Raw genomic sequence first — 451,835 nt, forward strand, 5'->3', positions numbered from 1 at the left:
CTGCAAAATGCTTATTTCTCTACAATAAACACCATGTAAAATATGTTTTTAAGTACGAATACAATTTTCCACTTAGAGAAATTTTAAAAAGAAGCCCCACCCACCCACCCATACTCCGCCTTCATATATTGCTCTCTGGCGCTAAAATTAATTATCTTTTGGCTTTTTTTTACTTAATACATTTAGCTTACTTCGAACAACACAATTACTCAAGAACTTGATTCACATTGCAATTTCTAGTAGGAGAACAAGAATTTTGTAATTAAGCTCCGCCCCCTTGCTCACGATCAACAAAGAAAAATCGTCACAATTGAGACAGGGCGGGTGGGCGAGGCTTATGATTTTTCTTTCTTTTTTCTTGTTAATGTACTTAGTATTAATAACAAGAGACTGAAAACATGTTTAAAATTATACATTTTAACCTCCACATTTCTCTACAAACTTGTTATTTTAAACAAGTTTTCCGTTTCTTGTCGTGAAAAGAAAACTACGTAAATATATTAAGAAAAATAGGCAAAATATAAACCCCGCCCACCCGCCCATCTCAATTGTAATGATCTTTTTTATTCATTGTCAGTCTAGAGGTGGAGCTTAATTGCAAAATGCTTATTTCTTTACAATAAACACCATGTAAAACATGTTTTTAAGTATGATGTTGAAAGAAAGTTATATATGCTATGGAAAAAAAAAAGGTAAAAATAGCAAAACTCAGTAGAACTTTATAAATATACATCGCAAAAAAAGGACAAATTACTTAATAAAACGAACTCAACTTTGTCAAAAAGATTGCGAAAGCTACAATTATTCCCAAAAGAAAAAATTTCATGTGGCCCAGAGCCTACATTTTATAACCGCTAACTAGGAATAGCATTTTCCACACAGAGAAAGTTTAATGAGTTGCCCCGCCCACCCACCCAAACTCCGCCTTAATATATTGCTCATTGGTGCTAAAATGCATCTTTTGTCTTTCTTTTAAATGAATACATTTAGTGTTATTTGAACAACTCGATTACATAAGAACATATTTCACATTGTAATTTCTCCTAGAGAAATAGGAATTTTGCAGTTAAGCTCCGCCCCATGTACTGACAACGAACAATGAAAAATCGTCACAATTGAGACAGGGTGGGTGGGCGGGGCTTATGATTTTTCTTTGTTTTTGCTTCTTAATGCACTCATTCTTTATAACAATAGACTGAAAGCATGTTTGAAATGGTAAATTTTAACCTCCACATTTCTCTACATATTTGCCATTTTAAACAAGTTTTCCGATTCTTGTCGTGAACAGAAAACTACGTACATATATTAAGAAAAACAGGCAAAATATAAACCCCGCCCACGCGCCCTCGTCTCAATTGTAATGATCTTTTTTATTCGTCGTGTGACTAGAGGCGGAGCTTAACTGCAAAATGGTTATTCTCCTACAATAAACACCATGTAAAACATGTTTTTAAGTATGATGTAAGAAAATTATATATGTTAAGAAAAAAAAAAAATAAAAAAATGGCAAAACTCATTGGAAATTTATAAATTTACATCACAGAAAAAGGAAGAAATTAAGAAGGTTTGATGAGTAGCCCCGCCTTAATATATCGCTCATTTGCGCTAAAAATAAATGTGGAATTGACTTCTGCAAATAGCACAACTCAGTTGGATCTTACAAATTTACATCACAGAAAAGTACAAAGTTGCCTAATAAAACTGACTCACATTTGTTAAAAAGATAGCGAAAGCTACAATTATTTCCAAAAGTAGAAATTTCATGTGGCCCAGAACCTACACTATATAACCGCTGACTACGAATAGCATTGTCCACATAGAGAAATTATAAAAAGTTGCCCCGCCCACCCACCCAAACTCCACCTTAATATATTGCTCATTGGCGCCAAACTTAATTGCGGAATTAATTATTTTTGGTTTTTGTTTTTTACTTAGTACATTTAGTTTTCTTTCAACAAATTAAGAACATGTTTCACATGGTAATTTCTGTGAGAAAAATAGGAATTTTGTAATTAAGCTCCGCTCCTCTTGTTTACGACGAACAAAAAAAAATCGTCACAATTGAGACCGGGCGGGTGGGCGGGGCTTATAATTTTTTCTTCATAACAAGAAACTGAAAGCATTTTTAAAATGGTAAATTTTAACCTCCACGTTTCTCTACAAATTGAAAATTTTAAACAATTTTTCAGTTTCTTGTCGTGAATAGAAAATTACGTACATATATTAAGAAAAACAGGCAAAATATAAACCCCGCCCACCCACCCTCATCTCAATTTTGATGACTATTTTTATTCGTCGTGAGTCGAGAGGCGGAGCTTAATTGAAAATGCTTATTTCTCTGCAATAAACACCATGTAAAACATGTTTTTAAGCATGATGTTGAAATAAAATCATGTATGTTAAGAACAAAAAAAATTAAAAAGGGCAAAATTCAGCACAGAAAAAGGACGAAATTACTTAATAAAACGAACTCAACCTTGTCAAAAAGATTGCGAAAACTGCAATTATTCCAAAAAGAAGAAATTTTCTGTGAGCCAGAGCCTAAACCGCTGATTATGAATAGAATTTTTCACATAGCGAAGTTTAAAGCGGTGCCCCGCCCACCCACACAAACTCCGCCTTAGTATATTGCTCATTGGCGCTAAAATTAGTTGCGGAATTAATTATCTTTTGCCTTTCTTTTTTTACATTTAGTTTTCTTTGAACAACAAGATTACTTAAGAACATGTTTCACATAGTAATTTGTCGTAGAAAAATAGGGATTTTTCAGTTAAGCTCCGCGCCTCTTGCTTACGACGAACAAAGAAAAAAAGCCACAATGGAGACCGGGCGGGTGGGCGGCGCTTATAATTTTTCTTTATTTCCCTTCTTAATGCACATATTCTTCATAACAAGAGACTGAAAACATCTTTAAAATGGTAAATATTAACCTCCGCGTTTCTCTACAAATTGGCAATTTATACAAGTGTTCAGTTTCTTGTCGTGAATAGAAAATTACGTACATTAATTAAGAAAAACAGGCAAAATATAAACCCCGCCCACCCGCCCTCGTCTCAATTGTAAAGATCTTTTTCATTCGTCGTTAGACTAGAGGCGGAGCTTAAGTACAAAATGCTTATTCCTCGACAATAAACACCAGGCAAAACATGTTTTTAAGCTGATGTTGAAAGAAAATCATGTATCTTAAGAACAAAAAAAATTAAAAATAGCAAAATTCAGTGAAACTTTAACAATTTACATCACAGAAAAAAGACGAAATTACTTAATAAAACGAACTCAACTTTGTCAAAAAGCTACAATTATTCCGAAAAGAAGAAATTTCATGTGACCCAAAGCCTAAACCGCTAATTACGAATAGAATTTTTCACATAGAGAAGTTTAAAGCGATGCCCCGCCCACCCACCCAAACTCCACCTAAGTACATTGCTCATTGGCGCTAAAATTAATTGCGGAATTAATTATCTTTTGCCGTTCTTTTTTTGCATTTAGTTTTCTTTGAACAACACTATTACCTAAGAACATGTTTCACATGGTAATTTGTCGTAGAAAAATAGGGATTTTTCAGTTAAGCTCCGCCCCTCTTGCTTACGATGAACAAAGAAAAATCGTCACAATTGAGACCGGGCGGGTGGGCGGGGCTTATAATTTTTCTTTTTTTTCCCTTCTTAATGCACATATTTTTCATAACAAGAGACTGAAAGCATCTTTAAAATGGTAAATTTTAACCTCCGCGTTTCTCTACAAATTGGCAATTTTAAACAAGTTTTCAGTTTCTTGTCCTGAATAGAAAATTACGTACATATATTAAGAAAAACAGGCAAAATATAAACCCCGCCCGCCCGCCCTCGTCGCAATTGTAATGATTTTTTTATTCGTCGTGAGTCGAGAGGCGGAGCTTAATTGCAAAATGCTTATTCCTCTACAATAAACACCATGTAAAACGTGTTTTTAAGTATGATGTTGCAAGAAAATAATATATGTTAAGAAAAAAAAAATAACAAAACTCACTGCAAATTTATAAATTTACATCACAGAAAAAGGAAGAAATTAAGAAGGATTGGTGAGTAGCCCCGCCCACCGAAGCTCCGCCTTAATATATCGCTCATTAGCGCTAAAAATAAATGCGGAATTGACTTCTGCAAATAGCAAAACTCAGTTGGTTCTTATAAATTTACATCACAGAAAATTACCAAGTTGCCTAATAAAACTGACTCACGTTTGTTAAAAAAATAGCGAAAGCTACAATTACTCCCAAAAGATGAAATTTCATGTGGTCCAGAGCCCACACTATATAACCGCTGACTACGAATAGAGAAATTGTAAAAAGTTGCCCCGCCTCCCACCCAAACTCCGCCTTAATATATTGCTCATTGGCGCTAAACTTAATTGCGGAATTAATTATCTTTTGGTTTGCTGTTTTACTTAATACATTTAGTTTTCTTTCAACAACTTAAGAACATGTATCACATGGTAATTTTTCGTAGAAAAATAGGAATTTTGCAATTAAGCTCCGCCCCTCTTGCTTACGACGAACAAAGAAAAATCGTCACAACTGAGACCGGGCGGGTGGGCGGGGCTTATAATTTTTCTTTGTTTTTTTGCTTCTTAATATACATATTCTTCGTAATAAGAGACTGAAAACATGTTTAAAATAGTAAATTTTAATCTCCACATTTCCCTACAAATTTGCCATTTTAAACAAGTTTTCAGTTCCTTGTCGTGAATAGAAAACTATGTACATATATTAACAAACAAAGGCAAAATATAAACCCCGCCCACCCACCCTCATCTCAATTGTGATGATTATTTTATTCGCCGTGAGTCGAGAGGCGGAGCTTAACTGCAAAATGCTTATTTCTCTACAATAAACACCATATATAAAAGATGCATTTATGTATGATGTTGAAAGAAAATTATGTTAAGCTTAAAAAAAAGTCAAAAATAGCAAAACTTAGTGAAACTTTAATTAAGCTCCGCCCCTCTTGCTGACAGCGAACAAAGAAAAATCGTCACAACTGAGACCGGGCGGGTGGGCGGGGCTTATAATTTTTCTTTTTTTTTCTCAATATACATATACTTCATAACAAGCGACTAGGAACATGTTCAAAATGGCAAATTTTAACATCCACATTTCTCTACGAATTTGCCATTTTAAACAAGTTTTCAGTTTCTTGTGAATAGAAAACTACGGACACATTCAGAAAAAGAGGCTAAATATAAACCCCGCCCACCCGCCCTCAACTGAATTGTAATGACTTTTTTATTCGTCGTGAGTCGAGAGGCGGAGCTTAATTGCAAAATTCTTATTTTTCTACAATAAACGCTATGTAAAACATGCTTTTTGGTATGATGTTGAAAGAAAATTATATATGTTAAGAAAACAAAAGTTAAAAATAGCAAAACTCCACATAGAGAAAGTTTCAAGAGATGCCCCGTGCAGCCAAACTCCGCCTCATTGGCGCTAAAATTAAACGTGAAATTGACGTTTCCTAATAACACAATTCAGTAGGCCAAATTATTCCCAAAATATGAAATTACTTGGATACTCCACCTACCCATACAAGCTCCGCCTTGATATATGATCCACCCTATTCCTAAGAAAAGTGTTACCATAAGCTTGAACAAATTTAGCATCGAAAGGAAACTTACTAAGAAAGAAGTTCGGAAATGTTATAAAACATGAAACGATTTATCCAAAGACTGGCAATTTTTAATCTTAAGTAGGACACGCCTCTGATTTTTCATCAAATATCCTCATCTAATCAAAAAAATGTCACCACCGTCGTCATAGAAACATCGTATATGACCGCGGGTAAAACCTAAAAATCTCGTGAAAATACATAGTCACAGTACAACTAAACACTTTCTCGAATCTCGACCCCACTTTTTTTCTCCTAAAAAAACACAACTCCAGCAACCACTCCAAAGAATCTGTTTCCAACTCCCGCCCTCTCCCCATTCATCAAAACATGTGCAGACTTCCTGCAACTCCTGCGATACCAAAAGCCATCCATTAAACCCGCCAAACCGAAAAACTTTGAAACCCGCCGCATCTTCCCCGAAACCCTCCGGCGAAAAAAGCGCAGACCCTTTGAAAAAAAATCCACATTCCCCCGCGCCCCCCGTTCCGGTAATTTTTGGTGTCGATCTGATTTTTCACATCGCTTCGTCTTTATCGTCCGAGCGTCCTCGCGCGCCGACTCCGGTGCTCCGGAGGCTGGGAGTAAAATCCCGGCTGCAGTGAGGGTTGCGGGTCGGCAGGAGCAACTCAATAACGTCCGCGTCGATATCGTTTCGAGTTTCTGTGCTGTCCACATATTTACATCAAACGGTCACTGAAGAAGTGCAGGTAGGTGGCAGAAACACGTTGTGATACTTCGAGGGGAAAGTCGGGCTCGCTGCGCTCGCCTGCGGGGGGGTTTTGGTCGATGGGTTCGGGTTTTGGTTTTCTGGATGGTTGGCCCGAATGGAAAAGAAGTGTCCGGAAGTAGGCGGGTGGTTGTTATGGAGAATTCGGGATGTTTGGGGGAGTGCGAGAGGGTTATGTAAAAGCATGGCTGGGTGGTTGTTGGAGTTTTGGGGCGAAATGTGAATTGGATGAGTTGTGTGGTGGGTTTTTTGGGGTGGAATTGATGTAGATGTGTCGGATTTGTCTAGTATTACGAAGTTTTATCGACTTTATGATAATCACGTAAGTAAGATAGGTAAAGGAACTTTTTAAATCTATCGCTTCTTGAAATTCGTGCAAAGTTTGCGGCGCTGAGACGGTTTTTGCATACTATTTTTACGTGGGGGTTCATCTTGCACTTTAGAATGTAATTAAAGATAGTGCTGGCTTTGACGTCGAAATTGCTGGCAATTTTCGTCTTAATTAAACGACCGAAGAGTTAAAAACCGAAAGGCGGACGTGGAAAAAGTTTCGCTTTATTTTTAGTTTTAGTTAATTTAAAATTCGTGTTGTCTTTTACCTTCCACAAAAGAAATTATAATTGTTTATCATTTTAATTAATAATTTTAGTAATAAATGGGTGTTTTTAAAGAAAAAAAAAAAAGACGTTACAAAATTTAGAACAACAATAACACGAATTTATTATCAAGTAAACGTAGCTTGTTTGCTATTTAGAGACCAAAGTTCACCTTGTAATCATCCTCTTTGTGGAAAATTTTATTCATAGTCAGTAGTTACTTAGTATAGGTTCTGACTCATATGAAATTTCTTCTTTTGCTAATATTTGTAGCTTTCGCAACTTTTTTAACAACGGCGTGTTCGTTCTATTAAGCAAGTCTAAAAAATCCAGCTTGTTTGAAAAGTAATAAAATTAGATTGTCCGACGGGAAAAATCGCTTCTCAGCAGTAATAACAAGCTTTAACTTCAAGTGTTTCTTTACACATCGGAAGAATGTCACGTGGAAATTTGTTTGATTTGAATGATTTTATGGCCTCAAAACAGAGGACTAAAATTATTAATTACGCCACAGTCGAACAGAATGTTTTGAATATTATATTTTTACAATTTTTACTCATTAAAGACATACAAATTCTCACCTTTTCGGGAAAATAGGGTGACTGGTTTTTAATTTAAGCAAAAAAAAATTTGTTATGACGTCATAAAGATAGGTAACACAGAGTGAGGGAAAAAAGAAATCGCATGACCACGGACAGTTTTACCCTGAATTAGTGGTGAAATGTGATAATTTTTTGTAAACATTTATCCGTTTAGGAAAAATACTCAAACTGGATTCGTACACCACAAGTGTAGGAGTATATTATTGTATAACATATAACATCATTTTTTAATAGGATACGTTCAAATTGTTGGTGGGGATGATTAACCAAATTTTGTTGGCGTTTTACCTTATATATGATATTCTAAATATACATATAAAATTTGACAATAATCAGTCCAGTAGTTTCCGAAATTGGGTGACTAATAAAAATCGACACAGATGCTAGACAGACATATAGACAAACGGAAACGGGAGACTATTTTTTCGTACTCTAGGGGTCATGAAACGTCGAGAAAACATAAAAGTGGCTATTCGTCCGATGTACTCGATTACTACATTTCCTTAAGTTACACTCAGGAAGTAAAAAGATAGTAAAAAAGGACCACCTTAAAAATATTGCAATAAAGTTATAAAAAAAATCGACAAAAATGTCACAAAAAAAAGGCTACAACAAACCCACAAAAACAATGCTACATAAAAGGTGATAATAAAAATTCAACGAAAAAAGGGAGTAAAAAGTAACAAATTAAAACCAACATAAAAGCGACAAAAAGGAGACAAAAAATACATTGAAAAAAAGAGGTAAAAAACTGGTCAAAACGAAGTGAAATCGAAGTCAAAGAGGGCGAAAAAACCTCGAAAAATTGACAAAAAATAAAAAATACGAGGAAAAAAGAGAGTAAAAAAGGGGCAAAACAAAGTAAAAAAAGCGAAAAAACGGCGAAAAAATTGTATTAAAAAAACAGGGGAAACAAAGAAGGCAAAAAAGACGTGAAAAGGGGGTCAAACGAGGGCGAAAAAACTCGAAAAACTGACATAAAAAATAAAAAATTTGACGAAAAAAGGAGTACAAAAGCGACAAAACAAAGGCAGAAGAATGCGACAAAAAGGCGAAAAAAATCTACTGAAAAAAGGGGGAACAAAAAAGCCAAAATAGGATATGAAAAGGAGGAGAAAAAACCCCGAAAAAGTGACAAAACAAAGATTCATAAGAAAAAAGGACAACAAAGAAGGCAAAAAAACGTAGTGAAAAGGGAGTCAAAACAGAGTGAAAAAAACCTTCAAAAAGAGAAAAAAATCATAAATCCTTCGAAAAAAGGGAGTAAAAAAGCGACAAAATAAAGCCAATAGAAAAACGACAAAAAAGGGAAAAAATCGCATTGGAAAAAAGGTGGAACAAAGAAGAAAAAAAAAACGAATGGGAAAGGGCACCAAAAAGGGACGAAAAAGCCTCGAAAAAATGACATAAAAAATAAAAAATGCCATGAAAAAGGCAGAAAAAGGGAACAAAACAAAACCAAAAAAAGCGACAATAAAAGGCGAAAAATTTACATTGAAAAAAAAAGGAAGAAAGATAATCATTTAATTGATTTAATTGATTTATCCAACGGGCATAGCCCACATAGGTAATACAACGAAAAGAAAAAACAAAACAAAAAAAAATCCTAATACAATAATACAATAAAGATGCGAAAAGGGGGTTAAAAAAATGGGAAAACCTAGAAAAAATGACATAAACAACAAAAAATCCGTCGAAAAATGGAGTAAAAAAGCGTGAAAACAAAGCCAAAATGAAAGCGAAAAAAAAAGGAAAAAAAATTGCATTAAAAAAAAAGCGGGAACAAAGAAAGCAAAAAAAAAAAAACGTAAAAAAGTTGTCAAAAAAGGGAGTAAAAGCCTAGAAAAAGTGACATTAAAAATAAAAAATCTGAAGAAAAATGGAGTAAAAAGCGACAAAAAGGCCAAAAAATTGAATTAAAAAAAAGGGAGGAATAAAAAAGGCAAAAAAGACATGAAAAGGGTATTACAAAAAGGACGAAAAAAGTGACATAAAAAATAAAAAATCCGAGGCAAAAAGGGACTAAAAAAGCGACAAAACAAAGCCGGAAGTAACGCGACAAGAAGGCGAAAAAATTACATTGAAAAAAAGGGCGAAACAAAGAAGCCAAAAAAAGAATATGAAAAGGGGGTGAAAAAGAGAGAAAAAAAAACTCGAAAAAGTGACACAAAAAATAAACAAGTCGAGGAAAAAACGGCGTAAAAAAGTAATGAAACGGCAAAAAATTACTTTTAAAAAAGGGGAAGAAAGAAGGCAAAAAAAAACGATGTGAAAAGGGGGTCAAAAAAAGGTGAGAAAAAATCCAAAAAGTGACATAAAAACTCAAAAATTCTTTGAAAAAAAGGGAGTGAAAAAGCAACAAAACAAAACTCATAGAAAAGCAAGTGACATAAAAAATGAAAATGTGGCGAAAAATGGAGTAAAAAAAGGGAGAAAACAAAGCCAAAAGAAAAGCGAAAAAAGAAAAGGAAAAAATTGCATAAAAAAAAAACGGCCGGAAACAAAGAAAGCAAAAAAAACAGGGAAAAAGTTGTCAAAAAAGAGAGTAAAAACCTAGAAAAAGTAGCATAAAAAATAAAAAATCCGAAGAAAAAATGGAGTAAAAAAAGCGAAAAAATTGCTTTAAAAAAAAAGGGGGAATAAATAAGGCAAAAAAGACGTGAAAAGGGAATCACAAAAAGGGCGAAAAAATTCGAAAGTGACATAAAAAATGAAAAATCCGAGGAAAAAGGGACTAAAAAAGCGACAAATCCGAGGAAAAAAGGGACTAAAAAAGCGACAAAACAAAGCCGGAAGTAACGCGACAAGAAGGCGAAAAAATTACATCGAAAAAAGGGCGAACAAAGAAGCCAAAAAAAGGATATGAAAACGGGGTGAAAAAGAGAGAAAAAACTGGAAAAAGTGACCCAAAATATAAAAAATTCGACGAAAAAAAGGGAGTAAAAAAGTAATGAAAAGGCGAAAAATTACATTTAAAAAAGAGGAAGAAAGAAGGCAGGAAAAAACGGTGAGAAAAAATACAAAAATGTGACAAAAAATCAAAAATTCTTTGAAAAAATGGAGTAAAAAAGCGACAAAACAAAACTCATAGAAAAGGGACAAAAAGTGAAAAAAACGGCATTGAAAGAAAGGGGGAACAAACAAGGCAAAAAAAAAACGATGTGAAAGGGAGTCAAAAAAGGCGAAAAAGCCTCAAAAAAAGTGACATAAAAAACGCGGTGAAAAATTGAGTAAAGAAAGCGGGAAAAAAGCCAAAAGAAATGCGACAAAAAAGGAAAAAAAATGCATTAAAAAAAGAGAATAAAAAGGGGAAAAAAAAGACGCGAAGTGGGGTTGAAAAGGGCGAGAAAGTCGCATACAAAATAAAAATTCCGTCAAAAAAAGGAGTAGAAAAGCTAAAAAACAAAGCCAGAAGAAACGCCACAAAAAGGCGAAAAAAATTACATTAAAAAAAAGGGGCAACAAAGAAGGCAAAATAACGATTGGAAAAGGGGGTCAAAAAAAGGATGAAAAAAATTCCAAAAAGTGACATAAAAACTCAAAAATCCTTCGAAAAAAGGGAGTAAAAAAGAGATAACAAAGTCAATAGAAAAGCGATAAAAAAGGGAAAAAATCCTATTGAAAAAAGTAGGAACAAAGAAGCCAAATAAACGATGTGAAAAGGTGGTTAAAAAGAGGACGAAAAGGCATCGAAAACTGATATAAAAAATAAAAAATGCTTCGAAACAAGGGAGTAAAAAGGGACAAAAGAAAGCCAAAATAGCGACAAAAAATCCGAAAAAAATTAAATTGAAAAAAAGGAAGATGTGAGAAGGAGTCAAAAAAGTGGAAAAAGCCTCCAAAAAATTACATAAAAAATAAAAAATCCGGCGAAAAATGGAACAAAAGAAAGCGAAAAAACAAAGCCAAAGAAAAGCGACAAAAAGGGAAAAATTGCATTAAAAAAAGAGAGAACAAAGAAGGTAAAAAAAGACGTGAAAAGGGGGTTAACAAAGAGCGAAAAAACTCGAAAACGTGGGATAAAAAATAAAAAAATCCGGCGAAAAAAGAAGTAAAAAAGTGACAAAGCAAAGCTAAAAGAAAAGCGACAAAAAGGCAAAAAAATTACATTGAAAAATGGGAAAACACAGAAGTCAAAAAAATTATATGAAAAATTGATCAGAGAAAGACGAAAAAACCTCTAAAAAGTAACATAAAAAATAAAAAATCCAACTAAAACAGGGAGCAATAAAACTACCAAAGAAGACGAAAAATAAGAAGTGAAAAGAGGGGGCAAAGGGGTGCCAAAAGAAAACCAAAAAATCTGTTAATTAAAAAAGAGACAAAAACTGCCACAAAAATGCTCCAAAAAAGACGAAAAAACGACAATAAAAACAGAGACAAAACGGTGCCAAATAAAAGTAAAAAATAATTTAAAAAAGAGCCAAAAAGTGGCAAGAAAAACCACCGAAAAATGCATAAAAAACAAAAAAGATGACACACCATAGGTGACAATAAAATTTCAGGGAAGAATGAACGTTATAAAGGGACAAACAAAGCCAAAAATACGCTAAAAAGGGAGAATAAATAATGATCAAAAAAAGAGAACAAAAGAAGAAAAAAATTCGCCGAAAAGCGACGAATAAAACACAAAAAAAGGCCACGAAAAAGGTGAGAAAAACTCGACGAAAACGACAAAAAATCTATCAAAAAAAGACGAAGAAACGACCAAATAATTAATTTGAGTCATTCATTATTTTTTTTAAGAATTTATACCGCAAAACTTTGAGATGACGTCATAAATTTTTGGGAGGGGACAAACGAATATTTTGTTTAACACTATACCATGATTAAAACTTCAGCAAGATTTCAAAGTGTTGGGTTATGCATAGTCAAAATTAAATAGCAGTATTATGAAATTTTGATTTTTTTTTGAAAAAATGTGAATGTCTCATGTACAAATTTAGCATGGATTCATAAACTACAAGTATAGGACTATATGATTTTATACAATTTAAAACCCATTTAGTGTGTACAGTACTAGGTGACGTCATCACATTGTTGGTGGGGGTGATTAGACAAAGTTTGGTTAGCGTTTCACCGTTTACATGAAATTCCTAATAACACTTCGGACAGACGGTACACAGACGGACAGACAAACGTAAACGCTGGAAATATTTTTTCGGATAAAAAATTGTCCAATCCTTTAAAATCATTACGACTTTCCCCGGTTATTTTCAGGTAACCAAACCCTCAAATCTTGCAAATTTGTGTTCAAGCCTTGTAAACTAAGCTTGTTATCGACTCGGCCTTTTCCACTTTCTCCTCTGGCAACATTTTAAACCGCTCGATACCGTCTTCCGCCACGAATTCTACATTTTCGTTGTTCATTTGTCGGCTTTTTCACCCCCATCCTGTAGATTCTACCCTCTCGAGTTGTGGCTTCCAGTGTAGATCTAACAGAAATAAATGATCCGCACCGACTAAATTTAATGCTACAGTTAGGACAGAAGTAAAACTTTCGGGTCACTGTTTGGATTGTTGAAATTATCCACAATTGGCATTCTTTCCGTTGACGGGATTTGTTGCATGTTATAACACTTTGTATATTTCCAGTAATTTTCTATTTTACGAAGATTATTATGCTTGCGTGTTTTACCGCAGTACTTATTAGCGTAAGTTTCTTAGCAATTGATTCGGATAAGTATGCAACGTGGTGTGTTATTTCTTGTTAAAAAAAATCGTTATCTACACTTGATAATACATTTGGATATTTGAAAACATGTTTGTTTAACCCTTGTCGGGTCAAAGCGTTTTTTCTAGGTCACTTCTGGCAAATATTTTTCAACAATTGTTCGCATTATGAGTGATAATTAGTTCACTAAAGTTGATTGATCGTAACCCCGTTTCTATAAAAATTGTATAAACCCGAACTTCAGGACAACTCCCACAAACTATCTACATCCGACATCATAAATAAGTTAATGGAAACCGTAAGGAACGACAACAGGAAACTAATCTATCTCGCAATAATTCAGCCCGCACAAAAACATAACTAATTTTCATGTCCTTTCAACAAATCCTGAACACAGCGGTCGTCACCGCAAAAACACTGGCCTTTGGGGTTGCTTTTTATAAATCTGTGAACTGAAAATTTGCTCTGTATCTGAATAATACCTGTAGCTGGGTCCCAACAGACTTAGTTCCTATTTATTTTTTTAAATTGTGTAGTAACTTGTATAAATTAAAATAATTTGTTCGTAGATGTCAGTGCGACCTTTAATCAGCCCAACTCGATTATACCCAGCTACAAGAACATCAAATGTTTACAGCGAGCAAATAAACGAGCCAGACTCAGGTAGCTGTCTTCCAACCCTATAATCTAAACACTAATTACCATTTAAATCAAGATTAATTAAAAGCATTTACTTATTCCTACCCTCATCCCGAAACGGACACATAAATCAGCCGGGAATTTTGAGTGTAAATAGTTAGGAATAGTTGGTCTCCCAGAGTATGTTTGCTGTAATATTGCGAGGTCGGAGATACGGGAGCATCCAGTACATAATAGATCATGTTAAGGGTTAACACCATCCTTGCAGGATAGCGATAGGGCACGGACTCATTCCCTGATACACTAATCTGTTAACAAATTTGCACACATATAAATCGCCGGAATTTATTTCTGCAACCAGAAATCCCGGACTCGCGACTTTTTGGATTCAATTTGGCGGCGTTTTTCACATTCGAGCCACTAATTGAGTGCATGTCTCAATTTCACTCAAATTGCATTCTAGCACTGATAGTCCTGCCCCTACATCTCGGTTTAGTGCGAGCCTGGAATTTCTATTCAGCAATTTTGTTGTCTCGTCCGACTCAACGTTTCATTTCGCACTTGTAACGTCTGCAAAGGTGATTCTACTGGGCATTAAAAAGAGAAGTTGGCGCGACGTGCTCGAGGAGCTTTTTATGAAAATAACTGAGAAGTGGTGGAGGTTAGACTTTGTGGTTGGGCGAAGGCAATTAGACGCCTTTTTATATGCTTGAGTGGAAAAGGAAATTTTAACTTCGCGAAGTTTAGTACGAATACGGGGCAATTGTATCGTATTTCTGTGAGTAGGCTGTTTATTTTGTTCGTTAAACTTCGTGCATTTCTCCCACATTTGACGGCCTACATGAGAAATAACAACAGGTCGTGTTCCAGGTGGTTTTTCGGAAGAATTACTTACAAATTTTGTGTATTCACAATTTTTTTCTTACTTGACAGCGTAGAAGAAAAATAAGTGTAGATTCGTCATCCTGAGCAAATTTTGGTTCAGACACATGATTAATACGGAGAACTGGAGCAACTTTCAAAATTTAAGTAAAAATGGTGGAGGCGCCAGAATAAAAATTAATTTCTCCCTTATCTTCTCAGGTTCTTTATCCTGAAGGAATTTCAGTCCAGACGCTGGCTTTATTTAGCGAACTTGGGCAACTTCCAAATTTTGTGTTAAAATATTTCTACCTTGACAAAATACAGGAAAATTAATGACAAGTTCGTGTTTCTGAGAAAATTTCGGTTCAAACAGATCGTTTTTCCGAAGAGAAGTCTTAGGAAAATTCCCTAAATTTAATAGTTGGTCAAATTAGCAACTTTCTAATTTTGTGTAAAAAATGGTGGAGGCGCTAGATTAAAAATTTATTTCTGGCTTATTTGACGAAACACAGGCAAAATAAGGACAGGTTCGAGCTCCTGAGACGATTTTGGCTCAGATAGGTGGCTTTTCCGAAACATATTTTTAAGAAAAACAACAAAATGTAATAGTTGGTCAAATGAGCAACTTTAAAATTTTATTAAAAAAAATGGTGGAGGCGCTAGATTAAAAATTTATTTTTGCTTTATTTCACGAAATAAGGGAACAATGAATATAGATTCGTAATCCTGAGCAAATTTCTGTTCAGACACCTTGTTTATCCAGATATTTTGAGAAAACTTTCAAGTTCTGTGTAACAAATGGAGGAGGGGCTGGATTAAAAATTTATTTCTGCCTTATTTGACGAAACACAGGAAAAATGAGGCCAAGTTCGTGTTCCTGAGAAAACTTCGGTTGAGGCAGTAGGTTTTTCACAAGAAAAGTTTTCGGGAAAATCACAAAATTTAATAATTGGTCAAATGAGCAGCTATTAAATTTTTGTGTAAAAATTGTGGAAGCGCTGGAATAAAAAATTTTTTCTACCTTATTTGAAGAAATACAGGAAAAATGAGGATAGATTCCTGATCCTGAGAAAATTCCAGGGCTGACATTTGCTTAATCCGAATCATTTGAGCAAATTTCAAATTTTGTGTAAAAATTGATGGAGGCGCTAGATTAAGAAATTATTTTTGATTTATCTGACGAAATAGGAGAAAAGTGAGGACAAATTCATGATCCTGAGAAAATTTCTCTTCACATACCTTCTTTATCCAGATATTTTGAGCAAACTTTCAAGTTGTGTGTAACAAATGGAGGAGGTGCTAGATTAAAAATTTATTTCGCCTTATTTGACGAAACACAGGAAAAATGAGGCCAAGTTCGTGTTCCTGAGAAAATTTCGGTTCAGCCAGTAGGTTTTTCAGAAGAAAAGTTTTCGGAAAAATCATAAAAATTTAATAATTGATCAAATGAGCAACTATTAAATTTTTGTGTAAAAATTGTGGAAGCGCTGGAATAAAAAATTATTTCTGCCTTATTTGAAGAAATACAGGAAAAATGAGGATAGATTCGTGATCCTGAGAAAATTCCAGGATACACATTTGCGTAATCCGGATTATTTGAGCAACTTTCAAATTTTGTGTAAGAATTGATGGAGGCGCTGGATTAAGAATTTATTTTTGCCTTATTTGATGAAATAAGAGAAAAATAAGGACAAAAAAAGTTCTGTTCAGATACCTTTTTTAAATAGATAATTTGAGCAAACTTTCAACTTCTGTCTAAAAAATGGAGGAGGGGCTGGATTAAACATTTTATTTCTGCCTTATTTGACGAAACACAGGAAAAATGAGGCCAAGTTCGTGTTCGTGAGAAAATTTCGGTTGAGACAATAGGTTTCTCAGAAGAAAAGTTTTCGGAAAAATCACAAAATTCAATAATTGGTCAAATGAGCAACTATTAAATTTTTGTGTAAAAATTGTTGAAGTACTGGAATAAAAAATTATTTCTGCCTTATTTGCAGAAATACAGGAAAAATGAGGATAGATTCGTGATCCTGAGAAAATTCCAGGAGACACATTTGCTTAATCCGGATCATTTGAGCAACTTTCAAATTTTGTGTAAGAATTGATGGAGGCGCTAGATTAAGAATTTATTTTTGCCTTATTTGATGAAATAAGAGAAAAGTGAGAGCAAATTCTTGATCCTGAAAAAAGTTCTGCTCAGATACGTTTTTTATATAGATAATTTGAGCAAACTTTTAACTTCTGTGTAAAAAATGGAGGAGGGGCTGGATTAAAAATTCATTTCTGCCTCATTTGACGAAACACAGGAAAAATGAGGCCAAGTTCGTGTTCCTGAGAAAATTTCGGTTCAGCCAGTAGGTTTTCCAGAAGAAAAGTTTTCGGAAAAATCATAAAAATTGAATAATTGATCAAATGAGCAACTATTAAATTTTTGTGTAAAAATTGTGGAAGCCCTGGAATAAAAAAATATTTCTGCCTTATTTGAAGAAATACAGGAAAAATTAGGATAGATTCCTGATCCTGAGAAAATTCCAGAACTGACATTTGCTTAATCCGAATCATTTGAGCAATTTTCAAATTTTGTGTAAGAAGTGATGGGGGCGCTAGATTAAGAATTTATTTCGCCTTATTTGACGAAACACAGGAAAAATGAGGACAAATTCCTGATCCTGAGAAAAGTTCTGTTCAGATAGCTTTTTTATATAGATAATTTGAGCAAGCTTTCAACCTCTGTGTAAAAAATGGGGGGGGGGGTTAATTAAAAATTTATTTCTGCCTTATTTGACGAAACACAGGAAAAATGGGGCCAAGTTCGTGTTCCTGAGAAAATTTCGGTTCAGACAGTAGGTTTTTCAGAAGAAAAGTTTTCGGAAAAATCATAAAATTTAATAATTGGTCAAATGAGCAACTATTAAATTTTTGTGTAAAAATTGTGGAAGCGCTGGAATAAAAAATTATTTCTGCCTTATTTGAAGAAATACAGGAAAAATGAGAAAAGATTCGTGTTCCTGAGAAAATTCCAGGACGGACATTTGCTTAATCCGAATCATTTGAGCAACTTTCAAATTTTGTGTAAGAATTGATGGAGGCGCGAGATTAAGAATTTATTTTTGCCTTATTTGACGAAATAAGAGAAAAGTGAGAACAAATTCTTGATCCTGAAAAAAGTTCTGTACAAATACGTTTTTTATATAGATAATTTGAGCAAACTTTTAACTTCTGTGTAAAAAATGGAGGAGGGGCTGGATTAAAAATTCATTTCTGCCTCATTTGACGAAACACAGGAAAAATGAGGCCAAGTTCGTCTTCCTGAGAAAATTTCAGTTCAAATATTTGCTTCAGCCGGATCATTTGAGCAACTTTCAAATTTTGTGTAAACATGGTGAAGGCCCTGGAATAAAAAATTATTTCTGCCTTATTTGAAGAAACACAGGAAAAATGAGAATAGATTCCTGATCTTGAGAAAGTTCCAGGTCAAACATTTGCTTCAGCCGGATCATTTGAGCAACTTTCAAATTTTGTGTAAAAATGGTGGAGGCGCTAAATTAAGAATTAATTTTTGCCTTATTTGACGAAATATGTGAAAAGCGAGGACAAATTGGTGCTCCTGAGAAAATTTCCGTTCAGATACCTTGTTTATCCAGATAATTTGAGCAAAGTTTCAAGTTATGTGTAAAAAATGGAGGCGCTAGATTAAAAATTTATTTCGGCTTATTTGACGAAACACGGGAAAAATGAGGCCAAGTTTGTGTTCCTGAGAAAATTTCAGTTCAGACAGTAGGTTTTTCAGAAGAAAAGTTTTCGGAAAAATCACAAAATTGAATAATTGGTCAAATGAGCAACTATTAAATTTTTGTGTAAAAATTGTGGAAGCGCTGGAATAAAAATATATTTCTGCCTTATTTGAAGAAATACAGGAAACATGAGGATAGATTCGTGATCCTGAGGAAATTCCAGGACAGACATTTGCGTCATACAGATCATTTGAGCAATTTTCAAAATTTGTGTAAGAATAGAGGAGGCGCTAGATTAAGAATTTATTTTTGCTTTATTTGACGAAATAAGAGAAAATGAGGACAAATTCGTAATCCTGACAAAATTTCGATTCAGACAGTAGGTTTTTCAGAAGAAAAGTTTTCGGAAAAATCATAAAATTTAATTGGTCAAATGAGCATCTATTAAATTTTTGTGTAAAGATTGTGAAGGCGCTGAAATAAAAAGTTATTTTTGCCTTATTTGAAGAAATACTGGAAAAATGAGAATAGATTCGTGATCCTGAGAAAATTCCAGGACGGACATTTGCTTAATCCGGATCATTAGAGCAACTTTCAAATTTTGTGTAAGAATTGATGGAGGCGAGAGATTAAGAATTTATTTTTGCCTTATTTGACAAAATAAAAGAAAAATGAGGACAAATTCGTGATCCTGAGAAAAGTTCTGTTCAGATAGCTTTTTTATATAGATAATTTGAGCAAGCTTTCAACCTCTGTGTAAAAAATGGGGGAGGGTCTGGATTAAAAATTTATTTCTGCCTTATTTGACGAAACACAGGAAAAATGAGGCCAAGTTCGTGTTCCTGAGAAAATTTCGGTTCAGACAGTAGGTTTTTCAGAAGAAAAGTTTTCGGAAATATCATAAAATTTAATAATTGGTCAAATGAGCAGATATTAAATTTTTGTGTAAAAATTGTAGAGGCGCTGAAATGAAAAATTATTTCTGCCTTATTTGAACAAATACACGAAAAATGAGGATAGATTTGTAATCGTGAGAAAATTCCAGGACAGACATTTGCTCAATCCGTATCATTTGAGCAACTTCCAAATTTTGTGTAAGAATTGATTGAGGCGCTAGATTAAAAATTTTTGTCTGCCCTATTTGATGAAATACAAGAAAAATAAGGATAGTCTTTGGAAAAATCACAAAATTTATTGGTTGGTTAAATGAGCAACTGTTGAATTTTGTGTAAGAAATTGTGGCGGCCCTGTAATAAAAATTTATTTCTTCTTTATTTGAAGAAATACAGGAAAAATGAAAACCCGATAAATTGAAAAATTGTTATACAATCTTGATTTCTTTTTCTTGATGTCTACGATAAAAATTCAGCAGGGAACCATAAACCACAATTGGAGGAGTGATAAAATTTAAATAATACTTAGTGTTGTTAAATTTGTAGATTACATCATTCCACTGTTGATGGGGGTGTCAAGACAAATTTTTGGTTAGCCTTTTACCATCTACATGATATTCCTAATATAAGCACAAAATTTCACAACAACTGAAAAATCGAAACATCGAAAGGTCGAGAAATTCAAAAATGGAAACATTCACAAGTTGAAATGGCTCTAAATCGATAAAACAAAAACTCGAAAAAACTAACATCTAAATGTCGATATCCAAAAATCGTAAAACTGAAAAATCAAAAATTTTAAAAATTGAAAATTGAAAAACCGATAAATCTAAAATCGAGAATTCGAAAATCTAAAAATTGCGCTGGGAAAATGAAAAGTTGAAAAATTTGATATCTAAAAATCGTAAAGTCGAAAAACCGATGGATCGAAAAATGGAAATATCGAAAAATTGCAGCATCCAGAAATCGAAACATCGATATCGAGAAATCCAGAAATCGAATGTCGAAAAGTCGAAAAATTGAAACATCGAGAAATTAAAATGGCACAAAATCTAAAAATCGAAAGATTAAAAATTGAAAAATGATAACATTTAAATAAAAAAAAAAAATGGTGAAGCAAAAACTCGAAAAATATAAAAATTAAAACATCGAAACATCGAAATTTGATAAATCCAGAAATCGAAAAATCGAAAAATCAAAAAGTCGAAAATTTAAAAAAAATGAAAAATAGAAAAACCGAAAAATCTAAAATCGAAAGGTCGAAAAATTGAGAAATAGAAAAATCAAAGCACTGAAAAATCGAGAAATTGAAAAATTGTAAAAATTGAAATGTCGACAAATTAGGAAACTGAAAAGTTGAAAAATTGGAACATCTAAAAATCGGAAAATCGAAAAATTGAAACATCGATAAATCGAAAAATGAAAAAATCGACAAATCGGGAAATTGATATATGAAAAAATTAAAAGACATGGAAATCGAAAACATCCAAAAACGTAGAATTAAAAAAATTGAAAAATGGAAAAATTAATAACTAAATAAAAGTTTGCGAAATTAATAAATCCCTACAACACCTAAAAATCGTAAATCCGAAAAGTCGAAGAATCGAAAAACCGATCAATCGAGAAATTGAAATGACATAAAATCGAAAAACTGAAAAATCGAAAAATCTAAAATCGAGAAGTCGAGAAATCAAAAAATCGAGAAATAGTAACATTGAAAAACAGAAAAATTGAAGAACTGAACAATCGAGAAATTGAAAAATCCCAAAATTGAAATGTTGACACATTGGGAAATCGGAAAGTCGAAAAATTGGAACATCAAAAAATCGAAACGAAAAATCGAAAAATCGAAAAATTGATCTGACCTGACCTGAAAATTATTTTTGTAGATAAGTAGCATGATTTGGCCTGACCTGATTTGACCTCACTTTATCTGATCTGATTTGACCGGATTTGATCTGACTTGGTCTGTTTTTACCTGACCTGATTTTACTTGGTTAAATGTGAATCAGACAATCCTGGCTTGATCTGGCTTGGTTCAACGTTTGATTTAACTTGATTTAGTCTCACCTGATCGAGACCTGGTTAGAACTGATTTAGATGTGATTTGACCTGACCAAGCTTGATTTGATCTCATCTGACCCGACTTCAGGACAAATTCGTGATCCTGAGAAAATTTCAGTTCAGACATTTGCTTTATCTGGATCACTCAAATGATCAACTTTCAAATTTTGTGAAAAAAATAGTAGAGGCGCTGGATTAAAAAAATATGTTTACCTTATTTGACGAAGTAAAAGAAAACTGAGGACAGATTCGTGATCCTGAGAAAAATTCTGTTCTGGTACCTTCTTTATCTAGATTATTTGAGTAAACTTTCAAAATTTGTGTAAAAAATAGTGGAGGTGCTGGATAAAAAAAACTATTTCTACCTCATTTGACGAAACACAGGAAAAATAAGAATAGGTACACACTCCTTTGAAATTTTCGGTTCAGACAGGTAGTACTTTTCTGAAGAAAACTCTTAGCAAAAGTCACAAAATTTAATAGTTGGTCAAATGAGCAACTGTTAAATTTTGTGTAAAAATTGTGGAGGCGTTGGAATAAAAATTTATTTTTACCTTATTTGACGAAATGAAGGAAAAATGAGGACAGATTCGTGATCCTGAGAAAATTTCAGTTCAAGCACTTGCGTCATCCGGATTTTTTGAGCAACTTTCAAATTTTGTGTATAAAAGGTGGAGGCGCCAGATTAAAAATTTATTTTTGACTTATTTGACGAAATAAAGAAAAAATGAGCACGGGTTCATGATCCTGAGAAAATTTTTGTTCGGGTATATACCTTCTTTGTTCAGGTAATTTGAGCAAACTTTCAAGTCTTGTGTAAAAAATGTAGGAGGCGCTGGATAAAAAAAAATATTTCTACCTTATTTGACGAAACACAGGAAAAATAAGAATAGGTTCATATTCCCTAGAAATTTTCGGTTCAGACAGGTAATACTTTTCCGAAGAAAACTTTTAGCAAAAGTCACAAAATTTAATAGTTGGTCAAATGAGCAACTGTTAAATTTTGTGTAAAAATTGTGGAGGCGTTGGAATAAAAATGTATTTTTGCCTTATTTGACGAAACAAAGGAAAAATGAGCACAAGTTCATGATCCTGAGAAAATTTTTGTTCGCATATCTTCTTTATTCAGGTAATTTGAGCAAACTTTCAAGTCTTGTGTAAAAAATGGAGGAGGCGCTGGATAAAAAAACTATTTCTACCTTATTTGACGAAATAAAGGAAAAATGATCACTGCTTCATGATCCTGAGAAAATTTTTGTTCGAATACCTTCTTTATTCAGATAATTTGAGCAAACTTTCAAGTCTTGTGTAAAAAATGGAGGAGGCGCTGGATAAAAAAACTATTTCTACCTTATTTGACGAAACACAGGAAAAATAAGAATGGGTTCATACTCCTTAGAAATTTTCGGTTCTGATAGGTAGTACTTTTCCGAAGAAAACTCTTAGCAAAAGTCACAAAATTTTATAGTTGGTCAAATGAGCAACTGTTAAATTTTGTGTAAAAATTGTAGAGGCGTTGGAATAAAAATTTATTTTTACCTTATTTGACGAAATGAAGGAAAAATGAGGACAGATTCGTGATCCTGAGAAAATTTCAGTTCAGGCACTTGCGTCATCCGGATTATTTTACCAACTTTCAAATTTTGTGTAAAAATGGTGGAGGCGCCAGATTAAAAATTTATCTTTGACTTAATTGACGAAATAAAGGAAAAATAAGCACAGCTTCATGATCCTGGAAAAATTTTTGTTCTGATAATTTCTTTATTCAGGTAATTTGAGCAAACTTTCAAGTCTTGTGTAAAAAATGGAGGAGGCACTGGATAAAAAAATTTATTTCTACCTTATTTGACGAAACACAGGAAAAATAAGAATAGGTTCATACTCCTTAGAAATTTTCGGTTCAGACAGGTAGTACTTTTCCGAAGAAAACTCTTAGCAAAAGTCACAAAATTTAATAGTTGGTCAAATGAGCAACTGTTAAATTTTGTGTAAAAATTTTGGAGCCACTAGAACAAAAGTTTATTTCTGTATTATTTGACGACGTATAACAGAATTAAGAACAGATTGGTGATCCTAAGGCAATTTTGGTTCAGATACATGCTATATTCGGAAAATTTGAGCAACTATCTAATTTTGTCTAAAAATGGTGGAGGTGAATTATTTTTGCCTTATTTAAGAAATGCGCGAAAAAAAAAACATATTCGTGATCCTGGGAAATTTTGGCTGCAGACAGGTAGTTTTTCCGAAGAAAATTATGTAAATCGTGTAGAAATGACAAAAGCGCCAGAAAAAAAATTCATTTCCACCATATCTGAAGACGATCAGCAAACATCAAAACAGATCGCTAGGAGTGATAAAAATAATAATTTTTTAACTTAATTCACGTAACCGTGACATCTACAATTAGATTTCAATTCAACGGGAATATTTTCCACCAATATTAAGTAATATGATTCACAAAATATGAAGTATTTTTACTTGTGTTAGCTCATATTTTGAAAATTTAGCAGCCATCCGAATTCGCGTCTCGCCAGTGCCGGATCAAGCCCCCAAATCGCTAATTGACTACGTCTCAATCTCCTTCAAATTTCATTCTTGCCCCGACATCTCGGTTCAGTGCGAGCCTGGAATTTCTATTCAGCAATTTTGTTGTCTCGTCCAACTCAACGTTTCATTTCGCAATTTTAACGTCTGCAAAGGTGATTCTGCGGGGCATTAAAAAGAAAAGTTCGCGCGACGTGCTAGAAAAGCTTTTTATGAAAATAACTGAAAAGCAGCAGAGGTTAGAAATTGTGGTTCGGCGGCGGCATTTAGCCGCTTTTTTCACGCTTCAGTGCCAAAGAAAATTCAAACTTGTAGCTATTTAGAAATTCTCCAACCCCCATTACGACCACTCGAAGCGTTTCTTATCTCCGTCTGTGACCCCTACTTCAGTCGCAGCAGTTTAATTGCTAATTTACGAACTGAGTTCATTTTTATGTCGTGACGTCATCACCTTTCCGAGAGGATTAGCAGCCGGAATTAATTTAACCGGTTTTATTGTTGTTTCAACACTTGTACACCACAAAGCGTGAAATTAGCCACTACAAAATGTTATTTTTAGCCCCGCTCGGAAGGTGAAATCTTCCTAGATCCTAATGAGGGGTCCTTCCCTGGCGAACGACAGATATCAAAAATTTAGGCCGCCTAACAAGCTTTGTTTATGCGCGTGCTTGGGATAAGATCCTCTCTTATACATCGTAGACCCTAAGCTCTCCTCATACATACTACATCATCTCATTATTCCGAATTCTTTCATCTCTGGCTGTCCGCTGTTTGAATCCCAAAGGGTTTTTATCAAATGGGTACATGTAGCTGCGGCAATTGCGAGCTGTTCTTTGCCGTTTCGTCCAACAATGCGAGCGCGTCGGGGGTTTGCATACGAAAGACTCGAAATCAGAAAAAGTGGACAAATTGTCGGCGTCAAAGTGTTTTCGAATAAGTGGAGGAGGCGTGACGGCCGGGGCGCGATATTTCATCCAGAAGTGTTTTTAAGACGTATTTTACGCAGACATCCGTCACTGACGGCGAGTGGGGCTAATGGTCGTTAGCTCGGAAACAATTCCAGACAGTTCAATAAGTGTAGAAAGGCGGCTGCGAGCCTGTCAACGGCCCGGGATGCTTTACATTTCGGAGATGCTATAAAATATTTAGGCGGAACGGGAGTTCCGATGGTTGGCTTTCCGAGTTTTGTTCGGAGGCGGTGGGCTGGGGCGGGTCGGAGAAGTACAGGTGGCGGCGGCGGATTACAGGAATTTCATAAAATATGTTCCGGGAAAATAATTATTAAGGTGACAACAAGTACTAAAAAGTGTGGGTTGGCTCTTTATCTGCTTCTTGAGCCCGAGAAAATATTTTATTTATTTGTATATCTGTTTATCACCACAAAAAGTTGATGCCGTCATCTCAAAATTTTGCAAAAAAAATTTTTTGACTTCTTTCGAGAACCGACGAAAATTATCTAAAAGGATTTTTTACAGATTTCAACTCGCAAGTTCAGTTTCATTTCTTCGAAAATTCATACCATTTATCCAAAATCGCCAAAACAGCATTTGCTAATTTTTCGAAATATTTAAAAATTTTACTACGAAAACATAATCGTTGTCCGGGATTATCAAGCAATGCTTTTTGAATTAGTTGGTCGAGATTCCAGAATTTTTGGTGGATTTTTAGGCTACTTTTTCAAAAGCCCAATTTTTCAACATGAGATTTCATTAAATTTTTTACTTTTTCAAGCACCGTCGAAAATTATCTAGAAGGAATTTTTAAAGATGTTAAACTCCAAAATTTACTTTCGATTCCAGTTCTTTGAAAATTTCTACTAAATATTTTTCAGGAATTGTCAAAATTAAATATGGCAATTTTTATTTTTTTTTTAAATTCGTCTTTGAAAACGAATAACTCAAAGATCTTCATTCGATACCGTCAACACGATATGTTTTTCGAATTTTCTTGTCAAACTCTACGTTCCATAAATATTGGCGAATTTTTGGGCAACTTTTCTTGAAGCTCAATTTTCAAAATAAACTTTTATGAAAATTTTGTGTTTTTTCTAATACCGCCGAATGTTGTCTAAAAAGAGTTTAGATTTCGACCTCTAGAATTTATTTTTGGTTTTATTTCTAGAAAGTTTGTACTAATTTTATGGAATTGCTAAATGAAATATGGCAATTTTTTTAATGTTTTAAAAATATGTACTTAAAAACTAAAACCTTGAAAATTTTATCCCGGGATCATTAATGCGCTATGTTTTTCGAACAATCTCTTTGAGATCTTTGTTCCAAAATTTTTGGTGGATTTTTAGTCAATTTTTCAAGATGAAATTTTATAGCATTTTTGACGTTTTTCAAGCACCGTCGAAAATTGTCTAAGAAATTTTTACAGATGTCAAACTTCAAAATTTACTTTCGATTCCAGTTCATTGAAAATTTCTACTATTTTTCAGGAATTGTCAAAATTAAATATGGCAATTTTTATTTATTTTTTTTAAATTCGTTTTTAAAAACGAATACCTAAAAGATCTTCATCCGAGACCGTCAACACGCTATGTTTTTCGAATTATCTTGTCAAACTCTACGTTCCACAAATTTTGGCGAATTTTTGGGCAACTTTTCTGGAAGCTAAATTTTCAAAATAAACTTTTATGAAAATTTTGTGTTTTTTCTAATACCGTCGAATGTTGACTAAAAAGATTTTAGATTTCGACCTCTAGAATTTATTTTTGTTTCATTTCTAGATAGTTCGTACTACTTTTCAGGAATTGCGAAATGAAATTGTGGCAATTTTTTGAATGTTTTAAAAATATGAACTCAAAAACTAAACCTCGAAAATCTTAGCCCAGGATTATTAATGCGCTACGTTTTTCGAATTATCTCGTTGAGATCTATATTCCAGAATTCTTGGTGGATTTTTAGGCGATTTTTTACTTTTTTGAACATCTTTGGAAATAATCTAAATGAATTTTGTACAGATTTCATTTCTTCGAAAATTTCTACCATTTTTCCAGAATCGCCAAAATTGCATATGACAATTTTTAGAATTATTTAGAAATTTTATTCTGAAATTGAATACTATGTTTATTTGCTTAATTTGTCGAGATCTAAATTCCCGAACTTTTGGTGGATTTTTGGCCACTTTTTCAAAAGCCCTATTTTTTAATACGAGATTTCTTCAAATTTTTGACTTTTTTCGAGCATCGTCGAAAATGATCTAAAAGAAATTTTTACAGATGTCAAGTTCCAAAATTTACTTTCGGCTCCAATTCTTCGAAAATTTGTACTATGTATTTTTCAGGAATCGCCAAAATTAAATCTGGCGATTTTTGGAATTTTTTAAAATTTTGACTTTGAAAACGAATACCTCTAAAATTATCTGAGACCGTCAGCACACTATGTTTTTTAAATTATTTTGTCGAAATATATGTTCTAAGTTTTCAGAAAGCTCAATTTTTAAAAATAAAATTCTATGAAAATTTTGTGTTTTTTCGACCACCGGCGAATATCATTTAAACCGATTTTACAGATTTCGACCTCTAGAATTGTTTTTGGTTTCATTTCTAAGAAAGTTCGTACCTACTACTTATCAGGAATTGCTACTTGAAATATGGCAATTTTTTTGAGTGTTTTAAAAATATGAACTTAAAAATGAATTAATATATTCCAGAATGAATTTTCAATATCAAATTTTGTTTAATTTTTTACTTTTTTCGAGCACCGTCGAAAATTTCTATTGTTTTTCAGGAGTCGTCAAAATAGCATCTGACAATTTTTAAAATTATCTAACAATTTTATTTTGGGATTGAATACCTCCATAAAATTTATCCAAGTTTTTTAAAAGCTCAATTTCTGAAATTTTATCAAATTTTTATTTTTTCCGAGGACCATCGAAAATTATTTGGAGGAGTTTTTGCAGATGTCGATCTCCGAAATTTACTTTAGGCTTCATTTGTTCGAAAACTACTATTTTCGTCTCCTTTGGCATTCGTTTTTTTTTGACGTTTTGTCGTGTATTTCGTTCTTCGTGTTCTTCGTCATTCGTCTCCTTCGTACTTCGTTTCCTTCGTCTTTCGTCTCTTCTATTTTTGCTCTCCTTCGCCTTTCGTCTCCTTCTTCCTCCGTTTTCTATGTCCTTCCTTTTCTTCGCCCTTCATCTTCTTCGTCCTCCGTCTTATACATGCTTCGTCTCCTTTGCCTTTCGTCTCCTTCGTTCCTCGTTTCCTTTGTCTACTTCGTCCTTCATCGATCATTTTCTTTGTAGTCGCTTTTTTGGTCCTTTGTCTTCTTTGTCTGTCGTCATTTGTGCTTTGTCTCTTTCGTCTGTAGTTCTTCGTCCTATGTCCACTTTGTTCTTCGTCCTTCGTCTCCTTTGTGATTATCTCCTTCGCCCTTTGTCTTCTTCGTCTACTTCGTCTTTTGTCTCCTTCGTTTCTTTTGTCCTTCGTCTCCTCTGTCTCATTCGTCTTTAGTCCTCTGTCTACTTCGTCTTCATCTTCTTGGTTCTCTCCCTTTTTTTCAGCACCTTCGTCCGCTTCATCTTTAGTCTAGTTTCCTTTGTACTTCGTCTCCTTCGTCCTCCTTCGTTCTCCGTCTCTTGGGTTTTTTATTTATTTCGCCCTACGTCTCCTTCGTCCTTTGTTTCCATCGTATCCTTCATTTTTCCTCTTCTTCGAACTTCGTCCTTCATCTTTCGTTTCCTATGTAGTCGCCTTTTTCGTCCTTTGTCTTCTTTGTCTGTCGTCCTTTTTCCTTTGTCTCTTTGGTCTATAGTCCTTCGTCTTTTGTCCACTTCGTTCTTCGTCCGTCGTCTCCTTCGTGATTGTCTCCTTCACCCTTTGTCTTCTTCATCTACTTCGTCCTTTATCTCCTTCGTCTCCTATGTCTCATTCGTTCTTAGTCCTTTGTCTACTTAGTCTTGATCTTCTTCGTTTTCTCTGTTTCATCTTTGTCTCTTGTTTGCTTCGTCCTTCGTTTTCTTCATTTTTCTTCTTTTTCGTCCTTCGTCTCATTTGTCTTACGTTCTCTTCGTATTTCGTTTCCTTCGTCCTCCGTCTCCTACGTCGTTCGTCTCTTTTGCCCTTTATCTCCTCCGTCCTCCGTTTCTTTATCTCCTTCGTCCTTCGTTTCCTTTGTCTACTTCGTCCTTTGTCTCCTTTGTTCTTTGTCCCTTTCGTCCTCTGTCCTTCGTCCGTTGTCCACTTCGTCCTTCGTCTCCTTCGTAGTTGGCTCCTTCGCCCTTTGTTCTCTTCGTCTAATTCGTCCTTTGTCTCCTTCGTTTTTTTTGTCCTGCGTCTCTTCTGTTTCATTTGTCTTTAGTCCTTTCTCTACTTCGTCTTCATCTTCTTCGTCCTTCGTCTCCTTATTCTTCATCTCCTCAATGCTTCGTCTCCTTCGTCCTTTAGTCGGAAAAAACTCCGCTTGTTACGGAGTGGATGATGGTGTGGAGTTATGTATCTGAAGACAGTATATACAGGGTGAGTCATTAAGCGAGTGTTGGTTGATATCTCTTTAACATTTAGAAATTGAATTTTTAACTTTTTTCGAGCACCGTTGAAAAATATCTAAAATAATTTTTTACATATTTCGACCTGTAGGATTTATTTTCGGTTTCATCTCTCCGCAAATTTCTACCACTTTTCTAGAATCGCCAAAATAGCATATGACAACTTTCAGGATTATTTTACAATTTTATTTTGAAAATGAATACTTCCATAATCTTTATGAAAAACCATCAAAAAGCTACTTTTTTTATTTAACTTGTCGAGATATAAATTCCAGATTTTGTGGTGGAGTTTTAGGCAAGTTTTTCAAAAACTAAATTTTTCAATGAGATTTCATGAAATTTTTGACTTTTTTCCGAGGACCGTCGAAAATTAACCGGAGGAGTTTTCATTTACATTTCTCCGAAAACTTCTACTTTTCACTAAAACTAAATATGGGAATTTCTTTCGTCCGTCTTCGTCTCCTTCGGTCTTCGTTTTCTTTGTCGTTTTGCCGTTTACTTCGTTTTTTGTCTCTTCGTGGTCGTCTCCTTTGTCCTTTGTCTCATTCGTCTGTAGTCCTTCGTCCTTTGTCCACTTCGTCCTCCGTCCTTCGTCTTCTTTGTTCTTTGTCTTCTACGTCTACTTCGTCCTTTGTATCTTCGTCTCTTTCGTCGTTCGTCTACTCAGTCTCATTCGTCCTTAGTCCTTTGTCTACCTCGTCCTTATCTCCTTCATCCTTTCTTCCTTTCACCTCTTTGACTGCTTCGACTTTAGTCTCCTTCGTCCTTTGGTCGAAAAAATCCTGCTCGAAAGTTATGTTTTTGAATTAACTTGTCGAGATCTAAATTCCACATTTTTTTGTGGATCCTTAGGCAAGCTTTTCGAAAGCCCAATTTTTCAGTATGAGATTTCATGATTTTTTTTATTTTTTTCAAGGACCGTCGAAAATTATTTGGAGGAGTTTTTGGAGCTCGTAAATTATTTTTGGCTTCATTTCTTCCAAAATTTCTACTAATAAATATGGTAATTTAGAATACTTTAACATTATAAACATATTTTTATTTTAATATAGGGGTTCTCAGAAAAAAATATAAAATTGGTAAAATTAAATTTTATGATTTTTGGAAAGTGCTGGTAACTGTTGGTAGATTTCCTTTAAATAATTACCTCTTTATTGAAATCACATTAATTCAAAATACGTCCAATGACTTTAATAGTGGTATTAGTGGACAATTAGTGATACAGTCTTTGGCAAAGTCTTTAACAAAAATGAACAATTTTTGAAAAAACTGGGATAAACTCATAAATTTTGATTAATCTGCTACCATCCTTATGATAACCTTAAAACGTTTTCAAGAATTCAGAGCACTCGGTTTAGGAGTCAAGTACATATATGTAACAATAATAATAAAAAAACATTAAAATTAGTATAAGAGAACCATAAAATAACCGGAAACCTGATCCACCTTCCACAATAGTTCGCAAGCTATAAACTCGAAATTTAGTTTCCCTCTCAAAGACCCCGATCAACACACCATTAAATTTAAACTTTCCTGCATTCTTTACTACCTGCTAGTAAAACTTTTACACCGACAAAACACAAAAAAAACCGCATTACTCCACCACATGCCGCGATATTTTATTCCGCTATTCGCATCTGCTCCTCATGATTTCTGCCTACCCATCCACCTAACGCTAATTTATCATCCCGCGATCAACAAGTTCGCGAAACATTGGCCAAAATTCCTGATTTATCTCCCACCTCCAGGACCAGGTAACCTCGCCTCATTTGGGGCAAACTCTCGAAGATGACTGCGTAACTATGAGTTACGAGAGCAAAGTCGGAACCCGACGTCCGTGATAAAAGATTCTAATAATCCACGCTGAATAGCTCAATCACTTTTCCAATCTTTAAAATATCGATCCCGTATCACTCTTTATTACAAAATAGACGAAGGACTCGTCCGTCTTGCGATTTTATTAAAGTTTTTCGACGCTAGGGCCTTGATTGATCTTCTGTCTGATGGATAAGTTAAATTTATGTGTCTTTGTTGCAGATGTTTTCATGATGGAGTGGCTAACGCAATTGCTTCTGGTGCTTCTGCTGATGAAATTCTCCAACACGCTGCCGGATGTCATCCGAATAGGTAAAAATATTTGGTTATTGTTTTTGTCGGGGTTCAAGCACGGTTAAAACGATCGCCTTGACGGGAGATCGCGCTCTTAACCGATAATAGCGAATGAAAGCCCTTTGTGTCGGTTTTTTGCCCTTAATACAACCCTTCTGCAAGCTTAATGTTTCGCAGGAATTGTACGAGCCCTGACAAACTTTGGCTGCAAAAAACCGCTGGGACGCAGCTCGACGATTAGTGCATCGGTTTCGCTTGTTCTTGTGCAGTCATGAATTCCTTGCTGCTTTGTAAGGAGTTGTTATGACCCACCCATTTTTAGTTTTTTTTGTCATCAATTTCGTGTCAGTTTTAAGCCTGTTAACTCGGAAATTGCGAAACGAAGTCCATAAAAGAGTTGTAAAAATTAACTGCTGCGGCGTATTAAATTAACAGTTGATTTTGTAACGGGTTCGGTTTGCAAGGAGCTGCTAAATAAACTAGTGTGTTATTATCCCTCCGAGAGTAATATTTAATAATCGTTTTCCCGCAGGTTGTGAGCAACGGACGTAAAATAAATTTTGGTATTAATCTCTGGTTTATAATGGCGGTTTCACACTTTTTTATTGCTTTCGGTAGTTAATTAACGCGGGTCTGTTTGGGTTTATTTGTGAAATAAATAGAGAAGATTTTATTGTGGCTTTTGGTAAAGTGGTGCGACATTAAAGTAGTTCGGGACAACGGGACCCAGGAGATTGGTTGTAATTAGATTTGAATTAGTTTACGAGCAGAATTACCTTTCTAGATAATAAAAACTATTTGCGAATGCTAATGGAATGGAGATTGTATGGCTCCATTTTCGCATAAAGGACTTTAAAGGCAATAACAAGAAATTAAAATTTTTTTGTAAAAAGTAGAAGTGGATAAAGTTTTATTTTCTACGTTCTAGTATTCTTAGGGTTTTTTTGTTTTCGTTTCATGAAATTTTACAAAAAATAACTAATACATATTTATCACGTATATATTATTTTTAAATAATAATCGAAACTGTAACAAAATTAGTAAAATTCCACAGCATAAACGTCATTCTAGATTTAGTTCTTTTCAGTTTATTTAATAAATGATATACTGAAGAAACATTGATAGACAAAACACGTTTTAGCTGAAAAATATACATTTTCCACATGTTTTTGACAAGACTTTGGAATTTGCTTTTAATTTTTTTTATACTACTTTGGAAAAATCTGTCGAATCGGGTGGTTTGCATTTAGTAGAAAAAATGTCTAATCCAAGTTAGACGTGATATTTATGAATATGATGACAAGTGAAAAATATTCTTCTCAACTGTTTTCGAAAGTGGTTTTAATATGCAGTCACCAGTGTTGATAAATCCGACCGTAAATTTTACTAAGAGGTTAAAAAGTTTAAAACATTTTTTTTTGACTCTTAATTGTAATCATTATTTACTTTGTTTTTTTGTCGATAACTTTGCTTTTGTAACTTTCACAGCAATAGATAAATATTTAACGTTTTGAGTAACAAAATAATTGCTTTAGTAAATAATGCTAGGGTAATTTCAATCATGTGATTTATATTTAGTGTGTGCGTGCGCGTGGTAGCTATGTGACGCCAAATACAGAAATCTCCCAGAAATTTCGTTCTAAACAAAAAAATTTATAAAATTTTAGCTAGTATACTCTTTTGCACATAGCATGGGTAAAGTGATATTTGGTTGTTGAAACTAGTCACAATAAAGTATTCACGCCTGCTTCAAGAAATTGTACACGATGCAGATACATTTCGCCACATAAACGGAGAATTCATCAAAACAAGTAATTTTGCTTACAAAAGGATCACAAAAAATATTCATTTCTAAACTATTTTATATTTGCTGTTAGAGTTATTAATAAATTATTTTACTTCTCTTTTTTTAAAAAAACGTGGTCGAAATTCCTAAAAAATTTTTTTCTTATTTTCCAGAAATCATTCTGAAAGCTACAAAAGCAAATTTTTCTAATGAAACATTTTTTCCTTATTTAGCAGGGTTAAAAGAATAAGAATCAGCTATACAGCAGACTCAAAATTCATGTTGACCGGTGTTATGAATTGCATTAATTTATCTCTTTTATTCTAAATTAAAATTTTACACTGCACGTAAATAAATTGCTGTACGTGTCATTGCCAAAATGTTGACAGCATTATCACAAAATATTTGTCCTTAGTCCTTTGTGCTTCGTCCTTTGTCCTTCGACCTTTGTCCTTCGTCCTTTGTCCTTCGTCTTTTTTCCTTCGTCCTTTGACTTTCGTCCTTTGTCCTTCGTCCTTTATCCTTCGTCCTTTATCCTTCGTCCTTTACCTTTTTCATCTCCTTCATCTTCTTCATCCTTTGTCTTCTTTATCCTTGGTTTCCTTTATTCTACATCTCGTTCATTTATCCTCTCTTTCGTCTTTCGTTTCTTTTGTCTACTTTGTCCTTCGTCCTTCGTCTGCTCCGTGGTCGTCTTCTTCGTCTTTTGTATCCTTCATCTGTAGTCCTTCGTCCTTTGCCTACTTCGTCCTTTCTGCTCAGTGTCCGTTGTTTTCTCCGTCTGTAGTTCTTCGTCCTTCGTCTTTTGTCTACTTCGTCATTCGTCCTTCGTTTCTTTCGTGATTCTCTTTCCCCCTTTGTCTCCTTCGTGTATTTCGTTCTTTATCTCCCTCGTCCCTTTCGTACTTCGTCACCTCTGTCCCATTCATCCTTCGTTTGTGTCCTTCGTCCATTGCCCTTCATCCTTTGTCCTTTGTCCTTCATCCTTATTCCTTTGTCCTTCATCATTCGTCCTTTGTCCTTCAACCTTTGTCCTTTGTCCTTCGCCATCTGTTCTTCGTCCTTCAACTCCTACTCCTCTTTCATCTCCTTCGTCCTCCGTCTCCTTTATCCCTCGTCTAATTCGTTTCTCGTTTACTTTGTCCTTCGTCTCCTTCAATTTCCTGTCGTTCGTCCTTCGTCTCCTCCATTTTCCTGTCCTTCGTCCTTCGTTCCCTTTGTCCAATTTTTCGTTAGTTCTTCGTCTCCTTCGTGATCGCTTCCTTCGTCCTTTGCCTCCTTCGTCTACTTCGTTCTGTGTCTCCCTCGTTTCTTTTGTCCTTCGTCACCTTTGTCCCATTCGTTGTTTATCCTTTGTCCTTCGTCTTTCGTCCTTTGTCTACTTCGTCATTCGTCCTTCGTCTCCTTCGTGGTTCTTTTTCTTCCTTTGCCTCCTCTGTCTACTTCGTTCTTTGTATCCGTCGTCTCTTTCGTCCTTCGTTACTTCTGTCTTATTCATCGTTCGCCCTTTGTTCTTCGTCTTCTGTCTTTCGTCCTTTGTCCTTCGTTTTTTGTTCTTCGTCCTTTGTTCTTCGTCCTTTGTCCTTCGTCCTGTGTTTTTTGTCCTTTGTCCTTCCGCCTTTGTCCTCCGTCCTTTGTCCTTCGTCCTGTGTTTTTTAACCTTTGTCCTTCCTCCTTTGTCCTTCGTCCTTTGTCCTTCGTCCTTTGTCCTTCATCCTTTGTCCTTCGTCCTTTGTCCTTCATCTTTTGTCCTTCATCCTTTGACCTTCGTATTTTGTCCTCCGTTCTTTGTCCCTCCGCTTTTGTCCTTCGTCGTTTGCCCTTCGACGTTTGTCCTTCGTCTTTCGTCCTTCATCCACTTCCTCCTCTTCGTCCTTCGTCTCCTTCATTTATTATTTGCTTCGTCCTTTGTTGCCTTTGTCTACTTTGTCCTTCGTCCTTTGCTTATTTATCCCTCCTCCACTGTCTCCTTTGGTTCCTTCGTTCCAAGTCCTTCGTCTTTCGTCTTTGTTTACTTCATCCTTCGGTTCCTTCGTAGTTCCCTTTCTCCCTTTGTCTCCTTTGTCTACTTCGTCCTTTTTCTCCCAAGTTTCTTTCGTCCTAAGTCACCTCTGTCTCATTCGTCCCTCGTCCTTTGCCCTTCATCCTTTGTCCTTGGTCCTTCATTCTTCGTTCTTCGTACTTCGTCTTTTAACCTTCGTTTTTTGTCCTTTGTCCATCGTCTCATTTATTCTTCGTTTTCTTCGTGCTTTGTCTCCTTTGTCCTTCGTTTTCATCGTCCTTTGTTTCCTTCGTCCTTTGTTCCCTTCGTCCTTGGACTCCTTTTTTCCTTCGTCCCTAGTCCTTCGTCTTTCGTCCTTCGTCCTTCGTCTCCTTCGTAGTTCTCTTTCTCCCTTTGTCTCCCAAGTTTTTCTCGTCCTACGTCACCTCTGTCTCATTCGTCCTTAGTCCTTTGTCCTTCGCCCTTTGTCCTTCGTCCTTTGTCCTTCCTTCTTTATCCTTCGTCTTTGCTCCTTCGTCCTTGTTCTCCTTTGTCCTTCATTTTCTTCGTCCTTTGTCTCCTTCGTCCTTCTTCACCTTCGTCCTTCGTGGTCGCCTCCTTAGTCCTTTGTCTCCTTCGTGTATAGTAGTTCGTCCTTTGCCTACTTCGTCCTTCCTCCTCTATAGTTCAATTTCTCCCTTTGTCTCCTTCGTTTACGTCGTCCTTTGTCTCCCTCGTCTCTTTCGTCCTATGTCACCTCAGTCTCATTCGTCCTTTGTCCCTAGTCCTACGCCCTTTGTCCTTCTTCCTTTGTCCTTCGTCTTTTGTCCTTTGTCCTTTGTCCTTCGTCCTTCGTTCTTCATCCTTCGTACTTCGTCCTTCAACCTTCGTTTTTCGTCCTTTGTCCATCGTCTCATTTGTTCTTCGTTTTCTTCGTGGTTTGGCTCCTTTGTCCTTCTTCTCTTTTGTGCTTCGTTTTCTTCGACCTTTGTTTCCTTTGTCCTTCGTTCCCTTTGTCTACTTTGTCCTTCGTCCTTGGACTCCTTTTTTCCTTCGTCCCTAGTCCTTCGTCTTTCGTCTTTCGTCCTTCGTCTCCTTCGTAGTTCTCTTTCTCCCTTTGTCTTCCAAGTTTCTCTCGTCCTACGTCACCTCTGTCTCATTCCTCCTTAGTCCTTTGTCCTTCGCCCTTTGTCCTTCGTCCTTTGTCCTTCGTCCTTTGTCTTTCGTCCTTTATCCTTCATTCTTTGCTCCTTCGTCTTTGTTCTCCTTTGTCTTTCATTTTCTTCGTCCTTTGTCTCCTTCGTCCTTCTTCACCTTCGTCCTTCGTGGTCGCCTCCTTAGTCCTTTGTCTCCTTCGTGTATAGTACTTCGTCCATTGCCTACTTCGTGCTTCCTTCTCTATAGTTCAATTTTTCCCTTTGTCTCCTTCGTTTACGTCGTCCTTTGTCTCCCTCGTCTTTTTCGTCCTATGTCACCTCTGTCTCATTCGTCCTTTGTCCTTCGTCCTTTATCTCCCTCCTCTCTTTCGTCCTATGTCACCTCTGTCTCATTCGTTCTTTGTCCTTCGTCCTTTGTACTTCATCTTTTGTCCTTCGTCTTTTGACCTTTGTCCTTTGTCCTTCGTCTTTTGTCTTTCGTCCTTTGTCCTTTGTCCTTCGTCCTTCGTCCTTTATCCATCGTCGTTTGTCCTTCGTCGATTTGTTCTTCGTCCTTTGTCCTTCGTCTTTTGTCCTTTCTCCTTCGTCGTTTTGTTCTTCGTCCTTTGTCCTTCGTCTTTTGTCCTTCATCCTTTGTCCTTTGACCTTCGTCCTTTGTTCTTCGTCCTTTGTCCTTCGTCCTTCGTCTTTTGTTCTTCGTCCTTTGTCCTTAGTCGTTTTGTTCTTTGTCCTTTGTCCTTCGTCTTTTGTTCTTCGTCTTTTGTCCTGCACTTTTCCTCTCCTTCTACTTTCGTCTCCTTCGTCCTTCGTCTTCTTCGTGGTCGTCTTTTTCTTCCTTTGTTTAAGTCATCTATTCCGTTCCTCGTCCTTCGTCCTTTGTTTTTCGTCCTTCGTCCTTTGTTTTTCGTTCTTTGTTCTTTTGCCTTTGTCCTTTGTTCTTCGTCCTTTGTATTTCGTCTTTTGTATTTCGTCCTTCATTTCCTTCATCTCCTTCTCCTTTATCTCCTTTATCCTTTTGTTTCGTCTCTTTCATTTTTCCTGTCCTTCGACCTTTATCTCCTTCGTTCATCGTCTCATTTGTCCTTCGTTTTCTTCGTCCTTTGTCTCCTGTATCTTTTTTTCTTTCGTCTCTTTCATTTTTTCTCTCTTTCGTCCATCGTCTCATTTGTCCTTCGTTTTCTTCGTCCTTTGTCTCCTTCGTCTATAGTCCTTCGTCCTTTACCTACTTCGTCTGTAGTCCTTCGTCTCCTTTGTTTCCTCAAGCGGGCGTTCTTGATATCTCATCAATGTTGAGAAATAGAAAAAAAAGTCAAAGACCAAAGTTATACGGTTATTGGATCACTATACTTTAAAATTACTTTTAACTATACAGAATGTTCTGTTTTTAAGGCGTAACACATACCTTAGTTTTTTTCAAATGAAACAGTTTATTTTTGAAATTACGATACAACGTTGCAACGTTATTCCAATTTCCTTGAATTTTTGTAACAATGTAAGGGTTTACAAAAAAATTACCAAAGAAGAGTTATATTTAAAATCTGTGTTAGAACACTTTGTGGAGAGATAAACAAAGGTACACGCTTTGTTGTGGTATAAATGAGATTAAATTTCCGTATATAGCTTGTCCATAAAAAAATTTTCAATTATTAAAATTTTCAAATATCGATATTTCAGTTTTTTCAAATGGAACAACCTATATTTTTTAGTTTTCTAAGAGACACATCGACATATTAGAAGAATGAAGACAAAAAATAAAGTAAGATGTACTAATAAAATACGGGGTGTTTCATTTGAAAAAACTGAAATATTGACAATTGAAAATTGTAAAGTTTTAGATTTTTATAGACACTCTGCAGCACGTACTTAGAATTATCTAAACCTCAGAAGAGATCAATCAAAATATGTAAAAATATATAGGGTGTTTATTTAAGAAACTGGAGTTTCATGACGCTGTTTTAGAAACGAAGAAATTTCTGTCTAATTTTCTTGTTCCAGTGACATTTGGACCTACTTCGGACTCTTTAATTAAAAAAAAAATATATTAAATTTTGTCGATTAATGAATGAATAATAAAGTTACATTTAATTGAAATTGAACGTGATTGTAGTTTTATCCACTGTGATGAACTGACTATAAACAATTATTAGGAGTATTTAATTTAGTCTAAAACGCCAATAAAATCTGCGTTAAATTGCACGTTTTCATTTTTAGCAACCATGCATAACGTGATGATTTTGCTCCTGTTATTGTTGTTAATCCAAATATGTAAATATTGCAAAATGTTAGCTTTATATAAATTGAAAACATCTAGCTTTAATGTTAACCAAAACATTTACACTGTTCTGCATTGGAAGCACTATTTATACAAGCGTCAGTATTTAGTTTCCGTTATTTTATTCCGTTTGAATAGTTTCAACTCTGTGTAAATTTGTTCACTTCTGTGTAACTAGCGCCACGATAGTTCCAACCCGTTTAAGATTCTTCCGATTTAGCGCCACTTTTTCCCCGCTGTGTAAACTCGCTGAATCCACCTAAACCCTAATGAAACCGTTCGGCATTTCATCCCGCTTTTTCTTCATTACAACTTGTCCAACACGCCGCCACACCTCACTAAATCCCCATAATCGATCGATTAAATTCCTCGAATCCCTCCTCGTTGCAATCGCGTAAATTCTCATTTAATTCCACTTGCATTTGCACGGAGTTAACGAGAACTGCTTCCGATTGCTGGACTTCGAAACTAAATTATTTAAATTTGAGAAGTCAATCTTGCCACCTGAATAATGCACCGCTCCTAAACCCTCAACACCACTCAACACATCGACAGTCTTTGACGCTCCGGAAAAATCTGGCACATTTCGCCCGGAACGTCCCTAATCCGGAATTTATATTCAAAGGGGTACTCGGGCATTATTAATCTCGCTCGAGAGACAGATCCTGATGGCCGAAAGTCTGGTGATTGAAACAAGCCGCGGTCGTGTAAGAGGGCAATAGTTCCGGCAGTCCGAACAACTTAGAGCTAATAGGATTATTGACAGCTAATGGCTCGGGTAACTTTGCACACAAAGACCAAGAGCCAACTTTCACAAATCAAATTAGACGAGATTGATGACAATGTTGCATGGAGAGTAATTGATTTCGGAGTGGCGGTCACTGCAGGAATTTTCATCACGATCCTGCTGAACAAGGATCCGTTGGAGATTTTTTCTTTGCGGCGAAATTAACGTGTTGATGTCTGTTCCAGGTGGGCTGTTCCATCCGGCGGACGATAAGCAGGAGATTGCGTTTAGATACGCAGTCGAGAAAATCAACAGCGATCGAATGATCCTGCCGAGATCCAAACTTAGCGCTCAGATAGAGAAAATGTCTCCCCAGGACAGCTTCCACGCATCGAAAAAAGGTACTCGTAAAATTTGAGATATGGCTGTTTCTTGGCACTCGCGGACTTGGTGAGTTCGAACACCGCAGGAGGGTCAATAATTTATGGAACGGGCGCGGAACGAGAAGATTTTTTTATACATAATATAAATTCTTGGACGATTTAAGCGTCTTCGGGAGGGTGCGCTGCCGCGATAAATCTTATCAACGCGAACGCGGTTGGATGCTAGGTGAACACTTTGTAGAGATGTAAGCGATTTTGATTTGGAATGAAACGAAAACGGACATTTAATAGGGAAGTTTAGACTCAGGGGCCATTTTTTTTATTTAGGGCACTGAAATCACCTGGAATTAGGTATAGGGGTACATGAAGTTGTGCTCTAATTATTAGTCAAAACAGTTTTTTTTAGTTAATTTGTTTCCGAGATTCAAGGCCAACTTGATTTTTTTTTTAAATGTCTCGATCTGTTGTTTTTTCAGTTTTTTAGGTTTTCGAATTTTTATTATTTTGATTTTTTGATACTTGGATTTCTCCATTAATCAATTTAGGATATTATAACTTTATATCGTCTGCCTCGTCCTTCGTTTTAATTTTTCAATGTTTTAAATTATAACTTTTTCGATTTTTCAGTTCTTCAGTTTTTCAATTTTTCGATTTTTCCGGTTTTTGATTTTTTAGTTTTTCGATTTTTTAAGTTTGTGGCTTTTCGACTTTGGTTTTTGACTTTTCCATTTTTCAATTTTTCAGCTTTTTTAATTTCGCAATTTTTGCATATTTCGTTCAAATTTGTGATTCAGTTATTCGATTCTTCAATTTTTCTTATATTTTTCAATTTTTTGATATTTCATTGTTGGGATTTTTTAGTATTTCGACTTTTCGATTTTTTGGGTTCTGGATTTTTCGATTTCTCGACTTTTTACATTTTGGGTTTTCATTTTTTCGTCGTTAAAACTTTGGATTTTTCAATTTTTCCATCGTTTTATACTTCGATTTCTCAATTTTTCAACTTTTCGATATTTTGACCTTTCAATTTTAAAATTTTACGTTTTTTGATTGTTTCTTCTATATTTCAATTTTTCAATTTTCGAAATTTTTAAATTTTCGATTTTCCAATTTAGTTTTCAATTTATCCATTTTCCAAGTTTTCGATATTTCGAAATATAAATAGGTAACAAAAGGCGAACAATCGAAAAGTTAAAAATGAAAAAATTGATAAATCCAGAGATTGAACAATCAAAACATTGAAGTACTTATTTATAAATCGTAAAATTGAAGAGGACAAAAACTGAGAAATCGTATCATTGAAACATAGCAAAATTGAGAAATCGAAAAAAAAAATCGAGCAATTAAACTTCCGTCTCTTGTCCTCCGTCCTTCGTAGTTCGTCCTTCGTCCTTTGTCCTTCGTTCTTGGTCTTTTGTCCTTTGTTCCTCGTCCTTGGTTCTATGTTCTTCGTTCTTCATCCTTTGTCCTTCGTCTTTTTGTCGTTTGTCGTTTTTGTCCTTTGGTCTTTTGTTCTTCATATTTTGTTCTTTATTCTTTGTTGTTCCTTCGTCTTTTGGCATTCGTACTTTGTTCTCCGTTCTTTGTCCTTCTTCCTTTGTTCTTCGTCCTTTGTTGTTCGTTTTTTGCCCTTCGTCTTTTGTGCTTTCTCCTTCGCCTTGCGTCCTTAGTCCTTTATCTTTATCATCTCCTTCGTCCTTCGTCTCCTCTATCCTTCGTCTCCTTCGTTTCTCGTTTACTTTGTCCTTCGTCTCCTTCATTTTTCTCTTCTTCGTCTTTCGTTACCTTTGTCTACTTTGTCCTTCGTCCTCCGTCTCCTTCCTGGTTGTTTCCTTAGCCCTTTGTCTCCGTCGTCTGTAGTCCTTCGTCCTTTGTCTAGTTCGCCTTTCCTCTTCCGTCTCCTTTGTTTCCTTCGTCTCTAGTTCTTTATCTATCCTTTGTTTACTTGGTCCTTTGTCCTTCGTCTCCTTCGTAGTTTTCTTTTCATCGTTGTCTCCTTCGTCTAATTCGTCCTTTGTCTCCTTCGTCACTTTCATCTTACATCACCTCTGTCGTATTCGTCCTTCGTCCTTTGCGATTCGTTCTTTGTCCTTCGTCCTTTGTTGTTCGTCCTTTGCCCTTCGTCTTTTGTCCTTTCTCCTTAGTCCTACTTCCTCAGTCCTTTATCTCTTTCATCTCCTTCAATTATCCTCCCTTTTGTCCTTCGTTACCTTTGTCTACTTTGTCTTTCGTCCTTCGACTCCTTCGTGGTCGCCTCCTTAGTCCTTTCTCCCTTTTGTCTGAAGTACTTCGTCCTTTGCCTACTTCGTCCTTCCTTCTCCGTCTCCTTTGTTTCCTTCGTCCTTCGTCCTTTGTTTACTTCGTCGATTTTTTAAATTCTGGATTTTTCGATTTCTCGACTTTTTACATTTTGGATTTTCAAATTTTCGTTTTTAAAACTTTAGGTTTTTCAATTTTTCGACTGTTTTATACTACGATTTCTCAATTTTTCAACTTTTGGATATTTTGGCTTCCTAATTTTTAAAATTTTAGGTTTTTCGATTGCTTCTTCTATATTTCAGTTTTTAAATTATCGGAATTTTTAAATTTTAGATTTTCTAATTTAGGTTTTAATTTTTCTATTTTCCTATTTTTCGATGTTGCCAAATATAATCAAAATTGAACAATCGAAAAGTTAAACATGGAAAAATTGATAAATCCAAAGATTGAACAATCAAAACATCGAAGTATTTAAAAAATTGTAAAATTGAAGAAGACAAAAATTGAGAAATCGTATCACTGAAACAGGAAAATTGAGAAACCGAAAAATAAAAAAATCAAGCAATTAAACTTTCGTCCCTTGTCCTCCGTCCTTCGAATTTCGTTCTTCGACCTTCGACTTTTGTCCTTCATCCTTGGTCCTTCGTCCTTTGTCCCCAGTCCTTGGTTCTTGGTCCTTCGTCCTTTGTTATTCGTACTTTGTTCTTCGTTCTTTGTACTTCGTCCTTTGTTCTTTGTCCTTTGTTGTTCGTTCTTTGTCCTTCTAATTTTGTCCTTTCTCCTTCGTCCTTCGTCCTTCGTACTTTATATATTTCATCTCCTTAGTCCTTCGTCTTCTTTATCCTTCGTCTCTTTCGTTTCTCATTTACTTTGTTCTTCGTCTCCTTCATTTTTCTCTCCTTCGTCTTTCGTTACCTTTGTCTACTTTGTCCTTCGTTCTTCGTCTCCTTCCTAGTTGCCTCCTTAGCCCTTTGTCTCTTCCGCCTCCTTTGTTTCCTTCGTTTCTAGTCCTTCGTCCTTTGTTTACTTCGTCTTTCGTCCTTTGTCTCCTTCGTAGTTCTCTTTTTCCTTTTGTCTCCTTTGTCTAATTCGTCCTTGGTATCCCTCGTCCATTGTCCTTCGTCTTTAGTCCTTCGTCCTTTGTCCTTCGTCTTTAGTCTTTCGTCTTTCGTCCTTTGTCCTTCGTCGTTTGTCCTTCGTCGTTTGTCCTTCGTTGTCTGTATTTCGTATTTTGTTCTTCGTCCTTCATCCCCTTCATGTCTCTCGTTCTTCGTCTCCCTTATCCTTCATCTCCTTCGTCCCTCGTTACTTTTGTCTACTTTGTTCTTCGTCCTTCGTCCTTTGTTTATTTGGTCGATGTTTTGAATTCTGTATTTTTCGATTTCTCGACTTTTTACATTTTGGATTTTCAATTTTTCGTTTTTCCGGTTTTTGATTTTTCAGTTTTTCGATTTTTAAAGCTTGTGGTTTTTTGACTTTGGTTTTTGACTTTTCGATTTTTCAAATTTTCAATTTTTTAATTTCCCAATTTTTGCATATTTCGTTCAATTTTGTGATTCAGTTATTCGATTCTTCAATTTTTCTTCTATTTTTCAATTTTTTGATATTTCAATTTTGGGATTTCTTAGAATTTCGAATTTTAGATTTTGTGAGTTCTGGATTTTCTCCTTCGTAGTTTTCTTTCTCCCTTTGTCTCCTTCGGCTAATTCGTCCTTTGTCTCCGGCGTCATTTTCATCCTACGGCACTTATGTCTCATTCGTCCTTCGTCCTTTGTCGTTCGTGTTTAGTCCTTCGTCCTTTGTCTTTCGTCTTTAGTCTTTCGTCCTTTGTCCTTCGTCTCCTTTATCCTTCGTCTCTATCGTTTCTCGTTTGCTTTGTCCTTCGTTTTTTTCATTTATTCTCCCCTTCTTCCTTCGTTACCTTTGTCTACTTTGTCTTTCGTCCTTCGTCTCCTTCGTGGTCGCCCCCTCAGTCCTCCGTCTCCTTTGTTTCCTTCGTCCTTCGTCCTTTGTTTACTTCGTCGATTTTTTGAATTCTGGATTTTGCGATTTCTCGACTTTTTACATTTTGGATTTTCAATTTTTCGTTTTTAAACTTTCAATTTTTCGACTGTTTTATACTTCGATTTCTCAATTTTTCAACTTTTAGGTATTTTGACTTTTTAATTTTTAAAATTTTATGTTTTTTGATTGCTTCTTCTATATTTCAGTTTTTCAATTTTCGGAATTTTTGAATTTTAGATTTTCCAATTTAGTTTCTAATTTTCCGATTTTCCAATTTTTCAATGTTTCCAAATATAACTAGACAAAAATCGAACAACCGAAAAGTTAAAAATGGAAAAATTGATAAATCCAAAGATTGAACAATCAAAAAATCGACGTATTTAAAAATAATATTTTTCCCTTTTTGTTCTTAATATATGTAGTCATCCTTTCACAATAATAATTTAAAACCGAGGACTATATATATCAAGAAAAAAAGGCATAATACAAGCCCCGCCCACACACCCGATCTCAATGGTGATGTTTTTTTTTTACCAGTCGTAAGTCGTGGGCGGAGCTTAAATGCAAAATCCTTGTTTTCCTACTAGAAATTGCTGTGTGAACCAAGTCCTTGACTAATCGTGTTATTAAAGCAAACTATTTGAAAGAAAGCCAAAAGGTAAGCCCCGCCCATCCACCCCGGTCTCAACCTGGCTTTAATTTTTAAGATACATAGCATTTTTTTAAACAAGACGATGCTCAAAAACATGTCTTACATGGTAATTTCTTTTAGACAATTAAGGATTTTGCAATTAAGCACCCTATCTTAATCGTGACGATTTTTTTTACCTGTTGTAAGTCGTGGGGCGGAGCTTAACTGCAAAATCTTCATTTCTCTATAAGAATTTACCATGTCTAATATGTTCTTAGGGAATCATGTTGTTCAAAGAAAAGCCTATGTATTAAGTAAAAAAAAGAAAGCTTAATATTAAACTCCACCTATCCTATACCCCCACCGCGATCTCAATTGTAATGAATTTTTCATTCGTTGTCAGACCGAGGGGCGGAGCGTAATTGCGAAATCCCTAGTTTCCATACAAAAATCAAATAAAATGTAAAATAATTTGATCGATTTTGAAAGTGTGGGTGGATTTTTTGTTTAATTATTTCGAAAAAAAAGTTACTGAAATTTATGTATTCTGATCTTTGACTGTTTTTTGATTTATGCAACTGAACAAACTGTTTAGAATCATTTTCGTCTTTGGATTCACGTAAGCTTCGTTTAATTTTGAATAATTTCGTGCTTTTATAATCGTACGAAGCTCAGGATCCTGTAAACCGCTCGCAAAAGCATTTACAGCCAACTTCTCGTTAATTTCTTTCAGGATTTTGATTGCCTCATTATTTCCTTCAGCTTGAGTAATCGTTAGCTCAACGAATAAATTTTCAACTTTTTACTCAAAATCCCTTGTTAATTTTTTAAATTTCTCTGCAATTTTTGATTCTTCTTTTTCAGAATTTTCTTCTGACTTAGTATTTGAACTAATTAAACTATCATTAAAATTGTGATACGACGGGTGCATGACAACCAAATCCTCCTCCTGGAGCATCAAAGCTCCTCCTCCTCCAACTAACTTATCAAACAACCACCATAAATAATATCCCCCAAGCTCAGTTTTTCATGATCCCTCGTCCTCCGCCTTATTTAATTTCCTTGTTTGGTTAAACTATAGCTAAATGTCGAGTACAGTTCCTGATTAAGTTTACAACTGTAGAGGCCAAGTCTGACAAAACTATCTCGGTCAAATATATTACAGTAATTTGTAACAGATGTTCAACTAAGACACAAACTTTTCTAATCAGTAGTCAAGCCCTAAACACAAGCCCAGACTGACATCTGCAATAATCCCCCAAATAACTTCTAGATACAAGCTCAAAATTATTTCTCCCTCATAAAAGGAAATTTTACGACGCCAATCCACCACCGTGACGCTAAAGGTGATTTTATACCTTTGCACGCAACTTTGAAAGCAACCCTTTGTGGCAATCGTCACTTTTATTTTCGGGGGTAATTACAAGCGATTCTAAAGCGCCAAACAAAACCTTGCGCTAACTCAATCAACGAACCCTCGATTGTGCAAGGGTGTGCGATTATGGAATATAATAGAGAAATTTAGTGAACATTCTGATGTTGTAATAATTGTTTTATGCCATCTCCTTGTAGGGTTGTCGAATGAACTCGCCAATTACTGTGGTAAAGTTGCCGAGTACTTGGGTGCTTCCATCTTAAGAGGTTAATGCAGGGCAACCGCCGAACCGGGCTAATAAGACATTATGCCAACGTAAAAGTGAAAGCGGGGAAAGTGATCATCGATCTGGGGTAATAGACTTAGAAGGGGCTGATTGGATTTGCGTCACTGAAGAAGATTAAAAAATTAAGTGGTGCGGGGTTGTCGTTTTCAGATGAGTTGGAGTTGTGATGGAGAGGGTTGTAGTGAAAAAACTGTGAGAATAGGGTTGTCAACAAAGTTGTTCATTACGGGATTCCGTATGGTAATGCTTAGAGAATTCCAACAACACGGGGTGCAGCTTGAATACAGATTTTAGGTGGGAGCTGTGACTCCTGGTTATCCAAGTATAATTGACGTCAAAATTGCTTGTTTCAATTTTTGGTTTTTTTGAAAGAAAATTTGTTTTAATGTTAGATCTTGGAAAAATAAGTCATCAAGTCATCAGTTTTATCAGTTTGTGGGGTCTGATGTATTTTTAATAGATTATGAAAGAATCTTGAGGCTTCTGCTGTTTTATCCATAAAAGAATTTTAAAAATATCTGGGAATTTCTAGAATCTTTTTATTAAGATTTCGAAAGAATTTTAAGGTTTTTATGTTGTTTTATTTACAAAGGATTTTCAAAAATCTTGAGGACTTAATGGTGTTTGTTTTAAATAAAATCTGAAAGAATTGTAGGAGCACTTGCTATTTTGGTTCTTAAGCAATTTGAAAAAAATCTGCGGCTAACTAATCTCTTCTCTATTTTTGAGGAAAGTGGTGCTTGCTTGGTTTTTGAAAAAAAAAAATGGAAAAATTAGGATGTCCTTGGTATCACATTTTTAAGATTATGAGAAAATCTCGGGACTTCTGCTGTTTTACCTTTGAAAGTATTTTAAAATATCTGGGAATTTCCAGTATATATTTTTTTAAAGGCTGAACGAATTTGAACGAATTTTTAGACTCTAGTGTTTTATTTGCGAAAGAATTTTCAAGAATCTTGAGGACTTACGGTGTTTTGTTTTTGTAAGTATTGGAAAGAATCTTGTAATTCCCTGCTTTTTTTTTAGAGAAAATCTGAAAGAATCATAGGAGCCCTTACTCCTTTGATTCTTAAACAATTTGAAAAAAATCTAGGGCTATCTATCGTCTTTTTTATTTTGAAAAAAGAACATGATAGAATCTTAAGGACCTCCGCTAGTTTATTTTTGGAAGAATTTGAAAAAAATATATGGGCTCAAGTATATATGTAACAGATTACAAAATAATGTCCAAAAATTCTTGGTGTTTTATCTTTGAAAAAAAATTAAAGAATTTGAAGATCATTGGTATCACATTTTTAAGAATAAGAGAAATTCTCGGGGTTTCTGTTGTTTTATTTTTGAAAGAATTAAAAAAGATCTGGGAATTTCCAGTATATATTTTTTTGAAATAATTCGAAAGAATTTTTAGGCTCTAGTGTTCTATTTACGAAAGAATTTTCAAGAATCTTGAGGACTTATAGTGTTTTGTTTTTCTAAGTATTGGAAAGAATCTTGTAATTCCCTGCTTTTTTAATTAGAGAAAATCTGAAAGAATCATAGGAGCCCTTACTCCTGTTTTATTTTTGAAAGAATTATTAAAAAATCCGGGAATTTCCAATATTTATTTTTGTTGAAATATTTCGAAAGAGGTTTTAGGTTCTAGTGTTTTATTTACGAAAGAATTTTCAAGAATTTTGAGGAATTATGGTGTTCTGTTTTTCTGAGTATTAATTGGAAAGAATCTTGTAATTCCCTGTTTTTTTTTTAGATAAAACCTGAAAGAATCATAGGAGCCCTTACACTTTTGTTCCTTAAAAAACTTGAAAAAAGTCTAGGGCTATCTATCGTCTTCTTTATTTTTGGAGAAAAAAAATGATAGAATCTTAAGGGCCTCCGCTAGTTTACTTTTGAAAGAATTTGAAAAAAAAAATGTGGGCTCAAGTATATTTGTAATAGATTACGAAAGAATGTCGAAGATTCTTGGTGTTTTGTCTTTGAAAAAAAAACTGAAAAAATCTGGTGATCATTGGTATCACATTTTTAAGATAATGAGAAAATCTCGGGACTTCTGCTGTTTTATTTTTGAAAGAATTAAAAAAAAATCTGGGAATTTCCAGTATATATCTTTTTGAAATATTTGGAAAGAATTTTTAGTCTCTAGTGTTTTATTTACGAAAGGATTTTTATGAATCTTGAGGACTAATAGTGTTTTGTTTTTCTAAGTATTGGAAAGAATCTTGTAATTCCCCGCTTTTTTTAGAGAAAATCTCAAATAATCATAGGAGCCCTTACACTTTTGGTTCTTAAACAATTTGAAAAAAATCTAGGGCTATCTATCGTCTTCTATATTTTTGGAGAAAAAAAATGATAGAATCTTAAGGGCCTCCGCTAGTTTAGTTTTGAATGAATTTGAAAAAAAAATGTGGGCTCAAGTGTATTTGTAATAGATTACGAAAGAATGTCGAAGATTCTTAGTGTTTTATCTTTGAAAAAAAAATTGAAAAATTCTGGAGATCATTGGTATCACATTTTTAAGATAATGAGACAATCTCGGGACTTCTGCTGTTTTATTTTTGAAAGAATTAAAAAAAAATCTGGGAATTTCCAGTATATATCTTTTTGAAATATTTGGAAAGAATTTTTAGTCTCTAGTGTTTTATTTACGAAAGGATTTTTATGAATCTTGAGGACTAATAGTGCTTTGTTTTTTTAAGTATTGGAAAGAATCTTGTAATTCCCCGCTTTTTTTAGAGAAAATCTCAAATAATCATAGGAGCCTTTACACTTTTGGTTCTTAAACAATTTGAAAAAAATCTAGGGCTATCTATCGTCTTCTATATTTTTGGAGAAAAAAAATGATAGAATCTTAAGGGCCTCCGCTAGTTTACTTTTGAAAGAATTTGAAAAAAAAAAATGTGGGCTCAAGTATATTTGTAATAGATTACGAAAGAATGTCGAAGATTCTTGGTGTTTTATCTTTGAAAAAAAAATTGAAAAAATCTGAAGATCATTGGTATCACATTTTTAAGATAATGAGAAAATCTCGGGGCTTCTGCTGTTTTATTTTTGAAACAATTAAAAAAATATCTGGGAAGTTCCAGTATATATCTTTTTGAAATATTTGGAAAGAATTTTTAGTCTCTAGTGTTTTATGTACGAAAGAATTTTCATGAATCTTGAGGACTAATGGTGTTTTGTTTTTCTAAGTATTGGAAAGAATCTTGTAATTCGCCGCTTTTTTTTTTAGATAAAATCTGAAACAATCATAGGAAACCTTACACTTTTGGTTCTTAAACAATTTGAAAAAAATCTAGGGCTATCTATCGTCTTCTTTATTTTTGGAGGAAGAAAATGATAGAATATTAAGGGCCTCCGCTAGATTAGTTTTGAAAAAATTTGAAAAAAATATGTGGGCTCAAGCATATTTGTAATAGATTACGAAAAATGTCGAAGATTCTTGGTGTTTTATCTTTGAAAAAAAAAATTGAAAAATCTGGAGACTATTGATATCACATTTTTAGGATTATGAGAAAATTTCGGGGCTTCTGCTGTTTTATTTTTGAAAGAATTAAAAAAAAATTTGGGAATTTCCAGTATATATCTTTTTGAAATATTTGGAAAGAATTTTTAGTCTCTAGTGTTTTATTTACGAAAGAATTTTCATGAATCTTGAGGACTAATGGTGTTTTGTTTTTCTAAGTATTGGAAAGAATCTTATAATTCCCTGCTTTTTTTTTTTAGATAAAATCTGAAACAATCATAGGAGCCCTTACACTTTTGGTTCTTAAACAATTTGAAGAAAATCTAGGACTCTCTATCGTCTTCTTTATTTTTGAAAAAAGAAAATGATAGAATGTTAAGGGCCTCCGCTAGTTTAGTTTTGAAAGAATTTGAAAAAAAATTGTGGGCTCAAGTATACTTGTAATAGATTACGAAAGAATGTCGAAGATTCTTGGTGTTTTATCTTTAAAAAAAAATTGAAAAAATCTGAAGATCATTGGTGTCACATTTTTAAGATAATAAGAAAATCTCGGGGCTTCTGCTGTTTTATTTTTGAAAGAATTAAAAAAAAAATCTGGGAATTTCCAGTATATCTTTTTGAAATATTTCAAAAGAATTTTTAGGCTCTAGTGTTTTATTTACGAAAGAATTTTCATGAATCTTGAGGACTTATGGTATTTTGCTTTTGCAAGTATTGGAAAGAATCTTGTAATTCCCCGCTTTTTTTTTAGATAAAATCTGAAACAATCATAGGAGCCCTTACACTTTTGGTTCTTAAACAATTTGAAGAAAATCTAGGGCTCTCTATCGTCTTCTTTATTTTTGGAGAAAGAAAATGATATAATCTTAAGGACCTCCGCTAGTTTAGTTTTGAAAAAATTTGAAAAAAAATTGTGGGCACAAGTATATTTGTAATAGATTACGAAAGAATGTCAAAGATTCTTCGTGTTTTTAATATATTGTGAAAGAATCTCGAGGATTTTTGGTGTTTTGTTTTTGAAAAAAAAATTGAAAAATTTTGAAGATCCTTGGTATCCCATTTTCAAGATTTTGAAAAAATCTCGGGGCTCCTGCTGTTTTATCTTTGAAAGAATTTAAAAACAAATCTGGGAATTTACAGTATTTTTTTAAAGAGTTTCGTAGTATTTTTAGGCTCTAGTGTTTTACTTATGAAAGAATTTTCAAGAGTCTTGAGGACTTACGGTGTTTTGTTTTGGAGGTATTGGAAGGAATCTTGTAATCCCCTGCTTTGAAAGAATCATAGGAGCCCTTGCTGTTTTGGGTTTTAAACAATTTAAAAAAATCTTGGGCTACTTAGGGTCTTCTTTATCTTTGACAGAAAATGACAGAATTTTGGGGACCTCTGCTGGTTTATTTTTGGAAAAATTTGAGAAAAACCTGTAGGCTCTAGTATATTTTTAATAGATTATTAATGAATCTCGAGAATTCTTGGTGTTTGGTTTTTGAAAAAAGAAAAAATGTAAACATTTGCGGCTCCCATATGTCACTGTTTTAAGAATTTTTTTTAATCTGGAAATTTCTAGCACTTTTTTTGTGAAAGACTACGAAAGAATGTTTAGGCTCTGCTGTTTTACTTATGAAATAATTTTCAAAAATCTTGAGGACTTACGATGTTTTTTTTGTAACTTTTTTTTAAATTAAGTGGCGCAGTGGGGGGCCTTCGGTTTTTTATTTTGAAAGAATTTGAAAAACATCCAGTGGGCCCTAGTGTCTTTTGTGAAGGCTATGTAAGAATCTTGGTGGCTCGGTATATTAAAAAAAAAGAATAAAAAAAATATTGAAAATTCTTGATGGTTTGTTAAAAAAATAATACTAAAATAATCTGAAGGCTCTTGGTGTATTTTTGGTTTTTTTTTTAATTAAGAGGCAATCTTAAGACCCGTGGCGTTCTATGTTAAAAAGAAATTTCAAAAAAATTGAGAAAAATATTTAGAAAAGATCTTAGGGGCTCTGATGTTATCTCTTAGACGGAATTTTTTACAGAATCTTAGGGATCTAGAATGTTTTATTTTTGAAAAAAATTGAAACTTAGAAGAGAATTATAACAATATTCACATAATTTGACGGAAAATTTGCAAATGGTGTAGGACCAGCATCTGCACTGAGCACTCTATCTCTTTTTTAACACCCCGGATTATGATCAGCCAAAAATTAACAAGTTGACACCCCATCTAAGTCACTATCTAATTGTCCGGAACATCCTGTAACATCTCCTTTACGCGATTCCAGAACCTTCAAGCCATATCTCTTATGCATGCGCATAATTTACGCCTGCAGCTCTAAGACAACACCAAAAACCGGGATATAGACTTGTCGGCGAAGTCAGAGAGTGGAGCAAAGTGCAAACTAGTTGCTTAATAATTTACCCTAGCCGAAATCTATCGGTGTTAGTTATTCAAGTGCCCTCTTGCCTGATGTAAGCTGAAGCGGCATTGATTTTTGTCTGTGCGAAGGTCGGCCAAGATGAACACTCTACTTCAACAACGGAACTGTGATTACGAAGGGAAAATGGAAATAGAGAATTAAATTATTCAGCCTCTTTTAAAAATGAAGCACTTGATATCGAAGGAATTACAAATCGATAGACATTTTAGCGAGAGAGTGTGGGTGCGCGGAAGTTCGAATTAAAATTAGTAGGACGTTCGCAGGAAGTGATGCGGTGGAGGATATTTAGTGGAAAAAATAGACGAACGATGATTTAGGGAAGGACTGGTGTCGGAATCATTAGAGCCGGAGAGGGCTGAAAGTGGGACGTGATATTGAGGCCTGTAGTAAAGTAAGACGTGATCGAACATAAGAAGTGACATTAAAAAGTTTTGAAAAAGACAAGAAAGTTCCGGACTGATAAGCGCATGCAAGTAATAACGACAAGGGTGATAAAATTTTACTGGCGTATAACTCTAACCCGGTTTTGCGTAAGTCAATTATTAAATTAAATTAAAAGTTGGGAGCTTTGTAAGTGCGGCCGCTTTAACCGCGGCTTCGCACTAGATTCCGAAGCTGAAATTTAAAATGTTGGACAAATTAATCACGTCTTTAATTTTTACGTCAATTCGCGCAGTCGGTTGCTTATTCGTTCAAATCTCCGAATTTTCAGCGTTGTAGATAAACCCGTTAATTCCGGCGCGACGGTCCGAGCCCCCGTGTGCGTTTTTAACCGACTATCAGTTCTCATTTTCCCCATTATGAATGCGAAAACGGCGCATTATTAAATTTCGTTCATCCTTTTACGACCTACCCACGTTTACATTTCAATAACATAATATTTTATTACCGCCCAAATAGGTCTGAATAATCTTTTACGATGTCTTCATCTTGCATTAACCATAGTTTACAGAACTCTTCCCCTAAAACGAAAACAGTGCTCTTAAAGCGAAATTCCGTGGCGTGATTTCGCAGGGCCGTTGCGGTCCCGGCAGGTGATAAAAATAAAGTGTGTTTTCGGATTAGAGCCCAGTTTTCGGGCCGACAAGTCGTTATCGCATCTTGTCCTTCATCAATTGGTTTGGCAGTGCAATGCGTGCGTTTTATTCGCGATCAAACTCCGGCCCACCATTGAAAACTTATCAAGCAGAAGAAAGCGCCGTAAAACATGTACATTAAGAAAATAATCTGGGGCAGGAAGGAATTTATCGAGAGAGGAGAGATGGCAGGAGGAGAGCTCATGTGAGCGGAAAAATGATTTTGGGTGATTTATAAAGTGCGCGCTTACGGAGAGTGGCGCGAAAACGCGACTAAATCTGCTGGGGAGAGATAAAGCGCAATGCAACAATAAAACGCTGTGTGTGGAGGTTTTGTCGCGGTAATGGCGACAGGGTTTGCAAGCGAACAAGTTTTTTAGGGCATGGGGGTGAAAAACGACTGCGAGACCTGGAAGTGGGACGGAGTGGCACCGGCCGCCAGAACTAGAAAAGACTTGTCTCTGATAAAACAAAACTATTTTGACAGTCTTGGAGAATTCCTTACATCTGTGGACACAGTGGCTTTCGTTTAAAAATTGTTTTTTTTTATCTCAATCTCAACAAAATTTTATGAAAAAAGGGCTAAATCGATTACAGGACCACTGCATGTATTATTTAAATTACCTTTAAAATCTTTGGGGTGCCTCTCATGCAATAATGAATACTACGGCCTTTTTTATTTCTTGTTCTCTCCTATTTTCAATTGAATATTCGACAAAGTGGATTTGTTCAGTAACTCTTTCATTACTTTTAATTAACTCTGTGCATCATACTGAAATTCGAGTTATTACATTTTAATATTTAGATAATATCGATTTATTGGTTTACAAAATTTTGGATGTTCGTCGTGTTCGGTTTTTGAAAGAATTTAAAATGGTTGGTATTTGATTTTTTGAACAACTTGATATATCTTGATAGTCCTGGTATTTAATTTTTGGAGAAGTTGAAAAAATTTGAAAGAAACTCATGTACTATTGGTGTTTTCTTTTAAAAGAAATTGCAAGAAGTTTGGTGTTCTGGGGTGGTTTATTTTAGAAATAATTTCGGAGGTTTCTGGTGTTCTAAGAAGAATGACGTACGGCACTGCAGAAGAAGTTGAAAACATCTTATGGAACCTGGGTGTTTTGTTCTTTAAATAATTTATAATCCTAGGGGAAATTGAAAGAATTTTGCGGAACCAAATATTTTCTTCTTTGAAGAACTTGAAAAAATCTTGAAAATCCTGATGCATCACTTTTCGAAGAAGTTCAATCAACCTTCCGGGACACAAGAGTCTTTTTTTTAACAATTAATGTCATCAACTTTAGAAAGTATAAGAATCGGAGGGGACCCTTGTGTTCTACTTCAGAAAGAAATTGAAAGAAGCTCGGAGATCCATTTTTGGAATCCCGGTGTTTCATTTTGGGAAGAAGTTGAAAGAATCTCGAGAACCCCCGACATTTTATTTCTTGAAGAAGTTGGAAATTGTGGAGTTTCATTTTTAGAAGTAGTTGAAATAATCTTAGGAACCCGAGTGTTTTATTTTCTAAAGAAGTTGAAAGAACCTTCGGAAAGCTTGGTGTTTCGTTTTTAAAATAACTTATGAGAATCTGAAGGGAATCTAGTGTTCTCTTTTAGAAATAAACTAGAAGAATCTCCTAGACTCTTGACGATTAATTCTTTGAAGAAAATGAAAGAATCTTGGGAATCCCAGAGTTTCATTTAGGAAGAAGTTGAAAGAATCTCAGTGAACCCTCGAGTTCTATTTTAGAAAAAACCTGAAAGAATCTCTAGGACACCTGACATTTTATTCCTGAAGAAGTTGGAAATCGTGGAGTTTCATTTTTAGAAGTAGTTGAAATAATCTTAGGAACCCAGTGTTTTATTTTCCAAAGAAATTGAAAGAACCTTCGGAAAGCTTGGTGTTTCGTTTTTAAAACAATTTATAAAAATCTGCCGGGAGTCTAGTGTTCTCTTTTAGAAAGAAACTGGAAGAATCTCCGAGACTTTCAACGATTAATTCTTTGAAGAAAATGAAAGAATCTTGGGAATCCCAGCGTTTCATTTTAGGAAGAAGTTGAAAGAATCTCAGTGAATCCTAGAATTCTATTTTAGAAAAAAACTGAAAGAATGTCGAGGACTCCTAACATTTTATTCTTTGAAGAAGTTGGAAATCGTGGAGTTTCATTTTTCAGTGTTTTATTTTCTGAAGAAGTTGAAAGAACCTTCGGAAAGCTTGGTGTTTCGTTTTTAAAACAATTTATTAGAATCTGAAGGGAATCTAGTGTTCTCTTTTATAAAGAAACTGGAAGAATCTACGAGACTCTTGACGTTTAATACTTTGAAGAAAATGAAAGAATCTTGGGAATCGCAGTATTTCATTTTAGGAACAAGTTGAAAAAATCTCAGTGAACCCTGGAGTTCTATTTTAGAAAAAAGACTGAAAGAATCTCGAGGACTCTTGACATTTTATTGCTTGAAGAAGTTGGAAATCGTGGAGTTTCATTTTTAGAAGTAGTTGAAATAATCTTAGGAACTCGAGCGTTTTATTTTCCAAAGAAATTGAAAGAACCTTCGGAAAGCGTGGTGTTTCGTTTTTAAAACAATTTATTAGAATCTGAAGGGAATCTAGAGTTCTCTTTTAGAAAGAAACTGGAAGAATCTCCGAGACTCTTGACATTTAATACTTTGAAGAAAATGAAAAAATCTTGGGAATCCCGGTGTTTCATTTTGGGATGAAGTTAAAAGAATTTAGGGAACCCTACGGTTCTATTTTAGAAAAAAACTGAAAGCATCTCGAGAACTCCTGTCATTTTATTCTTTGATGAAGTTGAAGGAGTGTTGGAAATCCTAGAGTTTCATTTTTGGAAATAGTTGAAATAATCTTAGGAACCTCACTGTTTTATTTTCTGAAGAAGTTGCAAGAACCTCCGGAAACCTTGGGGTTTCATTTCTGAATCAATTTGTAAGAATCTGAGTAGCACAAAGTGTTCTCTTTTAGAATGAAACGAGAAGAATCTCTGGATTCCTAACGTTTTATTCTTATAATAATCTCTAAGAACCTGGAGACCCGGTGTTTCATTTATGAAAGAAGATGAACCAATCTCCGGGATATTTAAAGTTTTGTCCTTTAAGGAATAAGTATATAAAATTTTCAGGGAACCTTTGGGTTGTATTTTAGAAACTGAAATAATCTCGAGAACCCCTGATATTTTATTATTTCATGGAATTGAAAGAATTGTGTAAATAGTGGTTGTGACATTGCTGGAAGTAGTTGAAATAATGTTAGGAACTCTAGTGTTTTATTTTCGGAAAAAGTTGAAAGAACCTTTAGAACCCTTGGTGGTTCATTTCTAGATCAATTTGTAAGAATCTAAGGAGCACCAAGTGTTGTATTTTAGAATGAAACGGGAAGAATCTTTGAACCCCTAACATTTTATTCTTCGAGGAATTTCTAAAAACATTTAGCCCCTGGTGTATAATTTGTGGAAGAGTTGAAAGAATCTCCAGGACCTTTAGTGTTTTGTTCTTTAAAGAATATATAAAAATTTCATTGAAACTTAGGGTCTATTTTAGATAGAAACTGAAAGAATCTCGAGAATCCTCGATATTTTGTTATTTCAAGAATTTGAAAGAATGTTGAAAATCGTGGTGTTTCATTTTTGAAAGTAGTTGAAATAATCTTCTCGAAACCCTAGTGTTTTATTTTCGGAAGAATTTGAAAGAACCTTCGGAAACCTTGGTGTTTCGTTTTTAAAACAGTTTATAAGAATCTGATAGAGAATCTAATGTCCTATTTTAGAAAGAAACTGGAAGAATCTCCGAGACTCTTGACGTTTAATTCTTTGAAGAAAATGAAAGAATCATGGGAATCCCGGTGTTTCATTTTGATAAAAAGTTGAAAGGGTCTTAAAGAACCCTAGGATTCTATTTTAGAAAAAAACTGAAAGAATCTCGAGAACCCCTGATATTTTGGCAGTCGTGATGTTCCATTTTTGAAAGAAGTTGAAATAATATCAGGAAATCTCTGAAACCCTTGACGGTTTATTCTTTTAAGAAACGGAAGGAATATTGGGAACCCGGGTGGGCCAGGCTAGTATTTGCCAAAATAAGACTTATTTTGACAAAAGACCTACTCTTCGAAGAAAAGGCACTTGCCCCGCCCACCCACCCTTTATTTTCTTAGAAGAGTAGATCATCTGCCAAAATCAATCTTATCTTGGCAGGTATGGGACTGATTTTTGCAAATGACATATTCTCTAAGAAAATAAGGGCGGGTGGGCGGGGCTAGTACTTGCCAAGATAAGACTGATTTTGGCAGATGACTCATTCTTTTAAGAAAATAAAGGCTGGGTTGGTGGGGCTAGTACTTGCTAAAAATAAAAAAACCTAAAAATCAAAAACTGAAATATAGAAAAAATGAAAAAGAAAACAAATCTTAAAAAATCGAATTCGAAATTCCAGTTTTCATTTTTTTTGGTTTCTAAATTTTTCAACTTTTGAAATTTCATTTGATAATAATTTGCTTGACAATTTTGCAGTTTTTAATTCCTATCTTTTGATTTTTCAATTTAACTTTGCAATTTTGGAATTTTCTTATTTTTAATTTTTCAAGTTCTCAAGTTAAAATTTTTCCTTTTCACGATTTGCCAATTTCGATTTTTTAACAAAAGAACAAATTTATTCGAACCGATATTTTGAAAAATCGGAAAATCCAAAAACTGAAAATTAGAAACAAAATTTTCAGAGGCATTAAAGTTACAGTAAACATGGCAATCGCTGATCGAAAATTTAAAAAATAAAAATCTATTTTCTCGATATTTTTAAAAACCAAATAATTGAGAAAACGAAAAACTGCCAAAATTGTAAAATTAAAAAATCGAAGGTTTTTTCAGTTACTCAGAGAAATCAAAAATCGAAAAACAGATTAAAAAATTGAAAATTTAAAAAGCGAGAAATTGAAAAATTCGAAAGTTCAAAAATCGAAAAACAGAAAAATTTAGTAGTACGCGCTACGATATGACTGATTTTGGCAAATGATCTACTCTCTAAGAAAACAAAAGGCGGGTGGGTGGGGCTAGTACTCGCCAAATAACCTACCCTCTAAGAAAATAAAAGGCACTTGCCCCGCCCACACACCATTTATTTTCTTAGAAGAGTAGGTCATCTGCCAAAATCAATGGTATCTTGGCAGGTATGGGACTGATTTTTGGAAATGACATATTCTCTAAAAAAATAAGGGTGTGTGGGCGGGGCTAGTACTTGTCAAGAAAAGGCTGATTTTGGCAGATGACCTACTCTTCCAAGAAAATAAAGGGCGGGTGGGCGGGGCTAGTACTTGTCAACATGAGACTAATTTTGTAAATGATATACCCTCTAAGAAAATAAGGGAGGGTGGTTGGGGGCTAGTACAAGATTTTGGCAAATGACTTATTCTTCTAAGAAAATAAAGGCTGGCTGGGTGGGGCTAGTACTGAGAGTAACCTAGTGTTCGATTCGTATTTTTATAACGGTACTGGAAGAATCTCGAGGAAAAAACTCCCTAAACCCTGGTGTTCTATTTTTAAAAGAATTTGCGAGAATCTTAGAGAACCTTGGTGTTCTATTTCAGAAAATAACTGAAATAATCTCGAAAACTCTTGATATTTTATTTTTTGAAGCACTTGAAAGAATATTGACAATTCTGGTGTTTTGTTTTTCAAAGGAGTTGAAAGAACCTTCAGAAACCTTGGTGTTTCGTTTTTAAAAGAATTTATAAAAACCAGAAGCAACCCTGGCGTTCTATTTTAGAAAGAATCTGGACGAATCTCGGGGACCCCTGATGTTTTATTCTTAGAAGAAATTGAAGAAGCATTGAGAACACTGCCGTTTTTGGAAAAAGTATACAAAAAACTGCCGTTTTTTTCTTTAAAAAATATATAGATTGTCTATATTCTCTTTAAAGAACTAAACACCTGGGTTCCTAGTGTTTCTTCAATTTCTTCTAAGAACAAAATATCAAGGGTACCCCTAATGTTTTATTTTTGGAAGAATTTGAAAAAATTTTGATTGGTGATTCATTTTCAGAACAGGTTGGAAAGTTTTTCAGAAACCTAGTTGATTTTTAAGAATCTGAAGCGTCTTAGTTCTCTATGTAACAAAAAACTGGAAGAATTTAGAGACCCTTGAAGTTTTATTAGGAACATTAAAAATCATGTTGTTTAATTTTTGGAAAAGTTGAAATAATCTTCGCGAACCTTCGACTTTCGTTGTTTAAAAAAATTATAAGATTCTTAACGGATTTTATTTCAAAAAGAAATTGAAAGAATTTGTGCCCCCATGATGTTTTATTTCTTCATGAAATTAAAAGAATGTTTAGGGCCCTGGTGTTTCGTTTTTTCAAGAAGTTAAACAAATTGCGAAAGTTACCGACGTTTTAGTTTTTTTTCAAACAATTTGAAAGAATCTTGAGGACTCTTGTTACTGTATTTTAGAAAGAACTTAAAATAACCTTTGGACCCCGTGCTCCGTTTCTGAAAGAATTGACAAGATTCTCGCATAGTCCTCGCCGTTCCTTCTCAGAAACAACCCCAAGCAGCACCCCCGGAAACATCCAACTCCGCAAACTCCACCCCGCCCCGGATTTTTCCCCAAACTTCGAATGCATCCCTCCTCGCGTCGTACGCGTGTCGGTGCGCGAATTGCTCCGCCAGTTTGAATGTCAGCACTTTGTGACATAAATAAAGCGGCGAAGACACGTTTCCATTAGACGGAGTCCCAAAGCAGTAAAACTCAACAACTGAGTGAAACTGTGTAATGTTGTATGAATAATTAATTTTGTTCCAGTTTGTCACCTATTGCGAAGTGGAGTGGCTGCCATCTTTGGGCCGCAGTCGGCACATACGGCCAGTCACGTGCAGTCAATATGCGACACAATGGAAATCCCACACCTGGAGACGAGATGGGACTACCGGCTCCGGAGGGAGAGCTGTCTTGTCAACCTCTACCCCCATCCCACCACCTTGTCCAAGGTAACGGCTTTCGCCTGTTTTATACTGCCAACTTGGCAAACTTGTTGAGCCGGATGAAAAAATAGCGTTCACTCCGTAACTACTGGACCAATTTTATAATTTTTCAGAGAAAATGTGTAATTAAGTGCCGATACATATTTTTTAATTCATCTGGGCGCGCCGACAAATTGCCCGGATAATTCCGGGCAGCAAGAAATAGATCCGAAATGATTGGCTGTCAGCCTGTTTTATGCGATATGAAAAATGACTAACTTCTGGATGAATTCCAGTACAGCAGAGCATCAAAACAAACTTAATTAACTGTCTTTGTGTTCCTGGACAATGATGGCTAGTGGATAAAGGAAAGAAAAATATTGTTCAGAAATTTAGACAATACGGAGTTTTAGAATTTCTAATTGTATTAATTTTTGAAAACTTGGATGACGCTTTTTCCGGAGTTGTTATTAGTTTACGTACTTTTGTCGAAACAAAAAGTCAAAGCGCGAATTAATCCACATCAAAGAGATTATTCATAATTTCGTCCATATTCTGGTTTCTGGTGCTCTTTATATTAAATCATACGTTAATAACGCCGAAGTATGGAATCAATACATACGAGTACTTGTTTCCCGAATGAACGCTTTCATTAATTAGTAGAATTAATCTAGCGTGGTAATAACATGGAAATTAACATTATTCCATGCTGATAATTACAAAGCAACTAATAAACCGCCCGGAAATTGTCACCGATCAATAATTTAAAATATATCAACCCTCTTACGCATTTCAGTGAAAATTTTGTTGGCTTTATGTGGCGGAAATGCGCCCGGAAATTCAAACCCGGCTACTCAGAGTGATTTTTCCTTATCGGTTAATATTTTGCTTAAACTGTAAAAGAGAAAATTACTTTCATCAAAATGTAAGAAAAAATCGGGAGTTTGTTTTAACTACTGCAGAAAAAAATTGTGATGATAATTGTGCCCTGGAGGGATTTATCGTTCTAATTTAGAACTAAATTTTTGTTTGAAACTTCTGAAAGTGGCCTTAAACGTATAGAAAAATAATACCATTTTTCCAATATTTCTCCCAAATGGCACTTTTTTTAAAGATCGTTCCAGTTAATTCCGAATTGAAGCTGTAAAACAGGAAAAAATGATCCAAAATAATGGGGTTTGCTGGTATTTTGTTTTAAAAAATATTTGAAATTTTTTTGAAAATTTTGGAAAATTTTGAATTCCCTTTTCGTATTTATTAGAATAGATGTCGCGATAGCGATAACATATTTGTGACTAGCGGAAGATTATCAAAAATTTGACGCCAATTTTCGCTCGATTTAACCAATTTTAACCATTTTTTTGAAAAATTTTAGAAAATTTTGGAACCCAATATTACCTTTATTTTAACATATGTCGTGAAGGCAATTTCGGATTTGTAACTGGCAGAAGATTATCAGAATTTGACACCAATTTTCGGTCGCTTGAACCAATTTGAAACAATTTTTTGGACATTTTTTGAAAATTTTTAATTCACTTTTCTTGTTTATTGCAACATATATCCTGATGGCGATCCCAAATTTGTACCTGGTGCAAGTTTATCCACAATTTGATACCTATTTTCGCTGGATTGACCCAATTTTAACCATTAATTTGAAAAATTTTTGAAAATTTTAGAATCAAATTTTGCGTTCATTTGAATAGATGTCGTGAAGACGATTTCGTATTTTTAATGGACAGAAAACTTTCTACAATTTGACAACAATTTTCGGTAGATTAGATACATTTTAGCCATTTTTTTGGAAAAATTTTGGAAATATTAAATTCACCTTTTGTGCATATTGGAATAGATATTCCGATGGCGCTATCAGATTAGTAACTAGCGGATGATTATCTACAATTTGACACCAATTTTCGGTGGATTGAAGCAATTTTAACCACTTTTTTGGAAAATTTTTGGAAATTTTGACTTCACTGTTCGTGTTTATTGGAACAGATATCGTAACGGCGATATCAGATTCGTAACCAGCGGAAGATTATCTACAATTTGACGCAAATTTGGGTAGATTGAACAAATTTTAACCACTTTTTTGGAAAATTTTTGGAAATTTTGATTTCACTTTTCATGTTTATCGGAACAGATATCGTGACAGCGATTTCACATTGGTATCTGTCGGAAAATTATCTACAATTTGACAGCAATTTTCGGTAGATTGAACCGATTTTAACCACTTTTTTTGAACATTTTTGGAAATTTTGGATTCATTTTTCGTGTTTATTGGAACAGATCTTGACGGCGATTTCAGATTCGTAACTAGCGGAAAATAGTCTACAATTTGACACCAATTTTGGGTGGATTGAAACAATTTTAATCACTTTTTTGGAAAATGTTTGGAAATTTTTGATTCAATTTTCGTGTTTTTTGGAACAAATATTGTGACGGCGAATTCACACTCGTACCTCGCTGAAAATTATCTACAATTTGACACCAATTTTCGGCCGATTGAACAAATTTTAACAATTTTTTTGGAAAACTTTTGAAAATTTTGGATTCAGATTCTACCTTTATACCAACAGATATCGGATTTGTAACTGACGAAATAGTTTCTACAATTTGACACCAATTTTTGGTCGATTGAACCCATTTTAGCCATTTTTTGGAAAATTTTTGAAAATTTTTGGATGTACTTTTCATGCCTATGGAAACAGATATCTTGACGGAGATTCCAGATTTGTAACTGGCGGAAAGTTATCTAAAATTTGACACCAAATCTCAGTCGATTGAACCCATTTTAGCCATTATTCTGGAAATTTTGGATTTACTTTTCGTGCTTATTGAAAGAGATATCGTGACGGTGATCTCAGATTTGTTACTGGTGGATGATTATCTACAATTTGATACCAACTTTCGCTAGATTGACCTAATTTTAACAATTTTTTGGAAAAATTTTGAAAATTTTGAATTCACTTTTCGTGTTTATTGAAACAAATATTGTAACTGCGATTTTAAATTCGTAAATAGCGGGAAATTGTCCATAATTTATCACTAATTTTAACCAGTTTTTTGGAACACTTTTGTAAATTTTGAATTCATTTTTCGTGTTTGTTGGAACAGATATTGTGACGGTGATTTCAGATTCGTAACTAGCCGAAGATTATCCACAATTTGACACCAATTTTCGGTGGATTGAACCAATTTTATCCAAATTTTTGGAAAATTTTTGGAAATTTTGAATTCACTTTTCTTGTTTATTGAAACAGATATCATGACGACAATTTCAGGTTCGTAACCAGCGGAAGATTATCTACAATTTGACACCAATTTTCGGTGAATTGAACCAATTTTATCCAAATTTTTGGAAAATTTTTGGAAATTTTGAATTCACTTTTCTTGTTTATTGAAAGAGATGTCATGACGACGAGTTCAGGTTCGTAACCAGGGGAAGATTTTCTACAATTTGACACCAATTTTCGGTGGATGGAACCAATTTTATCCAAATTTTTAGATTTTGAATTCACTTTTCCTGTTTATTGAAGCAGATATCGTGACGGCGAATTTACAATTTTTCGTTTTTTCATTTTCTTAATTCATTTTTTATTTTTGGATTTTTCATTTTTTTGGTTTCCTCAATCTTTCAAGTTCTTAATTTTTATTTTTCATTTCCCGCCTTTTTACTATTTAACTTTGTCAATTTTAGGAGTTCAGAATTTTTCCATTTTTCATTTAATGGGTTTTTTTCATTTATTCAATTTTTAATTTTTAAATTTGGCGATCTTTCAATCTTACAGTTTTTTGGATTTACAATTTTGACGATCTATAATTTTTAACAATTTTACAATTTTGAGTTTTCCAGGTTTTCGATTTGATCCGCTTTTTTTTCTTTCCAATTTTTCAATTCATTATTTTTTTTTATTTTCAAGTTTCTCAGTTTTTAGTTTTTTAGTGTTTCGATTTTTCTACTTTTTGAATTCAGAAACTTGAAAATCGAAAAAACGCAATTATGAAGGTCGAAGTGAAAATTAAAGAAATCGGAAAATTGGTTAATTACAAAATTGAAAAATCCAAAAATTCAAAAATGAAAAAAACGAGGTTCTTAATTTATAATTTTCATTTTCTTGATTTTTAATTTTTCGATTTTTAATTTTTCGATTTTTTAGTTTCTTAATTTTTCAATTTTGCAATTTTTCGATATTACAATTTTTCGATTTTTTTCGACTTTTCAGTTTCGTAATTTTTAATTTTTGAATTTTTCATTTATTTGGCTTCCTCAATTTTCAAGTTCATGATTTTTATTTTCCATTTTCCCGCCGTTTTTACTATTTAAGTGTAAACGGTGCCGGCAGTCGTTTAAAAAATAATTAAATTTAGGAAAAACGATATTAAAAAACATATTATCCTAGATTCTAAGTATATTATTTGTCACATTTTTGAAAAATCCAAAAACAAAAAAATTGAAAAATGAAAAAATTACAAATCGAAATATTGAGAAATCGACACACCAAAAAATCGGAAAAAATTGAAAAATCGAAAAACTGAAGCAAAGAAAAATAGCAAAATCGTAAAATTGCAAATGGAAAATTTGCAACATTGAAAAACTAAAAATCTAAAAGTTAAAAATCGAAAAAGATTAATGATTCAAAAATTTGGAAATAAGAAAAAATGACTCGAATCGAAAAAGTCCAAAAACATAACATTGAAACATCGAAAAATTGAAAAATTTAATGTCGAGAAATTTTTAAAATCCAACAGCTGAAAATGGAAAAATTCTAAAATCGCAAAATTGAAAAAGTGTAAAACTTTAAAAATTGTGATTATTATTACACATTCAAAGCGAAAACTAGAAAAATTGCAAAAATTAAAAATCAAAGAAATGAAAAATTAAAAAAATCTATACTGGCAAAACCGAAAAATTGCAACTCGAAAAATTGAAAAATTTCACACTGAAAAAAGAAAAACTAAAAATCAAAACATTCAAAAACTGAAAACTTTGAAAAGCAAAGACAATAAAAACTGAAACAAAAAACTGTAAATAAAAAATTTGAAAAAATGAAAAATTATAGAATCGCAAAATTGAAAAATGAAAAATTGAAAACTCGAGAAACTTTAAGCAGAAAAATTGAAACATGTTAACTTGAAAATTCAAAAAATTGCAAATCGAGAAACTGAAGAAACAACATTTTTCAAGCAATTCCAAAGAAGGCCAGTTTTTATGTTGCATTTCAAGGGTGAGGGAAGTTCTGTCGAAATTACCTTGGGGCAATTTTTTTGAAAGAATTTGAAAGAATCTTAGAACTTCTAGCTATTTTTTAATACATCTGAATCTTTTTTGAAAAGGACTTTCCAGTAAGTTCTGAATTTGAAGCTGGAAAATACGAAAAGGAATTTACCAAAAATTTTTAAACTTTTAATTATGAACCCAGGTGGCCTTGACCTATTGTTAGACCTCAACTAGCATCAACAGACCTTGTTTGAAAATAACATTGAGAAAAAACCTCATGCATGGAAAACTAGTTTTTGCGAAATATTTGACATTTGTGAAATCGGGCACCAGTTTTCTAATTTTTTAAATATTTCAAAAGTCTCAAAAGTGGTAATAGTCGCACAAGTTTTTTGTAGATTTAGAGCTCCAGAAGCTATTTTCGGATTAATTTTTTCGAAAATTTCTAGCATTCTTCCAGGATGGTCTAAATGAAAATATCAAAATCGGGGTCCATCACAATTTTTGTTAAATCTGAACCTGGAATTGCTTTTTGATAAAAATTCAGACAGTGATAGTGAATAGTGTGAAAATTAAGATTTAGAATCTACGTATTTTTAAATAAAAAACCACCCTCCAACGTTCCCCCAAAATTTCCTCCCCCACATTAGCACTCCAAACCCCCACCCCGCCCTCTTGATTACTTTTTGCTTGGAACCCGCGCCGACAGTCGCACTAACCCCTTATAACTCTTTGCAGGCATACGTGGATTTGGTGAAAGCCTGGGGCTGGAAATCCTTCACCATAATCTACGAGAATAATGAGGGTCTGGTACGGCTGCAGGAGCTGCTGAAAGCCCACGGACCCTACGAGTTCCCCATCACCGTCCGCCAACTGGGGGAAAGCTCTGATTACAGGTATTTCCGCTCCTCAGACAAACTCGCGTCTTATTTGCCGAACCTGGTGGTTGCGCAAGCGATTATCCGGGAGCTTCGAGCTTGTTAATTGTGATGGCTTTTTGCGTGGGCCGTGGTAATGACGGATTGCTGAAGCTGGGAATCGGGAGAGGACGTGACGCAGACTTCAGTAATTGGGTTATGTAATTGGCTGCAGTCGTAGAGGGTTTTTTGTGGTCGGCTGGATCATTGGAGCGATGAATTTTTTTGCTTGTCTTGGGGGAAGATTGCGTTGGAGGGGATAAGCAAATTGTATGGAATAGAAAAACAAATTCGGTTCCGGTTTTACCTTTTCGAGAAATAAGGGTCGAAAGCTATTTCGTTTTATATAGAGAAAGTGTTTGACTCGAGTTATTGGCAAAACACATTTTTCTACGACTGATATAGAAAGTGGTTTTTGCGTCGGGTTCAGAGTGGGCGAACAATTCACTTCTCTTATTACACTTATCCCAGAATTAATAATAATAACTGTCGACATACACAGGTCACTGCTTGCACGAACGGGAATTAAAACACATTTGCGAAATAAATAGCTTTAACACACAAACTTTGTTACGTGTATTTTTCCAGCTACGTAATGTAAACACACCGATTCGCTGCACATTTTAGTTTGCCGTGATTTTGCTGTTTGTACTGCGATAGTCTATATTTGATCAAGTTTGCAGTTGTACGGTTTTAGATTTTTTCGATGTGTAATCGCATTCATATTTCACGCTGTTCGTTGTTGTTTTTGGGCCTTTATTTTTGTTAGAATTTTCATTCTAAACCCTCGAGCTTCTCCGAAACGTTATTTACGTTTTTATTTTGTTCGAAAATGATGGTTTCATTGTATTTGCGAAATATAGGTCGCATGAATTGACGTTTGACGCAGTCGTTATTCCCGCATTCCGGATTATCGCTTTGTGGTAATTCGATAGATCGAAGTTAATTTTATTTGTAGTGTTGAGTTTAGCATGTCATTACCGTGATTTCGCGTTTCCGATTGAATGTCTTTGTGTAGTTGGCGCTGTTTTTGTGTTTGAAATTAAAGCAGCGTCTTGGATTATGTCTCAAATTATCGGTTCTTTGTCAGTGAACGTCGGCTTTTTGTTTGAGGTATTTGCGAAAATCGATCTGAATTACTGACGCAGACTGTGGGCTTTCTCGCTTTCTTTTTTATCGATTTTTTTGTCCAAGAGAAACATATTTTTCTTCGCTGAACTCATAATAGCAAACTAATCAACTCGAACTCGTTTTCGGGGTCATTTTGTGCTTGGTTTTTGAAAAAAATTGAAACATCTCAACCCTCCTGATGTTTTTTTGGCTTTTTAAAAATACTGGGACTTCTGGTGTTTTTTTGAAAGAAAATCTTGGGGTTTTTTAGATGATTAAAAAAAATTAACTGTGCATTGTTTTTGGAAATTTTTGAAAAAATTTTGGAACTGCTGGTATTTTGGTCTTAAAAAGAATGTTAGTTTAAGAATCTTTGGAGCTGTTGTTTTATTTTAGAAAGAAGCTGAGAGAATTTTTGAGGTCTTTTTTTACAGAATGCTGTTTGAGAACGAAACTGAGAGAATTTTTGGGGACCCTGGTGTTTTATTTTTGCTAGAATTTGAAAGAATTTTAGGGTCCTCGTGCTTTATTTTTCAACGAATTTGTAAGAAACTTGGAAGTCCTGGTGTTTTTTTTTAGAAAATATGTTGAGATTTCGTGGTGTTTTCAATTTAAAAAAAATTGTAGTTTTTTTTTGAAAAACTGAAAAAACCTAAAAATCATTAGTGTTTTATTCCTAAAGAGATTTTTGGAGTCCAAGGAAACCCTAAAGTTTTATTTTAAAAATAATCCCAAAGAATATTGGGGTGTGGTACTTTGTTTTAGAATGAATTTTAGAGAATTTTTGAGACTCCTTTTTTAAATTTTCGCTTTTTTATTTAAAAAAGAGTATTTTAGAATCTTGGGACTTCTGCTTTTTAATTTTAGAAAAAAGCGAGAAAAGTCATTCTAGCCCCTGGTGTTTTATTTTTTAATGAATTTGAGAGAATTTAGGGAATTTAGGGGTGTGTTTCTGTTTAGAAAAAAATTGAAAAAATCAAAATAACTTCGTTTTTGGTTCTAGAAAAATTTGAAACAATCTGGAATCTCCTGGTGTTTTTTTTAGAATTTCTAAAATCTCTGGTATTTTGATTTTAAAAATAATATTTGAAAATTTTTGGTAATCTGATGTTTTATTTTAGGAAGAATCTGAAAGAATCTCTGGGACTCTTGATGTTTTGTTTTAGAAAAGATTTCAAACAATCTTTGGGACCCCTTTGTGTTTTGTTTTTGGAAAAATTTGAAAAAATTTGGGATTTTTGTGTTTTGATTAAAAAAAATATAATATTGGGGTTCCTGGTGCTTTCTTTTGGAAAGAATTTGAAAAAATCTTTGGGACTACTTTGTGTTTTGTTTTTGGAAAACTTTGAAAAAATTTCGGGATTTTTGTGTTCTGATTAAAAAAATATTTAAGAATCTTTGGGAAAGATTTTGAAACAATCTTAGTACTCGTGGTCTTTTACTTTTAAATGAATTTGTCAAAATTTTGGGGAGTCCGGACGTGTTTTCTAGAAAAAGTCTTGAGAGTTTCTGCTGTTTCATTTTAGAAAGAATTTGAAAGAATATTTGGAACCCTGGAGTTTTATTTTTGAAAGAAATTGAAGGACTCTTAAAGCTCCTGGTGTTTTATTTTTAAATGAATTTGTAAACATCTTGCGAGTTCCTGGTATTTTGTTTTAGAAAGAATCTAAAAGAATCTTTAGGTGTTTTGTTGTTCAAAACAATTTAAAGAATCTTAAAGCTTTTGGTGCTTTTTTTGTTTGAAAAAAACTTGAAAATTTTTGGTGCTTTATTTTAGAAAAAATCTGGAAAAATGGTGTTTATTTTTGGAAGAATTTTAAAGAATTTTAGAACTCTCGGTGTTTTATTTTTAAATGAATTTGTAAGAAACTTTGTTATTGTAGGTTTTTTATTTTAGAAACAATCTTGAAAATTCCTGGTGTTTTGTTTTAGAAAAATTTTGAAAGAATCTTTGGCATCTCATTGTGATTCGTTTTTGAAAAACTTTGACAAAATCAATTGGTGCGCTGGTTTTGAAAAAATATTTGAGATTTGTGGAAATTCTGTCTTTTTATTTTTGAAAGAACTTTAGAATTTCTGCGATTTTATTTTTAAATGAATGTGTGAGAATCTTGGGGAATCTTAGTGTTTTCGTTTAAAAAAATCCTGAGAATCCTTGTGTTTTGTTTTAGAAATAGTTTGAAAAGATTTTGCGGACGATGTTATTTTAGGTCTGGAAAAATTTCAAAGAATCTGGAATGTTCTGGTGTTTTTTTAAGAATTTTTAAAAATTCTGGTATTTTATTTTAGGAAGAATCTGAAAGAATCTTTGAGGCTGTTGGCGTTTTGTTTTAGAAAGAATTTAAAAGAATCTTTAGGACTCTGCTGTTTTGTTTTAGAAAGGAGCCTAAGAATCTTTGGGACCCCTCGTGTTTTTATTTTGAAAGATTTTGAAAGACTCTTAGAACTCATGGTGTTTTATTTTTAAATGAGTTTGTAAGAATCTTGGGAGTCCTGATGTATTTTTTAGACAAATTCCTGAGTGTTTTGCTTCCAAATTTTAGAAAGAATTTCAAAGAATGTTTGGAACCCTGGTGTTTTATTTTTGAAAAAATTTGAAAGGATCTCAAACTATTTTCTTGGAAAAAAAATTAGAGTTTTTGTTGTTTTGTTTCAGAAAAAATCTGCACGAATTTTTTTGGGCACTCGGTGTTTTATTTTTTAAAGAATTTGAAAGAATTTTAGAGAACGTAGTGTTTTATTTTAAATTAATTTGTGAGAATCGTAGGAAGTCCTGGTGTTTCTGTTTAGAAAAAAAATATTAAAAAATCAAATCAACTTCGTGTTTAGTTTTTGGAAATCTAGCAACCTCTGGTGTTTTATTATTAAATGAATTTTTGAGAAACTTGGGAAATCCTGCTGTTTTTGTTTTAAAAAATCTTGAGAATCCTTGGTGTTTTGTTTTAGAAACTTTCAAACAATCTGGTGTTTTTTTTTTAATTTTTAAAAATTCTTGTGTTTTGGTTTTAAAAATAATATTTGAAGATATTGGGAATTTTGGTGTTTTATTTTACGAAAAATTTGCAAGAATCTTTGGAGTTCTTGGTGTTTTCTTTAGAAAGATTTTGAAAGAATCGTAGTGTTTTATTTTAAACGAATTTATAAGAATCTTGGAATCCTGATGTGTGTTTTAGACAAAATTTTCAGTGTTTCTGTTACTGCATTATTTTAGAAAGAATCTGAAAGAATATTTGGAACCCTGGTGTTTTATTTTTGAAAAAATTTGAAAGAATCTTAAGGTTCCTGGTGCTTTCTTTTCTTACAAAAAATCTTCATAAGATTTGGTGTTTTGATTTAAAAGGAATTTGAAAGAATCTTTGGGTGGTGTTTTATTTTTGAAACAATTTGAAAGTATTTTAGAACTGGTGGTGTTTTATTTTTAAATGAATTTGTAAGAATCTTGGGGAGTTTTGATGTGTTTTTTTAGGAAAAATTTTGACTGTTGTTGCTGTTTTATTTTAGAAAAAATCTGAAACAATATCTGGAGTTCTTGGTGTTTTATTTTTGAAAGGATTTTAAAGAATTTTAGAGAACCTAGTGTTTTATTTTTAAATCAATTTGTGAGAATCATAGGAAATCCTGTTGTTCTGGTTTAAAAAAAATCTTAAGTCCTTGGTGTTTTGTTTTAGATATAATTTGAGAATCTCTTGCGTACGACTTCGTGTTTAGTTCTGGAAAAATTTGAAGCAATCTGGAATCCCCTAGTGTTTTTTTTTTGTAGAATATTTAAAAACCTTCGTGTTTTGGTTTTTAAAATAATATTTAAAGATTTTGGGGATTTTGGTGTTTTATTTTAGGAAGAATTTTAAAGAATTTTTGCAACCCTTTTATGTTTTGTTTTTGGAAAACTTTGAAAAAATTATGGGACTTCTTGTATTTAAAAAAAAAAATTTGAAGAATCTTGGCGAGTCCTAATGTGTTTTTTAGAAAAAAATTGAGGGCTTCTGAGAGAATCTGAAAGAATATTTGGAACCCTGGTGTTTTGTTTTTGAAAAATTTTGAGAGAATCTCAAAGATCCTAGTGCTTTCTTTCTTAGAAAAAATCTTTGCAGAATTTGGTGTTTTGATTGAGAAAGAATTTGAAGGAATCTTTAGGTGGTGTTTCATTTTTGAAAAAAATTGAAATAACCTTAAAGCTCTTGGTGATTCCTTTTCTTGAAAAAATCTTAGAATTTTTGGTGTTTTTTTTTTTTAGAAAAAATATGAAACATTTTTGGCCGCTTTTTTTCTTTTTCAAAGAATTTGAAAGAATTTTAGAACTCGTGGTGTTTTATTTTCAAATGAATTTGTAAGAACTTTGGAAAGTCCTGATATGTTCCTAGAAAAAATTTTGAGAGTTCGCTGCTTTATTTTAGAAAGAGGCTGAAACAATATCTGGAGTTCTTGGTGTTTTATTTTTTAAAGGATTTTAAAGAATTTTAGAGAACCTAATGTTTTATTTTTAAATCAATTTGTGAGAATTTTAGCGAATCCTGGTGTTTCTGTTTTGAAAAAAAAAAAAATGAAAAAAATCTAATCAACATCGTGTTTTCTTTTTGGAAATTTACGAACCCCTAGTGTTTTATTTTTAAATGAGTTTGTGAGAATCTAGGAAATTTTGTGTTTTTGTTTAAAAAAAATCTTGAGTCCTTGGTGTTTTGTTTTAGAAATAATTTGAAAATCTCTTGCGGACGACTTTGTCTTTAGTTCTGGAAAAATTGGAAGCAATCTGGAATCCCCTAGTGCTTTTTTTTAGAATGTTTAAAAACTCTGGTGTTTTGGTTTTTAAAATAATATTTGAAGATTTCGGGGATTTTGGTGTTTTATTTTAGGAAGAATTTGAACGAATCATTGAAGCTGTTGGAGTTTTGTTTTAGGAAGAATTTTAAAGAATTTTGGGCCTTCTTGTGTTTAAAAAAAAAAAAATTTTAAGAATCTTGGTGACTCCTGATATGTTTTTTAGAAAAATTTTAAATTCAAGTGATGTCATTCTGTGTGTACTTGTAATATTATATGTGAATATGTATTTTTTTTGACCTGTGCAAAACAAATTGTTGTTGTAGCATTAATAAACTTTAAAACATAAAAAACAAAAAACATTTTAAAAAATTTGGGAGTTTCTGAGGGAGTCTGAAAAAGTATTTGGAACCCTGGTGTTTTGCTTTTGAATCGTTTTTTGCTTTTGAAAAATTTTGGGAGAATCTCAAAGATCCTAGTGTTTTCTTTTCTTAGAAAAAATCTTTACAGAATTTCGTGTTTTGATTGAGAAAGAATTTGAAAGAATCTTTAGGTGGTGTTTCATTTTTGAAAAAATTTGAAATAATCTTAAAGCTCTTGGTGGTTCCTTTTCTTGGAAAAAACCTTAGAATTTTTGGTGTTCTTTTTTTTTAGAAAAAATGTGAAACTTTTTTTAACGCTTTTTTCTATTTCAAAGAATTTGAAAGAATTTTATTAGAACTCGTGCTGTTTTATTTTTAAATGAATTTGTAAGAACTTTCGGGAGTCCTGATATGTTTCTAGAAAAAAATTTGAGAGTTCGCTGATTATTATTTTAGGTTTTTTCGAAAATTAAACATCAGGAGTCCTCAAGCCTCTTAAAAATTCCTGTGAAATCACAACAAGATGAGTTTCAAAAACCAAAGTTGACCCCTAGACGACTTTCAAATTTTTTCAAACAAATCATCAAGGACGTTTCAAGAAACGAACCATTGTCAAATTTCTCACAATACTAACATTGACTTAATGTCTTAATTAGTCAATTCCTTGAACAGTCTGATCATGTTAGCCGATAAATGAAGTTCCCTGGGGTGTTGCTTGGAACACCGGTCAAAAAAACCTGATTTTGTCATCAAAACCCTTTGAATCGTTAGTCGATTTTTAAAATTTACGACATCATTGCAACGTCTTAATCGTGCCTATCTAGATTTTACGAACCAATAAAAACGCATAGTTAAAGTGAGCAAACGCAAGCAAACTAGTGCAACTCAAAGGACATTGTATTCAACTAACGAGTATTTATCTCGATCATGCAAAAGAAATATTAGCTCCCGTCCGGCGGCCATAAACCACCTCCCCCCGGCCTTTCAGTAAACATTTTATCTCGAATTTTATCGCCAAGAACAACAGCAGTTAAAAGTAATGAGTGCCTCCTCCAAGAGCTCTCAACCCCCAATTATTCTCCAGAGCATGCTTGTAACAACCTAATCAATATTTTCTTCGAGTTCCGGGCCCGATCGAAGAATCGAGTTTATTTCTTTCGCTTTCGGCATCTGCATGCCGTCCACGTCGACGAGCACCTGGCGATTTTCCGAACCTCGTGCCACTGCGCCCGATTCATCATCATTTTTCCGGAATGAAAATTAATTAAGGGAACACAGCCGCTATTTATCTTTATTAGGTTCGCAAAGGGCCCCGAATTGCGCCGTAAATAGATTTCGGTGGTCGGAGGGAGGTCGTTCCATAAACATCGCAGTCTTGCAGAATGTGTCGCACGGGGGCTCTTCGGAGCAAAACTCGATGAATATTATGCATTTAGGTACAACGCTTTGGTAATCTTGTTAGTCACACGTCAGAAGTTGGCGAGGATTATTTATTATGAGCGCAGCGTTGTTATTTCGTCCTGTGGTGGAAGAGGAAGCCGGGGCGACACAAGATGCAACTCTTCACCTATTTTACGCTTTATTTATTACGGGAGAGTACATTAAGGCGACTCTGTTTCACATCAGCAATAAATTTTAATGATGGAAGATGCGGTTTGTTCCCTTCGTGCACAATGAGGAAGGGAAGTTGAGGGTTCATATTGTCAGAAAATTTTATGGCTGTGGAAGAGCTTGATCTGAAGAGAGTTCGTGGTTTATGTGGTGTCTGCAGAGTGTCTGTGATTTTTACTCCCCGGGCGATTGATCGCTTATTGTTATGATTTTGGTTGCTTTCTCAGCTCGCAGAACACGAAAATGAAATAATAAGTGTCTGGAGGGCGATTGTTGTCTCCGAAACTACCGAATCGACTACTAACAGCGAGATTTTGTAATTACTGATGTTCGAATATTTGAAAGGTCGTAAAACAAGGTGAGTTGGAAGGTTATAAATCTGCGTCGTTCTGCATACACAAGTTCTATGGAAAGTGTTATGTGTCAGATTAAGCTCACGTTTCTCAACAATGTCAGTTCACTGCCAATAAACGTCTGTTTGCGCTTTGAATTTATTATAGAAAATCTGTGTGAATTATTGCCGCCATGCAACGGCGTCTTTATCGGCTAAAAATAAGGCGTCGCGGGATTCTTTTCGATTCCTGGCGTTTCCAATTTTCGCTGAGGAATTTTTTACTGATGTTGAACCTTTCGAACGAAAATAAGATTGTTATTGTAAATATGTGCGTAATTCCAGGTACGAATAGCCTATTCACAATAATTTTAACACAATTTGTTATAAAATAATCAAAAAAATTTTAATTAAAACATTTCTCCATATCTACCAAACATTTGATGACGTCACCCCAGAATTTTAATAGTAATTTTTCCCAGTTTTTCAAATCAGAGCACCAGGAGCCGCTACATTCTTTTTAATTTTTTTCAAAAACAGAAATAAAGTGGTCTTTAAGATTATTTTAATTTTTTCTAAAATAAAACACCCAGGACTCTCAAGATTTTTTCTAAAAAAAAAACACACCGGGACTGCTAGTTTCTTAAAAATTCATTTAAAAATAAAACACCAAAATTTCTAAAATTCATTAAGATTTTTTCAAAAATAAAACACCTGGAGTCGCCAAGATTCTTTCGGTTTCTTTCTAATATAAAACTGGTTCCCAAGATTATTTTAAATTTTTTCTAAAATTGAGACACAAATGGCCCTTTGTGATTTATTTTATAAAGGATGGGAGTCAATCTTGGACGCCCTTGGTGTCTTAGTATAGAAAGGACATGATAGAACCGTGTGAGCTCTTGGTGTCTTATTTTTGAAAGATTTTGAAACCATACTGGGAACCTTTATGGTCTTATTTTAAAAAGAATTTGGAACAATCTTGAGAGCCCTTATTTTAGAAAGAATTTGAAAGAATCTGCGAAGCCCTTGGTGTCTTATTTCAAATCCCTTAGAAAGATTTTGACACAATCTAGAGGACCTTGGTGTCTTACTTTAAAAAAGACAAGAAAGAACCGTAGGAGGATTTGTTGGGTTATTTTAGAAAGAATTTGATTAATTCTGGGGGCCCTTGGTGGCTTTTTGAACAAGAATTTGAAACTGTTTTGGGGGCCCCTTGTGTCATATTTTAGAAGAATTTGAAACAATCTTAAGAGCCATCGGTGTTTTATTTTAGAAAGAATTTGAAACCATGTTGGAGGCTCCTGGTGTCTTATTTTAGAAAGAATTTGAAACAATCTAGTGAGATCTTTATGTCTTATTTTGGAAAGAATTTAAAACAATCTAGAGAGCGCATTGTGGTTTATGTTATAAAAAATAAAACACCAAAGTTTCTAAAATTCATTAAGATTCTTTCAAAAATAAAACACCTGGGGTCGCCAAGATTCTTTCGGTTTCTTCTAATATAAAACACCAGGATCCTCTAAGATTTTTAAAAATCGTCATGAAAATAAAGCACAGAGTACTTTCCTACATTTTTTTAAATTTTTTCAAAAACAAAATACAAACTGGTTTCCAACATTATTTTAAATTCTTTCTAAAGTTAAGACACAAATGGCCCTTTGTGATTTATTTTATAAAAGATTGGAGTCAATCTTGGACGCCCTTGGTGTCTTATTTTTAAAAGATTTTGAACCCATACTGGGAACCTTTTTTGTCTTATTTTAAAAAGAATTTGAAACAATCTTGGGAGCCCTTATTTTAGAAAGAATTTGAAAGAATCTGGGAAGCCCTTGGTGTCTTATTTCAAATCCTTTAGAAAGATTTTAACACAATCTAGGGGATCTTGGTGTCTTACTTAAAAAAAAAAAACAAGAAAGAACCGTAGGGGTTATTTTAGAAAGAATTTGATTAATGCTGGAGGCCCTTGGTGGCTTTTTTAAAAAGAATTTGAAACTGTTTTGGAGACTTTTTGTGTCATATTTTAGAAGAATTTGAAACAATCTTAAAAGCCATCGGTGTTTTATTTTAGAAAGAATTTGAAACAATCTAGTAAGATCTTTGTGTCTTATTTTGGAAAGAATTTGAAACAATCTAGGGGGCCCTTGATATATTATTTTAAAAATAATTAAAAACAGTCAAAATATTAATTTATTAATTATATTTTAGAAACAACATGAAAGAAACTTTTGAGCCCCTTATGTCTTTTCGAGAACGAATTTGAAAGTATCTTCAGTTTTTCATTTCCCCAATTTTTCAAGTTGTTTGTTTCGATTTTATAATTTTCCGTTTATTTGATTGTTCAAAATTTCAATTCCTCAATTTTACAATTTTTAAATTTTTCAATTTTGCATTTTTTGTATTTTCCGATTATCCGATTGTCCGATTTCTTTAATTTCTCAATTTTTCCATTTTTCAGTGTTTCGGTTTCATAATTTTTCCTTTTTGCGACTTTAATTTTGTTTTTTCAATTTCTCGACGTCCAAATTTTCCAATTTTCCGATTTGCACTTTTTAAATTTAGCAATTTTTCGATACTACAATTTTTCATTTTTCGATTTTTTAATTTTCTTTTCTTATATCACAATTTTTTGTTTTTTTGTTCCTTCAATTTTGCAATTTGCAATTTGTTTATATTACATTTTTTTCATTTTTCAATTCTTGACCAATTTTTCGTTTTTCCTTTTTTATCGATTTTACAATTTTTTATATCACAATGTTTCGTTTTCATAATTTTTCGTGTTTCAATTTTTCAATTTTTTGACTTCCAAATGTATCAATTTTTAGTTTCTTCAATTTTTCGATATTACGGTTTTTCGTTTTCCGATTTTTCAGTTTCTTAATTTTTAATTTTTCGGTACTTCAATTTTTCAAGTTCTTGATTTTTATTTATCGTTTTCTCGATTTTTTAACTTTCATGTTCTCGATTTTCTATTCAGATTTTTAGTTTTTTTCGTTTATTTGAATGCTCTCGATTTTCCATTTTTAAAATTTTTCAGTTTTGCTTTTTTTGGATTTCTCAATTAGGTATCCGATTTTCCGATTTCTTGGTTTTCAATATTTCGATTTTATAGTATTTCGTTTTTGCAACATTTCGATTTTTAAATTTCTCAATTTCTTTCGGTTTTTGAACTTTTCGTTTCGTCAACTTTTCAAGTTCCAAAGTTTTCGTTTAATACTTTTTCCTTTTTCATTTCTGATTTTTCAATTTTATAATTTTTCAATTGTTTTGGTTTATTAAAAATGTCAAAACTAAAAAATCGGAAAAACTGCAAAGTCGAAAAAGTAGAAAAATGAAGAACTGAGGAAAAATTGAAACATGCAAAAGTTAGAAAATAGAGAAACTGGAAATTTTAAAAATGAAAACTCGAAGAGTAAAATTGAAGAAACGAAAAACTGAAAAAATTAAAATGGAAAAAAATTAAGAAAAATGAAAATATGCATATCGAAAATTTATAGAAATGAAAAGTTTAAGAATCGAAAAATTGAAAACTCGAGAAATTTTGAATCAAAAAATGCAAAATCTAAAAATTGAAGAAACAAAGATTATATCAAAATTGACAAATTGCAAAGTGAAAAATTGAAAACATTAAAATTGAAAAACAAAAATTATAAAATCGGAACAATGAATAATCGAATAACTGCAAAAATGAAGAAAATAAAAAATCGAAACGACAAATGGAAAATCGAAAATTTGAATAAATGAAAAGTTAAAGAAACGAAAAATTGTAAAATCTAGAAATTGAGGAAACAAAAAATTGAAAAAATTACAGACAAAAAACAAAACATTATAATAAAATCTCATAATTGAAAAAAATAAAGAAAATAATAAACCGAAACGAAAAATTGAAACATTGAAAAACTAAAAATTGAAAACTTAAAAATCGAAAAAAAATTCATGAATCGAAAAACTGGAAAACCCTAAAAATTGTAAAATCGAAAAGTTATAGAATTGTCAAAATTGTAAACTCGAAAACTGTAATATGGAAAGATCGAAATATTGAAAGATCAAGTAAAAAGCTGAAAAATTAAAAATCCAAAAATTAAAAAACCGAATAAATGAAAAAGTTTTAAAATCCAATAATTGAAAAATGGAAAAATTCTAAACTCTTAAACTTGAAAAAGTAAAAAATTTTTAAAATTGTAATTATTACATATTTTAAATTAAACCTAGAAAAATTGAGGAAACAAAAAATTGGAAAGTCAAGAGACCGAAAAATTTAAAATTGAAATAAAGAAGAATTAAAAAATCGAAAAATTGAAGAATCCAAAAATTGAAAAATTATAAAATCACAGCACTTAAAAACCGAAGGAACAAAGAAAATAAAATACCGACACGAAAAATTAAAGAATCGGAAAATGGAAAAAAAAAATTTAAAACCCGTAAAATTGAAGACACCATAAATTGAAAAAATTAAAATTGAAAAAATTAAGAAAAACAAAAGATTGCAAATCGAAAATTTGTAGAAATGAAAAGTTAAAGAATCGAAAAATTGAAAAATGAAAAATTATATCAAAATTGACAAATAGCAAAGTGAAAAATTGAAAACATTAAAATTGACAAACAAAAAATTATAAAATCGGAACAATGAATAATCGAATAACTGAAAAAATGAAGAAAATAAAAAATCGAAACGACAAATTGCAAATCGAAAATTTGAATAAATGAAAAGTTAAAGAAACGAAAAATTGCAAAATCTAGAAATTGGGGAAACAAAAAAAAACTAAAATTTGAAAAATCGCAAATTGAAAAACTGAAGAAACAAAAAATTGAAAAAATTACATAAAAAAAAAACAAAAAATGATAAAATTCTAATCTAAAATCTCATATTTGAAAAAATAAAGAAAATAATAAACCGAAACGAAAAATTGCAAATCGAAAAACTGAAAAATCGAAAATCTGAAAATCGAATTTTAAGAACTGAAGCAACGAAAAATTGAAACATTGAAAAACTAAAAATTGAAAAACTTAAAAGTCGAAAAAAATTCATGAATCAAAAAATTGGAAAACCCTAAAAATTGTAAACTCGAAAAACTGTAATATGGAAAAATTGAGGAAACAAAAAATTGGAAAATCAACAAACTGAAAAATTTTAAATCTAAATAAAGAAGAATTAAAAAATCGAAAAATTGAAGAATCCAAAAATTGAAAAATTATAAAATCACAACACTTAAAAACCGAAGGAATAAAGATAATAAAAAAGCGACACGAAAAATTAAAGAATCGGAAAATGGAAAAAAAATTGAAAACCCGTGAAATTGAAGACACGATAAATTGAAAAAATTAAGAAAAACAAAAGATTGTAAATCGAAAATTTGTAGAAATGAAAAGTTAAAGAATCGAAAAACTGAAAAATGAAAACTCAAGAAATTTTAAAGCAAAAATGCAAAATATAAAAATTGAAGAAACAAAAAATTGCAAATCGAAAATTTGAATAAATGAAAAGTTAAAGAAACGAAAAATTGTAAAATCTAGAAATCGAGGAAACAAAAAAAATGAAAATTTGAAAAATCGCAAATCGAAAAACTGAAGAAACAAAAAATTGAAAAAATTACAGATAAAAAAAATTATAAAATTCTAATCTAAAATACCATAATTGAAAAAAATAAAGAAAATAATAAACCGAAACGAAAATTGCAAATCGAAAAACTGCAAAATCGAAAATCTGAAAATCGAATTGGAAGAACTGAAGAAACGAAAAATTGAAACATTGAAGAACTAAAAATTGAAAAACTTAACAATCGAAAAAAATTCATGAATCAAAAAATTGGAAAACCCTAAAAATTGTCAAATGGAAAAGTTATAGAATTCTCAAAATTGTAAACTCGAAAAACTGTAATATGGAAAAATTGAGGAAACAAAAAATTGGAAAATCAAGAAACTGAAAAATTTTAAATTGAAATAAAGTAGAATTAAAAAATCGAAAAATTGAAGAATCCAAAAATTGAACAATTATAAAATCACAACACTGAAAAACCGAAAGAATAAAGAAAATAAAAAACCGACACGAAAAATTAAAGAATCGGAAAATGGAAAAAAAATGAAAACCCGCGAAATTGAAGACACGATAAATTGAAAAAATTAAAATTGAAAAAATTAAGAAAAACAAAAGATTGTAAATCGAAAATTTGTAGAAATGAAAAGTTAAAGAATCGAAAAATTGAAAAATGAAAACTCAAGAAATTTTAAATCAAAAAATGCAAAATCTAAAAATTGAAGAAACAAAAAATTATATCAAAATTGACAAATTGCAAAGTGAAAAATTGAAGAAACAAAAAATTGAAAAAATTACAGATAAAAAACAAAAAATTATAAAATTCTAAACTAAAATCTCATAATTGAAAAAAATAAAGAAAATAATAAACCGAATCGAAAAATTGCAAATCGAAAAACTGCAAAATCGAAAATCTGAAAATCGAATTGGAAGAACTGAAGAAACGAAAAATTGAAACATTGAAAAACTTAAAAATCGAAAAAAATTCATGAATCGAAAAACTGGAAAACCCTAAAAATTGTAAAATCGAAAAGTTACAGAATTGTCAAAATTGTAAACTCGAAAAACTGTAATATGGAAAGGTCGAAATATTGAAAGATCAAATATTCAGAAACTGAAAAATAAAAAATCCAAAAATTGAAAAACCGAATAAATGAAAAAGTTTTTAAAATCCAATAATTGAAAAATGGAAAAATTCTAAACTCTTGAAATTGAAAAAGTAAGAAATTTTAAAAATTGTAATTATTACATATTTAAAATTAAACCTAGAAAAATTGAGGAAACAAAAAATTTTAAAATGAAATAAAGAAGAATTAAAAGTTCTTAAAATTAAAGAATCGAAAAATAGAAAAAAAAAATTGAAAACCCGTGAAATTGAAAAAATTAAAGTTGAAAGAATTAAGAAAAACAAAATATTGTAAATCGAAAATTTGTAGAAATGAAAAGTTAAAGAATCGAAAAATTGAAAAATGAAAACTCCAGAAATTTTAAATCAAAAAATGCAAAATCTGAAATTTGAGAAACAAAAAATTATAAAATCTGAACATTGAAAAATCGAAAAATTGTAAAAATAAAGAAAAGAAATTGAAACGAAAATTTGAAGAAACAAGAAAACAGAAATCAAAAAATCTAAAATTGAAATAACCACGAATTAAAAAGTCGAAAAATTGCACATCCAAAAATTGAAAAATTTTGCATAGAAAAGGAGAACAAAAATTATAAAACTAGAACATCGAAAAACCCAAAGAATAAAGAAAAATTAAAAAATCAAAAATTGAAAACCTCTCAAATTGTAAATCGATAAATTGAAAGATCCAAAAGTTGGAAAATCCAGAAACTGAAAATTTTAGAAATGAAAACTCGAAGACTTGTAGACTTATTTCTTTTAAACATTATATCAAATTTAATAAATTAATAAATTGTAGAATTCGATACCTAAACAGATAAAGAGGTCCGTGGCGGCATAAATCTCAAGGGAAATTTATTTCACAAAATAAAAAAAATCAGATAACGTCATCTAAGTTTTAATTACGTTTTTATCATCTATACAAAGTACGCCTAACATTTGCAAATAATTATTCCAGTAATTTCGTGCATTTTCTGTTTAATAAAATCGCCGTCCGCCAGATCCCAGCAGACAAACAATCCTGCGAACCCAACTTTTTCATTATTCTACATGCGGTAAAATTACCCTATTGGAATCCGCTTACGCTGCGAAAGTAAAAACAAATTTCACAAATTTACCTACACACAAGTGCACTTTTATGAAAATTCCGCTCTCCGAAAAACCACCACAATATTCCACCCCTCCGTTTCATAGCAACCCTAATTAGATGTTCTTATTTCAGGCCGCTGCTCAAGCAAATCAAGAATTCTGCAGAGTCGCATATCGTCTTAGATTGTTCAACTGAAAGGATTTACGATGTTTTGAAGCAGGCGCAACAGATCGGGATGATGAGCGACTATCACAGCTATCTCATAACCTCCTTAGTAAGTTTTCCTTTGCACGACGTAGTTCGGAAAGTTGCTATCGGAAGGTGGCAAAGCGTGCCAATCGAACTTGTCAGCTTACATAAATCCTGCTTTTAACTAATTGGATTTTAACAGATGCGGCCGAACTTGTTGGGAGCGACACTCGGCGGAATAATGCGACACGGATTCCGGAATAAACGTACTAAAACGAAAAGTGGAGGGGGTAACGACTAGCGTCCGCGCCGACCACTCTATTTCAATCCTTAAGCATTTCTAGACTCGCAATGCCTGAAAATAATTTAAGCGATTTTAATACCATGTGTTCGTCTGGTGGCGCCATCTGCTGTAACACTCCACGATCAAATAACCCCATAATTGCCCTCGTCCTCGATCGTTTGCATATGCATATCCTGCACGTCAAAGGAATTTGATTTTAAAGGACCTCGCTGCGAAATTAATAGAACGTCCTTTGAATTCGGAATAAATTCGCCGGATAATTTGTTTTTATCGGCGTGTTTTTAATAAAAAACCGCTAAAATGATCGGATCCGGGAACCGTGTTTCATTGCGGTCGCCTCAAAACGAAGACGATTCTTTAAATCCTTTTGAACTGTGGCGAGCGCTGTAAAGTTGCTTCAATGAACGAATTGGTTTAGGTCGTCCTGTTTTTGTAAGCCGTATTTATGAAAGTCGGACGAGTGCGGTTTGAATAAGACGGAGGGGTTGCGAATGAATAAGAAAAGCTCATCTGCTATCTAAAAAGCCAATCAAGTTCGTAAAGTTAGGTTTGGGTAATTAATTCGAAATTAAAAGGTTGGATATGGATCAGATTATGAAGTTCAAAGGACGAAAATTAAAAAACGACTTGAAGACATTTGACTTGAGTGAGTGGGGTGAAAAAAGACATTACCGCACTTATCGCTGACCGTGCGACAAAAACTGCTTTACAAAGCTTGTGAGATAAGATAGTTAGTTACTATCAGTCCATATTTTGCGGGTTTGAGTAAATATTTAACCCGCTTTAAATTAACGCGCGAACAAATGCAAACGTGTGGTGCCTCGCTCCTAATTAGCAATTAGGGCGAATTTGGCCAAAGGTTGTAGGCAAGAAACAAGCCGAGCAAATTTAGCTAAATTAGAACTTTTACAAATTCCTTTAACTGCTAAAACAGGGATGCCAAAAAGGTTAATTATATCGTTGTTCTTCCATGCACGGTGCGCTGTATCAACAACCCTGGAACCAGTTTTCAGCACATTATTCCTCACAGAGTTGCCGCTTTTAAATTAGTCGGGAACACCCTCCGCATTTAGTACGTAGACAATTGTTCCAGGAGTTCTTTTATTGTGGAAACCCGACTTCTCGCTGCACTCTGGAAATTTTAATTATCTTGTAAAGTTCGGCGCGATACAAAAGAGTGCAGGATTGTTTCGTTCCAGGACCTGCACGGGGTGGATCTGGAGGAGTTCAAGTACGGGGGCACCAATATAACGGCTTTCCGACTGGTGGATCCTGATGGGCCGGAAGTTCGCAAAGTTGTGCGAGAATGGAATTTAAGCGAGGCAAAGAACAAAAAGGGAGAGATTTCATCGATAATTCGGGTACAAGCTTACGTCCTATTAGTTCCTTTTATTTAACACAGGAGAAAGCAAATTGTGTTAAGACCGACTCCGAAGTACAAACTCGTTTTTTCTCGTTTGCTGGGAGCGACCCGCTAGCACATCGGCTGCATCCGAAAAAGGAAGCGGGTAATTCGGAAATTCGCGCGACGGGTTTATCTAGTTAGAAATCGGGGCTTATGAGACGAAATAGGCCGTTTTGGCCGCCCGTGTGTCGCAAGGTCTCAAACAGATGGAGAAAAGAGATTTAACTTGTTTTTTTTTGTACCAAATTTTAGGAAAAAAGACGTCAATTTTTTGTAAAATTATTTTATGGGTTAAATTACTAAAGCAATTAAAAAAAATGCAAAATGTAGTTTAAAGGGCATCATTAGGTATGTCGTTTACTTATTTATTTAATATGGGTTAATTTAATTAGTTTTCATACAAAATTTCAGACAATGAATTTGCTAATACGATATTAAGTAATTGTTTATTTTACGTTTAGAGGTTTAATTTAGAAGGATATTAAAATGACACCAATTATTTCGAGTAAGTGAAAAGTCCATGAGTGACAAAATATTAAAAAATTAAAATTTCGGCGGGACGTAAATATAGCAGGGTTTAAGTATCCGCCTTGGAGTTTTCAGCATTCAATTTTCCCAAATTTTATAGTGACACAGTCTGATTTTCAGACCGGATATTCAATTCTATTAGTATGGCGAGAAAAATATATGATAAGGGTGATATCACCGAATCAATACATAGTTTTTTAAAATTTAACGGGAGATAACTTCAGAACGGTTTAACTATCCGCTTTGCAGTTTATAGTATTCAATTTGTCCAACTTTTCTAGTGCTGTTGTGTGATTTTCAGACCGGATACTCTACGCGTTTAGTATGGAGAGAAAAATATATGGGACAGATGTTATTACCCAATTAATGGGAGCTAACCCCTAATTTTCTAGTGCTATTTTCAGATTTTCAAACCGGGTACTTTAGCCATGTAGTAAGTATGGAGAGAAAAATATATGGGACGGGTGTCATTATGGAATTAATCAATTTTTTTTTTAATTTAGCGAGACATAAATCTAGAAGGGTTAAAGTGTTCGTCTCGGGGTTGTCAGCATTCGACTTTTAGAAGTTTATTAGTTCTAGAACCCGACTATCAAAGCCGATTCTATACCCAGAAAATTATATATGGGACGAGTGTCATCACCAAATTAGTAAACAATTTTCTAAGTTTAGCTTCCCCTCTAGAGCAGTTTACGCATCGGCTTTGTGGTTTTGGCATTGGATTCCCAGAGGTTTTCTACTTTATACGTTTAGTTTGGAGAGAAAAATTAATGGGACGGCTGTCATTCCCGAATTAATAAAAAAGTTTTCAAAATTTAGCGAGAAATACCTCCAAAACGGATTATTTATGCGAATTGAGGTTCTAAGCATTCGATTCGTCAAAGTTTCCTAGTGTCGTAGTCTGATTTTCAGACCGCATACTACACCAGTTGAGTATAGAGAGCAAAATATATGGGACGGCCATCATTACAGAATTAATGAACAATTTTTCAAAATTTAGCCAGAGATAACTTTAGAACGGGTTGAGTATCCACGTTGTGGTTTTTAGAATTGGATTCTCAGAAGTTTTCTAATCATTGAACCTAATTTTTAGATCAGATACTCTACACATTTAGTATTCCGAGAAAAATATATGAGAACGGTTGTCATTATCGAATTAATAAAAAAGTTTCCAAAATTTCTAAAAACGAGAAATAAATCTAGAAGGGTTAAAGGATTCGCCTTGGAATTTTGAGCATTCGATTTTTAGAAGTCTTTAATTCTAGAACCTGACTATCAAAGCCGATATTCTACCCATTTTTTATAGAGAGAAAATTATATATGGTACGATAGTCATCACCAAATTAGTAAACAATTTTCCAAGTTTGGCTTGACATAATTCTAGAAAAGTTTAAGTATCGGGCTTGTGGTTTTAGCACTGGATTTCTAGAAGTTTTCTAGTCATCGGACCTGATTTTCAGATCCGATACTCTACACGTTTAGTATGGAGAGAAAAATTAATGGGACGGCTGTCATTACCGAATAATAAAAAAAAATTCAAAATTTAGCGAGAAATATCTCCAGGACTGATTAATTACTCGCCTTGAGATTACTATCATTCGATTCGTCGAAGTTTCCTGGTGCCTTAGTCTGATTTTCAGACCGCATACTACACTAGTTGGATATGGAGAGTAAAATATATGGGACGAACATCATTGCAGAATTAATGAACAATTTTTTTTAATTTAGCGGGAGATAACTCCAGAACGGATTGAGTATCCACCTTGTGGTTTTCAGCATTGGATTCTTACAAGCTTTCTAATCATTCAACGTGATTTTTCGATCAGATACTCTACACATTTAGTATTCAGAGAAAAATATATGGGACGGTTAAAGGGTTCGCCTTGGAATTTTCAGAATTCGACTTTTAGAAGTTTTTAGTCCTAGAACCTGACTATGAAAGTCGTCGTTCTACGCATTTTTTATAAAGAGAAAATTATATATGTATGTGGGACGATAGTCATCACCAAATTAGTAAACAATTTTCCAAGTGTGGCTTGACATAATTATTCTAGAACACTTTAAGTATCGGGCTTATGGTTTTAGCACTGGATTTCTAGAAATTTTCTAGTCATCGGACCTGATTTTCAGATTGGATACTCTACACGTTTAGTATGGAAAGTAAAATTAATGGGACGGCTGCCATTACCGAATTAATGAACAATTTTTCAAAATATAGCGAGAAATAACTCCAGAAGTGATTAATTATTCGCCGTGAGGTTCTTAGCATTCGATTAATCGAAGTTTCGTGGTGCCATAGTCTGATTTTCAGACCGCATACTACACCAGTTGAGTATGGAGAGAAAAATATGTGGGACGGGTGACTTTACAGAATTAATAAACCTTTTTTAAACATTTAGCGAGAAATAACTCCAGAACGGGTTAATTATCCGTATTGAGGTTTCAGCATTCGATTCATCGAAGTTTCCTAGTGCTGTGGTCTAATTTTCAAACCGCATACTCTACCCGTTCAGTAAGAACAGAAAAATATATGGGACGGATATCATTACCAAATTAATAAACATTTTTTCAAAATTTAGTGTGAGACAACTCCAAAACGGGTTAAGTATTGGCTTTGTGGTTTCAACATTGGATTCCTAGAAGTTTTCTAGTCATCGGACCTGACTTTCAGATCGGAGACTCTGCACGTATAGTATCAAGAGAAAAATATATTGGACGGATGTCATTATAAAGTTAATATACTTTTTTTCAAAATTTAGGGAGAGATAACCCCAGGACGGGTTAATTATGCTCTTCCAGGATTTAAGCGTGCCATTTCTGGATACTTTTTAGTGCTATAGTCTAATTTTCACGCCGGAAACTCTACCCATTTAGTATGAAGCGAAAAATATATGGCACGGACGTCAGTATAGAATTAATGAACAATTTCTCAAAATTTGGCGAGAGATAACTCCAAAACGAGTTAACTATGAGATTTGAGAATCTCAGCATTCGATTTGTTAAAGTTCTCTAGTATCATAGTCTAATTTTAAGACCGGATACTCTAACCGTTTGGAATGGACAGTTAAAAATATTTTGGGACGGATCTCATTATGGAATTAAAAAAAATTTTCCTAAAATTTTGCTACAAATAAACCCAGACTATAAGGGTTAAAAGTATTCGCTTGCGCTTTTCAGTATTCGATTCTTAAAAGTTTTTTAGTCCCAGAACTTGATTGACAGAGCCAATACTCTATCCATTTCGTATAGAGACAAAAATATATATAGTGCAATCACCAAATTAGTAAACAATTTTCTAAGTTTAGATCGACCTAACTCTTGAACAAATTAAGTATCCGCTTTGTGGTTTTCAGCATTCGTTTCCTAGAAGTTTTCTGATTTTCCAATAAGATACTCTAGCCACGTTAAGGCCAGTCCCCACGTTTTCTCAGCGGAATTTTCGCTCTATTTTCAAAATGTAAATGTAATATCTCTAAAGAAGAACTAATAAATCATTTTTCAATAGTTAGCGAGAAATAACTCCAGAACGGGTTAATTATCTGTATTGAGATTTCCAGCATACGATTCGTCGAAATTTCCTAGTGCCGTAGTGTGATTTTGAGTCCGCAAACTCTACCCGTTGAACCTGAACAGAAGAATATATGGGACGGATATCATTACCGCATTAATAAACAAGTTTTCAAAATTTAGTGAGAGATAACTCCAAAACAAGTTAAGTATCTTTGTGATTTTCAACATTGAATTCCTACAAATTTTGCAGTCATCGGACCTGATTTTCAGATCGGAAACTCTAGACACGTTTAGTATAGGGTAAAAAATATATGGGACGGAAGTCATTACCGAATTAATAAACAATTTTTCAAAATTTAGCGAAATGTAACTCCAGAATGGGTTAAAATTATTCGTATTTAGGTTTTCAGGGTTCGATTCGTTGAAATTTTCTAGTGCCGTAATCTGATTTTCAGACGAGTATGAACAGAAGAATATATGGGGCGGATATCATTACCAAATTACTAAACAAGTTTTCAAAATGTAGGGAGAAATAACCCGTGTTAAGGATTTCGGCATTCGGTTTGTAAATATTCATTAAAAAAGTAAAATTTTGAAAAAAATCCGAAAAAGTGTAACAATCATTTTTGGAGATTTTGATAATGATAGAAAACTTCTAAATTATGAAGCCGAAAGTACAGCTCGAAATCTGCAGGAAAATATCTTCGGCTAATCTTCGAAAGTGATCCAAAAAAAGGAAAAATTTCATATTAAAATTTAAAAATTTAACTTTCGGGAAATTTGTCTAAAAATATACAAAATTTTGGGGTGTAGATTTCGATGTGCTAATTCCAAAAATATACTTAGCTCATTTATCGCTCAGAAGCAAGATTTTCTTAATATTCACTATAAAAGTAAAATTTTGAAAAAAATCCTAAAAAGTGTAATATTCATTTTTGGAGATTTTGGATAAATGATAGAAAACTTTTTAATTATGAAGCCGAAAATACAGCTCGAAATCTGCAGGAAAATATCTTCGGGTAATCTTCCAAAGTATTCCAAAAAAAGTAAAAAATTTCGTATTAAAATTGAAAAATTTAACTTTCGGAAAATTTGTCTTAAAATCAATAAACAATTTTGGGATGTAGATTTCGATGTTCTAATTCCAAAAATGTAGCTCATTTGTCGCTCAGAATCAAGATTTTCTAAATATTCACTATGAAATTAAAATTTTGAAAAAAATCTTAAAAAGTGTAATATTCATTTTTGGAGATTTTGGATAAATGATAGAAAACTTCTATATTATGAAGCCGAAAATATAGCTCGATATCTGCAGGAAAATATCTTCGGCTAATCTTCGAAGGTGTTTCAAAAAAAGTAAAAAATTTCATATTAAAATAAAAAAATTTAAGTTTCTGAAAATTTGTTTTAAAATCTATAAAAACTTTTGGGGTGTAGATTTCGATGTGCTAATTCCAAAAATATAGCTCATTTATCGCTCAGAAGCAAGATTTTCTAATATTCACTATAAAAGTAAAATTTTGAAAAAAATCCTAAAAAGTGTAATATTCATTTTTGGAGATTTTGGATAAATGATAGAAAACTTCTAAATTATGAAGCCGAAAATACAGCTCGAAACCTGCAGGAAAATATTTTCGGCTAATCTTCGAAGGTGTTCCAAAAAAAGTAAAAAAATTCATATTAAAATTGAAAAATTTAACTTTCGGAAAATTTGTCTTAAAATCCATAAACTATTTTGGGATATAGTCTTCGATCTGCTAATTCCAAAAATATAGTTCATTTATCCCTCAGAAGCAAGATTTCCTAAATATTCACTATAAAATTAAAATTTTGGAAAAAATCCTAGAAAGTGTAATATTCATTTTTGGAGATTTTGGATAAATTATAGAAAACTTCTAAATTACGAAGCCGAAAATACAGCTCGAAATCAACAGGAAAATATCTTCGGGTAATCTTCGAAGGTGTTCCAAAAAAAGTAAAAAATTTCATATTAAAATTGAAAAATTGTACTTTCGGAAAATTTTTCTTAAAATCTATAAAAAAATTTGGGATGTAGATTTCGATGTGGTAATTCCAAAAATATAGCTCATTTATCGCTCAAAAACAAGATTTTCCAAATATTCACTATAAAAATAAAATTTTGAAAAAATTCCTAAAAAGTGTAATATTCATTTTTGGAGATTTTGGATAAATGATAGAAAACTTCTAAAATATGAAGCCGAAAATAAAGCTGGAAATCTGCAGGAAAATATCTTCGGGGAATATTTCAAGGTGTTCCAAAAAAAAGTAAAAAATTTCATACTAAAATTGAAAAATTTAACTTTCGGAAAATTTCTCTTAAAATATATAAAAAATTTTGGGGTGTAGATTTCGATGTGCTAATTCCAAAAATATAGCTCATTTATCGCTCAAAAACAAGATTTTCCAAATATTCACTATAAAAGTAAAATTTTTAAAAAAATCCTAAAAACTGTAATATTCATTTTTGGAGATTTTCGATGAAATGATAGAAAACTTCTAAATTATGAAGTCGAAAATACAGCTCGAAATCTGCAGGAAAATATCTTCGGGTAATCTTCGAAAGTGTTCCAAAAAAAGTAAAAATTTCTTATTAAAATTGAAAAATTTAACTTTCGGGAAATTTGTCTTAAAATCCATAAAAAATTTTGGGCTGTAGATTTCGATGTGCTAATTCCAAAAATATAGCTCATTTAACGCTCAGAAGAAAGATTTTCCAAATATTCACTATAAAAGTAAAATTTTGAAAAAAATCCTAAAAAGTGTAATATTCATTTTTGGAGATTTTGGATAAATTATAGAAAACTTCTAAATTATGAAGCCGAAAATACCGCTCTAAATCTGCAGGAAAATATCTTCGGCTAATCTTCGAAGGTGTTCCAAAAAAAGTAAAAAATTTCGTATTAAAATTGAAAAATTTAACTTTCGGAAAATTTGTTTTAAAATCTATAAAAAATTTTGGGGTGTAGATTTCGATGTGCTAATTCCAAAAATATAGCTCATTTATCGCTCAGAAGCAAGATTTTCTAAATATTCACTATGAAATTAAAATTTTGGAAAAAATACTAACAAGTGTAAAATTAATTTTTGGAGATTTTGGATAAATTATAGAAAACTTCTAAATTATCAAGCCGAAAATACAGCTCTAAATCTGCAGGAAAATATCTTCGGGTAATGTTCGAAGGTGTTCCAAAAAAAATAAAAAATTTCATATTAAAATTGAAAAATTTAACTTTCGGAAAATTTGTCTTAAAATCTATAAAAAATTTTGGGGTGTAGATTTCGATGTGCTAATTCCAAAAATATAGCTCATTTATCGCTCAAAAACAAGATTTTCCAAATATTCACTATAAAAGTAAAATTTTTAAAAAAATCCTAAAAACTGTAATATTCATTTTTTGGAGATTTTCGATGAAATGATAGAAAACTTCTAAATTATGAAGTCGAAAATACAGCTCGAAATCTGCAGGAAAATATCTTCGGGTAATCTTCGAAAGTGTTCCAAAAAAAGTAAAAATTTCTTATTAAAATTGAAAAATTTAACTTTCGGGAAATTTGTCTTAAAATCCATAAAAAATTTTGGGCTGTAGATTTCGATGTGCTAATTCCAAAAATATAGCTCATTTAACGCTCAGAAGAAAGATTTTCCAAATATTCACTATAAAAGTAAAATTTTGGAAAAAATACTAAAAAGTGTGATATTAATTTTTGGAGATTTTCGATAAATGATAGAAAACTTCTAAATTATGAAGCCGAAAATACCGCTCTAAATCTGCAGGAAAATATCTTCGGCTAATCTTCGAAGGTGTTCCAAAAAAAGTAAAAAATTTCGTATTAAAATTGAAAAATTTAACTTTCGGAAAATTTGTTTTAAAATCTATAAAAAATTTTGGGGTGTAGATTTCGATGTGCTAATTCCAAAAATATAGCTCATTTATCGCTCAGAAGCAAAATTTTCTAAATATTCACTATGAAATTAAAATTTTGGAAAAAATACTAAAAAGTGTAAAATTAATTTTTGGAGATTTTGGATAAATTATAGAAAACTTCTAAATTATCAAGCCGAAAATACAGCTCTAAATCTGCAGGAAAATATCTTCGGGTAATGTTCGAAGGTGTTCCAAAAAAAATAAAAAATTTCATATTAAAATTGAAAAATTTAACTTTCGGAAAATTTGTCTTAAAATCTATAAAAAATTTTGGGGTGTAGATTTCGATGTGCTAATTCCAAAAATATAGCTCATTTATCGGTCAGAAGCAAGATTTTCTAAATATTCACTATAAAAGTAAAATTATGAAAAATATCCTAAAAAGTGTAATATTCATTTTTGGAGATTTTCAATAAATTAAAGAAAACTTCTAAATTATGAAGCCGAAAATACAGCTCGAAATCTGCAGGAAAATATCTCCGGGTAATCTTCGAAGGTGTTCCAAAAAAAGTAAAAAATTTCATATTAAAATTGAAAAATTTAACTTTCGGAAAATTTGTCTTAAAATCCACAAACAATTTTGGGATGTAGATTTCGATGTGCTAATTCCAAAAATGTAGCTCATTTATCGCTCAGAAGCAAGATTTTCTAAATATTCACTATAAAAGTAAAATTTTGAAAAAAATCCCAAAAAGTGTAATATTCATTTTTGGAGATTTTCGATGAAATGATAGAAAACTTCTAAATTATGAAGCCGAAAATACAGCTCGAAATCTGCAGGAAAATATCTTCGGGTAATCTTCGAAGGTGTTCCAAAAAAAGTAAAAAATTTCATATTAAAATTGAAAAATTTAACTTTCGGAAAATTTGTCTAAAAATCCATAAAAAATTTTGGGGTGTAGATTTCGTTGTGCTAATTCCAAAAATATAGCTCATTTTTCGCTCAGAAACAAGATTTTCTAAATGTTCACTATAAAAGTAAAATTTGGAAAAAAATACTAAAAAGTGTAATATTAATTTTTGGAGATTTTCGATGAATAATAGAAAACTTCAAAGTTATGAAGCCAAAAATACAGCTCGAAATCTGCTGGAAAATATCTTCGGATAATCTTCGAAGGTGTTCCAAAAAAAGTAAAAATTTCTTATTAAAATTAAAAAAAAAATATTGTATTTAAAATAAAATGAAAAATATATGGGACGGATGTCATTACCGAATTAGTCAAAATTTAACGGGAAATAACTTCAGAACGGGTCAATTATTATCTACGTTGAGGTTTTCAGCCTTATACTCATATTATTTTATTAGTGTAGTGTTTAATTTCTGATAAATATTTATTTACTCGAAATAATTCTGTGTTCATTGTTATTTCTATTACATACTTAGTTACATTTTGGATTCAAAAAAACAGTAACACATAACGTAACTTAATAACCTTGGTCGTTATGATGGCCAAACACGCCGAACGTACGTGTACTTACCGTAAACATATCTCGTCAATTTTTTAAGCCTGATGTGCTAGTGGGGCGATTCCTCGCCTCCCCTTCCCCTGCTAATTCGTGTAATTGCGGCCTGTTTCTATTTTATGCTGCATTACCGTACAGGATAATAATACTTTTGTAAAGGTGAGTGCCTCCGCCTTCCCGATTAACCCAATTCCGCCCAATAAAACCCTAATTCTTAACTTACGGCCATTAAGTTAACTTTGTTTCGTTTTGTCGCAAAACCGAACGCCCCTTTTTAATCTTTCATGAACCAGAGATTAATGACAAAGCCGGCCATGCAAGCCCCTAAAAAATCCCCATTAAAAATCCGCTAGTTCCTAAGTTGTTATAAATTAAATTCCCTTCCACGTCGTAAATTCCCGCACGCATTAAAATTAATCACGACCACACAAAAGTCCGGCCCATAAATACCTAAAGCTTGCGCTGCAATTTCTCTCCGGATAATGCATCCGCGTCCTAATAAACGTCATTTTCAGGCAGAAACGGCCTTAATGTACGACGCGGTGCATTTGTTTGCGAAAGCGCTCCACGACCTGGACACCAGCCAGCAAATTGATATCAAGCCGCTGAGCTGCGACGCGGTGGACACGTGGCCGCACGGGTACAGCCTGATCAACTACATGAAAATCGTGAGTACGGCTCTGGATGACTATTACACTTTGACCGGAACGCTCCGGTTCCAGGTGGAAATGCGGGGCTTGACCGGAGTGATCAAGTTCGACCATCAGGGATTCAGGAGCGATTTCGTGCTGGATATCATCGAACTGAGTAAAGAAGGCTTGAAGAAGATAGGTACGTGGAACTCGACAGAAGGCGTCAACTTTACGAGGACTTACGGGGAGGCCTATACCCAGATCGTGGAGATTATCCAGAACAAGACTTTCGTCGTCACGACGATTCTAGTAAGGCATTATTTAGTGAAAAATAATCCGTCATGGCGAGCAACAAGCTTAGGCCCGGTTTGAAAGAAGTATCATAATTCAATACCTGTCAATTCCCACTGGACCCTCCCCCAAATCTCCCAACTTTAACACGAAATTCCCGGCAATAAATCGTTCGCTTAGCCTGCCAGCCGTCTCCGGAAAAATCCTAATTCGACTGAGACAAATGCCGCCATTTTATTATTATGTCCGACAATCCTCGCGTACGGATACTTTATGTAGGTTTTATTATCGGCGACACTGTAACCGTCCGGATAAAAATTGGTCGGAGGTCATTTCGACTGGACGTCGATCGTCTGACAAATCCCGATTGCTTGAAAAATTATAAGAATTGTGTGTGGTTTTGTGTTCTGATAACCTCTGATAAGTTTTCAATCTTTTTTTTTGTTTCTTCGGTTGTTCGATTTGCAATTTTTCAGTTTTTCAGCTTTCCAACTCTGAATTTCTCAGTTTTTAGATTTCGCAATTTTTCGATTCAAGTTTCTCGAGATTTTAATTTTCATTTTAATTGGATTTTCATAATATTTGTTATTTCAATCTTAATTTTTGTAGTTTTGCGTTTCGTCAATTTCTCAATTTGCGATTTTTCCATTTTCCATGTTTGTGTTTCTTCAATTTTTCGTTTCTTCAATTATTCGATTTACAATTTTTCTGTTTTTCAATATTTTTTTTGTTTCTTCAATTTTACAATATGCAAGCCTACGAGTTTTCGTTTTTAAATTAAACTTTTGAATGTTACAATTTTTCGATTTGGAATTTCACGAGTATGCAACTTTTAATTTTTCAATTTTTTAATTTTGCATATCTTCAGTTTTTCAATTTGCAATTTTTCGTTCTGATTTTATCATTTTTCTTTTTTTCAATATGAAATCCTTCAACTTTTCGATTCTTCAACTGTTGGATTTTTTAATTTTTAAATTTTTAAAATGTTTAACTATTTCAATTCAACGATTTTTCCATTTTTCGATACTTGGGTTTTAAAACTTTTTCATCTATTTACTAGAGTTTTCCATTTTTTGATTTTTAATTTTTCAGTTTTTCGATTCAATTTTTAGATTTGCAATTTTTCTTTCGGTTTACATTTTCTGTAGTTTTACGATTTTCAGATTTTTCAGTGTTCCAATTTTATAAATTTTTGTTTTTTAAAATTTTGTTTCTTCAATTTGTGTTTCTACAACTTTCCATTTTACAATCTTTCAATTTTTCATTATTTTTTGTTTCTTCAATTTTACGACTTGCAACTCTTCGTGTTTTCATTTTAAAATTTTTCAGTTTTTCAATTTACCAACTTTTGGATATTTCAGTTTTTGGATTTTGCCTTTTTATGATGGGCAATTTCACCAGCTTTTCATATTTAATTTTTCGATTTTTCATTTCTTCAATTTTTTATTTTCTATATTTTTTCAATTTCTCGATTTTTCAATCTGCTGATTTTATCATTTTTCTTTTTTCGATGGGAAATTTTTGACTTTTTGAGTTTTTCAACTTTTCGAATTTCAATTTTTCGATTTTTCAGTTCTAGATTTTTTAATTTTTTTTGGAATTATTCAATTTTTTGTTTCTTAATTATTTCATTTGCAATTTTTCTTGTTTTTATTTTAAATACGAGAATAATAACTAAGTATAATTTTTTTTTCCTTTTTCAGATTTACGATTTTAGAATTTTTCCATTTTTTAATTGTGTGATTTTAAAACCATTTTTTGATATTTAATTGTTCAGTTTTTCGATTCTCCAATTTCTCAATTCCTCAAATTTTCGACTTTTCAATTTTCCGATTTTCTCCTTTATTGTTTTCTCGAATTTTTAATTTTTCGTTTCTTCAATTTGTTCCATTTGTAATTTTTCGTTTTGGTTTTTTATTTTTTTTAGTTTTCCAGTTTTCCGGTTTTTCAATGTTTTGAATAATTTTGTTTTCAATGTGAAATATTTTAATTTTTTCGTTTTCAGCTTTAATTTTTCTAGTTTCATGATTTTTTAATTCTCGTTTTTTCAATTTTTTATTTGCAGTTGTTCGAGTTTTCATTTTAAATATGAATATTATGATAATTTTCAAAATATTTAAATTTTTCATTTTTCGATTTTTTAATTTTTGGATTTTTTCATCTACTCGACTCTTCAATTTTTTGATTTTTAATTTTTCTGTTTTTCAATTCAATATTTCATTTCTTCAGATTTTCGATTTGTAATTTTTCCTATCGATTTTTATTTTCAGTATTTTTACAATTTTTTTGGTTTTTCAATGGTCCAATTTTAAAACTTTTTGTTTTTTCAATTTTGTTTCTTCAATTTTTCTTTTCTACAATTTTTGAGATCTGCAGTTTTTCAATTTTTCATAATTTTTTGTTTCTTCAATTTTTCGACTTGCAATATTTCAGTTTCTCATTTTTTTGTGTCTTCAACTTTAAGATATGCAACTCTTTCTAAAAATTTTTCGATGTGTAATTTCTCGGTTTTTAATTTCTCGATTTTTCAATTTTTAGATTTTTGAATTTTTCTTTTTTTGAGTTTTTCATTTTTCAGTTTCATGTTTTTTCAATTTTTGATTTGCAGTTTCTCAAGTTTTCATTTTAAATGTGTAATAATAATAATTTTTAAAATATGTCACCCTTTAATTTTACGATTATTCATTTCTACAAATTTTCGTTTTGCAATTTTTGGTTCAGCTTTTTATTTTCTTTATTTATACAAATTTTCTCAGTGTTCTGACTTAATAATTGTATTTTAGTGGGAAATTTTTACATTTTTTAATCTTTAAATTTTTCGGTTTGTTAATTTTTAGAAATTTTTAATTTTTCGTTTTTTCAATTTTAGATTTTTCAGTTTGATGAATTTTCATTTTTCGCTTCTTTGATTTTTAATTTGCAATTTTTCTTGTTTTCATTTAAAATATTTCGCCTTTTCAATTATAATTCATTCAATACGATTTTTTAATTTTTCCATTTTTTGATTACTGGATTTTAAAACTTTTTCATTTACTCATCTTTTCAATTTTTTACTTTTTAAATTTTCACTTTTTCGCTTCTTCAATTTTTCATTCCTTCAGACACTCGATTTGTAATTTTATTTCCTTTGTTTTTCAATATTCTGATTTTGTTTTTTTTTTAAATTGTTTCCTCAAATTTTCGATTGCAATTTTTCAGTTCTTCCTAATTTTTTTTTGCGTTTAGATTTTCCATTTTTTCGATTTTCAATTTCACGAGTTCTAAATGTTTAGATTTTTCATGGTTCTGATTTTATCATTTGTCTTTTTTGGGTGTAAAAGTTTTCAATTTTTGGATTTTTTCAGTTTTTTAAAACGTTCCAATTTTTAGTTTCTTCGCTTCTGTTTGCAATTTTTCGGTTTTGTAAGTTTTTTTGAGTTTTTCTATTTTTCAACTTTTCGAATCAAAATAGGGGAAGAATTGCAAAATTGAAAAAATTAAACACGAAAAATGAAAACAAAAACACAAAAAAAATATAAAACGAAAACTGAAAAATTTAAAAACTGGAAATCAAGAATTTGAAAAGTTGAAGAAACGAAAAACTAAAAAATCGTAAGAGTAAATTTGAGAAAATCAGAAATCGAAAATATGCAAAATCGAAAAAACGAAATCTGTACTGTAAAATCAAAATATTGAAAATTAAGAAAATCGGAAAATTGGATAACTGAAAATCCAAAATTACAAAATTGAAAAATTTTAAAATTGAAAAATTTTGAAGTGGAGAAATTGAAAAATTGAAAAACTTAATGTTGAAATAGCGCAAAATGTTTAAACCGCATTAATGAAAAATGAAAAAATCGAAAAATGAAAGGAAATGAAAAATCGAAAAATTGAGAAATCAAAAACTGAAAATTTGAAAAATCGGTAACATAAAAGATAAAAATCAAAAATTAAAGAAACGAAAAATTGAAAATTCGAAAAATTAAAAATTGAGAAACTGAAAAATCTAAAAATTGGAAAATCGAAAAATTGAAAAATTTGGAAGTCCCGAAATTGAAAAGCTGAAAAACGTAAAGTTGAAAAACCGCAAAATGTTTAAACCGAAATAATGAAAAATGGAAAAATCGAAAAATTAAAGGAAATGAAAAAATGAAAAACTGAGAAATCAAAAACTGAAAATTTGAAAAATTGAATAAACGAAAAGTTATAAAATTGAAAGAAACATTAAGAAAGCAGATGACAGGAAAAAAACGAAAAATTGTGATATAAAAACAGGAAAAAAAAAATTTTATTGTTTTTCGATTTTTAAGTTTCTCCATTTTCAGTTTTTTAAAACGTTCCAATTTTTCGTTTCTTCGCTTCTATTTGCAATTTTTCGGTTTTGTAAGTTCTTTTGAGTTTTTCGATTTCTCAACTTTTCGAATCAAAATAGGGACAGAATTGCAAAACTGAAAAAATTAAACACGAAAAATAAAAAAAAAACACAAAAAAATATAAAACGAAAAATTTAAAAACTGGAAATCAAGAACTTGAAAAGTTGAAACGAAAAACTGAAAAATCGTAAGAGTAAATTTGAGAAAATCAGAAATCGAAAATATATGCCAAATCGAAAAAACGAAATCTGTATTGTAAAATCAAAGTATTGAAAATTAAGAAAATCGGAAAATTGGATAACTGAAAATCCAAAATTGCAAAATTTAAAAATTTTAAAATTGGAAAATCGAGCAATTGTAAAATCAAAGATTGAATATTTGAAATGTGTAATCAACAGAAAACACCAAGAAAAAAAAGAGAATTTAAAAATCGGTAACATAAAAAATAAAAATCAAAAATTAAAGAAACGAAAAATTGAAAAATTCGAAAAATTAAAAATTGAGAAACTGAAAAATCTAAAAATTGGAATATCAAAAAATTAAAAAATTTGGAAATCCAGAAATTGAAAGGCTGAAAAACGTAAAGTTGAAAAACCGCAAAATCTTTAAACCGAAATAATGAAAAATGGAAAAATCCAAAAATTAAGGAAATGAAAAAATGAAAAATTGAGAAATCAAAGACTGAAAATTTGAAAAATTGAATAAACTAAAAATTTAAAATAGAAACCAACATTAAGAAAACAGACGAAATGAAAAAAAAAACCGAAAAATTGTGAGATAAAATCAAGAAATGAATATTTAAAAATTGGTAAAATGAAAAAAAATCAAGAACTTGAAAAATTAAGAAAAAATTTGCAAAATTATGACAATGAAACATTGAAAAGTGGAAAAATTGGATAATGAAAGGTAATGAAAAAAAAAATATATCAAAAATTCGTCGAAGGTACTTAAATTGAGATTTTTCGAAAAATAATAAGAATAATTAATAAAATAAATTGCCTCATTCATTAATTTTTTTGAGTCACCCTGTATAAGTAATTCTAAAAACCATGAATGCACTGATAGTAATCCAGACGTATAGAAACATAATATTTTGCATATCTCAGAGAAGATTTATTATTCACATGACGTCATCAAATTTTGGGAAGGGGTAAACGAATAAATTTCGATTAACGATTTACCACGACTACGATAACTTTAAAACGTTTGCAAAAGTTCAGTTTTGCAGTTTCAAAGTTAAATTGCAAAATGTTATAAAATATTTGATTTTTTTCAAAAAATTTTAATGTCTAGGGTGAAAACTCAACGCGGATTCATACCTCACAAGAGCAAAAGTATTTTATTTCACGCTCAGGAAGTAAAAATAAGCATCATCCCTTATTTCCAGAGTTCCCCTTACGTCATGCGGAAAGAAGCCAGCGAAAAACTGACCGGCAACGCTCAGTTCGAAGGATACGCCGTCGATCTCATTCACGAGATATCTCGTGTCTTGGGCTTCAACTACACCATTCGCCTGGCACCAGATGGTAGATACGGATCGCTAAATCGGGAGACCAAAGAATGGGACGGGATGATAAGGGAGCTGCTCGACCAGAAAGCCGACTTGGCGATCGCCGACTTGACCATTACGTACGACAGAGAGCAAGCCGTCGACTTCACGATGCCCTTCATGAACCTCGGCATCAGCATCCTGTACCGGAAACCCATCAAACAACCCCCGAACCTCTTCTCGTTCCTGTCGCCGCTGTCCCTCGACGTCTGGATCTACATGGCCACCGCGTACCTCGGCGTCTCGGTACTCCTGTTCATCCTGGCCAGGTACGACTCGCCCCCTCTAGCACCCGACGGACGAGAACGCGGTACTCGCACCCGTACTGTCAGCTCTTTTCCAGGTTCACCCCGTACGAGTGGCAGAACCCGCACCCCTGCAACCCCAACCCCGACCACCTCGAGAACCAGTTCACCCTGTTCAACTGCATGTGGTTCGCGATCGGTTCTTTGATGCAGCAAGGATGCGACTTCTTACCAAAGTAAGCCGCGAGTAGAACTTAGTTCAGCTGGAGTTATGGTTGCAGGTTCAGTCCGTACGAATGGGACAACCCGCACCCATGCAACAGCGATCCGGATGTTCTAGAAAACCAGTTCACTCTGTTAAATTCCTTGTGGTTCACCATCGGATCTCTGATGCAACAGGGCTCTGACATTGCTCCAAAGTAAGTGTTCATGTTCGCTGTTCATGTTTGCTGTGGCAGGTGTCATCTGTTTTCTAGAACATCTCCATGCAGTGTTGATGTAGAGTTTCTGTAGAGTAGATTTGGCCGAACATTTTTGAGATTGTAGATAGGTGGTACTCTTTCTTGTAGGTACTTTAACGTCGTGGTTTTGGTTTTGTTTGGATTTTAACCAGTAAACACGGTTACGTTGCAGAGATGTTAATGCAAGGTAACGTTGTTTTAGACTAGAGACGTGCTTGATGGTACTTCGTTATAAAGTTGCATTAGTACATCGCTAGATTTTCTACGTTTTATTTAATTTTATTTAAAGTTAGAAAAAATATGATATGCAGATATAAATAATATAACATAGAAGAAATATAAATTCATAATATAAAAAAAAGAAGCTTGAATTTTTCAATTATGCAATTTTTCCATTTTTTTTTGTTTCTTCAGTTTTTCCACTTTCAATTTTTAGAGTTTTCCAGTTTAAATTTTATCAGTTTATTAATTTTCAAGTTCAATTATTTCAGTTTTTCGTATTTTTCAATTTTGTGATTTGCAATTTTCCTATTTATCATTTTTTTGTGTCTTCAATTTTACGGTATACAACTTTTCGAGTTTTCATTTTTAGATTTTTCAGTTTTTCGATTTTCCAACTTTTGAATGTTTCACTTTTTAGATTTTACAAATTTTTGATGCACGACTTCTCTATTTTGAATTTTTCACTTTTTCGTACGCTTCGATGTTTTATTTTCTTTATTTTTTCATTTTTTAGGTTTTTCGATATTCTGCTTTTATAATTTTTCTTTTTTCAATGCGAAATTTTTCACTTTTTGGATTTTCCAAATTTTTCGAATTGTAGCTTCTCGATTCTGCAACTTTAGATTTTTCGGTTTCTCAATTTTTCATTTTTTCGTTTCATCAATTTTTAATTTCCAATTGCAATAATTATAATTTTTCAGATTTCCCATTTTTTTAATCTTACGGTTTTAGACGTTTTTCGGTTTTTCGATTATTATTGATTTCAAAAATTTTATGGATTTTTCACTTTTGAGTGTTTCTTTATTTTTTCAATTTTTCGGTTTTTCAGTGTTTTAGATTTTCCCACTTTTGGATGTTTAAATTTTTTTAAGACAATTTTTTTAAGATTCTTCAGTTTTTCGATTTGCAAGTTTTTGTTTCGGTTTTTTCGGCATTTTTTTCAATTTTTCAAATTATCAATGTTGTTATTTTATAGTTTTTCTTTTTTCAGTGGGAAATTTTTCGGAATTTTCAATTCTCCAGTTTGCAGTTTTTTGGTTTTCAATTTTCTGATTTTTCAACTTTAAAATTTTTAAATTTGTCGTTTTTTCAGTTTAAAATTTTTCAGTTTCCCGATTTTTTTACGATTTTAGAATTTTTCATTTGTCAGTTATTGGATTTTAAAACTGTTTCATTTATTAGACTTCTCAATTTTTCGATTTTTAATTTTCAGTTCTTCATTTGTTTAAATTTTCGGTTTGCAACTTTTAGTTTCGTTGGTTATTTTCTTTTTCTTTACAATTTTTTTATTTTTATTTTTTTTTGCTTCCTCAGTTTTCATTTTTTTTTCAATTTTTCATTTTTCTGCTTTTCATGTCATCAATTTTTCGATTTGAAATTTTTTGTTGCGGTTTTTTTTGCTTTATTTAATCAGTTTTCCATTTGCCATTTTGAATATGTTAAGACAGTTTTTAAAATTTTCAGTTTATTGATTTTCACAATTTTGGGTGTTTCAATTTTTGGAATTTGGAATTTTTCGATTTGCCATTTTTCGTTTCGAGTTTTTATTTTCTCTATTTTTTCAATTTTTCGGTTTTTCAGTGTTGTGATTTTATAATTATTTTTAATGTGAAATTTTCCAGTTTTAGGATTTCTCAATTTCTGGATTTGCAATTTTCCAGTTTTCAATTTTTAGATTTTTCAACTTTTAGATTTTTAAAATTTTTCATTTTTTGAATTTTACGTTTTTGGAATTTTTCTATTTTTCAATTATTGGATTTTAAAACTGTTTCATTTATTCGACTTCTCAATTTTTTTACTTTTAAATCTGGATTTGGAACTTTTCGTTTCAGTATTTAATTTATTTTCTTTTTCTTTCCAATTTTTGGATTTATCAATGTGCCGATTTAATAATTTTTGTTTTTTTTTATTTCTGTTTTCCAATTTGTCGGTTGTTCAACTTTTCGATTTGCAATTTTTCGTCTCGGTTTTTTATTTTCTCTATTTTTTGAATTTTTCGGTTTTTTCATTGTTTTTTTTCCAGTTTTAAGATTTCTCAATTTTTCGATTTGCAATTTTGCGGTTTTCAATTTTTAGTTTTTTCAAATTTTAGATTTTTAATTTTTCCTTTTTAGAATTTTGAGTTCCGCGATTTTTCAGTTTTTCGTTTCTTTAATTTTTGTTTTGCAATTTTTCTAATTTCATAATACTTATAACTTTAAAATATTTTTTTTTCAATTTTACGATTTTAGAATTTTTCCATTTTTTAATTTTTCGATTTTACATTTATTACGATTCAATACATTTGTGATTTTACAAATTTTGAGTTTTCCAATTTTTCGATTCGATTGGTTTTTATCTTCTTTCTAATTTTTCGATCCATTAATATTTTCCGATTTTTAATTTTCTTGATTTTTAATTTTTCAATGTTTCAGTTTTTTGTTTCTTCAATTTTTCGGTTTTCCAGTTTTTCGATTTTGCAAATTTTCGTTTTTTCGATTTTTTCCCATTTTTTTCAATTTTTCAATATATCGGTTTTTAACTTTTACAACTAAAAAATGGCAAAAAATGTAAAATTGAAATTCAAAAATGTAAAAACGAAAAAGCATTAAATAAACACTGAAAACGTGAAAAAGTGAAAAAGTGAAGAAACGAAAATTTGAAAAATCGAAAGATTAAAATTTGAAACTCAAAAATCGAAAATATACGAAATCGATAAAACGAAATATACATTGTAAAATCAAAATATTGAAAATTAAAAAACCAGAAAATTGGATAAGTGGAAATCGAAAAATCACAAAATTGAAAAATTTAAAAATTTGGAATATCGAGGAATTGAAAAATTGAATCAACGGAAAAAAACACAGGAAATACAAAATAATAAAAAAAACAAAAAATTGTGGTATAAAATAAAGAAAAAAAAAAAAATTTAAAAATCGGTAAAATAAAAAATTAAGGGAACGGTAAATTGAAAGTTCGAAAAATAAAAAATTGAGAAACAGAAAAATCTAAAATTATAAGATCGAAAAACTGAAAAATTTGGAAGTCGGGAAGTCGAAAAACCGCAAAATTTTTAAACTGAAATAATGAAAAATTAGAAAATCTAAAAATGAAATAAATGAAAAAACGAAAAATTGATAACTGAAAAATTTGGAAACAGGAAAATCGAGGAACTGAAAAACCAAAAATTGAAAATTTCAAAAATGAAATAAAAGAAAAATAAAAAAAAATAAAACAAACTAAATAAAAAAAGAAAATGAAAACACAAAAAATTGACATCTAAAATCGTAGAAATAAAAATTTAAAAAAATCGATAAAATGAGAAACAAAAATCAAGAACTTGAAAATTTGAGAAAACGAAGAACTGAAAAAATCGAAAAACGAAAAATTGAAACAATTAAACTTGAAAAAAGGAAATATTATGAAATCGAAATAAAATAAAAAAAACTAAAAACTGGGATATCAAAAAAAATGCAAAATCGAAGACAAATGTAAAAAGGAAAAATTGATATATAAAAACGAGAATATGAAAATCAAAAATGGGAAAAATGAAAAATACTAACCGAAAAATTGAGGAAACGAAAAATTTTTCGAAAAACTCAAAAATTAAAAAAATTAAAGTTGAAAACATGAAAAATTCAGACACCGAAACTTCGAAAACTGAGAAAGAAATGAAAAACGAAAAATTAGGATATCAAAAAATTGTAAAATTGAAGAAAATTGAAAAATCGAAAAATAAAAAATTAAAAAACTGCTAAAAAACCAAAAATGAAAAATTGCAAAATTGAAAAACTGCAAATCGAAAAATTGAAGAAACGGAAAATTGAAAAATTTGGAAGACGAGAAATTGAGCAATTGGAAAGAAAAAAAAAGATTAAGAAACCGAAACAATGAAAAATTGAAAAGTTGAAAAATTAAAGAAAATGAAAAAACGAAAAAGTGATATGTAAAATCGAGGATATTATGTAAAATAAAAAATCGGGAAAATGGAAAATAAAAATCAAGAACTTGAAAAATTGAGTAAACGAAAATTGGAAAAATCGAAAAATTTAAAATTCATCAATTGAAAAATCGAAAAATGATAAATTGTAATATCGAAAAATTGCAAAATTAACAAACTGCAAATCGAAAAATTGAAGAAACGGAAGATTGAAAAATTTGGAAGACGAGAAATTGAGAAATTAGAAAGAACAAAAAATTCTGAAACCGAAACAATGAAAAATTGAAAAGTTGAAAAATGAAAGAAAATGAAAACACGAAAAATTGATATATAAAATCGAGAATATGAAAATTAAAAAATCGGGAAAATGGAAAATAAAAATCAAGAACTTGAAAAATTGAGCAAACGAAAAATCTAAACTTCTAATCTCGAAAAATTTAAAAATTTGGAAGTCGAGAAGTTGAAAAACCGCAAAATTTTTAAACCGAAATAATGAAAAATGGAACAATCATAAAATGAAGGAAAGAAAAAACCAAAAATTGATAACTGAAAAATTTAGAAACAGGAAAATCGAGGAACTGAGAAATCAAAGATTGAAAATTTCAAAAATGAAATAAACGAAAAATTAAAAAGATGAAAACGAACATCGAAAAAATAAAGGAAATGAAAAAACAAAAAATTTACAAAATCGCAAAAATGAAAATTCAAAAAATTGATAAAATGAAAAACAAAAATCAACAACTGGAAAAAATGGAGGAAACGAATAATTGAAGAAATCGAAAAATGAAAAATTGTAATATCAATTTTCGATATTACAATTTTTCGAGAAAATAAAAAATTAAAAAAATTAAAGTTGAAGAAAGCAAATATGAAACCGAAATATTGAGAAGTGCAAGAAAGTGAAAAACGAAAAATTGGGATATCGAAAAAATGCAAAATCGAAGAGAAATATAAAAAGGAAAAACTGATATATAAAATCGTGAATATGAAAATTAAAAATCGGGAAAATGAAAAATCATAATCGAAAAATTGATGACACGAAAAATTTTAAAATCGAAAAATTTAAGACTGAATAATTGAAAATTCGAAAAATGAAAAATGTAATATCAATTTTTCGATACTACAATTTTTCCAGAAACTCAAAAAATAAAAAAAATTAAAGTTGAAAAAATGAAAAATTCAGATGTTGAAACTTCGAAAAATGAGAAAGAAATGAAAAAACGGAAAACTAGGAGATCAAAAAATTGAAAAATCGAAAAATAAAAAATTAAAAACTGCTAAAAATCGAAAAATTAAAAATTGTAATATCGAAAAATTGCAAAATTGAAAAAAGAAAGAAAATGAAAAAACGAAAAATTGATATATAAAATCGAGGATATGCAAAGTAAAAAATCGGGGAAATGGAAAATAAAAATCAAGAACTTGAAAAATTGAGGAGACGAAAAATGGAAAAATCGAAAAATGAAAAACAAAAAATTAAAGCTGAAAAAAGGAAAAAGTGTGAAACCGAAATATTGAAAAATGAAAGAAAATGAAAAAACAAAAAATTGGGATATCAAAAAAATGCAAAATCCAAGAACAATGTAAAAACGAATAACTGCTGCATAAAAAATTGTGTAACCGAAAATTCAAAAAATAATAATATCGAAAAACTTACAAAATATAAATTTTTCGACATTATAATTTTTCAAGAAATTGAAAAATTGGAAAAATTAAAGTTGAAAAAATTAAAAATTAAGAGACCGAAACTTCAGAAAATGAAAAAAAATAAATAAAAACGAAAAATTTGGACATCAAAAAATTGTACAATTGAACAAAAATGAAAAACGAAAAATTGATATAAAAATCGAAAATATGAGAAATAAAAATCTGGAAAATAAAAAATGAAAATCGAGAATTTGAAAAATTGAGGAAACGAAAAATTTTAAAATCGAAAAATTAAAATTGAATAACTGAAAAACTGAAAAATGAAAAATTGTAATGTCAATTTTGCGATATTACAATTTCTCCAGAAACTGAAAAATTAAAAAAATGAAAGTTGAAAAAAATGAAAAATTAAGACACAGAAACTTTAAAAAATGACAAAAAAAATTAAAAAACAAAAAATTGGGATTTCAAAAAATTGTAAAATTGAAGAAAAACGGAAAATTCATACATAAAGTCAAGAATATGAAAATTAAAAAATTGGGAAAATGAACAATAAAAATCAAGAACTTGAAAAATTGAGGGCAGAAAAAATTTTAAAATGGAAAAATTAAAAATTAAATAACTGAAAAATCGAAAAATGAAAAATTTTAACATCAATTTTGCGATATTACAATTTCTCCAGAAATTGAAAAATTAAAGAAATTAAAGTTGAAAAAAATTAAAAATTAAGACAGCGAAATTTTGAAAATAAAAAAAAAATAAAAAACGGAAATTGGAATATCAAAAAATTGTAAAATTGAAAAAAAAAATTTATACATAAAGTCGAGAATATGAAAATTAAAAAATCGGGAAAATTTGAAATTCATTAACTGAAAAATCGAAAAATTAAAAACTGAACAAATTAAAGTTGAAAAAAGGAAAAAGTATGAAACCGAAATATTGTAAAATGAAAGAAAATGAAAAAACGAAAAATTGGGATATCAAAAAATTGAAAATTGAAGAAAAATGAAAAACAAAAATTGGTATATAAAATCGAAAATATGAAAATTAAAAAATCGGGAGGATGAATTGAAAAATTGAGGAAACGAACAATTTTAAAATCGAAAAATGAAAAATGAAAAATTGTAATATCAATTTTTCGAAATTACAGTTTCTCGAAACATAGAAGAATTGAAAAAATTAAAGTTAAAAAAATAAAAAATTAGGAGACCGAAAATTCGGAAAATGAAAAAATTAGAAAACAAAAAATTGGCAAAAATTGGAGAAAATGAAAAATACTTAAAAATCGAGAACTTAAAAAATTGAAGAAACGGAAAATTTTAAAATTGAGAAATTAAAGATTGAGTGAAATCGAAAAATGAAACATTAAAAAAATTAAAGTTGAAAAAACAGAAAGTTATGAAACAGAAACATTAGAAAATGAAGGTAAATGAATAAACAAAAAATTAGGATATCAAAAAATTTATCGAAAGTAAATAAATGAAGATTTTTCGAATTTTATTTTTTTATGTTAACATTTATAAGTTAAATCAATATTTCTGCAAGGAAAAGGATATCAATTGCCTCATTTATTAATTTTTTTGAAAGACAAACATGAATATTAAATATAAAATAGATATTTGTATATATAACTGTAAGACATAATTTCGCAATGTAATATTGTTCTTTTATGAGTATGTACCTATCACGTCAATGCCACGTATGTGTTTACTGGGAAGAATAACGCGGTGGTCGCCTGAGAAAGTCATTACTCTTTTTATGTCCTATAAACTGACTTGGTCAGACGATCTTCGCGGTACTTCAAAAATTTTAAAAGCTTGTGGTACTTCCAGGGCCGTCTCCACCCGCATGGTAGCCGGGATGTGGTGGTTCTTTACCCTTATAATGATCTCTTCGTACACAGCCAATTTAGCCGCCTTTCTCACGGTGGAACGCATGGACTCCCCCATCGAAAGCGCCGACGACCTAGCCAAACAGACCAAAATAAAGTACGGAGCTTTGCGAGGAGGATCCACGGCGGCCTTCTTCAGGGTACTATTTTTAAGTGTGACCCGACTTCCACTTTCGACCATTCCCCTTCCAGGACTCCAACTTCTCCACGTACCAGCGCATGTGGTCCTTCATGGAGTCGCAGCGCCCTTCCGCCTTCACCGCCAGCAACGTGGAGGGCGTGGAGCGCGTGGTGAAGGGCCGCGGCAACTACGCCTTCCTCATGGAGTCGACGTCCATCGAGTACGTGATCGAGCGCAACTGCGAGCTCACCCAAGTGGGCGGCATGCTCGATTCCAAGGGCTACGGCATCGCGATGCCCCCGAGTAAGTGCCCGAATTCGTTATTTACTCGGCCCGGTCATCAATATTCAATGCTCCTGAATATGGACCAGGATCCGCGAGACTGCGCCATTTTCGTGGCACGCTTGTTTTTCCATCTAGTTTTTGCGGCATATGTGTATCGATTCGCTTTGTTTGCAGACTCGCCCTTCAGGACGGCAATTAGCGGGGCGATATTGAAGCTGCAGGAGGAGGGCAAACTCCACATCTTGAAGACGCGGTGGTGGAAGGAGAAGCGGGGGGGCGGCGCGTGCAGGGTGAGTTGGAAATTGCGTTGTTTTGTCGATTTATGACTTTGTGGAGTAGGACGAGACGACGAAGACGAGCAGCACCGCCAACGAGCTGGGGCTGGCCAACGTGGGCGGCGTGTTCGTGGTGCTGATGGGCGGCATGGGGGTGGCTTGCGTGATCGCGGTGTGCGAGTTTGTGTGGAAGTCGAGGAAAGTGGCAGTGGAAGAACGGGTGAGCAGCATTCTACACGACACGTAGCTATAAGGGAAACTCCTAGACTAAGGTTTTGTAGAGTCGGCGACTCGGAGAGGGGTTCCACAGGAAGTCCTCTCCGGGTTGCGGCTTTGTTCAGATTTTTATCCAGAGTAGCTCAATACGTTTGTAAATATGTTAGAGTTTTATAAGGTTAGGTCCGACATGAAGAATCTGCCATTTTGTAAAGTTAAGGACGTGATCTGCAATCGTTAGTCAAAAAATAGACTGTACATACGAGCTTTCGTAAGACCAGGGTTTTGCATTTTTTTTCGAGAACGAATTTAACGACAATATCGCCCAGTATCGTTATATTGTCACAATCAGATGTGTATAATAAATTTGTTATTAATATTTGTGGTGTGTCTAATTATGTACTTTACCAATACGTCGAACGGGGATCTAGAACGGTCAACACTCTCGGCGAACGAAGCGGCCCACGTTTTCCGTCTCTTTCTAACGAACAGTGTTGACCTGGGTCCTTTGCGGTCTATCAAACCATAGCTTTGGTAAAGTATGTTGAAGCGGTGTCGTATGTGTGAACTCGTAGTCCGTACCTCTATAGATAACTGTCTAAGTTGTTTGAAATATGTTTTTGCTTCCCTTTATTCCGGAAAAGTAGGAGGTAAGTTCGTTGCTGAGCGTAGTTTCTTGAGCTTATTTTGACGCAAAATTCATTTCAAGTGTCACCTATTGGACTCTCTTTAGGTACATTCTCTCCCCGTTTCCCCACTCAGATAAAACAATTAAGTGGGTTAGGTTCGAATGTGATTTGTTTTTTCGATTTGCAGTCGTCTTTATGTGCTGAGATGGCAACTGAATTAAGATTCGCCCTACGTTGTCAAGGGTCCACAAAACCGATTCGTAAGAAGGGTCGATCCTGTAACGCGCCAACAGGGGTTGACGACGGTCGATTTCATCCCCTAGGATCCTATACGTCTTACGGTTTTGTTAGTAAAGAGCCCATTAATTAGAATATGGTATATTTTGATTAAACTGTTCATATTTTACGGATCGTACTTAGCTGTTTCTTGCTAACTAACTATTTTTGAACATGTTTGCTACGACAATATTTACAAGCTTTTGATATGCGAAGAGGTTATCTTGCATTATTTTCTTACGGGGGAGGAGTGTCACGTGTCGCTGAGTTGCGACTTAAGTACAAAATGTAAATCAAAAGAAGTGGGGGAATTTGGTTTATTTCGAATTAGTGCTGTGTGTTTTTTGATCAACATATCAACCAATTTAGTTCTGGTAGTTGTTCTTTTCAAGCTCAATTGTTGTATTAATTGAAATATATCATATTTGATGATTAGCGTAGGATTTAGTCAACCATCTCTATTTTTTCAGGCTAGCTGTTTTATAAATTTTTATATATACTTATATATAGTTATTTCAAGAATACTGCCATGTTGTCTTTTATGTGTGTTTTCTTTTTCCTGTGTAATAAATTAGTACGACTCAAACTTGTAAGAACTTTAGATTTCCGTGTTATTTTTATATGTTTGAAATATAGTAGTTCTTGTAAATATTCATCTTTAGTTTTACAGCTCATTTAGTGATTGTAAAAAGTCATGTTCATGTTCATAACTCAACTCAGCTACAATTTTCATCAATAAAATAATTTTACTTGTTTCGTACATTTCCTCCATTACTGAGAACCATTGTCATTTGAAAAATAGTGTACCTACTAAAAGTTCTTCCTAAATATTAACCTGAGTTAATCGTCGCCTGAGAACTTGTTTAATCTACAGACCAGAGCGCACTCAGGCCAATATCGACTCTAAGCCGATTTTCGTTAGAGCTGAAATTTTCATTTCAAATTGTGTGATAACGTAATCTCCAAATATTACAATAGTAGATGTAACTTAAATTTTATATCCTGTGTTTACAGTTTATGAATCCGTGTTGAGTTTTTATTTTAGACGTCAAGATTTTTGAAAAAAAAAATTCCAATTTATAGTTATTGGAAGCATGTTAAATCGTTAGTGAAAATTTGTTCGTTCATGCCCCCAGGAATTAATAATGTTACCTTACAATTTTGTCGAAAAAATGTTATTTAAATGTTAAAAAGTAGCATAGTCTTGAACTTGTGGCATATAATTGGAATTTTTCGGCTTTTCGAATTCCTTATTTTTCAATATTTCAATTTTGGGCTTTTTCAGTTTTTCCGTTCTTCAAATTTTCGATTTCTCGATTTTTTATTTTTCAATTTCTCGAGCATTGAGAAATGAGAAATGTTTCAAGCTTACGATTTTTCGATTTTGCTTTTTTAGTTTTCGATGTCTCAAATTTCCAATTTTTTAATTTCTCAATTTTTTGGATACTTTATTCAGTTTTGGGATTTTTTGATTTCTCGATTTTTGACTTTTTGGATTTTCAATTTTTCGTTAAACTTTTAATTTTTCAATTTTAAAAATTCTGAGTTTTTCGATTTTTCGAGTTTTCAGTTTTTCTTTATTTCAATTTACCAATTTTGCGAATTTTTAAATTTTCGATTTTCCAATTTTTCTTTAAAATTTTTCGATTTTCCAATTTTTTGGTTTCTCGATTTATCGAATTCAGATGTTTCGATGTTTTGATTGTTCAATTTTTTGAACTTTTAACTTTTCTTCTCGGCTTTCGACTTCCCAATTTCTCGATCCTCCGATTTTTCGATGTCTCAGTTTTTGAATTTTTCGATTTTTGAGTTTTTATATTTCTTGTTGTCGAAATAGGTCTACAAATATTAAGAAAAAAAGGCAAAATGTAGCCCCGCCCACCCACCCTATCTCAATTGTGATGTTTTTTTTCCGCTCCACCCCTCGGCTTACGACGAATAAAAAGAGTCATCAGAATTGAGACAGGGAGGGTGTGTCAGTTTGCTTATATTTTGCCGTTTTTTCTTAATATACGTAGTATTCTTTGATCAACACGATAGTCAAAAACATGTTTTTAATTTTTTATAAAGAAATAAGTATATTGCAGTTAAGCTCCACCCCCTTGGTTCGCGGCAAATAAAAAAAATCATCACAATTGAGATAGGGCGGGTGGGCGGGCTTATATTTAGTCGTTTTGTTTCATTAATTATGAAATCCTGATTTTTCTACGAGAAATTACCATGTGAAAAAGTAATCGTGTTATAAGAAGAAAATTATGTCCATATAATGTTTTCTTTGTATGTATATTTTCGTTTAGGTTATTTTTCAAGTTTTTATTTTATAAGTTTAGTAAGATTTATATTTTTGATGTTTTTTTTTCTCTGAATACTTTTGTTTATGTTATTTGTTTCCACTATAGACTAATTGTCTGTTGGAATAAAGCTCTATTTATTTATTTATTTATTTATTTATTAAGAAAAAACACAGAATATAAGCCCCGCCCACCCACCCTGTCTCAATTATAATGATTTTTTTTTAATCGTCGAGAGCAAAGGGGCGGAATTTTTAATTGCAAAATCGTTATTATTTCTCCAGAAGAAATTATTTTTCAAAATTTAAAATTCTAATTTTTCCTATTTCTCGACTTCTCAAAGTTGGGATTTTTCAATGGTTCGATTTTTCGATTTTTCAACTTCTGGATTTTTCGAATTTCTATTTTTTGGATTTTCAGTTTTTCGTTTTTTAAACTTTCGAATTTTCAATTTTTTTTATTACTACAAAAATTTACTATTTTAGACATGTTTTAAGTTTCTTGTTGTCAAAATAGGTCTGCACATTTTAAGAAAAAAGGCAAAATTTAGCCCCGCCCACCCACCCTATCTCAATTGTGATGATTTTTTTATTCGTCGTGAGCCAAGACGGCGGAGCTTAACTGCAAAACCCTTATTTCTCATCGAGAAATTATAAACATATTTTTGAGTATCGCATTGTTCAAAGAATATTATGTGTATTAAGAAAAAAATAAAACCAACGATTAGGCCCCACCCATACCCACCCCGATCTCAATTCTCATTTGTGATGAATATTCTATTCGTTGTGAGATCGAGGGCCGGATTTAATTGCAAGATGCATATTTATCTACTAGAATTTACTATTTTTAAGTTCCTTGTTGTGAAGAGACGTCTACATATATTAAGAAAAAAGACAAATTTTTTGTCAGATCGAGGGGCGGGGCTTAATTGCAAGATGCATATTTATCTACTAGAATTTACTATTTTTAAGTGCCTTGTTGTGAAGAAACGTCTACATATATTAAGAAAAAAGACAAAATATAAGCCCCGCCCACCCGCCCTGTCGCAATTGTAATGTTTTTTTTTAATCATTGGTTGGAAGACGTAGGGGCGGATCCTAATTATAAAATCCATGTTTCCTTACGAAAATTTGCCATTTTAAACGTGTTTGAAGTTTCTAAAAATTAAAAAGTTGAGATGGGCTGGGTGGGCGGGGTATATATTTTGCATTTTTTTCTTAACATACATAGTATTCTGTGAACAAACCGATAGTCAAAACATGTTTTTAATTTCTTGTAAAGAAATGAGTATTTTGCAGTTAAGCTCCGCCCCCTTGGTTAACGCCAAATAAAAAAAATCATTACAATTCAGATAGGGTGAGTGGGAGGGTTTATATTTTGTCGTTTTGTTTCAATCTGTGTAAGACTCCTTTTCATAACATAAAACTTATAATATGTTTAAAATTGAAAATTTGTATAAGGAAATGCTGATTTTGCTATTAGGCTCCGCCCCATAATAGCAAAATCCATATTTCCGCGCAAAAATGTACTATTGTAAACATGTTTTAAGTTTCTTGTTGTGAAAGGATGACTATGTATATTAAGAAAAAAAAAGGCAAAACATAAACCCCGCCCACCCACCCTGTCTCAGTTCTCATGATTCTTTTTATTCGTCGTCAGCCGAGGGGTGGAGCTTAATTATGAAATCCTGATTTTCTATGAGAAATTACCATGTGAAAAAGTAATCGTGTTGTACAAGGAAAACTATGTCCATATATTAAGAAAAAAGACAGAATATAAGCCCCGCCCCCCCACCCTATCTCAATTGTAATGATTTTTTTTTAATCGTCGAGAGCAAAGGAGCGGAATTTTTAATCGCAAAATCGTTATTATTTCTCTAGAAGAAATTATTTTTGTATTTTTAAAATTCTAATTTTTCCCATTTCTCGACTTCTCAAAGTTTAGATTTTTATTTCTTCAATTCTTGAATTTTTCGATTTTTCAGGTTTTTAATTTCGCAATTTTTTGGATATTTCTTTCAGTTTTGGGATTTTTCAATGGTTTGATTTTTCGATTTTTCAACTTCTGGATTTTTCGAATTTCTATTTTTTGGATTTTCAGTTTTTCGTTTTTTAAACTTTCTAATTTTCAGTTTTTTTTTATTACTACAAAAATTTACTATTTTAGACATGTTTTAAGTTTCTTGTTGTCAAAATAGGTCTACACATTTTAAGAAAAAAGGCAAAATTTAGCCCACCCACCCACCCTATCTCAATTGTGATAATTTTTTTTATTCGTCGTGAGCCAAGAGGGCGGAGCTTAACTGCAAAATCCTTATTTCTCTAGATGAAATTATAAACATATTTTTGATAATCGCATTGTTTAAAGAATACTATGTGTATTAAGAAAAAAATAAAGCCAAAGATTAGGCCCCACCCATACCCACCCCGACCTCAATTCTCATTTGTGATGAATATTCCATTCGTTGTCAGATCGAGAGGCGGGGCTTAATTGCAAGATGCATATTTGTCTACTAGAATTTATCATTTTAAGCATGTTTTAAGTTTCTTGTTCTGAAAAGACGTCTACACATATTAAGAAAAAAGACAAAATATAAGCCCCGCCCACCCGCCCTGTCTCAATTGTGATGATTTTTTTTCCGCTCCACCCCTCGGCTTACGACTAATAAAAAGAGTATATTAAGAAAAAAAAAGGCAAAATATAAACCCCGCCCACCCACCCTGTCCCAGTTCTGATGATTCTTTTTATTCGTCGTCAGCCGAGGGGTGGAGCTTAATTATGAAATCCTGATTTTTCTACGAGAAATTACCATGTGAAAAAGTAATCGTGTTATAAGAAGAAAATTATGTCTATATATTATGTTTTGTTTGTATGTATATTCTCGTTTATGTTATTTTTCAATTTGTTTACTCCTTTATCTAGTTTATAAGTTTAGTAAGATTTATATTTTTGATGTTTTTCTTTTCTCTGAATACTTTTGTTTATGTTATTTGTTTCCACTATAGACTAATTGTCTGTTGGAATAAGGCTTTATTTATTTATTTATCTATTTATTAAGAAAAAACACAGAATATAAGCCCCCCCCCCACCCGCCCTGTCTCAGTTGTAATGATTTTTTTTTAATCGTCGAAAGCAAACGGGCGGAATTTTTAATTGCAAAATCGTTATTATTTCTCTAGAAGAAATTATTTTTCAATTTTTGAAATTCCAATTTTTCCCATTTCTCGACTTGTCAAACTTTAGATTTTTCATTTCTTCAATTGTTCAATTTTTCGATTTTTCAGGTTTTTAATTTCTCAATTTTTTGGATATTTCTTTCAGTTTTGGGATTTTTCAATATTTCGATTTTTCGTTTTTTCAACTTCTGGATTTTTCGATTTTTTATTTTTTGGATTTTCAGTTTTTCGTTTTTTAAACTTTCGATTTTTCAATTTTTTTATTACTACAAAAATTTACTATTTTAGACATGTTTTAAGTTTCCTCTTGTCGAAATAAGTCTACACATTTTAAGAAAAAAAGGCAAAATGTAGCCCCGCCCGCCCACCCTATCTCAATTGTGATGATTTTTTTTTATTCGTCTGGAGCCAAGAGGGCGGAGCTTAACTGCAAAACCCTTATTTCTCTTCGAGAAATTATAAACATATTTTTCAGTATCGGATTGTTCAAAGAATACTATATTTATTAAGAAACAAATAAAGCCAAAGATTAAGCCCCACGCATACCCACCCCGACCTCAATTCTCATTTGTGAGGAATATTCTATTTGTTGTCAGATCGAGGGGGGGCTTAATTGCAAGATGCATATTTATCTACTAGAATTTACTATTTTTAAGTTCCTTGTTGTGAAGAGACGTCTACATATATTAAGAAAAAAGACAACATATAAGCCCCGCCCACCCGCCCTGTCGCAATTGTAATGATTTTTTTTAATCATTCGTTGGAAGACGTAGGGGCGGATCCTAATTATAAAATCCATGTTTCCTTACGAAAATTTGCCATTTTAAACGTGTTTGAAGTTTCTAAAAATAAAAAAGTTCATCACAATTGAGATGGGGTGGGTGGGCGGGGTATATATTTTCCCATTTTTTCTTAACATACAGAGTATTCTGTGAACAACACGATACTAAAAAATATGTTTCTAATTTCTTGTAAAGAAATAAGTATTTTGCAGTTAAGCTCCGCCCCGCCCCCTTGGTTCACGGCAAATAAAAAAATCATCACAATTGAGATAGGGCGGGTGGGCGGGCTTTTATTTTGTTGTTTTGTTTCAATCTGTGTAGATTTCTTTTCACAATATGAAACTCAAAACATGTTTAAAATCAAAAATTTGTATAAGGAAATGTTGATTTTGGTATTAGGCTCCGCCCCATATTTGCAAAATCCATATTTCCTCGCAAAAATGTAGTATTGTAAACATGTTTTAAGTTTCTTGTTGTGAAAAGATGACTATGTATATTAAGAGAAAAAAAGGCAAAATATAAACCCCGCCCACCCACCCTGTCCCAGTTCTGATGATTCTTTTTATTCGTCGTCAGCCGAGGGGTGGAGCTTAATTATGAAATCCTGATTTTTCTACGAGAAATTACCATGTGAAAAAGTAATCGTGTTATAAGAAGAAAATTATGTCTATATATTATGTTTTGTTTGTATGTATATTCTCGTTTATGTTATTTTTCAATTTGTTTACTCCTTTATCTAGTTTATAAGTTTAGTAAGATTTATATTTTTGATGTTTTTCTTTTCTCTGAATACTTTTGTTTATGTTATTTGTTTCCACTATAGACTAATTGTCTGTTGGAATAAGGCTTTATTTATTTATTTATCTATTTATTAAGAAAAAACACAGAATATAAGCCCCCCCCCCCACCCGCCCTGTCTCAGTTGTAATGATTTTTTTTTAATCGTCGAAAGCAAACGGGCGGAATTTTTAATTGCAAAATCGTTATTATTTCTCTAGAAGAAATTATTTTTCAATTTTTGAAATTCCAATTTTTCCCATTTCTCGACTTGTCAAACTTTAGATTTTTCATTTCTTCAATTGTTCAATTTTTCGATTTTTCAGGTTTTTAATTTCTCAATTTTTTGGATATTTCTTTCAGTTTTGGGATTTTTCAATATTTCGATTTTTCGTTTTTTCAACTTCTGGATTTTTCGATTTTTTATTTTTTGGATTTTCAGTTTTTCGTTTTTTAAACTTTCGATTTTTCAATTTTTTTATTACTACAAAAATTTACTATTTTAGACATGTTTTAAGTTTCTTCTTGTCGAAATAAGTCTACACATTTTAAGAAAAAAAGGCAAAATGTAGCCCCGCCCGCCCACCCTATCTCAATTGTGATGATTTTTTTTTATTCGTCTGGAGCCAAGAGGGCGGAGCTTAACTGCAAAACCCTTATTTCTCTTCGAGAAATTATAAACATATTTTTCAGTATCGGATTGTTCAAAGAATACTATATTTATTAAGAAACAAATAAAGCCAAAGATTAAGCCCCACGCATACCCACCCCGACCTCAATTCTCATTTGTGAGGAATATTCTATTTGTTGTCAGATCGAGGGGGGGCTTAATTGCAAGATGCATATTTATCTACTAGAATTTACTATTTTTAAGTTCCTTGTTGTGAAGAGACGTCTACATATATTAAGAAAAAAGACAACATATAAGCCCCGCCCACCCGCCCTGTCGCAATTGTAATGATTTTTTTTAATCATTCGTTGGAAGACGTAGGGGCGGATCCTAATTATAAAATCCATGTTTCCTTACGAAAATTTGCCATTTTAAACGTGTTTGAAGTTTCTAAAAATAAAAAAGTTCATCACAATTGAGATGGGGTGGGTGGGCGGGGTATATATTTTCCCATTTTTTCTTAACATACAGAGTATTCTGTGAACAACACGATACTAAAAAATATGTTTCTAATTTCTTGTAAAGAAATAAGTATTTTGCAGTTAAGCTCCGCCCCGCCCCCTTGGTTCACGGCAAATAAAAAAATCATCACAATTGAGATAGGGCGGGTGGGCGGGCTTTTATTTTGTTGTTTTGTTTCAATCTGTGTAGATTTCTTTTCACAATATGAAACTCAAAACATGTTTAAAATCAAAAATTTGTATAAGGAAATGTTGATTTTGGTATTAGGCTCCGCCCCATATTTGCAAAATCCATATTTCCTCGCAAAAATGTAGTATTGTAAACATGTTTTAAGTTTCTTGTTGTGAAAAGATGACTATGTATATTAAGAGAAAAAAAGGCAAAATATAAACCCCGCCCACCCACCCTGTCCCAGTTCTGATGATTTTTTTTATTCGTCGTCAGCCGAGGGGTGAAGCTTAATTATGAAATCCTGATTTTTCTACGAGAAATTACCATGTGAAAAAGTAATCGTGTTATAAGAAGAAAATTATGTCTATATATTATGTTTTCTTTGTATGTATATTCTCGTTTATGTTATTTTTCAATTTGTTTACTCCTTTATCTAGTTTATAAGTTTAGTAAGATTTATATTTTTGATGTTTTTTTTCTCTCTGAATACTTTTGTTTATGTTATTTGTTTCCACTATAGACTAATTGTCTGTTGGAATAAGGCTTTATTTATTTATTTATCTATTTATTAAGAAAAAACACAAAATATAAGCCCCCCCCCCACCCACCCTGTCTCAGTTGTAATAATTTTTTTTAATCGTCGAGAGCAAAGGGGCGGAATTTTTAATTGCAAAATCGTTATTATTTCTCTAGAACAAATTATTTTTCAATTTTTAAAATTCTAATTTTTCCCATTTCTCTCTCGACTTATCAAAGTTTAGATTTTTCATTTCTTCAATTCTTCAATTTTTCGATTTTTCAGGTTTTTAATTTCTCAATTTTTTGGATATTTCTTTCAGTTTTGGGATTTTTCAATATTTCGATTTTTCGTTTTTTCAACTTCTGGATTTTTCGATTTTTTATTTTTTGGATTTTCAGTTTTTCGTTTTTTAAACTTTAGATTTTTCAATTTTTTTTTTTTATTACTACAAAAATTTATTATTTTAGACATGTTTTAAGTTTCTTCTTGTCGAAATAAGTCTACACATTTTAAGAAAAAAAGGCAAAATGTAGCCCCGCCGGCCCACCCTATCTCAATTGTGATGATTTTTTTTTATTCGTCTGGAGCCAAGAGGGCGGAGCTTAACTGCAAAATCCTTATTTCTCTACGAGAAAATATAAACACGTTTTCTGAGTTTCGCATTGTTGAAAGAATACTATGTGTATTAAGAAAAAAATAAAGCCAAAGGTTAGGCCCCACCCTGATCTCAATTATCATTTGTGATGAATATTCCATTCGTTGTCAGATCGAGGGGCGGGGCTTAATTGCAAGATACATATTTATCTATTAGAATTTTCCATTTTAAGCATGTTTTAAGTTTTTTGTTCTGAAAAGACGTCTACACATATTAAGAAAAAAGACAAAATATAAGCCCCGCCCACCCGCCCTGTCTCAGTTGTAATGATTTTTTTTAATAATTCGTTGGAAGATGTAGGGGCGTATCTTAATTACAAAATCCATGTTTCGTTACGAAAGTTTACCATTTTAAACGTGTTTTAAGTTTCTAAAAAAAAAAATCATGACAATAGAGATGGGGTGGGTGGGTGGGGTATATATTTTGCCTATTTTTCTTAACATACGTAGTATTCTGTGAACAAACCCATATTCAAAACATGTTTTTAATTTCTTGAAAAGAAATAAGTATTTTGGCAGTTCAGCTCCGCCCCCTTGGTTCACGGCAAATAGAAAAATCATCACAATTGGGATAGGGCGGGTGGGCGGGCTTATATTTTGTTCTTTTTGCTTCAATCTGTGTAGAGTTCTTTTCACAATATGAATTTTAAAACATGTTTAAAATTGAAAATTTGTATAAGAAAATTTTGATTTTGCAATTAGGCTCCGCCCCATAATTGTACCATTTTAATCATGTTTTAAGTTTCTTGTTGGAAAAAGGTGACTATGTATATCAAAAAAAAAAAAGGAAAAATAGAAGCCCCGCCCACCCACCCTCTCTCAATTCTAATGATTCTTTTTATTCGTCGTAAGCCGAAGGGCGGTGTCTAATTACAAAATCCATATTTCCTTACAAAAATTTACCATTGTAAACCTATTTTAAGTTTATGAGAATAAAAAAAATCATCACAACAGAGATGGGGTGGGTGGGCGGGGTATATATATTTTGCCTTTTTTCTTAATATACATAGTATTCTTTGAACAACACGATACTCGAAAACATGTTTTTAATTTCTTGTAAAGAAATAAGTATTTTGCAGTTAAGATCTACCCTCTTGGTTCACGGCAAATAAAAAAAATCATCACACTTGAGACAGGGTGGGTGGGCGGGCATATATTTTGTCGTTTTGTTCCAATCTGTGTAGACTTCTTTTCACAACATGAAACTTAAAACATGTTTAAAAATGAAAATTTGTATAAGGAAATATTAATTTTGCAATTAGGCTCCGCCCCATAATTCCAAAATAAACATTTTTTTTTGCAAAAATGTACCATTTTAATCACGTTTTAAGTTTCTTGTTGGAAAAAGTTTTAAGTTTCTTGTTGGAAGAAGATGGCTATGTATATTAAGAAAAAAAAGACAAAATATAAGCCCCGCCCACCCACCCTGTCTAAATTCTGATGATCGTTTTTATTCGTCGTACGCCGAGAGGTGGAGCTTAAGTATAAAATCCTGATTTTTCTACGAAAAATTACCATGTGAAAAGGTAATCGTGTTATAAAAAAAAAAAACCATGTCCATACATTAAGAAAAAAGACAAAGTATAAGCCCCGCCCACCCACCCTGTCTCAATTGTAATGATTTTTTTTCAATCGTCGAAAGCAAAGGAGCGGAATTTAATTGTAAAACCGTTATTATTTCTGTAGAAGAAATTATTTTTCAATTTTCAAAATTCTAATATTTTAATTTCTCAATTTTTAGATATTTCTTTCAGTTTTTGGATTTTTCAATATTTCGATTGTTCGACGTTTCGATTTTTCGATTTTTATTTTTTGGATTTTTAGTTTTTCGTTTTTCAAACTCTGGATTTTTCAATTTTTCTACTGTTTCATGTTTTAAAATGCTATATTTTTCGATTTCTCGAATTTTCAGATCTTCTGTATTTTAATTTTTCAATTTTTCGAATTTTTAAATTTTCGATTTTTCAATTTTTTGAGATCCCGACTTATGGATGTTTTGATTGTTCAATCTCTCGACTTATAATTTTTTCTTAACTTTTCGATGTTTCGACTTTGGCCTATTTATATTTCAAAACATCGAAAAACTGGAAAATCGAAAAATTAAAAAAAATTGAAAATCGAAAATTTAAAAATTCCGAAAACTGAAAATTGGAATATAGGACTGAAAACTCAAGAAATCGAAAAACCTAAAATTTTAAAAATTGAAAAGTTCAAATATCAAAAATTGAAAAATAGAAGAAAAATTGAAATCGAAAAACTGGAAAATCACAAAAATGAACGCAACATGAAAAATTGAGAAACCGAAAAATCAAAAAGCAAAGACGAAAAATTACAAACAAAAAATCGAAAAACAAAGTTCTCAGGCGACGTAATTTCAAGGAGATATAACAAGAAAGTCACTTTTATATTACACAAACCAAGGATAACTAGGCAACCAACAATACACACGCACTAAAGCTTCTAGTAAATAGTAAAATTTAAGCACTATATCCCCAAAAATACGCATAACAGGACAAAATAAACACCAAAACACAACTAAACGTGAAAATTAAACAACCCCTTTGAACCAGTTTGCAAAAAAAATGTTCCTCCTTGTGCCCCGAATATTTTAATTTGATTTATTGCACCGTTTCAGCGACACCGTTAAAAATAAAAAACAGATGTTCTCGTAGTTAAATTGGTCATTAAACGACGCTTCTAAGTCAAGGTGTTGCCAGACCAAACCCCAACTTTCTGAATATTTATAAATTTCTTACACCAAAACAGCAAACCTCCCTCTTTATACCTTTTCACAACTACTAAACAAAATCGCCCAAATTATCCACCAAAAATACAACACTGCCAATCAATCAAACACACGTTTTCGCAATCAGATCCTTCCAAACAGTGGAAACTCACTGAAATAATAAACACCAGCCGATCGCGTTAGAAATCTAAAAATACCAGACCAAGTCCGAGTTCATGGAACCTCGACAGCCACATTGTTTGACAAAAAAGCCCCAAAATCGCGTCTAAAAAGTGCCACTGCGCATACCCGTGATGCTCCTTCTCCTTGTCTTATGTTGTCTGAAAATCGGTGCAACAACAAAGTCACAAACGCAGCTATTAAGAATTGGTAAGTAAAAACGCGAAAAAAGCATGTATAACTGGTTGCATACTTTCGAGGTGGTTTATTCCACGACAAAGATGACGAACAGGCCTTCCACATCGCCGCCAAGATGGTCAACAGGAAGTACCCTACCGGACCCTTCCGACTCGTTCCGGAAAGCTTTCTAGTTTCAAAGCACAACGCTTTTACTAGTTACAGTCGAACTTGCAGCTTTTTGCACAAAGGCACAGTTGCGATTTTCGGTCCCAGTTCAATTCATTCGTCGTCGTACATTCAAACTCTTCTGGATCGCAAAGAAATCCCTCATGTGGAGACCCATTGGGACCGGAAGCTCCTCAGACACAACTGTTTGCTAAATCTTCACCCTCATCCCTCGATTCTAACCCAAGCTTTTCTGGACGTGGTACGCACCTGGAATTGGAAGAACGTGGTTTTGATTTACGATAGTGAGGAAAGTTTGGCCAGGATGAGTCCTTTCGTGTCTTCGTTTAGGCGCTGGGTCACCCTCAGGAGGATTGATTTGGACCACTTTGGTACTTATCGAAGTTCTCTGACAAGTATTAAAATGACCGGTGCCACTAATTTCATCATTGAGTGCTCCATCGAAGTTCTAGAAGAAGTTCTAAAGCAAGCGCAACAAGTTGGAATGATGACGGAACGCCACAACTACATGATCACCAATCTAGATCTACAAACCATAGATCTAGCGGCTTTTCAGTTTTCGGGAACGAACATCACAGGAGTAAGTAGATACTTACTTAAGTTGAATAGATAGTGGTTTGTAGTTTAGGGTGGTCAATCCTGAAGACGAGTTCGTGGTTGGGGTTGCTGAAAAGATCTACGGGAAAAGCTACAACGGGATGCCACCAGGGTGGAGATTAAGACTAAAAACGGCTTTAATAGTAGATGCCGTTGATTTGTTTTACGAAACGGTACTAGATTTAACTGTGTCGGAACAGGTCGTGATTAAAGGGTACCCACTGAAGTGTAATGGTACTACAAACTGGAGAAGTGGTCACACGATTGTCAACTACATGAAAGGGGTACTGTTAGAAGTTAGAAGATCTTAGATTATTTAGACTTTTAGAAGAGCATTTTAGGCCTCACCGGGATTGTCCATTTTGACGTGGAAGGTTTCCGAAGAGACTTTGTTCTAGATGTTTTGGAACTTACCACAGGAGGGTTGGTCAAAGCTGGTTCATGGTTCCCAAATGCTGGAATCACGGTTACCAGAACTCCACCACCAGTCATACAGACTGAAGACAATAGTTTAACCAATAAAACATTCACTGTCATCACTTGTTTGGTAAGACAATTCCGCCTAAGAACTTGTTTGATCTACAGACCAGAGCGCGTTTAGGCCAATGTCGTCTCTAAGCGTTCAGAAGCGATACGGTTGATTTGGACACGGTTTAACTAAGAATTAATTCTTTAATTGTGTTTTATACTTGCAAAACCTCTTAAATTAACAAAAAATCGAAAAAACGAAAAATTCAAAAACCGAAAACGAAAAATTGAGAAATTGAAACTCCTAAATTTAAAAAACTGGAAAATCGAAAAACCGAAAATCCCGGAAATCAAATAGTCAAAAAATCGAGAAATCGTGAAGTCGAATCATTGAGAAACCAAAATAAAAAATCGAAAAGTTATAAATTGAAAAACTCATAAATCAAGAAACTGAACACTGAAAATATCGAACATCAAATCTCAATAAATTAGTAAATCAAAACATTGAAAAATCGAAAATTTGAAAAAATCGAAAAACTAAGAATTCAGAAAAGTCAAAAATTGAAAACTCGAAATATTTAAAAATCGTAAAATTGAAGTGAAAATTGGAAGAACGTAAAACTGAAACATCGGAAAATTGAGAAACCGAAAAATTGAAAATCGAGAAATTGAAAAATTTGGAAATTGTAAAATCGAAAACTTGAATAATGAATAAACTGAAAAATCCCAAAACCGAAATTTCAAAAAATTGAAAGATGAAATATCCAAAAACTGAGAAATTAAAAAATTGAAAAATTAAAAAATGAAAAATTTGAAAAATTGAAGAATTGAAAATTTGCCAAAACCAAATATTTATAAATCGTCAAATTGAAGAGAAGAAAAATTGGAAAAACGTAAAAATGAAACATCGGAAAATTGAGAAATCGAAAAATTTAATAATAAATAAACTGAAAAATTCGAAAATTCAAATTTCGAAAAATTGAGAGATTAAAAAATTGAAAAAGTGGGAAACTGAAAAATCAAAAAAGTGAAGTCGAAAAACCGAAACCTTAAAAGTCGAAAAATTGAAGAATTTAAGAACAGGAAAATTGAATACAGTCAAAAGTCACGAAATGGGAAATTCAAAATATCGCTTAATTGAAAAATCGAAAAATTGAGAAATTGAAAAATTGAGAAATTGTAAAATCGAAAAATTGTAAAATGGAAAAATTGAGTAATAAATAAACTGAAAAATCCCAAAACTAAAATTTAGAAAAATTGAAAAATGAAAGAAAGGCTGAAATGCCAAAATTGAAATATTCAAAAACTGAGAAATTAAAAAATCAAAAGCCTAAAAAATTGAAGAATTGAAGAAATGAAAAATCGATAAATTGAGAGTCTATAGAAGTCAAATTTGAAATATTGCAAAAGCCAAATATTTAAAAGTCGTAAACGTGAAGAGGAGAAAAATTGGAAAAACGTAAAAATGAAACATCGGAAAACTGAGAAATCGAAAAATTGAAAATTGAGAAATTGAACAATTGAGAAATTGTAAAATCGAAAAATTGTATAATAAACTATCTGAAAAATGCCAAAAGTCAAATTTCAAAAAATTGAAAAATGGAAGAAAAATTGAGATGTTCAAAAACTGAGAATCTAAAAATCTGAAAAATTGAGAAATCGAAAAATCAAAAAAGTGAAGTCGCAAAATCGCAACCTTGGAAAAAATCGAAAAATTGAAGAATTGAAGAACAGGAAAATCGAAACAGTCGGAAGTCAAAAAATGGGAAAATCACAACATCGGTTAATTGAAAAATCGAAAAATTGAAAAATCCAAAAACTAAAAAAATCAACATATCGAAAAATCCAGAAGTCAAAAAAGTCGAAGAATCGAAACATTGAAAAATCTCAAAACTGGAAAATGAAAGAAAAACTGATAAATCCCAAAGCTGAAATGTCCAAAAACTGAGAATCTAAAAAATTGAAAATTGGGAAATCGAAAAATCAGAAAAGTGAAGTCGAAAAATCGAAACCTTACAAAAAATCGAAAAATTGAAAACTCAAAAACCTGAACAATCGAAAAATTGAAGAATTGAAGAACAAGAAAATCGAAACAGTTGAAAGTCAAGAAATGAGAAAATCACACATCGGTCACTTGAAAAATCGAAAAACAAAGAATTCAGGAAAGTCAAAAATTGAAAACTCGAAATATTAAAAATCGTAAATTTGAAGTGGAAATTGGAAGAACGTAAAACTGGAACATGGGATAAATTAAGAAATCGAAAAATTGAAAATCGAGAAATTGAAAAATTGGAAAATTGAAAATCGAAAGAAAAATCAAAAAATGGAATATCCAAAAGCTGAGAAATTCAAAATTGAAAAATTGAAAAATCAAAAATTGAAAAAATTTAAAAATTGAAGAATTGAAGAAATGAAAAATCGAAAAACTGAGAATCTATAGAAGTCAAATTTGAAATATTGCAAAAGCCGAATATTTAAAAATCGTAATATTGAAGAGGAAAAAATTTGGAAAAACTTAAAAATGAAACATCGGAAAATTGAAAATCGAGAAATTGAACAATTGAGAAATTATAAAATCGAAAAATTTAATAATAAATAAACTGAAAAATTCCACAAGTGAAATTTCGAGAAATTGAAAAATGAAATAAAAAATCCTAAAACTGGGAAATTAGAAAATTTAGAAATCAAAAATTCAAAAAAGTGAAGTCGAAAACCTTAAAAAAACAGCTGAAAATTCGAAAACTTGAAGAATTAGATAACAGGAAAATCGAATAGAGACGAAAGTCAAGAACTGAGAAAATCAAAACATCGTATTAGAAAATTTAGAAATCGAAAATTCAAAAAAGTGAAGTCGAAAACCTTAAAAAACAGCTGAAAATTCGAGAACTTGAAGAATTAGATGACAGGAAAATCGAATACAGACGAAAGTCAAGAACTGGGAAAATCAAAACATCGTATACTTGAAAAATCGAAAAATTGAGAATTTATAAGTCAAAAATTAAAAAATTGAAAAATCGAAATATTTAAAACTTAAAAAATTGAAACATTGAAGAATTGAAGAAATGAAAAATCGATCTATAGACGTCAAATTTCAATATTGCAAAAACCAAATATTTGAAAATAATAAAATTGAAGAGGAGAAAAATTGGAAAAACGTAAAAATGAAATATCGGGAAATTGAGAAATAGAACAATTCAGAAATTGTAAAAACGCAATAATAAATTTTCTGAAAACTCCCAAAACTGAAATTTCGAAAAATTGAAAAATCCCAAAACTGAAATTTCCAAAAACTGAAAAATTAAAAAATTGAGAAATTGAAAAATCAAAAAAGTGAAGTCAAAAACCTTAAAAAATCAAACAGGTGAAAATTAGAAAAATTGAAGAATTAAAGAACAGGAAAATCGAATACAATCGAAAGTCAAGAAATGAGAATATCAAAAATTGAAAATTTAGAACAGTCAAAAATTGAAAAATTGAAAAATCGAAATATTTAAAAATCCTAAAATTGAAGAGGAAAATTGAAAAAACGTAAAACTAAAACATCAAAAATTTTCAAATCGAGTAGTTGACAGATTGAGAAATTAAAACATCGAAAAACTAAAAAAATGTAGATATCGAAAAATCCAGAAGTCAAAAATTGAAAAGTCGAAGAATGGAAATATCGAAAAATCCCAAAACATAAAAATGAAAGAAAAACTGAAGAATGGAAAACCTGGAAAATAAAAAAATTGAAGAATAGAAGAACTAGTAAGTTGAAACTGTCGAAAGTCAAGAGATGAGAAAATCAAAACATCGATTAATTGAAAAATCCAAAAAGTGAGAGTTTAGAAAAGTCAAAAATTGAAAAATTGAAATATCGAAATATTTAACAAACGTAAAATTGAAGAGAAAAATTGAAAACACGTTAAACTAAAACATCGGAAAATTCAAAAATCGAGAAATTGAAAACTGAGAAATTGAAAAACTGTAAAATCGAAAAATTTAATAATATTTAAATAAACTGAAAAATCCGAAAACTAAAATTTAGAAAAATTGAAAATGGAAAGAAAAATTGAAAAATCTCGAAACTGAAATATCCAAAAGCTGAGAAATTAAAAAATTGAAAAATTTAAAAATCAAAAATCGAAAAAATTGAAAAATTGAAAAACTGAGAATTTAGAGAAGTCAAAAATTAAAAAATTGAAAGGTTGCAATATTTAAAAATCGTAAAATTGAAGAAAAAATTGAAAAAAGTAAACCTGAAACATCAAAAAATTGAAAACTCGAAAAACTGAAAATCGAGTAATAGAAAAATTGAAGAACAGGAAGATCGAAGCAGTCGAAAGTCAAGAAATAGGAAAATCACAATATCGGTTAATTGAAAACTCAAAAAATTGAAAATCGAGTGATTGAAAAATTGAGAAATTAAAAAATCGAAAAACTAAAAAATCGACATATCGAAAAATCCAGAAGTCAAAAATTGAAAAGTCGAAGAATCGAAACATTAAAAAATCCCAAAACTTAAAAATGAAAGAAAAACTGAAAAATGGAAAAACTAAAAAATCCCAAAGCTGAAATATTCAAAAGCTGAGAAATTAAAAAATTGAAAATTCGAAAAATCAAAAAGTGAAGTTGAAAAATTGAAACCCCCAAAAACAGAAAAACTGAAAAATCAAAAACCTGAAAAATCAAAAAATTGAAGAATAGAAGAAAAAGTCGAAACAGTCGAAAGTCAAGAAATGAGAAAATCAAAACATCGATTAATTGAAAAATCAAAAAATTGAGAATTTAGGAAAGTCAGAAACTGAAAAATTGAAATATCGAAATATTTAAAAAACGTAAAATTCAAGAAAAAAATTGGAAAAACGTTAAACTGAATCATCGGAAAATTGAGAAATCGAAAAATTGAAAACCGAGAAATTGAAAAATTGTAAAATGGAAAAATCGAATCATAAATGAACTGAAAAATCCCAAAACTAAAATTTAGAAAAATTGAAAATGAAAAGAAAAATAGAAAAATCCCAAAACTGAAATTTCCAAAAATTGAGAAATTAAAAACCTTAAAAATCAAAAAGCTTAAAATTCGAAAAACTAAAGAGCAAAATTGAAAAATTGTAAAATCGAAGAATTGAATAATAATAAACGAACTGAAAAATGCCAAAACTAAAATTTTGAAAAATTGAAAAAGGAAAGAAAAACTGAGCAATCCCAAAACTGAAATATTCAAAAACTGAGAAATTACAAATTGAAAAATTGAAAATTGGGGAACTGAAGAATCGAAAAATCGAAAAATTGAAAATTTAAAAAACTCAAAAATTGAAAAATTCAAAAAAATTAAAAAATCGTAAAATTGAAGAAAAAAATTAAACGCAAAACTGAAACATCGAAAAATTAAGAAATAGAAAAATTGAAAATCGAGAAATTGCAAAATCGAAAAATTGAATAATAAATAAACTGAAAAATCAAAACATTCGAAAGTCAAGAAATGGGAAAATCAAAACATGGATTAATTGAAAAATCGAAAAATTGAGAGTAATAAAAGTCAAAAATTGAAAAAATGAAAGATCGAAAATTTATAAATCGTAAAATTGAAGAGAAAAATTGAAAAAAGTCAAACTGAAACATCGGGAAATGTTGAAAAATAGAGAAATTGTAAATCGAAAAATTGAATAATAAATAAACTGAAAAATACTAAAACTGAAATATCTAAAAACTGAGAACGTGAAGTCGAAAAATCGAAACCTTAAAAAATAGAAAAATTTAAAAATCAAAAACCTAAAAAACCGAAAAGTTCTAGAACTGAAAAATCGAAAATCGAACCAATCGAAAGTCTAGAAATGGGAAAATCAAAACATAGAGTTTATAAAAGTCAAAATTGAAAAATCGAAATATTTAAAAATCGTAAAATGGAAGAGCAGAAAAGTGCTAAAAATTTAAATTAAAAAATAAACAAAAATTCATGCAAAGTAGATCCTAACGTGTCCAAAACCTAAAAATAACTACACTTTTTCGGAAAAATCTATTGTATAATAACGATTCCAACAGTATTTATTAATATACGGAATTTTGCTAGTACCAAACATAATTAAAGAATTATTAATTAATTAAATTAATTAAACGAAAAATAGTAACATATCAAACAAGTTATCAGGCGACGAATTATTATATCAAAATTTCTAATGCTCATTCAACACAGACGACACCCTATGGAATGCTGAAAGAAACCACGTCTCGTCTGGAAGGAAATGATAGGTTTGAGGGTTTCGGGATTGACTTAATAGACGAACTGTCCAAAATGCTGGGGTTCAATTACACCATCATCATCCAGGAAGATGGTTACAATGGTAACTATAATTTTACCACGAACGAGTGGAATGGTCTCATCGGTGCCATTGTTACTGGGGTAACCATCACAAGAAATATCGTCACAAATATATTGTCATTGTCAATCTTGTAGAAAGCCGAGTTAGCCATCGCCGACTTAACAGTGACCGCAGAACGCGAAAGCGCCGTCGACTTCACCCTCCAATTCATGAACCTTGGTATCTCCATCCTGTACAAAAAACCCAAACCCGTCCCTCCCAGTCTCTTCATGTTCGTCTCCCCTTTCTCCTACACCGTCTGGATCCTCCTCCTGGTGACCTACTTCGTCGTGTCGTTGTGCTTCTTCGTCATGGGACGACTGTGCCCGAGCGAGTGGACCAACCCCTACCCCTGTATCGACGAACCCGAGTACCTCATCAACCAGTTCAGTATCCGAAACAGCTTATGGTTCACAATTGGAAGCTTGATGCAACAAGGAACCGAAATCGCCCCAATGTAACTAAGTTAGGTCTTGCTTTACCAATCTGTCACCCATTTGTAGAGGAATATCGACCAGAACAGCCGCCGGAGTTTGGTGGTTCTTCACCCTGATCATGGTATCGTCGTACACTGCAAACTTAGCCGCCTTTTTGACAGTGGAGACGTTCGTCACGCCTTTCAGCAACGTCAAAGAGTTGTCGGAGCAAACCGAAATCAAGTATGGAGCGAAAAGGGGAGGGGCAACTGCAAACTTTTTCAAAGTAGGTGGTACTAGTGTGGGTACAAGTACTAGATTGGTTTGTTTGTTTGTTGTTTTGTAGAATTCGGGCAATGACAGCGTTCGTACGAAAATCTGGAGCTTTATGGCCACTCATGACAACCAGATGACCGAAAGTAATGACGAAGGGGTGGAGCGTACCAAAAATGAGCACTACGCCTTCTTCATGGAGTCAACAACTATAGAGTACGTCGTTGAACGACAGTGTTCTTTAGCTAGTGTGGGGCAACCTTTAGACGACAAAGGTTACGCTATCGCAATGAAAAAAAGTACTTTAGTGTTAATCAAAGACGTTTTTGTAATTGATTGGTTGCAGATTCGTCGTACCGGAATGACTTAAGTGCCGCCATTTTGAAGTTGCAAGAAACTGGGAGGATTTCAAGGTTGAAGGAGAAGTGGTGGAAGGAGAAGCGGGGTGCTAGTAATTGTGGGGTTAGTATGAAGACTATTGTTTTATGGGGTGTTGATGGGGTGTTTCAGGCTCAGGGGGAAGAAAGCGCCGCCACCCCTTTGAATCTTCAGAATGTTGGTGGTGTTTTCCTGGTGCTCTTTCTGGGTACTGTGTTGGGTTTTATTATATCGGTGGTGGAGCTGGGGATTAGAGTTTATTCCAAGACGAAGGGTGTGGGGTGTTTCAAGACGGAGTTTAAGAAGGAGATGAGGTTTTTTGTGCAGTTTAAGCGGAATGTGAAGGATGTGTTGAGGAGGGGGTCGCAGGAAGGGTAGTAGGTGGAAGTGGTACTGAAGGGACCAATCAGTGTGCTTAATTTGAGTTATGATCTATGGAAAGGTCAAGGTTGGCGTTGTAACATATAGTGTAATAAAAAATTTTTTAGTACACAGTTGGTATTTGTCAAAAATTATCTTAGGATTTTTACTTTCTGAGTATCAGCTAATCGCTGATTTTCTGTTCTTCTTGTACATAGTAAATGGGTTTTAAATTTTATAAAATAACATACTCCTCTACGTATAGTTTATGAATCCGTGCTGAATTTTTGCTGAGACATCTATTGAATTGCTTATACAGAAATAAGTCCATTTATTTTACTAAATAAATCAAGAACTATTTTAACTTATACCGATTATAATAAAAAAATAAAATTGGCAAAATTAAATCTTATAATATTTCGAAAAAACAAATAACTTCAGATCAGTTTTTCAAATTTGCAATTCTACAGTTTTTTGATTTTTCAATTTTTCGGTTTGGAATATTTCGTTTTTTCATTTTTAAATTGTGTCATAATTTTGGAATTTTTCATTTTTACAGATTAATAAATTTTCGAGTTTAAAATTATCCAATTTTCCAATTTTGCAATTTTACAATTTTTAAATGTTTTGGTTTTTAATTGTTTGATATTTAAATTTTAGAAAATTTTCGGCTCCAAAATTTTTAGAATTTTTCAATTTTTTGAATTTAATTTGTTCAAAATTTTAAATTAATTTTTCAAGTTTACGATTTTTCAGTTTAATTATTTTACATATTTTCTTTCTTAAAGGAACCGATTTTTCAATTATTTTAATTTCGTTCTTTCGATTTTCTAATTTTACAATTTTTTGATTTCTCAATTTTGTAATTTTTCTTTTTACCATTTTTCGATTCATAAATTAACTAGTTTTATATTTACATTTTAATAGATTTTCGAATTCACAATTTTCCAATATTTTAATTTCGTAATTTAACAATTTTTCAATTTTTTGATTTTTAGTTGTTCAGAATTTCAATTTTAAAATTTTCGGTCAAACAGGTGTAAAATCAATTGATTTGATTTTACACTTGTTTGATTTTTCAAATTTATATTTCTACAATTTCTAGATGTATGATTTTTAATTTTTCAAAATGTCGATTTTCACTTTTTCAAGTTTTGTTTGTCAATTTCACATTTTTCGACATTTAAGTTTAATAATTTTTTTATTTTACATTTGATTTTTCAATTTTTCGATTTTAAAATTTTTCGATTATTGATTTTATATTTTACCAATTTTAGTTTTACAATCTATTAATTTTTCGATATTATGATCTTATAAATCTTTCGATTTTTTGATTTTTAGATGTTCAAATTTTCAATTTTAATTTTTCAAGTTCTGGATTTTTCAATTTAATTATTTTATAATTTAATTATATGACAATTTTTAGTGGTTAAAGTTTTCCGATCTTTCAATTTTTCGATTTTTAAATTTTATATTTTTTCAACTTTTTGATCTCTAAGTTGCTCGGTTTTTAATTAATCAATTTTTCAATTTTATTATTTATTTACAATTCGTTTTCGTCTTATCAAATATTTATATTTATTTTTTCAATTATCCGAATTTAATTATGTGGATTTTTCAATTTTTGATTTTTAATATTTCAAAATTTCAATTTCATGTTTTCCAAGATTTTGCTTTTTCAATTTCATAATTTTGCAATTTTTCTATTTTTAAATTTTAAAATTTTCAGTTTTGAAATTTTTTGAATTTTCAGTTTTATATTTTTACCATTTTTCGATTTCTAAATTATCCAGTTTTTTAATAAATCAGCTTTTAAATTATCATATTTTCCAATTTCTTGGTTTTTCAATTTTCGATTTTGGAATCTTTCGAATTTTCATTTTTCAATCGTTCGATTTTTCATTTAATAATTTTGCAGTTTTCCATTTTTACAATTTCATAAATTTTCGAATTCACAGTTTTCCAATTTTTCAATTTTGTAATTCTACAATTTTTCGATTTTTTGATTTTTGTTTGTTCAAAATTACAATTTTATTTTTTCAAGTTTTGATTTTAAAATTGTTCAATTGTCAATTTTATATTTTGCAATTTTTCAGTTTGACAGACTATTGATTTTTCGATTTTGTGATCTTATAAAATTTTCGATTTTTTGATTTTTAATTGTTCAAAATTTCTTATTGATATGTCAAGTTCTGGATTTTTGAATTTAATTATTTTACAATTTGTCGTCGTTAAAGGTATCCGATTTTTCAATTATTCGATTTTTAAATTATAGATTTTTCAAATTTTTGGATGTCTTGGTTACTTGGTTTTTAATTAATCAGTTTTTCAATTTTAAATTTTATACTTCTTCGTTTTTAAATTCTTCGTTTTCTTCTAATATTAGAATTTTTTTTTAAATTATCCGAATTTCATGATTTGGATTTTTCAATTTTTAATTTTTAATATTTTAAAACTTCAGTTTCAATTTTTACAAGATATTTTTTTCAATTTCATAATTTTTCAAGTTTTCAATTTTGTAATTTTCCTATTTTTAAATTGCCTCATTTGATTTTGAATTTTCGATTTTCATGTCTTTCTATTTTTCATTTAATAATTTTGCAGTTTAATAAATTTTTTGGAATTCACAATTTTCCAATATTTCAATTTTGTAATTTAATAATTTTTCAATTTTTTGATTTTTAATTCTCCAAAATTTTAATTTTTTTTCGTTTTTAAGAAAATCCGATTTTTCTGTTTTTTGATTTTACATTTGTTGTATTTTCCAAATTTATATTTTTACAATTTTTGGAAGTCTAAATTATTCGGTTTGTAATTAACCAATTTCTCAATTTTCAATTTTATAAAGCTTCGTTTTTTAAATTTTTCGTTTTTTCAGTTATTTAATTCGTAATTATCCCAATTTCATTGTTTCGATTTTCCAATTTTTGATTTTTAATTTTTCAAAATGTCAATTTTCAATTCCTCAAGTTTCCTTTGTCAATTTCATAATTTCGCAATTTTTCTAAAATTTTAATTTCTATTTTGCATTTGATTTTTAAATTTTTCAAGTTTTCAGTTTTACAGTTAATTAATTTTTTGATTTTGTAATCTTCTAAAATTTTCGATTTTTTGTTTTTGAATTCTTCAAAATTTCAACTTTAATTCAAGTTCTGGATTTTTCAATTTTTCGATTTTACAATTTTTGGTTACTCGGTTTTTAATTAATCAATTTTTCAGTTTTAAATTTTATAATTCATCGTTCTCAAAATTTTGCGTTTTTCAAATATTTAAATTTTCCAAGTTTTTGCATTTTAAATTTCATAATTCTACAAGTTTTCAGTTTTTCAATTTTATAATTTCTCTATTTTTTAATCGCCCCAATTTTTTAAAATTCATACCATTTTTCGGTTCAATAACTTTGCAATTTTTTTATTTTTCAATTTTATATTATATTACTACAAATTTTCGATTTCTCAACTGTGCGGTTTCTAAATCAATCCGTTTTTCAGTTACCAAATTTTCGAATTTCTCGATTTTTCAATTTTTCGGTTTTGTAAATTTGCCAAGTTTATAGTTATCCAATTTTTCAATTTTTTAGTTTTAGAATTTTTCAAATTTTTGATTTTTAATTGTTCAAAATTATAAATCTCAATCCTAATTTTATAAATCTGCGCTTTTTAAATTTTTCATTTCTTCAATTATTTAATTTTTAATCATCTGAATTGCATTGTTTTTTAGGTATTTCCAGTTTTTGATTTTTAATTTTTCAAAATTTCGATTTTGAATTTTCCAAGTTTTTGATTTTTCAGTTATCCAAATTTCATTCTTTCCATTTTCTAATTTTTTACATTTTAATATTTCAAAATTTCGATTTTCAGTTTTTCAAGTTTTTGATTTTTCAATTTCATAAAATTGCAATTTTTGATTTTTCAGTTTTGTAATTTTTCTATTTTATAATTGCCTGATGTTTCAATTTTAAAATTTCACCTCTTCGGTTTAGTAATTTTTGAAAATTTTTAATTTTAATTGTTCAAAATTATAAATCTTAATCTTAATTTTATACAAATTCGTCTTCTAAATTTTTCGTTTTTTCAATTATTTAATTTTTATTTATCCGAATTGCATTGTTTCGTTTTTTCAGTTTTTGAGTTTTAATTTTCCAAAATTTCGATTCTGAATTTTCCAAATTTTTGATTTTTCGATTTCTTAATTTCGTAATTTTTCGATCTTTAATTTTAATAATTTTTCTACTTTAAATTTAAGTGAAATTTCAATTTTTCAGTTTTAAAATTGTTAATTTTATATTGTGCAATTTTTCGGTTTTACAGTTTAATTATTTTCGATATTGTAATCTTATAAAATTTTCGGTTTTTTTGTTTTTTCAGTTATCCAAATTTCATTGTTTCGATTTTCTAATTTTTTGCATTTTAATATTTCAAAATTTCGATTTTCAATTTTCCAAGTTTTTGATTTTTCAATTTCATAAAATTGCAATTTTTGGATTTTTCAATTTTGTAATTTTTCTATTTTATAATTGCCTGACATTTCAATTTTAAAATTCTACCACTTTTCGGTTTAGTAATTTTTCAATTTTTTGATTTTCAATTGTTCCAAATCATAAATCTTAATGTTAATTTTATAAAACTGCGTTTTTAATTATTTAATTTTTAATTATCCGAATTTCATTATTTCGTTCTTCCAGTTTTTGATTTTTAAATTTTCAAAATTTCGATTTTGTAATCTTATAAAATTTTCGGTTTTTTGATTTTAATTGTTCAAAATTTGAATTTTAATTTTTCAAGTTTTTGATTTTTCAATTTCAGAATTTCGCAATTTTTAAATTCTTCGATATTAAGATCTTTCGTTGTTACAATCATTCAATTTTTTATTTTTCAGTTATCCTAATTTCATTTCATTTTCAAAATTTCAATTTTTGAATTTTTTGAGTTTTTGACTTACCAAATTAGGTGCCAAAATCCAATGAATAGAGGTTATCATAAACACCGGTTGTCAGTTGTCAAAATTGACAAATTGTGAACATTTTTAAATTACAAAAAAATTTAAATAATAAAAAAAAAGATGTATCCAAAACATAACCTAAATTTTTCGCATGTCACGATTGACATATCTGTCACACAGTTACTTTCGTTAGGCCAACATAAACGCAAGAAACATTGAAAAATACCACACATTTGTGGAGTTTGAGATAGGCAACACACAATTCACTTCGCTTGACGAAATTGTTTCTTTTGCCGGAAAAAAAATCTGATCTAACTAACTAGACTTAGGTTTCCACAAAAATAACACAAAAAATTATAACAAATAAATAATTTATTATCAACAACGAACAACAACATCACCCCATCACTCCGGGAACATACTTTTTTCGGGAATATCATCCATAACCGACGAAACGAGACCCTGGAGCACCGTGGTAACCACGTCCTTGAAAGGCACATCAATATCTTCCATAACGGCGTCCCAGTTGTCGTCCAGAATTTTATTCGGACTAACCCCTACACCAAAAATTAACCCCTAAATAATTAACCAAAAAAGCCAACTTTACCTGTATTGTTGAACTCCTTGTTAAGAAGATTATCAAACTGGAGGTGCACTCTTTTTACCGTATATTCCATAGTAGGTTTATTATACTGGAAGTAATTTTTTCCGTTTTTGCTTTTGTACGAACTTAGTGGCGCGTCAAAAGTGTAGCTACCCCCGACTGGAATAATAATTTAATCACAACCACGACACCTCAAACGCACAACACTTTACCAAATTTGAAAAAACTAGGTCCTGATCCTTCCAAATTCAAAAAAATCAGTCTCCCGTCCATTTCGTAGTCCGACTTCATGTCCAAATTGTCCACGTTAAGCGTAAACTTCAAGTTCGACTTGCTCACCCTAAATTACAAAAATTTAATAAAATAAGTAGGGGATGAAGAGTCAAACTCTGACTTGACGTTCGAAACCGTGATGTTCTCCAGCCCGTAAATGTGGAAGTTCTTGAGGGCCAGCCGCCACTTGTTCTCCTGAATGAGCTCCAGTAGTGGCAGAACAAGAGGGTTCATTTTGGGCACATTTCTCTCCTTATCTCCTACAAACACAAGCACAAGTCAAAGTGTAATTAAAAATCCCGTGAACCACCTTTGACCACAAAAGGAAGGGCGTAATTGGCTTGCTCGACGGCGCATTTGTCGAGATCTGATTTCTTGAGGGAACACCCTTTGATGTAGGGCGCTGGAAACGGGGATGATTAAAAGAAAACTAGGAGAAGTGGCTTACGTGGTGAGGCCGGCGAGGGTGGTGAGGCTGCCAGGGACAACACGCTGGCTGATAAGATTGCTAAGACGTACTTCATCGTGGGGGACTGCTGATGAGGACTGAAGGAGAAGAGTCCGCATGGGCTTTTATGTGGTTTGTGGATGTTTATTTTCTATAACGGAATATCGAGTAAAGAAATGTGGGTTAATGTGAGTGGAATGGTACTGGAGGCTTGATGTTTACAATTTTTTTTTGGTTGGAGTAGGTCTATTTGTCATGCGGTGTTAAGAATTTATTATTAGGAAGGATTTGATTTTTCGTATTTATTATTCCATTCGTGCCCGTGAACTGGAAGAGAGTTCACTTACCTACTTACCTACTGGTTGTCGCCAAGAATCCATCCTGCGGTACAGGTTTATGGAGAATGTAAAATTATATAAGTGTGGCTTACTTTGTTGTCTGACAAATTTAGTTAAAATCTGAATAAAAATACGAAATGAAGGCCAGTAAAGTGTGAATTTAGTGAAAATCTTGTAGGCAAACAAAGACACTTTTACCCCCAATAGCACAATTTTTTTTGGCGTGGAAAGCAGGACTGAATGTTAAGAGGATAATGTTTCACGAATAAACAAAAGCAGTTCAGGTCAGATATTATCTCAGTTTGTTACAATATGGCAAAAAAAGATTTGAAAGTTTAAGCGTGGGAGCTTCTGGGAACTGTTAGTATGCCGAAATTTTACGATCTCGAATATCATAGTATGTTGTTATCGTAGAATCCAACCTTGTTAATGAAACTTCTTTTTTATTCGTCTTGTATGAATATAGAAAGCATAGATAAGTATTTAGAGTTGCCTATAGTCAGACATTTTACATCACACAGTATAATAAACACAGTCATTAGGTCATTAGGTGACACTTCATCATAAATTATTAACACTGCACAACCACAAATGCATAATTTTCAGAAAATTATTAGTACGTCCTGAATAAATTATTCTTTTAATGTTTGCAGCCGCAGTAATTTTGCGTCATACTGTATTTATTATGGATAATTTACAGCTCCAGCTGTGTGAGTCAATTTAATTAGAATATTAGATAAAAATTGTTCTTACTTTGTATAAAAAATACAATAGGATATTCATACCTTGTAGCAATATTAATAAAAAATCATTTTATTACGTCGTTAAATAAATATACATTTTTGAATTGTTAGGAATTTTACCGAAGGGACTTATCAACGTCTGCAAACGGAAATAAGGTTAGCAGGAAGTCCATCGGAAACACCGACGTGGCAAAGGCGAAGGAAATCTGTGCAAACAACTCGAGAGATTTATTATTTATTTAAGTGTCAAGATCTTCACGCGTCTGAAAATCTTGACCTTTATTTACTGAATAGCGTTGTTAAGCCACAACAAACACTTTTAATGTTGTTTTTTATTTTTTTGTGTTTAGTGCTATTCACTTCTTCGTTTTTGTTTTATTAACACTTATAGTTGCAAAATTCAGGCATTTTGGGGAAATCTTTATTTTTTGATCAAATTATCCGAAGTCCAAAATTTTCGAAATTAGGATATATCAAACTATCTCGCTTAAATTTTACTCCAATTTGTCTGAAAATTGCTCTCTTGCCTAATTCGAACCACTTGTATAATAATATGACATCAAACAAATTCCAGGGCTGCCCCTGATATTTTTTTATTTTTTTTTTTATATTTGAACCTTCTGAAAATGACATCGTCCGATATATACGGTCGTATAGATTTAAAACCGTCAAAGACTTCGAGCTGAAATTTAACCAGTGTTACTACAAAACTTCTAGAAAGCGAATGATGAAATCCAGAATTCTGTATCTCAGTCGGTTCCGGAGTTATTGATCGTCAAACTCTAAATTTGTTTTCTGAGTATCGGTTTAAGAGGTATTTCGTTTAAAATAATGAAAATGTTCCACAATTGGAAACAAAAATGCATTCAGTGTTTCAAAATTGATATCGAGTCTGAATTTCAGACATTTTGGGAAATGTTTATTTTTTGATCAAATTATCCGATGTCCAAAATTTTCGAATTTAGGACATTTCAAACTATCTCGCTTAAATGGAGTCCAATTTGTCTGAAAATTGCTCTCTTGCCTAAATCGAACCTTCTGAATAAGAATCTAGCATAAAAAAATTCCATTGCTGCCCCTGATATTTTTTTATTTTTTTTTTATATTTGAATTTTCTGAAAATGATATGGTCCAATACATACGGTCGTAGATTCCTAACAGATCAAGACTTAAAAATGAAACTTAACCAATATGACTACGAAATTTTAGGAAAGCGAATGATGGAAACCGGAATCCTGTATCTCAGCCGGTTCCGGAGTTAGTGACTGTCAAAATTCAGGCATTTTGGGAAATATTTATTTTTTGATCAAATTATCCAAAATTTTCGAATTTAGGACATTTCAAAGTATCTCGCTTAAATGGATTCCAATTTGTCTGAAAATTGCCCTTTGTCCTAATTCCAGCCTCCTGAATAAGAATCTGGAGACAAAAATATTCCAGGACCGTTCTTGATTTTTTTCTTAATTTTTTAATTTCGACTCATCTGAAAATGACACCATAGGATATATGTGACCGTAGATTCAAAATGGACAAAGATTTCGTTTTGAAGATAAGTCAGTAAAACTAGAAAACTTAAAGAAACCGAATTATGAAAACCGGAATTCTGTATTTCAGCCGGTCCCGGAGTTATTGACCGTCAAACTCAAAATTTAGTTTTTGACCGATTAAAGAAGGATTTCGATTAAAATAGTGGAAATTTTCAATAACTGATGACAAAAATGAACTCAGTGTTTCAAAATTAATAAGCAAACTGAATTTCAGGCATTTTGGGAAATGTTTATTTTTTGATCAAATTATCCGAAGTTCAAAATTTTCGAACTTAAGACATTTCAAACTATCTCGCTTAAATGGATTCCAATTTATCTGAAAATTGCCCTCTTGCCTAACTCGAACCTCCTAAATAAGAATCTGGAGACAAAAATATTCCAGGACCGTTCTTGATTTTTTCTTATTTTTTTAATTTCGAGTCATCTGAAAATGACACCATAGGAAATATGTGACCGTAGATTCCAAATGGACAAAAATTTCGTTTTGAAGATAAGTCAGTAAAACTAGAAAACTTAAAGAAACCGAATTATGAAAACCGGAATTATGTATTTCAGCCGGTCCCGGAATTATTGACCGTCAAACTCAAAATTTAGTTTTTGACCGGTTAAAGAAGGATTTCGATTAAAATAGTGGAAATTTCCAATAACTGATGACAAATATGAACTCAATGTTTCAAAATTAATAAGCAAACTGAATTTCAGACATTTTTGGAAATGTTTATTTTTTGATCATAATATCGGAAGTCCAAAATTTTCAAAGAATCTCACTTAAATGGATTCCAATTTGTTTAAAAATCACCACCTTGCTTAACTCGAACTACCTGAATAAGAATCTATTAAAAAAAAAAAATCCAGAGCTGCTGCTGATATTTTTTTTATTTTTTTTATATTTGAATCTTCTGAAAATGACATCGTCCGAAAATACCATCGTAGATTCCAAACGGACAAGGATTTCGAAGTGAAAATTAACCAGTCTAACTACAAAACTTGAAGAAAACGAAAGATGAAAACCGGAATTCCGGATCTCAGCCGGTTCCGGAGTTATTGACCTTCAAACTCAAAATTTGGTTTTTGAGTATCGGTTAAAGAAGGATTTCGATTAAAATAGTGAAAATTTTCAACAGCTGATAACAAAAATGCACTCAGTGTTTCAAAATTGATATAAAGTCTGAATTTCAGGCATTTGGGGAAATGTTTATTTTTTAATCAAATTATCCGAAGTCCAAAATTTTCGAATTTAGGACATTTCAAACTACTTCGCTCAAATGGATTCCAATTTGTCTAAAAATTACTATCTTGCTTAATTCGAACTACCTGAATAAGAATATGATATCAAAAAAAATCCAGAGCTGCTGCTGATATTTTTTTATTTTTTTATATTTGAAACTTGTGAAAATGACATTGTCCGATATATACATCGTAGATTCCAAATGGACAAGGATTTCGAAGTGAAAATTAACCAGTTTAGCTACAAAACTTGAAGAAAACGAAAGATGAAAATCGGAATTCCGAATCTCAGCCGGTTCCGGAGTTATTGACCGTCAAACTCAAAATTTCGTTTTTGAGTATCGGTTAAAGAAGGATTTCGATTAAAATAGTGAAAATTTTTAACAGCTGATAACAAAATTGCACTGAGTATTTCAAAATTGATATAAAGTCTGAATTTCAGGCGTTTGGGGAAATGTTTATTTTTTAATCAAATTATCCGAAGTCCAAAATTTTCGAATTTAGGACATTTCAAACTATTTCGTTTAAATGGATTCCAATTTGTCTAAAAATTACTATCTTGCTTAATTCGAACTACCTGAATAAGAATCTGATATCAAAAAAAATCCAGAGCTACTGCTGATATTTTTTTTAATTTTTTATATTTGAAACTTGTGAAAATGACATCGTCCGATATATACCATCGTAGATTCCAAACTGACAAGGATTTCAAAGTGAAAATTAACCAGTTTAACTACAAAACTTGAAGAAAGCGAACGATGAAAACCGGAATTCTGTATTTCAGCCGGTCTCGGAGTTATTGACCGTCAAACTCAAAATTTAGTTTTTGACCGGTTAAAGAAGGATTTCGATTAAAATAGTGGAAATTTTCAATAACTGATGACAAAAATGAACTCAATGTTTCAAAATTAATAAGCAAACTGAATTTCAGATATTTTTGGAAATGTTTATTTTTTTATCATAATATCGGAAGTCCAAAATTTTCAAAGAATCTGACTTAAATGGATACCAATTTGTCTAAAAATCAGCACCTTGCTTAATTCGAACTACCTGAATAAGAATCTATTATCAAAAAAAATCCAGAGCTGCTGCTGATATTTTTTATATTTTTTTATATTTGAATCTTCTGAAAATGACATCGTCCGAAAATACCATCGTAGATTCCAAACGACAAGGATTTCGAAGTGAAAATTAACCAGTCTAACCACAAAACTTGAAGAAAGCGAAAGATGAAAACCGGAATTTCGGATCTCAGCCGGTTCCGGAGTTATTTACCGTCAAACCAAAAATTTGGTTTTTGAGTATCGGTTAAGGGAGGATTTCGATTAAAATAGTGAAAGTTTTCAACTGCTGATAACAAAAATGCACTCAGTGTTTCAAAATTGATATAAGGTCTGAATTTCGGGCCTTTGGGGAAATGTTTATTTTTTAATCAAATTATCCGAAGTCCAAAATTTTCGAATTTAGGACATTTCAAACTATTTAGCTCAAATGGATTCCAATTTGTCTAAAAATTACTATCTTGCTTAATTCGAACTACCTGAATAAGAATCTGATATCAAAAAAAATCCAGAGCTACTGCTGATATTTTTTTTAATTTTTTATATTTGAAACTTGTGAAAATGACATCGTCCGATATATACCATCGTAGATTCCAAACGGACAAGGATTTCGAAGTGAAAATTAACCAGTCTAACTACAAAACGTGAAGAAAGCGAACGATGAAAACCGGAATTCTGTATTTCAGCCGGTCTCGGAGTTATTGACCGTCAAACTCAAAATTTAGTTTTTGACCGGTTAAAGAAGGATTTCGATTAAAATAGTGGAAATTTTCAATAACTGATGACAAAAATGAACTCAGTGTTTCAAAATTAATAAGCAAACTGAATTTCAGACATTTTTGGAAATGTTTATTTTTTTATCATAATATCAGAAGTCCAAAATTTTCAAAGAATCTGACTTAAATGGATTCCAATTTGTCTAAAAATCAGCACCTTGCTTAATTCGAACTACCTGAATAAGAATCTCTTATCAAAAAAAATCCAGAGCTGCTGCTGAAATTTTTTTTATTTTTTTATATTTGAATCTCCTGAAAATGACATCGTCCGAAAATACCATCGTAGATTCCAAACGGACAAGGATTTCGAAGTGAAAATTAACCAGTCTGACTACAAAACTTGAAGAAAGCGAAAGATGAAAATCGGAATTTCGGATCTCAGCCGGTTCCGGAGTTATTTACCGTCAAACCAAAAATTTGGTTTTTGAGTATCGGTTAAAGAAGGATTTCGATTAAAATAGTGAAAATTTTCAACAGCTGATAACAAAATTGCACTGAGTATTTCAAAATTGATATACAGTCTGAATTTCAGGCGTTTGGGGAAATGTTTATTTTTTAATCAAATTATCCGAAGTTCAAAATTTTCGAATTTAGGACATTTCAAACTATTTCGTTCAAATGGATTCCAATTTGTCTAAAAATTATTATCTTGCTTAATTCTAAATACCTGAATAAGAATCTGATATCAAAAAAAAATCCAGAGCTGAGGCTGATATTTTTTTTATTTTTTTATATTTGAAACTTCTGAAAATGACATCGTTCGATATATACCATCGTAGATTCCAAACGGATAAGGATTTCGATGTGAAAATTAACCAGTCTAACTACAAAACTTGAAGAAAGCGAACGATGAAAACCGGAATGACGTATCTTAGTAGGTTCCGGAGTTATTGACCGTCAAACTAAAAACTTGGGTTTTTGAGTATCGGTTAAAGAAGGATTTCGATTAAAATAGTGAAAATTTTCAACTGCTGATAACAAAAATGCACTCAGTGTTTCAAAATTGATATAAAGTCTGAATTTCGGGCCTTGGGTAAATGTTTATTTTTTATTCAAATTATCCGAAGTCCAAAATTTTCGAATTTAAGACATTTCAAACTATCTCGCTTAAATGGACTTCAATTTGTCTAAAAATTGCTTTCTTGTCTAATTCGAACCACCTGAATAAGAATCTGGCATCAAAAAAACTCCAGAGCTACTGCTGATATATTTTTTATTTTTTTATATTTGAATCTTCTGAAAATGACATCGTCCGATATATACCATCGTAGATTCCAAACGGATAAGGATTTCGATGTGAAAATTAACCTGTCGAACTACAAAACTTAAATAAAGCGAACGATGAAAACCGGAATTCTGTATCTCAGCCGGTTCCGGAGTTATTGATCGTCAAACTCAAAATTTGGTTTTTGAGTATCGGTTGAAGAAGGATTTCGATTAAAATAGTGAACATTTTAAATAACTGATACCAAAAACGGACTCAATGGTTCAAAATTAGTATTTAAGCCGAATTTCAGGCATTTTGGAAAAAGTTAATTTTTTGACAAAATTATCTGAAGTTTAGAATTTTCGAAAAAATGTCAAACTATCCCGCTATGAATGGACTCGAATTTGTCTGAAAATTGCTCTATTGCCCAATTCGAACCGCTTGAACAAGAATTTGGAGTCAAAAAATTCTAGAGCAGTTCTTGATTTTTAAATTTTTTTTTAAATTCGAGTCCCTTGTAATAGGTACTTCATGAAGAATAGGGTAAAACCTCATACCAAGGTATAAGTAAAACCTCTCAGTTTACTAACAACTCTTTACTACACTAGCCTTAATACAAAAACATCAACAACTCATTCCGGAAAAATCTCCTTCTCCGGTACTTTGTCCAGAATCTTCGGAACAATCGACTCGATGATCGCACTCACAGTTTCCTTAATCGGAGCCCCCACATCCTTCAACACATCCTGCCAACTGTCATTCAAAATCTGGTTGATATCCGAACCTACAACCCTTCCATAAAACACCCGCCACAAAAAAATCAAACCAAGTACTTAGTTTCTGGTCTCCAGCGATAAGATTGTCCATCTGGAAATAGGCCCGCTTGAGCGTAAAATCAATCTTCGGTTTCTCCAGTTTCAAATATTCGAGCCCGCCCTTCGTGTACCGAGTAACCGCAGCGGTGACCCGATAGGTACCACCAACTAGAAAAAGCCACTTCATTCTGGAACCGTAGTACTAAAACGGTACTCACCCCCGGTCATGTTCGCCGGACCTTCACCCTGCAAAGTCAAGACCAAAACTTTCCCATCTGTGTGGTGAGTACCCACAAGGTTCAAATTTTCAATTTCGAAGGTCGCGTCGAACTGCGACGGGTCAAGACTACAAAAAAAATTTGTCACAAGTCTAGGATGTAACAATTTGTACTTACTTTAAAGCTGTGGCTTTGATGTTTCTGATTCCGAAAATCTGGACGTCTTTCAACGAGAGTTTGAAGTTGTTTTGTTCCACCTCGATTAAGGGTAGGCGGAGAGGGTCCAATTTCGGTATGCCCAAGCTTTTGTCACCTGTATTTAAACATTAGAACTATTTTTGTCAAATTGATTATTCACCTTTAACGATGTGAGGAATCGCCTCGTTGGCACTTTCCAGCGCACATTTCAAAAAATCCGGGCTTTTGGTGCTGCACGGTTTGATGTAGCTCGCTGTAAAAAATTTTCGTCAAAAAAAATTGGGTTAAATTTTTTGACTTACGTAGTTTTTGTTGTGCCAGCGCACACGCTACTACGATTTGGAGAACAAGCAGCCAATACATCTCGCTAACAATAAAACAAGACTGCAGTTAAACAAATTGAGCTTCTTTTTATAGTTGTGCCGGCCGCAAGTTTTACTCTTTTATTTTTTTTGTACCGGAACGCGTACTAAGGTTAAACATATATTGTGTAAAAGAACAATCATCGGGCGATTATCTCGTAGCGCTGGGACTCGCTACCGATTTGTGAATGTCTTGGGAACCACTCGTTAAATATGTTAACAAAAATGGGTGTTGATTGGTTATTAATTTAAATAATTATTACCAATCAAACAAGTTTGGTAAAAAGGCTGGGTTTTATTGGACACCGATTAATATATATATATAGGATTAAGTGATGTTAGGACCAATGGGTGGCATTCAGTGAAATTCGAGAATTTTTGTTGCCGTGCAAATAATTGTTCAAGGGCGCGAAGGTGATCACTGCAAACACGTTTTTACGGACTTAGTTGAAAAACAAGAAAAACCACGATTATTAAAATATAATTAGAATAATAACAATTTTTTTTCACAGAAAACACCCTGTATATTGTCTCTCGTGACTAAAATCGACAAAGCTGTGTCGCCTCTGTTGCAAATTTAGTTATTATTTGGTACAAAACCCGAGACGTAGCCGAGAAGTAAATACATTGTGATTTTTTACACAACGAGGAATACTCGGCATAATTAAGTTAAAACATAAACTCGTCAAGCTGCTTGATTATTAGATTTAAATATGCAAATTATCGCGCTGAAAGAGTAACCTCGATTAAATTTTGGCACGTGTAAAAACCATCTGAACCGTTAATCTACAAGAAATCTCTCATAATCGCATTTTTAACTTTATTAGTTGACAGTTGTTTAAATTAGTCATTTAAAATGCATTGTGTGTTCGGAATTTTCTTTCAATTCATCGTTGGTTGCCTGCGACCTTGTACCTTCTGGAAAATTACAAACCAAAATTGAATAGGCTTCGGCAAACTTAATTAAAATTTGTTTATTAAGTGCTTCAGAGAAATCTAAAATCGAATGTGCAAATTTATTAAAATGATTGATGGTGTACTGAGAAACTATGAATGCGTTTTATCCGTTTCATAAAAAGTTACAAATATTTTGGTTATTGTTTTAAGAATTAATTAAGTCTTGCATGCGTATAACAACTACGCAACCTTGACTTTTGGACGCAGAATCATCCTTAAAAAACGATTTCATTTGCCTTAGTGATTTTCCACGGTTTTTTAAGTTTCAGTTTGATAAAAATGTAAACCGCCACGGGATATGAGGCTTGTTGATTGGATTTTTATTTGTTTATACTTCGATGATCAAACTACTGGTTTTAGTTGGAAGGGGTTTATTAAGCAAACAATAAATAGTATGAATCACATAGTAAGGAACACGTTTTTTTCGGGAATATCATCCATTATTGACGAAACAATATCCAGGACTATGGTCGAAATCACCTCCTTGAAAGGTACGTCGATATCCTCCATAACCATGTCCCAGTTGTCGTCCAAAATTTTACTCGGGTTAATTCCTGAAATTAGTCCTGCTGAAACACGATTCGTCCTCGGGGATTTTTTACCTGTGTTGGCGAATTGCTTATGGAGGAGGTTTTCGAACTGCATGTGAACCCTCTTCACCCTGTAGTCCACACGTGGTTGACCAAATCTGAGGTAGTTTTTCCCGTTATTTTCGTACGGGGTTAAAGTGCCGTCGAAAGTGTAGCTACCCTTAACTGAAATCTCAAATCACTGGCTTTGATTACTCCCAATTTTTTTTTTACCAAATTTGACGAAACAAAATCCTGATCCTTCCAAATCCAGGAAAATAAGTCTTCCGTTCATTTCGTACCTTCCACTGGCCTCTAAATTGTCCACGTCGAGCGTAAATTTCAAATTCGTTTTGTTCATTCTACAACGAATGGGAAAAATGGACAGACACCCGGAAACACGAAACACTCACTTGACGTCCATAACCGTGATATTTTCGAACCCATAGATGCTCAGATTGGTTACACCCATTCTCCACTTATTATCCTGAATTAACTCTACCAGTGGTACAACCAGAGGTGTCATATTAGGGATTTTTCTTTCTTTATCGCCTGTAATACCACTACTTCCTAATCATGTAACAAAAACCTCTTAGCTACCTTTAACCAGGAACGGGATCGCGTATTTAGCTTGTCCAAGGGCGCATTTATCAAAATCTGGCCTCCTCAACTCGCACGCTTTGATGTAGGCCGCTGGAACCGAAGATGATTAAAAGAAAACAGGAAAAAGTGTCTTACGTGGTGAAACCGCCAAAGCGGATGAAATCGTTGCCGACAGAATCGCTAAGATGTACTTCATGTCGAGTGAGCCGGGGTGAGGATTGGCGACGGAGAAGAGTCGGATGGTCTTATATCGGGCTTATTTTTTGGGCGATTAGTCTCGATAACGGAATCTAGGGAAAAAATGTAGGGCAATAGAATGCAACAAGGCCGGTTTTTGCAGACGGTGCATTTCGATGGTGATTAATCGCAATTGCAGTTAATAAACGGATAATTATAGGCGGTTAGTTTTATGCGGTGTTTTATGACGCGGACTCCGGATCCACCCACTTGGCAACTGGTCGTCGTTAAGAATCGAATTTATTTGTAATTCGAGTTTATGGAGACGTAAAATTATTTAATTTTGCTGTGTGTTGAGTTGTCTTGGGTACAGTTAAACTTGCAGTAAAACTGCTATTTTGTACTTGGATGTAGAGAGGTTACCGGGTTTTCTCGGGTTACGTAAGTGTTGCACGTTGTTTTGTTCGTTACACGGTGGTTTTAAAATATTTTAGTTTTTTTAGTATTTTGCTACTGCATTTTATTTTTCGTTATTTTTTTTCACAATGAGAACCGAAATCACAGTAAGATACAATAATAATATACAGGGTGTTCTACTTGAAAATACAGAAATATATATATTTGAAGACTGCAACAATTTAGAATAACACACACTTAAAAAAACACAATTGCGATTTTTTTTCTAAGCCTTTGAAACATTCAAGGAAATTGGAATAACGTGGCAACGTCGCATCCAAATTTCAAAAACAAACTATGGTTATAAAATTTAGAAGAGCTTAATGAGACATCGAGGGTTGTTTGCTCACCCTGTATATTCAAGGAGCGTCGTCCCAAAATGTGTAAGTACGAAGTTACAGAGTTAAATATTTTTAAACACTCTATAACTTCAAAAAATATATATTTTTGTGTCAAAACCGCTCCTCAAGTTTTTTAAATGTGTGAAGAATCACCCTGTATATTTTCTTAATTGGTTTCAGATGTAACACACTATTAAAAAAAGTGGACATTTGATTTAAAAAAAATTATCAGACATTTTATTAAAATGTTAAAAAAATTATTTATTAACCTTTGTTGATTTAATGGGAATCGGCTTTTCGATGGCTTCTATCAGGTATTTATTTAAACATTTGCTCTAGTTAGCCATGACGCTTCGTCGGCTGTTCCAGTTGGACTAATGACGTGCACGTCATGGCCAGCTAGAGAATACAAATTTTTTGATTTTTTTTTTTTTTTTTATAATGTTACAAAAAAAATCGCAGTTGGGTTATTTTCAAAATTTGTGTTACAATATTTGGTGAAGACATAAATAAAGGTGCGCAATTTGTTGTAATATACATAAAATTGAGTCTTAATACACAGGGTGTTTGTAAACAAAAATTAGATTTTTACAATTTTCAAATGCCGATGTTTCGTTTTTTTTTAATAAAAAGTCCTTTATTTTGTTACAATAGTTATGAAATGAGAACTTGAAAAATATATAGGGTGATCTATTTAAAAAAACTAGGTCGTGTGCTATGTCTTAAAGACAAAACACTGTGTATAGTCGAAAATAATTTTAGTGAATGCTGCTCAAATAATTACCTAATAATATCTATCATTAATGACATCGAGGACTGGCTGTTTAATTAAAATCGCAAATTTTGAGGTCTGTAACTTTAAAACTATGTATTTTTTTTACTCTGATTATTATTTTGGTGTCAAAAAAATGCCCGTAAAGTTTGTGGAATATATTACAAATCATCCTGTATATTCTATTAATTGGTTTCAAATTTAGCAAACCATTTAAAAAAGTGGACATTTGATTAAAAAAAATATTAGAAAAAATAGCAATGTTAAAAAATATTTATTAACCAGGCTTTTCAATGGCTTAAGTTGGGGTGATTTTTTAAATGTCTGCTCTAGTTGGCCATGACGCTTACGTCAGCCGCTTCAGTTGCACTGCTGACGCACATGTCATTGTCAACTAGAGTGGAAAATATTTAATATTTAAGGTATCACAGATTTTTCAAAATGTTTCACTCTGTATATTTTGTGGTTTACTTAACACTAATATACTACAGGCATTTTTTGGGTATTTTAGGATCTCTCGGAAAATAAATACAGGGTGAGTCGCTAAAATTATTTTCAACTATACCATAGTTTATTTTTGAAATTCCGATGCGACATTGTCACGTTATTCCATTTTTTTTAACTGTTTTAACAATGATTTTCAGTTTTAGTATTTTTCACTTTTCCGATTTTTCAAATTTTCTTCCATTTGTCAATTTTTCGATATTTCAGCTTTGGAATATTCCAATATGTCGATGTTTCGATTTTTCGATTTTCCAATTTTTCGAGTTTTAAATTTTAGATTTTTCTCTTTTTCACTTCATGGATACTTCCTTTCAATTTTTCCATTATTTAATTTTTAGGATTCTCAGTTTTTTGATGTTTCGATTTCTCGATTTTTCAATTTTCTACTTCTATTTTCAATTTTCCTATTTTTAAAATGTTTTATTCTTGAATTTTCGGTTCCATTTTTCGATTTCTCGATTTGTCAATTTTTTTTAAACTTTCCAGTCTTCCTGTTTTTATCTTTCCGATTTTTAGATTTTGGCCTATTTGGATTCCCCAATTTTTCAGTTTTTCCACTTTTCGTCTTTTCGATTTCTCGATCATTGAGGTTTTGCCTTTGATGTTTTAATTTTTGAATTTTTCTCTGTGAATTCTTCGATTTCTCGATTTCTCGGCTTTTCGATTTTTCAATTCTTTGATATTCTATTTTTCAATTCTTCGAATTTTAAAATTTTTGATTTTTCAGTATTTTGCACTTTTCGACTTTTCGGCATTTCAATTTTTAGATTTTCAATTTTCCAATTTTTCGATTTGTCAATTTTTCCACATTTGACGTTTCTAATTTTTTTATTATTTCGAATTTTCCATTTTTAATTTTTTTTAAGTTTCATTTTCTCAATGTTTCTATGTTTTGGGACTTTTCAGTTTTTGGATTTTTCAATTCCCGAATTTTTCGATTTTTCGATTTATCGATTCTTCGATTTTTTCCTTTCATGATTTTTCAATTTTTCGATATTTTAATGTTTCAATTTTTTAAATTTTAGACAGTTCTGTTTCTCGACTTCTCGAGTTTTCGATTTTTCAGTTTCTAGATATTTATTTTTACATTTCAATTTTTGGAATTTTTAAAATTTTCGGTTTTTAAATTTTTCATTTTATCGATTTTTTTTATTTTTGTTATTTCAATTTTTCAGTTTTTAATTTTTCGATTTTTCGATTTTGGCCGATTTCGATTCATCAATTTTTCGACTTTTCGACTTCTCGCCTTTTCGAATTTTCATGTTTCGATTTCTTGACATCTGGTTTTTCCATTTTTAAAATTTTTCGACGTTTCGATTTTTTTTAGATGTCTTGAATTTTCAGGTTTTCGGTACCTAACTTTTCGATATTTCAGTTTTGGGGTTTTTCAGTTTTTCGACTTTTCAAATTTTTCCATATTTTTATTTTTCGATATTCCAGTTTTGGGATTTCTCAATATGTCGATTTTTTGACTTTTCCATTTATCGATTTTTCGATATTTTGCTTTTTCGATTTTCCAATTTTTAGATTTTTAGTTTTAAAATTTTTCTATTTTTCAGTTCTCGGATATTTCTATTTTTCAATTGTTCCAATTTTTAAATTTTAGCTTTTCCAGTTTTCTGATTTTTTAAATTTTTGATTTTTCAATTTTTTTTGCACTTTTCGACTTTTTTCGGCATTTCAATTTATAGATTTTCGATTTTTCAATTTTTCGATGTTTTAATTTTTCTTCAATTTTCCAATTTTTCGACTTTTCGATTTATCGATTCCTCGATTTTTTCCTTTCAAGATTTTTCAATTTTTCGATATTTTAATGTTTCAATTTTTTTAAATTTTATACAATTCTGTTTCTCGATTTCTCGAGTTTTCGATTTTTCAGTTCCTAGATATTTATTTCTACATTTCAATTTTTGGAATTTTTAAATTTTAGATTTTTCAGTTTTTACTTACTTTTCAACTTCCCGATTTTAGATCTTCCAGCTTTCCAATTTTTCGATTTTTAAAATTATCGATTTTTGTATTTTTCGGTTTTTAAACTTTTAGTTTCTTCAGTTTTTCAATTTTTCGATTTATCAATTTTTTTATTTTTAATATTTCAATTTTTCGGTTTTTAACTTTTCGATTTTTCGAATTTTCATGTTTCGATTTCTTGACATCTGGTTTTTATAATTTTTAGGTTTTAGGTTTAAAATTTTTCTACTTTTCAGTTCTCGGATATTTCTATTTTTCAATTGTTCCAATTTTTAAATTTTAGATTTTTCAGTTTTTTTTTGCACTTTTCGACTTTTTTCGGCATTTCAATTATTAGAATTTCGATTTTTCAATTTTTCGATGTTTTAATTTTTCTTCAATTTTCCAATTTTTTGACTGTTCGATTTATCGATTCCTCGATTTTTTCCTTTCAAGATTTTTCAATTTTTCGATTTATCGATTTTTTAATTTTTAATATTTCAATTTTTCAGTTTTTAACTTTCCGATTTTTCGATTTTGCCCTATTTCAATTCATCAATTTTTCGATTTTTCGGCATCTGGTTTTTCCATTTTTAAAATTTTTCGACGTTTCTATTTTTTTTAGTTGTTTTGATTTTTTAGGTTTTCGGTTCCTAAATTTTCGATATTTCAGTTTTGGTGTTTTTCAGTTTTTCGATTTTCAAAATTTTTCCATTTTTATATTTTTCGATATTCCAGTTTTGGGATTTTTCAATATGTCGATTTTTTGACTTTTCCATTTATCGATTTTTCGATTTTTTTGCTTTTTCGATTTTCCAATTTTTAGATTTTTAGGTTTAAAATTTTTCTATTTTTCAGTTCTCGGATATTTCTATTGTTCAGTTGTTCCAATTTTTAAATTTTAGCTTTTTCAGTTTTTTGATTTTTAAATTTTTGATTTTTCAATTTTTTTTGCACTTTTCGACTTTTTTCGGCATTTCAATTTATAGATTTTCGTTTTTCAATTTTTCGATGTTTTAATTTTTCTTCAATTTCCCAATTTTTCGACTTTTCGATTTATCGATTCCTCGATTTTTTCCTTTCAAGATTTTTCAATTTTTCGATATTTTAATGTTTAATTTTTTTTAATTTTAGACAATTCTGTCTCTCGATTTCTCGAGATATTTATTTCTACATGCCAATTTTTAGATTTTCCAGTTTATACTAATTTTTCAACTTCTCAGTTTTAGATCTTTTTGTTTTCCAATTTTTTGATTTTTAAAATTATTGATTTTTCAATTTTTCGGTTTTTAAACTGTTCGTTTTTTCAATTTTTCGGTTTTTAAACTTTTCGGTTTTTCGATTTTGCCCTATTTCGATTCATCAATTTTCGATTTTTCAAATTTTTCCATATTTCTATTTGGCGATATTCCAGTTTTGGGATTTTTTGACTTTTCCATTTATCGATTTTTCGATTTTTTTGCTTTTTCGATTTTCCAATTTTTAGATTTTTAGGTTTAGAATTTTTCTGTTTTTCAGTTCTCGGATATTTCTATTTTTCAATTGTTCCAATTTTAGCTTTTTCAGTTTTTTGATTTCTTGAATTTTCGGTTTTTAAATTTTTCAGTTCCTCAGTTTCTTGATTTTTGAAACTTTCGACTTTTCGCTTTATCGATTCCTTGATCATCCTATATTTTTTTACAATAACTACAAAATCGAGGAAGGGGCTAGTGAGAACTTGAAAAATATATATTTAAAAAACTAGGGTGTTTGTTATGTTTCAAAAACAAAATACTGTGTATAGTCGACAATAATTTTTTGTGAATGCTACACAAAAACCTAATAATTTCTCATAACTAATGATATCGAGGTTTGAACACTTAGAAACACCCTGTAGATACTAAAATGTATCTTGCAAAAATTATAAAACTTTTGAAATTGTTTTCCTTAGCTCTTTAGTTGTGGACCAAAGCCTCTAAATTCAGAAAATGACAAAAATGGTAGGAATTGTCCAAAATTTACAAAAAAATTCTAAAATATAGACTTCGACGAGCTGAATTGAAAAATATAACGTGTTGATGGTTACGGACCAAGATTTTCGAAAGTTCCGGTTTCAAATTGGGATTTTTAAATTATCCCAAACGATTTTCATTTTTCATATGGTAATTCCAAAAAAATGGTAAGAACTTTCGAAGAAATGAAGCCAAAAAACATTTCCGGAGATTAATTTTTTGCTAAATTTCGGAGATGCTCAGGAAAAGACCAAAAATTTAAATGAAAAATTTTAACTTTTTTCAAAATAGCCCAAAAATTAAAAAGAAATTCTACTTATAAACATCTCAACGAGCTGAGGTGAAAAATAGAGCTTGTTGAAAGTCAGAGAAATTTTCATTTTTCATTTAGGTAATTCCGAAAAAATGGTAGAAATTCCTGAGACAAGACTAATTTTGCCAAATGATATACCTTCTAAGAAAATGAAGGGTGGGTGGGCGGGGATCGTACTTGATAAGATAAGATTGATTTTGCCAAAAGACATAGCCTCTAAGAAAATAAAGGGCGGGTGGGCGGGGTTAATATTTGCCAAGATAAGACTGATTTTGCCAAATGATATAACTTCCAAGAAAAAAAGGGCGGGTGGGCGGGGCTAATACTTGCCAACACTTCTGGAGTTTAAACTCAACAAGATAATGTGTTTTGCTAATTTCGACAGTGCTCAAGAAAGAACCAAAAATTTCATTTAAGAACTTAAACTTTTGACAGAATTGGCCAAAAATTCACGAAAAATTCTAAACAAAAATTTATATAAAAATTTTGAAATTTTCTACTTTAACTCTACACTTCATTGTAGATATTTTAAATGTGGACCAAAGCTGAACGGTATCCACGAAATCCAGAGAAATAAAATATTTTGACAACCCACTGTAAAAAATAGTGTAAAATTGACAAAGTTTAAAAATTTGTAATTCCAATTTCAAAAGTTTTCGAGTTTTGGCAAATTTTCATAAAATGTTCAAACTGGAGCTTTATAGAACTTCTGGAAACACTATTCTAATATGTTCTAAATCGGTGAGAATAAAAATAAAAAAAGTCGCCAAATCAACAATAGTGGACTTAACAATTCAGCTTCCAGGCATCTGTGACGACGTACTTTATTATAATTAAAATTCGCATTTTCCGAACAATAGTGCGAAAAAATTCGCACTTTTATTCATCGGTTGAAGGACAAGAGAACGCTCACATTTAAAAATAACACTTTATTTTATCACCACACATCTCGTAACACAATAAACGCCACAAAAGGTAAAATTAATACATCATCTTTAAATACATCCATCAACTAGCAATATTATCACGGTTTTATCACGACGTACGAAATAATAAAATTTAAAAAAAATTAAGATGCTAGGGCAAAATTATTTCGTTGTAGGGCACCCGTTCGAAAACACTGCTAGCGATAGCGTTACAAATTTTTCCAATCGTGGCACCAATAACCTGCTCGAAATCTTTCAGGACCTCCAGCCAGTTTTCATTCAGAAATTGGGTGGTTTGTTTACCTGCCAAAATAATAAAAAAAAATAGTAAAAATGCGTTTTAGTAACCCAAAAAATACCTAATGCCGCGTCTCCGAATACTTTTTCCACGTTGAATTCCGCTTTCTCAATCGTGAAACTAAACTCGTCTTTGGTGATTTTGGAAAATTCTTGATTCTTTTTCTTAATTAGGTCGTAGTGAAAGCCGTAACTGTAGTTGCCCCCAACTGAAAAAAAAAAAACCGAAGAATAAAGATTAAAAGTTAAATGCTTGGTTCAGTTCTTACAAGCTTTGACCACTCCGGGCCCCTCACCCTTGATGGGCAAAATCAAAATCCTGCCATCGTTGTGGAACTGACCCTTGAGAACAATTTCAGACAGGTGTACCACGACTTTAACATCCCGTTTTTCTAAATCTGAGCTAAAAATACAAAAAATTAAATTTGGGTCAATAAAACTGGTAGCAATTGGTTTACTGGAAAAATACGAGTTCTGCTTTATCAAGTCCTGTGATTTCAGCATCGGTGATATTTAGCTGAAAGTCTGCTCTATTTTCCAGTTGGATGAAAGGTAGTTTGAGAGGTGACAAAGGCTGCAACCGCAACGATTTTTCTCCTAAAAAAAAATAACAACCACAATCAGTTTAAATTTTCCAAAAACGATAAACTTTACCATGAACTAAATGTCTGATTGCTTCTTTCCCGCTCTCAAGACCACACTTGTCGAATTCCGGATCGCTTGCTCTGCACAGTTTGATATATTTAGCTGAAAACAAACCTCAACTCGTGTCTAACTCGATTTTTGCCAATCTTACGAAGCGAAACTCCCTCGGAAGCACCCAAGATACATCCGGCTACGACAACGCACCAAAGCAACATCCTGCTGATCGTGAAGAAAAAAGTGTGTGCAAGTGCGTGTAAAACCACCACTTTTATATCCACTTCATTTCGACTGTAACCTTAAGTTACGTCACACGGAAACTTCTTTTATCTCTTCCAATCATTCGATTTTTATTAGTGTGACATTCAAATCCTACCTGTGAACACAGTGCAATTAATAATTCATCAAAGAAACTTTTTTCCTTTGTCGTATATTATAATTTATGGAGTCGTAATTATTATTCAAATTAAACTCAGTAACCTTCCGCGCTTCATGATTTGTATTGTCGCTGAACTTCAATGTAGTTTAGTCGAGGAATGTTAAACAGGAAATTTCCGACATGAGCTGTGTTCGAGCTAATATGGTCTTCTCCTTGAGCGCTGGTCTGGCTGAGGTTTACGAATCGTGGAGTCGTTGGCCTTTTTAAAGCGAAGAGGAAGTGGAGAGCGCTTGAGATTCTTTGATTGCGAAGTATTCCGGTTTTTTATATACAGTGTGTCCCATTTTAAGCGGCGACACCACTTAATTTTATTGCTTGTTGACAGCCGCGATAAAATTTTATAACCTACTTTGGATCATGTTTATTCATTGTGTCGTCTTCGAGGTTCTGAGATGGATCTGAAGCGAAATTATGTTGAAATATTTGAAAAAACTGATCTGAAAGACAAATTTTAGGTTATGGATTTGTGTACAAAAAATAATTAACAAGTTATCTCAGGCCAAGTCAGATCAATTAAATCAAACATGGTCAGGTCAAGTCAACTTACAACTATAATTATAACGCGGGCAGGAAAAGTCAATAAAAGCTAAGTCAAGTAAGGACAGTTCTCAAGTCGGGTTAGATCAGGTTAAGTCAAGTCAAGTCAGTTTAATTCAGGTCAGATCTAAACATGTTAAGCCAGGTTTAGTCAAGTCACAACTATAACAACAATGCAGGAAAGGACAGGTAAATCAAACTTAAGTCAGGTCAGACCAAGTCGGATCAGGATAGTTCAAGTCTTCTCAGGTCAGGTAAGGTTAAACAGGCCAATTCAAATGAGATCATATCAGCTCTGATTAAATTGTCTTAAGACCGGTTAAGTCAGATCAGGTCAAGTCAAGCCAGACAGTCCCATCAAAGTTAAATCAAGCAGATCAAGTCAGGTCTCAACAGTTAAAAATATCTCAAGACAAGTCAGATCAGGTGAGGTGAAGTCAGATTCTCAAGTCAGGTCAGGTCAGATCTTGTCAAAGATTTCATTCAACCAATGAAAATTTTCAAAAATTTCAAACACAAGCAAGCCACATTTTTTTAATATCCACAGGGTGAGTCATTAAACACCCAGTTATCGTTGTCATTAATATTAGATATTATTAGATTATTTGAGAGGTATTTTCCACTATACACAGTGTTTTATTTTGGAGGCGTAGCACACAACCTAATTTTTTTAATTAAAGCACCCTATATATTTTTCAAGTTGTCATTAACCTCTTCCTGGACTTTATAACCATTGTAATAAAATACAGAATGTTCTAGTTGAAAAAACTGAAATATCGACTTTTGAAAATCGTAACAATCTATTTTTTGTTTATAAACACCCTGTGTATTAATTCTCATTTTTATTTATACCACAACAAATCGCACATGTTTATTGATTTCTCCACAAAATATTGCAACACAAATTTTGAGAATAACCCAATTGCGATTTTTTTCTTACATTACTAACAAAATTAAAAAAAATATATTAATAAGGTCAGATCAAATCGTGCTAAGTCAAGTCCGGTTGGCTTAAGCCACAATTATCATAACCACTCAGGTTAGGACAGGAGTCAAAAGCTAAGTCATGTCAGATCAAGTCAGATTATGATCGAAACGTCTCAGTTAAAGTTAGAATAGGCAAATTAAGTCAGGTCAGGATAGTTGAAGTCATCTGAGGACAGGTAAAATTAGACAGATCAAGTCCAATTTGGTCTTACTAATCGTTCTAAGTCGAATTAGGTCGGGTTAGGTCACTTCAAGTCAGGTCAGATGAAGTCAGATCAAATTGGGCAAGACAAATTAGACCAGATGGATTAAGTCAAAATACGACAGATTTGTACAAATTGCGTCAGGTCTGATTAAGTCAGGTCAGGACAGTTCAAGTCATCTCAAGAATGGTTCAGTTCAAGTCTTGTCAGGTCAGATAAGATTAGATAGGCCACGTTAAATGAGGTCTGATTAAATCGTCTTAAATCAGGTTAGGTCAGATTAGGAAAATCAAGTCAGGTCAGGTTGGATCTAGTCAGGTCAGGTAAGGTCAGATCAGGTCAGACCAGGTCAAGTCAGGCCATCTGAGATAGAGACAGCTCCATAAAAGGTAAATGAAATCAGATCAAGTCAGGTCTGACAGTTTAAAATGCTAAAGGCAGGAGAGGAGGAGAGTACAAGTTAATAATAATAATAATAATAATAATTTATTGCACTCAACAGAGATTAATCTCCAATTACAGAATACAAAACAAAAGTAAAAGTACAAAACAAAAGTAAAAAACAAAAGTAAAAGTAAATAGTAGTCTAACAGAATACAAAACAAAAGTAAACAAAAGTAAATAGTAGTCTAATAAATAATTAAATACAACGTATGCCAGCAAAATATATCTAAACATCAAGAAAAAACAAAAAAAAAAAAAATAGAACAGTAAGGATAGCTCATTATAAAAAAGAGTAGAACAAAAATTCTGACGCTCTGTAATTATGTGTTATGCTGTAAATGTATGGATTTCGATTGAAAAAACTTCCTTACCGCTACACCCTTGGGCCAAAAAGATGCAGCCAGAATATCATTTTGATATACAAAATCGATAGTAAGTTTGAAAGAACTATATAACTCAGGAAATTTAGAGTCCAATTTAATAAGCTTAAAGTCAGGAAGACGTTTATTTTTCAGCACTTCTTCATGGGATTTTAACTTAAATTTGATATAATCAGTAATCTTGTTCACATCAACATTAGGGTTTACTCTTGTAATATGTATATGACTGCTTTTTTTTCTGGTGACAGCTACGAAATCATGATCACTCGATGACAAATCTGACGAACCTGAACTAGAAGCTATATCTGCTGAGCCAATAATTAACTTACTTACTTTCGGCCGACGTTTTAAAGTATCACCTGTTACCTCCTTCTCAGAAGGATTTTTACCATTGTCTGAAGAATTATTTAGATCAACTTCATTACATGAATTCGTATTAGGATAAATAATAGTGTTCCGTATTTCAGGTTCGCTTTTGTTTACCACTTTTCTTGCTTCCACACCACTCACGTTTTTATTCATAATCTTACTCGAAAAAGCGTCCATTGATGATAAACTACAATCAGTGGAGCCTCCCAAGTTGTTCGAACTTTTTATCAAAATGTCTATCATCTCACTTTGCGTTTTTACACGATCCCTTAGCTCCTTTATAATTTCGTCTTTTTGTTTAATAATATAATTGAAAACAGCAATATCAACCTTTTTCTCAGGTCCACTCATTTGTTCCATTGCTTCAAAAAACTCAGAATCTTCGCACACAACAGGAGGCATTTTCACTTTATCACAGCAAACTAAAGACTTACTGTCCAAAATTTTTACATAAGATACACCCTTGGCACAACTAAGGTGGTACACATTATCACACGATATACATTTTAATGCACTGACAACTTTTGATTTACATTTTCTGCAGATTTGTGCAGACGTACCGGACTGACTACTACTATTGGCATCCATCTTGGCAAATTTGTTAAGTTAAGTCAGGACAGTTCAAGTCATCTCAGCTTAGGTAAGATTAGACAGGACAATCAAGTCAAGTCAGATCAGGGCAAATTAACTCGTACTATGTCAGATCGGGCATATCAAGTTAGATTAAATTCGATCAGGGTAGGCCAAGTCAGGTCAAGTCAGACGAGGTCATCTAAGGTCAGATGAAGTCAACTCAGGTCTGGTTAGGTTAAGTCACAACTAACATAACAATACAGGTTAGGACAGATGTACAAAAGTTAAGTCAAGTCAGATCAAGTCAGATTAGGACAGTTCAAACATCTCGTTAAAGTCAGATTTGGCAAACCAAGTCAACTTGAGTAAGGTCAGATCAAGTCATCGAAATATTTTGATCAAGTCAGATTAAGCAGATCAAAACAAAAACGCAGGTAAAGACAGATAATAAATGTTAAGCCAAGTCAGTTCAAGTCAGGTGAGATGAGGTCAGGTCAAATCGGGCTTGACAAGTTAGTCCATATTGATTAAGTCAAGGCAAGACAGTCAACACAAATTAGGTCAAGTCTGATCAAGTCAGGTCAAGACAGTTCAAGTCATCTCGAGTCAGCTTTAATTAGGCAAATCGATTAGGTCAAGTCGGATCAGGGTAGAACTCTTGTTAAGTCAGGTTAGGTTGGTCTAGCCAGATCAAGTCATTTCAGGTCAAATCAGATCGAGCGCATCAGGTTAGGTCAAGTTAAATTTGGACATGTCACAACTAAGCTAAGGACACATCAACGCAAGTTAAGTCAGATTAGGTTAAGGCAGCCAGGACAATTCAAGTCATATCAGACAGGATCATTTCAGGCCGAATCTAGTGAAATTAGGTCAGGTGGAATCATGTTCTAGGGAGGTACGTGTGCATAAAAGTCAGTTAGTTCAAATCCGATATGGACAGTTCGAAAAATCTCAGGTCAAATCGGATTAGGCAAATCAAGTCAAGTCAGGTCAGAGCAAGTCAGATTACGTCAGTAAGTTCTAAATATTTAGGATCAAGTTAAATTAGTCACAACAAGTTATGTTAAGTCAGGTCAGATGAAGTCAGATTAGGGTAATTCGAAACATCTTCGGTCAAGTCAAGTTACGACAGATCAGTTAAGCTCCAGTCATCTTAAGTCGGATTGGTTAAGTCACAAGAATAATAACACCTCAGATATGTACAAGTAAATACAAGTTAGGTCAAATCAGATTGAGTCAGATCAGAACAGATCAAGTCAAGTCGAATCAGAGCATGTCAGGTCGAATTATTTTATATCAGGTCTAGTTATGTCAAGTCACAAATATATTAACAACATTAACGACATAATATCAGGTCAGGCAAAGTCAGTTCAGGGTAGTTCAAGTCGTCTAATGTCTTTTTAAATCAAATACGATAAGTCAAATCAGCTCAGATTATGTCAAGCTAAGTCATGTTAAGTCAGATCAGATCAAGTTAGTTCAAATCATCTCAGGTTAGGTCAATTTTAAATATTTCAGATCAAGTCAGATTAGTCAATTCAAGTCCAGTTAAGTCAGATCAGAGCAAGTCAGATTAGGACAATTCGAAATATCTCCGATCAAATCAAGTTGTGGCAGATTAGTTCAGCTCCAGTCATCTCAAGTCTGATTGCTCAAGTCACAACTGTAATAACACCATAGGTAAATACAGGTTAATACAAGTTAGGACAAATCAGATTGAGTCAGATCAGGACAGTTTGAGCTATCTCAAGTCGTGTCAAATTATACAAGTCTAGTCAAGTCAGGTTAGATCAGTTCGAATTAGTTTAAGTCAGAACTTGTTATGTCAACGCAAGTAAAGACAGGCCAATAAAAATAATATCCGGTCAAGCAAAGTCAGTTCAGAGTAGTTCAAGTCATCTAAGGTCTTCTTAAATCAAACACGTTAAGTAAAGTTAGGTCAGAATATGTCAGGTTAAGTCATGTTAAGTCATATCAGGTTACATTAGTTCAAATCAGTTCAGGTTAGGTCAACTAGAAATATTTCAGATCAAATCAGATTAGTCAGATCAAGTCAAGTTAAGTCAGATCAGATCAAGTCAGATTAGGGCAATTCGAAATATCTCCGGTCAAATAATCAGTTGTGGCAGATCAGTTCAGCTCCAGTCATCTCAAGTCTGATTGCTCAAGTCACAACTATAATAACACCTTAGGTAAGTGCAGGTCAATACAAGTTAGGACAAATCAGATTGAGTCAGATCAGGACAGTTTGAGTTATCTCAAGTCGTGTCAAATTATGCAAGTCTAGTCAAGTCAGGTCAGATCAGGTCGAATTAGTTTAAGTCAGGACTTGTTATGTCAACGCAAGTAAGGACAGGCCAATAAAAATAATATCCGGTCAAGCAAAGTCAGTTCAGAGTAGTTCGAGTCATCTAAAGTCTTCTTAAATCAAGCACGTTAAGTAAAGTTAGGTCAGATTATGTCAGGTTAAGTCATGTTAAGTCATATCAGGTTACATTAGTTCAAGTCAGCTCAGGTTAGGTCAATTAGAAATATTTCAGATCAAGTCAGACTAGTCAAACCAAGTCAAGTTAAGTCAGATCAGAGCAAGTCAGATTAGGGCAATTCGAAATATCTCCGGTCAAATCAGTTGTGGCAGATTAGTTCAACTCCAGTCATCTTAAGTCTGATTGCTTAAGTCACAACTATAATAACCCGTTTGGTAAGTCCAGATCAATACAAGTTAGGACAAATCAGACTGAGTCAGATCCGGACAGTTTGAGTTATGTCAAGTCGTGTCAAATTATGCAAGTTTAGTCAAGTCAGGTCAGATCAGGTCAAATTAGTTTAAGTCAGGACTTGCTATGTCAACGCAAGTAAGGACAGGTCAATGAAAATAATATCCGGTCAAGCAAAGTCAGTTCAGGGTAGTTCAAGTCATCTAAGGTCTTCTTAAATCAAACACGTTAAGTAAAGTTAGGTCAGATTATGTCAGGTTAAGTCATGTTAAGTCATATCAGGTTACATTACTTCAAGTCAGTTCAGGTTAGGTCAATTAGAAATATTTCAGATCAAGTCAGATTAGTCAGACCAAGTCAAGTTAAGTCAGATCAGATCAAGTCAGATTAGGGCAATTCGAAATATCTCCGGTCAAATCAAGTTGTGGCAGATCAGTTCAACTTCAGTCATTTTAAGTTTGATCACTCAAGTCACAATTATAATAACACCTTAGTTAGGTGAGTATAGGGCAGTAAAACTTAGGACAAATCAGATTGAGTCAGATCAGGACAAGTCGTGTCAAATTATACAGGTTTAGTCAAGTCAGGTCAGGGCAGATTAGTTTAAGTTAGGTCTTGCTATGTCAAGTCACAAATATATTAACAACACAGGTAAGGACAAGCCAATGAAAATAATGTCAGCTCAGACAAAGTCAGTTCAGACTAGTTCAAGTCATCTAAGTCTTCTTAAATTAACACGTTAAGTCAAATTAGGTCAAATGTCAGGTTAAGTCACGTTAAGTCAGATCAGGTCAAGTTAGTTCAAACCGTCTCAGGTTAGGTTAATACTAATTTTTTTTTTTCTTAATATACATAGCCATCTTTTCACAACAACAAACTTAGAACATGGTTAAAATGGTACATTTTTTTAAAGATATATGGATTTCGCAATTATGGGGCGAAATCGATATTTCCTTACAAAAATTTGCCATTTTAAAGTTTCATCTTGTGAAAAGAAGTCTACGACACATATTAAAACAAAATGACAAAATGTAGGCCCACCCACCCACCCAATCTCTTTTGTGATGTTTTTTTTTTATTCAGCGTGAACCAAGCTTAAATGAAAAATACTGATTTTCTTACAAAAAATTAAAAGCATGTTTTTGAGTATCGTGTTGTTTACATCATACTAGGTGTATTAAGAAAAAAAGACAAAATATAAACCCCACCCACCCACCCCATCCCTATTGTGATGATTTTTTTTATTCTTAGAAACTTGAAACACGTTTAAAACGGTAAATTTTTGTAAGGAAATATGGATTTAGCAATTAGGCTCCGCTCTTAGGTCTGCCTACAAATGAAAACTTCATTATTATTTAGATGGACGGATGGGAGGGGCTTAATGTTTGGTTTTAATTTTTACATTCTATTCTTTGATTAACACGGTATTCAAAAACATGACAATCTTTGTATAGAAATAATGAATTTTGCAGTTAAATTCATCTCCTTTCGCTCTCGACAATTAAGAAAAAATAATCAGAATTGAAATCGGGCGGGTGGGCGGGGCTTATATTTTGCCTTTTTTCTTAATATACGCAGTTGTCTTTTCAGAACAAGAAACTTAAAACATGTTAAAATGGTAAATTTCTATGGGAAAATACCGATGTTGCAATTACGCTCCGCCCCTCGGTGTGACAACGAATGAAAAATTCTTTACGATTGAGACCGGGCGGGTGGGCGGGGCTTATATTGTTAATTTTTTTTCTTAATATATATAGCTTTCCACAACAGGAAACATAGAACATGGTTAAAATGTTACATTTTTGAAAGGAAATATGGATTTCGCAGTTATGGGGCGGAGCCTAATTGTAAAATCGATATTTCCTTATACAAATTTCTCATTTTAACATGTTTTAAGTTTCATGTTATGGAAAGAAATCTACACATATTAAAACAAAATAACAAAGTGTAGGCCCGCCCACCCACCCAATCTCTATTGTGGTGATTTTTTTTATTCACCGTGAACCAAGGGGGCAAAGTTTAACTGCAAAATCCTTATTTCTTTACAAGAAATTAAAAACATGTTTTTGAGTATCGTGTTTAAAGAATACTATGTATATTAAGAAAAAATTGTCTCTGAGAGAAACTAAAAGAATCTCAAAGAAACTGAGAAAATCTGAAAGAATTTGAAAGAACCTGAGAGAATCTGACAGAAACTAGAGAATTCAGTATAAATTGAGATAATCTGAAAGAATATGAAAAACCTATGAGAACCTGAAATATTCCAAAAGAATCTGAAGGAATCTGAAAAAATCTAGGAGATTATTAAAGAATTTCAGATAATTTCAGAAATTCTCACAGAAACTGTGAAAATCTGAAAAAATCTTAAAGAATCTCCAAGAATCTTAAGAAATCCTACTAAGAAAGAATTTGGGATAATCTGAGAGAATCTGAGAGAAACTAAAAGAATCTCAAAGAAACTGAGAAAATCTGACAGAATTTGAAAGAACATGAGAGAATCTGACACACACTGAGAAAATTTTGTTTTTTTTGTGGTAGGTAGCAATTTTGCAATGAGTAATAATAGCAGAAATTTTCAAAACAAAAATAAAAATTAGTTAATTTTAGTTCATCCTGGTCACTTTTAAAAAGGAAAGCGATTATTGTATCTACACATTTTTTAGTCATTCCATGCAAGTAATTGGAAAATATGAAATTATATTTTGAGGGCAGAAATCATTATTTAATAATTTTTGGAATTCAATTCTTGTAAGACATAATAGACAAAATTTGGTAGATTTTCTATAATTGCTAGACCAAGGGTTAAAAATGGGGATGAATCATATTCTAGATAGAAACGAACTTAGCTTATACTCGGAATTTAAAATCTTTTTGCATAAATTAAAATAAACTCGGTATCAAAAGTGATAAAAAATTTCTAGGTAACTATTATAATAAATGAAAAAATCTTTTTTTTCTAAATAATTATAATTTGCAAATTTTTGCATATATTTACATTCTTAAATCAGTCAAAGTAAAAAAATATGCAAAATTGGAGACTCATTTGATTTTTAAATATCAGAAGAACTAAACTATGATGTTATAAATAAAAGCAAAGTTCAGTTTTTCATCGACTTACCCAAATCAGATTGATCAAGGTGTTCAAAGAGTCCGTATTCAGTTACAATTTAATTCCACTATAATATTTTTTTATTCATGAAAACAAAGATTAATTTGTGTCGGGATAAAGTCAAACTACCAACAACCAAACAGTGTTTTGAAAACGTTTATTTAAATAAACAAATATCACACTCTGAACAAAGTATGCATAAATCGTAATTTAATTACGTATATCCGTGTTTTATTAAAAAATCCTATCGTTATTTACATATCGATTGACAATTCTATCATAAACATCGTTTTACATTAATATCACTATTTTAAATTTACATTCTTGTTGATATCATTTGTAGTACCATATTGCTATACTATTATTATTTATCGTTGAACACTAAACACATCATGGTGGCTGTCCGATTTAGCAGAAAATAGTCAAAGTCCGCGTTTCAAAACAACAAAACAACTCGCACTAAAATAAATTAAAAACGAATTCAAGTAAATACAGAGTCTGTAGTGCTTTTTCAGTCAAAATCGTGAAATATGATAACAGTTTTGCTGAAATTCGGTATCAGAATAAGCGCATCCAAATTTTCCGTCTCCGACGTCCCGCTAGATAAAGCACTCTTTACGACCAACAGACGAAACGATTTAGAAAATAAGCGAAAAGAAAGTCATGTAACATAAACCGTTCCTTCGGATTAAAAATCTGACGGCCTCCGTTCCATCATTCTCGTCGCCCGTATTTATCTCGCGCGAAATGAATCCATCGCGCTCAAAAACGAGACAAAGAGAAATTCAAAATAAGTGTAAAGCTAGTCAAAATAAATAGCCCACCCCTTGCCGGTCGTTTTTCAAGCGACCGTACCGAGTAATAAATAGGGACCGGGTTATTAGTAAGTCTTTTATTCCGGGCTTACGTGCTTTTTATGCGCCTGGCAAATGTCAAGAAATATTATCATAACTAATGGTACGCGGACCGACGGCTGCCATTATTTCGTTCGTTTACACCGCGGGGCGGAAAAATGACGCGGCTATAGCATGCGCGGGTAGGCACGACCATTAGTCACGCCGGGAAAAGCACTACAGACGGGCTGTTTGTAGTCGGGGTACGGTTTTAAACGAAATGACGAAAAATTAAACAAGTAGGTTTTTTTTGGTAAAGACATCATAAGTTGGTTATTGACACCAAATTTTACATAATTGCGCAACGAATTGAACGTTAAAATGACCCACAACAACTATGTTATTTTTCCGATCAGAAAGAATTACTTATTTTTTCGATTCTTTTATTTTTCATTTCTTCAAATTTTCGAGTTACAATTTTTAGTTTCGGTTTTTTATTTTCTACATTTTTGCAAATTCTCGATTTTTTAAAGATCCAATTTTATATTTCTGTGTTTTTTCAATTTCAATTTTTCGTAACTTCAATTTTTAGATTTGCAGTTTTTCAATTTTCCAAATGTTAGTTGTTTTAATTTTTAGACTTTGCAATTTTCAATTTGTCGATTTGTAATTTTTTGTTCAGGTTTTTTATTTTCTTTATTTTTTCAATTTTTCGGTTTCACAGTGTTCTGATTTTATAATTTTTCTATTTTTCAAAGAGACGTTTTTCAATTTTTGAAATTTGTAATTTTTTGGTTTTCAATTTTTCGTTTCTACAAATTTAAATCCAGTTTTTCTAGTGTTCATTTTAAATATATAACAATAATTACAATTTAAAAAATATTTCACTTTTTCAATTTTACGATCTTAGATTTTTTTTTCATTTTCAATTATTGGATTTTCAAACTTTTTTATTTATTCGATTTTTCAATTTTTCGGTCTTGAAATGTTACAATTTTTCGACTTCACATTTTGATGATTCTTTAATTTTTCGATTTGACAGTTTTTGAGTTTTCCAATTTTTCGATTTCATTTACCTTCCTTTTTTTCCAGTTTTTCGATTCATTAATTATTATTTTCCATTTTCAAGTAAAATTGAAAAATCAAATAAAAAAAAAATGAAAAATTGAAAAATTAAAAATTGAGAAACTGAAAATCTAAAAATTATAATATTGAAAAATTCAATTCTTCCATTTGTTAGTCAATTTTCTACTTTTCGATTTTGTAATTTTTCGTTTAATTTTTAAATTCAATCTTTCAAAGTTACAGTTTTTCACTTTTACATTTTGACAATTGTATAATTTTTAAATTTTCCGATTTTTGGGTTTTTAAATTTTTTTTATTCCATTCGATTTTTTCCTTTTCAATGTTTTGATTTGCAATTTTTCAATTTTCCAATTTTTGGTTTTAGTTTTGTTTTTTTCCGATTTTTCAGTTTTTTTATTTTCCTATTTTTCCATTTTTCAACTTTTTGATTAAAAAAAGTGAAAAAATCGGAAAGCTGTAAAATTGAAAACCCAAAATAAAAAAAACAAAAAATTATAAGAGAAAAACTTAAAATTGGAAATCAAGGATCTGAAAAATTGAAGAAACAAAAAATTGAGAGAGTAAGAATCGAAAAATTGCAAAATCGAAAAATTGAACAAACAAAAATTTGAAAATTTTGGAAATCAAGAAATTGAAAATTTGAATTTTTGTCTCAAATATTTAATTTTTCAATTTTTCGATCTTTCAAAGTTACAATTTTTTGACTTTACGTTTCGATAATACTTTAATTTTTGAATTTTAAAATTGTTGGGTTTTCCAATTTTTTTTATTCGATTCGTTTATTTTTTTTTCATGTTGCGATTCATTAATATTTTTTTTCGAATTTTAAGTTTCTCGATTTTTAGTTTGTTAGTGTTTCAATTTTCCTTCAATTCGTAATTTTTCGATTTTCAAATTTTTCGTTTTACTTTTCAATTTTTGAGTTTTTCGATTTTTCAATTTTTCCATTTTTCAACTTTTCGATTTAAAAAAAATCTCAAAATTGTACAATTGATAAACCAAAAATGAAAAAAATCAAAAATTATAAGAAAAAAACTTTGAAAAAACTTAAAATTGGAAATTCAGAAACGAAAAATTGAAAAATCGAAAAATAAAAAACTGAGAAACTAAAAAACTGAAAATTATAATACCGAAAATTTGCAAAATTCAAAAATTGCAAATCAACAAATTGAAGAAACAAAAATTTTAAAATTTTGGAAATCGAGAAATTGAAAATTTGAATTTCTCTCTAGATATTTAATTTTTCGATCTCAGAGCTACAATTTTTCGACTTTACATTTTGACAATTGTATAATTTTTCGATGTTATAATTTTTGGGATTTCTAATTTTTTGTTTTATTTTTAAATTTTTCCCGATTTTTCAATTTTTCAGACATTTTATTTTTTCGATTTTTCAATTTTTCCATTTTTCAACTTTATGAATAAAAAAAAATGGAAAAATCGTAAAACTGTACAATTGAAAAATCCAAAATAAAAAAACGAAAAATTATAAGAGAAAAACTTAAAATTGGAAATCAAGAATCTGAAAAACTGAAGAAACGAAAAATTGAGAAATTAAGAATCGAAAAATTATAATACGGAAAAATTGTAAAATTAAAAAAATGCAAAATCGAAAAATTGAAGAAACAAAAATTTGAAAATTTTAGAAATCGAAAATTTTTTGACATTTACATTTTGACAATTCTATAATTTTTCAATTTAAAAATTTTTGAGTTTTCGAATTTTTTGATTCGATTTTTCTTTTCAATGTTCCGAATCATTTTTTTTTTTCGAAGTTTAAGTTTCTCGATTTTTAGTTTGTTAGTCTTTCAATTTTTCTTCGATTCGTAGTTTTTCGATTTTCCAATTTTTCGTTTTATTTTCCAATTGTTTTCAATTTTTTAGTTTTTTGATTTTTCAATTTTTTCATTTTTCAACTTTTCGGGTCAAAAAAAAGGAAAAATCACAAAATTGTACAATTGAAAACTCCAAAATAAAGAAACGAAAAATTATGTGAGAAAAATTTTGGAAAATCTTGAAATTAGAAATCAAGAATCTGAAAAATTCAAGAAACAAAAAATTGAAAAATCGAAAAATTAAAAATTAAGAAACTAAAAATCTAAAAATTATAATACCGAAAATTTGTACAAATGGAAAAATTGGAAATCGAAAAATTGACGAAACAAAAATTTGAAAATTTTGAAAGTCGAAAAATTGAAAAATTGAATTTCTCTGTCGATATTTAATTTTTCGCTTTTCCAAAGTTACAATTTTTCATTACATTTTGACGATTCTATAATTTTTCAATTTTCCGATTTTTGGGTTTTCAATTTTTTTATTCCATTCGTTTTTTCCTTTTCAATGTTTTGATTTGCAATTTTTCAATTTTCCAATTTTTCGTTTTACTTTTCAGTTTTTTACCGATTTTTCAGTTTTTTTATTTTCCTATTTTTCCATTTTTCAACTTTTTGATTAAAAAAAAGTGAAAAAATTGGGAAACTGTAAAATTGAAAAACTCAAAATGAAAAAACAAAAAATTATAAGAGAAAAACTTAAAATTGGAAATCAAGAATCTGAAAAATTGAAGAAACGAAAAACTGAGAAAGTAAGAATCAAAAAATTATAATATGGAAAAATTGTAAAATGAAAAATTTGCAAAATCGATAAATTGAAGAAACAAAAATTTGAAAATTTTGGAAATCGAGAAATTGAAAAATTGAATTTCTGTCTTGATATTTAATTTTCCAATTCATCGATCTTTCAAAGTTACAATTTTTTTACTTTACATTTTGACGATTCTATAATTTTTCAATTTAAAAATTTTTGAGTTCTCGAATTTTTTGAATCGATTCGTTTATTTTTCTTTTCAATGTTCCGAATCATTAATGTTTTTTTCGAAGTTTAAGTTTCTCGATTTTTAGTTTGTTAGTGTTTCAATTTTTCTTCGATTCGTAATTTTTTGATTTTCCAATTTTTCGTTTTAGTTTTCAATTGTTTTCAAATTTTTAGTTTTTTGACTTTTCAGTTTTTCTATTTTTCAACTTTGAGTTTTCGAATTTTTTGATCCGGTTCGTTTATTTTTCTTTTCAATGTTCCGAATCATTTTTTTTTTCGAAGTTTAATTTTCTCGATTTTTAGTTTGTTAGTGTTTCAATTTTTCTTCGATTCGTAATTTTTCGATTTTGCAATTTTTCGTTTTAGTTTTCAATTGTTTTAAAATTTTTAGTTTTTTGATTTTTCAGTTTTTCTATTTTTCAACTTTTCGAGTAAAAAAAAATGGAAATATCACAAAATTGTACAACTGAAAAGTCCAAAATAAAGAAACGAAAAATTATGTGAGAAAAATTAAAAAAAAAAATTTTTAATCTTGAAATTAGAAATCAAGAATCTGAAAAATTCAAGAAACAAAAAATTGAAAAATCGAAAACTTAAAAATTAAGAAACTAAAAATCTAAAAATTATAATACCGAAAAATTGTACAAATGGAAAAATTACAAATCGAAAAAATGACGAAACAAAAATTTGAAAATTTTGAAAGTCGAAAAATTGAAAAATTAAATTTCTCCCTCGATATTTAATTTTTCGCTCTTCCAAAGCTACAATTTTCGTTTAATGGTTCAATTGTTTTCGATTTTTCAAATTTTCCATTTATTTTGCAATTTTTTCAGATCCTTTAGTTTTTCTATTGTTCAATTTTTCCATTTTTCAACTTTTCAATTAAGAAAAAAATAGAAAAATCGCAAAATTGTACAATTCAAAAATCCAAAATTAAAAACCGAAAAACTATAAGAGAAAAATTTTGAAAAATTTTAAAAATGTTAGTGTTTCAATTTTTCTTCGATTCGTAATTTTTCGATTTTCCAATTTTTCGTTTTATTTTTCAATTTTAACCACTTTCCAACTTTTCAAATAAAAAAAATTTGAAAAACCGCAAAATTGGAAAATTGAAAAATCCAAAATGAAAAACCGAAACATTATAGGACAAAAACTTAAAATTGGAAATCAAGAACTTGAAAAATTGAAGAAACGCAAAATTGAAAAATCCAAAGATTAAAAATTGAAAAGTTAAAAATTGAAAAAATGTAAAACGGAAAAAACGCAATATCGTAAACTTGAAATATTGATAATTAAAAAAATCGGAAAATCGGATAATTGAGAAGTTAAAAAATTGCAGAACTGAAAGATTTAAAAATCGAAAAATCGACAAACTGAAAAATCAAAAATTTGAAGACTGCATAAACGAAAAATAGAAATCAAGAACTTAAAAAATAAGGAAATGAAAAATTGAAAAATCGTAAAATTATAAATTGAGAAAGCGAAAATTCGAAAAATTCTGTTATCGAAAAATTGCAAAATTGAAAAATCGAAAAAACGAAAAAATTAAAAATTTGGAAAACGACAAACTAAAAAATTTTAAAAATTAAAGTTGAAGAAACGGAAAATTTATGAATTTCTCGTTTTTAATTTTTCAATTCTACAATTTTTGGGTTTTCCAATTTCTCGATGTGCTTCTTTTTTTTCCTTTCCAATTTTTCCATTCCTTATTTTTTCGATTTTTTCTTCTCGATTTTTAGCTTTTCAATGTTTCTATTTTTTTTTCTTCCTTTCTTCGATTTGCAGTTTTTCAATTATTAATTTTTTCGGTTTTGCAATTTTTTGCTTTTTGAGTTTTTAGATTTTCAATTTTCTCCGATTTTTAGCTTTTGATTTTTCAGTGTTTCGAATTTTCAACTTTTCAAATCAAAAAATGGCAAAAATGAAAAGTCGTAGCATTGAAAAAAAAATATTAGATTTTCAATTTTTTCCGGGTTTTTTTTGTTTTGATACTTCAATTTGTCGAATTCTCAACTTTTCGAATCAAAAAATTGCAAAAATGCAAAGTTGTAGAATTGAAAAATCAAAAATAAAAAACGAGAAAGTATAAAATGAAAATTTTGAAAAATCGGAAAATTGGAAATCAAGAACTCTAAACATCGTAAGAAACGAGAAATTCAAAAATCGAGGAATTAAAAATTGAGAAATTTAAAAATCGAAAAAGTACAAATTCGGAAAAACCAAATATGTATTGTAAAATCGAAATAGCAAATAAAAAATCGGAAAATCGAGGAATTGAAAAATAAAAAATTGAAAGTTTGATGAATTGAATAAACGAAAAATTATAAAATCGTAAGAAACATTAAAAAAATTAAAAAAAATGGAAAAACGAAAAACTGGCAAAAGAGAGAAAATCAAAATTATAAAAAAAATTCAAAAATTTGGAAGTTGGGAAATTAAAAAATTTAAAAGTTAAAGTCGGAAAATTATGAAGCCAGAACACTGAAAAATGGAAAAATAAAAAAATTGGAAAACGAAAAATTGTTAAAAATTGATACAGACGGCAGACAGACAGACAGACCACATTTTTCGTACTACAGAAGTCATGAAACGTCGACAAAAAAGTCATCTCTGTTGTTTCATCGATATGTACAACGCTCTATCGTTGCAACCAAGCCAGCTAGTCACCCGGAGACACTCCTCAAACCTGACCTTGAGCCAACCAATCAGCGCCAACCTTCCTCCAAACGTTAGACGCCACTTCATACCGATCTACCAATCTCAAATTAGTAAAATTTGGTGCCAACAAAAACAATAACACATGTCGCTTTTATCAATTGTTATTCCGCCGCCTTTGCACCAAATCCACCCAGCACATCCCAATCATCCCCTAAACCGGCGCCCTATCGACCACGCAGCATCATTTCGACAAAGTGGCCGTTTCGCAGGAGCTCCCCATGCTGTCCGGCGCCATCAAGTCAAACGTCTGCGTGGTCTTGTCCAACTTTCATAAATCCGGAACTGCCGTATCGAACACTTTCATTTCCTGTAAGCCGTTGCATCTCTCCATGCGGGAGTGCGAGTAGGCCCTCTGCAGGGCCTGGAGCGAGCTGGACGACAGGGTCCTCTCCAGGATTTCGCCCCAGTATTTCTCGGACAGACCTTCGAGATCACAGCCTTGGTTGTGGAGCACCCCCGAGCTGCTGTTGCTGCAGCAGTGCTGCTGGAGGTGGGGCTTCGATTCTTTGGGTTTCTTACAAAAGAACTGAAAAGGAAGTTAGTTTGGGTTCGGGTGTTCCGATTGTCAAGAGTGTGTTGTTATGAGGGAAGTTTCTTTGAGCGTTAAAGGGGGAAAATAATAAAGCTCGAGAAATGGCTGAAAAAATCGCCACGACGGAGAGGAATACCATAAATTAGTTTTAAAACGTAATTAGTTGACAATGGTTTCGCGTTTGTAATGTGGGCTGCATAAGCACGGCATTCACAACGAGACAGTTATTTATCCAACGAGGGACTAAAGTGGGGTTTTAATCCCGAGACGGTAAGTTAATTTCCAGTAGAGGGATTAACGAATTTTGTTATAGCGGCGTAAACAAATCTTTTCTCGGCTGTCAATCTAAATTACCTATTATCTAGTCACTGATACTCCCTCGGGAAATAAAGTGGATTTTATTCGCGACGAAATAATGGAGCAATTACACACAACAACTACGAAGCTCGGTTCCATTTCCAGAAAAATTAATTACATTAAACTTACGTAATGCTTCGAATACGCAACTGAAAAACTAGGAGCGCTTTTCAGCCTTTATAAACTCTGAAAAATGAAACTTTAGCGTACAATACATAAATTGTATGGCTTCAGCTTCCTTTTGTGGACGTTCCATAAAAATAATAATTGTTGAACTCGTATACGTTGCCATTAATCATAACATTATATATTTACTAAGGTTTTCGCAGACGATATTTCATAAAAAAAAACATTTTCTTTTCTTCTATCCATTTTCGGCTTCTCTCGAGGACTCGGTGGAAGTTACGTCTTACGATTAAAAGATTTGTCATCCTTAATACAGATGTGTCACTGGCACTAATTCTGACAACATAAATATCTAAATAAAACTGTTTTTAGTCCGGCGAGTGTGAAAAACCGTCTTATTGTCTGATACTTTATTTAGCGGGTTTCATCCGTGAGAGTTTTTTTTATTAAAATCTCTTTAAGTGATTTTCACACATTTTTTGCTTTCAATTTCGGTTTCAATAAAGTTGTATTTGCTTAAAATGATAATCTGAGAAGTCAGCTTGTCTGAGAAAAAAATTGTGTTAATACCAAAATCTTAAAAGAAATTTCAGGGTATTTTAGAGACAAATGCAGTCTACAACGAATTTGATGATAATGGTGGAATTTTTGTGGTTTTTGAATTTGGCGCCAAATTAAAAATTGTAAAATAGTCTTTTTTCGCAATATTTAGTTAAGTACAAGAAAAATCTGTAAAATCATTGTCGTCCACGTTTTTTCCAATTTTTAACACAGAACACAAAAATTTTTTAGAAACTAAAAAAAAATTAAAATCTGTTGGTTGATTTAATACCGTAGAAAAAAATATGTGTGCATCTAAAGAGTAAAGTGTCTTGGTTTCTTCAGAAAGACTGCCACATTTCGCTTCACGTCGGGCGATAAATCATCACTTTGAACCCTAGACACGCAAACAATAATTTTTTATTTATAATGTGTGAAGCAGGACATTTTTTAAAATAAATTATCCTGCATGTTTTCAAAAAAGAAACGCTTTTAAGACTAGGAAAACGGATCTTAATGTTTAGATCGACCAAGAATAAGATAAGAAAAAATATAGGATGAGAAAATACACAAAAAAGGAAAAAAGTACAAAAAGAATAGTGTCTTAAAATAGAGAATGATGAAAATAACAAATGGAAACCTGAAAATAAATCACTATAAAAATGTATTCAAAACAAAACTCGAATTTTTCTCGTTCCAAAGGTGCAAACGTTCCTATTTTTTATAATCTTGTAAGGTTTTCAGGTAAATTAGAACAGACGTTTCTAAGATAATCAATAGTTAAAAAATATTAATTAATGTATAATTTTTTTATAGATACTTTTAACACAATGAGAAATGTTAAGAATTTTTAATAAACATTGATTTTACTGCTTTTAAGACTAAATAATCGAATCTTAATGTTTCGATAGATAAAGAATAATATATGAAAAAATACACGACAAAATGTAAAAAAAAACAAAAGAGAACAGTATGTCCTAAAATAAAGAATAATGAAAACAAAGGTATAAGAAAAAAGGCCAACAGAGTGAGAGAAGGTACTAAGTGAATATGAATTTTTCTTCGCAATCAAAAACTAGTGTAATTCTGCAAGTAAAACTTTATAAAAATTCACTGAATAAAATAAAAAATCTAGAATTATTCTCGTTCCACCGGCACACTCGATCTTATTTTTTATAGCCTTCTAAGGTTTTCAGATAAATTAATGCAGAGGTTTCTGAGATAATTAATAAAATTAAAAAAAAAAAATAAAGAAAGGTTTATTTAATAAGTTTACGATATGACGTCATGAATATTTTGGAAGGGGAAACATTTCAGTTAATTGTAATAATTAATTAATATTATTGACTATTATCTTCAAAATTTTGATAAATCAACATAATATGAATAATCGAATTTTATTATTTAGGTTTAGAAGAATAAGAAAAGAAAAGATATAGAGTGAAAAAATACAGAAAAAATAAAAAAAATAGAAAAGGAACCATATGAACTAAAATAGAAAATGATGATAATAAAAGCATATAAAAAAAGAAATACAAAGAGTGAGGAAAATTACAAAGTAAACATGAATCTGTATTTACAATGAAAAACTAAAAAAAATCTAGGATTTCTCTCGTCCCAAAGGGTCAAACGATCCTATTTTTTCCTAATCTTCTAAGGCTTTACGTAAATTAGACCTGAGCCTTCTGAGATAATCAATAAGATACAAGAAATAATGTTTCATTTTTTTTGAGACAGATTTTTAATAACCCGAGAAATAATCTTTAATAAAGAGTTATTTAATAAGTTTATGATATGACGTGGTGAATATTTTGGGAGGGGAGGACAATTCTGTTAATCTTGGTAATTATTTAATAAATTTTGAGTATAATGTGATGATACTTCTAACATGTACAAAATTTTCATTTATCAAGAAAATAAAAATAGATCAATTTTTTTTATTTAGTTATTTCATATTTTATTTTTAAACCAAAAAAACTTTTTAAGACTCGACAATCGGATCTTAATTTTTAGATAGACCAAGGAAAAATAAGAAACAACATAGAATTAATGAATGAAAAAAAATGCAAAAAATACAAGAAACACCGGAAATGTGCAGCATATTTTAAAATAGAGAATATTAAAAATAAAAAAATAAAAATAAAACAATACCACCAAAGTGAGATAATTTACTAAGTAAATATGAAACTGTGTTCAAGAACTGTGTAAACCTGTGAATGAAAATGTACAAAAATTTAGTGAGGAGCATAGAAGAATTCTAGGATTTCTTTAGTACCAAAGGCTCAAGCGATCCTATTTTTTTTATATTCTTCTAAGACCTCTACGTAAATTAGTTTGGAGCTTTCTGAGATAATCAATAAAATACAAGAAATAATGTACAATTTTTTTTAAGACAGATTTTTAATAACCTGTGAAATAATCTTTACTAAAAATTTATTTAATAAGTTGATTATATGACGTAATGAATATTTTGGGAGGGGAAGACACTTCAGTTAATCTTGGTAATTATTTAAAAAATCTGGAGTAGAATGTAATGACACTAACTTCTTATATATACAAAATTTTCATCCATCAAGAATACAAACCATTTTTTTTAATTAGTTGCTTCATATTTAATAATTAAAACAAAAAAACTTTTTTGTACTCGACAATCAGGTCTTAAATTTTAGATAGACTAAGGAGAAAATAAGCAACAATATAGAATAAATAAATGCATTAAAAATTCAAAAAATTAAAAAAGATCGAAAATGTGCCACATATTTTAAAATAAAAATTAATAAAAATTAAAAAATCAAAAAAAAGACCAAGAGAATGAGATAAGTTATCAAGAAAATATGAAACTGTGTTCGCAGTCAAGAACTATAGTAAAAACTAAATAAAAACCTAAGAAAATGTAATGAGAAAAATAGGAGAAATCTAGGATTTCTCTCGTTCCAAAGGCTTAAGCGATTCTATTTTTTTTTTATAAACCTTTACGTAAATTAGGTGTGAGCTTTCTAAGTGAAAGAAGTGAAGAAGTGAAAAATTAAAATATCGAAAATTCGAAAAGATATTGAAAAGTTGGGAAATCGATGAAGTTTTAAAAACGAAAAATTGAAAATCCAAAAAGTAAAAAGTCGAAATCGAAAAATTTAGAACTCAAATAATCGAAAAGTCGAAATACTAGAAAATCTCAAAACACTAATATCGAAAAATTGAAAAATAGAAGAAAAATTGAAGAATCGAGAAACTGAAAAATTAAAAAATTGAACGAAACATCCAAAAATTGGGAAACTAAAAAACTGGAAAACTGAGAAATCGAAAAGTCAAAAAAGTCGAAAAATCAAAAACCTGAACAATCGAAAAATTGAAGAACTGAAGAACTGAAAAATCGAAACTTTGGGAAGTCGAGACTCAGATACGTCAAAATCTGAAAAAGCTAAACTTTAAAAAACGAATAATTGAAAAGTCAAGATGTACAAAATCGAGGAATCAAAAGTTCCAGAAGTTAAAAAATGGAAATAGTGAAACATCTCAAAATTGAAATATCGAAAAATTAAAAAATACAAGAAAAATTGAAGAATCTAAAAATTGAAAAATCCCAAAACTCGAAGAAATATCCAAAAATTGGGAAATTAAAGAATTGAAAAATCGAAATATTAAAAAAAAAATAGGAAAATCTAAAAATTCGGAAAACTGAAAAATTGAAATATAGACGAACTGAAAAGTCGAGGAATCAAAAAATCTTGAATTTTAAAATTTGAAACATTAAAGTATCGAAAAGTTGAAAAACAGAAATCGAAATATTAAACAGTCGAAAAACCGAAAAATCCAAAATTTAAAAGTCGAAAAACTGAAAATCCAAAAAATAAAAAATCCAGAAGTCGAAAAATCCCAAAGCAGGAATTTCGAAGCTGAAAAATAGAAGAAAAATAAATTGAAGAATTGAAAAATTCAAAAATCCCAGAATTGAAATATTTCCAATAATTGAGAAATTAAAAAAGTAAAAAATGTAGAATTTGAAAAAGCGAAAAACAATTTCGAAAAATCGAAAACTTAAAAACTCGAAAAATTGAAGAACTGAAAATTTAGAAACGTCAAAATTGTGAAAACTTGAAAAACCCAAATACTTAAAAATCGTAAAACTGAAGAGAAGAAAAATTGAGAAAGCGTAAAACTGAAACATTGGCAATTTGAAGAACGCAAAACGCAAAAGAACGGAAATATTTTACAAAAGAAAAATTGGCACATCAAATTTTAAAAAATTCGGAAAATTCAAAAATTTAAATATAGACGAACTGAAAAGTCGAGGAATCAAAAAATAAAGTTTCGAAAAGTTGAAAAACAGAAATCGAAATATTAAACAGTCAAAAAACTGAAAAATCCAAAATTTAAAGACGAAACACTGAAAATCCAAAAAGTAAAAAATCCAGAAGTCGAAAAATCGGAAATATCGAAATTGAAAAAGCGAAAAACAATTTCGAGAAATCGAAAACTTAAAAACTCGAAAAACTGAAAAATAGAAAAATTAAAGAACTGGAAATTTAGAAACGTCAAAATTGTGAAAACTTGAAAAATCAAAATACTTAAATCGTAAAATTGAAGAGAAGAAAAATTGAGAAATCGTAAAACTGAAACATTGGCAATTTGAAGAATGTAAAAGTTGAAAAGGCTCAAACTTGAAATATTGAAAATTGAAAGCTCGAGAGAATGAAAAATCCAGAATTTTAAAAGTTCAAAAAAAACTGAGAAAGCGAAGTATAAAACAGTAGAAAAATAGAAAATTCAAAATGTACAAAATCGGGGATTGAAAAAAATCTCAAAAAAGTCAAAAAATCTAAAAGTAGAGAGAATCGAAGATTGAAAAATTGAAATGTAGAAAAATTGAAAAGTCGAGAAATTAAAAAATCTAGAATTTTAAAAATTAAAGAATTAAAATATTGCAAACTTGAAAAATCGGAAACTGAAAAGTTAAAATATAGTTTCAAAATCGAAATATCAAGGTGGCAAAAATGGACACAAAAAAATTATAAAACCGCATGATTGAAAAATAGGAATATTGAAGAACTGAAAAATCGAAAAATCTAAAATTTAAAACTTTGAAAAATTAAAATATCGAAAAATTGAAAAAACGAGAAATCCAAACAGCAAAAAAATATAAATTCGAAAATTGAAAAAAAAGAAAAATTGGCAAACCGAAAATTTAAAAATTCGGAAAATTGAAAAATTAAATATAGGGGAACTGAAAAGTCGAGAAATCAAAAAATTTAGAACTTTAAAAATTGAAAAATTAAAGTATTTATCGAAAAGTTGAGAAATTGGGAAATCGAAATATTAAACAGTCGAAATACTGAAAAATTTAAAATTTAAAAAACGAAAAACTGAAAAATCGAAAAATCCAGAAACTGGAACTCAAAAATTAAAAAAAATAGAAAAAAAATTTAAGACTGGACAATCTTAATTTTTATATAGAGCAAGAAGAAAATAAAAAACAGTAGAGAATAAATGAATGCAGGAAAATGGAAAAAATAAAAAAAATATTGAAAATGTACAGCATATTTTAAAATAGAGAAAAATAAAAATAAAAATATAAAAAAACACCAAGAGTACATAAGTTACTAAGTAAATATGAAACTGCGTTCGCACTCAAGAACAAGTTTAAATCTGTAAACAAAAAATCTTGAAAAATTTAATCAAAAAATAAAAAACTTTAGGCTTTCTCTTGTGCCAAAGGCTCAAGCGATCCTATTTTTTTATAATCGTCTAAAGCTTTTAGGTAAATTATGTCTGAGATAATCAGTAAAATACATGAAAAAATGTATAATTTTTTGAGACAGATTTTTAGAGCTCCAGATAAAATTGAAAAATCAAAAATATGGGATTTTCAATTTTTTCTGATTTTTAAGTTTTCGATTTTTAATTTTTCGATTTTTGTTTTTATTCATTTCTTCGATTTGAAGTTTTTCAATTTTAAATTTTTTCGATTTTGCAATTTTTCATTTTTTCAATGTTTCGATAATAAAAATAAAAATATAAAAAAGACCAATAGTAGATAAGTTACTAAGTAAATATGAAACTGCGTTCGCGGTCAAGAACAAGTTTAAATCTGTAAACAAAAAATCTAGAAAAATTTAATGAGAAAATAAAAAACTTTAGGCTTTCTCTCGTGCCAAAGGCTCAAGCGATCCTATTTTTTTATAATCGTCTAAGGCTTGTAGGTAAATTATGTCTGAGATGTCTGAATTAATCAGTAAACTACATGGATTAATGTCTAATTTTTTAGAGACAGGTTTTTAGAGCTCGAGAAATATTCTTCAAAAAGTTTTATGACACCGACACCGACACCGACACCAAGTGCGTAGTTGGAACTCGACATTCTTATTCCGGCACGTATACGTGTTCTAGATTACGACAAGAAAGAAGTTGAAACTCCAAATTATGTAAAAGAATAAATAAAAACCAAAAGAGTGAGAAACTGTGTTCGCGGTCAAGAACTAGTAAAATTGCAAACAAAAATCTAGAAAAAATAATGAGAAATTAAAAAAATTAGGCCTTCTCTCGTGCCAAAGGATGAAGCGATCCTATGTTTTTTATAATCTTCTAGAAGGAAGAATGCCGAAAAAATAGAAAAAATAAAAATTTAGTGAGAAAAATAAAAAAAAAGATTTCTCTTGTCCGAAAGGCTCGAGCATTCCATATAACTATATATATTTTTTTAAATAACCGTTGAAAGCTTTCAGATAAATTAGATCCTAAATGTCTGATAATAATATTCGGTAAAATACATGAATTAGTTTATAATTTTTTGAGACATTGCCAAAAATCAGAGAAAAATTCTCTAATAAATATTTATTTAGCTATTTTTTTTTTATAAATGAAACATCGTCAACAAAACGACGACAATTTTTACAATAATTCACTTAACTCGAAACAAACACTTCAAAAACCCGCTTCAAATGCCTGTTTACTCTGAAATTAACAAACCACTCCGTAAAACCCGGCTCAAATTGCAACAAAAACGCGTAAATCCATCTTCAGTAATTGCGCATCGACAAATACAACAAATGGTGATTGCTCAATCACCCACACTCCGCCCGCACTAGCCCGAATTAACAATAACACACAAACCAACCACCCAACAAAACTTCCCCCATAAATATTTATCGCCGTAATGAACCCCACTTACTCTGCTAAATAAAAGTTCCCTACTTATCCTCCTAAAATTATTATTCAAAAGCCAATACAGAAAGGGATTCCAGAAGCTGTTGCTTAACGCCAGCCAAGTCGCCAAGAAGTCGAGAGCGGCGGGGGCTCTCGATCCCGTGCAGGCGGCAACGACTTCCTGGATGGTCCACGGAGTGACAAGGACGATGAATCCCAAGGACATCGCCGCCATTGTCCTGGACGCTGTCGTGCTCAGCCGCCTTTCCTGGGTCACGAGCTGGAAACGAGATTTCACGCGTTCTTAATTCGCACTTAGCAAGGTGAAGGAAAAGTGTTGACGCTTTTTCGAAAAATGAGACGACAATGTTGCTTGGTGGTTTTAAATCTTGTAATAAATAGAGAGCGGATTTCTACGTTTAATGTTTTTGTGAAAAATGTAAGCACTTCAAAATTTTGTTATATCTGTAACTACTAACTATGATACAATTTCGAGTCTTTTGACAATTTTTTTTTTTTATGCTTATTTGCGTTTTTTTCAATTTTATGCATATTAAAACTTATATGCTTATTTAATGCAAATAATCTATATGTCTGCCCCATTTAAGGGATTTGTCAATGTAAACACCCAAAAATTTTACACTGGATTTTAAAGTGTGATTTTGAACATTTTCAAAATTTTTTAGGGTAAAAATGACTATTTAACGAACAAATTTGTTAATAAAGGTGATTAATAATCGAGATATTTTAACGCGCGAGGAACGAGTTTTTATGTTTTTTCTTTTTCTCAATTTGAAATTTTTCAGTTTTTGGATTTTTCAATTTTTTTTGTTTTCAATTTTTCGTTTCTTCAGTTTTTGATTTGCAGGTTTTCCAATTTTCATTTTAGATATGTAATAATAATTATAATTTTTATTAGAGTTGTTCACTTTTTAAATTTTTCGTTTTTGGAATTTTTTAATTTTTCGATCTTTGAATGTTAGTTTTTAGACTTTACGAACATTTTTCGATTTAATTCGTTCTTTGATTCATTAATTTTTTCTCGATTTCTGGTTTTTCAATGTTTCTATTTTTCGTTTCTTCAGTTCTACAATTTTGTCAAATAAATGTTATATAAATTAAAAAAAAAGTAACAGTGTACCTATGGTCTATGAATGTGTTGAATTTTTATCTTCGACATCGAAATTTTTGTGGAAAAATAAAATAAAATTGAATTACAATTTTTCGATTTCTTGATTTCTCGATTTTTAGTTTACTTAATTTTTCGGTATTTCAGTTTTACAATTTTTGCAATTTAAAAAAAAAATTCATTTTTACATTTCTCAATTTCTCTATTAATCAATTCTTTGATTTTTCAATTTTTCCTCTTTGCAATTTATCGATTTTTCAGTTTTTCGATTTCTCAAGTTTTCGTTGTTCCAATTTTGGGATTTTTCAATATCTCCAATTTTTTAATTTAAAATTTTTCACTTTTTTGATGTATCGATTTCTCGATCTTTCGATTTTTAAAATTTCTGATTTTTCGAATTTTGAATATTTTGATTTATCGTTTTTTTTTTAAGTTTAAATATGTATTTCAGTTTTAAATTTTCCGGTTTTTCGATTTCGGGCAATTTCGATTTCTCCATTTCTCGGATCTTTTGATGTCTCAATTTTTTAATTTCGATTTCTCGGCTTTTCCATTTTTCAATTTTTTATTTCTTCAAGTTTTTAGATTTTTAAAATTCTCCATTTTTCGATTTTATGTTTTGTTATGCTTCGATCTCCCGATTTTAACCTTTTTAACGTGTACTCCACTTTTTCGATTTTGGAATTTTCGATTTCTTACATCTCGATTTTTTGTTTTTTCGATTTTAAAATGTTTTTACTTTTCGTTCTTTTTTTCGATTCTGGATTTTTCAAGTTTTCGATTTCTCAATTTTTCAAGATTTCAATTTTGACAATGTCTATATTTTTCAGTTATTTGATATTTTCACTTTTCAACTTTTTAAATTTTGATTTTTCGACTTACCGGAAATCGATTTTTGGGTTTTTTAATTTTTCGACTTTTCAGTTTTGAGATTTTTCAATTTGCCGATTTTTGGTTTTTCATTTCTTCAGTTTTTCGGTTTTTCAAGTTTTCGAATTTTTAAATTTAACATTTTTCAATTTTTCGATTTTATTTTTTTTACGTTCCGAATTCCCGATTTTAATTTTTTTATGCTTTTCAATTTTTGGTTTTTGCTAAATTTTCATTTTTCCATTTCTCAATTACTCGATTTTTCGACTTTTCGATTTTGTGTTTTTTTTTAATGTTAAATTTTTCGTTATTGTAATTTTTCTATTTTTTAAATTTTAGATATTTAGATTTTTCGGCATCTTGAATTCTCGATCTTTTTTCAGTTTGAATTCCTCGGTTTTTCGATTTTCCAAAATTTCGATTTTTCAATCTTTCGATTTTTGAAAATTTTCGATTTCTCCATTTTTCAGTTTTTGATTTTCCAACTTTTAGATGTTTCAAATTTTAGAGTTTGCAAATTTCACGAGTTTACAGTTTTTAATTTCGTCAATTTTTCGATTTGCAATTTTTCCTGTGGGTTTTTAATTTTCTTTATTTTTTCAATTTTCCGTTTTTTTAATTTTTCATTTGCAGTTTTTCTAGTTTTCATTTTAATTATGTAACACTCCTAATAATTATAATTTTTAAAGTTGTTCACTTTTTCAGTTTTTCGTTTTTGGAATTTTTCAATTTTTCGGTGTTTGAATGTCACAGTTTTTGGACTTTACAATTTTCAAGATTCTATAATTTTTCGATTTTACAATTTTTGGATTTTTCAATTTTTCAATTCGAATGGTTTTTCTTCTTTCCCATTCTTCGATTCATAAATTTTATTTTAGATTTTTAAGTTTCTCGGTTTTTAGTTTTTCATTGTTTCAATTTTTCATTTTTTCGGGTTTTTAACTTTTCAAATAAACAAAATCGAAAAATTATAAAATAGAAAAATTGTAAAACTGAAAAAGTACAAAATGAAAGCTTCGAAATATAAAAAAATTGGAAATCAAGAACTTAAAAAATCAAAGATTGAAAATGTAAAAAATTGAATAGACAAAAAATAATAAAATCCAAAGAAACATTGAAAAAATAAAGATAATGGAAAAATGAAAAATTGTGATATAAAATCAAGAAAATGAAAATTACAAAATCGGGAAAATGAAAATATCGAAAATCTGAAAAATATAGAAATTGAAAAATTCCCAAAATTGCGATGTTTAAAATTGAGATAGCGAAAACTTAAAAATGGAGAAATCGAAAAATTTTTAAAATTGGAAAATTGAGATATGAGAAATCGAAAATTCCAAAAATGGAAAAATTGAAACACATTAAAAAATTAAAATCGTGAAATCGAAACATAAAGATTATAAAAGGGAAAAATGAAAAATTAAAAAAATCGAAAATCTAAAATGTATACTAGAAAAATCGAAAATTTTAAAAATCGAAAAACAAAGAAATCGAAATCGAAAACTTCAGACTTCAAAAGATCGAGAAATCGAAATATGCCGAAATTGGAAAATTCAAAATTGAAATATTTACTTAAAAAAAAAGATAAACGGAAAAATCGAAAAACTCAAAAAAATCTATAAATGTGAGAAACAGAAAATTCCAAAAATCGAAAAATTGAAACACAGATAAAAAGTTTAAAAAACCGAAGTTAAAAAATCGTAAAAACAAATTCCATTCGATTTTCCGTTTTATCGATTTTGCAATTTTTTGTTTCTTCAATTTTTTCCAATTTTTTAATTCTCCGATTGTTCAATTTTTCGAATTTTCTACTTTCCGAATAAATAAAATGGAAAAGTTATAAAATAGAAAAATTGTAAAATTGAAAACTTAAAATGAAAAAACGGAAAAGTATAAAATGAAAGCTTCGAGAAATCGAAAAACTTGAGAAATTGAAGAAACGGAAAATTCAAAAATCGAAAGATTAAAAATTGAGAAACTTAAAGATCGAAAAATTGCGGTCGAAAACACGAAAATTATTGTAAAATCTAAATATTGAAAATGGGAAAATCAAGGAATTGAAAATGTGAAAAATTGAATAAACGAAAAATTGTGATATTAAATCCAAATGAAAATTAAAAAATCGGGAAAATGGTATAAAAAAAATGAAGAACTTGAAATAACATTATTACGCCGAATATGTTCATTGCGCTACACATAACCTCAATTTAGTCCTTAATGATTCTGTTAAGAATGTGCCAGGAATTTCCGCATTTTATGATTTAATAAATGCTATATACGTCTATTTCAGTGAGAGTTTACCGAGATGGCAACAACAACAACAACATTGAGATGAAAGAAAATGATAAGTGTGTTATAAAAAAAACTTTAAAAAAGTTATGCCCCACCAGATGGACATCGAGATTTGATTCTCTAATTGCCATTAGATATAATAATCTCTCAACAGTTATGAGCTGAAATTATTTTAACATCAAAAAAGAAAAGTGAAATAGATAAAGCTGTAAGCTCTTCGTAAAAAAATGGATTCATTTGAATTTGTTGCTCTATTAGTATTTCAATGCAAAATTTTAGAAAATGTTAATTTGGTCTCAAAAACTTTACAGAGTTCAAATATTACTTTAGATGAGGCTCGTAAATGGATGGAACATCTAAAAGACAAATTTCAAAGTATACGTGACAATTTTGAACAAATAATGGAGGAATCAAGGAAATGTGCTGATATCTGGAAAATTAACAATTCTTTTTCAAATAAACGTATAAAAAAGTAAAACTGTTTCATGACGAATAATATGAAGATACCGTTTTCAAAGATCCCACAAAAAAAATTTAAAACAACCGTTTTCTATCCTGCTCTTGATATTTTAAATATTCAAATTAAAGATAGGTTTGAAAGCATGAAAAACGTCAGAAAGTATTTTTCTTTTCTGGAACCACAGGAAATGTTGAATACTACAGACGAAGAATTTGTGGAGGCAGCATCAAAGTTGGCAAATAAATACGAAGAAGATATTTCTAGTGCAATCTGTGGGCAAATCGTTAGTTTTAAAAACATTGTTGTTGGTGAAATTATTCAGCAAAAAATAACTAAAATTACAGATATTGCTAAGTTTCTGTTTATGAACAATAATTTTTTAACGGCAGAAAGATCTTTTTCTAAATTGAAATTAATTAAATCATATTTGGGAAGTACGATGAGTCAAAAACCATTAACCAACTTAGCTGTGTTGAGCATTGAGTGTGATCGATCCCAAAAATTAGATCTCGACAGTGTCATACGCGAATTTATGAACTCTCGACAACGTCGAATGAAGCCAGTGTAATCAATTAACAATTTTTAAAAATTATTATTATTTGTAAATCTGTGTTATTCGGTAAACCAGTAATTTCATATTAATTTTATATTACTTTTTAAATTTGGTGTATGGGGGCGCTTACTATAAACTGCGGGGGGGCGCAGTGGAAGTTAGCTACGCCACTGCAGTTTCCTACTGTTAATAAATTAGTGGCAAATGGTAAAAAGATTTTTGTTAAAGCCCCACTAAGAGTGCAACGTTTTAAGGAAAAATTTCCAAAGATACCATTGCCCCCAGAGCCGATTATAACGAGGTGCGGAACATGGTTACAGGCCACATTTTATTATGACAAATATATCAAAGAATTTGAGGAAGTAGTTACGGAGTTTAGCGAAGATTCTTCTCAATCGATTAAAGATTGTATAAATATTTTGGAAAACAAAGATTTGCGACAAGATCTAGCTTTTCTAAGAAGCAATTATCAATTCGTATGTGAGGTAATAGAAAAGTTAGAAAAACCCAACATGTTGTTGGTAGATGCCATAAACTTAGTGAAAGAATTTAAACAACAAGCAAACGCAGCAAGGGGTGATATTGGTACTAGAGTATCTCAAAAACTTGACCAAGGGTTAAATAAAAATGCAGATTTCGGTGTTCTTTCCGACGTTGCTCGTGTTTTACCAGGCCAGAAGGTGGAAAATTTGGAGTTAGATTCAACATTAGTTGCAAAATTCAAAATTTGCGCCAACAACGAGTGTGGATGTTGAACGCACATTCTCCAATTTTGAACACATTTTAAATGATCGGCGAAAAATTTTTACAGTGGACAACTTGGAACATATTACAATCATAAATTGTTTTAAAGAAAACTGAAATACGTGTGTAAAATATAAAGTCTAGGATTATTGTAATAATATTTTATCCAAAGTTCTAAGAAGTGTTCTTTGATTTGTAAAATGAATATATTTTTAATGCTTTTTTGCTTAAAATAAAACTTTTTTATTGAAAATGTTGTGCTTATTTAAGCGCTTATTCTTAATTTTTTTGTGCTTATAAATCCGCTCTCTAGTAATAAAAATTGATCGGGATGATGGAGGGAGAGTCGATCTAATAATATTGGAAATCCTGCACGTCACAGGAAACCGCGCCGACCTCAGCGCTAATACGCAGCGTTTACAAACAGGAATTTTACATATCTGATGCTTATATCCCCTTAATTATGATGAGGTTTTTGGTTTCTAAAGGGGAGGTTCGTTAGAGGCGAAAGCGCCCCTGGGAGCTGCTGTGTACTTTATTGTGTAAGAGGAGACCGAATTTAACAAACACATCGTCGGTTTTGGAGCTCGAGAGCTTATTGATGTGTCTAGAAACGGAAATCGGTGTCCGCAGCTGAAACTTCCCTCGCGTTAACCAACTCCTCCATGAAATCTTCGCGCACTACCTAAAAGCGAACTGTGGTAGGTGCCAATTCCTCCGGGAAATTTTCATCAGCTCGTAAATTCAATCCGAAAGCTCACGCATCGCGGTTAACAACGAAGTGAAACCTAGTAGGTGCCCCATTCCTCCGGGAAATCTCCACCGCGTTTAGTATATAGCGCGATAACTCGCCTCCTAGATCCTCCGAGTGGATTTGGCGGCGCATAAAATCGACGCGAATAAAAATAACCCCACATAAAACTTTGCAAACGCAGAAACGTGCGTGTAGGTTTAAGTTCACACCCTGGGACCAATATTATTCGGCATCAAACATTTCTAAGTTGATCTCTGGGACAATTTGCCATCCTGCTTCCAACTCCCTGTGGCGCACTCGTACAGTAAAGGCTTTGAAAACAAAACATTCGCCTTAATAAAAGCGCCGGCGTGCGGGTTTACTTAAAAGGGAAAACTTTCAGCCGGAATTAAGTTTTTGCCTGTCCTTGAGCTATCGGGTTGCCGTGTTTGCAAAGCCAGATTCGGCGATCAGTCATCTTTATCAATTCACATGCTTTCATGCTTGACGCTTGTTGATCGATTAGGGCGATATGCGGCTCTCATTATTTCTACACTTGGGGATAAAAGCTCTGATTTGATTTGGTTTTCAAATACAGTCGGCGGAAATGCGAGAGTAAAGAGCGGGATTAATGGGGGAGTCGGTTTCGGGGTGAATTTTCGTGGTGCTGAAATTCCTAGTGCAAAATTTTCCATTTAAATAAATAAATAAATACATAGCTAACACATTGAAAACTGAAATACGTTTTGTGCAGAGTTTGCAATTTTTAATTTACATTTGTGCGGGGAGTGTCGAGGCGGCACACCGAAATCAATGCATTTTTAACGATTTAGTTTTAATAAAGGAGCATCCTTCGCAGAAAATTTGCATGTTATTAAAAACTTAAAACTTGCATCTATTGTAATTTCGGCCAAGTTGTGATTTGAAATTCAGAAGTAATTCCAGTTGCTGGCATAATTAATTCGATCGAGACTGGCACTGGTCTTAACAGGGTATAAATCGACTGTTTTGTATTTAAATTAACAGATTTTCAAAAATTATTTATTTTCAAAACTCTTCCGCTTCGTGTCACATATATATTATTATTTGATATATGTGATGTTGGTGGCGTGAGAAGTGTTGATGTATCAGTAGGTGTCAAAATCAACTAGTCTCATTTTAATTATTTAGAATTTCTACGAACTAAATTATATTCTAAATAAGATCTTTGAAATTTCAATTTGTTTAATATCTTTTTTTTATCAATATCTTTTTATAAAAACCCCAAATATATATATTTTCGCCTTTCTTAAATTCTGATATATTATATTTTGCATTTTTATCATAGTTCGTTTCCTGCTTAATTTCGTTTTTTCCCATGGTACATATATTTCGTAGATTTGTACGGTTCAAAGGACGATTCTGGAAAAACCATTCGACTTATCGAAAAAATGAAAGCGGGAGTGACTTCCACGGTCCGAAATCTACAAGAAAATGTATTTTGTAAAATTTCGAAAATTTTGTTGAAAATTGGTGGTATTTTTCATAGATTTGTACTTTTCAAAGGACGATTCTGGAAAAACCATTCGACTTATCGAAAAAATGAAAGCGGGAGTAACTTCTACGGCCCGAAATCTACAAGAAAATGTATTTTGTAAAATTTCGAAAATTTCGTTGAAAATTGATTGAAAATTGGTGGTATTTTTCACAGATTTGTGCTTTTCGAAGATGATTCTGGAAAAACCATTGGGCTTATCGAAATAATGAAAGCGGGAGTGACTTCTACGGCCCGAAATCTACAAGAAAATGTATTTAGTAAAATTTCGAAAATTTCGTTGAAAATTGATTGAAAATTGGTGGTATTTTTCATAGATTTGTACTTTTCAAAGGACGATTCTGGAAAAACCGTTGGACTTACCAAAGTAATGAAAGCGAGAATGACTTCTACGGCCCGAATTCTACAAGGAAATGTATTTTGTAAAATTTCGAAAATTCGTTGAAAATTGGTTGAAAATTGGTGGTATTTTTCGTAGATTGGTACTTTTCAAAGGACGATTCTGGAAAAACCATTCGACTTATCGAAATAATGAAAGCGGGCGCGACTTCTACGGGCCGAAATCTACAAGAAAGTGTATTTTGTAAAATTTCGAAAATTTCGTTAAAAATTGGTTGAAAATTGGTCGTATTTTTCACAGATTTGTACTTTTCAAAGGACGATTCTGGAAAAACCACTAGGGTTATCGAAGAAGTGAAACCGTAAATTATGTTTAGGGCCCGAAATCTACAAGAAAACGTATGTTGTGAAATTTCGAAAATTTCGTTGAAAATTAGTTGAAAATTGGTGGAATTTTTCGTGGATTTGTACTTTTCAAAGGACGATTCTGGAAAAACCATTCGACTTATCGGAAAAATGAAAGCGGGAGTCACTTCTACGGTCCGAAATCTACAAGAAAATGTATTTTGTAAAATTTCGAAAATTTCGTTGAAAATTGGTTGAAAATTGGTGGTATTTTAATAATAATAATAATCTTTATTTCCTTTTGGGACAAAAAAAAATTGTATAAGGACGTAAAAAAAATAAGTAAAATGAGACATAACACTAAAGAGAACATCATCAAATTCAAAAAATACGCTAAAAAAAATTTTTTTGCATAGGTTTGTACAGTTCAAAAAACAATTCTGGAAAAACCATTGGATTTATCGAAATAATGAAGTAGGGAGTGACTTCTACGACCCGAAATCTACAAGAAAATGTATTTAGTGAAATTACGAAAATTTCGTTGAAAATTGGTGGAAAATTGATCATATTTTTCATAGATTTGTACTATTCAAAGAACGATTCTGGAAAAACCACTAGAGTTATCGAAGAAGTGAAACCGGGAATGATTTTTACGGCCCGAAATCCACTAGAAAACGTATTTTGTGAAATGTCGAAAATTTCGTTGAAAATTGGTGATATTTTTCGTAGATTGGTACTTTTCAAAGGACGATTCTGGAAAAACCATTAGACTTATCGAAATAATGAAAGCGGGAGTGACTTCCACCGCCCGAAATCTACAAGAAAACGTATTTAGTAAAATTACGAAAATTTCGTTGAAAATTGGTGGAAAATTGGTCATATTTTTCATAGATTTGTACTTTTCAAAGGACGATTCTGGAAAAACCATTCGACTTATCGGAAAAATGAAAGCGGAAGTCACTTCTACGGTCCGAAATCTACAAGAAAATGAATTTGTGAAATTTCGAAAATTTCGTTGAAAGTAGGTTGAAAATTGGTGGTATTTTTCGTAGATTGGTACTTTTCAAAGGACGATTCTGGAAAAACCATTCGACTTATCAAAAAAATGAAAGCGGGAGTTACTTCTACGGTCCGAAACCTACAAGAAAATGTATTTTGTAAAATTTTGAAAATTTTGTTGAAAATTGGTTGAAAATTGGTGGTATTTTAATAATAATAACCTTTATTTTATTTTGGGACAAAAAAAAATTTGCATAAGGACGTAAAAAAAAATAAGTAAAATGAGACATAACACTAAAGAGAACATCATCAAATTCATAAAATACACTAAAAAAAAATTTTTTTGCATACGTTTGTACGGTTCAAAAAACAATTCTGGAAAAACCATTGAATTTATCCAATAATGAAATATCGAGTGACTTCTACGACCCGAAATCTACAAGAAAATGTATTTAGTGAAATTTCAAAAATTTCGTTGAAAATTGGTCCAAAATTGGTCGTATTTTGCATAGATCTGTACTTTTTAAAGGGCGATTCTGAAAAAACAATTCGACTTATCGAAATAATGAAAGCGGGAGTGACTTCTACGGCCCGAAGTCTACAAGAAATTTTTTTTTGTAAAATTTCGAAAATTTCGTTGAAAATTGGTTGAAAATTGGTCGTATTTTTCATAGATTTGTACTATTCGAAGAACGATTCTGGAAAAATCATTAGAGGTATCGAAGAAGTGAAAGCGGGAGTGACTTCTGCGGCCCGAAATCTACAAGAAAATGTATTTTGAAATATTTCGAATATTTCGTTGAAAACTGGTTGAAAATTGGTGGTTTTTTCACACATTTGTACTTTTCAAAGGACGATTCTCGAAAAATCATTGGACTTATCGAAATAATGAAAGCGGGAGTGATTTCTACGGCCCGAAATCCACAAGAAAATGTATTTTGTAAAATTTCAAAAATTTCGTTGAAAATTGGGCGAAAATTAGTGGTATTTTGGATAGGTTTGTACGGTTCAAAAGACGATTCTGGAAAAACCATTGGATTTATCGAAAAAGTGAAAGCGGGAGTGACTTCTACGGCCCGAGTTTACAAGAAAATGTATTTAGTAAAATTACGAAAATTTCGTTGAAAATTGGTGGAAAATTGATCATATTTTTCATAGATTTGTACTATTCAAAGAACGATTCTGGAAAAACCACCAGAGTTATCGAAGAAGTGAAACCGGGAATGATTTTTACGGCCCGAAATCTACAAGAAAACGTATTTTGTGAAATGTCGAAAATTTCGTGGAAAATTGGTTGAAAATTGGTGGTATTTTTCGTAGATTGGTACTTTTCAAAGTACGATTCTGGAAAAACCATTCGACTTATCGAAATAATGAAAGCGGGAATGACTTCTAGGGCCCGAAATCTACAAAAAAATGTATTTAGTAAAATTTAGACAATTTCGTTGAAAATTAGTGGAAAATTGGTCGCATTTTTCATAGATTTGTACTATTCGAAGAACGTTTCTGGAAAAATCATTAGAGTTATCGAAGAAGTGAAAGCGGGAGTGACTTCTACGGCCCGAAATCTACAAGAAAATATATTTTGTGAAATTTCGAAAATTTCGTTGAAAATTGGTTGAAAATTGGTGGTATTTTTCACAGATTTGTACTTTTCAAAGGACGATTCTCGAAAAACCATTCGACTTATCGAAATAATAAACGCGGGAGTGACTTCTACGGCCCGAAATCCACAAGAAAATGTATTTTGTAAAAATTTCGAAAATTTCGTTGAAAATTGGTCAAAAATTGGTGGTATTTTGTATAGGTGTGTACGGTTTAAAGGACGATTCTGGAAAAACCATTGGATTTCTCGAAAAATTGAAAGCGGGAGTGACTTCTACGACCCGAAATCTGCAAGAAAATGTATTTAGAGAAATTTCGGATTTCGTTGAAAATTGGTGGAAAATTGGTCGTATTTTTCATAGATTTGTACTTTTCAAAATTCAAAAACAGAGACATCGAGAAATCAGAGGATCGAAAAATTTAGTAGTCGAAGGCCGAGAAGAAAAGTTAAAATTTGAAAATTTAATTAATTAATTAATTAATTCTGAAATTGAACAATCAAACAATCGTAGCATTTAAATTCGATAAATCGAGAATTGAAAGATTGAAAAATCGAAAAATTTTAAACAAGAGTAATTAGAAAATCGAAAAATTGAAATAAAGAAGAATTGAAAGCTCGAGAAATCAAATAACTTAAAATTTGAATTATGGAAAAATTAAAGTATCGAAAAATTGTGTAATCGAAGTATAAAATAGTTGAAAAATCCCAAAATTGAAGGAAGTATCCATAGAATCTCAATAGCGTATTTATAAATCGCAAGTTCAGGGTTATGCTACTTTTTAACATGTAGTTCAAACAAGTTATTCAATTTTTCAGATTTAAATTTTACTTATATTTAAATCGATTACCCGCTTTAAAATCCTATCATGTTCTTGAGTATTAATTTTTTCAATTTTGTCATTATTTGGCACCGACATCTTTGTCATTTTTTTTCTGTGATTGTTATGATTGTTTATTAAAAAAAATAAATTGTATGAAGTCGTCTTTGTGGTGTATAATATGTTGCCTAAGCAAAAATTGTCAACCGTGAACTGTTAAAATGAACACCCTGTATAAAAGTAAGACTAATTCATTATTACACAACACGGATAAAACCGTCGCCGTTCCCCCCGCCTCCAGCCGGCACGTCCGAAGATGACTCTAACAAACGCGATATCTCTTAATTTTCCCTTCCCAATAAATATTGTCTCCCGGAACGTAATAGACATTTTCCCGAACCGAACCATAAAAACTCCTAACGCAATCATGCTCCTTTGCCGGTTAATTCCAATCACGAAGCACCAATCAGCAATCCAATATCCCTGTTGCCTCATTATTAATATTCTCCGAGTCGCAACTTCCGGGAGCTTCGCTCGACAATAAAATAAGCAAAAGTGGGACGTTTGAGTTCCATCAGCGGCGCGCGAGATGGATTTTAAATACGCTTAATAACGAACTGATTCGCGGAGCGCTGCTGAATTACCCCTTCACATGCGGTTGACACTAAAGGAGTCTCTTTAAACCACTCGTGTGCACAGCTCAGGATATGTAACTGTGTTTCTGGTAATTACGCGTCTGAAGAGGTCGTTTGCAGGAGATTGAGAGAAGAGGACTCTGTTACAGCTTGGCGGGCTGCTCCAGACAGCAGCGGAAAGAAGACTCGGTTGGGGGATGTTACTAGAGAGCGGATTTATAAGCACAAACAAATTAAGAATAAGCGCTTAAATGAGCACAACATTTTCAATAAAAAAGTTTTATTTTAAGCAAAAAAGCATTAAATAAGCATAACACTTTCATTAAAAAAGGTTTATTTTAAGGAAAAAAGCATTAAAAATATAATCATATTACAAATCAAAGAACACTTCTTAGAACTTTGGATGAAATATTATTACAATAATCCTAGACTTTATATTTTACACACGTATTTCAGTTTTCTTTAAAACAATTTATGATTGTAATATGTTCCAAGTTGTCCACTGTAAAAATTTTTCGCCGATCATTTAAAATGTGTTCAAAATTGGAGAATGTGCGTTCAACATCCACACTCGTTGTTGGCGCAAATTTTGAATTTTGCAACTAATGTTGAATCTAACTCCAAATTTTCCACCTTCTGGCCTGGTAAAACACGAGCAACGTCGGAAAGAACACCGAAATCTGCATTTTTATTTAACACTTCGTCAAGTTTTTGAGATACTTGAGTACCAAAATCACCCCTTACTGCGTTTGCTTGTTGTTTAAATTATTTCACTAAGTTTATGGCATCTACCAACAACATGTCGGGTTTTTCTAACTTTTCTATTACCTCACATACGAATTGATAATTGCTTCTTAGAAAAGCTAGATCTTGTCGCAAATCTTTGTTTTCCAAAATATTTATGCAATCTTTAATCGATTGAGAAGAATCTTCGCTAAACTCCGTAACTACTTCCTCAAATTCTTTGATATATTTGTCATAATAAAATATGGCCTGTAACCATGTTCCCCACCTCGTTATAATCGGCTCTGGGGGCAATGATATGTTTGGAAATTTTTCCTTAAAAAGTTGCACTCTTAGTGGGGCTTTAACAAAAATCTTTTTACCATTTGCCACTAATTTATTAACAGTAGGAAACTGCAGTGGCGTAGCTAACTTCCACTGCGCCCCCCCGCAGTTTATAGTAAGCGCCCCCATACACCAAATTTAAAAAGTAATATAAAATTAATATAAAATTACTGGTTTACCGAATAACACAGATTTACAAATAATAATAATTTTTAAAAATTGTTAATTGATTATACTGGCTTCATTCGACGTTGTCGAGAGTTCATAAATTCGCGTATGTCGAGATCTAATTTTTGGGATCGATCACACTCAATGCTCAACACAGCTAAGTTGGTTAATCGTTTTTGACCCATCGTGCTTCCCAAATACGATTTAATTAATTCTAATTTAGAAAAAGATCTTTCTGCCGTTAAAAAATTATTGTCCATAAACAAAAACTCAGCAATATCTGTAATTTTAGTTATTTTTTGCTGAATAATTTCACCAACAACGATGTTTTTTAAACTAACGATTTGCCCACAGATTGCACTAGAAATATCTTCTTCGTATTTATTTGCCAACTTTGATGCTGCCTCCACAAATTCTTCGTCTGTACTATTCAACATTTCCTGTGGTTCCAGAAAAGAAAAATAGTTTCTGACGTTTTTCATGCTTTCAAACCCATCTTTAATTTGAATATTTAAAATATCAAGAGCAGGATAGAAAACGGTTGCTTTAAATTTTTCAGTGGAATCTTTGAAAACGGTATCTTCACATAATTCGTCATGAAACAGTTTTACTTTTTTTATACGTTTATTTGAAAAAGAATTGTTAATTTTCCAGGTATCAGCACATTTCCTTGATTCCTCCATTATTTGTTCAAAATTGTCACGTATACTTTGAAATTTGTCTTTTAGATGTTCCATCCATTTACGAACCTCATCTAAAGTAATATTTGAACTCTGTAAAGTTTTTGAGACCAAATTAACATTTTCTAAAATTTTGCATTGAAACACTAATAGAGCAACAAATTCAAATGGATCCATTTTTTTACGAAGAGCTACAGCTTCATCTATTTCACTTTTCTTTTTTGATGTTAAAATAATTTCAGCTCATAACTGTTGAGAGATTATATCTAATGGCAATTAGAGAATCAAATCTCGATGACCATCTGGTGGGGCATAACTTTTTTAAAGTTTTTTTTATAACACACTTATCATTTTCTTTCATCTCAATGTTGTTGTTGTTGTTGTTGCCATCTCGGTAAACTCTCATTGAAATAGATGGATATAGCATTATTAAATCATAAAATGCGGAAATTCCTGGTACATCCTTAACAAAATCATTAAGGACTAAATTGAGGTTATGTGTACCGCAATGAACATATTCGGCGTAATGATATTGTTTCAATTTCTTCATTTTTTTTTATACCATTTTCCCGATTTTTTAATTTTCACTGGATTTGATATCACAATTTTTCGTTTATTCAATTTTTCACATTTTCAATTCATCGATTTTCCAATTTTCAATATTTAGATTTTACAATAATTTTCGTGTTTTCGACCGCAATTTTTCGATCTTTAAGTTTCTCAATTTTTAATCTTTCGATTTTTGAATTTTCCGTTTCTTCAATTTCTCAAGTTTTTAGATTTCTCGAAGCCTTCATTTTATACTTTTGCGTTTTTTCATTTTGAGTTTTCAATTTTACAATTTTTCTATTTTATAACTTTTCCATTTTGTTTATTCGAAAAGTAGAAAATGCGAAAAATTGATAAATAGGAAAATTAAAAAATTGGAAAAAATTGAAGAAACAAAAAAATTGCAAAATCGATAAAACGGAAAATCTAATGGAATTTGTTTTTACGATTTTTTAACTTCGATTTTTTATACTTTTTAATCTGTATTTCAATTTTTAGATTTTTGAAATTTTCTGTTTCTCATATTTATCGATTTTTTTGAGTTTTTCGATTTTTCCGTTTATCTTTTTTTTAAGTAAATATTTCAATTTTGAATTTTCCAATTTCGGCCTATTTCGATTTCTCGATCTTTTGAAGTCTCAAGTTTTCGATTTCGATTTCTTTGTTTTTCGATTTTCAAAATTTTCGATTTTTCTAGTATATATTTTAAATTCTCGATTTTTAAAATTTTTCATTTTTCCCTACTATAATCTTTATGTTTCGATTTCCCTATTTTAATTTTTTAATGTGTTTCAATTTTTCCAATTTTGGAATTTTCGATTTCTCATATCTCAATTTTCCAATTTTAAAAATTTTTCGATTTCTCGATTTTTAAGTTTTCGCTATCTCAATTTTAAACATCGCAATTTTGGCAATTTTTCAATTTCTATATTTTTCAGATTTTCGATATTTTCATTTTCCCGATTTTGTAATTTTCATTTTCTTGATTTTATATCACAATTTTTCATTTTTCCATTATCTTTATTTTTTCAATGTTTCTTTGGGTTTTATAATTTTTTGTTTATTCAATTTTTTACATTTTCAATCTTTGATTTTTTAAGTTCTTGATTTCCAATTTTTTTATATTGCGAAGCTTTCATTTTGTACTTTTTCAGTTTTACAATTTTTCTATTTTATAATTTGTCGATTTTGTTTATTCGAAAAGTTAAAAACCCGAAAAAATGAAAAATTGAAACAATGAAAAACTAAAAACCGAGAAACTTAAAAATCTAAAGTAAAATTAATGAATCGAAGAATGGGAAAGAAGAAAAACCATTCGAATTGAAAAATTGGAAAATCCAAAAATTGTAAAATCGAAAAATTATAGAATCTTGAAAATTGTAAAGTCCAAAAACTGTGACATTCAAACACCGAAAAATTGAAAAATTCCAAAAACGAAAAACTGAAAAAGTGAACAACTTTAAAAATTATAATCATTAGGAGTGTTACATAATTAAAATGAAAACTAGAAAAACTGCAAATGAAAAATTAAAAAAACGGAAAATTGAAAGCAGAAAATTGAAAAAATAAAGAAAATTAAAAACCCACAGGAAAAATTGCAAATCGAAAAATTGACGAAATTGAAAACTGTAAACTCGTGAAATTTGCAAACTCTAAAATTTGAAACATCTAAAAGTTGGAAAATCAAAAACTGAAAAATGGAGAAATCGAAAATTATCAAAAATCGAGAGATTGAAAAATCGAAATTTTGGAAAATCGAAAAACCGAGGAATTCAAACTGAAAAAAGATCGAGAATTCAAGATGTCGAAAAATCTAAATATCTAAAATTTAAAAAATAGAAAAATTACAATAACGAAAAATTTAACATTTAAAAAAAAACACAAAATCAAAAAGTCGAAAAATCGAGAAATTGAGAAATGGAAAAATGAAAATTTAGCAAACACCAAAAATTGAAAAGCATAAAAAAATTAAAATCGGAAATCGGAACGTAAAAAAAATAAAATCGAAAAATTGAAAAATGTTAAATTTAAAAATTCGAAAACTTGAAAAACTGAAGAAATGAAAAACCAAAAAATCGGCAAATTGAAAAATCTCAAAACTGAAAAGTCGAAAAATTGAAAAACCCAAAAATCGATTTCCGGTAAGTCGAAAAATCAAAATTTAAAAAGTTGAAAAATGAAAATATCAAAAAACTGAAAAATATAGACATTGTCAAAATTGAAATGTTGAAAAATTAAGAAATCGAAAACGTGAAAAATCCAGAATCGAAAAAAAGAACGAAAAGTAAAAACATTTTAAAATCGAAAAAACGAAAAATCGAATTTTAAAAATCTAAAAACTTGAAGAAATAAAAAATTGAAAAATGGAAAAGCCGAGAAATCGAAATTAAAAAATTGAGACATCAAAATATCCCAGAAATGGAGAAATCGAAATAGCCCGAAATCGAAAAACCGGAAAATTTAAAACTGAAATACATATTTAAACTTAAAAAAAAACGATAAATCAAAATATTCAAGATTCGAAAAATCAGAAATTTTAAAAATCGAAAGATCGAGAAATCGATATACCAAAAAAGTGAAAAATTTTAAATTAAAAAATTGGAGATATTGAAAAATCCCAAAATTGGAACAACGAAAACTTGAGAAATCGAAAAACTGAAAAATCGATAATTTGGAAAGAGGAAAAATCGAAAAATCAAAGAATTGATTAATAGAGAAATTGAGAAATGTAAAAATTAATTTTTTTTTTAAATTGCAAAATTGTAAAACTGAAATATCGAAAAATTAAATAAACTAAATATCGAAAAATCAAGAAATCGAAAAATTGTAATTCAATTTTGTTTTATTTTTCCACAAAAATTTCGATGTCGAAGATAAAAATTCAACACGGATTCATAGACCATAAGTACACTGTTACTTTTTTTAAATTTATATAACATTTATTTGACAAAATTGTAGAACTGAAGAAACGAAAATTAGAAACATTGAAAAACTAGAAATCGAGAAAAAATTAATGAATCAAAGAACGAATTAAATCGAAAAATGTTCGTAAAGTCTAAAAACTAACATTCAAACATCGAAAAATTAAAAAATTCCAAAAACGAAAAATTGACAAAGTGAACAACTCTAATAAAAATTATAATTATTATTACATATCTAAAATGAAAATTAGAAAACCTGCAAATCAAAAATTGAAGAAACGAAAAATTGAAAACAAAAAAAATTGAAAAATCCAAAAACTGAAAAATTTCAAATTGAGAAAAAGAAAAAACATAAAAACTCGTTCCTCGCGCGTTAAAATATCTCGATTATTAATCACCTTTATTAACAAATTTGTTCGTTAAATAGCTATTAATTTACCTGATCTCATTTTCAATTCCAATGAAAACCCCTTCTTTAAAAATTGCACATTTTAAAAAAATATATCGGTTACGTTGCGGTCTGTGCCCCTTTTGACGCTGCGCCCCCCCGTATTGGGGGATCTGCGGGGGTGCTATTTACGCCACTGGGAAACTGCAAACGTATTCCTTCAGCCACTCTGTTTAAACCGTGGGCAATGCAAATTGAGTGAATTAAATTGGGGTACAATATTTTTAGATTATTCCCTGCTTTCAACATATAACGAGCTGCATCCGAGATCATCAGTAAAATTTTATTGGCAAAAATAGTGACGTAAGACTGTCATTTACAAATCTGGTAATCGTATTGCCATTTGTTTTATCTAACATTTTCAAACTTACTACATACCCTCGACTAGGGAAATTTTCATTTAAGATTCCAACAATTAAACTTGCCACGTATCTTCCACAACTATCGGTTGTTTCATCGACAGCGAACCATAAATAATTATCTCCAATGCGATGTTTAATTTCGTTGTAAACTTGCAGAAAAACTGGGCCTACATATTTTTTTCGGAGAGTACTTTCAACCGAAATAGGTCGATTGCAGTGTTTTTCAAGGAATTCTTGAAGAGGGCCTTTCTCCAATTTTTTTAAAGGTATATTGGACTGGATCATCATTTTACATAAATCGAAATTAAACTGAAACTGCTCATCTTTTGTGGAAGTAGATGCAACAGATTCATGTAAGGTCTACTGTTTAATTTTAGAAACTTCAAACATTTTCTTCCTTTCTACATGAAGAGTCGTTCTGACATGTTGGGTCACGTTATATTTTTTATCACTTTGAATCTAAAACAATGTACATATACAGGATTAACAAAGGAAAATAGATAAAAAAAAATAGTGGGCTTACGGTTTTCACACAAGCTCTGCAGAATATTTTGTTGTTGTCTAATTTTAATTCTGGAAAATCCCTTATCCACTCATCCGGCGTCGATTTTACTTTCGGCATTCTTTTAAAATATTAGTAATATTACCAAAAAGAACTCAACATTTAACAAGGGAGAACCACGTATAACACTGTACTACGACAGATGCGATAGACTGATGGTTGTGAAATAAACGGTTCATTTACTTAAAAGTTTCCATTAGAAAAATTTTAAGGTAGGTAGTTGGGTACAATAATCCTTTTTTCTAGAAAATCTTCAACGGTCTTGCCGCAAAATGCCGAAAAAGAACATCTGGTTAAAAACTTTAATTCATTATCAACGGAAGTAAGGATTTAAAGTCATAAAATCTATTAAGTATTTTTCCAATCTTATAATAAAATTTTATTACCCAAACGACCAGAACCTATTCACAGAAAGGGTCTTGAGTAAGTGTACTTCAATGGTCAAGTCCAGGTAAAATGCATACGATACGATACGGCTAACTAACAAGTATTTGTCATTCCGACAAGGCCGGCATTTGAACAAAATATGCATTAAAACTCATATTCGTCGAAAAAAGCATCAAATAAGCATATAAGTTTTAATATGCATAAAATTGAAAAAAAAGCAAATAAGCATAAAAACATGTGTCAAATGACTCCAAATTGTATCATAGTTACAGATATAAAAAAGTTTTGAAGTGCTTACATTTTTCACAAAAAGCATTAGACCTAGAAATCCGCTCTCTAGATATTACATTAATTCAGTTTCTAGTTGTTTCAGCTAGTCTAGAATTCCGTAAGAGCCACTCGCCGGATTAGTGCACACTCCACCCGCCCGAGTGCCATTACCATGCATGACCGGCCCTCACAGCACCATTAGTCAGCCCAAAAATCCTTCCGTCATCCCCGTAATGAGACAGATGCCCTGTCAAGTGTCCGGCGCAGCGGACACGAATATTCAAATTTCGTATCGTGTCACGCTTCAAGCTCCTGCTGTATTAATAACGCCCCTAACTATTTCGGGCACGACTAAAATTATTTAACTAAAACAACAAAGGTCAGCGAAAGCTACAGCCGCGGTTATCGCCTTTAGCTGTGTGCATAATTCACCGAGCTTCCTGCCGCTCGAAATAACAAATCGTCCGTCAAACTCGCGCTGGAGCATCGTAAATTATCCAACTATAACGCGTAATAAACATAATCGTAAAAAAATCTCGGTTATTTATTGCGGTGGCCGGACCGGGATCAAGTACGTCGGATTGGGGGGCGGGGGCGGGCCGCGAACTTTCCGCACAAGGTCTTCGAAAATTTTACGTAAATAAGTTGGATTTATGGGGTTTGGAGACATTTTAGTGAATCTTGAGGCAGCGTTTTTAACTTAGTGCAACAGGTGGCTTTTTTTTAATTTATAAATAAATAATTTCATTTTTGTGTTGCGTTATTGTGTTGGAACGTATAGGAATAATACGCGACTTTAACATTTTACCTGCGAAATTGGGACTCTGCATCGGCGTTTAAAACGTTCTTCTACCCTTGAGTCGATTTCGCTCCCAAATCTCGACACCTGTTGAAGGAAACGCAGTTAAAATGCTATATGCACTTGCTTTGTGACAGTGGTGTGTAAGGAGGTTACAATCAACGTTTGTACTAAAGTTGTCAACCAAGCAGGAGAAATGAGAGTAGAGATGAATCATGGATTTCAGCAGTGTTCATATCTCATCCGGCGAAAACAATTATTTATGAATTAAGGCTTGAAGCCGTTATTTTTGGTCTGAGGGGTAAAATTGAAATGCGAGTGCCAACAATGCTAACCACGCGAGGTAGGTAAAATTTTTGCACGAATAAAGCTTGAATTTCAGTTTTAATTTAGAAATTCTTCATTGTTAAATCCACACGGTCAAGTTGATTGTTTTAATTTTAACGTAGTGTGAAGGGTCGACATTTTAATTCAGAACGAAAATTTTGCTAAAACTGGTGAAATGGTGAAGACACTTCAGCTGGAGCACTTTGAAGGAAAGATCTAATAACGTCAACACTGGTTTATTGATAGAAAAGTCGTGGAAAATTAGTGAAAAACCGTTCGCTTTCAGCTTGTTTTTCTGAAAAGTACCAGATCTGGGAAGGAAAGTCGCTAAATTTTAATGACGCTCCTATCGGCATTCTGTCGAAGTGATACCCATTTTTTTCAATAACTGGTAGCTTTTGTTAAAAACTCTGTTAAGCAATATATCATTAATTTTCCTCTGATACTCGTGTTAAAATTATTATTCGACGTATTTTGCATTAATTTGTCGTATATTTTGATTTTAATAAATACATTATTATTTAAACCAATTGTGCCACCAACAAACATTTAATGAGTCTGCGGTCTGTAAAAACTGATGCTTTGTCAATGTGAGAATTTTCAAGCGATTCTAGGATGATTATGACTCAAAAAAAAAATGAAAAGAAAAGATGCTTTTTTACTATATTTCTCAGCCATATTTTTTTAGATGATTGAATTAGTCTCTGCGGTTTAGAATATGAAAAAAGCTGCAGTTTGATGTTTGACACGCCTATATTAATATCATTTTTTCATACAAAAAATCCAAAAAAATGTTATACCTCGTCTAGGGAGTCCCCTTAATGTGAGAAAATATAGACGATTAACCGATTTTCTAAAACGAAAATCGGACGGTTACAGATCGACGAAATCAAAACTTTTAACTAGAAAAGAATGCAATGTTTTCTGGAAGTTATTTTCTGATATTTTTACACATACACTTTCGAAATTTTGAAACCTCTTGTTTTTGGAGCTTCCGTTTACAAGAAAGTTACTAACGAAATTTCAAAAGGGTTCTCGCGATTCTTTTAATTTCTTCAAAAAAACAACACAGAAATAGTCCCAGAAATTCCTTAAACTTCTGGTAAAAACAACACACAAAGAGCTCTTGAGCTTCTCTTAGTTTCTTGCAAAAACAATGCAGAAAGCGCCCAGGAGATTCTTTTAAATTTTGCCAAAACAACACCTGACATTATTTCAAATTTTTCCAAAAACAACACATAAAGAGCCCTCAAGATTCCTTTAACTTCTTGCAAAAACAACACGCAAGGAGTGCCCGAGATTCTTTAAATTTCTGTCAAAAACAACACAGAAAGAGCCCTGGAGATTCTTTTAATTTCATGTAAAACCAATGCCGAAAGGACCTCGGGGATTCTTTTAACTTCTTGCAAAAACAACGCAGAGACGATTTCCTTCTTTCAAAAATAACATAGAAGGGGCCTTCGAGATTCTTTCAGTTGCTTCCAAAAAAAAAAAAAAAACAAGAAAGGGGCGCCCGAGATTTTTTAAATTTTGGCCAAAAACAACACGAAAAGAACCCCCTAGACTTTTTTCATTTCTTTCTAAAACAATGGAGAAAGGGTCCCCAGGATCCTTTCAACTTTTTTCAGATTCTTTTGATTTCTTGCAAAAACAATGCAGAAAGTGCCCCGGGAATTCTTTTAACTTCTTGCAAAAATAACACAGAAAGGATCTCCGAAATTTTTTTAATTCCTTCCAAAAACAAAACTAAAAAGAATCTTGACATTCTTTTCACTTCTTCCAAAAATAACATAGAAGAAGTTCCCGAGATGCTTTCAATTTTTTCTAAAAAGAATACAAAAAGTCCCCTGAAGCTCTTTTAACTTTTTACAAAAAACTAGATTTTTTTTATTCTTCTGCCAAAACACTCAAAAACCGCCCCTGAGATCCTTTTAACTTTCTAAAACAATACGGAAAGGGCCCCCAAAACCCTTTCACTTTTTTTAAAAACAACATAAAAAGGGCCCTCTAGTTTCTTTTGATTTCCCCGGGAATTCTTTTAACTTCTTACAAAAACAACACAGACAGGATCTTTTATTATTTTTCAGAAACAAAGCTAAAAGGGCCCCTCATATTCTTTTAACTTCTTTCAAAAATAACATAGACTGGGCCTTCGAAATTCTTTCAATTTTTTCCAAAAATAACACAAAAACAGCCCTCGAGATTCTTTTAACTTCTTCCAAAAAACTAGAATCATTAACTCTTTTGCCAAAACAATACAAAAAGGGCTCACGAGATTTTTTTAATTTCTTACAAAAGCAAACCAAAAAGGGCTCTTGACATTCTTTTAATATCTTCCAAAAATAACATAGAAGGAGCCCACCAGATTCTTTTAATTTTTTCCAAATAACCAGAAATGGTAAGCCAAGATTTTTTAAATTTTGGCCAAAAACAAAACAAACTGAACCCCCTAGATTCTTTTAAGTTGTTTCTATAACAATACAGAAAGAGCCCCCGAATTCTTTTAACTTCTTCCAAAAACAAAGCAAAAGGGGGTTTTGACATTCTTTTAACTTCTTCCAAAAATCTAGATTCATTTATTTTCTTTTGCAAAAACAAAGCTAAAAAGGCCCTCGACATTTTTTAAACTTCTTCCAAAAATGACACAGTAAGAGCCCTCGAGATTATTTTAATTTCTTGCAACGCAAAAAAGGGCGTTTGATGTTCTTTTAAGTTCTTCCAAAAATAAAATAGAAAGGGCCCTCGAAATTCTTTCAACTTTTTTCAAAAACAATACAAAAGAGCCCTCAGGATTCTTTTAACTTCTTCCAAAAACCTTGATTCTTTTATTCTTTTGCCAAAACAATACAAAAAGGGCCTCCGAGATTTTTAAATTTCTTGTGAAAAAAAATCGAAAAGGGCTCTTGACATTCCTTTAACATAGAAGGAGCGCACAAGATTCTTTTTTTTAACTTATTCCAAAAACAAGAAAGGGGCGCCCGAGATAATTTAAATTTGCGTCAAAAACAACACAAAAAAACCCTCGAAGTTATTTTAAGTTCTTTCTAAAACAACACAAAGTGGGCTTCCGAGATTTTTTTAATTTCTTGCAAATACAATGCACTAAGGGCCCCCAAGATTCTTTTAAGTCTTGCAAAAATAAAGCAAAAAGGGCCCCTGAGATTGTGTTAATTTTTTCTAAAAACAACACAAAAGACCCTAAAGATTCTTATAACTTCTTCCAAAAACTTAGATTCTTTTATTCTTTTGCCAAAACAAGACAAATAACACAGAAAGGGCCCCCGAGATTCTTTTACTTTCTTGCAAAAACCAAGCAAAAAGGGCTCTTGACATTCATATAACATCTACCAAAGATAGCCTAGAAGAAACCCTTGAGATTCTTTTAACTTCTTCCAAAGAAACAGGAAAGTGCCATAAACAACGCAAAAAGAACCCCAGCCATTCTTTTAATTTTTTTCAAAAACAACACAAAAGGGGCCACGAGATTCTTTTAATTTCTTGATAAAACAAAGCAAAAAGGTCCCCTCACTTGCTTTTAACCTCTTCCAAAAATAACACAAAAAGCCCCCGAAATCCGTTTAATTTCTTACAAAAACAACACAGAAAGGCTCCTAACAATTTTTCTATTTTCCCAAAAACAACACGACAATAACCTTCATGATCCTTTGATCTTCTTACAAAAACAACACGCAAGGATCGCTCGAAATTCTTTCAATTTCTGCCCAAAACAACACAAATTGAACCCCAAGATTCTTTTAAGTTGTTTCTATAACAATACAGAAAGGGCCCCCGGATTCTTTTAACTTCTTCCAAAAACAAAGCAAAAAGAGGTCTTGACATTCTTTTAACTTCTTCCGAAAATAATATAGAAGAGGCCCTCGAGATTCTTTAAACTTTTTCCAAAAAGGACACAAAAAACCCCTCAAGGCTCTGTTAACTTCTTTCAAAAACCTAGATTATTTTATTCTTTTGCCAAAACAATACAAAAAGGGCCTCCGAGATTTTTAAATTTCTTGTAAAAAAAATCAAAAAGGGCTCTTGTCATTCCTTTAACATTTTCCGAAATTAACATAGTAGGAACGCACAAGATTCTTTTTTTTTAACTTTTTCCAAAAAACAAGGAAGGGGGCGCCCGAGATAATTTAAATTCGGGCCAAAAACAACGCAAGAAGAACTCTCGAGATTATTTTAAGTTCTTTCTAAAACAACACAAAGTGGGCTTCCGGGATTTTTTTAATTTCTTGCAAATACAATGCACGAAGGGCCCCCAAGATTCTTTTAAGTCTTGCAAAAACAAAGCAAAAAGGGCCCCTGACATTCTTTTAATTTTTTCTAAAAACAACACAAAAGACCCTAAAGATTCTTATAACTTCTTCCAAAAACTTGGATTCTTTTATTCTTTTGCCAAAACAAGACAAAAAGGGTCCCGAAATTCTTTTAGCTTTTTCTGAAAATAACACAGAAAAGGCCCCCGAGATTCTTTTACTTTCTTGCAAAAACCAAGCAAAAAGGGCTCCTTACATTCATATAACATCTACCAAAAATAACTTTGAAGGAACCCTCGAGATTCTTTTAACTTCTTATAAAGAAACAGGAAAGGGGCATCCGAAATTTTTGAAATTTGTGCTATAAACAACGCAAAAAGAATCACAGCCATTCTTTTAACTTTTTTCAAAAACAACACAAAAAGGGCCACGAGGTTCTTTTAATTTCTTGAAAAAACAAAGCAAAAAGCGCCCCTCACTTGCTTTTAACCTCTTCCAAAAATAACAGAAAAAAGCCCCCGAAATCCGTTTAATTTCTTACAAAAACAACACTGAAAGGCTCCTAACAATTTTTCTATTTTCCCAAAAACAACACGACAATAACCTTCATGATCCTTTGATCTTCTTACAACAACAACACGCAAGGATCGCTCGAAATTCTTTAAATTTCTGCCCAAAACAACACAAATTGAACCCCAAGATTCTTTTAAGTTGTTTCTATAACAATACAGAAAGGGCCCCCGGATTCTTTTAAGTTCTTCCAAAAACAAAGCAAAAAGGGGTCTTGACATTCTTTTAACTTCTTCCGAAAATAATATAGAAGAGGCCCTCGAGATTCTTTCAACTTTTTCCAAAAAGGCCACAAAAAAAACCCTCAAGGTTCTGTTCACTTCTTTCAAAAACCTAGATTCTTTTATTCTTTTGCCAAAACAATACAAAAAGGGCCTCCGAGATTTTTAAATTTCTTGTAAAAAAAATCAAAAAGGGCTCTTGTCATTCCTTTGACATTTTCCGAAATTAACATAGTAGGAACGCACAAGATTCTTTTTTTTAACTTTTTCCAAAAAACAAGAAAGGGGTGCCCGAGATGATTTAAATTTGGGTCAAAAACAACACAAAAAGAACCCTCGAAGTTATTTTAAGTTCTTTCTAAAACAACACAAAGTGGGTTTCCGAGATTTTTTTAATTTCTTGCAAATACAATGCACGAAGGGCCCCCAAGATTCTTTTAAGTCTTGCAAAAATAAAGCAAAAAGGGCCCCTGAGATTCTGTTAATTTTTTCTAAAAACAACACAAAAGACCCTAAAGATTCTTATAACTTCTTCCAAAAACTTAGATTCTTTTATTCTTTTGCCAAAACAAGACAAAAAGGGTCCCGAAATTCTTTTAGCTTTTTCTGAAAATAACACAGAAAGGGCCCCCGAGATTCTTTTACTTTCTTGCAAAAACCAAGCAAAAAGGCCTCTTGACATTCATATAACATCTACCAAAATTAACCTTGAAGGCACCCTCGAGATTCTTTTAACTTCTTCCAAAAAAAAACAGGAAAGGGGCACCCGAAATTTTTGAAATTTGTGCTATAAACAACACAAAAAGAACCCCAGCCATTCGTTTAACTTTTTTCAAAAACAACACACAAAGAGCCACGAGATTCTTTTAATTTCTTGAAAAAACAAAGCAAAAAGGGCCCCTCACATTCTTTTAACTTCTTCCAAAAATAACACAAAAGAAGCCCTTCAGACTTTATTAACTTCACAGAAAGGCTCTTAACAATATTTCAACTTTCCCAAAAACAACACGCAAAGATCGCTAGGGATTCTTTAAATTTCTGCCAAAAGGAACACAGAATTATTCTTGGAGATTTTTTTTGACTTATTTTTTTAAAAAATTCAACATGTGCAAAAGTTGAGCCAAACGGAACAAGAATTCTATGTTGAAATGAATTTTTACAATGCACATGACCTAAATATGAGAAAATATGGATGATAACCGCTTTTCTAAAACAAAAATTTGACGTTTAGCTCATGAAGCCATAATTATTTATAATTATTATTTATAATTATTATTATTATTATAAATTTTATTTATTACAGAACAAATGAATATTTTTTTTGAAAGCTATGACAACAAATATTTAATAATTAAAAGTGATTGTTTTTAAAACAGGTGGTATTAATTTTTGAAATAGCTGATGCGTGTCGCCGCCTACAGTTAACAAATTTGACTTTGGACGGTATACAAGATATAAGTTGTACTCTACTGATAAGTATTCGAGAATCAAAAACACTAATTCCCAGAATGTTTACTGTAATTAAATTTCTAGCAAAACCACAAGTTTGCTAAACTTGCTAAAACCAAAAAGTTGCACTGGACATAGTTTTAGCCGAATAAATTGTCACATTGGTGGAAATCTATAAAGTAAAAATTATTGTTGAAACATCTTGCACAAACAGGATTAAAGACAAAACGTTCAAATTTCTTCGACTACTCATTAAACAACCAAAATGTCAAAATAAAATCGATGAAAAAACGATGACCACAGTTAGAGTGATGCTTTTGGACAAACAAGGGTGTGAGGCAAGGTTGGCCACTCAGCCCCAGACTGTTTGCTCCTTATATAAGCGATGTTGATGAAGAATTAAAGAAAGTGCAAGCAGGCTTGGGTGGAGAGAAACTATAAAGGCTGACGTATGCAAATGACTTGTAAGGCAAAATAAAAGCAATTTTCTTCTTCACTACGGAGTGTCTATGATTTGGTAGAACTCATGTATATTAACAGCTTCACTTGAACTTAAACCACAAAAGCGTGTTAATTAAAATTGCAGAAAAAAATCTACAAAGCAAATATCACACTTTATAAATCTTTTTTACAAGCAATTATTGTTATTGCTTGATGTGAAATAAATAAACGCTTCCCAGAATCGCCGGATGTTTATTCATGAAAAAACCTTTATTACAAATTTTTTCAGTCAACTTATTGAGGTATTTGACCCCAGACGCAAATTACGGCCTCGAGAATTCAATAAAAATTTTACAATAACCGAGACAACCCCGGCGACCGTATTTTTTCGCTACTTCATAAATTTTTTTCGGCGTGTCGCCGTCTCTCGAAATTTGTGAATTCGTGAACAAAGTCCGCCTCGCCTCATCCCTTAGCGAACACGTGTCAAGGTAAATCCGGGAGAAAACCCTTCCGGTGTCATCTTTGCGACGAGGCAGCGACAATTATCAACACGAACGGACAAGATAATTATCATTTTGTCGCTTCTGTTTATTCGGATTGTGACATCCGCGAGGAGACACGCCCTGGGCGGCTTTTCCACGTTTTATATTGGCTCGATATTACCTATATGTATGCGGGATGGGAGAATATGAAAACAGATTTTGTCGAAAGTCGCAGGAATATAAATTATATTTCGCAAGTTACATATGCGGGGAATGTCAACTGTATGATAAATTACTGTCGTGCACTTTAAATATCACGGATTTAGAATTAACGTGATTTGCTTGTGCTGACGCGGGAATTACAGAGCAAATCGAGCGATGCCGGGATTAGCGGGGTTGGAATACGCTGTGTCAAGCCCAAACAACCTAGACGCATTATTTTCACACCCATGCACGGACCCGAGCCGTCGATTCGCGAACCACCACACCGAAAGACCCCCGAAAATAAATATCGTCGGAGTTTTTCAAACTTTTGTCGCCTGAGGCCGCATAAATTAACATGATATTGTTGAGCCACCCTTCCTCGACCGGCGATAATTTCGCGAGTAAATTAGCTGCGAGAGTGATATCTCAAAATCTAAAATGGGACTTTTCACGAATTTTCGACACTTCATTTGACTTCCTCCACTTTGACAAAAAATCAAGTAATTGATAATTACAAGCGCCGAAAGCTCGGGGGTGATTTTAATAATTGCAAAAACCCAGCTACAAGACGAAATCTTCCGTTTTGTGTTACCCCGACAAATTATGTAAACATGCTGCTCGCTAGAGTTTTTGCCGAAATAATTTTAGAGATTAGCCGGATTTTAATTAAACTTGTTGTGGTGCTTGCGGGCAATAAACGGTCTGCGGTTAGTGAATCGTCTTTACTGCTGCGGAGCGTTTTTCTGAACTTAGGTGTTTTTACGCGGCGACAGATGTATGAGATTTTAATGACCTCTACACCAAAAATGTATGTAAATCTGTGCAATTTACAGTCGGATTGATGTGATCCGCGCTGCTAAAATGTTTTAATGTCGTTCGACGCGCGGTGATGAAAAAATAATTAACTTTTCGTTGGGCTTGTACATGATGCCTTTATTTGGTGTGTCAAAAGCGTTCTTTATCAAGCATGCACTAAAAAACAATTAAAGCTAGTGTCCAGCGCGTATTGGATTTATACTGGAAAATGGACGGTATTGAACCCAGTTTGACCTACTATTATCGACGAAATTGCAAAAGCCTGGACAGTGACCAATTTCAACAACTTTAATTTTTTTAAAGCTCGAACTGCGTAAAAGTAATGGAAATGCTAATATCGGGAACGAAATTTTCTTGGTTAATTAAGAGATGTCGGAAAAATACGTTCAGATTTGTTAACCTGTCAAGATGAACATCTCTTCCGACCGATTTAAACAATTTTAATATTTTTCTAAAATGGTAAAAGCTCCAGGATATTTTTCGCCATTATTCAACAACTTAACATCTTAAAAATAAACACAACTTCGGATGCATTTATTAAGTAACTTTCATTGTCCTTTTAAAAGTGGTGGAGGCGCCAAGATAAATGTACATTTTTCTTCATTAATGGATATCGAAAAAATAAGTTCAGATATATTTAAACAACGCGAATGTTTTATTTAAAAAGGTGGAGGCATCGGGTTAAATGTGCTTTCTTTTTGATGGTTAAAAAATGGCAAAAATAAGCGTGGATTCGTAATCCTAATGGAATTTCGTTTGGGTTTTTAGGTAGGTATGCTGAAGCGAGCACGGAAACTGATTTCAATGAGGTTTTAGGGTTTCATGGAGACATTAGTAAAAATGTCCTTGGCACACACAAAAGTAAATGTCGGTTGTTCACTTTGAGATTACTTTATACTTAATGTAAGCCGAAGATCTTTAGTCATTCTTTGATATTCTTAGACGTCTACTCTGGAATATTTGAAGCCTTTTGTTTTTGGATTTTCCATTACAAACAAAAATGTCACCAAAAAAACATCGAGATTCTTTAAAACTTCTTTCAAAAACACCGGAGAATGGGATTTTGAGGTTTTTTAATTTCTTCGAGAAACACAGAAAATGCCCCAAATTTTTTTTAATATCTTGTAAAAGAAAAACCCAAAAGAGCCTCAAACATTCTTGTAACTTCTTCCGAAAAAAACAGGAGATTTCTTTAATCCTTGCAACAACAACATACACAGAGCTCAAGATTCTGTTGGCTTCTTGCGAAAACAACACAGAAATGGCCCCCGAGATTCTTTTAATTTTTTGCAAACGCAATCACAGAAATTGCGCCCAAGATTCTTTTGACTTCTTGCAAAAACAACTCAGAAATGGTCCCCAAGATTCTTTTAAATTTTTGCAAACGTGATCACAGAAATTGCCCCCAAGATTCTTTCGACTTCTTGTAAAAATATCACAGAAATGGCTATCGAGATTCTTTTAATTTTTGAAAAAGCCATCACAGAAATGAACTCTGAGATTCTTTTGACTTCTTGCAAAAACAACACAGAAATGGCCCCCAAAATTCTTTTAAGTTTTTGTAAACACGATCGCAGAAAATTGTCCGCGAGATTCTTTTGATTTCTTGCAAAAACGTCACAGAAATGGCCCCCGAGATTCTTTTAATTTTTTGCAAAAGCGATCATAGAAATGAACCTCGAGATTCCTTGCAAAAACATCACATAAATGGCCCCCAATATTCTTCTAATTGTTTGCAAAAGTCATCGTAGAAATGAACCCCGAGATTCTTTTGGCTTCTTGTAAAAACACCACAGAAATGACCCTCGAGATTCTTTTAATTTTTTGCAAAAGCGATCATAGAAATGGACCCCGAGATTCTTTTGACTCCTTGCAAAAACATCATATAAAGGGCCCCCGAGATTCTTGTAATTTTTTGCAAAATTTATTGCAGAAATGAACCCCGAGTTTCTTTTGACTTCTTGTAAAAACATCACAGAAATGTCCCTCGAGATTCTTTTAATTTTTTGCAAAAGCGATCATAGAAATGAACACTGAGATTTTTTTTACTTCTTGCAAAAACAACACAGAAATGGCCCCCAAGATTTTTTTAATTTTTTGCAAACGCGATTACCGAAATTGCCCCCAAGATTCTTTTGACTTCTTGCAAAAACGTCACAGAAATAGCCCCCGAGATTCTTTTAAATTTTTTCAAAAGCGATCATAGAAGTGAACCTCGAGATTCCTTGCAAAAGCATCATATAAATGGCCCCCGAGATTCTTCTAATTTTTTGCAAAAGTCATCGAAGAAATGAACCCCGAGATTCTTTTGCTTTCTTGTAAAAACTTCACAGAAATCGCCCTCGAGATTCTTTTGAGTCCTTGCAAAAATATCTTATAAGTGGCCCCCGAGATTCTTTTAATTTTTTGCAAAAGTCATCGTAGAAATGAACCCCGAAGTTTTTTTGACTTGTAAAAACATCACAGAAATGGCCCTCGAGATTCTTTTAATTTTATGCAAAAGCGATCATTGAAGTGAACACTGAGATTTTTTTGACTTCTTGCAAAAACAACACAGACATGGCCCACAAGATTATTTTAATTTTTTGCAAACGCAATTACAGAAATTGCCCCCAAGATTCTTTTAACTTCTTGCAAAAACGTCACAGAAATGGCCCCCGAGATTTTTTAAATTTTTTGCAAAAACGATTATAGAAATGAATCCTGAGATTCTTTTGACTTCTTGCAAATACATCACAGAAACGGCCCCCGAGATTCTTTTAAATTTTTGCAAAAGCGATCATAGAAGTGAACCTCGAGATTCCTTGCAAAAGCATCATATAAATGGCCCCGGAAATTCTTCTATTTTTTTGCAAAAGTCATCGAAGAAATGAACCCCGAGATTATTTAGATTTCTTGTAAAAACATCACAGAAATCGCCCTCGAGATTCTTTTAATTTTTTGCAAAATTTATCATAGAAATGAACCCCTAGATTCTTTTGGCTTCTTGCAAAAACATCATATAAATGGCCCTCGAGATTCGTTTAATTTTTGCAAAAGCAATCATAGATATGATCCCCGAGATTATTTTGACTTCTTGCAAAAACAACACAGAAATGTTCCTCGAGATTTTTTAAATTTTTGCAAAAGCGATCATAAAAATGAACCTCGAGATTCTTTTGACTTATAGAAAAACATCATAGAAATGGCCCCCGCGATTATTTTAATTTTTTGCAAAAACGATCATAGAAATGAACCCCGAGATTCTTTTGACTTCTTCTAAAAACATCACAGAAATGGCCCTCGAGATTCGTTTAATTTTTGCAAAAGCAATCATAGAAATAATCCCCGAGATTATTTTGACTTTTTGCAAAAACAACACAGAAATGGTCATCGAGATTTTTTAAATTTTTTGCAAAAGCGATCATAAACATGAACCCCGAGATTCTTTTGACTTATTGAAAAACATCATAGAAATGGCCCTCGAGATTCTTTTAATTTTTTGCAAAAGCGATCATAAAAATGAACCACGAGATTCTTTTGACTTTTTGCAAAAACAACACAGAAATGTCCCCTGAGACCTTTTTGACTTCTCAAAAACAATCCACAACAAATCCCCATAGTTCTCTTAATATCTTCAAAAAACAACACAGAAAGGACTCCAGAGATTCTTTTAAATTTTGCAAAAGCGATCATAGAAGTGAACCTCGAGATTCCTTGCAAAAGCATCATATAAATGTCCCCGGAGATTCTTCTAAATTTTTGCAAAAGTCATCGAAGAAATGAACCCCGAGATTGTTTTGATTTCTTGTAAAAACATCATAGAAATCGCCCTCGAGATTCTTTTAATTTTTTGAAAAAGTGATCATAGAAATCAACCGTGAGATTCTTTTGACTTCTTCTAAAAACATCACAGAAATGGCCCTCGAGATTTTTTAAATTTTTGCAAAAGCGATCATAAAAATGAACCTCGAGATTCTTTTGACTTATAGAAAAACATCATAGAAATGGCCCCCGCGATTATTTTAATTTTTTGCAAAAGCGATCATAGAAATGAACCATGAGATTCTTTTGACCGTTTGCAAAAACGATCATAGAAATGAACCCCGAGATTCTTTTGACTTCTTCTAAAAACATCACAGAAATGGCCCTCGAGATTCGTTTAATTTTTGCAAAAGCAATCATAGAAATAATCCCCGAGATTATTTTGACTTTTTGCAAAAACAACACAGAAATGGTCATCGAGATTTTTTAAATTTTTTGCAAAAGCGATCATAAACATGAACCCCGAGATTCTTTTGACTTATTGAAAAACATCATAGAAATGGCCCCCGAGATTCTTTTAATTTTTTGCAAAAGCGATCATAGAAATTAACCCTGAGATTCTTTTGACTTCTTGCAAAAACAACACAGAAATGGCCCCCAAGATTCTTTTAATTTTTTCCAAACGCAATCACAGAAATTTCCCCCAAGATTCTTTTGACTGCTTTCAAAGACAACACAGAAATGGTCTCCGAGATTCTTTTAATTTTTTGCAGAAACGACTATACAAATGAACTCTGAGATTTTATTGACTTCTTCCAAAAACATCACAGAAATGACCTCCGAGATTGTTTTAATTTTTTGCAAAAGCAATCATAGAAATAAACCCCGAGATTATTTTGACTTCTTGCAAAAACAACACAGAAATAGTCCCCAAGATTCTTTTAATTTTTTGCAAAACCGACCACAGAAATTACCCCAGAAATCTTTTGACTTTTTGCAAAAACAATACAGAAATGTCCTCTGAGATCCTTTTGACTTCTCCCAAAAAAAAAAACAACACAGAAAGGGCTCCCGAGATACTTTTTATTATTTTTTTTTGGCTTGTTTGCGGAAATATCTCAAAATTAAAGAAAGAACAATTTTAACATTTTACTTATAATGAAGCAGATTGCAATATAAATATGCAATTTTTTGGGTTTTTTAAGAAATATTGGAAAACACAACATGAACGCCGAGATTCTTTTGACTTATTGAAAAACATCATAGAAATGGCCCCCGAGATTCTTTTAATTTTTTGCAAAAGCGATCATAGAAATGAACCCTGAGATTCTTTTGACCCCTTGCAAAAACGATCATAGAAATGAACCCCGAGATTCTTTTGACTCCTTGCAAAAACATCACACAAACGGCCCCTGAGATTCTTCTAATTTTTTGCAAAAGCGATCATAGAAATGAACCCCGAGATTCATTGCAAAAACATCATATAAGTGGCCCCCGAGATTCTTCGAATTTTTTGCAAAAATTCATCGTAGAAATGAACCCCGAGATTCTTTTGACTTCTTGCAAAAACAACACAGAAATGGCCCCCAAGATTCTTTTAATTTTTTCCAAACGCAATCACAGAAATTTCCCCCAAGATTCTTTTGACTTCTTTCAAAAACAACATAGAAATGGTCTCCGAGATTCTTTTAATTTTTTGTAAAAGCAATCATAAAAATGAACCCCGAGATTATTTTGACTTCTTGCAAAAACAACACAGAAATAGTCCCCAAGATTCTTTTAATTTTTTGCAAACCCGACCACAGAAATTACCCCAGAAATCTTTTGACTTTTTGCAATGACAATACAGAAATGTCCCCTGAGATCCTTTTGACTTCTCAAAAACAACGCAGAAAAAACCCCCAACGTTCTTTTAATTACTTCCAAAAACAACACAGAAAGGACTCCCGAGATTCTTTTATATTTTATTCAAAATGGATCATAAAAATGAACCCCGAGATTCTTTTGATTTCTTGCAAAAACAACACAGAATTAGGTCCCGAGATTCTTTTGACTTCTCCCAAAAAAACACAGAAAGGACTCCCAAGGTTCTTTTAACGTCTTCAAAATTCAACATAGAAAGGACTCTCGAGATTCTTTTGGCTTGTTTGCGGAAATATCTCAAAATTAAAAAAAGAACAATTTTAACATTTTACTTATAATGAAGGAGATTGCAAAATAAATATGCAATTTTCTGCGTTTTTTTAAGAAATATCGGAAAAATACGTTCAAATTTATTAACCTGCGAAAACTTCAGACAAGATGAACGCGCTCCCGTTCGATTTAAACAATTTTCTAAAAATGGCGAAAGCTTAAATATAAGTAAGCGTTTTTCCCATTATTAAAAAAAATCTCAAAAATAAACACAGATTCGTAATCCTATGAAAAATTCCGGGATGGCGAACAGTTCTGTGGGTACATTTTTAGAAACATTTAAACACTTCTAAAAACGTTGAAGGCGTCAGGATAAATGTGAATTTTTCTTCATTATTTGAGGCAAGAATAAAAAAATAAGCGCAGACCCGTGATTTTGAAAAAAAATTCAATTAGCAAATAACTAGCAAGGCTTATTTTAAATGTGATTGATTTTCTCCCTTATTTAAGAAAAAATCGCAAAAATAAGCCAGAATTCGTAATCCTGATTAAATTTTCCTAAAGATTAACACCTCTCTGAAGAACCGGTTTAAAAAGCGTTAATATGTTAAAAATGGTGGAGGCGCCGGGATAAATGTAAATGTTTCTCTACTATTTAAGAAAGTGTCGCAAACACAAAGAGAAAATTTTCTGTACGATGAACAAGAGTTGGGATTTTTTAAAACTGCACCAACTTGTCCATAATAATTATGTAGCTTTTTTATAGTTTGCAAGATATTTTCTATAACAATGTAACCTAAATTTAACGTCATTGGGAATTGTCTCATCTGAACTCAGCGGAGCGGCAAGCTCCCATAATTTCTACACTTCTACATACAAACGTGTCTTCCAGTTCCCGAACGTATAACAAGGATTATCGAGACCATCACTTTAATGATTCAAAAGACGTACACGTGTAACAAGAACAGGGAAGTTTCCTAGTTTCTGCAAGTCTAAGTAACGTACTTTACAAGCATTCATTAACCAACGTTCAACGATCTCATTCTCTAACCACCGTAGCAACAAATTAATAAAAAACTAAAACAGTCCACAGCAAACTTTTTGTTAATTTGTTATTTCGTACCTTCACAGGGAACTCCTTGTTTGCCCACACAAAATACGTCAACATCAACTTCCACAAAATAAATTTAATTATAACGTATAGTGTGCTCCAGCCACATGTAAACACATTCGCAACTTCCGCAACTCCGCACCGTTATTTCTGCCACCAATATCGATCACGAGCTCCAGATTTGCACTTTTTCGCGTCTTACGAGCAATCCCGCCGTGATGACCTCTTCAAAGATTTAATAAAAAGTGTCCTCTTCATGGATAAAATCAAATAAGTCGTTACAGTTCCTTCAACTCGTGACCTGGGGCTGCACTGATTTTCCATGCTGTGTCGTATTCAAATCGCAAACAACTCAAAAAGGGGAAAAACGAAACATAAAACATGCAGAAATATTCTATAATTTAAGGATCTGTCTTCCCTCTTAGTTAAGGAATTATGGGAAACATCGCAGAGGTATCGGGGCCGATTTTTCCAAGCCGCTTTAACGCATCAAAACCGCGTGTTCACAGACACATAAATTCATAACAATGGGGTTGAAGGGGCCAACAATGCGAGATATATAAACAAAATCCCGCGATGAAAGGCTTTAGCAGATGCTATATCCATAAATATTTCGGGCGTAATAACGATTTTTGCAGAACTGCATTAGTGAAGTTTGCCAGACATCAGGCTGCTGCAGCTAATGCAATGTTATTGCTTTTGGAAGTCACTTCTGAAGAGATATGCCGTCTTATAAATTCCATCAAGTCCCGGAATTTATTTGGGAAAGTTTTGTATTTTCGCGCTTTTATTTGTCGCGCTCTTCATGTAGTCTGGAGATTGGATGCAAATTGCAGGAGCCATTTTTTATTAAGTACGTTCCTGGGTAATGAGCTTGAAGGAGACGCAGATTCGGGGAGGCGGCGAATGCGCGGTTCAAATTCCGAAGTAATAACATTAAAGGCCGCATTTCCAGCGTATAGAGTAAAAATTTTATTTAACATGACATATGTCAGGACTATCATGTAGATGACAAAACTCGAATCAAAAATTGGCTGATCATCTCCATCAATATAATTTTGGATTTATTTAACTTCGACCAATTTTTTGATATTACAATTTCTCATTTTTCCTTTTTCTTCGATTTTAGAATTTTTTGATATCACCATTGTTTTTTTCATTTTCTTAAAGTTTTCAATTTTTCGATTTTATAGTCTTTCGATTTCATAATTTTCCATTTTTGCTTTGCAACTTTAATTTTTTCAATTTTTCGATTTTACAGTTTTCGAGTTTTCGTTTCCTCAGTTTTTCAAATTTTTGATTTTTATCTTCCTCCTCCCGATTTTTTTTATTTTGGTTTTCTTGATTTTGTATCACAATTTCATTTTCTTTCTTTTTCAATGTTGTCAATTCCTCGATTTTTAGGTTTTTAAATTTTCAATTTTACAATCTTTGCATTTCTCAATTATCCGATTTTCCGATCTCTTTTATTGTCAGTATTTCGATTTTACAATATTTTTTTCCATTTTGCATTTTTTCGATTTTTCGTTTCTTCAATTTGTCGGTTTCTATATTTCGAATTTTTAAATTTTTCAATTTTTTTGATTCGAAAAGTTGAAAAATTGACAAAGTAAAAACTAATCGAACTGAATGATTGGAAGACCCAAAAATTGTAAAATCGAAAAATTATAGGATTGTCAAAATTACGAAGTCGAAAAACTGTAACACTGAAGACCGAAAAATTGAGAAATTCGAAAAAAGCAAAAACTGAAAAATTGAAAAATCGAATAAATGAACAAGATTTAAAATCCAATAATTGAAAAATCGAGAAATTCTAAATTCGTAGAATTGAAAAAAAAAAAATTTAAAAATTATAATAATTATACATATTTAAAGTGAAAACTAGAAGATCGCATAGCAAAAATTGAAAAAACTAAAAACTGAAAAATCGAGAAACTGAAAAATTCAAAAATTGAATATTCTCACTTTTGAAAAGAAAAAATTTAAAATCGGAATAGTGAAAAGTTGAGGAATTAAAAAAATAAGGAAAACGAAAAAGTGTAAGTCGAAAAACCACAGAACTGAAAGCTCCTGAAAATGCTAATCGCAAAGTTATAAAATTTAAAAATTGGAAAACAAAAGTTGAAAAATCGAAAAAGTGAAAAATTTCAAAATTAAAACTCCGAGAGTAAAATTGAAATTGGAAAAACAAAAAATTATAAAATTGGAACTATGAAAAATGAAAAACTGTAAAAATAAAAATAAAAAAACGAAAACGAAAAACGACAAATCGAAAATATGAAAACATGAAACATTAAAGAATCGAAAAATTCGAAGATGAAAAATTGAACAAACAAAGAAAATAAGGACTGAAAAATCGCTAATCAAAAATTAAAGAAACGAAAAATTGAAAAATCGAGAAACTGAAAAATTTGAAACTGAAGAAAACAAAAAATTAAAAAGTTTACAGTTGAAAAATCTCACTTTGAAACAAGAAAAATTATAAAATCTGAACATTGAAAAACTCAGAAATTGAAAAATAAAAAAAAATAAAAATCCAAACGAAAAATTGTAAATCGAAAAATTGAAGAATTAAAAATTACTGAAATAGCTAATCGAAAAATTGTAAAACTTAAAAACTGAAATCCAAAAGTTGGAAAATCGAGAACTGAACATAAAAAGGCATAAAAAACCCAAACGAAAAATTGCAGATCGAAAATATGAAGAATTGAAAAATTGAAGAATAGTAAAATTGAAACATGAAAATTCGAAGCTCTACAAATTTTAAATCCCAAAATTGCAAAATCTAAAAATTGAAGAAAAGAATAAAAATGAAGAATTGAAAAATTGCGAATCGAAAAACAGGAGAAACAAAAAATTGAAAAATCTGAAACTCAAGGAAACAAAAAAATCAAAAATTTAAAGTTGAAAACTCGAAAAATTGAAAACCGAAAATTGCAGATCGAAAAATTGAAAAATCCAAAAATTGAAAAATCTCACTTTGAAAAAAGAAACATTGTAAGATCAGAACCTGGAAAATCTCAGAAAATGTAAAAAATAAAGAAAATAAAAAGTCGATACGAAAAATTCTAAATCGAAAAATTGAGGAAATGAAAATGGAAAAATCTGAAAATTGAAAAATCGAAGAATCGAAAAATCGTGAAATTGCTATTAATCCATAAGTTGTAAAACTTAAAACTTGAAATTCAAAAGTTGGAAAATCGAAAAAGTGAGGACGATTTCGTAAACTTGAAACTGAAAAAACAAAAAATTATAAAATTAGAACTATGAAAAATCAAAAACTGTAAAAATAAAAATAAAAAAACGAAAACGAAAAACGACAAATCGAAAATATGAAAACATGAAACATTAAAGAATCGAAAATATGAAAACATGAAAGATTAAAGAATCGAAAAATGCGAATATGAAAAATTGAAAACTACAAATTTTAAATCGACAAATTGCAAAATCTAAAAATTGAAGAAACAAAAAACGGAAATATTGAAAATCGCTAATCAAAAATTGAAGAAACGAAAAATTGAAAAATCGAGAAACTGAAAATTTGAAATTGAAGAAAACAAAAAATTCAAAAATTTATAGTTGAAAAATCTCACTTTGAAAAAAGAAAAATTATAAAATCTGAACAGTGAAAAATTCAGAAATTGAAAAAATAAAAACCCAAAAAATTGTAAATCGAAAAATTGAAGAAATGAAAATAGACAAATCTGAAAGTCGAAAAATCGAAAAATTAGAAATTACCGAAATAGCTAATCGAAAAATTGTAAAACTTACAAACTGAAATCCAAAAGTTGGAAAATCGAAAACTGAAAATAAAAAAGCATAAAAAACCCAAACGAAAAACTGCAGATCGAAAATATGAAGAAATGAAAAATTGAAGATTCGTAAAATTGAAACATGAAAATTCGAAGAAAAGAATAAAAATGAAGAATTGAAAAATTGCGAATCGAAAAACAGGAGAAACGAAAAATTGAAAAATCGAGAAACTGAAAAATCTGAAACTCAAGGAAACAAAAAAATCAAAAATTTAAAGTTGAAAACTCGAAAAGTTGAAAACCGAAAATTGCAAATCGAAAAATTGAAAAATCCAAAAACTGAAACATCTCGCTTTGAAAAAAGAAAAATTAAAATCTCAGAACATTGAAAAATTCAGAAAATGGAAAAAATAAAGAAAATAAAGAGCAGAAGCGAAAAATTCTAAGCCGAAAAAATAAAAAATCGAGGAATTGAAAAATCGTGAAATTGCTATTCATCGATAAATTGTGAAACTTAAAAATTGAAATCCAAAAGTTGAAAAATCGAAAAAGTGGAAAATTTAAAATTGAAAATTCGGAGGGGTTCATATCGTCAAATTGAAATTGGAAAAAAAAGTATAAAATCGGAATACTGAAAAATCGAAAAATTGTAAAATTAAAAAATTGCACATCGAAAATATAAAGAAATGAAAAATTGAAGAATCTAAAAATTGAAACATGAAAATTCGAAACTGCAAATTTTAAATAGAAAAATTGCAAAATCTAAAAATTGAAGAAAAAAAATTAAGAACTGAAAAATCGCGAATCGAAAATTGGAAAAATCTAAAAACTGCAAAATTTGAAACGGAAGAAAACAAAAAATTCAAAAACATACAGTTGAATAAAAAATTGCAAAGCGAAAAATTGATAAATCAAAACATTGAAAAATCTCACTTGGAAAAAAGAAACATTATGATTATGAAGAAATAAAACATTAAAAGTCGAAAAATTGAGGAAATTAAAAATAGAAAAATATGAAAATTGAAAAATCGTGAAAATGCTGTTAATCCATAAATTGTAAAAAAATTGAAATTCAAAAGTTGGAAAATCGAAAAAGTGAGGTCCATTTCGTAAAACTGAAATTGAAAAGAAAAGTATAAAATCGGAACATTGAAAAATCGAAAACTTGTAACATTAAAAAGAATAAAAAACCCAAACGAAAAATTGCAGATCAAAAATGAAAAATAAAAAGTCGAAAAATTGAAAGATGAAAATCCGAAATTCTACAAATTTTACATCGAAAAATTGAAGAAACAAAAAAATGAAGAATTGAAAAACTGAACAGTCAAAAGTTGCAAAAACAGAAATTGAAACAAAAAAAAATTTCGGAAGATTGAAAAATTGAATAAATGATTAAATAAAGAAAATGAAAAACCGAATCGAGAAATTGCAAATCGAAAAACTGGAAAACTCAAAAGTTGGAAAATTGAAAAACTGAAAAATTTAAACTTGTAAATTCAAAAAATTGCAAGTCAAATTTCTTTTTATAATTTTTTAGAGAAACGGGATTTAGGGGACTGCACTCCAGAGGCGAAAAAAGTTGTGTCGAAATACCCTTCCACCAATTTTTTATTCCCCTTATCTCATTAACTGTTAATAAAACCTCGCTTCGAACATGAATTCGCGCCCATATAATTCAAGTCTAAAGTCCGAACTTGAAAAATAGCGTGATAACGTAAAAAGTAATCACATCCGGCTGGAATAGTTGGCGTAATCTTCCCGCCCGGCGCCCATTTGGGCACTAAATTCACCCATAATTTTCCATAAATCCCTTTTAACATCGTCGGCCGCACATTCGCGCCGCCCTTGTTTATGGTCCATTTTTCGCACCTATTTTTAAAAGATACGCGAAATCTGATGGCGCAGGGATTGTAGCTCTGGAACATACGACTGCGAATTAGCCATACAGAAACGTTATCATATTCCGCTTCCATTATTCATGTTCCAGCGGGTCATCAATTTTCGCGTTAGTGTTATAAAATATTAAAGCACCCCCGTCTTTTCATGTGTCATAATACCCGATTCTTGCGGATCATTAAATTCCGACAGAATTTCAAAGCCTGATTGCGAACGCCGGAATATGGAGATCGAAACGATTAAAAAATAGTAAATTCGGCGACACCTCGATGCGGAATACTCGGATGCAGAGGAGAAATAAAACGAAATCTTAACCACGCCATTACCCACACGGTCGATGCCCGTTTATGGCGCTGATATAACAAAATGCAAATCCGGAAACTCCAAATACCGAATCAATTCTTTCTTTTAAAGCTGCATTCCGGACGGTTTTGTTCTATAAAAGCGGTTTATCGGGCCGGCGCTAGTTACAGCGATGGGATTTGCGATGGGGGTGGCGACCCAGCGCTGGGACGCTGGGTTCGCGCCGACAATACCGTAAGGAGAGATAGATAAGTAGGGGAGAGATTAAGACGCCGGGCGCGTGCTGAATTTAAGAACACGTGTGGAAAGGCGAGGTGCTGGTTATTTATGGGCGAAGTTGGGACTACTTAGTTTTGATGGTCAATCTCATTCAAAGGGGATTTACACAGTTCAAATTTTAATTAAGAGGATGAGGAGGTGTTTAAATAGCGAAGAACTACAATTCCCGACTAATTTTTGTGATTTTTCTTTAAATAACTAAAAAAACAAAGTTGAACCCGGCGCCTCCACCAATTTTAAGAAATATTAAACTTGATTCAAAAAGTTTACATTCATATAAACCTTACCGAAAAATCTCCCCAGATCACAAATCTATGCTTATTCTCTCGATATTGCCTCCAATAACGAAGAAGAATTCATATTGATCCCACCGCTGCCACCATTTCCACGAAAATATTGTTTCCGAAACAACATAGTTTTATAGGACATTTTTCCATAATCAAGAATCTGTTCTTATTTTTGTGATGTTTCCTTAAATAACTGAAAAAGAGTCACGTTCTACATGACGCACACATCGTTTTTATCAAAAGATTATTAATTTTTTTCAAACAGATCCAAAGAAGTGTTCTTCTTTAGGTAATTTAATCAGGATTAAGACTCCGCTTATTTTTCCTAAAATAATTGAGAAAACAGATTTTCTTTAGTCCGGCGCCTCTACCATTTTTACAAAATATTAAACTTGATCCAAAAAGTTCGAATACATGTTAACCTCAATGAAAACGCTCTCAGATTCACAAATCTGTGCTTATTTTTTCGATATTGCCTCAAATAACGAAAAAAAAATCATATTGATCCCACCGCTGACACCATTTTTGGAAATATGTCAAAATTTCTGAAACGAGTTCGAAAGGGTCTGCGTCTTATAGGACATTTTCCGAGGATCAGAAATCTGTTTGTATTTTTTGATGTTTTCTTAAATTACTGAAAAAAATTCACATTTATCGTAACGCATACACCATTTTTTTCAAAAGATTATTAAAGTTTTTTTAACCGATCCAAAAGAGCGTTCTTCTTTAGGAAATTCAATCAGGAATAAGACTCCGCTTATTTTTCCTTAAATAATTGAGAAAAAAAAATGTTTTCTTTAGTCCGGCGTCTCCACCATTTTTAACAAAATATTAAACTTGATCCAAAAAGTTCTAATACATATTAACCTCAACGAAAAAACTCTCAGAAACACAAATCTGTGCTTATTTCTGTGATATTGCCTTAAATAAGGAAAAAAAAATTCGTACTGATCCCACCGCTGACACCATTTTTAAAAAACATTCAACATTTTGAAACAACTTCGATTGGTCTACGTCTTAAAGGAAATCGTGACAGGTTCAGAAACCTGTTTCTGTTTTTGCGATATTTCCTTAAATAACTGAGAAAAAAATCCTCTTTAGTCCTGCGCGTTCCCCATTTTTAATAAAATAAAAACTTTTTTCCGAGTATCAGGAATCTGTTTGAATTTTTTCGATGTTTCCTTAAATAACTGAAAAAAATTCACATTTATCGTGGCGCGTCCACCAGTTTTTTCAAAAGATTATTAAAGATTTTCAAACCTATCCAAAACGCGTTCTTCTTTAGGAAATTTAATCAGGAATAAAACTCCGCATATTTTTCCTTAAATAATTGAGAAAAAAATTTCTTTAGTCCGGCGCCTCCACCATTTTTAACAAAATATTAAACTTGATCCAAAAAATTCGAATACATATTAACCTCATCAAAAATGTTCTCAGAATCACAAATCTGTGCTTATTTTTTCGATATTGCATCAAATAATAAAAAAAAATGCATATTGATCCCACCGCTGACACCATTTTTAAAAAAAAAAACATAAACCTTCTGAAACAAGTTCGATTGGTATACGTCTCAAAGGAAATTTTCACAGGTTCAGAAATCAGTTTTTATTTTTGCGATATTTCCTTAAATAACTGAAAAAAAAAATCTTCTTTAGTCCGGCGCCTCCACCATTTTTAACAAAATATTGACCTTGATTCAGGAAGTTTGAAAACACATAAATATTAACGAAAAATCTCTCAAGATAATAAATCTGTGCTTATTTTTCCGGTATGAACTCAAATAACGAAGAAAAATTTATATTGATCCCACTGCTGCCACCATTTTTGGAAATATGTCAAAGTTTCTGAAACGAACTCGAATGGGTCTGCGTCTTATAGGACATTTTCCGAGGATCAGGAATCTGTTTGTATATATTCAATGTTTCTTTAAATAACTGAAAAAGATTCACGTTTATCGTAGCGCATCCACCATTTTTATCAAAAGATTATTAAAGTTTTTCAAAGCTGTCCAAAGAAGCGTTCTTCTTTAGGAAATTTAATCAGGATTAAGATTCCGCTTATTTTTCCTTAAATAATTGAGAAAAAAAAATTCTTTAGTCTGGCGCCTCCACCATTTTTAACAAAATATTAAACTTGATCCAAAAAGTTCGAATATATATTAATCTTATCGAAAAAGCTCTCAGAATCACAAATCTGTGCTTATTTCTTTGATATTGCCTCAAATAACGAAAAAAAAAATCATATTGATCCCACCGCTGACACCATTTTTAAAAAACCGTTCAACATTTTGAAACAAGTTCGATTGGCCTACGTCTTAAAGGAAATTTTCATAGGTTCAGAAAACTGTTTTTATTTTTGCGATGCTTCCTTAAATAACTGAGAAAAAAATTCTCTTTAGTCTGGCGCCACAACCATTTTTAACGAAATATTAACCTTGATTCAAAAAGTTTGAATACACATAAATATTATCGAAAACTCTCTTAAGATCATGAATCTGCGCTTATTTTTCCGATATGAACTCAAATAACGAAGAAAAATTCATACTGATACCACTGCTGTCACCATTTTTGGAAATATGGAAAAGTTTCTGAAATAAGCTCGAATGGGTCTGCGTTTTATAGGACATTTTCCGAGGATCAGGAATCTGTTTGTATTTTTTCGATGTTTCCTTAAATAACTGAAAAAAAAAATCACATTTACAGTGTTGCGTTCACCATTTTTTTCATACGATTATTAAAGTTTTTCAAACCTACCCAAAAACGCGTTCTTCCTTAGGAAATTTAACCAGGAATAAAACTCCGTTTATTTTTCTTGAAATAATTGAGAAAAAAATTTTTCTTTAGTCCGATGCATCCACCATTTTTAACAAAATATTAAATTTGTTCCACAAAGTTCGAATGCATATTAACCTCATCGAAAAAGCTCTCAGAATCACAAATCTGTGCTTATTTCTTCGATATTGCCTCAAATAGCGAAAAAAAATTCATCTTGATCCCACCGCTGACACCATTTTTAAAAAAAGATTCAACCTTTTGAAACAAGTTCGATTAGTCTACGTCTTAAAGGAAATCTTCACAAGTTCAGAAACATGTTTCAATTTTTGCGATATTTCCTTAAATAACTCAGAAAAAAATCCTATTTAGTCCGGCGTTCCTCCATTTTTAACAAAATTTTAAACTTGAATCAAAAAGTTCGAATTCTTTTTTAACATTAACAAAAAATCTCTCAAGATCATAAATCTGTGCTTATTTTTCCGATATTGCTTCAAATATCGAAGACGAATTGATATTGATCCCACTGCTGGCACCATTTTTAGAAAAATATCAAAGTTTCTGAAACAACCTCGAATGGGTCTGCGTCTGATAGGACATTTTCCGATTATCAGGAATCTGTTTGTATTTTTTTCGATGTTTTCTTAAGTAACTGAAAAAATCACTTTTATCGTGGCGCATCCACCATTTTTATCAAAAGATTATTACAATTTTTCAAACCGGTCCAAAGAAGCGTTCTTCTTTAGGAAATTTAATCAGGATTGAAACTCCGCTGATTTTTGCTTAAATAATTGAGAAAAAAAAATTCTTTAGTCTGGCGCCTTCACCATTTTTGACAAAATATTAAACTTCATCCAAAAAGTTCGAAAACATATTAACCTCATCGAAAAAGCTCTCAGAATCACAAATCTGTCCTTATTTTTTCAAAATTGCCTCAAATAACGAAAAAAGATTCATATTGATCCCACCGCTGACACCATTTTTAAAAAAACATTCAATCTTTTGACACAAGTTTACTTGTTCTACATCTTAAAGGAAATCTTCACAGGTTCAGAAACCTGTTTTTATTTTTGCGATATTTCCTAAAATAACTGAGAAAAAAAAATCCTCTTTAGCCCGGCGCCTCCAACATTTTTAACAAAACATTAAACTTGATTCAGAAAGCTTGAATACACATAAATATTAACGAAAAATCTCTCAAGATCATAAATCTGTGCTTATTTTTCCGGTATGAACTCAAATCACGAAGAAAAATTTATATTGATCCCACTGCTGCCACCATTTTTGGAAATATGTCAAAGTTTCTGAAACGAGCTCGAATGGGTCTGCATCTTATAGGACATTTTCCGAGGATCAGGAATCTGTTTGTATTTTTTCGATGTTTCCTTAAATAACTGAAAAAAATTCACATTTATCGTGGCGCGTCAACCATTTTTTTCAAAAGATTATTAAAGATTTTCAAACCTATCCAAAACGCGTTCTTCTTTAGGAAATTTAATCAGGAATAAAACTTCGCTTATTTTTCCTTAAATAATTGACAAAAAAAAATTTCTTTAGTCCGGCGCCTCCACCATTTTTAACAAAATATTAAACTTGATTAAAAAAGTTCGAATACATATTAACTTCATCGAAAAAGTTCTGAGAATCACAAATCTATGCTTATTTTTTCGATATTGCCTCAAATAATAAAAAAATTTATATTGATCCCACCGCTGACACCATTTTTGAAAAAACCATAAACCTTCTGAAACAAGTTCGATTGGTATACGTCTCAAAGGAAATTTTTACACAGGTTCAGAAGCCTGTTTCTAGTTTTGCGAAATTTCCTTATATAACTGAGAAAGAGTCACGTTTAATGACGCACACGATTTTTATCAAAAGATTATTAAAGTTTTTCAATCGATCCAAATATTTGTACTTCTTTACAGAAATTCAATAAAAAAAAAACGGTCCAAAGAAACGTTCTTCATTAGGAAATTTGATCAAGATTAAGACTCCGCTTATTTTTCCTTAAATAATTGAAAAAAAAAAATGTCTTTAGCCCGGCGCCTCCACCATTTTTAACAAAATATTAAACTTGACCCAAAAAATTCGAATACATATTAACCTCGTCAAAAAAGTTCTCCGAATCACAAATCTGTGCTTATTTTTTCGAAATTGCCTCAAATAATAAAAGAAATGCATATTGATCCCACCGCTGACACCATTTAAAAAAAAAAACAAAAACCTTCTGAAACAAGTTCGATTGGTATACGTCTCAAAGGAAATTTTCACAGGTTCAGAAACCTGTTTCTATTTTTGCGAAAGTTCCTTATATAACTGAGAAAAAGTCACGTTTAATGACGCACACACGATTTTTATCAAAAGGTTATTAAAGGTTTTCAATCGATCCAAATATTTGTTCTTCTTCACAGAAATTCAATAAAAAAAAACCGGTCCAAAAAACGTTCTTCATTAGGAAATTTGATCAAGATTAAGACTCCGCTTATTTTTCCTTAAATGAATAAAAAAAAAATGTCTTTAGCCCGGCGCCTCCACCATTTTTAACAAAATGTTAAACTTGACCCAAAAACATTCGAATACATATTAACATCATCAAAAAAGTTCTCAGAATCACAAATCTGTGCTTATTTTTTCGAAATTGCCTCAAATAATAAAAAAAGCCCATATTGATCCCACCGCTGATACCATTTTTAAAAAAACATAAACCTTCTGAAACAAATTCGATTGGTATACGTCTCAAAGGAAATTTTCACACAGGTTCAGAAACCTGTTTCTATTTTTGCGAAATTTCCTTATATAACTGAGAAAGAGTCACGTTTAATGACGCACACACGATTTTTATCAAAAGGTTATTAAAGTTTTTCAATCGATCCAAATATTTGTTCTTCTTCACAGAAATTCAATAAAAAATACCGGTCCAAAGAAACGTTCTTCATAAGGAAATTTGATCAAGATTAAGACTCTATTATTTTTCCTTAAATAGTTGAAAAAAAATGTCTTTAGCCCGGCGCCTCCACCGTTTTTAACAAAATATTAAACTTGACCCAAAAAATTCGAATACATATTAACCTCATCAAAAAAGTTCTCACAATCACAAACCTGTGCTTATTTTTTTGATATTGCCTCAAATAATAAAAAAAATTCATATTGATCTCACCGCTGACACCATTTTTATAAAAACCCATAAACCTTCTGAAACAAGTTCGATTGGTCTACGTCTTAAAGGAAATTTTCACAAGTTAAGAAACCTGTTTCTATTTTTTGTGATATTTTCTTCAATAACTGAAAAAAGTCACATGGATTCCGGCACTTTTACCACTTTTAATAAAATGATAGAGTTGCTTAACTAAGTCCGAATGGGATTCATCTTAACGGAAATTTCCTCAAAATCACGAATCCGTGTTTAATTTTTCCATACTGCCTCAGATAACAAAGAAAATACAAAATGATCCCACCGCTTCCACCATTTTCCATGACCACAAACTTTTTTTGCTTAATAAATGATAACAATAAAAACAAAAAAATCTATTTAGATTCACGTATTCGAAATTATGCTATTCCAGTCAAATAAAGCCTTCCAGCGCTCTAATTTAGAAGTGCACATTGGCAGATTAATCGAAACTTTGAAGCGTAATTGTCGAAAAAATTGCTATCCCATTCAAACATAAATCCCATCTGGTGCGCCGCCATAAACCTAGATACGAAAAGCACATTTGTTTAAATCCCTTTTATGAAACGCTACGCCCGTTTTTAAAAAGATAACCATTGAATAAAAAGCCCGTTAAACGCTACAATAAAGCAAAATATACGACAAGCCGAAATTTCCAATAACCTGAAGATTGATATAAACGTCAAATTTATGTCTCCATTTATCCCCAAAATTAAGCTATTTGTAATCTCGACGCGTTATTGCGTGCACAAAATTCCCGACTTTGCAAGCCTTGCGACGGTAATGTTCTGTAATACGTCTATGAATAAATCATGCACTCGGTTTGTTTGTAGAGACGACTGCGGAAACTACTTTCGAGAAATTTCGCGTTTGAAATTCATTTTGAAACAATAAGAAGAAAACAAAAGTGGAAAGCGACAATTTCCAAAAAGATGAATCGAGCGATTCGCGGTGTATGTGAGCTCACTGGGTAAATTTGCTCGATTTCTTAGTCGGGTTTCATAAAGATCGTTAATGGATTCATTACTTAAGAGATTGGACTGCGCGGTGAAAGATTATTTCAGAAGTTGATTTAAATATCCACCTGTTGCGGGGCTCTACACGGCTGCGGTCGGACCGTAACGTATGAAACAACCCTTCGGGAAAAATCCAGTTCGTATTATCTCTTTTTCCACTATAATGATAGTCCAGTTGTGTAAAAATTCATTGCTTTCGTCTAAATCGTAGAAAGTTAGGTTATGTATGCCGCATACACCGAACTTGCGTCTGCCGCCTGTACATTGTTTTTTACTTAGAGTTTCTGCTGAAAAATCTCGGCCGGAATGCAGGCATAGCCAGCCATTTATTAAATTTTCCGTATTTATCCGCTCGGAAAAAATGCTCGAATTAGCCAGTTCGCCCAGTGTTCCCTTTGATTATTCACTTGGCATGTACGTGTAAGATTAAATTTCCATTCCTTCTGTAAACTTTCTAATTTCGCCGATCTCGCGGAAAATAAGTGATAAGAACTCATGTCGACGGCTCGATGGAAGTCAGTAAAGCATACTGCTTCAGATTTATTTTTTGCAATTCCACGCAGAAAACATAAAAGTCGGGCAGAAGTTAGATTAATTTCGCTACGAATGCGCCGGCAATAATTTATATCGGGGGATATGGTTTCGGAATATTCAAATGGTTTTATTTCTGGTCCGGAGCTTGCATGACTGGTGAATGATACGTCCAATTAACGAAATGGCGGCTTATAAGCTCCGTTTCAGGGACGATTTCGGCGGAAATATGCAGCTTTGTAATAAAGCGGAGAAATTTAATTTAAACGTGAGAAGAATCTAGCCACATTCCTGTATATTAATTCCGAGGAAACAAATTTTAGGATTGGAAGTCGGTCGACGGCATTTTTAGGATAGGGGCTCTCACCACTTTGCCACTTCTGACGGTAATGGATTTGGACAGTTTGAGGGCTCGGCGGGAGTCGAGCCCAAGCTGTCTCCTAATCCCTGAACTATTGGAAAAAAAAATTGTCTTACTTTTCACAGAAAATGACAAATATTTTTTTCAAAGCAACTGTGTCTGACTTAAATATGAGTACATAAAGTAGGTTAGAAAAAACAAAACTAGACGTAAAAATTGGCCTAAAATTATTTAGACAGAATTTCTCAGGCAGCTTTTATATTTTTCCAAACTATTCCAAAAACAAAATAATGGGAGCTCCAAGGTTTTCTTCAAATTTCTTCCATCTTCAATATTATTTTAGACTTTTTTAGAAAATAGAGCAAGACCCCCAAAACTCATTCATCTCATACTAAATACCTTCAACACTCTTTTAAACATTTTTCAAGTGTAAACCACTAGGAATTTCAAAGATATTTTAACGTTTTTTTAAATAAAACACTCAGAAACTTCAAATTTATTTCAAACATTTTCAGAAAAGTAGCAAAAGCTCTTTTGAAATCATTTAGAAACAAACTGTCAAGGACAAGAATAATTTCCAATTTAAAAAAATGAAACATTAAAAACCTTCAAGATTTTTTCACATTCTTAACATAAAGCACTCAGAACACCTAAGATCCTTTCAAACTTTTTCAAAAATAAAGTACTAGAAGACTCCAAGATTCTTTTCAATTTGCACAATTCAAATAAAAAGATACTAAAGATCTCCAAAAGTCCTTGAAACTTTTTCAAAAAGAAAACACTAAGAGCCTCGCAAGATTCTTTAACATTTTTTAAAATAAAGACACCAGGAAACTTCAAAATTCGTTTCAAACATTTTCAGAAAAGTGATAAAAGCTCTCACGAATCTTGTGAAGTCATTCAGAAACAAACTGCCAAGGACAAGAATAATGTCAAGATTTCTTTAAAGTTTTTCAAAAAATAAAGCACCAAGAACCCCTAAGAATTCTTTAATATTTTCCAAAAATTAAATTCTAGGAGACTTCAAGATATTTTCAAAGATTTTTGAAAATGAAGAACAAAAAGCCGCAGGGATATTTACACAATTCAAAAATAAAAATATACCAAAGATCTCCAATAGTCTTTGAAACTCTTTTCAAAAGTAAAACACTAAGAGCTTCCAAGTTTTTTTAACATTTTTTCAAGTAGGGACACTAGGAAAGTGGATTTTTTTTTTAATAAGTGGCAAACACTCTCATGACTTTTTTGTATTTATTCAGAAACAAACTACCAAGGAGAAGAATAATTTCCAATTTAAAAATTTGAAACATTAGAAACCTTCAAAATTTTGCAGACTCTTTAAAATGAAGAACCAAGAACCCGTAAGATTTCTTTAAAGTTTTTCAAAACTAAAATGCTATGAGACAACAAGATTTTTTCAAAGCTTTTTGAAAATGAAGAGCAAAAAGTTCCAGAGACATTTGCACAACTAATAAAAATTGATACTAAAGATCTGTAAAAGTCTTTGAAACTCTTTTCAAAAATAAAACACTAAAATCTTTCAAGATTTTTTAACATTTTTTAAAATAAAGACACTAGGAAACTCCAAAGTTCTTTCAAATCTGTTCAGAAAAGTGGCAAAAGCTCTCACGACTCTTTTCAACTCATTGAGGAACAAACTGCCAACGACAAGAATCATTTTAAATTAAAAAAATTAAACATTAGAAACTTTAAGATTTTTTCAGACTCTTTAAAATAAAACTCCAAAAACCGCTAAGATTCCTTAAAAATTTCTCAAAAATAAAATACTAGGAGATTCCAAGATCTTTTCAAAGCTTTTTGAAAATGAAGAGTAAAAAAGCTCAAGGGCATTTGCATAATTTAAAAAATAGCTACTAAAGATACCCAAAAATCTTTGAAGCGCTTTCCAGGATAAATCACAGGGGGCCTTGAAGACACAAAATACAAAATTCTTTCAAATATTTTCAAAAAAGTGACAAAAGCTCTCAGGATTTTTTGAAACTCATTCTGAAACAAACTGTCAAGGACAAGAATAAGTAATATAAAATAAAAAAAAATGAAATATTAGAAACCCTCAAGATTTTTTCGCATTCTTTAAAATAAAACCCTAAAAACTGCTAAGATTCCTTAAAAATTTTCAAAAATAAAATACTAGGAGATTCCAAGATCTTTTCAAAGCTTTTTGAAAATGAAGAGTAAAAAAGCTCAGGGACATTTGCATATAAAAAAAAATAACTACTAAAGATACCCAAAAATCTTTGAAACGCTTTCCAAAATAAATCACTGAGGTCCTTGAAGACACAAACTACAAAATTCTTTCAAATATTTTCAGAAAAGTGACAAAAGCTCTCAGGATTTTTTGAAACTCATTCAGAAACAAACTGTCAAGGATAAGAATAAGTAATATCAAATAAAAAAAAATGAAACGTTAGAAACCTTCAAGATTTTTTCGCATTCTTTAAAATAAAACCCCACAAACTGCTAAGATTCCTTAAAAATTTTTCAAAAATAAAATACTAGAAGATTCCAAGATCTTTTCAAAGCTTTTTGAAAATGAAGAGTAAAAAAGTTCAGGGACATTTGCATAATTTAAAAAATAACTACTAAAGATACCCAAAAATCTTTGAAACGCTTTCCAAATTAAATCACTGATCCTTGAAGATACAAAACTACAAAATTCTTTCAACTATTTTCAGAAAAGTGACAAAAGCTGTCAGGATTCTTTGAAACTCATTCAGAAACAGACTGTCAAGGACAAGAATAAGTAATATAGAATAAAAAAAAAATGAAACATTAGAAACCTTCAAGATTTTTTTCGCATTATTTAAAATAAAACTCCAAAAACCGCCAAGATTCCTTAAAAATTTTTCAAAAATAAAATACTAGGAGATTCCAAGATCTTTTCAAAGCTTTTTGAAAATGAAGAGTAAAAAAGCTCCGGGACATTTGCATAATATATACAATAACTACTAAAGATACCCAAAAATCTTTCAAACGCTTTCCAAAATAATTCACAAAGGGCCTTGAAGACACAAACTACAAAATTCTTTCAAATATTTTCAGAAAAGTGACAAAAGCTCTCAGGGTTCTTTGAAACTCATTCAGAAACAAACTGTCAAGGACAAGAATAAGTAATATAAAATTTAAAAAAATGAAACATTAGAAATCTTCAAGATTTTTTCGCATTCTTTAAAATAAACCCCCAAAAACTGCTAAGATTTTTTAAACATTTTTCAAAATTAAAGTACTAGAAGATTCCAGGATCTTTTCAAAGCTTTTTGAAAATGAAGAGTAAAAAAGCTCAGGGACATTTGCATAATTTAAAAAGTAACTACTAAAGATACCCAAAAATCTTTGAAACGCTTTCCAAATCATTGTGGTCCTTGAAAACACAAACTACAAAATTCTTTCAAATATTTTCAGAAAAGTACAAAAGCTCTCAGGATTTTTTGAAACTCATTCAGAAACCAACTGTCAAGGACAAGAATAAGTAATATAGAATAAAAAAAAAATGAAACATTAGAAACCTTCAAGATTTTTTCACATTCATTAAAATAAAACCCCAAAAGCCGCTAAGATTCCTTAAAAATTTTTCAAAAATAAAATACTAGGAGATTTCAAGATCTTTTCAAAGCTTTTTGAAAACGAAGAGTAAAAAAGCTCCAAGGACATGTGGACAACTCATAAAAAAGATCCTAAAAGTGTCCAAAAGCCTTTGAAGCTCTTTTCAAAAATAAAACACTAAGAGCCTTTCAAGATTTTTAAAATAAAGACTCAAAAATTCTTTCAAACATTTTTAGAGAAATGGCAAAAGCTATAACGACTTTTTTGAACTCCATTCTGAAGCAAACTGCCAAAGACAAAATAATTTCAAATTAAAGAAAATGAGACATCAAACGTTCAAGATTTTTTTACATTCGTTAAAATAAAACAGCAAAAACCCCTAATATTTATTTAAACCTTTTCAAAAATATAATACTAGGAGACTCCAAGATCTTTCCAAAGTTTTTTGAAAATGAAGAACAAAAACCTCAGGGACATTTGCATCATTTAAAAAATAACTACTAAAGATACACAAAAATCTTTGAAACGCTTTTCAAAATAAATCACTAAGGGCCTTGAAGACAAAATTCTTTCAAATATTTTCAGAAAAGTGACAAAAGCTCTCAAGATTCTTTGAAACTCATTCCGAAACAAACTGTCAAGGACAAGAATAAGTAATATAAAATTAAAAAAAAAATGAAACGTTAGAAACTCTCAAGATTTTTTCACATTCTTTAAAATAAAGCACCAAGGATCCGTAAAATTCTTTTAAACTATTTCAAAAATAAAATGAAAGACACTGGGAAACTACGAAATTCTTTCAAACGTTTTCAGAAAAGTGACAAAAGCTCTCACAACTCTTTCCGAATCATTCAGAAACAAACTGCCAAGGACAAGGATAATTTCAATAAAAAAAAAAATGAAACACTAGAAACCTTCAAGATTTTTTCACATTCATTAAAATAAAATTAATATTTTTTTAAACCTTTTCAAAAATATAACACTAGGAGACTCCAAAATCTTTCCAAAGTTTTTTGAAAATGAAGAACAAACAACCTCAGGGACATTTGCATAATTTAAAAAATAACTACTAAAGATACCCAAAAATCTTTGAAACGCTTTCCAAAATAAATCACTGAGGTCCTTGAAGTGACAAAAGCTCTCAGGATTCTTTGAAACTCATTCAGAAACAAACTGTCAAGGACAAGAATAAGTAATATCAAATAAAAAAAAATGAAACGTTAGAAACCTTCAAGATTTTTTCGCATTCTTTAAAATAAAACCCCACAAACTGCTAAGATTCCTTAAAAATTTTTCAAAAATAAAATACTAGAAGATTCCAAGATCTTTTCAAAGCTTTTTGAAAATGAAGAGTAAAAAAGTTCAGGGACATTTGCATAATTTAAAAAATAACTACTAAAGATACCCAAAAATCTTTGAAACGCTTTCCAAATTAAATCACTGATCCTTGAAGATACAAAACTACAAAATTCTTTCAACTATTTTCAGAAAAGTGACAAAAGCTGTCAGGATTCTTTGAAACTCATTCAGAAACAGACTGTCAAGGACAAGAATAAGTAATATAGAATAAAAAAAAAATGAAACATTAGAAACCTTCAAGATTTTTTTCGCATTATTTAAAATAAAACTCCAAAAACCGCCAAGATTCCTTAAAAATTTTTCAAAAATAAAATACTAGGAGATTCCAAGATCTTTTCAAAGCTTTTTGAAAATGAAGAGTAAAAAAGCTCCGGGACATTTGCATAATATATACAATAACTACTAAAGATACCCAAAAATCTTTCAAACGCTTTCCAAAATAATTCACAAAGGGCCTTGAAGACACAAACTACAAAATTCTTTCAAATATTTTCAGAAAAGTGACAAAAGCTCTCAGGGTTCTTTGAAACTCATTCAGAAACAAACTGTCAAGGACAAGAATAAGTAATATAAAATTTAAAAAAATGAAACATTAGAAATCTTCAAGATTTTTTCGCATTCTTTAAAATAAAACCCCAAAAACTGCTAAGATTTTTTAAACATTTTTCAAAATTAAAGTACTAGAAGATTCCAGGATCTTTTCAAAGCTTTTTGAAAATGAAGAGTAAAAAAGCTCAGGGACATTTGCATAATTTAAAAAGTAACTACTAAAGATACCCAAAAATCTTTGAAACGCTTTCCAAATCATTGTGGTCCTTGAAAACACAAACTACAAAATTCTTTCAAATATTTTCAGAAAAGTACAAAAGCTCTCAGGATTTTTTGAAACTCATTCAGAAACCAACTGTCAAGGACAAGAATAAGTAATATAGAATAAAAAAAAAATGAAACATTAGAAACCTTCAAGATTTTTTCACATTCATTAAAATAAAACCCCAAAAGCCGCTAAGATTCCTTAAAAATTTTTCAAAAATAAAATACTAGGAGATTTCAAGATCTTTTCAAAGCTTTTTGAAAACGAAGAGTAAAAAAGCTCCAAGGACATGTGGACAACTCATAAAAAAGATCCTAAAAGTGTCCAAAAGCCTTTGAAGCTCTTTTCAAAAATAAAACACTAAGAGCCTTTCAAGATTTTTAAAATAAAGACTCAAAAATTCTTTCAAACATTTTTAGAGAAATGGCAAAAGCTATAACGACTTTTTTGAACTCCATTCTGAAGCAAACTGCCAAAGACAAAATAATTTCAAATTAAAGAAAATGAGACATCAAACGTTCAAGATTTTTTTACATTCGTTAAAATAAAACAGCAAAAACCCCTAATATTTATTTAAACCTTTTCAAAAATATAATACTAGGAGACTCCAAGATCTTTCCAAAGTTTTTTGAAAATGAAGAACAAAAACCTCAGGGACATTTGCATCATTTAAAAAATAACTACTAAAGATACACAAAAATCTTTGAAACGCTTTTCAAAATAAATCACTAAGGGCCTTGAAGACAAAATTCTTTCAAATATTTTCAGAAAAGTGACAAAAGCTCTCAAGATTCTTTGAAACTCATTCCGAAACAAACTGTCAAGGACAAGAATAAGTAATATAAAATTAAAAAAAAAATGAAACGTTAGAAACTCTCAAGATTTTTTCACATTCTTTAAAATAAAGCACCAAGGATCCGTAAAATTCTTTTAAACTATTTCAAAAATAAAATGAAAGACACTGGGAAACTACGAAATTCTTTCAAACGTTTTCAGAAAAGTGACAAAAGCTCTCACAACTCTTTCCGAATCATTCAGAAACAAACTGCCAAGGACAAGGATAATTTCAATAAAAAAAAAAATGAAACACTAGAAACCTTCAAGATTTTTTCACATTCATTAAAATAAAATTAATATTTTTTTAAACCTTTTCAAAAATATAACACTAGGAGACTCCAAAATCTTTCCAAAGTTTTTTGAAAATGAAGAACAAACAACCTCAGGGACATTTGCATAATTTAAAAAATAACTACTAAAGATACCCAAAAATCTTTGAAACGCTTTCCAAAATAAATCACTGAGGTCCTTGAAGTGACAAAAGCTCTCAGGATTCTTTGAAACTCATTCAGAAACAAACTGTCAAGGACAAGAATAAGTAATATCAAATAAAAAAAAATGAAACGTTAGAAACCTTCAAGATTTTTTCGCATTCTTTAAAATAAAACCCCACAAACTGCTAAGATTCCTTAAAAATTTTTCAAAAATAAAATACTAGAAGATTCCAAGATCTTTTCAAAGCTTTTTGAAAATGAAGAGTAAAAAAGTTCAGGGACATTTGCATAATTTAAAAAATAACTACTAAAGATACCCAAAAATCTTTGAAACGCTTTCCAAATTAAATCACTGATCCTTGAAGATACAAAACTACAAAATTCTTTCAACTATTTTCAGAAAAGTGACAAAAGCTGTCAGGATTCTTTGAAACTCATTCAGAAACAGACTGTCAAGGACAAGAATAAGTAATATAGAATAAAAAAAAAATGAAACATTAGAAACCTTCAAGATTTTTTTCGCATTATTTAAAATAAAACTCCAAAAACCGCCAAGATTCCTTAAAAATTTTTCAAAAATAAAATACTAGGAGATTCCAAGATCTTTTCAAAGCTTTTTGAAAATGAAGAGTAAAAAAGCTCCGGGACATTTGCATAATATATACAATAACTACTAAAGATACCCAAAAATCTTTCAAACGCTTTCCAAAATAATTCACAAAGGGCCTTGAAGACACAAACTACAAAATTCTTTCAAATATTTTCAGAAAAGTGACAAAAGCTCTCAGGGTTCTTTGAAACTCATTCAGAAACAAACTGTCAAGGACAAGAATAAGTAATATAAAATTTAAAAAAATGAAACATTAGAAATCTTCAAGATTTTTTCGCATTCTTTAAAATAAAACCCCAAAAACTGCTAAGATTTTTTAAACATTTTTCAAAATTAAAGTACTAGAAGATTCCAGGATCTTTTCAAAGCTTTTTGAAAATGAAGAGTAAAAAAGCTCAGGGACATTTGCATAATTTAAAAAGTAACTACTAAAGATACCCAAAAATCTTTGAAACGCTTTCCAAATCATTGTGGTCCTTGAAAACACAAACTACAAAATTCTTTCAAATATTTTCAGAAAAGTACAAAAGCTCTCAGGATTTTTTGAAACTCATTCAGAAACCAACTGTCAAGGACAAGAATAAGTAATATAGAATAAAAAAAAAATGAAACATTAGAAACCTTCAAGATTTTTTCACATTCATTAAAATAAAACCCCAAAAGCCGCTAAGATTCCTTAAAAATTTTTCAAAAATAAAATACTAGGAGATTTCAAGATCTTTTCAAAGCTTTTTGAAAACGAAGAGTAAAAAAGCTCCAAGGACATGTGGACAACTCATAAAAAAGATCCTAAAAGTGTCCAAAAGCCTTTGAAGCTCTTTTCAAAAATAAAACACTAAGAGCCTTTCAAGATTTTTAAAATAAAGACTCAAAAATTCTTTCAAACATTTTTAGAGAAATGGCAAAAGCTATAACGACTTTTTTGAACTCCATTCTGAAGCAAACTGCCAAAGACAAAATAATTTCAAATTAAAGAAAATGAGACATCAAACGTTCAAGATTTTTTTACATTCGTTAAAATAAAACAGCAAAAACCCCTAATATTTATTTAAACCTTTTCAAAAATATAATACTAGGAGACTCCAAGATCTTTCCAAAGTTTTTTGAAAATGAAGAACAAAAACCTCAGGGACATTTGCATCATTTAAAAAATAACTACTAAAGATACACAAAAATCTTTGAAACGCTTTTCAAAATAAATCACTAAGGGCCTTGAAGACAAAATTCTTTCAAATATTTTCAGAAAAGTGACAAAAGCTCTCAAGATTCTTTGAAACTCATTCCGAAACAAACTGTCAAGGACAAGAATAAGTAATATAAAATTAAAAAAAAAATGAAACGTTAGAAACTCTCAAGATTTTTTCACATTCTTTAAAATAAAGCACCAAGGATCCGTAAAATTCTTTTAAACTATTTCAAAAATAAAATGAAAGACACTGGGAAACTACGAAATTCTTTCAAACGTTTTCAGAAAAGTGACAAAAGCTCTCACAACTCTTTCCGAATCATTCAGAAACAAACTGCCAAGGACAAGGATAATTTCAATAAAAAAAAAAATGAAACACTAGAAACCTTCAAGATTTTTTCACATTCATTAAAATAAAACTAATATTTTTTTAAACCTTTTCAAAAATATAACACTAGGAGACTCCAAAATCTTTCCAAAGTTTTTTGAAAATGAAGAACAAACAACCTCAGGGACATTTGCATAATTTAAAAAATAACTACTAAAGATACCCAAAAATCTTTGAAACGCTTTCCAAAATAAATCACTGAGGTCCTTGAAGTGACAAAAGCTCTCAGGATTCTTTGAAACTCATTCAGAAACAAACTGTCAAGGACAAGAATAATGTCAATTAAAAAAAAAATAAAACACTATGGATCTCCAAGATTATTTAACATTCTTTAAAATAAAGAAATAACAGCCCTATATATATTTACATGTTAAAAAAATCAGAGAAACGTCCAAGATTATTTCAAACTTTCTCAAAAAAGTGGCCAAGGATCACAAAACTTTTTACCAAGAGCAAGAATAATTTCAAATTAGAAAAAATCACCAAAGACTTCTAGGATTCTTTCCTATTTTTTTAAATAAAGCACTAAACAATCTCTTATAAGATTCCTTTAAACTCATTGAAAAATAAAACACCAGGAACCCCAAAATTCTTCCTCACATTTTTAAAAAATGCCCTTAAATTTATTAATGGTAGACCAATTTTTTTTTCATAATCTCGGAATACGGAATATCGAGTAAACATAAAATTGTCATCAAAAAACGATCTCCTGATAAAATTTTCTTTCTGTGGTGCATCTCATGGTTTACAAGCGGTTCAATCTTATTTTCTTTGCTCATACACGATGTAAAAATATTTTAAAAAATTCCCAGTTTTCTGTGAGTGCAGGCGTTCAATCGATGACGAAAGATCTAAAGTTATTTCGCTCGAACTAAACACTGGCAAATATAGACGTCTAAAATTTACTAAAATGCTGTTTTTGGGCATCATTATTTGGGGGGGGGGGGGTCGTTCAGTGTTCTTTGGTGACTATTCCACTATTACTTAACTTTTACGGGTTCTCTGGCGTTAATAAAATGAAATTGAAATTGTTTTCCTACATAATTCGAACGTTCACATCTGAACTGAAAATTCAAAGTAAAACGCTTCGCTAAATTTGTCTGTTTCGGATTAATTCCACTATTCGTATTTTTTTTGATATATTGTGTATCCACCCTTAGATATAAATAAAACTACAACTGAACCATAAACACTAAATCGATTTCACTAGCAGCTATAGCTTTTAATAAAATTCTAAAAATCCATTCGAATTATCGACAAACTAAAACCATCACAATCTGACTTTTCATTTATTTGATTTTTACATCCGCTATGTTTTCAAGCATTTTATTGTGCCTCCAGACAGAGAAAACTCCGCTATCGAACGAAACAACAATAAAATCAAATCAATGAAACGTAGCGCCTCAGCTGCTTGTAATCGAGAATAATGTTTTTAAAGCGGATTAGACGGAGAATGAGAATTCTTCGAAACACTTGTTAACAATAGAACCCGAACTGTGCAAAACTCAGACAAGAACTGTCAAACAACACGAATTCAATACTGCAATACTCCCTCACGCCACCCGACACACAAAAACGCCAAAAATGAACCGATCCGGTTTGTCACATCTCATATCTCACCAGGAGGGTTATCCTTCCGAAACAATTATCCCTCCTCATGAATGATAAAATATAAATTAGGGAAATATATCTCTGAACGAGCTTCGATCATGAACAAAGCGCTCCAGCTTTGAAGGATATCGGAATAATCTGTCAGGCCTAACAAAAACGGTCTGAAAACGTTTAGCCCGCCACTTCTCGATTGACTGGAGAAAGAGTTTTTATCTCCATGCTAAATTGAACTGTGGAATCTTATTTGATAAACGATCGCTGGATTGTTTCAAGAACTTTTAATCGACGTCTGCAGCCCAACTGCAACAGCATTAAATAGCCCGGAGGCGCCAAATGTTCTTAAGCACATTGGCAAGGACGTTGGAACGCTTCCAGGACCCCAACGACAAAAATTAAGTCGTTTAAGCCCGTCTTGTTTAGTGGATATCGGTTATTATTATTATTTGTAACACATTTTATTTTAGGAGTGTCGCAGGGGTCCCGTTGGACCTACTTCTTTCACCAATTACATGAGTGATCAAGCGACAATGTTCCGACGAGCCGCCCCTGCCTGGATATTCGCAACATCTTGAGGAATTCGGTCGATTTCTGGCCAAATAGTTGATTCGGTCCCTCATCGCAAGTTGACGTAATTATTGACAGAATGATGATGATGTAGCGTTTTGTTCGACGGGATGAGGCACTGCCATTAGGGACCCTCGAAGATCGTTATGTTTTTAGGGGAGCAAAACCTCCCCAATATCGAAACTGTTCGGCCCAAGAAAAACGGGAATTGCGTAAATAGTTAATTAGTTGGTGTGGGAAAAAGCGAGATCAAAGGAAAGGACGATGGAGAGTCGCTTTGGATGCGCCGATTATTATTCAGACAACGGCTTATTGTTTTTTGCTTTCAACTCGTAAATAGGGAAGCGAAAAGATCAAAGGATTTACTTAATGCATAAAATGTATTGCTGAAACAAAAAATAATCCGTTTGTGGATATTTTAAATTTCGCCGACGGAAAATCAGGCGTGTTCGCCTTCAACAAAAAAAATGACGCGGAGTCGGGTGATCAGTCTCTAATTTTTTGAATTGAAAACCCACCAACAATGAAAAGTCGCATTTATTCGGTCTGTCATGGCCACCAAATCGAAACTGGGTAATTTCAGCTGCCATAAATTGCATCAGACGTAATACTAAATGAGATATTATTTACACATGCGGGTATTTTATGCAGTGGTGCCAACCGACAACACCATCCTTTTATTAGCATACGTACGAATCCGGGATTTATTAATAGATCCATCAAAATTTTAGATTAAAGGGAAAACAACTAAACAAAGCAGTCATTTAATCTGCGAATTCGCTGCGAGATTATTTCGGTCGGAATGGCGATTTAATATTGTTTATTATTTCAAAGTGAAATCGAGGGGTGACTTGTAATGCGTAATGTTTCGGGTGGATTGGTAAATTAAAATCAAAAAGGAGTAATTTGCGGGGTTTTATTTTTGTTCCAGATGTTATAAAGTGGCCTTAATTGTTGCTCGTTGAGTATTACAGCCCTTTGATCAAGCTTTCGTGGTGTTGTAGATAGTGGCCAGTTATTATTTAACTCCACATTCTGTTAATTAACAATGAAGTTTCGTGAAACTTGCAAAACTAAGTTCTAATAATGTTGTAACGCAAGGGAAAGTAGCCGCAATTTTTTGAGTCTGGCTTTGTGAAGGTAAAACATGTTACTTCATGTTGACTAACACCAAAAGGGCCTGAATACAAACAAGTTATAGCGGGATTTACTGTCCCGAAATTGTTTTCGACTATCCTACCGACTGCGCCAATTACTTATGAGTCAGTTGGTTCGAAAAAGTCAATAACTAACTCTTTGCTCGAGTAAAAATATTCCACCAACTGTTGTCAGTCAAATAAACCCTCGCCATAACCACCCTGACAAGGTCATATCTCACGCCACCACCAATAAAAACTCTAAAAATACTAATAGTGAACGTGCCCCCGAGCAAAATCTCGCAGCACATGAATAAAATATCTGTCAAAGCACAACTTCCGGGCTAGATATTACGCCTCTGAAACGCTTTCCCGTCCTCATAATAATTCTCATTTTTCAGCAGCTTCGCCTTGTTTGCTCCCCTCTAGCATCTACATAGCTTTACCTTCTCGATGCTGGCCCCTCCGTAGTCGTCCGGACTGGCGATGGTGCTGCAACCGGACTTCCTCAAACGCAGCTTGTTGACGTGGAAAGCAGACCCGTAGCAGTACATCAGGATCATGGTCGTGGGGAAGTAGAAGCCACAAGCCGCCAGAATCCTGATGGACGCTCGGGTGTAGAAGGGCTCGCAGGCCATCATCCCCGTGGGGTTGAAGTAGAAGCCGCCGCGCGGGAGCACCAGGATGGAGAACACCGTCACGGACATGATCCAGGTCATACTAATGATGGCGACGCACCCCTGCATGCATAAATAACAAATCAACAATCAAGGCGGACTCATAAACCACCGGTATTTTAATCCAAATTTTGCGTGCCTAAGATCATCAAGTTTTATGCTTTCATTTTAAACCAATCAGGGAGTCGTTACGTGCGAAATGTCTTGACGACGTCGTAAAAAATTATATTTTTTGCTACGGGTTATAATTTCGCGTTTGTAATAAAAGCCCGAGTGGCTGCCCTTTTTATATTATGATTAGACTGTGTCAAATTCGGGCTCGTTTTTGTCGCGTGACGTCACTAATCGAATTAAGCCCCGCGCGACGATTTCGCAATTTGCCCCCGAACGCCGCCGCCATTACCCGCGTCATGCTTATAATGGCAACACAGCCCTGCAACCAAAACAGGATATATAACATTTACATAACGACTTTCGGTGATGTTCGCAACGCGATTTCGCGCTGTACGTAAGGCGATAAATCTTGTTTTTGTGATGAGGTTTGTGCAAGTTTAACAAGGATGCAGGACTGCAGGACGGCCGGACAAAGCGATCGGTTCGGTGTAAAAAGCCGGGAAAAGTCGGACGCTCGATAGCGAGGAACAGTGATTTTCGAGGGAGTTATTGACATGATGGATGCGCGATTTAAGGCGGAATTTTTGCTGCGACTTTTTGCAATTTTGTGTCAAAGACCGGTGCGTCGAATTTATCACGGGCCGATGTCTCGGGGCTTCAAGGAGGATTATAACGTTTGGGTGCTAAATGCGCGTGATAAATTTTTCTTGTGGCAGGTGACGTGGCGGCGCGAATGGGGCCCGGGAGGCTTAGGACGCCGAAATTTTATGTATGGGGTGAAGTGCTCCCAGAGGTGCGTTGACGCACAGATTTTTTTTGTTCGTAGTAAGTAAAAAAGGAATAATTATCAGTAGAGAGCGGAAAATATGCAGCAAAATTTTGGGAAATATGATCATATGATATGCACCAAATTTATGGAAATATGCAGTACCTTTCTTAATATATGCAGAGATATGCAGTTGCATATGCTCAAAAATTAAAAAAAAGCTTAATAAGCGAACTAAATTGATTTACAAAATTACAAAAACAGGTTTACCGAGCTTACGTTTTATTACAAAAAATACATAAATCACATTTTTAAAGATAATATTCTTCTAAAAAAATAAATATAAACAGAACAAATCAAAAGATACAAGTAATCGACTATATAACTACTATTTTGGTAACAATTTATTTTTAAATATTTTTCGTAATATTCTGACAAAAAGTGATTCTAAAGTATGTATTTGTATTTAGAAAAACTGCGTACCTACTGCGTCCACAGATGTAAAAATACTTCTTGAAGAATAAGTTCATCGCGTTAAATGCTTTGACCACCACAAAACATACGATTAATACACTGAAGTAACGAACAAAAATATTGGGAATGAACGTATAAAGATCTTTCTGCCGTTAAAGAATTATTGTCCATAAACCGAAACTTAACAATATCTGTAATATCTGAATAATTTCACCAAGAACAATGTTTTTAAAACTAACGATTTGCCCACAGATTGCACTAGAAATATCTTCTTCGTATTTATTTGCCAACTTTGCCTCCACAAATTCTTCATCTGTATTATTCAACATTTTCTGTGGTTCCAGAAAAGAAAAATAGTTTCTGACGTTTTTCATGCTTTCAAACCTATCTTTAATTTGAATGTTTAAAATATCAAGAGCAGGATAGAAAACGGTTGTTTTAAATTTTTCACTGGAATCTTTGAAAACGGTATCTTCACATAATTCGACATTAAACAGTTTCACTTTTTTTATACGTTTATTTGAAAAAGAATTGTTAATTTTCCAGGTATCAGCAGATTTCCTTGATTCCTCCATTATTTGTTCAAAATTGTCACGTATACTTTGAAATTTGTCTTTTAGATGTTCCATCCATTTACGAGCCTCATCTAAAGTAATATTTGAACTCTGTAAAGTTTTTGAGACCAAATTAACATTTTCTAAAATTTTGCATTGAAATACTAATAGAGCAACAAATTCAAATGAATCCATTTTTTTACGAAGAGCTACAGCTTCATCTATTTCACTTTTCTTTTTTGATGTTAAAATAATTTCAGCTCATTACTGTTGAGAGATTATATCTAATGGTAATTAGAGAATCAAATCTCGATGACCATCTGGTGGGGCATAACTATTTTAAAGTTTTTTTTATAACACACTTATCATTTTCTTTCATCTGAATGTTGTTGTTGTTGTTGCCATCTCGGTAAACTCTCACTGAAATAGACGTATATAGCATTTATTAAATCATAAAATGCGGAAATTCCTGGTACATTCTTAACAGAATCATTAAGGACTAAATTGAGGTTATGTGTGGCGCAATGAACATATTCGGCGTAATGATGTTCTTTCAAGTTCTTCATTTTTTTTATACCATTTTCCCGATTTTTTAATTTTCATTTTCTGGATTATATATCACAATTTTTCGTTTATTCAATTTTTCACATTTTCAATTCCTTGATTTTCCAATTTTCAATATTTAGATTTTACAATAATTTTCGTGTTTTCGACCGCAATTTTTCGATCTTTAAATTTCTCAATGTTTAATCTTTCGATTTTTGAATTTTCCGTTTCTTAAATTTCTTAAGATTTCTCGAAGCTTTCATTTTATACTTTTCCGTTTTTTCATTTTGAGTTTTACAATTTTTCTATTTTATAACTTTTCCATTTTATTTATTCGGAAAGTAGAAAATTCGAAACATTGAACAATCGGAGAATTAAAAAATTGGAAAAACTTGAAGAAACAAAAAATTGCAAAATCGATAAAACGGAAAATCAAATGGAATTTGTTTTCACGATTTTTTAACTTCGATTTTTTAAATTTTTTAATCTGTATTTCAATTTTTCGATTTTTGGAATTTTCTGTTTCTCATATCTAGGTCTATCGATTTTTTTGAATTTTTCGATTTTTCCGTTTATCTTTTTTTTTAAGTAAATATTTTAACTTTGAATTTTCCGATTTCGCCCTATTTCGATTTCTCGATCTTTTGAAGTCTCAAGTTTTCGATTTCGATTTCTTGGTTTTTTGATTTTCAAAATTTTCGATTTTTCTAGTATATATTTTAAATTTTCGATTTTTAAAATTTTTCATTTTTCCCTGTTATTATCTTTATGTTTCGATTTCCCGATTTTAATTTTTTAATATGTTTCAATTTTTCCATTTTTGGAATTTTCGATTTCTCATATCTCAATTTTCCAATTTTAAAAATTTTTCGATTTCTCGATTTTTAAGTTTTCGCTATCTCAATTTTGGGAATTTTTCAATTTTTATATTTTTCAGATTTTCGATATTTTCATTTTCCCGATTTTGTAATTTTCATTTTCTTGATTTTATATCACAATTTTTCATTTTTCCATATCCTTTATTTTTTCAATGTTTCTTTGGGTTTTATAATTTTTTGTTTATTCAATTTTTTACTTTTTCAGTCTTTGATTTTTTAAGTTTTTGATTTCCAATTTTTTTATATTTCGAAGCTTTCATTTTCTACTTTTTCAGTTTTACAATTTTTCGATTTTGTTTATTCGAAAAGTTAAAAACTCGAAAAAATGAAAAATTGAAACAATGAAAAACTAAAAACCGAGAAACTTAAAAATCTAAAAAAAATGAATGAATCGAAGAATGGGAAAGAAGAAAAATCATTCGAATTGAAAAATTGGAAAATCCAAAAATTGTAAAATCGAAAAATTATAGAATCTTGAAAATTGTAAAGTCCAAAAACTGTGACATTCAAACACCGAAAAATTGAAAAATTCCAAAAACGAAAAACTGAAAAAGTGAACAACTTTAAAAATTATAATTATTAGGAGTGTTACATAATTAAAATGAAAACTAGAAATACTGCAAATGAAAAATTAAAAAAACGGAAAATTGAAAGCCGAAAATTGAAAAAATAAAGAAAATTAAAAACCCACACGAAAAATTGCAAATCGAAAAATTGACGAAATTAAAAACTGAAAACTCGTGAAATTTGCAAACTCTAAAATTTTAAACATCTAAAAGTTGGAAAATCAAAAACTGAAAATTCGAGAAATCAAAAATTTTCAAAACTGCAAAGTCGAAAGATTGAAAAATCGAAATTTTGGAAAATCGACAAACCGAGGAATTCAAACTGAAAAAAGATCGAGAATTCAAGATGTTGAAAAATGTAAATATCTAAAATTTAAAAAATTGAAAAATTACAATAACGAAAAATTTAACATTAAAAAAAAACACAAAATCAAAACGTCGAAAAATCGAGAAATTGAGAAATGGAAAAATGAAAATTTAGAAAAACCAAAGATTGAAAAGCATAAAAAAAATTAAAATCGGGAAATCGGAACGTAAAAAGAATAAAATCGAAAAATTGAAAAATTTTAAATTTAAAAATTCGAAAACTTGAAAAACCGAAAAACTGAAGAAATGAAAAACTAAAAAATCGACAAATTGAAAAATCTCAAAACTGAAAAGTCGAAAAATTGAAAAACCCAAAAATCGATTTCCGGTAAGTCGAAAAATCAAAATTTAAAAAGTTGAAAAATGAAAATTTCAAAAAACTGAAATATATAGACATTCCCAAAATTGAAATGTTGGAAAATTGAGAAATCGAAAACTTGAAAAAAAGAACGAAAAGTAAAAACATTTTAAAATCGAAAAAACGAAAAATCGAGATGTAAGAAATCGAAAATTCTAAAATCGAAAAATTGCAATGCACGTTGAAAAGGTTAAAATCGGGAGATCGAAGCATAACGAAACATAAAATCGAAAAATGGAGAATTTTAAAACTCTAAAAACTTGAAGAAATAAAGAATTGAAAAATGGAAAAGCCGAGAAATCGAAATTAAAAAATTGAGACATCAAAAGATCCGTGAAATGGAGAAATCGAAAAACCGGAAAATTTAAAACTGAAATACATATTTAAACTTAAAAATTAATTTCAAAATTCGAAAAATCAGAAATTTTAAAAATCGAAAGATCGAGAAATCGATATATCAAAAAAGTGAAAAATTTTAAATTAAAAAATTGGAGATATTGAAAAATCCCAAAATTGCAACAACGAAAACTTGAGAAATCCAAAAACTGAAAATTCGATAAATTGGAAAGAGGAAAAATCGAAAAATCAAAGAATTGATTAATAGAGAAATTGAGAAATGTAAAAATGATTTTTTTTTAATTGCAAAAATTGTAAAACTGAAATATCGAAAAATTAAGTAAACTAAAAATCGAGAAATCAAGAAATCAAAAAATTGTAATTCAATTTTGTTTTATTTTTCCACAAAAATTTCGATGTCGAAGATAAAAATTCAACACGGATTCATAGACCATAGGTACACTGTTACTTTTTTTTTATTTATATAACATTTATTTGACAAAATTGTAGAACTGAAGAAACGAAAAATAGAAACATTGAAAAACTAGAAATCGAGAAAATATTAATGAATCAAAGAACGAATTAAATCGAAAAATATTCGTAAAGTCCAAAAACTAACATTCAAAGATCGAAAAATTAAAAAATTCCAAAAACGAAAAATTGAAAAAGTGAACAACTCTAATAAAAATTATAATTATTATTACATATCTAAAATGAAAATTAGAAAACCTGCAAATCAAAAATTGAAGAAACGAAAAATTGAAAACAAAAAAATTGAAAAATCCAAAAACTGAAAAATTTCAAATTGAGAAAAAGAAAAAAATATCTCGATTATTAATCACCTTTATTAACAAACTTGTTCGTTAAATAGCTATTAATTTACCAGATGTCATTTTCAATTCCAATGAAAACCCCTTCTTTAAAAATTGCACATTTAAAAAAAATATATCGGTTACGTTACGCATTGCGGGGTCTGCGAGGGTGCTATTTACGGCACTGCCCAAACCTTTCCTAGTTATTTGAAGCTCAGGAAAATATTTGCTATACGATTAATGAAATTTCGACTTTCTAGATATAGTCTTCCCAGTTTAAAGTAGTTTTTATGATACGTCAATTGTGTCGAAGTTGACGATGAGGACAATGAAGTCAATTCCTAGCCATAAATAAGAACGTGGTCGGTTTCTTTGCAAGGCGATACTTTGTTATTTAACTCATATTGTCCATCGTGGGTTAATAACGAGGTGATAATGTTTAGTATCTTGTCATAAAAACCATTTTAAATTGGGACTACAATAAATTCCGATAGATTAATAATTTTTTTTTTCAAATTAGCACAAAAATTGATAAAAATGCAAAATATGCACCCGTTACGTGAAATATGCAGCAGAAGGCAGATATATGCAAATATGCAATTTTTTTATAGCTGTATTCATTTTTAATTAGCATGATTCGCTCACATATTAAATATCAAGACTTATATGCAAAAAATAATGGATATGCAAATTTCATAATATCCGCTCTCTAATTATCAGTGTACGCGAATAATCTTTTTTACTTTTTAAATAATAAATCTCCCCTTGCCCTCAAAACCTAAATCCTAAAAGAAAACAAATTTATTGCCTTGGAGAGGTTAGGGTGCATTAATATTACAAGAAAAATATTTCCAGATATAAAAGAGCGCACCGAATAAATCTCGCGTTACAATAACGCTAAGTCAAAAATGATCTAACACCTTATAAAGTACGAAATACGTAATAGTTCTTCCAACGCAATCTCCGACTCCCTCTCATAAAAATAATTCTCTCATTTCAATACACTTTTCATTACAACTTCCCGAGCGGAATTGTAATTTCCATGAGTTAATTTAAAAAGTAACCGTCAAACACCCCGAAAAAACAAGCCCCAAACTCGATTTCGTCATGAGTGGCAAATTTAAATTGCAATTCATCCTTGCTCCAAGCCTTAAATTTAATTAAAAAGTATTCCACCGAGAACAAAATAAAAGTGTAAATAAAATCTCACACGATATCAAACAATGCGGACTTGTTGAAGCCGCCCGACCAAATCGCCCTTCTTTTTTCACTATCAGCTAGTAACGCTCTCAACGACCCCTGATAAGCCGCCCTAATTACAAATCGAGCACTTGTTTGTCGTTTATCGAAATTTTTAAGCCGCGTCTGGAGTTATCGGCGACACTTCCGCGCAGAAAACAGCCCGCTTTATCATTAATGAATATTGCAGGCCATAATGCGAGCAAGTTATGCAAATTTCATCCCTCGCGTCGGGGATGGATGTAGTCGCTCCAGTCTTAAACGGGCCCGAAAAATATAACGGTTCGCACCGAATTAATTCGGTTATAGATAACGTTCTTATCTGGAATGTTCGCGTGGCATAATTTATCCCGAGTAGGGTTCAGCATCTGGACAATTGCAAATTCGGGATTTGCGGTGTAGCGATTAATCGTCTCACTTGCAAATCGTCTTTATCGGGAGACTTTCATAATAAGGGTTGACTCGGAAGGAATTAATTTGGCTTTTTGTGAAGGGGGTATTAAAAATTTAGATTGAGTGGACAGGGTTCTTCAAAGTTTCAATCTTAAAACGTTCGGTAATTGTGTTGCTTACGTTCAGCGGACTAGTTCTTTTTATTGGAGGATTTATAAATTACCATGCTTCACGCGCCATGAACTTGCTTTGTCCTGGTTTCTGGCGATAAGAATGTTAAAGTCGGTTGATGGTGAGTATTTCTTCGTCATTTAAAGTTTTAAGAATTTAGACGAACTTAGTTAAGTTCTTTGAAAGCTTGGATATTCGTGCATTCTTCGTCTTTTGACACATTTATACTCTCACGTTTTCGTCGTTGTTTAGTCTTTTTCAGCTCAGTTTCATCATTAATACATATTTTATAGAAAATATCGTGTGTGCGACAAGCGTGATCTAGCAGATTAATGCCTATATCACTTTCCAAAAAGTTGTCGGGTTCTCTTTATCACCAAAGAGCGGCTTATAACCTGGACTTCCGTTTTCAGAATTCTAATTTAAACTTAGAGTGGAAAATGAACACAAAAGTAACGCTACCATTTTGCATGTAAATATGACCCTCCCACCGACTCCGTAATTAAAACCACTACTTTCCCCGGAAAACTTTTAAATTGGAAATACAGAAAAAGTTCTTTCACGACTCGTCCGCTCATTTCATCATTTCCACCCCCTCCACAAATCCATGCGGCAAGTCCGGCCCTGCAGCCACCTATCTTCCGCAAACCAGCCAACTTCGCCTTTCCGCGACATGACGTTCGTACATTTCTCGATAGGTGTTTCCTCCTCGTGCTCTATTTTTAAAACAAAGCGATAAATGAGCACAGTCGACTCGATATCTGTCCACGCAGTAGAAACTTTTAAAACATGTCTACATGGCTCCCATTGTAATGAATGTGGAACGTCACTCTTGACTTATTAAAGCGGAGCTTACGCTAATTTAATGCTCACGTCTTGAGTCCCGACCCCTCGTGATCGCTTCAATTCGCTGCAGAAAAACGACCTTCTGTCTTCCTCAGTGTTGACATGTGTCCGTCCCACGAGAAACCTGATTTTGTAAATTGTTTTTTGCTTTCCTTAATTGCGTTATCCTTGATCCGAGCAGGACGGGCTACTTGGGATTTTTTACCCTCGGGAGAGCCTATTTGAGCCAATTTTACTCGGGTTGAACTATTTAAAAGTAAGTTAAAGTTGTCGTTTAAGAACTTTGCTCTCTAGATGTCAGTATTATAACATTAGTTGAAACGTTACTGCGACCTACAAAACCTATTTGTTCGTCGCCTCCATTGATGCCATGAGGTCGCTGTTTGGGAATTTGATGTTTAATTAATTTCAACAGACAGACAGACGGAAACCGGAGGCCGAGACGTAGAGATAACACAAATTCGTCAAACTGACACAATTTATTATATTGTACAAATAAGGACAACGAAGGGTTGTTTATTGTGTTATAAATAACAATTAATAATAAATAATCACACTACAATAACGTCTTCGGGTTGTGTTCATATTTTTCAAGTCAAAAAATTTTCTAAAAAGTAGTAGAAATGAAATTTAAAAATTGTAAAATCTAAAAATTGTAAAATCAAAAAATTACGAAATTGAAAAGTGGAAAAATTCAAAAATTCAATTTTCAATTCGAAAAATGACAAATACATAGAAAATTTTGAAAAACCAAATATCGAAAAACTGCAAAAACTCAAAATATAAGTTTCAAAAAATTGAAAAATTAAAGATACAAAATCGATAAATTGAAGAACTCAAAAATTTAAACTTGAACACTCCAAAAACTGAAGAAACTAAATGAAAAAAAAATTGCAAAATCATAAAATTAAAAAATCGAAAAATTGAAAAATCTAAAAACTCAAAAATTTCAAAGTCGTAAAATTGGAAAATCAAAAACTATTATATCGAAAAGTTGAAAAATCAAAAATTTAAAAATTGAAAATTCCAAAAAAAAACAAACATTTTAATTTAAAAACTAAAAAGTTGAAATTTGAAAAATTAAAAATCGACACTAAAAATCGTTAAATTAGAAATATACGTATAAGTATAAAGTATAATTAAAACATCAAAAATCTGATATGAAAATAAAAATTGAAACGTATAAAACTAAATATTCGAAAACCTAAAAATTCAAAAATAGAAAAACCATATATTGTAATAAGTAAAAATTGAAAAATCGAAAAATTCAAAGGTTCAAACATGAAAAGTACAAAAACTAATACAAAAAAAAAAAATAAATAAATCGAAAAATTGAGAATCTAATTAATTAAAAATATTCAATATTCAACATCCAAAAATCCAAAAATTGAAAACTGAAAAACTGAAAAACGAAAAATTGGAATTTCTAAAAATTGCAAAATCGTAAAATTAAAAAGTCTAAATACTGAAAAAACGGAAAACTCAAAAATTTTAAAAATTAAAAATCGGGAGTCTGAAAAGTTCAAAATCGCAAAAATAGTCTAATTGAGAGAACAAAATGCGGAATGAAAAAATTGAAAAATATAAAAATTTCAAAATCAAAAATGGAAAAATTCAAAAATTGAAAATTGGAAACTCCAAACAATCATCGAAAAATTCGTTGAAAGTTCTAAAGTTGAAAAACTTAAAAATCGAGAAATGAAAAATCCAAAAACTCAAAAAATCTCAAAATTTTAATTCAAAAAAATGATCAATAAAAAAATACAAACTGAAAAAATTAAAAACTCAAAACATTGAAAATCGAAAATTGAAAAACTCAAAAATTGAAACTTGAACAGTCAAAAAGTGAAGAAACAAAACCATTCAAAAAGCAACAATTTCAAATTTTAAAAAATATTGCAAAATCCTAAAATTGGAAAATCAAAAATTAATAAATGGAAAAGTTGAAAAATAAAAAATCTACAAAAAAACTCAAAATTTAAATTTAAAAATGGACACTAAAAAAATCGTAAAATGAAAAAACATAAAGAGAAATTCAGAAATATGAAAATTTAAAAATTGCAAAATCAAAAAATTTTAAATTCAACAAATTGAAATCGAAAACTCGAAAAATTTAAAACTTGAAAAACTGAAAACTCTAAACACATGTTTGAAAATCTTAAAGTTCAAACATTGAAAATTTTAAAAAACATAACATTCAAATTTCTAAAAATTAAATATTTCGGAAATTTAAACTTGTAATCTCCAAAAATGAAAAATCTAAATATTTAAAAACCTAAAATTTCAACATCGAAAAATTCGACAATCGAAAAAACGAATAATTTAAAATTCGACAAATTGAAAAATGCACAAGTTGAAAATTCGAAAAATTAAAAACTGAAAAAAACCGAAACATTAAAATTTCTAAAAATTGCCAAATGGAAAAAATTTCAAAAATTTAAACTTGAAACTCCAAAATTTGAAAAATCTAAATGTTCAAAACCTAAAAATTCAAACCAAAAACTGAAAATTCGGAAAATTGGGAAACTGAAAAATTCAAAAATCAAAAAATTGTATTTAATCAAAAATGAAAAAAATCCAAAAATTTAAATTTGAAAACTCAAAAAACTGAAGAATCCAACCAAAATTGTTAAAATTCAAATATTGCAAAATTCAAATCAAAGAATTGAAAAATAAAGAATATACAAATCAAGCAACTGGAAAATTGAAAATCTAAAAATGGAGAGCTTAAAAAATCGAAAAATTGAAACAACGAAATATTACAATTTTACAATTTCTAAAAGTTGCCAAATAGAAAAAAAATCGAAGATTTAAACTGGAAACTCCAAAACTTGAAGAAACGAAAAGTGAAAAATATAAATATTCAAAGGCCTAAAAATTCAAATATTGAAAAACTGAAAATTCGAAAAATTGAAAAATTCAAAAGTTAAAAATTCGAAAAATTAAAAACTGAGAAACTGAAATATTCAAAACTGTGTAACTAAAAAAAAATGCGAAATTTAAAAAGTGAAAAATAAAAAAATTGGAACATCAAAAATGAAATAAAAAAATCCCAAAATTGAAATCTGAAAACTCGAAAAACTGAAGAATCCAACCAAAATTCTGAATATTCAAATATCGAAAAATCCAAAAATTGAAAAATCTAAGAATAGAAAAACAAAAAATTTACAAATCGAGAAACTGGAAAAATCAAAAACCAAAAAAAACGCAAAATAAAAATTTTAAAAATTGGAAAATTAAAAAATGTCAAAACCGAAAAATTCAAAAACTCGAAAATTTAAACTGAAAACTACAAAAAGTGGAAACTCAAAAAAATGAAAAATCGTAAATATGTATTCAAAAACCAAAAAATTCAACTATCGAAAAATTGCAAAACCGCAAAATTAAAAATTTGTGTAATCTAAAAATTTAAAAATCGAAAAATTTGAATTTGTGACAAGTTTGGGAAAATTAATATGCTGCTTTCATCCAAGTGCATTTACGATGTGTAACAAGTTACAGTGTGCAATTAGCAATTATTTGTCAACTGCGCTATACGGGTTGTGTTCATATTTTTCAAGTCAAAAAATTTTCTAAAAAGTAGTAGAAATGAAATTTCTATCTTAATTCATGAGAAGAGACAGCAGTTTTAACACAATTTTGTGCATAGAAATCGCCCTTCGATGATAAATAAGAACTCGAAAGTTATAAAAAAAAATTAAAGTGATTTGGGTATTAATCTGTTAGATCAAGCGTGTAGGGCTCATGATATTATCTATTAAATAACGCAACATATTAGATATATAAATAAAGAAAATATGAGCACAAAAATCAGAAGAACAATAATAATTTGGGTTCAGATGGATAAATGCATAATTAGCAGAGATAACACAAATTCGTCAAACTGACACAATTTATTATATTATTCAAATAAGGACAACGAAGGGTTGTTTATTGTATTATAAATAACAATTAATAATAAATAATGACACTACAATAAAGTCCTCGGGTTGTGTTTATATTTTTCAAGTGCAAGTGCAGAAGACGATAAATGAAAATTCAGATTCTACAGGAAATTTTCTAAAAAGTAGTAAAGTAATTCATGAGAAGAGAACGCAGTTTTAACACAGTTTTGTGCATATAAATCCCCCTTCGATGATAAATAAAAACTGGAAAGTTATAATTATGAAAAAAATTAAAAGAAGTAATTCGGGCATTAATCGGTTAGATCAAGCCTGTAGTGCTCATGATATTGTCTATTAAATAACGCAACATATTAGATATGTAAATAAAGAAAATATGAGCACAAAAATCAGAAGAACAATAATAATTTGGGTTCAGATGGATAAATGCATGATTAGCAGAGATAACACAAATTCGTCAAACTGACACAATTTATTATATTATTCAAATAAGGACAACGAAGGGTTGTTTATTGTATTATAAATTACAATTAATAATAAATAATGACACTACAATAAAGTCCTCGGGTTGTGTTTATATTTTTCAAGTGCAAGTGCAGAAGACGATAAATGAAAATTCAGATTCTACAGGAAATTTTCTAAAAAGTAGTAAAGTAATTCATGAGAAGAGAACGCAGTTTTAACACAGTTTTGTGCATATAAATCCCCCTTCGATGATAAATAAAAACTGGAAAGTTATAATTATGAAAAAAATTAAAAGAAGTAATTCGGGCATTAATCGGTTAGATCAAGCCTGTAGTGCTCATGATATTGTCTATTAAATAACGCAACATATTAGATATGTAAATAAAGAAAATATGAGCACAAAAATCAGAAGAACAATAATAATTTGGGTTCAGATGGATAAATGCATGATTAGCAGAGATAACACAAATTCGTCAAACTGACACAATTTATTATATTATTCAAATAAGGACAACGAAGGGTTGTTTATTGTATTATAAATTACAATTAATAATAAATAATGACACTACAATAAAGTCCTCGGGTTGTGTTTATATTTTTCAAGTGCAAGTGCAGAAGACTATAAATGAAAATTCAGATCCTACAGGAAATTTTCTAAAAAGTAGTAAAGTAATTCATGAGAAGAGAACGCAGTTTTAACACAGTTTTGTGTATATAAATCCCCCTTCGATGATAAATAAAAACTGGAAACTTATAATTATGAAAAAAATTCAAAGAAGTAATTCGGGCATTATTCGGTTAGATCAAGCCTGTAGTGCTCATGATATTGTCTATTAAATAACGCAACATATTAGATATGTAAATAAAGAAAATATGAGCACAAAAATCAGAAGAACAATAATAATTTGGGTTCAGATGGATAAATGCATGATTAGCAGAGATAACACAAATTCGTCAAACTGACACAATTTATTATATTATTCAAATAAGGACAACGAAGGGTTGTTTATTGTATTATAAATAACAATTAATAATAAATAATAACACTACAATAAAGTCCTCGGGTTGTGTTTATATTTTTCAAGTGCAAGTGCAGAAGACGATAAATGAAAATTCAGATTCTACAGGAAAATTTCTAAATAGTAGTAAAGTAATTCATGAGAAGAGAACGCAGTTTTAACACAGTTTTGTGCATATAAATCCCCCTTCGATGATAAATAAAAACTGGAAAGTTATAATTATGAAAAAAATTAAAAGAAGTAATTCGGGCATTAATCGGTTAGATCAAGCCTGTAGTGCTCATGATATTGTCTATTAAATAACGCAACATATTAGATATGTAAATAAAGAAAATATGAGCACAAAAATCAGAAGAACAATAATAATTTGGGTTCAGATGGATAAATGCATGATTAGCAGAGATAACACAAATTCGTCAAACTGACACAATTTATTATATTGTTCAAATAAGGACAACGAAGGGTTGTTTATTGTATTATAAATAACAATTAATAATAAATAATGACACTACAATAAAGTCCTCGGGTTGTGTTTATATTTTTCAAGTGTAAGTGCAGAAGACGATAAATGAAAATTCAGATTCTACAGGAAATTTTCTAAAAAGTAGTAAAGTAATTCGTGAGAAGAGAACGCAGTTTTAACACAGTTTTGTGCATATAAATCCCCCTTCGATGATAAATAAAAACTGGAAAGTTATAATTATGAAAAAAATTAAAAGAAGTAATTCGGGCATTAATCGGTTAGATCAAGCCTGTAGTGCTCATGATATTGTCTATTAAATAACGCAACATATTAGATATGTAAATAAAGAAAATTTGAGCACAAAAATCAGAAGAACAATAATAAATTGGGTTCAGATGGATACATGCATGATTATTTAAAGTATTTTAAAGTTTCAGTGATTTTTATAAATTTTCAGTAGAAAATAAAGAAACTGCTGCGCGCTTTCATTCACCGCGTTCAATTGCGGCGTGCCATTTCCTGAAAAAGTGAATCCTGATCCTGCACCGACAAGATGTATTATCCTGTAAAAGCAATTTCAGCTCCTGCTAATGGCCCCATCTGAGAATGCGACAATCCGAATTAGGGACACATTTCCGGCTGCCACCCACGCGGACCCATCGATGATTGCCCATCAATCATCGCCAACGACATCTCGAGTCCAAGGAACAGTACAAAAGCATACCGTGTTTTTTCAGTGCGCCCGGAACTTTGTAACCTAGATTTCAGATCGAACAAAGTGTTATTGTGTTTACACGGATCTGTTTACAGCAGACTTTGTAATGCTCATACCTTGGGAGATTCGCTTGATTATTTCGCCATCTAAACATCGATGAAACGGTTACCTTCAAACGAAATTGCCCGCTTTTGCGCGATTATGATCACAGCATGGAAATTAATCAGGCAGTCACCTGAGGAATCCGAGACGGAGCACGAATGTGTGTTATCGAACGAGGGAACAGCCGGTGCTTTTTATTTTTCGCAGCTGGGTGACTAAATTTCGCGGAAGTGGTCTAACTGTGATCACTATCAAAAGGAATACGGATTTATGACAGTTGTAAGTTGTCGGAAGACCGGATCGCGTCATCCTCCTAATTCCGAGTGTGTGAAATTACTTTTGCGAGGCCGCAGATAAGAAGAGGGTGCGAACCGCAAAATCGCCCTCTCTCCAGACATTAATTAAGAAAATCAATATGGCGGTAATTCGTCTATAGTTACATCTGCTGGGCGTAATTGAATCGCGAAGTTGGCCAAGTGGCCCAACTAAAATCGACGTGTCAAACCTTCCGGCCAAAAACTCGCAAAATATTGTCTAACGAGAGCCGGGTTTAATGAATATCCGATTTCGGCATATTTGGGTGGAAGCGTGCCGACGCTTTTATTATCGATTCTCGGGCTGCTCAAGTATTTATGGAGTCGAGATCCGATCTAATCTCATGTCTAAGCAAGTTTAATAAAAGTGGATTCGGTAGCGAGGTTTTGCGTGGAGAGAGGAATTTTCTAGATTCGACCGGGGGTTGTTGCGGAATAAGTACGTGGGAAGGGACTGGACGCCGAGGGTGACTCGGGTAGACCGCCGAAGGCGAAACGGAGGATCTTAGGGATATTAACATGAAAGTGCTGCATGAATATTGTAAGAACGCCAGCGAGTTATTAGGTCATTGCCAAGGCTCTCAACTTGAATAATAATTAAAAATGGAGAAAAAATGAAACTTGCAATTTTCTCAGAACGGTTCCAGCACACCCTAATCACGTAGCAATATTGTTCAGCCATAAACCAACTGTAGTTTGATTAGAAACTGCAATGCTTACAAAAAATTTAACGGAAAAAACTAACTTATTTCCAGAAGAGTGTCTCATCACCTAAAATAACTTCTACACTGAAAACATTCGGTAGAAAGAATTTTAACTTTTCGATTATTCGATGTTGATAAGTAATTTTTCAACCCATCAGTTCAAAATTTTTGGATTTTTGGATTCTTCATGTTTTGAAGTTTTCTTTAATTCTTCGAATTGCAATTTTCGAAAAACTGAGAAATATTAAATTTCTCTGTTTTACAATTTTCCGATTTTTCAGTTACTAATTTTTTTAATTTTTATATTGTAAAATATACATAATGTAATATCAAGTCAGTTATAAATTTTTCAATTTCTTACTTTCGAATTGTTTAGTATTTCGATTTTACATTTTTCCGTTTTCTGGGTTTTTCGATTTCTTAGTTTCACATTTTCTGTATTGCAATTTCTCGATTCTACAGTTTTTTGATTCGCAACTTTCCAATTACTATTAAAATATTTTAGTATTAGGAGTTTTCAAATTTCCAATTTTGCAATTTTTCGTTCCTTCAATTATCCGAAAAATGAAAAATATAATAATTGAAAAATCTGAAAATCCAAAAACTCGTAAATCGTCAAATCGAAAATTTCATAAATCGATAAATCAAATTTCAAGCGTTGGATTTTTCAATTAAAAAATCTAAATAATGGAACATCGAAACATTGAAGAAACGCAAAATAAAAAAATTGAAACAAAAAACAAATCAAAATATTTAAAATCAAGAACGCGAAAATTATAATTCCAAAAATTGTAGAATCGAAAACTTGCAAAATAAAAATGGAGAAACTCAAATATCGAAAAACTGAGAAATTAATCAAAATTTTGAAAAATCAACAATTCCGAAATGCAGAAGTCGAAAAGTCGAAAAATTGCAAAAGATTGTGAATCCGGTAAATTGCACGTTGAAAAATAAAAGAAACGAAAAGTTGAAAAATCTAAAAATTAATGATTTAAAATCTGTAATCCAAAAAATTACAAATCAAAAAATTGTAGAAATTAAATAATTAAATGAAATGCAAAATTTAAACATGAAACTGAAAAATCGAAAAATTACGAAAACGAAAAAAATTAAAGTTGTAAAATTGAAAAATCGAAAAGGTAAAAGCTGAAAAATTTAAAACTGAAAACTTGACAAAATAGAAAATAAAAACTTAAAAATTTAATTGAAAAAACTGAAAAGTCGTAAAATCGAAAATTACATAAATCGACAAAACGAAATTCTAAGCGAAAAATTCAAGGCGAAAAATTGACACGAAAAATTGGAAAAGTTGTAAAATCGAAAAATTGAAATGTTCGAACTGCAAAAATTTTAAATTAATTAATTATTTTAAAATATTTCAATTCTTGGACTTTTCAATTTTCGATTTTGAATTTTTTCATTTTTTCAGTTTTTCCATGTTTCAGCTTCGCGTTTTTTATTTTGCAATTTTGCGATTCTACAATTTTTTGATTTGTAGTTTTTCAAGTTACCAATTTTAAATTATTCAGTTTTCGGATATTTCAACTCAAGAATTTTTAAGTTTTCGTCTATTCAATTTATCAACTTGCAATTTTTTAAATTTACTTTTTTTTTCTCAATTTAACTTTTTAACTTTCAACTTTTGGATCTGTTTGTTTACAATTTCTCAGTTTTTCGATTTTTCTGGTTTTTGTTTCCCCGATTTTCCGATTTTTGAGATTCCCCATTTTTGTTTAGCAAGTTTTGGATTGTACAGTTTTTGGATTCATCATTTTCGAGTTCTCAACTTTAAATTTTTCCATTTTTCAACTAAGGATTTTTTGTTTTCCAATTTTTTTTATTTTGCGTTTCTTCGATTTTTCTATGTTCCATCATTTAGATTTTTTAATAAGATTTTTCACGGCTTGAAATTTTGATTTATCGATTTATGTCGAGATATGAACTTTCCGATTTCAGGATTTTCCAGTTTTTTTCAAAATTTCGAATTTACAGTTTCTCAGTTTTTCGATTTTTGAAAATCTCCATTCTTAGTTTGCAAGATTGTACGATTTTTTTTATTTGTAGTTTTAAAATTCCTCCGTTTTTCAATGTTTGCCGATTTCCAATTAATCCACTTTCCAAGTTTCATTTGCCAATTTTTCTATTTTACGATTTCTGATTTGCATTTTTCAAGTTTTCAGTTGAAAATTGCTGAATTTTTTAATTTTTCAAAATTTTTTAGTTTTTCGGTTTTCAATTTTTATTTCTCGTTTTCTCGTGTTTTCAACTTTTTAATTTAACGATTTCTTAATTTTAATATTTTACAATTATCTCATTTTCCAGTACTGAGTTTGCACTTTTTCAATTTTAAAATTTTTTTATTTGCAATTTGTTGAGTCTCTATTTAAAAATTTTCAATATTTCAATCTTTATACATTTGAAGTTTTCAGCTTTACAATGTTTCAAATTTTCGAGTTTCCAACTTTAGATTTGTCAGTTTTTCAAATTTTATATTTTACGATGATTGTTGTGATTTTTCAGTTATTTGATTTTGCAATTTTTATTATAAAAAAAATGAAAAATAAAAAAATAAAAAAATAAAAAAAATAAATTTTAATTTGCACTTTGTCGAGTTTTCAGTTTAAATTTTTCAATTTTTCTATAGTTTTAACATTTGAATTTTACAATTTTCGTTTTTTAGTTTTTAGATCTTTGCGTTTCACTTTTTTGAAATTTTTCGGTCCTATAATTTTTTGAATTGAAATTTTTCGAATTATCGATTTTAAATTTTTTAATTTTACGATTTTTCAGTTTCGATATTTTGTTTTCTTCCATTTTTCTGAATTTTGCAATTTATCGATGTATAACTTTCTAATTTTTCAAGTTTTTGATATCTTGATTTTTCAACTTTTTACGTTCAGGATTTCATAGGATTTCGATATTTCCTATTTTACAATTATTTCATTTTCTAGTACATAATTATTTATTTTCAAAATTTATAATTTTCAATTTTTTACATTTCAAATTTTTCGATTTTTCAATTTTTTGAATTTGAATTTTTCGTTTGTCCAGGTTTTCAATGCTTCAAATTTTCGTTTTTTCAACTTTCCAATTTTAAAATTGTCATTTTTTCAAATTTTCGATTACGATTTTTCTGATTTTTCAGTTATTTAATTTAGGAGTATCCGATTTTTAATGTCTTTTTTTTAAGAAATTTTTGTTTCTCAATTTTTCTAGTTTTTGCGTTTCTTCAATGTTTCGATGTTCCATTATTTTGATTTTTTTAATTTTTAGGTGGCTTAGTTTAAACTTCCGATTTTTCATTTTTATATTTTTGAATTTTTGGATTTTTCAACGGTCGAAATTTTGATCTATCGATTTATGAAATTTTCGATTTCACGATTTTCCTGTTTTTGGATTTTCAGATTTTTTAATTATTACATTTTTCACTTTTTGTTTTGTAATTTGTCAAGTTTTCAATTTTAAACTATTCATGTTTTAACTCATGAACTTTTCAGTTTTCGACTTTTAATTTTTTCGTTTTCCACGTTTTTATTTTTCAATTTTTCGATTCTACAATTTTTTGATTTGTAGTTTTCAAGTTACCAATTTTAAATCCTTCAATTTTTGAATATTTCTACTCTAGAATTTTTAAGTTTCCGTTTATTCAATTTTTAAAATTGCAATTTTTCAAATTAACATTTTTTTTTTAGTTTAATGATTTTTCAACTTCCAAATTTCGGATTTGTTGATTTCTCAAATTTTCTATTTTTGACAATTTTTTAAAGAATCCATTTTTCAAGTTTCATTTAGCAATTTTACTATTTTACAAGATTGATTTGCATTTTTCAAATTTTTAGTTTAAAATTCTTGAATTTTTTAATTTTCCAAAATTTTTATTTTAATTTTTGGTTTCTTCGATTTTTCATTTCGCAATTTTTGGATTTTAGAATTTTTCGATGTTTCATTTTTAGATTTCTCGTTTTATCGATATTTCGAATTTTCAACTTTTTAGTTTAACGATTTCTTAGCTTTTCGATGTTTGCTATTTTTCAGTTGTCCCATTTTCCAGTATTGATTTTACAATTTTTGAATTTTAGATTTTTTGATTTGCAATTTGTGTCTCCATTTAAAAAGTTTTAATATTTCAATTTTTATACTTTTGAAGTTTTCAGTTTCTCAACGTTTCAAATTTTCGATATTTCAAATTGTAGATTTGTCAGTATTTCAAATTTTATATTTTACGATGATTGTTTCAATTTTACTTCTATTTTGGAATTTTTCGATTCTACAATTTTATCGATATTAAATTTTTCAATTTGAGGATTTTTCAAATAGGAAATTTTTCATGTTTTTCGTATCTCAATTTTTCAAATTTTAAGTTTCAGGATTTCTTAGATTTTCTATTTTTCATGTATTCCATTTTCTAGTACATATTTATTTTGAAAATTTTCAACTTTACAATTTTTTGATTTTTAATTTTTCGAGTTTAGAATTGTTCGTTTCTTCACTTTTTCAATGCTTCAAATGTTCCTTTTTTAAACTTTTCAATTTTAGAATCGTCAGTTTTTCAAATTTTCGATTTACGATTTCTCGTTTTTAGCATTTTTTTATTTTTCCGTTATTTTATTTTGGGGTTACCGGTTTAAAATTTTTCAATTTTGCAACTTTTGATTTTTTTCAAATTCTTATATAAAGTTTTTCAAAATGTGTGCTTTTTGAAAAATTGCAAAACCAAATTTGGAAAAATGAAAAACTAAAAATCGAGAACTAACAAATCAAAATAAAAATGACTGAAAATTCAAATTATATTATCAAAAATTTGTAAAAAGAAAAATTGGAGAACTGTAAAAGCCAAAATAAAACATCTAGAAGTTTTAAAATGAAAATTTTGAAATTTGGAAAATCGAAAAATTGTGAAATCTAAAATATCCAAAATAAAAACCAAACAACTAATATCGAAAAATGGGATAATTAAAAACAATTTTAATTAACAAATCGGTGTTAATAAAAAAATCTTCATTAATTTTCGAATAAAAAAAAAACGTAACGGTTACACTTTGCCGTTTGCGATTTTCTCCTGTAGAATATTCTGTTCATTAAAAAAACACAGCGTACAACTTGTTTACGTGGTTTAGAAAACACATACAGCGTGTTTTCATCCACAACGTGTTTTTTCAACACGATTCCGAGTTCACGTCCTCGAATAATCGTCTCTCGAACTCCACATTCCCAGCACTTACCTTTTTGCTCGAGTGTTTGTGATATCTGGCGGGGTGGAGCATGCAGAGATACCTATCCATGGCCATGCATATTAAGATAACTGCAGACTGTTGACTTATAGCACCTCTGAGCAAAGCCTGCAATCAATGAGAGAATGTTAGAGAATACAGAGAGCTCAGAATTACAAAAAGCCGCCTTCTTAGATTACCTTCCACGTGACCGTGGGCCTGGACTTCCCCTGATACATTTTTAACGCGAAATTTGCATACTTTTAGCACAATGGCGGCGATATTTTTTCATTCCGCCGTCATAAAGTAATAAAGTCGTGACGTAGTCGCTCAGATAAATTAATCTTTTGTCACATAAAAGCCACACACATGAATTTAAAAAAGCTCACTGTGATAAATAACGTTTTAATGGAACGTGGTTAATCTGTAAAGATGCATTTAAGGTGGCGTAGTCGTAGAGATAAATTATCTGCCACGGAAATATTTCGTGGAAGTTCATAACAAAATACGTGCCATTAATATCAGTTTCGGGAGGTAAATGCGAAAAAATAGTAATTAAAAAGCAAACAAGTGTGCTTTCATTAGTTGCCGGGGAGGGAAGATAGATTGCTTTTCAGAAATTATTATCTTAGTCAGAAATGTTGCGGCGGGTTGGTGAAACGGAGGAGGAAGGGTTGATTAATTTTTCAGTGAAAGGGGAGTGCACATGTGGATCAGAATCCATCAAGGAATTTTTTGTAAACAGGCTTTGTTTAATTAAATTACTATGGATAATACGAGTGTTCTTTTCGGCAAACTTCACCTTTGTGTTGCATCTGAGAACACATCTTGTTATTTTATTTCACAACTTTGATTAGAATTTTGATCACAGTCGCTTGATACGGTTATTTAGACACACGAAAAGTAGGGAGAAGTGAAATCTGTTCGGCAAACGACCCCCGAAAAAATTGGATTACTCATCATTTATTTTTGTTTTTTTGAAAACACGGCGCATCTCCCATACACGTCCGGCGCATTTATTACATTTTAGTTTTTTGTCGATATTTCATTTTTTAGATTTATCGTTTTTTCAATATCCCGATTTTGCAATTTTTCAATTTTAGATTATTTTGATTTTCAATTTGTTGAGTCTTCATTTAAAAATTTTTAATATGTCAATTTTTATACATATTTTGAAGTTTCTAGTTTTTCAATGATTTAAATTTTAGATTTTTCAACTTTCAAATTTTAGGATTGTCAGTTTTTCAAAATTTTATATTTTACGACAATTGTTTTAGTTTTTCGTTGATTCAGTTTCAGTTTTATTTTAGAATTTTTCGATTCTACAATTTTATCGATATTAAATTATTCAATTTGACGATTTTTCAACTTTGAAATTTTTGTTTTCTCCGATTTTTCGTTTCACAATTTCTGGATTTTACAATTTGTCGATGTTTATTTTTTTAATTTTTCATGTTTTTGACAGCTTGATTTTTCAACTTTTAAACTTCAGGATATCTTAGATTTTCGGTGTTTCCTATTTTTCAGTTACTCCGTTTTCCAGTACATATTGATTTTGAAATTTTTCAATTTTAAAATTTTTGAAATTGGTTAAGATTCTATTTAAAAATTGTCAATTTTTACATTTCAAAATTTCAATTTTTTGATTCTTCAATTTTTAGAATTTTGAATTGTTCGTTTCTTCACTTTTTCAATGCTTCAAATGTTCGTTTTTCAAGTTTCTGATTTTAGTTAGATTTGCCAATTTTTCAAATTTTCGATTTACGATTTCTCGTTTTTCGAATTTTCTGATTTTTCGGTTATTTTATTTTGGAGTTACCGATTTTAAATTTTTCAATTTTTCGGTTTTACAGCTTTCGATTTTCCAATTTTTCGTCTCAATTTTTCGCTTTTATAATTTTTTGATTTAAAAATTTTTTAGTCGTTTATAATTTTTTTTATTTTTCAATTTTTCAACTTTTGTACTTTCCAATTTTGCGGTTTTCCAATTTTTTGTTTCTTCAGTGTTGCGACTTTCGAGTTTCTACAATTTCATTTAGCCAGTTTCCAATCCTATTTATTAATTTTTCAGTGAAAGGGGAGTGCACATGTGGATCAGAATCCATGAAGGAATTTTTTGTAAACAGGCTTTGTTTAATTAAATTACTATGGATAATGCGAGTGTTCTTTCGGCAAACTTCACCCTTATGTTGCATCTGAGAACACATCTCGTTATTTTATTTCACAACTTTGATTGGAATTTTGATCACAGTCGCTTGATACGGTTATTTAGACACACGAAAAGTAGAGAGAAGTGAAATCTGTTCGGCAAACGACCCCCGAAAAAATTGGATTACTCATCATTTATTTTGTTTTCTTGAAAACACGGCGCATCTCCCAGACGCGTCCGGCGCATTTATTACATTTTAGTTTTTTGTCGATATTTCATTTTTTAGATTTATCGTTTTTTCAATATCCCGATTTTGCAATTTTTCAATTTTAGATTATTTTGATTTTCAATTTGTTGAGTCTTCATTTAAAAATTTTTAATATGTCAATTTTTATACATATTTTGAAGTTTCTAGTTTTTCAATGATTTAAATTTTAGATTTTTCTACTTTCAAATTTTAGGATTGTCAGTTTTTCAAAATTTTATATTTTACGACAATTGTTTTAGTTTTTCGTTGATTCAGTTTCACTTTTATTTTAGAATTTTTCGATTCTACAATTTTATCGATATTAAATTATTCAATTTGACGATTTTTCAACTTCGAAATTTTTGTTTTCTCCGATTTTTCGTTTCACAATTTCTGGATTTTACAATTTGTCGGTGTTTATTTTTTTAATTTTTCATGTTTTTGACAGCTTGATTTTTCAACTTTTAAACTTCAGGATATCTTAGATTTTCGGTGTTTCCTATTTTTCAGTTACTCCATTTTCCAGTACAATGTTATTTTGAAATTTTTCAATTTTAAAATTTTTGAAATTGGTTAAGATTCTATTTAAAAATTGTCAATTTTTACATTTCAAAATTTCAATTTTTTGATTCTTCAATTTTTAAAATTTTGAATTGTTCGTTTCTTCACTTTTTCAATGCTTCAAATGTTCGTTTTTCAAGTTTCTGATTTTAGTTAGATTTGCCAATTTTTCAAATTTTCGATTTACGATTTCTCGTTTTTCGAATTTTCTGATTTTTCGGTTATTTTATTTTGGAGTTACCGATTTTAAATTTTTCAATTTTTCGGTTTTACAGCTTTCGATTTTCCAATTTTTCGTCTCAATTTTTCGCTTTTATAATTTTTTTATTTAAAAATTTTTAAGTCGTTTATAAATTTTTTTATTTTTCAATTTTTCAACTTTTGTATTTTCCAATTTTGCGGTTTTCCAATTTTTTGTTTCTTCAGTGTTGCGACTTTTGAGTTTCTACAATTTCATTTAGCCAGTTTCCAATCCTATTTATTAATTTTTCAGTGAAAGGGGAGTGCACATGTGGATCAGAATCCATCAAGGAATTTTTTGTAAAAAGGTTTTGTTTAATTAAATTACCATGGAAAATGCGAGTGTTCTCTCGGCAAACTTCACCCTTATGTTGCATCTGAGAACACATCTCGTTATTTTATTTCACAACTTTGATTGGAATTTTGATCACAGTCGCTTGATACGGTTATTTAGACACACGAAAAGTAGGGAGAAGTGAAATCTGTTCGGCAAACGACCCCCGAAAAAATTGGATTACTCATCATTTATTTTTGTTTTCTTGAAAACACGGCGCATCTCCCAGACACGTCCGGCGCATTTATTACATTTTAGTTTTTTGTCGATATTTCATTTTTTAGATTTATCGTTTTTTCAATATCCCGGTTTTGCAATTTTTCAATTTTAGATTATTTTGATTTTCAATTTGTTGAGTCTCCATTTAAAAATTTTTAATATTTCAATTTTTATACATATTTTGAAGTTTCTAGTTTTTCAATGATTTAAATTTTAGATTTTTCAACTTTCAAATTTTAGGATTGTCAGTTTTTCAAAATTTTATATTTTACGACAATTGTTTTAGTTTTTCGTTGATTCAGTTTCACTTTTATTTTAGAATTTTTCGATTCTACAATTTTATCGATATTAAATTATTCAATTTGACGATTTTTCAACTTCGAAATTTTTGTTTTCTCCGATTTTTCGTTTCACAATTTCTGGATTTTACAATTTGTCGATGTTTATTTTTTTAATTTTTCATGTTTTTGACAGCTTGATTTTTCAACTTTTAAACTTCAGGATATCTTAGATTTTCGGTGTTTCCTATTTTTCAGTTACTCCATTTTCCAGTACATTGTTATTTTGAAATTATTCAATTTTAAAATTTTTGAAATTGGTTAAGATTCTATTTAAAAATTGTCAATTTTTACATTTCAAAATTTCAATTTTTTGATTCTTCAATTTTTAGAATTTTGAATTGTTCGTTTCTTCACTTTTTCAATGCTTCAAATGTTCGTTTTTCAAGTTTCTGATTTTAGTTAGATTTGCCAATTTTTCAAATTTTCGATTTACGATTTCTCGTTTTTCGAATTTTCTGATTTTTCGGTTATTTTATTTTGGAGTTACCGATTTTAAATTTTTCCAATTTTTCGGTTTTACAGCTTTCGATTTTCCAATTTTTCGTCTCAATTTTTCGCTGTTATAATTTTTTGATTTAAAAATTTTTTAGTCGTTTATAAAATTTTTTATTTTTCAATTTTTCAACTTTTGTATTTTCCAATTTTGCGGTTTTCCAATTTTTTGTTTCTTCAGTGTTGCGACTTTCGAGTTTCTACAATTTCATTTAGCCAGTTTCCAATCCTATTTATTAATTTTTCAGTGAAAGGGGAGTGCACATGTGGATCAGAATCCATGAAGGAATTAATTTTTTGTAAACAGGTTTTGTTTAATTAAATTACTATGGATAATGCGAGTGTTCTTTCGGCAAACTTCACCCTTATGTTGCATCTGAGAACACATCTCGTTATTTTATTTCACAACTTTGATTGAAATTTTGATCACAGTCGCTTGATACGGTTATTTAGACACACGAAAAGTAGAGAGAAGTGAAATCTGTTCGGCAAACGACCCCCGAAAAAATTGGATTACTCATCATTTATTTTGTTTTCTTGAAAACACGGCGCATCTCCCAGACACGTCCGGCGCATTTATTACATTTTAGTTTTTTGTCGATATTTCATTTTTTAGATTTATCGTTTTTTCAATATCCCGATTTTGCAATTTTTCAATTTTAGATTATTTTGATTTTCAATTTGTTGAGTCTCCATTTAAAAATTTTAATATTTCAATTTTTATACATATTTTGAAGTTTCTAGTTTTTCAATGATTTAAATTTTAGATTTTTCAACTTTCAAATTTTAGGATTGTCAGTTTTTCAAAATTTTATATTTTACGACAATTGTTTTAGTTTTTCGTTGATTCAGTTTCACTTTTATTTTAGAATTTTTCGATTCTACAATTTTATCGATATTAAATTATTCAATTTGACGATTTTTCAACTTCGAAATTTTTGTTTTCTCCGATTTTTCGTTTCACAATTTCTGGATTTTACAATTTGTCGATGTTTATTTTTTTAATTTTTCATGTTTTTGACAGCTTGATTTTTCAACTTTTAAACTTCAGGATATCTTAGATTTTCGGTGTTTCCTATTTTTCAGTTACTCCATTTTCCAGTACATATTTATTTTGAAATTTTTCAATTTTAAAATTTTTGAAATTGGTTAAGATTCTATTTAAAAATTTTCAATTTTTACATTTCAAAATTTCAATTTTTTGATTCTTCAATTTTTAGAATTTTGAATTGTTCGTTTCTTCACTTTTTCAATGCTTCAAATGTTCGTTTTTCAAGTTTCTGATTTTAGTTAGATTTGCCAATTTTTCAAATTTTCGATTTACGATTTCTCGTTTTTCGAATTTTCTGATTTTTCGGTTATTTTATTTTGGAGTTACCGATTTTAAATTTTTCAATTTTTCGGTTTTACAGCTTTCGATTTTCCAATTTTTCGTCTCAATTTTTCGCTTTTATAATTTTTTGATTTAAAAATTTTTAAGTCGTTTATAAATTTTTTTATTTTTCAATTTTTCAACTTTTGTATTTTCCAATTTTGCGGTTTTCCAATTTTTTGTTTCTTCAGTGTTGCGACTTTCGAGTTTCTACAATTTCATTTAGCCAGTTTCCAATCCTATTTATTAATTTTTCAGTGAAAGGGGAATGCACATGTGGATCAGAATCCATGAAGGAATTTTTTGTAAACAGGCTTTGTTTAATTAAATTACTATGGATAATGCGAGTGTTCTTTCGGCAAACTTCACCCTTATGTTGCATCTGAGAACACATCTCGTTATTTTATTTCACAACTTTGATTAGAATTTAGATCACAGTCGCTTGATACGGTTATTTAGACACACGAAAAGTAGAGAGAAGTGAAATCTGTTCGGCAAACGACCCCCGAAAAAATTGGATTACTCATCATTTATTTTTGTTTTTTTGAAAACACGGCGCATCTCCCAGACACGTCCGGCGCATTTATTACATTTTAGTTTTTTGTCGATATTTCATTTTTTAGATTTATGGTTTTTTCAGTATCCCGATTTTGCAATTTTTCAATTTTAGATTATTTTGATTTTCAATTTGTTGAGTCTCCATTTAAAAATTTTTAATATTTCAATTTTTATACATATTTTGAAGTTTCTAGTTTTTCAATTATTTAAATTTTAGATTTTTCAACTTTCAAATTTTAGGATTGTCAGTTTTTCAAAATTTTATATTTTACGACAATTGTTTTAGTTTTTCGTTGATTCAGTTTCACTTTTATTTTAGAATTTTTCGATTCTACAATTTTATCGATATTAAATTATTCAATTTGACGATTTTTCAACTTCGAAATTTTTGTTTTCTCCGATTTTTCGTTTCACAATTTCTGGATTTTACAATTTGTCGATGTTTATTTTTTTAATTTTTCATGTTTTTGACAGCTTGATTTTTCAACTTTTAAACTTCAGGATATCTTAGATTTTCGGTGTTTCCTATTTTTCAGTTACTCCGTTTTCCAGTACATATTTATTTTGAAATTTTTCAATTTTAAAATTTTTGAAATTGGTTAAGATTCTATTTAAAAATTGTCAATTTTTACATTTCAAAATTTCAATTTTTTGATTCTTCAATTTTTAGAATTTTGAATTGTTCGTTTCTTCACTTTTTCAATGCTTCAAATGTTCGTTTTTCAAGTTTCTAATTTTAGTTAGAATTGTCAATTTTTCAAATTTTCGATTTACGATTTCCCGTTTTTCGAATTTTCTGATTTTTCGGTTATTTTATTTTGGAGTTACCGATTTTAAATTTTTCAATTTTTCGGTTTTACAGCTTTCGATTTTCCAATTTTTCGTCTCAATTTTTCGCTTTTATAATTTTTTGATTGAAAAATTTTTTAGTCGTTCATAAAATTTTTTATTTTTCAATTTTTCAACTTTTGTATTTACCAATTTTGCGGTTTTCCAATTTTTTGTTTCTTCAGTGTTGCAACTTTCGAGTTTCTACAATTTCATTTAGCCAGTTTCCAATCCTATTTATTAATTTTTCAGTGAAAGGGGAGTGCACATGTGGATCAGAATCCATGAAGGAATTTTTTGTAAACAGGCTTTGTTTAATTAAATTACTATGGATAATACGAGCGTTTTTTCGGCAAACTTTACCCTTATGTTGCATCTGAGAACACATCTCGTTATTTTATTTCACAACTTTGATTAGAATTTAGATCACAGTCGCTTGATACGGTTATTTAGACACACGAAAATTAGGGAGAAGTGAAATCTGGTCGGCAAACGACCCCCGAAAAAATTGGATTACTCATCATTTATTTTTGTTTTCTTGAAAACACGGCGCAACTCCCAGACACGTCCGGCGCATCGACATCCCAACAATACCACATTTCTGGTTAACCCAAGGCAGTGATTATGTTATTTGAATAATGGCAAACAAGCCAGAGAATTGCGCCGCCCGAATCCCAATGTCCGACAGGATCCGTCAACGTGGAGCTGGAAATGCGGAACAATAAATTGAATTAGCCGATTCGAGTCACGGACTTCCATAAATCTGTTATAGCTCCTCTGACCGAGCGATAAGTTGGCGTTCGTTTTACAAAGACACACTATGAAAAAATCCACCCCGACATGCACTGATTATAATTGAAAATCGATACCCCAGTCGAAAATCCCGCCCGCATGAAATATAAGTGGCGACGATTTAAAAGAAAGATGCGAGGAAGGAACTCCGGGGGCAATAATTCAGGGTTAATATGTGTGAAGGAATTATGATGGAAAGTAAGTGTGGTTCAGCGAAGTTTTTCAAACTTTGTTCAAGTCCCCCAAACGGATTTAAATCGCTTGTTTGCTATAATTTCGTCCGACTTGTCAATTTCGGTCTGTTCGCTCCTGGTGTACTGATGGTAATTGGCGGTCTATTACGTTGCGTGTCCGAAGTAGACGGGGCTAAAACGTCGCAAAGCGAACAAAGTTACAGTTGTTCGTGCTGGCCGAAATCCCGGTTAAGTGCTCTGTAGACATACATCAGTGTCAAACCGGTGACCCCGTAAACGGGATCCGTATGCATTTTGTTCCATTTGGTGGGGTTAATGGCGTGTGATAGCGAATTGATTGAGGAACACATAGCCAGGATAATGTCCCGTCGTAATGTGATAACTACAGTCATCAACTCTTACATGTTGCGATTTATGCAAATTTGATTGCATTTGCACTGAGATGGTTTGTGGAGTTCATAGGGTGTTAAATTAATTCGGAGTGCGAGGGCGAGGGTGAGAGGGCGGGGGTTGGTGGACAATGGGGCAGCGGACGCTGTTGGGGCGGTTTAAAGCTGAACGATGACAAATTTTCAAGTTATGAATCCAATTTGTCTCGAATTTGTTGTTAAAATTGGAATTTTTTTTTCTGGTTTTGCTGCTTATATTTTGTTTACTCTCAAAGCACAAATACAAATAAACTCATTAAATACTCCGTAATACGAAGATCCCGAGTGTAAGATGTATCATAGTGTTTAATAGACCATATCATGGGGACTACATGCTTCATCTAACAGATTAATGCCGATTCACTCTCCAAAAACTTTCCTATAGATTTCGGGTTGTTCTTTGTCATTGAAGGGTGGCTTTATATACATAATATTTTATAAAAACTGCGTCTTTTACTGGTAAATTAATACAAAAATTCCATTTTTAGTTTTTTCGATTTTTCAATTTTTGATTTCCATTTTTCAAATTTTCAGTTTAGAATTCTTGAATTTTTTAATTTTTCAAAATTTTTCAGATTTTCGGTTTTTAAATTTTCAATATTTCAATTTTTATACATTTGAAGTTTTTACAATTTTACAAAATTTTTACAAATTTTAATTAAAAATCGAGAACTAAAAAATCAAAATATAGATAAATGAAAATCATATATTGTATTAGCAAAAATTTGTAAAAAGAAAAATTGGAGAACTGTAAAAGCGAAAAATTAAAACATCTAAAAGTTTTAAACTGAAAAATTTGAAATTTGGAAAACCGAAAAATTGTGAAATCTAAAATATGCAAAATAAAAAAAAATCAAACAAATTATTAATCTTGAAAAATGGGATATTTAAAAAAAATTAATTGATAAATCGGTGTTAAGCAAAAAATCTTCATTAACAATTGAATAAAAAAACGTAACGGTTACACTTTGCCGTTTGCAATTTTTTAAATTTCGCAGTTATTTGACTTTTTATTAATTTAAAATTTTTCAATTCTTAGATAATTTCAATTTTTTCCTTCAACTTTTAGATTTTTCAGTTATCGTTGAGAAATTTTTCAATTTTTCGATTTACGAGTGTATGCAATCTAATTTGGCAGTTTTTCAACTTAAGAATTTCCAATTTATCGATTTTCTAATATTAAGTTTCTTCAATTTCTCAATGTTTCATTTATTTCATTTTTCAGTTTTCAACATTCGAATTTTTAAATTTATTGTTTTTCCAATTTTTAGATTTTATAATTTATCGACGTTTCATTTTTGCAAATATTTTTAAATTTTTCGAATTTTTCGATTTTTCGAAATTTGGATCTGGTTCATGAAATTTGCGATTTTACGATTTTTCGGTTTTTATTTTGTAATTCGCCAAATGTTCAATTTTAAATTTTTCAATTTTTAACTTGAGAATTTTTCATTGTTTTTATTTTTCAATTTTTCGTTTCTACAATTTTTATTGTAATTTTTCGACCCATAATTTTAAATTATTCAGTTTTTAAGTTAACCTGAGAAGTCTCAAGTTTTCGTTTCTTGAATTTTTCGAATTTGCGATATTTTTTCTCAATATTTCAATTTTTCAACTTCTGAATTTTGGATTGAATTTTTCGGTTTTACGATTTCTGAGTTTTTCGATTTTCCCGATTTTTCAAATAAATCATTTTTCAATTTTCAGTTGGCAATTTTCGATTTTACAATTTTTGATTTGCACTTTTCAAACTTCCACTTTAAAATTCTTCAATTTTTTAGTTTTTACCAATTTTTCCGTTTATCGAATTCTCACTTTTTTCACTTGCAATTTTTCGATTTTTTATTTTTCGATTTGTGTTTTTTCGATATCTCAATTTTTTATCTTTCTATTCAACGATTTCTTAGATGTTCGGTTTTTCTTATTTGTCAGTTTATCAAATTTCTTATTTCGATTTTTCGTTTTTGAATTTTTAAGATTTCTCAATTATTTCATTTAGCAACTTTTAGTTTGTAATTTTTGGATTTTACGACATTTTGATTTGAACTTTATTGTTGCCAACTTTAAATTTTTCACACGTTTTTTCAGTTTTTTATTCTACAATTTTTTAATTGGCAATTTTTCGACTTATCATTTTCTATGTTTTTCTTTTTTTGTGTTACATTTTTTCAACTTTTCAATTTTACGATTTCTTCGCTCTCGATGTATCCAACTTTTCAGTTGTTCTATTTTCTAGTGTATATTTTGCAATTTTTTAATTTTTCAAATTTTTAAATTGCAGTTTGTTGAGTTCCCATTTAAAAATTTTCAGTTTTTCAATTTTTCTAGTTTTCAATTATCCGTTTCTTCAGTTTTTCAATGCTTAAATTTTTCAACTTCCGAATTTCAAATTTTTCAGTTTTTCAAAATTTCAATTTTAGGATTTCTTGATTTCCGATTTTTCCAATTTTCCAATTATTTCATTTTGCAACTTTTATTTTGCAATATTTTGACTTGCACTTTGTAGAGTTTTCAATTTTAAATTTTTCAATTTTTCTTTATTTCAACTTTTGAATTTTTTCAACAGCTAGAATGAAGATGCGACGCGGAAAAATCTTGTTTCCTCAAAAATGTAATGTTGGGAAAAATCCAAATTCTTTTTGTTTAAATATTTTTCAAAGGTTTGAGCTTTTTGAAAAATAGAAAAATTAAAAATCGAAAAAATGAAAAATTAAAAATCGAGAACTCAGTTTCTCGCTTGGGATTATTTCAATTTAAATTTTTCGATTATATATTTTCTTGTTTTCCAAGTTTTTCTATTTTTCACTTTCAGGTTTTTTGTGTTGTAATTGTCCAATTTCACAATTTTTTTGATTTGCTAAATTTTTCAAATTTCAAATTTTTCATTTTTTATTTATTCAACTTTAACCGGGATTTTATCAATTTTACAGTTCTAGGATTTTTCAATTTTCAACTTTCCAATTTTTCAGTTTGTTGCTTTTCCAATTTTTAGATTTTATAATTTACCGACGTTTTATTTTTGTAAATATTTTTAAATTTTTCGAATTTTCGGATTTTTTGAAATTTGGAGCTGGTTCATGAAATTTGTGATTTTACGATTTTTCCGTTTTTATTTTGTAGTTTTCCATTTTAAATTTTTTCATTTATTCAGTTTTTCGATATTTCAGTTTGTTTTTTTATTTTTCAATTTTTCGTTTCTACAATTTTTTATTGTAATTTTTCGACCCATAATTTTAAATTATTCAGTTTTTAAATATTTCAAACTGAGAAGTTTCAAGTTTCCGTTTCTTGAATTTTTCAAATTACAATTTTTCGTATTTATTTTCTCAGTTTTTAGATTTTCCCGATTTTTCAAATAAATCATTTTCCAATCTTCAGTTGGCAATTTTCGATTTTACAATTTTTGGTTTGCATTTTTCATATTTTCACTTTTTTGACTTGCAATTATTCGATTTTTCATTTTTAGAATTTTGTTTTTTCAATATCTCAATTTTTTAACTTTTCGATTCACCGTTTTCTTAGATTTTCGATGTTTCCTCTTTGTCAGTTTATTCAATTTCCTTTAGCAACTTTTGGTTTGTAATTTTTGAATTTTACGACATTTTGATTTAAGCTTTATTGTTTCCAATTTTAAATTTTTCGATATTTTGAAAATTAGAATTTTACAATTACACGCTTTTTCAGTTTTTCTATTCTACAATTTTTTGATTGGCAATTTTTCGACTTGGAATTTTTGGTTTTTACAATTTTCCGATATCCCAGTTTCTATATTTTTCTTTTTTTCGATGTTACATTTTTTCAACTTTTCAATTTTACGATTTCTTAGCTTCTCGATGTATCCAACTTTTCAGTTATTCTATTTTCTAGTAGGTATATATTTTGCAATTTTTTAATTTTTCAATTTTTTAAATTACAGTTTGTTGAGTTCTCATTTAAAAATTTTCAATTTTTCAATTTTTTGAGTTTTCAATTATTCGTTTCTTTAGTTTTTCAATGCTTTAAATTTTTCAAGTTCCGAATTTCAAATTTTTTAGTTTTGCAATATTTCAATTTTGGGATTTCGTGTTTTTCGATTTTTTTATTTTGCAATATTTTACCTTGCACTTTGTGGAGTTTTCAATTTTAAATTTTTCAATTTATCAGTTTTCAATTTTTTATTTTGGAATTTTTGGATTCTAAAATTTTTTGATTTGTAATTTTGCGAATTATCGACTTAAAATTTTTCAGTTTTTCTTTTTTTCAACTTTTGAATTTTTTCAACAGCCAGAATAACGATGCAACGCGGAAAAATCCTTTTTCCAAAAGTGTATCGTGTATCAAGGAAAATCCAAATTCTTATTGTTTAAATACTTTTCCAAAATTTGTGCTTTTTGAAAAAATAAAAAATTAACAATCGGAAAAATCAAAAATTAAAAATCCATTCTTCAGTTTGTATTTTTGTCAAATTTAAATTTTCCGACTTTCGAATTTTTAAATTTTTCGATTATATATTTTCTTTTTCACTTTCAAGTTTTTTGTGTTGTAATTGTTCAATTTCACAATTTTTTTGATTTGCTAAATTTTTCAAATTTCAAATTTTTCAGTTTTTCATTTATTCAAGTTTGACCGGCATTTATCAGTTTTACAATTTTTTGACTAGCGATTATTTAAGTTTCCAATTTTTGATTTTTCAATTTTCAACTTTCCAATTTTTTAATTTGTTGCTTTTTTACCGACGTTTCATTTTTGTAAATATTTTTAAATTTTTCGAATTTTCGGATTTTTCGAAATTTGGATCTGATTCATGAAATTTGCGATTTTACGATTTTTTGGTTTTTATTTTGTAATTCGCCAAATTTTTCAATTTTTAGTTTAATTTTTCAGTGTTTCCATTTTAAATTTTTTCATTTATTCAGTTTTTCGGTGTTTCAGTTTATTTTTTTTTATATATTTCCATTTTTTGTTTCTACAATTTTTTATTGTAATTTTTCGAGCCACTAATTTTAAATTATTCAGTTTTTGAATATTTCAACTTTCATATGTTCAAGTTTTTGTATCTTGAATTTTTCAACTTGCAATTTTTCGAATTTACCATATATTTTTCTAAATATTTCAATTTTTTACTTCTGAATTTTGGATTGAATTTTTCAAATTTTCGTTTTTCTATTTTACAATTTTTGATTTGCAATTTTCGAATTTCCAGTTCAAAATTCTTCAATTTTTTAATTTTTACTAATTTTTCAGTATTTCGAATTTTCACTTTTTAGTTTTTATAATATTCTGATTTGCATTTTATTGAGTTTCAATTTAAATTTTTTCAATGTTTCGATGTTTTTAAAATTTGAATTTTCCAATTATGTACGCGTTTTTTCAGTTTTTCGAATTTCCAATTGCTCATTTTTTATTTTGGAATTTTGCTATTCTACGATTTTTGATTGGTAATTTTTAGACTTGCAATTTTTGAATTTTTCAAATTTCGATGTCTCATTTTCTAGATTTTTCTTTTTGTATGTTACATTTTTCCAAATTTTCAATTTTACTTTGTCTTAGCTTTTCGGTTTTTCCAATTTCTCATTTATTCTTTTTCCCAGTATTTATTTTTCAATTTTTCGGGATTTCAATTGTTCGTTTCTTCAGTTTCCAAATGCTTCATTTTTTCGATTTTTTAACTTCCAAATTTTGGATTTGTCAGTTTTTCAAAATTTCAGTTTTAGGATTTCTAATTTTTCGATTTTTCCGATTTTCTAATTATTTCATTTTGCAACTTTTATTTTGCAATATTTTGACTTGCAATTTTCAGTTTCTAATTTTATATTTTGGAATTTTTAGTTTCTACAATTTTTTGATTTGCAGTTTTTCGAGTTATCGTTTTAGATTTTTCAATTTTTTTTTCAACTTTTGAATTTTTTTAACAGCTAGAATGACAAAACAACGTGAAAACATCCTGCTTTTTCAAAAATGTAACATGTATTAAAAAAATCTAAATTCTTAATGTTTAAATTTTTCCGAAGGTGTGAGCTTTTTGAAAAATAGAAAAATTAAAAATCGAAAAAATGAAAAATTAAAAATCGAGAACTCAGTTTCTCGCTTGCAATTTTTCAATGATTCCATTCTTCAGTTTGTGTTTTTGTCCAGTTTTCAATTTTAAGTTTACCAATTTTTTAATTTTCGAATTTTTAAATATTTTACTAACATAAAATTTTTCAGCTTTCAAATTTTTCAGTTTCTCAATGATTCAATTTTGACTGGCATTCTATCTATTTTACAATTTTTTGCTTCGCGATTGTCCGAGTTTTTAGTATTTGCAATTATTCGAGTTACCAATTTAAAATTTTACAGTTTTTTCAACTTTTAAACTTTTCAATTTTTCGGTTTTATGAATTTTCATTTTTTCACTTTTTAGATTTTTAAATTTTTCGACAATTTTTTTATTTAAAATTTAAATCAATGTTTTTCTCTATTTACAAAGTACACACACAAAGGGGTTCGTTATTAGCACATTATACAAAAATTCCGCATGATTACAATATTTGATAGGTTATATCATGAGCACTACATGCGTGATCTAACCGCTTAATGCCGATTTGCTCTCTACAAACTTTCCTATAGTTTTCGGGTTCTTCTTTATCATTGAAGGGCGGATTTAATACACAAAATTAGACTAAACTGCCATTTCTACTGATAAATTAAACAGAAATCTCATTTTTAATACTTTTTTTTTTCTTCTTTTTCAGTTCCGTTCTATCATTCTTCAGATTTTTCTATCAATGTATTTCTCTACTCACGAAGTGCAAACACAAATGGGTTCGTTATTAGCACATTATACGAAGATTCCGCATGATTATAGTATTTGATAGGTTATATCATGAGCACTACATGCTTGATCTAACCGATTAATGCCGATTTGCTCTCTACAAACTTTTCTATAGATTCCGGGTTCTTCTTTATCATTGAAGGGTGGATTTAATACACAAAATTGTACTAAAACTGTGTTTTCTACTGATAAACTAAACAGAAATCTCATTTTTAATACTTTTAGAAATTATTTTCAGAATTTGCATTTCGCTTTTTTACGTTCTAGTTTTTGTTTTAACATAAAAAATAAAGGGAAAAGTGTCAAATGAACACCTTTCTACACCTTTCATTACGAATTTAAAGGTAAACATACGCCTGTAGGCCAAACAGTGCGGCTTTAAAATCTCTTACCGCTTTATTTCCTATTCTTAAAAAGAGCATCCACATTTGAGCTAAAATTAGGCAAACCTGGCATTAACTAATTATTATTCTAATTTCCACTCCCTTTCCTCGACTCCCGCGAGAACGCAAAGTTAGCATCAAACGTTTTCTATCGTTCCGAGAAAATAACTATTTGCATGCAAACCTTACATGCTTGAACTTTTCAAAGGCCCCTAGACGTACCCTTTGTGATGTATAAAATTCAAATCACTAGGTTCGCCAATAAAAGTACAAACACCAGACAAAACAAAATCTGGAAAAAGCATGTGCTTTCGTAAAAAGTTCATAACAAGAGCGTAGATAAAATCGCTTACAAGCAACCGAATAAAACGTAGTGTGGCCATAAAAAAACGCTCGAGGCGACTTTCAACCTCTAACATTCAGCATGTATTAATAAACGCAAGAAAAATTGTAAGGGTTAGCAAATTTGCTCGGGGCGGGCGTAGCTAACAAACAAGTCGTTTTTTATTATGGTTTTAATTTGTACAGTGCCTTTGGCTGACTGAGAGTTAATTAAGAGGTATTTTCGTTCGGAAGCCATCAAATAAACAAATTCTGTATTTTCAGGCTCAGCCGGAAAAGTAAACACGGTTACCATTTTCGAACGAATATTCTTGTTATAGTTGGGTTTGACTTGTTTCTGCAATTATTCACACGAAACAAAGTCTTTTTGTTTTGTCGAATTGCGCCGAAAATGGAAAACAGATCCCGATAATTGATAAACTTGCCCCTAGCCCGGCGCTGCTCGGTTTAACCCACCATTTACCAACATAAACGTAAGCTTTATATACGGCTATTTGTTTTTGTGAATAGGTCTGGGCGTAAACGTTGTCATCACCGGGTTTAATCGTTTGTAATCGAGGGACTAGATACCTAATCCCCCGGATTTCGGTAAGTGGTCTACAATGCTACTACTTTCGAGAGAGTGACTCTCCGCTCAACAATTTATCAAACAAACGGACAAAAGAATCGCGTCTCCCGCGATTACAACGTCGAATTTTTGTGTTTGTCTTAAGGAAACAATGAATAAAGTAAATATTTTTCCGCAGGGTATTGGATTACATGGAGATGTCGACGGTAAATTATATCGAATTGCCACAAGTTCCGCTTTAACTTTGCACAAATTAGATTTCGTTGGGGTATGTGGAAGGAAGAAGAAAATGCGATACAGCGAGGAGCATTTGTCTTGCGATGTGCAGTGGGAAAAACGTGCATGGAAATGCCACTAATACAATAAGTGTAACCGAACGAGCTACAATTGATCATTCCGCAGGCATTCGACGCCGACTTCTAACAATTAAATTTAACTCCGACGCACCGAAAACACTCGAATTTTTTGTAGGACACAATTTTCGACGGATTTAAATAAAAAACTGTGTGCACAAATTTCGCATATTGGTAGCAACAAGTGGTTTAAAATCTGCTGCAGGTTACGTTTTCTGGCAGAACTGAATCAGTAGTTTGCAAGTATAAGATTCCCCTATCGGATGCGGTAAAACCGAAAAATTGCTTCAAAGATTTATGCTTGAGTACTCGCATTTATACACTATAATCAGTTCGCGTTTCCAGAGCTTTCGGTGCAACTCGTTCCATCAAAAGAAGACGCAAAAAGAGTAAAAGAAGTCATCTTTGTTAACACTTGTTCGTTCAAAGGCGGCTATAATTGTTGAAAAATTGCTTTTAGTGAAGTCCTCTAGGACTAGAGTGGAGAGCTAGAGATAGTTTTACACAAACTTGGATTGTTGTATGAGAAGTTATGCCTGACAGGACACCGGTTACCACTTCGAAAACTATATTTATTAAAAACAAAAGTTATAACTGTTACAACTTTTAATGAAGAGATTATTTGTGAAATTGGGTCTATAAAAACCCTAAAGTGATTTAGATGTACTTCACGCACCATGTAGTAGCTCTAACTAATTTGTAGAAATAGTTAATGGTGACTTCCACATCCATTTCACCCGGAACACCGAACCGACATTTGAGTTCATTAATTTTGTGCGGTCTTGTAATTTAAAACTTTTAATCCACGTCCTAATATTTGTGCTGAAATGAGCTAACGCATATATGGCTTGAATGTGGATGCCAGGTTATAAAGACATTTATCAGATCGTAAAACTTTCACTGTGAGATTCGTTCTAACTTTCGAGTTCATTTTCAGGCTAAAATCTGGCTTATTTATAAAAATAATTTCTTGGAAAATAAAGCAGTGGTATCGCTTCGATGAAATTGTAATAAGTTGTCAAAAACAATTTTCTTTGTAAGAAAGTTGAAAAGTGGAGCAGATAATAAAGTGCTCAAGATGGCACAGTGTTGCCCTTTTCAAAGAAACTTCAGTTATGTTGTTATTGCCTGGGGCCCCCAGTTTTCAGACTAAATCTGTATTCAAGGTGCAGCGTTGTATTGTTGGAATTATAGGCGGTACGAAGCTGATCTAAACAACAATTTTATTGAAAATTTTATTGTTATTGTTTGTCAGGTTTTATTTTTTTAATGTTCAAATTAATATGTCAATAAATTATTAAATAAAATTAAAATTGTCATTTCAGAAAAGACATACGGATCCAATTCCATGGATGACTCGACTACAAATTACGTTGCTAAAAGATCTAAAAAAAACAATGTCTTGCGCGAGAAGTGAAAAGAAGAAGAACAGATCAGGAAAGAGATCAGATTTTAACGATGAAAACAGAAAGAGATCTGAAAATTAGAAACAACTGGAGAATAGAGAAGAAAAGGAGAAAGTGATGAAAATAAAACAAAACTGATGAAGAAGGTACACGGATCTGCAGACATACAATTTTCCGATTTTTTAATTCTTGATTTTTTTATTTTTCGGATTTTCGAATTTTCAGTTCCCCATTTTCAGGTTTTAATTTTTTGATTTTTTCATTTTTCAATTTTTAGAATTAGCAATTTTTATTTGTTCAATTTTTCGATTTTTCAATTTCTTAAATTGTTTGTTTTCCCAATTTTTGGAATTTTTGGGATATTATGGTTTTTCGATTATTTAATTTTTCGGTTTCTAAGTTCTTCAGTTTTTTGTTTTATTTTATGATTATATAATTTGTCGAATTTCTAGTTTTTGAATTTTTGGAATTTTCAATTTTTAATTATTCAATTTTTCGAATTTCCAATTTTTCAATTTTTTCCGATTTATTAATTTTTCGACTTTTCGTATTTTTAAATTATTCCACATTTTAATTATCGATTTTTCAACTTCTCAAGTTTTCGATTTTTTGGTTTCCCGATTTTTCAAGTTCTAAATTTTTAGATTTCTTGGATATTTTAATTTTTCAATTTTTTAATTTTCTATTTTTCAATTTTCTTCTCATTTTTTGACTTTCCGATTTTTGGATTTTCCAATTTTTCAATTTCAACTTTCTTAAATTTTAGATTCTTCGATTCTTCGTTTTTGTATTTTTTGACATTACGATTTCTCAATTTTTTGACTTTTTAGTTATTCAATTGTGAGATTTTTTTTCAATCTTTCCATTTTTTGATTTTTTAAGTTTTCGTTTTTTGATTTTTCAATTTTTTCATTCCCCAATTTTTCAACATTTTTTGGGAAATTTTCAATTTTTGGATTTTTTAAATCTTAGATTTTTCGCATTTTGATCTTTCGATCTTCCGACTTTCCGGATTTCAATTTATCGATTTTTTGATTTCAATTCTTCAGTGTTTATTTTTTTCAATTTTTGGATTGTTCATGATTCAATATTTTGATTTTTTAAATTTCCAATTTTTCGACTGTACAATTTTTCGATTTCTCAATACATATTTTAATGTTTCCGTTTTGGGATTTATGAATTTTTAATATATGTCTCGATTTATAAGCTTTTCGATTTTTCAGTTTTTTGAATTTTTAAATCTTCGACTTTGGATTTTTCGAAAATTCTGGATTTTTTAATTTTTCTCGATGTTTCAGTTTTCCAATTATTCGATTTTTCCATCTCTAGGTTTTTGGATATTATCATTTACAATTTTTTGTATTTTTTGAATTTTTGGAATTAGTGAATTTCTCGAGTTTTGCCGTATTGGATTGTTTTAATTTTGTTGTTTCTTCGATTTCTTTGGGTTTTATTCAATTTTTTGGAATTCTTCGATTTTTGATTTTTTTTTTTTTGGTTAGGATTTTGGGAATTATTGGATTTCGTGACTTTTTTTTTGAATTTTTTGGATTTTTGAATTTATGTATTAGAGTAATTTTTTTGGATTTTCGAATTATTGGATTTCTAGGATATTTTTGATTTGGATTTTTAAAATTCTTGCATTTTTTCCTTTTTGTTGGCTTTTTCGGATTTTTGTAACAATTACCTATATATTGACCTTTTTGGAATTTTAGGATTTTTTCGATTTGGATTTTTGGAATTATTGCATTTTTTTATTTTTATTGGCTTTTTTTGTATTTTTCGAACTACATATTGGCCTTTTTTGGATTTTGTGTTTATGGATTTTTAGTATTTTGGAATTGTTGGATTTTTTCGTTTAGGATTTTTGAAATTTTGGGTTTTTTTGAATTTTTCGACATTTTGAGTTTTTTCAATTTTTTTGTGTTTTTTTATTTTGTCGCTTTTGGATTTTTAGAATTAATGGAGTTCGTGAATTTTGGAATTATTTCATTTTTTTGATTTTGGAATTGTTGCATTTCTTGAATTTTGTCGTTTTAGATTATAATTTATTTGTTTTTCTTTTCGATTTCTCTGGATTTTTTCGATTTTTTGGAATTCTTAGACTTTTTGGATGTTATCATTTTTTATTTTTGGATTCTCTCGGATTTTGCAATTTTTGTTTTTTTTTTCAATTTTTTTTGTTTCTAATTTTTTGGATTTTCCCTTTTTCAAATTTTTTTGTTTTTTTTTATTTTTTCGTTGTGTAGTTTTTGTATTTTTTGGATGTTTATAATTATAGAAGGGAATTTTTGATTGTTGAAATATTTGATTTGTTTGTATTTATTTGGATTTGGAATATTTGATACCACTGCATTTTTTGTTTTTTTTCATTTTTTTTTACTTTCTTAGGATTGTTGGATAATGTATTGGCTTTTTTTTTAATTTTTGGATTTCTTGTTTTTTTTCCTTGGATTTTTTGAATTTTTTTAATTATGTATTAATTTCTTTGAATTTTTGAATTATTGGATTTCTTGAATTTTTTCGATTTGGATTTTTGGAATTATTGCATTTTTTTATTTTTGTCGCCTTTTTTTGTATTTTTCGAACTACATATTGCCTTTTCTTGGATTTTGTGTTTATGGATTTTTAGTATTTTGGAATTGTTGGATTTTTTCGTTTACCATTTTTGAAATATTGAGTTTTTTGGAATTTTTCCACATTTGGAGTTTTTTCAATTTTTCAGTTTTCTTTTTATTTTGTCGCTTTTGGATTTTTAGAATTAATGGAGTTCGTGAATTTTGAAATTATTTCATTTTTTTGATTTCGGAATTGTTGCATTTCTTTTTTTTTTTAGATTATAATTTTTTTTGTTTTTCTTTTCGATTTCTCTGGATTTTTTCGATTTTTTGGAATTTTTAGACTTTTTGGATGTAATCATTTTTTATTTTTGGATTCTTTCCGATTTTGCAATTTTTGTTTTTTTTTCAATTTTTGTATGTTTCTAATTTTTTGGATTTTCCCTTTTTCAGATTTTTTTGTTTTTTTCATTGATCTTTTCGTTGTGGAGTTTTTGTATTTTTTGGATGTTTATAATTATAGATGGGAATTTTTAATTGTTGAACTATTTGATTTTTTTGTATTTTTTTAGATTTGGAATATTTGATACCGCTGCATTTTTTGTTTTTTTTCATTTTTTTTACTTTCCTAGGATTGTTGATAATGTATTAGATTTTTTTGAATTTTTGGATTTCTTGTGGATTTTTTAGATTTTTGGAACTTTTGGATTTCTTGTTTTTTGCCTTGTTTTTTTTTGGATTTCTTTAATTATGTATTAATTTTTTTGGATTTTTGAATTATTGGATTTCTTGGATTTTTTCGATATGGATTTTTTGATTTAATGCATTTTTTCATTTTTGTTGGCTTTTTTTTGTATTTTTCGAATTACATGTTGCCCTTTTTTGGATTTTGTGCTTATGGATTTTTTCGTTTAGGATTTTTTGAATTTTGGTTTTTAGGGAATTTCTCGACATTTTCAATTTTTTCAATTTTTTAGTTTTTTTTTATTTTGTCGCTTTTGGATTTTTAGGATTATCGGATTTCGTGAATTTTGGATTTATTCTTTTTTTTCGATTTTTGGAATTATTGCAATTTTTGAATTTTGTCGTTTTAGATTTTTTTTTGTTTGTTTGTTAAAATATTGGATTTCTTGTATGTTCTGGATTTGGATTTTTGGTACTACTGTTTTTTTTGTCGTTTTTTTTCTTTTTTTTACTTTTTTGGGATTGTTGGAATAATGTATTGGATTTTTTTGAATTTTTGGATTTCTTCCTTGTGGATTTTTTAGATTTTTGGAACTGTTGGGTTTCTTGTTTTCTTTTTCTTTGGACTTTTTTGTTTTTTTTAATTATGTATTAATTTTTTTGGATTTTTGAACTATTGGATTTCTTGGATTTTCTCGATTTGGATTTTTGAAATTATTGCATTTTTCATTTTTGTAAGCTTTTTGCATTTTCGGAATTACATATTTTCCTTTTTGGATTTTGTGCTTATGGATTTTTAGTATTTTGGAATTGTTGGATTTTTTCGTTTAGGATTTTTTTAATTTTCGGTTTTTTTGGAATTTCTCGACATTTTCAATTTTTTCAATTTTTTATTTTTTTTTATTTTGTCGCTTTTGGATTTTTAGATTTATGGAATTTCGTGAATTTTGCATTTATTCTTTTTTTTCAATTTTTGTAATTATTGCATTACTTGAATTTTGTCGTTTTAGATTTTATTTTTTAAGACCCACCACTGACCCGGAAATGACCGGCATTCAGGCAAGACTTCTATCATTACGGGTACTAAGACCAAGTAATGATATGCATTGATTAGATTATTTGTTTGTTTGTTGAAATGTTGGATTTCTTGTATTTCTTTGATTTGGATTGTTGGTACTACCTTTTTTTTTGTCTTTTTTTTTCTTTTTTTTACTTTTTTCGGATTGTTGGAATAATGTATTTTTTTGGAATTTTGGATTTCTTTCTTGTGAATTTTTTAGATTTTTGGAGTTGTTGTATTTTTTCGTTTAAGATTTTTGGATTTCTTCCTTTTCTATTTTTTTAGTTTTTTCCATTTTTTTTGGATTTGGTCACATTGGATTTTTAGAATTATTGGATTTCGTGAATTTTGTATTTTTTTGGATATTATTGATTTTCTTCGATTTTTTCGAATTGGATTTTTTGAATTATTGGATTTCTTGGATTCTTTCGTTTTGAAGTTTTGCAATTATTCGATATTTTGAAATGTTGTGCAAAAATCGGGGTAATCATATTCGCCAAAAGTAATATTGCCAACAAACAGTGAAAACAGTGGCCATGATAGGAATACGACGCTTATTATTACTCGTTTATTGTTTCACACGATAATTTTTGGATTCTCCAGTTTTTCAATGTTTCGATTTTTCAGTTTCCGCTTTTTAAATGTAGGATTTTTAGATTTCTCTTTTTTTTTATTTTCAGTTTTTGGATTTTTCAATTTCTTTTCTAATATTGTAATTTCTCAACATATCGGATTTTCCATTTTAAAAATTTGTCCAGTTTTGGTTTTTATGATTTCTCGATCTCTCGATTTTTCAGCAGTTTTTCGATTTTTGACTTTTTTTAAATTTTTTGATTTATAGAATTCCCATGATTGATACATCTGAATTCGCGCAAACCTTAAAAGGTGACAGCTCCGGAAACAATTTAAAAAATCGCAATTTGGACGAACCATTCTCGGTAATTTATCGGATTCTGAGCTTACCAGATTTAAGTCTCCGAAATAAAAAACACTAATTCTTCCTGCGACACGGCAAAATCTTTCCTTTGAAGTCGCGTTATCTCTAAAAAAATATCGAATGAGAATAAATCCTGCTATAGCAGATGTGCCCAAATCCTGCTTATACGAAAGAAATTCCATAATTTTATTAGTTGTCCAGGGGCACCGTACCGCGAGAGATAAATAGTGGTGTGAAGAACGGTCTGATTGTGTTTCATGGGTTTTATTTTATTAGAAGCCGCACGAAAGTAGAATTTTCCGCCATGCGGCGGCAAAGGTCAGTTTGAAATGTAATTCTTTTATGACCAGTGTTGAGGATTATTGGCAATAGGGAGCTCCCTAGTATTTATTTTGAAAGAGAATGGAACATCTTTCGACGGAGGTTGTTTATCGAGGATTTCAGAGCCGACAGCAAAAAATAAATAAGCTCAAAATACGCTGCCTTCGGAGATTCCGCCGAGGTTCTTTCATCTCGGTACAAAGTAGCGGGATTAACGGGAGTTAATTATCCCGTGGACGATTTCGACGACGAATTAAAATTTCGCAAAAATATTTGTGTCGTTTCTCACGAATTCGTGTCTGGATCATTGCACAATGCGAAACATGTAAATAAAATAACCGACTTCCTAAAGGCTAAAGCAAGTTCCCCGAATTTAAGCAAGCGTCGCCGTCGCGGCGGTTCTAGTTCAAAGCTGAGCCCTTAGAGTCTGCTATTAAGTCAATAGAGGCACTCGACGGCGGAAAGGCATAAAGTGCATATTATATTTTCCTTTGAGTTTGATCCGAAGACCCGACTTCCACTAAGAAAGTAAATCATTTGCATCACTAGAACACTTTGCATACATTTGTTGAAACTTCGGCACGACACAAAGAATTTGCGAAATTATCTCGCGCCAGTGTCAACTCTTGTTTTGTTTGTGTTTGAATGAGGTGACGACGCCGATTTTAGCTTATAAGCCGAGATTAAAAGGGTTTTAAGAGCAAGACGTGGGAAGCCGCAAGGGGCGAAGTTTGTGTATTAGTGATGGGGCGAAAGCTCCACAATTTTTTTTTGTATTTTATTATTGGTGGAACGTAATCCTTGAGATGTTGTCATAACTCGATTGTTGTTCTGGACAGATACAAATCTGGAAATCCGTACGTTCGATCAATTTCAGCGGAGACGTATGGAATTAATGAAATCCAGACAATGTTCATTAATTAAATTTCACGTCAAACATGCAGCTGTCATATTTGCTCAAATAATAATGATGACGAGTTTTCAATTTTGGTTTGCGTTGGGGTTTCGAGTGTGGAACAAATGGAATGTGGAGAGGCAGGAACGAATAAAAGTCAGACAAAATTGTGTATTTAGCCGATTTTCAAAATAGACGTGGATTATAACTAAACAATGGTCTAAATAATACGGGTGATTTTTCGATTTGTGCTCTAGTTACCCAGTTTGTTGATTGGCCGAAAAGTGGGTAACTTGAAACAGTTTTTAATTTAAAAACTGGTGTAACTGCTGTCTTTCTTTTTCTTTCGTTCAAAACACTGCCTCTTTAGTCTACTCTGGTATATTTCTCCTCTTTCTTGTCTTTCTTGTTTTTTTGTTCTTCATTTATTTTTCTCTACGTGTTCCTACAAAATTTTATTTTTGCTGTTCCAAAACAGAGTATTATGGTTTCGCTCTTTTCGTCTTATTCGCTTTTTTTGTGTTTTCTTTTTTCCTTTTTTCTTGTTACCAAATTGCTTTTCTCGTCTTCCATATTTCCTATCCACTATCAACTTGTAGTACCCCATTTTAACTTGTTTTCCTTCAATTTTTTTTTGTTTTGGGTAAATGGTAACTGAGAATTCGAAAAAGTGCAAAATTGAAAAATCAAAATCGAAAATCAAAAAATTAAAAAACGAAAAAATAAAATATGCAATAAATCAAAAAATTGAGAAAACGAAAAAAACTGAGAAATTGATAATTAAAAATTGAAATTTTGAACATCGAAAAATTAAGGATTCGAAAATTATAAAATTAAATTCAAAAGTCGAGAAGTTGGAAAATCAAAAATTAAAAAATTAAAATATCCAAGAAATCCAAAAATTGAAAAATCGGAGGAAAAGACTAAGACTTGAAACATTGAAAAATTCCAAAACTGAAATATCTAAAAATTGATAAATTGATAAATCGGAAAAGTGTAAAGTCCCAAAACTGAAACACCGAGAACTTGAAAATCGAAAAATCGAAAAGTGAAAAATCACGAACATGGAAATTTTTAAAATTGAAGAAGTCCAAAAACTCGATTCATCGAAAGGTCAAAAATTCGAAAAATAGAAATATCGAAAATTTAGGAACGCAAAAAATTGAAAATTGGAATCATGGAACAATTAAAAAATCGAAAATTGAAAAATCTAAAAATCGTAAAATGGAAAAATCGAAAAATCGAAACATTACAAAACGAAAAATTGAAAAACCGAGAAATAGAAAAATTGAAGAATTGAAACATTGAAAAATTCCAAAATTGAAAAATCAAAAATGGATAATTAAAACTCAAAATTGAAACTTCAAAAAATTGGGAAATCGAGACATCGAAAAGTCAAGAAAAAAAGAAATCAGAAAATTCAAACAGAAAAATTGAAAAATCGATTAATCGAGAAGTCGAGAATTTGAAAAATTGACACATCAAAAATTTAGAAACGCCAAAAATTGAAAACTAGAATAATGAAAAAATAAAAAAATTGAAATTGAAGAATCAAAAACTGAAATGTCGAAATATCGAAAAATTAAAAAACGAGAAATCAGAAAAATCGAAAAATCGAAAATTTAAAAATGAAAAAATTGAAAAATCACGAACATGGAAATTTTTAAAATTGAAGAACTAAAAAATCGAAATGGAAAACCAAATAATCGAAAAATTGAGAAAACGATAAATGAAGAAGTCGAAAAATCGATTCATCGTTAGGTCAAAAATGCGAAAAATAGAAATATCGAAAATTTAGGAACGCAAAAAATTGAAAATTGGATTCATAGAACAATTAAAAGATCGAAAATTGAAAAATGGAAAAATCGAAAAATCGAAACATTACAAAACGAAAAATTGAAAAACGGAGAAATAGAAAAATTGAAGAATTGAAACATTGAAAATTTCAAAACTGATATATCAAAAAATTGATGATCAGTCGATAAATCGTAAAATTGAAAAATCGAAAGTCCCAAAACTGAAATACCGAGAACTTGAAAATCGAAAAATCGAAAAGTGAAAAATCACGAACATGGAAATTTTTAAAATTGAAGAAGTCGAAAACTCGATTCATCGAAAGGTCAAAAATTCGAAAAATAGAAATATCGAAAATTTAGGAACGCAAAAAATTGAAAATTGGAATCATGGAACAATTAAAAAATCGAAAATTGAAAAATCTAAAAATCGTAAAATGGAAAAATCGAAAAATCGAAACATTACAAAACGAAAAATTGAAAAACCGAGAAATAGAAAAATTGAAGAATTGAAACATTGAAAAATTCCAAAATTGAAAAATCAAAAATGGATAATTAAAACTCAAAATTGAAACTTCAAAAAATTGGGAAATCGAGACATCGAAAAGTCAAGAAAAAAAGAAATCAGAAAATTCAAACAGAAAAATTGAAAAATCGATTAATCGAGAAGTCGAGAATTTGAAAAATTGACACATCAAAAATTTAGAAACGCCAAAAATTGAAAACTAGAATAATGAAAAAATAAAAAAATTGAAATTGAAGAATCAAAAACTGAAATGTCGAAATATCGAAAAATTAAAAAACGAGAAATCAGAAAAATCGAAAAATCGAAAATTTAAAAATGAAAAAATTGAAAAATCACGAACATGGAAATTTTTAAAATTGAAGAACTAAAAAATCGAAATGGAAAACCAAATAATCGAAAAATCGAGAAAACGATAAATGAAGAAGTCGAAAAATCGATTCATCGTTAGGTCAAAAATGCGAAAAATAGAAATATCGAAAATTTAGGAACGCAAAAAATTGAAAATTGGATTCATAGAACAATTAAAAGATCGAAAATTGAAAAATGGAAAAATCGAAAAATCGAAACATTACAAAACGAAAAATTGAAAAACGGAGAAATAGAAAAATTGAAGAATTGAAACATTGAAAACTTCAAAACTGATATATCAAAAAATTGATGATCAGTCGATAAATCGTAAAATTGAAAAATCGAAAGTCCCAAAACTGAAATACCGAGAACTTGAAAATCGAAAAATCGAAAAGTGAAAAATCACGAACATGGAAATTTTTAAATTTGAAGAAGTCGAAAACTCGATTCATCGAAAGGTCAAAAATTCGAAAAATAGAAATATCGAAAATTTAGGAACGCAAAAAATTGAAAATTGGAATCATGGAACAATTAAAAAATCGAAAATTGAAAAATCTAAAAATCGTAAAATGGAAAAATCGAAAAATCGAAACATTACAAAACGAAAAATTGAAAAACCGAGAAATAGAAAAATTGAAGAATTGAAACATTGAAAAATTCCAAAATTGAAAAATCAAAAATGGATAATTAAAACTCAAAAATTGAAACTTCAAAAAATTGGGAAATCGAGACATCGAAAAGTCAAGAAAAAAAGAAATCAGAAAATCCAAACATAGAAAAGTTGAAAAATCGATTAATCGAGAAGTCGAGAATTTGAAAAATTGACACATCAAAAATTTAGAAACGCCAAAAATTGAAAACTAGAATAATGAAAAAATAAAAAAATTGAAATTGAAGAATCAAAAAACTGAAATGTCGAAATATCGAAAAATTGAAAAACGAGAAATCAGAAAAATCGAAAAATCGAAAATTTAAAAATGAAAAAATTGAAAAATCACGAACATGGAAATTTTTAAAATTGAAGAACTAAAAAATCGAAATGGAAAACCAAATAATCGAAGAATCGAGAAAACGATAAATAACGAAGTCGAAAAATCGATTCATCGTTAGATCAAAAATCAAAAAGATAGAAAAATTGAACAACCGAGAAATCGAGAAATTGATGAATTGAAACGTTGAAAAATTCCAAAATTGAAGGATCGAAAAATTGATAAATCGAGAAATCGGAAAATCGAAAAATCCCAAAACTGAAAAATCAAAAAATGAAAAATCGAAAATCGAAACAACGAAAAATCGGAAATTTAAAATAATAAACAGTGAAAAATCTAAAAACTGAAGAATTGAAAAATCGAGACATTGAAAAGTCAAGAAAGAGAAAAATGGAAAAATCCAAATACAAATAATTCGAAAAATCGATTAATCGAAAAGTCGAGAATTCGAAAAGTCGACAAATCGAAAATTTAGGAAAACAAAAAATTGGAAATTAGAATAATGGAAAAATTAAAAAATCCAAATTGAAGAGATCAAAATATTGAAAGCCGGAAAATTGAGGAATTGAAAAATCGAAAAATCGAAAAATCGAAAAATCGAAATCTTAAAAAATCAAAAATTAAGGTATTATCAAAAAACTGAATAATCAAAAAATTGAAAAATCGAGAAATCGAAAAATTGAAGTATTGGAATATTGAAAAATTCTAAAACTGAAATATCCAAAAATTGATCAATCCATAAGTCGAAAAATTGAAAATTTAGAAAATCCAAAAATTGAAAAATCAAGAATCCGGAAAGATTTTGAAAATTGAAGAATTGAAAAATCGAAATGGAAAACCAAATCGATAAAGTAAGAAGTTGAAAAATAGATTTATGGAAAAATTGAAAAATTCCAAAACTGAGGCAGAAATCGAACATTTAAAAAAATTTTAAAATTGAAAATTATTGGTACTGAAGTATTGAAAAATCGAAAAATCGGGAAATCGAGACATCGAAAAGTCAAGAAAAAGAGAAATGGGAAAATTCAGATATAGAAAAGTCGAAAAATGATTAATAGAGAATTCGAGAATTCGAAAAATTAGCAAATCTCAAAATTTAGAAACGCCAAAATTGAAAATTGAAATCATGGAAAAATAAAAAAATTGAAAATTGAAGAATCAAAAAATTGAAATGTCGAAAAATCGAAAAATTGAAAAATCAATAAATCGAAATATCGAAAACTTGAAAAATTGGTAATTCGAAAAATCTGGAATTAAAAAATTCAAAAATTAAGGTATCAAAAACTGAAGAATCAAAAAATTGAAAAACCCAGACATCGAAACATCAAAAAAACGAAAATTTAAAAACTGAGATATCGAAAAATTGAAGAGTAGAAGCACTGAAAAGTTGCAAAACTGAAATATCGAAAAATTGATAAATCGATAAATCGAAAAATTGAAAAATCACAAAACTCTAACACCGAAAAATTGAAAAACCGAAAAATAAAAAATTTTAACAATCAAAAAATTGGAAAACCAAGAATTGGAAAAATTTTCAAAATGAAGAATTAAAAAATCCAAATGGAAAACCAAAAAATTGAAAAATCAAAAAATGATAAATCAAGAAGTCGAAAAATCGATTGATGGAAAACTTGAGAGATCCCAAAACTGAAACATAGAAATATATATGTATTGAGAAATCGAAAACTTGAAAAATCGAAAAATCTGAAAAATCGGAAATTTGAAAAATCGAAAAATTAAAGAATTGGAAAACCGAAATGAAAAATCAAAATATCGAATATTGAAAAAACAAAAAATTGAAAAATTGTAAAAACCGGAAAATCGAGACATCGAAAAGTCGACAAATCGATAATTTAGGAAAACAAAAAATTGAAAATTGTAATAATGGAATAATTGGAAAATCGAAAATCGAAGAATCAAAAAATTGAAAGCTGGAAAATTGAGGAATTGAAAAATCAAAAATCAAAAAATCGAAGATTTAAAAAATCCAAAAATTAAGGTATCAAAAAACTGAAGAATAAAAAAATTGAAAAATTACAAAACTGAAATATCCAAAAATTGATCAATCCATAAATCGGAAAAGTGAAAATTATCACAATTGAAACGCCGAAAAACAAAAAATCAAAAAATTGAAAATTTAAAAATCAAAAAATTAAAAAATCAAGAGTCCGAAAAAATGTTTGAACTTGAAAAATTGAAAAATTGAAATGGAAGACCAAAAAATCGAAAAATCGATAAATCAAGAATTTGAAAAATAGATTGATGGAAAAATAGAAAAATCCCAAAACTGAAATCTGGAAATATGTATTAAGAAATCGAAAAATTGAAAAATCGAAAAATCGAAAATTTAAAAAATTTAAAAAATTCAAAATCTAAAATCCGAAGAATTAAAAAATCGAAAAATCGGAAAGTGGAGAGAAATCGATTAGTCGATAGGTCGAGAATTCGAAAAAAGAACGCCAAAAGTTGAAAATTGGAATAATGGAAAAATTAAAAATCGAAAATAAAGAATCAAAAAATTGAAATGTCAAAAAATCGAAGAATTGAAAACTCGAGAAATCGGAAAAGTATGAAATTCGAGAAGTCAATACGCCAAAAAAATCGAAAAATTGAAAACCGGGAAATCGAGAAATTGAATAATTGAAACATTGAAAAATTTCAAAACTGCAATATTGAATAATAATTGACAATTCAATAAATCGGAAAATTGAAAAATCTAAAACACCAAAAAATTGAAAATTCGCAAAATCGAAAATTTAAAAGTCAAAAAATTGAAAAATCAAGAATCTGAAAAAGTTTAAAATTGATGAACTGAAAAATCAAAATGAAAAAATTAAGAAATTGTAGTCCTGACACAACGGAAAATCGTAAAAAAGGAAAAATAAAAAAAATTGAAAAATTGTATAATTGAAAAATCGGAAAATCTAGAAAATGCAAGTTAAAAAAAATGAAAAATTTAAAATTCGGAAACAGAGAAATTGAAGACATGAGAAATCTCAAAATTGAAATATCGAAAAACTGAATATTCGAAAAATTGAAAATAGAGAAATTGAAAAATTAAAAATTGAAGTCCTAAATATCAATAATCTGAAAAACCTAAATTTCAAAAGAAATCAAAAAATTATAGGATTTTGACTTTTTTCCAAAAATTCTCGATGTCTAGGATAAAACTTCAACACGGATACACAAACCACAAGTTCAGGACCACGTTTCTTTTTAACATTTAAAAAACATTTATTCGACAAAAAAATAGGAAAACATCATCAATTTTCAGGGGACATGAACGGATAAATTTTAGTCAACGGTTTACCATGTTTTCGATAACGTTAAAACAAGATTTCAAAGCATTCGTTTTGCAATTTTAAAGTTAAATAGTAAAAAAATCGTCATATATTTTTAATTTTTTATAAAAACCTGGAAGTCTACTTTGCGATTTTATCTGTCTAATAAAAATCGACATAGACTGCGGACAGACAGACGGAAACGAGAGACCTATCTTTTCGTGGTCTATTGGAATCCAGAACTTCAGAGCAAGAATTTTGCATTTTCTAAAACAAACTTTCAAAATGTGTTCTAAAATATTGATTTTTTTATCAAAATAAATATATACTTGGTAATGTCAAATAATATAAAATTTCAATTTTTTGCTTGTAATTTGTAACGTTTCTTGTTTTATTTAAAATCATAGAGTAGAGTAGAGTAGAGTAGTGACTGACCACCCGGAGACAGCCCTCTTGGACCTTTACAATAGGCTTTAATAAGGGGCTAAAATTGCCCCCTCCCTCCTTAACAAACCCCCCCTTAACAAACACTGTACACTATTTGCCCACACACTGCTTGCGATTATCGATACGTCAACCACCCTTCCTCCACTTTCTCGATAATCCGCTTTCGCCTCGTTCCATCGCCGCTAGTTTTAATCAAGCCGCCCCACTATTAATTAACACCAAACTAACAAACTCACCTGTATCTGACAAACCAATTCCCCATACGGCCAGCAGTGTCTCAGCGACGGCACGACCGCAAACGGGGTGACCAGCAACCCCATCGCCAGATCGTTGCTCGCCAGAGACGTCAGGAGATAGCGCGGCTGCAACAAAATCAACACGAACTCTTAATCCCGCGAATTTAACTCCCCGGGAATGAATAGCAATAGTAAATTTCTCTAAGAACTAACCGCAATTACCACTTCTCTTCTTTTAATTAAAAGCCATCCAACTTCGAGCCTAATTTGTCAGTTACTTGGAAGGGAAAATGAGCTAGATGAGGAAGTGGTTTAGTGTTATTACAATAGGAGCGAAATAATGCAGAGATTAAAAAGTTTGTGTGCTGTGTAATTATGGCGACAGGGACGACGAGGAAAAAGGGCTGGAGCCCTTAATCCCGTTTTTACACGGTTTGCTCTAGCATTAATGCCGAGCCGGGATTAAGTGAAATAGTGTGAATATTTTTCAGTGTAGTGTTTAAGAGGCGAGGCGTTTAGCGAGGAATTTGTCCGGGAAATTGGTTTTCGCAACCGGAGTCTTTGAGAACTCATTAGGGATTTTGATGTTGGTGGGTTTTCGGTGTCACGGAAGAAGGATTCAGGAGGTTTGTATCAGTTTTCTATTGCAATTAAAGGAGAATCCGCAATTTATTTTTACTGGTAGTAATAGTTGTTCACTCAATTAAAAACTAAAACGAAATAAACATTCCATGTTTACGTTCTCAGAATGCCGCCTTTAATTTTTTCTAAATTACTGAATGCTCTGGTTTCCAAATCCTTGTTTCAGATGAGATAATTTTATCGGATTTCCACATTTTTAAATGTTTAGTTTAAGTCAAGCTAGATTTTCACAATGCCTATATCTTAATATTTCTGGACTTCTAGAATTACACACGTTCAGGTTTCTCTATTTCCAGTTTTACATATATCTAGAACTTCATTTATAGATATTCATGTCAGATAGAGATAAGGGAATTTTCCTGGATTTTCTGATGTCCAAATATCCAGTTCAAATCAAGTCAGGTTTTCCGAAAACCAGATTTGAAGACAGCTAGAACTGTAGATGTTCAGATTTCTCGATATAACTCTTCAAAGGATTCTATGTTTCCAGTTCTTCGGATTGCTGAATTATTTTATTAGATGAGGTCATTTTATCAGATTTACAAATTGCTAAATGTCAAGGTCAGGTTACGTCAAGTCTCCACAATGCCAAGTTTTTAGATTGCCAATGTTCTATCATTTGAAATATTTAAGTTGCTCTATCTAAAAATTTACCTAAATATTTCTAGAATACTAGATGTCCAGATTTCTAGATATTTGTTCAGATGGGGCAATTTATGAAGCTTACAGGTTTTCAAATGTCCAGGCCAAGTGAAGCTAGATTTTTAGAATACCAAGGGTTTCCAGACTTCTAGAATCAGATGTTCAGGTTTCTCGGTCCACACTTATACAGATTTTTCGATTTCCTGGTGTTCAGGTTAGTTTTTTCATATAAAATAAGAAGTTTTTTCTAGATTTTCTGGTGTGCAAATATCCAGGTCAAGTTAAGTCAGGTGTTCACACTGCTAAATTTTTATGTTTCCAGACTTCAATTATCTGAAATATTTAGGTTTCCCTATTTTCAAGTTTAAATATGCCTAGATTACTAAATGTTCAGATTTTCAAATATTTACTCAGATGAGGCAATTTTATGGAATTTAAAGGTTTCCATATGCCCAGGCCAAGTCAAACTAGATTATTAGAATGCCAAGTTCTATGTTTGCTTAAAATTACAAATGTTTAAACTTGTCTTTGTAGATATTAATGTAAGATCAGATATTTTTTCAGATTTTCTGCTGTCCAGATGTCCAGGTCAAGTCAACTCACGTTTTCAGAAAACTAGGTTTCAAGCCTGCATTCAGATTTCTTTATATAAAATTATCAAATTTTTCCGAGTTTGAGATGTTCAGATTTTGGATATTTTTACCAGATCTCTAAATTGCTCAAAATCCAGATCAGGTGAAGTCGGGTTTTCACAATGCTTTTATATGTTTTCCTATTTAAAACTTTAAATTTCTCTAGATTACTAGATGTCCAAATTTCCAGAAATTTATTCAGATGATTGATGTTTTAGAAAATAAAAATTTCCAATATCCAGGTTAAGTTAAGCTAGGTTGTCACAATTCCAAGTTCTTATATTCGCAGATTTCTAAATTCCAAGCGTTCAGATTTCTGTATTTCCTGGTGTTCAAATTTACAGATATTTATATCAGATCAGAATTTTTTTCCAATTTCCTGGTCATATCAAATCAGATTTTCAGAAAACCAAGTTTCAAGTCAGATTGAACTGCAGATGTTTAGATTTCTCTATATAAATTTCCAAATTTTCTAGATTTTCAGATGTTCAAATTTTTAATATCTTTAGCACATATTCAAATTGCTAAATTTCTAAGTCGAGTGAAATCAGATATTCACAATTTCAAATTTTTAAAAGTTTCTCAATTTAAAACTTTAAATGTTTCTAGATTAGTAGATGATCAGATTTCCAAAAAATTATTCAGATGAGGTAATTTTATGGAATTTAAAAATTTTCAAATCTCCAGGTCAAGTCAAACGAGGTTATCAGAATTAGAAGTTCTTATGTTTGCAGACTTCTAGAATTCCAAAAGTTTAGATTTCTCTATTTCTAGTTTTAAGTATTTCTAGTTTCCTGGTGTTCAGATTTGTAGATATTTAAATCAGATCAGAATTTTTTTCCAGATTTCCTGCTATCCAGATATCCAAATCAGGTTTTCAGAAAACCAGGTTTCAAGTCGTGTTGAACGGCAGATGTTTAGATTTTTCTATATAAAATTTCCAACTTTTCTAGTTTTTCAGATGTTCAGATTTCTTGATATTTTAACAGATCTCCAAATTGCTAAACATCCAAGTCAAGTGAAATCAGATATTCACAATGCCAAGTGTTTATAAGTTTCTCTATTTAAAACATTAAATGTTTCGAGATTACTAGATGACCAGATTTCCAGAAATTTAACCAGATGAGGTAATTTTATGGAATTTAAAAATTTCCAAATGTCCAGGTCAAGTCAAACTAGGTTATCAGAATTAGAAGTTCTTATGTTTGCAGACTTCTAGAATTCCAAAAGTTTAGATTTCTCTATTTGTAGTTTTAAGTATTTCTAGTTTCCTGGTGTTCAGATTTGTAGATATTTATATCAGATCAGAATTTTTTTCCAGATTTCCTGTTGTCCAGATATCCAGGTCAAGTCAAATCAGGTTTTCAGAAAACCAGGCTTCAAGTCGGGTTGAAAGGCAGATGTTTAGATTTCGCCATATAAATTTCCAAATTTTCAAAATTTTTAGATGTTCAGATGATGTTATCTTATGGAATATAAAAAATTCCAAATGTCTAGGTTAAGTCAAGCTAGGTTATCAGAATTCCTAGTTCTTACTTAAAGATTTCCAGTTTTCCTGGTGTTCAGATTTATATCAGATAAGAAATGTTTTCCAAATTCCCTGGTGTCCAGATATCCAAATCAAATCAAATGAGATTTTCAGAAAACTAGGTTTCAGATCGGATTGAATGATCTTTAGATTTTTCTATTTTGTAAAAATTTCCAAATTTTCTTGATTTTCGGATGTTCAAATTTTTGGATATTTTTACCAGATCTCTAAATTGATAAATATCCAGGTCAAACCAAGTCAGATGTTCACAAGTTTTTATATGTTTCTCTGTTTAAAACTTTAAATAATTTTAGATTACTAAATGTTCAAATTTCCAGAAATTTATTGAAATGAGGTTATTTTATTTAGGTTAGAAGTTTCCAAAACGCTAAGTTATTAAAATTTCTCTATTTCCAATTTTAAACACTTCTAGATATTCTGGTGTTCAGTTTTATAGACATATATGGATAATAGTTTTTTTCCCAGACTTCCTAGTGTTCAGATGTCGGAGTCAAATCAGGTTTTTAGAAAACCAGGCTTCCAGACAATTAGAATTGCAGGTGTCTAGGTTTCTCTATTTAAAATTTTCAAGAATTTTGGATTTCAAGTGTCACACTGACCTGTTTTACATCTCCGCAATTTTAATGTTTGAACTATTTAGGTTTCTTTATTCAAATATTTAAATATTCTAGAATACTTGAATAGACTAGATGTTCAGATTTTCACATACTTGTTCAGACAAGGTAATTTTATAGAATTTAGTCCAAGTTAAATCAAGCTAGATTTTCACAATCCCAAGTTCTTATATTTCCAGACTTCTAGAATCAGAGGTTCAGGTTTCTCTATTTCTGTTTTTAAACATTTCTAGATGTCCTGGTGTTCAGATTAATGGATTTTTATATCAGATAAGAATTTTTCCAGATTTTCCTCAACTCAGGTTGTTCAGATGAAGTAATTTTGTCAAATATAGGTTTCTATAGGTTCAGGTCAAGTCAAGATCAAACTTCTAGAATCAGATGTTCAGGTTTCTTTATTTTAAACATTTCTATATTTTCTGATTTATTGATTTATTTAAATCAGAAAAAAGTTTTTCCCAGATTTCCTGGTGTACAATATTCAGGTCAAATCAAGCCAGATTTTCAGAAAACCAAGTCTCAAGACAGCTACAATTACAGATATTCAGATTTCTCTATTTGAAAGTTCAAAGGATTCTAGGTTTACAGTTGTTCGAATTTCTGAGTTATTGTATCAGATGAAGTAATTTTAGCAGATTTCCAACTTTCTAAATGTCTAAGCCAGATTAAGCCAGGTTTTCACAATGCCTAGTTTTTATATTTCTGGACTTCTATTGGTTGAAATGTTCAGATTTCTCTGTTCAGAAGTTTAAATATTTTTGGAATTCTAGATGTTCAGATTTCCAGATATTGGTTCAGATGAGGTAATTTTATCAGATTTATAAGTTTTCAAATGTCTAAGCCCATTCAAGGTAGATTTTGAGAATGTCAAGTTTTTATATTTCTTGGTTTCTAAAATCAGATGCTGAAGTTTCACTATTTCCATTTTTCAACATTTTTATATTTGGTTGTCACCAGATTTACAGGATTTATTTCAGATAAGAAGTTTTTCTGACTTCCTGATCTCCAAGTTTTCACGTGAACTCAAGTAAAGTTTTCAGAAAATCATGTTACTAGACAACTAGAATTGGAGATGTTCAGATTCCTCTGTTTTAAAATATAAAAAATTCTAGGTTTTCAAATGTTCGGATTTCTGGATATTTGTATCAGGTGGATCCATTTGTCGGATATCCAAATTCAGATCAGGTTAAGCCAGATGTTTACAATGCCTATTTTTAGTTTTTCTAGGCTTCTATTTGAAATAGCTACTTATTCAGGTTTCTCCATTCACAAGATTAAATATTTCTATAAAACTATAAGTTCAGATTTCCAGATATTTGTTCAGATGAGGTGATTTTGTCAAGAAGTGTATAAGTTTCTATAGGTTCAAGTCAAGTCAGTTCAGATTTCTCTATTTAAAAGTTTAAAGGATTCTAAGTTTACAGATGTTCGGATTTCTGAGTTATTGTGTCGGATTAGGTCATTTTACCAGATTTCCAACTTTCTAAATATCTAAGTCAGATTAAGCCAGGTTTTCACAATCCCTAGTTTTTATATTTCTGGGTTTCTATTGGTTAAAATGTTCAGATTTCTCATTTCAGAAGTTTATATATTTTTTAAAATACTAGATATTCAGATCTCTATATATTTGTTCAGATGATGTAATTTTATTGAATTTGCGGGTTTCTGATACCCAAATCAATTCCAGCTAAATTTTCAAAATACGAAGTTTTTCGATTGCAGGCTTCTAGGATTACATGCATTCAGTTTTCTCGATATCAAGTTTTAAACATTTCTAGTTTTATTGGTGCTCAGATTTATGGAAATTTATAACAGACAAAAAGTTTTTCTTAGATTTTCTAGTTTCCAAATTCCCAGTCACGTCAAGAGAGGTTTTCAGACTTCTAGAATTGCAAATGTTCCGGTTCCCCTACTTTAAAATTTAAAGGATTCTAGCTTTTCAGATGTTCAGATTTCTGGATATTTGTATTAGATGAAGTCATTTGTCAGATTTTCAAGTTACTAAATATCCACCCACGTCAGTTTAAGTCAGGTATTCACAATGTCAAATTTTTACTTTTCAAACTTTTATAATTTGAAAATTTCAGGTTACCCTATTTAAATGTAGAAATATTTCTGGATTGTTACATCTTCAGTTTCCAGATATTTGTTCAGATGAGGTAATTTTGTCAGATTTACAAGTTTTCAAGTATCTAAATCCATTCAAGCTAGAGTTTCAGAACGCCAAGTTTTTATATTTCCAGGTTTCTAGAATCAAATGTTCAGGTTTCTCTCTATCCAGTTTTAAATATTTCTATATTTCCTGGCGTTTAGATTTATGAATTTACTTATATTAGAAAGGAGGTTTTTCCCGCATTTCCTGGTGTTCAATATTCAGGTCAAGTCCAGCCAGGTTTTCAGGAAACCAGGTTTTAAGGAAGCTAAAATTGCAGATGTTCAGATTTCTCTATTTAAAAGTTCAAAGGATTCGAGGTTTACAGATGTTCGTATTTCTGAGTTATTGTATCACATGAGGTCATTTTACCAAATTTCCAACTTTCTAAATGTCTAAGTCAGATTAACCCAGGTTTTCACAATCCCTAGTTTTTATATTTCTGGGTTTCTATTGGTTGAAATGTTCAGATTTCTCATTTCAGAAGTTTATATATTTTTTAAAATACTAGATATTCAGATCTCTATATATTTGTTCAGATGAGGTAATTTTATTGAATTTGCGGATTTCTGATACCCAAATCACTTCCAGCTAAATTTTCAGAATACGAAGTTTTTAGATTGCAGACTTCTAGGATTACACACGTTCAGTTATCTCGATATCAAATTTTAAACATTTCTAGTTTTACTGGTGCTCAGATTTATGGAAATTTATAACAGACAAAAAGTTTTTCTTAGATTTTCTAGTTTCCAAATTCGCAGTCACGTCAAGAGAGGTTTTCAGACTTCTAGAATTGCAAATGTTCCGGTTCTTCTAGTTTAAAATTTAAAGGATTCTAGCTTTCTAGATGTTCAGATTTCTGGATATTTGTATTAGATGAGGTCATTTGTCAGATTTTCAAGTTACTAAATATCCACCCACGTCAGGTTAAGTCAGGTATTCACAATGTCAAATTTCTACTTTTCAAACTTCTATAATTTGAAAATTTGAGGTTTCTCTATTTAAATGTAGAAATATTTCTGGATTGTTACATCTTCAGTGTCCAGATATTTGTTCAGATGAGGTAATTTTGTTAGCTTTACAGGTTTTCAAATGTCTAAATCAATTCAAGCTAGAGTTTCAGAACGCCAAGTTTTTATATTTCCAAGTTTCTAGAATCAAATGTTCAGGTTTCTCTCTGTCCAGTTTTAAATATTTCTATATTTCCTGGCGTTTAGATTTATGAATTTACTTATATTAGAAAGGAGGTTTTTCCCGCATTTCCTGGTGTTCAATATTCAGATTTCAGGAAACCAGGTTTTAAGGAAGCTAGAATTGCAGATCTTCAGATTTCTCTATTTAAAAGTTTGAAGGACTCTAGGTTTCAAATGAGGTCATTTTACCAGATTTCTAACTTGCTAAATTTCTAAGTCAAGTTAAGTCAGGTTTTCACAATGCCTAGTTTTTATATTTCTGGACTTCTATTGACTGAAACGTTCAGGTCTCTGTGTTCAGAAGTTATTTTTTTTTTTTTAGGATACTAAAGTTTAGATTTTCAGATGTTTCTTCAGATGAGGTAATTTTATCTGATTTACAGGTTTTCAGATTAAATTTCCTAGTGCCTAAATATGATGTTCAGATCAGGTCAGTTAAGTTTTCAGAATTCCGGTTTTTCAGATATTCAGATGTTCAGTTTGCTACATGTATAAGTTCAAAGAGTTCTGCCTTTGCAGATTTTTGGATTTCTCAACATTTGTCCATATGTAGTGGTACGTCAGGGGTTCCGAATGAGAGATTCTTATATTTTCAGACTTGCTTCTATTTAGTTGAAAGATTGAGGTTCCTCTATTTCTAGAAATTTCACATTTTCTCAATATGTACTTTAATAGGGGAGAACATAGAACAATGTTGAAATTCCACTAAATTACAAAGGGATTTTTTTTTCCAAGACTCGCCAAAAATACTGATGGTTTTAAGAGTCTAATTTTGTCGTAATAAACCCGTCTAAGCGCACCCACCTGCGAATGTATATACTTGGAGTACCTCCTGCTGTTGATGACGAGGATGAGCAGCACGTTGGCCGCCAGGACCCCGACGGTGAGCATCAGCACGATGAACGCCTGCAACACATCACCGGGCCCCAGCATCGACAGGAAGCTCGCTTGGCTGTACCTCGGGTGCGTACAGCTAATATTTTGCAGAGCTGGCGCCACAAGAATCGTCGTTTTGTGATGCATCTCGCACCTTCTCCGACTTGCCGCACCGACTTATTGCTACCTAGACTTGTAGTCGTTGACGCACTGGCTCTCCAGCCTCCTCTTTAGCATTTTCCCGCAGAACGCCGAGTCTATGCACATGCAGATTCCTGCAACAAAACGACCAATCATGAGTACACTTTACGCGTAAGACGCTGCTAAACTGGTCCCTTGCTAGTCGTAAGTAGGCGATCCGACCGACTGCGCCAAAACGACGAGCTGCGATAGATTAAGTGCAGCGAAGCAAAGTGCACAGAAGAAACACCTAATATCGGGTGATTTAAGGGCCCGAGGGGCTGGAATCGCAGATCGAGGATAGAGAGTGCCGGAGCCGCCCTTATCTGACCTCCCCCTGAGCGGAGAGAACAGTTTCGGACAAATATACTCGTAAGATAAGTAAATAGTGCTTTCGTAACCGATACGTTTTCAACATGTCCGAGATAAATTGAGTTTTGTATATTTATGAAGGCGCTAAAGGGACGCACGAGACAATATCGGGCGTTAGTGGCGGCGTTATCACAAGGGCGGGCGGCTGCGGTGGGTGCGTTAATTACGTTTAAGGTAGACGGATGTTCGAAAATATTTGTTTTAAAGAAAAGGAGACCCTGGGCGCTCTCTTTGAGGGAAATGATGTATTTGCGGAGTGCGGGACACTCGGTACTGTTATAATTAAATTATGTAAATATTTGGTCACCACTATGTTCTCCTGGTTCCAAGAGAAGTAAAATTGAATCTCAAAAATTGGAATTGTCTAAAAAATAAATATTTAAGTACTTTAATTGCTAAATATACTGTTCCATGGACTCCAATCCCTTCAAACATCTTCTACTAATTTATTTTTATTTTTGTAGATAAATTTTTTCATCATTATGAAACAAACATTTTAAAATTTAAATTGTTATATGGGTGTCTCAAACAATTTACAAACAAAAATAAAATTGTTTCAATCGACCTCAACATTGTCAGTGTCTTCAGAAATTTTGCAAGACCACGAATTCCGGGTTATCTTTAGCATACTTTCACAAATAATCGAGAAAAACGCGTTTTAAGTAAAAATTAGTAGTACACAATCGATCCTAAAAGCGGTTGAAATCTCGACTAGTTTTATTATTTTTCTCCAATGTTAACTTGTTTAAAAATACACTAAACCCTTAAAATTTCTACCAATTTTCTAGAAGTGCCAAAATGATATATGGCAATTTATAGAATTTTCGAAAATTTTAATTTTTCAATGAAACTTTTGCATCTTTATTCGAGCACCCTCGAAAATTACCAACAGAGATTTTCTTGGAAACTTCGACCTCCCGAAGTTATTTTCAGCTTCATTTCTTATAAAATTTGTATGATTTTTTTTAGAGACGCCAAAATCAAATCTAACGACCTTCAGAAGTTTTAAAAATCCAACTATTCAAAAATCTCAATTTTTCAATGTTCCGCCTTACGAAATTTTTGCCTTCTTTTCGAGAGTCTTCGATATTACCAAAAGAAATTTTTTTGAAAAGAAGTCATTTTATCGAGAATTTCAACCATTTTTCCAGAATCGGCAAAATGAAATATGATAATTTTTGGAAAGAGATTTTTTAGGAAATTTCGACCTCCTGAAGTTACATTTGGCTTAGTTTTTCAGAAAATTTCTACCGTGTTGCCAAAATTGGCGAAAATATCACTATTCTTATAATTCTTAAAAAGTTTACTTTAAAAGCGAATATTTCAAAAACTAGGAATTAGTTCGTCGAGATCAAGATACCAAAATTTTTTGACCATTTTGACCTTCTTTTGACATCCTTGAAAATTACCTAAAAAGATTTTCTTGAAAATGACAACCTCCATAGGTGATTTTGGCTTCTTTTCTTAAAAAATTTCTACTATTTTTTCAGAAACACCAAAATGAAGTAAGATTTCGTCGAGATCTAGAATTTTTTGAGAATTTTGACCTTCTTTGAGCATCTCCGAAAATTACTTAAAGAGATTTTTTGAAAATTTAATCGGAAAATTGAAATATGACAATTTTTATAATTTTCAGAAATTTGACTTTAAAAACGAATTTTTCGAAAATCTTGCTCTTTCGTTGAGGTCCTTCCCAGAATTTTTTAGGATCTTCACCTTTTTACAAGCATCCCTACCAAGATTACCTAAAGAGATTTTCTTGAAAATTTCAACGTCCACAAGTCATTTCTGGGTTCATATCTTCGAAAATTTCTACCATTTTTCCAGAATCGCCAAAATGAAATTTGACCATTTTTATAATTTCTAAAAATTGACTTTAAAAATTTCTACCATTTTTTCAGAATCGCCAAAATGAAATTTGACCATTTTTATAATTTCTAAAAATTGACTTTAAGCGATTATTTCGAAAATCTTGGTCCAATACCCTTAACACATTATGTTTTTCGAATATATACCTCAGGACTTTTTAACGATTTTTGGGCAACTTTTCAAAAATCTCAATTTTTCAGTTCATATGACATTTTTGGCCATTTAGAACTCTTCGGAAATTACTTAAACACAAACATTTTCTTATAGATTTCATCTTGTAGAAGTTATATTCACCTTGATTTCTTCGAAAATTCGAACAATTTTTCCAAAATCGATGAAATGAAAAATAATAATTTTCGAAATATTATAAAATTTCATTTTCAAATCTAATATTTAGAAAACTTGGTCCGATTATTCTTATTCGTACACACGTAATATTTTATGAATCAGCTCGTCGACAACTATTCCCAAATCATTTTTTGAGGATTTTTAGAAAACTTTTCAAAATTCTTAATTTTTCAGTATTCCCCTTGATAAAATTTTTAATCTTCTTCGAGCATCTTCGAAAATTATCAAAAGAGATTTTATTGGAAATTTGGACATCCTGAAGTTATTTTCAGCTTCATTTCTTATAAAATTTCTACTATTCTGCCAGAATCGCCAAAATGAAAAATGACAATTTTTATAATTTTTTTTTAAATTTATTTTAAAAGGGGATATTTCGAGAATTTTAGTCCAGTACTATCAATACATTATGTTCTTTGAATCAGCTCTTCGAAATCTATATTCTAGAATTTTTTGACGATTTTTGGGCAAACTTTTTAAAAACCTCAATTTTTCAAATCGTATGACATTTTCACTTTTTTCGAGAATCCTTCGGAAATTATTTAAACACATTTTCCTACATATTTGACCTTGTAGAAGTTATTTTCGGGTTTATTTCTCCGAATATTCCAAGAGTTTTTCTAAAATCGTTAAAATGTGTAACGAAAATTTATTAATTTTCGAAAATTTTCGTCTGGGATCATTAACAATTTATTTTAATCAATTCAGATCACTGAGATTTTTTTTGTAAATTCCGCCTTGTAGAAGTTATTTTCGGATTGATTTCTTCGAAAATTCTAACAATTTTTCCAAAATCGATAAAATGAAAAATGACAATTTTTATAATTTAAAAAAAAATTGACTTTGAAAGCGAATATTTCGAGAATTTTGGTCCAGTACCATTAATATATTATGTTTTTCGAATCAGCTCGTCGAAATCTATACCCCAGAATTTTTCGACGATTTTTTGTCAACTTTTAAAAAATCTCAATTTTTTAGTTCGTGTGACATTTTTGGCCTATTTTGAGAACCCTGCGGAAATTACTTAAAGATATTTTCTTGTAAATTTTGTCTTGTAAAAGTTATTTTGGGCTTGATTTCGTCGAAAATTCCAAAAGTTTTTCTAAAATAGATAAAATGTAAAAAGAAAATGTATGAGGTATTTAAGAAATTTGTTATAAAATCGAATTTTCGAAAATCTTCGTCTGCAAGCATCAACATATTCTATTAATCAAATCAACTCGTTGAGATGACTTTTTTGTAGATTCCGACTTGTAGAACTTGTTTTCAGCTTTATTTTTTTGAAAATTCAAACAATTTTTCCAGAATTGATAAAATTGAAAATGATAATTTTCGAGATACTCCAAAATTTCATTTTCAGATCGAATTTTGCAAAAAATTTTCTGATTATTCTTAATAGTCCACACATTATATTCTTTGAATCAGTTAGTCGAAAACTATTTCCCAAATAATTTTCTGACGATTTTTAGGCAACTTTTCAAAATCTTAAATTTTTCAGAATTCCTTCTTTATGAAATTTTTTATCTGTTTCGAGCATTCTCGAAAATTACCAAAAGATAATTTTTTTGGAAATTTCGATTTCCTGAACTGATTTTCGGCTTAATTTTTTATAAAATTTCTATTATTTTGCCAGATTCGCCAAAATGAAATATGACAATATTTATAATTTTTTAAAAAATTTATTGTAAGAGGAAATATTTCGAGAATTTTAGTCCAGTACTATTGATACATTATGTTCTTTGAATCAGCTCTTCGAAATCTATATTCTAGAATTTTTTGACGATTTTTTGGCAAACTTTTCAAAAATCTCAATTTTTCAAGTCGTATGACATTTTCACCTTTTTTTGAGAACCCTTCGGAAATTACTTAAACACATTTTCCTAAAGATTTGATCTTGTGGAAGTTATTTTCAGGTTCATTTCTCCGAATATTCCAAGAGTTTTTCTAAAATCGTTAAAATTTCTAACGAAAATTTATTAATTTTCGAAAATCTTCGTCTGGGATCATTGACAATTTATTATATTAAAATCACCTCATTGAGATTTTTTTTGTAGATTCCCCATTGTAGAAGTTATTTTCAGAATGATTTCTTCGAAAATTCTCACAATTTTTCCAAAATCGATAAGATGAAAAATGAAAGTTTTCGAGACTAAGGATTAAGGACTAAAGACGAAGGACGAAGGAGTAAGGACGAAGGACGAAGGACCAAGGACTAAAGATTAAGGACAAAGGTTTAAGGACTAAGGACTAAGGACTAAGAACTAAGAACTAAAGACTAAAGACTAAGGACTAAGGACGAAGGACTAAGTATTAAGGACTAAGGACTAAGGACAAAGAGCGAAGGACGAAGGAAGAAGGACTAAAAACTAAGGTCTAAGGTCTAATAAATTTTCTACAAATCAATTTTTATTTTTGTGGATAAATTTTCTCATCATTTATTCAGGATTTTGTTAGTACCGCGAATCTGTGTTTATTTTTAGCGTATTAATAGTACAAAATGAACCCGAAAAGAAGTGACTGAGATCTCCAGTTATTTTATTCATTTTCTCAAATGTTAAGCTATTTTACAAATGCACTAAATCCTTGTAAAAAATTTTCTCAATATAAATGAAATAAATATTTTTAAAATTAATTGTTATCCCGGCGCCTCCACCTTTTTACGACAAAAAATTTAAGTTATTTAAATGGCTTTGAAAATTTTCCACTCTCTTCCGAAATGTTTTACAAAACTATTGTCATTTTTGTGAATAAATTTTCTCATTAATTATGAAATAAATATTTTAAAAATTAAAATGTTATACCTTCGCTTCAAACAATTTACAAACAAAAATAAAATTGTTTCAATCGCCCTCAAAATTGTCAGTGACTTCAGAAATTTCGCAAGACCACGAATTCCGGGTTATTTTTAGCATACTTCCACAAATTAGCGAGAAAAACGCGTTTTAAGTAAAAATCATTACTACACATTTCTTATAAAATTTGTACGATTTTTTTAGAGTCGCCAAAATCAAATCTGACGACCTTCAGAAGTTTTAAAAATTTAACTATTCAAAAATCTTAATTTTTCAATGTTCCGCGTTATGAAATTTTTGCCTTCTTTTCGAGCATCTTCGATACTTCCTAAAGAAATTTTTTTGAAAATTTCTACCTCCAGAAGTTGTTTTTAGTTTCATTTTATCGAGAATTTCAACCATTTCTCCAGAATCGGCAAAATGAAATATGATAATTTTTAGAAAGAGATTTTCTAGGAAATTTCGACTTCCTGAAGCTACATTTGGCTTAATTTTTTAGAAAATTTCTACCCTGTTGCCAAAGTCGATGAAAATATCACTATTACTATAATTTTTAAAAAGTTTACTTTAAAAGCGAATATTTCAAAAACTGGAAATTAGTTCGTCGAGATCAAGATACCAAAATTTTTTGACCATTTTGACCTTCTTTTGACATCCTTGAAAATTACCAAAACAGATTTTCTTGAAAATGTCAACCTTCATAAGTGATTTTGGCTTCATTTCTTAGAAAATTTCTACCATTTTTCCAGAAACACCAAAATGAAGTAAGTGTTCATCGAGATCTATGTCCCAGAATTTTTGAGAATTTTGACCTTTTTTGAGCATCTCCGAAACTTACTTAAAGAGATTTTCTTGAAAATTTCGAACTCCACAAGTTATTTTTGGCTTCATTTCTTAGAAGATTTCCACCATTTTTTCAAAATCGATAAATTGAAATATGACAATTTTTATTATTTTTAGAAATTTGAGTTTAAAAACGATTTTTTGGAAAATCTTGGTCTGTCGTCGCGGTCCTTCCCAGAATTTTTTAGGATTTTCATCTTCTTACAAGCATCCTCCAAAATTACCTAAAAAGATTTTCTTGAAAATTTCAACCTCCACGAGTCATTTTTGGCTTCATTTCTTCGAAAATTTCTACCATTTTTCCAGAATCGCCAAAATAAAATTAGACTATTTTTATAATTTTAAAAAATTCGACTTTAAGCGAAAATTTCGAGAATTTTGGTCCAATATCATTAACACATTATGTTTTTCGAATATATACCCCAAATTTACGATTTTTCGCCAAAATGGAATTTGACTATTTTTATAATTTTTAAATTTTGACTTTAAGCGAATATTTCGAAAATCCTGGTCCAATACCCCTAACACATTATGTTTTTCGAATACATACCTCAGAATTTTTTAACGATTTTTGGGCAACTTTTCAAAAATCTCAATTTTTCAGTTCATATGACATTTTTGGCCTTTTTCGAGAACTCTTCGGAAATTACTTAAATACATTTTCTTGTAGATTTCATCTTATAGAAGTTATATTCAGCTTCTTCGAAAATTCGAACAGTTTTTCCAAAATCGATAATATGAAAAATAATAATTTTCGAAATATTATAAAATTTCATTTTCAAGTCGAATATTTAGAAAACTTGGTACGATTATTCTTATTAGTGCACACGTAATATTTTTCGAATCAGCTTGTCGACAACCGTTCCCAAATAATTTTTTGAGGATTTTTATAAAACTTTTCAAAATTCTTAATTTTTCAGTTTTCCTTTTTTATGAAATTTTTGATCTTTTACCAGCATCCTCGAAAATTACCAAAAGAGATTTTCTTGAAAATTTCGATTTCCTGAACTGATTTTCGGCTTAATTTTTTATAAAATTTCTATTATTTTGCCAGATTCGCCAAAATGAAATATGACAATTTTTATAATTTTTTAAAAAAATTATTGTAAGAGGGAATATTTCGAGAATTTTAGTCCAGTACTATTGATGCATTATGTTCTTTGAATCAGCTCTTCGGAATCTATATTCTAGAATTTTTTGACGATTTTTTGGCAAACTTTTCAAAAATCTCAATTTTTCAAGTCGTATGACATTTTCACCTTTTTTGAGAACCCTTCGGAAATTACTTAAACACATTTTCCTATAGATTTGATCTTGTGGAAGTTATTTTCAGGTTCATTTCTCCGAATATTCTAAAATCGTTAAAATGTGTAACGAAAATTTATTAATTTTCGAAAACCTTCGTCTGGGATCATTGACAATTTATTATAATAAAGTCACCTCATTGCGTTTTTTTTTTGTAGATTCCCCCTTGTAGAAGTTATTTTAAGATTGATTTCTTCGAAAATTCTAACAATTTTTCCAAAATCAATAAAATGAAAAATGATAGTTTTCGAGACGAAGGACTAAGGACTAAAGACGAAGGACGAAGAACTAAGGACCAAGGACGAAGGACTAAGGACTAAGGACTAAGGACTAAGGTCGAAGGACGAAGAACGAAGGAAGAAGGACTAAAAACTAAGGCCTAAGGTCTAATAAATTTTCTACAAATCTGTTTTTATTTTTGTGGATAAATTTTCTCATCATTTACGAAATAAACATTTTAAAAATTAAATTGTTTTCTCAGCGTCTCAAACAATTTATAAACAAAAATAAAATTGTTTCAATCGACCTCAAAGTTACCAAATTATTCAGGAGTTTGTTAGTACCGCGAATCTGTGTTTATTAATAGTACAAAATGAACCCGAAAAGAAGTAACTGAGATCTCCAGTTGTTTTATTCATTTTCTCAAATGTTAAGCTACTTCAAAAATGCACTAAATCCTTATGAAAAATTTTCTCAATATAAATGAAATAAATATTTTTAAAATTAATTGTTATCCCGGCGCCTCCACCATTTTACGACAAAAAATTTAAGTTATTTAAATGACTTTGAAAATTTTCCACTCTCTTACTAAATTTTTTACAAAACTATTGTTATTTTTGAAAATAAATTTTGTCATTAATTATGAAATAAACATTTTAAAAATTAAAATGTTATACCTTCGCTTCAAACAATTTACAAACAAAAATAAATTGTTTCAATCGACCTCAAAATCTATCGAAATTTTCTCAGTGCCATAAATCTGTGCTTATAAATTAATATTTTTACAACTCGGTCCTAAAATGAATCATTCTTTGCGGAAACCTTCTCAGAATAACGAATCTGCGCTTATTTTCGCCGTAACACTTATAATAACACAAAAGTGTGTGTTTTATTGCAAAATGTAACGACTACAGCATGTGCCTGAATTACGTTAAAGGTAGCCGGCTGTTCGAAAGTGCTTATTTAAAAAAAAAAACGGAAACCCTTGTCGCTCTCCTCGCGGACAATAATGCACTCACAAAAAAATTAAAATAAAATTTCAAACAACTTTCTGGGGAAGTTCTCCGGACGCCGCCATAAAAGATTCCTCCCCAACACGACTCATATCATGTTTCTGACACTTCAATCTCAATATGTGCGCCCCTCTCTTTGAGGTTCCAACTCAATAGATATGATAAATAGTCGAGAAATGTAAGCAAACGTCTGACACTCAAACGAAAACACAACCCTTCCGCCGCCCCCGCTTTAAACCAGTTTAAATCTTCCTCGACAATATTATTATTAAACTTGTGTTATTAATATTAATATTAATATAACCTAAGAGAAATATTTGTCATAGTGAATAATCGATAACCTAAACAATTGCATTCTGAAAAGTGCGTCTGGAGGATAACTCACTTAGAGCAGCAATTGCAAAATCGTTTTCTTGGCGGAAAATGCGGAAATCAACTTCTCGCCTTCTGGGAAACTTCATTATATTCGAATGTTAAGCGGAGGTTCCATTCGGGTGCAAATGCGTGAATTATAAATCGGTTCTGGTATTGACTTGGCTAAAAAATGCAGATGTGGCTAAATAAGTGATGGTGGCGTGGCTGCGGCCATCGGGTGTTGCTATATTTGTGGCAATTGGCTGGGTATTGCGGCGGCTGTAACTGGGAGACGGCGTCGCACGTGACAGGGTTGAAAGTTTAGACGAGAATATCGGGAAAGATGAGATTATATTGGATGTCGGGGATGCAACAATCGTCTGATTATTAGGTCGAGCTGACAGGGAGATAGTTTTTCAGACAACTGCGAACAAGAGGGATGAATTTTTCGATAGCTGGTTGGGCGGCGTGACTGAAATTCGGAATGAAATGGGGACTTTTGCGATGGAGGTAAATTATTAATCGGTTTACATTTGCTAAATTGGTCTGTGAAATTTTTATTTTTTGGAGCGTAAAAAGACAGAGGAGACACTTTTTATCGACAGAGGTAAAAAAGAGTGTAAGGAACTTGGAGTGCAATTTATATGAATACAACTTTAAATTCTCATTTGTGTATAATTTTAAAAACACAAAACCTATTTCAAACATTGTTTCGTGTATTATTTCGACTAATAACGTAATAATTTATAGCTTTTCTGACTTTCCTACTTTCCCAGATTTCCAGGATTCCAACGTCAGTTCGAACCTGATTTTCAAAATACCAGGTTTTTATATTTTCAAACTTCTAAAATTCCGAAGTTCTTTACTTTCAGATTTAAAGATTTTTAAATTTTCAGATTTACAAATTTAAAGATATTTATATCAGATGCGCCTATTTTACAGATTTCCAGGTTTCCAAATATCCAGCTCAGGTCAAGTAACTTTCTCAAAATTATTGTGAATCTTCTAGCACTGTAGATGTTCAAATTTTTTATATTTCTACCTAGACTTCTAAAGTTGCAGATGTTCAGGTTTCTCAACTTCCTGGTTTAAATATTTCCAGATTTCCAGATTTCCAAATTTCTAGCAACTTGCATCAGATTTCTAGCGTTTCAATATCCAAGTCAGGTCGAGTCCGATTTTCAGAATAGCAGTTTTTCACATTTTCAAAGTTCTAGACTTCAGATGTTCAAGATTATCTACTGTCAGATTTAAGGATTTCCAGATTCCAAGATTTACAAATCTCTGAATTTTTATATCAGCCTATTTTCGAGATGTCCACGCTTCCAAATATTCATTTATATTTCCAGGTTTCTAAACTTGCAGATGTTCAGGTTTCTCTAGTCCAGACAGTTTTTTTACGTTTCAAACTTCTAGAATTCAGAGGTCCAGGCTTCTCTACTCTCAGATTTAAGGATTTCCAGATTTGCAAATTTCTAGATTTTTGTATCAGCCTATTTTCGAGATTTCCAGGTTTCCAAATATCCAGGTCAGGTCAAGTTAATTTCTGAAAATGCTAGGTATTAATATTGAAACTTCAAAAACCCTAGATGTTCAAATTTCTAGACATGTTTTTCAAGCGATATCATTTTCCCAGGATTTTGGTTTTTAGATATCCATGTGAGGTCAGGACCGGTTTTGAGAACACATTTTTATATTTCCACTTTTAAGTTGCAGATGCTCAGGTTTCTCAATTTCCAGGTTTAAAGACTTCTAGATTTCCAAATTTCTGAGCCGTTTTATGAGATGAGGTCACTTCCCCAGATTTCTAGGTTTCCAAATGTCCAAATCAGGTCGAATCCCATTTTCAGAATACCAGGTATTGACATTTTCAAACTTCTAGAATTCAGATAATTAGGTTTCTCTACTATCAAATTTAGAGATTTCTATATTCCCAGATTTACAAACTTCTAGATATTTATATCAGATGGGTCTATTTTTGAGATTTTCATGTTTCCAAATATCCAGCTCAAGTCAAGTCAGTTTCTCAAAATGCTAAGTTTTAATATTTCGAAACTTCTAGAAATGTAGATATTCAAAATTCTAGCCACTTCTATAAAGTCATGTCATTTTCCTAACTTTTGATTTTTGAGATATCCATGTCAGGTCAGAACAGATTTAGAGAAAAACACGTCTTTATATTTCCAGACTTCTAAAGTTCAGGGTTCTCATTTTCCGATTTTAAGAATTTCTAAATTTTCAGATTCCGAAATTTCTCAACAATTATCTAAAATGAGGCTACTTTTAGAGATTTCTAGCTTTCCAAATATGCGGATTAGATCGAGTTACGTTTAAAATACTAGGTTTGTACATTTTCATAATTCTATAATTCAGAAGTTCAAGGCCTCATTTTCAGATTTAAAGATTTTCAGATTCCCGGATTTACAGATTTGTAGATTTTTATATCAAACGAGCATATTTTCGAGATTTCCAGGTTGATTTCCAGTTCAGGCCAAGTCAATTTCTCAAAATGCTAGGTTTAATATTGCGAAGATTCTAGAACTGCAGATCATCAAATTTCCCAGGACTTTGGATTTTCAAATGTCCAGAGATTTTCAGGTTTTCAAATTTTTAACCACCTGCAATCAGATTTTTAATTTTGAAATTCCAAGTCAGGTCTAGATTTTCTTCTAGAATGCAGATGTTCAGGCTTCTCTACTCTCAAATTTAAGAATTTCCAGATTCTTAGATTGACAAACCTCTAGATTTTTTAATCAGTCTATTTCCAGGTTTCCAAGTATCCAGTTCAGGTCAAATCAGCTTTTCAAAATGCTAGGTACAAATATTTCGAAATTTCTAGGACTCTAGACGTCCAAATTTCTAAAACCCTTTTTCCAGTGATGTAATTTTCCTAGGATTTTGCTTTCCATGTTTTTACATTTCCACTTTTCTAAAGTTGCAGATGTTCAAGTTTCTCAATTTCCAGGTTTAGAGAATTCTAAATTTCCAAATTCTGGGCACGTCTATGAGATGCGGTCACTTTTCCAGATTTCTAGGTTTTTAAAGGTCTAGGTAAGGTATAATCCGATTTTCAGAATACCAGGTTTTCACATTTTCAAACTTCTAGAATGCAGATGTTCAAACTTTTTTACTTTCAAATTTAAAGATTTTTAGATGCCCAGATTTACAAATTTCTACATATTTACATGTCAGATAAACCTATTTTCGAAATTTCCCGGTTCCCAAATATCCAGCTTAGATCAAGCTAGTTTCTCAAAATGCTAAGTTTTACTATTTCTCAATTTCTAGAAGTCTAGACGTTCAAATTTCTAGACAGCTTTTTCAAGTGTTGGCATTTGCCCAGGTTATGGGTTCTCAGATATCCGTCAGGTCAACACAGGTTTTGAGAATGACGCGTTTTTATATTTTCAGGCTTTTACAGTTGCAGAAGTTCAGGTTTCTCAATTTTCTGGATCAAATATTACCAGATTTCCAGATTTTGCAAAGTTTTAGCAAGATGGATTAGATTTCTAGGGTTTCAATATCCAAGTAAGGTCAAGATTTCCAGATCACCAAATTTCTAGCCATTTGCACCAGATTTCTAGGTTTTCAAAGTCCAAGCGGTATTTTTTTTACATTTCAAACTTTTAAAATTCAAATGTTCAGGCTTCTCTACTCTCAGACTTAAGGATTTGCAAATTTCTAGATTTTTGTATCAGCCTATTTTCGAGATTTCCAGGTTTCCAAATATCCAGGTCAGGTCAAGTTAATTTCTGAAAATGCTAGGTATTAATATTGAAACTTCTAAAACCCTAGACGTTCAAATTTCTAGACATCTTTTTTAAACGATGTCATTTTCCCACTTCTAGGTTTCCAAATATCCGGATCAGATCGAGTTACATTTTTAGAATATAAGGTTTTAACATTTACATAATTCTAGAATTCAGAAGTTCAGGCTTCACTTTCAAACTTGAAGATTTGTAGATATTTATGATCCTATTTTCGAGATTTCCAGGTTCCCAAATATCCAGCTCAGGCCAAGTCAGTTTCTCAAAATGCTAGGTTTAATATTGCGAAAGTTCTAGAACTGCAGATCTTCAAATTTCCCAAGACTTTTTTCAAATGTCCGGAGATTTCCAGGTTTCCAAATTTTTAGCCACTTGCATCAGACTTTTAATTTTGAAAGTCCAAGTCAGGTCTAGATCGATTTTCAGAATAACAGATTTTCTTCTAGAATTCAGATGTTCGGGCTTCTTTACTCTGAGATTTAAGCATTTCCAGATTCTCGGATTTGCAAATCTCTAGATTTTTATATCAGTCTCTTTCCAGGTTTCCAAGTATCCAGTTCAGGTCAAGTGAGCTTTTCAAAATGCTAGGTACAAATATTTCGAAATTTCTAGGACTCTAGACGTCCAAATTTCTAAAACTCTTTTTCCAGTGATGTAATTTTCCTAGGATTTTGGTTTCCATATTTTTATATTTCCACTTTTCTAAAGTTGCAGACGTTTAAGTTTCTCAATTTCCAGGTTTAGAGAATTCTAGATTTCCAAATTCTGGTCACTTTTCCAGATTTCTAGGTTTTTAAATGTCTAGGTAAGGTATAATCCGATTTTCAGAATACCAGGTTTTCACATTTTCAAACTTCTAGAATGCGGATGTTCAAACTTCTTTACTTTCAAATTTAAAGATTTTTAGTTGCCCAGATTTACAAATTTCTACATATTTACATGTCAGATAAATCTATTTTCGAAATTTCCAGGTTCCCAAATATCCAGCTTAGATCAAGCTAGTTTCTCAAAATGCTAAGTTTTACTATTTCTCAATTTCTGGAACTCTAGACGTTCAAATTTCTAGACACCTTTATCAAGCGTTGGCATTTGCCCAGGTTATGGATTCTCAGATTTCCGTCAGGTTAACACAGGTTTTGAGAATGACGCGTTTTTATATTTCTAGGCTTTTACAGTTGCAGAAGTTCAGGTTTCTCAATTTTCTGGTTTAAATATTACCAGGTTTCCAGATTTCCAAATTTTAAGCAACATGGATTAGATTTCTAGGGTTTCAATATCCAAGTAAGGTCAAGATTTCCAGATCACCAAATTTCTAGCCATTTGCACCAGATTTCTAGGTTTTCAAAGTCCATGCGGTTTTTTTTTTACATTTCAAACTTTTAGAATTCAAATGTTCAGGCTTCTCTACTCTCAGATTTAAGGATTTGCAAATTTCTAGATTTTTGTATCAGCCTATTTTCGAGATTTCCAAGTTTCCAAATATCCAGGTCAAATTTCTGAGCACTTTAATGGGTATTACATGTCCCAAATTTCTAGATTTTCCGATTTTCAGAATACTAGGGTCTCACATTTTTAAACTTCTAGAATTCAGATATTTAGGCTTCTCTTCTTTCAAGTTTAGAGATTTCTAGATTACTAAGTTTACAAATTTGTAGAAATTTATATCATGGACCCATTTTTGAGATTTCTAGGTTTCCAAACAACCACTCCAGGTCAAGTCAGTTTCTCAAAATTCTCGATTTTAATATTTCGAAACTTTTAGAAGTGTAGATGTTCTCGAGACAGATTTTGAGAACGACACGTTTTTTTATGTATTTCCATCAGGTTTCTAAAATTACAAATTTTCAGGTTTCTCATATTCCAGGTTTAAAATTTTTTAAAAGTCTATTTTCGGACATTTCTTAGCCCTTAGGTATATCAGATGAGGTTACTTTTAGAGATTTCTAGATTTCCAAATGTCCGGGTCAGATCGAGTTAGAATTTTGGAATACCAATTTTCAAAATTGTCAAACTTCTAAAATGCAGATGTTCAGATTTCTCTTCTTGCAGATTTAAGACTTCTCGATTCTCAAGTTTACAAATTTTTAAAGAGTTATTTGGAATGAGATCATTTTGAGATGTCTAGGTTTCTAAATGTCTAGCTCAAGTCAAGTGAAATTTTCATAATGTCAGGTTTTAATATTTCGAAACTTCTAGAACTGCAGCAGATGATATTTTCAGGCTTATTTATTAATACATGTCATTCTCCCAGGATTTGCGTTTCCAAATATACAAGTCAGGTCATCAATTCTAGATGTTAAGGTTTCTCCGTTTCCAGGTTTAAAGATTTCTAGATCTCAAGATTAGCAAATTCATGGTCATTTGTAACAAAAAAGGTAATTTCTCCAAATCACAGGTTTTCCACATAACTTGTCTAGGTTTTCTGAATGATGGTTTTTATATTTCTAGACAATTATTATCAGATTTACTAGATTTCCAGGTTTGAAATATGGAGGTCAAATTTTCAAAATGCTTTGTTTCTATATTTCCAAATTTCAAAATTTCTAGACATTTATACCAGATGAAGACTTTTTACCGGATTTTCACCTTTCAAATACCCAGGTCATGTACTCAGGTCAAGTTATAGGGTTTCAGAATGCCAAATTTTTATAAAACTTTTAGAATGTCATATATTTAGGTGTCTGTATTTTCAGATTTACGTAGTGCTATATTTCCAGATGTTCAAATTTATTTCACATACACTAATTTTTCCGAGTTTCCAGAGGTTTTCAAGCGTCTCAATTCCCCGTTTTAAAGCTTCCCAGACTTCCAAATATTCAGATTTATATATTTCTGAATGTTAATAGTTATTTCAAAATTTAAAAATTTTTACGTTTTTGCGTTTCTTTTTTCTATCTTTTTTTAATGGTAATTCAGTGATTTTTAAATGGTTTTATATTGGTTTAGCTTTTCCCATCAAGCTGTACTAAAACTGCTACATTTTCTTCCAAAGACAGTTCTGATTCCTGATTTAATGAATTTTTCGCTTCGGGTTCAAAATTTGAGCCTAATTTGTGCGTTTTTCATCGATAGATATTTGTATGAGTTATTTCTTCAAAAATTGCATACATTGAAATTAGTGTCAGAATTTTGACTTTATTTCCAGAAATGTTAATTCTCTTAAAATCCATTTTCTTAACAGAATTTTTTCAAAAAAACTAATATTTCAACCATCTTTTACATTTCCTAGTTTGGCAAACATATTTTGATACAACAAAATTTTCAGCTTAGTTTGTCTTCCCCAAATGTTTATTTTCAGGGTATGCGCGAGAATGAGTTGTTAATAAATAATAAGCTAACTCAAAATTTTATAAAACAAACATCATTATGTATGCGAAAATGCTCTTAAACATTCGCTGTTGTTTTACTCACAAACGAATACTAGTAATTTTTCAGTTATAACGCTGTATTTTATAAATACATCTCCTGGTTTCTGGTATTTTTTACCAACACCATTCTAATTAATCATAGAAACAAACAAATAGTTGTATGTAGCTAGCAAACAGCCCCAAAACTAACAAACTGGAATTATATTTTGATATCAAAAGGGCAGCGCCACTTTGTGCTTTCCACTCCTATAATAAACTTTACGTTACATAAACAGGAAGTTATTTATCCTTTTCCTCTCTTTCCTCAATACATATCGTCGTACGCGAAATTTGTTTGGGGTGTTGAACAAATATCGATGAACAAACACGCAAAACAAATAAATGAATACAAACTCCGCGCTAAATAACGTTGCTCGATCGACTATTGCATTTTAGATTTTTCAGAAATCGCTATGTTAAATATTTAGCCCGAATTTCAACCACCAGCCCCCGAGTTCCAGCTTCAAACTTCTTTCGCTTTTAATTATAATTACACTAAACTTCGAGTAATTCTCGAGGTGTTAACAAACATATTCACCGGATTAAGCTCATAAATACGTACATCGGGCTCCAGCCAGCCATGCAAATCTATGAATTGTAAACGCGCCCATAAATCCGAGAAATATTGCTCGAAATACCTTGCCGGCGATTCAAATTAAATTTTAGAGCACGCTCTATTTCTCCAATCTCGATTAATTACCTCCGCATTTTTGCGAAATAAGGTGGCTGTTTTGGGGCGACGATTCCTGCTGGAATTCCGCTGAGAGCAAGTGGAAACACGGTGTCGAGCTGTGGCAAATTAAAATCCTGGATAGAATTAGCACCTCGCGCCGCATATTGATGGCTTGTTTATGAGACGAAATGACCAAGTTAATCGGCTTTTCCTTCCAAATTAACGCCGATGTCCTCATCAGCCAGACTAAACGAGAACAGAGTTTTTCGTTTACGTGGGGGCGAAAAAAGCTCAAGAGATATTCAGTTCGATTATTTGGTTATTTGGTGAGGCGGTGTTCCGCAGGGCAGTCACGTTGCTCTAGATGTATTTTCGGTATTCATCAGTGACCTGATAATGTCTTTGCAGAAGCGCTCCTTTCATTAAAGTCATAATCAGTAGTCTAATTTCCGAGACGAGCTTTCATAAATGTAGACAAACATTCAGATCTGAGATTAATAAACAGACAAAAGCTTTTGATGGCCAGTTGCTTATGAAATTTATTAATTAACAGACGACAACAAGCTTATTAACGATAAAATAAAAACGGAATCAAGTTATGGTCGGATGATTTTCTGACATTTTTTAATTTAAATTTAAAACTGCCAGAGGTCGATTTGTTCGAGTTGACACGCAGAAACTCGCGCTTCCAAGTTCGGTTTTCAGTCTCGTATCTTAAAAATTTTTTCTATGTCCGTCTCAGTTTTTTTGCGACATTAAAATTAAATTAACCTTTTTCTGTTTTTTACGGCATATTTTCACCGAGTGAGGCAGATTTTTCGGAGCGGTTTAGGGTGGCGTTTTAAGGGCGCGTCCGAAATAAATAATAGTTAAGAAATCCCCCAGTTTATGGGCCAAAGTAGCCGAATCTGGTCGCACTGACCTCAAAGAAATAAATCCGGCTGAAGAAAGTAATAAAGATTGGATTGTTTGGGATGGTGGTTTCCTGTAATTGAGATCGGTTGATAAGTCCTAAAATTTATTTTTCTCGAAGTAGATCAGGGCGCTTCCATCAAAATTTCGGCTTTAATAAAACGGAGAGTTTTATCGGCGATAGAATTTTTAATCAGATTAGTCCATGATGTGCGAGTGGTCGGTATTGACGGTAATGCAATAACGGAGTTAATGTTCAATGTAGTTTTGTTTGAAGTCATGCGAATGGCGTAATAAACTACGTAAATTATTTGTTATAATAATATGAATAATTCGGTGAATTTTGCAATGGATGGGTTGTGGTTTATGTGAAGTGGGGCGTGTTTGGTATTTTGATCGTTTAAATTAGCCAGTTTTTTGACAAATTGTCTCTGAGTTTTTTTTTTTTCACAATATACAATAGCTTGTTTAAGCGATATTGTTTCAATCAAGATCGATAGCGTCCTTGGTTTCACTGAAAATTAATCAACTGAAACTGAAATTCGAGCTTGGAGGTGCGAGATTTCTGCGTCAGCTCGAGCAAATCGGCCTCTAGCGATTTTAAATTAAAAAAGTCAGAAAATTCCTAAACATATATTTTTGTAGCATGAATAATTTTTCTGTTTATTAATTTCAGATCTAAATGTTTACTGACATTTAGGCCAGTTTGTAGAAAGAATGTATGATTATTAGTGTTCTGGGTTTACCTGAAGTTGTGACAAACCGCGTTTTTTTTTCAACAACCATTAGACACCCAAAAATCGTTCATAAGATATTACCGGCTCTTCAAAATACTTCAAAATTCTTAAAATAAAAATACTGGTTTTTCTCTGACATACTGCATATATTCTTAAAAAACTAAAAAAAAAAATCGTGAACTTTTGAGATTCTTTAGAATCTTTTCAAAATTATAAAACCTGAGGGGGGCTCAAAATTTTTCAAAATTCTTAAAAAACACAAGATTTTCTACGATTCTATATATATATATTCTTAATAAAAAATCATGTCCTTCTGAGATTCTGTAAAATCTTGTCAAAAATAGGACACAAGGCGTGCTAAAGGTTTCTCAAACTTCTTGAAAAAAATACCATGTCAACCGAGATTCTTCCAAAACATATGTTGTGTTTCTGAGGTTCTTTAAAAATCTTTGAAAAATATAAAAGCTGAGGGACCTCAAAATTTTTCAAAATTCTTAGAAAAAAACAGGGTTTACTAAGACACTATATATATTCTTCTAAAAAATCATGTGCTGCTGAGATTCTTTAAGATCTTGTTAAAAATAAGACACAAGGCGTGCTCTAGGTTTTTCAAAATTCTTTAAAAACATATCAGGTCAACTGAGATTCTTTAAAAATCCTTCAAAAATAAAAACATAGGGGCACTCTAAATTTTCCAAAATTCTTCAAAAAAAGCACAGAGTTTTCTGAGGTACATCATATTCTTAAAAAAATCATGCGCTCCTGAAATTCTTTAAAATCTATTCAAAAGTCGAATACAAAGCGTGTTCAAGGTTGTCAAAAAGTCTTTAAAAAAATACCAAGTTAACTGAGATTCTTCCAAAAATAAACCATCAAGGTTTCAACGATTTTTCCAATATTCTTTCAGATTCTTAAAAAAAAATCGTGTGTCAATGAATTTTTAAAAACTCTCACAAAATTAAAACAGAAGTCCTCAAAATTTTTAAAAACTCTAAAAAAAATTGTATTTCTGAGATCTTTTAAAAATCTATTTCTGAAATACTATATATATTGTTAAAATCTTGTCAAAAATAAGACACAAGGCGCGCTCAAGGTTTTTTAATTTTTTTTTTTTTAATACCAGATCAAGTAAGATTTTTCAAAATGATTTACAAGTTTTAAAAAAATTAAAAAACAATCGTGTGCTCTTGAGATTCTTTAAAATCTTGTCAAAAGTAGGACGTCAACTGAGATTCTGCCAAAAATAAAACACCAAGGTCTTCAAACTACTTAAAAAATCTTCAAAGAAACAAAGGGTTTTCCAATGGTGTTTCAAATTCTTTAAAAAAAGCACTATGTGTCCCTCAATTTTTTTAAAACTCTTACAAAATTAAAACAGAAGGAGTCCTCAAAATTATCTAAAACTCTAAAAAAAACATCGTTTTTCTAAGATTCTTCAAAAATCCTTCAAAAATAAAAAACCCAGGTCCCCCAAAATTCTTCAAAATTCTTCAAAAAAAAACACTGGGTTCTCGGACATACTGCATATATTCTTTAAAAAAATTAAAAAAATTCGTGTGCGATTGAGACGTGTTCAAGGTTCTCAAAAATTCTTTAAAATAGTACCATGTCAACCGAGATACTTAAAAAAAAAATTGTGTTTCTGATATCTTTTAAAAATCTATTTCTGAGATACTATATATATTGTTAAAATCTTGTCAAAAATAAGACACCAGGCGCGCTCAAGGTTTTTTAAAAAAAATTTTAAAAATACCAGATCAAGTAAGATTTTCCAAATTATTTACAAGTCTTAAAAAAGTTAAAAAACAATCGTGCGCTCTTGAGATTCTTTAAAATCTTGTCAAAAGTAGGACGCCAACTAAGATTCTGCCAAAAATAAAACACCAAGGTCTTCAAACTACTTAAAAAGTTTTCAATGAAACACAGGATTTTCCAATGGTGTTTCAAATTCTTAAAAAAAGCACTATGTGTCCCTGATTTTTTTTTAAACTCTTAGAAAATTGAAACAGAAGGAGTCCTCAAAATTATTTAAAACTCTAAAAAAAACATCGTGTTTCTGAAATTCTTTAAAAATCCTTCAAAAATAAAAAGCCCAGGGCCCCCATTAAAAAAAAAAAAAAAAATCGTGTGCGATTGAGACGTGTTCAAGATTCTCAAAAATCCTTTAAAATAGTACCATGTCAACCGAGATTCTTCAAAAAAAATTTGTGTTTCTGAGATCTTTTAAAAATCTATTTCTGAGATACTATATATATTGTTAAAATCTTGTCAAAAATAAGACACCAGGCGCGCTCAAGGTTTTTTAAATTATTTTTTTTAATACCAGATCAAGTAAAATCTTTCAAAATTATTTACCTACAATTCTTAAAAAAATTAAGAAACAATCGTGTGCTCTTGAGATTCTTTAAAATCTTGTCAAAATTAGAACGTCAGCTGAGATTCGTCGAAAAATAAAACACCAAGGCCTTCAAACTACTTAAAAAATCTTCAAAGAAACAAAGCGTGTCCCAATGGTGTTTCAAATTCTTAAAAGAAAGCATTATGTGTCCCTGATTTTTTTTTAAACTCTTACAAAATTGAAACAGAAGGAGTCCTCAAAATTATTTAAAACTCTAAAAAAAAACATCGTGTTTCTGAGATTCCTTAAAAATCCTTAAAAATAAAAAACCCAGGGCCCCCAAAATTCTTCAAAAAAAAACACTGGGTTCTCGGACATACTTCATATATTCTTTAAAAAAGTAAAAAAAAAATCGTGTGCGATTGAGACGTGTTCAAGGTTCTCAAAAATTCTTTAAAATAGTACCACGTCAACCGAGATTCTTCAAAAAATTTTGTGTTTCTGAGATCTTTTAAAAATCTATTTCTGAGATACTATACATATTGTTAAAATCTTGTCAAAAATAAGACACAAGGCGCGCTCAAGGTTTTTTAAAAAATTTTTTAAAAATACCAAATCAAGTAAGATTTTTCAAAATTATTTACAAGTCTTAAAAAAATTAAAAAACAATCGTGTGCTCTTGAGACTCTTTAAAATCTTGTCAAAAGCAGGACGTCAACTGAGATTCTGCCAAAAATAAAACACCAAGGTCTTCAAACTACTTAAAAAATCTTCAAAGAAACAAAGGGTTTTCCAATGGTGTTTCAAATTCTTAAAAAAAAAACACTGTGTCCCTGATTTTTTTTTAAACTCTTACAAAATTGAAACAGAAGGAGTCCTCAAAATTATTTAAAACTCTAAAAAAAAACATCGTGTTTCTGAGATTCCTTAAAAATCCTTAAAAATAAAAAACCCAGGGCCCCCAAAATTCTTCAAAAAAAAAAACACTGGGTTCTCGGACATACTTCATATATTCTTTAAAAAAATAAAAAAAAATCGTGTGCGATTGAGACGTGTTCAAGGTTCTCAAAAATTCTTTAAAATAGTACCAGGTCAATCGAGATTCTTCAAAAAAAATTTTGTGTTTCTGAGATCTTTTAAAAATCTATTTCTGAGATACTATATGTATTGTTAAAATCTTGTCAAAAATAAGACTCAAGGCGTGCTCAAGGTATTTTAAAATTTTTTTTAAAAATACCAGATCAAGTAAGATTTTTCAAAATTATTTACAAGTCTTAAAAAAATTAAAAAACAATCGTGTGCTCTTGAAACTGTTTAAAATCTTGTCAAAAGTAGGACGTCAACTGAGATTCTGCCAAAAATAAAACACCAAGGTCTTCAAACTACTTAAAAAATCTTCAAAGAAACAAAGGGTTTTCCAATGGTGTTTCAAATTCTTAAAAAAAAGCACTATGTGTCCCTGAATTTTTTTTAAACTCTTACAAAATTAAAACAGGAGGAGTCCTCAAAATTCTTTAAAACTCTAAAAAAAACATCGTGTTTCTGAGATTCTTTAAAAATCCTTCAAAAATAAAAAACCCAGGGCCTCCACAAATTCTTCAAAATTTAAAAAAAAAACAGTGGGTTCTCTGACATACTGCATATATTCTTTACAAAAATTTAAAAAAAATCGTGTGCGATTGAGACGTGTTCAAGGTTTTCAAAAATTCTTTAAAATAGTACCACGTCAACCGAGATTCTTCAAAAAAAAATTTTGTGTTTCTGAGATCTTTTAAAAATCTGTTTCTGAGATACTATATATATTGTTAAAATCTTGTCAAAAATAAGACACAAGGCGTGCTCAAGGTTTTTTAAAAAATTTTTTTAAAATACCCGATCAAGTAAGATTATTCAAAATTATTTACAAGTCTTACAACTGAGATTCTGCCAAAAATAAAACACCAAGGTCTTCAAAATACTTAAAAAATCTTCAAAGAAACAAAGAGTTTTCTAATGGTGTTTCAAATTCTTAAAAAAAAGCATTGTGTGTTCCTGAATTTTTTTTAAAAATTAAAGCAGAAGGAGTCCTCAAAATTCTTTAGAACTCTAAAAAACCATCGTGTTTGTGAGATTCTTTAAAAATCCTTCAAAAATAAAAAACCCAGGGCCCCCAAAATTCTTCAAAATTCTTCAAAAAAAAAACACTAGGTTCTCTGACATACTGCATATATTCTTAAAAAAAATAAAAAAACATTGTGTGGGATTGAAACGTGTTCAAGGTTCTCAAAAATTCTTTAAAATAGTAATAGTAGATCAAGTAAGATTTTTCAAAATTATTTACAAGTTTTAAAAAAATTAAAAAACAATCGTGTGCTCTTGAGATTCTTTAAAATCTTGTCAAAATTAGAACGTCAACTAAGATTCGTCCAAAAATAAAACACCAAGGTCTTCAAACTACTTAAAAAATCTTCAAAGAAACAAAGGGTTTTCCAATGGTGTTTCAAATTCTTAAAAAAAAGCATAGTGTCCCTGAATTTTTTTCAAACTCTTACAAAAAAAAAAAACAGAAGGAGTCCCCAAAATTCTTCAAAACTTAGAGCAAATGTGTTTCTGAGATTATTTAAAAATCTTTCAAAACAAAAAATCCGGGGCCCTCAAGATTTTCCAAAATTCTACAAAAACAAACACAGGGTTTTATGTGCTCCTGAGATTCCTCAAATTCTTTTCAAAAATAAGACACAAACATTGTAAGATTCTTTAAAAATAAAACACTAGATCTTCTAGATTCTTCAAAATTCTTAAAAAAAGAGTACGATTTTAAATTAAAAAATTCTGAATAGATATTTTTTCTAACATACATGTTTTTTCTGTTTATAAATTATTATTAGTATCCTGAGACTCAATATGTGTGGAAAAGTTTTCGGTTTACCTTAAGTTGTGACAAACCGCGATTTTCTTCTCAACTAAATCTTCCAGGAGTTCCTCGATGGAATTTTCTGTGATGTTTTTATAAAATTCAGCACTGACTCCCCGTCACGACTTTATTATTTCAAACCAGAGAATCTACTACGCAACGAGCCCTATTTTGTTTGTTTACGTTGTGCTTATCCTCGTCACAAGCTCCTAACCCGACTGCGAGAACTCGTCGCAGCATTTTTGTTTCGGTGTTTCGTTACCAGTTGTTCTAGAAAGTCCTGCAATAAATCAGTTTAGAACAACAAATCTGGAATCTGTATTTCAACTCGGTTCTTAATTCCTCTAATTTGTGTTTTTTTGTCTAAACCGCAAAACCCATAAATAACCCTTCGGCTCAGCCACGATTATCAGGATCGCCAAACAAAGCCTTCGGTACATAAAATTACATTTATTCACCCCCGAGAAGTAAATAAGGCAACCGAGAAAAATGGCTTTTTTTGTGGTATCCGCCTTTAAATAATTTCGATTTATTCAAGTTGGCAGAAATGGAGAATCTATTTAGTCTCACGGTTTATCAAGGAACTGTGAACACGTTCCTCTGGCACAGCCATTTGTTTCGAAGCAGAAAATTTAAAAGAAATATAGCACCATTTTGAATAGTGCATGCATTATACGGGGACGTAGTCGAAATAAATGGAAAATCAATTAGGCAATTTGCTTCCTAGTAAACAACAAACGAACAAATACATTACTGCGATTTATTTTTATGGATAAGTCGAGGGAGTAAAAAAATCGACGCCACATTTTCGCTCAATAAACAACGAGCGAGAATCGAAGCACTGATTTATATTTAGCGAAACAAGAAATAAATAAAAAATTAGAACGTTTAACCTGTTCCTAGAATTCGCTCTCACTATTTTCTATTTTGACTCCTATTAAACTCACTTTACAAGAAAAAACAAACCCGGAGGTATCCACCAGAACGTCGTGATTTATAAGAAAACTTCCAATATCTCATTCAACTACTTCCAATGATTTAGAGCTCCATTATTCTAATAGCGAAAACAGCCACTTCTCTATAACGCCGAAATTCGGTCGATCGCTTACAAACCAAAAAATATTGTTCGTCGAATAGGGCACAACAGCCCTAGAAAAAGATGATGAAACTCTAACCCTTTCATTATTCCGTCTTTATGGAGACGATTCCTTTAACGTGCAAAAAATCCCTCAAATATACGGAATTTATGGGCGACGTAGTTCGAAGACTTATTTATGTGGAGGAAGTCGACGTTGTGACGATAGGTGAAGAGGAAAAGGGATGTACTTGCGAATGTTGCGGGGTGCGGATCATTTACTGCCCTAAGGCGACCTGTTTGTAGGGCTTGTCGTCACCCGTCGTTTCCGCCCTGAGCGAATAATGCCGAAGCTACACTTCACGCAAACGCTTTTGCCCTAGTTTTTATGGCCTCCAGATGGGGGCGGCGCGGGGGTTATTTATGAAGATGTGTGGCAGAAGGGCTGGGAGTACTTTCGTCTAAAGAGAAGTCGCATTATGGATTGCCGCGCTTTTAAATTTTGAGCGGGGATTTTTTAGCCGTCAGCGGGCGTGTAGGTCGGTGACAAATAAGGAAAATCAGGCGGGAGCGAGGTGGTTGCCCTGCGGAGCACCTGATGTCACACTAATTCTACTAGAAACTAAAGTGAATAGCTGTGTACTATATTCCAAAATATTTTAATTTATATATGAATAAAACAAAAAAAGCAACAGGGGCCCTCAAGATTCTTTCAGCTACTTCCAAAAACCAAACACTAGGGGCCTCTCAGATCATTTCAATTTCTTTCTAACAAAACATTAGAAACTTCCAAGACCTTTTAAAATTTCTTTTATCTTTTAAATTAAAAAAAAAAACGAGTCCCTCCGAGACTCTTTAAAATTTTTATCCAAAAGTCCTTCTTTTTTAAAATTTATTCAAAAATAAAACGCCAAATACAATAAAAATTCTTTCAAAATCTTTCATAAAAAAATCACAGGCCTTCAAAATTCTCTAAAATAAAAAGGGGTTCCTCAAGATTCCTAAAATTTCTTTAAAAAATACTAAGTCTCCTGAAATTCTTTAAAATATTTCAGGGATGTTCAAGATACTTCAAAATTGTTCAAAGAAACAATTCTCTGAGATTCTTTCAAATTCTTTAAAAAAAGCATTGATTAGATTTTTTAAAACCCTTTTAATATTAAAAAACAGGGAGTTCTCACGTTTCTTCAAAATTCTTAATAAAATACATTGTTTGTGAGATTCTTTAAAAGTCTTAAAAAAAACACCAGGTTCTCCGAGATTCTTTAAAATTTATTAAATAAACAAATCAGAAACTCCAAAAAATCTTCCAAAAAGAAAAACACCGGGTGCGAAATTCTTTTAAATTCTTAATAAACCATCGTGTTTCTCTAAGATTCTTCAAAATTCTTTAAATTTCTTATATAAGACTGTGACCCTGAGATTTTTTCAAAAACAAAACACCAGAGGTCTTCAAGATATTTCAAAATTCTTGAAAAAAAAAACACAGGAGTCTTCAAAATTGATTCAAAAATAAAACATTAGAGACACCAAAAATTTCTATAAAATTTTACAAAAAAAACACTGGTTCCTCCAAAATTCTTTCAAATCCTTAAAAAACATCGTGTGCCCCTGAGATTCTTCAAAATCTTTTAAAAACTAAAATCCAAAGACTCCTAAAGATTCTGCAAAATTCTTAAAAAACATTGTGGTTTTGAAATTCCTTAAAATGCTTTCAAAATTAAACACCAGATTTTTCAAAATTCTTTAAAAAAGTTTGAGATCTCCTGAGAATCGTTAAAATTTTGCAAAAAAACATCTTCTGCTCTGAAATTAAGTATTTAAAAATAGAACCCTAGAAAATCTCAATTTTCTTCAAAATTCTTAAAAAAAAACACCAAAATTCATTAAAATTCGTTCAAAAATAAAACATAATCTTTCAAAAAAAAAACACCGGGTTTCCTTAAAATCCTTAAAAAAATCATTGCCCCTGAGATTTATTCAAAGCCTGTCAAAAATAGAACACAATAAGTGCTCAAGGTTCTTCAAAATTCTTTAAAAAGTACCAAGTAAACCGAAAGTCTTCAAAATTCTAGAAACAAAATTTCGGATCTCCTGAGAATCTTTAACATTTCGTAAAAAAAAACACCGCATGCCATGAGAGTCTTTAAAAATAAAACCCTAGAGACGCTCAAGATTCTTCAAAATTCTTAAAAAATAGAGCATCAGAAACCTTAAGAAAAAACATGGGTGCCTCAATATTCTTTCAATTTAAAAAAAAAACATAAAAATTCTTTAAATTTCTTAAACAAAGCATCATGTCCCTGAGATTCTTGAAAAAATAAAACATCACAAATTTTTTTTAAAACACGGGTACTTCTGATATTTTTTCAAATTCTTAATAAGATTCTTCAAGATTTTTAAATTTCTTTATAAATAAATAAATAAACAACTTTATTAGTACGTAGTTACAAAATATGTTTCGTACAAGTCATATCATTACCTATAGCTATGAACAACTCAGTCTGTTTATATCTTTATCTGTAAGAAAATCTTCTATGTTAAAATAAAAAATCCCTGGGATTATTTCAGAAATAAAACACCTTCAAGATACTTCAAATTTTTTATCACTCTTAAAAAAGCTCTCATGTGTCCCTGAGATTCTTCAAAATTCTTTCAAAAAGTTTCGGAAAAACTGGAAAATTTGAAAAATCTGGAAAACCTGAAAAATTTGGAAAATCTTGAAAATCTGAAAAATCTGGAAAATACAAAAAATCTAGAAAAACCAAAAAATATGGAAAATCTAAAAAAACCAAAAAATCTGAAAAATATGAAAAATCCAAAAAATCTGGAAATTTTGGAAAATCCAAAAAAATCTGGAAAAACCCAAAAATTGCGAAAAAACAAAAAATCTGGAAAATCTGGAAAAACCAAAAAATCTGGAAAATCCAGAGAATCTAGAAAAACAAATAAATCTGGAAAATCTGAAAAATCCAAAAAATTTGGCAAATCTAAAAAATCCAAAGAATCTGGAAAAACCAAAAAATTTATAAAATCTGGAAGATCAAAAAAATTAGAAAAAACAAAAATCTGGAAAATTAAAAAAATCTGGAAAATGTAAAATTCTGTAAAAAAAATATCACGTACCATAAGATTCTTTAAAAATAAAACACTAGAAATTTTTAAAATTCAAAAAAAAAATACGAAGTTCTCCGAAATTATTTAAAATCGAAAAAAATCTAGAAAATCTGGAAGATCAAAAAAAAAACTGGAAAACCTGGAAAATTTGAAAAATCTGGGCAACCTGGAAAATTTGGAAAATCTTGAAAATCTGGAAAATCTGGAGAAACAAAAGTCTGGAAAATCAGGAAAAAACAAAAAACTTGTAAAAAATCTGGCAAATCCAAAAAATTTGGAAAATCTGGAAAATCCAAAAAAACTGGAAAACCTGGAACATTTGAAAAATCTGGAAAACCTGAAAAATTTGGAAAATCTTGAAAATCTGGAAAATCTGGAAAAACAAGAGTCTGGAAAATTAGGAAAAAACAAAAATTTGGAATATCACGAAAATCCAAAAAATCTAGAAAAACCAAAAAATCTGGAAAATCCAAAAAATCTGGAAAATCTAGAAAAACCAAAAAATCAGAAAAATATGAAAAATCCAAAAAATCTGAAAAAACCCAAAAATTTCGAAAAACCAAAAAATCTGGAAAATCTGGAGAAACTAAAATATCTGGAGAAACCAAAATATCTGGAAAATCCAGACAATGTGGAAAAACAAAAAATCTGGAAAATCTGGAAAATCCAAAAAAACTGGAAAACCTGGAACAATTGAAAAATCTGGAAAACCTGAAAAATTTGGAAAATCTTGAAAATCTTGAAAAGCTGGAAAATCTGGAAAAACAAAAAAGTCTGGAAAATTAGGAAAAAACAAAAATTTGGAATATCACGAAAATCCAAAAAATCTAGAAAAACCAAAAAATCTGGAAAATCCAAAAAATCTGGAAAATCTAGAAAAACCAAAAAATCAGAAAAATATGAAAAATCCAAAAAATCTGAAAAAACCCAAAAATTTCGAAAAACCAAAAAATCTGGAAAATTTGGAAAAACTAAAAAATCTGGAGAAACCAAAATATCTGGAAAATCCAGACAATGTAGAAATACAAAAATTCTGGAAAATCTGAAAAATCCAAAAAATTTGGCAAATCTGAAAAATCCAAAGAATCTGGAAAAACAAAAAATTGGAAAATCAGGAAAAAACAAAAAATTTGGAAAATCTGGAAAATCGGAAACATCTGGAAAATACAAAAAATCTAGAAAAACCAAAAAATCTTGCAAATTCAAAAAATCTGGAAAATCTAGAAAAACCAAAAAATCTGAAATGTATAAAAAATCCAAAAACCTGGAAAATTTGGAAAATCCAAAAAAATCTGAAAAAACCCAAAAATTTCGAAAAACCAAAAAATCTGGAAAATCTGGAGAAACCAAAATATCTGGAAAAACCAAACGACGCTTTCAATTTATAAGTTCTAGTAGGTACATATATCCAATTATTATTTGTATTATTTAGGAGTGCAGCCTTTTTTTTTTTGTTATTGAAATTGTCTCTTATTTCTATCTGGATGCATAGGTTTTACCTCCATCCTTATTTTTGTACTAATAATACTAATAATAATAATGTAGAAAAACAAAAAATCTGGAAAATCTGAAAAATCCAAAAAATTTGGCAAATCTGAAAAATCCAAAGAATCTGGAAAAACCAAAAAGTTTGGAAAATCTGGAAGAGTAAAAAAATTAGAAAAAACAAAAATCTGGAAAACCCAAAAAATCTGGAAAATTTAAAATACTGTAAAAAACATCACGTACCATTCTTTAAAAACAAAGCACTATAAATTCTGAAAATTCTTTAAAAAAGTACAAAGTTCTCCGAAATTATTTAAAAGTCCTTCAAAATAAAGCATCTGACATTCCAAATTAAAAGAATATACAAGGAGTGCTCAAAGTTTATGAAATTTCTTTAAAAGAAACCTTGTTAACTGAAAGTCTTCAAAATTCTTTTCGAGTCTTAAAAAATCGTGTGCCTGATATTCTTTAAAATTCTTAAAAAATACATGTTTCCTGAGAATCTTTAAAATTCCGTACAAAAACATCGTGTGCCATGAGATTCAGTCTTCAAAATTCTGTACTATCTTTAAAAAAAATCGTGTGTTTCTAAGATTCTTCAAAAAAATCAGGTTTTCTGAAAATCTTTAAAATTCTGTAAAAAAAATTCTTTAATAAAACACTAGAGATTCTCAAGATTAAAAAAGTCATTAAGATTCTTCAAAATCTTTAAATTTGTTAAATAAAACACCAGGGGTCTTTAAGATAGTGTACAATTCTTGAAAAAACAGGGAATAGTGATAATCTTTAAAATTCATAAAAAAAAAACATGGGACACCAAAAATTTTTTTACAATGTTTCAAATTCTTAGAAAAAACCATCTTGTGCCTCCGAGATTCTTGAAAATCCTTTCAAAACTACAACAAAAATGATCCTAAAAATTTTGCAGAGTTCTAAAAAAAAGCATTATGTTTCTGAGATTCCTTGAAAATCTTTAAAACAAAGCACCAAAGGTCCTGTGAAATATTTCAAAGTTCTTTAAAAAATCCTGTACTTCTGATATTCTTTAAAAACCTTAAAAAATGGAAAGATTATTATTCAAATTTAAGAAGAAAAAAACAGGTCACATGAGATATAAGATTTATCAAATATTAAAAAAAAAAAATTATGTGGGCTTGAGATTCTCTAAACTTCTTTCAAAAGTAAAACACCAGGTGTCTTCAAGATTCTTCAAATTCTTTAAAATAATTCAGGGTTTCCTGAAATCTTCCAGATTCTTTAAAATTCTTAAAACAAATTGTGTCCTTGAGATTCTTTAAAATTCATAAAAAGAAACATCGTCTGCCCATGATATTTTTTAAATCTTTAAAAAAAAAAGTGGGTTCTCAAAATTCTTTAAAATTAAATAAAAAAAACATGCGTCTGGAACAGCAACGTTTCTTACGATTTGTGTTACTAAAGTTTTTATATTGTATATTCTGATGAATTAATTATTTCACTTCGTCCCTCCCGTAAACCATTCATCGTTTTGCCATCCAACCTTCTCTTTTATTATTAATTCATTATTCGGCGTACGATAAACCTCCACGAAAACTTAATTAACCACTTCTGTCGCATATCTGGCCTAACTAGCCATTTGTTTAACCATATTTCACAGCGCGACCGGCCGCCCCGCCGCCGCCGCCGCCGCCCCTTCAAATTAAATAATAAAAATCCAATTCCCGGCGACAATATTCGGCGCCACGGTCACAAACTCTTGATTACTGATTGAGAGCGTTCGTTATCGAAAGTTGTTTTATTCCGAAAGCTCGTCAGCTCGCAACAGTTTTAACCGTAATCAATAGACCCAAGTGCAACGGAACATGACACGAAGAAGGGCGCCTCGGCCTCCATTTCGCGCGAATCCCTGCATGAAATTGTTCGCTACACAACCGCAGATAATTTCATATCGCAGTAATCGTAGCGTGAATTAATTATATTCGAAAATTGGGGTAAACACCACTCGCACCGTACCGGAAGGGCGAGTCCTGAAGAATCCTCCAATTTCGCAACTAACACTTTAATAATTTTTCTAATTAACGAGTCGGGGAAGTTCGTCGAGTTTGTTCATTAGGGAACGGCGGGGGGCTAATTATGGCGGTTTATTGCTTTTTCAAATGTGTTTTATCGTTTTGTGATTTCGTGATTGGGATGCAGCGGGAGTTAAAGTGCAATTTCGATTTAATGCCATTTGAATAAAATTTTTACTGAAAACATGAAACAGCAAAGCCGGTTATTACGCGATTTTGTGCGGCGGCGGTTGTGGGAGTTTTATTAGTCGAAATGATTCGGTTCGCAGTCGTGGAATATTTAAATATGTTTTGGTTTTATAAAGCAGGGTTGGAATTTTGATGCATTTTAAGCAGGAGAATTTTAGATACACATTTATTAACTTTATAACAACCAAGAATATTATTATCATTATTACTATTACTACCACGCAATTTGTTTTATTTTGAAAATTGTAACACGCAGTTTCCATTGATGGGATATTTAAAAACGTATAAATATTTTAGTGTTGAAACAAAACGGCGTAATTTAATGAGGGTGGAAATGGAAACTTCTTGAGCAAATAATTTTAATATTAAATAAGATGTTTAACTTTTTCTTTGGCTCATTTTTTCTCCTCCTTGCTTTTTAGGTATTTGAATTTTCAAAGAACTTGAAGCAACTTCGCAATTTCCGCGATTTCTTTCTTAAAATTAATCAGAGTGTTGTTATTGGCCATTATCACGATTGAGTAATTTAATTTTTTGCTTTTTCATCATGTTAAATTACCATTAATTAATTACTAAAATAAATGTAGTGGAAAAAGTGAAATTGTGCGTTATAATGAAACTGCCTGAACTTCCCACGCCTATGAAGCATAACCCAACAAATTCTGCTTTTTGAAAATTTTCTTTATTGTGATTTTTAGTTTGTGATTTTTAAGTTTAAATTTTCAGTTAAAATTTCATAATTTTTTGTATTTTTAATTTCAATTTTTTTAATTTTTTTTTCTGCAGTTCCGATTTGCAATTTTTCTAATTTTTAAGTCTACATTTTTTAGTTTTTTTATTTTTCAAGTTTTGTAATTTTCCATTTTTAGATTTTGCGGTCTTCGGATTAAAGTTTCTGGAGTTTTCAATTTTTTATTTTTCAATTTTTCGATTCTTCAGATTTTCGATTTGCAATGTTTAGTTTCAGTTTTTTATTTTCTTTGTTTTTTCAATTTTTCCATGTTCCAATGTTCCGATTTTATAATTTTCTGTATTTTTAGTTTCAATTTTCTGTGTTTTTTTAACCTTTTCTTATTTTTTTTGTCTCTTCAGTTTTTCGGTTTGCAATTTTTCTAATTTTCAAGTTTAAATTTTGTAGTTTTTTAATTTTCCAACTTTTGTAATTCTCAATTTTTAGATTTTGCGATTCTTCGAATTAAAATTTTTCGAGTTTTCAATTTATAATTTTTCAACTTTTCGATTCTTTAGTTTTTCATTGTTTCAAATTTTCGATTTGTGACTTTTCGTTTCGGTTTTTTATTTTCTTTATTTTTAAATTTTTCCATTTTTCAATGTTCCGATTTTATAATTTTTTATATTTTCAATTTCAATTTTCTCAATATTCCGTTTCCCCAATTTTTCAATTTGCATTTTTTTAACTTTTTTATTTTTTTTTGTTTCTTCAGTTTTTCGATTTGCAATTTTTCTAATTCTTAAGTTTAATTTTTTTAGTTTCTTACTTTTCCAACTTTTGTAATTTTCAATTTTTATATTTTCCGATTCTTTAAATTAAAATTTCTCGAGTTTTCAATTTTTAATTTTTCAATTATTCAATTCCTTAATTTTTCATTTCTTCAGATTTTTGGTTACAAGTTTTTCTTTTCGGCTTTTTATTTTCTTTATATTTTAATTTTTTGTATTTTCAGTTTCAATTTTTTTCAATTTTTCCATTTGCAATTTTTAACATTTTTATTTTATTTTCTTTTTTGAATCTTACGACAAATAACATTTCAGCTCTTAGATTTTGCAGTTTTTCGATTTGAGTTTCCCGAGTTTTCAATTTTTAATTTTTCAGTTTTTGATTCATAAATTTTCCATTTCTTCAATTTGTCGATTCTTTAATTTTTCGTGTTTTCAAATTTTCGATTTGCAGTTTTTCTTTTCGGCTTTTTATTTTGTTCATATTTTCAATTTCAATTTTTTTCAATTTTTCGATTTGCAATTTTTAACATTTTTATTTTATTTTGTTTTTTGAATCTTACGACAATTAACATTTTGAGTTTTCGTTTTCAAATTATTCAGTTTTTCGATTTTCCAATTTTTGGAAATTTCAGCTCTTAGATTTTGCAGTTTTTCGATTTGAGTTTATCGGGTTTTCAATTTTTAGTTTTTCAATTTTTGATTCTTAAATTTTCCATTTCTTCAATTTTTCGATTCTTTAATTTTTCATGTCTTCAAATTTCCGACTTGCACTTTTTAGTTTCGTTTTCTTTTTCTTTTTTATTACAATTTTTAGATTTTTCAATGTTTCCATTTTATAATTTTTCGTATTTTCAATTTCAACTTTGGAATTTTTTTTTTTTTTTAATTTTTCAATTTGCAATTTTTTAACTTTCTCTTTTTTTCTGTTTTTACGAGTACAGTTTATCGATTTTGCATTTTTTTAATTTTTGAGTCCAAAGTATGTAGTTTTTCAATTTTTCAACGTACGTAATTTTCAATTTTTGGATTTTGAGATTCTTCCAAGTAAAATTTCTGGAGTTTTCAATTTTTAATATTTTAATTTTTCATTTCTAAAAATTTTCAATTTGCCGATTTTTTTTTGGATTTTTATTGTCTTTATTTTTACATTTTTTGTATTTTTGATTTCAATTTTTTTCAATTTTCCGATTTGCAATTTTTAACATTTTTACTTTTTTTTCTTCAATCTTATGATGAATAACTCTGAGTTTTCGTTTCCAAATTTTCACTTTTTCGACTTTCCAAATTTTGGATATTTCAGATTTTAGATTTTGTAATTTTTCGAATTAACTTTCTCCAGTTTTCAGTTTTTAATTTTTCAAGATTTCGAATTTTCAATTTTTCATTACTTCAATTTTTCGATTCCTTAATTTTTCATTTCTTCAAATTTCGGGCTTGCACTTTTTAGTTTCGTTTTTTTTTTTCTTTATTTTTACAATTTTTTGATTTTTCAATGTTTCCATTTTGTATTTTCAATTTCAATTTTGTCAATTTTTCTTTCTTTAAATTTTTCAATTTGCAATTTCTTAACTTTTTCATTTTTTTTTGTTCCTACAGTTTATCGATTTGCATTTTTTTTTAGTTTTTAAGTTTAAATTTTTTAGTTTTTCAATTTTCCAAATTTCGTAAATTTCAAATTCTAGATTTTGATATTCTTCGAAGTAAAATTTCTCGAGTTCTCAATTTTTCAATTTTTAATTTATCAGTTTTTCTATTTTTCAAATTTCCAAGTAGTATTTTTTACTTTCGGTTTTTTATTTTCTTTATTTTTACATTTTTCGATTTTATATTTTTTTTGTATTTTTAATTTCAATTTTGTCAATTTTTCTTTTCTTCAATTTTTCAATTTGCAAATATTTAACTTTTTAATTTTGTTTGTTTGTACAGATTTGCATTTTCATTAGTTTTTAAGTTTAAATTTTTTAGTTTTTCAATTTTCAAATTTTTTACATTTTTCGAATTAAAATTTCTCGAGCTTTGAATTTTTAATTTTTCTATTTTTCGATTCTTTAATTTTTCATTTCTTCAAATTTCCGACTTGTGCTTTTTAATTTCGGTTTATTATTTTCTTTATTTTTACAGTTTTTCGATTTTTCGATTTTTCAAATTACAATTTTTCGATTTTTCGATTTTTCAAATTACAATTTTTCGATTTTTCAATTTTTCAAATTACAATTTCTCGAGCTTTCAATTTTTAGTTTTTCAATTTTTCGATTCTTTAATTTCTCATTTCTTCAAATTTCCGACTTGTACTTTTTAGTTTCGGTTTTTTATTTTCTTTATTTTTACAATTTTTCGAGTTTTCAGATTATAATTTCTCGAGCTTTCAATTTTTAATTTTTCAATTTTTCGATTCTTTAATTTTTCAGTTCTTCAAATTTCCGACTTGTACTTTTTAGTTTCGGTTTTTTATTTTCTTTATTTTTACAATTTTTCGAGTTTTCAGATTATAATTTCTCGAGCTTCCAATTTTTAATTTTTCAATTTTTCGATTCTTTAATTTTTCAGTTTTTCAAATTTTCGATTTGCAATTTTTCGTTTCGGTTTTTTATTATCTTCGTTTTTACATTTTTCTCTTTTTACAATGTTCCTATTTTACAATTTTTTTGTATTTACAATTTGAATTTTTTTTTAATTTTTGGTTTCTTCAATTTTTCGGTTTTACAATATTCCAATTTTGTAATTCATTATGTTTTCAATTTCAATTTTGTCAATTTTTCGTTTCTCCAATTTTTCAATTTACAATTTTTACCTTTTTAAATTTTTTTTTGTTTCTTCAATTCCACGATAAGTAACTTTTTTAGTTTCCATTTTTAAATTATTCAGTGTCCGATTTTCCAAATTTTGGACGTTTCGATATTTAGATTTTGTAATTTTTCGATTTTTTAATTTTTCGTTTCTTCTTTTCCACTTTTTCAACTGACGATTTTAGAATCGATCCATTTTTCAGTTTTTGGATTTTTTCTATTTTTCGATGTTTCGATTTTTCAATTTTTAATTTCAATTTTAAGAAATTTAATTTTCCAATTTTTCGATCGTCCAATGTCACAGTTTTTCAAATTTAAATTTTTCGATTTTAAAATTTTTGACTTTTCCAATTTTTCCTATTGGATTCGTTTCCTCTTTCTAGTTTTTCGATTCATTACTTTTTTCAATTTTTAAATTTCCAAATTTCTTAGATTCGCAATTTTTCTATTTTCCAATTTTTTGATTTCGTAATTTCTCGTTTTTTAATTTTATCGAATTAAATTATATCAAAAAAAATTTCAAAAATTGCAAATTTCTAAGAATAACAAATCAACAATAAAAAAAACGGAAAGTATATGTAGAATCAAAAACTTTGAAAAAAATATAAAAATTGTAAATCAATAACTTGAAAAATCGAAAAATCGCAAATAAAAAAAATGATAAACTGAAAATTTCAAAAAGTGCAACATCGGAAAAATGAAATATTGTCAAATCATAACACTGAAAATTAAAGAAATGGGAAAAGCGAATGATTGAGGAATCCAAAAATTGCAAATTTGAAAAATTTTAAAATTGAAGTATCGAAGAAAAAAATTGAGACATCTAAAAATCGAGAAAAAGTACAAAATCGGAAAAACGAAATAATGTAGAATCGTAATATTCAAAATTAAAGAAACGGGAAAATCGAATAATTGAGAAATCAAAAAATTGAAAAATTTGCAAGTCGAAAATGGAAAAACAGAAAAATTAATAAAATTTAAAAAACGAAAAATATCGTGATATCGAAAAGTTGTAAAATCGAAGAAAAAGGAAAAACGAAAAATTGTGATATCAAAAATTGGTTGAAGGTAAATAAATAACCTTGAAACGTTTGCAAGATTTCAGACCATTCGGTTTTGTAGTTTCAGAGTTATAAATTGGAAAATGTTATAAAATGTTTATCTTTTTTAAAAAATCTGGATGTCTAGGGTAAAAACTGAACACGGATTCATAACCCACATGTAAACAGTTATCTTATTGTATAAAATTAAAATAACATAGGTACTAATGTAAATTTTGGAGATTTATCCAAATTTTATTACCATCTACACGATTTTCCTAACACACATTTGACAACAATCGGTCTAGTACTTTCGGAAATAATCTGTCTAATAAAAATTCGCACAAACGGAAACGGGGGACCCATTTTTTCGTCCTCTAGGGTTCATGAAACGCTTACGCTCCGGAAGTAATTAAAACAATTACAAAATTAGCAGCACAAATTCACACCGCAACGAAATATTTTCCATTTAAATAACTTTTACTAACACAATAACGTTCCATCGTACTTTAAATAACACAATGTCACGACACCACTTCGAGATAACACCGAATTATCGCTAATCATAAATTTCAACAAAACAAATTCCTCTTCGCTTCTAATTATGAACCCAACTTCGCAACCCACCAAAACAACAATAACCCCAACTCGATTCTTTCAGCACTCCCTCAAAAATTCCGCCCCGAAATTCTAATAAAACGACACGCTTGGCTTAAGCACAAATGTAATTACTCCAAAACAAGATAAAAGTTAACACAAAAACCATTTTAAGCACCTCGAAACAGTTCGAAGAAGTTTTGAAAAGAACGAGATATCCGCATCTGCGGATCTCGCACTCTCGAACTCATCAAATAAGTTAATTTTAATAAAACAGCAAACTGAACGAAATCGATAATCCATTTAGTGGCGGCGTGGAATATCTGTCAAAACCAAAAACAGAAGACACGAACATAATCAAAGTTACATCCGCAAGAAGACTCTTCTGGTATCAAATTACGCTAAATAAACGAGAGCAAAAATGACAATAAAGCGACTGGTTTGAATTACGATTCGAGATAAGAATATTAATCGTTTTTTTATTGCGATAAATATTAATTAGTCTTGAGTGAGTAATTTCGTGAATTAAAAACGAAAAATGCGGGTTGAATACGTACCGATTATCCTTGACGCTAAAACCCCAAAGCCACAAACAAAAAGTTTCAGCAGTTTTTAACGATCTCGTCCACGAAACAGCACCGAACTTGCGAAAGTCCAAAACGCGCCACCGCAGGATAACGACTGCAGTTTCCAACTTGATACAGACATAGTCCTGGCGAAGTCCTGATCCTCCCTTATTCAAGCAGGCGCATTCCGAATCTGTGTATTTAACGATATTAATAATAAAGCAAACACGCTTAAGTATAATTAAATTTACCAAATCCACTATTGTTAATTTCTGCGAATTTCGATATTAAGTTGAGGCAGCCAGGAGGTGTATTTGTTTTTGAAATATTTCCTCCGTAATTTACTGCGCCAGACTTTCTCACAAGATCCCGCTATTATTCCAGGTTTGAGTTATTATCCGTTCGGGCAACAAAACTAAATTATGATCAATTGTTAAAGCGCTAAATGTTGGATAATTTTTTCGAACGATTTATATAGTTTCGGACGTCCATTGTCCCCTTTAATAACACTATATTAACCTAATAACTGGCTTACCTTCCCCAGAAGCCCCTCAAGCTGCCGCCCCTAATCCAGTCCGCGTCGGGCCTCAATAATGCAGTTACCTCAACACCGTTTCCCTCTCAACAAACAATTATAAAAATGCGAGTCACAACCGCATTATTGTTTACGATCTGGGTGATACTCGCTCCGGTTAATTCGGCCCGAGAAGTTAGAAGTGACGTGGTTCCGTTACAAATTCCAAAAACGGACGCGCTGGCTAAAAATGAGAATTCGAGGACCGTGAGGGATTGCATTATAAGTTTACTTCACATTCAAAGGGCGCCTCTTCTAACAACAAACTGTTGCCTAACAAGGTTATGTCCGAAGAAGAATAGCACCACGCTGAAAGCACCGATGCAAGGCCATCGAGGCGTGCAGAGGACGCTATTGGGGTTGTGCAAAGGGCCGTACTTCCAGCTGGAAAAAGGGTGCGGTGTGGCAGAAGACGCAAACAGGTAACTCCTTGAAAGCATTGAATTTTACGGACTTGGTTGATTTCGGGCGATAATGGGATAATGGGAATATGCAGTGGTGAAAACTGACTCTTTCGGGAATAATCTAAACAATGGAACGTGTTATCGCAAAAGCGCTGCAAACTTTCGAACGTTAACGGTAAAACGGTTCGGGTAAATTGTAGAATTGGTGGTGAATTTAAAAAGGGATCAGCTGAAAGTTCTATTTCTGGCCAACAAAAAGTTTATTAAATTAAACGTGAAAAATTATTGTTATTCTTAACTTATTAGTTGTTTCGAAGAATTCAGAAGAATCTAGAAAAAACAAGAAGAATCTGATTCATTCTTTCAAATTTTCAGGATTTTTTAGAGTTTTTTCAAACTTCTTCGAACTTTTCAGATTCTTTCAAACATACCATCAGAAATCCGTAAGATTCTTTAAAATATTTCAGTTCTGTTCAGATTGTTTCAGATGCTTACACATCCTTTCAGATTCCTGCAGACTCTTCCGGACTTTTCTAGATTCTTCGAGATTCTCTCACATTCTCTCGAAGAATCTCGAAAAATTTAGAGGAATCTAAACAAAGCTGGAAGAATTTGGAAGAATCTGCAGAGATTTGAAAGGGTCTGAAACGATTTGTATAGAATTGAAAAATTTGAAAGAATCTTGAGGATTCCTGGCGGTGTCTTTGAAAGAATCGTAAAAACACGAAAGAATCTGAGGGAATCAGGAGAAAATAAAAGAATCTGGAGAAATTTGAAGGAATCTGAGAGAAATGGCTAGATTCGAAAAGAATCTGAAAGAATCTAAAGGAATATGAGAGAATCTTAAATAATCTGAGGGAATCAAAGAGAAACTGGGAAATTCGGAACGAATCTGTGAGAGCCTGGAAGAATTCCGAAGAATCTAGAAAAATCTGGAAGAACCTAGAAGAGTCTGCGGGGATCTAAAAGTATCTGTAAGGTTCTAAAATAATCTGAATAGAATTGGAAAAAATCGAAAAAATGTGAAACAATCTAACAGCATTCGAATGGATCCAAAAGAATCCGAAAGGAAGATTCTTTAAAAAGAGGAAAGAATCTGGAAACACCTGAAAGAATCTGGAAGAATCTGAGAAAACCCAAAAAAATCTGAAGGAATATAAAACTAAGAATCGGAAAGAATTCGAAAGAGTCAGAGGGGATCCGAAAGAATCTCAGAGAATCTAAACGAATCTAGGTAAACCTGGAAGAATCTAAAAGGATTTAAGAGAATCTAGTAAAATCTAGAAAAACTTGTAATAATCTAGAACAATCTACAGGGATCTGAAAGGATCCAAAGCAATCTTGAAAATTTAAGGACATCTGAGGGAATATTGAGGGATATTGAGATAACTTGAAAGAATAGAAAAAAAAATTGTAACGAAGTGTATTTTTTCTAGAAATTTTCGCATTAATTTAGTAACATAAGTTTTCTAAAATTTCATTTTTTCGAAGAATTCAGAAGAATCTAGAAAAAACAAGAAGAATCTGGAAGAGTCTGCAGGGATCTGAACTGATCTGGAAACATTTGAAAGAATCTGAAACGATATGAACGGTGAACATTTTTAAAGAATCTGAGAGAACTTAAGACTCTTTTCAAATTCTTTGGGTTTCTTCTGATTCTTTCTTTCGGATTTTTCGGATTTTTTCGAATTTTTTCAGTTTCCTTCGAACTTTTCAAATTCTTTCAAAGATACCATGGCAAATCCTCAAGATTCTTTAAAATCTTTCAGTTCTGTACAGATTGTTTCAGATCCTTACAAATCCTTTCAGATTCCAGCAAACTCTTTCAGATTTTTCTAGATTCTTCGAGATTCTCTCACATTCTCTGGAAGAATCTGAAGGAATCTCGAAGTATCTCGGAAAATTTAGAGGAATCCAAAAAAAACTGGAAGAATTTGGAAGAATCTGCAGAGATTTGAAAGGGTCGGAAACAATTTGTATAGAACTGAAAAATTTGAAAGAATCTTGAAATTTCCTGAGGGTGTCTTTGAAAGAATATTAAAAAATGTCAAAGAATTAGAAACAATCCGGAAGCATCTGGAAACATTTGAAAGAATCTGGAGAAATTTGAAGGAATCTGAGAGAAATTGGGAGATTCGAAAAGAATCTGAAGGAATCTAAAGGAATATGAGAGAATCTGAAAGAATCTGAGGGAATCTAAGAGAAACTGGATTATTCGGAACGAATCTGTGAGAACCTGGGAGAATCCCGAAGAATCTAGAAAAATCTGGGAGAACCTAGAAGAGTCTGCGGGGATCTGAAAGTATCTGTAAGGTTCTAAAATGATCTGAATAGAATTGGAAATAATCGAAAAAATGCGAAACAATCTAGCACCATCCGGAATAATCCGAAAGTATCCAAAGGAAAACACCTGAAAGAATCCGGGAATCTGTGAGAACCCAAAAAAATTTGAGGGAATATGAAACTAATAATCGGAAAGAATTAATTTTTTAACATTAGTTTTGTAAAATTTCATTTTATCGAAGAATTCAAAAGAATCTAGAACAAACAAGAAAAATCTGAAAGAGTCTGAAGCGATCTGAACTGATCTGGAAAAATTTGAAAGAATCTCTAATGATATGAAAGGTGAAAAATTCTGAGAGAATCTAAGAAAATTTAAGATTCTTTTCCAAATTCTTTGGATTCTTCCTCATTCTTTCTTTCAAATTTTTCGGATTTTTTCGAATTTTTTCAGATTTCTTCGAGCTTTTCAGATTCTTTCAAAGATACCATCAGAAATCCTCAAGATTCTTTAAAATATTTCAGTTCTGTTCAGGTTATTTCAGACTCCTCCATGTTTTTCTACATTCTTCTAGATTTTGCTACATTTTTCGAGATTCTCTCACATTCCCTGTTGGAATCTGAGGAAATCCCGAAGAATCTCGCAAAATCTAGAAGAATAAAAAAAAACTGGAAGAATTTGGAAGAATCTGCAGGGATCTGAATGGATCTGAAACGATTTGTACAGAACTCAAAAATTTGAAAGAATCTTGAGGATTCCTGACGGTGTCTTTGAAAGAATCTGAAAAAACTTGAAAGAATGTGAAAGAGAGAATCAGAAAGAAAGTGAAAGAATCTGGAGAAATTTCAAGGAATCTGAGAGAAATTGGGAGATTCGAAAAGAATCTGAAGGAATCTAAAGGAATATGAGAGAATCTGAAAGAATCTGAGGGAATCTAAGAGAAACTGGAAAATTCGGAAAGAATCTGTGAGAGCCTGGGAGAATCCCGAAGAATCTAGAAAAATCTGGGAGAACTTAGAAGAGTCTGCGGGGATCTAAAAGTATCTGTAAGGTTCTAAAATGATCTGAATAGAATTGGAAAAAATCGAAAAAATGTGAAACAATCTAACAGCATTCGAATGGATCCAAAAGAATCCGAAAGGAAGACTCTTTAAAAAGGGGAAAGAATCTGGAAACACCTGAAAGAATCTGGAAGAATCTGAGAAAACCCAAAAAATCTAAAGGAATATGAAACTAAGAATCGAAAAGAATTCGAAAGAATCAGAGGGGATCCGAAAGAATCTCAGAGAATCTAAACGAATCTAGGTAAACCTGGAAGAGTCTGAAAGGATTTAAGAGAATCTAGTATAATCTAGAAAAACTTGTAATAATCTAGAACAATCTACAGGGATCTGAAAGGATCCAAAGCAATCTTGAAAATTTAAGGACATCTGAAGGGAATATTGAGGGATATTGAGATAACTTGAAAGAATAAAAAAAAAATTGTAACGAAGTGTATTTTTTCTAGAAATTTTCGCATTAATTTTGTAACATAAGTTTTCTAAAATTTCATTTTTTCGAAGAATTCAGAAGAATCTAGGAAAAACAAGAAGAATCTGGAAGAGTCTGCAGGGATCTGAACTGATCTGGAAAAAATTGAAAGAATCTGAAACGATATGAACGGTAAAAACTTTTAGAGAATCTGAGAGAACTTAAGATTCTTTTCAAATTCTTTGGATTCTTCTGATTCGTTCTTTCGAATTTTTCGGATTTTTTCGAATTTTTTCAGTTTCCTTCGAACTTTTCAAATTCTTTCAAAGATACCATCGGAAATCCTCAAGATTCTTTAAAATCTTTCAGTTCTGTTCAGATTGTGTCAAATCCTTACACATCCTTTCAGATTCCAGCAGACTCTTCCAGATTTTTCTAGATTCTTCGAGATTCTCTCACATTCTCTGGAAGAATCTGGGGGAATCTCGAAGAATCTCGGAAAATTTAGAGGAATCCAAACAAAACTGGAAGAATTTAAAAGAATCTGCAAGAATCTGAAAGGATCTGAAACAATTTGTATAGAACTGAAAAATTTGAAAGAATCTTGAAATTTCCTGAGGGTGTCTTTGAAAGAATGTTAAAAACTGTCAAAGAATTAGAAACAATCCGGAAGCATCTGGAAACATTTGAAAGAATCTGGAGGAATTTGTGGGAATCTGAGAGAATCTGAGAGAAATTTGCAAGATCAGAATGTATTTGAAGGAATCTGAGTTTACTTATGGGAATCTGAGAAAATCTCAAAGAATCTAGAAACATCTGGATGAATTTGGAAAAGTCTGCAGGGATCTGAAGGTATCTGTACTGTTTTAAAACGACCGGAATAAGAACTCCAAAATTTGAAAGAATCGTAAGGATTCCTGACGGTATCTTTGAAAGAATCGGAAAAAGGTCGAAAAAATCTGAAAGAGAGAACTAGAAAAAAAATGAAAGAATCTCGAGAAATTTGAAGGAATCCGAGATAAATTGCGAGATTCGAAAAGAATCCGAAAAAATCTAGAAGAACATGGGGGAATCTGAGGGAATATGAAACTAATAATCGGAAAGAATTAGAAAGAATCAGAGGGGATCGGAAAGAATCTCAGAGAATCTAAACGAATCTAGGTAAACCTGGAAGAATCTGAGAGGATTTAAGAGAATCTAGTAAAATCCAGAAAAAACTGGAATAATCTAGAACAGTCTGCAGGGATCTGAAAGGACCCAAAGCAATCTTGGAAATTTCAGAGGATTTGAAACGATTTATAAAGATCTGAAAAATTCTTAAAATATCCCAGGAAATATTGAGGAATATTGAGATAACTTGAAATAATAGAAAAAAATCTGTAACAAAGTGTATTTTTTCTAGAAACAAGAAGAATCTGAAAGAGTCTGCAAGGATCTGAACTGATCTGGAAAAATTTGAAAGAATCTGAAACGATATGAAAGGTGAAAAATTCTGAGAGAATCTGAGAGAATTTAAGATTGTTTCAAATTCTTTGATTCTTCCTGATTTTCTCTTTCGAATTTTTCTGATTTTTTAGAATTTTTTCAGATTCCTTCGAACTTTTCAGATTCTTTCAAAGATACCATCAGAAATCCTCAAGATTCTTTAAAATATTTCAGTTCTCTTCAGATTGTTTCAGATCCTTACAAATCCTTTCAAATCCCAGCAGACTCTTCCAGATTCTTGTAGATTTTGCTAGATTCTTCGAGATTCTCTCACATTCCCTGTAGAAATCTGAGGGAATCTCGAAGAATCTCGAAAAATCTAAAAGAATAAAAAAATGGAAGAATTTAGAAGAGTCTGCAGGGATCTAAAAGGGTCTGAAACGATTTGTATAGAACTGAAAAATTTGAAAGAACCGTGAGGATTCCTGACGGTGTCTTTCAAAGAATGGAAAAAAATCCGGAAGCATCGGAAAGAATAAAAAAAATCGTAAAAATTTGAAAGAGAGAATCAAAAAGAAAATGAAAGAATCTGAAAGCATTTTAAAGAATCTAGAGGAATTTGTGGGAATCTGAGAGAATCTGAGGGATTTTTGGGAGCTCAGAAAGTATTTGAAAGATTTGAGTTTACTTGTGGGAATCTGAGAGAATCTCAAAGAATCTAGAAACATCTGGAAGAATTTGGAAAAGTCTGCAGGGATCTGAAGGTATCTGTACGGTTTTAAAACGACCGGAATAGAACTTAGAAATTTGAAAGAATCGTGAGGATTCCTGACGGTGTTTTTGAAAGAATCGGAAAAAGTTTGAAAGAATCTGAAAGAGAGAATCAGAAAAAAATGAAAGAATCTGGAGAAATTTGAAGGAATCTGAGAGAAATTGGGAGATTCGAAAAGAATCCGAAAGAATCCAAAGGAATATGAGGGAATCTGAGGGAATATGAAACTAATAATCGGAAAGAATTAGAAAGAATCAGAGGGGATCGGAAAGAATCTCAGAGAATCTAAACGAATCTAGGTAAACCTGGAAGAATCTGAGAGGATTTAAGAGAATCTAGTAAAATCCAGAAAAAACTGGAATAATCTAGAACAGTCTGCAGGGATCTGAGAGGACCCAAAGCAATCTTGGAAATTTCAGAGGAATTGAAACGATTTATAAAGATCTGAAAAATTCTTAAAATATCCCAGGAAATATTGAGGAATATTGAGATAACTTGAAATAATAGAAAAAAATCTGTAACAAAGTGTATTTTTTCTAGAAACAAGAAGAATCTGAAAGAGTCTGCAAGGATCTGAACTGATCTGGAAAAATTTGAAAGAATCTGAAACGATATGAAAGGTGAAAAATTCTGAGAGAATCTGAGAGAATTTAAGATTTTTTCAAATTCTTTGGATTCCTCCTGATTCTCTCTTTCGAATTTTTTGGATTTTTTAGAATTTTTTCAGATTCCTTCGAACTTTTCAGATTCTTTCAAAGATACCATCAGAAATCCTCAAGATTCTTTAAAATATTTCAGTTCTGTTCCGATTGTTTCAAATCCTTACAAATCCTTTCAAATCCCTGCAGACTCTTCCAGATTCTTCTAGATTTTGCTAGATTCTTCGAAATTCTCTCACATTCTCTGTAGGAATCTGAGGCAATCTCGAAGAATCTCGAAAAATCTAGAAGAATAAAAAAAGGAAGAATTTAGAAGAGTCTGCAGGGATCTAAAAGGGTCTGAAACGATTTGTATAGGACTGAAAAATTTAAAAGAATCATAAGGATTCCTGACGGTGTCTTTCAAAGAATGGGAAACAATCCGGAAGCATTGGAAAAAATAAAAAAAAATCGTAAAAATTTGAAAGAAAGAATAAAAAAAAAATGAAAGAATCTGAACGGATTTGAACGGATTTGAAAGAATCTGAAAGGATTTGAAAGAATCTGGAGGAATTTGTGGGAATCTGAGAGAATCTGAGGGATTTTTGGGAGATCAGAAAGTATTTGAAAGATCTGAGTTTACTTGTGGGAATCTGAGAGAATCTCAAAGAATCTAGAAACATCTGGAAGAATTTGGAAAAGTCTGCAGTGATCTGAAGATATCTGTACGGTTTTAAAACGACCAGAATAGAACTAAAAAATTTGAAAGAATCGTGAGGATTCCTGACGATGTCTTTGAAAGAATCGGAAAAAGTTCGAAAGAATCTGAAAGAGAGAATCAGAAAAAAATGAAAGAATCTGGAGAAATTTGAAGGAATCTGAGAGAAACTGGGAGATTCGAAAAGAATCTGTAGGAATCCAAAGGAATATGGGGGAATCTGAAAGATTCTGAGGGAATTTCAGAGAATCTCGAAGAATCTAGAAAAATCTAGAAGAACTTAAAAGAGTATACATGAATCTGAAAGTATCTGTAAGGTTCTAAAACAATCTGAATAGAACTGGAAAAAATTTGAAAAATGTGAAACAATTCAACAGCATCCAAAAGCATCAGGAATAGTCCGAAAGAATCCAAAAGGAAGAATCTGAAAATACCTGATAGAATCTGGAAGAATCTGAGAGAATCCAAAAGACTGAGGGAATATGAAGCTAAAAATCGGAAAGAATTAAAAAAATCAAAGGGGATCGGAAAGAGCCTCAGAGAATCTAAACAATCTGAAAGCATTTGAGAGAATCTACTAAAATCTAGAAAAACTGGAAGAATCTGAAACAGTCTGCAGGGATCTGAAAGGATCCAAAGCGATCTTGAAAAATTTAAGAGGACCTGAAACGATTTATAAAGATCTGCAAAATCCTTAGGAAGTCTGATGGAATATTGCGGAATATTGAGATATGTCATTTGCCAAAATCACTCTTATCTTAGCAAGAACTAGCCCCACCCACCCACCCTCTCTTTTCTTAGCGGCTATGTGATTTGACACATATTAAAATTATATTGTGTTTAAAATCTTTAAGTCACCGAAATATAACGCACTTTCGCAGCCAACTCTGACCCAAAACGTTTTCTACCTCGTGAAATCTATATAAGTACGAATGAAATTTTTAGATCCCTGAATAAAATAACTGCCGCTTCGTTAACCCCCAGATTAATAAAATTTTAAAACTTCACCCAAAGTGTTTTAACACCACAAAAGAAATAAAATTTAAACGGGTTCTGTAATGTGCCCTTTAATTAGCACGAAGTTAGAAAGATAATTATAAACATTATCTCCTGAAATATTCCGGAAAGTCTTGTTCTCATTAAGAATATCATAGTACTCAACTTCCCCCTTTTAATATTAATTTCAAATATATAAATATGTATTTTCGTACTCGGGTTTACGCCTTTCACCAAACCACCAAGCCCAAGAACATTTTTTTATTCAACATAATTTACAAGTTAGAGCTTACTGGGCACAAAAAATTTCAGAGCTTCTTTAACCAACTGGGCAGCTTCTTCCGCACACCCGATGGATAACGTCACGCCGCTCCCCCCATGTCCATAGTTATGGACAATTTTGACTTCTTTCCCTCCGATATTCCTCCTTTCCAACTCCAGACGAACTTGGTCACGACCAGGTCTCAAACCAGCTTGGTGTTTCAAAACTGGGGCGTGTTTCAGAGCCGGAATGTACTTAACACACCCATCAAAAATAAATTTTTTGTCTTGTTCGGATATAGCGGTACTGAAATCACCTTCTTGGTGGGTACCACCCAAAATCACGCACTCCTGATTAGGGATGATATAGTGACCGTGCTCTTCGTCCGTCATGAAACAATGGAACTGCCAAGGAGCGTGAACCCTCGCGATTTGCCCCCGCACGGGTCGTACCAACAAATCCGGTACCAAAAATCTCGAATTCAAACCGGTACAATTCACAATCACGTCAAACTGAGCCACTTCCTCAAAGTTTTGCACATTTTTAACCCTCACTTCGCCTCCATTCTCCACAAACTTTTTTTGCAAATACGGTAGAAACTTGGACGCCTCCCAAATGAAAGACACAAAGGTGAACCCTCCAGTGAACCTCTTCGCATACTTGTCGTTGTAACTTTTCACCTCCTCGGCCGGTATCTCGCTGTACCCCAACGTGATTTTCGCCCACTCGGGAATTTTGAACTCTTTTTGGTCGGACAGATTCACCATGACTTGGAGCGATATCCCGGCGTCCTTGGCCTCACCCCGCTTCCACAGTTCCAGAATGTAATCCTGCGTGGCCTTCGCCCATTGCAGGACTTTCTCCTGCGGCGTGTTTTGCAGGATGTAGGGTGTCCATAATCCTGCGGCGACGTCGCCTGTTGTGTGAGGGCTTAATTTATCGGCGAAAATGATGACTTTTGCTTTCGATCCGAATTCTTTCTGAATGGCCAGGGCGGCCGGGAGGCCGATCACCCCACCTCCTATCACGGCGATGGTGTACATATTAACTGAGCGAGATGTGCCGGGAATTATCTCTACGACTTTGGACTTGTTTGATAATGTGGAAAGATAGTTCCACTCGATTTTTGATAGCGAGTGTTTGTTTAATTCAACATTGTTAATTAGATTGCGGAGTTTGGTGTATTGTTGGTTGCATACGTTATTTTTATCGATTGATGATTATAATTAGAGAGTGGATTTTATGAAATTTGCATATCCATTATTTTTTGCTTTAAGTCTTGATATTTAATATGTGAGCGAATCATGCTAATTAAAAATGAATACAGCTATAAAAAAATTGCATATTTGCATATATCTGCCTTCTGCTGCACATTTCACGTAACGGGTGCATATTTTGCATTTTTATCAATTTTTGTGCTAATTTGAAAAAAAAAAATTATCAATCTATCGGAATTTATTGTAGTCCCAATTTAAAATGGTTTTTATGACAAGATACTAAACATTATCACCTCGTTATTAACCCACGACGGACAATATGAGTTAAATAACAAAGTATCGCCTTGCAAAGAAACCGACCACGTTCTTATTTATGGCTAGGAATTGACTTCATTGTCCTCATCGTCAACTTCGACACAATTGACGTATCATAAAAACTACTTTAAACTGGGAAGACTATATCTAGAAAGTCGAAATTTCATTAATCGTATAGCAAATATTTTCCTGAGCTTCAAATAACTAGGAAAGGTTTGGGCAGTGGCGTAAATGGCACCCTCGCAGACCCCGCAATGAGGGGGGGGCGCAGCGTCTAAAGGGGCGCAGACCGTAACGTAACCGATATATTTTTTTAAAATATGCAATTTTTAAAGAAGGGGTTTTCATTGGAATTGAAAATGAGATCTGGTAAATTAATCGCTATTTAACGAACAAGTTTGTTAATAAAGGTGATTAATAATCGAGATATTTTAACGCGCGAGGAACGAGTTTTTATATTTTTTCTTTTTCTCGATTTGAAATTTTTCAGTTTTTGGATTTTTCAATTTTTTTTGTTTTCAATTTTTCGTTTCTTCAATTTTTGATTTGCAGGTTTTCTAATTTTCATTTTAGATATGTAATAATAATTATAATTTTTATTAGAATTGTTCACTTTTTCAATTTTTCGTTTTTGGAATTTTTTAATTTTTCGATCTTTGAATGTTAGTTTTTGGAGTTTACGAATATTTTTCGATTTAATTCGTTCTTTGATTCATTAATTTTTTCTCGATTTCTAGTTTTTCAATGTTTCTATTTTTCGTTTCTTCAGCTCTACAATTTTGTCAAATAAATGTTATATAAATTAAAAAAAAGTAACAGTGTACCTATGGTCTATGAATCCTTGAATTTTTATCTTCGACATCGAAATTTTTGTGGAAAAATAAAACAAAATTGAATTACAATTTTTCGATTTCTTGATTTCTCGATTTTTAGTTTACTTAATTTTTCGATATTTCAGTTTTACAATTTTTGCAATTAAAAAAAAATCATTTTTACATTTCTCAATTTCTCTATTAATCAATTCTTTGATTTTTCGATTTTTCCTCTTTCCAATTTATCGATTTTTCAGTTTTTCGATTTCTCAAGTTTTCGTTGTTGCAATTTTGGGATTTTTCAATATCTCCAATTTTTTAATTTAAAATTTTTCACTTTTTTGATATGTCGATTTCTCGATCTTTCGATTTTTCAAATTTCTGATTTTTCGAATTTTGAATTTAATTTTTAAGTTTAAATATGTATTTCAGTTTTAAATTTTCCGGTTTTTCGATTTCTCCATTTCACGGATCTTTTGATGTCTCAATTTTTTAATTTCGATTTCTCGGCTTTTCCATTTTTCAAGTTTTAGAGTTTTAAATTTTTTTTCAACGTGTATTGCAATTTTTCGATTTTAGAATTTTCAATTTCTTACATCTCGATTTTTCGTTTTTTCGATTTTAAAATGTTTTCACTTTTCGTTCTTTTTTTCAAGTTTTCGATTTCTCAATTTTTCAACATTTCAATTTTGAGAATGTCTATATTTTTCAGTTTTTTGAAATTTTCATTTTTCAACTTTTTAAATTTTGATATTTCGACTTACCGGAAATCGATTTTTGGGTTTTTCAATTTTTCGACTTTTCAGTTTTGAGATTTTTCAATTTGTCGATTTTTTAGTTTTTCATTTCTTCAGTTTTTCGGCTTTTCAAGTTTTCGAATTTTTAAATTTAAAATTTTTCAATTTTTCGATTTTATTTTTTTTACGTTCCGATTTCCCGATTTTAATTTTTTTTATGCTTTTCAATCTTTGGTTTTTCTAAATTTTCATTTTTCCATTTCTCAATTTCTCGATTTTTCGACGTTTTGATTTTGTGTTTTTTTTTTAATGTTAAATTTTTCGTTATTGTAATTTTTCTATTTTTTAAATTTTAGATATTTACATTTTTCAACATTTTGAATTCTCGATCTTTTTTCAGTTTCAATTCCTCGGTTTGTCGATTTTCCAAAATTTCGATTTTTCAATCTTTCGACTTTTCAGTTTTGAAAATTTTCGATTTCTCGATTTTTCAGTTTTTGATTTTCCAAATTTTAGATGTTTAAAATTTTAGAGTTTGCAAATTTCACGAGTTTTCAGTTTTTAATTTCGTCAATTTTTCGATTTTCAATTTTTCGTGTGGGTTTTTAATTTTGTTTATTTTTTCAATTTTCGGCTTTCAATTTTCCGTTTTTTTAAATTTTTCATTTGCAGTCTTTCTAGTTTTCATTTTAATTATGTAACACTCCTAATAATTATAATTTTTAAAGTTGTTCACTTTTTCAGTTTTTCGATTTTGGAATTTTTCAATTTTTCGGTGTTTGAATGTCACAGTTTTTGGACTTTACAGTTTTCAAGATTCTATAATTTTTCGATTTTACAATTTTTGGATTTTCCAATTTTTCAATTCGAATGATTTTTCTTCTTTCCCATTCTTCGATTCATTCATTTTTTTTAGATTTTTAAGTTTCTCGGTTTTTAGTTTTTCATTGTTTCAATTTTTCATTTTTTCGAGTTTTTAACTTTTCGAATAAACAAAATCGAAAAATTATAAAATAGAAAAATTGTAAAACTGAAAAAGTAGAAAATGAAAGCTTCGAAATATAAAAAAATTGGAAATCAAGAACTTAAAAAATCAAAGATTGAAAAAGTAAAAAATTGAATAAACAAAAAATTATAAAACCCAAAGAAACATTGACAAAATAAAGGTAATGGAAAAATGAAAAATTGTGATATAAAATCAAGAAAATGAAAATTACAAAATCGGGAAAATGAAAATATCGAAAATCTGAAAAATATAAAAATTGAAAAATTCCCAAAATTGAGATAGCGAAAACTTAAAAATCGAGAAATCGAAAAATTTTTAAAATTGGAAAATTGAGATATGAGAAATCGAAAATTCCAAAAATGGAAAAATTGAAACATATTAAAAAATTAAAATCGGGAAATCGAAACATAAAGATAATAAAAGGGAAAAATGAAAAATTTTAAAAATCGAAAATTTAAAATATATAGGTACTAGAAAAATCGAAAATTTTGAAAATCGAAAAACCAAGAAATCGAAATCGAAAACTTGAGACTTCAAAAGAGCGAGAAATCGAAATAGGGCGAAATCGGAAAATTCAAAGTTGAAATATTTACTTAAAAAAAAAAGATAAACGGAAAAATCGAAAAACTCAAAAAAATCGATAAACCTAGATATGAGAAACAGAAAATTCCAAAAATCGAAAAATTGTAATACAGATTAAAAAATTTAAAAAGTCGAAGTTAAAAAATCGTGAAAACAAATTCCATTCGATTTTCCGTTTTATCGATTTTGCAATTTTTTGTTTCTTCAATTTTTTCCATTTTTTTTAATTCTCCGATTGTTCAATTTTTCGAATTTTCTACTTTCCGAATAAATAAAATGGAAAAGTTATAAAATAGAAAAATTGTAAAATTGAAAACTCAAAATGAAAAAACGGAAAGTATAAAATGAAAGCTTCGAGAAATCGAAAAACTTGAGAAATTGAAGAAACGGAAAATTCAAAAATCGAAAGATTAAACATTGAGAAACTTAAAGATCGAAAAATTGCGGTCGAAAACACGAAAATTATTGTAAAATCTAAATATTGAAAATTGGAAAATCGAGGAATTGAAAATGTGAAAAATTGAATAAACGAAAAATTGTGATATAAAATCAAGAAAATGAAAATTACAAAATCGGGAAAATGAAAATATCGAAAATCTGAAAAATATAAAAATTGAAAAATTCCCAAAATTGAGACAGCGAAAACTTAAAAATCGAGAAATCAAAAAATTTTTAAAATTGGAAAATTGAGATATGAGAAATCGAAAATTCCAAAACTGGAAAAATTGAAACATATTAAAAAATTAAAATCGGGAAACCGAAACATAAAGATAATAAAAGGGAAAAATGAAAAATCTTAAAAATCGAAAATTTAAAATATATACTAGAAAAATCGAAAATTTTGAAAATCGAAAAACCAAGAAATCGAAATCGAAACCTTGAGACTTCAAAAGAGCGAGAAATCGAAATAGGGCGAAATCGGAAAATTCAAAGTTGAAATATTTACTTAAAAAAAAGATAAACGGAAAAATCGAAAAACTCAAAAAAATCGATAAACCTAGATATGAGAAACAGAAAATTCCAAAAATCGAAAAATTGAAATACAGATTAAAAAATTTTAAAAATCGAAGTTAAAAAATCGTGAAAACAAATTCCATTCGATTTTCCGTTTTATCGATTTTGCAATTTTTTGTTTCTTCAATTTTTTCCAATTTTTTAATTCTCCGATTGTTCAATTTTTCGAATTTTCTACTTTCCGAATAAATAAAATGGAAAAGTTATAAAATAGAAAAATTGTAAAATTGAAAACTCAAAATGAAAAAACGGAAAAGTATAAAATGAAAGCTTCGAGAAATCGAAAAACTTGAGAAATTGAAGAAACGGAAAATTCAAAAATCGAAAGATTAAACATTGAGAAACTTAAAGATCGAAAAATTGCGGTCGAAAACACGAAAATTATTGTAAAATCTAAATATTGAAAATTGGAAAATCGAGGAATTGAAAATGTGAAAAATTGAATAAACGAAAAATTGTGATATATAATCCAGAAAATGAAAATTAAAGAATCGGGAAAATGATATAAAAAAAATGAAGAACTTGAAAGAACATCATTACGCCGAATATGTTCATTGCGCTACACATAACCTCAATTTGGTCCTTAATGATTCTGTTAAGAATGTACCAGGAATTTCCGCATTTTATGATTTAATAAATGCTATTCAGTGAGAGTTTACCGAGATGGCAACAACAACAACAACAACATTGAGATGAAAGAAAATGAGAAGTGTGTTATAAAAAAAACTTTAAAAAAAGTTATGCTCCACCAGATGGTCATCGAGATTTGATTCTCTAATTGCCATTAGATATAATCTCTCAACAGTTATGAGCTGAAATTATTTTAACATCAAGAAAGAAAAGTGAAATAGATGAAGCTGTAGCTCTTCGTAAAAAAATGGATTCATTTGAATTTGTTGCTCTATTAGTATTTCAATGCAAAATTTTAGAAAATGTTAATTTGGTCTCAAAAACTTTACAGAGTTCAAATATTACTTTAGATGAGGCTTGTAAATGGATGGAACATTTAAAAGACAAATTTCAAAGTATACGTGACAATTTGAACAAATAATGGAGGAATCAAGGAAATGTGCTGATACCTGGAAAATTAACAATTCTTTTTCAAATAAACGTATAAAAAAAGTGAAACTGTTTAATGACGAATTATGTGAAGATACCGTTTTCAAAGATCCCACTGAAAAATTTAAAACAACCGTTTTCTATCCTGCTCTTGATATTTTAAATATTCAAATTAAAGATAGGTTTGAAAGCATGAAAAACGTCAGAAACTATTTTTCTTTGCATATTTCCATAAATTTGGTGCATATCATATGATCATATTTCCCAAAATTTTGCTGCATATTTTCCGCTCTCTAATTATAATAATAGTAAGAGGGAAAATGTATTGTCCAACTGTGTTATTGATAAGAAAAATCCTGTTCGCACTCAATCTACTTGTATTTCGCTTCAACAAAAATTCGACAACAGGAACAGACAGACTTTTATCGTGCACAACTGCCGTGTTTTGTGCGCCTTGATTTCCTTCGATAATATGAATATCGAATATTGAAAACTACCTCTAGCACGTCGTTTGCCAAATAATCTAAACAATAGAGTAAACAGCGTCGGAAAGAACAAAAGTGCGCCGTTATCGCGAAAGCGCTGCAAACTTTCGAACGTCAACAAGAAAACGGTTCCGATAAATTGTAGAATTGTTGGTGAATTTAAAAAGAGATCAGCAGAAAAGTCCTATTGGGATTGTATATTCTCGATACGGTTGTAATTGCTGTCGTGATGGTTGAGTCGCTCGAAATGCAAACAATTTCAATTATGCGCGAACTGGTAGAGGGGGGAGTGCTTTAATATATAGGATGAACGTTTTAGGTGATAAGGATTTGAGTCGGAATCATCTGCTTTAGATTTAATAAATTCGTTTGTTGTAGTTGCATCGAGTAGACTCCAATTTAAACTTGATGAGTTGGGGAAGTGGCGACAAAAGGGACTGACTATAGTTCGGAGCGTCAGTCTACAAGTTTTCTTGTCTGTTCGTGCTGACACGATTGAATAGTTTTATTACAAGAAAATGTTTATTCTTATTTTAATGTCTCGAACTTCATCTGCATCGTCGCAATAAACTGGGTTACATTTCGGTATGCAGCCAACTCTAACCCAAAACGTTTTCTACCTCATGAAATCTATATAAGTCCGAATGAAATTTTCAGATTCCTGAATAAAATAACGCTTTTAAATAGCCCGTAAATTGCGTACGGTCCTCTCGTTTCATGTGCCGCTTCGTTAACCCCCAGATTAATAAAATTTTAAAACTTCACCCAAAGTGGTTTTAACACCACAAAAGAAATAAAATTTAAACGGGTTCTGTAATGTTCCCTTTAATTAGCGCGAAGTTAGAAAGGTGATTATAAACATTATCTCCTGAAATATTCCGGAAAGTCCTGTTCTCATTAAGGATTATCATAATCCCAAAGTACTCAACTTCCCTCTTTTAATATTAATTGCAAATAAATATGTATTTTCGTAATCGGGTTTATGCGTTCACTAAACCACCGAGACCAATAACATTTTTTTATTCAACACGCTACAAGTTAGAGCTTACTAAACAATTTCAGAGCTTCTTTAACCAACTGGGCAGCTTCTTCCGCGCACCCGATGGATAACGTCACGCCGCTCCCCCCATGCCCATAATTATGGACAATTTTCACTTCTTTCCCTCCGATATTCCTCCGTTCCACCTCCAAACGAACTTGGTCGCGACTTGGTCTCAAACCAGCTTGGTGTTTCCAAACTGGAGCGTGTTTCAAAGACGGAATATACTTGACACACCCATCAAAAATGAATTTCTTGTCGACGTCAGACACCACGGTACTGTAATCATCCTCTTGGTGGGTACCACCCAAAATCACACACTCCTGATTAGGAATTACGTAGTGATTCTCCCCGTCGTCATCCACCCCGAAACAATGAAACTGCCAAGGAGCCTGAACCCTCGCAACTTGACCCCTCACGGGTCGTACCAACCCATCCGGTACCAAATACCTCGAGTTCAAACCCGTACAATTAACCACCACGTCAAACTGAGCCACATCTTCAAAACTTTGTACCTTTTTAACCCTCACTTCGCCCCCATTCGCCACAAACTGTTTTTCCAAATATGGTAAGAACTTCGACGCCTCCCATGTCAAGGACACAAAGGTGTACCCTCCGGTGAACTTCTTCGCGTACTTGTCGCTGTACTCTTTCACCTGGTTAGTACCCATTTCGCTGTACCCCAACGAACTTTTCACCCAATCGGGAATCGCGAAGTCTTTTTCGTCGGACAGATGCACCACGGCCTGGAGACAAACCCCAGCGGCTTTGGCCTCACCCCGCTTCCACAGACCCAGGACGTAATCATAGGTGCCCTTCGCCCACTGCAGGACTTTCTCCTGCGGCGTGTTTTGCAGGATATGCGGGGACCATAATCCTGCGGCGACGTCGCCCGTTGTATCGGGGCTTAATTTATCGGTGAAAATGGTGACCTTAGCTTTCGGGCCGAATTCTTTCTGAATGGCCAGGGCGGCTGGGAGGCCGATTACCCCAGCTCCGATCACTGCGATGGTGTACATGGTAACTAAGCGAGACGGGATGAAGAATTATCTCGGAAAGATAAGTGATAGCGAGTGTTTGTTTAAATAAATGTGTTAATAAGCAATCAAACAAAACCTCTCAAGTTACTTGTTGACTGGCTTTATCATTGAAATGGATGTCTGCGTTTAATTTAAGTGTCAAAAAAGTGAGGTTAGAACGAACAGATAACAATGATTCTAGACATATTTGGGGTTCTGTGGCACACATCTTTCCAAAAAAAAAAAAATGAGCTCGTAATTATGGTCTTTTAATCGCTGGTTACACACGTGCTGTTTTCGGTTTTGTTGTAATGTTGGTTGCATATGCTATTTTTATCAAATAAAGAGGTTTCTAGTGGCCAGAAAACAACCTTGAACTAATCAATTGAGACCGAGTGTCCTGCAAATGTTGAACCCCGACTGATTAATTGCTCACCCGCGTTAATTTTAACCGTACTAACCCCGGTCGTAAAATTTCATAAATTATGCCCTCTGCAGAAAATTCTTCGTAGATTTTTGTCAGATTTGGAATTATTTCTTGAATATTTTTTTATATGACCTTAGCAACGTTACTGTTACAACAATTTCCCATTTTAGATATGTTTTAAGTTTCTTGTTGTCGAAATAAGTCAACACATACTAAGAAAACAGGCAAAATGTAAGCCCGCCCACCCGCCCTGTCTCAATTGTGATGATTTTTTCTATTCGTCGTGAGTCAAGAGGGCGAAACTTAACTGCAAAATCCATATTTCCTTAGAAAATTTTACCATTTTGAACGTGTTTTGAGTTTCTAAGAATTAAAAAAAACATCACAATCGAGATTGGGTGGGTGGGTAGGGTTTATATTTTGCCTTTCTTTCTGAATATACATGGTATTCTTTGAACAACACAATACTCATTTTTAATTTCTTTGTAAAGAAATAAGTAATTTCCAGTTAAGCTCCGCCCCCTTAGTTCACGGCGAATAAAAAACAATCGTCACAATTGAGACAGGGCGGGTGGGCGGGCTTACATTTCGCCTTTTTGTTTTAATATGTGCAGACTTCTTTTCACAACATGAAACTTAAAAAGATGTTTGCGATGGAAAATTTGTATAAGGAAATGTCGATTTTGCAATGAGCTCCGCCCCATAATTGCAAAATCCATGTTTTCTTGAAAAAAGCATTTTAACCATGTTTAAAGTTTCTTGTAATGAAAAGATGGCTGTGAATGTTAAGAAAAAAAAACAAAATATAAACCCCGCCCACCTCTTTCAATTGTGATGATTTTTTTTATTCATCGTAAGCCGAGTGGCGGAGCTTAATTTTAAAATCCTTATTTTTCTACCAGAAATGACTATGTGAAATATGTTTTTAAGTAATCGCATTATACAAAGAAGACTAAAGCCAAAAGAGAAGCCCCACCCATCCGTCTCAATCTTAATCGCGATGAATTTTTCATTCGTTGTGAGACCGAGGGGCGGAGCGTAATTGCAAAATCTATATTACCCTATAGATATTTACCATTTTAGACATGTTTTAAGTTTAAAAAAGCAAACTGTAGCCCCGCCCACCCGCCCTAACTTAATGTGATTTTCGTTTTTTCAATTTTTCGTCTCTTGAGTTTTACGTTTTTCAATGTTTTCATTATATAGATTTACATTTTTTTATTTCTGATTTTTCAGTTTTACAATTTTGCAATTTTTCCATTTTTTTTATTCATAAACTTGAAAAATCTAAACATTAAATATCGAAAAACTAAAAAATTGAAAAAATTGAAAAAACAAAAAACTTAAAGTATCTACGAAAAATTGCAAAAACGAAAAAGTGAAATATGGAAAAATTGCTAAGCAAAGAACTGAAGAAACGAAAAATTAAAACATTGAAATACTAAAAATCGAAAAACTTAAAAATGGAAAAAATTAATAAATCGAAAAATTGAAAAAAACACGAATGGAATCAAAAAATTGGAAAACCCTATAAATCGTAATATCTAAACATTATAAAATCGGCAAAATTGGAAAGTCGAAAAACTGTAACACGAAAATATCAAAAAATTGAAAAATAAATATCGAGAAAATTAAAAATCGAAAATCTGAAAAATCGAATAAATGAAAAATGGAAAAATTCTAGATTCGTAAAATTGAAAAAGTGGGAAATTTTAAAAATTGTAATTATTACTCATTTAAAATAAAAATTAGAGAAATTGCAAATCAAAAATTGAAGAAACGAAAAAATTAAAAACCGAGAACCTGAAACATCTAAAATTGAAAAAATGAAAAATTAAAAAATCCAAAATTTTAAACATTTCACAGTTAAAAAAAAGAAAAATCATAAAATCAGAACATTGAAAAAGCAAAAATAGAAAAAAATTAAAAAAATAACCAAAAGGAAAAATTGTAAACCGAAAAATTGAAGAAACGAAAAATTGGACAATGGTAACACTGAAAAATTAAAAATAAAAACGAAAAATTTTAGATTTTGCCTTTTTATTTTAGTATATGTAGACTTCTTTTCGCAACATGAAATTTAAAATGTTTAAAATGGAAAATTTATATAAGGAAATATTGATTTTGTAATAGGCCCCGCCCCATAATTGCAAAATCCATGTTTTCTTGCAAAAACCATTTTAACCATGTTTTAAGTTTCTTGTTATGAAAAGTTGGCTGTGTATATTAAGAAAAAAAAGGCAAAATATAATCCCCGCCCACCCGCCCTCTCTCAATTCTGATGATTTTTTTTTTATTCATCGTAACCCGAGTGGGATCTTTCCATGTTTCGATTTCTCAATTTTTCAATTTTTCGACTTTTCGTTTTTCCAAAATTTCAGTTTCTCCATATTTCAGTTTTGGAATTTTTTAGTTCTACCATTTTTAAGTTTTAGATTTTTCGATTTGTCGATTTTTATGTTTCGATTTTTTCTGCTTTTCCACTGTTCAAGTTTCCGATTTTTCAATTTTTCGATATTTTAAATATACGATTTTTCAATTTTTTGTTACCTATTTCGAGTTCTCGATCTTTCAATCTCCCGATTTTGGGTTTCTTTATTTTTCGATTTTTGACTTTTCCATTAATTCAACTATTCATTTTTTCAATTTTCAATTTTTCAATTACTCAATTTTTCGATTATTTAGATTTTCGATCTTTCTATGTTTCGACTTTTCAATTTTTTGATTTCCCTATATTTCAGTTTTGGAATTTTCCAACTTTTCTTTGATTTTTCAATTATTCGATATTTTAAATATTCGACTTTACAGTGTCTCGATTTTTCAATTTTTCATTTCGTCAATTTATCGATTTTTCGACTTCGGTTGTCGCATTTTCGATTTTTTTATTGTTCTACTTTTGAACTTTTCGCCTTCTCCTCTTTAGGATTTTTCGATTATTAAAATTTTCGATTCCTTATCTTTTCGATTTTTCGTTATTTTAATTTTTGAATTTTTCGATCTTTCATTTTTCGATGTCTCGAATTCTCAGTTTTTCGAAATTTCAGTTTTGCGATTCTTCGATTATTTTCACGGTTCGATTGCTCGATTTATCTATTTCTAGAAATGAATTCTCAGATTTTCCACTTTTAAATTTAATTTTTGAATTTTCGATCTTTCTATATTTCGATTTGTCAATTTTACAATTTTTCGATTTTTGGTTTTTCCAGAATTTCAATTTTTCGATTTTTGACTTTTCCACTAAATTCATTTATTAATTTTGTCGATATTCCACTTTTGCGATTGTTCAGTTTTTCTATTTTTAAAATTTTTGATTTTTCCATTTTTTCATGTTTCGATTTCTTGATTTATCGATTTTTCGACTTCGATTTCTCCCTTTTTCGATTTTTTTATTTTTTGACTTCCCGACTTTTCCACTTTACAGCTTTTTATTTTTGCGATTTTTGCATTATTTAGATTTTCGATTCGTGATTTTTTCGACTTTTCGATATTTTAATTTAGGGATTTTTCGATCTTTCTATGTCTCGATTTCTCAGTATCACAGTCCTTCGACTGTTCGGGTTTGGGATTTTTCAAATTTTCCATTTGTTAAATTTTTGATTTCTCGGTTTTTCCATGTTGCGATTTCTAGATTTATCCATTTTTCGACTCTTTTTCATTTTTTTTATTTTTCGACTTTTCAATTTTTCCATTTCTTGTTATTTTAGTTTTGGAATTTTCCAACTTTTCCATTTGAGTTTTATATTTTTCTTTTTTTCATTTCGTCAATTTTTCGACTTTAAATGGTTCTATTTTTCCCTCTATAGATTTTTCAATTTTTGGTTCAGTTTTTCGATTTCTGAATTTTACGATATTTCTATTTTGCGATTTTTTAATATTTTCATATTTCGATTTGTAGATTTATGGATTTTCTGACTTCACCCCACTTTACTTCCTGTTGTCATTGTGTCAATGAATCAATTGTTTTTAAGCATGAATTGAGTTCGTTCAGTTTTGTCGATGTTGAACAAGCAACAACTTATATTATTAGTTCCACAAATGAGATAGGGTGGGTGGGCGGGGTTAATATTTTGCCTTTTTCTCTTAATATTCATAGTATTCTTCGAACGACACGATACTCAAAACATGTTTTTAATGTCTTGTACAGCAATAAGTATTTTGCAGTTAAGTTTCGCCCTCTTGATTCACGGCGAATAAAAAAAATCACCACAATCGAGATGGGGTGGGTGGGCGGGCTTACATTTTTCCTTTTCGTTTTAATATGTGTAGACTTCTTTCCACAACAAGAAACTTAAAACATGTTTAAAATGGAAAATTTGTATAAGGAAATATCCATTTGTGCAATTAATCCATATTTCGTTGCAAAACCCACTTTAACCATGTTTTAAATTGCTTGTTATGAAAATATGGGTGTGTATATTGAAAAAAAAAGTCAAAATATAAGCCCCGCCCACCCACCCTATCGCAATTCTGATGATTATTTTTATTCATAGTAAGTGGAGGGGCAATTGCAAAATCGATATTTCCCTATACAAATTTACCATTTTAAACATGTTTTAAGTTTCTTGTTGTCGAAATAAGTTTACACATACTAAGAAAAAAAAGGCAAAATGTAGCCCCGCCCACCCGCCCTAACTTAATTGTGATTTTCGGTTTTTCGATTGTGCACTTTTTTGATTTTTAAGTTTCTCAAATTTTAATGTTTCGATTTTTCGATTTTTCGTCTCTTGAGTTTTACGTTTTTCAAAGTTTTCGTTATATACTTTTACATTTTTTCATTTCTGATTTTTCAGTTTTTCAATTGTGCAATTTTTCCATTTTTTTGATTCGAAAACTTGAAAAATCGAAACATTAAATATCGAAAAACTAAAAAATTAAAAAAAATTGAAAAAAAAAAACTTAAAGTATCTACGAAAAATTGCAAAAACGAAAAAGTGAAATATGGAAAAATTGCTAATCGAAAGAAACGAAAAATTCAAACATTGACATACTAAAAATCGAAAAACTTAAAAATGGAAAAAATTAATAAATCGAAAAATTGAGAAAAAACACGATTGGAATTAAAAAATTGGAAAACCAAAAAATCGTAATATCTAAACATTATAACATCGGCAAAATTGTGAAGTCGAAAATCTGTAACACTAAAAAATCGAACAATTGAAAAATTCGTAAAATTGAAAAAGTGACAAAATTTTCAAAATTATAATTATGAAAAATTGTACAAACCGACAAGTGGAAAATCGAAACATTTTAATTCGAAGACTTAAGAAACGAAAAAATTTATGAATCAAACAATTGGAAAGAAAAAACAAACCAAAAAATTGGAAAAAAAATGGAAAAATTCTAGCTTCGTAAAATGGGAAAAGTGATAAAATTTAAAAATTGTAATTATTACTCATCTAAAATGAAAATTAGAGGAATTGCAAATCAAAAATTGAAGAAACGAAAAAATTAAAAACCGAGAAACTGAAACATCTAAAATTGAAAAAATGAAAAATTAAAAAATCCAAAAATTGAAACATTTCACAGTTAAAAAAAAAGAAAAATCATAAAATGAGATCATTGAAAAAACAAAAATAGAAAAAAATAAAAAAAATAATAACCGAAAGGAAAAATTGCAAACCGAAAAATTGAAGAAACGAATAATTGGACAATGGTAACACTGAAAAATTAAAAATTGACAATTCATGAAACTGCAAATCAAAAAATTGCAAAATGTTAAAGTTGAATTATACAAAAACGAAAAATTTAAAAATGAAAAATCGAAGAGTTTGAGTTTCATGTCGTAAAATTACCAATTGAAAAATTGCAAAAACAAAAAAATTGAAGAATTTGAAGGAGAAAAAACAAAAAATTATAAAATCGGAACATTAAAAAATCGAAAAACTGTAAAAAAGAAAATGAAAAACTCTAACGAGAAATTGGATATCGAAAATTTGACAAAATGAAAAGGGGACGAAGTTGAACTCCAAAATCCTGATTTCTGTAGGAGAAAATGAAGCTAAATATTAAGCCCCACCCATACCTGCCCTCATCCAAATAGTAATGAAGTTTTCATTCGTTGACAGATCTAGGGGCGGAGTCTAATTCCAAAATCCATATTTCCTTACAAAAATGTACCAATTTAAACGTGTTTTAAGTTTCTAGGAATAAAAAGAAACATCACAATTGAGATTGGGTGGGTGGGGGGGTTTATATTTTGCCTGTTTTTCTTAATTTACATAGTATTCTTTAAACAACACGATACTCATTTTTTATTTCTTGCAAAGAAATAAGTATTTTGCAGTTAAGCTCCGTTCCCTTGGTTCACGGCGAATAAAAAAAATCATCACAATTGGGATAGGGTGGGTGGGCGGTCTTACATTTTACTTTTTTGTTTTAAAATGTGTAGATTTCTTTTCACTACATGAAACTTAAAACATGTTTAAAATGGAAAATTTGTATAAGAGTATATCAATTTTGCAATAGGCTCCACCCCAAAGTTGCAAAATCCATGTTTTCTTGCAAAAAACACTTTAAGCATGTTTTAAGTTGCTTGTTATGAAAAGTTGGCTGTGTATATTAAGGAAAAAAAAGGCAAAATATAATCCCCGCCCACCCACCCTCTCTCAATTCTGATGATTTTTTTTATTCATCGTAACCCTATGTTCCGATATCTCAATTTTTCAATTTTTCGACCTTTCGTTTTTCCAAAATTTCAGTTTCTCGATATGTCACTTTTGGAATTTTTCAATTCTACCATTTTTAAGTTTTAGATTGTCCGATTTGTCGATTTTTATGTTTCGATTTGTCTACTTTTCCACTGTTTAGGTTTTCCGATTTTTCAATTTTTCGATATTTTAAATATTCGATTTTTCAATTTTTGTTACCTATTTCGAGTTCTCGATCTTTCAATCTCCCGGTTTTGGGTTTCTTTATTTTTCGATCTTTGACTTTTCCATTAATTCAACTATTCATTTTTTCAATTTGCAATTTTTCTATATTCCAGTTTTACGATTTTTCACTTTTTCCATTTTTGAGTTCTTGACTTTTCCACTTTTCAACTTTTCACCTTTACGATTTTTCGATTATTCAGTATTTCGATTCTTGATTTTTTTGACTATTCGATATTTTAATTTCTGGATTTTTCGATCTTTCTATGTTTCGACTTTTCAATTTTTCGATTTCCCTATATTTCAGTTTTGGGATTTTCCAACTTTTCTTTGATTTTTCAATTATTCGATATTTTAAATATTCGACTTTACAATGTCTCGATTTTTCAATTTTTCGACTTCGGTTGTCGCTTTTTCGTTTTTTTTATTATTCTACTTTTGAACTTTTCGCCTTCTCCTCTTTAGGATTTTTCGATTATTAAAATTTTCGATTCCTTATCTTTTCGATTTTTCGTTATTTTAATTTTTGAATTTTTCGATCTTTCATTTTTTCGATGTCTCGATTTCTCAGTTTTTCGAAATTTCAGTTTTGCGATTCTTCGATTATTTTCACGGTTCGATTGCTCGATTTATCTATTTCTAGAAATGAATTCTCAGATTTTCCACTTTTAAATTTAATTTTTGAATTTTCGATCTTTCTATATTTCGATTTGTCAATTTTACAATTTTTCGATTTTTGGTTTTTCCAGAATTTCAATTTTTCGATTTTTGACTTTTCCACTAAATTCATTTATTAATTTTTTCGATATTCCACTTTTGCGATTGTTCAGTTTTTCTATTTTTACAATTTTTGATTTTTCCATTTTTTCATGTTTCGATTTCTTGATTTATCGATTTTTCGACTTTGATTTCTCCCTTTTTCGATTTTTTTATTTTTTGACATCCCGACTTTTCCACTTTTCAGCTTTTTATTTTTGCGATTCTTGCATTATTTAGATTTAGATTTGTGATTTTTTCAACTTTTCGATATTTTAATTTCGGGATTTTTCGATCTTTCGATTTCTCAGTATCACAGTCCTTCGACTGTTCGGGTTTGGGATTTTTCAAATTTTCCATTTGTTAAATTTTTGATTTCTCGGTTTTTCCATGTTGCGATTTCTAGATTTATCCATTTTTCGACTCTTTTTCATTTTTTTTATTTTTCGACTTTTCAATGTTTCCATTTCTTGTTATTTTAGTTTTGGGATTTTCCAACTTTTCCATTTGAGTTTTATATTTTTCTTTTTTCATTTCGTCAATTTTTCGACTTTAAATGGTTCTATTTTTCACTCTATAGATTTTTCAATTTTTGGTTCAGTTTTTCGATTTCTGAATTTTACGATATTTCTATTTTGCGATTTTTTAATATTTTCATATTTCGATTTGTAGATTTATGGATTTTCTAACTTCACCCCACTTTACTTCCTGTTGTCATTGTGTCAATGTCGATGTTGAACAAGCAACAACTTATATTATTAGTTCCACAAATGAGATAGGGTGGGTGGGCGGGGTTAATATTTTGCCTTTTTCTCTTAATATTCATAGTATTCTTGTTCATGTTTTTAATTTCTTGTAACGAAACAAGTATTTTGCACTTTTTCGCCCTCTTGATTCACGGTGAATAAAAAAATCACCACAATCGAGATGGGGCGGGTGGGCGGGCTTACATTTTTCCTTTTCGTTTTAATATGTGTAGACTTCTTTCCACAACAAGAAACTTAAAACATGGAAAATTTGTATAAGAAAATATCCATTTATGCAATTAATCCATATTTCGTTGCAAAACCCATTTTAACCATATTTTAAATTGCTTGTTATGAAAATGTGGCTGTGTATATTGAAAAAAAATGTCAAAATATAAGATCCGCCCACCCACCCTATCGCAATTCTGATGATTATTTTTATTCATGGTAAGCGGAGGGGCAATTGCAAAATCGATATTTCCCTATACAAATTTACCATTTTAAACATGTTTTAAGTTTCTTGTTGTCGAAATAAGTTTACACATACTAAGAAAAAAATAGACAAAATGTAGCCCCGCCCTCCCGCCCTATCTTAATTGTGATTTTCGTTTTTTCCAATTGTGCACTGTTTTGATTTTTAAGTTTCTCAAATTTTAATCTTTCGATTTTTCAATTTTTCGTCTCTTGAATTTTACGTTTTACAAAGTTTTCATTATATACTTTTACATTTTTTCATTTCTGATTTTTCAGTTTTACAATTTTGCAATTTTTCCATTTTTTTTTATTCGAAAACTTGAAAAATCGAAGCATTAAATATCAAAAAACTAAAAAATTGAAAAAAATTGAAGTGAAAAATCGAAAAATTGCTAATCGAAGAACTAAAGAAACGAAAAATTCAAACACTGAAATACTAAAAATCGAAAAACTTAAAAATGGAAAAAATTAATAAATCGAAAAATTTAAAAAAAACACGAATGGAATCAAGAAATTGGATGGTAATATCTAAACATTATAACATCGGCAAAATTCTGAAGTCGAAAAACTGTAACACTAAAAAATCAAAAAATTGAAAAATTCGTAAAATTGAAAAGGTGACAAAATTTTCAAAATTATAGTTATGAAAAATTGTACAAACCAACAAGTGGAGAATCGAAACATTTTAATTCGAAGACTTAAGAAACGAAAAAAATTATGAATCAAACAATTGGAAAGAAAAAACAAAACGAAAAATTGGAAAACCCAAAAATTGTAAAATAGAAAATTATAAAATCGGCAAAATTGTAAAGTCGAAAAACTGTGACACGAAAAAATAAAAAAATTGAAAAATAAATATCGAGAAAATTAAAATTCGAAAATCTGAAAAATCGAATAAATGAAAACTGGAAAAATTCTAGATTCGTAAAATTGAAAAAGTGGGAAATTTTAAAAATTGTAATTATTACTCATATAAAATGAAAACTAGAGAAATTGCAAATCAAAAATTGAAGAAACGAAAAAATTAAAAACCGAGAAATTGAAACATCTAAAACTGAAAAAATGAAAAATTAAAAAATCCAAAAATTGAAATATTTCACAGTTAAAAAAAAGAAAAATCATAAAATCAGATCATTGAAAAAACAAAAATAGAAAAAAAAATATATTAACCGAAAGGAAAAATTGCAAACCGAAAAATTGAAGAAACGAAAAATTGGACAATTGTAACACTGAAAAATTAAAAATTGAAAATTCATGAAACTGCAAATTAAAAAATTGCAAAATTTAAAAGTTGAAATATCCAAAACGAAAAATTTAAAAATGAAAGATCGAAGAGTTTCATGTCGTAAAATTACCAATTGAAAAATTGCAAAAATAAAAAAATTGAAGAATTTGAGGAAGAAAAACAAAAAATTATAAAATCGTAACATTAAAAAATCAAAAAACTGTAAAAAAAAGAAAATGAAAAACTATAAGGAGAAATTGCAAATCGAAAATTTGACAAAATGAAAAAGTGATTTCTCTAGGAGAAATTAAAAATATGTTTTTGAGTATCATGTTCAAAGAATACTGTGTGTATTAAGAAAAAATTGAAGCTAAATATTAAGCCCCACCTATACCTGCCCTGATCCAAATAGTAATGAAGTGTTCATTCGTTGGCAGATCTAGGGGCGGAGCCTAATTCCATATTTCCTTACAAAAATGCACCCTTTTAAACGTGTTTTAAGTTTGTAAAAATTAAAAAAGATCCTAATTGAGATGGGGTGGGTGGGCGGGGTTTACATTCTGCATTTCTTTCTGAATATAAATAATAATCTTTGAACAACACAATACTCATTTTTAATTTGTTCTTATTCTTATTTTGCAGTTAAGCCTCGTTCCCTTGGTTCACGACGAATAAAAAAATCATCACTTGAGATAGGGTGGGTGGGCGGGTTTAGATTTTGCCTTTTTGTTTTAGTATATGTAGACTTTTTTTGGCAACAAAGTTAAAACATGTTTAAAATGGAAAATTTGTAGAAGGAAATATCGATTTTGCAATAGGCTCCGCCCCATAATTGCAAAATCCATGTTTTCTTGCAAAAACCACTTTAACCATGTTTTAAGTTGCTTGTTATGAAAAGTTGGCTGTGTATATTAAGAAAAAAAAGACAAAATATAATCCCCGCCCACCCGCCCTCTCTCAATTCTGATGATTTTTTTATTCATCGTAACCCGATTCTATGTTTCTATTTCTCAATTTTTCAGTTTTTCGAATTTCGTTTTTCCAAAATTTCAATTTCTCGATATTTCATTTTTGGAATTTTTCAATTCTACCATTTTTAAGTTTTAGATTTTCCGATTTGTCGATTTTTATGTTTCGATTTGTCTACTTTTCCACTGTTCACGTTTTCGATTTTTCAATTTTTCGATATTTTAAATATTCGACTTTTCAATTTTTTGTTTCCTATTCATTTTTTCAATTTGCAATTTTTCAATTACTCAATTTTTCGATATTTTAGTTTTACGATTTTTCAGTTTTTCCATTTTTGAGTTCTTGACTTTTCCACTTTTCACTTTTCACCTTTACGATTTTTCGATTCTTGATTTTATCGACTTTTCGATATTTTAATTTCTGGATTTTTCGATTTTTCTGTTTCGTCTTTTCAATTTTTCGATTTCTCGATATTTCAATTTTGAAATTTTCCAACGTTTTCATTAAAGTTTTAGACTTTTCTTTTTTCATGTGTAGATATTGTATTTGTCGATTTTTCAGTTATTCGGTATTTTAACTTTACAATGTCTCGATATTATCAATTTTTCATTTCGTCAATTTTTCAATTTTCGATATTCCATTTTTCAATCTTCAGATTTTTCAATTTTTGGCTCTTCAATATTTCGATTTGTAGATTTATGGATTTTCTGACTTCGTTTTCTCAATTTTTGATTTTTCGACTTTTTGACTTTGCCATTTTCCGATTTTTCAGGTTTTTGATTTTCTTTAAAGAGAAGGCAAATGCCAGTTGTCTTGAATTAATATTTACAATATTATCAACCTTTAGTATTTCAGTTGGTATCAAAGTTTGCCTGTAATTGCTAGAACTGTCACCCCACTTTACTTCCTGTTGTCATTGTGTCAATGAATTAATTGTTTTTAAGCATGAATTGAGTTCGTTCAGTATTATCGATGTTGAACAAGCAATAACTTATATTATTAGTTCCACAATTGACATGGGGTGGGTGGGCGGGGTTAATATTTTGCCTTTTTCTCTTAATATTCACAGTAGTCTCCGAACAACACGATACTCAATACATGTTTTTAATTTCTTGTAAAGAAATAAGTATTTTGCAGTTAATTTCCGCCCCTTTGATTCACAACGAATAAGAAAAATCATCACAATTGGGATAGGGTGGGTGGGCGGGGCTTATATTTTGTCTTTTTTTTCTTAATATACATAGTTTTTATTTGTACAACACGATACTCAAAAATATGTTTTAATTGTTTGTAAAGAAATAAGTATTTTGCAGTTAACCTCCGCCCCTTGATTCACAACGAATAAAAAAATCATCATAATTTGGATAGGGCGGGTGGGCGGGGCTTATATGTTGCCTTTTTTTCTTAATATGCATAGTTTCCTTTGTACAACACGATACTCAAAAATATGTTTTTAATTGTTTGTAAAGTAATAAGTATTTTGCAGTTAAGCTCCGCCCCCTTAGTTCACGGCGAATAAAAAAAATCATCACAATTGAGATAGGGCGGGTGGGCGGGCTGAGATTTTGCCTTTTTGTTTTAATGTGTGTACACTTCTTTTCACAACATGAAACTTAAAACATGTTTAAAATGGAAAATTTGTATAAGGAAATATCCATTTGTGCCCCATAATTGCAAAATCCATATTTCCTTGCAAAAACCATTTTAACCATGTTTTAAATTGCTTGTTATGAAAATGTGGCTGTGTTTATTGAAAAAAAATGTCAAAATATAAGCCCCGCCCACCCACCCTATCGCAATTCTGATGATTATTTTTATTGATAGTAAGCGAAGGGGCAATTGCAAAATCGATATTTCCCTGTACAAATTTACCATTTTAAACATGTTTTAAGTTTCTTGTTGTGAAAAGATGGCGACACATATTAAGAAAAAAGGGCTAAATGTAAGTGAAAGTCAAGTACGTCGGCCGACTCTGTACTTTTACATTTTGTCGACCTTTTATGACCCCTAGGGTACGAAAAAATGGGTCTCCCGTTTCCGTCTGTCTGTCTGTCTGTCTGTCTGTCTATCTGTCCATCTGTCTTTAGGCCACCACTCTTACTAAGTCTCATTGTCTCATTGCATTGAACGTTCGCGTAAGTGATATTCCGCTATCAGGAAACGGCGCTGTTTATTCCCCAGCACTCCGCTTTTATTCGCAAGTGCCGATAATATCTCCGTTTTTTCAGATCTATTAGCTTCACGTTAGTCTCCCCCACGAGTTCGTATGCTCAAGCGCCCAATTCACGAACGCAAGATAAGAAAATTAGATTTGAAAATATCACAAAGATATCTGCAAGAATCTCTGGTTTGCAATTCTTGGATGTCCCCAAGGGAGACGAAATGCGCATCCATAACCTTAGACTCGAAGAGGAGTACTTGTTATTCGAAGTATTCTCTACCATAATGGGATATTTACAACCAAGCGAATTTCCTGCAGGTAAAGTAGCTCAAAGAGGACGCTAATATTTCGCACTAGAAACTACCCAAACTGCACAAGTGCGTCGCTAAATATTTACGAGCCGATGAAATTCGGGACACCGGTTTTCGCCTAACCCAGTTTCGGGAGGAATTAGGCGGACGTGCCACACTTCGCCGTCTTACAACAAAACACGTTCATTCATAGAAAATCAATTTCGACCGTTAAAAGCATGTCCAAGATGGGAGCGCACGAGTCAAAGTTAAAACTCTAAAAGCATCAGAGGCCCGAAGACCCACTACGAAAGAACACATTTTTAAATATTTAATAGTCGGGGATAATTAATCTAATTAGGCGCATGACAGAACTTAATTTACTTCGGGGAGCTTTACATCGTAATTGTTTTTTCGGAACAACGACCTAAATTATTTACGCGTATTCCAGAAAACGTGATATTTGACTGCGGTAATTGAATATTCAAACTTCTACCTGAGTCACATCTGCGAGGCTTTCTGGAAATTTGTGTTCGGGGAAATTTAAATTAATCGCGCTGAAACTAATTTCTCATGAATCTAGCAACAATTATGAATCGTCGGCATGATCGAAGAAAAAAAATAATCCACTTGCAAAACGGTAAATTACGGGAAAATCTAACTTAAATAAAACAGAGACGTCTAATTTGAGTCAATATTTACTCAAAGACGATTATAATTTCGTTCAAGTTTAATAACGAAACTAAATACTGAAGCTTCAATTGAACAAACTCTATTGATCGTGACCTTTCCGACGGAATCTAAATTTTAAGTTTGCCATTAAAAAAACAAATGTTTATTTTTTTAACAAGATCCTTAGAACCCGTAGTCAAAGGCGAAAGCTTTGAAATAAATATTTCCTCAGAAATGATAATCGCTCGAAACTCACAGTATCGAAGCAACCTTTTAAGAGAGCTTTCTGCTACAGATTTTTGAAAATCGGTAAGTGGTAAGTCCTGAACAACCCCATATAATTGATATTTAATCCTTTCATTGTGTAACGTCCATTGACACCGTTGTGTCCCGTGAATCTTTTCCTTGTTTCAGGTCTTATACGTGACGCTCTCCAGAAGCAAGTTCCATTTCACCTACTCGTCTTTCAGGTAATGGACCGGACAGCTCCGGAATAACAAAGTTCTGAGTATAATCAGGACCTGGCGACGGCGACTCTTTGACTAAAAACCACCTCATTTTCATAACTTTGAAACTTTTAAATACCTTCACCCTCGCTGGAAAATTACGCTGTTTCGGCACATTTATTACACCGAATTTAGATATTAACTAAAATCTTAGAACTCTCTAAATTAAGGCGAGAGTGACTTTTATCCTGAAAGTAGGTAATTCTCACTCAATCTAATAAGACATTAAACCTTTTACTCAATTTATTATATTACTACCCTCGACGACAGTGTATTTGAGACTAATCGCTAACTGTTTTAATTTAATTTAATTTAATTTAATTTACTAACAATTGCCGACTGAAGTTATATTAGACCTATACTATTTTCTTAGAGGGTATGTTAGTTGCCAATATAAGATCTGCCAAAATGAGTCTTATCTTAGCAAGTACTAGCCCCGCCCACCCACCCTTTTCTCATTCTAACAACTAATTAAATTCCTGTTCGATCTTCTACCGTTCAATCAGAGCAGATAAAATTAATCACTGAAATAGAGGCGGGTGGGTGGGCGCGGTTAATTATGTGTTCTTCTAACTAAAAAACTTGAAAAATGGGCTACTCTTAACTTTTTTTGTTGTACTATTTGCTGTAAGATTTACTTCTTATTCAGAACTTGTTTGATCTATAGACCACAGCGCACTCAGGCCAATATCGTCTCTAAGCGATTTATCTGTAAGCCGACTTTCGTTAGACGATCTGGTCGGACTTTACAACGAAGAAGTGAACAAAGTTCTTGAACATTTTGACGATTTGATACATAATGTTCCCGAATAACAAAATCCTCATTTCTTTACGAGAAATTAAAAACATGTTTTAGAGTATCGTGTTGTCTAAAGAATACTGTGTATTCTTCTATACTAAATTTTCAATTTTTCGACTTCCCATAGTTTCGATGTTTCACTTCTTCAATTCTTCAATTTTTCGATTTTTCAGGTTTTTGAGTTTTAAATTTTTCGATTTTTTAACCTTACGATTTTACGACTTTGCTGTTATACTTTTTAGATGTCTCAATTTTCCAATTTTTAATTTCTCAATTTTTTAGATATTTCTTTCAGTTTTGTAATTTTTTAATATTTCGACTTTTCGACATTTGGTTTTTTGAACTCCTGGATTCTCTGATTTCTCGATTTTTTACTTTTTGGATTTTCAATTTTTCGTTATTAAACTTGGGATTTTTCAATTTTTCAACTTTTCGATATTCTAAATTTTCAACATTTAAAATTCTGGATTTTTCGTTTTCCCGAGCTTTGAATTTTTCAATATATCAATTTTGGGCTTTTTCAATTTTTTCATTCTCTACATTTCCTATTTCTTGATTTTTTTATTTTTCGATTTCTCAATTTACCGATGTTTTAGTTTTACGATTTCTTTTTTTCTCGTCGATTTGTAAATATTTTCGGTCTTTCAATTTTTCACAACTTTGACGTTTCTAAATTTTTGGTTATTCAGTTTTTCGATTTTTCAAATTTTTCATTTTTTGAAATTTTTTTTGCTTTTTCAATTTTTAAATTTTTCACTTTTTTGATTTCTCAATTTTTGTATTGATTTCAATTCTGGGATTTTTGAATTTTTTGATTCTTTAATTTTTCTTCTATTTTTCAATTTTTCGATATTTCCGCTTTGGGATTTTTCAGTATTTCGATTCTTGGACTTTTTTATTTTTTAGATTTTCAATTTTTAGTTAAACTTAAGATTTTTCGATTTTTCAAGTTTTCAGTTCTTCTTTATTTCAATATTTCAATTTTCCGGATTTTTTAATTTTCCACTTTCCAATTTTTCTTGTTTAAAATTTTTGATTTTTCAGTTTTTAACTTTTTTCCTCGGCTTTCGACTCCTCTGATTATTCGATCTCTCGATGTCTCATTCTTTGAATTTTTCGATTTCTTGGTTTTTCGATTTTCTACTTTTGGGCTTCTCAATTTTTCGATTTTCCAATTTTTCAACCTTTCGATTTTTCAGTTATCCGGTTTTTCAATCTTTCAATTTTTAAATTCTCGGTTTGTCGATTTTTCAGTTTTTAGCTTTCTAAATTTAAAATTTTCGAATTTTAATTTTTTGATTTTTAATTTTGAATAAGAATAAGAATAAGAATAAGTTTATTGCACAACTAGAGCAGCGTACAAAAAGTTAGAATGCAGGCTAACCCTGATACTAAAACGATTCTAACTCATACCTACACACATTAAACATACAATATACAATTAGAATACGTAAATAAGTAAAATAAATAAAACAACCTAACAAACATAGTCAAACTTAAAATCTACGAACATTAACATTTATGTCGTGACCATTTAAAATATCAGACTTAATTCTCTTTTTGATACAAGAACTGGATGCATTTAAATATATCAAAAAATTATTGTTAATATGTGATGCTAAGTAGGAGAAAGACGACTGAAACTTTGCAGTTCTGTGAACAGGAATCTCGAGTCGTTGATCAACATGTCTTAAGTCTCTTATATTTATTTCATTTCTTTTAATCATTTTAACAAAAAGATATTCAGGAACATGAGTTTCTAGAATCTTTTTAATGAAATTTACGTAATGTAAGAAACGCTGTTCATTTAGCTTAATTTTGCGATATTTTTATTTTTCAATGTCTTAAATTTTAATTTTTGTGGTTTTTCAGTTCTTCAGTATTTTTAATTTTCAATTTTTAAAATTTTGACGTTGCTAAATTTTCAGTTTTCCGATTTCTCATTTATTAATCTATTTTTGATTTTCCCATTTTTCCACTTCTCAAAGTATCGATTTTTCACTTCTTCAATTTCTCAATTTTTCGATTTTTCAGGGTTTTGATTTTTCAGTTTTTCGATTTTTTAAGCTTCCGATTTTTCGACTTTGCTTGTATAATTTTTCGATGTCTCAATTTTCCAATTTTTTAATGTTTCAATTATTTGGATATTTCTTGCAGTTTTAGGATTTTTCAATATTTCGACTTTTCGTCTTTTCGATTTTTGGACTGGATTTTTTGATTTCGCAATTTTTTACTTTTTGATTTTCAATTTTCCGTTAAACTTTAGATTTTTCAATTTTTCAACTGTTTTATACTTTGATTTTGCCCATGTTTTAATTTTTCAATTTTTAAAATTCCAAATTTTCTTTTTCTCGAGTTTTCAGTTCTTCATTTAAATTTTTCAATTTTTCCAATTTTAAAATTTTTGATTTTCCAATTTTTCAATTTTTCCATTTGTTGATTTCTCGATTTATCGATGTTTTGATTGATTCATCAATTTTTCAATTTTTTTCTTCTCGGTTTTCGACTCCTCAATTTCTCGATTCTCTTATTTTTCGATTTCTCGATGTCTCAGTTTTTGAATTTTTCAATGTTCCGATTTCTCGGTTTTTTGATTTTTTACTTTTGGGCATCTCAATTTTTCGATTTTCCAATTTTTCTGTCTTTCGATTTTTCAATTTTTCAATTTTTTTTAATTTTCAATTTGTGGATTTTTCAGTTTTTCGCCTTTTTAAATTTTAAATTTTCGAATTTTTATTTTTTAATTTTGGGATATTTTTATTGTTCAGTGTTTTGAATTTCCAATTTTTTGATTTTTCAGTTCTTCAGTATTTCTACTTTTCATTTTATAAAATTTTGACGTTGTTAAATTTTGAGTTTTCCGATTTCTCAATTAATCTATTTTTGATTTTCCCATTTCTCGACTTCTCAAAGTTTCGATTTTTCACTTCTTCAATTCCTCAATTTATCGATTTTTCAGGTTTTTGATTTTTCAATTTTTCGATTTTTTAAGCTTACGATTTTTCGACTTTGATTTTTTATTTTTTGGATGTCTCAATTTTCCAATTTTTTAATTTGTCAATTTTTTGGATATTTCTTTCATTTTTGCGATTTCTCATTATTCCGATCTTCCGACTTTTCGATTTTTGGCCTCCTGGATTTTTGATTTCTCGATTTTTTACTTTTTGGATTTTCAATTTTCCGTTAAACTTTAGATTTTTCAATTTTTCGACTTTTATACTTCCATTTCCCATGTTTTAATTTTTCAATTTTTAAAATTCCAAGTTTTTCGATTTTTCAAGTTTTCAGTTCTTTATTTCAATATTTCAATTTTCCGGGTTTTTAAATTTTCGACTTTCCAATTTTTCTTGTTTAAAATTTTTGATTTTTCTATTTTTTGATTTCTCGATTTATGAAATTCAGGTGTTTCGACATTTTGATTGATCTATCAAATTTTCAATTTTTAACTTTTTTTCTCAGTTTTCAACTCCTCAATTTCTCGATTTTCCTATTTTTCGATTTCTCGGTGTCTCAGTTTATCGATTTTTCAATTTTTCGATCTCTCGATTTTTCAGTAACCCGATTTTTCAATTTTTCAATTTTTTAAATTCTCGATTTGTCGATTTTTCAGTTTTTCGCTTTTTAAATTTTAAATTTTCGAATTTTTATTTTTTGACTTTTTAATTTTGCGTTATTTTTATTCTTCAATGTTTTAAATTTTAAATTTTTTGATTTTTCAGTTCTTCAGTATTTCTATTTCTCAATTTTTCAAATTGCTAAATTTTTAGTTTTTCGATTTATCAACTAATCTACTTTTGATTTTCCCATTTTTCGTCTTCTCAAAGTTTCGATTTTTCACTTCTTCAATTCTTCAATTTTTCGATTTTTTAGGTTTTTGATTTTTCGATTTTTTAATTTTATGATTTTTCGACGTTGCTTTTTTAATTTTTTGATGTTTCAATTTTCCAATATTTTAATTTCTCAATTTTTTGGATATTTCTTTCAGTTTTGGGATGTTTCAATATTTCGATTTTTCGATTTTTGGACTCCTGGATTTTTTGATTTCTCGATTTTTTAATTTTTGGATTTTCAGTTTTCCGTTAAACTTTAGATTTTTCAATTTTTCCGACTGTTTTTAATTTGATTTCTCAATTTTTCAAATTTTTAATGTTTTAATGTATCAATTTTTAAAATTCCAAGCTTTTCGATTTTTTGAGATTTCGGTTCTTCTTTATTTTAATTTTTCAATTTTTTAAATTCTGAGGTTTCTATTTCTCGATTTATCGATTTTTCAGTTCTTCGATTTTTAAATTTTAGATTTTTCGATTTCTCCATTTTTGGATTTTTCAGTTTTTCAGTATTTTCATTTTTCAATTTTTCAAATTTTGATGTTAAATTTTCAGTTTTCCGATTTCTCTTTTCAGTTCAGTTCTTCGATTTTTCGATTTTTCGACTTTGCTTTTTTGGTTTTTTGGATATTTCTTTTGGTTTTGGGATTTTTCAATATCTCGATTCTTCGACTTATCGATTTTTTGATTTTTGGATTTTTCGATTTTTCAATTTTTTATTTTTTGAATTTTCAGTTTTTCGTTTTATAAAGTTTTTCAATTTTTCGACTTTTCGATATTTCAATTTTCAATTTTGAAAATTCTAGATTCTTCGATTTCTCGAATTTTCAGTTCTTCTATATTTTAATTTTTCAATTTTCCGAATTTTTAAATTTTTGCTTTTTCAATTTTTTGAGATCTCGATTTTGGTCTATCTATATTTCGAAACATCGAAAAATTGGAAAATTGAAAAATTAAAACATAAATTGTATAATCGAAAATTTAAAAATTCCGAAAATTGAAAAATTGAGAAATCGAAGTATAAAACAGTCGAAAAATTGAAAAATCTAAATTTTTATAAACGAAAATTTGAAAATCCAAAGTGTAGAAAGTCGAGAAATCAAAAAATCCAGAACTCAAAAAATCGAAAAGTCGAAGAAAAATTGAAGAATCGATAAACGAAAAATCACAAAATTGCACGAAATATACAAAAATTGGGAAAAAAAAAACTGAAAAATCGTAAACTTGAAAAACTGAAAAATCGAAACTGGGAAGTCCAGAAATGGGAAAATAAAAAAAATAATTAGTTCAGAAATCGTAAAACTGGAAATTCAGAAACGTCAAAATTTGAAAAATTAAAAAATATTGAAAAACTGAACAAGCGAAAAATCTAAAAATCTAAAATTTCAAACATTGAAAAATTAAAATATCGTAAAATTGAAAAATGGAGAAATCCAAACATCAACAAATCGAGAAATCGAAACTCGAAGATTTTAAAAATCGAAAAATTGAAAAATCGACAAATCAAAAAACTCAAAACCTGAGACATCGAGAAATCGAAATTCTGAACGTTTAGAGTCGACATTGGCCTGAGTGCACTCCGGTTTGCGGATCGAACAAGTTCTCAGGCGACGAACTGCCTCATTATTTCAAAGTAACGAATCATATTGTTTTTATTAACTATTTGGTGACAATTTCGTTAAAAGCTGTGAAGAGACCAAATTTCTCTGTCATTTTTATTCTTATTTTTCAGAACAGTCTGAGTCAGATGAACTCTGTTCTGAATTTGTATTTGAGCTGATTGAATTTTCAGAGTGTTGAAGAAAATTGTTCGCTATTATTTAAAAATATCGTTAATTTCTACGAATTTTAAACTTGTCACGTTTTCACATTTTTTACGTATTTTCGTACTAATAAATCTTACATACAGTATAAAAACCCTGCCTTGTCAAAATTTTCACTTTTCTCCATAAACCCGCCGACTTTTGCATCTCAAAGCCACCTTGTCACCACCCATATTCCTAAAACTTCCGCTTCCTGTAAATAATAAGAAAATCCCTCTCAGTTCTCCCGAATTACAACGTCGAAATGCCAGCGAACGTGTCTCCCACTTTTTCGCTAAATTATTCAAAGTATGCGCACTACTCCAAAAGCAAACTAAACCAATTACGTAGGAATGTATCAATTATGCTCAACTATGTCTTCCAAAGTCTTAAAAAACAAAAATCCAACACAGAATAAAGTGTTCCGTAAACTCTGTAATTACGTTGTGCAAATTTTTCACTCCCTGCAGACTTATCTAAGTTTGTTAATTTTTCATTTCGACTAACATAATTAGCAAGTGTTTCAAACGAGATTTAAAATTCATCCGAGTTTGGCGATTTTTTTTAATCTGCCACTTAAAAAAATTGCTTTCGTTATGAATCGCAGAATTATGGATATTGCCAGAATTCCGGCTTCCGAGGAATCCTCGTTCCGAACTGATGGAAGTTTCTATTGAAATAATTAACAATTAATAACGTGAATTCGGCTTAGGCCGGCTCATTTTAATAATTTTCTTAAGTATTTAAATCAAGGGAAGACAGGGCCTGAATTATTCGCGACAGGTTTCGCCTTGACGCTCATCTGGTTAATGGAGGGCCTAATTAGGGCGTTTTTATACTTTGATCAAATTCGTTCTGCCACACGTGTTGTACACCCGAGTACTTAGGGCAATTTATGGCGCGAGTTCTCAACTCACCAGATTCGCTAAATATAATCGTTTCCTTTAAGTAGTTTAGGCGTCGCAGGAAATTAATATAAAATTTAAGCACAGTCGTGATCTTCCCCGTTCCCTTCGATCCAGATAAAGTTATAAAATAATCATCCTCCTCTTAACCTACTTACGAAATTCGCATTCCAGGCTTTAATAGCTTGTACTTATTTTTAACACGTGCTCAAGCTTCTCAAGACGGAGTTCGCAACTCTGGGATGGATTATCTTCTGGACTACAGTGACAATCGCGATTCCATTCATAACTCTGACTTACTTTTGCTGCTCGAGGGGGAATCTGCATAGACTTCGAGACGAGTCGTCAGACGTGACTCCAGATTTCAGAGACAAGTGTGTGGAGCGCACCCTCACAGTTCTGCTCTTGTTCTTTTTAATCCTGCAACTGTAAGTACGCGCTGTGCCGCCTGAGAACTTGTTTGATTTACAGACCAGAGGGCACTCAGGCTAATATCGACTCTAAGCGATTTGACCTATAAACCGACTTTCGTTAGAGGTGATCTAACCGGTTTCGAATATCTGGTCCGACTTTACAACGAATAAGTGAAAATACTAACGATTTAATACATAATATTTCAATTTTGAGGTTTTGCAATTTCTGTTATTTTTCGAGTTTCAGTTTAACGGTTTCTCAATATGACGATCTTTCAGTTTTACGATTTCTTAATTTTTCTCCTCTTCAATTTTATGATTTTTAAATATTTTGATTTTTCAATTTTTCACAATTTGATGTTTCTAAATTTTCAGTTCCTCAATTTTTCGATTTTTTAAGTTTTCGATTTTTCAAAATTGTAGTTATTTACTTTTTTCGATTTGTAAATTTTTCACTTTTTTAATTTCTCAGTTTTTGGATTTATTTCAATTCTGGGATTTTTGAATTTTTCAATTCTTTAATTTTTCTGTTTCTCGATATTTCCGCTTTGGAATTTTTCAGTATTTCGATTCTTCGACTTTTCGATTTTTTGAGTCTTCGATTTATCAATTTTTCAACTTTTCGATATTTTAATTGTTCAACTTTTATAATTCTGGATTTTTCGTTCTCTCGAGCTTTTAATTCTTCTATATTTCAATTTTTCAATTTTCTGAATATTTAACTTTTCGATTTTTCGATTTTAGCTTATTTCGGTTTCTTAATCTCTTGACTGTTCGACTCCTCTATTTCTCTATCATTTGGTTTTTCGATTTCTCTATATCTCAGTTTTTGAACTTTCGCCGTTTCGTTTTTTCGTTTTTCAGTTCTACGATTTTTTAATTTTTCAATTTTTTAGATTTCGGAGTTTCGATTTCTCGATTTGATTTTTTAAATTTTAGATTTTTCAATATTTAACTTTTCGATTTTTCGATTTTGGCTTATTTCGGTTTCTCAATTTTTCGACTTCTCGAATTTTCAACTCCTCTAGTTCTCGATTCATTGATTTTTCAATTTCTCGATATCTCAACTTTTGAAATTTTCGATGTTTCGATTTTTCGATTTTTACTTTTTATTTCCAATTTTCGATTGTTTAATTATCGGATTTTTCAATCTTTCAATTTTTTAAATTTTGGAGTTTCAATTTCTCGATTTTTCAGTTTTTCGTGTTTTAAATTTTAGATTTTTCAGTTGTTCGGTTGTTTAATATTTCGATTTTTAAAAAAATTTCAACTCTTTCAAACTTTAAATTTTCAATTTCTAAAATTCTAAATTTTTTGATTTCGCGACTTTTCAGTTCTTCCATATTTCAATTTTTCAATGTTCCGAATTTTGAAATTTTCGATTTTCCAATTTTTCTTTTGTAAAATATTTCAATTTTTCAATTTTTTAATTTCTGAATTTTTGGATATTTCTTGCAGTTTCGGGATTTTTCGATTCTTCAATTTTTTTTATATTTTTTAATTTTTCGATATTTCAATTTTGAGATACATATATCAGTATTTCGATTCTTTCTACTTTTAGATGTTTTGACTTGTGGATCTTTTTAATCCCCGATTTTGTACATTTTGAATTTTCAATTTTTCGACTGTTTTATACTTCGATTTCTCAATTTTTCAACTTTTCGAAATTTTAAGTTTTGAACTTTTAAAATTCTGGATTTTTCATTCTCTCGAGCTTTCAATTTTTCGATATTTCAATTTTGGGCTTTTGCAACTTTTTCATTCTTCAAATTTTCGATTTCTCGATTTTTTTATTTTTTGGTTTTTCAATTTGCTGATGTTTCAGTTTTACAATTTCTCAATCTGCCAATGTTTCAGTTTTACGATTTCGGAATTTTACGATTTTTAAATATTTTGATTTTTTAGGTTTTCACAATTTTGACATGTCTAAATTTTCAGATCTTCAGTTTTTCTCTTCTTCAATTATACGATTTTTAAATATTTCGATTTTTTAATTTTTCTCAATTTTGACGGCTCTAAATTTTCAGTTGTTCAATTTTTCGATTTTTGAGTTTTCGATTTTTCGAAATTGTTTTTTACTTTTTCTACATTTTTCACTTTTTTAATTTCTCAATTTTTGGATTTATTTCAATTCTGGGATTTTTGAATTTTTCGATTCTTCAATATTTGTTCTATTTTTTAATTTTTCGATATTTCCACTTTGAGATTTAGTATTTCGATTCTACGACTTTTCGATTTTTCGACTTCTGGATTTTTTGCTTTTTGGATTTTCAGTTTGTCGTTTTTTAAATTATAGATTTTTCAGTTTTTCGACTGTTTAATATTTTGATTTCTCAAGTTTTCAACTTTTTGTGACTTTAATTTTTCAATTTTCAAAATTATAGATTTTTTGGTTTCCCAACTTTTCAGTTCTTTTATATTCCAATTTTTCAATTTTCCGAATTTTTTAATTTTCGATTTTTTGATTTTCTTATTTCTCAATTTTTGAATATTTGGTCCAGTTTTGGGAATTTTCCATTTTTCGATTCTTTAATTTTTCTTGTTTTTTAATTTTTCGATATTTCAATTTTGAAATATTTCAATATTTCGGTTTTTGACTTCTGGATTTTTTGATTCCTTGACTTTGTACATTTTTTTAATTTTCAATTTTTCGTTTTTTAAACTTTGGATTTTTCAATTTTTCGACTGTTATACTTCGATTCCTCAATTTTTCAACTTTTCGATATTTTAATTCTTCAACTTTTTAAAATTCTGGATTTTTCATTTTCTCGAGCTCAATTCTTCTATATTTCAATTTTTCAATTTTTCGAATTTTGAAATTTTCGATTTTTCAAATTTTTAATGCTTCGATTTTTGTGTTTTGATTGTTCAGTTTTTTATTTTTTGACTTTTCGATTTTTCGTCTTTGGCCTATTTCGGTATTCTTAATTTTTTGAATTTTCGACTCCTCTATTTCTCGACCTTTTAATTTTTCGAAGTCTCAGTTTTTGAATTTTTCGACCTTTCAATTTTTTGAATTTTGGAATATCAATTCTCGATTTTTCGATTTTTCAATTTTTCGAGATCTAAATTTTAGGTTTCCGAATTTGTATTTTTTGATGTTTGGATTTTACGATTTTTCTATTTTTCAGTTTCTTCAATTCTGCGGTTTTACAAATTTTTTGTTTCCATTTTTTGCTACATTGTGTTTTCGATTTTTAGAGGATATTTCAAGTTTTCCTTTTTTAGTTTTTCGATTTTTCATTTTCAATATTTTAATTTTTCAATTTTTAAAATTTTGCATTTTGCGGTTTCTCGAGTTTTCAGTTCTTCTATATTTCAATTTTTTAATTTTCCAAATTTTTTAATTTTCGATATTCCAATTTCTCTTTTTTTAAATATTTCGATTTTTCAATTTTTCAATTCTTCAATTTTTCTAATATTTTTTAATTTTTCGATATTTCAATTCTGTGATTTTTCAGTATTTCGATTCTTCGACTTTTCGATTTTTTGATTTCTCGGTTTTGTACATTTTGAATTTTCAATTTTTTTTTTTAAACGTTAAATTTTTCAATTTTTCAACTGTTTTCTACTTCGATTTCTAAATTTTTCAAATTTTCGATATTTTAACTTTTCAACTTTTAAAATTCTGGATTTTTTCGTTTTCTCGAGCTTTCAGTTTTTCAATAATTTAATTTTAGACTTTTCCAATTTTTTCATTTTTTAAAATTTTCGATTTCTCAATTTTTTCGTCTTTAATTTTACAATTTTTAAATATTTTGGATTTTTCGGTTTTTCATAATTTTGACATTTCTAAATTTTCAGTTCTTCAGTTTTTCGATATTTAGAAATCGTTTTTTGCTTTTTCGATTTCTAAATTTTTCACTTTTTCCATTTCTCAATTTTTGGATTTATTTCAATTCAGGAATTTTTGGATTTTTCGATTTTTCAATTTTTCTTCTATCTTTTAATTTTTCGATTCTTCGACTTTTCGATTTTTAGACTTCTGGATTTTTTATTTTTGTTTAATATTTCGATTTCTCAATTTCTCAACTTTTCGATACATTAATTTTTCAATTTTTAAAATTTTAGATTTTTTGATTTCTCGACTTATTTGTTCTTCTTTATTTGAATTTTTCAATTTTCCAAATTTTTGTGTTTTCGATTTTCTAATTTTTCTTTTTTAAAATATTTCGATTTTTCAATTTTTTAATGTCTCGATTTTTGGATATTTCTTCCAATTTTTGGATTTTTCAGTTTTTCAATTCTTCAATTTTTTTTTATTTTTAATTTTTCGATATTTCAATTTTGAGATACATATTTCAGTATTTCGATTTTTTGACTTGCGGCTTTTTTAATTCCTCGATTATGTACATTTTGAATTTTAAATTTTTTGTTTTTTAAACTTTAGATTTTTCAATTTTTCGACTGCTTTATATTTCGATTTCTCAATTTTTCAACTTTTCGATATTTTAATTATTCAACTTTTTAAAATTCTGGGTTTTTCGTTTTCTCGAGCTTCCAATTTTTTAATTTTACGAGTGTTAAATATTTTGATTTCTCAATTTTTCACAATTTTGTCGTTTCTAAATTTTCAGTTCCTCACTTTTTCGATTTCTAAATTTTTCACTTTTTTAATTTCTCAATTTTTGGATTTATTTCAATTCTGGAATTTTTAAAATTTTCGATTCTTCAATTTTTCTTTTATTTTTCAGTTTTTTGGTATTTCCGCTTTGGGATATTTTAGTATTTCGAATCTTTGATTTTTGGATTTTCTGACTGGGATTTTTTACTTTTTTGATTTTTAGTTTTTCGACTGTTTAATATTTCGATTTCTCAACATTTTAACGTTTCGAAAATTTAATTTTTCAATTTTTAAAATTCTAGATTTTTTGATTTCTCGACTTTTCAGTTCCTCTATATTTCGATTTTTCAATTTTTTAAAATATCAATTTTTGGATATTTCTTCCAGTTTTGGGATTTTTTAATTTTTCGATATTTCAATTTTGAGATATTTCAGTATTTCGATTCTTCGACTTTTCGACTTTTTGATTCCTCTATTTTGTACATTTTTAATTTTTTATTTTTCGTTTTCATAATTTTGACGTTTCTAAAATTTCAATTCTTCAATTTTGCGATTTCTAAATTTTTCATTTTTTAATTTTTCAATTTTTGGATTTATTTCAATTCTGGAATCTTTAAATTTTTCAATTCTTCTATTTTTTTTTCTGTTTTTTTCAATGTTTCGGTATTTCCGCTTTGGGATTTTTGAGTATTTCTATTCTTCGATTTTTTGATTGTTTTTCAATTTTTACTTTCGATATTTCGATTTTGGTCTATTTTGGTTTCTTCATTTTTTGACTTTTCGACTCCTCTATTTGTCGATCCTTTGATTTTTCGATTTCTCGATATCCCAGTTTTGAATTTTTCGACGTTTTGATTTTTGGATCTCTCGGTTTTTGATTTTTTACTCTTCGGCTTTTCGATTTTTCAGTTATGCAATTTTTCAATTTTTCAATTTTTTTAATTTTGGAGTTTCAATTTCCCGATTTTTAAGTTTTTGGTTTATTTCGATTTCTCAATTTTTCGACCTCTCGACTTTTCGACTGCTCTAGTTCTCGATTTGTCGATGTCTCAGTTTTTGAATTTTTCGATGTTTCAATTTTTAGATTTCTCGATTTTTCGATTATTCAATTATCCGATTTTTCAATGTTTCAATTTTTTAAATTTTGGAGTTTCAATGTCTCGATTTTTCGATTTTTCAATTTTTTAATTTTTCAATGTTTTAAATTTCAGACTTTTCTATTTTTCAGTTCTTCTGTTCCAATGGTTTTATTGTTCAATTTCTTGATTTATCAATTTTTCAATTTTTAACTTTTTGGACTTTTTACTTTTTACTTCCAATTTTTCGATGTTTCGATTTTCCTATTATCCAATTTTCAAATCTTTCAATTTTTAAAATTTTTGAGTTTCAATTTCTCGATTTTTAGATTTTTCAATTTTTCGATTTCTAAATTTTAGGTATCCGAATTTGTATTTTTTGATGTTTAGATTTCTTAAATTTTCGATTTTCCAATTTTTTGATTTTTCGATTTATTGAGATTCTGACATTTCAATGCTTTGATTGTTCAATTTCTTGATTTATCAATTTTTCAATTTTAAACTTTTTCGATTTTTTACTTTTTACTTCAAATTTTTCGATGTTTCGATTGTTGAATTATCTAATTTTTCAATTTCTCGATTTTTCGATTTTTCAGTTTTTCGGTTTCTAAATTTTACGTATCCGAATTCGCTATTTTTTTTTGATGTTTTGATTTTACCATTTTTCAATTTTTCGATATTTTAATTTTTCAGTTGTTCAATATGGATTTATATTTTTCAATTTTTCAACTTTGCTGTTTTACAATTTTTTTATTTCCATTTTTGCCACCTTGGTTTTTCGATTTTTAAAGTATATTTCAACTTTTCAAGTTTTAGATCTGTCATTTTTTCAAGTTTTTCAATATTTTAATTTTTCAATTTTTTTACACTCCGATATCTTATATTTTCGATTTTCTAATTTTTCGTTTTTTGAAATTATTAAATTTTTCAATTTTAAACCTTCCGAATTTTTGATTTTGGCCTATTTCGGTTTTTCAGTTTTTGGATTTTTTGATTTCTCGATGTCTCAGTTTTTGAATTTTTCGATGTTTCGATTTTTCAATTAAGTCGGTTTTTCGATTTTTAACTTTTTGGCTTTTCGATTTTCCAATTTTTCCATGTTTCGATTTTTCAGTTTATTTTAATTTTTCAATGTTTTGAATTTCAGATTTTTCGATTTCTCGATTTTCCGGTTTTTCAGTTCTTCAGTATGTATTTTTATTTTCCAATTTTTCGATTTTTGGATTAGTCAGTTTTGGGATTTTACGATTTCTTGCCATCTTGGTTTTTCGCTGTTTTTTTCAACACAACACAAATTTCTAAAACATTGCAATAATATAAATAAATAAGTAAATAAGAAGTTATTCTCAGTTAAACAAATAATAGTTGCATGTGCCTATATCTTGCAGAAATTCTGATCGCTTATTAGAGTCGAAATTGGTCTGAGCGCGCTCTGGTCTGTAGATCAAACAAGTTCTCAGGCGACGACTGTCCAATGCTCAAGTTTTAAATTTTCATTTTTGTTTTTTTTTTTTTTTTGTTTATTTTAATACATAGCTTTCCCATCGGGATTCTCTTCGCCGGCAACGAGCAAATCTCCCGCCAAATGTCGCACTCCGCCGCCGCCACCGCCGCCGCCTTCGACGACCTCTCCACCTTCCTGCGGAACACCCACATGCAGATCTCCTTCGTCGCCACTTCCTCCACCGACATCACAATCGAAGCCATCCGAAAAGACCTAGAAGGTAATCAATATCGAGTGCATCTAGGAAAAGTTTACGACACCCGGAACTCTCCTAGTCTGTTAAAAATGCAATAAACTTCAAGCATCCCCGCATAAAATCCACCTAAAGTCAGTCCTCGACATGCACCGTGTTTTATTTTACTCTTTTCACCCAGATATTGAAAACTTGCTCGGTCGCCCCTTCCAGGAGGAGCTGGCTCGCGAAACCGGGATTGATGGCGCGCTGGAGGAACTCGAGGAAGTGAAAATAGGTAAAGAATGGCTTGCTAAATATTTGATTGTGTAACGTTTACTTTAGGGAGTGATGAAGTCACTTTGTTGGCTACGCAGTTGTTGGATGAATGTGCTTTAGTCAAGACGGAGGGAAACTCGCTGCAAGAAAAATTAACAGAAGTTTCGAGACAATTAACGCTTGCTAGACAGCAGTGTCGGTCGAGGGACCGAGCTTTGTGCTATACGTTGCAGTACACGGGGCTGGAGGTGGTATTTTCGTGCGGAAATGTGAGTATGCGGGAATCAAATAAAAATAAATGTTTTGAGCGGAGATCGGGATTCTTGTTGGTGTAATCGTTATGAATGCATTGTGTAAACGATGCAGCGAGCTTTTATTATTTTTGTTCCAGTTTTCAGTACATTAGTTTTTGATGGAACGTTTTACGAAAGCTTTCTGTTTATTCATAAAATTAATTTTAGAGTTATCTGATTAAGTACCCGGAACAGTGTGCTCGCAGACTATGGAAAAACTTTTCAATATGCAGCGCCAACACAGGACAGATGGATTTACGAGGTGTTCGGAGAAGCAAGAGGTGAAACATCCAAAATCGTAGAACGTACCTTAATTAAAAAGAAACAAGTTTTATTTAACAATGGAATTAGTATAAATTAAAAACTTAAGGAAATATTTATTTGTTGAAAATTTCTGGACCCGTTCTTCTTGGTGGCCCACTCCACTCTTAAAGTGCAAATATTTGTCTACGTAACGTTTATTTTCTATGAAATATTACACAATCTTCATAAAAGTTCACAAATTATCTTTTTTTTTCAACTTCATCATGTACTACAATCAAACATCTTTTTTCAAGTCAAATTTTTACATCTCGTCTAGTTCAAAACAACGAATTTCTCACTATATTTACATTCTGTGCTTAAATTCAGCCACTTGTTGACGAAAAAATTCTTCTGTTTCTTTTAATTTAATAATATATTATTCTATAACGATTTAAAGCAATACCTTAAAATCTCGTGATGAAAATTCAATTCCTTTTATTGTTTCAAATTTCTGAGCTGTCAGCCATAGTTCCATTTTTGAAAATATGCCCACTATCAGACTGTTTTGGCATCATTAAGAATAATTTTTATTGATATAAAAAATAAAACTTATTTATATGATATTGACAATACGTAAACTTCACAGAACTAAACAGAAAGGAGTTAATTATAAAATTGAAAATGAAAAAAATTATTGCCAAAAAAAATTAAACAATAGAAAAAAGACAAAACCGTATTGCTAATGAAGTCGTAATTTAATCTGACTTGACCTGACATGATGTGATGTGACTTGACAAAACTTAACTTGACATTACCTGACTTGACAATACCGGATTGATATGACCTGATATATTTAGATTAGAATTTGACATGATCCGACTTGATGTAATCTGCCTTTGACATAGTCGGACTTAACATGACGGTTGACTTTGACATGAATTGACATTGAAATGACTCAAATTTGGCCTGCGTGATTTTGTTGATACCTGACTGAAAAGATTTGACTTTGAAATCAGCTAATTTTAACGTGACCTGACTTTGACATGACCTAATTTTTTCATGAGTTAACTTTGACATGACTTGACTTTGCCATGATTTGACTTTGACACGACACTACAGGAACTGATATTAGCTGGGTTGAACATGACCTAATTAATCGCAATCCGAATTTGGCATGATCCGACTTCATGTAATCTGACTTTGACATAGTCCTATTAAACATTACATTACATCACATTACATTACATCACATTACATTACATACAGAAAATACAGAAACACTAGAAAATCTAGAAAAACCAGAAAATAAACAAAATCCAGGAAATCCACAAAAACAACAAAGTTGCAAAAGTTCGAAAAAATTCAAAAGACTCCGGAAAATGCAGAAAATCCATAAAATCCAGAAAACGCAAAAAGTATAGAAAATATAGAAAATATAGAAATTCCGGACACTCCAGAAATCCCAGAAAATCCAGAAGTTCACAAAATCCAGAAAATCTGAAATATCCAGAACGTCCAGAAAGTCCAAAAAATCCAGAAAATTAAAAAAAATGCAGAAAATCTAGAAAATCCATAAAATCCAGAAACTCCAGAAAGTCTAGGAGTACAGAAAGTTCATAAGTCCAGAAAACCACAAAATAGAGAAAATCCAGAAAGTGCAGAAGTCCAGAAAATCCAGAAAATCCAGAAAATCCAGAAAGTCGAGAAAGTCCAAAAATTTTAAAAAATCCACAGAATCGAAAAAATCCAGAATATTTAAAATGTCCAGAAAATCCAGAAAATCCAAAACATCCAGATAATTCTTGGGCATGACTGGACATTGGCATGATTTCACTTTAACATGGCTTGATTATGACATGACTTAGATTTTACAGGACCTGATTTTGACATGACATGTTTCTGACAAATTGACTCTAACATGGCTTAACTTTCACATTATTTGTGTTTGATATGACTTGATTTTGACACGACTTGACTTTATATAACTTAACTTTGACATGACTTGAGTTTGATTTTGACTTGACATTCCTATAACTTGTCTTTAACACGACTTGATTTTAACATGTGACTGATATTATTTGATCCTGACATGGCTTAACTTTCACATTACCTGATTTTATTTCACTTGACTTTGGCATGACTTTGATTTTGTCTTGACGTTGACATGACTTGACTCGGACACGACTTGCTTACACACGATTTGATTTTGACATAACTTGCTTTTGACATGACTTCACTTTGGTATGACTGGACATCGACATAACTTGACTTTAACATGGCATGACTATGACATAGCTTGTCTTTGACACGATTTGATTTTGATGACTTGATTTTAACAGAAATTGATTTTGACATGAATTAAATCTGACACGACTTGACTTTGACATGATTTAATTTGGACATGACTTGACTTTGACATGACTTGCTTTTGACATGATTTGACTCTGACATAGTTTGACTCTGATATAGCTTGAATACGAGATGGTTTGACTTGGGTATAACTTGATTTTAACACAAATTGATTATTGACATGTATTGATTTTGAAATGGCGACTACGAAATATTGTGCCTTTCACATTATTTGTCTTTGACATAATTTTTCTTTGATATGATTTGAGTCTGACACGACATGACTTTGACAACTTAAATTTATGACTTAACATAACTTCGACATGACTTGTCTTTGATTTTGTCTTGACGTTGACATGACTTGACTTTAACATGGCATGACTATGACATAGCTTGGCTTTGACACGATTTGGTTTTGATATGACTTGATTTTAACAGAACTTGACTTTGACATGAATTAAATCTGACACAATATGACTTTGACGTGACTTGCTCTTGACATGATTTGACTCCGACATAGTTTGACTCTGATACAGCTTGAATACGAGATGGTTTGACTTGGGCATAACTTGACTTTAACACAACTTGATTATTGACATGTATTGACTTTGAGATGACTTGACTCCGAAATATCGTGCCTTTCACATTATTTATCTTTGACATAAGTTGTCTTCGATATGATTTGAGTTTGACACGACATCACCTTGACAACTTGAATTTATTGACCTGACTTTTTAACATATTTTTCAGATTTTCCAGATTTTTTGGATTTACCAAGTTTACTAGGTTTTTGGTTTTTCCGGATTTTTTGGATTTTCTAGACTTTCCAAATTTTCCAAATTTTTCAGGTTTTTCTGATTTTGCAGATTTTTTAGATTTTCCAGATTTTTGGACTTTCCAGATATTTTGGATTTTCCAGATTTTTTGGATTTTTCCAGATTTTTTGGATTTTCTCGATTTTCTAGATTTTTTGGATTTCCTGGATTTCTTAGATTTTGCAGAATTTTTTAATTTTCCGTATTTTCCAGAAATTCCAGATTTTCTAGATTTATCAGATTTCACAGATTTTAGTGAATTTTCCAAATATTTTGGATTTTCTAGACTTTCCAGATTTTGGGAATTTTCAAAATTTTCCAGAGGTTTGGATTTTCCAAATTTTCCAGATTTTTTTGATTTTCCAGATTTTTGGATTTTCCAAATTTTCCAGATTTTTGGTTTCTAGGATTTTTTGGATTTTCCAAATATTCCAGATTTTTTTTCAGATTTTTTGGACTTTGACATAACTTGACTTTAACATGCCATGACTATGATATAGCTTGTCTTTGACACGATTTGATTTTGATGACTTGATTTTAAGAGAACTTGATTTTGACATGAATTAAATCTGACACGACCTGAATTTGACACGACTTAACTTTGACATGATTTAATTTGTACATGACTTGACTTTGATGTGATTTGCTTTAGACAAGATTTGACTCTGATACAGCTTGAATAAGAGATGGTTTGACTTGGGCATAACTTGACTTTAACACAACTTGATTATTGACATGTATTGACTTTGAAATGACTTGACTACGAAATATTGTGCCTTTCACATTATTTGTCTTTGACATAATTTATCTTTGACATGATTTGAGTCTGACACGACATGACTTTGACAACTTAAATTTATGACTTGACTTTGACTTGACAAATAATTCGACATGACTTGTCTTTGAGACGACTTGAATTTATTGACCTGATTTTTTACCATATATTTCAGATTTTCCAGATTTTTTGGATTTACCAAATTTACTAGGTTTTTTGTTTTTTCCGGATTTTTTGGATTTTGTAGACTTTCCAAATTTTCCAAATTTTTCAGATTTTTCAGATTTTCCAGATTTTCTAGATTTTCCAGATTTTTTGGACTTTCCAGATATTTTGGATTTTCCAGATTTTTGTTTTTTCCAGATTCTTTGGATTTTCTAGATTTTCCAGATTTTTTGGATTTCCTGGATTTCTTAGATTTTTCAGATTTTTTTTAATTATCCGTATTTTCCATAAATTCCAGATTTTCTGGATTTACCAGATTTCACAGATTTTTTTAATTTTCCAAATTTTATGGATTTTCCAGATTTTCCAGATTTTTTAGTTTTTCCAGATTTTTTTGATATTCAAAAATTTTTGGATTTTCCAGATGTTCCAAACTTTAGATTTTTCAGATTATTTTTATTTTTTCAAACTTTTGGGACTTTTCAGATTTTTTAATTTTTCTAGATTTTTTGGATCTTCCAGATTTTTCATATTTTTTGGTTTTTCCAGATTTTTCATATTTTTTTGGATTTTTTAGATTTTTACAGATTTTCTAAATTTTCCAGATTTTTTGGTATTTCTAGATTTTTTGGATCTTCCAGATTTTTTGGATTTTTCAGACTTTTCCGGATTTTCCAAATTTTTTAGTTTTTCCAGATTTTTTGAATTTTCCAATTTTTTAAATTATATGATGATTTATTTACGGTAAAAATCTGTAGAATTAGAATTAACAAAAATAATGACAAAGCATTAACTATAAAAAAGGCGCTTAGCGAGTAGTTTAAAATTACTAAAAGATTGACAACGAAATTTTCCAGATTTTTTTAATTTTCCAGATATTTCATTTTTTTTTAATTTTCCAGATTTTTTAAATTTACCAAATTTTCCAAATTTTTTGGTTTTTGCAGATTTTTCAGTTTTTCCAGTTTTTTTGGTTTTTCTGGACTTTTTGGTTTTTCTAGATTTTTTGGATCTTTCAGATTTTCCATATTTTTTGGTTTTTCCAGATTATTTGGATTTTCCAAGTTTTCCAAGTTTTTTGGATTTTTCAGATTTTCTAGATTTTTTGGTATTTCCGGATCTTTTGGTTTTTCTAGATTTTTTGGATCTTCCAGATTTTCCATTTTTTTTCCTGATTTTTTGGATTTTCCAAATTTTCCAGATTTTTTAGTTTTTTCTGAATTTCCAGATTTTCTGGATTTTCCAAATTTTTCAGATTTTTCAAATTTGTTTGGATTTTCCAGATTTTTTGGATCTTTCAGATTTTCCAAATTTTTTTGTTTTTTCAGATTTTTTAAATTTTGCAGATTTTCCATATTTTTTGGTTTTTCCAGATTATTTGGATTTTCCAAGTTTTCCAACATTTTTGGGTTTTTCAAATTTTCTAGATTTTTTGATATTTCCGGATCTTTTGGTTTTTCTAGATTTTTTGGATCTTCCAGATTTTCCATTTTTTTTCCTGATTTTTGGATTTTCCAAATTTTTCAGATTTTCCAAATTTGTTTGGATTTTTCAGATTTTTTGGATCTTTCAGACTTTCCAAATTTTTTGGTTTTTCAGATTTTTTAAATTTTGCAGATTTTCCAGATTTTTTGGATTTTCCAGATTTAGAGATTTTCCAAATTTTTCAGGTTTTCCAGATTTTCCAAATTTTTTGGTTTTTCTAGATTTTTTTGATCTTCCAGATGTTCCATATTTTTTGGTTTTTCCAAATTTTTTGGATTTTTCAGATTTTCCTAATTTTTCAGATTTTCCAGATTTTTTGGATTTTCTGAACTTTCCAAATTTTTCAAATTTTTCAGTTTTTCAGATTTTCCAAATTTTCTGGATTTTCAAATTTTCCAGTTGACATAATTTGACTGATATGGCTTGACCAAGACGTGACTTGATTTGGGTACAACTTCATTATTGGCATGCCTTGCCTTTGAAATGACTTAACTCCGAAAGAGCTTGTCTTTCACATATTATTATTGACTTGACTTGACCCTGGAATGACTTAACTCTGACTAGACCTGAATTTGACACGAGTTGACTTTGACACGTTTTAAATTACTTGACTTGATTTTGACATCACCTGACCTGACATAATCTGATATTGATCTAACTTTGAGACAAGTTAATTTTTATATGACTTGACTTTCTTTATCATGAGCTGACTTTAACATGACATGACCTGATTTGATGTGATCTAAACTGTCTTAATCTGACTTGACATCTATCGGTAAGGGATATTTATCACTGTGGAAAAAAAATCACGAAGACTAACTTGACGTGACCTGACTTTGACATGACCTGAACTGACCTTGACATAACCTCACTTGACATGACCTGACATCGAGAAGACTTGAATTAACATGACCTAACTTAATATGGCCTAAATCTGACGTGTTCTAACCCCACTTGGGCAGCCTTTGACATTACCTAACTTATTTGACATGACATGATTTGAAGCGATCTAACTTTGAGACGAACTGACTTTGACACGGTCTGTTTTTACATTACCTGGCTTTGACCTGACTTGAGCTAACCTAACATATACCGACGAGAGAGATGTTTATCACAAAAAATGACTTTGACGTGTCCTGACTCGACCTGACTTTAATTTTGATACGACTTTATCAGATCTGACTTGATCTGACTTGACATGTATCAGCTCTCTTTGAGCTCAAGATCCAAAAAATTTGTAAAAAGACTCAATCAAGTTAAAAAATGGACCAAAATTGATTCATTTGAGCAAAATTTTCGTCGAAAACATCGAAACGCCAAGACAAATAAATTTGAAATATCAAAATAAAATTAGCGTAATCTTTGTGCTTTCATCTTTGCAAATATAATTTCCACCTTTCAACTGAAGCCAAATCAACAATTTTTCCGCTACTCAATTCCAGAACAAATTTCGTACGTCACTTATTCATCCTCTCCTAAGCACCCAGTAATTGCATTTAACTGTATTAGAGGGTTTCAGGGCTTCCAGGAGATATCATACTTGCAATAATTGCGCAAGGTAATATTTAATCGCGGTCGCCGGTTTCCTATCTAGATTCGTAATTAGCACAAGCCATAGATTACCAGATAATTCCAGAAAGACATTTGTGCTTATACGTACGGCTCCATTTGATTCTCTCCCGAAATTACATCCTCAATTCCTGTTCATTACCGACTAAACACCGCTCGGACATTTGTCTATTTACATACGAATACCTGCCGGCTTTGTGCCCGCGGCCCCAAAATATTACCCCATAAATCAATTCATAACCCGACCATATCACTCATCAATTCCTCAGAAAACGCGAAGACAACAAGAACAAAATGTAATATGCGAATCAGTCAAATTCTCCTCGACTCGAGTCGTAAAACTTTAACAGTCCCCATCATCAGGTTGCCATAAAGATAAGAAAATCCAAACGGGCATAAACAAGATGGCAAATCTTACCGCCACCAGTAAAAGCGACGACTCTCCAACGAAGGCGATTTTTGCAAATTAAAACTACAACTTTACTCGCACCCATTTTTTCCAGCTGTCGTCTGACGCGACCATGAGACACCTCGAACGCCTGCAGAAGGAGAAAAACCTGGACAGGAACGTGGAAAAAGCCCGGACCGCTTTCACAAGACTTCCAGAGAGAGTTTCCCGGGAAACGGTCCCCCATGTTGCAGGTAAAATTACGTCCAATTCGGTTTTATGATATCGAGAATATATCAGGCGAAGTGCACCTGATACCGCTTAATTTATTCCGGCGTTATTAATATGAAATCGGGTTTCAACACGGCTCTTATTACAAAGCCGACTAGTTCGCACTTGATTCCTGCAAAAAGAGGATTTTGTGCAGTTAGAGTTCGGCAGGTGGTTGTGACAGATTGGGGGGTAACCGCTGTAATTTTGCCCGTCGATGGAGGAAAATTGCAAATCCATTCCAGGAGTTGCGGTTGCGTTGCATAAGTTGCATTCCTGGAATTGCGCGGGGGGCGGGGGGCGATCGGTTTTGTCAAAGGGAAAGGGTTGCTTGAGAACGGCGAGCATTTTTGTACGATATTTCCATGCTTTGGCGCGTCAAAGTTCTGGATTTTTATTTTTGCGCGGTTGAAATATGCAGCGAATGTAAAAAAACTACACTGAAATTATTTTTAAAGTCTTCCTTAAAGGTTCCTTAAACCTTAGATTGCATATTTTATACATTTTAAACTTTATGTAAACATCTTTTCGCCTTTCCGTCTGCCTGCCCTTTTTATATTCTGGCTTAAATTATCTATATTTTTAATTTATAAGTTATCGTAAAAAATTAAACTTCCCAAAATGAATTTTTAAAATTCTTACAAAGAAGATTTATTGGCCTATATTTCAGGGGCTAGCGAAGTTCTGTGTTAGTAATCTTTAGAACACTTACAAATAAATAAATTTTAGAAATAAACGACCACAAATTAGCAAATTTATAATTTGACTAATGTATGAAAAAAATTTTAATAAACAAACAAAATTATCAGATTTATAAATGAATTTGTTAATGCATAAATCAAAAAATTTATCAACAAAGTTTAATTGACCAAATTTATAAACAAATTAATAATTTCGCGACATTATAAAAAAAACACTAATACTATAAAATACAACAATAAACAATTTTATAAACAAAGTGATAAATAAATTTAAACAAATTAAAAAGAAATTAATAATTAAACTAACATATAAACAAATTGACAAATTGAGAAACAACAAGTAGGTACACAAATTAATAAGTAAACAAAATTTATAAACAAATTCATGGATTATATATATTTATAAAATGGTTAATGAATAAACAAATTTATAAATAAGGTGGTAAATAAATATATTAATAAATAAACAAATCTATCGTCTATAGATAATAAGAAATTTATAAAAAAAATAATTAGTGAAATTTATAAACAAATTGATAAATTAATTAGTTTATAAAGAATTAATAAATCAAGAAATTTAAAAACAAATTAATTAAAAACAAATTAAAAAAAGAACAAATAATCGAATTTATAAACAATTTAATTAGTAAACGTTTACCTAGAATTAATAATAGACAAACCAATTTTCACATAATTTAATATATAAATAAATTTATATACAAGTTATATATATGTTAACAATTTCATAAAGAATGATAAATAAAAAAATTTATGTATAAAATATAAATGAACAAAAATATATAGAAATTAATAGATATTCTAATTTAGAAACAAATTTACGAACAAGTAAAATAATAAATAACCAAAATCATAAACAAATTAGGAAATAACAAAAATATAAACAAAATATAATAAAGATATATTTAAACAAATACGATTAAACAAATTTATAAATAAACTTTAAAATAACCCATTCTGGAAACAAATTAATAAATGAACAAATTTGCAAACAAATTTATAAACAAATTGGAAAAAGAAATTTATAAACAAAGTATAAACATTCCAATTTATCAAAAGATATGAATAAATAAAGTAAAAAATAAAGAAATTTATAAACAAATTTACTAAAAACAAATTTATAAACAAAATATAATTAAGCAAATCTATAAAAATTATGAATGAATGAAAAATTTAATTAAATTTGTAGACAACATGAAAAATTAAGGAATTTATACACAAATTTATAGAGAAATTTATAAACAAATTAGTTAATTAACAAATTTATAAAGAAATTTATAAATGATCAATAAATAAATTTACAAAAGAAAACAACTTGATATGTATCAGTTTGTTTTTTTTAAACATATTAATAACAATTTAGTAAATAAACAAGTTTATTAAGTAAATTGATAATTGAACAGATTTATAAACCCATTTGTAGAAAATAAAAAATGAACACTTTAATAACCAAATTCATCAATGGACAAAATTGTGAACAAACTTATAAATAAATAAATTTATAAACAAATTAATAAAATAACAAATTTATAAAAATAAAAAACATTTAAAGCTATAAATGAACTAATAAGTATATGAATTAATGAAGAAATTTACAAAAAAAATTGACAAATGAACAAAGTTGTTAACAAATTGCTAAACAATTAAATAAGCAAAAAAATTATAAAAGAATTAATAAAGGAACCAATTTATAAATCATTTGAAAAAAGAATCAATTTATAAATAATTTGAAAAAAGAATCGATTCATAAACAAATTAATAAATAAATAAATTGTTAAATAATTTGAATTAAAAATAAATTTATAAATAAATGAACATAAATTAACAAATTTATAATTTGACTAATGTATGAAAACATTTTTTAATAAACAAACGAAATTATCAGATTTATAAACGAATTTGTAAATAGATAAACCAAAAAATTTATAAACAAAGTTTAATTGACCAAATTTATAAACGAATTAATAATTAAAAAACTGATAAATATTTTCAAGCATTAACAAAATTGTAAACAAATTAATAAAACTAAAAATTAAAAAAACACTAATACTATAAAATAACAAATTTTTAAACAGATTTATAAACAAATTGATAAATAAATTTTTAAACAAATTGACAAATGGACAAACAACAAATCCGTACACAAATTAATAAGTAAACAAGATTTATAAACAAATTGATGGATTAACACGTTTATAAAATGGTTAATGAATAAACAAATTTATGAACAACATAATAATTAAACAAATGTATCAAAAAAATTACGAACAAATTTATTTTTGGATCTTCCAGATTTTCCAAATTTTTTGGTTTTTCCAGAATTTCTTTTCCAGATTTTCCAGATTTTCGAGATTTTCCAAATTGTTCAGGTTTTCCAGATTTTCCAAATTTTCCAGGTTTTCAAGTTTTTTTGGAATTCTAGATTTTCCAGTTTTTCCAAATTTTTTGTTTTTTCTAGATTTTTTTAATCTTCCAGATTTTCCATATTTTTTGGTTTTTCCAAATCCTTTGGATTTTCCAGATTTTCCATATTTTTTTAATTTTCCAGATTTTCCAATTTTTTTGGATTTTTCAGATTTTTACAGATTTTTGTTTTTTTCAGATTTTCTGGATTTTCCAGATTTTTTGATATTTCTGGATTTTTAATCTTCCAGATTTTTTAGTTTTTCCTGATTTTCCAGATTTTCTAGATTTTCCAAAATTTTCATGTTTTTCAAATTTTCCAAATTTTTCAGATTTTCCAGTTTTTTTTCTGATTTTCAAGATTTTTTGGTTTTTCTAGATTTTTTGAATTTTTCAGATTTTTCCAAATATTTTGGTTTTTCCAGAATTTTTTTTTGATTTTCCAGACTGTCCAGATTTTTTGAATTTTCAGATTTTCCAGATTTTTTGGTTTTTCCAGATTTTCCAGATTTTCTAGATTTTTCCAAATTTTTTTGGATATTCTAGATTTTTTGGATTTTTCAGATTCTTTGGATCTTCCAGATTTTCCAAATTTTTTTGAAATTCCAGATATAATATGAGCAGGATTCCTCGTTGCTCTTTTTCTATTCTGGCTTAAATTATCTATGTTTTTGATTTATAAGTTATCGTTAAAAATTAAACTTCGCAAAATCAATTTTTAAAATTCTTACAAAGAAGATTTATTGGACTATATTTCAGGGGCTAGGGAAGTTCTGTCTTAGTAATCTTAGAACAGTTACAAATAAATAAATTTATAAATAAACGAACATAAATTAACAAATTTATTATTTGACTAATGTATGAAAACATTTTTTAATAAACAAACGAAATTATCAGATTTTGAATTTATGAATAAACCAAAGAATTAAATAAATTTAAAAACAAATTAATAAACATTCCAATTTATCAAAAAATATGACTAGATAAAGTAAGAAATAAAGAGATGCATAAACAAATTAAGAAATTAACAAATTTATAAACAAAAAAAAATCGATAAAAATTATACACAAATTTATAGAGAAATTTATAAACAAATTAGTTAATTAACAAATTTATAAAGAAATTTATAAATGCTTAATTTACAAAAGAAAACAACTTGATATGTATCAGTTTGTTTTTTTTTTACATATTAATAACAATTTAATAAATAAGCAAGTTTATTAAGCTAATTGATAATTGAACAAATTTATAAACTCATTTATAAAAAATAAAAAATATTTAAAGTTATAAATGAATTAATAAGTACATAAAGTGATGAAGAAATTTACAAACAAAAATTGACAAATGAACAAAGTTGTTAACAAATTGCTAAACCTTAAAATTTATACCCAAATTTATAAACAATTCAATAAGCAAAAAAAAATATAAAAAAATTAATAAAGAAACAAATTTATAAATAATTTGAAAAAAGAATCGCTTCATAAACAAATTTGTAAATAAATAAATTTTTAAACAATTTGATTTAAAAATAAATTTATGTATAAAATATAAACAAACAAAACTATTGTAAAAAAGTGAAATAAATTAATAAATATTGGAATTTAGAAACAAATGTATGAATAAGCACATTAATAAATAACCAGATCCGTAAACAAATTATAATAAAAATATATTTAAACAAAATACGATTAAACAAATCTATAAAAATAATTATGAATAAATCAATTAATAATTAAACAAACTTATAAATAAATTGATAAATGAACCAATTCATAAACAAATTTTGAAACAAATTAATAGGTAAATGAATACATCAAAAAAATTAATAAATAAACAATTTATGTACAAGTCATAAGTTAACAAATTTATAAAAAGTCGCCAAACAAATTAAAAAATTGATAAATAAGCAAATCTCCAATCAAATTAATTGATAATCAAATGATACAGAAATTTACGAAAAAACGATTTTTTTAAATAAACAAATTCATGAACAAACTAAAACATATATGGACAAATTTATAAACAAATTGCCATTTAAACACATTTATAAAAAATGAATAAATTCTTCATGGAACAAAATTACGAGCATATTTATAAATGAATAAATTTATAAACATGTTAATAAAATAACAAATTCATAAAAAGTAACAAATAATCAAATATATAAACAAATGGATAAAAAATCAAATTTATAAACATTAACAAAACCCTTAATTTAAATAACAAAAACATTAACAAACCCTTAAATTAAATAACAAAAAAACAAATTTTTTAACACACTAATAATAAAATTTATAAAAAAAAAAATCAAAATTGGTCCGTTTTTAGCCGTGTTGGGCATCATTTCACGCGGAATTTTCTCAGGATTACGATTCCGTATTCGCTTTTGACGTATCTCTTCAAATAAGCGAGAAAAATGCAAATTTGTGTGTCCCCCTTTTTTTTTAATTTTTCAAAATTGGTCCGTTTTCGACCGTGTTTGGTGTCATTTCACGCGGAATTTCCTCAGGATTACGATTCCGTGTTCGCTTTTGACGTATCTCTTCAAATAAGCGAGAAAAAAGCAAATTAGTGTGCCCCCCTTTTTTTTAATTTTTCAAAATTGGTCCGTTTTCGACCGTGTTGGGTGTCATGGATTCTGATAATAAAGAGATTTATACACAAATCTATAGACATATTTATAAACAAATTAGTTAATTAACAAATTTATAAAGAAATTTATAAGTGATCCAATTCTTAAACAAATTAATTATTAATAAATAAAAAATTATTGGTATTGTAGGTCTTACTCAATAAATTAATATGATTAATAAATAAATATACAAAGGAAAACAAGTTGATATTATAACAAATTAATAAATAAACAAGTTTATTAAGCAAATTGATAAATGAAGAAATTTATAAACTAATTTATAAAAAATAAAAAATGAACAATTTAATAACCAAATTCATTATAAATAATTAAATTTATAAACAAATTAATAAAATAACAAATTTATAAAGATAAAAAATATTTAAAGTTATAAATAAATTAATAAGTACACAAATTATAGAACAAAGTTTTTAACAAATGGCTCAACAAATTCGTAAAAGAATTAATAAATGAACAAATTTATAAATAAATTGAAAAAGGAATCGATTCATAAACAAATTACTAAATAAAGACATTTTTAAATAATTTATATATATATAAGTAAATTTATATATAAAAAATTAGTAAACAATAATGTAAGAAAAAATAGACAAATTTTTAAATAAATAAATAAATATATTAATTTAGAAACAAATTTATAAATAAGCAAAATAATAAACAAATTATAAAAAAATATATTTAAACAAAATACGATTAAAAATTTTATAAAATACGTATGAATAAATCAATTAATAATTAAACAAACTTATAAACAAATTGATAAATTGACCAATTCATAAACAAATTTTGAAACAATTTAATAGATAAATAAATACATCACAAAATTAATAAATAAATAAATTTATAAACAATATAATAAATGAACAAATTTACAAACAAATTGATAGTTAAATTTATATACAAGTTATAAGTTAACAGATTTATAAAAAGTTGACAAGCAAATTAAAAAAATGCTAAATAAACAAATTTCCAAGAAATTAAGAAATTTATAAACAAATTAAATGTAATCATTTATAAACAAATTATGAAGACACATTTTCAAATAAAATATAAATAATGCATAGATAAATTTATAAACAAACTAATATATAACGAAATTGTATGAATAAATCAATTAATAATTAAACAAACTTATAAACAGATTGATAATTGGACCAATTCATAAACAAATTTTAAAACAATTTAATAGATAAATAAATACATCACAAAATTAATAAATAAATAAATTTATAAACAATATAATAAATGAACAAATTTACAAACAAATTGATAGTTAAATTTATATACAAGTTATAAGTTAACAGATTTATAAAAATTTGACAAGCAAAATAAAAAATTGCTAAATAAACAAATTTCCAAGAAATTAAGAAATTTATAAACAAATTATACGTAATCATTTGTAAACAAAATATGAAGACACATTTTCAAATAAAATATAAATAATGCATAGATAAATTTATAAACAAACTAATATATAACGAAATTGTATGAATAAATCAAATAATAATTAAACAAACTTATAAACAGATTGATAAATGGACCAATTCATAAACAAATTTTGAAACAATTTAATAGATAAATAAATACATCACAAAATTAATAAATAAATAAATTTATAAACAATATAATAAATGAACAAATTTACAAACAAATTGATAGTTAAATTTATATGCAAGTTATAAGTTAACAGATTTATAAAAAGTTGACAAGCAAATTAAAAAAATGCTAAATAAACAAATTTCCAAGAAATTAAGAAATTTATAAACAAATTATATGTTATCATTTATAAACAAAATATAAAGACACATTTTCAAATAAAATATAAATAACGCATAGATAAATTTATAAACAAACTAATAAATAATGAAATTGTATGAATAAATCAAATAATAATTAAACAAACTTATAAACAGATTGATAAATGGACCAATTCATAAACAGATTTTAAAACAATTTAATAGATAAATAAATACATCACAAAATTAATAAATAAATGTATAAACAATATAATAAATGAACAAATTTACAAACAAATTGATAATTAAATTTATATACAAGTTATAAATTAACAGATTTATAAAAAGCTGACAAGCGAATTAAAAAATTGCTAAATAAACAAATTTCCAAGAAATTAAGAAATTTATAAACAAATTATATGTAATCATTTATAAACAAAATATGAAGACACATTTTCAAATAGAATATAAATAATGCATAGATAAATTTATAAACAAACTAATATATAACGAAATTGTATGAATAAATCACATAATAATTAAACAAACTTATAAACAGATTGATAAATGGACCAATTCATAAACAAATTTTGAAACAATTTAATAGATAAATAAATACATCACAAAATTAATAAATGAACAAATTTACAAACAAATTGATAGTTAAATTTATATACAAGTTATAAGTTAACAGATTATTAAAAAAGTTGACAAGCAAATTAAAAAATTGCTAAATAAACAAATTTCCAAGAAATTAAGAAATTTATAAACAAATTATATGTAATCATTTATAAACAAAATATAAAGACACATTTTCAAATAAAATATAAATAACGCATAGATAAATTTATAAACAAACTAATAAATAATGAAATTGTATGAATAAATCAAATAATAATTAAACAAACTTATAAACAGATTGATAAATGGACCAATTCATAAACAAATTTTGAAACAATTTAATAGATAAATAAATACATCACAAAATTAATAAATGAACAAATTTACAAACAAATTGATAGTTAAATTTATAAACAAGTTATAAGTTAACAGATTTATAAAAAATTGACAAGCAAATTAAAAAATTGCTAAATAAACAAATTTCCAAGAAATTAAGAAATTTATAAACAAACTAACAAATAACGAAGTTTGTGCATAACTTCATAAACAAATTAATAAATGAGCAATTTTTTTAATAAATGAATGGAAATTCAAATTTATAAGAAAAATTGAATAAACAAAGTAGTAAATAAACAGATTCGTAGACAAATTATGAAATTAAGAAATTTATAATACAGTTTACAAAAGACAAATGTATAATGAAATTAATAAAAAATCTAAATTTAGAAGAAATCGATTAATAATTAAATAAAAAAAACAAATTTATAAAATATTTAATATATAAACGAATTCATAAAAAAATAAGAAATTAACAAATTTTTAAACAAGTTAGTTAATCAACAAATTAACAAATTTATAAATGAACCAATTCAAAATTGTGAACAAACTTATAAATTAATTAATTTATAAACAAATCAATAAGTGAATCAATTTAAAAAAACGAATACATAAAAAATTCAATAAATGAATTTATAAACAAATCAGAAAATAAACAAATTCAAAAACAATTTATTAATTAAACAAAAAATATTTCTAATTAACAGTTTTCAAGATATATATTTACGTTTTCATTTTCATATTTAAAAATTCCGATCTCCATTTTTAAAGATGGACATCTGAAATTTTGAAAAAAGTGTTTGATCTGGACTTATTTTTACAAGGTGACTGAGTTTGCAAACTGTGAGTCTTCTCATATTTTATTCAATGAAAGCCTGTATTTTATCACAAATTACACATTTAATCACCCTGTTTAAACAAGTTTAAAACTTGTTCAACTCATTAGACGCATTAAGACAAGGTGACGAAAAAGCTTTGTGTAAACCAAATGTGGCCATTTTTTCCATAAAAATCAATATATCTTGAAAGCTGATAATCAAAAAAAACTTGTGCAGGATATCTTTATTTATTTATTTCATAGAGTTTAAATCTGAGAATACACATGGGGTATTCTTGTGTTAGTGTGTATATTAGCCTTCTTATTTGTCATTGCTTTGTGTATTGTCATAGGCCACCATAAACTCCAAAAAATATTACCCATCCCGATTACAATACTTTGCTCCCACCCCAAATTTTTCCAATTACCCCGTAAACAGCGCCTTTTCGCCAGACCTTCCTATTCCCCAGCCAAAGTTCGTCCCTCACAACAAACTTTTTTCAGAAATAAAAAGCGTGCTAACTCGAAAGCGCACCGAAGTGTATAAATCAGCCCACTCGCTGGACGAATTATCAAGATCCCTGTCGGCTTCGATCAGGAGCGCTCAACAAGCCGCGGTTCGGGCCGTCGAGGCTCTTAACAGGTGGGAATTATGGCGATGGTTATCGGTTTTAGGTAAGCGTTACAAAACTTTATTGTGTTTTAAATGTAGGCTCATTTTCTCCATTAGCGAAAATTAGCGCGATTTCTTCGGAACAGGTTCACCTTGCCGAGTTGATTCGGCGAGCTCTGATTACAATGTGCGATTAATATACGCGAAGGACGGGGCGAAGGCTGATGGGAGTGAGAAATTGCGACAGCGGGAATTTTTATTGTGGCCGAGGCAGCTTCTTAATCATTAATTACATCGCGCTCCAATAAATTATCTCGTGATTAAGTCTGTCGATGGGCGAGTGAATGACCCACTTGGAGTTTTGAAGCTTTTGAGTGGGGTTGGCAGCGGGCTGCTGGTCGTTACGGTGCTGGATTTGGGTCTTAAGGCGATTGAATTCACGGGTTTTACAAATTGAGACCAGCTGTCTTGAGTTATCAGCAAAGTTTTTTCAACAGAAATTACAGTTGTTTAATGGGGTTTGTATAATGCATTTTTCTCCCACTTTTCTAGACCTGAAAATTGTAAAACTGAAACAATTGTTACCCTTTGTACCAATAAAGAAAAATAAGAAAAATGAGTCCTTAGAATACTTGAAACATAAAAAAAACTAAAATCCTTGACTAATATTTTCGAAGTTCTGCGACCTATCTACAAATGTCAGAATATGGAAACTGACCTAAGATTTCAAAGTTTTCCACTTTTAACACAAAAGTTACCAAAGACACTAGAAATTCGTGTCGTCCTTGTCCAGAACATGACCTTAGTCAAGTTTTCGCCCACTGATTTAAATCGTTTAATTTTGTGTCAATTAATAATTGGTCAAGGTTTAATCCACAGAAAAATTTCCACTAATATTTTTCCATTTTTTTATCATTTTTCTGTCATAACACTGAATACATTTTCTTGTAGAGTTCGACCTCTAAATCGTTGAAATATCGAATTTTTTTTAAATCTTCAAAAATTTGAATTTCGTAACAATTCTTTCGAAAATGTTGCTCCATGACCATCAACACGCTATATTTTTGGAATCAGCATGTCGAGATCTACGTCCCTGAATTTTGTCATAATTTTTAGACTACTTTTTTAAAAGTGAAATTTTTCCAATGGTCCCCCCTTCTTCAAATTTCGGCCAAATTTTGACATTTTCGAAACTCAACTAAACACATTTTCTGGTAGTTTTCGAGCTCAAGAATTCACTTTCGGCCTCGTTTCTTTGACCACTCCAACCGTTTTTCCAGAATCGACCGTTGAAATATCGAAATTTTTAGAAATCTTCAAAAATTCGCATTTCGTAACGATTCTTTCGAAAATGTTGCTCCGTGGCCATCAACACGCTAAATTTTTGGAATCAGAATGTCAAGATCTACGTCCCTGAATTTTTTCATAATTTTTTGACTACTTTTTTAAAAGTGAAATTTTTTCAATGGTCCCCCCTTCTTCAAATTTCGGCCAAATTTTGACATTTTCGAAACTCAACTAAACACCTTTTCTGGTAGTTTTCGATCTCTAGAATTCACTTTCGGCCTCGTTTCTTTGACCACTCCAACCGTTTTTCCAGAATCGACCGTTGAAATATCGAAATTTTCAGAAATCTTCAAAAATTCGCAGTTCGTAACGATTCTTTCGAAAATGTTGCTCCGTGACCATCAACACGCTATATTTTTGGAATCAGCATGTCGAGATCTACGTCCCTGAAGTTTTTCATAATTTTAAGGCTACTTTTTTGAAAGTGAAATTTTTCCAATGGTCCCCACTTCTTCAAATTTCGGCCAAATTTTGACAATTTCGAAACTCAACTAAACACATTTTCTGGTAGTTTTCGAGCTCTAGAATTCACTTTCGGCCTCGTTTCTTTGACCACTCCAACCGTTTTTCCAGAATCGACCTTGAAATTTCGAAATTTTTTGAAATCTTCAAAAATTCGCATTTCATAACGATTCTTTCGAAAATGTTGCTCCGTGGCCATCAACACGCTATATTTTTGGAATCAGCATGTCGAGATCTACGTCCCTGATTTTTTTCATAATTTTTAGACTAGTTTTTTAAAAGTGAAATTTTTCCAATGGTCCCCCCTTCTTCAAATTTCGGCCAAATTTTGACATTTTCGAAACTCAACTAAACAGATTTTCTGGTAGTTTTCGAGCTCTAGAACTCACTTTCGGCTTCGTTTCTTTGACAACTCCAACCCTATTTCCAGAATCGACCGTTGAAATATTGAAATTTTTAGAAATCTTCAAAAATTAGCATTTCGTGACGATTCTTTGGAAAATCTTGCTCCGTGACCATCAACACACTATATTTTTGGAATCAGCATGTCGAGATCAACGTCCATGAATTTTTTCATAATTTTTAAATTACTTTTTTAAAAAGTGAAATTTTTCCAATGGTCCCACCTTCTTCAAATTTCGGCCAAATTTTGACAATTTCGAAACTCAACTAAACACATTTTCTGGTAGTTTTCGAGCTCTAGAATTCACTTTCGGCCTCGTTTCTTTGACCACTCCAACCGTTTTTCCAGAATCGACCGTTGAAATATCGAAATTTTTAGAAATCTTCAAAAATCCGCATTTCGTAACGATTCTTTCGAAAATGTTGCTCCGTGGCCATCAACACGCTATATTTTTGGAATCAGCATGTCGAAATCTACATTCCTGAATTTTTTGATAATTTTTTGACGACTTTTTTAAAAGTGAAATTTTTCCAATGGTCCCCCCTTCTTCAAATTTCGGCCAAATTTTGACATTTTCGAAACTCAACTAAACACATTTTCTGGTAGTTTTCGAGCTCTAGAATTCACTTTCGGCCTCGCCTCTTTGACCACTCCAACCGTTTTTCCAGAATCGACCGTTGAAATATCGAAATTTATAAAAATCTTCAAAAATTCGCATTTCGTAACGATTCTTTCGGAAATGTTGCTCCGTGGCCATCAACACGCTATGTTTTTGGAATCAGCATGTCGAGATCTACGTCCCTGAATTTTTTCATAATTTTTAGACTACTTTTTTAAAAGTGAAATTTTTCCAATGGTCCCCCCTTCTGCAAATTTCGCACAAATTTTGACATTTTCGAAACTCAACTAAACACATTTTCGGGTAGTTTTCGAGCTCTAGAACTCACTTTCGGCCTCGTTTCTTTGACCACTCCAACCGTTTTTCCAGAATCGACCGTTGAAATATCGAAATTTTTAGAAATTTTCAAAAATTCGCATTTCGTAATGATTCTTTCGACAATGTTGCTCCGTGGCCATCAACACGCCATGTTTTTGGAATCAGCATGTCGAGATCTACGTCCCTGAATTTTTTCATAATTTTTAGACTACATTTTTAAAAGTGAAATTTTTCCAATGGTCCCCCCTTCTTCAAATTTCGGCCAAATTTTGACATTTTCGAAACTCAACTAAACACACTTTCTGGTAGTTTTCGAGCTCTAGAATTCACTTTCGGCCTCGTTTCTCTGACCACTCCGACCGTTTTTCCAGAATCGACAGTTAGAATATCGAAATTTTTAGAAATCTTCAAAAATTCGCATTTCGTAACGATTCTTTCGAAAATGTTGCTCCGTGGCCATCGACACGCTATATTTTTGGAATCAGCATGTCGAGATCTACGTCCCTGAATTTTTTCATAATTTTTAGACTACTTTTTAAAAGTGAAATTTTTCCAATGGTCCCCCCTTCTTCAAATTTCGGCCAAATTTTGACATTTTCGAAACTCAACTAAACACATTTTCTGGTAGTTTTCGAGCCCTAGAACTCACTTTCGGCCTCGTTTCTTTGACCACTCCAACCGTTTTTCCAGAATCGACCGTTGAAATATCGAAATTTTTAGAAATCTTCAAAAATTCGCACTTCGTAACGATTCTTTCGAAAATGTTGCTCCGTGGCCATCAACACGCTATATTTTTGGAATCTGCATGTCCAGATCTACGTCCCTGAATTTTTTCATAATTTTTAGACTACTTTTTTAAAAGTGAAATTTTTCCAATGGTCCCCCCTTCTGCAAATTTCGCACAAATTTTGACATTTTCGAAACTCAACTAAACACATTTTCGGGTAGTTTTCGAGCTCTAGAACTCACTTTCGGCCTCGTTTCTTTGACCACTCCAACCGTTTTTCCAGAATCGACCGTTGAAATATCGAAATTTTTAGAAATTTTCAAAAATTCGCATTTCGTAATGATTCTTTCGACAATGTTGCTCCGTGGCCATCAACACGCCATGTTTTTGGAATCAGCATGTCGAGATCTACGTCCCTGAATTTTTTCATAATTTTTAGACTACATTTTTAAAAGTGAAATTTTTCCAATGGTCCCCCCTTCTTCAAATTTCGGCCAAATTTTGACATTTTCGAAACTCAACTAAACACACTTTCTGGTAGTTTTCGAGCTCTAGAATTCACTTTCGGCCTCGTTTCTCTGACCACTCCGACCGTTTTTCCAGAATCGACAGTTAGAATATCGAAATTTTTAGAAATCTTCAAAAATTCGCATTTCGTAACGATTCTTTCGGAAATGTTGCTCCGTGACCATCAACACGCTATATTTTCGGAATCAGCATGTCGAGATCTACGTCCCTGAATTTTTTCATAATTTTTAGACTACTTTTTCAAAAGTAAAATTTTTCCAATGGTCCCCCCTTCTTCAAATTTCGGCCAAATTTTGACATTTTCGAAATTCAACTAAACACATTTTCTGGTAGTTTTCAAGCTCTAGAACTCACTTTCGGCCTCGTTTCTTTGACCACTCCAACCGTTTTTCCAGAATCGACAGTTCGAATATCGAAATTTTTAGAAATCTTCAAAAATTCGCATTTCGTAACGATTCTTTCGAAAATGTTGCTCCGTGGCCATCGACACGCTATATTTTTGGAATCAGCATGTCGAGATCTACGTCCCTGAATTTTTTCATAATTTTTAGACTACTTTTTAAAAGTGAAATTTTTCCAATGGTCCCCCCTTCTTCAAATTTCGGCCAAATTTTGACATTTTCGAAACTCAACTAAACACATTTTCTGGTAGTTTTCGAGCCCTAGAACTCACTTTCGGCCTCGTTTCTTTGACCACTCCAACCGTTTTTCCAGAATCGACCGTTGAAATATCGAAATTTTTAGAAATCTTCAAAAATTCGCACTTCGTAACGATTCTTTCGAAAATGTTGCTCCGTGGCCATCAACACGCTATATTTTTGGAATCTGCATGTCCAGATCTACGTCCCTGAATTTTTTCATAATTTTTAGACTACTTTTTAATAGTGAAATTTTTCTAATGGTCCCCCCTTCTTCAAATTTCGGCCAAATTTTGACATTTTCGAAACTCAACTAAACACATTTTCTGGTAGTTTTCGAGCTCGAGAACTCACTTTCGGCCTCGTTTCTTTGACCACTCCAGTCGTTTTTCCAGAATCGACAGTTGGAATATCGAAATTTTTAGAAATCTTCAAAAATTCGCATTTCGTAACGATTCTTTCGAAAATGTTGCTCCGTGACCATCAACACGCTATATTTTTGGAATCAGCATGTCGAGATCTACGTCCCTGAATTTTTTCATAATTTTTAGACTACTTTTTTAAAAGTGAAATTTTTCTTCTTCAAATTTCGGCCAAATTTTGACATTTTCGAAACTCAACTAAACACATTTTCAGGTAGTTTTCGAGCTCTAGAACTCACTTTCGGCCTCGTTTCTTTGACCACTCCAACCGTTTTTCCAGAATCGACAGTCGGAATATCGAAATTTTTAGAAATCTTCAAAAATTCGCATTTCGTAACGATTCTTTCGAAAATGTTGCTCGGTGGCCATCAACACGCTACATTTTTGGAAGCAGCATGTCGAGGTCTACGTCCCTGAATTTTTTCATAATTTTTAGACTACTTTTTTAAAAGTGAAATTTTTCCAATGGTCCCCCCTTCTTCAAATTTCGGCCAAATTTTGACATTTTCGAAACTCAACTAAACACATTTTCTGGTAGTTTTCGAGCTCTAGAACTCACTTTTGGCCTCGTTTCTTTGACCACTCCAACCGTTTTTCCAGAATCCACCGTTGAAATATCGAAATTTTTAGAAATCTTCAAAAATTCGCATTTCGTAACGATTCTTTCGAAAATGTTGCTCCGTGGCCATCAGCACGCTAGATTTTTGGAATCAGCATGTCGAGATCTACGTTCCTGAATTTTTTCATAATTTTTAGACTACTTTTTTAAAAGTGAAATTTTTCCAATGGTCCCCCCTTCTTCAAATTTCGGCCAAATTTTGACATTTTCGAAACTCAACTAAACACATTTTCTGGTAGTTTTCGAGCTCTAGAACTCACTTTCGGCCTCGTTTCTTTGACCACTCCAACCGTTTTTCCAGAATCGACCGTTGAAGTATCGAAATTTTTAGAAATCTTCAAAAATTCGCATTTCGTAACGATTCTTTCGAAAATGTTGCTCCGTGGCCATCAACACGCTATATTTTTGGAATCAGCATGTCGAGATCTACGTCCCTGAATTTTTTCATAATTTTTAGACAACTTTAAAAAGTGAAATTTTTCCAATTCTTAAAATTTTGGCAAAATTTTGACATTTTCGAAACTTAACTAAATGCATTTTCTGGTTGATTTCGGCCTCTAGAACTCACTTTCGGTTTCGTTTCTTTGACAACTCTAACCGTTTTTCCGAAATCGTCCGTTGAAATAAAAAAAAAATGTTTTTAATTTTTCACAGCTTAATTTTTCAACACCCCGGATTCCTCTCCCCAATTAAAATTCCCCTTTCTGTCCTCCACCCAAATATTCTATCAATTCCCCTTGCTACTTCCCTCATTTAATCGAATTACTCATGCTAATTAGTTCATGCACTGTCTCTAACACAATAAAAGTCATTAAACCATTTACCAAATTAATTACTCTCGTATCTGCATAACCCCTATAATTTTTGCTGAAGGAAATCTATAATCTCCCGCTTTAAATTGGTAACCAATAACAATAAATTTCGCCGGAAAACCACCCCGTAATATACATGTTTTCGATTCTACGTTATCTTTTTATCTCCAGCGACCTTTTTTGCTTCACCGGATCGATGTTTCATAAAGTGCATTTTGGAACTAAAACGAAACACTGCTCTAAAGTTAAGAACCGCCGCTGAACGACTTTTCACCAAATTAATAAACGAAAAACAAGCATATACACACATTTGTTTCTTTGGTTTCCTTTGCTGTCTGCGCCACAAATTTTTTCCGTCCACTTAAATTATCCGTTTTGTTTCATCCCTCTAAACAGTTGTTTGTCCTACGGATTCTCCAGCCACTTTCTGGCTTCTGAAATATACGAAATAATAAAAAAACGTATCCTTTAATTTAATTCTTTCTCTTCCCACAAAAAAAAAATCGACAGCTTGATGCAAAATATTCGAAAAATATCTGATTGTTTCCTGTCTACTCAAATTATCGTTTTTTCCACCCTCTGAACAGTTATTCGTTCGACGCACCCCCTAACCACTCTGTATTCTTTGCATAATACGCCGCCGCCGGTTATGAAATTCTCTAAGTGATTACCCCTTGAATACTTTCAACAACACATTAAATATGTACAGAGCGTCGCCGAAAAATGCAATTAATGTCGTTCGCGTTTTTCGCCCCATCGCCGCCCCTCGCAACTGTAAATATTGACATTCCTGCGTAAAACTCGCGCCTCCGATGATAGCGCCAAATTAGAACAAACATAATTGTTTATCATTAATATGGGGATGTTGTGAGTAGGCGCTTCGACAATGGTATCTCTGGTTTGGGGTTTGTTATTATGCGGCGCACCCTGCGGATGCGGCACGACTTCCAGGACTATACCTTTCCTGCTATCAGGAGTCGTCCTCACATCCTTAACATGTCTGCTGGTTTGGGCGCTGGGAACGCTGTCATTTTTGCTCGGAGTTCATGGACAATCCCTGCTGTGTCAACCCCTCCACGATCAGCCTCATTATAAAGCACTGGCAGAAATTCTCGATTCGGGAGGTATTCTGCACAAAGAGGGTGGCGTCTTCAAAGCGTTCCTTAAAGCGAATGACTCCTTGAAAACTGCCGACGTGCTCAAGTAAGCAATTAATGCGGGGATTCGCGCTTTCGCTACACACGGACTGGTTTCCCGCCAGATTCTGGCCACGTGTGACGCTGGAATTGGGGAAACGGGGTCTAGTTGGGGTGTGGAAGTGAAAGTGACGGGTCGTAGTCAAATTTTACCTAAAATATTTTTTTCATTTACGACCTTTCATCTTAGCGCAACACAATTAATAAATCGTTAATCAAAATTTATTTGTTTATCTCCTTCCAAAAATTGATCACGTTATCTCAAAATTTTGCGAATAAATTCTCTTTGAAATATGCAAAATAGTATGACTGTAAGTGCGGTTTATCAATGCACTTATTATAGATTTTAGAATTACTTATACAGGGTGTCTAAAAAATGAGACAATTTTGTGGTATTGATTAAATTCAGGAAGAACTCAATAATTTTTCCCGAAAATTTCAAAATACCGTACTGTTAGCACTAGCAAATTGATATACGTGTCTTTGAAAAATTTCGATGACGTCATTACAAAATTTTGGTACATATTTTTTCCATTCCCTCTATTATTTTTTGAATGTTTCTTTCAATTATATAATTTTTCGTTACTCAATTTCCCAGTTTTAAAATTGTTCAGTTTTGCAATTTTTGGATTTCTCAATTATCCAGTTTTCCTTAATTTTTAATATTTCGATTTTACAATGTCGATTTTTAAGTTTCTCAATTTTTAAATTTTCGAATTTTGAATTTTTGTTTTCTTAATTTTTCGAGTTCTTGATTTCCAATTTTTAGATTTTTTAAAGTTTTCACCTAGTGCTTGTTCGTTTATTCATTTTTGATTTTTCGGTTTTCTAATTTTGCAATATTTCCATTTTTTTGCAAAAAAAAATGCAAATTAACAACTGAAGAAACGAAAAACTGAAACATCGTTAAACTATAATATGTAAAATTGAAAATAGGGGAATTAAAAAATCTAATAATCGAAAAATTGAAAATTCAAAAATTAAAAAAATTTACATTGAAAAAGACAAAAATTGAAAAAATTAAGAAAATAAAAATTGAAACGAAAAATTGAAAAATTCAAAATTCAGAACTCGTGAAACTGCAAATCGAAAAACTGCAAAATGTAAAAAGTGAAACATTCAAAAGTTGGAAAATCGAAAAACTGAAAAAATTAAAAATGGAAAATTCAAAAATTGTAAAAATAAGGAAAATTCAAAAAATTAAAACGAAAATTTGCAATTTGCAATTGAATAATCGAAAAACTGAGAAATGAAGAAATTCCAAAATCGCGATATCGAAAAAAGTGAAAACATTTTAAAAATATTTTTAGAAAAATTGTAAATTAAAAATTGAAGAAACGGAAAACTCAAAAATCATGAAACTGGAAAATGTAAAATTGGAAAAACAAAAAATTGAAAATCGAAAAATTGAAAAATGTAGAAATTCCGAAGTCGTGACATTTAAAACAGTGAAAAAATATTAAAAATTATTGCATATTTAATATGGAACCTCGAAAAATTAAATATAAAAAGTTAAACATCCAAAAGTTTGATAACTGAAAAATTGATAAATTGTAAATTAAAAAACTATATAACGAAAAATTGAAAAAATTGAAATTGAAAAAACAAAAAATTGTATAATCGGAATAATGAAAAATACAGAAAATAAAAATTGAAACGAAAAATAGCAAATCGAAAATTTGAAAAAATGAAAAATGGAAAAATGGAAAAATTCTAATAACGTAACATCGAAAAAATGAAAAATATTTAAAAATATTATCACATATTTGATATGAAAACTAGAAAAATTGCAAAAAAATTGAAGAAATGAAAAATTGAAAAATGCAAAATAGAAAAAACGAAAAATTAAAAAATCGAAATATCGAAAAATTGAAAACCGAAAAATAGCAAATCGAACAATTGGAAAATTGGAGAAACGAAAAATTGAAGAAACGAAACATTGAAAAAACAAAATATCTTAAAATCGAAATATTGAAAAATCGACAAACTGAAAAATTTGAAAATGGGAAATTGAAAAATTATACTTCCAAAAATTGAAAAAACGAAAAACTGAAAAAATTTAAAAAACAAAAAATTATAAAATCGGAATAGTGAAAATCGAAAAATTGTAAAATTAGGAAAATTTAAAAAAATTGAAACGAAAATTTGTAAATCGATTGGAATAAATGAAAAATTGAATAATCGAAAAATTGAAAAATGTAAAAATTCCAAAATCGCAATATTGAAAAGAGTGATAAAATTTTAAAAATATTTTTAGAAAAATTGTAAATTAAAAATTGAAGAAACGGAAAACTCAAAAATCATGAAACTGGAAAATGCAAAATTGAAAAAACAAAAAATTGAAAATCGAAAAATTGAAGAAATGGAAGATGTAGAATCGAAAAATTGAAAAATGTAAATGTAAAAATTCTAAAGTCGCGACATTTAAAAAAGTGAAAAAATATTAAAAATTATTGCATATTTAATATGAAAACTAGAAAAATTAAATATAAAATGTTAAACATCCAAAAGTTAGAAAACTGAAAAATTGAAAAATTTAAAAATGAAAAAACAAAAAATTGTATAATCGGAATAATGAAAAATACAGAAAATAAAAATTGAAACGAACAATAGCAAATTGAAAATTTGAAAAAATGAAAAACTGAAAAATGTAAAAGTGAAAAAACGAAAAATAGCAAATCGAAAAATTGGAAAATTCAAAAGATTTAATAATTTCACCTTAAAAAAAAGAAATTATAAAATAAAAAAAATAAAAAATTGAAAAATTGGAGAAACGAAAAATTAAAGAAACGCAGCATTGAAAAAACAAAAAATCTTAAAATCGAAATATTGAAAAATCGAAAAATTGCAAATCGAAAATTTGAAGAAATGAAATACTCAATAATCGAAAATTTGAAAAACGTAAAAATTCCGAAATCGTAACATTGAAAAAAATGAAAAAAAATCAAAAATATTTTTACATATCTAGAAAAATTGTAAATAAAAAATTAAAGAAACGAAAAACTCAAAAATCATGAAACTGGAAAATTTAAACTTGAATACACGAACAATTAAAAAAATTCGAAGTTGAAAATCCAAAAACTGAAAGCAGAAAAATTGCAAATCGAAAAATTGAAATAACCAAAAACTGAATAATTTCACATTGAAAAAAGAAAATTACAAAATTACGACATTAAAAAAAAAAAGAAAAATAGAAAATATAAAAAAAAATTTTAAACGAAAATTTAAAGAAAGAAAAATTGAGGAATCGAAAAATTGAAAAATGTAAAAATTCTAAAATTATAACATTGACAAAAGTGAATAAATATTAAAAATTATTACATATTTAACATGAAAATAGAAAAATTACAAATCAAAAATTGAAGAAATGAAAAACTCAAAAACTGAAAAATTCAAAATTGAACACTTGTGAAACAGCAAATCGAAAAATTGCAAAATATAAAAAGTGAAACATTCAAATGATGGAAAATTGAAAAACTGAAAAATTTAAAAATGAAAAATGGAAAAACTGCAAATCAAAAACTAAAGAAATGAAAAACTGAAAACCGAAAAATTTAATAATTTTACATTGAAAAATGAGTAATTATAAAATTGGGAGAAAAGCAAAATTGATAAATTAAAACTCCAAAAGTTGAAGAAACGAAACATTGAAAAAACGAAAAATTGAAAACACGAAAAATCTTAAAATCGAAAAATTGTGAAACAAAAAAAAAATTAAAAAACCGAAACGAAGAATTGCAAATCAAAAATTTGAAGAAATTAAAAATTAAAGAATCGAAACATTGAAAAATTTAAAATCGAAATATAACAAAATAAAAAATAAACAACGAAAAACTAGAAAATCTAAAAGTTGAAAAATCTAAATATTGAAAACCGAAAAATTCAAATTATGGAAAAATTGAAAAATCCAAAAATTGAATAAAATCACATTGAAAACAAGAAAACTTATAAAACTAGGAAAAATGAAGAAATGAAAAATTGCAAATCGTAAAACTGAGGAAATGAAAAATTGAAAAAATTTAAATTGATAAAACAAAAAATCTTAAAATCGGAATATTGGAAAATCGAAAAATTGTAAAATAAAAAAAATAAAAAAAAAAACGAAAGGAAAAAATTTTAAAATTTTACACTAAAAAAAGAGAAATTATAAAATTAGGAAAACTGAAAAATTGCAAATCGAAAAATTGAAAAAACAAAACATTGAAGAAATGAAAAATTGAAAAAACAAAAAATCTTAAAATAGAAATGTTGAAAATCGAAAAATTGTAAAACAAAAAAAAAAACCGACACTAAAAATTACAAATCGAAAATCTGCAGAAATGAAAAATTAAAGAATCGAAAAGTTGAAAAATATAAAATCGAAATATAACAAAATAAAATATAAACAAAAAATTCAAGAAACGAAAAACTAGAAAATCCAAAAGTTGAAAAATCGAAATATTGAAAACTAAAAAATTGAAAAATCCAAAAATTGAATAAAATCACATTGCACATGCAAATCGAAAATCTGAAGAAATGAAAAATTGAAGAATCGAAAAATTGAAAAATATAAAATCGAAATATAACAAAATAAAATATAAACAAAAAATTCAAGAAACGAAAAACTAGAAAATCCAAATGTTGAAAAAGCGAAAAATTGAACACCGAAAAATGCAAATCGAAAAATTTCAAAATCCAAAAATTTTAAGATTTTACACTGAAAAAATATAAAATCAGAACATTAAAAAATCTAAAAATTGAAACATCGGTAAGTTGGAAAATCGGAAAACTGAAATATTTAAAAATGAAAACTCTAAGGGATTATTATAAATATATAAAATTCCCAAAATCAAATCCTATAATTTTTACAAAAATCTAAATTTATTTACCTTCGACACATTTTTTGGTATCACAATTTTTATATTTTCATTTTTCTTGCAATTTACAATTTTTTGATATCACAATTTTTTGTTTTTTCGTTTTAAAAACGAAAAACTGAAAAATCGAAAAATTGAGAAATATAAAAGTTGAAAACTTGTGAACCTGCAAATCTGAAAATTGAAAGATCCCAAAGTTGGAAAATAGGAAAACTGAAAAATTTAAAAATGGAACTCGAAAAGTTACATATCTCAAAAAAAATGAAAAATTGAAAAATTGCAAATCAAAAAATTGAAGAAACGAAATTGAAAAAATTTAAATTCAAAAAAACAAAAAAAATAGAAAATGGAGATATTGAAAATTAAAAAAATTGTAAAAATAAAGAAAATAAAATGCAGAAACAAAAAATTTCAAATCGAAAATTTAAGGAAACGAAAAATTAAAGGATAGAAAAACTGAAAAATTAAAAATTTAAAAATTGAAAAGTTGAATAAATCAAAAAGTTTTCAATTCAAATAACTGAAAAATGAGAAAATTTTAAAATCCTAAAATTAAAAAAGTGAACATCTTTAAAATTATTATTAATATTACATATTTAAAACGAAAACTAGAAAAATTGCAAATCAAAAATTGAAGAAACGAAAATTTAAAAAATCTAAAAGTTGAAAAATCGAAAATTCGAAAATTTTTATATTGATGCATTATATAAAATCAGAGCAGTTAATAAAAAAAAATTTAAAAAGTTTTAACTTAAACAAATGAAAAAAATAGGATCAGAACATTGATTAGCCAAAAAAAATTGAAAAAATAAAGAAAACAAAAGACCGAAATGAAAAATTGCAAATTGAAAAACTGAAGACACGGAAAATTGGAAAATCGAAAAAATGAAAACTTGTTGACCTGCAAATTTAAAAATTGAAACATCTTAAGTTGGAAAATCGGAAAACTGAAAAATTTTAAAATGAAAATTCGAAGAGTTACTCATCATAAAATTAAATAAACAAAAAAATGAAAAACTGAAAAATTGTACATCGAAGAAGTGAAAGGACGAAAAATCGAACAAACTGAAATTGAGAACACAAAAAATGATAAACTCGGAACATGGAAAAATCGAACAATTGTAAAAATAAAGAAAATAAAATTCAGAAACAAAAAATTTCAAATAGAAAATTTGAATAAAAATGAAAAATTGAAGAACAGAAAAACTGAAAAATTAAAAATCGAAAAATTTAAAAGTAGAATAAATGAAAAAAATTTAATTCAAATATTTGAAATACGGAAAAATTCTAAAATCGTATAGTTACATATCGTAAAATTGAAGGCATAAGAAGAATGAAGAATTTTAAAAATGCAAATTGAAAAGTTGAAAAAATTTGAATTAAAAAAAAAACAAAAAATTTTAAAAATGAGATATTGAAAAATCGAAAATTTGTAAATATATAGAAAATAAAAAACCGATTCGAAAAATTGCATAAAGAAAAATTTAAAAATCGCAAATCGAAAAACTGAAAAAACAAAATTATATAATAGAAAAATCCAAAAATTAAATAATTGAAAAAATAGAAATTGAAAACTCGAAAAATTGAGAGATCAAAAAGTTGGAAAATAGAAAACGGAAAAATTTTATATCCTGAAAATACACATTTTTCAATCGAATTTTTGCGCTTTCCGTTAACCTAGCTTTAAGTATATAATTTTTGAGAAAGTTTTTCCCTTCAGCGTCCAGTAACAAATCGTACAGTTCAATTAAATTTATTACTGTTTGGTAACAGTTTTGTTATCTGTCAGCATTGGCAACAAATCGGAAACTATGCGGACATCAAATTTCTCTGCGATTTTTTATTCTTTGTTTCAGAACTGTCAAAGTCAGACGAACTTTAAACACACCATCATTACTGTTGTGTATATATTTTTCTACAAACACAAATTTATTTGACTTCGTTCATTTCCACTAAGTTAAATTAAAGCTCTAATTAAATGGATTCGTGCACAAAACGACTTTCAAGTAAACTGCAAACACTTCAGAATCCCAGAAAAGCAAACTTTCCCATTTACCAAACTGCAAAGCATAAAATCAGAACTATTAACAGTCGCAGTGTCATGATTTCAAAAACTTCTCTAAGGTGCAAAGGTCGTAATTTCAATTGACTTTAGTTTTTAAGATTTCTCGCCTTAACCTTTCCAGCAACTGCCAGCTCAACCAGCCCGCCTACTCCACCTTCCACCTCCACAACTTCTTCGACGCCGCCTCCGTGACCAACCACCGCACCTGGCCCGACTTGCAAACCGCCGCCGGCGACTTCGCCATTAGCGAGCCGCCCCTGGAAATCCTCAGTCCTTCGCTGCAATTAAGCCTCCAGTTCCTGGCGACCACGTCGTCGCTCAATTTAACGGAGTACAGGACGAAAATTTCCGGCTCTTTGACGAGAAAAGACCTGAGTTCGTTTGCTGATCAATTAAACACCGTCGCCAGGCAATTAAGTGACCCCAGCAGCTCGAAGAGAATCGACGAGATTGCTTTGACGCTCAGAAAAATTATTCATAATGAAATGGCACGCCTGGCTGATTTGAAGGATCGCATCCTTTATAAAATAACCGCGCTTGATTTACTTATTCATCCTTTGAGCCAGCAGGCAAACCGATCGCTGGCACATTTCAAAGACGTGCAGCTTTTTCTGGATAGCCGCGGCGGAGAGGTCGCTCAAAGGGTAGGTTGGACACGATCGGATTACAGAAATGGAGGTTTTGCTGCGTTTACGACGCGGAGAAAAAAATCTTTGCTTAGTGATGGTGGAAATGGGGCAGACGGAGTGGAAAGCTCGGAGTAAGCGGATCGGTGTGTAGCGGATTTCCATTTCTGGGTGGTCGGTGACTACTGAATTATTTTCGTGAATTAACTTCATTGTGTCTATTTATATTATGTTCTAAAATTTAAAAATAAAAAATTTTAAAATTTTCACATTGAAAAAAAAATGCAATTTGAATAATATTTAATAACAAAAAAAAATTGAAAAAGTAAAGAAAACAAAAACCGAAATGAAAAATTTGCAAATCGAAAAACTGAAGACATGAAAAATTAAAGAATCGAAAAATTGAAAAGTCGAGTAAATGAAAAAGTTTAAATCCAATCACAGAAAAATGGAAAAATTTCTAAAGTCGTAAAACTGAAAAAGTGAAGAATTTTAAAAAATGTTGTTCTTAATTTAAATGAAAACTAGAAAAATTGCAAATCAAAAATTGTACAGGAAAGATTAAAAAAATTTAAAAGTTGAAAAACCGAAAAATGGAAAACCGGAAAATGTAAATCAAAAAATTGCAAAATCCAAGAAGTCAAAATTTTCGTAGACCCGCAAATCTAAAAATCGAAACACCCCTAAGTTGGAAAATCGGAAAACTGAACAATTTTAAATGAAAACTGGAAAACTTGCGTATCGTAGTATTAAAGGAACAAAAAAAAAATTCAAAATTCAAAAATTGCAAATCGACAAATTGTAGAAACAAAAAATTGAAAAAGATTTAAATTCAAAAAAACAAAAAATAAAATTGAGATATTGGAAAATCGAAAAATTGTATAAATAAAGAAAATAAATGCAGAAACAAAAAATTCCAAACCGAAAATTTGAAGAAATAAAAAATTGAAGAATGGATACTTTGAAAAATTGAAAAGTCGAATAAATGAAAAGGTTTTAATTGAAATAACTGAAAATGGGAAAATTCTAAAATCGTAGAATTGAAAAAGTGAAAATTTTAAAAATTATTATTATTATTTTTACATATTTAAAACAAAAAAAATTCACATCAAAAATTGAAGACACGTAAAATTAAAAAATCTAAAAGTTGAAAAATCGAAAATTTGAAAATCGAAAATTTCAAACTGAAAAATTGCACATTATTTAATAAAAATAAAATCAGAACATTGAATAATAAAAAAAATTGAAGAAACGAAAAATTGCAAAAACAAAAAATCTTAAAATCGAAATATTGAAAACGAAACATTGTAAAACTTAAAAAAAAACCGAAACCAAAAATTGCAAAACGAAAATTTGATGAACTGAAAAACTTAAGAATCGAAAAATTGAGAAATTAAAATCGAAATATAACAAAATAAAAAATAAACAAAAAAAAAATGAAGAAGAAAAAGTGAAAATTTTAAAAATTATTATTATTATTTTTACATAATTAAAACAAGAAAAATTTCACATCAAAAATTGAAGACACGTAAAATTAAAAAATCTAAAAGTTGAAAAATCGAAAATTTGAAAATCGAAAATTTCAAACTGAAAAATTGCACATTATTTAATAAAAATAAAATCAGAACATTGAATAATAAAAAAAATTGAAGAAACGAAAAATTGCAAAAACAAAAAATCTTAAAATCGAAATATTGAAAACGAAAAATTGTAAAACTTAAAAGAAACCGAAACCAAAAATTGCAAAACGAAAATTTGATGAAATGAAAAACTTAAGAATCGAAAAATGAAGAAATTAAAATCGAAATATAACAAAATAAAAAATAAACAAAAAAAAATGAAGAAACGAAAAACTAGAAAATTGAAATTGAAAAAACAAAAAATCTCAAAATAGAAATTTAAAAATTGAAACACTGAAAACTGAAAACTGCAAAAATTGAATAATTTCACATTGAAAAAAAGCAAAATTGAAAAATTGCAAATCGAAAAATTGAAGAAACGAAAAATTGAAAAAATTGAAATTGAAAAAACAAAAAATCTCAAAATAGAAATTTTGAAAAATCGAAAAATTGTAAAATAAAAAAACGAAAGGAAAAGTTGCAAATCGAAAATTTAAAGAAATGGAAAAGTGAAGAATCGAAAAATTTAAAATTGGAAATATAAGAAAATTAAAATAATTAAAAAAATTGAACACCGAAAAATGCACATCGAAAAATTGCAAATTCCAAAAATTTAAAAATTTTACACTGAAAAAAATCTAATAATCAGTACATTGAAAAACCGAAAAATTGAAAACCGGAAAATGTAAATCAAAAAATTGCAAAATCCAAGAAATCAAAATTTTCGTAGACCCGCAAATCTAAAAATCGAAACACCCCTAAGTTGGAAGATCGGAAAACTGAAAAATTTTAAATGAAAACTGGAAAACTTGCGTATGGTAGTATTAAAGGAACAAAAAAAATTCAAAATTCAAAAATTGCAAATTGACAAATTGCAGAAACAAAAATTTGAAAAAGATTTAAATTCAAAAAAACAAAAAATAAAATTGAGATATTGGAAAATCGAAAAATTGTATAAAAAAAGAAAATAAATGCAGAAACAAAAAATTCCAAACCGAAAATTTGAAAAAATAAAAAATTGAAGAATGGATACTTTGAAAAATTGAAAAGTCGAATAAATGAAAAGGTTTTAATTGAAATAACTGAAAATGGGAAAATTCTAAAATCGTAGAATTGAAAAAGTGAAAATTTTAAAAATTATTATTATTATTTTTACATATTTAAAACAAAAAAAATCACATCAAAAATTAAAGACACGTAAAATTAAAAAATCTAAAATTTGAAAATTCGAAAATTTGAAAATCGAAAATTTCAAACTAAAAATTGCACATTATTTAATAAAAATAAAATCAGAACATTGAATAATAAAAAAAATTGAAGAAACGAAAAATTGTAAAAACAAAAAATCTTAAAATCGAAATATTGAAAACGAAAAATTGTAAAACTTAAAAAAAACCGAAACCAAAAATTGCAAAACGAAAATTTGATGAAACGAAAAACTGAAGAATCGAAAAATTGAGAAATTTAAAATCGAAATATAACAAAATAAAAAATAAACAAAAAAAATGAAGAAACGAAAAACTAGAAAATCCGAAAGTTGAAAAATTGAAATACTGAAAACTGAAAACTGCAAAAATTGAATAATTTTGCTTTTTTTCAATGTGAAAAAAAAAGCAAAATTATAAAATTAGGAGAAATGAAAAATTGAAAAATTGAAAATCGAAAAATTGAAGAAACGAAAAATTGAAAAAATTGAAATTGAAAAAACAAAAAATCAAAAATCCAAAAGCTGAAAAATCGAAAAATTGAAAACCGTAAAACTGCAAATCGGAAAATTGAAAAATCCAAAAATTGCAAAAATTTAAAAATTTTGCGCTGAAAAAAAAAATCAGAACATTGAAAAACCGAAAAAATGAAAACTCGTGTCCTTGCAAATAAAAAAATTGTGAAATTTAAAAATGAAAACTCCAAGGGATTATTATAAAAAAATAAAATTCCCAAAATCAAATCCTATGATTTTTACAAAATTTTGTATTTATTTATCTTCGACACATTTTTTTGGCATCACAATTTTTCGATTTCCATTTTTCTTGCAATTTACAATTTTTTGATATCACAATTTTCGTTTTTTCGTTTAAAAAAAAATGAAAAAGGTTTAAAAATATTAGGAGTGTTACATATTTAATATGAGAACTAGAAAAATTGCAAATCAAAAATTGAAGAAATGACAAACTGAAAAATCATGAAATTGAAAAAAGGAAAATTGAAAAAACAAAAAATAAAAAATCTAAAAGCTGAAAAATCGAAAAATTGAAAACCGTAAAACTGCAAATCGGAAAATTGAAAAATCCAAAAATTGCAAAATTTGAAAGTAGAAAAACCGAAAATTTCGAAACCGAAAAATGCAAACTGAAAAATTTTAAAATCAAAGGTTTGAAAATTTTAACATTGAAAAAAAATACAATTTGAATATTTAATAACCAAAAAAATTGAAAAAATAAAGAAAACAAAAAACCGAAATGAAAAACTTGCAAATCGAAAAACTGAAGACATGAAAAATTAAAAAATCGAAAAACTGAGAAGTCGAATAAATGAAAAAGTTTAAATCCAATAATAGAAAAATGGAAAAATTCTAAAATTGTAAAAATCAAAAATTGTACAGGAAAAATTTTAAAAATCCAAAAGTTGAAAAACCGAAAAATTGAAAACCGGAAAATGTAAGTCAAAATAGTGCAAAATCCAAGAAATGAAAATTTTCATCGCGAAATAAATAAAATCAGAACGGTGAAAAAACGAAATATTGAAAATTCATAGACCTGCAAATCTAAAAATCTATACACCCGTAATTTGGAAAATCGAGACATTGGAAAAACGAAAAATTGTAAAAATAAAGAACATAAATGCAGAAACAAAAAATTCCAAATCGAAAATTTGAAGAAACGAAAAATTGAAGAAAAAGTTGAAAAATTAAAAATCGAAAAATTGATGTCGAATAAATGAAGAAGTTTAAATTTAAATAAAAATAAAGAAAATCAAATACAGACACAAAGAATTTCAAATCGAAAATTGGAAGAAATGAGAAACTGAAGAATAAAAAAACTGAAAAATTAAAAACCGAAAAATTGAAAAGTCGAATAAGTGAAAAAGTTTTTTCAATTCAAAATTTGAAAATCTGCACATTATTTAAAAAAAAAATAAAACCAGAATATTGAATAATAAAAAAAATACAAAAAGAAAGAAAACAAAAAACCGAAAGGACAAATTTGAAGAAATGAAAAATTAAAGAATCGAAAAATTGAAAAATTAAAAATTGTATACTGGATATATTTTACGTTAAGAAATTGCAAAATCTAAAAATGTAAAATTGCGAAAACGAAAAATCAAAAAATCTAAAAAGAAATTGAAAAACCCAAAAATTGAATAATTTCACATTGAAAAAAAAAATTATAGAATTAGAACATTAAAAAGTCTAAAAATTGTAAAAATTAAGAAAACACAAAACCGAAACTGAAAATTGCAAATCGAAAAATTGAATCAATGAAAAACTGAGAAACCGAAAAATTAAAAATTGAAAACTCATGAAATTGTAAATCGAAAAATTGAAAAATGTAGGAAAGTGAAACATCCAAAAGTTAGAAAATCAAAAAACTGAAAAATTTAAAAATAAAAGTCGAAACGAAAAATTGTAAATCTACAATTTGAAGAAATGGAAAACTGAAGAATCGATAAATTGAAAAATGTAAAAATTCTAAAACTGTAACTTTGGAAAAGTAAAAAAAAATTAAAAGTAAAACTAAAAAAGTTTCAAATCAAAAATTCAGGAAGCGAAAAACTGAAAAATCAGTAAACTGAAAAACAAAAAAATAATAAAACGACTAATTTAAAAATCTAAAAATTTAGAAATCAAAAAATTGAAAACCGAAAAATTACAAATCGAAAAATTGAATAATTTCACATTAAAAAAAAGAAAAATTATAGAATTAGAACATTAAAAAATCGAAAAATTGTAAAAATAAAGAAAATACAAAACCGAAACTAAAAATTGAAAATCGAAAAATTGAAGAAATGAAAAACTGAAAAACCCAAAATTTAAAAATTGAAAACTCCTGAAATTGTATATCGAAAAATTGAATAATGTAAAAAGTGAAACATCCAAAAGTTAGAAACTCAAAAAACTAAAAAATTTAGTTGTAAATCGGAAAACAAAGAATTGAAAAATCGGAATAACGAAAAATCGAAGAATCGTAAAAATAAAGAAAATAAAAAATCGAAACGAAGAATTGCAAATCGAAAATTTGAAGAAATGAAAAATTGAAGAATCGATAAATTGAAAAATGTAAAATTATAAAATTGTGGCATTGAAAAAATGAAAAAAAATAAAAAATATTTCATTAGTCGAAATGTAAACTAAAAAAACTGCAGATCAAAAATTCAGAAAGCCAAAAACTAAAAAATCAGGAAACTGACAAAAATAAAATAGTAAAAACAAAAAAATCTATTAGTTGAAAAATCTAAAAACTGAAAATCGACAAACTGCAAATCGAAAAATTGAAAAATCCAAAAATGAATAGTTTCACATTGAAAAAAAAATAAAAATTACAATTAGAACATTAAAAAATCGTAAAATTGTAAAATTAAAGAAAATACAAAATCGAAACTAAAACCTGCAAATCGATAAATTGAAAAATGTAAAAAGTGAAACATCCAAAAGTTGGAAAATCAAAAAACTGAAAAATTTAAAAATGAAAAATTGAAAAATCAGAAATTTAAAATTTCGCAAATTTAAAAAATCGTCCACCACCAACCAAAAATTGAAAAATCTAGAAATCGAAATATCGAATTATCGAAAAATCAAACAAATAAATCCAAAAGTTGAACAATCAATGATCTGATTAGTCGAAAAATCCCAGAATCCAAACGTAGAAAAATCAAAAAATTGAAAAATCGCAAAACTGAATTTACGAAAAATCGAGAAATCGAAAAACTGAAATACCCAGAAATTGCGAAAGAAGTTGAAACATTGAAGAATTGGAAAATAAAAAAATTGAGAAATTGAAAAAACCGAAATTTTCAAAAATCGAAAAACTGAAAAAATGTAAAATAAAAAAATCGAAAACTAGAAAAATTAAAAATCGAAGAACTGAGAATTGGAAAAACTGAAAAATCGATAAATCGAAACATCAAAAAATGTAAAGCAACCGAAAACTTGTGAAATCGAAACATAAAAAGTCGACAAATCGAAGTCGAAAAATTGAAAACCGAAAAATTGAAAAATTCCAAATATAAAAAATTTCACATTGAAAAAAAGAAAAATTTAAATTTGGACATTAAAAAACAAAAAACTTGAAAAATTTTAGTTTTTTGTTCTTTATATTTTTTCCCTCTCGAACAAAATAATAGGCAGCTTTTTGTCTAAAAAACCGCAGAAAAATATCTGATTGTTTAAAATGCAAAAAATAGATATTACTTACGATGTATTGTAAAACGGCTACTTTCATGTCTTCTAAAAGTTTCAAATCAAATCGAAAACGTGACCTGACCTGACCTGATTTGACCTGACGTGACCTGATCTGACCTGACTTGACCTATTCTTCCTCTCTATTGTCTCAATTAAACTTTAAACATTTCTGTGATTCTTAAAACAATTGTATTTTGTGGAAGAAAAGTTAATAATAAATTCTTTTTTTATCTACAAAAATTTCATACCGGACTATTTTCAAGAGTCATGGGTTCGAATTCAGGGGCGAGGGAAGATCTGTCTAATAATATGAGACCGAAGGGCAAATACTTAATTAAAATTAAATACATCTGTAATATCATCGATAAACAAAATGAAAAACCCCAGACGCAGAGCAGAACCCTGACATACTCCAAAGGGTTATTTTGCTGTCACATTACGTTTACTTACTAAACTTGAAAAAATAAATACAAATTATTTCAACGACTGTCGAAAAAATACAACGTGTTAAAAATTTCATCATACTGAACTCATAAAATGTGTAATAAGAGATCGAATTAACACGCCTTTGAAAAGCACATTTTAAATAGGTGACTGACAGATTTTAATTAATTTTCATTGAACTGAAAACAGATTAAAAGTAAATTTTTAAAAGCTTTACGGGATACACACGTCTTTCATTTTGAATATGGATGAAAGATTTAAATTTTATCAATGTGTATTAACAAAAAATGTCTTCAGTTTTTTATATCTTGCGTTTTAGTATCAAATAACGCCATCACGAATTTTCTGCTGTTTCAACAATCAATTGAGCACAAAGAACGTATCGGCGGGAATTTCACTGTAATCAGTTTTCTATTAGGGCTTTATTAAACGACTGACCAAACAACAACAAAACAAATTAGTTTATTGCAATTATGTTACATATATGTAGTTACAATGTAATTTCCAATCATATGAACATTTAATATTAATCTCCAAATATGACTGTTTTTTTCTTTGTTTTTTTTTTCTGCGCTTTCAGCACAACTCGAAATCTTCAACTTCAAAAGCGTAAATAAAAAAAACAATAAATAAAAGAAGCAAAACTTTATAGCAGCTGGTAATTTCACTGGCATGTCTTTGAAATTGAATTGCGAAACATTCCAACACAAGGCACATGAGCATCTGGTTTCACTTTTTACTTTTGTTTATCCTTTAAGGTTTCGGCTCGCTTTATGTCTCGTCTGGAAACTTACCTGGGAGACCTTCACAGACACATAACAACCAAAGTGACAAAGGAAATAGGAGGCTGCAAACCACTCTGGGACATTTTCCGGCTGGCGCGTTTCTTCACTTGCAAACTAATAGTGGATCCAACTGTAAGCAACACATGATGTCTGAACACCATCTAATCGACCCCTTCACAGACCGCCATTTCAGCATCGAGCTTTATACTAACCTTACTGTTTCTGGGTGTCGTCATTGTCGTATTGAATTTAGTGGAACATTACCGGGAGCTTAATGAAGAACTATTAACCTCCATAACACATAGGTGGGCCATTACTTCAATTACAACCCTCCAGGTTGACACTAACTACCCAGAAAACCGTGCCCCGTCATAATTCTTTTATTAAATACGTATTAATTGGCAGGCGCGCCAGAGACGGACTCATAATAGACGACGAAGGCACTTGGGCGTCCCCATCGTTAGAGTAAGAACTTCATTTAATTCCATTTAATTCGAAAATTTAATTTAAAACGAATCAGTAGAAGGGCTAGAGTGGTGAATTATATTCGCTAAAGAGAATAGGGAAGGCAACACCCGTCGGCTTTTGCTCCCGATGTTAACATGAATTATGTTCCTCTTTAAGCTGAAAAGGTTTTAAAACATTGTTGTGGTTTTACAGAACACCACCAGATGTTGAAATGAGGAATAATGGGCAAGGGGAGCAGGCGACGTGGGTCTCCCCTAATTCCAGGTCGGGGTATTTTTATTAGCACTTTCGGGGGAGCAACTAGTCGGTTATTGTTTACAGGCAGAGCGTCGAGCTCTTGATTCCGCCACCCCCCAGGTAAGTGCGCACTTAAAAAAACGAAATATGAGGGTGCGGTTTTTTGTAGAGCGCTTCAGGGTCCGTCCAGGTCTCGGTCTCCCAAAAGGTAAAAACAGATTCGGATAGTTCTACAAACTGGATTAACAAACCCGATACGAACTCTGTTTATGTTATGAATTTACATATCTCAACGAGCGGATTATTGCAACATGCACCGTGTGTGCGAGACGTTCTCGTCAAATTCAATATTGCATTTCCCGGGACAAAGTCACCTTGATTACGGATTCTATGAGCACACAACGACGATGATTAGCTCAATATTAAACAAAACAGACTTAGACGGGCTACAAAAAGACATCACTCGAAAACCATATACACGCACTGCAAGAACAAAGCATTTCACGCAAATATATGGTGTTCCCAGGCCGGAAATAATTGCTTTGCACAGTTCACATCCACTGGAAAATTCGGGCGAAATTAGTCGCTGGAACTAAAACGAGCGGGTGCCGCGGGATATGATATGTTTATAAAAATTGGTGTTAAATTGTTTCGATTGAGCTAGCCTCGGCTCTGTAGCACGTGTAATAACTAGTAAAACAAGTTCAGTTTCTCAGATAAACCATGAAATTTAATTGAGTAAATTTGATTTTTTGTTAATACAGTTTCTATAAACTATTTAGTAGAAAAAACAGACAAAGGGTGTCCAAAATTCCTTCAAACTCTTCAAAAACAAAACACAAGAGGTTCACAAGATGATTTCATTTCTTGTTTAAAAAAAATGCCGGAGTTTCCACGATTCGAGGATATTTTGGAAAAAGAAAATACCAAGAGCCTTCAATATTCTTGCAAATTAAAAAAGACACCAGATGCTTTCATATTAAAAAAAAATTACAGAAGACTTACTTAAAAAAGACACCAGTTCCCCCCAAGATTCATTCATATTCTCAAAAAAAAGATGCAAAGACGCCAGGCGTCTCAAAAATTTTTTTATTTTTGAAAAAGACAGGGGCCACCAAGACATATTTAAAAAAACACGCAAGGGTCCCCTAAAATATGTTCATTGTCTTAAAAAAGACACCAAGAGCCTCCAAGTTTCTTGCTTATTCTTTAAAAAGCAAAAAACCATGGTGGCCCAAAATTTTTCCCAATTTTTAAAAAACACAAGGGATCGTCAAGATTCTTTCAAATTCTCAAAAAAATGCCAGGCGTCTCCAAGATTCTTTAATATCGCTTGAAAAAAGGACACTGATGGCCACCAAGATTCATTATTCGTATTCTGTACAAAAAAGACGCAAGGTCTCTCAAGAGTCTGTCATAATCTTAAAAACAGACACCAGAGGCTCTCAAGGTTCTTTCATATTCTTAAAAAAAGAAAAGAGCTTCAAAAATTTGTTATAATCTTTCAAAAACACAGCAAGGGCTTCCATGTTTCTCTCATATGCTTAGCAAAAAAAACAACAGGAGTCCCAAAATTCTTCAATGTTCTTAAATGAAAGAAAAAAAACAGGGCTTCCCAAGACTTTCCTATTCTTTAAAAAAGACTCCAGAGGTCTCAAAGTTTTTTTCATATTCGAAAAAAAGACACCAGGGACTTCCAAAGTTATATATTCTTTCATATTCTTTAAAAAAAAAGCCTTGATCCCCCAGATTTCTCCACAATCAGTCATTTAAAAAGCCCAAGGATTACCGAGATCATTTTGCTCGTCAAAAAGAAGACCAAGGGCTTTCAGGATTCTTTGATACTATTAAAATAAAGCACCAGGGCTTCACAAGAGTTTCATATTTTCAGAGAAAAAGGTACCAGGCGTCCCCAAGTTTCTTTCATATTCTTGAATAAAGATCCTTTCTATTCTGTAAAAAAATACGCAAGGTCTCCCAAGATTCGGTCATAATCTTAAAAACAGACACCAAAGGCTCCCAAGGTTCTTTCATATTCTTAAAACCAAGATACCAGGGACTTCCAAGGCTCTCCCACATTCTTAAAAAAAGGCACCTGAGACTCTCTAAGTTGTTTCATATTAAAAAAAGACACCAAAAGCCTCTAAGATTCTTTCATACTCTTTGTCTTGACTTCCCCAAGACTTTTTAAAAAGACGCTAAAATTCTTCAATTTTTTAATTTTAAAAAAATTCTTTTAAAAAAGACTCATATTTTTTTAAGAAAAACGCCAACCCTGTAAACTTCTTTCATATTCCCTTAAAAAAGATACCAAGAGCCTCTAAGACTCTTTAATACTCTTTAAAAAAGCACACTAAGGCTTCCCGAGATCTTTATAATCTTTAAAAAAGACACCAGGGGTTTCAAGATTCTGTCATATTCTTGGCAAAAAGATAGCAGGGGCCCTGAAAAGAAAGACACCAGGCCTCCTAAGGCTCTTTCCTATTCTTTAAAAAAGACACAAGTCCCTCAAGATTCTTTCACACTCTTTCAAAAAAAACTCAATGAACTCTTAGATCCTTTCATATTCTTCAGAAAGAGACTCCAAGGGGTTGCAGAAGGATCTCTCGTATTCCATAAAAAAACACCAGAATTTCTCAACATTAAAAAAGACCCCAGGGACACTCAAGTTTTTATCATATTTTTGAAAAAAAGACACCAAGAGCTTCCAAACTTCTTTCATATTTCTGTAAAAAAGGCAAAAAGATTCTTTCATACTTTTTAAGAAAATGCACCAAATCTTCTCAAGAATTTGTTATAATCTATAGAAAGACACCAAAGGCTTTCAAATTTCTCACATATTTTTAACAAAAAACCCATGGGCCTCAAAATTCTTCGACTTTCGACATTTTCAAAATATGACATCTGTCCTCCAAAATTCCTTTCTAGATTCTTTCAAAAAAAACACCCAGGTCTTCCAAGTCTCTTTCATATTCTTTAAAAAAAGACTCCAGGGGGTTTTAGGCTTCTCTCCTATTCCGCAAAAAGACACCAGGACTTCCCAAAATTCTTTCATATTTTTTGAAAAAAAATACTAAGGCTGCAAACTTTCTTCATATTGCTTAAAAAGAGACTCCAAGGGGTTCAAAAAGTTTCTTTATTTTTCTGGGCTTCCCAAATTTAAAAAAGGCCCAAGGGACACCCAAAGTTTTCTGATATTTTTTGAAAAAATTGGAGCGTTCCAACTTCTTTCATATTTCTGTAAAAAATACAAGAAAAATCTTTCATACTCTTTCAGGAAATACAACAATTCTCCCCAAGAATCTTTCAGATTCTTAAAAAAAAGCCAAAAAAGGCCTTAAATTTTTTATTATCTTTAAAAAAGACACCAAGGCATTCCAAGTTTCTCTCGTATTCTTTAAAAAGAGATTCCAGGGAGTTCCAAGGTTTTTCCAATTGTGTAAAAAGACACCAAGGCTTACCAAAATTCTTTATTTAAAAAAAACACCAAGCCTGCAAAATTCCTTCATATTTAAAAAAAAAAACACCAAGAGGCTCTAAGATTCTTTCATACTCTTTAAAAAGGTGCACCAAGGCTCCCCAAGGTTTTTATATTCTTTAAAAAAAGCCACCAAGGGCTTCCAAAATTCTCTCATAATTATAGCAAAAAGGTGGCAGGGGCCCTAAAAAAGATACTAGACTTCCTGAAGGTCTTTCCTAGTCTTTAGAAAAGACACAAATCCCTCAAGATTCTTTCAGATTCTTTCAAAAAGACACCAATAACCTTTAAGATTCTTTCATACTCTTTAAAAAGACACTCCAAGGAGTTCCAAAAGGTTTTTTCCTGTTCTGCAAAAAGACACCAGGGCTTCCCAACATTCAAAAAGGTCCCAGGTACACCCAAGGTTTTTTCGTATTTTTTGAAAAAAAGACATCAAGAGCATCCAAACTTCTTTGATATTTCTGTTAAAAAGAGAAGATTCTTTCGTACTCTTTAAGAAAATGTACCAGGTCTTGTCAAGAATCTTTCAGATTCTTAAGAAAAGGCAAAAAAGGCTAATTTTTTTTTTATAATCTTTAAAAAAGACACCAAGTGCCCAAAATTCTTCGATTTTTCTTAAAAAAAAGAGATCACGGTACTTTAAAAGTTCTTCCACACTCTTTAAAAAGAAAGACACTAGGACTTCCCAAGCCTCTTTCTAAACTTTAAAAACGACATCAGTCCTCCAAAATTCCATTTTACATTATTTCAAAAAAGACACCAAGTTCTTCCGAGTTTCTTTTCTATTCTTTAAAAAAAAGACTCCAGGGGGTTCTAAGGTTCGTTCCAATTCCCCAAAAAGGCAGCAAGGCTTCTCAGAATTCACCAAGAACCTCTAAGATATTCTTAAATACTCTTTAAAAAAATACACCAAGGCTCCCAAAGATTTTTATAATCTTTAAAAAACACATCAGAAGCTTCCAAGATTTTCTCATATTCTTAGCAAAAATATAGCAGGGGTACTGAAAAGGAAGACACCAGGGCTTCCTAAGGCTCTTTTCTATTCTTCAAAAGAGACACAAGTCCCTCAAAATTCTTTGAGATTCTTTCAAAGAGACAAGAACTTCTAAAATTCTTTGATATTCCTTAAAAAGAGACTCCAAGGTTTCCAAAAGGCTCTTTCCTATTCTGTACAAAGACACCAGGGCTTCCCAGGATTAAAAAAGGCCACAGGGACACCAAAAGTTTTTTCGTATTTTTGAAAGAAGGACACCAAGAGCGTTTAAATTTCTTTCATTTTTCTGTAAAAAAAACAAGAATATTCTTTTACGAAAACACACAAGATCGCCCCAAGAATCTTTCAGATTCTTAAAAAAAATCAAAAGTGCTCTCAAAATTTTTTAGAATCTTTATAAAAGACACCAAGAGCTCCCAATTTCTTTCGTATTCTTAACAAAAACCCACGTGCCCCAAAATTCTTCCATTTTTCCTAAAAAAAAAGAGATCACGGTCCTTTAAGATCCTTCCACACTCTTTAAAAAGAAAGACCACAAGGCTTGCTAAGCCCCTTTCTAAACTTTAAAAAAGACATCAGTCCTCCAAAATTCTTTTTTAGATTCTTTCAAAAAAGATACCTAGGTCTTCCAAGATTCTTTCATGTTCTTTAAAAAAGACTCCAGGGGGTTCCAAGGTTATTTTATATTCTGCAAAAAACACCAGAACTTCCCAAAATTCTTTCGTATTTTTTGAAAAAAAAAACACTAAGCCTATAAACTTTCTTCATTTACCTTCAAAACATACACCAAGAGCCTATAAGATTCTTTCATACTCTTTAAAAAAAGACTCCAAGGGGTTCCAAAAGGTTCTTTCCTATTCTGCAAAAAGACACCAGGACTCTCCAACATTAAAAAACGCCCTAGGGACACCCCAGGTTTTCTTGTATTTTTTGAAAAAAAAGACACTAGAAGCGTCCAAACTTCTTTCATACTTCTGTAAAAAAGACAAGAAAAATCTTTCATACTCTTTAGGAAAATACAGCAGGTCTCCCCAAGAATTTTTCAGATTCTTAAAAAAAGGCAAAAGAGCGATCAAAACTTTTTATAATCTTTAAAATAAACATCAAACTCTTAGAAACTTCTCTCATATTCTTAACAAAAACCCATGGACCCAAAAATTTTTCCATTTTTCTTTAGAAAAAGAAATCATGGTCATTTAATGTGTTTCCATACTTTTTAAAAAGAAAGACACTTCCCAAACCTGTTTCAAAACTTTACAAGATGTCTTCCAAAATTCTTTTTTAGATTCTTTCAAAAAAGACACCAATAGCTCCCAAGTTTTTTTAGTTTAAAAAAGCTACCACCTCTCCCCGAGGTGGTTTCCTATTCTTTAAAAAGACACCAGGGCTTCCTAAGATTCTTTCCTATTCTGCAAAAAAAACACCAAGACTTTCCAAAATTTTTTCATATTCATTTAAAGAAGACTTCAGGTATTTCCAAGATTCTTTCAAATTCCTAAAGAGGGCCTCAAAATTCTTCCATTTTATGAAAAAAAAGTCACCAGGGCTTTCCAAGATTCTTTCATATTCTTTAAAAAAAGACTTCAGATGCTTTCAAGGTTCTTTCATTTAAAAAAAAAGGTCATCAAGAGTACCCAAACTTCATTAATATTCCTCAAAAAAGACACGAAGTGCCTCCGAGATTCTGTTATGCTCTTTAAAACAAAACACCAGGTCTTCCCAAGATCCTGTCAGGTTCTTAAAGAAAGAAAAAAGGGCCCCCAAAATTTTCTATAATCTTTTGAAAAGAAAAAGTTCTCTCATATTTTTAGCAAAAAGACACTAGGAACCCCAAAATTCTTCCATTTTCTTAAAAAAAAAAGAAACAAACCACTAAGCTTCTTTCATACTCTTTAAAAATAAAGACAAAAGGGCTTCCCAAGACTCTTTCTAAATTTTAAAATTGTCATATTCTTATAAAAAAAAAAAACAAAAACTCCCAAGCTTGTTTCGTATTCTTTAAAAAAGACACCATGGCTCCCCAAGGTTGTTTCCTATTCTTTAAAAAGACACCAGGGTTTTCTAAAATTCTTTCATATTTTCTAAAAAGATTCCAAGGGGTTCCAAGTTTTTTTCCTATTTTGCAGAAAGACACCAAAACTTTCCAAATTTTTTCCATATTCTTTAAAAAAAAGACTTCAGGTCTTTGCAAGATTCTTTCATATCTTTTTTTAAATACACCAGGGCTCCCAAGATTCTTTCACATTCCTAAAAGGGACCCCAAAATTCTTTCATTTTATTAAAAAAAAACACCAGGGCTTCCCAGATTCTTTCATATTCTTTAGAAAAAGACTCCTAGTGCTGCCAAGGTTCTTTCATTTTCTTAAAAAAGCACCTGGAACTCCCAGGGTTCTTTCATATTTTTTGAAAAAAAGACATCAAACGCCTCCAAACTTCTTCAATATTCTTTGAAAAAGACACCAAGTGCCTCTAGGATTCTGTTGTACTCTTTAAAACAATACACTAGGTTTTCCCAAGATTTTTTTCAAATTCTTAAAGGAAGAAGAAAAGGCCCCCAAAATTTTCTATAATCTTTAAAAAAGAAAAAGTTCTCTCATATTCTTATCAAAAGGCACGACCCTAAAAATTCGTCCATTCTCTTAGAAAAAAAAACACGAATCTTCAAGGTTCTTTCATACTCTTTAAAAAGAAAGACACCAGGGCTTCCCAAGCCTCTTTCTAAACTTGAAAGTATTTCTAAAGTCTTTTTTAGATTCTTTCAAAAAAGACACCAAGGTCTCCCAAGTTTCTTTCATATTCTTTAAAAAGAAACACCAAAAACTCCCAAGCTTTTTTCGTATTCTTTAAAGAAGACACCATGGCTCCTCAAGGTTGTTTCCTATTCTTTAAAAAGACACCAGGGCTTTCCAAGATTCTTTCATATTTTCTAAAAAAGACTCCAAGGAGTTCCAAGGTTGTTTCCTACTTTGCAAAAAGACACCAAAACTGTCCAAATTTTTTCCGTATTCTTTAAAAAAAGATTTCAGGTTTTTCCAAAATTGTTTCAGTTATTTTTTATACACCAGGGCTCCCAAGATTCTTTCAAATTCCTAAAAGAAGCCCCAAAATGCTTTCATTTTATGAAAAAAAGACACCAGGGATTCCCTGATGCTTTCATATTCTTTATAAAAAGACTCCAAGGGCTGCCAAGGTTTTTTCATCTCCTTAAAAAAACACCTGGAACTCCTAGGGTTCTTTCACATTTTTTGAAAAAAGACATCAAGAGCCTCCAAACTTCTTTAATATTCTCTGAAAAAGACACCAAGTGCCTGTAAGATTTTGTTGTAGTCTTTAAAACAATACACTAGCTCTTGCCAAGATTTTTTAAAATTCTTAAAGAAAGAAAAAAAAGCCCTCAAAATTTTCTATAATCTTAAAAAAAAATCTTGTCTCATATTCTTATCAAAATTCTTCCATTTTCTTAGAAAAAAAAACACGAATCTTCAAAGTTCTTCCATATTCTTTAAAAAGAAAGACATTAGGACTACCCAAACTCTTTCTAAATAAAAAAAGGCATCAGTCCTCCTAAATTCTGTTTTAGATTCTTTAAAAAAAGACACCAAAAACTCTCAAGCTTTTTTCGTGTTCTTTAAAAAAGACACCACGGCTTCCCAAGGTTGTTTCCTATTCTTTAAAAAGACACGAGATTCTTTCAAGTTCTGTAAAAAGACACCAGGACTTTCCAAAATTTTTTCATATTCTTCAACAAAAATATCAGGAATTTCCAAGATTCTTTCAAAATCCTAAAAAGACCCCAACATTCCTCCATTTTATCAAAAAAAAAGACACCAGGGCTTCCTAAGAGTATTTCATATTCTTTAAAAAAAGACTCCAGATGGTTTTTATGGTCTTTCATGTTCTTGAAAAAGACACCAGGAACCAGATTCTTCAGAATTTAAGATTCTTTTAGGTTGTTTAAAACAGAAAAAGTTCTCCCATATTCTTAATAAAAAGACAGGAACCCCAAAATTCTTCCATTTTCTTAAAAAAAAAAACAGACCACGAATTTTCAAGATTCTTCCATACTCTTTGAAAACAAAGACACCAGAGCTTCCTATGTTCTCTATAAGAGGCCCCCCAATGTCTCTAAAATTATTAAAAAAATAAACTAGGGGCCTCAAAATGTTTTAATATTCTTTAAAATAATACACCAGAACCCCCGATTTTTTGTAATCTCAGGCAAAAAAAAAAACACCAGGTTCTGTCTTCTTTAAAGAACATGCAGGCTCTCTAAGATCCTTTTACACATTTAATCAAAAATCATCAAGTATCTCCAAAATTATTTTATATTTTTTAAATAGAAGACACCGAGAGCCTTTAAAATTTCTTCATAATCATAAAAAAAAAGATACCAGCTTTAATATTTTTTATAAAAGTTGAGTTTTTGGTCCAATAAAAATCAGGTAAACGTACAGACACCACAATACTACAAAAATTTCCCACCGAAGCCACAACACGAAAATATCAGCTTTAAAACCGGGCCAAATGTTAACCGAGTTAAAATTACGACTCACTCAAACAGAACAACAACACTGAGCAAATTATCAAAAAGCGGAATCAACAAAGTTTAATAAAAATTCCTGGACGCTCACCCGAATTCGAACACGCCAGCAAGCAATCGAGAAAGGAGTGCTCTTGAAAAAAATCATGTCCAATAACAATAATTACAGTTTTAATAATTTCTCCTTTAATTAAGCAAATAGAGCGCCAGCGGCTAAAGTTGCATTTCCTAATTGGTGACACATGAAGAAACAAGGTGAATTAATTTGTCTAGTTTACCGAGCTCTGAAGGTGTTAATTTTTTTTTTATTTTGTTCCAGCTTTGAGAATCCTTCACACTTTTTTACCTGTTTGTGTTGCTTCTGCTGAGCCTTCACTTTCTAAATTAAAATAAAAAACGACCTTAGAATTGGATCGACTGTCTAATTTAGGAATTCTTTCAAACGACGCATCCTCTCAATTGATTTTTCCGAGATAACACGAAAGTTAGCCGCTATAAAAGCCAGCAAACAGAATTTTAAACTTCAGTTTTATTGACAATATAGTCAATATATGACATCTATTATTAAATGTAGAGCATCGGAACGCATACAATTGTAACGACATAATAAATTGACAATTTTTGTATAACCGTAGACTTTGTCAAAAAACCGCATTCCACATCGTCCTTCGCCATTTGCAACACATGCACTTTTCCGCTTACGATAAATGAATAAATCACGCGTTTTATTATTCCCAAACTTGCAAACCGTCCCATGTACGAGAAAGCCGACATTGTTTCGATACCGATCTCGGGCCATAAATTTGCACTTACACGCTTACGTAACTCGTGCATTTTTCTTTGACAGGCTTTCTACAATAGCGTCAAGGATATCGGCTGCTAGGTGAGCTGTACAATTCGATTCTTCAAATTAGCGAAAATCATTTGCAGAGTGCCGCAGATTCCCTCCGTATCGAGAGCAAGGTCTCCAAAAAGGTGATCCGTGGTCACTTTGTGACACCAATAACGGTGGTTCGTTTCCAGGGGCCGCCATGAATCACTCCGCCTGATCGAACCGATCTGCTGGAAATCGGGGTAATGATCTCTGGGAGTCTTTCAGAGTTTACGCAAAGCTGCCCAACTTCGAACGAGTTTGTTAATGCATTGTGGTTGCAGGTCGCTTTCTCCGAGGAGTTGGCTGTAGGAGGGAGAATTTTTCGCCAGTCGATTCATATTAAAATATTAGATCGGAGATTTCGTAATAATTAAATAATTGCTAGAACCCACCTCTAGAGTCTGTCTGGGTTTACTTGACTTGAGTTGCGAAATGGCTTAATTATAACCCCTGGTTTTCGGTTATTTTGTTTCACAGTGGCTCGAATGTGAGTTTCAACACGAATTCCGAAGCGCTAAAAAAGGAGGGCTACATGTGGATGGGTCGTTGTTTCCAATCTCCGATGGGGAAACCTTGAAGTTTGATGACATTTATTTTTTAGTTTAAAAATAACCTTAAAGACCCAAACTTATAAATGGCAAAGATTTAAATCTGCAATAAATTAATTTTTCAAAATTTTATAGTTCATCCGCGTGTGATTGTATAAATCACCGGGTTTCATCATTTATTAATTAGTTTGTCGATGTGTGGATTTATTTTTTAAGTTTGCTACTGTAGTATTATAATCATGTAATAAAATGATGCAAATGATATTTACCACTTGTGAAACGTGTTGAAATAGGAGCTTAATCGATTATGTTATGTCGTTGTTAACCAAAATTAAATTGTAGGAAAAGTAGTTTCAGTAGAGCTAGAAATTGACCGAAGACGCATGTAGAAAATTTCAATATAAATTCAAAAGGTGTTTTCTTCCTTATTTATTATTAGTAAAAACACATCAAGGGTCCTCAGAATTTTTGTATTCTATTAAAAAAATTGATCCAATGTTG

The 451,835-nt window shown here is 30.6% G+C and overlaps 11 protein-coding genes across 19 annotated transcripts; 3 read left to right on the forward strand and 8 right to left on the reverse strand.

Annotated features, from left to right (window-relative positions):
- Nucleotides 1-6,252: 6,252 nt before the first annotated feature.
- On the forward strand, nucleotides 6,253-111,489 carry LOC135142764 (glutamate receptor ionotropic, kainate 2). 8 transcript variants are annotated; one of them, XR_010282630.1, is made up of 18 exons: nucleotides 6,253-6,349; nucleotides 31,510-31,599; nucleotides 39,750-39,905; nucleotides 60,209-60,393; nucleotides 66,323-66,480; nucleotides 82,549-82,690; nucleotides 84,109-84,270; nucleotides 93,902-93,922; nucleotides 94,279-94,431; nucleotides 94,486-94,704; nucleotides 100,426-100,856; nucleotides 101,114-101,251; nucleotides 108,914-109,112; nucleotides 109,165-109,396; nucleotides 109,553-109,668; nucleotides 109,718-110,519; nucleotides 110,579-110,602; nucleotides 110,686-110,741. XR_010282630.1 is itself a non-coding variant. In XM_064074507.1 (18 exons), exons 2-17 carry the CDS (start codon nucleotides 31,518-31,520, stop codon nucleotides 110,600-110,602), a joined length of 2,577 nt encoding a protein of 858 aa, XP_063930577.1. In that variant the 5' UTR covers nucleotides 6,253-6,349; nucleotides 31,510-31,517; the 3' UTR covers nucleotides 110,686-110,771. The 8 variants fall into 8 exon arrangements, 6 of the variants coding, with proteins under 6 accessions (XP_063930577.1, XP_063930574.1, XP_063930573.1 ...); XM_064074507.1 differs by having other exon boundaries at nucleotides 109,718-109,874; nucleotides 110,577-110,602; nucleotides 110,686-110,771; XR_010282629.1 differs by lacking the exon at nucleotides 110,579-110,602 and having other exon boundaries at nucleotides 110,686-110,771.
- Nucleotides 28,049-28,656, reverse strand: LOC135142775 (uncharacterized). The gene is made up of 2 exons (XM_064074521.1): nucleotides 28,591-28,656; nucleotides 28,049-28,513 (listed from the first exon to the last, which is right to left on the reverse strand). The coding sequence occupies exons 1-2, from the start codon at nucleotides 28,654-28,656 to the stop codon at nucleotides 28,049-28,051; spliced, it is 531 nt and encodes a 176-aa protein (XP_063930591.1).
- Nucleotides 111,490-123,277: 11,788 nt separating the features above from the next.
- LOC135142829 (glutamate receptor ionotropic, kainate 2-like) lies at nucleotides 123,278-132,455 on the forward strand. The gene is made up of 10 exons (XM_064074602.1): nucleotides 123,278-123,392; nucleotides 123,443-124,128; nucleotides 124,172-124,429; nucleotides 124,474-124,692; nucleotides 130,789-130,995; nucleotides 131,050-131,411; nucleotides 131,458-131,656; nucleotides 131,717-131,942; nucleotides 131,990-132,105; nucleotides 132,154-132,455. Exons 1-10 carry the CDS (start codon nucleotides 123,317-123,319, stop codon nucleotides 132,397-132,399), a joined length of 2,595 nt encoding a protein of 864 aa, XP_063930672.1. The 5' UTR covers nucleotides 123,278-123,316; the 3' UTR covers nucleotides 132,400-132,455.
- Nucleotides 132,456-137,676: 5,221 nt separating this feature from the next.
- Nucleotides 137,677-139,027, reverse strand: LOC135142776 (uncharacterized). The gene is made up of 7 exons (XM_064074523.1): nucleotides 139,007-139,027; nucleotides 138,648-138,798; nucleotides 138,510-138,602; nucleotides 138,321-138,459; nucleotides 138,139-138,266; nucleotides 137,930-138,085; nucleotides 137,677-137,879 (listed from the first exon to the last, which is right to left on the reverse strand). The coding sequence occupies exons 1-7, from the start codon at nucleotides 139,025-139,027 to the stop codon at nucleotides 137,728-137,730; spliced, it is 840 nt and encodes a 279-aa protein (XP_063930593.1). The 3' UTR covers nucleotides 137,677-137,727.
- Nucleotides 139,028-146,127: 7,100 nt separating this feature from the next.
- On the reverse strand, nucleotides 146,128-147,186 carry LOC135142843 (putative beta-carotene-binding protein). The gene is made up of 6 exons (XM_064074618.1): nucleotides 147,080-147,186; nucleotides 146,938-147,030; nucleotides 146,757-146,892; nucleotides 146,580-146,707; nucleotides 146,380-146,529; nucleotides 146,128-146,330 (listed from the first exon to the last, which is right to left on the reverse strand). Exons 1-6 carry the CDS (start codon nucleotides 147,138-147,140, stop codon nucleotides 146,179-146,181), a joined length of 720 nt encoding a protein of 239 aa, XP_063930688.1. The 5' UTR covers nucleotides 147,141-147,186; the 3' UTR covers nucleotides 146,128-146,178.
- A 1,279-nt stretch (nucleotides 147,187-148,465) lies between these two features.
- LOC135142901 (uncharacterized) lies at nucleotides 148,466-149,543 on the reverse strand. Its single transcript, XM_064074704.1, has 6 exons — nucleotides 149,404-149,543; nucleotides 149,266-149,358; nucleotides 149,079-149,217; nucleotides 148,900-149,027; nucleotides 148,699-148,851; nucleotides 148,466-148,650 (listed from the first exon to the last, which is right to left on the reverse strand). The coding sequence occupies exons 1-6, from the start codon at nucleotides 149,462-149,464 to the stop codon at nucleotides 148,496-148,498; spliced, it is 729 nt and encodes a 242-aa protein (XP_063930774.1). The 5' UTR covers nucleotides 149,465-149,543; the 3' UTR covers nucleotides 148,466-148,495.
- A 7,138-nt stretch (nucleotides 149,544-156,681) lies between these two features.
- LOC135142862 (protein takeout-like) lies at nucleotides 156,682-157,999 on the reverse strand. The gene is made up of 6 exons (XM_064074638.1): nucleotides 157,792-157,999; nucleotides 157,650-157,742; nucleotides 157,454-157,592; nucleotides 157,265-157,398; nucleotides 157,058-157,204; nucleotides 156,682-157,001 (listed from the first exon to the last, which is right to left on the reverse strand). The coding sequence occupies exons 1-6, from the start codon at nucleotides 157,853-157,855 to the stop codon at nucleotides 156,850-156,852; spliced, it is 729 nt and encodes a 242-aa protein (XP_063930708.1). The 5' UTR covers nucleotides 157,856-157,999; the 3' UTR covers nucleotides 156,682-156,849.
- Nucleotides 158,000-174,344: 16,345 nt separating this feature from the next.
- LOC135142910 (trace amine-associated receptor 1) lies at nucleotides 174,345-348,890 on the reverse strand. 2 transcript variants are annotated; one of them, XM_064074721.1, is made up of 8 exons: nucleotides 348,789-348,890; nucleotides 310,343-310,689; nucleotides 302,115-302,240; nucleotides 269,452-269,568; nucleotides 247,896-248,189; nucleotides 204,822-204,899; nucleotides 183,567-183,821; nucleotides 174,345-175,372 (listed from the first exon to the last, which is right to left on the reverse strand). In XM_064074721.1, exons 2-8 carry the CDS (start codon nucleotides 310,559-310,561, stop codon nucleotides 175,115-175,117), a joined length of 1,347 nt encoding a protein of 448 aa, XP_063930791.1. In that variant the 5' UTR covers nucleotides 310,562-310,689; nucleotides 348,789-348,890; the 3' UTR covers nucleotides 174,345-175,114. The 2 variants fall into 2 exon arrangements, with proteins under 2 accessions (XP_063930791.1, XP_063930792.1); XM_064074722.1 differs by lacking the exon at nucleotides 204,822-204,899.
- On the forward strand, nucleotides 335,629-451,095 carry Prom (prominin). The gene is made up of 26 exons (XM_064074524.1): nucleotides 335,629-335,806; nucleotides 335,908-335,959; nucleotides 336,030-336,147; nucleotides 349,342-349,676; nucleotides 365,020-365,035; nucleotides 365,633-365,745; nucleotides 381,317-381,567; nucleotides 382,626-382,681; nucleotides 390,264-390,478; nucleotides 397,640-397,827; nucleotides 397,982-398,077; nucleotides 398,125-398,327; nucleotides 406,256-406,394; nucleotides 416,200-416,370; nucleotides 424,079-424,406; nucleotides 431,442-431,964; nucleotides 440,166-440,324; nucleotides 440,373-440,497; nucleotides 440,598-440,657; nucleotides 440,853-440,924; nucleotides 440,982-441,017; nucleotides 441,067-441,105; nucleotides 450,760-450,795; nucleotides 450,843-450,887; nucleotides 450,936-450,986; nucleotides 451,068-451,095. Exons 1-26 carry the CDS (start codon nucleotides 335,629-335,631, stop codon nucleotides 451,093-451,095), a joined length of 3,633 nt encoding a protein of 1,210 aa, XP_063930594.1.
- Nucleotides 358,322-359,398, reverse strand: LOC135142912 (D-amino-acid oxidase-like). The gene has a single exon (XM_064074726.1). The coding sequence runs from the start codon at nucleotides 359,378-359,380 to the stop codon at nucleotides 358,358-358,360; it is 1,023 nt and encodes a 340-aa protein (XP_063930796.1). The 5' UTR covers nucleotides 359,381-359,398; the 3' UTR covers nucleotides 358,322-358,357.
- LOC135142814 (D-aspartate oxidase-like) lies at nucleotides 366,569-367,760 on the reverse strand. The gene has a single exon (XM_064074571.1). It carries the CDS (start codon nucleotides 367,620-367,622, stop codon nucleotides 366,603-366,605), a length of 1,020 nt encoding a protein of 339 aa, XP_063930641.1. The 5' UTR covers nucleotides 367,623-367,760; the 3' UTR covers nucleotides 366,569-366,602.
- Nucleotides 451,096-451,835: the final 740 nt, after the last annotated feature.

The sequence above is a fragment of the Zophobas morio genome, unplaced genomic scaffold, assembly GCF_036711695.1.
Source record: "Zophobas morio isolate AGI-343-1 ecotype UQ-CSIRO unplaced genomic scaffold, CSIRO_AGI_Zmor_V1 ptg000054l, whole genome shotgun sequence".
In the NCBI taxonomy this organism is placed as follows: domain Eukaryota; kingdom Metazoa; phylum Arthropoda; class Insecta; order Coleoptera; family Tenebrionidae; genus Zophobas; species Zophobas morio.

What these genes read in the sequence shown, in the direction of transcription:
- LOC135142843 (XM_064074618.1), bottom strand. Translation starts at nt 147,140, where the DNA reads ATGTATTGGCTGCTTGTTCTCCAAATCGTAGTAGCGTGTGCGCTGGCA. An exon ending in GATTCCTCACATCGTTAAAG is followed by an intron (nt 146,893 to 146,937) that starts GTGAATAATCAA and finishes GTTTAAATACAG; the next exon opens with GTGACAAAAGCTTGGGCATA. An exon ending in TCCGGCGAACATGACCGGGG is followed by an intron (nt 146,530 to 146,579) that starts GTGAGTACCGTT and finishes GGCTTTTTCTAG; the next exon opens with TTGGTGGTACCTATCGGGTC.
- LOC135142775 (XM_064074521.1), bottom strand. Translation starts at nt 28,656, where the DNA reads ATGAAGGACGAAGTTCGAAGAAGAGGAAAAATGAAGGATACGATGGAA. An exon ending in AAACAAAGGACGAAGGAGAC is followed by an intron (nt 28,514 to 28,590) that starts GTAGGGCGAAAT and finishes AAAGGAAACTAG; the next exon opens with ACTAAAGATGAAGCGGACGA.
- LOC135142901 (XM_064074704.1), bottom strand. Translation starts at nt 149,464, where the DNA reads ATGAAGTACATCTTAGCGATTCTGTCGGCAACGATTTCATCCGCTTTG. An exon ending in GATCCCGTTCCTGGTTAAAG is followed by an intron (nt 149,218 to 149,265) that starts GTAGCTAAGAGG and finishes GTGGTATTACAG; the next exon opens with GCGATAAAGAAAGAAAAATC. An exon ending in ATCACGGTTATGGACGTCAA is followed by an intron (nt 149,028 to 149,078) that starts GTGAGTGTTTCG and finishes CATTCGTTGTAG; the next exon opens with AATGAACAAAACGAATTTGA.
- Prom (XM_064074524.1), top strand. Translation starts at nt 335,629, where the DNA reads ATGGAGACGATTCCTTTAACGTGCAAAAAATCCCTCAAATATACGGAA. An exon ending in AAACTAAAGTGAATAGCTGT is followed by an intron (nt 336,148 to 349,341) that starts GTACTATATTCC and finishes TACCTTCCCCAG; the next exon opens with AAGCCCCTCAAGCTGCCGCC. An exon ending in TTGATTCCGCCACCCCCCAG is followed by an intron (nt 441,018 to 441,066) that starts GTAAGTGCGCAC and finishes GGTTTTTTGTAG; the next exon opens with AGCGCTTCAGGGTCCGTCCA.
- LOC135142764 (XM_064074504.1), top strand. Translation starts at nt 31,518, where the DNA reads ATGATGGAGTGGCTAACGCAATTGCTTCTGGTGCTTCTGCTGATGAAA. An exon ending in GCCGGATGTCATCCGAATAG is followed by an intron (nt 31,600 to 39,749) that starts GTAAAAATATTT and finishes TGTCTGTTCCAG; the next exon opens with GTGGGCTGTTCCATCCGGCG. An exon ending in CTCCTGTTCATCCTGGCCAG is followed by an intron (nt 100,857 to 100,930) that starts GTACGACTCGCC and finishes GCTCTTTTCCAG; the next exon opens with GTTCACCCCGTACGAGTGGC.
- LOC135142776 (XM_064074523.1), bottom strand. Translation starts at nt 139,027, where the DNA reads ATGGATTCTTGGCGACAACCA. An exon ending in TGGATTCTTGGCGACAACCA is followed by an intron (nt 138,799 to 139,006) that starts GTAGGTAAGTAG and finishes ATTCCGTTATAG; the next exon opens with AAAATAAACATCCACAAACC. An exon ending in ACCCTCGCCGGCCTCACCAC is followed by an intron (nt 138,603 to 138,647) that starts GTAAGCCACTTC and finishes CCCCGTTTCCAG; the next exon opens with CGCCCTACATCAAAGGGTGT.
- LOC135142862 (XM_064074638.1), bottom strand. Translation starts at nt 157,855, where the DNA reads ATGTTGCTTTGGTGCGTTGTCGTAGCCGGATGTATCTTGGGTGCTTCC. An exon ending in GCAGAACTCGTATTTTTCCA is followed by an intron (nt 157,399 to 157,453) that starts GTAAACCAATTG and finishes TTGTATTTTTAG; the next exon opens with CTCAGATTTAGAAAAACGGG. An exon ending in GCCCGGAGTGGTCAAAGCTT is followed by an intron (nt 157,205 to 157,264) that starts GTAAGAACTGAA and finishes TTTTTTTTTCAG; the next exon opens with TTGGGGGCAACTACAGTTAC.
- LOC135142829 (XM_064074602.1), top strand. Translation starts at nt 123,317, where the DNA reads ATGCTCCTTCTCCTTGTCTTATGTTGTCTGAAAATCGGTGCAACAACA. An exon ending in TCACTGTCATCACTTGTTTG is followed by an intron (nt 124,693 to 130,788) that starts GTAAGACAATTC and finishes CATTCAACACAG; the next exon opens with ACGACACCCTATGGAATGCT. An exon ending in TCGGTGCCATTGTTACTGGG is followed by an intron (nt 130,996 to 131,049) that starts GTAACCATCACA and finishes TCAATCTTGTAG; the next exon opens with AAAGCCGAGTTAGCCATCGC.
- LOC135142912 (XM_064074726.1), bottom strand. Translation starts at nt 359,380, where the DNA reads ATGTACACCATCGCCGTGATAGGAGGTGGGGTGATCGGCCTCCCGGCC.
- LOC135142910 (XM_064074721.1), bottom strand. Translation starts at nt 310,561, where the DNA reads ATGCATCACAAAACGACGATTCTTGTGGCGCCAGCTCTGCAAAATATT. An exon ending in CCAAGTATATACATTCGCAG is followed by an intron (nt 302,241 to 310,342) that starts GTGGGTGCGCTT and finishes ATTTTGTTGCAG; the next exon opens with CCGCGCTATCTCCTGACGTC. An exon ending in AATTGGTTTGTCAGATACAG is followed by an intron (nt 269,569 to 302,114) that starts GTGAGTTTGTTA and finishes CATTGATTGCAG; the next exon opens with GCTTTGCTCAGAGGTGCTAT.
- LOC135142814 (XM_064074571.1), bottom strand. Translation starts at nt 367,622, where the DNA reads ATGTACACCATCGCAGTGATCGGAGCTGGGGTAATCGGCCTCCCAGCC.